This window comes from Dermacentor andersoni, chromosome 6 (genome assembly GCF_023375885.2).
Source record: "Dermacentor andersoni chromosome 6, qqDerAnde1_hic_scaffold, whole genome shotgun sequence".
Lineage (NCBI taxonomy): Eukaryota > Metazoa > Arthropoda > Arachnida > Ixodida > Ixodidae > Dermacentor > Dermacentor andersoni.
This window is the reverse complement of record NC_092819.1, coordinates 169,719,355-170,296,070: the sequence shown is the minus strand read 5'-3', so window position 1 is coordinate 170,296,070 and position 576,716 is coordinate 169,719,355. Positions and strand designations below refer to the sequence as shown.

General features: G+C 47.2%; 1 protein-coding gene and 1 long non-coding RNA gene across 2 annotated transcripts; one reads left to right on the top strand and one right to left on the bottom strand.

The window, feature by feature from the left end:
* Positions 1–147,057: 147,057 nt before the first annotated feature.
* LOC126523708 (probable 4-coumarate--CoA ligase 2) lies at positions 147,058–497,206 on the bottom strand. The gene is made up of 10 exons (XM_055066815.1): positions 497,064–497,206; positions 446,772–446,905; positions 438,172–438,373; positions 375,791–375,900; positions 358,161–358,363; positions 310,886–311,054; positions 305,043–305,318; positions 190,187–190,331; positions 163,796–164,053; positions 147,058–147,332 (listed from the first exon to the last, which is right to left on the bottom strand). The coding sequence occupies exons 1-10, from the start codon at positions 497,125–497,127 to the stop codon at positions 147,202–147,204; spliced, it is 1,692 nt and encodes a 563-aa protein (XP_054922790.1). The 5' UTR covers positions 497,128–497,206; the 3' UTR covers positions 147,058–147,201.
* A 3,709-nt stretch (positions 497,207–500,915) lies between these two features.
* Positions 500,916–519,708, top strand: LOC140219030 (uncharacterized). The gene is made up of 5 exons (XR_011895323.1): positions 500,916–501,205; positions 501,956–502,046; positions 508,903–509,088; positions 510,905–511,066; positions 519,603–519,708. It is a non-coding gene; the product is annotated as an uncharacterized lncRNA (long non-coding RNA).
* The last annotated feature ends 57,008 nt before the right edge of the window (positions 519,709–576,716 follow it).

Sequence of the window (576,716 nt, the reverse complement as noted above, 5' to 3'; positions counted from 1 at the left end):
GTGAAACTACCTGCATCCCACGGCCGATCTGGTTTGAGTAACTGCGTCCCAAATCCAGTCGCAGCAAGGCTGCCTCGAATGTAGTCCTCAAAGAAGCGAAACTAATTACGGCGATGTAGAGGTCAGAAAGCGTCACAAACCAATACCAGTAACATTCAGTACACGTGAAACTACCTGCATCCCACGGCCGAGCTGGTTTGAGTAACTGCGTCACAAAGCCAGTCGCCGCAAGGGTGCCTCGAATGTAGTCCTAAAAGAAGCGAAATCAATTACGGCAATGTAGAGGTCAGATAAAGCGTCACAAACCAATCCCAGTAACATTCAGTACACGTGAAACTACCTGCATCACACTACGGAGCTGGTTTGAGTAACTGCGTCCCAAATCCATTCGCAGCAAGGCTGCCTCAAATGTAGTCCTAAAAGAAGCGAAATAAATTACGGCAATGTAGAGGTTAAATAAAGCGTCACAAACCAAACCCAGTAACATTCAGTACACGTGTAATTAGTTGCATCCCACGGCCGAGCTGGTTTGAGTAACTGCGTTCCAAAGCCAGTCGCCGCAAGGGTGCCTCGAATGTAGTCCTAAAAGAAGCGAAATTAATTACGGCAATGTAGATGTCAGAGAAAGCATCACAAACCAATCCCAGTAACATTCAGTACACGTGAAACTACCTGCATCACACTGCCGAGCTGGTTTGAGTAACTGCGTCCCAAAGCCAGTCGTCGCAAGGGTGCCTCGAATGTAGTCCTAAAAGAAGCGATATCAATTACGGCAATGTAGAGGTCAGATAAACCGTCACAAACCAATCCCAGTAACATTCAGTACACGTGAAACTACATGCATCACACTGCCGAGCTGGTTTGACTAACTGCGTCCCAAAGCCAGTCGCCGCAACGGTGCCTCGAATGTAGTCCTAAAAGAAGCGAAATTAATTACGGCAATGTAGAGGTTAGATAAAGCGTCACAAACCAAACCCAGTAACATTCAGTACACGTGAAACTACCTGCATCCCACGGCCGAGCTGGTTTGAGTAACTGCGTCCCAAAGCCAGTCGCCGCAAGGGTGCCTCGAATGTAGTCCTAAAAGAAGCGAAATTATTTACGGCAATGTAGAGGTCAGAGAAACCGTCACAATCCAAACCCAGTAACATTCAGTACACGTGAAACTACCTGCATCCCACGGCCGAGCTGGTTTGAGTAACTGCGTCCCAAAGCCAGTCGTCGCAAGGGTGCCTCGAACGTAGTCCTAAAGGAAGCGAAATTAATTACGGCGATGTAGAGGTCAGAGAAAGCGTCACAAACGAATCCCAGTAACATTCAGTACACGTGAAGCTACCTGCATCACACTGCCGAGCTGGTTTGAGCAACTGCGTCCCAAATCCAGTCGCAGCAAGGCTGCCTCAATTGTAGTCCTCAAAGAAGCGAAATTCATTACGGCAATGTAGAGGTCAGAGAAAGCGTCACAAACCAATCCCAGTAACATTCAGTACACGTGAAACTACCTGCATCCCACGGCCGAGCTGGTTTGAGTAACTGCGTCCCAAATCCAGTCGCAGCAAGGCTGCCTCGAATGTAGTCCTCAAAGAAGCGAAACTAATTACGGCGATGTAGAGGTCAGAAAGCGTCACAAACCAATACCAGTAACATTCAGTACACGTGAAACTACCTGCATCCCACGGCCGAGCTGGTTTGAGTAACTGCGTCACAAAGCCAGTCGCCGCAAGGGTGCCTCGAATGTAGTCCTAAAAGAAGCGAAATCAATTACGGCAATGTAGAGGTCAGATAAAGCGTCACAAACCAATCCCAGTAACATTCAGTACACGTGAAACTACCTGCATCACACTACGGAGCTGGTTTGAGTAACTGCGTCCCAAATCCATTCGCAGCAAGGCTGCCTCAAATGTAGTCCTAAAAGAAGCGAAATTAATTACGGCAATGTAGAGATCAGAGAAAGCGTCACAAACCAAACCCAGTAACATTCAGTACACGTGAAACTACCTGCATCACACTGCCGAGCTGGTTTGAGTAACTGCGTCCCAAATCCTGTCGCAGCAAGGCTGCCTCAAATGTAGTCCTCAAAGAAGCGAAATTCATTACGGCGATGTAGAGGTCAGAGAAACCGTCACAAACCAATCCCAGTAACATTCAGTACACGTGAAACTACCTGCATCACACTGCCGAGCTGGTTTGAGTAACTGCGTCCCAAATCCAGTCGCAGCAAGGCTGCCTCAAATGTAGTCCTCAAAGAAGCGAAATTCATTACGGCAATGTAGAGGTCAGAGAAACCGTCACAAACGAATCCCAGTAACATTCAGTACACGTGAAACTACCTGCATCGCACTGCCGAGCTGGTTTGAGTAACTGCGTCCCAAAGCCAGTCGTCGCAAGGGTGCCTCGAATGTAGTCCTAAAGGAAGCGAAATTAATTACGGCGATGTAGAGGTCAGAGAAAGCGTCACAAACCAATCCCAGTAACATTCAGTACACGTGAAACTACCTGCATCACACTACGGAGCTGGTTTGAGTAACTGCGTCCCAAATCCATTCGCAGCAAGGCTGCCTCAAATGTAGTCCTAAAAGAAGCGAAATTAATTACGGCGATGTAGAGGTCAGAGAAAGCGTCACAAACCAAACCCAGTAACATTCAGTACACGTGAACCTACCTGCATCACACGGCCGAGCTGGTTTGAGTAACTGCGTCCCAAAGCCAGTCGCCGCAAGGGTGCCTCGAATGTAGTCCTAAAAGAAGCGAAATTAATTACGGCAATGTAGAGGTCAGAGAAAGCGTCACAAACCAATCCCAGTAACATTCAGTACACGTGAAACTACCTGCATCACACGGCCGAGCTGATTTGAGTAACTGCGTCCCAAAGCCAGTTGCCGCAAGGGTGCCTCGAATGTAGTCCTAAAAGAAGCGAAATTAATTACGGCAATGTAGAGGTTAGATAAAGCGTCACAAACCAATCCCAGTAACATTCAGTGCACGTGAAACTACCTGCATCACTCGGCCGAGCTGGTTTGAGTAACTGCCTCCCAAAGCCAGTCGCCGCAAGGGTGCCTCGAATGTAGTCCTAAAAGAAGCGAAATTAATTACGGCAATGTAGAGGTCAGAGAAACCGTCACAAACCAATCCCAGTAACATTCAGTACACGTGAAACTACCTGCATCACACTGCCGAGCTGGTTTGAGTAACTGCGTCCCAAAACCAGTCGCAGCAAGGCTGCCTCAAATGTAGTCCTCAAAGAAGCGAAATTCATTACGGCAATGTAGAGATCAGAGAAAGCGTCACAAACCAAACCCAGTAACATTCAGTACACGTGAAACTACCTGCATCACACTGCCGAGCTGGTTTGAGTAACTGCGTCCCAAATCCATTCGCAGCAAGGCTGCCTCAAATGTAGTCCTAAAAGAAGCGAAATTAATTACGGCAATGTAGAGATCAGAGAAAGCGTCACAAACCAAACCCAGTAACATTCAGTACACGTGAAACTACCTGCATCACACTGCCGAGCTGGTTTGAGTAACTGCGTCCCAAATCCTGTCGCAGCAAGGCTGCCTCAAATGTAGTCCTCAAAGAAGCGAAATTCATTACGGCGATGTAGAGGTCAGAGAAACCGTCACAAACCAATCCCAGTAACATTCAGTACACGTGAAACTACCTGCATCACACTGCCGAGCTGGTTTGAGTAACTGCGTCCCAAAGCCAGTCGTCGCAAGGGTGCCTCGAATGTAGTCCTAAAAGAAGCGATATCAATTACGGCAATGTAGAGGTCAGATAAACCGTCACAAACCAATCCCAGTAACATTCAGTACACGTGAAACTACATGCATCACACTGCCGAGCTGGTTTGACTAACTGCGTCCCAAAGCCAGTCGCCGCAACGGTGCCTCGAATGTAGTCCTAAAAGAAGCGAAATTAATTACGGCAATGTAGAGGTTAGATAAAGCGTCACAAACCAAACCCAGTAACATTCAGTACACGTGAAACTACCTGCATCCCACGGCCGAGCTGGTTTGAGTAACTGCGTCCCAAAGCCAGTCGCCGCAAGGGTGCCTCGAATGTAGTCCTAAAAGAAGCGAAATTATTTACGGCAATGTAGAGGTCAGAGAAACCGTCACAATCCAAACCCAGTAACATTCAGTACACGTGAAACTACCTGCATCCCACGGCCGAGCTGGTTTGAGTAACTGCGTCCCAAAGCCAGTCGTCGCAAGGGTGCCTCGAGTGTAGTCCTAAAAGAAGCGAAATTAATTACGGCAATGTAGAGGTTAGATAAAGCGTCACAAACCAAACCCAGTAACATTCAGTACACGTGAAACTACCTGCATCCCACGGCCGAGCTGGTTTGAGTAACTGCGTCCAAAATCCAGTCGCAGCAAGGCTGCCTCAAATGTAGTCCTCAAAGAAGCGAAATTAATTACGGCGATGTAGAGGTCAGAGAAAGCGTCGCAAACCAATCCCAGTAACATTCAGTACACGTGAAACTACCTGCATCCCACGGCCGAGCTGGTTTGAGTAACTGCGTCCCAAAGCCAGTCGCCGCAAGGGTGCCTCGAATGTAGTCCTCAAAGAAGCGAAATTCATTGCGGCAATGTAGAGGTCAGAGAAACCGTCACAAACCAATCCCAGTAACATTCAGTACACGTGAAACTACCTGCATCACACTGCCGAGCTGGTTTGAGTAACTGCGTCCCAAATCCAGTCGCAGCAAGGCTGCCTCAAATGTAGTCCTCAAAGAAGCGAAATTCATTACGGCAATGTAGAGGTCAGAGAAACCGTCACAAACCAATCCCAGTAACATTCAGTACACGTGAAACTACCTGCATCGCACTGCCGAGCTGGTTTGAGTAACTGCGTCCCAAAGCCAGTCGTCGCAAGGGTGCCTCGAATGTAGTCCTAAAGGAAGCGAAATTAATTACGGCGATGTAGAGGTCAGAGAAAGCGTCACAAACCAATCCCAGTAACATTCAGTACGCGTGAAACTACCTGCATCACACTGCCGAGCTGGTTTGAGTAACTGCGTCCCAAATCCAGTCGTCGCAAGGGTGCCTCGAACGTAGTCCTAAAGGAAGCGAAATTAATTACGGCGATGTAGAGGTCAGAGAAAGCGTCACAAACGAATCCCAGTAACATTCAGTACACGTGAAGCTACCTGCATCACACTGCCGAGCTGGATTGAGTAACTGCGTTCCAAATCCAGTCGCAGCAAGGCTGCCTCAATTGTAGAACTCAAAGAAGCGAAATTCATTACGGCAATGTAGAGGTCAGAGAAACCGTCACAAACCAAACCCAGTAACATTCAGTACACGTGAAACTACCTGCATCCCACGGCCGAGCTGGTTTGAGTAACTGCGTCCCAAAGCCAGTCGCCGCAAGGGTGCCTCGAATGTAGTCCTAAAAGAAGCGAAATTATTTACGGCAATGTAGAGGTCAGAGAAAGCGTCACAAACCAATCCCAGTAACATTCAGTACACGTGAAACTACCTGCATCCCACGGCCGAGCTGGTTTGAGTAACTGCGTCCCAAATCCAGTCGCAGCAAGGCTGCCTCGAATGTAGTCCTCAAAGAAGCGAAACTAATTACGGCGATGTAGAGGTCAGAAAGCGTCACAAACCAATACCAGTAACATTCAGTACACGTGAAACTACCTGCATCCCACGGCCGAGCTGGTTTGAGTAACTGCGTCACAAAGCCAGTCGCCGCAAGGGTGCCTCGAATGTAGTCCTAAAAGAAGCGAAATCAATTACGGCAATGTAGAGGTCAGATAAAGCGTCACAAACCAATCCCAGTAACATTCAGTACACGTGAAACTACCTGCATCACACTACGGAGCTGGTTTGAGTAACTGCGTCCCAAATCCATTCGCAGCAAGGCTGCCTCAAATGTAGTCCTAAAAGAAGCGAAATTAATTACGGCAATGTAGAGATCAGAGAAAGCGTCACAAACCAAACCCAGTAACATTCAGTACACGTGAAACTACCTGCATCACACTGCCGAGCTGGTTTGAGTAACTGCGTCCCAAATCCTGTCGCAGCAAGGCTGCCTCAAATGTAGTCCTCAAAGAAGCGAAATTCATTACGGCGATGTAGAGGTCAGAGAAACCGTCACAAACCAATCCCAGTAACATTCAGTACACGTGAAACTACCTGCATCACACTGCCGAGCTGGTTTGAGTAACTGCGTCCCAAATCCAGTCGCAGCAAGGCTGCCTCAAATGTAGTCCTCAAAGAAGCGAAATTCATTACGGCAATGTAGAGGTCAGAGAAACCGTCACAAACGAATCCCAGTAACATTCAGTACACGTGAAACTACCTGCATCGCACTGCCGAGCTGGTTTGAGTAACTGCGTATCAAAGCCAGTCGTCGCAAGGGTGCCTCGAATGTAGTCCTAAAGGAAGCGAAATTAATTACGGCGATGTAGAGGTCAGAGAAAGCGTCACAAACCAATCCCAGTAACATTCAGTACACGTGAAACTACCTGCATCACACTACGGAGCTGGTTTGAGTAACTGCGTCCCAAATCCATTCGCAGCAAGGCTGCCTCAAATGTAGTCCTAAAAGAAGCGAAATTAATTACGGCAATGTAGAGATCAGAGAAAGCGTCACAAACCAAACCCAGTAACATTCAGTACACGTGAAACTACCTGCATCACACGGCCGAGCTGGTTTGAGTAACTGCGTCCCAAAGCCAGTCGCCGCAAGGGTGCCTCGAATGTAGTCCTAAAAGAAGCGAAATTAATTACGGCAATGTAGAGGTCAGAGAAAGCGTCACAAACCAATCCCAGTAACATTCAGTACACGTGAAACTACCTGCATCACACGGCCGAGCTGATTTGAGTAACTGCGTCCCAAAGCCAGTTGCCGCAAGGGTGCCTCGAATGTAGTCCTAAAAGAAGCGAAATTAATTACGGCAATGTAGAGGTTAGATAAAGCGTCACAAACCAATCCCAGTAACATTCAGTGCACGTGAAACTAGCTGCATCACTCGGCCGAGCTGGTTTGAGTAACTGCCTCCCAAAGCCAGTCGCCGCAAGGGTGCCTCGAATGTAGTCCTAAAAGAAGCGAAATTAATTACGGCAATGTAGAGGTCAGAGAAACCGTCACAAACCAATCCCAGTAACATTCAGTACACGTGAAACTACCTGCATCACACTGCCGAGCTGGTTTGAGTAACTGCGTCCCAAATCCAGTCGCAGCAAGGCTGCCTCAAATGTAGTCCTCAAAGAAGCGAAATTCATTACGGGAATGTAGAGGTCAGAGAAAGCGTCACAAACCAAACCCAGTAACATTCAGTACACGTGAAACTACCTGCATCACACGGCCGAGCTGGTTTGAGTAACTGCGTCCCAAAGCCAGTCACCGCAAGGGTGCCTCGAATGTAGTCCTAAAGGAAGCGAAATTAATTACGGCAATGTAGAGGTCAGAGAAAGCGTCACAAACCAAACCCAGTAACATTCAGCACACGTGAAACGACCTGCATCCCACGGCCGAGCTGGTTTGAGTAACTGCGTCCCAAAGCCAGTCGTCGCAAGGGTGCCTCGAATGTAGTCCTAAAGGAAGCGAAATTATTTACGGCGATGTAGAGGTCAGAGAAAGCGTCACAAACCAAACCCAGTAACATTCAGTACACGTGAAGCTACCTGCATCGCACGGCCGAGCTGGTTTGAGTAACTGCGTCCCAAAGCCAGTCGTCGCAAGGGTGCCTCGAATGTAGTCCTAAAATAAGCGATATCAATTACGGCGATGTAGAGGTCAGATAAACCGTCACAAACCAATCCCAGTAACATTCAGTACACGTGAAACTACATGCATCACACTGCCGAGCTGGTTTGCCTAACTGCGTCCCAAAGCCAGTCGCCGCAAGGGTGCCTCGAATGTAGTCCTAAAAGAAGCGAAATTAATTACGGCAATGTAGAGGTTAGATAAAGCGTCACAAACCAAACCCAGTAACATTCAGTACACGTGAAACTACCTGCATCCCACGGCCGAGCTGGTTTGAGTAACTGCGTCCCAAACCCAGTCGCCGCAACGGTGCCTCGAATGTAGTCCTAAAAGAAGCGAAATTAATTACGGCAATGTAGAGGTTAGATAAAGCGTCACAAACCAAACCCAGTAACATTCAGTACACGTGAAACTACCTGCATCCCACGGCCGATCTGGTTTGAGTAACTGCGTCCCAAAGCCAGTCGTCGCAAGGGTGCCTCGAATGTAGTCCTAAAGGAAGCGAAATTATTTACGGCGATGTAGAGGTCAGAGAAAGCGTCACAAACCAAACCCAGTAACATTCAGTACACGTGAAGCTACCTGCATCGCGCGGCCGAGCTGGTTTGAGTAACTGCGTCCCAAAGCCAGTCGTCGCAAGGGTGCCTCGAATGTAGTCCTAACAGAAGCGAAATTATTTGCGGCAATGTAGAGGTTAGATAAAGCGTCACAAACCAAACCCAGTAACATTCAGCACACGTAAAACTACCTGCATCCCACGGCCGAGCTGGTTTGAGTAACTGCGTCTCAAAGCCAGTCGCCGCAAGGGTGCCTCGAATGTAGTCCTAAAAGAAGCGAAATAAATTACGGCAATGTAGAGGTTAAATAAAGCGTCACAAACCAAACCCAGTAACATTCAGTACACGTGAAACTACCTGCATCACACGGCCGAGCTGGTTTGAGTAACTGCGTCCCAAAGCCAGTCACCGCAAGGGTGCCTCGAATGTAGTCCTAAAGGAAGCGAAATTAATAACGGCAATGTAGAGGTCAGAGAAAGCGTCACAAACCAAACCCAGTAACATTCAGCACACGTGAAACGACCTGCATCCCACGGCCGAGCTGGTTTGAGTAACTGCGTCCCAAAGCCAGTCGTCGCAAGGGTGCCTCGAATGTAGTCCTAAAGGAAGCGAAATTATTTACGGCGATGTAGAGGTTAGATAAAGCGTCACAAACCAAACCCAGTAACATTCAGCACACGTAAAACTACCTGCATCCCACGGCCGAGCTGGTTTGAGTAACTGCGTCTCAAAGCCAGTCGCCGCAAGGGTGCCTCGAATGTAGTCCTAAAAGAAGCGAAATAAATTACGGCAATGTAGAGGTTAAATAAAGCGTCACAAACCAAACCCAGTAACATTCAGTACACGTGAAACTACCTGCATCACACGGCCGAGCTGGTTTGAGTAACTGCGTCCCAAAGCCAGTCACCGCAAGGGTGCCTCGAATGTAGTCCTAAAGGAAGCGAAATTAATTACGGCAATGTAGAGGTCAGAGAAAGCGTCACAAACCAAACCCAGTAACATTCAGTACACGTGAAGCTACCTGCATCGCACGGCCGAGCTGGTTTGAGTAACTGCGTCCCAAAGCCAGTCGTCGCAAGGGTGCCTCGAATGTAGTCCTAAAAGAAGCGATATCAATTACGGCAATGTAGAGGTCAGATAAACCGTCACAAACCAATCCCAGTAACATTCAGTACACGTGAAACTACATGCATCACACTGCCGAGCTGGTTTGCCTAACTGCGTCCCAAAGCCAGTCGCCGCAAGGGTGCCTCGAATGTAGTCCTAAAAGAAGCGAAATTAATTACGGCAATGTAGAGGTTAGATAAAGCGTCACAAACCAAACCCAGTAACATTCAGTACACGTAAAACTACCTGCATCCCACGGCCGAGCTGGTTTGAGTAACTGCGTCCCAAACCCAGTCGCCGCAAGGGTGCCTCGAATGTAGTCCTAAAAGAAGCGAAATTAATTACGGCAATGTAGAGGTTAGATAAAGCGTCACAAACCAAACCCAGTAACATTCAGTACACGTGAAACTACCTGCATCCCACGGCCGATCTGGTTTGAGTAACTGCGTCCCAAAGCCAGTCGTCGCAAGGGTGCCTCGAATGTAGTCCTAAAAGAAGCGATATCAATTACGGCAATGTAGAGGTCAGATAAACCGTCACAAACCAATCCCAGTAACATTCAGTACACGTGAAACTACATGCATCACACTGCCGAGCTGGTTTGCCTAACTGCGTCCCAAAGCCAGTCGCCGCAAGGGTGCCTCGAATGTAGTCCTAAAAGAAGCGAAATTAATTACGGCAATGTAGAGGTTAGATAAAGCGTCACAAACCAAACCCAGTAACATTCAGTACACGTGAAACTACCTGCATCCCACGGCCGAGCTGGTTTGAGTAACTGCGTCCCAAACCCAGTCGCCGCAAGGGTGCCTCGAATGTAGTCCTAAAAGAAGCGAAATTAATTACGGCAATGTAGAGGTTAGATAAAGCGTCACAAACCAAACCCAGTAACATTCAGTACACGTGAAACTACCTGCATCCCACGGCCGATCTGGTTTGAGTAACTGCGTCCCAAAGCCAGTCGTCGCAAGGGTGCCTCGAATGTAGTCCTAACAGAAGCGAAATTATTTGCGGCAATGTAGAGGTTAGATAGAGCGTCACAAACCAAACCCAGTAACATTCAGCACACGTAAAACTACCTGCATCCCACGGCCGAGCTGGTTTGAGTAACTGCGTCTCAAAGCCAGTCGCCGCAAGGGTGCCTCGAATGTAGTCCTAAAAGAAGCGAAATAAATTACGGCAATGTAGAGGTTAAATAAAGCGTCACAAACCAAACCAGTAACATTCAGTACACGTGAAACTACCTGCATCACACGGCCGAGCTGGTTTGAGTAACTGCGTCCCAAAGCCAGTCACCGCAAGGGTGCCTCGAATGTAGTCCTAAAGGAAGCGAAATTAATAACGGCAATGTAGAGGTCAGAGAAAGCGTCACAAACCAAACCCAGTAACATTCAGCACACGTGAAACGACCTGCATCCCACGGCCGAGCTGGTTTGAGTAACTGCGTCCCAAAGCCAGTCGTCGCAAGGGTGCCTCGAATGTAGTCCTAAAGGAAGCGAAATTATTTACGGCGATGTAGAGGTTAGATAAAGCGTCACAAACCAAACCCAGTAACATTCAGCACACGTAAAACTACCTGCATCCCACGGCCGAGCTGGTTTGAGTAACTGCGTCTCAAAGCCAGTCGCCGCAAGGGTGCCTCGAATGTAGTCCTAAAAGAAGCGAAATAAATTACGGCAATGTAGAGGTCAGATAAACCGTCACAAACCAATCCCTGTAACATTCAGTACACGTGAAACTACATGCATCACACTGCCGAGCTGGTTTGCCTAACTGCGTCCCAAAGCCAGTCGCCGCAAGGGTGCCTCGAATGTAGTCCTAAAAGAAGCGAAATTAATTACGGCAATGTAGAGGTTAGATAAAGCGTCACAAACCAAACCCAGTAACATTCAGCACACGTAAAACTACCTGCATCCCACGGCCGAGCTGGTTTGAGTAACTGCGTCTCAAAGCCAGTCGCCGCAAGGGTGCCTCGAATGTAGTCCTAAAAGAAGCGAAATAAATTACGGCAATGTAGAGGTTAAATAAAGCGTCACAAACCAAACCCAGTAACATTCAGTACACGTGAAACTACCTGCATCACACGGCCGAGCTGGTTTGAGTAACTGCGTCCCAAAGCCAGTCACCGCAAGGGTGCCTCGAATGTAGTCCTAAAGGAAGCGAAATTAATTACGGCAATGTAGAGGTCAGAGAAAGCGTCACAAACCAAACCCAGTAACATTCAGCACACGTGAAACGACCTGCATCCCACGGCCGAGCTGGTTTGAGTAACTGCGTCCCAAAGCCAGTCGTCGCAAGGGTGCCTCGAATGTAGTCCTAAAGGAAGCGAAATTATTTACGGCGATGTAGAGGTCAGAGAAAGCGTCACAAACCACACCCAGTAACATTCAGTACACGTGAAGCTACCTGCATCGCACGGCCGAGCTGGTTTGAGTAACTGCGTCCCAAAGCCAGTCGTCGCAAGGGTGCCTCGAATGTAGTCCTAAAAGAAGCTATATCAATTACGGCAATGTAGAGGTCAGATAAACCGTCACAAACCAATCCCAGTAACATTCAGTACACGTGAAACTACATGCATCACACTGCCGAGCTGGTTTGCCTAACTGCGTCCCAAAGCCAGTCGCCGCAAGGGTGCCTCGAATGTAGTCCTAAAAGAAGCGAAATTAATTACGGCAATGTAGAGGTTAGATAAAGCGTCACAAACCAAACCCAGTAACATTCAGTACACGTAAAACTACCTGCATCCCACGGCCGAGCTGGTTTGAGTAACTGCGTCCCAAACCCAGTCGCCGCAAGGGTGCCTCGAATGTAGTCCTAAAAGAAGCGAAATTAATTACGGCAATGTAGAGGTTAGATAAAGCGTCACAAACCAAACCCAGTAACATTCAGTACACGTGAAACTACCTGCATCCCACGGCCGATCTGGTTTGAGTAACTGCGTCCCAAAGCCAGTCGTCGCAAGGGTGCCTCGAATGTAGTCCTAAAAGAAGCGATATCAATTACGGCAATGTAGAGGTCAGATAAACCGTCACAAACCAATCCCAGTAACATTCAGTACACGTGAAACTACATGCATCACTCTGCCGAGCTGGTTTGCCTAACTGCGTCCCAAAGCCAGTCGCCGCAAGGGTGCCTCGAATGTAGTCCTAAAAGAAGCGAAATTAATTACGGCAATGTAGAGGTTAGATAAAGCGTCACAAACCAAACCCAGTAACATTCAGTACACGTGAAACTACCTGCATCCCACGGCCGAGCTGGTTTGAGTAACTGCGTCCCAAACCCAGTCGCCGCAAGGGTGCCTCGAATGTAGTCCTAAAAGAAGCGAAATTAATTACGGCAATGTAGAGGTTAGATAAAGCGTCACAAACCAAACCCAGTAACATTCAGTACACGTGAAACTACCTGCATCCCACGGCCGATCTGGTTTGAGTAACTGCGTCCCAAAGCCAGTCGTCGCAAGGGTGCCTCGAATGTAGTCCTAACAGAAGCGAAATTATTTGCGGCAATGTAGAGGTTAGATAAAGCGTCACAAACCAAACCCAGTAACATTCAGCACACGTAAAACTACCTGCATCCCACGGCCGAGCTGGTTTGAGTAACTGCGTCTCAAAGCCAGTCGCCGCAAGGGTGCCTCGAATGTAGTCCTAAAAGAAGCGAAATAAATTACGGCAATGTAGAGGTTAAATAAAGCGTCACAAACCAAACCCAGTAACATTCAGTACACGTGAAACTACCTGCATCACACGGCCGAGCTGGTTTGAGTAACTGCGTCCCAAAGCCAGTCACCGCAAGGGTGCCTCGAATGTAGTCCTAAAGGAAGCGAAATTAATTACGGCAATGTAGAGGTCAGAGAAAGCGTCACAAACCAAACCCAGTAACATTCAGCACACGTGAAACGACCTGCATCCCACGGCCGAGCTGGTTTGAGTAACTGCGTCCCAAAGCCAGTCGTCGCAAGGGTGCCTCGAATGTAGTCCTAAAGGAAGCGAAATTATTTACGGCGATGTAGAGGTCAGAGAAAGCGTCACAAACCAAACCCAGTAACATTCAGTACACGTGAAGCTACCTGCATCGCACGGCCGAGCTGGTTTGAGTAACTGCGTCCCAAAGCCAGTCATCGCAAGGGTGCCTAGAATGTAGTCCTAAAAGAAGCGATATCAATTACGGCAATGTAGAGGTCAGATAAACCGTCACAAACCAATCCCAGTAACATTCAGTACACGTGAAACTACATGCATCACACTGCCGAGCTGGTTTGCCTAACTGCGTCCCAAAGCCAGTCGCCGCAAGGGTGCCTCGAATGTAGTCCTAAAAGAAGCGAAATTAATTACGGCAATGTAGAGGTTAGATAAAGCGTCACAAACCAAACCCAGTAACATTCAGTACACGTAAAACTACCTGCATCCCACGGCCGAGCTGGTTTGAGTAACTGCGTCCCAAACCCAGTCGCCGCAAGGGTGCCTCGAATGTAGTCCTAAAAGAAGCGAAATTAATTACGGCAATGTAGAGGTTAGATAAAGCGTCACAAACCAAACCCAGTAACATTCAGTACACGTGAAACTACCTGCATCCCACGGCCGATCTGGTTTGAGTAACTGCGTCCCAAAGCCAGTCGTCGCAAGGGTGCCTCGAATGTAGTCCTAACAGAAGCGAAATTATTTGCGGCAATGTAGAGGTTAGATAAAGCGTCACAAACCAAACCCAGTAACATTCAGCACACGTAAAACTACCTGCATCCCACGGCCGAGCTGGTTTGAGTAACTGCGTCTCAAAGCCAGTCGCCGCAAGGGTGCCTCGAATGTAGTCCTAAAAGAAGCGAAATAAATTACGGCAATGTAGAGGTTAAATAAAGCGTCACAAACCAAACCCAGTAACATTCAGTACACATGAAATTAGTTGCATCCCACGGCCGAGCTGGTTTGAGTAACTGCGTTCCAAAGCCAGTCGCCGCAAGGGTGCCTCGAATGTAGTCCTAAAAGAAGCGAAATTAATTACGGCAATGTAGATGTCAGAGAAAGCATCACAAACCAATCCGAGTAACATTCAGTACACGTGAAGCTACCTGCATCCCACGGCCGAGCTGGTTTGAGTAACTGCGTCCGAAATCCAGTCGCAGCAAGGCTGCCTCAAATGTAGTCCTCAAAGAAGCGAAATTAATTACGGCGATGTAGAGGTCAGAGAAAGCGTCACAAACCAATCCCTGTAACATTCAGTACACGTGAAACTACCTGCATACCACGGCCGAGCTGGTTTGAGTAACTGCCTCCCAAAGCCAGTCGCCGCAAGGGTGCCTCGAATGTAGTCCTAAAAGAAGCGAAATTAATTACGGCAATGTAGAGGTCAGAGAAACCGTCACAAACCAATCCCAGTAACATTCAGTACACGTGAAACTACCTGCATCACACTGCCGAGCTGGTTTGAGTAACTGCGTCCCAAATCCAGTCGCAGCAAGGCTGCCTCAAATGTAGTCCTCAAAGAAGCGAAATTCATTACGGGAATGTAGAGGTCAGAGAAAGCGTCACAAACCAAACCCAGTAACATTCAGTACACGTGAAACTACCTGCATCACACGGCCGAGCTGGTTTGAGTAACTGCGTCCCAAAGCCAGTCACCGCAAGGGTGCCTCGAATGTAGTCCTAAAGGAAGCGAAATTAATTACGGCAATGTAGAGGTCAGAGAAAGCGTCACAAACCAAACCCAGTAACATTCAGCACACGTGAAACGACCTGCATCCCACGGCCGAGCTGGTTTGAGTAACTGCGTCCCAAAGCCAGTCGTCGCAAGGGTGCCTCGAATGTAGTCCTAAAGGAAGCGAAATTATTTACGGCGATGTAGAGGTCAGAGAAAGCGTCACAAACCAAACCCAGTAACATTCAGTACACGTGAAGCTACCTGCATCGCACGGCCGAGCTGGTTTGAGTAACTGCGTCCCAAAGCCAGTCGTCGCAAGGGTGCCTCGAATGTAGTCCTAAAAGAAGCGATATCAATTACGGCAATGTAGAGGTCAGATAAACCGTCACAAACCAATCCCAGTAACATTCAGTACACGTGAAACTACATGCATCACACTGCCGAGCTGGTTTGCCTAACTGCGTCCCAAAGCCAGTCGCCGCAAGGGTGCCTCGAATGTAGTCCTAAAAGAAGCGAAATTAATTACGGCAATGTAGAGGTTAGATAAAGCGTCACAAACCAAACCCAGTAACATTCAGTACACGTGAAACTACCTGCATCCCACGGCCGAGCTGGTTTGAGTAACTGCGTCCCAAACCCAGTCGCCGCAAGGGTGCCTCGAATGTAGTCCTAAAAGAAGCGAAATTAATTACGGCAATGTAGAGGTTAGATAAAGCGTCACAAACCAAACCCAGTAACATTCAGTACACGTGAAACTACCTGCATCCCACGGCCGATCTGGTTTGAGTAACTGCGTCCCAAAGCCAGTCGTCGCAAGGGTGCCTCGAATGTAGTCCTAACAGAAGCGAAATTATTTGCGGCAATGTAGAGGTTAGATAAAGCGTCACAAACCAAACCCAGTAACATTCAGCACACGTAAAACTACCTGCATCCCACGGCCGAGCTGGTTTGAGTAACTGCGTCTCAAAGCCAGTCGCCGCAAGGGTGCCTCGAATGTAGTCCTAAAAGAAGCGAAATAAATTACGGCAATGTAGAGGTTAAATAAAGCGTCACAAACCAAACCCAGTAACATTCAGTACACGTGAAATTAGTTGCATCCCACGGCCGAGCTGGTTTGAGTAACTGCGTTCCAAAGCCAGTCGCCGCAAGGGTGCCTCGAATGTAGTCCTAAAAGAAGCGAAATTAATTACGGCAATGTAGATGTCAGAGAAAGCATCACAAACCAATCCGAGTAACATTCAGTACACGTGAAGCTACCTGCATCCCACGGCCGAGCTGGTTTGAGTAACTGCGTCCGAAATCCAGTCGCAGCAAGGCTGCCTCAAATGTAGTCCTCAAAGAAGCGAAATTAATTACGGCGATGTAGAGGTCAGAGAAAGCGTCACAAACCAATCCCAGTAACATTCAGTACACGTGAAACTACCTGCATACCACGGCCGAGCTGGTTTGAGTAACTGCGTCCCAAAGCCAGTCGCCGCAAGGGTGCCTCGAATGTAGTCCTAAAAGAAGCGAAATTAATTACGGTGATGTAGAGGTCAGAGAAAGCGTCACAAACCAATCCCAGTAACATTCAGTACACGTGAAACTACCTGCATCACACTGCCGAGCTGGTTTGAGTAACTGCGTCCCAAATCCAGTCGCAGCAAGGCTGCCTCAAATGTAGTCCTCAAAGAAGCGAAATTCATTACGGCAATGTAGAGGTCAGAGAAACCGTCACAAACCAATCCCAGTAACATTCAGTACACGTGAAACTACCTGCATCACACTGCCGAGCTGGTTTGAGTAACTGCGTCCCAAATCCAGTCGTCGCAAGGCTTCCTCAAATGTAGTCCTCAAAGAAGCGAAATTCATTACGGCAATGTAGAGGTCAGAGAAAGCGTCACAAACCAAACCCAGTAACATTCAGTACACGTGAAACTACCTGCATCCCACGGCCGAGCTGGTTTGAGTAACGGCGTCCCAAAGCCAGTCGCCGCAAGGGTGCCTCGAATGTAGTCCTAAAAGAAGCGAAATTAATTACGGCAATGTAGAGGTCAGAGAAACCGTCACAAACCAATCCCAGTAACATTCAGTACACGTGAAACTACCTGCATCACACTGCCGAGCTGGTTTGACTAACTGCGTCCCAAAGCCAGTCGTCGCAAGGGTGCCTCGAATGTAGTCCTAACAGAAGCGAAATTAATTGCGGCAATGTAGAGGTTAGATAAAGCGTCACAAACCAAACCCAGTAACATTCAGCACACGTGAAACTACCTGCATCCCACGGCCGAGCTGGTTTGAGTAACTGCGTCTCAAAGCCAGTCGCCGCAAGGGTGCCTCGAATGTAGTCCTAAAAGAAGCGAAATAAATTACGGCAATGTAGAGGTTAAATAAAGCGTCACAAACCAAACCCAGTAACATTCAGTGCACGTGAAACTAGTTGCATCCCACGGCCGAGCTGGTTTGAGTAACTGCGTCCGAAATCCAGTCGCAGCAAGGCTGCCTCAAATGTAGTCCTCAAAGAAGCGAAATTAATTACGGCGATGTAGAGGTCAGAGAAAGCGTCACAAACCAATCCCAGTAACATTCAGTACACGTGAAACTACCTGCATCCCACGGCCGAGCTGGTTTCAGTAACTGCGTCCCAAAGCCAGTCGCCGCAAGGGTGCCTCGAATGTAGTCCTAAAAGAAGCGAAATTAATTACGGCGATGTAGAGGTCAGAGAAAGCGTCACAAACCAATCCCAGTAACATTCAGTACACGTGAAACTACCTGCATCACACTGCCGAGCTGGTTTGAGTAACTGCGTCCCAAATCCAGTCGCAGCAAGGCTGCCTCAAATGTAGTCCTCAAAGAAGCGAAATTCATTACGGCAATGTAGAGGTCAGAGAAACCGTCACAAACCAATCCCAGTAACATTCAGTACACGTGAAACTACCTGCATCACACTGCCGAGCTGGTTTGAGTAACTGCGTCCCAAATCCAGTCGCAGCAAGGCTGCCTCGAATGTAGTCCTCAAAGAAGCGAAATTAATTACGGCGATGTAGAGGTCTGAAAGCGTCACAAACCAATCCCAGTAACATTCAGTACACATGAAACTACCTGCATCACACTGCCGAGCTGGTTTGAGTAACTGCGTCCCAAATCCAGTCGCAGCAAGGCTGCCTCAATTGTAGTCCTCAAAGAAGCGAAATTCATTACGGCAATGTAGAGGTCAGAGAAACCGTCACAAACCAATCCCAGTAACATTCAGTACACGTGAAACTATCTGCATCCCACGGCCGAGCTGGTTTCAGAAAATGCGTCCCAAAGCCAGTCGCAGCAAGGCTGCCTCTAATGTAGTCCTCAAAGAAGCGAAATTCATTACGGCGATGTAGAGGTCAGAGAAACCGTCACAAACCAATCCCAGTAACATTCAGTACATGTGAAACTACCTGCATCTCACTGCCGAGCTGGTTTGAATAACTGCGTCCCAAAGCCAGTCATCGCAAGGGTGCCTCGAATGTAGTCCTAAAGGAAGCGAAATTAATTGCGGCGATGTAGAGGTCAGAGAAAGCGTCACAAGCCAATCCCAGTAACATTCAGTACACGTGAAACTACCTGCATATCACTGCCGAGCTGGTTTGAGTAACTGCGTCCCAAATCCAGTCGCAGCAAGGCTGCCTCAAATGTGGTCCTCAAAGAAGCGAAATTCATTACGGCAATGTAGAGGTCAGAGAAACCGTCACAAACCAATCCCAGTAACATTCAGTACACGTGAAACTACCTGCATCACACTGCCGAGCTGGTTTGAGTAACTGCGTCCCAAATCCAGTAGCAGCAAGGCTGCCTCTAATGTAGTCCTCAAAGAAGCGAAATTCATTACGGCGATGTAGAGGTCAGAGAAACCGTCACAAACCAATCCCAGTAACATTCAGTACACGTGAAACTACCTGCATCTCACTGCCGAGCTGGTTTGAATAACTGCGTCCCAAAGCCAGTCGTCGCAAGGGTGCCTCGAATGTAGTCCTAAAGGAAGCGAAATTAATTACGGCGATGTAGAGGTCAGAGAAAGCGTCACAAGCCAATCCCAGTAACATTCAGTACACGCGAAACTACCTGCATATCACTGCCGAGCTGGTTTGAGTAACTGCGTCCCAAATCCAGTCGCAGCAAGTCTGCCTCAAATGTAGTCCTCAAAGAAGCGAAATTCATTACGGCAATGTAGAGGTCAGAGAAACCGTCACAAACCAATCCCAGTAACATTCAGTACACGTGAAACTACCTGCATCGCACTGCCGTGCTGGTTTGAGTAACTGCGTCCCACAGCCAGTCGTCGCAAGGGTGCCTCGAATGTAGTCCTAAAGGAAGCGAAATTAATTACGGCGATGTAGAGGTCAGAGAAAGCGTCACAAACCAATCCCAGTAACATTCAGTACACATGAAACTACCTGCATCACACTGCCGAGCTCGTTTGAGTAACTGCGTCCCAAAGCCAGTCGTCGCAAGGGTGCCTCGAATGTAGTCCTAACAGAAGCGAAATTAATTGCGGCAATGTAGAGGTTAGATAAAGCGTCACAAACCAAACCCAGTAACATTCAGCACACGTGAAACTACCTGCATCCCACGGCCGAGCTGGTTTGAGTAACTGCGTCTCAAAGCCAGTCGCCGCAAGGGTGCCTCGAATGTAGTCCTAAAAGAAGCGAAATAAATTACGGCAATGTAGAGGTTAAATAAAGCGTCACAAACCAAACCCAGTAACATACAGTACACGTGAAACTACCTGCATCTCACTGCCGAGCTGGTTTGAGTAACTGCGTCCCAAAGCCAGTCGTCGCAAGGGTGCCTCGAATGTAGTCCTAAAGGAAGCGAAATTAATTACGGCGATGTAGAGGTCAGAGAAAGCGTCACAAACCAATCCCAGTAACATTCAGTACACGTGAAACTACCTGCATATCACTGCCGAGCTGGTTTGAGTAACTGGGTCCCAAAGCCAGTCGTCGCAAGGGTGCCTCGAATGTAGTCCTAAAGGAAGCGAAATTAATTACGGCGATGTAGAGGTCAGAGAACCCGTCACAAACCAATCCCAGTAACATTCAGTACACGTGAAACTACCTGCATCCCACGGCCGAGCTGGTTTGAGTAACTGCGTCCCAAAGCCAGTCGCCGCAAGGGTGCCTCGAATGTAGTCCTAAAAGAAGCGAAATTAATTACGGCAATGTAGAGGTCAGAGAAAGCGTCAAAAACCAATCCCAGTAACATTCAGTACACGTGAAACTACCTGCATCCCACGGCCGAGCTGGTTTGAGTAGCTGCGTCCCAAATCCAGTCGCAGCAAGGCTGCCTCGAATGTAGTCCTCAAAGAAGCGAAATTAATTACGGCGATGTAGAGGTCAGAAAGCGTCACAAACCAATCCCAGTAACATTCAGTACACGTGAAACTACCTGCATCCCACGGCCGAGCTGGTTTGAGTAACTGCGTCCCAAAGCCAGTCGCCGCAAGGGTGCCTCGAATGTAGTCCTAAAAGAAGCGAAATCAATTACGGCAATGTAGAGGTCAGATAAAGCGTCACGAACCAATCCCAGTAACATTCAGTACACGTAAAACTACCTGCATCACACGGCCGAGCTGGTTTGAGTAACTGCGTCCCAAAGCCAGTCGCCGCAAGGGTGCCTCGAATGTAGTCCTAAAAGAAGCAAAATTAATTACGGCAATGTAGAGGTCAGAGAAACCGTCACAAACCAATCCCAGTAACATTCAGTACACGTGAAACTACCTGCATCACACTGCCGAGCTGGTTTGAGTAACTGCGTCCCAAATCCAGTCGTTGCAAGGGTGCCTCGAATGTAGTCCTAAAGGAAGCGAAATTAATTACGGCGACGTAGAGGTCAGAGAAAGCGTCACAAACCAATCCCAGTAACATTCAGTACACGTAAAACTACCTGCATCACACTGCCGAGCTGGTTTGAGTAACTGCGTCCCAAATCCAGTCGCAGCAAGGCTGCCTCTAATGTAGTCCTCAAAGAAGCGAAATTCATTACGGCGATGTAGAGGTCAGAGAAACCGTCACAAACCAATCCCAGTAACATTCAGTACACGTGAAACTACCTGCATCACACTGCCGAGCTGGTTTGAGTAACTGCGTCCCAAAGCCAGTCGTCGCAAGGGTGCCTCGAATGTAGTCCTAAAGGAAGCGAAATTAATTACGGCGACGTAGAGGTCAGAGAAAGCGTCACAAACCAATCCCAGTAACATTCAGTACACGTGAAACTACCTGCATCACACTGCCGAGCTGGTTTGAGTAACTGCGTCCCAAATCCAGTCGCAGCAAGGCTGGCTCAAATGTAGTCCTCAAAGAAGCGAAATTCATTACGGCGATGTAGAGGTCAGAGAAACCGTCACAAACCAATCCCAGTAACATTCAGTACACGTGAAACTACCTGCATCACACTGCCGAGCTGGTTTGAGTAACTGCGTCCCAAAGCCAGTCGTCGCAAGGGTGCCTCGAATGTAGTCCTAAAGGAAGCGAAATTAATTACGGCGATGTAGAGGTCAGAGAAAGCGTCACAAACCAATCCCAGTAACATTCAGTACACGTGAAACTACCTGCATCACACTGCCGAGCTGGTTTGAGTAACTGCATCCCAAATCCAGTCGCAGCAAGGCTGCCTCAAATGTAGTCCTCAAAGAAGCGAAATTCATTACGGCGATGTAGAGGTCAGAGAAACCGTCACAAACCAATCCCAGTAACATTCAGTACACGTGAAACTACCTGCATCACACTGCCGAGCTGGATTGAGTAACTGCGTCCCAAAGCCAGTCGTCGCAAGGGTGCCTCGAATGTAGTCCTAAAGGAAGCAAATTAATTACGGCGATGTAGAGGTCAGAGAAAGCGTCACAAACCAATCCCAGTAACATTCAGTACACGTGAAACTACCTGCATCACACTGCCGAGCTGGTTTGAGTAACTGCGTCCCAAATCCAGTCGCAGCAAGGCTGCCTCGAATGTAGTCCTCAAAGAAGCGAAATTCATTACGGCAATGTAGAGGTCAGAGAAACCGTCACAAACCAATCCCAGTAACATTCAGTACACGTGAAACTACCTGCATCGCACTGCCGAGCTGGTTTGAGTAAGTGCGTCCCAAAGCCAGTCGCAGCAAGGCTGCCTCAAATGTAGTCCTCAAAGAAGCGAAATTCATTACGGCAATGTAGAGGTCAGAGAAACCGTCACAAACCAATCCCAGTAACATTCAGTACACGTGAAACTACCTGCATCACACTGCCGAGCTGGTTTGAGTAACTGCGTCCCAAATCCAGTCGCAGCAAGGCTGCCTCTAATGTAGTCCTCAAAGAAGCGAAATTCATTACGGCGATGTAGAGGTCAGAGAAACCGTCACAAACCAATCCCAGTAACATTCAGTACACGTTAAAAATCCTGCATCACACTGCCGAGCTGGTTTGAGTAACTGCGTCCCAAAGCCAGTCGTCGCAAGGGTGCCTCGAATGTAGTCCTAAAGGAAGCAAATTAATTACGGCAATGTAGAGGTCAGAGAAAGCGTCACAAACCAATCCCAGTAACATTCAGTACACGTGAAACTACCTGCATCACACTGCCGAGCTGGTTTGAGTAACTGCGTCCCAAATCCAGTTGCAGCAAGGCTGCCTCAAATGTAGTCCTCAAAGAAGCGAAATTAATTACGGCAATGTAGAGGTCAGAGAAACCGTCACAAACCAATCCCAGTAACATTCAGTACACGTGAAACTACCTGCATCGCACTGCCGAGCTGGTTTGAGTAAGTGCGTCCCAAAGCCAGTCGTCGCAAGGGTGCCTCGAATGTAGTCCTAAAGGAAGCGAAATTAATTACGGCGATGTAGAGGTCAGAGAAAGCGTCACAAACCAATCCCAGTAACATTCAGTACACGTGAAACTTCCTGCATCACACTGCCGAGCTGGTTTGAGTAACTGCGTCCCAAATCCAGTCGTCGCAAGGGTGCCTCGAATGTAGTCCTAAAGGAAGCGAAATTAATTACGGCGATGTAGAGGTCAGAGAAAGCGTCACAAACCAATCCCAGTAACATTCAGTACACGTGAAACTACCTGCATCACACTGCCGAGCTGGTTTGAGTAACTGCGTCCCAAATCCAGTCGCAGCAAGGCTGCCTCAATTGTAGTCCTCAAAGAAGCGAAATTCATTACGGCAATGTGGAGGTCAGAGAAACCGTCACAAACCAATCCCAGTAACATTCAGTACACGTGAAACTACCTGCATCCCACGGCCGAGCTGGTTTGAGTAACTGCGTCCCAAAGCCAGTCGCCGCAAGGGTGCCTCGAATGTAGTCCTAAAAGAAGCGAAATTAATTACGGCAGTGTAGAGGTCAGAGAAAGCGTCACAAACCAATCCCAGTAACATTCAGTACACGTGAAACTACCTGCGTCCCACCGCCGAGCTGGTTTGAGTAACTGCGTCCCAAATCCAGTCGCAGCAAAGCTGCCTCGAATGTAGTCCTCAAAGAAGCGAAATTAATTACGGCGATGTAGAGGTCAGAAAGCGTCACAAACCAATCCAAGTAACATTCAGTACACGTGAAACTACCTGCATCCCACGGCCGAGCTGGTTTGAGTAACTGCGTCCCAAATCCAGTCGTCGCAAGGGTGCCTCGAATGTAGTCCTAAAGGAAGCGAAATTAATTACGGCGATGTAGAGGTCAGAGAAAGCGTCACAAACCAATCCCAGTAACATTCAGTACACGTGAAACTACCTGCATCACACTGCCGAGCTGGTTTGAGTAACTGCGTCCCAAATGCAGTCGCAGCAAGGCTGCCTCAAATGTAGTCCTCAAAGAAGCGAAATTCATTACGGCAATGTAGAGGTCACAGAAACCGTCACAAACCAATCCCAGTAACATTCAGTACACGTGAAACTACCTGCATCGCACTGCCGAGCTGGTTTGAGTAACTGCGTCCCAAAGCCAGTCGTCGCAAGGGTGCCTCGAATGTAGTCCTAAAGGAAGCGAAATTAATTACGGCGATGTAGAGGTCAGAGAAAGCGTCACAAACCAATCCCAGTAACATTCAGTACACGTTAAACTACCTGCATCACACTGCCGAGCTGGTTTGAGTAACTGCGTCCCAAATCCAGTCGTCGCAAGGGTGCCTTGAATGTAGTCCTAAAGGAAGCGAAATTAATTATGGCGATGTAGAGGTCAGAGAAAGCGTCACAAACCAATCCCAGTAACATTCAGTACACGTGAAACTACCTGCATCACACTGCCGAGCTCCCAGGCGGCACGTCAGGTCGGGCCAACGTTGGAAACATATTGGCACTTCCTGGCCCAATGACGGCCCAAGATTAACAGCGTGGTTCCAATATTGGCAGTGCCATTCTGAATCCTGGCCCAATGATGGCCTAAGGTTAACAGCGTAGCGCGAATATTGGCTGTGCCATTCTGATAGAGATCCAACGTTGGCCCACAATACACAGTCAGTAAACAATATTGGCTGTGCCATTCTGATAGAGATCCAATGTTGGCCCACATTACACAGTGAGTAAACAATATTGGCACTGCCGTTCAACAAGGCGGGAATTATTGGACCGACTTTCGAACGGATTTGCCAATATGGGTTAATAGTTGGCTTTCATTGGAGGACATTGGCCCGTAATAAGCCAATTTTCCCATTGTCGGTTTTTAGTGCTCTACGACTTGCTGATATTGAATAACGTGTTTTGAAAACTAATGCACTGATCACAGGCACACTGCGCAGGAACCAGAAATATGCTCTCCCGTGTCAACTCCATGCATGGTACACCGCCATTTTTGTACTTCGCGTTCAGCGAAATGCGCCCCCTAAAGAGAAAAACCAGTGCACCACGTAGCAAGCAGGGGAAGTCGCATAAAATTAGCCGCTGCTTTATTGATCGTGCATGTGAACATGAGCTTTCCATAAGAAGCAACGGTATTGCGAATTTGTCTGCGCATTGTATATTTTGCATGTACGCTCCGCGGCTTTGGATGATCAGGATTCCGAGGGGAATCGATCATTACAGTGCCACAGAGTTGATGGAACCGTTTTATATTGCATCGAGATGGAGCGCATATGTATTAGTGAAACTTTTGCTTGTTTGTTTAGCATGCATGGCGTGTTGAGGTGACATAATCATCATGCTCCTATTCCAATATATTTGTTTTTTTGTGCATGTTTAGTAAGCTCCTTGTATGAATGCCCCTGACAGAAAAAAAAAATTATTGCACGTTTTGGCTTTTCCTCTTGTCTTTGCCTGTAGTTGGCACGGCGCATTCCGGATTTTTTTTTCCGCCTAACTTTTCGTCCTTAAGCCCCCACTCGCCTCTCCTCCACACACCCACGTGAGCCTGTTCAAAGCTATTAGCCAAGCACTCAGGCAGCTATAAGCTGCTGTGTCGAATTGGCTGCTCTCGGAATACGGGGAAAAGCAGTGGGGTCACTATTGTCCTCCTTGTCTCCCTCCGTCGCTGCCGCCGAAGGAACGCGGTCGGGCTAGGTCCAGTGGGGGAAAGTGGCGTTTACACCGTTTTCTTCATTCACCCTTTCCTTTCACTCTTTCCTTCTATGCATCGCTAGCACGCCGACTGGGTGCAACACCGCCTGAGTGCTTGCCGTCTTGTCCGTGTTTGTCAGCGCACTCCTATCGTGAAAAATGCTCGCTTGCGGTCGTCATTCCTACTGAGAAGCCTGCATCTTGAAATACACAGCAAAGTGTCCACGAATTTTCGTGAGTGTTAGAATTAATATAGGCGAAACAACAACCAGAAAAAAAGTCGGCGCTCGTGGCCACCGTCTTCGATGTGGGATGAACTCGGATACACATCGCATGGAGCATGAATCTTACAATGGTGAGTGCATTTGTTTTGCGCATGTTATAAGTTTTATAAGGAGCAATATCACCCAAGCAATATCACGCGGTATATATATTACTGAAACAGGCCTGGCTAATGTAGAGTGCCTGTAATTACATAGCTCTTTTTATTTGCAGCCTTTGAATAGTGCCCGGAGTAGAACCACGTGTAAATCTCTGTGAATTTCACCCAAATTCCAGGACTATGATTTTATCAAGCCACGCGCGCGGCCTGATCCTGCTAGTGATACCGAGGAACCACGCTTCTTCTCCCTGTTCTAGGTCAAGCATCATTTCCAGCCGACAGTATTTCTTTCTTTTCGTATAATAAATGCCTCTTTTACTAGTGTTTCCTGGCGGAACTTCTCGGTTTCCACATTAAAAATTTCGCACGAAGATCGCATTGTGTCTACGCAGTCTGAAACTAAGCTTTTAGTGCTGTAGCAGGTTTTGCTGCAATTTTTCAATTATAAAGTGCTACGCTGACTAGGTGTGGGCTGTAAACAAGGCGGACGGATCCTGTGCATTTTATGTCTGTTCTAAATATTACGTTGCACCTTGTACAAGATATGCCATATATGTCGAAATATTAAGAAGTGTTACCTGACAAATCTCTTGCAAGAAAGTTTCTTGATTCACCCCTTCGAACTCTCTGATCAGACTTATAATATTGTTGCAGTATGGCGATTTTTCAAATGAAAACGCTGCCACATACATTTGTCATACCAACATCTCTGATAATGTTTCTTTTTATTTTACAGTGCAAGCATTTCCTCCAAGTAATGGTGAAGTCGCTATGGGATAGGGTAGCAATATCAACGAAACCACGGCGTTATCGTGGTCCTCGTGGGGCCTGATCAGCCCGCCGAAATCCAAGCACTGACCAACCTGCCTACCGACGTCAGCTCCCTGCCCTGAAACCCCTGGCCAGCCCACCGTCCTCGGCACCTTGCCCAATTCCTATCCTGAGGGCAGTGCCTGTAAATAAACTGTTTGAAGATAACCGAGCGTCACCCATCTAGGTCCGCGGAAAATGCCTGTTTGGGAAAATTTATTCGCAAATAAATTGTCATAAACGTCAATTTCAGTATTCTTTTATTATTATTTGCAAGCATATATGACTTCTGCTTCTTGACATCTTTTTGTCGAGCTTTCCTAGCTACTATTGAGGAAGACGGTAAGGGGACAATTGCTACAAAAAATGCCGCTAGCAAAATGTTTGCGGTAAGAATGTGTGCGTGCTCTAAAGCCAGCATATCTAGAATATTCGTCATGCAAAGGGCATTGGCTCAAAGCTGGCATTAATAATGGAACGATATGGCTCAACACTGGTCCTACGCTGGCAGCACGATGGCTGCTGCATTGGCATAACATTGGTCCAATCTTGGCTTTAACGCTGGTCCTACGATGGCTGCTGCATTGGCATAACATTGGTCCAATCTTGGCTTTAACGCTGGTCCTACGCTGGCAGCACAATGGCTGCTGCATTGGCATAACATTGGTCCAATCTTGGCTTTAACGCTGGGCCAACATTGGATTGGGTTGCACTTTGCCAATATGCCAAAATTGGTCCAACATTGGTACCAATTTCTGCCAGCATTGGGCCATTGTTGGACCAATGCTGGTGTGCTGCCTGGGCTGGTTTGAGTAACTGCGTCCCAAATCCAGTCGCAGCAAGGCTGCCTCAAATGTAGTCCTCAAAGAAGCGAAATTCATTACGGCAATGTAGAGGTCAGAGAAACCGTCACAAACCAATCCCAGTAACATTCAGTACACGTGAAACTACCTGCATCACACTGCCGAGCTGGTTTGAGTAACTGCGTCCCAAATCCAGTCGTCGCAAGGCTGCCTCAAATGTAGTCCTCAAAGAAGCGAAATTCATTACGGCAATGTAGAGGTCAGAGAAAGCGTCACAAACCAAACCCAGTAACATTCAGTACACGTGAAACTACCTGAATCCCACGGCCGAGCTGGTTTGAGTAACGGCGTCCCAAAGCCAGTCGCCGCAAGGGTGCCTCGAATGTAGTCCTAAAAGAAGCGAAATTAATTACGGCAATGTAGAGGTCAGAGAAACCGTCACAAACCAATCCCAGTAACATTCACTACACGTGAAACTACCGGCATCACACTGCCGAGCTGGTTTGACTAACTGCGTCCCAAAGCCAGTCGCCGCAAGGGTGCCTCGAATGTAGTCCTAAAAGAAGTGAAATTAATTACGGCAATGTAGAGGTCAGAGAAAGTGCACAAACCAATCCCAGTAACATTCAGCACACGTGAAACTACCTGCATCACACTGCCGAGCTGGTTTGAGTAACTGCGTCCCAAATCCAGTCGTCGCAAGGGTGCCTTGAATGTAGTCCTAAAGGAAGCGAAATTAATTATGGCGATGTAGAGGTCAGAGAAAGCGTCACAAACCAATCCCAGTAACATTCAGTACACGTGAAACTACCTGCATCACACTGCCGAGCTGGTTTGAGTAACTGCGTCCCAAATCCAGTCGCAGCAAGGCTGCCTCAAATGTAGTCCTCAAAGAAGCGAAATTCATTACGGCAATGTATAGGTCAGAGAAACCGTCACAAACCAATCCCAGTAACATTCAGTACACGTGAAACTACCTGCATCACACTGCCGAGCTGGTTTGAGTAACTGCGTCCCAAATCCAGTCGTCGCAAGGCTGCCTCAAATGTAGTCCTCAAAGAAGCGAAATTCATTACGGCAATGTAGAGGTCAGAGAAAGCGTCACAAACCAAACCCAGTAACATTCAGTACACGTGAAACTACCTGCATCCCACGGCCGAGCTGGTTTGAGTAACGGCGTCCCAAAGCCAGTCGCCGCAAGGGTGCCTCGAATGTAGTCCTAAAAGAAGCGAAATTAATTACGGCAATGCAGAGGTCAGAGAAACCGTCACAAACCAATCCCAGTAACATTCAGTACACGTGAAACTACTTGCATCACACAGCCGAGCTGGTTTGACTAACTGCATCCCAAAGCCAGTCGCCGCAAGGGTGCCTCGAATGTAGTCCTAAAAGAAGCGAAATTAATTGCGGCAATGTAGAGCTCAGAGAAACCGTCACAAACCAATCCCAGAAACATTCAGCACACGTGAAACTACCTGCATCACACTGCCGAGCTGGTTTGAGTAACTGCGTCCCAAATCCAGTCGTCGCAAGGGTGCCTTGAATGTAGTCCTAAAGGAAGCGAAATTAATTATGGCGATGTAGAGGTCAGAGAAAGCGTCACAAACCAATCCCAGTAACATTCAGTACACGTGAAACTACCGGCATCACACTGCCGAGCTGGTTTGAGTAACTGCGTCCCAAATCCAGTCGCAGCAAGGCTGCCTCAAATGTAGTCCTCAAAGAAGCGAAATTCATTACGGCAATGTAGAGGTCAGAGAAACCGTCACAAACCAATCCCAGTAACATTCAGTACACGTGAACCTACCTGCATCACACTGCCGAGCTGGTTTGAGTAACTGCGTCCCAAATCCAGACGTCGCAAGGCTGCCTCAAATGTAGTCCTCAAAGAAGCGAAATTCATTACGGCTATGTAGAGGTCAGAGAAAGCGTCACAAACCAAACCCAGTAACATTCAGTACACGTGAAACTACCTGCATCCCACGGCCGAGCTGGTTTGAGTAACGGCGTCCCAAAGCCAGTCGCCGTAAGGGTGCCTCGAATGTAGTCCTAAAAGAAGCGAAATTAATTACGGCAATGTAGAGGTCAGGGAAACCGTCACAAACCAATCCCAGTAACATTCAGTACACGTGAAACTACCTGCATCACACTGCCGAGCTGGTTTGACTAACTGCGTCCCAAAGCCAGTCGCCGCAAGGGTGCCTCGAATGTAGTCCTAAAAGAAGCGAAATTAATTACGGCAATGTAGAGGTCAGAGAAAGCGTCACAAACCAATCCCAGTAACATTCAGCACACGTGAAACTACCTGCATCACACTGCCAAGCTGGTTTGAGTAAATGCGTCCCAAATCGAGTCGTCGCAAGGGTGCCTTGAATGTAGTCCTAAAGGAAGCGAAATTAATTATGGCGATGTAGAGGTCAGAGAAAGCGTCACAAACCAATCCCAGTAACATTCAGTACACGTGAAACTACCTGCATCACACTGCCGAGCTGCTTTGAGTAACTGCGTCCCAAATCCAGTCGCAGCAAGGCTGCCTCAAATGTAGTCCTCAAAGAAGCGAAATTCATTACGGCAATGTAGAGATCAGAGAAACCGTCACAAACCAATCCCAGTAACATTCAGTACACGTGAAACTACCTGCATCACACTGCCGAGCTGGTTTGAGAAACTGCGTCCCAAATCCAGTCGTCGCAAGGGTGCCTCGAATGTAGTCTTAAAGCAAGCGAAATTAATTACGGCGATGTAGAGGTCAGAGAAAGCGTCACAAACCAATCCCAGTAACATTCAGTACACGTGAAACTACCTGCATCACACTGCCGAGCTGGTTTGAGTAACTGCGTCCCAAATCCAGTCGCAGCAAGGCTGCCTCAAATGTAGTCCTCAAAGAAGCGAAATTCATTACGGCAATGTAGAGGTCAGAGCAACCGTCACAAACCAATCCCAGTAACATTCAGTACACGTGAAACTACCTGCATCACACTGCCGAGCTGGTTTGAGTAACTGCGTCCCAAATCCAGTCGTCGCAAGGCTGCCTCAAATGTAGTCCTCAAAGAAGCGAAATTCATTACGGCAATGTAGAGGTCAGAGAAAGCGTCACAAACAAAACCCAGTAACATTCAGTACACGTGAAACTACCTGCATCCCACGGCCGAGCTGGTTTGAGTAACGGCGTCCCAAAGCCAGTCGCCGCAAGGGTGCCTCGAATGTAGTCCTAAAAGAAGCGAAATTAATTACGGCAATGTAGAGGTCAGAGAAACCGTCACAAACCAATCCCAGTAACATTCACTACACGTGAAACTACCTGCATCACACTGCCGAGCTGGTTTGACTAACTGCGTCCCAAAGCCAGTCGCCGCAAGGGTGCCTCGAATGTAGTCCTAAAAGAAGTGAAATTAATTACGGCAATGTAGAGGTCAGAGAAAGTGCACAAACCAATCCCAGTAACATTCAGCACACGTGAAACTACCTGCATCACACTGCCGAGCTGGTTTGAGTAACTGCGTCCCAAATCCAGTCGTCGCAAGGGTGCCTAGAATGTAGTCCTAAAGGAAGCGAAATTAATTATGGCGATGTAGAGGTCAGAGAAAGCGTCACAAACCAATCCCAGTAACATTCAGTACACGTGAAACTACCGGCATCACACTGCCGAGCTGGTTTGAGTAACTGCGTCCCAAATCCAGTCGCAGCAAGGCTGCCTCAAATGTAGTCCTCAAAGAAGCGAAATTCATTACGGCAATGTAGAGGTCAGAGAAACCGTCACAAACCAATCCCAGTAACATTCAGTACACGTGAACCTACCTGCATCACACTGCCGAGCTGGTTTGAGTAACTGCGTCCCAAATCCAGACGTCGCAAGGCTGCCTCAAATGTAGTCCTCAAAGAAGCGAAATTCATTACGGCTATGTAGAGGTCAGAGAAAGCGTCACAAACCAAACCCAGTAACATTCAGTACACGTGAAACTACCTGCATCCCACGGCCGAGCTGGTTTGAGTAACGGCGTCCCAAAGCCAGTCGCCGTAAGGGTGCCTCGAATGTAGTCCTAAAAGAAGCGAAATTAATTACGGCAATGTAGAGGTCAGGGAAACCGTCACAAACCAATCCCAGTAACATTCAGTACACGTGAAACTACCTGCATCACACTGCCGAGCTGGTTTGACTAACTGCGTCCCAAAGCCAGTCGCCGCAAGGGTGCCTCGAATGTAGTCCTAAAAGAAGCGAAATTAATTACGGCAATGTAGAGGTCAGAGAAAGCGTCACAAACCAATCCCAGTAACATTCAGCACACGTGAAACTACCTGCATCACACTGCCAAGCTGGTTTGAGTAAATGCGTCCCAAATCGAGTCGTCGCAAGGGTGCCTTGAATGTAGTCCTAAAGGAAGCGAAATTAATTATGGCGATGTAGAGGTCAGAGAAAGCGTCACAAACCAATCCCAGTAACATTCAGTACACGTGAAACTACCTGCATCACACTGCCGAGCTGCTTTGAGTAACTGCGTCCCAAATCCAGTCGCAGCAAGGCTGCCTCAAATGTAGTCCTCAAAGAAGCGAAATTCATTACGGCAATGTAGAGATCAGAGAAACCGTCACAAACCAATCCCAGTAACATTCAGTACACGTGAAACTACCTGCATCACACTGCCGAGCTGGTTTGAGAAACTGCGTCCCAAATCCAGTCGTCGCAAGGGTGCCTCGAATGTAGTCTTAAAGCAAGCGAAATTAATTACGGCGATGTAGAGGTCAGAGAAAGCGTCACAAACCAATCCCAGTAACATTCAGTACACGTGAAACTACCTGCATCACACTGCCGAGCTGGTTTGAGTAACTGCGTCCCAAATCCAGTCGCAGCAAGGCTGCCTCAAATGTAGTCCTCAAAGAAGCGAAATTCATTACGGCAATGTAGAGGTCAGAGCAACCGTCACAAACCAATCCCAGTAACATTCAGTACACGTGAAACTACCTGCATCACACTGCCGAGCTGGTTTGAGTAACTGCGTCCCAAATCCAGTCGTCGCAAGGCTGCCTCAAATGTAGTCCTCAAAGAAGCGAAATTCATTACGGCAATGTAGAGGTCAGAGAAAGCGTCACAAACAAAACCCAGTAACATTCAGTACACGTGAAACTACCTGCATCCCACGGCCGAGCTGGTTTGAGTAACGGCGTCCCAAAGCCAGTCGCCGCAAGGGTGCCTCGAATGTAGTCCTAAAAGAAGCGAAATTAATTACGGCAATGTAGAGGTCAGAGAAACCGTCACAAACCAATCCCAGTAACATTCACTACACGTGAAACTACCTGCATCACACTGCCGAGCTGGTTTGACTAACTGCGTCCCAAAGCCAGTCGCCGCAAGGGTGCCTCGAATGTAGTCCTAAAAGAAGTGAAATTAATTACGGCAATGTAGAGGTCAGAGAAAGTGCACAAACCAATCCCAGTAACATTCAGCACACGTGAAACTACCTGCATCACACTGCCGAGCTGGTTTGAGTAACTGCGTCCCAAATCCAGTCGTCGCAAGGGTGCCTAGAATGTAGTCCTAAAGGAAGCGAAATTAATTATGGCGATGTAGAGGTCAGAGAAAGCGTCACAAACCAATCCCAGTAACATTCAGTACACGTGAAACTACCTGCATCACACTGCCGAGCTGGTTTGAGTAACTGCGTCCCAAATCCAGTCGCAGCAAGGCTGCCTCAAATGTAGTCCTCAAAGAAGCGAAATTCATTACGGCAATGTAGAGGTCAGAGAAAGCGTCACAAACCAAACCCAGTAACATTCAGTACACGTGAAACTACCTGCATCCCACGGCCGAGCTGGTTTGAGTAACGGCGTCCCAAAGGCAGTCGCCGCAAGGGTGCCTCGAATGTAGTCCTAAAAGAAGCGAAATTAATTACGGCAATGTAGAGGTCAGAGAAACCGTCACAAACCAATCCCAGTAACATTCAGTACACGTGAAACTACTTGCATCACACTGCCGAGCTGGTTTGACTAACTGCATCCCAAAGCCAGTCGCCGCAAGGGTGCCTCGAATGTAGTCCTAAAAGAAGCGAAATTAATTGCGGCAATGTAGAGCTCAGAGAAAGCGTCACAAACCAATCCCAGAAACATTCAGCACACGTGAAACTACCTGCATCACACTGCCGAGCTGGCTTGAGTAACTGCGTCCCAAATCCAGTCGTCGCAAGGGTGCCTTGAATGTAGTCCTAAAGGAAGCGAAATTAATTATGGCGATGTAGAGGTCAGAGAAAGCGTCACAAACCAATCCCAGTAACATTCAGTACACGTGAAACTACCGGCATCACACTGCCGAGCTGGTTTGAGTAACTGCGTCCCAAATCCAGTCGCAGCAAGGCTGCCTCAAATGTAGTCCTCAAAGAAGCGAAATTCATTACGGCAATGTAGAGGTCAGAGAAACCGTCACAAACCAATCCCAGTAACATTCAGTACACGTGAACCTACCTGCATCACACTGCCGAGCTGGTTTGAGTAACTGCGTCCCAAATCCAGTCGCAGCAAGGCTGCCTCAAATGTAGTCCTCAAAGAAGCGAAATTCAATACGGCAATGTAGAGATCAGAGAAACCGTCACAAACCAATCCCAGTAACATTCAGTACACGTGAAACTACCTGCATCACACTGCCGAGCTGGTTTGAGAAACTGCGTCCCAAATCCAGTCGTCGCAAGGGTGCCTCGAATGTAGTCCTAAAGGAAGCGAAATTAATTACGGCGATGTAGAGGTCAGAGAAAGCGTCACTGTCACGCGTACGTTAGCGCCTGGTACGCTTGCTTCAGCGGGCGGAAGGAACACACGAACGCAAGATGCAGCACACGTAACATTCATTCAATATGGACTTTTAACTACAGGAACACACCGTAACTTTTGACACTTATTGCACACAGAATGCGTCCTCCCTTCCTAAGCTTTTCGCTCACACTACCGCGTTTACAAACGTCTGTGATGCGATCGTCTATTCGCTGTAGTAGGGGCGCTTACAGTACCGGTTCTGTTCGACGCGGGTATCGGCGTCCCCCCCGGTCTGTGGTCCGTCGATGCGATCTGGTCGTCGTCAGTCGTTGTTAGTGTCTGGCGTCACCGATGCCCCGGCCGACGTGACGAAGGCACGGTCGCTGATGGGCTGTCGCGCTCCGGCAGAGCGCGGCTCGTGCCGGCTGGCGCTCCCGGTGCGCGCCGGCCCAGCGTAGTTCTCCGGACGGGACAGTGACTGGCTGTAGCCAGCCTCCGCGCGTCCATGGTCAGCGGCACAAACGCTGACGTGTCCTGGCGGGTAGGTCCGGGCCAGTGGTAATTCCGGGGACGTCGGACATCTGCTCGCCGAGCCTGGAACTCGGGCGGGACGTCGATGTGTCGCCGAGGAACTGGGGCAGGACCCAGAGAGGCGATCTCCGGCCGTCTTCCCCTGGAACGCTGCGCCCGGCCACCACGTCCTTCCCTGCGCGAGCCCCTTCTCCAAGATGGCGGCTCCACCCGCTCGCTCCACTCCTTCTTCCTCGTCCTCTTTCTTTCTTTATGATTGTCACTCCTGACAATGGCCCCCCTGCTTTCCAAGTTTTCGCTCCGCGAAAACTTCCCTCACTGCTCGTCACCTCTTGGATGTACACGGACACTGCACTTCCACTTCACCACACCACATATAAGTTCACTTCGCCACTATTTCGTTCACACGTCACTGCACTTCACTTCACTGCACTACATCACATATAACTTCTCTTCGCCGTTTCTTCCTTCACACCTCACTGCACTCCACCGCACTTCACTGCACCCACACGCACATCACGCAAGTTTCTGCTGAGTCTTAACACTGCGTCAATGTCAACGGTGCCACCATTCACGCAGCACTGTTCTACTTTGGTAGCGGCACCTGTTGGCTTCCTAAAAGATCACTCTACTCATAAAATCCGCACCCACGTTGTCTCGCCCTTTAATATACTGCACCGAGAAGTCATACTCTTGTAACACTAGGCTCCAGCGCATGACTTTGGCGTTGTTGTGCTTTACGCGGTTTAGATACTCTAGTGGCTGATGATCAGTTTGCACAACGAACTGAGTCCCATATAGATAAATATGAAATCGTTTGACAGCCCACACTAAAGCGTAACATTCCTTTTCTACTGTAGCGTAGTTTCTTTCCCGGTCATTCAACTTTCGGCTTGCATAAAGGACAGGGTGCAATACACCATCAGCCTCCTGCAACAGCACAGCGCCTACACATCTTTCCGATGCATCTGTTCGCAGAACGAACTTTTTCTTGAGATCCGGTGCCCTCAGAACCGGAGGTTCCGCCATACATTTCTTTAATCGTTCAAATGCGTGTTGATGAAATTCTGACCAGGGTAATATATTCGGAGCATTCTTTTTCGTGAGATCAGTAAGGGGACTCACTATCTCCGCGTACTGAGGGATAAACTCTCTATAGTAGCCTGTAAGCCCTAAGAAGGATCTCAGCTGTTTCTTATTCACTGGTCTAGGAGCACTCTGGATCTTCTCTAAGGTGTCTGTATGGGTCGCGACGTGGCCCATGCCCAACGTGTGACCAAGGAATGTAATTGCATGGAACCCAATTTGACATTTGTTCGGCTTAACTGTGATCGCCGCCGCGCGAAGCCTATCGAACACTTCCTGCAACGTTTCCAAGTGTTCCTTCCAAGTATCTGTCGCTACTAAGATGTCATCTATATAGTGTTCCACATTGTGCAGTCCCTGAAGTACTATTCGCATAAGTTTAGTAAACGTCTGTGCAGCCGTCTTGAGTCCAAATGGCATAAACTTGAATTGAAATAACCCCCGCGCACATGAGAAGGCTGTTTTTTCTTTCGATTCCTCGTCAAGGGGTATCTGCCAATACCCTTTAGTTAGGTCCAGCTTAGAAAAAAACTTTTTCTTGGCAACCTTCGCAAAAACCGCATCCACTCGTGGTATTGGTTCTGAATCATCCGCCAACACCTTATTTAGGCGCCGAAAATCGACACAGACTCTGTTAGACCCGTCGGGCTTCTTTACCACCACCAGAGGCGCATTGTACGCAGAGGTGGAACGCTCGATAACTCCCAATTCTAACATCTGCCCGATTTCGTTATCTATGTCCTCTTGCACCGCTAAAGGGAGAGGATACTGTTTTACGTTGACTGGCTTGTCAGTTGTTAATCGAATGCTGCACTTGAGCACTGTCGTCTTGCCCGGGAGATCCGAGAAGATCTCATCAAACTCTTTTAGCACGGTCTGCACTTCTTTTCTTTCCACCTCGCTTAAAGTAGGGTTTATCACCACCTTCTCTCGACCCATTGTTTTCTTGCTGCTGTACGTAGGGATTTCTGCTTCGTATGGAGTTTCGGTGTCTGATTCTGTGATGACCATTCCTGCAACTTCCTCTACATTTTCTGGTTGTCTCAACTCGTATCTTTTCAGCATGTTGACGTGAAATACTTTTCTTCTTTCTCCGATTTGTAGCTCGTAGTCCACGTCGCTTACTCTCTTGCTCACATTGAATGGTCCTTTCCAACTCATGGTGAGCTTGTTGGTGTCATTCGGAAGTAGCACCAGTGCCATGTCCCCAACCTGAAGAACTCGTTTCCTGCTTTTCTTATCATAATATTTCTTGTACGATGCCTGGGCTTCGGTAAGACTCTCTCGGGCGATGCGACAGGTTTCTTCTAGCCTATCTCTCAATTCCAATAGATAGACATACGAGGACTTTTGCTCTTCTTTCAATTTCGTGTTCGACCACATTTCCCGCAAAACCATTAATGGTCCCCTCACCGCTCTGCCATAGAGTAACTCGAAGGGTGAAAATCCAGTGCTAGCCTGCGGCACTTCCCTATACGCAAACAAGAGTGCAGGTAAATAGCGATCCCATTCCTTGGGTTTCTCTTGACACACCTTGCGTAGCATGCTCTTGAGCGTGCCATTGAACTTTTCTACCAGCCCGTTACACATGGGGTGATATGGCGTCGTCAAGAGGTGTCGTAGAGACAACAGTCTGCAAATCTCTGTCATCAATTCTGATGTGAAATAGGTTCCTCTATCCGTCAGTATTTCCTTCGGGACTCCATACCTAGTAAACATTTCTACCAAAGCCTCAGCAATTGTTACCGTGTCCACCATTTTTAATGGTACAGCGTCAGGATATCTAGTGGAAACGTCCACCATCGTGAGAATGTACTTGTTTCCTTTATTTGATGCTGGGTTAATAGGGCCTACAATGTCCACTGCGAACCTTTGGAAAGGTTGCTCAATAATAGGCATAGTCCCTAGAGGTACCTTTGATACCAATCCTTTTGGTGTGGTTCTCTGGCATATGTCGCAAGATCGCACAAACCGTTTAATGTCACTTTGCATGCACGGCCAAAAGAATTCTTCTGATACTCGGCTGGTCGTCTTTCTTACTCCTTGATGGCCAGCCATTATAGTGTCATGCGCTAACTCGAGGACTGCTCTTCGTAAACTCGCTGGCACTACTAGCTGTCGTGTTTCTCTTCCATCGTGGGTTCTGGCTATTCGGTACAGTAATTCTCCAACCTTCTCAAACTTATGTACGACCCGGCTCTTCTTATTCTGAATCCATTTCCCTAACATTTCAAAATAATGTCGCAGCGTACTGTCCGCTTCTTGCCTTTTCTTCATTTCCGTCGCGGTTATATCGATGGCGGTGCCTGAAGTATTCTTCATACGGACATCTTTCCTATCCTGGTTCCTTGTGCTTTCCTCGACTGACAATATGCTAGCTTCTCCGTTATACGGATCCGAACATCTTTTGTTGTCTCTGCCACCGGCTTCGGTGGATTCATGCTCCGTCCTACTTGTAATTTGGATACTCGGAAAACTCCAGAGGGGATCTGGATCATCCACTCTTCTAACTCCTGGCACATTCCCAAGAATGACGTCGTACAGCGGTTCTTTGACGCATCGGGCTTCAATCCAACCGCAATAATAAGGCGTCAAAAGCAACACACGAGCCATAGGCATTCGCCGTACTGTACCATCCGCCAAACGAACTGGTGTTTCTGTACCAGTGATATCTCTGTCCGACACCATGGATTGCCTTACCAGAACAATGTTGGACCCAGTATCTCTTAGTACCGACACTTTTCGTCCCTGCAGCATTCCCACTACTACTGGCATCGAGGTTTCCGGGTCTTCTGACCTCGGAGCCGTCGTGACAGCACTTGCCTTGTCGCTGGCCTCCTCCTGTTCTATTCGCGTACTGTCAACAGCAATGGGATTTTCGCTCGCAACAATGCAGGCAGTCTTATTTTCTGACTTAGCTCGGCAGGTTCGTATTGTATGCCCATGCCGTCCGCACCCCTCGCACTTCAACGTCGAACTGCGAGTACGACCCAAGGGGCAATTCACAGCGCGATGCCCTATCCTGTCACCCATAAAACATTTGATTGTGCTTCGAGTCTGTTCTCTCTCATCTGGTGCCTTTTTATCTTCCTTCCCCTTTCCCAAATTCTTTTGGCCTTGGGCTTCTAAATAGCGGTCGGCGTGTTCAGATAGTTCCGCCACCGTCCTCAAGTTGCGCTCTTTCAGGAATATTGCCACGCCCTGATGACATGATGCTAGGAAATGTTCTGCAATCATGTTGTCCCTCAAGTCTTCGAATGTCTTCTCTATGTTAGCCATCTCCAACCAACGATCAAAGTAGTTGGAGATTCGAGCGGCGAATTGCTGGCCTGTCTCGTTATCGTGTGGCTTGGAGCTTCGGAATTTATCCCGGAAACCTTCGGCCGTTAGTCTGAAGCGTTGCAGGAGAGCCTTCTTTACCTTGTCGTAATCTAGGGCTTCAGTCGCTGACATCCGGCTGTACACGGCCAATGCTTCCCCCACGAGACACATACTCAATCCCGTCGCCCAGTCACTCTTCTGCCAGCCTTGTCCAGTTGCTATTCGCTCGAAACGCTGTATATAGGCATCTAAGTCATCTCGCCTTTCGTCAAAGGGGGCGATTAGCTTTTGGGGACACACTGTCGCTGTTCTCTGAGGTACCACGTCTGAGCTCCTATTTCCTGCCTCTTCTCCACTGTTACTCATGCGCAGCTGTAATTTCTTTTCCGTAAGCTCTTTTTCCAACATCAAGTTCCTATACGCACGCTCGTCCGCATCCTTCGCTCTCTCCTCAGTTTCCTTCGCAGCCTCTCGCGCCTCTGCGCGTTCTTCTCTTAATCGCTTCTGTTCTTCATGATACAGTGCTATTATGGCTTCGGCCGACATGCCCGCGGCATTCCCAGCCGTCATCAAACGTTCAAGGTCCATTCCGCTGCTCAAGACACACCGAGGCACGTGACAAAGTTAAAGGGATCCTGGCAGGCTCGCCAATGTTGTCACGCGTACGTTAGCGCCTGGTACGCTTGCTTCAGCGGGCGGAAGGAACACACGAACGCAAGATGCAGCACACGTAACATTCATTCAATATGGACTTTTAACTACAGGAACACACCGTAACTTTTGACACTTATTGCACACAGAATGCGTCCTCCCTTCCTAAGCTTTTCGCTCACACTACCGCGTTTACAAACGTCTGTGAGGCGATCGTCTATTCGCTGTAGTAGGGGCGCTTACAGTACCGGTTCTGTTCGACGCGGGTATCGGCGTCCCCCCCGGTCTGTGGTCCGTCGATGCGATCTGGTCGTCGTCAGTCGTTGTTAGTGTCTGGCGTCACCGATGCCCCGGCCGACGTGACGAAGGCACGGTCGCTGATGGGCTGTCGCGCTCCGGCAGAGCGCGGCTCGTGCCGGCTGGCGCTCCCGGTGCGCGCCGGCCCAGCGTAGTTCTCCGGACGGGACAGTGACTGGCTGTAGCCAGCCTCCGCGCGTCCATGGTCAGCGGCACAAACGCTGACGTGTCCTGGCGGGTAGGTCCGGGCCAGTGGTAATTCCGGGGACGTCGGACATCTGCTCGCCGAGCCTGGTACTCGGGCGGGACGTCGATGTGTCGCCGAGGAACTGGGGCAGGACCCAGAGAGGCGATCTCCGGCCGTCTTCCCCTGGAACGCTGCGCCCGGCCACCACGTCCTTCCCTGCGCGAGCCCCTTCTCCAAGATGGCGGCTCCACCCGCTCGCTCCACTCCTTCTTCCTCGTCCTCTTTCTTTCTTTATGATTGTCACTCCTGACAGTCACAAACCAATCCCAGTAACATTCAGTACACGTGAAACTACCTGCATCACACTGCCGAGCTGGTTTGAGTAACTGCGTCCCAAATCCAGTCGCAGCAAGGCTGCCTCAAATGTAGTCCTCAAAGAAGCGAAATTCATTACGGCAATGTAGAGGTCAGAGAAACCGTCACAAACCAATCCCAGTAACATTCAGTACACGTGAAACTACCTGCATCACACTGCCGAGCTGGTTTGAGTAACTGCGTCCCAAATCCAGTCGTCGCAAGGCTGCCTCAAATGTAGTCCTCAAAGAAGCGAAATTCATTACGGCAATGTAGAGGTCAGAGAAAGCGTCACAAACAAAACCCAGTAACATTCAGTACACGTGAAACTACCTGCATCCCACGGCCGAGCTGGTTTGAGTAACGGCGTCCCAAAGCCAGTCGCCGCAAGGGTGCCTCGAATGTAGTCCTAAAAGAAGCGAAATTAATTACGGCAATGTAGAGGTCAGAGAAACCGTCACAAACCAATCCCAGTAACATTCACTACACGTGAAACTACCTGCATCACACTGCCGAGCTGGTTTGACTAACTGCGTCCCAAAGCCAGTCGCCGCAAGGGTGCCTCGAATGTAGTCCTAAAAGAAGTGAAATTAATTACGGCAATGTAGAGGTCAGAGAAAATGCACAAACCAATCCCAGTAACATTCAGCACACGTGAAACTACCTGCATCACACTGCCGAGCTGGTTTGAGTAACTGCGTCCCAAATCCAGTCGTCGCAAGGGTGCCTAGAATGTAGTCCTAAAGCAAGCGAAATTAATTATGGCGATGTAGAGGTCAGAGAAAGCGTCACAAACCAATCCCAGTAACATTCAGTACACGTGAAACTACCTGCATCACACTGCCGAGCTGGTTTGAGTAACTGTGTCCCAAATCCAGTCGCAGCAAGGCTGCCTCAAATGTAGTCCTCAAAGAAGCGAAATTCATTACGGCAATGTAGAGGTCAGAGAAACCGTCACAAACCAATCCCAGTAACATTCAGTACACGTGAACCTACCTGCATCACACTGCCGAGCTGGTTTGAGTAACTGCGTCCCAAATCCAGTCGTCGCAAGACTGCCTCAAATGTAGTCCTCAAAGAAGCGAAATTCATTACGGCAATGTAGAGGTCAGAGAAAGCGTCACAAACCAAACCCAGTAACATTCAGTACACGTGAAACTACCTGCATGCCACGGCCGAGCTGGTTTGAGTAACGGCGTCCCAAAGCCAGTCGCCGCAAGGGTGCCTCGAATGTAGTCCTAAAAGAAGCGAAATTAATTACGGCAATGTAGAGGTCAGAGAAACCGTCACAAACCAATCCCAGTAACATTCAGTACACGTGAAACTACCTGCATCACACTGCCGAGCTGGTTTGACTAACTGCGTCCCAAAGCCAGTCGCCGCAAGGGTGCCTCGAATGTAGTCCTAAAAGAAGCGAAATTAATTACGGCAATGTAGAGGTCAGAGAAAGCGTCACAAACCAATCCCAGTAACATTCAGCACACGTGAAACTACCTGCATCACACTGCCGAGCTGGTTTGAGTAAATGCGTCCCAAATCCAGTCGTCGCAAGGGTGCCTTGAATGTAGTCCTAAAGGAAGCGAAATTAATTATGGCGATGTAGAGGTCAGAGAAAGCGTCACAAACCAATCCCAGTAACATTCAGTACACGTGAAACTACCTGCATCACACTGCCGAGCTGGTTTGAGTAACTGCGTCCCAAATCCAGTCGCAGCAAGGCTGCCTCAAATGTAGTCCTCAAAGAAGCGAAATTCATTACGGCAATGTAGAGGTCAGAGTAACCGTCACAAACCAATCCCAGTAACATTCAGTACACGTGAAACTACATGCATCACACTGCCGAGCTGGTTTGAGTAACTGCGTCCCAAATCCAGTCGTCGCAAGGCTGCCTCAAATGTAGTCCTCAAAGAAGCGAAATTCATTACGGCAATGTAGAGGTCAGAGAAAGCGTCACAAACCAAACCCAGTAACATTCAGTACACGTGAAACTACCTGTATCCCACGGCCGAGCTGGTTTGAGTAACGGCGTCCCAAAGCCAGTCGCCGCAAGGGTGCCTCGAATGTAGTCCTAAAAGAAGCGAAATTAATTACGGCAATGTAGAGGTCAGAGAAACCGTCACAAACCAATCCCAGTAACATTCAGTACACGTGAAACTACTTGCATCACACTGCCGAGCTGGTTTGACTAACTGCATCCCAAAGCCAGTCGCCGCAAGGGTGCCTCGAATGTAGTCCTAAAAGAAGCGAAATTAATTGCGGCAATGTAGAGCTCAGAGAAAGCGTCACAAACCAATCCCAGTAACATTCAGCACCTGTGAAACTACCTGCATCACACTGCCGAGCTGGTTTGAGTAACTGCGTCCCAAATCCAGTCGTCGCAAGGGTGCCTTGAATGTAGTCCTAAAGGAAGCGAAATTAATTATGGCGATGTAGAGGTCAGAGAAAGCATCACAAACCAATCCCAGTAACATTCAGTACACGTGAAACTACCTGCATCACACTGCCGAGCTGGTTTGAGTAACTGCGTCCCAAATCCAGTCGCAGCAAGGCTGCCTCAAATGTAGTCCTCAAAGAAGCGAAATTCATTACGGCAATGTAGAGGTCAGAGAAACCGTCACAAACCAATCCCAGTAACATTCAGTACACGTGAACCTACCTGCATCACACTGCCGAGCTGGTTTGAGTAACTGCGTCCCAAATCCAGTCGTCGCAAGGCTGCCTCAAATGTAGTCCTCAAAGAAGCGAAATTCATTACGGCAATGGAGAGGTCAGAGAAAGCGTCACAAACCAAACCCAGTAACATTCAGTACACGTGAAACTACCTGCATCCCACGGCCGAGCTGGTTTGAGTAACGGCGTCCCAAAGCCAGTCGCCGCAAGGGTACCTCGAATGTAGTCCTAAAAGAAGCGAAATAATTACGGCAATGTAGAGGTCAGAGAAACCGTCACAAACCAATCCCAGTAACATTCAGTACACGTGAAACTACCTGCATCACACTGCCGAGCTGGTTTGACTAACTGCGTCCCAAAGCCAGTCGCCGCAAGGGTGCCTCGAATGTAGTCCTAAAAGAAGCGAAATTAATTACGGCAATGTAGAGGTCAGAGAAAGCGTCACAAACCAATCCCAGTAACATTCAGCACACGTGAAACTACCTGCATCACACTGCCGAGCTGGTTTGAGTAAATGCGTCCCAAATCCAGTCGTCGCAAGGGTGCCTTGAATGTAGTCCTAAAGGAAGCGAAATTAATTATGGCGATGTAGAGGTCAGAGAAAGCGTCACAAACCAATCCCAGTAACATTCAGTACACGTGAAACTACCTGCATCACACTGCCGAGCTGGTTTGAGTAACTGCGTCCCAAATCCAGTCGCAGCAAGGCTGCCTCAAATGTAGTCCTCAAAGAAGCGAAATTCATTACGGCAATGTAGAGATCAGAGAAACCGTCACAAACCAATCCCAGTAACATTCAGTACACGTGAAACTACCTGCATCACACTGCCGAGCTGGTTTGAGTAACTGCGTCCCAAATTCAGTCGTCGCAAGGGTGCCTTGAATGTAGTCCTAAAGGAAGCGAAATTAATTATGGCGATGTAGAGGTCAGAGAAAGCGTCACAAACCAATCCCAGTAACATTCAGTACACGTGAAACTACTTGCATCACACTGCCGAGCTGGTTTGACTAACTGCATCCCAAAGCCAGTCGCCGCAAGGGTGCCTCGAATGTAGTCCTAAAGGAAGCGAAATTAATTGCGGCAATGTAGAGCTCAGAGAAAGCGTCACAAACCAATCCCAGAAACATTCAGCACACGTGAAACTACCTGCATCACACTGCCGAGCTGGTTTGAGTAACTGCGTCCCAAATCCAGTCGTCGCAAGGGTGCCTTGAATGTAGTCCTAAAGGAAGCGAAATTAATTATGGCGATGTAGAGGTCAGAGAAAGCGTCACAAACCAATCCCAGTAACATTCAGTACACGTGAAACTACCGGCATCACACTGCCGAGCTGGTTTGAGTAACTGCGTCCCAAATCCAGTCGCAGCAAGGCTGCCTCAAATGTAGTCCTCAAAGAAGCGAAATTCATTACGGCAATGTAGAGGTCAGAGCAACCGTCACAAACCAATCCCAGTAACATTCAGTACACGTGAACCTACCTGCATCACACTGCCGAGCTGGTTTGAGTAACTGCGTCCCAAATCCAGACGTCGCAAGGCTGCCTCAAATGTAGTCCTCAAAGAAGCGAAATTCATTACGGCTATGTAGAGGTCAGAGAAAGCGTCACAAACCAAACCCAGTAACATTCAGTACACGTGAAACTACCTGCATCCCACGGCCGAGCTGGTTTGAGTAACGGCGTCCCAAAGCCAGTCGCCGTAAGGGTGCCTCGAATGTAGTCCTAAAAGAAGCGAAATTAATTACGGCAATGTAGAGGTCAGAGAAACCGTCACAAACCAATCCCAGTAACATTCAGTACACGTGAAACTACCTGCATCACACTGCCGAGCTGGTTTGACTAACTGCGTCCCAAAGCCAGTCGCCGCAAGGGTGCCTCGAATGTAGTCCTAAAAGAAGCGAAATTAATTACGGCAATGTAGAGGTCAGAGAAAGCGTCACAAACCAATCCCAGTAACATTCAGCACACGTGAAACTACCTGCATCACACTGCCAAGCTGGTTTGAGAAACTGCGTCCCAAATCCAGTCGTCGCAAGGGTGCCTCGAATGTAGTCCTAAAGGAAGCGAAATTAATTACGGCGATGTAGAGGTCAGAGAAAGCGTCACAAACCAATCCCAGTAACATTCAGTACACGTGAAACTACCTGCATCACACTGCCGAGCTGGTTTGAGTAACTGCGTCCCAAATCCAGTCGCAGCAAGGCTGCCTCAAATGTAGTCCTCAAAGAAGCGAAATTCATTACGGCAATGTAGAGGTCAGAGAAAGCGTCACAAACAAAACCCAGTAACATTCAGTACACGTGAAACTACCTGCATCCCACGGCCGAGCTGGTTTGAGTAACGGCGTCCCAAAGCCAGTCGCCGCAAGGGTGCCTCGAATGTAGTCCTAAAAGAAGCGAAATTAATTACGGCAATGTAGAGGTCAGAGAAACCGTCACAAACCAATCCCAGTAACATTCAGTACACGTGAAACTACCTGCATCACACTGCCGAGCTGGTTTGACTAACTGCGTCCCAAAGCCAGTCGCCGCAAGGGTGCCTCGAATGTAGTCCTAAAAGAAGCGAAATTAATTACGGCAATGTAGAGGTCAGAGAAAGCGTCACAAACCAATCCCAGTAACATTCAGCACACGTGAAACTACCTGCATCACACTGCCGAGCTGGTTTGAGTAAATGCGTCCCAAATCCAGTCGTCGCAAGGGTGCCTTGAATGTAGTCCTAAAGGAAGCGAAATTAATTATGGCGATGTAGAGGTCAGAGAAAGCGTCACAAACCAATCCCAGTAACATTCAGTACACGTGAAACTACCTGCATCACACTGCCGAGCTGGTTTGACTAACTGCATCCCAAAGCCAGTCGCCGCAAGGGTGCCTCGAATGTAGTCCTAAAAGAAGCGAAATTAATTGCGGCAATGTAGAGCTCAGAGAAAGCGTCACAAACCAATCCCAGTAACATTCAGCACACGTGAAACTACCTGCATCACACTGCCGAGCTGGTTTGAGTAACTGCGTCCCAAATCCAGTTGTCGCAAGGGTGCCTTGAATGTAGTCCTAAAGGAAGCGAAATTAATTATGGCGATGTAGAGGTCAGAGAAAGCGTCACAAACCAATCCCAGTAACATTCAGTACACGTGAAACTACCTGCATCACACTGCCGAGCTGGTTTGAGTAACTGCGTCCCAAATCCAGTCGCAGCAAGGCTGCCTCAAATGTAGTACTCAAAGAAGCGAAATTCATTACGGCAATGTAGAGGTCAGAGAAACCGTCACAAACCAATCCCAGTAACATTCAGTACACGTGAACCTACCTGCATCACACTGCCGAGCTGGTTTGAGTAACTGCGTCCCAAATCCAGTCGTCGCAAGGCTGCCTCAAATGTAGTCCTCAAAGAAGCGAAATTCATTACGGCAATGTAGAGGTCAGAGAAAGCGTCACAAACCAAACCCAGTAACATTCAGTACACGTGAAACTACCTGCATCCCACGGCCGAGCTGGTTTGAGTAACGGCGTCCCAAAGCCAGTCGCCGCAAGGGTGCCTCGAATGTAGTCCTAAAAGAAGCGAAATTAATTACGGCAATGTAGAGGTCAGAGAAACCGTCACAAACCAATCCCAGTAACATTCAGTACACGTGAAACTACCTGCATCACACTGCCGAGCTGGTTTGACTAACTGCGTCCCAAAGCCAGTCGCCGCAAGGGTGCCTCGAATGTAGTCCTAAAAGAAGCGAAATTAATTACGGCAATGTAGAGGTCAGAGAAAGCGTCACAAACCAATCCCAGTAACATTCAGCACACGTGAAACTACCTGCATCACACTGCCGAGCTGGTTTGAGTAAATGCGTCCCAAATCCAGTCGTCGCAAGGGTGCCTTGAATGTAGTCCTAAAGGAAGCGAAATTAATTATGGCGATGTAGAGGTCAGAGAAAGCGTCACAAACCAATCCCAGTAACATTCAGTACACGTGAAACTACCTGCATCACACTGCCGAGCTGGTTTGAGTAACTGCGTCCCAAATCCAGTCGCAGCAAGGCTGCCTCAAATGTAGTCCTCAAAGAAGCGAAATTCATTACGGCAATGTAGAGATCAGAGAAACCGTCACAAACCAATCCCAGTAACATTCAGTACACGTGAAACTACCTGCATCACACTGCCGAGCTGGTTTGAGTAACTGCGTCCCAAATCCAGTCGTCCCAAGGGTGCCTTGAATGTAGTCCTAAAGGAAGCGAAATTAATTATGGCGATGTAGAGGTCAGAGAAAGCGTCACAAACCAATCCCAGTAACATTCAGTACACGTGAAACTACCTGCATCACACTGCCGAGCTGGTTTCAGTAACTGCGTCCCAAATCCAGTCGCAGCAAGGCTGCCTCAAATGTAGTCCTCAAAGAAGCGAAATTCATTACGGCAATGTAGAGGTCAGAGAAAGCGTCACAAACCAATCCCAGTAACATTCAGCACACGTGAAACTACCTGCATCACACTGCCGAGCTGGTTTGAGTAAATGCGTCCCAAATCCAGTCGTCGCAAGGGTGCCTTGAATGTAGTCCTAAAGGAAGCGAAATTAATTATGGCGATGTAGAGGTCAGAGAAAGCGTCACAAACCAATCCCAGTAACATTCAGTACACGTGAAACTACCTGCATCACACTGCCGAGCTGGTTTGAGTAACTGCGTCCCAAATCCAGTCGCAGCAAGGCTGCCTCAAATGTAGTCCTCAAAGAAGCGAAATTCATTACGGCAATGTAGAGGTCAGAGAAACCGTCACAAACCAATCCCAGTAACATTCAGTACACGTGAAACTACCTGCATCACACTGCCGAGCTGGTTTGAGTAACTGCGTCCCAAATCCAGTCGTCGCAAGGGTGCCTCGAATGTAGTCCTAAAGGAAGCGAAATTAATTACGGCGATGTAGAGGTCAGAGAAAGCGTCACAAACCAATCCCAGTAACATTCAGTACACGTGAGACTACCTGCATCCCACGGCCGACCTGGTTTGAGTAACTGCGTCCCAAAGCCAGTCGCCGCAAGGGTGCCTCGAATGTAGTCCTAAAAGAAGCGAAATTAATTACGGCAATGTAGAGGTCAGAGAAACCGTCACAAACCAATCCCAGTAACATTCAGTACACGTGAAACTACCTGCATCCCACGGCCGAGCTGGTTTGAGTAACTGCGTCCCAAATCCAGTCGCAGCAAGGCTGCCTCAAATGTAGTCCTCAAAGAAGCGAAATTCATTACGGCAATGTAGAGGTCAGAGAAACCGTCACAAACCAATCCCAGTAACGTTCAGTACACGTGAAACTACCTGCATCACACTGCCGAGATGGTTTGAGTAACTGCGTCCCAAATCCAGTCGTCGCAAGGGTGCCTCGAATGTAGTCCTAAAGGAAGCGAAATTAATTACGGCGATGTAGAGGTCAGAGAAAGCGTCACAAACCAATCCCAGTAACATTCAGTACACGTGAAACTACCTGCATCACACTGCCGAGCTGGTTTGAGTAACTGCGTCCCAAATCCAGTCGCAGCAAGGCTGCCTCTAATGTAGTCCTCAAAGAAGCGAAATTCATTACGGCGATGTAGAGGTCAGAGAAACCGTCACAAACCAATCCCTGTAACATTCAGTACGCGTGAAACTACCTGCATCTCACTGCCGAGCTGGTTTGAGTAATTGCGTCCCAAAGCCAGTCGTCGCAAGGGCGCCTCGAATGTAGTCCTAAAGGAAGCGAAATTAATTACGGCGATGTAGAGGTCAGAGAAAGCGTCACAAACCAATCCCAGTAACATTCAGTACACGTGAAACTACCTGCATATCACTGCCGAGCTGGTTTGAGTAACTGCGTCCCAAATCCAGTCGCAGCAAGTCTGCCTCAAATGTAGTCCTCAAAGAAGCGAAATTTATTACGGCAATGTAGAGGTCAGAGAAACCGTCACAAACCAATCCCAGTAACATTCAGTGCACGTGAAACTACCTGCATCGCACTGCCGAGCTGGTTTGAGTAACTGCGTCGCAAAGCCAGTCGTCGCAAGGGTGCCTCGAATGTAGTCCTAAAGGAAGCAAAATTAATTACGGCGATGTAGAGGTCAGAGAAAGCGTCACAAACCAATCCCAGTAACATTCAGTACACGTGAAACTACGTGCATCACACTGCCGAGCTGGTTTGAGTAACTGCGTCCCAAATCCAGTCGTCGCAAAGGTGCCTCGAATGTAGTCCTAAAGGAAGCGAAATTAATTACGGCGATGTAGAGGTCAGAGGAAGCGTCACAAACCAATCCCAGTAACATTCACTACACGTGAAACTACCTGCATCACACTGCCGAGCTGGTTTGAGTAACTGCGTCCCAAACCCAGTCGCAGCAAGGCTGCCTCAATTGTAGTCCTCAAAGAAGCGAAATTCATTACGGCAATGTAGAGGTCAGAGAAACCGTCACAAACCAATCCCAGTAACATTCAGTACACGTGAAACTACCTGCATCCCACGGACGAGCTGGTTTGAGTAGCTGCGTCCCAAAGCCAGTCGCCGCAAGGGTGCCTCGAATGTAGTCCTAAAAGAAGCGAAATTAATTACGGCAATGTAGAGGTCAGAGAAAGCGTCACAAACCAATCCCAGTAACATTCAGTACACGTGAAACTACATGCATCCCACGGCCGAGCTGGTTTGAGTAACTGCGTCCCAAATCCAGTCGCAGCAAGGCTGCCTCGAATGTAGTCCTCAAAGAAGCGAAATTAATTACGGCGATGTAGAGGTCAGAAAGCGTCTCAAACCAATCCCAGTAACATTCAGTACACGTGAAACTACCTGCATCCCACGGCCGAGCTGGTTTGAGTAACTGCGTCCCAAAGCCAGTCGACGCAAGGGTGCCTCGAATGTAGTCCTAAAAGAAGCGAAATCAATTACGGCAATGTAGAGGTCAGATAAAGCGTCACAAACCAATCCCAGTAACATTCAGTACACGTGAAACTACCTGTATCACACTACGGAGCTGGTTTGAGTAACTGCGTCCCAAATCCATTCGCAGCAAGGCTGCCTCAAATGTAGTCCTAAAAGAAGCGAAATTAATTACGGCAATGTAGAGATCAGAGAAAGCGTCACAAACCAAACCCAGTAACATTCAGTACACGTGAAACTACCTGCATCACACGGCCGAGCTGGTTTGAGTAACTGCGTCCCAAAGCCAGTCGCCGCAAGGGCGCCTCGAATGTAGTCCTAAAAGAAGCGAAATTAATTACGGCAATGTAGAGGTCAGAGAAAGCGTCACAAACCGAACCCAGTAACATTCAGTACACATGAAACTACCTGCATCACACAGCCGAGCTGATTTGAGTAACTGCGTCCCAAAGCCAGTCGCCGCAAGGGTGCCTCGAATGTAGTCCTCAAAGAAGCGAAATTCATTACGGCAATGTAGAGGTCAGAGAAACCGTCACAAACCAATCCCAGTAACATTCAGTACACGTGAAACTACCTGCATCACACTGCCGAGCTGGTTTGAGTAACTGCGTCCCAAATCCAGTCGTCGCAAGGGTGCCTCGAACGTAGTCCTAAAGGAAGCGAAATTAATTACGGCGACGTAGAGGTCAGAGAAAGCGTCACAAACCAATCCCAGTAACATTCAGTACACGTGAAACTACCTGCATCACACTGCCGAGCTGGTTTGAGTAACTGCGTCCCAAATCCAGTCGCAGCAAGGCTGCCTCTAATGTAGTCCTCAAAGAAGCGAAATTCATTACGGCGATGTAGAGGTCAGAGAAACCGTCACAAACCAATCCCAGTAACATTCAGTACACGTGAAACTACCTGCATCACACTGCCGAGCTGGTTTGAGTAACTGCGTCCCAAAGCCAGTCGTCGCAAGGGTGCCTCGAATGTAGTCCTAAAGGAAGCGAAATTAATTACGGCGATGTAGAGGTCAGAGAAAGCGTCACAAACCAATCCCAGTAACATTCAGTACACGTGAAACTACCTGCATCACACTGCCGAGCTGGTTTGAGTAACTGCGTCCCAAATCCAGTCGCAGCAAGGCTGCCTCAAATGTAGTCCTCAAAGAAGGGAAATTCATTACGGCAATGTAGAGGTCAGAGAAACCGTCACAAACCAATCCCAGTAACATTCAGTACACGTGAAACTACCTGCATCACACTGCCGAGCTGGTTTGAGTAACTGCGTCCCAAAGCCAGTCGTCGCAAGGGTGCCTCGAATGTAGTCCTAAAGGAAGCGAAATTAATTACGGCGATGTAGAGGTCAGAGAAAGCGTCACAAACCAATCCCAGTAACATTCAGTACACGTGAAACTACCTGCATCACACTGCCTAGCTGGTTTGAGTAACTGCGTCCCAAATCCAGTCGCAGCAAGGGTGCCTCGAATGTAGTCCTCAAAGAAGCGAAATTCATTACGGCAATGTAGAGGTCAGAGAAACCGACACAAACCAATCCCAGTAACATTCAGTACACGTGAAACTACCTGCATCACACTGCCGAGCTGGTTTGAGTAACTGCGTCCCAAATCCAGTCGTCGCAAGGGTGCCTCGAATGTAGTCCTAAAGGAAGCGAAATTAATTACGGCGATGTAGAGGTCAGAGAAAGCGTCACAAACCAATCCCAGTAACATTCAGTACACGTGAAACTACCTGCATCACACTGCCGAGCTGGTTTGAGTAACTGCGTCCTAAATCCAGTCGCAGCAAGGCTGCCTCTAATGTAGTCCTCAAAGAAGCGAAATTCATTACGGCGATGTAGAGGTCAGAGAAACCGTCACAAACCAATCCCAGTAACATTCAGTACACGTGAAACTACCTGCATCGCACTGCCGAGCTGGTTTGAGTAACTGCGTCCCAAAGCCAGTCGTCGCAAGGGTGCCTCGAATGTAGTCCTAAAGGAAGCGAAATTAATTACGGCGATGTAGAGGTCAGAGAAAGCGTCACAAACCAATCCCAGTAACATTCAGTACACGTGAAACTACCTGCATCACACTGCCGAGCTGGTTTGAGTAACTGCGTCCCAAATCCAGTCGTCGCAAGGGTGCCTCAAATGTAGTCCTAAAGGAAGCGAAATTAATTACGGCGATGTAGAGGTCAGAGAAAGCGTCACAAACCAATCCCAGTAACATTCAGTACACGTGAAACTACCTGCATCACACTGCCGAGCTTGTTTGAGTAACTGCGTCCCAAATCCAGTCGCAGCAAGGCTGCCTCAATTGTAGTCCTCAAAGAAGCGAAATTCATTACGGCAATGTAGAGGTCAGAGAAACCGTCACAAACCAATCCCAGTAACATTCAGTACACGTGAAACTACCTGCATCCCACGGCCGAGCTGGTTTGAGTAACTGCGTCCCAAAGCCAGTCGCCGCAAGGGTGCCTCGAATGTAGTCCTAAAAGAAGCGAAATTATTTACGGCAATGTAGAGGTCAGAGAAAGCGTCACAAAACAATCCCAGTAACATTCAGTACACGTGAAACTACCTGCATCCCACGGCCGAGCTGGTTTGAGTAACTGCGTCCCAAATCAAGTCGCAGCAAGGCTGCCTCGAATGTAGTCCTCAAAGAAGCGAAATTAATTACGGCGATGTAGATGTCAGAAAGCGTCACAAACCAATCCCAGTAACATTCAGTACACCTGAAACTACCTGCATCCCACGGCCGAGCTGGTTTGAGTAACTGCGTCCCAAAGCCAGTCGCCGCAAGGGTGCCTCGAATGTAGTCCTAAAAGAAGCGAAATCAATTACGGCAATGTAGAGGTCAGATAAAGCGTCACAAACCAATTCCAGTAACATTCAGTACACGTGAAACTACCTGCATCACACTACGGAGCTGGTTTGAGTAACTGCGTCCCAAATCCATTCGCAGCAAGGCTGCCTCAAATGTAGTCCTAAAAGAAGCGAAATTAATTACGGCAATGTAGAAATCAGAGAAAGCGTTACAAACCAAACCCAGTAACATTCAGTACACGTGAAACTACCTGCATCACACGGCCGAGCTGGTTTGACTAACTGCGTCCCAAAGCCAGTCGCCGCAAGGGTGCCTCGAAGGTAGTCCTAAAAGAAGCGAAATTAATTACGGCAATGTAGAGGTCAGAGAAAGCGTCACAAACCAATCCCAGTAACATTCAGTACACGTGAAACTACCTGCATCACACGGCCGAGCTGATTTGAGTAACTGCGTCCCAAAGCCAGTCGCCGCAAGGGTGCCTCGAATGTAGCCCTCAAAGAAGCGAAATTCATTACGGCAATGTAGAGGTCAGAGAAACCGTCACAAACCAATCCCAGTAACATTCAGTACACGTGAAACTACCTGCATCACACTGCCGAGCTGGTTTGAGTAACTGCGTCCCAAATCCAGTCGTCGCAAGGGTGCCTCGAATGTAGTCCTAAAGGAAGCGAAATTAATTACGGCGATGTAGAGGTCAGAGAAAGCGTCACAAACCAATCCCAGTAACATTCAGTACACGTGAAACTACCTGCATCACACTGCCGAGCTGGTTTGAGTAACTGCGTCCGAAATCCAGTCGCAGCAAGGCTGCCTCAAATGTAGTCCTCAAAGAAGCGAAATTCATTACGGCGATGTAGAGGTAAGAGAAACCGTCACAAACCAATCCCAGTAACATTCAGTACACGTGAAACTACCTGCATCACAGTGCCGAGCTGGTTTGAGTAACTGCGTCCCAAAGCCAGTCGTCGCAAGGGTGCCTCGAATGTAGTCCTAAAGGAAGCGAAATTAATTACGGCGATGTAGAGGTCAGAGAAAGCGTCACAAACCAATCCCAGTAACATTCAGTACACGTGAAACTACCTGCATCACACTGCCGAGCTGGTTTGAGTAACTGCGTCCCAAATCCATTTGCAGCAAGGCTGCCTCAAATGTAGTCCTAAAAGAAGCGAAATTAATTACGGCAATGTAGAGATCAGAGAAAGCGTTACAAACCAAACAGAGTAACATTCAGTACACGTGAAACTACCTGCATCACACGGCCGAGCTGATTTGAGTAACTGCGTCCCAAAGCCAGTCGCCGCAAGGGTGCCTCGAATGTAGCCCTCAAAGAAGCGAAATTCATTACGGCAATGTAGAGGTCAGAGAAACCGTCACAAACCAATCCCAGTAACATTCAGTACACGTGAAACTACCTGCATCACACTGCCGAGCTGGTTTGAGTAACTGCGTCCCAAATCCAGTCGTCGCAAGGGTGCCTCGAATGTAGTCCTAAAGGAAGCGAAATTAATTACGGCGATGTAGAGGTCAGAGAAAGCGTCACAAACCAATCCCAGTAACATTCAGTACACGTGAAACTACCTGCATCACACTGCCGAGCTGGTTTGAGTAACTGCGTCCCAAATCCAGTCGCAGCAAGGCTGCCTCAAATGTAGTCCTCAAAGAAGCGAAATTCATTACGGCGATGTAGAGGTAAGAGAAACCGTCACAAACCAATCCCAGTAACATTCAGTACACGTGAAACTACCTGCATCACACTGCCGAGGTGGTTTGAGTAACTGCGTCCCAAAGCCAGTCGTCGCAAGGGTGCCTCGAATGTAGTCCTAAAGGAAGCGAAATTAATTACGGCGATGTAGAGGTCAGAGAAAGCGTCACAAACCAATCCCAGTAACATTCAGTACACGTGAAACTACCTGCATCACACTGCCGAGCTGGTTTGAGTAACTGCGTCCCAAATCCATTCGCAGCAAGGCTGCCTCAAATGTAGTCCTAAAAGAAGCGAAATTAATTACGGCAATGTAGAGGTCAGAGAAAGCGTCACAAACCAATCCCAGTAACATTCAGTACACGTGAAACTACCTGCATCACACGGCCGAGCTGATTTGAGTAACTGCGTCCCAAAGCCAGTCGCCGCAAGGGTGCCTCGAATGTAGTCCTCAAAGAAGCGAAATTCATTACGGCAATGTAGAGGTCAGAGAAACCGTCACAAACCAATCCCAGTAACATTCAGTACACGTGAAACTACCTGCATCACACTGCGGAGCTGGTTTGAGTAACTGCGTCCCAAATCCAGTCGTCGCAAGGGTGCCTCGAATGTAGTCCTAAAGGAAGCGAAATTAATTACGGCGATGTAGAGGTCACAGAAAGCGTCACAAACCAATCCCAGTAACATTCAGTACACGTGAAACTACCTGCATCACACTGCCGAGCTGGTTTGAGTAACTGCGTCCCAAATCCAGTCGCAGCAAGGCTGCCTCAAATGTAGTCCTCAAAGAAGCGAAATTCATTACGGCGATGTAGAGGTCAGAGAAACCGTCACAAACCAATCCCAGTAACATTCAGTACACGTGAAACTACCTGCATCCCACGGACGATCTGGTTTGAGTAGCTGCGTCCCAAAGCCAGTCGCCGCAAGGGTGCCTCGAATGTAGTCCTAAAAGAAGCGAAATTAATTACGGCAATGTAGAGGTCAGAGAAAGCGTCACAAACCAATCCCAGTAACATTCAGTACACGTGAAACTACATGCATCCCACGGCCGAGCTGGTTTGAGTAACTGCGTCCCAAATCCAGTCGCAGCAAGGCTGCCTCGAATGTAGTCCTCAAAGAAGCGAAATTAATTACGGCGATGTAGAGGTCAGAAAGCGTCACAAACCAATCCCAGTAACATTCAGTACACGTGAAACTACCTGCATCCCACGGCCGAGCTGGTTTGAGTAACTGCGTCCCAAAGCCAGTCGACGCAAGGGTGCCTCGAATGTAGTCCTAAAAGAAGCGAAATCAATTACGGCAATGTAGAGGTCAGATAAAGCGTCACAAACCAATCCCAGTAACATTCAGTACACGTGAAACTACCTGTATCACACTACGGAGCTGGTTTGAGTAACTGCGTCCCAAATCCATTCGCAGCAAGGCTGCCTCAAATGTAGTCCTAAAAGAAGCGAAATTAATTACGGCAATGTAGAGATCAGAGAAAGCGTCACAAACCAAACCCAGTAACATTCAGTACACGTGAAACTACCTGCATCACACGGCCGAGCTGGTTTGAGTAACTGCATCCCAAAGCCAGTCGCCGCAAGGGCGCCTCGAATGTAGTCCTAAAAGAAGCGAAATTAATTACGGCAATGTAGAGGTCAGAGAAAGCGTCACAAACCGAACCCAGTAACATTCAGTACACATGAAACTACCTGCATCACACAGCCGAGCTGATTTGAGTAACTGCGTCCCAAAGCCAGTCGCCGCAAGGGTGCCTCGAATGTAGTCCTAAAAGAAGCGAAATCAATTACGGCAATGTAGAGGTCAGATAAAGCGTCACAAACCAATCCCAGTAACATTCAGTACACGTGAAACTACCTGCATCACACTACGGAGCTGGTTTGAGTAAATGCGTCCCAAATCCATTCGCAGCAAGGTTGCCTCAAATGTAGTCCTAAAAGAAGCGAAATTAATTACGGCAATGTAGAGATCAGAGAAAGCGTTACAAACCAAACCCAGTAACATTCAGTACACGTGAAACTACCTGCATCACACGGCCGAGCTGGTTTGAGTAACTGCGTCCCAAAGCCAGTCGCCGCAAGGGTGCCTCGAAGGTAGTCCTAAAAGAAGCGAAATTAATTACGGCAATGTAGAGGTCAGAGAAAGCGTCACAAACCAATCCCAGTAACATTCAGTACACGTGAAACTACCTGCATCACACGGCCGAGCTGATTTGAGTAACTGCGTCCCAAAGCCAGTCGCCGCAAGGGTGCCTCGAATGTAGTCCTCAAAGAAGCGAAATTCATTACGGCAATGTAGAGGTCAGAGAAACCGTCACAAACCAATCCCAGTAACATTCAGTACACGTGAAACTACCTGCATCACACTGCCGAGCTGGTTTGAGTAACTGCGTCCCAAATCCAGTCGTCGCAAGGGTGCCTCGAATGTAGCCCTAAAGGAAGCGAAATTAATTACGGCGATGTAGAGGTCAGAGAAAGCGTCACAAACCAATCCCAGTATTATTCAGTACACGTGAAACTACCTGCATCACACTGCCGAGCTGGTTTGAGTAACTGCGTCCCAAATCCAGTCGCCGCAAGGGTGCCTCGAAGGTAGTCCTAAAAGAAGCGAAATTAATTACGGCAATGTAGAGGTCAGAGAAAGCGTCACAAACCAATCCCAGTAACATTCAGTACACGTGAAACTACCTGCATCACACGGCCGAGCTGATTTGAGTAACTGCGTCCCAAAGCCAGTCGCCGCAAGGGTGCCTCGAATGTAGCCCTCAAAGAAGCGAAATTCATTACGGCTATGTAGAGGTCAGAGAAACCGTCACAAACCAATCCCAGTAACATTCAGTACACGTGAAACTACCTGCATCACACTGCCGAGCTGGTTTGAGTAACTGCGTCCCAAATCCAGTCGTCGCAAGGGTGCCTCGAATGTAGTCCTAAAGGAAGCGAAATTAATTACGGCGATGTAGAGGTCAGAGAAAGCGTCACAAACCAATCCCAGTAACATTCAGTACACGTGAAACTACCTGCATCACACTGCCGAGCTGGTTTGAGTAACTGCGTCCCAAATCCAGTCGCAGCAAGGCTGCCTCAAATGTAGTCCTCAAAGAAGCGAAATTCATTACGGCGATGTAGAGGTAAGAGAAACCGTCACAAACCAATCCCAGTAACATTCAGTACACGTGAAACTACCTGCATCACAGTGCCGAGCTGGTTTGAGTAACTGCGTCCCAAAGCCAGTCGTCGCAAGGGTGCCTCGAATGTAGTCCTAAAGGAAGCGAAATTAATTACGGTGATGTAGAGGTCAGAGAAAGCGTCACAAACCAATCCCAGTAACATTCAGTACACGTGAAACTACCTGCATCACACTGCCGAGCTGGTTTGAGTAACTGCGTCCCAAATCCATTCGCAGCAAGGCTGCCTCAAATGTAGTCCTAAAAGAAGCGAAATTAATTACGGCAATGTAGAGATCAGAGAAAGCGTTACAAACCAAACCCAGTAACATTCAGTACACGTGAAACTACCTGCATCACACGGCCGAGCTGATTTGAGTAACTGCGTCCCAAAGCCAGTCGCCGCAAGGGTGCCTCGAATGTAGCCCTCAAAGAAGCGAAATTCATTACGGCAATGTAGAGGTCAGAGAAACCGTCACAAACCAATCCCAGTAACATTCAGTACACGTGAAACTACCTGCATCACACTGCCGAGCTGGTTTGAGTAACTGCGTCCCAAATCCAGTCGTCGCAAGGGTGCCTCGAATGTAGTCCTAAAGGAAGCGAAATTAATTACGGCGATGTAGAGGTAAGAGAAACCGTCACAAACCAATCCCAGTAACATTCAGTACACGTGAAACTACCTGCATCACACTGCCGAGCTGGTTTGAGTAACTGCGTCCCAAAGCCAGTCGTCGCAAGGGTGCCTCGAATGTAGTCCTAAAGGAAGCGAAATTAATTACGGCGATGTAGAGGTCAGAGAAAGCGTCACAAACCAATCCCAGTAACATTCAGTACACGTGAAACTACCTGCATCACACTGCCGAGCTGGTTTGAGTAACTGCGTCCCAAATCCATTCGCAGCAAGGCTGCCTCAAATGTAGTCCTAAAAGAAGCGAAATTAATTACGGCAATGTAGAGATCAGAGAAAGCGTTACAAACCAAACCCAGTAACATTCAGTACACGTGAAACTACCTGCATCACACGGCCGAGCTGGTTTGAGTAACTGCGTCCCAAAGCCAGTCGCCGCAAGGGTGCCTCGAAGGTAGTCCTAAAAGAAGCGAAATTAATTACGGCAATGTAGAGGTCAGAGAAAGCGTCACAAACCAATCCCAGTAACATTCAGTACACGTGAAACTACCTGCATCACACGGCCGAGCTGATTTGAGTAACTGCGTCCCAAAGCCAGTCGCCGCAAGGGTGCCTCGAATGTAGTCCTCAAAGAAGCGAAATTCATTACGGCAATGTAGAGGTCAGAGAAACCGTCACAAACCAATCCCAGTAACATTCAGTACACGTGAAACTACCTGCATCACACTGCGGAGCTGGTTTGAGTAACTGCGTCCCAAATCCAGTCGTCGCAAGGGTGCCTCGAATGTAGTCCTAAAGGAAGCGAAATTAATTACGGCGATGTAGAGGTCACAGAAAGCGTCACAAACCAATCCCAGTAACATTCAGTACACGTGAAACTACCTGCATCACACTGCCGAGCTGGTTTGAGTAACTGCGTCCCAAATCCAGTCGCAGCAAGGCTGCCTCAAATGTAGTCCTCAAAGAAGCGAAATTCATTACGGCGATGTAGAGGTCAGAGAAACCGTCACAAACCAATCCCAGTAACATACAGTACACGTGAAACTACCTGCATCACACTGCCGAGCTGGTTTGAGTAACTGCGTCCCAAATCCAGTCGTCGCAAGGGTGCCTCGAATGTAGTCCTAAAGGAAGCGAAATTAATTACGGCGATGTAGAGGTCAGAGAAAGCGTCACAAACCAATCCCAGTAACATTCAGTACACGTGAAACTACCTGCATCACACTGCCGAGCTGGTTTGAGTAACTGCGTCCCAAATCCAGTCGCAGCAAGGCTGCCTCAAATGTAGTCCTCAAAGAAGCGAAATTCATTACGGCGATGTAGAGGTAAGAGAAACCGTCACAAACCAATCCCAGTAACATTCAGTACACGTGAAACTACCTGCATCACAGTGCCGAGCTGGTTTGAGTAACTGCGTCCCAAAGCCAGTCGTCGCAAGGGTGCCTCGAATGTAGTCCTAAAGGAAGCGAAATTAATTACGGTGATGTAGAGGTCAGAGAAAGCGTCACAAACCAATCCCAGTAACATTCAGTACACGTGAAACTACCTGCATCACACTGCCGAGCTGGTTTGAGTAACTGCGTCCCAAATCCATTCGCAGCAAGGCTGCCTCAAATGTAGTCCTAAAAGAAGCGAAATTAATTACGGCAATGTAGAGATCAGAGAAAGCGTTACAAACCAAACCCAGTAACATTCAGTACACGTGAAACTACCTGCATCACACGGCCGAGCTGATTTGAGTAACTGCGTCCCAAAGCCAGTCGCCGCAAGGGTGCCTCGAATGTAGCCCTCAAAGAAGCGAAATTCATTACGGCAATGTAGAGGTCAGAGAAACCGTCACAAACCAATCCCAGTAACATTCAGTACACGTGAAACTACCTGCATCACACTGCCGAGCTGGTTTGAGTAACTGCGTCCCAAATCCAGTCGTCGCAAGGGTGCCTCGAATGTAGTCCTAAAGGAAGCGAAATTAATTACGGCGATGTAGAGGTCAGAGAAAGCGTCACAAACCAATCCCAGTAACATTCAGTACACGTGAAACTACCTGCATCACACTGCCGAGCTGGTTTGAGTAACTGCGTCCCAAATCCAGTCGCAGCAAGGCTGCCTCAAATGTAGTCCTCAAAGAAGCGAAATTCATTACGGCGATGTAGAGGTAAGAGAAACCGTCACAAACCAATCCCAGTAACATTCAGTACACGTGAAACTACCTGCATCACACTGCCGAGCTGGTTTGAGTAACTGCGTCCCAAAGCCAGTCGCCGCAAGGGTGCCTCGAAGGTAGTCCTAAAAGAAGCGAAATTAATTACGGCAATGTAGAGGTCAGAGAAAGCGTCACAAACCAATCCCAGTAACATTCAGTACACGTGAAACTACCTGCATCACACGGCCGAGCTGATTTGAGTAACTGCGTCCCAAAGCCAGTCGCCGCAAGGGTGCCTCGAATGTAGTCCTCAAAGAAGCGAAATTCATTACGGCAATGTAGAGGTCAGAGAAACCGTCACAAACCAATCCCAGTAACATTCAGTACACGTGAAACTACCTGCATCACACTGCGGAGCTGGTTTGAGTAACTGCGTCCCAAATCCAGTCGTCGCAAGGGTGCCTCGAATGTAGTCCTAAAGGAAGCGAAATTAATTACGGCGATGTAGAGGTCACAGAAAGCGTCACAAACCAATCCCAGTAACATTCAGTACACGTGAAACTACCTGCATCACACTGCCGAGCTGGTTTGAGTAACTGCGTCCCAAATCCAGTCGCAGCAAGGCTGCCTCAAATGTAGTCCTCAAAGAAGCGAAATTCATTACGGCGATGTAGAGGTCAGAGAAACCGTCACAAAGCAATCCCAGTAACATACAGTACACGTGAAACTACCTGCATCACACTGCCGAGCTGGTTTGAGTAACTGCGTCCCAAAGCCAGTCGTCGCAAGGGTGCCTCGAATGTAGTCCTAAAGGAAGCGAAATTAATTACGGCGATGTAGAGGTCAGAGAAAGCGTCACAAACCAATCCCAGTAACATTCAGTACACGTGAAACTACCTGCATCACACTGCCGAGCTGGTTTGAGTAACTGCGTCCCAAATCCAGTCGTCGCAAGGGTGCCTCAAATGTAGTCCTAAAGGAAGCGAAATTAATTACGGCGATGTAGAGGTCAGAGAAAGCGTCACAAACCAATCCTAGTAACATTCAGTACACGTGAAACTACCTGCATCACACTGCCGAGCTGGTTTGAGTAACTGCGTCCCAAATCCAGTCGCAGCAAGGCTGCCTCAATTGTAGTCCTCAAAGAAGCGAAATTCATTACGGCAATGTAGAGGTCAGAGAAACCGTCACAAACCAATCCCAGTAACATTCAGTAGACGTGAAACTACCTGCATCCCACGGCCGAGCTGGTTTGAGTAACTGCGTCCCAAAGCCAGTCGCCGCAAGGGTGCCTCGAATGTAGTCCTAAAAGAAGCGAAATTATTTACGGCAATGTAGAGGTCAGAGAAAGCGTCACAAACCAATCCCAGTAACATTCAGTACACGTGAAACTACCTGCATCCCACGGCCGAGCTGGTTTGAGTAACTGCGTCCCAAATCAAGTCGCAGCAAGGCTGCCTCGAATGTAGTCCTCAAAGAAGCGAAATTAATTACGGCGATGTAGAGGTCAGAAAGCGTCACAAACCAATCCCAGTACCATTCAGTACACCTGAAACTACCTGCATCCCACGGCCGAGCTGGTTTGAGTAACTGCGTCCCAAAGCCAGTCGCCGCAAGGGTGCCTCGAATGTAGTCCTAAAAGAAGCGAAATCAATTACGGCAATGTAGAGGTCAGATAAAGCGTCACAAACCAATCCCAGTAACATTCAGTACACGTGAAACTACCTGCATCACACTACGGAGCTGGTTTGAGTAAATGCGTCCCAAATCCATTCGCAGCAAGGCTGCCTCAAATGTAGTCCTAAAAGAAGCGAAATTAATTACGGCAATGTAGAGGTCAGAGAAAGCGTCACAAACCAATCCCAGTAACATTCAGTACACGTGAAACTACCTGCATCACACGGCCGAGCTGATTTGAGTAACTGCGTCCCAAAGCCAGTCGCCGCAAGGGTGCCTCGAATGTAGTCCTCAAAGAAGCGAAATTCATTACGGCAATGTAGAGGTCAGAGAAAGCGTCACAAACCAATGCCAGTAACATTCAGTACACGTGAAACTACCTGCATCACACTGCCGAGCTGGTTTGAGTAACTGCGTCACAAATCCAGTCGTCGCAAGGGTGCCTCGAATGTAGCCCTAAAGGAAGCGAAATTAATTACGGCGATGTAGAGGTCAGAGAAAGCGTCACAAACCAATCCCAGTATTATTCAGTACACGTGAAACTACCTGCATCACACTGCCGAGCTGGTTTGAGTAACTGCGTCCCAAATCCAGTCGCAGTAAGGCTGCCTCAAATGTTGTCCTCAAAGAAGCGAAATTCATTACGGCGATGTAGAGGTCAGAGAAACCGTCACAAACCAATCCCAGTAACATTCAGTACACGTGAAACTACCTGCATCACACTGCCGAGCTGGTTTGAGTAACTGCGCCCCAAAGCCAGTCGTTGCAAGGGTGCCTCGAATGTAGTCCTAAAGGAAGCGAAATTAATTACGGCGATGTAGAGGTCAGAGAAAGCGTCACAAACCAATCCCAGTAACATTCAGTACACGTGAAACTACCTGCATCACAGTGCCGAGCTGGTTTGAGTAACTGCGTCCGAAATCCAGTCGTCGCAAGGGTGCCTCGAATGTAGTCCTAAAGGAAGCGAAATTAATTACGGCGATGTAGAGGTCAGAGAAAGCGTCACAAACCAATCCCAGTAACATTCAGTACACGTGAAACTCCCTGCATCACACTGCCGAGCTGGTTTGAGTAACTGCGTCCCAAATCCAGTCGCAGCAAGGCTGCCTCAATTGTAGTCCTCAAAGAAGCGAAATTCATTACGGCAATGTAGAGGTCAGAGAAACCGTCACAAACCAATCCCAGTAACGTTCAGTACACGTGAAACTACCTGCATCCCACGGCGGAGCTGGTTTGAGTAACTGCGTCCCAAAGCCAGTCGCCGCAAGGTTGCCTCGAATGTAGTCCTAAAAGAAGCGAAATAATTACGGCAATGTAGAGGTCAGAGAAAGCGTCACAAACCAATCCCAGTAACATTCAGTACACGTGAAACTACCTGCATCCCACGGCCGAGCTGGTTTGAGTAACTGCGTCCCAAATCCAGTCGCAGCAAAGCTGCCTCGAATGTAGTCCTCAAAGAAGCGAAATTAATTACGGCGATGTAGAGGTCAGAAAGCGTCACAAACCAATCCCAGTAACAATCAGTACACGTGAAACTACCTGCATCCCACGGCCGAGCTGGTTTGAGTAACTGCGTCCCAAAGCCAGTCGCCGCAAGGGTGCCTCGAATGTAGTCCTAAAAGAAGCGAAATCAATTACGGCAATGTAGAGGTCAGAGAAACCGTCACAAACCAATCCCAGAAACATTCATTACACGTGAAACTACCTGCATCACACTGCCGAGCTGGTTTGAGTAACTGCGTCCCAAATCCAGTCGTCGCAAGGGTGCCTCGAATGTAGTCCTAAAGGAAGCGAAATTAATTACGGCGATGTAGAGGTCAGAGAAAGCGTCACAAACCAATCCCAGTAACATTCAGTACACGTGAAACTACCTGCATCACACTGCCGAGCTGGTTTGAGTAACTGCGTCCCAAATCCAGTCGCAGCAAGGCTGCCTCTATTGTAGTCCTCAAAGAAGCGAAATTCATTATGGCGATGTAGAGGTCAGAGAAACCGTCACAAACCAATACCAGTAACATTCAGTACACGTGAAACTACCTGCATCACACTGCCGAGCTGGTTTGAGTAACTGCGTCAAAAAGCCAGTCGTCGCAAGGGTGCCTCGAATGTAGTCCTAAAGGAAGCGAAATTAATTACGGCGATGTAGAGGTCAGAGAAAGCGTCACAAACCAATCCCAGTAACATTCAGTACACGTGAAACTACCTGCATCACACTGCCGTGCTGGTTTGAGTAACTGCGTCCCAAATCCAGTCGCAGCAAGGCTGCCTCAAATGTAGTCCTCAAAGAAGCGAAATTCATTACGGCAATGTAGAGGTCACAGAAACCGTTACAAACCAATCCCAGTAACATTCAGTACACGTGAAACTACCTGCATCGCACTGCCGAGCTGGTTTGAGTAACTGCGTCCCAAAGCCAGTCGTCGCAAGGGTGCCTCGAATGTAGTCCTAAAAGAAGCGAAATCAATTACAGCGATGTAGAGGTCAGATAAAGCGTCACAAACCAATCCCAGTAACATTCAGTACACGTGAAACTACCTGCATCACACTACGGAGCTGGTTTGAGTAACTGCGTCCCAAATCCATTCGCAGCAAGGCTGCCTCAAATGTAGTCCTAAAAGAAGCAAAATTAATTACGGCAATGTAGAGATCAGAGAAAGCGTCACAAACCAAACCCAGTAACATTCAGTACACGTGAAACTCCCTGCATCACACGGCCGAGCTGGTTTGAGTAACTGCGTCCCAAAGCCAGTCGCCGCAAGGGTGCCTCGAATGCAGTCCTAAAAGAAGCGAAATCAATTACGGCAATGTAGAGGTCAGATAAAGCGTCACAAACCAATCCCAGTAACATTCAGTACACGTGAAACTACCTGCATCACACTACGGAGCTGGTTTGAGTAACTGCGTCCCAAATCCATTCGCAGCAAGGCTGCCTCAAATGTAGTCCTAAAAGAAGCGAAATTAATTACGGCAATGTAGAGATCAGAGAAAGCGTCACAAACCAAACCCAGTAACATTCAGTACACGTGAAACTACCTGCATCACACGGCCGAGCTGGTTTGAGTAACTGCGTCCCAAAGCCAGTCGCCGCAAGGGTGCCTCGAATGTAGTCCTAAAAGACGCGAAATTATTTATTGCAATGTAGAGGTCAGAGAAAGCGTCACAAACCAATCCCAGTAACATTCAGTACACGTGAAACTACCTGCATCACACGGCCGAGCTGATTTGAGTAACTGCTTCCCAAAGCCAGTCGCCGCAAGGGTGCCTCGAATGTAGTCCTCAAAGAAGCGAAATTCATTACGGCAATGTAGAGGTCAGAGAAACCGTCACAAACCAATCCCAGTAACATTCAGTACACGTGAAACTACCTGCATCACACTGCCGAGCTGGTTTGAGTAACTGCGTCCCAAATCCAGTCGTCGCAAGGGTGCCTCGAATGTAGTCCTAAAGGAAGCGAAATTAATTACGGCGATGTAGAGGTCAGAGAAAGCGTCACAAACCAATCCCAGTAACATTCAGTACACGTGAAACTACCTGCATCGCACTGCCGAGCTGGTTTGAGTAACTGCGTCCCAAATCCAGTCGCAGCAAGGCTGCCTCTAATGTAGTCCTCAAAGAAGCGAAATTCATTACGGCGATGTAGAGGTCAGAGAAACCGTCACAAACCAATCCTAGTAATATTCAGTACACGTGAAACTACCTGCATCACACTGCCGAGCTGGTTTGAGTAACTGCGTCCCAAAGCCAGTCGTCGCAAGGGTGCCTCGAATGTAGTCCTAAAGGAAGCGAAATTAATTACGGCGATGTAGAGGTCAGAGAAAGCGTCACAAACCAATCCCAGTAACATTCAGTACACGTGAAACTACCGGCATCACACTGCCGAGCTGGTTTGAGTAACTGCGTCCCAAATCCAGTCGCAGCAAGGCTGCCTCTAATGTAGTCCTCAAAGAAGCGAAATTCATTACGGCGATGTAGAGGTCAGAGAAACCGTCACAAACCAATCCTAGTAATATTCAGTACACGTGAAACTACCTGCATCACACCGCCGAGCTGGTTTGAGTAACTGCGTCCCAAAACCAGTCGTCGCAAGGGTGCCTCGAATGTAGTCCTAAAGGAAGCGAAATTAATTACGGCGATGTAGAGGTCAGAGAAAGCGTCACAAACCAATCCCAGTAACATTCAGTACACGTGAAACTACCTGCATCACACTGCCGAGCTGGTTTGAGTAACTGCGTCCCAAATCCAGTCGCAGCAAGGCTGCCTCAAATGTAGTCCTCAAAGAAGCGAAATTCATTACGGCAATGTAGAGGTCACAGAAACCGTCACAAACCAATCCCAGTAACATTCAGTACACGTGAAACTACCTGCATCCCACGGCCGAGCTGGTTTGAGTAACTGCGTCCCAAAGACAGTCGCCGCAAGGGTGCCTAGAATGTAGTCCTAAAAGAAGCGAAATTAATTACGGCAATGTAGAGGTCAGAGAAAGCGTCACAAACCAATCCCAGTAACATTCAGTACACGTGAAACTACTTGCATCCCACGGCCGAGCTGGTTTGAGTAACTGCGTCCCAAATCCAGTCGCAGCAAAGCTGCCTCGAATGCAGTCCTCAAAGAAGCGAAATTAATTACGGCGATGTAGAGGTCAGAAAGCGTCACAAACCAATCCAAGTAACATTCAGTACACGTGAAACTACCTGCATCCCACGGCCGAGCTGGTTTGAGTAACTGCGTCCCAAAGTCAGTCGCCGCAAGGGTGCCTCGAATGTAGACCTAAAAGAAGCGAAATCAATTACGGCAATGTAGAGGTCAGATCAAGCGTCACAAACCAATCCCAGTAACATTCAGTACACGTGAAACTACCTGCATCTCACTACGGAGCTGGTTTGAGTAACTGCGTCCCAAATCAATTCGCAGCAAGGCTGCCTCAAATGTAGCCCTAAAAGAAGCGAAATTAATTACGGCAATGTAGAGATCAGAGAAAGCGTCACAAACCAAACCCAGTAACATTCAGTACACGTGAAACTACCTGCATCACACGGCCGAGCTGGTTTGAGTAACTGCGTCCCAAAGCCAGTCGCCGCAAGGGTGCCTCGAATGTAGTCCTAAAAGAAGCGAAATTAATTACGGCAATGTAGATGTCAGAGAAAGCGTCACAAACCAATCCCAGTAACATTCAGTACACGTGAAACTACCTGCATCACACGGCCGAGCTGATTTGAGTAACTGCGTCCTAAAGCCAGTCGCCGCAAGGGTGCCTCGAATGTAGTCCTCAAAGAAGCGAAATTCATTACGGCAATGTAGAGGTCAGAGAATCCGTCACAAACCAATCCCAGTAACATTCAGTACACGTGAAACTACCTGCATCACACTGCCGAGCTGGTTTGAGTAACTGCGTCCCAAATCCAGTCGTCGCAAGGGTGCCTCGAATGTAGTCCTAAAGGAAGCGAAATTAATTACGGCGATGTAGAGGTGAGAGAAAGCGTCACAAACCAATCCCTGTAACATTCAGTACACGTTAAACTACCTGCATCACACTGCCGAGCTGGTTTGAGTAACTGCGTCCCAAATCCAGTCGCAGCAAGGCTGCCTCTAATGTAGTCCTCAAAGAAGCGAAATTCATTACGGCGATGTAGAGGTCAGAGAAACCGTCACAAACCAATCCCAGTAACATTCAGTACACGTGAAACTACCTGCATCGCACTGCCGAGCTGGTTTGAGTAACTGCGTCCCAAAGCCAGTCGTCGCAAGGGTGCCTCGAATGTAGTCCTAAAGGAAGCGAAATTAATTACGGCGATGTAGAGGTCAGAGAAAGCGTCACAAACCAATCCCAATAACATTCAGTACACGTGAAACTACCTGCATCACACTGCCGAGCTGGTTTGAGTAACTGCGTCCCAAATCCAGTCGTCGCAAGGGTGCCTCGAATGTAGTCCTAAATGAAGCGAAATTAATTACGGCGATGTAGAGGTCAGAGAAAGTGTCACAAACCAATCCCAGTAACATTCAGTACACGTGAAATTACCTGCATCACACTGCCGAGCTGGTTTGAGTAACTGCGTCCCAAATCCAGTCGCAGCAAGGCTGCCTCAATTGTAGTCCTCAAAGAAGCGAAATTCATTACGGCAATGTAGAGGTCAGAGAAACCGCCACAAACCAATCCCAGTAACATTCAGTACACGTGAAACTACCTGCATCCCACGGCCGAGCTGGTTTGAGTAACTGCGTCCCAAAGCCAGTCGCCGCAAGGGTGCCTCGAATGTAGTCCTAAAAGAAGCGAAATTATTTACGGCAATGTAGAGGTCAGAGAAAGCGTCACAAACCAATCCCAGTAACATTCAGTACACGTGAAACTACCTGCATCCCACGGCCGAGCTGGTTTGAGTAACTGCGTCCCAAATCCAGTCGCAGCAAGGCTGCCTCGAATGTAGTCCTCAAAGAAGCGAAATCAATTACGGCAATGTAGAGGTCAGATAAAGCTTCACAAACCAATCCCAGTAACATTCAGTACACGTGAAACTACCTGCATCACACTGCCGAGCTGGTTTGAGTAACTGCGTCCCAAATCCAGTCGCAGCAAGGCTGCCTCAAATGTAGTCCTAAAAGAAGCGAAATTCATTACGGCAATGTAGAGGTCACAGAAACCGTCACAAACCAATCCCAGTAACATTCAGTACACGTGAAACTACCTGCATCGCACTGCCGAGCTGGTTTGAGTAACTGCGTCCCAAAGCCAGTCGTCGCAAGGGTGCCTCGAATGTAGTCCTAAAAGAAGCGAAATCAATTACGGCGATGTAGAGGTCAGATAAAGCGTCACAAACCAATCCCAGTAACATTCAGTACACGTGAAACTACCTGCATCACACTACGGAGCTGGTTTGAGTAACTGCGTCCCAAATCCATTCGCAGCAAGGCTGCCTCAAATGTAGTCCTAAAAGAAGCGAAATTAATTACGGCAATGTAGAGATCAGAGAAAGCGTCACAAACCAAACCCAGTAACATTCAGTACACGTGAAACTACCTGCATCACACGGCCGAGCTGGTTTGAGTAACTGCGTCCCAAAGCCAGTCGCCGCAAGGGTGCCTCGAATGCAGTCCTAAAAGAAGCGAAATCAATTACGGCAATGTAGAGGCCAGATAAAGCGTCACAAACCAATCCCAGTAACATTCAGTACACGTGAAACTACCTGCATCACACTACGGAGCTGGTTTGAGTAACTGCGTCCCAAATCCATTCGCAGCAAGGCTGCCTCAAATGTAGTCCTAAAAGAAGCGAAATTAATTACGGCAATGTAGAGATCAGAGAAAGCGTCACAAACCAAACCCAGTAACATTCAGTATACGTGAAACTACCTGCATCACACGGCCGAGCTGGTTTGAGTAACTGCGTCCCAAAGCCAGTCGCCGCAAGGGTGCCTCGAATGTAGTCCTAAAAGAAGCGAAATTATTTACGGCAATGTAGAGGTCAGAGAAAGCGTCACAAACCAATCCCAGTAACATTCAGTACACGTGAAACTACCTGCATCACACGGCCGAGCTGATTTGAGTAACTGCGTCCCAAAGCCAGTCGCCGCAAGGGTGCCTCGAATGTAGTCCTCAAAGAAGCGAAATTCATTACGGCAATCTAGAGGTCAGAGAAACCGTCACAAACCAATCCCAGTAACATTCAGTACACGTGAAACTACCTGCATCACATTGCCGAGCTGGTTTGAGTAACTGCGTCCCAAATCCAGTCGTCGCAAGGGTGCCTCGACTGTAGTCCTAAAGGAAGCGAAATTAATTACGGCGATGTAGAGGTCAGAGAAAGCGTCACAAACCAATCCCAGTAACATTCAGTACACGTGAAACTACCTGCATCACACTGCCGAGCTGGTTTGAGTAACTGCGTCCCAAATCCAGTCGCAGCAAGGCTGCCTCTAATGTAGTCCTCAAAGAAGCGAAATTCATTACGGCGATGTAGAGGTCAGAGAAACCGTCACAAACCAATCCTAGTAATATTCAGTACACATGAAACTACCTGCATCACACTGCCGAGCTGGTTTGAGTAACTGCGTCCCAAAGCCAGTCGTCGCAAGGGTGCCTCGAATGTAGTCCTAAAGGAAGCGAAATTAATTACGGCGATGTAGAGGTCAGAGAAAGCGTCACAAAGCAATCCCAGTAACATTCAGTACACGTGAAACTACCGGCATCACACTGCCGAGCTGGTTTGAGTAACTGCGTCCCAAATACAGTCGAAGCAAGGCTGCCTCTAATGTAGTCCTCAAAGAAGCGAAATTCATTACGGCGATGTAGAGGTCAGAGAAACCGTCACAAACCAATCCTAGTAATATTCAGTACACGTGAAACTACCTGCATCACACCGCCGAGCTGGTTTGAGTAACTGCGTCCCAAAGCCAGTCGTCGCAAGGGTGCCTCGAATGTAGTCCTAAAGGAAGCGAAATTAATTACGGCGATGTAGAGGTCAGAGAAAGCGTCACAAACCAATCCCAGTAACATTCAGTACACGTGAAACTACCTGCATCACCCTGCCGAGCTGGTTTGAGTAACTGCGTCCCAAATCCAGTCGCAGCAAGGCTGCCTCAAATGTAGTCCTCAAAGAAGCGAAATTCATTACGGCAATGTAGAGGTCACAGAAACCGTCACAAACCAATCCCAGTAACATTCAGTACACGTGAAACTACCTGCATCCCACGGCCGAGCTGGTTTGAGTAACTGCGTCCCAAAGCCAGTCGCCGCAAGGCCGCCTCGAATGTAGTCCTAAAAGAAGCGAAATTAATTACGGCAATGTAGAGGTCAGAGAAAGCGTCACAAACCAATCCCAGTAACATTCAGTACACGTGAAACTACTTGCATCCCACGGCCGAGCTGGTTTGAGTAACTGCGTCCCAAATCCAGTCGCAGCAAAGCTGCCTCGAATGCAGTCCTCAAAGAAGCGAAATTAATTACGGCGATGTAGAGGTCAGAAAGCGTCACAAACCAATCCAAGTAACATTCAGTACACGTGAAACTACCTGCATCCCACGGCCGAGCTGGTTTGAGTAACTGCGTCCCAAAGTCAGTCGCCGCAAGGGTGCCTCGAATGTAGTCCTAAAAGAAGCGAAATCATTTACGGCAATGTAGAGGTCAGATCAAGCGTCACAAACCAATCCCAGTAACATTCAGTACACGTGAAACTACCTGCATCTCACTTCCGAGCTGGTTTGAGTAACTGCGTCCCAAATCCAGTCGCAGCAAGGGTGCCTCAAATGTAGTCCTCAAAGAAGCGGAATTCATTACGGCAATGTAGATGTCAGAGAAAGCGTCACAAACCAAACCCAGTAACATTCAGTACACGTGAAACTACCTGGATCACACGGCCGAGCTGGTTTGAGTAACTGCGTCCCAAATCCATTCGCAGCAAGGCTGCCTCAAATGTAGTCCTAAAAGAAGCGAAATTAATTACGGCAATGTAGAGATCAGAGAAAGCGTCACAAACCAAACCCAGTAACATTCAGTACACGTGAAACTACCTGCATCACACGGCCGAGCTGGTTTGAGTAACTGCGTCCCAAAGCCAGTCGCCGCAAGGGTGCCTCGAATGTAGTCCTAAAAGAAGCGAAATCAATTACGGCAATGTAGAGGTCAGATAAAGCGTCACAAACCAAACCCAGTAACATTCAACACACGTGAAACTACCTGCATCACACGGCCGAGCTGGTTTGAGTAACTGCGTCCCAAAGCCAGACGCCGCAAGGGTGCCTCGAATGTAGTCCTGAAAGAAGCGAAATTAATTACGGCAATGTAGAGGTCAGAGAAAGCGTCACAAACCAATCCCAGTAACATTCAGTACACGTGAAACTACCTGCATCACACTGCCGAGCTGGTTTGAGTAACTGCGTCCCAAATCCAGTCGTCGCAAGGGTGCCTCGAATGTAGTCCTAAAGGAAGCGAAATTAATTACGGCGATGTAGAGGTGAGAGAAAGCGTCACAAACCAATCCCAGTAACATTCAGTACACGTGAAACTACCTGCATCACACTGCCGAGCTGGTTTGAGTAACTGCGTCCCAAATCCAGTCGCAGCAAGGCTGCCTCTAATGTAGTCCTCAAAGAAGCGAAATTCATTACGGCGATGTAGAGGTCAGAGAAACCGTCACAAACCAATCCCAGTAACATTCAGTACACGTGAAACTACCTGCATCGCACTGCCGAGCTGGTTTGAGTAACTGCGTCCCAAAGCCAGTCGTCGCAAGGGTGCCTCGAATGTAGTCCTAAAGGAAGCGAAATTAATTACGGCGATGTAGAGGTCAGAGAAAGCGTCACAAACCAATCCCAGTAACATTCAGTACACGTGAAACTACCTGCATCACACTGCCGAGCTGGTTTGAGTAACTGCGTCCCAAATCCAGTCGTCGCAAGGGTGCCTCGAATGTAGTCCTAAAAGAAGCGAAATTAATTACGGCAATGTAGAGGTCAGAGAAAGCGTCACAAACCAATCCCAGTAACATTCAGTACACGTGAAACTACCTGCATCACACGGCCGAGCTGATTTGAGTAACTGCGTCCTAAAGCCAGTCGCCGCAAGGGTGCCTCGAATGTAGTCCTCAAAGAAGCGAAATTCATTACGGCAATGTAGAGGTCAGAGAAACCGTCACAAACCAATCCCAGTAACATTCAGTACACGTGAAACTACCTGCATCACACTGCCGAGCTGGTTTGAGTAACTGCGTCCCAAATCCAGTCGTCGCAAGGGTGCCTCGAATGTAGTCCTAAAGGAAGCGAAATTAATTACGGCGATGTAGAGGTGAGAGAAAGCGTCACAAACCAGTCCCAGTAACATTCAGTACACGTGAAACTACCTGCATCACACTGCCGAGCTGGTTTGAGTAACTGCGTCCCAAATCCAGTCGCAGCAAGGCTGCCTCTAATGTAGTCCTCAAAGAAGCGAAATTCATTACGGCGATGTAGAGGTCAGAGAAACCGTCACAAACCAATCCCAGTAACATTCAGTACACGTGAAACTACCTGCATCGCACTGCCGAGCTGGTTTGAGTAACTGCGTCCCAAAGCCAGTCGTCGCAAGGGTGCCTCGAATGTAGTCCTAAAGGAAGCGAAATTAATTACGGCGATGTAGAGGTCAGAGAAAGCGTCACTAACCAATCCCAGTAACATTCAGTACACGTGAAACTACCTGCATCACACTGCCGAGCTGGTTTGAGTAACTGCGTCCCAAATCCAGTCGTCGCAAGGGTGCCTCGAATGTAGTCCTAAAGGAAGCGAAATTAATTACGGCGATGTAGAGGTCAGAGAAAGCGTCACAAACCAATCCCAGTAACATTCAGTACACGTGAAACTACCTGCATCACACTGCCGAGCTGGTTTGAGTAACTGCGTCCCAAATCCAGTCGCAGCAAGGCTGCCTCAATTGTAGTCCTCAAAGAAGCGAAATTCATTACGGCAATGTAGAGGTCAGAGAAACCGTCACAAACCAATCCCAGTAACATTCAGTACACGTGAAACTACCTGCATCCCACGGCCGAGCTGGTTTGAGTAACTGCGTCCCAAAGTCAGTCGCCGCAAGGGTGCCTCGAATGTAGACCTAAAAGAAGCGAAATCAATTACGGCAATGTAGAGGTCAGATCAAGCGTCACAAACCAATCCCAGTAACATTCAGTACACGTGAAACTACCTGCATCTCACTACGGAGCTGGTTTGAGTAACTGCGTCCCAAATCCATTCGCACCAAGGCTGCCTCAAATGTAGTCCTAAAAGAAGCGAAATTAATTACGGCAATGTAGACATCAGAGAAAGCGTCACAAACCAAACCCAGTAACATTCAGTACACGTGAAACTACCTGCATCACACGGCCGAGCTGGTTTGAGTAACTGCGTCCCAAAGCCAGTCGCCGCAAGGGTGCCTCGAATGTAGTCCTAAAAGAAGCGAAATCAATTACGGCAATGTAGAGGTCAGATAAAGCGTCACAAACCAATCCCAGTAACATTCAGTACACGTGAAACTACCTGCATCACACTACGGAGCTGGTTTGAGTAACTGCGTCCCAAATCAATTCGCAGCAAGGCTGCCTCAAATGTAGCCCTAAAAGAAGCGAAATTAATTACGGCAATGTAGAGATCAGAGAAAGCGTCACAAACCAAACCCAGTAACATTCAGTACACGTGAAACTACCTGCATCACACGGCCGAGCTGGTTTGAGTAACTGCGTCCCAAAGCCAGTCGCCGCAAGGGTGCCTCGAATGTAGTCCTAAAGGAAGCGAAATTAATTACGGCGATGTAGAGGTGAGAGAAAGCGTCACAAACCAATCCCTGTAACATTCAGTACACGTGAAACTACCTGCATCACACTGCCGAGCTGGTTTGAGTAACTGCGTCCCAAATCCAGTCGCAGCAAGGCTGCCTCTAATGTAGTCCTCAAAGAAGCGAAATTCATTACGGCGATGTAGAGGTCAGAGAAACCGTCACAAACCAATCCCAGTAACATTCAGTACACGTGAAACTACCTGCATCACACTGCCGAGCTGGTTTGAGTAAGTGCGTCCCAAATCCAGTCGTCGCAAGGGTGCCTCGAATGTAGTCCTAAAGGAAGCGAAATTAATTACGGCGATGTAGAGGTCAGAGAAAGCGTCACAAACCAATCCCAGTAACATTCAGTACACGTGAAACTACCTGCATCACACTGCCGAGCTGGTTTGAGTAACTGCGTCCCAAATCCAGTCGTCGCAAGGGTGCCTCGAATGTAGTCCTAAAAGAAGCGAAATTAATTACGGCAATGTAGAGGTCAGAGAAAGCGTCACAAACTAATCCCAGTAACATTCAGTACACGTGAAACTACCTGCATCACACGGCCGAGCTGATTTGAGTAACTGCGTCCTAAAGCCAGTCGCCGCAAGGGTGCCTCGAATGTAGTCCTCAAAGAAGCGAAATTCATTACGGCAATGTAGAGGTCAGAGAAACCGTCACAAACCAATCCCAGTAACATTCAGTACACGTGAAACTACCTGCATCACACTGCCGAGCTGGTTTGAGTAACTGCGTCCCAAATCCAGTCGTCGCAAGGGTGCCTCGAATGTAGTCCTAAAGGAAGCGAAATTAATTACGGCGATGTAGAGGTGAGAGAAAGCGTCACAAACCAGTCCCAGTAACATTCAGTACACGTGAAACTACCTGCATCACACTGCCGAGCTGGTTTGAGTAACTGCGTCCCAAATCCAGTCGCAGCAAGGCTGCCTCTAATGTAGTCCTCAAAGAAGCGAAATTCATTACGGCGATGTAGAGGTCAGAGAAACCGTCACAAACCAATCCCAGTAACATTCAGTACACGTGAAACTACCTGCATCGCACTGCCGAGCTGGTTTGAGTAACTGCGTCCCAAAGCCAGTCGTCGCAAGGGTGCCTCGAATGTAGTCCTAAAGGAAGCGAAATTAATTACGGCGATGTAGAGGTCAGAGAAAGCGTCACTAACCAATCCCAGTAACATTCAGTACACGTGAAACTACCTGCATCACACTGCCGAGCTGGTTTGAGTAACTGCGTCCCAAATCCAGTCGTCGCAAGGGTGCCTCGAATGTAGTCCTAAAGGAAGCGAAATTAATTACGGCGATGTAGAGGTCAGAGAAAGCGTCACAAACCAATCCCAGTAACATTCAGTACACGTGAAACTACCTGCATCACACTGCCGAGCTGGTTTGAGTAACTGCGTCCCAAATCCAGTCGCAGCAAGGCTGCCTCAATTGTAGTCCTCAAAGAAGCGAAATTCATTACGGCAATGTAGAGGTCAGAGAAACCGTCACAAACCAATCCCAGTAACATTCAGTACACGTGAAACTACCTGCATCCCACGGCCGAGCTGGTTTGAGTAACTGCGTCCCAAAGTCAGTCGCCGCAAGGGTGCCTCGAATGTAGACCTAAAAGAAGCGAAATCAATTACGGCAATGTAGAGGTCAGATCAAGCGTCACAAACCAATCCCAGTAACATTCAGTACACGTGAAACTACCTGCATCTCACTACGGAGCTGGTTTGAGTAACTGCGTCCCAAATCCATTCGCACCAAGGCTGCCTCAAATGTAGTCCTAAAAGAAGCGAAATTAATTACGGCAATGTAGACATCAGAGAAAGCGTCACAAACCAAACCCAGTAACATTCAGTACACGTGAAACTACCTGCATCACACGGCCGAGCTGGTTTGAGTAACTGCGTCCCAAAGCCAGTCGCCGCAAGGGTGCCTCGAATGTAGTCCTAAAAGAAGCGAAATCAATTACGGCAATGTAGAGGTCAGATAAAGCGTCACAAACCAATCCCAGTAACATTCAGTACACGTGAAACTACCTGCATCACACTACGGAGCTGGTTTGAGTAACTGCGTCCCAAATCAATTCGCAGCAAGGCTGCCTCAAATGTAGCCCTAAAAGAAGCGAAATTAATTACGGCAATGTAGAGATCAGAGAAAGCGTCACAAACCAAACCCAGTAACATTCAGTACACGTGAAACTACCTGCATCACACGGCCGAGCTGGTTTGAGTAACTGCGTCCCAAAGCCAGTCGCCGCAAGGGTGCCTCGAATGTAGTCCTAAAAGAAGCGAAATTAATTACGGCAATGTAGATGTCAGAGAAAGCGTCACAAACCAATCCCAGTAACATTCAGTACACGTGAAACTACCTGCATCACACGGCCGAGCTGATTTGAGTAACTGCGTCCCAAAGCCAGTCGCCGCAAGGGTGCCTCGAATGTAGTCCTCAAAGAAGCGAAATTCATTACGGCAATGTAGAGGTCGGAGAATCCGTCACAAACCAATCCCAGTAACATTCAGTACACGTGAAACTACCTGCATCACACTGCCGAGCTGGTTTGAGTAACTGCGTCCCAAATCCAGTCGTCGCAAGGGTGCCTCGAATGTAGTCCTAAAGGAAGCGAAATTAATTACGGCGATGTAGAGGTGAGAGAAAGCGTCACAAACCAATCCCTGTAACATTCAGTACACGTGAAACTACCTGCATCACACTGCCGAGCTGGTTTGAGTAACTGCGTCCCAAATCCAGTCGCAGCAAGGCTGCCTCTAATGTAGTCCTCAAAGAAGCGAAATTCATTACGGCGATGTAGAGGTCAGAGAAACCGTCACAAACCAATCCCAGTAACATTCAGTACACGTGAAACTACCTGCATCACACTGCCGAGCTGGTTTGAGTAAGTGCGTCCCAAATCCAGTCGTCGCAAGGGTGCCTCGAATGTAGTCCTAAAGGAAGCGAAATTAATTACGGCGATGTAGAGGTCAGAGAAAGCGTCACAAACCAATCCCAGTAACATTCAGTACACGTGAAACTACCTGCATCACACTGCCGAGCTGGTTTGAGTAACTGCGTCCCAAATCCAGTTGCAGCAAGGCTGCCTCAATTGTAGTCCTCAAAGAAGCGAAATTCATTACGGCAATGTAGAGGTCAGAGAAACCGCCACAAACCAATCCCAGTAACATTCAGTACACGTGAAACTACCTGCATCCCACGGCCGAGCTGGTTTGAGTAACTGCGTCCCAAAGCCAGTCGCCGCAAGGGTGCCTCGAATGTAGTCCTAAAAGAAGCGAAATTATTTACGGCAATGTAGAGGTCAGAGAAAGCGTCACAAACCAATCCCAGTAACATTCAGTACACGTGAAACTACCTGCATCCCACGGCCGAGCTGGTTTGAGTAACTGCGTCCCAAATCCAGTCGCAGCAAGGCTGCCTCGAATGTAGTCCTCAAAGAAGCGAAATTAATTACGGCGATGTAGAGGTCAGAAAGCGTCACAAACCAATCCCAGTAACAATCAGTACACGTGAAACTACCTGCATCCCACGGCCGAGCTGGTTTGAGTAACTGCGTCCCAAAGCCAGTCGCCGCAAGGGTGCCTCGAATGTAGTCCTAAAAGAAGCGAAATCAATTACGGCAATGTAGAGGTCAGATAAAGCTTCACAAACCAATCCCAGTAACATTCAGTACACGTGAAACTACCTGCATCACACTGCCGAGCTGGTTTGAGTAACTGCGTCCCAAATCCAGTCGCAGCAAGGCTGCCTCAAATGTAGTCCTAAAAGAAGCGAAATTCATTACGGCAATGTAGAGGTCACAGAAACCGTCACAAACCAATCCCAGTAACATTCAGTACACGTGAAACTACCTGCATCGCACTGTCGAGCTGGTTTGAGTAACTGCGTCCCAAAGCCAGTCGTCGCAAGGGTGCCTCGAATGTAGTCCTAAAAGAAGCGAAATCAATTACGGCGATGTAGAGGTCAGATAAAGCGTCACAAACCAATCCCAGTAACATTCAGTACACGTGAAACTACCTGCATCACACTACGGAGCTGGTTTGAGTAACTGCGTCCCAAATCCATTCGCAGCAAGGCTGCCTCAAATGTAGTCCTAAAAGAAGCGAAATTAATTACGGCAATGTAGAGATCAGAGAAAGCGTCACAAACCAAACCCAGTAACATTCAGTACACGTGAAACTACCTGCATCACACGGCCGAGCTGGTTTGAGTAACTGCGTCCCAAAGCCAGTCGCCGCAAGGGTGCCTCGAATGCAGTCCTAAAAGAAGCGAAATCAATTACGGCAATGTAGAGGTCAGATAAAGCGTCACAAACCAATCCCAGTAACATTCAGTACACGTGAAACTACCTGCATCACACTACGCAGCTGGTTTGAGTAACTGCGTCCCAAATCCATTCGCAGCAAGGCTGCCTCAAATGTAGTCCTAAAAGAAGCGAAATTAATTACGGCAATGTAGAGATCAGAGAAAGCGTCACAAACCAAACCCAGTAACATTCAGTATACGTGAAACTACCTGCATCACACGGCCGAGCTGATTTGAGTAACTGCGTCCCAAAGCCAGTCGCCGCAAGGGTGCCTCGAATGTAGTCCTCAAAGAAGCGAAATTCATTACGGCAATGTAGAGGTCAGAGAAACCGTCACAAACCAATCCCAGTAACATTCAGTACACGTGAAACTACCTGCATCACATTGCCGAGCTGGTTTGAGTAACTGCGTCCCAAATCCAGTCGTCGCAAGGGTGCCTCGAATGTAGTCCTAAAGGAAGCGAAATTAAAAACGGCGATGTAGAGGTCAGAGAAAGCGTCACAAACCAATCCCAGTAACATTCAGTACACGTGAAACTACCTGCATCACACTGCCGAGCTGGTTTGAGTAACTGCGTCCCAAATCCAGTCGCAGCAAGGCTGCCTCTAATGTAGTCCTCAAAGAAGCGAAATTCATTACGGCGATGTAGAGGTCAGAGAAACCGTCACAAACCAATCCTAGTAATATTCAGTACACATGAAACTACCTGCATCACACTGCCGAGCTGGTTAGAGTAACTGCGTCCCATGGCCAGTCGTCGCAAGGGTGCCTCGAATGTAGTCCTAAAGGAAGCGAAATTAATTACGGCGATGTAGAGGTCAGAGAAAGCGTCACAAACCAATCCCAGTAACATTCAGTACACGTGAAACTACCGGCATCACACTGCCGAGCTGGTTTGAGTAACTGCGTCCCAAATCCAGTCGAAGCAAGGCTGCCTCTAATGTAGTCCTCAAAGAAGCGAAATTCATTACGGCGATGTAGAGGTCAGAGAAACCGTCACAAACCAATCCTAGTAATATTCAGTACACGTGAAACTACCTGCATCACACCGCCGAGCTGGTTTGAGTAACTGCGTCCCGAAGCCAGTCGTCGCAAGGGTGCCTCGAATGTAGTCCTAAAGGAAGCGAAATTAATTACGGCGATGTAGAGGTCAGAGAAAGCGTCACAAACCAATCCCAGTAACATTCAGTACACGTGAAACTACCTGCATCACACTGCCGAGCTGGTTTGAGTAACTGCGTCCCAAATCCAGTCGCAGCAAGACTGCCTCAAATGTAGTCCTCAAAGAAGCGAAATTCATTACGGCAATGTAGAGGTCACAGAAACCGTCACAAACCAATCCCAGTAACATTCAGTACACCTGAAACTACCTGCATCCCACGGCCGAGCTGGTTTGAGTAACTGCGTCCCAAAGCCAGTCGCCGCAAGGGTGCCTCGAATGTAGTCCTAAAAGAAGCGAAATTAATTACGGCAATGTAGAGGTCAGAGAAAGCGTCACAAACCAATCCCAGTAACATTCAGTACACGTGAAACTACTTGCATCCCACGGCCGAGCTGGTTTGAGTAACTGCATCCCAAATCCAGTCGCAGCAAAGCTGCCTCGAATGCAGTCCTCAAAGAAGCGAAATTAATTACGGCGATGTAGAGGTCAGAAAGCGTCACAAACCAATCCAAGTAACATTAAGTACACGTGAAACTACCTGCATCCCACGGCCGAGCTGGTTTGAGTAACTGCGTCCCAAAGTCAGTCGCCGCAAGGGTGCCTCGAATGTAGTCCTAAAAGAAGCGAAATCATTTACGGCAATGTAGAGGTCAGATCAAGCGTCACAAACCAATCCCAGTAACATTCAGTACACGTGAAACTACCTGCATCTCACTTCCGAGCTGGTTTGAGTAACTGCGTCCCAAATCCAGTCGCAGCAAGGGTGCCTCAAATGTAGTCCTCAAAGAAGCGGAATTCATTACGGCAATGTAGATGTCAGAGAAAGCGTCACAAACCAAACCCAGTAACATTCAGTACACGTGAAACTACCTGGATCACACGGCCGAGCTGGTTTGAGTAACTGCGTCCCAAATCCATTCGCAGCAAGGCTGCCTCAAATGTAGTCCTAAAAGAAGCGAAATTAATTACGGCAATGTAGAGATCAGAGAAAGCGTCACAAACCAAACCCAGTAACATTCAGTACACGTGAAACTACCTGCATCACACGGCCGAGCTGGTTTGAGTAACTGCGTCCCAAAGCCAGTCGCCGCAAGGGTGCCTCGAATGTAGTCCTAAAAGAAGCGAAATCAATTACGGCAATGTAGAGGTCAGATAAAGCGTCACAAACCAAACCCAGTAACATTCAGTACACGTGGAACTACCTGCATCACACGGCCGAGCTGGTTTGAGTAACTGCGTCCCAAAGCCAGTCGCCGCAAGGGTGCCTCGAATGTAGTCCTAAAAGAAGCGAAATTAATTACGGCAATGTAGAGGTCAGAGAAAGCGTCACAAACCAATCCCAGTAACATTCAGTACACGTGAAACTACCTGCATCACACTGCCGAGCTGGTTTGAGTAACTGCGTCCCAAATCCAGTCGTCGCAAGGGTGCCTCGAATGTAGTCCTAAAAGAAGCGAAATTAATTACGGCAATGTAGAGGTCAGAGAAAGCGTCACAAACCAATCCCAGTAACATTCAGTACACGTGAAACTACCTGCATCACACGGCCGAGCTGATTTGAGTAACTGCGTCCTAAAGCCAGTCGCCGCAAGGGTGCCTCGAATGTAGTCCTCAAAGAAGCGAAATTCATTACGGCAATGTAGAGGTCAGAGAAACCGTCACAAACCAATCCCAGTAACATTCAGTACACGTGAAACTACCTGCATCACACTGCCGAGCTGGTTTGAGTAACTGCGTCCCAAATCCAGTCGTCGCAAGGGTGCCTCGAATGTAGTCCTAAGGAAGCGAAATTAATTACGGCGATGTAGAGGTGAGAGAAAGCGTCACAAACCAATCCCAGTAACATTCAGTACACGTGAAACTACCTGCATCACACTGCCGAGCTGGTTTGAGTAACTGCGTCCCAAATCCAGTCGCAGCAAGGCTGCCTCTAATGTAGTCCTCAAAGAAGCGAAATTCATTACGGCGATGTAGAGGTCAGAGAAACCGTCAAAAACCAATCCCAGTAACATTCAGTACACGTGAAACTACCTGCATCGCACTGCCGAGCTGGTTTGAGTAACTGCGTCCCAAAGCCAGTCGTCGCAAGGGTGCCTCGAATGTAGTCCTAAAGGAAGCGAAATTAATTACGGCGATGTAGAGGTCAGAGAAAGCGTCACAAACCAATCCCAGTAACATTCAGTACACGTGAAACTACCTGCATCACACTGCCGAGCTGGTTTGAGTAACTGCGTCCCAAATCCAGTCGTCGCAAGGGTGCCTCGAATGTAGTCCTAAAGGAAGCGGAATAATTACGGCGATGTAGAGGTCAGAGAAAGCGTCACAAACCAATCCCAGTAACATTCAGTACACGTGAAACTACCTGCATCACACTGCCGAGCTGGTTTGAGTAACTGCGTCCCAAATCCAGTCGCAGCAAGGCTGCCTCAATTGTAGTCCTCAAAGAAGCGAAATTCATTACGGCAATGTAGAGGTCAGAGAAACCGTCACAAACCAATCCCAGTAACATTCAGTACACGTGAAACTACCTGCATCCCACGGCCCAGCTGGTTTGAGCAACTGCGTCCCAAAGCCAGTCGCCGCAAGGGTGCCTCGAATGTAGTCCTAAAAGAAGCGAAATTATTTACGGCAATGTAGAGGTCAGAGAAAGCGTCACAAACCAATCCCAGTAACATTCAGTACACGTGAAACTACCTGCATCTCACTTCCGAGCTGGTTTGAGTAACTGCGTCCCAAATCCAGTCGCAGCAAGGGTGCCTCAAATGTAGTCCTCAAAGAAGCGGAATTCATTACGGCAATGTAGATGTCAGAGAAAGCGTCACAAACCAAACCCAGTAACATTCAGTACACGTGAAACTACCTGGATCACACGGCCGAGCTGGTTTGAGTAACTGCGTCCCAAATCCATTCGCAGCAAGGCTGCCTCAAATGTAGTCCTAAAAGAAGCGAAATTAATTACGGCAATGTAGAGATCAGAGAAAGCGTCACAAACCAAACCCAGTAACATTCAGTACACGTGAAACTACCTGCATCACACGGCCGAGCTGGTTTGAGTAACTGCGTCCCAAAGCCAGTCGCCGCAAGGGTGCCTCGAATGTAGTCCTAAAAGAAGCGAAATCAATTACGGCAATGTAGAGGTCAGATAAAGCGTCACAAACCAAACCCAGTAACATTCAGTACACGTGAAACTACCTGCATCACACGGCCGAGCTGGTTTGAGTAACTGCGTCCCAAAGCCAGTCGCCGCAAGGGTGCCTCGAATGTAGTCCTAAAAGAAGCGAAATTAATTACGGCAATGTAGAGGTCAGAGAAAGCGTCACAAACCAATCCCAGTAACATTCAGTACACGTGAAACTACCTGCATCACACTGCCGAGCTGGTTTGAGTAACTGCGTCCCAAATCCAGTCGTCGCAAGGGTGCCTCGAATGTAGTCCTAAAGGAAGCGAAATTAATTACGGCGATGTAGAGGTGAGAGAAAGCGTCACAAACCAATCCCAGTAACATTCAGTACACGTGAAACTACCTGCATCACACTGCCGAGCTGGTTTGAGTAACTGCGTCCCAAATCCAGTCGCAGCAAGGCTGCCTCTAATGTAGTCCTCAAAGAAGCGAAATTCATTACGGCGATGTAGAGGTCAGAGAAACCGTCACAAACCAATCCCAGTAACATTCAGTACACGTGAAACTACCTGCATCGCACTGCCGAGCTGGTTTGAGTAACTGCGTCCCAAAGCCAGTCGTCGCAAGGGTGCCTCGAATGTAGTCCTAAAGGAAGCGAAATTAATTACGGCGATGTAGAGGTCAGAGAAAGCGTCACAAACCAATCCCAGTAACATTCAGTACACGTGAAACTACCTGCATCACACTGCCGAGCTGGTTTGAGTAACTGCGTCCCAAATCCAGTCGTCGCAAGGGTGCCTCGAATGTAGTCCTAAAAGAAGCGAAATTAATTACGGCAATGTAGAGGTCAGAGAAAGCGTCACAAACCAATCCCAGTAACATTCAGTACACGTGAAACTACCTGCATCACACGGCCGAGCTGATTTGAGTAACTGCGTCCTAAAGCCAGTCGCCGCAAGGGTGCCTCGAATGTAGTCCTCAAAGAAGCGAAATTCATTACGGCAATGTAGAGGTCAGAGAAACCGTCACAAACCAATCCCAGTAACATTCAGTACACGTGAAACTACCTGCATCACACTGCCGAGCTGGTTTGAGTAACTGCGTCCCAAATCCAGTCGTCGCAAGGGTGCCTAGAATGTAGTCCTAAAGGAAGCGAAATTAATTACGGCGATGTAGAGGTGAGAGAAAGCGTCCCAAACCAATCCCAGTAACATTCAGTACACGTGAAACTACCTGCATCACACTGCCGAGCTGGTTTGAGTAACTGCGTCCCAAATCCAGTCGCAGCAAGGCTGCCTCTAATGTAGTCCTCAAAGAAGCGAAATTCATTACGGCGATGTAGAGGTCAGAGAAACCGTCACAAACCAATCCCAGTAACATTCAGTACACGTGAAACTACCTGCATCGCACTGCCGAGCTGGTTTGAGTAACTGCGTCCCAAAGCCAGTCGTCGCAAGGGTGCCTCGAATGTAGTCCTAAAGGAAGCGAAATTAATTACGGCGATGTAGAGGTCAGAGAAAGCGTCACAAACCAATCCCAGTAACATTCAGTACACGTGAAACTACCTGCATCACACTGCCGAGCTGGTTTGAGTAACTGCGTCCCAAATCCAGTCGTCGCAAGGGTGCCTCGAATGTAGTCCTAAAGGAAGCGAAATTAATTACGGCGATGTAGAGGTCAGAGAAAGCGTCACAAACCAATCCCAGTAACATTCAGTACACGTGAAACTACCTGCATCACACTGCCGAGCTGGTTTGAGTAACTGCGTCCCAAATCCAGTCGCAGCAAGGCTGCCTCAATTGTAGTCCTCAAAGAAGCGAAATTCATTACGGCAATGTAGAGGTCAGAGAAACCGTCACAAACCAATCCCAGTAACATTCAGTACACGTGAAACTACCTGCATCCCACGGCCCAGCTGGTTTGAGTAACTGCGTCCCAAAGCCAGTCGCCGCAAGGGTGCCTCGAATGTAGTCCTAAAAGAAGCGAAATTATTTACGGCAATGTAGAGGTCAGAGAAAGCGTCACAAACCAATCCCAGTAACATTCAGTACACGTGAAACTACCTGCATCACATTGCCGAGCTGGTTTGAGTAACTGCGTCCCAAATCCAGTCGTCGCAAGGGTGCCTCGAATGTAGTCCTAAAGGAAGCGAAATTAATTACGGCGATGTAGAGGTCAGAGAAAGCGTCACAAACCAATCCCAGTAACATTCAGTACACGTGAAACTACCTGCATCACACTGCCGAGCTGGTTTGAGTAACTGCGTCCCAAATCCAGTCGCAGCAAGGCTGCCTCTAATGTAGTCCTCAAAGAAGCGAAATTCATTACGGCGATGTAGAGGTCAGAGAAACCGTCACAAACCAATCCTAGTAATATTCAGTACACATGAAACTACCTGCATCACACTGCCGAGCTGGTTTGAGTAACTGCGTCCCAAAGCCAGTCGTCGCAAGGGTGCCTCGAATGTAGTCCTAAAGGAAGCGAAATTAATTACGGCGATGTAGAGGTCAGAGAAAGCGTCACAAACCAATCCCAGTAACATTCAGTACACGTGAAACTACCGGCATCACACTGCCGAGCTGGTTTGAGTAACTGCGTCCCAAATCCAGTCGAAGCAAGGCTGCCTCTAATGTAGTCCTCAAAGAAGCGAAATTCATTACGGCGATGTAGAGGTCAGAGAAACCGTCACAAACCAATCCTAGTACTATTCAGTACACGTGAAACTACCTGCATCACACCGCCGAGCTGGTTTGAGTAACTGCGTCCCAAAGCCAGTCGTCGCAAGGGTGCCTCGAATGTAGTCCTAAAAGAAGCGAAATTAATTACGGCAATGTAGAGATCAGAGAAAGCGTCACAAACCAAACCCAGTAACATTCAGTACACGTGAAACTACCTGCATCACACGGCCGAGCTGGTTTGAGTAACTGCGTCCCAAAGCCAGTCGCCGCAAGGGTGCCTCGAATGTAGTCCTAAAAGAAGCGAAATCAATTACGGCAATGTAGAGGTCAGATAAAGCGTCACAAACCAATCCCAGTAACATTCAGTACACGTGAAACTACCTGCATCACACTACGGAGCTGGTTTGAGTAACTGCGTCCCAAATCCATTCGCAGCAAGGCTGCCTCAAATGTAGCCCTAAAAGAAGCGAAATTAATTACGGCAATGTAGAGATCAGAGAAAGCGTCACAAACCAAACCCAGTAACATTCAGTACACGTGAAACTACCTGCATCACACGGCCGAGCTGGTTTGAGTAACTGCGTCCCAAAGCCAGTCGCCGCAAGGGTGCCTCGAATGTAGTCCTCAAAGAAGCGAAATTCATTACGGCAATGTAGAGGTCACAGAAACCGTCACAAACCAATCCCAGTAACATTCAGTACACGTGAAACTACCTGCATCCCACGGCCGAGCTGGTTTGAGTAACTGCGTCCCAAAGCCAGTCGCCGCAAGGGTGCCTCGAATGTAGTCCTAAAAGAAGCGAAATTAATTACGGCAATGTAGAGGTCAGAGAAAGCGTCACAAACCAATCCCAGTAACATTCAGTACACGTGAAACTACTTGCATCCCACGGCCGAGCTGGTTTGAGTAACTGCGTCCCAAATCCAGTCGCAGCAAAGCTGCCTCGAATGCAGTCCTCAAAGAAGCGAAATTAATTACGGCGATGTAGAGGTCAGAAAGCGTCACAAACCAATCCAAGTAACATTCAGTACACGTGAAACTACCTGCATCCCACGGCCGAGCTGGTTTGAGTAACTGCGTCCCAAAGTCAGTCGCCGCAAGGGTGCCTCGAATGTAGTCCTAAAAGAAGCGAAATCATTTACGGCAATGTAGAGGTCAGATCAAGCGTCACAAACCAATCCCAGTAACATTCAGTACACGTGAAACTACCTGCATCTCACTTCCGAGCTGGTTTGAGTAACTGCGTCCCAAATCTAGTCGCAGCAAGGGTGCCTCAAATGTAGTCCTCAAAGAAGCGGAATTCATTACGGCAATGTAGATGTCAGAGAAAGCGTCACAAACCAAACCCAGTAACATTCAGTACACGTGAAACTACCTGGATCACACGGCCGAGCTGGTTTGAGTAACTGCGTCCCAAATCCATTCGCAGCAAGGCTGCCTCAAATGTAGTCCTAAAAGAAGCGAAATTAATTACGGCAATGTAGAGATCAGAGAAAGCGTCACAAACCAAACCCAGTAACATTCAGTACACGTGAAACTACCTGCATCACACGGCCGAGCTGGTTTGAGTAACTGCGTCCCAAAGCCAGTCGCCGCAAGGGTGCCTCGAATGTAGTCCTAAAAGAAGCGAAATCAATTACGGCAATGTAGAGGTCAGATAAAGCATCACAAACCAATCCCAGTAACATTCAGTACACGTGAAACTACCTGCATCACACTACGGAGCTGGTTTGAGTAACTGCGTCCCAAATCCATTCGCAGCAAGGCTGCCTCAAATGTAGCCCTAAAAGAAGCGAAATTAATTACGGCAATGTAGAGATCAGAGAAAGCGTCACAAACCAAACCCAGTAACATTCAGTACACGTGAAACTACCTGCATCACACGGCCGAGCTGGTTTGAGTAACTGCGTCCCAAAGCCAGTCGCCGCAAGGGTGCCTCGAATGTAGTCCTAAAAGAAGCGAAATTAATTACGGCAATGTAGAGGTCAGAGAAAGCGTCACAAACCAATCCCAGTAACATTCAGTACACGTGAAACTACCTGCATCACACGGCCGAGCTGATTTGAGTAACTGCGTCCTAAAGCCAGTCGCCGCAAGGGTGCCTCGAATGTAGTCCTCAAAGAAGCGAAATTCATTACGGCAATGTAGAGGTCAGAGAAACCGTCACAAACCAATCCCAGTAACATTCAGTACACGTGAAACTACCTGCATCACACTGCCGAGCTGGTTTGAGTAACTGTGTCCCAAATCCAGTCGTCGCAAGGGTGCCTCGAATGTAGACCTAAAGGAAGCGAAATTAATTACGGCGATGTAGAGGTGAGAGAAAGCGTCACAAACCAATCCCAGTAACATTCAGTACACGTGAAACTACCTGCATCACACTGCCGAGCTGGTTTGAGTAACTGCGTCCCAAATCCAGTCGCAGCAAGGCTGCCTCTAATGTAGTCCTCAAAGAAGCGAAATTCATTACGGCGATGTAGAGGTCAGAGAAACCGTCACAAACCAATCCCAGTAACATTCAGTACACGTGAAACTACCTGCATCGCACTGCCGAGCTGGTTTGAGTAACTGCGTCCCAAAGCCAGTCGTCGCAAGGGTGCCTCGAATGTAGTCCTAAAGGAAGCGAAATTAATTACGGCGATGTAGAGGTCAGAGAAAGCGTCACAAACCAATCCCAGTAACATTCAGTACACGTGAAACTACCTGCATCACACTGCCGAGCTGGTTTGAGTAACTGCGTCCCAAATCCAGTCGTCGCAAAAGTGCCTCGAATGTAGTCCTAAAGGAAGCGAAATTAATTACGGCGATGTAGAGGTCAGAGAAACCGTCACAAACCAATCCCAGTAACATTCAGTACACGTGAAACTACCTGCATCCCACGGCCCAGCTGGTTTGAGTAACTGCGTCCCAAAGCCAGTCGCCGCAAGGGTGCCTCGAATGTAGTCCTAAAAGAAGCGAAATTATTTACGGCAATGTAGAGGTCAGAGAAAGCGTCACAAACCAATCCCAGTAACATTCAGTACACGTGAAACTACCTGCATCCCACGGCCGAGCTGGTTTGAGTAACTGCGTCCCAAATCAAGTCGCAGCAAGGCTGCCTCGAATGTAGTCCTCAAAGAAGCGAAATTAATTACGGCGATGTAGAGGTCAGAAAGCGTCACAAACCAATCCCAGTAACATTCAGTACACCTGAAACTACCTGCATCCCACGGCCGAGCTGGTTTGAGTAACTGCGTCCCAAAGCCAGTCGCCGCAAGGGTGCCTCGAATGTAGTCCTAAAAGAAGCGAAATCAATTACGGCAATGTAGAGGTCAGATAAAGCGTCACAAACCAATCCCAGTAACATTCAGTACACGTGAAACTACCTGCATCACACTACGGAGCTGGTTTGAGTAACTGCGTCCCAAATCCATTCGCAGCAAGGCTGCCTCAAATGTAGTCCTAAAAGAAGCGAAATTAATTACGGCAATGTAGAGGTCAGAGAAACCGTCACAAACCAATCCCAGTAACATTCAGTACACGTGAAACTACCTGCATCACACTGCCGAGCTGGTTTGAGTAACTGTGTCCCAAATCCAGTCGTCGCAAGGGTGCCTCGAATGTAGTCCTAAAGGAAGCGAAATTAATTACGGCGATGTAGAGGTGAGAGAAAGCGTCACAAACCAATCCCAGTAACATTCAGTACACGTGAAACTACCTGCATCACACTGCCGAGCTGGTTTGAGTAACTGCGTCCCAAATCCAGTCGCAGCAAGGCTGCCTCTAATGTAGTCCTCAAAGAAGCGAAATTCATTACGGCGATGTAGAGGTCAGAGAAACCGTCACAAACCAATCCCAGTAACATTCAGTACACGTGAAACTACCTGCATCGCACTGCCGAGCTGGTTTGAGTAACTGCGTCCCAAAGCCAGTCGTCGCAAGGGTGCCTCGAATGTAGTCCTAAAGGAAGCGAAATTAATTACGGCGATGTAGAGGTCAGAGAAAGCGTCACAAACCAATCCCAGTAACATTCAGTACACGTGAAACTACCTGCATCACACTGCCGAGCTGGTTTGAGTAACTGCGTCCCAAATCCAGTCGTCGCAAAAGTGCCTCGAATGTAGTCCTAAAGGAAGCGAAATTAATTACGGCGATGTAGAGGTCAGAGAAACCGTCACAAACCAATCCCAGTAACATTCAGTACACGTGAAACTACCTGCATCCCACGGCCCAGCTGGTTTGAGTAACTGCGTCCCAAAGCCAGTCGCCGCAAGGGTGCCTCGAATGTAGTCCTAAAAGAAGCGAAATTATTTACGGCAATGTAGAGGTCAGAGAAAGCGTCACAAACCAATCCCAGTAACATTCAGTACACGTGAAACTACCTGCATCCCACGGCCGAGCTGGTTTGAGTAACTGCGTCCCAAATCAAGTCGCAGCAAGGCTGCCTCGAATGTAGTCCTCAAAGAAGCGAAATTAATTACGGCGATGTAGAGGTCAGAAAGCGTCACAAACCAATCCCAGTAACATTCAGTACACCTGAAACTACCTGCATCCCACGGCCGAGCTGGTTTGAGTAACTGCGTCCCAAAGCCAGTCGCCGCAAGGGTGCCTCGAATGTAGTCCTAAAAGAAGCGAAATCAATTACGGCAATGTAGAGGTCAGATAAAGCGTCACAAACCAATCCCAGTAACATTCAGTACACGTGAAACTACCTGCATCACACTACGGAGCTGGTTTGAGTAACTGCGTCCCAAATCCATTCGCAGCAAGGCTGCCTCAAATGTAGTCCTAAAAGAAGCGAAATTAATTACGGCAATGTAGAGATCGGAGAAAGCGTTACAAACCAAACCCAGTAACATTCAGTACACGTGAAACTACCCTCATCACACGGCCGAGCTGGTTTGAGTAACTGCGTCCCAAAGCCAGTCGCCGCAAGGGTGCCTCGAAGGTAGTCCTAAAAGAAGCGAAATTAATTACGGCAATGTAGAGGTCAGAGAAAGCGTCACAAACCAATCCCAGTAACATTCAGTACACGTGAAACTACCTGCATCACACGGCCGAGCTGATTTGAGTAACTGCGTCCCAAAGCCAGTCGCCGCAAGGGTGCCTCGAATGTAGTCCTCAAAGAAGCGAAATTCATTACGGCAATGTAGAGGTCAGAGAAACAGTCACAAACCAATCCCAGTAACATTCAGTACACGTGAAACTACCTGCATCACACTGCCGAGCTGGTTTGAGTAACTGCGTCCCAAATCCAGTCGTCGCAAGGGTGCCTCGAATGTAGTCCTAAAGGAAGCGAAATTAATTACGGCGATGTAGAGGTCAGAGAAAGCGTCACAAACCAATCCCAGTAACATTCAGTACACGTGAAACTACCTGCATCACACTGCCGAGCTGGTTTGAGTAACTGCGTCCCAAATCCAGTCGCAGCAAGGCTGCCTCAAATCTAGTCCTCAAAGAAGCGAAATTCATTACGGCGATGTAGAGGTCAGAGAAACCGTCACAAACCAATCCCAGTAACATTCAGTACACGTGAAACTACCTGCATCACACTGCCAAGCTGGTTTGAGTAACTGCGTCCCAAAGCCAGTCGTCGCAAGGGTGCCTCGAATGTAGTCCTAAAGGAAGCGAAATTAATTACGGCGATGTAGAGGTCAGAGAAAGCGTCACAAACCAATCCCAGTAACATTCAGTACACGTGAAACTACCTCCATCACACTGCCGAGCTGGTTTGAGTAACTGCGTCAAAAATCCAGTCGCAGCAAGGCTGCCTCAAATGTAGTCCTCAAAGAAGCGAAATTCATTACGGCAATGTAGAGGTCAGAGAAACCGTCACAAACCAATCCCAGTAACATTCAGTACACGTGAAACTACCTGCATCGCACTGCCGAGCTGGTTTGAGTAACTGCGTCCCAAAGCCAGTCGTCGCAAGGGTGCCTCGAATGTAGTCCTAAAGGAAGCGAAATTAATTACGGCGATGTAGAGGTCAGAGAAAGCGTCACAAACCAATCCCAGTAACATTCAGTACACGTGAAACTACCTGCATCACAGTGCCGAGCTGGTTTGAGTAACTGCGTCCCAAATCCAGTCGTCGCAAGGGTGCCTCGAATGTAGTCCTAAAGGAAGCGAAATTAATTACGGCGATGTAGAGGTCAGAGAAAGCGTCACAAACCAATCCCAGTAACATTCAGTACACGTGAAACTACCTGCATCCACTGCCGAGCTGGTTTGAGTAACTGCGTCCCAAATCCAGTCGCAGCAAGGCTGCCTCAATTGTAGTCCTCAAAGAAGCGAAATTCATTACGGCAATGTAGAGGTCAGAGAAACCGTCACAAACCAATCCCAGTAACATTCAGTACACGTGAAACTACCTGCATCCCACGGCGGAGCTGGTTTGAGTAACTGCGTCCCAAAGCCAGTCGCCGCAAGGGTGCCTCGAATGTAGTCCTAAAAGAAGCGAAATTAATTACGGCAATGTAGAGGTCAGAGAAAGCGTCACAAACCAATCCCAGTAACATTCAGTACACGTGAAACTACCTGCATCCCACGGCCGAGCTGGTTTGAGTAACTGCGTCCCAAATCCAGTCGCAGCAAGGCTGCCTCGAATGTAGTCCTCAAAGAAGCGAAATTAATTATGGCGATGTAGAGGTCAGAAAGCGTCACAAACCAATCCCAGTAACATTCAGTACACGTGAAACTACCTGCATCCCACGGCCGAGCTGGTTTGAGTAACTGCGTCCCAAAGCCAGTCGCCGCAAGGGTGCCTCGAATGTAGTCCTAAAAGAAGCGAAATCAATTACGGCAATGTAGAGGTCAGATAAAGCTTCACAAACCAATCCCAGTAACTTTCAGTACACGTGAAACTACCTGCATCACACTACGGAGCTGGTTTGAGTAACTGCGTCCCAAATCCATTCGCAGCAAGGCTGCCTCAAATGTAGTCCTAAAAGCAGCGAAATTAATTACGGCAATGTAGAGATCAGAGAAAGCGTCACAAACCAAACCCAGTAACATTCAGTACACGTGAAACTACCTGCATCACAAGGCCGAGCTGGTTTGAGTAACTGCCTCCCAAAGCCAGTCGCCGCAAGGGTGCCTCGAATGTAGTCCTAAAAGAAGCGAAATTAATTACGGCAATGTAGAGGTCAGAGAAAGCGTCACAAACCAATCCCAGTAACATTCAGTACACGTGAAACTACCTGCACCACACGGCCGAGCTGATTTGAGTAACTGCGTCCCAAAGCCAGTCGCCGCAAGGGTGCCTCGAATGTAGTCCTCAAAGAAGCGAAATTCATTACGGCAATGTAGAGGTCAGAGAAACCGTCACAAACCAATCCCAGTAACATTCATTACACGTGAAACTACCTGCATCACACTGCCGAGCTGGTTTGAGTAACTGCGTCCCAAATCCAGTCGTCGCAAGGGTGCCTCGAATGTAGTCCTAAAGGAAGCGAAATTAATTACGGCGATGTAGAGGTCAAAGAAAGCGTCACAAACCAATCCCAGTAACATTCAGTACACGTGAAACTACCTGCATCACACTGCCGAGCTGGTTTGAGTAACTGCGTCCCAAATCCAGTCGCAGCAAGGCTGCCTCTATTGTAGTCCTCAAAGAAGCGAAATTCATTACGGCGATGTAGAGGTCAGAGAAACCGTCACAAACCAATCCCAGTAACATTCAGTGCACGTGAAACTACCTGCATCACACTGCCGAGCTGGTTTGGGTAACTGCGTCAAAAAGCCAGTCGTCGCAAGGGTGCCTCGAATGTAGTCCTAAAGGAAGCGAAATTAATTACGGCGATGTAGAGGTCAGAGAAAGCGTCACAAACCAATCCCAGTAACATTCAGTACACGTGAAACTACCTGCATCACACTGCCGAGCTGGTTTGAGTAACTGGGTCCCAAATCCAGTCGCAGCAAGGCTGCCTCAAATGTAGTCCTCAAAGAAGCGAAATTCATTACGGCAATGTAGAGGTCACAGAAACCGTCACAAACCAATCCCAGTAACATTCAGTACACGTGAAACTACCTGCATCGCACTGCCGAGCTGGTTTGAGTAACTGCATCCCAAAGCCAGTCGTCGCAAGGGTGCCTCGAATGTAGTCCTAAAAGAAGCGAAATCAATTACGGCGATGTAGAGGTCAGATAAAGCGTCACAAACCAATCCCAGTAACATTCAGTACACGTGAAACTACCTGCATCACACTACGGAGCTGGTTTGAGTAACTGCGTCCCAAATCCATTCGCAGCAAGGCTGCCTCAAATGTAGTCCTAAAAGAAGCGAAATTAATTACGGCAATATAGAGATCAGAGAAAGCGTCACAAACCAAACCCAGTAACATTCAGTACACGTGAAACTACCTGCATCACACGGCCGAGCTGGTTTGAGTAACTGCGTCCCAAAGCCAGTCGCCGCAAGGGTGCCTCGAATGTAGTCCTAAAAGAAGCGAAATCAATTACGGCAATGTAGAGGTCAGATAAAGCGTCACAAACCAATCCCAGTAACATTCAGTACACGTGAAACAACCTGCATCACACAGCCGAGCTGATTTGAGTAACTGCGTCCCAAAGCCAGTCGCCGCAAGGGTGCCTCGAATGTAGTCCTCAAAGAAGCGAAATTCATTACGGCAATGTAGAGGTCAGAGAAACCGTCACAAACCAATCCCAGTAACATTCAGTACACGTGAAACTACCTGCATCACACTGCCGAGCTGGTTTGAGTAACTGCGTCCCAAATCCAGTCGTCGCAAGGGTGCCTCGAATGCAGTCCTAAAGGAAGCGAAATTAATTACGGCGATGTAGAGGTCAGAGAAAGCGTCACAAACCAATCCCAGTAACATTCAGTACACGTGAAACTACCTGCATCACACTGCCGAGCTGGTTTGAGTAACTGCGTCCCAAATCCAGTCGCAGCAAGGCTGCCTCTAATGTAGTCCTCAAAGAAGCGAAATTCATTACGGCGATGTAGAGGTCAGAGAAACCGTCACAAACCAATCCTAGTAATATTCAGTACACGTGAAACTACCTGCATCACACTGCCGAGCTGGTTTGAGTAACTGCTTCCCAAAGCCAGTCGTCGCAAGGGTGCCTCGAATGTAGTCCTAAAGGAAGCGAAATTAATTACGGCGATGTAGAGGTCAGAGAAAGCGTCACAAACCAATCCCAGTAACATTCAGTACACGTGAAACTACCTGCATCACACTGCCGAGCTGGTTTGAGTAACTGCGTCCCAAATCCAGTCGCAGCAAGGCTGCCTCAAATGTAGTCCTCAAAGAAGCGAAATTCATTACGGCAATGTAGAGGTCACAGAAACCGTCACAAACCAATCCCAGTAACATTCAGTACACGTGAAACTACCTGCATCGCACTGCCGAGCTGGTTTGAGTAACTGCGTCCCAAAGCCAGTCGTCGCAAGGGTGCCTCGAATGTAGTCCTAAAGGAAGCGAAATTAATTACGGCGATGTAGAGGTCAGAGACAGCGTCACAAACCAATCCCAGTAACATTCAGTACACGAGAAACTACCTGCATCACACTGCCGAGCTGGTTTGAGTAACTGCGTCCCAAATCCAGTCGTCGCAAGGGTGCCTCGAATGTAGTCCTAAAGGAAGCGAAATTAATTACGGCGATGTAGAGGTCAGAGAAAGCGTCACAAACCAATCCCAGTAACATTCAGTACATGTGAAACTACCTGCATCCCACGGCCGAGCTGGTATGAGTAACTGCGTCCCAAATCCAGTCGCAGCAAGGCTGCCTCGAATGTAGTCCTCAAAGAAGCGAAATTAATTACGGCGATGTAGAGGTCAGAAAGCGTCACAAACCAATCCCAGTAACATTCAGTACACGTGAAACTACCTGCACCCCACGGCCGAGCTGGTTTGAGTAACTGCGTCCCAAAGCCAGTCGCCGCAAGGGTGCCTCGAATGTAGTCCTAAAAGAAGCGAAATCAATTACGGCGATGTAGAGGTCAGATAAAGCGTCACAAACCAATCCCAGTAACATTCAGTACACGTGAAACTACCTGCATCACACTACGGAGCTGGTTTGAGTAACTGCGTCCCAAATCCATTCGCAGCAAGGCTGCCTCAAATGTAGTCCTAAAAGAAGCGAAATTAATTACGGCAATGTAGAGATCAGAGAAAGCGTCACAAACCAAACCCAGTAACATTCAGTACACGTGAAACTACCTGCATCACACGGCCGAGCTGGTTTGAGTAACTGCGTCCCAAAGCCAGTCGCCGCAAGGGTGCCTCGAATGTAGTCCTAAAAGAAGCGAAATCAATTACGGCAATGTAGAGGTCAGATAAAGCGTCACAAACCAATCCCAGTAACATTCAGTACACGTGAAACTACCTGCATCACACTACGGAGCTGGTTTGAGTAACTGCGTCCCAAATCCATTCGCAGCAAGGCTGCCTCAAATGTAGTCCTAAAAGAAGCGAAATTCATTACGGCAATGTAGAGATCAGAGAAAGCGTCACAAACCAAACCCAGTAACATTCAGTACACGTGAAACTACCTGCATCACACGGCCGAGCTGGTTTGAGTAACTGCGTCCCAAAGCCAGTCGCCGCAAGGGTGCCTCGAATGTAGTCCTAAAAGAAGCGAAATTATTTACGGCAATGTAGAGGTCAGAGAAAGCGTCACAAACCAATCCAAGTAACATTCAGTACACGTGAAACTACCTGCATCACACGGCCGAGCTGATTTGAGTAACTGCGTCCCAAAGCCAGTCGCCGCAAGGGTGCCTCGAATGTTGTCCTCAAAGAAGCGAAATTCATTACGGTAATGTAGAGGTCAGAGAAACCGTCACAAACCAATCCCAGTAACATTCAGTACACGTGAAACTACCTGCATCACACTGCCGAGCTGGTTTGAGTAACTGCGTCCCAAATCCAGTCGTCGCAAGGGTGCCTCGAATGTAGTCCTAAAGGAAGCGAAATTAATTACGGCGATGTAGAGGTCAGAGAAAGCGTCACAAACCAATCCCAGTAACATTCAGTACACGTGAAACTACCTGCATCACACTGCCGAGCTGGTTTGAGTAACTGCGTCCCAAATCCAGTCGCAGCAAGGCTGCCTCTAATGTAGTCCTCAAAGAAGCGAAATTCATTACGGCGATGTAGAGGTCAGAGAAACCGTCACAAACCAATCCTAGTAATATTCAGTACACGTGAAACTACCTGCATCACACTGCCGAGCTGGTTTGAGTAACTGCGTCCCAAAGCCAGTCGTCGCAAGGGTGCCTCGAATGTAGTCCTAAAGGAAGCGAAATTAATTACGGCGATGTAGAGGTCAGAGAAAGCGTCACAAACCAATCCCAGTAACATTCAGTACACGTGAAACTACCTGCATCACACTGCCGAGCTGGTTTGAGTAACTGCGTCCCAAATCCAGTCGCAGCAAGGCTGCCTCAAATGTAGTCCTCAAAGAAGCGAAATTCATTACGGCAATGTAGAGGTCACAGAAACCGTCTCAAACCAATCCCAGTAACATTCAGTACACGTGAAACTACCTGCATCGCACTGCCGAGCTGGTTTGAGTAACTGCGTCCCAAAGCCAGTCGTCGCAAGGGTGCCTCGAATGTAGTCCTAAAGGAAGCGAAATTAATTACGGCGATGTAGAGGTCAGAGACAGCGTCACAAACCAATCCCAGTAACATTCAGTACACGAGAAACTACCTGCATCACACTGCCGAGCTGGTTTGAGTAACTGCGTCCCAAATCCAGTCGTCGCAAGGGTGCCTCGAATGTAGTCCTAAAGGAAGCGAAATAATTACGGCGATGTAGAGGTCAGAGAAAGCGTCACAAACCAATCCCAGTAACATTCAGTACACGTGAAACTACCTGCATCCCACGGCCGAGCTGGTTTGAGTAACTGCATCCCAAATCCAGTCGCAGCAAGGCTGCCTCTAATGTAGTCCTCAAAGAAGCGAAATTCATTACGGCGATGTAGAGGTCAGAGAAACCGTCACAAACCAATCCCAGTAACATTCAGTACACGTGAAACTACCTGCATCACACTGCCGAGCTGGTTTGAGTAACTGCGTCCCAAAGCCAGTCGTCGCAAGGGTGCCTCGAATGTAGTCCTAAAGGAAGCGAAATTAATTACGGCGATGTAGAGGTCAGAGAAAGCGTCACAAACCAATCCCAGTAACATTCAGTACACGTGAAACTACCTGCATCACACTGCCGAGCTGGTTTGAGTAACTGCGTCCCAAATCCAGTCGCAGCAAGGCTGCCTCAAATGTAGTCCTCAAAGAAGCGAAATTCATTACGGCAATGTAGAGGTCACAGAAACCGTCACAAACCAATCCCAGTAACATTCAGTACACGTGAAACTACCTGCATCACACTGCCGAGCTGGTTTGAGTAACTGCGTCCCAAATCCAGTCGTCGCAAGGGTGCCTCGAATGTAGTCCTAAAGGAAGCGAAATTAATTACGGCGATGTAGAGGTCAGAGAAGGCGTCACAAACCAATCCCAGTAACATTCAGTACACGTGAAACTACCTGCATCCCACGGCCGAGCTGGTTTGAGTAACTGCGTCCCAAATCCAGTCGCAGCAAGGCTGACTCGAATGTAGTCCTCAAAGAAGCGAAATTAATTACGGCGATGTAGAGGTCAGAAAGCGTCACAAACCAACCCCAGTAACATTCAGTACACGTGAAACTACCTGCATCCCACGGCCGAGCTGGTTTGAGTAACTGCGTCCCAAAGCCAGTCGCTGCAAGGGTGCCTCGAATGTAGTCCTAAAAGAAGCGAAATCAATTACGGCAATGTAGAGGTCAGATAAAGCGTCACAAACCAATCCCAGTAACATTCAGTACACGTGAAACTACCTGCATCACACTACGGAGCTGGTTTGAGTAACTGCGTCCCAAATCCATTCGCAGCAAGGCGGCCTCAAATGTAGTCCTAAAAGAAGCGAAATTAATTACGGCAATGTAGAGATCAGAGAAAGCGTCACAAACCAATCCCAGTAACATTCAGTACACGTGAAACTACCTGCATCGCACTGCCGAGCTGGTTTGAGTAACTGCGTCCCAAAGCCAGTCGTCGCAAGGGTGCCTCGAATGTAGTCCTTAAGGAAGCGAAATTAATTACGGCGATGTAGAGGTCAGAGACAGCGTCACAAACCAATCCCAGTAACATTCAGTATACGTGAAACTACCTGCATCACACTGCCGAGCTGGTTTGGGTAACTGCGTCCCAAATCCAGTCGTCGCAAGGGTGCCTCGAATGTAGTTCTACAGGAAGCGAAATTAATTACGGCGATGTAGAGGTCAGAGAAAGCGTCACAAACCAATCCCAGTAACATTCAGTACACGTGAAACTACCTGCATCACACTGCCGAGCTGGTTTGAGTAACTGCGTCCCAAATCCAGTCGCAGCAAGGCTGCCTCTAATGTAGTCCTCAAAGAAGCGAAATTCATTACGGCGATGTAGAGGTCAGAGAAACCGTCACAAACCAATCCCAGTAACATTCAGTACACGTGAAACTACCTGCATCGCACTGCCGAGCTGGTTTGAGTAACTGCGTCCCAAAGCCAGTCGTCGCAAGGGTGCCTCGAATGTAGTCCTAAAGGAAGCGAAATTAATTACGGCGATGTAGAGGTCAGAGACAGCGTCACAAGCCAATCCCAGTAACATTCAGTACACGTGAAACTACCTGCATCACACTGCCGAGCTGGTTTGAGTAACTGGGTCCCAAATCCAGTCGTCGCAAGGGTGCCTCGAATGTAGTCCTAAAGGAAGCGAAATTAATTACGGCGATGTAGAGGTCAGAGAAAGCGTCACAAACCAATCCCAGTAACATTCAGTACACGTGAAACTACCTGCATCACACTGCCGAGCTGGTTTGAGTAACTGCGTCCCAAAGCCAGTCGTCGCAAGGATGCCTCGAATGTAGTCCTAAAGGAAGCGAAATTAATTACGGCGATGTAGAGGTCAGAGAAAGCGTCACAAACCAATCCCAGTAACATTCAGTACACGTGAAACTACCTGCATCACACTGCCGAGCTGGTTTGAGTAACTGCGTCCCAAATCCAGTCGCAGCAAGGCTGCCTCAAATGTAGTCCTCAAAGAAGCGAAATTCATTACGGCAATGTAGAGGTCACAGAAACCGTCACAAACCAATCCCAGTAACATTCAGTACACGTGAAACTACCTGCATCGCACTGCCGAGCTGGTTTGAGTAACTGCGTCCCAAAGCCAGTCGTCGCAAGGGTGCCTCGAATGTAGTCCTAAAGGAAGCGAAATTAATTACGGCGATGTAGAGGTCAGAGACAGCGTCACAAGCCAATCCCAGTAACATTCAGTACACGTGAAACTACCTGCATCACACTGCCGAGCTGGTTTGAGTAACTGGGTCCCAAATCCAGTCGTCGCAAGGGTGCCTCGAATGTAGTCCTAAAGGAAGCGAAATTAATTACGGCGATGTAGAGGTCAGAGAAAGCGTCACAAACCAATCCCAGTAACATTCAGTACACGTGAAACTACCTGCATCCCACGGCCGAGCTGGTTTGAGTAACTGCGTCCCAAATCCAGTCGCAGCAAGGCTGCCTCGAATGTAGTCCTCAAAGAAGCGAAATTAATTACGGCGATGTAGAGGACAGAAAGCGTCACAAACCAACCCCAGTAACATTCAGTACACGTGAAACTACCTGCATCCCACGGCCGAGCTGGTTTGAGTAACTGCGTCCCAAAGCCAGTCGCCGCAAGGGTGCCTCGAATGTAGTCCTAAAAGAAGCGAAATCAATTACGGCAATGTAGAGGTCAGAGAAAGCGTCACAAACCAATCCCAGTAACATTCAGTACACGTGAAACTACCTGCATCACACGGCCGAGCTGATTTGAGTAACTGCGTCCCAAAGCCAGTTGCCGCAAGGGTGCCTCGAATGTAGTCCTCAAAGAAGCGAAATTCATTACGGCAATGTAGAGGTCAGAGAAACCGTCACAAACCAATCCCAGTAACATTCAGTACAGGTGAAACTACCTGCATCACACTGCCGAGCTGGTTTGAGTAACTGCGTCCCAAAGCCAGTCGTCGCAAGGGTGCCTCGAATGTAGTCCTAAAGGAAGCGAAATTAATTACGGCGATGTAGAGGTCAGAGAAAGCGTCACAAACCAATCCCAGTAACATTCAGTACACGTGAAACTACCTGCATCACACTGCCGAGCTGGTTTGAGTAACTGCGTCCCAAATCCAGTCGCAGCAAGGCTGCCTCAAATGTAGTCCTCAAAGAAGCGAAATTCATTACGGCAATGTAGAGGTCAGAGAAACCGTCACAAACCAATCCCAGTAACATTCAGTACACGTGAAACAACCTGCATCGCACTGCCGAGCTGGTTTGAGTAACTGCGTCCCAAAGCCAGTCGTCGCAAGGGTGCCTCGAATGTAGTCCTAAAGGAAGCGAAATTAATTACGGCGATGTAGCGGTCAGAGAAAGCGTCACAAACCAATCCCAGTAACATTCAGTACACGTGAAACTACCTGCATCACACTGCCGAGCTGGTTTCAGTAACTGCGTCCCAAATCCAGTCGTCGCAAGGGTACCTCGAATGTAGTCCTAAAGGAAGCGAAATTAATTACGGCGATGTAGAGGTCAGAGAAAGCGTCACAAACCAATCCCAGTAACATTCAGTACACGTGAAACTACCTGCATCACACTGCCGAGCTGATTTGAGTAACTGCGTCCCAAATCCAGTCGCAGCAAGGCTGCCTCAAATGTAGTCCTCAAAGAAGCGAAATTCATTACGGCGATGTAGAGGTCAGAGAAACCGTCACAAACCAATCCCAGTAACATTCAGTACAGGTGAAACTACCTGCATCACACTGCCGAGCTGGTTTGAGTAACTGCGTCCCAAAGCCAGTCGTCGCAAGGGTGCCTCGAATGTAGTCCTAAAGGAAGCGAAATTAATTACGGCGATGTAGAGGTCAGAGAAAGCGTCACAAACCAATCCCAGTAACATTCAGTACACTTGAAACTACCTGCATCACACTGCCGAGCTGGTTTGAGTAACTGCGTCCCAAATCCAGTCGCAGCAAGGCTGCCTCAAATGTAGTCCTCAAAGAAGCGAAATTCATTACGGCAATGTAGAGGTCAGAGAAACCGTCACAAACCAATCCCAGTAACATTCAGTACACGTGAAACAACCTGCATCGCACTGCCGAGCTGGTTTGAGTAACTGCGTCCCAAAGCCAGTCGTCGCAAGGGTGCCTCGAATGTAGTCCTAAAGGAAGCGAAATTAATTACGGCGATGTAGAGGTCAGAGAAAGCGTCACAAACCAATCCCAGTAACATTCAGTACACGTGAAACTACCTGCATCACACTGCCGAGCTGGTTTGAGTAACTGCGTCCCAAATCCAGTCGTCGCAAGGGTACCTCGAATGTAGTCCTAAAGGAAGCGAAATTAATTACGGCGATGTAGAGGTCAGAGAAAGCGTCACAAACCAATCCCAGTAACATTCAGTACACGTGAAACTACCTGCATCACACTGCCGAGCTGGTTTGAGTAACTGCGTCCCAAATCCCGTCGCAGCAAGGCTGCCTCAATTGTAGTCCTCAAAGAAGCGAAATTCATTACGGCAATGTAGAGGTCAGAGAAACCGTCACAAACCAATTCCAGTAACATTCAGTACACGTGAAACTACCTGCATCCCACGGCCGAGCTGGTTTGAGTAACTGCGTCCCAAAGCCAGTCGCCACAAGGGTGCCTCGAATGTAGTCCTAAAAGAAGCGAAATTAATTACGGCAATGTAGAGGTCAGAGAAAGCGTCACAAACCAATCCCAGTAACATTCAGTACACGTGAAACTACCTGCATCCCACGGCCGAGCTGGTTTGAGTAACTGCGTCCCAAATCCAGTCGCAGCAAGGCTGCCTCGAATGTAGTCCTCAAAGAAGCGAAATTAATTACGGCGATGTAGAGGTCAGAAAGCGTCACAAACCAATCCCAGTAACATTCAGTACACGTGAAACTACCTGCATCCCACGGCCGAGCTGGTTTGAGTAACTGCGTCCCAAACCCAGTCGCCGCAAGGGTGCCTCGAATGTAGTCCTAAAAGAAGCGAAATTAATTACGGCAATGTAGAGGTCAGAGAAAGCGTCACAAACCAATCCCAGTAACATTCAGTACACGTGAAACAACCTGCATCACACGGCCGAGCTGATTTGAGTAACTGCGTCCCAAAGCCAGTCGCCGCAAGGGTGCCTCGAATGTAGTCCTAAAAGAAGCGAAATTAATTACGGCAATGTAGAGGTTAGATAAAGCTTCACAAACCAATCCCAGTAACATTCAGTGCACGTGAAACTACCTGCATCACACGGCCGAGCTGGTTTGAGTAACTGCGTCCCAAAGCCAGTCGTCGCAAGGGTGCCTCGAATGTAGTCCTAAAGGAAGCGAAATTAATTACGGCAATGTAGAGGTCAGAGAAAGCGTCAATAACCAAACCCAGTAACATTCAGCACACGTGAAACGACCTGCATCCCACGGCCGAGCTGGTTTGAGTAACTGCGTCCCAAAGCCAGTCGTCGCAAGGGTGCCTCGAATGTAGTCCTAAAGGAAGCGAAATTAATTACGGCGATGTAGAGGTCAGAGAAAGCGTCACAAACCAAACCCAGTAACATTCAGTACACGTGAAACTACCTGCACCGCACGGCCGAGCTGGTTTGAGTAACTGCGTCCCAAAGCCAGTCGTCGCAAGGGTGCCTCGAATGTAGTCCTAAAAGAAGCGATATTAATTACGGCAATGTAGAGGTCAGATAAAGCGTCATAAACCAATCCCAGTAACATTCAGTACACGCGAAACTAACTGCATCACAGGGCCGAGCTGATTTGAGTAACTGCGTCCCAAAGCCAGTCGCCGCAAGGGTGCCTCGAATGTAGTCCTAAAAGAAGCGAAATTAATTACGGCAATGTAGGGGTTAGACAAAGCGTCACAAACCAAACCCAGTAACATTCACCACACGTGAAACTACCTGCATCCCACGGCCAAGCTGGTTTGAGTAACTGCGTCCCAAAGCCTGTCGCCGCAAGGGTGCCTCGAATGTAGTCCTAAAGGAAGCGAAATTAATTACGGCGATGTAGAGGTCAGAGAAAGCGTCACAAACCAATCCCAGTAACATTCAGTACACGTGAAACTACCTGCATCCCACGGCCGAGCTGGTTTGAGTAACTGCGTCCCAAAGCCAGTCGCCGCAAGGGTGCCTCGAATGTAGTCCTAAAAGAAGCGAAATTAATTACGGCAATGTAGAGGTCAGAGAAACCGTCACAAACCAATCCCAGTAACATTCAGTACACGTGAAACTACCTGCATCCCACGGCCGAGCTGGTTTGAGTAACTGCGTCCCAAATCCAGTCGCAGCAAGGGTACCTCGAATGTAGTCCTAAAGGAAGCGAAATTAATTACGGCGATGTAGAGGTCAGAGAAAGCGTCACAAACCAATCCCAGTAACATTCAGTACACGTGAAACTACCTGCATCACACTGCCGAGCTGGTTTGAGTAACTGCGTCCCAAATCCAGTCGCAGCAAGGCTGCCTCAATTGTAGTCCTCAAAGAAGCGAAATTCATTACGGCAATGTAGAGGTCAGAGAAACCGTCACAAACCAATCCCAGTAACATTCAGTACACGTGCAACTACCTGCATCCCACGGCCGAGCTGGTTTGAGTAACTGCGTCCCAAAGCCAGTCGCCACAAGGGTGCCTCGAATGTAGTCCTAAAAGAAGCGAAATTAATTACGGCGATGTAGAGGACAGAAAGCGTCACAAACTAACCCCAGTAACATTCAGTACACGTGAAACTACCTGCATCCCACGGCCGAGCTGGTTTGAGTAACTGCGTCCCAAAGCCAGTCGCCGCAAGGGTGCCTCGAATGTAGTCCTAAAAGAAGCGAAATCAATTACGGCAATGTAGAGGACAGAGAAAGCGTCACAAACCAATCCCAGTAACATTCAGTACACGTGAAACTACCTGCATCACACGGCCGAGCTGATTTGAGTAACTGCGTCCCAAAGCCAGTCGCCGCAAGGGTGCCTCGAATGTAGTCCTCAAAGAAGCGAAATTCATTACGGCAATGTAGAGGTCAGAGAAACCTTCACAAACCAATCCCAGTAACATTCAGTACACGTGAAACTACCTGCATCACACTGCCGAGCTGGTTTGAGTAACTGCGTCCCAAATGCAGTCGTCGCAAGGGTGCCTCGAATGTAGTCCTAAAGGAAGCGAAATTAATTACGGCGATGTAGAGGTCAGAGAAAGCGTCACAAACCAATCCCAGTAACATTCAGTACACGTGAAACTACCTGCATCACACTGCCGAGCTGATTTGAGTAACTGCGTCCCAAATCCAGTCGCAGCAAGGCTGCCTCAAATGTAGTCCTCAAAGAAGCGAAATTCATTACGGCGATGTAGAGGTCAGAGAAACCGTCACAAACCAATCCCAGTAACATTCAGTACAGGTGAAACTACCTGCATCCCACGGCTGAGCTGGTTTGAGTAACTGCGTCCCAAAGCCAGTCGCCGCAAGGGTGCCTCGAATGTAGTCCTAAAAGAAGCGAAATTAATTACGGCAATGTAGAGGTCAGAGAAACCGTCACAAACCAATCCCAGTAACATTCAGTACACGTGAAACTACCTGCATCCCACGGCCGAGCTGGTTTGAGTAACTGCGTCCCAAATCCAGTCGCAGCAAGGGTACCTCGAATGTAGTCCTAAAGGAAGCGAAATTAATTACGGCGATGTAGAGGTCAGAGAAAGCGTCACAAACCAATCCCAGTAACATTCAGTACACGTGAAACTACCTGCATCACACTGCCGAGCTGGTTTGAGTAACTGCGTCCCAAATCCAGTCGCAGCAAGGCTGCCTCAATTGTAGTCCTCAAAGAAGCGAAATTCATTACGGCAATGTAGAGGTCAGAGAAACCGTCACAAACCAATCCCAGTAACATTCAGTACACGTGAAACTACCTGCATCCCACGGCCGAGCTGGTTTGAGTAACTGCGTCCCAAAGCCAGTCGCCACAAGGGTGCCTCGAATGTAGTCCTAAAAGAAGCGAAATTAATTACGGCAATGTAGAGGTCAGACAAAGCGTCACAAACCAATCCCAGTAACATTCAGTACACGTGAAACTACCTGCATCCCACGGCCGAGCTGGTTTGAGTAACTGCGTCCCAAAGCCAGTCGTCGCAAGGGTGCCTCGAATGTAGTCCTAAAGGAAGCGAAATTAATTACGGCAATGTAGAGGTCAGAGAAAGCGTCAATAACCAAACCCAGTAACATTCAGCACACGTGAAACGACCTGCATCCCACGGCCGAGCTGGTTTGAGTAACTGCGTCCCAAAGCCAGTCGTCGCAAGGGTGCCTCGAATGTAGTCCTAAAGGAAGCGAAATTAATTACGGCGATGTAGAGGTCAGAGAAAGCGTCACAAACCAAACCCAGTAACATTCAGTACAAGTGAAACTACCTGCATCGCACGGCCGAGCTGGTTTGAGTAACTGCGTCCCAAAGCCAGTCGTCGCAAGGGTGCCTCGAATGTAGTCCTAAAAGAAGCGATATTAATTACGGCAATGTAGAGGTCAGATAAAGCGTCATAAACCAATCCCAGTAACATTCAGTACACGCGAAACTAACTGCATCACAGGGCCGAGCTGATTTGAGTAACTGCGTCCCAAAGCCAGTCGCCGCAAGGGTGCCTCGAATGTAGTCCTAAAAGAAGCGAAATTAATTGCGGCAATGTAGGGGTTAGACAAAGCGTCACAAACCAAACCCAGTAACATTCACCACACGTGAAACTACCTGCATCCCACGGCCGAGCTGGTTTGAGTAACTGCGTCCCAAAGCCTGTCGCCGCAAGGGTGCCTCGAATGTAGTCCTAAAGGAAGCGAAAATAATTACGGCGATGTAGAGGTCAGAGAAAGCGTCACAAACCAATCCCAGTAACATTCAGTACACGTGAAACTACCTGCATCCCACGGCCGAGCTGGTTTGAGTAACTGCGTCCCAAAGCCAGTCGTCGCAAGGGTGCCTCGAATGTAGTCCTAAAGGAAGCGAAATTAATTACGGCGATGTAGAGGTCAGAGAAAGCGTCACAAACCAAACCCAGTAACATTCAGTACACGTGAAACTACCTGCATCGCACGGCCGAGCTGCTTTGAGTAACTGCGTCCCAAAGCCAGTCGTCGCAAGGGTGCCTCGAATGTAGTCCTAAAAGAAGCGATATTAATTACGGCAATGTAGAGGTCAGATAAAGCGTCATAAACCAATCCCAGTAACATTCACCACACGTGAAACTACCTGCATCCCACGGCCGAGCTGGTTTGAGTAACTGCGTCCCAAAGCCTGTCGCCGCAAGGGTGCCTCGAATGTAGTCCTAAAGGAAGCGAAATTAATTACGGCGATGTAGAGGTCAGAGAAAGCGTCACAAACCAATCCCAGTAACATTCAGTACACGTGAAACTACCTGCAATCCACGGCTGAGCTGGTTTGAGTAACTGCGTCCCAAAGCCAGTCGCCGCAAGGGTGCCTCGAATGTAGTCCTAAAAGAAGCGAAATTAATTACGGCAATGTAGAGGTCAGAGAAACCGTCACAAACCAATCCCAGTAACATTCAGTACACGTGAAACTACCTGCATCCCACGGCCGAGCTGGTTTGAGTAACTGCGTCCCAAATCCAGTCGCAGCAAGGGTACCTCGAATGTAGTCCTAAAGGAAGCGAAATTAATTACGGCGATGTAGAGGTCAGAGAAAGCGTCACAAACCAATCCCAGTAACATTCAGTACACGTGAAACTACCTGCATCACACTGCCGAGCTGGTTTGAGTAACTGCGTCCCAAATCCAGTCGTCGCAAGGCTGCCTCAATTGTAGTCCTCAAAGAAGCGAAATTCATTACGGCAATGTAGAGGTCAGAGAAACCGTCACAAACCAATCCCAGTAACATTCAGTACACGTGAAACTACCTGCATCCCACGGCCGAGCTGGTTTGAGTAACTGCGTCCCAAAGCCAGTCGCCACAAGGGTGCCTCGAATGTAGTCCTAAAAGAAGCGAAATTAATTACGGCAATGTAGAGGTCAGACAAAGCGTCACAAACCAATCCCAGTAACATTCAGCACACGTGAAACGACCTGCATCCCACGGCCGAGCTGGTTTGAGTAACTGCGTCCCAAAGCCAGTCGTCGCAAGGGTGCCTCGAATGTAGTCCTAAAGGAAGCGAAATTAATTACGGCGATGTAGAGGTCAGAGAAAGCGTCACAAACCAAACCCAGTAACATTCAGTACACGTGAAACTACCTGCATCGCACGGCCGAGCTGGTTTGAGTAACTGCGTCCCAAAGCCAGTCGTCGCAAGGGTGCCTCGAATGTAGTCCTAAAAGAAGCGATATTAATTACGGCAATGTAGAGGTCAGATAAAGCGTCATAAACCAATCCCAGTAACATTCAGTACACGCGAAACTAACTGCATCACAGGGCCGAGCTGATTTGAGTAACTGCGTCCCAAAGCCAGTCGCCGCAAGGGTGCCTCGAATGTAGTCCTAAAAGAAGCGAAATTAATTACGGCAATGTAGGGGTTAGACAAAGCGTCACAAACCAAACCCAGTAACATTCACCACACGTGAAACTACCTGCATCCCACGGCCGAGCTGGTTTGAGTAACTGCGTCCCAAAGCCTGTCGCCGCAAGGGTGCCTCGAATGTAGTCCTAAAGGAAGCGAAATTAATTACGGCGATGTAGAGGTCAGAGAAAGCGTCACAAACCAATCCCAGTAACATTCAGTACACGTGAAACTACCTGCATCCCACGGCCGAGCTGGTTTGAGTAACTGCGTCCCAAAGCCAGTCGCCGCAAGGGTGCCTCGAATGTAGTCCTAAAAGAAGCGAAATTAATTACGGCAATGTAGAGGTCAGAGAAACCGTCACAAACCAATCCCAGTAACATTCAGTACACGTGAAACTACCTGCATCCCACGGCCGAGCTGGTTTGAGTAACTGCGTCCCAAATCCAGTCGCAGCAAGGGTACCTCGAATGTAGTCCTAAAGGAAGCGAAATTAATTACGGCGATGTAGAGGTCAGAGAAAGCGTCACAAACCAATCCCAGTAACATTCAGTACACGTGAAACTACCTGCATCACACTGCCGAGCTGGCTTGAGTAACTGCGTCCCAAATCCAGTCGCAGCAAGGCTGCCTCAATTGTAGTCCTCAAAGAAGCGAAATTCATTACGGCAATGTAGAGGTCAGAGAAACCGTCACAAACCAATCCCAGTAACATTCAGTACACGTGCAACTACCTGCATCCCACGGCCGAGCTGGTTTGAGTAACTGCGTCCCAAAGCCAGTCGCCACAAGGGTGCCTCGAATGTAGTCCTAAAAGAAGCGAAATTAATTACGGCGATGTAGAGGACAGAAAGCGTCACAAACTAACCCCAGTAACATTCAGTACACGTGAAACTACCTGCATCCCACGGCCGAGCTGGTTTGAGTAACTGCGTCCCAAAGCCAGTCGCCGCAAGGGTGCCTCGAATGTAGTCCTAAAAGAAGCGAAATCAATTACGGCAATGTAGAGGACAGAGAAAGCGTCACAAACCAATCCCAGTAACATTCAGTACACGTGAAACTACCTGCATCACACGGCCGAGCTGATTTGAGTAACTGCGTCCCAAAGCCAGTCGCCGCAAGGGTGCCTCGAATGTAGTCCTCAAAGAAGCGAAATTCATTACGGCAATGTAGAGGTCAGAGAAACCGTCACAAACCAATCCCAGTAACATTCAGTACACGTGAAACTACCTGCATCACACTGCCGAGCTGGTTTGAGTAACTGCGTCCCAAATGCAGTCGTCGCAAGGGTGCCTCGAATGTAGTCCTAAAGGAAGCGAAATTAATTACGGCGATGTAGAGGTCAGAGAAAGCGTCACAAACCAATCCCAGTAACATTCAGTACACGTGAAACTACCTGCATCACACTGCCGAGCTGATTTGAGTAACTGCGTCCCAAATCCAGTCGCAGCAAGGCTGCCTCAAATGTAGTCCTCAAAGAAGCGAAATTCATTACGGCGATGTAGAGGTCAGAGAAACCGTCACAAACCAATCCCAGTAACATTCAGTACAGGTGAAACTACCTGCATCACACTGCCGAGCTGGTTTGAGTAACTGCGTCCCAAAGCCAGTCGTCGCAAGGGTGCCTCGAATGTAGTCCTAAAGGAAGCGAAATTAATTACGGCGATGTAGAGGTCAGAGAAAGCGTCACAAACCAATCCCAGTAACATTCAGTACACGTGAAACTACCTGCATAACACTGCCGAGCTGGTTTGAGTAACTGCGTCCCAAATCCAGTCGCAGCAAGGCTGCCTCAAATGTAGTCCTCAAAGAAGCGAAATTCATTACGGCAATGTAGAGGTCAGAGAAACCGTCACAAACCAATCCCAGTAACATTCAGTACACGTGAAACTACCTGCATCGCACTGCCGAGCTGGTTTGAGTAACTGCGTCCCAAAGCCAGTCGTCGCAAGGGTGCCTCGAATGTAGTCCTAAAGGAAGCGAAATTAATTACGGCGATGTAGAGGTCAGAGAAAGCGTCACAAACCAATCCCAGTAACATTCAGTACACGTGAAACTACCTGCATCACACTGCCGAGCTGGTTTGAGTAACTGCGTCCCAAATCCAGTCGTCGCAAGGGTACCTCGAATGTAGTCCTAAAGGAAGCGAAATTAATTACGGCGATGTAGAGGTCAGAGAAAGCGTCACAAACCAATCCCAGTAACATTCAGTACACGTGAAACTACCTGCATCACACTGCCGAGCTGGTTTGAGTAACTGCGTCCCAAATCCCGTCGCAGCAAGGCTGCCTCAATTGTAGTCCTCAAAGAAGCGAAATTCATTACGGCAATGTAGAGGTCAGAGAAACCGTCACACACCAATCCCAGTAACATTCAGTGCACGTGAAACTACCTGCATCACACGGCCGAGCTGGTTTGAGTAACTGCGTCCCAAAGCCAGTCGCCGCAAGGGTGCCTCGAATGTAGTCTTAAAAGAAGCGAAATTAATTACGGCAATGTAGAGGTCAGAGAAACCGTCACAAACCAAACCCAGTAACATTCAGTACACGTGAAACTACCTGCATCCCACGGCCGAGCTGGTTTGAGTAACTGCGTCCCAAAGCCAGTCGTCGCAAGGGTGCCTCGAATGTAGTCCTAAAGGAAGCGAAATTAATTACGGCAATGTAGAGGTCAGAGAAAGCGTCAATAACCAAACCCAGTAACATTCAGCACACGTGAAACGACCTGCATCCCACGGCCGAGCTGGTTTGAGTAACTGCGTCCCAAAGCCAGTCGTCGCAAGGGTGCCTCGAATGTAGTCCTAAAGGAAGCGAAATTAATTACGGCGATGTAGAGGTCAGAGAAAGCGTCACAAACCAAACCCAGTAACATTCAGTACACGTGAAACTACCTGCATCGCACGGCCAAGCTGGTTTGAGTAACTGCGTCCCAAAGCCAGTCGTCGCAAGGGTGCCTCGAATGTAGTCCTAAAAGAAGCGATATTAATTACGGCAATGTAGAGGTCAGATAAGGCGTCATAAACCAATCCCAGTAACATTCAGTACACGCGAAACTAACTGCATCACAGGGCCGAGCTGATTTGAGTAACTGCGTCCCAAAGCCAGTCGCCGCAAGGGTGCCTCGAATGTAGTCCTAAAAGAAGCGAAATTAATTACGGCAATGTAGGGGTTAGACAAAGCGTCACAAACCAAACCCAGTAACATTCACCACACGTGAAACTACCTGCATCCCACGGCCGAGCTGGTTTGAGTAACTGCGTCCCAAAGCCTGTCGCCACAAGGGTGCCTCGAATGTAGTCCTAAAGGAAGCGAAATTAATTACGGCGATGTAGAGGTCAGAGAAAGCGTCACAAACCAATCCCAGTAACATTCAGTACACGTGAAACTACCTGCATCCCACGGCTGAGCTGGTTTGAGTAACTGCGTCCCAAAGCCAGTCGCCGCAAGGGTGCCTCGAATGTAGTCCTAAAAGAAGCGAAATTAATTACGGCAATGTAGAGGTCAGAGAAACCGTCACAAACCAATCCCAGTAACATTCAGTACACGTGAAACTACCTGCATCACACTGCCGAGCTGGTTTGAGTAACTGCGTCCCAAATGCAGTCGTCGCAAGGGTGCCTCGAATGTAGTCCTAAAGGAAGCGAAATTAATTACGGCGATGTAGAGGTCAGAGAAAGCGTCACAAACCAATCCCAGTAACATTCAGTACACGTGAAACTACCTGCATCACACTGCCGAGCTGATTTGAGTAACTGCGTCCCAAATCCAGTCGCAGCAAGGCTGCCTCAAATGTAGTCCTCAAAGAAGCGAAATTCATTACGGCGATGTAGAGGTCAGAGAAACCGTCACAAACCAATCCCAGTAACATTCAGTACAGGTGAAACTACCTGCATCACACTGCCGAGCTGGTTTGAGTAACTGCGTCCCAAAGCCAGTCGTCGCAAGGGTGCCTCGAATGTAGTCCTAAAGGAAGCGAAATTAATTACGGCGATGTAGAGGTCAGAGAAAGCGTCACAAACCAATCCCAGTAACATTCAGTACACGTGAAACTACCTGCATAACACTGCCGAGCTGGTTTGAGTAACTGCGTCCCAAATCCAGTCGCAGCAAGGCTGCCTCAAATGTAGTCCTCAAAGAAGCGAAATTCATTACGGCAATGTAGAGGTCAGAGAAACCGTCACAAACCAATCCCAGTAACATTCAGTACACGTGAAACTACCTGCATCGCACTGCCGAGCTGGTTTGAGTAACTGCGTCCCAAAGCCAGTCGTCGCAAGGGTGCCTCGAATGTAGTCCTAAAGGAAGCGAAATTAATTACGGCGATGTAGAGGTCAGAGAAAGCGTCACAAACCAATCCCAGTAACATTCAGTACACGTGAAACTACCTGCATCACACTGCCGAGCTGGTTTGAGTAACTGCGTCCCAAATCCAGTCGTCGCAAGGGTACCTCGAATGTAGTCCTAAAGGAAGCGAAATTAATTACGGCGATGTAGAGGTCAGAGAAAGCGTCACAAACCAATCCCAGTAACATTCAGTACACGTGAAACTACCTGCATCACACTGCCGAGCTGGTTTGAGTAACTGCGTCCCAAATCCCGTCGCAGCAAGGCTGCCTCAATTGTAGTCCTCAAAGAAGCGAAATTCATTACGGCAATGTAGAGGTCAGAGAAACCGTCACACACCAATCCCAGTAACATTCAGTGCACGTGAAACTACCTGCATCACACGGCCGAGCTGGTTTGAGTAACTGCGTCCCAAAGCCAGTCGCCGCAAGGGTGCCTCGAATGTAGTCTTAAAAGAAGCGAAATTAATTACGGCAATGTAGAGGTCAGAGAAACCGTCACAAACCAAACCCAGTAACATTCAGTACACGTGAAACTACCTGCATCCCACGGCCGAGCTGGTTTGAGTAACTGCGTCCCAAAGCCAGTCGTCGCAAGGGTGCCTCGAATGTAGTCCTAAAGGAAGCGAAATTAATTACGGCAATGTAGAGGTCAGAGAAAGCGTCAATAACCAAACCCAGTAACATTCAGCACACGTGAAACGACCTGCATCCCACGGCCGAGCTGGTTTGAGTAACTGCGTCCCAAAGCCAGTCGTCGCAAGGGTGCCTCGAATGTAGTCCTAAAGGAAGCGAAATTAATTACGGCGATGTAGAGGTCAGAGAAAGCGTCACAAACCAAACCCAGTAACATTCAGTACACGTGAAACTACCTGCATCGCACGGCCAAGCTGGTTTGAGTAACTGCGTCCCAAAGCCAGTCGTCGCAAGGGTGCCTCGAATGTAGTCCTAAAAGAAGCGATATTAATTACGGCAATGTAGAGGTCAGATAAGGCGTCATAAACCAATCCCAGTAACATTCAGTACACGCGAAACTAACTGCATCACAGGGCCGAGCTGATTTGAGTAACTGCGTCCCAAAGCCAGTCGCCGCAAGGGTGCCTCGAATGTAGTCCTAAAAGAAGCGAAATTAATTACGGCAATGTAGGGGTTAGACAAAGCGTCACAAACCAAACCCAGTAACATTCACCACACGTGAAACTACCTGCATCCCACGGCCGAGCTGGTTTGAGTAACTGCGTCCCAAAGCCTGTCGCCACAAGGGTGCCTCGAATGTAGTCCTAAAGGAAGCGAAATTAATTACGGCGATGTAGAGGTCAGAGAAAGCGTCACAAACCAATCCCAGTAACATTCAGTACACGTGAAACTACCTGCATCCCACGGCTGAGCTGGTTTGAGTAACTGCGTCCCAAAGCCAGTCGCCGCAAGGGTGCCTCGAATGTAGTCCTAAAAGAAGCGAAATTAATTACGGCAATGTAGAGGTCAGAGAAACCGTCACAAACCAATCCCAGTAACATTCAGTACACGTGAAACTACCTGCATCCCACGGCCGAGCTGGTTTGAGTAACTGCGTCCCAAATCCAGTCGCAGCAAGGGTACCTCGAATGTAGTCCTAAAGGAAGCGAAATTAATTACGGCGATGTAGAGGTCAGAGAAAGCGTCACAAACCAATCCCAGTAACATTCAGTACACGTGAAACTACCTGCATCACACTGCCGAGCTGGTTTGAGTAACTGCGTCCCAAATCCAGTCGCAGCAAGGCTGCCTCAATTGTAGTCCTCAAAGAAGCGAAATTCATTACGGCAATGTAGAGGTCAGAGAAACCGTCACAAACCAATCCCAGTAACATTCAGTACACGTGAAACTACCTGCATCCCACGGCCGAGCTGGTTTGAGTAACTGCGTCCCAAAGCCAGTCGCCACAAGGGTGCCTCGAATGTAGTCCTAAAAGAAGCGAAATTAATTACGGCCATGTAGAGGTCAGACAAAGCGTCACAAACCAATCCCAGTAACATTCAGTACACGTGAAACTACCTGCATCCCACGGCCGAGCTGGTTTGAGTAACTGCGTCCCAAATCCAGTCGCAGCAAGACTGCCTCGAATGTAGTCCTCAAAGAAGCGAAATTAATTAGGGCGATGTAGAGGTCAGAAAGCGTCACAAACCAATCCCAGTAACATTCAGTACACGTGAAACTACCTGCATCCCACGGCCGAGCTGGTTTGAGTAACTGCGTCCCAAAGCCAGTCGCCGCAAGGGTGCCTCGAATGTAGTCCTAAAAGAAGCGAAATTAATTACGGCAATGTAGAGGTCAGAGAAAGCGTCACAAACCAATCCCAGTAACATTCAGTACACGTGAAACAACCTGCATCACACGGCCGAGCTGATTTGAGTAACTGCGTCCCAAAGCCAGTCGCCGCAAGGGTGCCTCGAATGTAGTCCTAAAAGAAGCGAAATTAATTACGGCAATGTAGAGGTTAGATAAAGCGTCACAAACCAATCCCAGTAACATTCAGTGCACGTGAAACTACCTGCATCACACGGCCGAGCTGGTTTGAGTAACTGCGTCCCAAAGCCAGTCGCCGCAAGGGTGCCTCGAATGTAGTCTTAAAAGAAGCGAAATTAATTACGGCAATGTAGAGGTCAGAGAAACCGTCACAAACCAATCCCAGTAACATTCAGTACACGTGAAACTACCTGCATCACACTGCCGAGCTGGTTTGAGTAACTGCGTCCCAAATCCAGTCGCAGCAAGGCTGCCTCAAATGTAGTCCTCAAAGAAGCGAAATTCATTACGGGAATGTAGAGGTCAGAGAAAGCGTCACAAACCTAACCCAGTAACATTCAGTACACGTGAAACTACCTGCATCACACGGCCGAGCTGGTTTGAGTAACTGCGTCCCAAAGCCAGCCACCGCAAGGGTGCCTCGAATGTAGTCCTAAAAGAAGCGAAATTAATTACGGCAATGTAGAGGTCAGAGAAAGCGTCACAAACCAAACCCAGTAACATTCAGTACACGTGAAACTACCTGCATCCCACGGCCGAGCTGGTTTGAGTAACTGCGTCCCAAAGCCAGTCGTCGCAAGGGTGCCTCGAATGTAGTCCTAAAGGAAGCGAAATTAATTACGGCAATGTAGAGGTCAGAGAAAGCGTCAATAACCAAACCCAGTAACATTCAGCACACGTGAAACGACCTGCATCCCACGGCCGAGCTGGTTTGAGTAACTGCGTCCCAAAGCCAGTCGTCGCAAGGGTGCCTCGAATGTAGTCCTAAAGGAAGCGAAATTAATTACGGCGATGTAGAGGTCAGAGAAAGCGTCACAAACCAAACCCAGTAACATTCAGTACACGTGAAACTACCTGCATCGCACGGCCGAGCTGGTTTGAGTAACTGCGTCCCAAAGCCAGTCGTCGCAAGGGTGCCTCGAATGTAGTCCTAAAAGAAGCGATATTAATTACGGCAATGTAGAGGTCAGATAAAGCGTCATAAACCAATCCCAGTAACATTCAGTACACGCGAAACTAACTGCATCACAGGGCCGAGCTGATTTGAGTAACTGCGTCCCAAAGCCAGTCGCCGCAAGGGTGCCTCGAATGTAGTCCTAAAAGAAGCGAAATTAATTACGGCAATGTAGGGGTTAGACAAAGCGTCACAAACCAAACCCAGTAACATTCACCACACGTGAAACTACCTGCATCCCACGGCCGAGCTGGTTTGAGTAACTGCGTCCCAAAGCCTGTCGCCGCAAGGGTGCCTCGAATGTAGTCCTAAAGGAAGCGAAAATAATTACGGCGATGTAGAGGTCAGAGAAAGCGTCACAAACCAATCCCAGTAACATTCAGTACACGTGAAACTACCTGCATCCCACGGCCGAGCTGGTTTGAGTAACTGCGTCCCAAAGCCAGTCGTCGCAAGGGTGCCTCGAATGTAGTCCTAAAGAAAGCGAAATTAATTACGGCGATGTAGAGGTCAGAGAAAGCGTCACAAACCAAACCCAGTAACATTCAGTACACGTGAAACTACCTGCATCGCACGGCCGAGCTGGTTTGAGTAACTGCGTCCCAAAGCCAGTCGTCGCAAGGGTGCCTCGAATGTAGTCCTAAAAGAAGCGATATTAATTACGGCAATGTAGAGGTCAGATAAAGCGTCATAAACCAATCCCAGTAACATTCACCACACGTGAAACTACCTGCATCCCACGGCCGAGCTGGTTTGAGTAACTGCGTCCCAAAGCCTGTCGCCGCAAGGGTGCCTCGAATGTAGTCCTAAAGGAAGCGAAATTAATTACGGCGATGTAGAGGTCAGAGAAAGCGTCACAAACCAATCCCAGTAACATTCAGTACACGTGAAACTACCTGCAATCCACGGCTGAGCTGGTTTGAGTAACTGCGTCCCAAAGCCAGTCGCCGCAAGGGTGCCTCGAATGTAGTCCTAAAAGAAGCGAAATTAATTACGGCAATGTAGAGGTCAGAGAAACCGTCACAAACCAATCCCAGTAACATTCAGTACACGTGAAACTACCTGCATCCCACGGCCGAGCTGGTTTGAGTAACTGCGTCCCAAATCCAGTCGCAGCAAGGGTACCTCGAATGTAGTCCTAAAGGAAGCGAAATTAATTACGGCGATGTAGAGGTCAGAGAAAGCGTCACAAACCAATCCCAGTAACATTCAGTACACGTGAAACTACCTGCATCACACTGCCGAGCTGGTTTGAGTAACTGCGTCCCAAATCCAGTCGTCGCAAGGCTGCCTCAATTGTAGTCCTCAAAGAAGCGAAATTCATTACGGCAATGTAGAGGTCAGAGAAACCGTCACAAACCAATCCCAGTAACATTCAGTACACGTGAAACTACCTGCATCCCACGGCCGAGCTGGTTTGAGTAACTGCGTCCCAAAGCCAGTCGCCACAAGGGTGCCTCGAATGTAGTCCTAAAAGAAGCGAAATTAATTACGGCAATGTAGAGGTCAGACAAAGCGTCACAAACCAATCCCAGTAACATTCAGTACACGTGAAACTACCTGCATCCCACGGCCGAGCTGGTTTGAGTAACTGCGTCCCAAATCCAGTCGCAGCAAGGCTGCCTCGAATGTAGTCCTCAAAGAAACGAAATTAATTACGGCGATGTAGAGGTCAGAAAGCGTCACAAACCAATCCCAGTAACATTCAGTACACGCGAAACTACCTGCATCCCACGGCCGAGCTGGTTTGAGTAACTGCGTCCCAAAGCCAGCCACCGGAAGGGTGCCTCGAATGTAGTCCTAAAAGAAGCGAAATTAATTACGGCAATGTAGAGGTCAGAGAAAGCGTCACAAACCAAACCCAGTAACATTCAGTACACGTGAAACTACCTGCATCCCACCGCCGAGCTGGTTTGAGTAACTGCGTCCCAAAGCCAGTCGTCGCAAGGGTGCCTCGAATGTAGTCCTAAAGGAAGCGAAATTAATTACGGCAATGTAGAGGTCAGAGAAAGCGTCAATAACCAAACCCAGTAACATTCAGCACACGTGAAACGACCTGCATCCCACGGCCGAGCTGGTTTGAGTAACTGCGTCCCAAAGCCAGTCGTCGCAAGGGTGCCTCGAATGTAGTCCTAAAGGAAGCGAAATTAATTACGGCGATGTAGAGGTCAGAGAAAGCGTCACAAACCAAACCCAGTAACATTCAGTACACGTGAAACTACCTGCATCGCACGGCCGAGCTGGTTTGAGTAACTGCGTCCCAAAGCCAGTCGTCGCAAGGGTGCCTCGAATGTAGTCCTAAAAGAAGCGATATTAATTACGGCAATGTAGAGGTCAGATAAAGCGTCATAAACCAATCCCAGTAACATTCAGTACACGCGAAACTAACTGCATCACAGGGCCGAGCTGATTTGAGTAACTGCGTCCCAAAGCCAGTCGCCGCAAGGGTGCCTCGAATGTAGTCCTAAAAGAAGCGAAATTAATTACGGCAATGTAGGGGTTAGACAAAGCGTCACAAACCAAACCCAGTAACATTCACCACACGTGAAACTACCTGCATCCCACGGCCGAGCTGGTTTGATTAACTGCGTCCCAAAGCCTGTCGCCGCAAGGGTGCCTCGAATGTAGTCCTAAAGGAAGCGAAAATAATTACGGCGATGTAGAGGTCAGAGAAAGCGTCACAAACCAATCCCAGTAACATTCAGTACACGTGAAACTACCTGCATCCCACGGCCGAGCTGGTTTGAGTAACTGCGTCCCAAAGCCAGTCGTCGCAAGGGTGCCTCGAATGTAGTCCTAAAGGAAGCGAAATTATTTACGGCGATGTAGAGGTCAGAGAAAGCGTCACAAACCAAACCCAGTAACATTCAGTACACGTGAAACTACCTGCATCGCACGGCCGAGCTGGTTTGAGTAACTGCGTCCCAAAGCCAGTCGTCGCAAGGGTGCCTCGAATGTAGTCCTAAAAGAAGCGATATTAATTACGGCAATGTAGAGGTCAGATAAAGCGTCATAAACCAATCCCAGTAACATTCACCACACGTGAAACTACCTGCATCCCACGGCCGAGCTGGTTTGAGTAACTGCGTCCCAAAGCCTGTCGCCGCAAGGGTGCCTCGAATGTAGTCCTAAAGGAAGCGAAATTAATTACGGCGATGTAGAGGTCAGAGAAAGCGTCACAAACCAATCCCAGTAACATTCAGTACACGTGAAACTACCTGCAATCCACGGCTGAGCTGGTTTGAGTAACTGCGTCCCAAAGCCAGTCGCCGCAAGGGTGCCTCGAATGTAGTCCTAAAAGAAGCGAAATTAATTACGGCAATGTAGAGGTCAGAGAAACCGTCACAAACCAATCCCAGTAACATTCAGTACACGTGAAACTACCTGCATCCCACGGCCGAGCTGGTTTGAGTAACTGCGTCCCAAATCCAGTCGCAGCAAGGGTACCTCGAATGTAGTCCTAAAGGAAGCGAAATTAATTACGGCGATGTAGAGGTCAGAGAAAGCGTCACAAACCAATCCCAGTAACATTCAGTACACGTGAAACTACCTGCATCACACTGCCGAGCTGGTTTGAGTAACTGCGTCCCAAATCCAGTCGTCGCAAGGCTGCCTCAATTGTAGTCCTCAAAGAAGCGAAATTCATTACGGCAATGTAGAGGTCAGAGAAACCGTCACAAACCAATCCCAGTAACATTCAGTACACGTGAAACTACCTGCGTCCCACGGCCGAGCTGGTTTGAGTAACTGCGTCCCAAAGCCAGTCGCCACAAGGGTGCCTCGAATGTAGTCCTAAAAGAAGCGAAATTAATTACGGCAATGTAGAGGTCAGACAAAGCGTCACAAACCAATCCCAGTAACATTCAGTACACGTGAAACTACCTGCATCCCACGGCCGAGCTGGTTTGAGTAACTGCGTCCCAAATCCAGTCGCAGCAAGGCTGCCTCGAATGTAGTCCTCAAAGAAGCGAAATTAATTACGGCGATGTAGAGGTCAGAAAGCGTCACAAACCAATCCCAGTAACATTCAGTACACGTGAAACAACCTGCATCACACGGCCGAGCTGATTTGAGTAACTGCGTCCCAAAGCCAGTCGCCGCAAGGGTGCCTCGAATGTAGTCCTAAAAGAAGCGAAATTAATTACGGCAATGTAGGGGTTAGACAAAGCGTCACAAACCAAACCCAGTAACATTCACCACACGTGAAACTACCTGCATCCCACGGCCGAGCTGGTTTGAGTAACTGCGTCCCAAAGCCTGTCGCCGCAAGGGTGCCTCGAATGTAGTCCTAAAGGAAGCGAAATTAATTACGGCGATGTAGAGGTCAGAGAAAGCGTCACAAACCAATCCCAGTAACATTCAGTACACGTGAAACTACCTGCATCCCACGGCCGAGCTGGTTTGAGTAACTGCGTCCCAAATCCAGTCGCAGCAAGGCTGCCTCGAATGTAGTCCTCAAAGAAGCGAAATTAATTACGGCGATGTAGAGGTCAGAAAGCGTCACAAACCAATCCCAGTAACATTCAGTACACGTGAAACTACCTGCATCCCACGGCCGAGCTGGTTTGAGTAACTGCGTCCCAAAGCCAGTCGCCGTAAGGGTGCCTCGAATGTAGTCCTAAAAGAAGCGAAATTAATTACGGCAATGTAGAGGTCAGAGAAAGCGTCACAAACCAATCCCAGTAACATTCAGTACACGTGAAACAACCTGCATCACACGGCCGAGCTGATTTGAGTAACTGCGTCCCAAAGCCAGTCGCCGCAAGGGTGCCTCGAATGTAGTCCTAAAAGAAGCGAAATTAATTACGGCAATGTAGAGGTTAGATAAAGCGTCACAAACCAATCCCAGTAACATTCAGTGCACGTGAAACTACCTGCATCACACGGCCGAGCTGGTTTGAGTAACTGCGTCCCAAAGCCAGTCGCCGCAAGGGTGCCTCGAATGTAGTCTTAAAAGAAGCGAAATTAATTACGGCAATGTAGAGGTCAGAGAAACCGTCACAAACCAATCCCAGTAACATTCAGTACACGTGAAACTACCTGCATCACACTGCCGAGCTGGTTTGAGTAACTGCGTCCCAAATCCAGTCGCAGCAAGGCTGCCTCAAATGTAGTCCTCAAAGAAGCGAAATTCATTACGGGAATGTAGAGGTCAGAGAAAGCGTCACAAACCTAACCCAGTAACATTCAGTACACGTGAAACTACCTGCATCACACGGCCGAGCTGGTTTGAGTAACTGCGTCCCAAAGCCAGCCACCGCAAGGGTGCCTCGAATGTAGTCCTAAAAGAAGCGAAATTAATTACGGCAATGTAGAGGTCAGAGAAAGCGTCACAAACCAAACCCAGTAACATTCAGTACACGTGAAACTACCTGCATCCCACGGCCGAGCTGGTTTGAGTAACTGCGTCCCAAAGCCAGTCGTCGCAAGGGTGCCTCGAATGTAGTCCTAAAGGAAGCGAAATTAATTACGGCAATGTAGAGGTCAGAGAAAGCGTCAATAACCAAACCCAGTAACATTCAGCACACGTGAAACGACCTGCATCCCACGGCCGAGCTGGTTTGAGTAACTGCGTCCCAAAGCCAGTCGTCGCAAAGGTGCCTCGAATGTAGTCCTAAAGGAAGCGAAATTAATTACGGCGATGTAGAGTTCAGAGAAAGCGTCACAAACCAAACCCAGTAACATTCAGTACACGTGAAACTACCTGCATCGCACGGCCGAGCTGGTTTGAGTAACTGCGTCCCAAAGCCAGTCGTCGCAAGGGTGCCTCGAATGTAGTCCTAAAAGAAGCGATATTAATTACGGCAATGTAGAGGTCAGATAAAGCGTCATAAACCAATCCCAGTAACATTCAGTACACGCGAAACTAACTGCATCACAGGGCCGAGCTGATTTGAGTAACTGCGTCCCAAAGCCAGTCGCCGCAAGGGTGCCTCGAATGTAGTCCTAAAAGAAGCGAAATTAATAACGGCAATGTAGGGGTTAGACAAAGCGTCACAAACCAAACCCAGTAACATTCAGTACACGTGAAACTACCTGCATCCCACGGCCGAGCTGGTTTGAGTAACTGCGTCCCAAAGCCAGTCGCCGCAAGGGTGCCTCGAATGTAGTCCTAAAAGAAGCGAAATTAATTACGGCAATGTAGAGGTCAGAGAAACCGTCACAAACCAATCCCAGTAACATTCAGTACACGTGAAGCTACCTGCATCCCACGGCCGAGCTGGTTTGAGTAACTGCGTCCCAAATCCAGTCGCAGCAAGGCTGCCTCAAATGTAGTCCTCAAAGAAGCGAAATTCATTACGGCAATGTAGAGGTCAGAGAAACCGTCACAAACCAGTCCCAGTAACATTCAGTACACGTGAAACTACCTGCATCACACTACGGAGCTGGTTTGAGTAACTGCGTCTCAAATCCATTCGCAGCAAGGCTGCCTCAAATGTAGTCTCAAAAGAAGCGAAATTAATTACGGCAATGTAGAGATCAGAGAAAGCGTCACAAATCAAACCCAGTAACATTCAGTACACGTGAAACTACCTGCATCACACGGCCGAGCTGGTTTGAGTAACTGCGTCCCAAAGCCAGTCGCCGCAAGGGTGCCTCGAATGTAGTCCTAAAAGAAGCGAAATTAATTACGGCAATGTAGAGGTCAGAGAAAGCGTCACAAACCAATCCCAGTAACATTCAGTACACGTGAAACTACCTGCATCACACTGCCGCGCTGGTTTGAGTAACTGCGTCCCAAATCCAGTCGCAGCAAGGGTGCCTCAAATGTAGTCCTCAAAGAAGCGAAATTCATTACGGCGATGTAGAGGTCAGAGAAACCGTCACAAACCAATCCCAGTAACATTCAGTACACGTGAAACTACCTGCATCACACTGCCGAGCTGGTTTGAGTAACTGCGTCATAAAGCCAGTCGTCGCAAGGGTGCCTCGAATGTAGTCCTAAAGGAAGCGAAATTAATTACGGAGATGTAGAGGTCAGAGAAAGCGTCACAAACCAATCCCAGTAACATTCAGTACACGTGAAACTACCTGCATCCCACGGCCGAGCTGGTTTGAGTAACTGCGTCCCAAATCCAGTCGCAGCAAGGCTGCCTCGAATGTAGTCCTCAAAGAAGCGAAATTAATTACGGCGATGTAGAGGTCAGAAAGCGTCACAAACCAATCCCAGTAACATTCAGTACACGTGAAACTACCTGCATCCCACGGCCGAGCTGGTTTGAGTAACTGCGTCCCAAAGCCAGTCGCCGCAAGGGTGCCTCGAATGTAGTCCTAAAAGAAGCGAAATTAATTACGGCAATGTAGAGGTCAGAGAAAGCGTCACAAACCAATCCCAGTAACATTCAGTACACGTGAAACAACCTGCATCACACGGCCGAGCTGATTTGAGTAACTGCGTCCCAAAGCCAGTCGCCGCAAGGGTGCCTCGAATGTAGTCCTAAAAGAAGCGAAATTAATTACGGCAATGTAGAGGTTAGATAAAGCGTCACAAACCAATCCCAGTAACATTCAGTGCACGTGAAACTACCTGCATCACACGGCCGAGCTGGTTTGAGTAACTGCGTCCCAAAGCCAGTCGCCGCAAGGGTGCCTCGAATGTAGTCTTAAAAGAAGCGAAATTAATTACGGCAATGTAGAGGTCAGAGAAACCGTCACAAACCAATCCCAGTAACATTCAGTACGCGTGAAACTACCTGCATCACACTGCCGAGCTGGTTTGAGTAACTGCGTCCCAAATCCAGTCGCAGCAAGGCTGCCTCAAATGTAGTCCTCAAAGAAGCGAAATTAATTACGGCAATGTAGAGGTCAGAGAAAGCGTCACAAACCAAACCCAGTAACATTCAGTACACGTGAAACTACCTGCATCCCACGGCCGAGCTGGTTTGAGTAACTGCGTCCCAAAGCCAGTCGTCGCAAGGGTGCCTCGAATGTAGTCCTAAAGGAAGCGAAATTAATTACGGCAATGTAGAGGTCAGAGAAAGCGTCAATAACCAAACCCAGTAACATTCAGCACACGTGAAACGACCTGCATCCCACGGCCGAGCTGGTTTGAGTAACTGCGTCCCAAAGCCAGTCGTCGCAAGGGTGCCTCGAATGTAGTCCTAAAGGAAGCGAAATTAATTACGGCGATGTAGAGGTCAGAGAAAGCGTCACAAATCAAACCCAGTAACATTCAGTACACGTGAAACTACCTGCATCGCACGGCCGAGCTGGTTTGAGTAACTGCGTCCCAAAGCCAGTCGTCGCAAGGGTGCCTCGAATGTAGTCCTAAAAGAAGCGATATTAATTACGGCAATGTAGAGGTCAGATAAAGCGTCATAAACCAATCCCAGTAACATTCAGTACACGCGAAACTAACTGCATCACAGGGCCGAGTTGATTTGAGTAACTGCGTCCCAAAGCCAGTCGCCGCAAGGGTGCCTCGAATGTAGTCCTAAAAGAAGCGAAATTAATAACGGCAATGTAGGGGTTAGACAAAGCGTCACAAACCAAACCCAGTAACATTCAGTACACGTGAAACTACCTGCATCCCACGGCCGAGCTGGTTTGAGTAACTGCGTCCCAAAGCCAGTCGCCGCAAGGGTGCCTCGAATGTAGTCCTAAAAGAAGCGAAATTAATTACGGCAATGTAGAGGTCAGAGAAACCGTCACAAACCAATCCCAGTAACATTCAGTACACGTGAAGCTACCTGCATCCCACGGCCGAGCTGGTTTGAGTAACTGCGTCCCAAATCTAGTCGCAGCAAGGCTGCCTCAAATGTAGTCCTCAAAGAAGCGAAATTCATTACGGCAATGTAGAGGTCAGAGAAACCGTCACAAACCAGTCCCAGTAACATTCAGTACACGTGAAACTACCTGCATCACACTACGGAGCTGGTTTGAGTAACTGCGTCCCAAATCCATTCGCAGCAAGGCTGCCTCAAATGTAGTCTCAAAAGAAGCGAAATTAATTACGGCAATGTAGAGATCAGAGAAAGCGTCACAAATCAAACCCAGTAACATTCAGTACACGTGAAACTACCTGCATCACACGGCCGAGCTGGTTTGAGTAACTGCGTCCCAAAGCCAGTCGCCGCAAGGGTGCCTCGAATGTAGTCCTAAAAGAAGCGAAATTAATTACGGCAATGTAGAGGTCAGAGAAAGCGTCACAAACCAATCCCAGTAACATTCAGTACACGTGAAACTACCTGCATCACACTGCCGCGCTGGTTTGAGTAACTGCGTCCCAAATCCAGTCGCAGCAAGGGTGCCTCAAATGTAGTCCTCAAAGAAGCGAAATTCATTACGGCGATGTAGAGGTCAGAGAAACCGTCACAAACCAATCCCAGTAACATTCAGTACACGTGAAACTACCTGCATCACACTGCCGAGCTGGTTTGAGTAACTGCGTCATAAAGCCAGTCGTCGCAAGGGTGCCTCGAATGTAGTCCTAAAGGAAGCGAAATTAATTACGGAGATGTAGAGGTCAGAGAAAGCGTCACAAACCAATCCCAGTAACATTCAGTACACGTGAGACTACCTGCATCACACTGCCGAGCTGGTTTGAGTAACTGCGTCCCAAATCCAGTCGTCGCAAGGGTGCCTCGAATGTAGTCCTAAAGAAGCGAAATTAATTACGGCGATGTAGAGGTCAGAGAAAGCGTCACAAACCAATCCCAGTAACATTCAGTGCACGTGAAACTACCTGCATCACACTGCCGAGCTGGTTTGAGTAACTGCGTCCCAAATCCAGTCGCAGCAAGGCTGCCTCAATTGTAGTCCTCAAAGAAGCGAAATTCATTGCGGCAATGTAGAGGTCAGAGAAACCGTCACAAACCAATCCCAGTAACATTCAGTACACGTGAAACTACCTGCATCACACTACGGAGCTGGTTTGAGTAACTGCGTCCCAAATCCATTCGCAGCAAGGCTGCCTCAAATGTAGTCTTAAAAGAAGCGAAATTAATTACGGCAATGTAGAGATCAGAGAAAGCGTCACAAATCAAACCCAGTAACATTCAGTACACGTGAAACTACCTGCATCACACGGCCGAGCTGGTTTGAGTAACTGCGTCCCAAAGCCAGTCGCCGCAAGGGTGCCTCGAATGTAGTCCTAAAAGAAGCGAAATTAATTACGGCAATGTAGAGGTCAGAGAAAGCGTCACAAACCAATCCCAGTAACATTCAGTACACGTGAAACTACCTGCATCACACTACGGAGCTGGTTTGAGTAACTGCGTCCCAAATCCATTCGCAGCAAGGCTGCCTCAAATGTAGTCTTAAAAGAAGCGAAATTAATTACGGCAATGTAGAGATCAGGGAAAGCGTCACAAATCAAACCCAGTAACATTCAGTACACGTGAAACTACCTGCATCACACGGCCGAGCTGGTTTGAGTAACTGCGTCCCAAAGCCAGTCGCCGCAAGGGTGCCTCGAATGTAGTCCTAAAAGAAGCGAAATTAATTACGGCAATGTAGAGGTCAGAGAAAGCGTCACAAACCAATCCCAGTAACATTCAGTACACGTGAAACTACCTGCATCACACGGCCGAGCTGATTTGAGTAACTGCGTCCCAAAGCCAGTCGCCGCAAGGGTGCCTCAAATGTAGTCCTAAAAGAAGCGAAATTAATTACGGCAATGTAGAGGTCAGAGAAACCGTCACAAACAAATCCCAGTAACATTCAGTACACGTGAAACTACCTGCATCACACTGCCGAGCTGGTTTGAGTAACTGCGTCCCAAATCCAGTCGCAGCAAGGCTGCCTCAAATGTAGTCCTCAAAGAAGAGAAATTCATTACGGGAATGTAGAGGTCAGAGAAAGCGTCACAAACCAAACCCAGTAACATTCAGTACACGTGAAACTACCTGCATCACACGGCCGAGCTGGTTTGAGTAAGTGCGTCCCAAAGCCAGTCGTCGCAAGGGTGCCTCGAATGTAGTCCTAAAAGAAGCGAAATTAATTACGGCAAGGTAGAGGTGAGAGAAAGCGTCACAAACCAAAGCCAGTAACATTCAGCACACGTGAAACGACCTGCATCCCACGGCCGACCTGGTTTGAGTAACTGCGTCCCAAAGCCATTCGTCGCAAGGGTGCCTCGAATGTAGTCCTAAAGGAAGCGAAATTAATTACGGCGATGTAGAGGTCAGAGAAAGCGTCACAAACCAAACCCAGTAACATTCAGTACACGTGAAACTACCTGCATCGCACGGCCGAGCTGGTTTGAGTAACTGCGTCCCAAAGCCAGTCGTCGCAAGGGTGCCTCGAATGTAGTCCTAAAAGAAGCGATATTAATTAGGGCAATGTAGAGGTCTGATAAAGCGTCATAAACCAATCCCTGTAACATTCAGTACACGCGATACTAACTGCATCACACGGCCGAGCTGATTTGAGTAACTGCGTCCCAAAGCCAGTCGCCGCAGGGGTGCCTCGAATGTAGTCCTAAAAGAAGCGAAATTAATTACGGCAATGTAGGGGTTAGATAAAGCGTCACAAACCAAACCCAGTAACATTCAGCACACGTGAAACTACCTGCATCCCACGGCCGAGCTGGTTTGAGTAACTGCGTCCCAAAGCCAGTCGCCGCAAGGGTGCCTCGAATGTAGTCCTAAAAGAAGCGAAATTAATTACGGCAATGTAGAGGTTAGATAAAGCGTCACAAACCAAACCCAGTAACATTCAGCACACGTAAAACTACCTGCATCCCACGGCCGAGCTGGTTTGAGTAACTGCGTCCCAAAGCCAGTCGCCGCAAGGGTGCCTCGAATGTAGTCCTAAAGGAAGCGAAATTAATTACGGCAATGTAGGGGTCAGAGAAAGCGTCACGAACCCGTCCCTGGAACATTCAGTACACGAGAAACTAAGTGCATCACACGACCTAGTTGTTTTTGGGTAACTGCGTCCCAAAGCCAGGTGCCGCAAGGGTGCGCCAAATGTAGTCCTAAAAGTAACGAAATTATTTACGGCAATGAAGGGCGTCAACGAAAGCGTCACGAAACTATCCAAGTAACACTCAGAACACGCGAAACTAACTGCACCTCACGGCCTAGTTGTTTTTGGGTAACTGCGTCCCAAAGCCAGGCGCCGCAACAGTGCGTCAAATGTAGTCCTAAAGGTAAGGAAATTATTACGGAAATGAAGGCGGTCAGAGAAAGCGTCACGAACCCATTCCAGTAACATTCAGTACACGAGAAACAAACTGCATCACAAGGCCGAGCTGCTTTCGGTAACTGCGTCCCAAAGCCAACCGCAGCAAGGGTGCCTCAAATATAGTCCTAAATGTAACCAAATTATTACGGCAATGAAAGGGGTCAGAGAAAGCGTCACGAACCCATCCGTGGAACATTCAGTACACGAGAAACTAAGTGCATCACACGGCCGAGCTGCTTTGGGTAACTGCGTCCCAAAGCCAGGCGCCGCAAGGGTGCCTCAAATGTAGTCCTAAATGTAACAAAATTGTTACGGCAATGAAGGGTGTCAGAGAAAGTGTCACGAACCAATCCCTGGAACATTCAGTACACGAGAAACAAACTGCATCCCAAGGCCGAGCTGCTTTCGGTAACTGCGTCCCAAAGACAGGCGCCGCAAGGGTGCCTCAAATGTAGTCCTAAATGTAACAAAATTATTACGGCAATCAAGGGGGTCAGAGAAAGCGTCACGAACCCATCCCTGGAACATTCAGTACACGAGAAACTAACTGCATCAGACGGCCTAGCTGCTTTTGGGTAACTGCGTCCCAAAGTCAGGCGATGTAAGGGTGCCTCAAATGTAGTCCTAAAAGTAACGAAATTAATTACGGCAACGAAGGGGGTCAAAGAAACCCACGAAACACAGAACCTCTTAAAAAGTTCTTGAAACGGCTTCAAACGGCTATAGACGTCTTGGTCTATGATAAGACTGAAAATAGAATTTCTTCTAAACATAACCTCAGCGCTTGGAATATGCTAGTATATATTATATCTGCGGCAAAACCCACTACTGGTGTCACTAGAGTCTATTTTGGTAAACACATTCAAAATGTCTAACTCAAGAACTTTTCTAGATCTTTTTGTCTAAAAGTGCATAAGATGTCAAACGACATGTTAAAACTGCGGTTACCGTCGGCGTTAGCGAATAAAAAACGCCACAGACACATCGAACTCGTTGGAAGCAACAAAAGGTAATTGGCTTTAATGTTAAATAATTTCACACCAGAACTTCAACAATCAAGGGCGTGTTATTGTTTTCCATACGGGGCGCGCACACGACGCCTGGAAACCATTCTATGCTCGCAGAGCAGGTATACTGACAGCAGCAGGAGCGAAATGCCGGCGTTGCACAGCGATGTCACAGAACCACCGCGCTGCGATCACTTCGGCGGCATAATCCAAATTGGTCGGATATCTCATTCTGTGCTGAAAACACTGGGAGGCAGGAAGTTTGAAAAAAACGGCCACTGCCGCCCGCAATGTCTCGTACGTGGGTTCGTTATGCCAGTTGTGCGTCATTCTAAGCCATTCTGTACATTTATACTGAATATTAACTGGAGTCATTTAGCTGTGCTGATGCTGTTTGCCATGTGTTTTACATCAGTACTTCGTGACATCGGCTGTTTTGCCTGTTTTCGCCGATGGCTTACTACCACAATGGCGGGATCTGCGTTCGCCGCCTTCGTATCTCGGTGTCACAAATCCTGGCGCCGCGAGGGCTCCTCAAATGTAGTCCAAAAAGTAACCAAATTACCATTATGTTGGGGGTCAGAGGAAGCGTTAAGAACCTGTCCCGGTAACATTGAGTACACGCGAACCTAACTGCATCCCACGGCAGAGCTGCTTTTGTTTAACTGCGTCAGAAATCCTGGCGCCACGAGGGTGCCTCAAATGTCCAAAAAGTAACGAAAATAATTGCGGTAATTTGGGGGTCAGAGAAGGCGTCACGAGCCTCTCCCGGTGACTTTCAGTACACGCGAAACTAACTGCATCCCACGGCCGAGCTCCTTTTCGTTAACTGCGCCACAAAGCCAGGCGCCACGAGGGTGCCTCAAAATGTAGTTCAAAAAGTAACAAAATATTTACAGTAATGTTGGGGGTCAGAGAAAGCGTCACGAGCCTCTCCCGGTGATATTGATTACACGCGAAACAAACTGCATCTCACGGCCGAGCTGCTTTTGCTTAAGTGTGTCACAAAGCCAGGCGCCACGAGTGTGCCTCAAATGTAGTCAAAAAGTAACGAAAATTCTTACGGTAATGATGGGGGTATGAGAAAGCGTCACGAACCTCTCCCGGTAACATTCATTACTCGCGAAACTAATTGCATGCCCCGGCCGAGCTGCTTTTGGTTACCTGCGTCCCAAAGCCTGGCACCACGTAGGCACCTCAAATGTTGTCCAAAAAGTAGCGAAACTATTACAGTAACGTTGGGGGTAAGAGAAAGCGTCACGATCCTCTCCCGGTAACACGCAGTACACGCGAAACTAACTGCATCCCACGGCCGAGCTGCTTTTGCTTAACTGCGTCACAAAGCCAGGAACTACGAGGGCACCTCAAATGTTGTTCAAAAAGTAGTGAAACTATTACAGTAATGTTGGAGGCAAGAGAAAGCGTCACGAGCCTCTCCCGGTACCATTCAATACACCCGAAACTTACTGCATCCAACGGCCGAGCTGCTTTTGCATAACCGCGGCATAAATCCTGGCTCCACGAGGGTGCCTCAAATGTATTCCAAAAAGGAACGAAGTATATTACGGTAATGTTGGGGCTCAGAGAAAGCGTCACTAACCTCTCCCGGTACCATTCAGTACATGCGAATCTTACTGCATGCCCCGGCCGAGCTGCTTTTGGTTAACTGCGTCACAAAGCCTGGCGCCGCGAGGGCTCCTCAAATGTAGTCCAAAAATTAACCAAATTTCCATTATGTGGGGCGTCAGAGAAAGCGTCACGAACCTGTCCCGGTAACATGCAGTACACGCGAAACTAACTGCATCCCACGGCCGAGCTGCTTTTGGTTAACTGCGCCACAAATCCTGGCGCCGCGAGGGTGCCTCAAATGTATTCAAAAAAGTAACGAAGATTATTACGGTAATGTTGGGGGTCAGAGAAAGCGTCACTAACCTCTCCCGGTAGAATTCAGTACACACGAAACTTACTGCATGCCCCGGCCGAGCTGCTTTTGGTTAACTGCGTCACAAAGCCTGGCGCCGCGAGGGCTCCTCAAATGTAGTCCAAAAAGTAACCAAATTACCATTATGTTGGGGGTCAGAGAAAGCGTCACGAACCTGTCCAGGTAACATTGATTACACGCAAAACTAACTGCATCACACGGCCGAGTTGCTTTTGCTTAACTGAGGCATCAAATCCTGGCGCCACGAGGGTGCCTCAAATGTATTCCAAAAAGTAACGAAAATTCTTGCGGTAATTTTGGGGTCAGAGAAAGCGTCACTAACCTCTCCCGGTACCATTGATTACACGCGAACCTAACTGCATCCCACGGCAGAGCTGCTTTTGCTTAACTGAGGCACAAATCCTGGCGCCACGAGTGTGCCTCAAATGTAGTCCAAAAAGGAACGAAGATTATTACGGTAATGTTGGGGGTCAGAGAAAGCGTCACTAACCTCTCCCGGTACCATTGATTACACGCAAAACTAACTGCATCACACGGCCGAGCTGCTTTTGCTTAACTGTGTCACAAAGCCAGGCGCCACGAGGGTGCCTCAAAATGTAGTCCAAAAAGTAACAAAATATTTACAGTAATGTTGGGGGTCAGAGAAAGCGTCACGAGCCTCTCCCGGTAACATTCATTACTCGCGAAACTAATTACATGCCCCGGCCGAGCTGCTTTTGGTTACCTGCGTCCCAAAGCCTGGCACCACGTAGGCACCTCAAATGTTGTCCAAAAAGTAGCGAAACTATTACAGTAACGTTGGGGGTAAGAGAAAGCGTCACGAACCTCTCCCGGTAACACGCAGTACACGCGAAACTAACTGCATCCCACGGCCGAGCTGCTTTTGCTCAACTGCGTCACAAAGCCAGGAACTACGAGGGCACCTCAAATGTTGTTCAAAAAGTAGCGAAACTATTACAGTAATGTTGGAGGCAAGAGAAAGCGTCACGAGCCTCTCCCGGTACCATTCAATACACCCGAAACTTACTGCATCCAACGGCCGAGCTGCTTTTGCATAACTGCGGCACAAATCCTGGCTCCTCGAGGGTGCCTCAAATGTATTCCAAAAAGAAACGAAGTATATTACGGTAATGTTGGGGGTCAGAGAAAGCGTCACGAGCCTCTCCCGGTACCATTCAGTACACGCGAAAATTACTGCATGCCCCGGCAGAGCTGCTTTTGGTTAACTGCGTCACAAATCCTGGCGCCACGAGGGTGCCTCAAATGTATTCCAAAAAGTAACGAAAATTATTGCGGTAATTTTGGGGGTTAGAGAAAGCGTCACCACCTCTCCCTGTACCATTTAGTAGACGCGAAACTTTCTGCATCCCACAGCCTAGCTGCTTTTGGTTGACTCCGTCACAAATCCTGGCGCCTAAAGTGTAGTCCAAAAAGGAACGAAATTATTAGAGTAATGTTGGGGGTTAGAAAAACATCACGAACTTCGCCCGCTAACATTCAGTAGACCCGATTCTAACCGCATCCCGCGGCCGAGCTGCTGTTGGTTAACTACGTCACAAAGCCAAGTGCCACGAGGGTGCCTGAATATGTAGTCCAAAAAGTAACAAAATGATTAGAGTAATGTTGGGGGTCAGAAAAAGCGTCACAAACCCCTAGCGGTAACATTCAGTACAGGCGAAATTAACTGCATCACACGGCCGAGCTGCTTTTGGTTAACTGCGTTAGAAAGCCTGGCACCACGAGGGTGCCCCAAATCTAGTCCAATAAGTAACAAAATAAATACAGTAATGCTGGGGGTCAGAGAAAGCGTCACGAACCTCTCCCGGTAAAATTCAGTACACGTGAAATTAACTCCATCACACGGCCGAGCTGCTTTTGGGTAACTGCGTTACAAAGCCTGGCACCGCGAGGGCGCCTCAAAATGTAGTCCAAAACGTAACAAAAATAATTACGGTAATGTTATGGGTCAGAGAAAGCGTCACGAGCCTCCCCCGTTAACATTCAGTTCATGCGAAACTAACTGCATCCCACGGCCGAGCTGCTGTTGGTTACCCACGTCACAAATCCTTGCGCCACGAGGGTTCCTGAAATGTTGTCCAAAAGGTAACGAAACTATTGTAGCAATGTTGGCGGGTCAGAGAAAGCGTCACTAACCTCTCCCGGTAACATTCAGTATACGCGAAACTTACTGCATCCAACGGCTGAGCTGCTTTTTGCTAACTCCTTCACAAATCCTGGCGCCACGAGGGTGCCTCAAATGTAATCCTAAAAGTAACAAAAATAATTACGGTTATTTTGGGGCCGGAGAAAGCGTCACGAACCTCTCCCGGTGATATTCAGTACTATCATCATCATCATCATCATCATCATCAGCCTCGTTACGCCCACTGCAGGGCAAAAGCCTCTCCTATTCTTCTCCAATAACGCCAGGCATGTACTAATTGTGGCCATGTCATTCCTGCAAACTGCTTTATGTCATCCGCCCACCTAACTTTCTGGCGTCCCCTGCTACGCTTCCCTTCCCTTCGAATCCAGTCCGTAACCCTTAATGATCATCGGTTATCTTCCCTCCTCATTACATGTACTGCCCATGCCCATTTCTTTTTCTTGATTTCAACTAAGATGTCATTAACTCGCGTTTGTTCCCTCACCCAATCTGCACTTTTCTTATCTCTTAACGTTACACCCATTATCCATCTTTCCACAGCTCGTTGCGCCATCCTCAATTTAAGTAGAACCCTTTTCGTAAGCCTGCAGGTTTCTGCCGCGTAGGTGAGTTCTGGTAAAACACAGCTATTATACACTTTTTTCTTGAGGGAAAATGGCACCCTGCTGTTCATGATCTGAGAATGCCTGTCAAACGCACCCCAGCCCATTTTTTATTCTTCTGATTATTTGCGTCTCATGATCCGGATCCGCCGTCACTACGTGCCCTAAGTAGATGTATTCCCTTACCACTTCCAGTGCCTCGCTACCTATTGTAAATTGCTGTTCTCTTCCGAGACATTACTTTAGTTTTCTGCAGATAAATGTTTAGACCCACTCTTCTGCTTTGCCTCTCCAGGTCAGTGAGCGTGCATTGCAATTGCTCCCCTGAGTTACTAAGGAAGGCAATATCATCAGCGAATCGCAAGTTACTAAGGTATTCTCCATTAACTCTTATCCCCAATTCAACCCAATGCTGTGAATAGCATCGCAGAGATCGTATCTCCCTGCCTGACGCTTTTCTTTATTGGGATTTTGTTGTTTTCTTTATGGAGGACTAGGCTGGCTGTGGACCCGCTATAGATATGTTTCAGTATTTTTACATACGGCTCGTCTACATCCTGATTCCGTAATGCCTCCATGACTGCTGAGGTTTCGACAGAGTAAAACGCTTTCGCGTAATCGATGGAAGCTATATATAAGGGCTGGTTATATTCCGCACATTTCTCTATCACCTGATTGATAGTGCGAATATGGTCTATTGTCGAGTAGCCTTTACGGAATCCTGCCTCGTCCTTTGCTTGACAGAAGTCTAAGGTGTTCCCTCTAGAGTGGGCACGGGACCATCGTTGGCAGCGTTGTACTTAATCGGAACGTTCTTGCGCTGCAGGCGGTGTTATCACTAGCCCTTGCTTGGCTCTCGTCAGCTCCCGAATCCCGGACCAGCCTTACTCCTTCGTTGCCGAGCTTCGACTACAACCATGGCTCCTACCACGTTGGTCCATTTCTGGATTCAACCTCCGTCGCACAGCTCCCGCCAGTCTACCCAGCGCCATCGTCAACGTCATCACTTCTGCCTGCGAATTTAAACAGCTGGCACTCTGGCGCGCTCTTCAGTGGGCACGGGACCATCGTTGGCAGGGTTGTACTTAATCGGCACGTTTTTGCGATGCAGGTGCGTACACGGTTCTTCCTATACACTAAAAAAACTGATGAACTCTGCCTGATTGTCTTCCCGTGCCCACGGGTGTTGTGCGAGTCGTTGCTCCTGTGCTACGCAATGGCGATATTATTGTTATGCGCTGGAGACATTGAATCTAACCATGGACCTAACACACGTACTGTCGCCTTATCTGAACTGGATGATTTACCTGATGATCCCGCAGACCAAATGAAGATCATGTTTAAACTGCTTAAGGACGTACACTCTCGTTCACTACAGTCTTCGAAGTGTCAAACCGAACTTGTTTCAGATGTCAAAGCCATTAAAAACGGACAGAAAAACATACAAACTGAGCTAGCAGGTATCAAGAAAACGCTTGACGATTTAGGAGAAAAATCAAAATCCCTTGACCGTTTCGACACTAACCTAACACGCATGCAAGACAACGTAGACAGCCTCGCTGCTCAGAACAGCTCCTTATTATCGCGTCTGGATGATTTGGAGGACAGGTCTCGTCGCGATAATTTAATATTTCAAGGCCTACCTGACTCGAAAGAAACCTGGCAACAGACAGAAGAAAAACTAACCTCAGTACTTAACGCCGCTCTTGGCTCTTTTCCCAGAAATTCACTTCAGCGAGCCCACCGGCTCGGCACTTACCAAGCTAACAAATGTCGCCCGATAATTGCTAAATTTACTAACCACAAAGCGAAAGAATCAGTACTTTCATCACGCGCGCACTTAAGACCTAGCAACATTGCAGTTAATGAGGACTTTTCACCCGCAACTCGACTAGCCCATAAAAAACTAATTCAGTTTGCGAAATCACAACCAGACTCGCCACAGTTTAAACTCAGCCACAAGAAACTGCCACTAAACAACAAATGCTACATGTACCATTCTAACTCGAATAGTATTCATGAGATGCCAAGACGTAACGTCGGCCTAAACCGTGTTTCAGCTGCCTCGCAACACGTTCCTACTTAGGGACACGTGAGGGGCAGTGGGCATGCGCAAAATAATCAAGTCAGCATCCTTTACACTAACATCAGAAGTGTTCTGAAAAACCGTGACTGATTATCATCCGCAATCGGCACGTGTTCAGCCCATATAATAGCTTTAACTGAAACGTGGCTCTCGAACGACAATCAAGACTCGGAACTATTTGATGATAGCAAACAATTCACGATATACCGCTGTGACCGAACAGAGCGCCGTGGTGGCGGCGTACTTCTTGCCCTTTCGAAACGCATCCCATCGTCACCCATTCACATCAGCACCAATCTAGAATCAGTGTGGGCTACAGCAACTCTGAACCATCAAAAGGTAATTTTAGACGTTTGCTATCGTCCACCTTCCTCGTCACCCGCATTTACCAATGAATTGCACGATGTAATTAGTACCATTACGACAAAGTTTCCTTCTACACCTCTTTTCTTATTTGGCGACTTTAATTTTCCTAATATAGTTTGGAACAGTGATATACCTAACTTATTATCTTCTTCTTCTGATTTAAAAGATTTCTTTGGTATTTGTACTACATTTTCATTAACTCAATTAGTCACACAAGCCACGACATTAACATCCACTTCCGCAAATATTCTCGATTTGATCCTCACCAATCGTCTCGATTATGCCTCTGCCATTCATTACTTACGGGGTATCAGTGACCACTTATTGCTAAATATGCACTTTATTACTGCGTTTGTGAAACTTCCGAACACTAAAAAAAGAATTAGAGACTATAAGAGAGCTAACTTCGAAGCAATAAATAATGAACTCATTCTATTTCTTAACATATTCATGAGTGATATTGGAAATCGTAGTGTGTAGTCAAACTGGAACATGTTTTCGGCAGAGGTAAATCGCGTAATCAATAAACACATCCCAACCCGTACTATACCATGCAACCCGCGCGCGCCTTGGAACAATAATCATTTAAAACGACTATCCAACAAAAAAAGACGACTGTATCGTTCCGCGAAGCAATCACCCACTGACTCACGTTGGAAAGCCTACACATTAGCATCTAACACCTATGTAGCCGCACTCAAATGCGCTAAAGAAACATTCTTATCAACCACATTACCATCTATGCTGATAATTAACTTTAAAAAAATTTGGCGCGTCATACATCCACCTTCCGATGATTCTATCACTCTTAACACTTGCTCTGGTCCTGTTGCGAAAAACCCATGCGCAACTCTCCTGAATAATAACTTTGTTAAAAATTTCTCGTGCACAGTTGATATTGAACTACCTATCTTGAATGACTATAACTTCTTAACTATGCCTGCAGTGACTATTGAAGTTCCCGGAGTTATTCGACTAATAGATTCATTCAAGATGGATTCGTCACCCGGCTTTGATAACATCAGTGCTAAATTTCTGAAAAACACCTGCACTTATAGTTCCATTATACTAACCAAAATATTTCAACAATCACTCAACACATCTGCTGTTCCATCAGAATGGAAAATAGGAAAAATAATTCCTTTGCATGAATCTGGCAGCAAAACATCACCTACAAATTATCACCCGATATCATTAACCAGTACCTGCTGCAAACTGCTAGAACACATTATTTTTACTAAAATTGCAGATTTTCTTGAATCTAATTCATTTTTTTCGTCATCACATGGTTTTCGAAAATCATTCTCATGTGAATCACAATTATTAACATTTACTCACAAACTACACCAAATACTTGACTGTTCTACTCTTGCCGATTGTATCTTATTAGATTTTTCGAAAGCCTTTGACAAAGTGTGTCATAAATTTTTACTTTATAAACTAACCAAATTAAACCTCGATCATAACGTTCTCAAATGGATTGAGTCATTTCTCGCTAACCGTTCTCAGTTCGTAACAGCTAATGGCCATGACTCACCTCATAGCAACGTTCAGTCCGGTGTGACCCAAGGTTCCGTCCTGGGACCTCTATTATTCCTTATCTACATTAATCACTTACCTTCAGTAATAACTTCTGACGTACATTTATTTGCAGACGACTGTGTAATCCTCAGAGAAATAACTAACGAACACGACATCTCCCTGCTTCAGGCCGATATCAATAACGTCACCAAATGGTGCCGATTGTGGCGAATGGAAATCAACATTAACAAATGCAAATTTCTGAGAGTATCCCGATCTAACGACAATATGCCTGTGTACTACTTGAATAACGTTGCTTCAGAATCTACTAACTCATATAAGTACTTAGGCCTACATATAACATCTAAATTAACATGGAATCATAACGTCGAATACATAATTAATCAAGCTAACCGCTTGATGGGATACTTACGCCGTAACTTTTCTCACGCTCCCTCTCCTATAAAATTACTACTTTATAAAACCCTCTTACGGCCAACATTAGAATACGCTGCAGCTATATGGAACCCTTACCACGAAAACCTAATACATTCCCTTGAACTCATCCAAAACAACGCCACTCGTTTTATTCTTTGGAATTACTACCGTGGTGCGAGCGTTTCTTCAATGAAATAGAATCTGGGTCTTCAACCGCTAGCAACACGTCGAAAAATTTCCCGCCTTTCATTTTTTCATAAGCTGTATCACCACCCTACACTTCATCCAAAATTCATGTCGCTACCATATTACTTATCTCACCGTACTGATCATCATCATAAAGTTAGAATTGGTACATGCAACACGACACACTTTTTACACTCATTTTTGCCACGTACGTCGAAAGATTGGAATGAACTTCCTTCTGACATTGTTTCCGTTAATAACAATGATCATTTTCGAAAAGCACTACTAGCTAACAATGTACAATAGCAATCATTTCTACGAACTGCTCCTGGTGTTATCCTTTTTCTTGATTATTGTTACTTTTATATGTCATGTTCTATTACTGCATTTATCATACTTCCAGCTAACATTGTATAATTAGCAAATATTGTGTATAAGCTCATGATTTATTTCCTTCTTATTTGTTGTATAACCCACTCCCCTCTCTAATGCCGAAAAGCCCTGAGGGTAAATAAATAAATAAAAAATAAATAAATATTTGCGATTACCTTAGTTAATAGTTTGTAGGCAACTGACAGTAAGCTGATCGGTCTATAACTTTTCAACTCTTTGGCGTCCCCTTCCTTATGGATTAGGATAATGTTAGCGTTCTTCCAAGATTCCGGTACGCTCGAGGTCATGAGGCATTGCGTATACAGGGTGGCCAGTTTCTCAAGAACAATCTGCCCACCATCCTCCAACAAATATGCTCTTACATGATCGTCTCCAGCTGCCTTCCCCCTTTGCATAGCTCCCAAGGCTTTCTTTACTTCTTCTGGCGTTACCTGTGGGATTTATATTTGCTCTAGAATATTCTCTCTTCCATTATCGTCGTGGGTGCCACTGGTGCTGTATAAATCTCTATAGATCTCCTCAGCCACTAGATCCATATTATTATCTCTTAACGCATACATCTGATTCTTGCCAATTCCTAGTTTCTTCTTCACTGCTTTTAGGCTACCTCCGTTCCTGAGAGCATGTTCAATTCTATCCATATTATACTTCCTTATGTCAGCTGTCTTACGCTTGTTGATTAACTTTGAAAGTTCTGCCAGTGGTATTCTAGCTGTAGGGTTAGAGGCTTTAATACATTGGCGTCTCTTGATCAGATCTTTCGTCTCCTGCGATAGCTTACTGGTATCCTGTCTAACGGAGTTACCACCGACTTCTATTGCACAATCCTTAATGATGCCCACAAGATTGTCGTTCATTGCTTCAACACTAAGGTCCTCCTCCTGAGTTAAAGCCGAATACCTGTTCTGTAGCTTGATCTGGAATTCCTCTATTTTCCCTCTTACCGCTAACTGATTGATCGGCTTCTTATGTACCACTTTCTTCCGTTCCCTCCTCAGGTCTAGGCTAATTCGAGTTCTTATCATCCTATGGTCACTGCAGCGCACCTTGCTGAGCACGTCCACATCTTGTATGATGCCAGGGTTAGCGCAGAGTGTGAAGTCTATTTCATTTCTTGTCTCGCCGTTCGGGCTCCTCCACGTCCATTTTCGGCTATCCCCCTTGCGGAAGGAGGTATTCAGTATCCGCATTATATTCTGTTCCGCAAACTGTACTAATAACTCTCCCCTGTCATTCCTAAAGCCTATGCCATATTCCCGCACTGACTTGTCTCCAGCCTGCTTCTTCCCTACCCCGGCATTGAAGTCGCCCATCAGTATAGTGTATTTTGTTTTGACTTTTCCCATCGCCGATTCGATGTCTTCATAGAAGCTTTCGACTTCCTGGTCATCATGACTGGATGTAGGGGCGTGTAGACCTGTACGACCTTAAATTTGTATCTCTTGTTAAGATTCAGTACACGCGAGACTAACTGCATCACACGGCCGAGCTGCTTTTGGTTAACTGCGTCACAAAACTTGGCGCCGCGAGGGTGCTTGAAATGTAGTCCGACAAGTAGCGAAATTATTACGGTAATGATGGGAGTCAGAGAAATTATCAGGAACCTCTCCCGGTAACATTCAGTATGCGCGAAACCAACTGCATCCCACGGCCGAGCTGCTTTTGGTTAACTGCATCACAAAACCTGACGCAGCGAGGTTGCCTCAAATGTAGCCTACGAATTAACGAAATTAATCGCGATAATGTTGGGGGCCAGAGAAAGCTTCCCGAACTTATCCCAATAGCATTCAGTACACGAGAAATTAACAGCGTCACACGAAATGCGTAACAAACCTGGGTGCTGCGTCCGTGTGCAAAAAATTACCGAAATAAGTTACAATAACGTCGGGGTCCAAGAAAGCGTCGCAAACATCTCCTAGTACGAGTCATAAACTCAAATGAACTGTGCCAGTACGGCCTAGCTGTTTTTAGCTAACTGATTGACAAATCTTGGTTTCATGCCATAAGCCAGCTTGGAATGTGTCTGGGATCTTCAAACCAAACTTCTCACCATGCCCTAGTCCTTTTGAGCAGTGGTTTTGTGTAAAAGTGCAAAATGAACGCACGAATACACTTGGAGCCCAACAAACCAGATTATATCCACACAAAAAAAAACATGGCTATCCGGTAATCGAGCGATGTAATCGTGCAATGGCTAGGCAAAGCACATTTTTTTAGATGATACTAGCCACATTCTAAAAATTGGTTAACTACATTTAGCAGCGGCAAATCTCACCACACCACCCGTCACTGCCTGTTTTGAACTAAACGTCATCGCAAGTGTCCTCTTAGCCAAACGGCCATCAACATGATTTTGGCTTCTAGCCCGAAATGAAAATCATGTTACCGTACCAACTCGCCCAACTGTCTATCCTTTGCGGCCATCAACGCCGCGTCGGATGCTCCTTGCTATGTCACGCCGCGTGGCGCCATCTCTCAAGCCGGCGCAATACCCACGTCGCGGAACTCACGGAGTACTCGATTTGAACAGGCAAGCCTGCCTGAGTGGCCACATATGATAATCAAGTGTACGGTGCCCTGAATCTGCCTTTTGAACGTCGTCTATTTTAAATCACAAATAGAACTTAAGCGTACTAGACTACTAAAGTTACGGTGTGAGTGATATTGTGAACAAACATTAGGAAGAACTCGGCAGCAATATTTTTGTAACTTGTTTGGCCCGTGAATAACACCTGTAACGCGATCCTGTACAAAGAGTTTGGGGTCAGAAACCGCATTTTTTAAATGTTTTTACTCGTTGCCCGGACCTGTTGCTTTGCCGCGAGAACCAAGGCTCAGCGTGCCCGAGCGTGGGCTATATACGCAGGGTTGTTGCCAACTAGCCACCACCTAGGCAGAAGTTTTTCAACGTGAGGTCGCCACCGGGAACGTCGGTGTAAGAAGCTATCGACGCCTCGGAGTCCCGGTAAACGAAATTTAAAGCTTGCAACACCTTGCTGCTTTGAAGTCGGCGTCAACTCGGCAGCTGTATTTCGGACAACGAAGAGGCCGCATGCCTGAAGACCTATGGACCCACGCTGAGAATCCATAGCCGCTGTACAGGCACAGGCCTAGCATACTTAAAGGCATAAGGTATTTGAAAATGGAAGTGAGGCATGACAACACATCTCCCTAATTTCGCCCGACTGAGTGGGCATTCAGCTGTGTTCGAATACCGCGGTTTCCGTCGACAGTGCTGTCGCTGAAACAAGGAAGGGCACTGCAAGGCAGAGTGCCAGACTCGTTTCTGCAGAAGGTGTGGTATTTTCGGCCACCCGGAAGAGACCTCCTCGCTGGCGTGTCACCGTTATGGTGGCGCGCGTGCTAGCGTGGATTGCACTGCCAGGAAGTCATGCAGTATGGCTGCAATGGAAGTGGATGACTTTCCGACTCTTGGACAGGCCACAGAGGCCGTGAGGTTGATGCTTCCCAGAGCAAACAGCCGCACGCAACAAAATGGCTGCAACAGCAGGGTACAGGAAGAGCGTTGTTCTCCCACTACAGAAGACCCCCACACGGGGCGCAAAATGGTAAGGCACGTAGAACAACCAGATGGTAAGCGCAGGCAATGCAAGCACTGAGACGTCGAGGCAGCACGGTAACGTGCAATAAGCAGACGGCGCCGGAGCTGCACAAGGTGGCAGCCAAAGCAGCTGGGAGGGAGAGCAATACGGCGACGACGGAAGCACGCCGCGCCAGCACGGGGGGGCTGCTGCTGGAGTTCGAGCTGACGCGTGGCCCGAGGGGGAAGCAAACAATGCAGCAGAATGCGGCCGACAAGAAACAAAGCCAGTGGTGGGACAAGAACGGTGACGACCGGCGAGAAGTCACACTCCCAAGTTTTGGACCACGCAGCGGTTTGAAGGCAAGGCCAAACCACGAACTGGGCAATGCAGGAGGCACACAAAACCGGGAGAAGCTCTTCTGAACGCACTTTAATGCGCAGCAGGCACCAGTCTTGTCAGTGGCCCACGCTACCCCAAAGAGCGGCCGGACCAGTAAGACGAACATAGCCCCCGACGGGGCTCTGAAACAAGCGCAGACGGGAAAGACCACTGGTCCGTCGAATTGTCTGACGAATCAAGTAAGCTCTTTTTCAACGAGGCTGTATCAGAGTCACCATGACACAAACGCGGCTATGACCCAAGTCAACGTGGTTTACGCTAGGCGCAGAGCCGGGTGACGGAGAACGGAGGCCCCGTCGAGCAGCCCGAAACACTTGGCCAGGCGAACAGCTTGCCCCCCTCATACCCATAGGGAGGCAGAACTAACCGCGTACCCTGGAGCACGAAGAAACCAAACCGAGACCAAAGTGATGAACGTGAGGCAGGCTGGTAAGCAGAGACAGAGTGGGAGAACTTAACGCTTGGGCAACGCGGAAATGTTCCAGAGACCATCGATCCAATGGACAACAGTGCCTTTTATTAGGTATATGAGCGATAGTCCAATTCATGCTTTTCATTTGCCTCTGGTTGTGCAACTCCCCCCGGCTTATTGCTACTTTTTCTGCAATGAGGCTCACAGAGAAGGTGCCCCATGTAGTTTGGTAGCGTGCTTACCGTGCTAAGCAAGCGTATTCTTTCTTTTTCTTTCTTCTAAGTAGCAGATCGTATGAAAAGGCATGTGGCCTGCATATTACTATTGATTCAAATGCAGCAGGCTGGGTACAAGTTGGGATGGGGATGCAAGGTAAGATGCTGGTTCTGGCAGTCAGTGTTCTCTCGTTCTTGAAGCAGGTCCAACACTTGAAATGGCTCAGCGTAGTGAGCAGCTGCTAAGACAGGCACGGAGTTGTCTGCTATCGCGACTAGTCACCTTCATGTGGTTCACATGTAGAAAACATGGCCCCAACACGGGTGTAGACTGCCAGGGGCGAAAGCCTGCGTTCGTTTTCTTTTTCTTATCGGGATACGAGTTGCACGGGGCGGCAGAACAGGCGCAGAACGCTTTCTGCTGTGATGCAAAAATTTTCCGGGATTTTCGAGCGTTCTTTGACTGAAACTGGGTCAGATTACCGGTTGTGATGGCGTCTTATTTTCTGTTTAGGAAGATTGCACAAATGGCACTCCCCTCCCCCCTCCATTTTTTTTTTTGTCGTGCCATAACAACAGTTACCTGCGGCAACATAACGCGTGCAGAACGCTGCTTGTTCTGGCGCACACTCTTTCCGGCTTTTAAAGTGGTATTCGACCCACGATGAATGAAATCGGATTACTGGTTATGATGGCTTACCATTTTTTAACTAAGATAACTGTACAAATGCTTTTGTTTACACAGCTCAGCAGTTGGTCACTTGCCCAGACTTATGCTCAACCTCGTCGTATGGAGGTTAATGGAGTAAACTAGTCAAAAGTATTTATTTTGTAATGTGCACACGTCATAACAAGTCTGTGTTCCGGTAGTCGAACAGAGTTCTTCCCTCTTGAAGCAGGCATAGTACTTGCAATAGGTGAGCGCAGTAAGCACATTCCCAGACCGGCACGGGGTTGCTCGCTACTGCTGTTGCTTATGACCGCACCATACGCGCTGCTTCTTCTGCGTCCTTTCCTGCTTCCTTTGAGTGTTCTTCGTGTGGAAGTGAATTAAGTCGGATCACCGGCTATGTTGATGTGCTATTTTCTGTTTGAGATTAGTGTGTAAACGAGTTCCACCTTTTCTTTTTTTAGTTGATCGGCAGGTCATTTGTAGGAAGTCACTTGCTCAGGCCTAAGCTCAGCATGCTTGCTTCGAGGCAGATACAGTACACTGGGTACAGGCATTTGTTTCTTCATGTGTTTACACCAGTAGAAGTTTGTTCCGGCAGACGCATAGTGCTCACTTTCTTTAACAACGTAGCATATGGGACGACTTGTTCAGTGAACAGCCGCTCAAAATAGCATGAGGTCATTTGCTACTTTTGCTGCTGGTCAATAATTGCTTCATCTGTGCAGCACCTTCTAAGAATGTACATTGTAACAATGTATGTGCGCGTTTCCTTACGCAACAGGTATGTTGCCATATTCTGTCAAGTCAACTGTTTACATTTCCTTTTTAGTAAAACGTACCCAAACTTGTAGTCATGGGCACGAACACTACTGTGGTAGGGTCACGTTTCTCTCAGAGCATAACAACCAACACGTGAAAACCACCTGGGGTTAGTAACATAGCACAAACAATAACAGTAACCGTAATATGTTTACAGTTAAAATACAACAGGCAATTGGTTTCTAATGAATCGCTACATTTCTATACCACACACGGAACGTTTTCTTTTCTCATTGTTATTGTCTTTTCGAAAGCCATCGTCTGTGTATCTCATGCTAAATTTTCACTTAAACCAATTAATAAATTTGGAGTTGGTGCTGTCACCTAATGGAATGCATATCTTTGAAGCCGTTATCAGCTTGTCCAATATAATGAATATACTCCCCGCACCGCTTCTGTATAGTCATCACAACAGACACAACTTGTGTTGTATCTGTTGTTCCATGCACTCTGTCATGGTTCTTATGCTGTTTTAGTTATTTATAAATTACATGAGAGATGTGGCTGATGTGAACGTTAGCCTATTCGCCGATGACTACCTGTTATGCAAGCAAAAATGAGGATATTGGCCGATGATTGCACGGTAGACAAGGAAATGAAAGGCCGAAGTGACCACATCTTTAATCATTGCGCGCATGAAAGCAACTGAGTACTGTCGAGATTGGCAGAGGATGGTCCATGCCGACCACACAGTTTTGCTGTCGATACCGAAAAAGGGTAAATCAACATTTCCCTTCACTTTTAACACTGTTACCCTTGAAAATGTGAGTGAGCATCGATAGTTAGGAACTCTAATATCGTCTGATGTTGGCGAAGTCACTCATGTGCAGCACGTAGCGAAGAGAGGTTTGAATAAGCGACCTCTCCATAAGCGAGCCCTCGCCGACACCTCTCCCGAAACAAAGCATCTAGCCTACGTTACTCTTATCAAGCCAGTTTTGGAAAACGTGAATATAAGATGGTAATGCTGTGTAGGAAGAGTAACATTCGTGCTTTGAAAAGTGTGGAACGGGAGGTCGTAAAGGTTCTCTTTCGTGAGCATGAGTGGACTTCTGTCCACTTATACTGACTTGTGCGTCTGTCCACTTATACCGTCGTCTGTGCGCGACGGAGGTCGTCCGCCTTGTCGGGATGCCTCAGTTTCTGCTAGAGCGCAGCTACGGCGATTTATATTTTTTTCTACGTTGCTGCATGACTGTTTCAAGGTAAATAGCGCAGCAATTGTAAACCTTACTCGTACAAGTGCGTGATAAGCATGACTCAGCACACCAAGAACAACTTGCCATAATCAATCAGCTCACCTTTATTCTGAAATGAAGAATTACAGATGTTTATAGGGTACAGGCTAAAAGCGCGAAGATTCGGCTTGACGGGGCCTGTACTCCATAAGGTACAGATACTAGTTACAAACTTGTATGTAAGGCTTTTTAGTATGTACTCTTCCTTATTTTTAATTCGGAAATTAAATGGAGGCAACTAAATCTATTTGCGGTTGCCTACACGACTTAGAAAAGGCTTTTGGAAGAAATTGAAAAGTATGTATTGCCTGTACTGCAGACATAGTGGTGAATACATTGAGCGTGTTTTTTCTTGTGTTTTCATATATGCACCGCAGTGCGCGTTTTATCATATAGGCTTTGTATTGAAGCCCGTTCTTTTGAAAATTCCCGCATGTGATCTACACTGTCTAGAAATAAATCAAATAAATACCAGTAAATCTGCTTACGAAAACTGGCCTGATAACCTGCCGCTCTTTTCCGATAACAGCGGGAGTGGCGCATAATTCCACTGTTGCCCCCGCTCGCAAGACATCGCCGAATTAAAAGAGAAGCAATTTTTTTTTTAGTTTATAGATTCCACGTGGGTCCAACGTAATTTTACTACTTGTAAATGTATGTGTCAGTAAAACGGCCAGCCAAAGGGTTATATTTTGCTGGAAGCTGAAATTTATGATACATGAAACAGCTTTCGCCATCGAAGAGTTCTCGACGCAATAAAGGTCTTTTGTCCTTTTCCCACTTCTTGGCTACTCGCAGTTCAAAATTTGGCATCCTTAGCCTCCTGCGATCAGGCGTGTGCAATGTAGAAGGCCAGGTTCTCGCGTATGTTAGCCTTGAGCACCTTGCCGGTGTCGTTGTGGGGCAAACAGGGAGGAAAGTAGACGCCCCCGTAGAGCTGCTTGTGCTTGGCCAGGTTATCTGCGAAGTGGGAGGAATTGACAAGCTTCCTTGTCACGTGCTTGATATGCTAACCAATGCATTGAAAATGGAATGTGAGAGGCACTACTAAATAGCTGAATAAATTGCGATTCAGCGCAGTTACCGCAATGGCCTAGACAGCGGCCGCCTCAATCCGGTGGGTTTCAAATGGGCTCCTATCATAAACCACGGGTATATAAAGTTCCGTCAAGTCCTTAATTGGTAAATCAACACTATCCTTGACCTAACAAACAGAGAGAAAAGAAAAAGACGGTATGCAAGGACGCCAACCAGGTTTGCTGCCCTACACTGTGGATACAAATGTTCGCGGCAACAAAACAAATGAGGAAATAGGGCTTGGTCTCTAAATTACTTCTCGTTCAGTTATGCGTTCAACAGTGGCAATCACAAAAATGTTAAGAGTGAACAAAAGCCTGTGTTTTGTCGATAAAACCTGCACACTTCATTTTCGTCTTTTGTGGCACGTGGCAGTCACATTCACTCGGACTGTAAAATTGTTTCCTTCGCTTAGGCAAGCTGTTATGCTCTGTTTTTTTTTGTTTTTTTTTGACGCATCTGGAGGAGAGGCTATGGCATTTTCAAGGTGTTATTGCGGTAGGACACTTTGAAGGCTGCGCACAATTACGCAGAACAAAATTATTAATTGGCGAGATAAGGGTTAAGGCACGCTTCTTGTGCTCTATACCAGACCTGCTGCCTTCCCGGGCGTTTATAAATTCCGGGAAAGTATTATCTATTGTGTATTACTTTCACAGGAAATACAAATCATCAATCACCTGTTTTAAAAAATTTGGCAAACAAAATATTGTGGGAAGCTGACAAACACATTGCAACAAAAACACTTTGTATTCTTGTAGCAGGTGCGATAATGTTATCTCTACATAACCACGAACAGAATGCTCTTTTCCAATATTATGCAGAGAGGGTAGTGAGAAGGCTCCAGAAATCGCACCGTTCCCAAGCCATTGATAGCGTACCTGAAATGTCGATCATTCAGCTGATCGAAATGTAGATTCCAAAACGTCAAAGCAATCAGGAGGCAGAGAAAATTTCCTGCAACTGTCTACATTGGGAGGTCTATTCCCTTGCCTAATAAATAATTCCGCAGGGTGCGCAAAGTCACGCTCCTTGAGTCACACCAAAGTGCTGCAGTTTTCACTGATCGACGTTACTCAAGACTAAAAAGGCGCGTACTATATGAAAATAATAAAAAAAACAGCACCACTTTGAAAAATAAATAATCCCAGAACAGAGCAGACATCACGTGAATGGCTATCCCAGTAAACGTCGTCCAAGATTTCAGAGTCTCAGGTGCAGAGCATTCCTGCAGCACTTTTCCAGCCCCGATTCACAAGGGTGGCCGTTGTGGTCTATGCAGAAGACATCCAAATGCGGAAAATGCAATGTGATTCTGCGCAAAAAAAGTGCAAAGAACGTTTTGTTCTTCTTTTGTCAGTAGTACAGTTCTAAGAAAAACTGCGTTCCTAGTTTAAATAAACAAAGAAAAACATCAGCCGTGGGCCTTAATTTAACCTGGCAAGTCAGTGTGAGATTAGGGACTTGACCTTGCTGTTGTTTTGTGGCCCAGTTAGGCGACTACGGCAGAGCGCAGGACGAGTTCACACCTGCTGTATCGGCCAATAACCGGAAACGAAACACGCAGTGGGTTCCGCGAAGAGGGGACGCGGGAAACACTCACGCTTGGAGAGAAAAGGGATTAGTGGCTGCGCCGTAGAAAAGCCACTAGATCTGCACCCTCGCTCGGAACAAAAGGGTAGACGGCCCGATCTGGAGCGGAGCTTCGGGCTTGGACTCGGACAGACGCCTGGGCGTTTGAATAAAGCGTCACATTATCGGACAACGGCTCTTCCTTCGCGCTGCCACCGCGCACTCGAATCATCGAGGGGCGCCGACTTCGGACCTTCAACACCTTCCCTCCTTGACTAGTCTTGAAGCTACCAGAGGACAAAGGGAAAGGAAATTAACTGGCGCAGTCGACTCTATGATCGGACAGCCCGCAGCGAGGAAGGTGCTTAAGTCCGGCGAAGCTGACTGGACGCTCGCTGCAACTTTGACCTGCTGGTACTCTGTGAGAAGCAGTACTGGCATCCCGTACGAGCCTGCCAGACATTTGCGAGACAGCAGCTGAGCGGTACAAGAGCTGCTGCAAGTCAAGAAACGAGGGCAGACCCGAAGGACATCTTTGAGCGACAAAGAAGGGGCTGTGGTGTTCTGCATCAGGAGCAAGGCGGCAAGGAACGTCGACGCGACTGAGGAAGGCAACGCCAAGGGTGATCCGGTGGAGCATTTGGAGCACCAGAGGACTACGTCACGACTTGCCTGGGAGACAAGACTGACGCAGCTGACAGCAGCACCGGGCGACGCATCACGACAAGGTGAGGCTCATTTTGTGCTCTCTCGAGATCCCTTTCACTGAATGCACTTGTGTTCAGGCACACTCTGGGAGATGGCGGATTCAGATGGAAACGCGATGGAAGGTGACAGTGTCAACGAATCGCATCGCACCCGCGAATTGATGCTTGAGATAGAGGCGTTAAAGCTCAAGCTAGAGCTGGAGAAGATGAGGCCTTCGCGTGCCTCGTCAGAGGAACCGGAGAACAGGAATCAGCACACCGGAATGGCACGATACGCGAAAGAGCTGAAAGCAGTCCTTGCCCCCATGCCCACTAACGAGACATTGATTCTCGCCTGGTTCAAGAACGTGGACGCTCTTTTTGCGGCATTGAGTGTACTTGAGGAAATACAGGGCACTATTATAGTACCATATTTAAATGAGAAGATGCGAACATTCGTTGCCAATCAATCGGAGGCTGGTTTAATGCGTTACACAGACCTAAAATCTAGAGTGTTGAAGGAACTGCGGATGACTCGAAGTGAATACTGCAGAATGTTTCTCGAAGTCAAGAGGGATGCAGACGAGTCCTGGAGCCAAGTTGCGGCACGCCTGGAGACGATGTTTACGTACTACCTCAGAAGTAGAGAGGTGCTGTCGTTTGAGATTCTGCAGGAATTGCTGATAGCTGACAGGCTAAAGCAGTTAATGCCAAATGATCTCCGCTCACTGGTCATCCAGCAGGAAGTAAGGCGCTAGTTGAAAGCCAAAGAAATAGCAGAGTTGGCCGCAAATTTCGAAGAAAGTCTTGACATTAGCAGGCAAGGCAATTATCGCGGTACTCCATCAGGAAATGATAATTATAGGCCGCAAGCAAAACAAGCCGCTAGGCCGAGCTTTATCCCTAATTCTGCCGTGTGTTTTGGGTGCGGAAAACGGGGTCACATTAAAAGAGACTGTGACTCTTCACATAACACTACTGCCATGAAAGCAGAAGTTTTGCGCGTAGCTCCCCAGAATGAGACATCATTTGCGAGCGTTGTCACACCACCGCGACACACCGCCTTGGGAAACAACCCACTGAAGGGTGACTCGAGAATAGAGATTTTAGTGGGAGACAAACCCTGCGTCGCGCGCATTGATTCAGGTGCAGATATCACGGTGATAAGAGCGAATGAGGTATCGGCTGTGATTTTGGGTCAGAGCAGCGGCAGAATGGAGCTAACTGGTGCTTTTGGACAGGGTGTCACCGCACACCTAATGTATGCGCCTCTCGATCTTCCGTGCTCGTCGAGGAGCACTGCACAGCATGTGCCATTGCTTTGCGCAGTAACTGATCAGTTAACTACGTGCGCGGCAGTTTTACTCACACCGGGAGCTTACGAATGCCTTCGGCATGGCCGGTAAGAGCTGCTGAAAGAACCTGAGGAATGTGATTGCGGTATAGACTTTAAAGCGAAGGAATTAGTACCTGAACAGTATTCTCCGATGAGAGAGCAAAAACAGGTAACTGTATGTTCTACCCATAACACTAACGCCGTGGTGCAGCGTCCATTAGAGAAACCATCGAGCAATGAGCGCCAGGCGGCTAATGCTGAGAGTCCGGCAAACACCTCATTAGAAGATGAAGGAGAAAGTGAAGACGGCACACAAGAATTTGAGCCGCGAGATACTAATTGCACGCCCATTGAGGAGCAGCAGCAATCGGAAAGTCGGGATGTTGTAGCTGCGGATAATATAGGCGACAGCAAGCAACTTCCGCCAGTCACAGAAAGTTCTTTCACGGAACAGCAGAAAGATGAGTCACTGGCCGATGCTTGGCGCCAGGCGAAAGAGGAGTCGCATGGCATGGTTATCGATTGTCCGTTGCTTCATCACAGGGAACAAATAGATAGGAAACATTGTCTCCAGTTAGCAGTATCAAAGTCGCGCCGAGCCGAAGTGTTGGAGTTAGAGCACGACGGCCCTTGCGGTGGTCCCTTCTCAGAAAAAAGGAGAAAAAAGAGCATTAAAGGGGAGTTCTTTTGGCGATCATTGGCGTCTGATGTGCAGCGTCATTGTCAGAAATATCATCGGTGTCAGGTTCATGCGCGTAAGCTGAAAACCGATCGGGTGCCCATAAAGCCCCTGAACATGCCGCATTGAGGTAGTTTACCGTGACTGCAGAGGCCACCTTGAACCAGCTTCGTCACGGGGTCATAAGTATGCTTTAAGTGTAGTGGGATCAGATGGACATGCTCCAGACCCTAATAAGATACGCGCTATCCAGCAGCTGGGACCGCCTAAGAGAAAACGTGAACTGAGGAGTGTTCTAAGGCTTCTCAACTACTATCGAGACTATGTGCCTAACTATTCAAGACTCGTCTTGCCACTGACCAGGCTGACAAACAATAAGGCTCCCAACACACTGCCGTGGAACTTGGAGGCCCAGATTGCGCTGGACTCGGTGAAAAAGGCGCTCCCGTCAATTCCGGGGTTGACAGCACCAGATCCCCGTCAAAGGTATTTTGTTTGGCCACGGATGCATCGGACATGGTAGTTGGCGCTTCAACTTGCCTCTCCCAAAGGGTAGGTAAAATCGAGCGGTCAGTTGCATTTCTTAGTATGAAGTTGAGCCCGTCGCAACAAAAGTGGTCCACAATTGAGCGACAGGCATTTGCAATTGTGTGGGCGCTAGAGTCTTTGGGTGCATGGATATTCGGCACAAAGATCAAAATAATGACTGACCATGATTCTCTGATTTCACTGACTTGCGCGGCTGCCTGCAGAGTTAGGCTGACGCGTTGGGTATTGTCGATCCAAAAGTACGACATAGAAATTGTTCACATCAAAGGTGCGCTGAACAAGGCTGCTGCCGCACTTTCGGGATGTGTTCGGGATGTGTTATATTGTTGTGTGTGGAAAGACACAGACAGAAGAGGCTATTTACAGGCTCTTTACACTGGAGCCAGCCAGCCAGGCCTACACTCGCTCGCGCAAAGCGCACCGACCAACTTCATCGTCGTTCTCGCGGCGGCTCGTTTCATGAGCATCGCTCGGTGATATCGTAATACTACCCCCCCCCCTCCCCGGCGGCAAAAGCACCGTCACGGTGCTGTTAAATATCCAAGGCGCGTGGAGAGTTCTAGGGCTTGAATCGGGCGACGTGGACAATGTCACTGGTTGTCACAGCGGAGGACGCGGTGGGCGTGGCTAGAACGATTTCATAGTTGACATCGGTGACTTTGCGGAGTACGCGATATGGACCTGTGTAACAAGAAAGGAGTTTTTCACATAGGCCACAACTTTACGGGAAGGTGACCAAAGCTACACGAGGCTGCCAGGCACAAAATAGACATCACGGTGACGGAGATCGTAGCGTTGTTCTGCTTGTCTTGAGACACTTGTAGACAAGCGCACGCAAGTTGGCGAGCGTGGTTAGCATGGGCGATTGCATCACGGGCATAATCTCTAGTTGTAGCTGTGGCGGACAGAAGCACAGTGTCCAATGGTAGCATTGGTTCGCGGCCATAAAAGAGGTAAAACAGGGAAAAGCCAGCAGTTTCGAGACGGGAAGAGTTGTATGCAAAGGTAATGTAAGGTAGAGCCAGGTCCCAGTCACGGTGGTCGTCAGAAACGTATTTGAATAGCACGTCTGTAAGGGTGCGGTTCAAGCGCTCAGTGAGGCCGTTCGTTTGGGGATGGTAGGAGGTGATAAATTTATGCCGTATTGAGCAGGCACGCATGATGTCGTCGATGACTTTGGTCAAAAACGTACGGCCATGGTCTGTTAGCAATTGACGCGGAGCACCTTGCATCAAAATAATATCATGTAGGAGGAAGTCCGCAACATCATTTGCGCAACTGGTCGGAAGAGCACGGGTTACAGCGTAGCGGGTCGCGGAGTCCACCGCGACTGCAACCCACTTGTTCCCTGTTGTAGATTCCGGAAATGGGCCGAGAAGGTCTAGGCCGACACGATGGAAGGGCTCGCCAGGGATGTCGAGCGGCTGCAGGTAACCAGCGGGGAGCTGGGAAGGCTTCTTGCGTCGTTGGCAAACTTCACAAGCGGAGACGTAACGTCGTACGGAACGGGCAAGACCCGGCCAGAAAAAACGGCGAGGTACACGGTCAGAGGTTCGAGATACGCCGAGATGTCCTGCAGTTGGTGCGTCGTGGAGCTCTTCTATAACGGTGGAGCGGAGGTGTTTAGGTATTACATGTAGGAACTCAGAGCCGTCCGGATGAAGGTTACGACGGTACAGAGTACCGTCGCTGAGGACGAAGAGGCGTAGAGTAGCATTAGCCGGAGAGTGCTCAAAACGGTCGATGAGTGCTCTGATGCAGGCGTCACGGCGTTGCTCGTCGGCGAAATGAAGCAGCTGTGATACAGAGAACACGCAAGAAGCACTGGCAATATTAGAGGAGTCAGAGTCGCCAACAGGGTAACGTGACAAGCTGTCAGCGTCTTGGTGCAGGCGGCCAGACTTGTACACCACGGAATATGAAAATTCTTGTCGCCTCAAAGCCCATCGACCAAGCCGGCCTGTAGGAACTTTTAGCGAAGAGAGCCAGCAGAGAGCATGACGGTCAGTGACTACGGAAAAAGGGCGACCGTAAAGGTGAGGACGGAACTTCGCAACCGCCCAGACAACAGCAAGGCATTCTCGTTCCGTAATGGAATAGTTGCGCTCTGATGGGGCTAGGAGGCGGCTTGCATAAGCAATAACGCGATCCTGGCTACGCTGACGCTGGGCGAAGACGGCACGTGCGCCATGACCGCTGGCATCTGTACGTAATTCTGTAGGGGCATCAGGGTCGAAGTGGGCGAGAATGGGTGGTGAGGTTAGAAGAGTGACGAGACGAGAGAAGGCGGCGGCCTCTCCAGTGCCCCACGAGAATTGTACGCCTTTCTTCAAAAGATTAGTTAGGGGTCTAGCAATTGTCGCAAAATCTGGAACAAAACGACGAAAGTACGAGCATAGCCCTACAAAACTTCGAACATCTGCGGCTGTCTGCGGAACCAGAAACTCTCTGACAGCGCGAGTTTTGTCGGGATCAGGCTGTACTCCGGAAGCGTCAACGAGATGGCCCAGAAGATTAATTTTCCAGTGGCCAAAACGACATTTGGACAAGTTAAGTTGCAGCTTCGACTTTCGAAATACATCAAGTATAGTTGTGAGACGTTCAAGGTGAGTGTCGAACGTTGGCGAGAAGACGATAACGTCGTCGAGGTAGCAGAGGCATGTAGACCATTTGAAACCTTGGAGCAAGGAGTCCATCATACGCTCGAAGGTGGCAGGGGCGTTGCATTATTCAAATGGCATTACTTTAAATTGGCATAGGCCATCAGGTGTGATGTACGCGGTCTTTTCTCTGTCTATATCGTCAACAGCAATCTGCCAGTATCCCGAACGAAGATTAATAGACGAGAAATAGCTGGAACCGTGCAGGCAGTCAAGGGCGTCGTCTATACGTGGGAGCGGGTAGACGTCCTTCTTAGTAACGTTGTTCAGATGACGGTAGTCTACACAGAAGCGCCACGTGTCATCCTTCTTAGCCAAGACCACAGGTGACGCCCAGGGACTCGAAGAAGGCTCAATGATGTTTTTATCGAGCATTTTGTTGACATTGTTTTGAATTACTCGGCGTTCCGACGCAGAAACTCGATACGGTCGTCGGTGAATAGGCGTAGCATCGCCAGTAAGAGTCCGATGCTTGACCGCGAGCGTCTGGCCTAAAGGGCGATCGTCGATGTCGAAAATATTTCGGTAGGACGATAATAGCTGGCAAAGGTCTTCAGCCTGCGCCGAGGACAGGTCCGTCGCAACCATTTTCTTTATATTGGAATCGGCACCCGAGGATGGCGCGAGGGGCCTGCTAAGCTCGCGAGAACCATCGGTCGATAACACTGCCACGTATTGGTCGCCGAGACAATCAGCGGTGGCAAGGCAAATACCTTGCGGTAGAATTTGCTTTGCTAATCCAGTTACAGACAGGCATGCGAGTGCGGTTCCCAATAATATTAAGTGTACTGTGAGACACTGTAAGGTCATACGGGCAGAGGAGTGACGAGGTACTCGCCATCAGGAACTGGTGGGAAAGACAACAGTTCAATGTAGGCTATTGACTTTGGCTGCAGGCGAAGAAAGCCGGTGGGACGTAAGCGGCAGTGGGGTGCGTCAGAAGGTTCGGCGAGCATCGGCAACTCAAGGCGAAGGGTACTGGAAGAGCGGTCAATAAGAGCAGAACGTGCGGAGAGAAAATCGAGGCCGAGAATGAGGTCGTGGGGGCAATGAGCAATTACGGTGACGAGGACAGGAGTGTGGCGGCCGGCGATGCTGACGCGTGCCGTACACATGCCGATGATAGGCTCAGTACCGCCATGCACAACGCGGACGACGCGTGCCGAGGCTGGGGTGAGGAGCTTGTTCAGTCGTCGTCGGAAGGCAACACTCATAATTGAAAGATGTGCTCCTGTATCGATGAGTGCCGTGACAGGATAGCCGTCAACGTCAACGTCAAGAAGGTTTCGGTTCGTGGGTAACGTGAGCAGAGGATTTGAGGGCAGGGTCGACAATGCAGCTTCACCTCCAGAAGCAGCAGTGCCTAGTTTTCCAGCTGGATCCGGGAGGCGATAGGCGGCGAAGAGAAGCGACGGGGTTGTGGCGAACGAGACTGATGGCTTCGAGCTGAGGGCGAGCGGCTGTACTGAAGTTTCGGAGCTGGAGCATCAGCGGCAGTGGATTCATGGCAGGTGGTATAGGGAATGGAAGGTCCAAAGGTGCGGGAATAAGCGGCAGTGTATGTCCGAGGAGGTGGTGGCCATCGGTTGCGGCAGTCACGAGCGACGTGGCCGATGCGACAGCAGTGTAAGCAGATCGGCCAGTTATCACGGGTACGCCAATCGGACGGGTTGCGGCGAGATGTAGGGGAAAAGGGCTGCCGAAGACGAGGAGGGCCGCTAGAGAACTGAGGAACGCTGGGTTGAGACGTGGAACACACGGAGTTCAGACCCATGCTCTCAGATTCTTGTCGGACGACGGCCTGGATCATCGCAATGGTGGTTGCTGCCGGATCGGGAGGCGTCGTGGAGAAATCTGGCGAACAGGTGGCCTCGAGTTCGCGGCGAACAATACGGGTGACGTCGTCACAGGTGGTGGTCTGACGTGGTCGACCCTCACATGTCGACGTAGCAGCAGTGTTGGGTAGCCGCGTGATGTGGTGTGTGATACGGCGGCTCTTAGCTTGTTCAAGGCGACGGCATTCTTCGATGATGGCGTCGATGGTCGAGATGTTGCCGAAAACAAGCAAATTGAAAGCGTCGTCGGCGATACCTTTTAGAATATGTGACACTTTATCCGCTTCGCACATAGCATCGTCAGCTTTGCGGCATAGAGCTAAAACGTCGAGACTGTAGGTAACGTACGGCTCCGTAGATGACTGAACACGAGACGCAAGAGCCTTTCTCGCTGCAGCCTTGCGCCCAATGGGGTCGCCGAACAGTTCCCGTAGCTTCTCTTTGAAATTGTCCCAACCCGTTATCTCGTCGTCATGTGTTTGGTGCCACATGCGTGGGGTGCTGCCGAGATAAAAGATGACATTGGCGAGCATAATCGTTGGGTCCCACCTGTTATTAGCACTGGCGTGTTCATAGAGTTTGATCCAGTCGTCAACATCCTGGCCCTCCAGGCCAGAGAACACTCCTGGGTCGCGATGTGGGGCGACCGTGACGATTGGAGCAGTGGGACAAGCCGAAGCCGTTGCAGAGGTGGGCGCGTCACCAGGAGGCATGGTGACAAGGTGGGTGTGCCGACCACTTCTGAGTTCCGTGGTGAGGACGGGGATCGCTGACCTCCACCAGAATGTTGCGGGTGGAAAGAGACAGACAGAATAGGCTACTTAAAGGCTATTTACACTGGAGCCAGGCAGCCAGGACGACACTCGCTCGCGCCAAGCGCACCGACCAACTTCATCGTCGTTCTCGCGGCGGCTCGTTTCTTGAGAATCGCTCGGTGATATCGTAATAATATATTCGTTTAGTCAATAGGCTGTTACCTTTGACTCAGACGCCTATACTAGTTGATCTATTGCCATGAATCGGTGCGTATATCGAATCACCGTGCAGGATTTGGTTTTGCTGCTCGGAGATAAGTGTTAAATGTCGTTTTAAAGTAACTCTAAAAGCAGAATCATTTTGTGTATAATGTCAGAATGTCTTGTGTGGCGTGTCAAAGAGTCACTCATTTGCTGGTGCGACCGATTGAGCTGAGGGTATAGCTGACACTGATCCCGTCACTCCCGTTGAGTGTGCTCTGGGGGACCTCGGGGCGCACGGAGTGGGTCTCGTGTGTTGGGACAATCACGGTGGGGACTGGTCACCGCGAGAGACACTATGAAACAGGACAATTGGGAATTCGTCCTGTTCATGTGCCTCGTGTTAGAGGAGTCAGACCTACGCGAACTTATTAATACTATTAATTGTAGCGCGGAGTGTGTCACAATGGCTTTTGCGTTGGTAGTATGGCGACACTTTTGTTTACTAATGCGAGGTTTAAGTCTACTGTATTGTAAGCATTGTCATGTGTTTCTCTTCGCCATTACTACACGAGGTTATCCTTTTGTTGATGAAATGGAGATCGGTCCCGTGTGCGGAAGGGCTTGATTTAATTTCCGTGCGAGTTTTTAAAATTTTTTTGTATCATGTCACGTGGACATCGAGTGTCCAGTAACACTCTTGAGGGGGGAGGAGTCAGTTTCAGATTAGGGACTCGACCTTGCTGTTGTTTTGTGGCCCAGTTGGGCGACTACAGCAGAGCGCAAGACGAGTTCACACCTGCTGTATCGGCCAATAACCGGAAACGAAGCACGCTGTGGGTTCCGCGAAGAGGGGACGCGGGAAACACTCACGCGTGGAGAGAAAAGGGATTAGTGGCTGTGCCGTAGAAAAGCCACTAGATCTGCACCCTCGCTCGGAACAAAAGGGTAGACGGCCCGAGCTGGAGCGGAGCTTCGGGCTTGGACTCGAACAGACGCCTGGGCGTTTGAATAAAGCGTCACTTTATCGGACAACGGCTCTTCCTTCGCGCTGCCACCGCACACTCGAATCATCGAGGGGCGCCAACTTCGGACCTTCATCGCCTTCCCTCCTTGACTAGTTTTGAAGCTGCCTGAGGTTAAAGGGAAAGGAGATTAACGGGCGCAGTCAACCCTATGATCGGACAGCCAGCAGCGAGGAAGGTGCTTAAGTCCGGCGAAGCTGACTGGACGCTCGCTGCAACTTTGACCTGTTGGTACTCTGTGAGAAGCAGTACTGGCATCCCGTACGAGCCTGCCAGACAAAATTTGCGAGACGGCAGCTGAGCGGGACAAGCGCTGCTGCAAGTCAAGAAACGAGGGCAGACCCGAAGGACATCTTTGAGCGACAAAGGAGGGGCTGTGGTGTTCTGCATCAGGAGCAAGGCGGCAAGGAACGTCAACGCGACTGAGGAAGGCAACGCCAAGGGTTATCCGGTGGAGCATTCGGTGGAGACTCGGACAGACGCCTGGGCGTTTGAATAAAGCGTCGCTTTATCGGACAACGGCTCTCCCTTCGCGCTGCCACCGTGCCCTCGAATCATCGAGGAGCCCCGACTTCGGACCTTCATCACGTTCCCTCCTTGACTGGTTTTGAAGCTACCAGAGGACAAAGGGAAAGGAAATTAACTCGGCAAATCACCATTACTGTCGGCCTACTGTGTCTTTTTTGAAGAAATATTGTATGGCGCACTTGTTCCATATGTATTGCCTCCATAAAAATATCAATAGACCAATTATATGGTAAGCATGTCTTATCTTATCAGTTAAGGGGCTAAATGAACATTTTGCTGGGCCGGGTAATCCATACTTGCTAGTTTAAAAAAAGCGCGCACTTCCCGCGAAGGCTACACGAAGACAGACAGGAGAACGGCCCTGTGTAGAGTGGAGAGAAAAGCTCGATTGCATGTACAGGGTTTCACTTCTAGAACAGCTGTACAGGCGATTGAGAGGCTTGACCTTTAGCTGACCGTACTGCCCAAGTACTCTTCGATTGTTCTGTGCCATTCGTCGTGGCTGCGAAAGGGAGAACAGCACTGCCAGTGATTACAACGGCGGGTCTTGTGCGGGAACGGAGGTGCTTATTCAAGTTTTTGAAAAGATTTTGGCTTGCAAGGAAACCAAAACGAGGATCCTTAGTGAAAGAACACGACGCTGTACTTGATTTATCCTTACGTATTGAAACTGCGATACAGCTGTCTGACTAATGAGAGTTTGCGATTACATTAGCGTCACCGGAAGAACTACGTGCACCAATTATGCTCACGAGCAGAAGACGTCCATAGCAAGAACATTCGTCGATGTCGTGTTCCTCCCACGTAATTGATTTACTTGTTGCACGTGTACTTAACAGGTACGCAACACAAACACATTTAATTGGAGGCATTTAGTTGGCGATTTGGTACTTCCGCATCAGTGTAGGCCAGTATATGCCCGGCACACCTTGGATGCGGGCTTTTGCTTCTCTGTATTGATATTTTCGAAAAGGCGGATACGGTGTGGAATTCTGTTTACACAAAATGCGTGATATGAATGCCGTATATAAAGGCGGTGTTAATTAAACTTCGTCCGTTTCTCGAACACTATGAGTGAAATAAATTTCAAACTTGGTACCTGTGTTTTCTAAAATACCGATAAATTACTGATCTAAATTATGTGTTTTGTTTATCTCTTGATGTATTTTTTTCATTGCGCACAGAATTAGAAGACTTGTACGCTGCTTATGGGCATACTTATAAACAATGAAATTCTGTTCAACAGGGTTACTATTGTTTGGGCCATATTATGTATAAATAATAAATAGGTAATAACAATTAAAACTTTTCGGATCCTGCTCCGTGTAGAAATTTCTTTAACCAAATTATTCACGCTGTTGTTGCTTAGTGACTATTGACAATTATAATACGTAGTGCCAGATTTCGATGCATTAATCAGCAGTAGGAACATCTGCTCGTGTGCGAGAGGTACTGGGTTCGAATGCCGGTACCGTTGAGGATCCACTGGTTTCTTTAAATACGTAGAAACGTCCCCGGCGTGGAGCTCGGCTGCTCATGAAAGTACTGAACTCAAAAGGGAGCCCTTTAAAGATTTAAAAAGGAGTCTTGCGGTCCCATGCCGCAAGCTTTCCAGGAGATGGGTGTCCACCTGGTGGAAAAACTAACACTCCAGTAATGCCACTACGGCGACGCAAGAATTATGTAAATAGATAAATAAAATAAAGTACGCGACCAAATTGCACGCGACTTCATCAGGAAATGTTATGCTCGATGGCGACATGTGTCTTTCGAACAACTCAGCGACGTCCGATACAAAGGGCAGTCTGTCCATCGCACACGCTATTGCCATGCGGAGCCGAACTCGCCCTGCACGAGCTGTTTCTCAAAGTACCTGTCTGAGCCGCTCAACAAGACAGTTGCGCGGTCCCACCGATGTCTCATCACATCCCGTCGGCGACGCTCAGCATTTCATTCACGAGCGGCTGTGCATCCAGGTTCCAAGCTGTTCGCTGTGTGTAAACGCTGCTCTGCTGCGCTCATCGGTGCTAATTGTTGCCACTCGTACCTACTTCGCGTTTATGCGTGCCTATGATTGCTAAAGTACGCCTCACTGCGTATCGAAGACGTTCGTGTTTCCCTCTAGGCTCATCCGAGCCTACCCTGTTTCTACACTCAGCAGTGCACGTCGACTCTGCAAAGCTTATGGCAGCGTCTCCCATCGACCAAACCGGTCACTGCACTCATAGGCATGCCACAACTATCCTTCAGAGGCGTAGTGTCTTCTTCTTAGAGGGGCGGCGCAGTGCGCAACTCAATTGATGGTGAAAGAGAGCGTCGAAAATAATTTTGGAATGCGGGCTTGTCTCCCGCATTTATTGCACACTTCAACGCCTTTTCGTTTCGGCTTGCGCTTACGCATGCATTTATTCACCCCCCAGGTCACCTTTATATCCGGATCCATCGAAAAATAGAGCAACCAGACCTCGCTAAAGAGTGGTTAAGAGGTAAGAAACTCTCTCAGACACTATGCACACTATTCGGTGCATTGAGAACTTGCACATTTTCCTCGAGCGTGTTACAGATGGCCGGAGGAAAACCATCTGCTACAGAAAATTTTTTGCAATTGGCTGGAACGTTCTGCTACAGATAATTCCAGCCAAACTGGTCACTCTTCTTCTTGCAACTGTGGTGTCTTCTAAGCCAAATAGGGAATACAGCTAAATATAATGTGGAAAATATTCAGGACAACAGCACCTGATTCAGCGTTGTCAGATGAGCTACTTTTCTCATATTTTCCCCCTGTTTTCGGAGTATTTTGCTGCTCTAAAAGGAGGCTAAAGATAAAAATTGATTTTTTCTGCATCACTAAATGACTCTCGCACAATAGCACTCGCCTACCACAATAAGACGCCTGGTGTAGGACAGCCCAATCACGAAGCTTCCCGCACTGGCTCGCCATGACGTGGCGGTGTTCTAACAGGGCTAAATCAGTTCATTATTCAGCGGTAGAGACTGTGTTCTAAATTAGCCTGTTGCTGACCATGGTGAATATCTGGAGCTTTAGTTCGCTAACAAGAAAAAATGCTTTGAAAATCGTGACGTCAGAATAGCGTACTGGCGTTGGGGATTCGGCGTGAAATTCAAAAACTGAAACATTGACCTTAATTTTTGCTATTACTTCGACCTGTTACTTCGAAATGAGAGATAACAGAGATTTCAGAGAACGCTCTATCCGTCTAAACTGACTTAGTGTTTCGCGATAGTGCCGCTATAAAAATTCCCGCTGATATGATCATGCAAGTGCTTTAAGATCAAATTTCAACACGCCCTCACCGGGCGTCCCTTCGGCATCGAAACTTGTGTATGGCCAGAAATATGTGCAGAGGGTCATGGTGTACGCGCTGGGTAAGCTCTGCCCCGTGCAGCACGGAAGGCTTCGCAGTGCTCCACTCGGCCAGCTATAGTATAGTGAACGGCTCGTATATATATGCAAAGTTGGTTGCGCTGCCTTCCTCTTTCCTGAATTTATGAGAATAACCTGAACGAAGGAAACAAGCAATGTGTGGGCTAGTTTCGTGAGAAAATACACCAAGAAACGTCTTGGGCGTCTATTAAAGTGTCCAGGAGGAGGATGAGGAGGAGAATGCCGAAGTCAAGTTTGTTTGTGTCTCTCGCATTGACGACGCGGATGAAGAGAATGTGCAAGAGGTAGGATTTACAAGTCTCTCGCGCGAAAGATTGTGAAGCTTTCAATGTAAGACATTGCCTTTTTTCTTGCTCTTGCCCTTGCCGTACCTCCAACACCAACAGCAACAAAAAACACTGACCTTGGTGAACAGCCCGAAAGCCTCCTGAATGCAGATAACACTCCAATGCCGCAAACGTTTCCCGGTACATGCCTACGTTCCATCTCGAAAATTATTTTTAAAGCTACAAACTCCCTACAGCGTTTGACGAGAAGAGGTGCACGTGAACATAACTTCCGAAGAAGGGAAGAAGGATTAAGCCATGCCCAGACGCTCGTGATTACCCATGAAGGAACAGCTGCTCAGAGCCGTCTAACTAAATCAGAGCGCTGCAGAACCGGATTGAGCAGGCACCGCGCTTCTTATTTTACAGTTTCTATGGTTGAGATGCAACGCCTCATATTGTGACCACCACGAACAATTGTATACAATTGTTTCATAGCTGTAAAATGCAGACAATGGCGTTTCTCTTTTGTCCCTTACTAATGTGGCTTCACTATGTCCTGCTTAGGTGACATTCAGAAATTATGTTTTTTTCTCTGGAAATATTGAGCAGCGTCAGAAAGAGTAAAAGAAAGCTCACAACGAAGGTGCTTCGCGTTTTATGAACATAGAACAAACAGTACTAACACTAACAGGTTGTCATGATTGTTAGTGAAGACGCCCTGCTTGGGCTGGATATTTCCAAGACAGACGGAGCCGAATCAGAGCTTTTGTTGGCACTCGCTACCTTTCAAGCTATTGCATGTAGGAAAGATTTCTCGACCGACTGTAATTGAGCTGGGAACTGACCAGACACTATCTTTTTGATGTCGTCTTCGGTGACCTTGCCCTTCTGGTTTTCGTGGAGAATGACGAAAGCGGCGGCCACCTCTCCGTACTCGGAATGCCGTAGTCCCAGAACGCTCACTTCAGCCACGGCCGGGCACTGGCTCAAAATCAGGTTTTCCAGCTCAGCTGGAACCACTTGGTTGTCCATGCACTTTATCAGCTCCTTCAGTCGCTCCGAAAAGTAGAGCCGGCCGTTGTCATTGTAGTACCCCATGTCTCCTGCACGGAAAGCACAGTCGGTGACCTATTATATGCTAATAATCTCGATTTATATTTTATTTCAGAACAATGAAGAGTATATGCGGCCATTTTCACCATTAATTTAGCGAATGTATGTTAGTGCTTGTGTTCACGTCATGTTGATGTTTACTGTAATATTAAGAGGACGCAAGGGAGGTCTATGCTTTGTGCTGCTAGTTCATCCGCTACTTGCTGTAAGAAAGCTGCAGCACAGCGCCGTCCTATCACTACAAGTGACTGGTCCAATTTTCTTCGGCATTGCGACTTCCTTCACCTCACTCTATGCACCCGTTCTTTTCGTATCCACTCAGGGTTAGAAAGCAATCCATTTGTGGAATCCTAAAATGACCGATCTTAACACAAAATACCAGCATTGCTGGTTTATTCCTTGAACACATACTGAGTGTAAAACGCAACCCAGAAGCCTTGAACAGCAGCCGTAGCTAGGGCCCAGCGATCCGACAACTGCGTAGAAAGTCTGGTTGAGTGGTCCATATGACGAGCAGTGGCTTTTCCGTGGCACGCAACACACCTATGTCCTTTGCTCTTATCGTCGCTGGTGATATTCGCAAGCATGAAAAATGCGCCTTGCCAGACGAAGCGATCACGCGCCGAGGACTTCGGCCGATCTATACCTGTAGTTGTGGCGATAGTGTGTCGCCACGTGACCCCCGGTGGAGTATAGAGACTTCAGGGTCCGTGTAACTCGGCGAACTGCACCCGGCGGTAAGAGAAAGATTATATATATATATATATATATATATATATATATAGACGAGAAGAGAGGAGGTTAACCGAGGGTCCCGATTTTCATTAGCCATATCATGAGAAGCCAACAAACACGGACACCAAGGACAACATAGGGGAAATTACTTGTGTTTAATAAATGAAATAAAGAAACGATAAATTAATGGAAATTAAAGTGGATGAAAAAACAACTTGCACCAGGTGGAAACCGAACCCACAACCGCGAAATGTGAAGGTTGTGGGTTCGGTTCCCACCTGCGGCAAGTTGTTTTTTCATCCACTTTAATTTCCATTAATTTATCGTTTCTTTATTTCATTTATTAAACACAAGTAATTCCCCCTATGTTGTCCTTGGTGTCCGTGTTTGTTGGCTTCTCATGATATGGCTAATAAAAATCGGGAGCCTCGGTTAACCTCCTCTCTTCTCGTTTATTACATAACGAGGGTCTCGAATCCGGCAACATTGATGCCTTCAGGTAGCATGTGTGGGTTTATAGACCAGTTGCCTTCACCCAAAAAGATCACGTTCTCGTGACGCCTGCGGCAAGAAGGACGTTCCACGTCCGCCGCCAAGGTATGTGAGTGATGGCGCTGGCTAACACTCCCAGGGTTCTACTACGACACATAAATACCCAAGAAAGTGGATGGGGAAACAGCGCCGCGGTAGCTCAATTGGTAGAGCATCGCACGCGAAATGCGAAGGTTATGGGTTCGGTTCCCACCTGCGGCAAGTTGTTTTTTCATCCACTTTAATTTCCATTAATTTATCGTTTCTTTATTTCATTTATTAAACACAAGTAATTTCCCCTTTGTTGTCCTTGGTGTCCGTGTTTGTTGGCTTCTCATGATATATATATATATATATACATATATATATATATATATATATATATATATATATATATATATATATATATATAATGGCAGAAAGGTGGAGCGGTCGGCCTGACCGAAGTGCCTCTAGCCTGCTACTCCACGCTGGGGAACGGGTTTCGGGAATAAGAGAGATAATACGTGCAGAGGAAGGAGGGTGGTGGTATGGTGAATATGAGGAGGGCTGCACAGCGTACAGTTTCTATGCATTGCGTACGTGTATATTTCACAGCACAGCACAGTCATCTTCGCGGGCAGAGGTAGAAGTTACTGCAGTGTAGCTAGGCGACTGCATATAGCCTTCATAATTTTTGCCGCTGTTAGCGCCAGTAGCCTATTTAAACCGCACAGTGGTTGTTGCAGGGAGTCGATTATTTGTCCCAGCATCGCTTTGATGACTAGAGTCCGATGGTGATATTTGAGTGCACTGTCCTTGGTCGTGCTGACAGACTAAGGCCCGTGTGTGCGGCGGCAAGCTTGGCATACATTCGATTCCAGGCTTGCGCGGCTGGCTTGGAGCAATGGTTTGGAGAGATATATCGATGCCGATTCAACTACCTTCTGCTCGACCTGAGGAATTGGAGCAAGGGAGCTTTCGTTTGGACCTACAGCTTATCTACGCCGACGACGCGTTCGTCTCCTCCGGTGTAGCACTGATGCTGCCACCTCCTTGTGGGGCATACTTGTCTTGCTCATTTGGTTCAGTATTTCTTTCTCCAATTTTTGTTTAGGACAATCCATGGAACTGGCCTCTTGAGGTCCATCGCAATTCCAGCACTTCATTTCTTTTACTGTGCAGTAAAATGCGTCATGGCTGCGACAAGCGACAGCGGAGGCATGCCGTCTGGCCTGTGCAGACAGCGCTGATATGGCCTAGCTTTAGGCACTTGTGACATTGTAGTGGTCGGGGCACATGAGGACGCAACGGGTGTCTCATGTAGCCCACCTTGAGAGGATCAGGTAGCGTGTATCCCTCGAAAAGAAGTTTGACGCTCGTGGAGCGCCCGAAGCGGTGAAAATAGATGACTTTCACTGTTGAAGACAGAAGCTTTTGTAGCTCTTCGTCGCGCATGTCAACGCGACATCGGAAATAACACCTGCCCTGTGTGCACGACGAACGACAGGCTTTCGATGTGTCCTAGTATGCGCACTGCTTTCAAATTTTCTAGGGCGGCCTGCGTCGCTACTTCTACTGCGACTACGTGTTTCTTGCTGTTGAAACACACTTCCTTAATTCCTTGCGGAGTCACGTTACCAATGTAGGTGTTAACAATCTGTTTGTGTACAGAATTTAAATTCTTAGAGACGTCTAGAGGCATAAAATCAATCTCTAAGACGGAGCAGGTGGTCCGTTGGGGTTCTGCTTATTCACGTCTTTGGTTGCCTTGCAGTATTTTCTCTTCAGTCGCTTGCCCTCCGCGACGGTGTAGTCATTGTCGGAGTCCATTGGCTCGTTGTTGGAGAAACATGAACCGGACATCTCCATGGCAACGTTGCAAACCTCAGAATCTATCCCTGCGAGATGCAGTGGAAGAGGCATGCTCGACGTGAGTGATGGCGTGGCGTCTGTCATCGCCTTGGACGGCTCCTCGTCCAAGAAGCACAATTAAGCCTCCACTAGGACAAAACTATCGCAGCAAGGCAAGAGGCGACGCTTGCTCAGATAACTTCGTCTTCGTACCGGTGAATGTTCGGCGGTAAGAGCTGTAGTGTATGGTGAGGGCAGAAATGTAGAAGGTCGATGGCCTACTGGCCGGGCACTGGCTGGTTTGTCTATGCTGGCTTCAGTCTCCCGATGTAGACCCGGAATTCCTATTTGATGCGCATGGTGAAAGCTTTCTCGTCGCCATTTATAGCACTGTCGGTGTAAGGTAGCTGTAAAGAAGCCTGGATTGTTTCGTCAAGGAGAAAAGAGTGCGTACATGCTGCAAGATCCTTGAAAAAGAAGGACGTTGGCTTGGAATGACGCGCTGCCAGCGACGAACGGAGAGTAGCCATATTGCCTTGGAGCCAGGCCACGAAATTCGAGGGATAGGAGGTGGCCGCGTCAGAGGACACCGAGAGAAATAATAAAGAAAGGGCAGTGGTTCCCCTTCGATGCGTTCTGCAGGTACTGCTTGAATGTAGTGCTTGGAGTTGGCGCGTAGACCTAGGGCGACCGCTGGGAGAGCCTCGAGCCAGGTTTAGATGGGATGGCACGTGAAGGCTGCTTTGAACTGCCGACGAAGCAGTTCCGTCAACGCATTGACGTAAGAGTGCGAACTAGTGGTCCTCAATAACTCAACACATTTGGCTTTCCTTTGAATGCTGAAAAGTTGGGATTATAATTGCTGTCCTTGAACGGACGTGACGCGACGAGGGTTACCAAAACTGGATATCCAGCCGGTGAAGCAAGTAGACACGATGTCATCTGCGGTGATCATTGGGTCATCCACCATCCCCCATCTATTAACTGTTGCAATAAATGGCGTTGAGGCAGTAGCAATAACGTCCAGCTTGAGGAAATGACCCAATGATGTGCAGGTGAATGCGTTGGAAGAGTTGCAAAGGCTCGGAGAATTATCAGAGTGGTGAAATGACGTACCAGGTTATTTTGACACACTGACACTGAATGCAGGTGCAAGCCTAAGTACGACAGTCACGCTTTTTGGAAGTCCAAACATACCGGTCCACCAAGCGGCTTGTGGAAGCACAGATGCCAAGACGGATGAGACCACGCAGCTGATTAAAGGCAGGTGAAGGTAACCGGTAGGACTTGCAAAAGAGGCCACGGAATGTGATGAGAGCACGTAGGGTCTAGGTCAACCAGTGGAAACCTAAGGACGTGTAGTTCACTCAGGGACGTCACTGGTCGCTCAGGGACGTGTATTCCGTGTAGCTTGAGTAAAGAGACACTCTTGAGCAGTTGCAGCAGTTCAGCGTCGTAACTCTTAATTGGTTGCAGATATACGGAGGATTGAGTCCGGTACCTCATTTTCCTTCCCACTGGGATGCCGAATGTCGGTGGGAAACTTGCCAGTACACGACCGCTGGTTCTCCTTTATTGGAGGAAGTTTGTCGCGTCGTTGAGAGAAGGCTTGCGGTCCGCAAAGATGGTGAAGCGCTGTGCTTCGAGGATGTGGTCAAAGTATTGAATTGCCTTGCAGATGGCATGGTGAACTCTTTAGTAGGGAGGCCAGTTCGCCTGCGCCAGGGTTACAGTTGTGTCAGTGTGTCTGGCGATGGAAGGGGCTCTCTATTGGGTGGCGAGTTCGCTGGAGAACTCCAAGTTGTCTCAGGTAGTTTGCATGCCCTCCGGAGGGCTGCTCCGATGGTAGTGCTGGATGTTTCCGTGAAGAGCCCCAAGGAAGCCTCTGATATTGAATAAGACAGCAGAATGACATCGCAGATCGGCTTTAAACAACTGCATTAATCACCTGCAGAAGTTAAGCATGCCAAGCAAATGGTTCGTATCCTGGTCGGCATTGGCCTGAGGATAATGTTTTACAGCCTAGATGCGATCAGGCAATGGTCGGGTCGTTTGTGCAGGCACTTGAATGCCCAGAAATATGACGAAGGTTGCGACTAGTGTGGCATTCTGTACATTGATAAGTAGGTCGTGGTTAACATGCTGGTCGGAAAGTAGGTACAGATGCTGATGGTTGTCTTCAGTGTTCCAAGAGATGACCAGGAAGTCGTCAAGATCCATGAAGTACCTGGTCTACGATCGAGCCCACGAACAACTTCATCGATGAAGCGTTGAAAGCTTTGCCTCGGGTTTCTAAGGCCGAAGTTGATGAAGGGAAACTCAAAACGAACCGAAGGGCTTGATGAAAGCAGTTTTCTGGAAGTAGTCCTGTTTGAGAGGAATTGGCATATAGGCCTTGACCAGACCAAACAAGAGGAAGACATGACAGCCCTATATGCGATAGGCGAAGTAATCTGTGGGACGAACGGGGTAACGGGAATGGTGCGATAATTTCCGTAGGGTCACCAGCACGCTGTTTTTTTTGGCACCAGGAGCAGCCATGGTTCCTCGGAGTGACGGGGGATTCATTCCTTCAGCATATAGTCGGATTCGGCTTGCGCCATGAGCAGGGCAGTAAGCCGGAGGGTACACGGTGGTCCGAATGCAGCGAACAGTGTTCTGTTGCATTTCGTGAGGAAGCCAGCTTGGACAAGTAAGGTCTGGACATCTTGCGACACGGGTATGGAAAGGCGATAGATTTTAAACGGCGAGCACCTTAACGCTGTGCACATTGGTGGTCGTACTCTGGCCTGGTGAAGAGAGACCTGTTGTGGCGTAGAGGAGGCGGTCGTGGTGAATTTACGGTAGGAGGTTGTAGTACGCGAGGGATTGAGTACCGTTACTTGACCGGTTGATGAGGACAATGACAAAATTCCAAAGAAAGCTACAGTGTACGCATTTTAGTTGGATGTCCAGACGAAGCGGGCCTGAAGCCTTGTTGGAGAATGGGTTTGCTACACTGATTTCAAAGGACCTAGATTGACAGTGAACGTAAAGGTAGCCCCGTGGAGAACAGCACATGTTGGAGCCTCAATCGACGTGGAACAGATGTGTGGTTATTTGGTCGGTCACAGCGATGCTGTGACTTGCAGGTTGGCCGCACGTGGCCGTGATTACGGGCTGCAGGAGACTTTCCTGACATCTAGCGGAGGAGTATGGTTTGAATTTACGGGCTCTGTCTCCGAAGCGTCGATGGTAGTCGCAGCAACTGGCGTCAGTGGGCTGCGATGAGTCGAGGTTGTGGTTGCTACGTTTAGGTCTTAATTAGTGACATGACTGCGAGCACCAATACAGATGTTGTAGGACGGACTCGAGCGGTTGGCTGATGTCGTTGATGCGGCAAACTAGCTCAGAGGTGTCAGGTGGTGCGTTGATGGCCTGGGCGGTAAGATATAGCGGCGAAAGGCAGAGTGCAATGATGCGGTCGGGGATATCGGGAAGTTTGTTCAGCGGCAGTGCCTACTGGAACGTTTGAACGTGTCGTTATAGCCGTTGAAGCCACACCGTTCGAAGTAAGGGGTCATGAATGTGCCTGTTGCTGACGAGAGTGCGCATGTGGGGGATGAACTGCGACGACTTTCAGTCGCCGAGTTCTTCGCACTGCCGCAGTTTCCGCACCTTCTGATCTTCCAAGCGTGACAGCCAGCGGATGAGTTCAGCTCTGAGGTGCCGATAAGCGGTGACCGCTAGTGGGCTGGCGAGGATGCTCCTGACTTCAGTAGCGTAGCGGCAGTTCGGATGGGCGGCGACGGAGTTGTTATGCGTCCAGTTGTAGAAGACGCGTGCAAGGGAGATCTGGGCGTCCACTTGCAGGATTCAGACTTTAGATGAGTCTATCGAAAATTGCGGCAGTTCCACGGCGACAAGGCAGTCGTTCGGGCAGCAAAGCAGAGCACGCGGAGCTGCTCTCTTCGCGCAAGAGCTACAAGTGTTGATTGTGGATCAGCTGTGGTGAGTCCGGTAGCTGCTGCTAGAGTCGTTACACTAGCTGTTGTAAGGCGACGATGGCTTACTGATGGGCCATACAGGTGCAATTTTTGCGTTTTTCCGGGCCACCAATGTGGGATCATGAAGCAACGGTTCCCAACACAGAAGGCTAGCACATGCTGGTTTATTCCTTCACGAAATAACGACCGTAAAACGTATTACAGCCGTATAGAAGTAGCAGTCGTAACTGCGGTTCGGTAATTTGTTAAAGGCGGAAGAAGTCTGGTCCAGTGGTCCACACGACGCAGACTGGCTCTTTTGTGGGTAGCATACTACTTATATTTTTTGCTGTTATCCAGGCTGGTATCGTGCGCATGCGCGGAAAGTTGGCCTCGCCGTACGATGAGATTTGTGCGGCGAGAGGGATGGCAGAGCCATGCGTGCAGCCATAATGTATCACCACACATCGATGTTTGAAGTTTATTCTGATAAAAAGCATATGCAATGTTGAGTATGATATTGGAGAGATAGAGGTCCCATAGTGAAAACAATAGTGTGGGGATCTCCTTGTTGTTATAATGTTGCTCTAATATAAACGGGGGCGCTAAAACGTAACGCTAATCGAAACTATTACTATTCCGTTTCTTCTGTCAGTACTCCACGATTGGCCAAAGTGTTTTGGGCGACCTCCACTTCGCTCTTCCTTCACCCGAGGTCATAAAAAGCATGAGAACTCTCATTTGCTATGACGTGTACACATGAATTATGCAAGAATAAACTGAACAAGCAAAGTGATTATTTTCGATTCTAAGCATTTATTGCCCTTATCCCACCGCTGTTAGTAAAATGGTTACGGGCGACGCGCAATTTGCCTGTATGTATATCTATAAGCGCGCCGTTCCAAAGGCGATGCCAATAAATCATCGTCATCATGTCGCCGACATCATACAACCGCAGGAATTGACCACGTCAAAGCAACGTTTATGGCTTAAAAACACATTAGCATGCCCAACAGAACATATCTTTTCTCGGAGTAGCCGAAAACTGCCTAGTTACAAGAATAGACGGTTACTGCCTGCCGGTCATTCTGGCACTTTCTACTCGGAGCTGCCAGGGAGAATATATTTATTTGAGCATAGTACAATTTGCGTGGCAGGATAGCCTTGTAGAGCCGTTTTGACACGTTTTATCACTCTTAGTCAACTCTCATTCGCTGAGGATCCGATTTAGCAGTATTCTTAGCCTTCCGTTACCCGTCACAGCAATTTTCGACCAGCCCACGCAAGCTAAGCGAGGAAAGTGGGCCAATCGCAGGCACCAGCCACACCCCACTCATCCGGTTATCTACTGTCACTACAGTGTGTTAGAATGAAGGGAAATGTGCTTTTGCATGCGGAGAACGGGCACTTTGTGCGATTGCACCACAAGGCTGCAGCAGGCGTGGTGACATAAAGGGGAAGCCGAATGCTGCAATGAGGAAGCATGAGCACCTTGGGTCCACAGTAAATATTAGGTGGTGCGCAGAATCCGGAAAGGAGTAATAGTGATAGTGCTAATGCTCTAAAATGCATTTCTCTGCTTAAAATCAGAGATCTTGGCGGGGTTGGAAGTTAACCAAAGATCGGTAAGCCCGTTGACATTGGGGGCCCACAGTAAAACCGTAAACGAGGCAGTGGAGGGCGACATGGGTTGGGCCACATTTCAAGTCATACAAGTGAAGAGCAAAAGTAGCAGAAGTACCTGTACCTGAAAAGCGTAGACAGAGAACGGAGGAAAAGGTCAAGAAAGTTGGTAACTAAGAACAGGGTAATTGAAAGTATAAATAGACAACCAGGAGTTATCAAAGAGGAAGGGACAGAAACAGCTAGAGACAATGAATTGGATGAGAAGAATGGAAACAAATAAGACAACGGGTAATTACAAGAATGAGAATAAAGCAAATAGAAGGAAAAGTTGGTACAATAACACAAAGGGCAATGTCTGCTATTTGGGAATCGAGACTGTTGCGTAAGGTCCAAGCCATACAGGAGAAAAGCTTCGAAACAAGATGAGGCATATGTCTCCTGCAGAAATAATCAAGTGGCCACTGGGTCCATCCTAATGCAACGCGAACAAATTCGTCATGAGGCCCGTAGATAACGTACCGCTTCAAGAAACGCTTGGATTTAAAGTAGACGGAAGCCTCAACTGGAGAGTGCTCGAGATAAGCAAGAGGCGTTTATGGTATCGGCGAAAAAAAAAACAAGAGGGAAAAGATTGATACGACTGTATATATTACAGGCGTAAGTAGAGGTACAAGGTAGATATATAAGTTTTGATAAAGAGAAAAAATATTAGGAAGGTGTATACAAAGGTGCAATGTCAGTTTGCTAGAAAATGCTAGATTAAAGCAGGCTAAGTGACTATTTATTGATTGCTCGCCACCCCATTTCAACGCGATGCCGATAAATCATCATCATCTTCATCATTATCTGCTCAGAACACGTCGTCGGTAGCGCATAATCTGCGTGTCGGCGCGCGATTATGCGAGTTTTCATGGTAGAGTTTGTGTTTGGTACTTTGTAAAGAAGCAGTCTTGCGCTGTTACACCATATGTGCACCTCGCGCTTCTTCCGGGGAGCACGATACGCAATGTAGCTGCGTAAATACGAAATATAAAGGGCTTTTGAAACATTCTTATGAAAAAACAATCTCCATCACTGCCGCAGTATTTGAAGATTTCGTAATAGAGTAGCAGATGCAAACGAATTAATACTCATATATTCGTGAAATTTGAGGCAATGTTCGAGCGATGAGCCCCCGCCGTAGTCAATTAGGAAAAAAAATTGCAAACGTTGTGAAGATTAACATACAAAAGTTTTACGTGGCTCTACAATTGCAAATGCTAGAGACCAGTGAAACTGGGGGAAGGCCAGTAAAGTAGTGCCAAACCACGCACAAGACACGAGCGCCGGCAAAGCGTCCCTATGGGGTCCCCCAAAGGCGTCTACTACGGCGCCCCCGATTAACGCGGTCAACGCCTATAAGACTCCGCGGTTGTCTCCGCTCTGTACGGAGCGGCGGGCGAGGACATCGGGGCACCCTAGCAGACGCCGAAGAACGCCACTCTCCACTCCTCCATCGCCACACGCTCTGCATCTCGCGCAACACGATAGGGCACGCATCCAGGCAGTGTTTCTGAATGGATGGATGAATGGATGGATGGATGTATGGATGGATGTTATGAGCGTCCCCTATGGAACGGGGCGGTGGGTTGCGTCATCAAGCTCTTGCTATTATACTGCCTAATGTCCTCCCTAGGTTAAACAGTAAAAAAAGAAAAAAAAAGCACTATGCACTCCTACAACCAAATTTTCTGATCTCCTATTGCATACTGTGCTTTAAGTACGTCTCTGTTTTTTGTCGTTTCCCTACTTTTCTTCCACCAATCCTCCAATCGCCTCTTAATAATTCCTGTTGCGGACATGTTTACTTTTGCACTGCTCTCGCTGAACCCAAGGGCTTCAGGAGGCCAGTGGTGCCTAAATCGACCACTGGGTAGACGTATTCACATTGTAATTAAACATGCTCCATAGTTTCCCTAGCTTTACCGCAGCAAGCACATACTTCTTCTTTCTCCTTGTATGTCGCCTTACAGGTGCGTGTTCTAAGGCATCCCGATCTCGCTTAGAAAAGTAAACAGCTTCCCATCGAGTTATCATAAATTGTTTCGTTCCTGATTTCGCTTTTTCCTCTTAAGTAGTTACACATGGCTGGGAAGGGGCGGTGCGCTCGTGTGCGCACCGCCCCTTTCCCTCGCTAGGCTCCATCCACCCTCACTGCGTCGCTATGCTGCGCGATGCCCTTTTTTTACTAAAGCCATTTTTACACTCTGCTTTCACTCGCTCTCAGAATTCTCTCCCTCAGCTCGGCGAAGCTGCGGATGCAACGAAAAACCCAGCGAGGTTCTAACAGCTTCACTATAAAAACGTGCTTTAGGCGCTACAATTCATATAATCAAGGAATTAAGTGGATGCCCGCGGTTTGTAGAAAACTAGGTGCCAATAAAAAGACGCATCGAAATAGCTCACGCAAGTCAGTCGTTTTGTTTCAATTTCTTATCACTCTTCCGCTTATTGCAAATCAGCTTCTTATCGGACCAGAAGCACGTAAGACTAAAAGGGAATGTGATACTCGGCCTGTGAGGCGTAGCCGTGTTGCGATGCCTCTCGTGCAAGAAACGTTTAAATTACGCATAACAGATTCACCAACACTGCATGAAAATAATAGTGTTACAGAAACGCTACATAAATATATGAGCCTGAAACGAAGGTAAACGAGAAGAGTAGGGGTTAACCGGGGGGGCGCGAATTTTTTATTTGTCATATCATAAGAAGCCAACAAACACTGGTCCCAAGGACAACATAAGGGAAATTACTTATGCCAAATAAATGAAATAAAGTAACGATAAATTACTGCAAATGAAAGCTGATGAAGAAATAACTTGCCGCAGATGGGGAACGATCCCGCAACTGTCGCTTGTCGCGCGCGATGCTCTACCAATTAAGTGACTGCGGCGCCGTTCCATCTTGCACTTTGTTGGGTATTAATGTTTCCTAGTAGGACCTTTGGAGTGTTAGCCACCGTCGCCACTCACAGACCTTGGCAGCTGGCGTCGAACATCCTTCCTGCCGGAGGCGTCCCGAGAACGTGATCTTTTTGGGTGAAGGCAACCGGTCAATATACCAAATCATGCTACCTGAAGGCATCAATATTGCCGGATTCGAGATCCTCGTTATGTAATAAACGCGAAGAAAGGGGGTTAACCGAGGGGCCCGTTTTTTTATTAGTCATATCATAAGAAGCCAACAAACACTGACACCAAAGACCACATAGGGGAAACTATTTGTGCCTAATAAATGAAATAAAGACACGATAAATTAATGGAAATGAAAGATGAAAGAAAAAACTTGCCGCAGGTGGGGAACGATCCCAGAAACTTTGCACAACCCTCTGCCAAGCAGGTATTTTCTTGCTTGTCCCGCCGCCTTGCTGTCATTTCGTAGACATACTGCTCTATCACAGTACTTCGGCGCCGCGTTAGCTCAATCGGTAAGAGCATCGCAGGCGTATTTCGAAGATGCCGAATGGTTCCCGACCTGCGGCATGTTGTTCTTCAGCCATTTTCACTTTCATTAATTTATCATTTTAAATAATTCAATTATTAAGCACACGTAAATTTCCCTATGTTGTCCTTGGTGTCTATGGTTTTTGGCTTCTTATGATATGAGTACTCCTTAGCCACACAAGATTAACATAATTAAACAAAATACCAGAAGCTTCTTTCACTACTGACGAGACTGTGCTAGCTTTCTCAACAGAGGAAGGTGCGCATGGGAGAGCGAACGTTGCCATAGCACGATAACGATGACCATTTGATGGCATTCCCATCGTAACGGCTCGGCGACAAACAGCGACGCAGCCTGCTTGATCTAATGAAGTATGCGATAGACGCTTTTTATCTGATGACTTTGTAGACATTTCCTTAATCTTTTTTTCCCTTCAAAATATGCCTTGCACCACTACATATGACTGTAAGAGATCCGGCCGTGTTAATCTCGTCCCTGCTTCTCTTGCACCAATATGCTAAACGTCTATTGCTTATCTCGGCTGCTGACCGGTTGATGCTTCCGTCCACTTTAAACCCAGGCGCTGCTAGAAGGTGTACGTTACATACGGTTCCCACTGGGTGAATCACATAGCATTCTATTAGGATGTGCTGAGTGGTCTCTGGATTTTTGCTGCAGCGTACACATGCCTCATCTAGTTCCGAATATTTGCTCCGGTATGTTACCGTTCTTATGCAACCAGTGCAAGCATCAAATTGCAAGGTACTGCCCTTGGTGCTATCGTACAGATTTCTCTTCTAATTTCTCTCTTACCATTCTTGCAAATCTACACGGATCTTTTTGTTTTCATTCTTTGCATCGAATTCACTGTCTCTGTTTCTGTGATTTTCGCTTTGGTGATTCCTGGTTGACTCTTAGTTGCACGCGGGGCTAAGGACACTGCTGCACACGCCCCAATACTCTGGCACACTATATTTTCACTGCTCTAGCGTGACCCCACGGAAATCCTCTGTCTTTCTCCGTGTTTCTCGCTTCTTGCCAGCCAATTTATTAAGCACAACTGGCCAAGGTAGGCAATGCTATTCTATTTGAAAGCAAACGAATGCGACCTCCTGTAAAGGAGTAGAGTGGCTGTTTAAACAAGGTTGTGGGTGACCTGCCCGATGCTTGCTTCGGTGGTTACGTTAATTTGGCATCATGAGATTGGAATAAAAACACATACTAATAGTATCATTTTAAAGGGCCCCAGGCCTCGTGTTGAAGCATCCTTTGTTTCTAAATAATAAGTACTTCAATGTATGTCTATGTCTATACGCGGCATGCAAATACATCGGCAGCAGCAGTTCAACAGTGACAGGAAGAAAGCTTTCTTGAAAACATTATCAATACTGGCGGCTGTGATGAAGCTTATAAAATTAGAGATGACAGTAATGATTAAAACTTGAAAAAACAAATTATGGGGTTTTACGTGCCAAAACCACTTTCTAATTATGAGGCACGCCGTAGTGGAGGACTCGGAAAATTTCGACCACCTGAGGTTCTTTAACGTGCACCTAAATCTACGTACACGGGTGTATTCGCATTTCGCCCCCATCGAAATGCGGCCGCCTCACAGTTGAAGCCTCACAGTTTGAAACAAAAGCCTCACAGTTGAAGAAAAGTTCGTCCTGGTCCGGGATTCGAACCCGGGACCACCCGGAACCCATATGGGTTTCTGTTGTAGCAATTCCTACGAACGGGTGGATGTCTAATTTTCCCTTTATTAATTACTTCTCTCCACCTTGCGGGTTTCCGCATAACTACTACGTCAAAGACTAATACTGTGCAGAGTTAAGGAAAATACTTATTTGTTTATTTATTTCATACATACTACCAGTCCCAACGGGAAATTTACAGGAAGGGCACACACATAACAAACGTGTTAAGTGCTAGTATAAGTAGAAAAAGAATAAGTCATATACAGCATAATTCGAACTGTTACGAAGAAATTAGACAAAAAACAAACAAATTACGAGAAATCGCGAGCGTTTACCGAAAACTCAATCTCTTACTTAAACATTAGAAGAACCGAAACGCACGTGGCCAGAACAATCACAGGAACACAGTCTTGATAAATATTTTATAGAACAGTGCAGGCGCCAATTATTTTTACAGCTCATCTGTTTGAGACAGGCAAATAAATGGCTTTTGAGTAATGACAGGACATTATTTAAGTTATTACAACCAGCCGTACATGCTGGCAGACTATTCCAATCTCTGTTTATCTGAGCAAAAAATGAGTAGTTAAAACAGTCGGCTTTGAATCGGTATTCCTGTAGAGTTCGGGTACGTTTGTGGCGCGTGTGTCTGTGTGTGTGTGTCCCATGTTAGGCAGGTACTTGGAACACTCAATGTTAGCCTGGTTGTGGAAAATTTCAGACAGCATTTTCTGATGTACGAATTTAACATGGTTCCGCCAGTTGAAAAGCCCGGCTTTTCCAATTAATTGCGAAAAGGAATAAGATGAACGGTGTTTCTTAAATGTGCGTGTGATTGAACGCCTTGTAGTTAAATAATTAATTTCTTTGTAGATGAGACAAAAATACGTGAGCGTTTGAAGGTATTGGTCTAACAAAGGCATTGTAGTCTAGCAGCTTTGTTTTTTGGGCTACTGAATGGAGACGTCGTTTAAGAAAGAACGAAAGAAAGAAAGAAGAGTTTTCTTAGTGTTGATGATGTTACATGGTTTACGTGTGCCTCGCATCTGAGTTCATTTGATATGAATGATCCAAGATGCTTGTACTCTTCAAAGGAAGTAGGTGTCACAATTGGTGTAATTAGGATATATGTTGTTTCCTCGTTATTGTTAGTAATGATGACATTGCTACATTCAATCTCATCTGCCAGCGAATGCACCATTTTTTCACCATTTTGGTTTTAGAGCTTTATCGAGGAAGACGTCGTCATCTGAACAGCTTACTTCTTTATATGTGATCCAAAATTCGGTGGAAGTCTTATATTAATCTTAATAGATGAAGGCAAATAATTATTAAACATAAGGAATAAAATCCGGGCAGGACACTACGTGAGGTACACCTGATATAACCTCATTTATTTCGCATTTTTCTTGGTCAGTTTCTACGAACTGGCTCCGGTCGTTTGCACAAATCCAATTCCAATTCCAATCCAAAATCCAATTGATTGAATTTGCATTCCATGCATTTGGAATTCCAATTCCAAATCCAAATCCAATGCACAAATCTAATTAGTAGTTGGCCCTTTATCAAATACTGCTTCATTTTATATAATTAGTTTTGGACGCTATATCGGAATGTTTTAGAAATGTCAAGTAACATGAGGTCAATCTACTTTAGAGTGTGACGGGCTAGTCATATGTTGTGTATAAATTAAATAATGTGGTTTGATGTGCCAATATCACCAGATCATTATTAGGCACGTCGCAGTGGAAGACTCCGGAAATTTCGACCAGCTAGGGCTCTTTAAAATGCACCCAAATCTAAGTATACGGGTGTTCTCGCATTTCGCCTCCTTCGAAATGTGGCCTCCGTGGCCGGGATTCGATCCCGCGACCTCGTGCTCAGCAGCCCTCCACCATAGCCACTGAGCAACCACGGCAGGTTGTTGTGTATCGATTCGGTTAGTTGCGTGACAATTTACAGACCTCACGTCAGTTAACAGACCACATTTCCCAATTCAACGTCATGTAAACAACGGATTTTTAATAGTTCACCCAGGAAACCAGGAAAACAAGCTGCACCCTTCGTATACGCAACAACACACTAAAATTAGGAGAAAAGGTTTTCAATTATTATTTTCAAGACATTACGTAAAACTACACAGTTCAAACATTCTGCAGGCATTACACAGAGCATGGGCCCCTTTTTCTACAAATATGAAACTGCTGCCGCCTTTGGTCCTCCCAAGGTAGCCGAGAGGGGTCTCAGACAACGCCTACAGACAGGCCATCAACAAGCATATAGAATTGTTCACGTGTACCCCGATCAATGCAGACACTGCAACATGTCTGTGCAAGCCCCCTTACAATTTTCTAAAAGTATACACTTCGTAAGTAATCCAGCATTTTGTTTGTCTGAAGGTGGGGGCGGGGTGTAACCCTGAAAACCGGCATAAGACGTTTCTCACAGGTTCTGTTCGGAGCTACAGCTTCGGTGTAAAATAAGAAATACTAGCGTGAACAGATTTCGGCTGTCTACAAATACTCATTTTCACTCGAACAGTATTTTTGTATTTTCCTGAATACAAAAATGTTCTATGATCATCACCACACTCGAGGAGGAAAGCTTCTGCTGGGGGTTCTCCGTCAATCGTGGTTCACTAACGTGTGGCGCTTAAGGTATGGAGAGACCTCACAGCTATTCTAGTCGGCGTTAAGAGGAAGCTTTAGCTCGGGCCCAACTCCAACGCTGCCTATTCAAATATATGTAAAACACAAAAACGTTTTTCTGAGATAACCCTTTGGCCGAGTTTAATGAAGTTTGTTCCATTTGACATAGAAAGTTAAATTATAGTCACTGTTGAAGCGGAATTTCGATTTAGGTATTGAATATGGCTTAAAAAAATTTCCGAAATTCGAAAGTTTGAAAAGAATAAAGCACGAAGTCGCATCAAGAACAGATATCGCGGTTCTGTAAACGGCATCTATTAGATCACTCATTATTAGATCATGTCAGTTTATATCTTACGTGAATTTGTTACATTGTTTAAAAGGGTTCTGCAAAAGCTGTATTTCCAGATTACTAAATTTTTTGAGATTCATGTATTGAGGTTCATTTTTTTCCGCTCTAGATGTACTATTAGATGGAATTCACATAGTTGTATTAAAATTATTAGTTGCGGAGTAACAGAGTTGTAAACTTGATATTTTCCTATTCTGAAATTTTCGAGTTTTGCCAATTTTTAACAGCAAATGGCCGACCTAAATAAAAGATTCGAAACAAACAGACAGTAGATTTAAAATTTTTCTTTGAAATGCAACAAACCTCGTCAAATTTCGTGCAGCTGTAGCCGAGAAAAATGAATTCTCATTTTACATGAATTTAGATAGGAGTACCGCAGCAAAAGCTTCCCCTTAAGTAGTAACCGCGACAGAAACGAAGAGAGAGAAGGCGACATCATTTTCCTACTTGGAACTCTCTGTAGTTCCCTCTACAAGTTAGCCTCCATTCCTATATCGAAGCCGACCTCCTGCGCCTTCAGCTTAGCACAAAAATTACAAAAGAAAACTATGATGCTAGCTTTTATGGCAGCTTGGGAATGATGATAGTAGATAGATTTGCCTAAACTTTTTTTCTCTCTGTCTTCAAACTGATTTATGCCTTCGCGAATTGATTGTTCCAGCCAGCTTAGCAGGACTCTTTGAGAAACTGTGAGACATTGCTTGGAATATCATTGGCCTTAGTGAGATTAGAAGAAATGGTGAGGCTTACACAGTGCTGACTAATGGCCATGTCCTCTGCCAGATAACGAGCAATAGGGAGTAGGATTCCTACTCCATGATGACATAGCGGACAACATTGACCAATTCTGCAGCATTAATGAGAGGGTAGCAGCAGTAGTAATCAAACTTAATAAGAGGTTTAGATTAAAGCTAGTACAAGCCTACGATCCAACACCCAGTCACGATGATGATGAAGCAGATCAGTTTGATGTTGATGCTGAATGAGCGATGAGAAAAGTGCAAGCTCAACATACTACAGTAATGGGTGACTTCGATACAAAAGTGGGGAAAAAGCAGGTTTGGTGAACAAGCAATAGGCAACTACGGCGTCGATTCTAGGAATGGTAGAGGAGAGATTCTGGTAAAATTCGCAGAATAAAATGAGGTGCGAATAATGAAGACCCTTTTAAGGAAGCGTAGCAACAGAATGTGGACCTGGAAAATCTCTAATGGGGGAACAAGAAATGAAATTGATTACACACTTTCTGTCGGTCCCTGTATGTGCAGGATGTAAAAGCGTTAAGTAGGGTAAAGGGAGTGATCATAGGTTTGTGAGGGCCAGTATTCAGCTCAATTTGAAAAAGATTAAAATTGGTCAAGAAGAAACAGGCCAACCTCGAGGCAGTAAGGGTAAAAGCAGACAAATTCAGGCTTGTATTTGCAAACAACAATTATGCCGACTCAGAACTCAGAGATGAAGATGACACAGAGATAATCAATGAAGCGGTACATAGGCTGGCTTCAAAGGCAGCGATTGAAGTGGGAGGCAAGGTACCAAGGCAACCGGTAGGCAAGCTCTCCCAAGTAACAAAGGACCTAATAAAAAAACAACAAAGAATGAAAGTGTCGAACTCAAGAGACAAGATAGAATTCGCGTAGCTGTCAAAACTGACGAACATGACGAAAATAAGGGCTATGCGAAATTATACCGCCAGAAAGACTGAAGAAGTTGTAAAGATTTAACACAACCTGAGATGAGTCAGAAGGAAACTTGACATAGGCCAAACCAAGAAGTATGCACTGAAAGATAAGCAGAGTAATATCATCAGCGATCTCGAAGGTATAGTAAAAGCAACAGAAGAATTCTATACCGCCCTGTACAGCACCCTGAGGAGCCACGATACGTCCATATGAAGCTCTAATGAACAGGTTGCAGAAACTCCCTTTATAACTAAAGACGAGATGAGAAAGGTCTTGCAAGAAATAAAACGGGGGAAAGCGGCAGGAGAAGATGGAATAACAGTCGATTTAATTAAACATGGAGGAGACATATTGCTTGAAAAACTGGCGGCTTTTTAACGAATTGTACATCGACTTCAAGGGTCCTAGAAAACTAGACAACGCAAACATTATGCTGATCAACAAAAAGGGAGACGTTAAAGAGTTGAAAAACTATCGGCCCGTTAGGTTACTCCCGGTATATATAAAATATTCACCAAAATAATCTCCTATAAAATCAGGGTGACATTGGATAATAGTCAAGCGAGGAAACAGGCTGGCTTAAGGAAGGGTTACTCTACAATGGATCAGATCCATGTCGTTATTCAGGTAATTGATAAATTCTCCTCACATGGCTTTCATAGCTTACAAAAAGGCATTTGATTGAGTACACATACCAGCAGTCACAGAGGCATTAGTAATCAAGGTGTACAGACCGCTTACGTAAACATCTTCCAAATATCTAGAGGAAATCTACAGCTACCTTAATTCTACACAAGAAAAGTAGAAATATACCTATAAAGAAAGCGGTCAGACGAGGAGACACAATCTGTCCAATGGTATTAACTGCATGCTTGGAAGAAGTATTCAAGGTATTAAACTTGGACGGCTTAGGAGTAAGGATTGACGGTGAATATCTCAGCAACCCTCGGTTTGCCAATGACATTGTTCTATTCAGCAACACTGCAGACGAGTTACAACAAATGACTGAGGACCTTAAAGGTGAGAGTAAGAGTGGCGTTGAAGATTATTATGCAGAAGACAGGGACAATGATCAATAGCCGGGCAAGGGCACAAGAGTACAGGATGGCCACTCAGCCTCTAGAGCCTGTGAAGGAGTGCGTTTACCTAGCTCAATCGCAGGGAACCCTGATCATGGGAAGGAAATTCACAGAAGAATAAGAATGGGTTGGTTCGCATACGGCAGACATTGTCAGCTGCTGACTGGACGCTTACCATTATCATTGAAAATGAAGGCGTACAATCAATGCGTTTTACCGGTGCTGACATATGGTGCAGAAACTTGGTGACTGACCATGAAGCTTGAGAACAAGTCAAGGACCATGCAAAGGGTGATGGAACGAAGAATGCTAGGCATAAAGGTATGAGAAAGGAAGAGAGCGGTTTGGATCAGAGATCAAACGGGTATAGCTGATATTCTAATTCACATTAAGAGAAAAAAATGGAGCTGGGCAGGTCATGTAATGCGCAGGTTAGATAACCGTTGGACCATTAGAGTTACAAAATAGGTACCAAGAGAAGGCAAGCGCAGTCGAGGACGACGGAAGTCTAGGTGGAGTGATGAAATGAGGAAATTTGCTGGTGCTAGTTGGAATGGGTTGGTGCAGGACAGGGGTAATTGTAGATGGAAGGGGAGGCCTTCGTCCTGCAGGGGAAATAAAATATACTGCTGCTGATTATGTTCCGAATAATATAATAGAAATGCAACAACTTTTAAAGATTATCCATGTGAGCGGACTCTTATTGCCTTCTTCATTTACGGAAGTGTGACAGCTTCGTAATTTAAACTAATAAAAGTAGATGCAGCGTAATTATAAGGCAAAACAAGGTACCCAGTTGAAAAATACACCAGAGCGGTTCTGGTGTGTTTATTGCCCGCACCAGAATGAGTTTTGAGACACGGGTCTGATGTGTCTGGTGTGCCCGTGGAGGCGTATATGGTGAGCGCGGTCTGGTGCTGCTGGTGTGCAGGTGCTGATGTGTACGATGAAGCCGGTCTCGTGTGTCTGGTCTGTCTGGGGCCCGATTTTTATTAGTCATATCATAAGAAGCCAACAAACACTGACACCAAGGACAACATAGGGGAAATTACTTGTGCTTAATAAATGAAATAAAGAAACGATAAATTAATGCAACTTAAAGTTTATGAAAAAACAACTTGCCGCAGGTGGGAACCGAACCCACAACTTTCGCATTTCGCGTGCGATGCTGTACCAATTCAGGTACCACTGCGCCGTGGTAGCTCAATAAATAAAGGAAATAAATTTCAGTCTGATGGCTGCAATAACTACAACACAGCCAATTTACCATTTAGACAGCCTTAATCATACACAAACCAGAAGAAACTAAAACCTGAGGCCGGTGTGCAAAAGCTAAGTTTGCACCACAGCATACTAGCATGTATGCCAGACAGCATCTAGCCTATAGTGATGTGCGCACCTAGTAACATTAGGCTATATGGTGGAGTGAACATCAGACCACACTGTGATGCATACCAGAACACACCAAGCCACTGTGGCGTGCACACCAGAACACACCAAGCCACTCTGGTGTGCACACCAGTACCCACTAGGCCACTCCGCACGCACACCAGGTAACACCAGACCGTGCTGGTGTTTACACTAGGAAAAACCGGAACACACCAAACCAATCTGGTGTATTTTTCAACTGGGTACGCAGTCACAAGTACGAAAAGAAATCCACGTAATAATTCCATAATTGTAATATTTGTTGGAAGTTCAGGGATATCAGCGTCACTGTTTCCTCTAGCAATCGTGTTACCAGTTTCTGCGCAATATGCATGTCGCTACAATGTTCAAGTTGTTCCCGCTGCTGCTGGCTGTTGGCGTTCATGAGCAGCTACGCGCATGCGCGGGACTTCATGTTACGCTGTTACGGTGCCAAAGAGCACCGCCTTTTATCAGAATTTCCCCTGTCCCGTCTGCCTTCATCGACGTAATATGTCGCCCAGAGGATCGTCATTCCGTCATATGCGCAACGCGATTATCAAACACAAGCTGACATTCTGCTCAAGCAGAACAATTTCTTATCGTACTGGCTTTCTTGCTTTTAGCGCAGAGAAATCCTAATTGGTCAGGTTGTCTAATCTAGCGGAGGCAATGCACAATACGTCCTGGAACATTTTTATCATATTATTATCTGCAGTCCAAATCGTGTGTTTGAGTCCGAGGGAGCTATAACGTAAAGTTATTTCGAACTGTTCCTGTTCCCTCTCTGCAATCACCTCTCCTCGATCGCTCGAACATTTTTCCGGCCAGCCCAACTTCGCCAGTTTGTCACGCGACCTTACAGAACCGCGAGAACTCGGCGCGGCAATGAGACGTGTAAGCATAAAAGAGGAATTAATATACCGAACAAAACGAAACTTTTTTTCGGAATAACCAAGCACTGCCCCATTGCAAAGCAAATAAGAGATCTCTTTCTGTCAGTGAATCTGGCACTGCCTACTCAGAGCTGCCGGGCACAATATCTTTATTTCTGTATAAAAAAATTTGCGCTGCTGGATAACGTTGTCGAGCCCTTTCAACACGTATCGAGGATATCACTCTGACATATTTCCAGAACATCACTCTGCAAGCTAATCTTCGCTGAGGAGCCGTTTTAGGCACATTCTTAGCCTTCCTTTCCCCATCACGGCAATTTTCGACCAGTCACCGCACGCAAAGCAAGGCAAGCCGGGCCAGTCGCAGACGCCGGCAAGACCTTCCTCATCTACCTAGTTATCTGCTTTCAGTGAAACCCCTTGTTGGACTTGTTGGTTGATATGTATTGAAATTATTGTAGCGCAAAGAAACACCGACCAAAGAATACGGGCGCTAACTCATGACTGGTTTCTTGGGTCACCCCGGAAAAACAGGAAAGAATTAATATATACACAGTACGGGGCATGCATACGCGTTTTTCACGGCAACTGTCGTGATGAACTGTGAATCATTGTAGAGGCGATCTACCTCCGCATTGCCTGGCCTGCAAGTGTGCACCACGGCTGCGTGAGCTCAGGATTCTGGGCGGAAGTCAGGATATATACTACAGCTCGCGAACGTTAGGAAGCTCATATCAGCAAAAGAGGCACGGAATGCGTCAGCGACACGTTGATCTGCTTGTTTAGAAGTGACACACGCCTCACTGATTCTTTGTCCTTCTTCCGAAGATTGTGTATGCGTGAGCTCTGTACTGTGTATATCTATTCAAACCAGAGGTGCGATCGGAGATCCTTGTTAGGCGCGTTCGTTCGGTTACCGGCGCGTGCGATTGGCCTACTCCGACGTCACCAGCCTCGTGGCGCGGCCACGTTTTTGGTGACGTCAAAGTGACGACACGCTCCCGTCAATTATCGTGCAACCGAGCATGCAGTCTGCTAGGCGCCGAACGCGGCGGCAGCTGGGAAGTTTGGAGCGATCATACGCTCGTACGAGACCGGCTTCGCATGGCGCGCAAGGTCGATTCAAATAGGTCGCGAAGCTTCGGGCGAAAAGCGGTTCAGTACAGATTGTCACCGACATCAGCATGGGGGGTTATGGGAGCAGCGATTGAAGCGCGACTATGGAGGGAACAAACATTTAGAAAGAAAAACGCGTTTTTTCATTCAAACCAGACACAGTTAGATTCATTCAACGAAAATAAAATTCCTAGTGAATTTTATATATTCTTGACGAGTTAAGAAAGTACAAGTTTAATTTTATTATTATTAATAAATGCATTTATTTTCCGCGCCCATCGCTACAGGGGGCGTTGACGCCACTATCACTCGCAATGCAATGCATGTCTTGAAATGGGCAGAAAGGCGCACTCGTATAATGTGTTGAAATACGCCCCCCTCACAGTTTGTGCTTTCTTGCTTGTCGAAGTTTGTCTGAATTTGGTGACGCGGGTAGCTTCATTGCTTTTTAATCTGTTCAGTCAAAAGTTGTGAGTTACGACCGCCAGATAATTGTGTAGTTGTTTTCGCGCGACTGCGCTAGCCGACGGGCTTGGCATCCAACAATAGGATCAGCACTCCACACCTAAAGATTTCGTCGGCCTCCAAAGAAAGTATGTTCTGTGCAGGGATGCGATTTCGACAACCGTACGGCTGGCCTTTTCCTGCATCGCTGTCCACGCTGAAAGCTCGAAACGACCATCAAATCGAATGGCGGGGCATTTGAATATATAGCTTCAAAGGAAGAACAACAAAACAAATTTCGCGCCTTCGAAAACAAAATTACGTCACTTTTACTTTTAACGGACATGGCGTCACACTATTTTTTTTCCGCCGGAAGTGTTCCCACCACATACAGATGGCGCTAAGCCCCATGGACCGCCGATGGACCTCCATGTTTTGAACGTATGGGCTCCTATAGAAGCTTCGCTACCAGGTGGCGCGTTTGGTTGATTGGATTAGATACAAACGACGCCTTCGGCCGCGGAATGGCCCGTTCGGATGGAATCCATTGTTTAATTCGAGAAAATGGCGCTTGCGATTGGAACTTCGGTGGCTGCATTGGCGTTGCTTGAGGAGGAACGAAAGCAGTGGAGGTGCGAAAAGCGTTTGAAGAAATCGCAGAAAGCAAATTCCGGCTTTGATATCGTTTCTCGAAACAAATAGTGCGTTGGCTATGAGGTGAACTCGACCCCATAATCGGGTGCCAGTGAGCCACTAGAATGTTGTCGATGGATCTTGAAAAGTGTGCCACTATTCCTATCGTGTTTAATCTACTTTTTTCCTCACTGTGCACAACACAAACTAGAGACGAAGCTGAGAAACTAATAGTTATAAATTGCAATAGTCAGATGTATTACTATTTGAAAACGTGTTTAAGCTTGAGAGGAGAAAGATACATTTCTTTAGATAAAGATACCATCCAATGGAAGACAAGAAACATCACGTTTTGTAGTATACTGTCTGCAAGCAGACGACAAAAGAGAGAAATAAACTTCCAAGGAGTTCATCGCTTGCCGATTGGCTTCTCTCTCCATCCCGTTCTCACAAATTTTGCATACTGCCATTTTGTGACGTTGCAGCAACCGAGCAGGACGCGTATCGAACAAACAACTCCGATCGCGCTTTTGAGTTATCTCCTGTCTTCTTTTGTCCGCGTTTGTTTGTGCTACAATAACTTCAATAATGAACTACTTTCGCTGCGATAGCTCGGCCCCACGGAAACCCTCTCCACTTCTGCCTGCTCCTTGCCTCTTGCCGGCCAATGAGATAAGCGAAATTTGTCAAGGCTTTGGTAGGAAACAAAAGTGACCTCCTCTAAACGAGGAGAGTGTTTAATTGGGCGATTCAAACAAACGTTGCGGGTCATCAGCCGACACTTGCGTCGGCGGTTGCGCGAGTTTGAAGTCAGGAGTTTGGAATAAAAACAGATTAGAATAGTTTTACGTTTTACGGCCCCTATATATGCTGCAAACAGTATGAAGTTGACGACAAGTGCGACCCTAGCCGCAAGAACATAATGTATCAAGCTGGCTTCTGTGCGGTTCTTGCTGCCTGAACCATTAAATTATGGTTGCAATGCGTCCTTTCATAGCTTCCTGCCCAACTGCGTTAGCGATACAAAATTAAGACAAGTTTTTTTAGCTGAGCCAGGGGTTCGAAATCGAAACAATTCTTTATATGTGATGCGCATTTCAGCATGCTGCCATAGTCACGCGGGTCTCTTCGGAAGCACGTTACCGCAAGGAAGCGTGAACGTGCTGGAGTGACGAGCTCTGGTGCTTTCAGCTCGTATGTGCAGTATGTGCGCTCAGAATGTAGGTTTACTAAAACAGTGCCGCCATGCGATAACGGACGCCAATCTTGGGCTGTTCGACTCGCTACACGAAGGCCGGGCTGCTTGTACACTTGAACTTTCCCTATATCTCAACACGCACAGAAAAAAGCGCACACACTTATAATTTAAAATAATACGATTTAAAATTATATGTGAAAGCGACTCGTGCACAATACAAACTGCGATAATGTTGTGCAGATGTTATTGGGCTAGTCGGTTCATATTGCTGAGTAGACGATAAATATGATCGCTTTGGCGCAAACCAGGAAGGACTGGAGGGAACTCCCCTTGCGGCGCTCCACTTGTTCCCTTCGGTCCTTCCTTGTTTGCGCCAAAGCGATCAAACTTATGGTCTACTCAGCGGTAATCTTGTGGCCTGCAACACCAAATTGTCCCCGATGAGCGTCGATATACCGTTTGCTGCACCTCTGAGTGCCAAATTAAATTATACCTTATATATAAACCGCGAACAGCTCGTTGCGTATCACCGTAAAGCACTGTCATTTTCAGCAAAATTGCATGACATGTTCATGGTGATGGTCGGCCGCCCTAAGAGGTGAATTAAGGCACCTGGCAGGATTATTTTTTTCTCCATAGTGCTCGTTATACCAAAATCTGCAAGGAAAAGAGGCTTTCAAAATCAGGTATTGTTTTCTATAAGTTAGTCCCTTATAATTCCGTTACTGCAGACCCGACGGATATCTTTCGAATTCTCACCTTCGAAGCTAGCATAGGGTTATGTAGGGGTTAACTTGCCTGAATTACACCAGCCGTCCTTCAGAAGAGTTCGGGCGGTTTCGTCGGGTTTCTTGTAGTAGCCACGCATAACCGACGGCATGCGGAACAGGATCTCTCCGCGCTGATTGGGCCCCATTAGCTCTCTCTTATCCGGGCTCAAGACCTGCACCCGTGGGGAGAGTCATATCTTACAAAAGTGGAGTTGCAGCATGAACTCTTTGGTAACACTCACAGACCAAGGATGTCAAAGAAAGAAATAAAAAAGACTGACTTGCCCTCCCGGTCCTGCAAAATCAGGTCTTTAGCGAAGCTGGTGAGAGCCACCACTACAACTGCTGAGGGGGCTACACAATGCCCCATTGCTTTAGTGAGATCGTAGCAGTGGCAGTAATGATAATTTTGACAGCACGCCGCCGCTAGTCCTATTGTCTTTTCTTTTTCTCTTTACCACTCCTCGGGATTCCTATGCGTTGCCTAGCCATACCGGTGCTGCATCAATGAAATCAGTAGCTAGAGTGTTTTTTTTTTATTGCAAAATGCTATTGACGTCACTCCCCACGTCGCAAGATGCCGTCGCCACCGCAGCATGCGCAACTGTAATCTTTAATGGGAAACGTATGTTGGGAGGGCTACGTGCTTCACTTTGTTCTCAGGAACGCATTATCATCTATAATGTGGATCGGATGCTTGTTTTGCGCTTGTTTTTTATTGCAGCCAATGCTGTTCTGTATGTTCTATGCGTGATTCCAAAGAATGTCTGCCCTTTGCCGAGTGCTTGAAACCTGCTTCACCACCGCCGCGGGTCGGCCCGATATTGCACAACCTCAGGCCCGCACTTTTGCCCATGGGCATGGACACGAAAAAAGCCCACAAACGAGAGGCTAACAGCTTCGTCGTAAAAGGTGACTACGACATGCTGCCAGATATGTTGGTTACACAGTGTTGCTATCGCATGCACATAGCTATGCGCGGGAAGTTAGCCTAAACGGCGGCTGCGAGGGGTACTGCGAACGCAAACAACGTGACCTCAGGGCCACTAATGGAGACTGGCTTCTGCTATAACGATGCCTTCCGTAGCGTTTTCCGGCATTCGCTGTTTTTCCCAACGCATGTATACTTATAACACTTCTTTTCAATAGCTCATCAAAGTCCTTGTGCCTTAATATTTAAAAAAAGTATATGCGAATACAAGGCATATGTTGGAATCTGTCAAGTGACGCTTTCGTGACACGGTTGACTAAGTGTTATAAAATCTAATGCAAGGGGTTTTGCAGCATAACGATTACGTGTCGGCCTGCGTATAGACAACGTGCGCAGACCACGTGCTCCATGCGACCGCGGATTGCACTCTCGTCGTGATCGGCGCAGTTTTCGCCACATCATGTCCTGTAACAGCTGAGTTTACCACTGCACTATCGGCAGGACTAGGTCACATTTTTTTTAGCGCGATGATGACCGAGCAGGAGCGCGAAACTCCAACAAAAAAGACATAGCAACCTTAGCTAACACAAATGAAATATGCGCTTAAAGGCGTATCTTGGCTCCATTTGGATGTTTAGACATAGTAGATTGTTTCATTGCGTAATTCCGTAGAGAACAGTGCCGGCAACCGGCGCAACTGCAAGGGTACATTCAATATCTGAGCGCGAACCGGCGTGCTTTCAGTGCTGTTTCCGTTTACATTCCCGTTATCATGCAGCATAGTTGTCTCCGAGCGAGTTCCGAGGGGCACTGTTGCCAGCTGTGGTAGCCCGTCTTTCACAGCGAACCTGTTGAAGGGGCTTCTGACCCGAACACACTATTGTGTGGCGCCTTCCCCACCTGCCTCTTGATTCTCTCGGGTTGCTGCTTCTCGGCAGTTTTTTTGCAAAGTGGCTAGGTTTCTCTGCTCCTGAGCGAATAGGTGGTAGCGCTATTCAATCAACGTCTTGCGCAGTTGTCGTCATGGCAACGCACACGGGTACAGAGAGGGCCCTTCATGTCCTTTTTTGCCGCCCGCTGCTTTGTCGGTCGGGTGTGACATCGAGGCCAGTCAGGGAGTCGACCAGAGCACGTGCAGTTACATGTCGTACAAAATGCCTCCCGTGATCAGCTCCTAGGTGCTTAGGGACAGAATCGTTTAGACAATTTTGAGAAGGCGCTAAGCGGGCGCCAAGTGGCGCTTTGGTCGCCTGGCCCTCACCCACCATACGTTTATCAACGCTGTTGTGTGACCTCTTGTCATGGGTTATGCATTTCCTGACGGAAAGCCGCGTGCTGGTGTGGCATAGCGGCTCTTAGATTCAATGAACTCTGGTAATGCTTGACCTGTAATTCTGGATGATTCGGTGGCACTGCTATGTCAAAGTGATGTCGTGCTTCGGCAGTGCAGTTTGCGAACCGGCACTGTGTAGTACCGTCGCCGTGTCCGCCCTTTTCGACAGCGTCATCCCATCGCACATGCACCTTTATTTGACGGACGCCGAAGGAAGAGATATCGTTCTTTTTGCTGGCCCCGACTTAAGTCACATGAGTAATAACGTGTTGTTTGCTCATAGTCGTTCATTTGCATTGCTACTTACAGCGGGAACAAATCAAACGTGGACTATGAAAGAGACGTAACACGAGCGCTGTAAGTAAGTAATAACTCAGATGTACCATCTCGCCCAGCTAGCTATAATTCTACATAGCTGTTCAGGCAGCGATGCAATGAGGAAATGCATGTTTTCATTCGTTTTGAGCTCTAGAGCATTGTCCGGGACTTCATGCGATTTTTTACCGCGGGTTTTACTACAATTATTGCGTAATCTTGTGAACGTAACGGAGCTTTAACTACATCACATGGTCTTCCTAAATTTCAGGAACTGATACGAGCAGTAGATCTTTGGGTTTATTGGTACTACGAGCGCGATAAGCACTGCGAGATAGAGCTCAGTAGCGTGCCCTGTAGTTTCAGCTGCATCTCTGCTTGTTCTCGCAGAGAAGAGCAATTTCACGACTAAAATTCATCTATCAATTATACCATGGTCATTTCCAAATAGCACGTTCTCATTACCTGCAAGATCCTCCAAAACGTTCAACCAGACTTAATCACTCCAAAACCATCTATCTTCCCCCAAGTCGTGTTAATGTTCACAAGCATTCCCTTCTTCCGTCTGCCATTTCGCAGTGGAACAAGTTAAGTAACAATACTGTGTGTTGCAATAACATCGACTCTTTTATTAACTGCATTCAGTGTATTGACTTGTCATCATGACTTTTTTTTTTCATTGCATCTCTGTACCACTCCTGCACGGGCCGTGAATGGCCTGCAGTATATTCAAATAATAATAATTTACGTGCTATTAGTTTTAGCGACGGGACGCAGAGTTCTGCATAAAAAGGGGCTGAATGTATGTGGCAGCATGCGTCCACAAGAACATCTCCGCAACACACTTAACCTAATGCTCCGAAGCAAACAGTATATTGTGGCGAAGTGAGGCTGCCCTGGTTCCACTTTCATGTCCCCGCTAATCTGAAAATCATGTGCCGCCCTGCTTTGATAATCTCAGGTTCTCTCGAAGCGTCCGTTTGTCGGTATTTTGATTTTCGCATGCTAAATTTTATCACCGTAATACATGTCTGTATTAGGCTACAGTTTACTAAATTTTTCAAAGTCTTTTACAGCGTCATATCCAGGAGCTTTAGAATAGTATGGCCAGTATAGAAGCCCAGACTTCACTTTAATAATTTTATGAGGACTCTGCAACTTAAATTGCTGGGTCTCCGGTAATCGAGATTAGATTTAAGCATGAAATGACTACCGGCAAAGCAGGTTTGTTGGAGATGATGCTAGCCACAGTCTTAAAATGTTCGCCACGGCATACGCCACCACATTGCACCACGCCATACCGCACCTAACCACGCCATACTGTGCACTGGCTTATATGCCCGCTCTCCAGCTGGAAGAACAAAACCACCTGAAGACGGCACGACCGGCTCCGAAAGGCGCCGTGGAGACAGAGCACACTGCCCAGCCAGAAGAAGAAAATCGCCTTAAGGAGGCGCCACGCAGCGTGTTGCCATCTCTCGAGGCGACCCAGAGCCCGTGCCACGGATCTCACGGACCGCTGGCGTTAAAAAGAGCACAGACAACTCTGTCTCAGCATCAAGAGATGACAATGAATATGTTGCCCTGTATATGCCTTTTGATCATCGTTATTAGAAATTACAAAGAAATCTCACAGCTTGAGTGAAATTGTGAACAAACCTCAAGAACCCGCAAGCAATATTTTTTCTAACTTATTCGCACATTAACGAGCATATGTAATGAAGTCCTGTACAAAAGATTGTGGACCATGGACCGCTTTTTCTTAAGTTTTGACTGGCTATCCAGATGATTTTGTTTTGTTCTCTCACCGATGCCCGCGCGTTGAAGGTCGCCGACAACGGGAGCTTAAAGCATTTCAAGTTTAAAGGTACTTTTTGCAGCACAGGAAAACGACATAAATACCTCTCGAGTTGAATAGCAAGAACGAGAGGCACCTACAAGCAAATACGGGCAAACAAGAGCACTCTTGCGCATCGTCACCACATTGCTAGTTTGTTTCACAAATTGGTTTATTCTACGTTTCGACAGAAACCCTACATTTACGTATCCTCAACACGCATATCTCTTCGCACTGGCCATCTGCACCAGATATCAGGACCGTTTTCATAGGAAAGCGCTAAAGACAAAGTTGAAGGAACACACACAACAGAACGGGCGCTAACTTCCAACCGGCGTTTATTACAAACGGTCGTCTATTTATTCTCTGCTCATCGCGTACATCATGCACTCATTTTCATACACACAAATATTGAAATGAATCACATCATACATACCATTGTATGGTCAATCAGTTCAAGTGTCTAAATATCTAGACAGAAAGGTCACTTCTTTTTCTTGCAAACTGAAAGATGTACAGCTGACGCACTTGTCGCCTGCTTTCCTAATAGAATATGCCTCAACTATTTCTCTTTCTCTTTTTGTGTGCTATCGAAAGGCAAACACTTTTCTTTGATCTGGATTGTATCTCCAGCATAAGTGGTCATGTGAGGAAAATAAAATTTTAAGGTCTAGAAACTGAATACGGGGTCATTGGTCAGTGCAAAAGTAAACTTGAGCCCCTGGGAAAATTTGGTTAAATTTTTTAAACAAACTGCTACACTATCGTCAAGGCACCGGACTGATCAATTGTTAAGGACTGTTAGATGATTGATTGATTTAGGCATGAGATATGAATGATTGATTTTCCTGTTAGTTCCGGATTAACGCAGTTATCAAAGGACGCTAAAATGTCACATAATATTGGGACTATTGACGAACCAATACACATTCGTGTGCGTTGAATGTAGTAACAGCCATTGTGACTAATGGCAGTCAAATCCAAGTAAACTTCTAACAAGGTTAAAAAATTGTCGCAGTTCATGCAAACTAAATACTGGAATTTCACTTCACCAATTTCACCTATCTTTTCACGAACAGCAAGTAGAATGCCTTCTCACGCCACAGAAAAGTATAAATCTTCACATTCTTGTGAGAAATCTGTGGCCACAGATCACAGACCATCTTGCAGTTCTCAGATAACATCATCAAAACACCTCACCATGAAGGGATCTTCGATTGGGAGTCGCTTCAGGTGCGCTTGCAGGAACCGTCCTATTTGGAGCTGCCATGATGCCTTCTATGAGACGATTACGCGCAAAGGATATCCTGCCTTATGAATCTTGTATGTAAAGAAGGCTTCCAGGTAATTATTTCCCGCAGATTTCGCCCGCTTTTTTACAGTCCAACTTTCAAATCTTTTAACAGTTTGAGTGCTGCTTTCTTTTGTTTCTCAGGGCTAAAGTCGGTCACCTTGAAGTTCTTGTTTATAGCCTGAGTAGCCTTCTCTTCCATCAAGTTTTCTGGCAACACCACGAATCGTCCTTCTTTACCTGCTTGGAGAATGGCCATTTTTTTTTCCTTCAGGCAAGTCACCATGCTCTTGAGCGGAGGTCTGGACGCCGTTCCAGAATCAGCTTTTTTCAGGACGCATTCCACGGCTTCAATGATGACTCGATCACGCTCACTTGCTTCTGCTCTGACGCTTACGTTTCTTCCTAGAGCCAAGAGCTGCTGCCCGCTGAGGTGCGGCTCGAAACTGCATTTCTGGCTTTTCGCGGGGATATTGCTTATGGTGCCAGTTAGGCTAGCGTCTCCAATGATCGTGACCGTATTTGCTTTCGAACTTTTCACCGGCTGCTTAGGTAACCTGAGCCTTGTACGTTGCCAAATTAATTCCGTGGTCTACCCTGCTAACTTTTTGTAGTATCTCAGCTTTCTCATGTCTTCGTTCTGGTCGTTACCCTCATGAATGACACCTTCAGCCAGTCATTGTAGATTTCGATTTGGCGCCACTTCTCCGATTTTACGATCTTGCACATCCTTCTGACGCGACCCCATGATGGCTCGACAAGATCGAAAATGGCCTGATCTTCCGGATGCATGAGTCTTTTTTTTTTTCTTTTTAGGTAGTACGACAAGATTCTTGACTGACAGGTGCATATGCCAAAAGGTTGATGCAGGTGATGGCAGGGTTGATTGCAGCCGGCGATGAGAGGATAGAGCCCCCCCATAGTAGAAGACATTTCTTGCCACAATACCTTGATTTGGGCGAGTTGGTTCATCTTCACGGTTTTCATTAAAAAAAAGCGCTAAAGACGAAGACGAAGTCGAAGGAAGACATCGTCTTTAGCGCTTATTTGTGAAAACCGTAAAGATGAACCAACTCGCCCAAATCAAGGTATTGTTGTATCAGCACCCGCCCTTCCCCCGGACTGCCAGTGACCGGAACACCATACTCTGAGGACTTGCGACCCTCACCTGCCCTTCCATGTTCCTTGATGAAATCACACGTGCGCTTGTGTAATGAAAATGTTTCTTTGTAAAACTTGCTTTCACTCTATTCTACACTTATTGTCTTAGTATTTATAGACCCAACCCCTTGTGTAATACTCTCTGACGAGGGTCCTCAAAGGAAAAAAATTAAGTGAGGCAGTGAAGGTGAAGTGACCAGGAGTGCGGCAAAGTGCTTTACACACTTCAAGCTTTCCTAGAGAATGAAACACCTAAGGGGCTTTAATATTGCTGAGATATTGCTTGCTTTACAATTCAAATATTAGCCTTAGGTAAGGGCATGCAAGTGACATCTGTTCTGCTTAGTTATGCATTCCACACGCATCCCAGTAAACTCAAGCAGAACTTAGGTTCTTCTTCGGTTCCCATGCAGCTAGAGTCCTCCGATCTATATGTACCTACCGTCAGCACTATAAAGACCGGTTCCAGTTTTGTTTTTTTTGATACTTGCTACAAGCTAAGGATCGCGCTATCGTGACGACAACCACCCAGCTCCTTGCCACATTTTGCGACAACAGCAGCGCTCCCCTTGTTAGAGTTGCCTGTTGTAATATTATTCAACGGATTCTTCAATGAAATCGCTTTTTAAATACGGAGTTTGTCATACTTCAGAAGTAAACTGCATGTGATACGTCGCTAGAAACCTAAGCACGCTAATATACATACCTAAAGAACAGCGAAGTCTTGTCAAGTTAGCTAGATTTGCAGCTCCTGGAGTTGCTTTACAATGAATTAAGGCACGGGCGAAACAGCATGAATAAACACCTGGCATTGTTTGCGAACAGAATGTTATCGTTAGGCAAATGCATGTATGTGTGTGCCGCCTCATAGAAAAAAAATTCGGCAGGATCCATCTCACCATGAGTGTCGAGAGTAATGCGAGTAGCATTGAATCAATATAGGAACCCAATGTATTGCCACCATCTCAAAGAGTTATGGGACGTGTACTGCAGCGTTCTTTTCTAACAACAGTCGTCCCCATCCACGCCACCGCCACGAAACTTGAGCGCCGGTCCTTGGCGATTGGTGAGAAATGCGTCATCCGGCAAATGGACTCCTTTCTCGGGCTTCTGTCTGGACACGCCGGGCCATCTAGTGGCGCTGCTGAGAAGTCTGCGCATTGCCTACGCGATGAGAAGTATGGCGCACCGGTTCGTGCGAACACTGAGAATAGTTCTGTCGCTTGCCACACACTCAGTGGCTAATACATAGTGACCCAAGGGGGCGAGAGGAAGAGGCGCCCATATGCTGTGCATTGTGTAGCAGCATGCTAAAGCGTTGGCGTGAAATAGGCTCATTGAAAAGCGACACATATCCGGGGCATTTGCGGCGAAGCACGTTAAAGTGTGGGGTTCCTGTCCTTGGCGAACCCTTGTGACGTCCGTTCGATTCCGCTCAGCATACAATATATTTAATGGATCTTTTTCTTCATCATAGTGCGGCACACTCCCAGCCGCAATTACCTACTTGCCCAAGTTGACGTCAAAGACGTTCATTGAAGAGCGGCACACACCTACTGACACATACCCAGTGATGCAATTTGGCATCAAATAGGTTGACCAGCGCAAACCGAGTGCTACATACCCAGTGCTCCATGTTGGCATCAAAGAATTTATTCGAAGAGCGGTACCTACCCAGGCCTGCATCTACAGTGGCCCACGTCGGTGCGAAAGAAGTGCGTTGAAGGGCGGCGCATACGTGCACATAGCCACATATTCAGTGAGCAAATTTTATCCGATGGTTGGTTTCGAACCCTGTTACCTCAGCACAGCATCCCGATGTGCTACCCTTTAGACCACCTACCTAGCGACCCAGGTAGGCGGGAAAACAGGAAAATAGAAACTCAGATAGCACATAGCTAAAAACTTAGATAACCGCCGAAAAGTGCGTTAAGTACCCTAAGAAAGCTAACGCATTAAAAATCAAACACGCAATGCAACGCAGTGTTAGATTCTCAATGACGGGAAGCTATGTTCAGCTAGGGGTGTGGCAGTAGTAGCAGATCACAATACTCGTAGCACAGCCTTATCACACGTAGCTGTTATATCGCTGTGACCGAAGGATGAAGGTGATGTATGATGATTGCTGAGAGAAGAATGCTGCTGAGAGGATGAGATATTTTGGTGAACATAGCAGCTCCCTATCGTGCCGCTGTGAAGTGTGGCAATGAGTAGCAGCCGGGTATGTTGGCGCTAAACACACGGTAGTTCTGCTGCGGACGCTAGTCACCTGGATCCTTCTTGGGTACCATGTTTAGTGGTCTTACCTATGGGCATGAACTATTTCTAATTCAAGCATGCGCACAAACTCGCGGTGGACAATCATAGTTGATCTGTAGTTAGGCAGTGTAAGCGAGCATGCGTAGGAAACCCCGTAGTGATAGGTTGTGTTCAGAGAAGTACGAGACATAGAATAATAAATCTAAGGTGTAATTCTCCTTGTGACAGCGTCACGCATACATTCTGGGAGATGAGCCCAGAATGAGCATGCACACAGTTGCACATACCCTGCGCCAATGTTGTTTAATACACGATACAGTATGCAGCAGCAGGTTAGCTATTCGTTTAATATCGGCGTCAAATGGAACTCGAAAAGTGGAGCGCGTAATTTGTCGTCCGGTCATCCCCATTGACAGGCACGTACATCCGGTTTGACCACACCATGCGATGACGCTCCCTCTATACTGTGATATCTTCGTTTTTTGTTCAGGTATTCTTTTATTTGAAAGTGAGAAACAATGACGGCGCAGTAATGATGGCATCGCAAATTGCAGCACGCGCACGGTTGTTCGCGTTTCTATTGATACATACGGTTTCACCGCACTTTGCGGTAATACTTGCCCTATACTGGGATGTTCTAGCTTCTGTTCTCTTGATATTTCTTTGTTTCAAATAAAGGAGAACAAGAAAAGAAAGAAAAAGAAGCATCATCAGGCATTGCTGTGATAATGGATGCGCGCCTGTCAATGGTGAACGCTAGACGCCGCACATTGTACCTTCAGTTATGATCTCCGCTGTTCGCATTTCCGACGGTACATTGCCGACGGTACATACACAGTGGCCCACGCTGTCACAAACGTGTATGGCGAGAAGACGACAAACATCCCTCCCTGGGGAAGAGGCTAAGAAGGCGTTATTTAATAAAGCGAAAACAACGGAAGAGTGTGGTGAGAAAGGATCAGATGGAGCAAGTTACAGTAGAGTAAAAAACACATTCAAGAAAATGAAAAACAGAGTCCTCATACGTTTGACACAACTGTGAAACCCCCATGAGCACGAGGTCGCGGGATCGAATCCCGGCCACGGCGGCCGCATTTATATGGGGGCGAAATGCGAAAACACCCGTGTACTTAGATTTACGTGCACGTTAAAGAACCCCAGGTGGTCAAAATTTCCGGCGTCCTCCACTACGGTGTGCCTCATAATCAGAAAGCGGTTTTGGCTCGTAAAACCCCATAATTTAAAACCCCCATGAGTGACATAATTTTTATACAATCTGTTGGTTGTCTTGAACGCAGAACTAAAGGCAAGCGCAATCTCTAGCTCCTCTCTCTTTTGCCAACCAAATGCATGCGCTGTTTCATCAGCCTGGTTACGCCCACTGCAGGACAAAGGCCTCTCCCATACTTCTCCAACAACCCCGGTCATGTACTAATTGTGGCCATGTCGTCCCTGCAAACTTCTTAATCTCATCCGCCCACCTAACTTTCTGCCGCCCCCTGCTACGCTTCCCTTGCCTTGGAATCTAGTCCGTAACCGTTGATGACCATCGGTTATCTTCCCTCCTCATTACAAGTCCTGCCCATGCCCATTTAGTTTTCTTGATTTCAAGCAAGATGTCATTAACTCGCGTTTGTTCTCTCACCCAATCTGCTCTTTTCTTATCCCTTAACGTTACAGCCATCATTCTTCTTTCCATAGCTCGTTGCGTCGTCCTTAATTTAAGTAGAACCCTTTTCGTACGCCTCCAGGTTTCTGCCCCGCAGGTGAGTACTGGTAAGACACAGCTATTATGCACATGCGCTGTTTGCATGTTTCTTAATACAATGACACCATAGCCTCTGCTGCCCTCAATTCTTTCCTCTCCTTGGTACATATACCGTTAAATAGAATACTGCTCATTAAATGCTCTACCCATTGCATGACCTGTCCAACTCCACTTCTGTTACTCTCAACCAGCATATCGGCTACGGTAATTTGCTGTCTAATATGTACTGCACGGGTTTTTTCTTTTAATGTTAAACCTAAGATAGCCCATTCCAAAGCCCATTGTAGTGTTTGCTTTCAAGTTTCGCTCTTCTTCACTAAGTTTCGGCCCAGCTGCTTAGTACTGATTTGTTGCATTTATTGTGTTTTTTTTTCTTCTAGGATAACCGTAAAGCGAGCTAGGCACTCCAAGCAATTTTTCCTTGATACATATCCGCAGAATTCAGGCTCCCGGCGACAACATGACCCAGGAAGCCTCTTCCAGCAACATTTTCGAGAAGCTGTTTACCACTTAAGCTGTCATGACAATGAAATGGCCAGCAAGGCATTATTGCATCAAAAAGAGAAAGGTGGCTATTTGAAAAAGCACATGACTGCATGAGCGCTGCAAAGACACGAGCTTCGAAACATGCGAACATGAGACTTGTGAGCACTGAGTCCCAGCAACATGGACGGACGCTTTAGCGTGCTGGTCTAGGTCCTCCCTCAACATTTCATGTCACCCGAGAACTTCGCTTGGCAAGAAGGCACTACTGTTGACATCTGGGACTAGAACAAGGCATTGGCATCTGGCATTGTCTCTGGCCGGCAGGTGAGTAGCAGCAGTTCACGGGCCATGTCAGCAAGCATGGCGCGTTAAACTTAGCACTTAACCAGGCGCTTATGGTCAATTGACTTTGTTGGGAGAATTCACACTCTAACCATATTACGTACATGCAGTGTGTTCCAGCTATCGGTTTTGAAGATTCATATGATAATGCTGTTCCTGTGTGCACGTACGCGCGGCCAGAAAGCTTTACCGAACACGAAATCTGAGAAAAAGCTGAATATCTGGGCAGTATCACAACGCAGCCTAGTGTTCGCATTTACAGCTTTTACCAGTATACGAGTATACGTGAACAGCATTATAATTTTCAGTTTTACTGACTCCTGTAACAGGCTGCTCGAAAATTGAACATTTTGTGGGATTCTGTGGCCCATAAAGTTTTCTGGCTCACTGTACAACATAATATGGAAATTATTATTGTGTTTCAGTTTCCTCCGTATTCATTGTACTCTCCGTCACGGACGCTCGATAGCAGCGCACATGAGTGGGTCTGCTGCGTCTTGAGAGTATGGGTGAGAGCACGATTCAGATGATGTCAGTTGCCACCTCTAGTTTTGTGGGAATGCAGCTTTTCTTGTTCAGCTGTTTGGGTAGACGCTGAAGACCAGCACTTTCGAAAGTTTGCTTCGGGTGTGTTCGGTCAAGTTGACGTTGTGCCTGAGCTTGTTATTTATCATTACTATTACTGCGATACAGTACACGAAACCACTCAGGCTTTCGTACACCTGTGTGCTACACCGGCGCTATGACACGCAACTGCTGTGTGGCACAAGGGTAACGAAAGAGCGATTTATCGGTTACCACCACTTTCTAGGTGACCTAACTGGAACAGTACAGCGAACCGTAGTGGAAAAATATTAATCAAGGTAGAAGAGGCAAAGGAAGCAGATAAACACTGTGAAAAGTATTTAACATGTTTACCTAATTTTACTGATAATAAATACAAAAAGACAACGAAAGTGATGATAGTGCTTTCCACTTCTCTTCTGTCTTTTCAACCAATCAACACTATACCTTTATGTCGTTACGAAAGGTGAAGCTGCTGAAGGTAGAGAATTAGAGACAAAAATAAGAGCCCTGCGCTCATGTGAAGGTGGCGACCCACATGACGTAGTTCCGTTTGTTGAAGGCATTTGATAAAGCTCAAGATAGTAGACATGTTAAACAAGATGAAATCTCAAGAGCACTGACTTTACACACTGCTGAGATAGTTACAAAGAATGAAGTCAATTTCATTTCTGGCTTCCACATTTAAGTTATTGCAAGTCCACTTCTGATATTTGTGTTTTCATAAAAGATATTCTTTATTAAAACTGATCTTTTCTTTCTCGAAATGAACCAGCATACCTTGTATACTATTTCTACGGCATAAGAAATAGTTGCCGAATGCCTATCCCGCAACTTAGCTTTCGCCCCTTTTTCATTGACGTTGATCATGAGATTGCGAAGAATAATTTTTTTACTAAGTAAGTGTTTTATTTACAGTAAGCAATCTACAAAGCTCACTGCAGGGGCAGGGGCTAAAGGCAATCAAGTCTGACAAAGGTCCCTGTCCCTCTGCGGTTCGTGGCAGCTCACATGTTTCGAGTTCAGCAGAGTAAAAAAAAAAAAGGATTGCAGTACATCAGTTTCAGGAAAATGGACAACTAGCAACTTGCAAGAGTACACATAACAAATTACATAAGAGAAAATTTTACATAGCATCTTTAAGTAATCATACAGAAGAGGTCGCGCACGCCACAATACATAGCTACACAAAATAAATTCCAAAAAATTTGACACTTAGAATGCATGAGGATACAATAACATTACATTATACATGGAAACACTCAGAATGCTAATTCTTGAATGATTTAAGCATTGGTCGATGCATGAAAATCAACAAGTTAATGTTGATACTGTATACATGTGGTAATTAATAAGTTCCTTGCTTGTTTTTAAATGCAGCGCTACTAGCTTTCAAGTTCCATCCGTCTGCAAGGATATTCAAAACATGATGTGTCTGGTGCGCAGCACTTTGTTTTCCGTAATTAGTACTTACTTTAGGTGCTCGTATCCTTTGTTCTCGTAAACAGTAGTATGGTATTGCGATGCGGCTTTGTTGATATAATTTATTTTGTTGAAGTACTTGGAGCAATTTAAAATAGCACAACAGATCACCCCTGAGGATGGAATGTTTTATGAACAGTGGAGCAGTTGGCAGGTCTTGTAATTTTCCCCTGTACTTTTCGAAACAGCGCAATATTTTCTTCTGCATAGTAATAAGTCTATGGTAATTTCTTTGCGATGTTGTTCCCCAGACTAATATCCCATAAGTTACTTTAGAATGAAAAAAGTGCATAGTACATATTTAGTTTTAACCTTAATGGGGTTAAGTGTACTGTTTTGTAAAAACAACCAACTGTTCGCGCAACCAGCTATGTCCTCGTACAATCTATAGTTTCACTGCAAGTTGCTACATAGCCCTGTACTACCTGCAATTTGCACCTATAATTAGCTGTATTGCAGTGGCTGCTAATTTTTTGTTAAGGCTGTAGTAAATTTGTGTTTCCCGGTAACTTCTGTCTTTATTCCATTTTAGGTGGAATACTGTGTAGTTCAAGGAATGTATATTAGCACTTTACATGTCCCACCAGTTCTAACCTTGCTGAAAGCTAAAATATCCCAGGCAGTGCCTGATATTTCCTTAACGAGTCCTATTAAATCGGGTTCACTTTACACCGTTACGTTATACGTTATCTGGTACAGTTCACTTCGGACAGCTATCGGCATCATGACATTATTGGCACCTTAGTACCAGGCAGCAAATCTGACTGCTGCTGCGCTGACACCTTTCTCATTCTGAAATGTGACCTTGCTTCTTTTTTTTAATGTGTAGTTGAAAAGACAGAGAATGAATTTCGTCATTATGGTGACACATTTCTTCTACGAAATCCATAAGAAGTGAAACCAAAGCGCCGAATTTTTTAAGTCTCATTGTTATTAAGCCATGAGAGTATGTCACGAAAACTGTTTTCTGTTTTAATCGAAATGCAGAGATGATTAGAGAAAGGGAACTGAATGTAAATAAAAGCGGAATTTTCGCTCGAAAGGCGAAGAAGCAATTGCGTTAGCAAATTAGTAGATAGCTATACGAAGTAAGGATATTAGTTTTATCGGCCCTATCAACTTGTAACCATTAGCTTATTAAAGGAAAGCTGAAGAGTTTTCCAGAAAAAATGAGTGAAGAGCTGTGCGTAATGGTTTTCAACCCTACGAATTCGAATATCGCATCGAAATTGAGCGAAAGAAAGCGCAAGCAGATTTTATTTCCATGAAAAGCGCAGCAGCAGACTCGGGGCAGCTCGCGCACCTCGTTTCCGCCTGTGATTGGTCGGGCGCCTCGTGACGTGAACAATGGTGTTCGTCCGGACCGACCGCTGCCGCCACACCTGAAGCACGGTGCAAGGTGGCTTGGCGCTGTGGTTCGGTGAGACGGTAATGGTAAATTTCAAGAGCCTTCGTTTCTCTGAGGAGTTCGGCGTTGCTCCCTACATGTACGTACGTAGTCGGCCTCTCCAAGGAGAAAAAGATGCTGGTAACAAGCAGTGCTTTCGACGCGAACGAAAGCGAAGTGTTAGCACCTCCTTGTGTTAGAAATGTTCTTTGGTGAGTACGTTTTTGCAAAGCTGTATTCAGCGATCCTGTGAGTTCGCTTCCGGGCAAACAACTTTACTGTTATGTTCCTGGAGGCCCCATCGTGGAACATAAGCAGGGATGCGATTGTCGTCATTTGAGCGCTGCCCCAAAAGCTAACGGCAATCTACACAGACGGTTTACATGCAGGAAAAGTTTTCCGACTCTTGTAGGACGTATAGTGACCATCAGTGCGTCATCCGCACGCTACTCGTAACCGGAGCCATAAAGGCGGGGAATTCCGTCGGCTAGGTGAGACAGCCGGTTTCTCTCTGCGCGCGAGGGGGAGCGGAGCATCCTGGCGTGCGCCGGCTTTCAAACATGCAAACTTTACACTTGCACTGCGTTATGGCAGCTGCGCGTAGGCTGTTTCACAACACTCGTGCGAATAGAAAATTAACGGCGGTTTGCGACGAAACCTGCGTCAAGGGTGGGCGATAAACACGTACCTTCCGTTCAGCGTGCTAACACGAAGGAGCTAGCAGTAAATCGACAGCCAGGTTTGGAGGTCTGAGGTCTTCCAAGACCAGTTACCATCCATCCGCACGCACCCGTACCGCCTTTGTGCGTTCATTGCCCCGACCTTCTCGCGCTGCATTTAGAAAGCCTGCTAGCAGCAAGTCGTACTCTCACTCATTCGCGCATTATTGATAAACTCTGGTAGTAATCGTCGTCACGGAAGTGATTAGGGCAAAGCACTGTTGTTCTTGAGCGATTGAAATTCTTTCGATTCACAGCAGCCTCCGGAACACGAGAAGACGACGAAGTTCGAAGGAGGCTTGCGGGCTTTTATGGGTCCGTCTTTTTCAAAGCTTTCGAGCCTTTTTTGGTCATCTAGTGGTGCAAACTTGATATCATCGGATCCGTGAAGACGAGAAGAGTCAGCGGATACCTCATTTTGAGGTGGGCCACCCCTTTTTCGGACTTTATTGGAACTTTTGTGCTCACGCCACGCTGGCCGAGAGCTAGCGTCTGGTAGACCTAGCGCGGCATGGCAGCAATGCACGATGAAGGGGAAGTGCTCCCGGCGGATGCCTTTACTGAAGACCTGGGATGGCGGACACTGTCCAGCCGAAAATCTAGAGCTACGACGAAGCCTGGATTGGGTGACGGCGGTTCGCGAAGCGAGATGCCTGAGCGACGGGGCGCAGGTGAACGGCGCGGAGGCTGGGAAATCAAGAATCGCATTGTGAAGGTGTCGCGCGTGCCACCGATGCCACAAGAACACATCAAAATAGTAATTTGCCCACGGGGTGGACTGAATTTGGAGAACGTTAGCTCTACAACGGTGGGCAAGGCAATCGTAGAGGCGGCAGGCCTCAGTATTGAGCAGATAAGGGAAGATGTTATTTGCCCTAACTTTATGCAAAATATCTTGGTGGCTAGTACGCCAGAAAGGAGCAACGCTGAACGATATGTGAGACTCAGGTCAATCAGAGTGGCAGACAAGGATTTTGAAGTCAGTGCGTACGAGACGGCCCCACAGACTACGTGTAAGGGGGTCATTCGCAATGTAGACGATATGGATGGCCCCGCGACACTTGAGCGGAGCATTGTTAACCATCGCAACCCGCTGGCTATGGCGGTCAAACGAATAAAAAACACAGGATCAGTCATCATTGTTTTCGACGGGTTAAAAGTGCCCGATTTCGTGAGATATGGGCCAACTCTGGTCCGGTGCTTCCTGTATCGAAAGCAGTTGGATGTGTGTTATTTGTGTGGCAAGCTTGGACATCGGGCGGATGTCTGCCCGGCGCCCGATTGTTTTGAATGCCGAGGAAGCGGGGCTCGGAACCCTGAAGAGGATCACAACTGTGTGCCTTGTTGCAAGCTTTGTGGCGGACGACACCTGACCGCGGATAAACAACGCAGACAACGATACGAGCTTCCCTATGTCGTGCGTGTTCGACGACAGGAGAGAGCCAGGGCGGAGCTAACGGCGGAACAGGAGGCAGCCGAGAGGGTGCAGCTGGTGAGCGCCCGCCAACGCTCTAAGGGCCGCTCGCGCTCTAGGAGCCGCTCCAGGTAGAGGCAGCGGCCATCGACTGGGACTCCAACGACCAGGAGCCGATCGGTTTCTAGGGAGGCGTGGGTGCGCTTTCCTGCAGCTGGTGGAGACGGTGGCGCAGCTGGAAGCTAGACCACCTGGGCTGACAAGGTCAAAGGCGGAATCAGCGCCGGCCAAGCGCGCGAGCAGCGCCAGGAGCATGTGAATGGTAATAGGGATAGGGATAGGATTGCGCAATTGGAGAGAGAGAACCATAGCTTAAAAGCAGCCATTGACGGGCTTATCAAAGAGATAGCTGAACTTAGGAACGGCTTGCCTTCCGGTAACAGCGTTAGCTTAGGACAGGCTAGGAAACATGATGACTCGGTTGAGGTACCAAGGTCTGTGGAGGTCGCAGAAGAGACCATGGCGGACGAGGAGACGCCTGCTCCGAAAAAAAGGGCCCTATCCTCGACCGTGCGGATTCAGGGCAAAGTCGGTTCCGAGCTTAAAGCAATGATGGCGACATTGCAAGAAAGTGTAAATCAGATCATTAGTAGACTGGAGCGGATAGAAGAACGGGAAAATATCACGGATCAAAGATTAGGCAAAATTGAAATATATGTAAACGAGACGGTGGTCCCTGTTATGGAGCGGGAGTGCACTCGGCCGCTAGCCCAGCCGTGTAAGTCGCCGAGTGGATTTGAGCTCAAAACTAGTTCACCAAATTTCCGTGGTCAAGATGGCTCTATTAAATAGTTCATTTAGTATTTGGCAGTGGAATTGTAGGGGTTTCAATCATAAGAAGGCGTCTCTGCAGCAGTTTGTTAGAACGCATGGTGTGAAACCTCAAGTTATCATGTTACAGGAAACACTGACGTCTAACGTGACCTTAACGGATTTCAAAGCGGAAGTTAAGGATAATGAGCAGGGCAGAGGACTCGCTACTCTCATTAATAGGAGGTTGGCGTATATTAGACATGATCTTCACATGGCGGATTGCAAGATTGAATATATTATGGTGGAGGTAATATTAGGTCGGCAAAGGTCATGTCAGAGGAGCGTTTACCTGCTTAACCTGTACAGTAGCCCCCGGGACACGAAGCAGAGTTTCAAATCTCTCTTGACCAAGGCAACCAATCTGGCTAAGGAGGCACCGTTGCTTATTGGAGGGGACTTCAATGCACCATATCATGTGTGGAAGTATTTTTATAGCACTATTAAGGGGTAGAGACTATGGCAGCAGGCACTAGACTTTAACTCTGATTACAGACCCTTCGTATCCCACCAGATGTGGCACGTCGACATGTAGAGATTCGACACCTGATCTCACTTTTGTTCGGGGGGTGGTGGATTCGTCCTGGTCCAATTCTAATATAGATTTTGGTAGCGATCATTACATACTTATGATTACTTTGGTAGAGGCTAACAAAAAGGAGCGCACATTCAAGATGGTTGACTGGGATGCATTTAGGAAACGAAGAGCGCAGAGGATCGAAGATGAGGGAAACGAGTTCATCTTGGAACAGTGCACTAGTCAGCTTAAAAGTGACGTTGAGGCGTTCACTAGAGAGGTTCAGACCGATATTGACACGGAACACATGGATAGTCGCTTGGCGCATTTGTTGGAAGCGAAGCAGTCGATGTTAGCGAGATGGAAGGGTCAGAGATTGAATAGAAGGCTTAGAAAGCGTGTAGCAGTGGTTAATCAGGAAATTGAAGACCATTGTCGGGTACTGTGCAAGCAGCAATGGGATGAAGTATGCAATCCTATTGATGGTCGCATTAAGAGGGGAGGCGCCTGGAGTCTGCTCAGACATTTACTAGATGAGACAAACACTAAATCTAATCAGAGGACTGTGATGGGTAAGCTGGTCCATCAGGCGTGTCGGGACTCCACGGAGCAGGAGTTGCTGAAGGATTTGGCTGAGAGATACCTTCCGTTGGAGACCTGGCACGATACACCTGACGTGATATTGGAATATAGAGGGGACGAAAATGCAGCTATGGATGCGGAATTTACTAAAAGTGATATCAGGATGGCGCTACAGAATCAGGGCCGGATGGCATTACGAATAAAATGTTACGGAATTTAGACGACGGGTCAATTGAGTTCCTTACGCGGGAGATCAATTACCGATGGAAGGAAGGCTCTTTCCCGGAAGAGTGGAAACTTGTAACTACTGTTCTGATACCCAAATCGGGGAAGGCCAGGGCTTCAAAATCTCAGACCCATTTCCCTGACATCGTGTTTGGGGAAAGTCGCTGAGCATGTCATTTTAAATAGGCTAACGCGTTATGTTGAGGGCAATGGGGTCTTTCCGCACTCGATGATAGGATTTCGGCCCGGCCTTTCGACTCAGGATGCTATGATCAGGATTAAGCATCAGCTCCTTGACCGGCGGACTAAGGATACTAAGGCACTAATTGGACTTGATGTGGAAAAAGCTTTCGATAAAATCCGTCATTCTTTCCTTCTACAGGCGCTATGGGACTTGAATATGGGGCAGCGGCTTGTCCATTTTGTCAAGGCTTTCCTCGTGGATAGAAGGACATGTCTCAAGTTTCGGGAGATAAAGTCGGAAGTCTTTAAATTGGGTTGCTGTGGTACTCCGCAGGGATCCATACTCTCGCCTATGTTATTCAATCTGGCGATGTCGAAGTTGGCTAATACACTGGACACTGTCCAGGATATTGGCTATTCTATCTACGCGGATGACATTACTATATGGAGTGTCGGTGGTAGTGATGGAGAGCTTGAGGCTAGGCTGCAGAAAGTGGTAACGCTTGCGGAGGAGTATCTGGGTCTCATGGGGCTCAAGTGCTCCACTAAAAAGTCGGAGTTGTTGATCTTAAAATCTAAGAAGCTAGGTCGTAGGCCGAAGGGTTGGGTACCGGAAGTCGAGCCTTGCATTAGAATTCATACTGGGGGAGAGTCGGTGATACCCAAAGTTGAAGCAATCAGGGTCCTGGGCTTTGTACTTGAAGCGAACGGATCGAACATTAGAACCATTCAGCGTATTACCAAAAAGACGGAGGAGGCGATAAGACTTATAAGAAGGATCTCTAATAGGCATAGGGGTTTAGGAGAAGAAGGTGCGATGCGCTTAGTTCACACATTTATTATGTGTCATTTCTCGTATGTGGCAGCTATGCTAAATTGGAATAGGGGGGAGAAAAATAAATTGGAAGCATTAGTCAGAAAAGCCGCCAAGGCTGCGCTTGGTCTGCCTACGACTACGTCAAACGATATGTTGTTGCGACTCGGTTTGCATATTACTTTAGATGAAATCGCCGAGGCTCAGCGTACTGCATAGAGGGAGCGGTTGCTAGGTACACCAGCAGGTAGGTATATTTTAGAGTCAATTGAAGAATCGGTGGCTGTGTCGCTCGATAGGGCGCCCCTACACGAGTTGAACGTGAACCTTAGGGCAAATATCATGGTTCGTCCGTTTCCGCGGAATGTGCACCCTGTGCACAATGTAGGGAGGCGGGTCGCGAGAGCTAGGGCTTTGTTGCGAGAGGCAAAGGATCAGGAGGAGGAGTCTGCTTTTGTTGACGCCGCATGGATTAGTGGTAAAAATGCTTATTCGGTGGTGGTGGTAGATGGCAAAGGGAGCGTTAGAAATGCTGCTTCCATTTATACCAAAGATCCGGGGTTTGCCGAACAGGTGGCTATTGCTCTAGCACTAATTGATTCAAGAAGAGTTATGGTGTTTAGTGACTCGCGATCTGCGATTAAAGCCTTCTCGAGAGGACTTGTTGCGGAACCGGCTAACAGACTGCTGCAGGGTAGGTATATCACTTCGCATACAGTTACTTGGTTCCCGACGCACATGGGGAGAGTGGAGGGAGCCCCGCGTAACCTCAACGAGGGGGCGCACAGGGAGGCTCAAGGATTAGTGTGCCGTGTACCCCCTGAAGGGGCTGGATCTCCCGCTCCTGAGTACAGGGACCAGCTGTTAACCTACAATGAAATCACCAAGCACTATTACCTAGGGCGCAGGATATTCCCCCTGCCACATTTTAAATTAAATAGGCCACAGGCGGTTACATTAAGGCTTCTGCAGACACGTACGCACCCTAACCCGGTCATCATGAACAAAATTAATCCGGACTGCGGGGTTTCACTCTATTGTAGTAAGTGTGGGGGTTTGATCGATTTAGAACACATGCTTTGGCGCTGCTTGGCGTTGGCCGGTGATGGTTCGCGAGGTGAACAGTGGTGGCACCGGATGCTGCACAGTGAAGTGCTGGCGGACCAACTCAGGGCTGTCCAGAGGGCCCGTGTGACGGCAGAGGGGTTCGGCCTCTCTGTACCGACGTGGGAGTGGCCCGCATCAGTCCCAGACTGATCCCTCAGGACCGAAATAAAGTTATTCATACCATACAGCAGCCTCCCACTTAGCTGCAAGCTTCTTGTCTTGCGGGAAGCAACGGAACATCGTCGCGGCCGCTGGTGTTCGTGGAACCGTAGGCTGCGCAGAACGCCAGCATGATCGGCCCACCATTTCAATTGATGCTGCGGACGTCAACTACCACTCTACACACACACAAAAAAGGAATGCAGGGTCGAGCGAAGGAGATTTCGACGGCACGCACGCGGAAACAAGTGCGGTCAGGCACGGTCGCGGAGACTGCGAAGGAACGGAACACCAGTGCTGACGTTACTACGCCGCGGTTTCCGGTCTCCGCTCGCATTGTCAGTGTCAGCAGCAGCGCGCGGCGCTCGACGGGGGGCGGAGCGACAGCGCAATTTTAACCGGCGATTACATCGCTCCTAAGCGAAAAATCCCGCCCAAAATTTTACCTGCATGGTTTATAAGGCTTTCGCATCCTTTTATGAAGGTCTTATTGAATTCGACAGACTCTTCAGCTTGCCTTTAACTAAACTACCAATGATATGCCTAAGCCCGACTGAACGAGGACGTAAAAGAAACAGACACACAAAGACAGCGCTGTCATTGTGCGTCTCCTTCTTTCTGTGTCCTTCTTCAGTCGTGCTTACACATTCTATTATGAATTCGAACCTAATAGCCCGTCAACGTGTTTTTACTAAATTAACAAGCGCGCTGTCACGCGCGCACAGCTAAACGCGAACACACCTCGCTCTACGAGCGCGGTAACTCACTGTTAAATTTCTGGAATGAGGAATGGCGGCATCAGCCGCGATCGAACTGACCTTCGTGTATCTCACGCTTAACCGTGATCCGAACGTCGAAAGCACAGCGCATACGAAGCTACCGGTTCTACGCGCACTCTGCAAGCATCTCAGATCGCTTTGCACATGAGGCCCACAAGGGTGCGCACCTTGGCCACGTCGAACTTCGCGTCAATATAGGGTGATCACATGGCCACGACGCCAGCAGCAGCCACCAGAGAACGCCCCCCTCCCTCTCGTATCGCCCCGTGCCTCGCGCGCGACAGGATAGGCGCGCTTGCGGTCGCAGCTGAGGCCCGCAACGGTGCGCACTTTGGCCACATGGCATGGCTTTGGCCGCAGCTCCTGACACGATTTTGTGGCGAATGGACGTGCTTTTCGGGTCTCCGTGGCAGCGACGAAATCATAAGTTTTTGCGCATGCTTTGAGCTTGCTTCTGTTTTCGATTTGCTGATTTTTTGCCTTTAAATACTAATTGGGTGATTTTCCTATTTCTTTCTTTTTTGTCTCTCGTATTTCAGGTGCGTTGGTGTGTTTTGTGCACATTTGGTTTTGCAGGATTGTTAGAGCGTCCTTTCGCGCCACGTGCTTCAACAGATGCAGCCGGTTGGGACGTTGAGTGTTTGTAGTCTTTAAATGGTAGCTTGGAGGTGGCAAGATTAATAGCTATTAGGTGGTTTTACTCTGCGTGTTCTTGATAGGAAAGTGAGAGCGTGGCCGCGTGGTTGAGCGCGTGCGAGAGCGTGTCATACTTTCGGTCTCCGCGGCATTGATTGCTTTTGAAACAGTGCTGAGAGTTGCTTTCCGACATTTTGATTATTTGGAGCCTGAGCGTATCGGTTCTTGCTAAAAGGCACGTGCTCTGCATTGATATAGTGGTATAGTACTGTAGTATTTGTATCAATAGTACCATTATTATAGTATCATATTATTTGCACAAAGTCGCGCAATACATGGCGAGAAAGCCGGGAAAGCAGGCAGTGGGCGGGGGGTCCCTCAAGGCAGATGACGATACGGATGAGAATGGAGAGCGCATCGAACCAATCGGCACACAATGTGATGTCGATACTAGGCTGCAGAAAATGGAGGCTTTCCAGGAAGAGCTTCTCAAACAGGTGCAAGAGCTCAAAAATGACATAAAGAGGGAACGTGATGCACGGAAGGTACTTGAAAAGAGACTTGAAGCAGCCGAGGAAAAGCTGGACAGGGCCGCTAATGTGAACGAGAATGTGCGTGACAATGGAACGCAGACCTCCTACGCGACAGGCGAGGGAGGATCACCAGGGTGCGTGGAATTCGTGCCGCGTGATGAAGGGTTAGCTTGAAAGAGCGGCAGCTACCTCGAGGCCGCCGCACGGAAAAAGGAGGAGCCCAGGGGACAATTCCCCTTGTCGAGTTCGAATCATGCGGGAAAGGACAAAGGGAAGCAGGTAGATGTAAGAGAGAGTGAAAGGGTGATTATCGCCGGCGACTCAAAAATGGCTAGTTCCTCAAAAGCAATTGTGGTTAGTGTGAAAGGCGATAAAAGAGTAGCGGTAGGGACATTTACAGGGAGGGGGAGTCAGAATGCTCATCCATAAGGGAGCCAAATGGAACAGAGTAAACTCAAACTGTCAAGAGCATATTGGGTTATCAGGTGCAATGAGTGGAAAGAAAACTTCGCTTGGCGTAACGCATTTGTGGACAGGAAATAATTGCACAGAGAAGAATAAAGAGTTAGAGGAATGTCTCAGTGCTGATATTAAGGGTTTCTGGAAAGATGCTGAGATCATCCTATTAGGTGACATGAATGCCCAGGCACATGATCTATATGGCTATGCCGACAACAATGCCCATTCAATGCTAGATCTTTGTGAGCAACATAACCTAGTTATCGTAAATACATCGCCTAAGTGTCAAGGGCAGATCACGTGGGAAGTGGGAAACCGGCTATCGACCATTGAGTACAGTCTGATCACAGAAGAAATTCATGATAAGTTGAGAGAAATGTTCATTGATGATGAAGGGTACAGCAGCAGAGGGAGTGACCATAAACGCATCATATTGAAAATGGGATGTGTAGTTGGAAAAGAGAGCAAGGAGCGCAAAATGGCCAGTTCAAATTTTAAGGCTGAACAAATAGCAAATATAGTCACTAGAGTCGAGGAAGAAATTGGCAAATGGCCAAGAAAAGAGTGGGAATTTGGTGAGCTTTTAAGTGTAATAACGACAAAAATACGGAGAGAGAAACAACACCTTCGTTGGAAAGGAACAAAGAAACCGAAAAGCTGGTGGGACTAGGTTATACGAGAAGCGAGCGCCCAACGACAAAAATGATCTCGAGAGCACAGGCAGGCAAGGAAGGCGCAGTTGCCGCAGGATAAAGTAACCAGTAAAGGGGAAACGTACCGGGAGAAAAAGTCTATGGATCAAATACTGGTGCAAGCAAAATTAAAAGGTAAAACTGAACGTTGGCTGTCAGGAATGCGGGAGAAAAAGAAGGCAGCACCTAGAATATTTTGGAACCATATAAAATTATTAGGCAGGAAGTCAACAACAATACAACAACGTATCCTAGACGAAGATGATAACAGACTGGAAGGAGAACCGGCAATAAATTACATCCAAAACACAACAGCCGGATCTTTCCAAGGCAATGACGAGGTTGTATTCGAAGAAAAAAAAACAGCATGAAAGAGAACCAAGTAGAAAAGGAGCTCGTGCTGTCAAATTTCAACTAGAACAAAGCGGCAGAAAAAATTCTTAAGCGCACAGCCACTGGGCTAGACGAGCTTCCCGTTTGGCTGAGTAATGAACTAGGACCAAGAACAAAGGAAGCTCTGGTGAAAGCAGTGGCACAAACTTTCAAAGATAGATGAATACCAGACAGTTGGCGACAAAGTAGAATGAATTTAATTTATAAATGCAAGAGGAGAAAGATTGAATTCACTCGTATAGACCGTTGACCATTACATACGTAATATACAGGCTAGCAATGTAGGCAATCAAATTAAAGCTTCAAGCTTGGGCAGAGAATAATGGTTTTTTCGGAGAACTTCAGAATGGCTTCAGAGTAGGTAGGCGTTTACATGATAACTTATTTTGTCTTACTCAGTGTATTGAAATATCAAAAGTAGAAAGCAGACCGTTATATGTGGCCCTCTTAGACATTACAGGAGCCAATGACAACGTAGACCGCGACATTTTGTGGGATATTCTGAAAGGAGAAGGCTTAGGTGACGATTGTCTACAGCTTTTAAAAGATTTACCTAGAAAATACCGTTTGCGTTGAATGGGAAGGGATGAGAAGCGAGGAGAAAGCTCATATCAACAGGGGCTGAGGCAGGCGAGTCCTTCATCCCCACTGCTGTTTATGATGTACATGGTGAGGATGGAGAGGGCGCTAGAAGAAAGTAATATCGGGTTTAATCTCTCATACAAACAGGGCGGCACCGTGGTAGAGCAGCAGCTCCCAGGTTTATTTTATGCGGATGACATTGTGTTGCTAGCTAACAAACGAAGTGATTTGCAACGTCTGGCTAATATCTGTGGACAGGCAGGCAACAATTTAGGTTTTAAATTAAGTGTTAGAAAAATTGTTAGACAATCGGATGTTATGGTATTTAATGAAAGCAGTGAACAGACAGTGGAGATAAAGGGCCAGGAAATACCTCGGGTAACAGAATATAGATACCTTGGTATATGGATAAACGAGGGCAATAGATATATGGAAACACAGGAAAAAACAATAACAATGAAGGGGAAGAGAAATGCAGCCATAATGAAGCACGGAGCGCTATGGGGATACAATAGGTATGAAGTCCTCCGAGGTATGTGGAAAGGTGTAATGCTTCCAGGACTTACTTTTGGAAATGCGGTTGTTTTCTTTAAATCAGGGGTACAATCAGGACTCGATGGGAACCAAAAGTCAGTGGGTCGCCTCGCATCGGGCGCTCACGGGAAGACTACAAATGAAGCTGTGCAGGGTAATATGGGCTGGACTAGTTTTGAAGTGAGGTAAGCTCACGGTAAAATTGAGTATGAAGAACGCCTCAGGAATATCATCATCATCATCATCATCATCAGCCTGGTTACGCCCACTGCAGGGCAAACGCCTCTCCCATACTTCTCCAACAACGCCGGTCATGTACTAATTGTGGCCATGTCGTCCCTGCAAACTTCTTAATCTTATCCGCCCACCTAACTTTCTGCCGCCTCCTGCTACGCTTCTCTTCCCTTGGAATCCAATCGGTAACCCTTAATGACCATCGGTTATCTTCCCTCCTCATTACATGTCCTTCCCGTGCCCATTTCTTTTTCTTGATTTCAACTAAGATGTCATTAACTCGCGTATGTTTCCTCACCCAATCTGCTCTTTTCTTATCCCTTAACGTTACACCCATCATTCTTCTTTCCATAGCTCGTTGCGTTGTCCTCAATTTAAGTAGAACCCTTTTGGTAAGCCTCCAGGTTTCTGCCCCGTACTTGAGTACTGGTAAGATACAGCTGTTATACACTTTTCTCTTGAGGGATAATGGCAACCTGCTTTTCATGATCTGAGAATGCCTGCCAAACGCAGCAAAGCCAATTTTTATTCTTCTGATTATTTCAGTCTCATGATCCAGATCCGCGGTCACTACCTGCCCTAGGTAGATGTATTCCCTTACCACTTCCAGTGCCTCGCTACCTATCGTAAACTGCTGTTCTCTTCCGAGACTGTTACACATTACTTTAGTTTTCTGCAGAATAATTTTTAGACCCACCCTTCTGCTTTACCTCTCCAGGTCAGCCAGCATGCATTGCAATTGGTCCCCTGAGTTACTAAGCAAGGAAATATCATCAGCGAATGGCAAGTTACTAAGGTATTCCCCATTAACTCTTATCCCCAATTCTTACCAAACCAGGTCTTTGAATACCTCCGGTAAACACGCTGTGAATAGCATTGGAGAGATCGTATCTCCCTGCCTGACACCTTTCTTTATTGCGATTTTGTTACTTTCTTTATGGAGGACTACAGTGGCTGTGGAGCCGCTATAGATATTTTTTAATATCTTTACATACTGCTCGTCTACACCCTGATTCCGTAATGCCTCCATGACTGCTGAGGTTTGGACTGAATCAAACGCTTTCTCGTAATCAGTGAAAGCTATATATAAGGGTTGGTTATATCCGCACGTTTCTCTATCACCTGATTTATAGTGTGAATATTGTATTGAATTCTATTGTATTTCTTTTTTGTATTGTATTATTCGCCCCTGCTATAGCCCCAGCAGAGGCTGCAGTATGTGTAAATAAATAAATAAATAAATAAATATGGTCTATTGTTGAGTAGCCTTTACGGAATCCTGCCATGTCCTTTGGTTGACAGAACTCTAAGGTGTTCCTGATTCTATTTGCGATTACCTTAGTAAATACTTTGCAGGCAACGCACAGTAAACTTATAGGTCTACAATTTTTCAAGTTTTCGGCGTCCCCTTTCTTATGCATTAGGATAATGTTAGCGTTCTTCCAAGATTCTGGTACGCCCGAGGTCATGAGGCATTGCGTATACAGGGTGGCCAGCTTTTCTAGAACATTCTGACCGCCATCCTTCAACAAATCTGCTGTTACCTGATGATCCTCCCCAGCTGCCTTCCCCCTTTGCATAGCTCCCAAGGCTTTCTTTACTTCTCCCGGCGTTACTTGTGGGATTTCAAATTCCTCTAGACTATTATCTCTTCCATTATTGTCGTGGGTGCCACTAGTACTGTATAAATCTCTACAGAACTCCTCAGCAACTTGAACTATCTCATCCATATTAGTAGTGATATTGTCGGCTTTGTCTCTTAACGCATACATCTGATTCTTGCCAATTCCTAGTTTCTTCTTCACTGCTTTTAGGCTCCCTCCGTTCCTGAGAGCATGTTCAATTCTATCCATATTATACTTCCTTATGTCAGCTGTCTTACGCTTGTTGATTAACTTTGAAAGTTCTGCCAGTTGTATTCTAGCTGTGGGGTTAGAGGCTTTCATGCATTGCCGTTTCTTGATCAGATCTTTGGTCTCCTGCGATAGCTTACTCGTATCCTGTCTAACAGAGTTACCACCGACTTCTATTGCACACTCCTTAATGATGCCCACAAGATTGTCGTTCATTGCTTCAACACTAAGGTCCTCTTCCTGAGTTAAAGCCGAATACCGGTTCTGTAGCTTGATCTGGAAATCGTCTATTTTCCTTTTTACTGCTAACCCATTGATCGGCTTCTTACGCACCAGTTTCTTCCGTTCCCTCGTCAAGTCTAGGCTAATTCGAGTTTTCGTCATCCTATGGTTGCTGCAGCGCACCTTGCCGAGCACGTCCACATCTCGTATGATGTCAGGGTTAGCGCAGAGAATAAAGTCTCTTTCATTTCTAGTCTCGCCAGTCGGCCTTAGAACAGGCGCCTATAAAGCGAGATATAAGAACGAACAAGAAGCTTGTGCTTGCTGCGGTAAAGCTAGGGAAGCTATGGAGCATGTTTTATTAGAATGTGCTGACGTCTACCCAGCGGTCGATTTAGGCACCACTGGCCTCCTTGAAGCCTTTGGGGCCAGCCGGAGCAGTGGAAAAGTAAACATGTCCGCAATATGCATTAGTAAGACGCGATTGGAGGATTGATGGACGAAAAGTAGGGAAACGACAAAAAACGGAGACGTACAAAAACACAGTTAGCAATACCGAATTAGAAAATTTGGGTTTGGGAGTTCCTAGTGTTTATTTTTTTATTTTTTTAGCCTTTAACTTAAGTAGGACATTAGGCAATATATTAGCAAGAGCTTGGTGGCGCAACGCACCACCCCGTTCCAAAGGGGAAGCTCATAACATCCATCCATCCAGAATAAAACCCCTTAAACTTCGTAAAGTAGCGACACTGTCCTTCTTCACCTTCACTCCTCCTCGTTTCCCCTCTTTTTCATGCTCCCTCCTCGGACGTGGTGCCGCCTACACCGCTCTAGCGGAGCAGACGACCTTTAGCAGAGTGAATACACGTATGCCAAGTCGGTTGGCTTTAAGCATTTCCGTTTGCTTTCTAGCTCTGAGTAACTTTGTGTACGGCATACATTTTCTAACAGAGGTTTATGCATATTCAGTGACGGCACCTTTATTTTTCTATTTCCATAGCTCTTTTTCAAAAGCACCTGAACGAGCGCTGACGCTGTGCCATGACGACTCCGAATGTATCGCGTGCGCTACAATTATGTACGCAACATTAGCCAAGTGCGCGTTGCGATATCTTGATGCGAATGGTTGTAAATTAAATATATACGATCTAATGCCAACATCCTGGCCTCCATCAAGTCCTCAGTAACCTAAACATTCCACGCCGTCCTTACCATATGAATTCGCGGCGCCTATCAGCTATCACGTGCAAAGGACGACAGAGGGCACGAACGAACGCTCCTCTGAAGGTTCAAAAGAGTATTACAAGCTTCTGCTATTATATTTCTCACGCGTCAAATTCGACAGAAGTAGCCGCGGCCGATCATCGAGTAGGGATTGTACGTATATAGGAAATGAAATCAGCTTTTTTAGTATTTGTTGGCGAAGCGGGAATAGCGCTTCATTCAGGCTCAAACAAGTGCATTGTTTTTTCAGGTTAGTGACGCATAACAAATAACATATTGTGCGTTAGCTCATCCGTTCAAGAAGTGACGTACTTGTAGTTAACCGAGTTGCACTGAGGTGCATGCATTGAGGACGGTTGCGCTCGCTCCGAAATAGCATTTGTGAGATGTGACTAGCGACCCACGCTATGCTTCTAGTGTAACTATGTATTACCAACCAGCCCAAGCCTATACTCTTCTGAAGACTTTAGTGAAGCGATGACTGCGCAAAGAATTGTCGCTCTATGACGCGGCCGAAATTGCAGTAAGTGAACTGATCCAATCGTTCATATTGAGGCACCATTTGTTCTATCGTTACGTGTGTTTCAGAGGCATAGTGGTTGAACGAGCTAATAGTTGAACAAACGAGTGAGCAAACGACTAAATGAACCAGCGAACGACGACTAAACCAGCCATTGGATGAGAGAGCAACCGCACGTTTTCTTTGCGAGTGCTCCACCACCGCATCTTAACCTACACACGCTATAAAGCTGACAAAGATTAACGCGTACCTCTCAAAGACTTATGATGCTGTCGTTCGGCGACGAACGCATTTCGGGAGAGCGCGGAGACTTTTCATTTGTGTCACACATCCACCGGGCGACCGCCAGTGACGAACACGAACAAAAGAGACGAATAAAGCTATTCGGTCTGAAGAAGGCTAGTGAGTAACCACAAAATGCAGAGTCGCTTTCCTAAGATGAGATTTCACGCTCGAGCCTCAAGTTTTATCTAATGGAATGCGCTCAATTATAAAGGTTTCGCAATCACGCTTTAGTACGTAACCTAGCGTGCCCGCGAATTCAAGCCTGTAAGCGTATACAATGCGATTAAGCGCACCAAATACGACCACGTACTGCTTATGTAAACAAAGTACACATGGCATAGGAATCCTGTGAAAGCGTGCAGGCAAGTGGCGACTTCCTCAGTGAACTGTGCAATATCTGCTACGTTATGGCCCACAAGTAATTACGCAAGCGTGACATATACTTTACTATGATAGACTCGCAGCTACTTCGTATAGTCGTGTGGAGAATGTTCGTGCGAAGTTCTCGCCCGCCAATTAGATGAATCCATGTCTTTCTTCTTAACCCGTAGAGCTTACCGGGCGGTATCGAGAACAGCTTCTTATTTTTGCTGAAACTATTTTGCCATACGAAGGCGCAGCAGGTTATACTGATAGAAAATACCGTGAAGTGACGTGGCACTTGCGTCAAACTTAGTTCGAGGCGTTCGGAAACCAAAACAACACGCAGCAGCAACAGCGCCATCATGCGCTCCTTGCCACTTCATAGACGCTTCTCAAGCGAAACGAAGCCGACAAACGAAGCCGACGCGAGGGCCCACGTGATACCATTAGGCCAAAAGCGACGTGGCCTCGGCGACAGCGCGCGAGGTGGATGCGGCATTCTTCAAAGCGTGGCGCTACTTTACGAAGTTTAAGAGGCCTTACAATCGAACTTAAAAGCAACGCACTTTTATCACGAACACTCGTCAACTTAGATTTATCTTCTGGAAAGCAAACACAATTAAAATCACCCAGTAATATCGCGAACATGTCTCTAAGTGTACATTTTGGTAATGTAAACAGTAAGAATCTCTGTCTGCATTGATATTTACATTTGCATATTAAGAGCCAAGGTGCGCTTTCACTCCACCGCGCCGCCTTTCTAGAACAGCAGAAATGTTGTTACCATCGACAGGTACATCATGGAGTGCTAGAACATCGATTTTGCTCTACGATATCCATATTCAATAAGAAATTCAGAAATAGACAACGGTGACCGGAGACACTGTGTTAGAGTTGTTACTGCTAATTTCGACAGTTGTCTCTCGCTGTTTCCATTTTGAGCGCGCATATAAGTCGTGTGTTCAATGCAAAATAGCCACATCAACATTGGTGGATGAGTCTTCATTCTGACAGCATACTGGCTTCTCACGGCAGCGCTCTACCAGATTAATGAGACCCGAGCGAGACAGCTTTTCACGCAACTTTGTGGAACAACCCAAAACTTCTCTTTCGCTTCACAAAAGCTTATGCAATATTTCTGGGAAATTAACTAATGTGTCAATGCAACGGCACATGTAAGTCCACAGGCCTGTGTGCCACATCTTAACAAATAAAATTAAACATATACGCAGCCATTCCCACAATGGTATGATTTTGATCAGCGGCCGATGTTGAGGAGGCCGGTAGGGCGTCGCTGGTGCCTCGTCGTCACGGCACAATTAAAACAATTGGCCACGTCGACTTTAATACCGGTGTTGGTGCTATCAGCATTGCCGGCTTCAGGGAAGCACAATTGAATACCGCGCAAGCGAAAAGTACAGTGTACACCACCGATGCAAAACTGACATAATTTTAAAGCGTCGCGACGGAAAGCGCTTCTGTCATGGCGTCAGAACTTATGTCGCTGCGACAGAAAGTGGCACATTTCTAACGCCACGAGAAAAAATGTGTGGTCCCGACAGAGAGTTCCTGTTGCGACGTCAGGATCGCTGTTGCGATAGAAAGTTGTTGTTGCGACTTCATAAACTCTTGTTGTCGCGACAGAACGTTTCTGTTGCGACTTCAGAACTGTTGGCCGTCGCGACCGAATGTATTTGTTGCGACGTCAGAATTGCTGTCGTAATGTCAGGGTCGCTGTCACGATAGAAAGCTGCTGTCACGACTTCAGAACTCTAGCTGTCGCGACAGAACCTTTCTGTTGCGACTTCAGAACTCTTTGTCTTCGGACAGAATGTTTCTGTTGCGACATCCGAATTTCTGTCGTAACGTCAGAAATGTCTGTCGCAACTGCAGAAACGTCAAGAACTTCTATCGTACAACAGAAATTTCTGTAGTCGCGACATAAATTTCGGTAGTTGCGACACGAATTCCTGTTGTCTTTTCCAACTAGGAGGGTACACTTACACATTGATTGTGACCACGTTTTCGTTTATGGTAGGCTTCAATCAGTTCACGTTCGTATCGTGTGGTTCCCCTGCCAACAATTTCTGTGTCTGTGAACAGCCGCTGTTCACAATTTCTGTGAACAGCCGCACATTCCGCAATGCGTAGACAGGTTTGCCCCGTCTCCTGACGTGACGGCCGTTTCGTGTTCTTTTAAGGGGACAATAATGCAGCGCTGCATTATTGTCCGCTTTGGCGGTGTATATAGTCTCCGGTGTATATAGTCCGCGTTGGCGGTGTATATAGTCTCCGCGTGTATATAGGCCAGACGGGGCGCGCGCCCCGTCTGGCCTATATACACGCAACCACACTTCAATGGTATGCGATAAAAACCATTTTTGATGGAAGTTGTGAAATTATGGCTGGTACTGCAGGCAATCCTAAGTTTACGTGTTTTAAGCCTAGCACATAGACTAGATATCTTGCATGGCGCCGAGAGCGCAACCCGAACGCCCTGCTTGTGGCAACCTCTTTTTTTTTTACATTGTGGGAAACCTTGTGGATATAGAACATGACTTACTACTGTTTTGTACTCAAATCTGTAGCCGAGACAGAACTGAAAACGTTGAAAAAAGAAACAGAAGGCAAAGCACTTAGCGCTGCCAATGAGTAGCGCAAGCGAGTGTAAGTCATGTACTATATCCACATGGTTTCCCACAATGTGAAAAAAAAAAAAAAGTTGCCACAAGGCACGACATTCGGGTTATATTCCCGGCGCCATGCAAGATGTCGAATCTATGTGCTAGGATTAAAACTCGCAAACCTAGGATTGCCTGCAGTACCAGCCATAATTTGACAACTTCCACCAAAAATGTTGTTTATCGCGTACTATTGAAGTGTGGTCGCGTGTATATAGGCCAGACGGGGCGCTGCATTAACGTCTGCTTAATTGAACACAAAATGGCCGTCACGTCCGGAGGAGGGGGCAAACCTGCCGCGTGTGCGGCTGGTCACCTGTTCTACAAGACACAGAAATTATTGGCAGGAGAGACACACGATACGAAGGTGAACTGATTGAAGCGTACCATAAACGAAAACGTGGTTACAATCAATGTGTTAGTGTACCCTCGTTATCGCTTTCAAAGAAAGAGAGAGCTTATTTAGAAAAATGTGGTTAATAGATGTCATTTTAAGTTTTGTTGATAGTCACGTGGTATGGCGACACGTGCGCACTCAGGCTGGCCTGCGAACTTCGGTGTGGTTGTTTTCATTAAACTTGTTGCTAGTCCCAGCGTGTCTGTCTCTAGTTCTCTCCTCGTGCTTGCGTACTAAAGGCTGGGTTCCATAGTTTCTAAAGGTATGTACCAACAGACCCAGCAGCAGACTCTTCTACAACTTCCAACTGTTTATTTACGAGAACCCACGCAAACTTAACAAGAAACCTAAGTGAAATTAATCACAGTAAAGATAGACAGGGGTGATTAGAATTAACACTGCTCGTAGGCCAGTGATCTGTACTGAATTATTATGGCAAGTACATATGAGCACCGGTGCATTACAGACGTAATTTGAGCGTCCCACCAAATGTGGCAGCTGCACGTTCTAATCTTAGTGACGATTACACGATGTCATTTATGAGTGATATTTCTCTGTCATTTAATGCTAGTGACCGGCGTGCTCAGGCGCTTATTTCCTGGCCTTCTATGAAGAAAGCCTTGATTATCTCCTGTTCAGTGCGGTTTTTTGCTTTCCTTTGAAAGGTTGTTTTGTCTAGGAGTGGCCCACAACCAGAGCTCTTCCAGTGGACTTCCAAGTGGCCGCCTATCTTGCTGTTGACCGCCAACCTGTGTTCTCTCGCTCGATCGTTGAAGCATCGTCCCGTTTGTCTAATATACACCTACATATACACTTACATATTTGTCACGCTTTAGGCAAATATTGTCAACGACATCGCTAACACAATCGGTGTAGCGTGTGAGGTGCTTCTTGGAGCATGTAGCCGGCACCTTATTCACCATCAAAGGGCAAGTTTTGGCCAAGTTGCATGGGGAGGAAAACGCAATGCGCACGTAGTATCTGGCTGCGACCTTGTTTATATTGTGGGACAGCTTATGTATGTACGGAATGACGTGCGTGTTCATTTCTCGTTTTGACTTCGGCACTTTTTTTTATCCCTTTTTTTTTTCCAATAAGGTCTTGCCAGTGTTGAAGTTGACAAGGAGGGTGGTTTTGTTTTGATGCCTCAAAATATATTCGATGCGAAAGCCCACGAAGTCATTCAGAAGAATTTTAAACCGTCGCACGTCCTACATAAAAAGCACAAGGCTTTGGCTCTCCGTTTGCTAAAAGACAGGAATTTGGAAGACTTCCGAAAGGCAGTAAACAGGTCGGATAAAAATCAGCTTGAAGTCTTCTTCACGGGTAAGGCTCACAAGCTTGAGTGCCCGCTTAGAGTGATAGCATCCGAGAAAGGTACTTGGCAAGACGAGGTTAGCAGCCGGGGCGTAGTCAGGGGGGAGGGGGGGGGGGGCTTATGGGGCTTCAGCCCTGCCCAAAATTTTTTCGTGCTGTCCATGCACCGCCCAGCTAAGCAATTCGCGGTGCCGGAAATCGTTCTGAATTTTCTCTAGCATGTCTTTTTCACGCTCGGAAAGACATTTCAGCGCGAACCTTGCGAACTCGGGCTGGATTTCGCGGCCGCGCCCATGCACCGGGAGTCACATAAAGCCAAGCAGCCCAATCCGAGCACAAAGTTTCAAGGGCGTTTTGATGGCGAACGCGCTCGCCACGGCATCTTGCGGAGGCCACGGTATGTACGCAGCGCATGGATGTCAATTCCGAAATTTATGGGTGTAAAGTTCTCATGAAGTTCTGATGTGAAAGATGCATGGACATTCCCAAAGTTCTGCTCTAGATTTTCAATTGCGGAACTTTGTAGGTTTGATGTTACTATAAATATTGGACGCCAAAGGTGCATTGACGTTTATAAAGTCTTACATCGGACAATACAACGGGACAATCCAAATGAAAACACTATCAGACAAGTTGACAAAGCCAGCAGCAAGGTCGGATGAGATGAAGCGTTGTGGTGGTTCATTTGTGCCGTCATGACACATAAGAAATACCAGCTCTCTTTTTTCGCCTACGCCAAAGCATCCATGTCAATTCTAAAGTCAGCCAAGGTAACTACGTTCTTATTTATGTTTTCTACTTCAACTTTTATTCGCGAGGACAGCTTGAGCCTCTTCAATTTTTTGTCCTCGCTACCCTACCCGCGGGCTGCCAGAGGCAGCTAGAGCGCATGAGTTTTTCTGGTGTTACCACAGAACACCTATACAAACTGGTGTTACCCCGAGCACCGCACGGCACACTTCGGTGCGCGTTCGCTTTTCTCTGGCCGAGTGGATTTTCGCCTGGCAGAGTTTTGGGCATTTTCTGGCTAGCAGACGAGAAAAAGAAACTATTGTCGCTCACCGCCATCACTGTGGGGACTCGACGCACCGCGTTCGCTTTAGTGCAGCCTCTCCGGAAAGTCTTGTCTCGCCAGTGTAGGATACCGAGAAGTACGCGTATGGTTCTCGGTGGACTAAGCGTCTCACGCTTTCTTCGATATTCTTTCGGTAGCTACATTAGGTGCCCAAAGTAGGCATTTGATTGTGGCCAACATACTTTGCGCTTTCTTCATTTCGGTGCCCCGGCCCCACAAAAGAAAAGAAAAGACATTGTTGTGGCGCAGCGAATTGTCGTATGGTGAAAGTTCGATTTTGTTACTTCTTTTGCGGACAGTAATGGGCCACGGGACGCTTCAGTTGCCGGATAGTCTTATTATATAGTATTGCGATAGCAATTATAAGGACACTTCAGGCGCATTCCGCCGTCGCCGTCGCCCTCATGTTTCGTATAAAGTCCAAGTCCGTGACCGCGCGCCGCATGCTGTATGTGCGAGTGAAAGCGTAGGGACGGGCATGGAGGGCTGGAATGGGTGAGACGACGATGGTGGCTCAGTTTTGTGTGCGCAAAAGAGCAAAGCGGGGAGCAAGCGCGCTGCCTTCCGTCGCGCGCGATACATCGGGGGGAGTGGTTGGAATGGGGGCAGGATCTAGGATTCTGTGAATCTCTGATTGCGCAACATGTTTATTTGCCCTGTTTGATGCATTGTATACAGTGACTTTCTTTACATACGTAGATTTATTGGAGACTTATACGTACATTTAGATATCTTGTAGCGGGATTTTGTGTATACTTGCAGTGAGCTTTGTTTCCAGTGAAACTTCTTTCCTTTTTATCAAGCTGTATCTTCGCATTTGTATATTCTATTGTACCTTCGCATTTCTAATGTACGAAGGCGAGGAAAATGAAAGTGACCCTACCCACCCCGCGCAATAATTGTTCGGTCCATTAGCTGCGAGGCATGCACGTGACACAGAGGCATCTCTCTATTACAAAAGTGACACGCAGGTGTGAGTATCAAGGTTGTTTAACGCTCATGCACTGGGTTCAACATGGTTGCGCGACATAATGGACGCTCTAGAAGTTGAGCAGCGTGGCGCCCTGAGGTTTTTGACAGCTGAAGGTATTTCCCAAAAATAAATTAGTCGCCGTATGGCTGCCGTGTACGTTGAACATTGCATTAACTGGCCACTGTGAAGCGTTCAAGCAAACGATTCAAAGAAGGGCGTGAAATTTGCAAAGACGATCCAAGACCGGGCCAAAGCCATCGTGTAATCACACCTAAATAAACTGCAAAGGTTGATGAGCTGATGACACAAGAACGGAAGATAAGCATCGATGAACTGGCAGAGCGTGTGAACATCAGTCACGGTTCGGTTCACACCATAATTAATGAACATCTCGGTTATCCGCTCTTGTGTGCGCAATGGTTGCCCAAGATTTTGATCTACGGCAAGAAGACGGAGAAGTTCAGCGCTGCCTTGACTCATCTGATCCGGTATCACAATAAAGGCGACGACTTCTTGTCTCCAATTGTGATCGGGGACAAGTCATGGTGTCACTTCTACGAACCTGAAACACGACAGCAAAGCTTACAGCGGAAACATTTGAATTCCCCACATCCAAGAAAGGAGAGGCCGTCATTTCCGCCGGAAAGGTGTTGTTCACTTTTTTTTTTTTCGATCGTCAGGGGCCATTACTGATAGAATTTGCTAAACCTTGAGAGACTATCAATTTGTTTCGTTATTGTAAAACACCAGATCGGCTGCGCGTCACAATCAAGAACAAACTACGTGAAAAATTGACGAATGGGGTCATCTTGTTCCAAGACAATGCCGTCCCCACGTCGCTTATGTGATTAATACAAAATCGTCAATGTTCAAGTGCAGACGTTGCAACATCCGCCATACAGCTCAGACCTGTCGCCTTGCGACTTCCACTTTTTGGAGCATTTGAAAAAACAGCTCAAGCAAACCAGATTCGCGTCGGATGATGATGTGAAAGAGTCAGTTTCAGACTTTTTGAAGCAGCAACCCAAGAAGTTTAATGAGAGGGGAATCACGCGACTCCTTTGTCAATGGGACAAATGTCTAGATGCTCATGGAGATTAATTTTAAATGAAGTACCCCCGTTTGTCATATATTCGCATTGGTTCACTTTCATTTGACACACCCTCGTGTATTTTGCAGAACTTCTGCTTTTTATACGTGCTCTCTGTTGCTGCTATAATTTCGGTGCAATTGCTCACGCTACGCGACCGGTGACAGCTGCTACTGCGTAATACATTGGAACAAATGACAGAATCATTCAGATTTTTCACTGGCCGTTCCATATGTACAAGGATCTAGACAAGGTTCTTGAATGACAAAGTTTCATTACAATATTTGTCCTTTACATTTTTCATATCAGCGGCATGCACTGCCTTGCTGGTTTCGAACTGATATAGTTCTAAAGTTCGTGTGATATCTTATTTAATTATTAAATAGAGAAAAAACGTGGAAGCATTGATATCGGTTATGTTGGGCACAATTTTTGGCACATACAAGTGTATTCTTTTATCGAAAAATACATATTTTATTTGTTTTGACAGTGCGTAGCGTTCAAGAACTCGTTTACAGCATCTTTAGTAATGACAATGCAGTTATTATTCATGTATTTGATCCCCAGACAAATTGTTTAAGAGGACGCTTTAGCTCGCGCCCAGCTGTGACACGGCCTACTGAAATACATGTAAAACGCAGAAACGCTTTTCTGTGATAACTCCCGGATCGCTTTTAATGAAATTTGTTGCATTTGAGAGAGAAAGTTAAATTCTAGTGTCTGTTGGAAGTGGAATTTCGATTTAGGGCCTGAACATTGTTTAAGTATTTTGAAAAACTCGAAAGTTCCCCCCCAAAAAATAGAAGCGCAACGTTTAAAACTAATAGCTCTGCATCAAGCACACATGTCGCTGTTTAGTAAACGGCATGTATTATAACAGTCAAAGCGGACAAATTTGGTGTGTCAATTCGCATCCTACGTGAGTTGGTTACGTTGTGTACAAGGATTCTGGAAAGACGTACTTCCATAATGTTAAATTTCTTCAGATTCACGTGTAACATAAAAATTTTGTCCGCTGTAGATGTACTATTAGGTGCAATTTACAGAATTGTGATATAATTTTTCATTCCTGAGTTACAGAATTTTAAACATGATAGTTTAGATTTAAGAAAATGTGCTATCTTGGTGAATGTTTAATAAAAAATTGACAAACTAAATGAACAATGCGTAACGAACAGTCACTAGAATTTAAGTTTTTCTCTTAAATGCAACAAACCTCGTCAAATTTGGTGCATTGGTTGGCGAGAAAAACTAACTCTCCATTTACATATATTTAGATACGAGCACCCGAGCTAAAGCTTCCGCTTAAGGAGGAGACCGAGCTGCAATGTGAGCCCCCCCCCCCCCCCCCCCGAACAAAATTTGTGGCTGATTAGCAGTTATCTGCAACGCTTCCTAAGCAAGCTGGACGTACAAGACGCATTCTTGGTGCGCAGTTCGACAGATCTGGTGCAAGATTTGGCGCAAGGTAGGTAGGCTACAATAACGACGGTTTTTCAAATCGCATGCAAGATCTGCCTTATTCCGCACCCCAGCGTGGCCTGTTCAAGGCATTTTGTGAACGTATTGAAGCATCGGGTGAAGTGAAATTCCAGAGCAACGTTGCCATAAGTTCTTATCAATTCTTAGAGATTTTAAATATATGTTTACATTCCACCATCGTGTGTTTTAATGGTTTTTATGTTCAAAAAGACGGTATATGCATCGGTTCTTCTGTAGCTCCGGTTTTATGCGGCATATATCTTTTATCTATTGACAAGCACATCTGGCAAAAATCGGCAATTTTAATGTAGGTAAAATTTATAGATATTCGGATTACTACCTCGGCCTTTTAAATCTCAGGTTAGCCTTGACGGTGCTGTGTCAGAATTACTAACACCGTCTTGACCGAGTGTGGCGGACTATATGTCACGTGGGAATCGCACAGGATAACCCAATTCACTTTATGGCCTTTAAACTTAGTTTCACGAAGGCCCACGTGTGCTGGATGTATAACCCAAGGATCGAGAAAAGCCTACCATTTGACAACGCACATTCTAAACAGATCAAGAGGGGAAGCTAACGCATGCCTGAATTCCACATTATTGAGCTCATGCAAGCACAACCTTGTTGCAGCTTTCAGCAATCAAACTAAACCTCTGGAAGATGCTCGTTTTCCTCCCTTCGTTATTACGGACGCGTGCGAAAACCGCTCGCAAAAGATAAAAGACGGGGGTAAAAAGTGCGGAAGTGGAAAGAAATAATTAACACGCACGTAATTCCGTACATACATCAGCTGTCCCACAATATAAAGAAAGTCGCAGCGAGATACGATGAGCGCATTGTGTTTTCCGTCCCGCGCAATCTGGCCAAAATTTGCCCTTTGATGGTAATTAAGCTGCCGGCTACATGCTCCAAGAAGCACGTTACACGATACACCGATTGTCTTAGCGATGCCGTTTAGAACATTTCCCTAAAGTGTGGCAACGTGTATATTGGACACACGAGACAATGCTTCAACGATGGAGCGAGGGAGCAGCGGTTGGCGGTTAAAAACAACATCGGTGGTCACTTGGCAGACCGCTGCAAGCGCTGTAGTTGTTTGCCACTCCTAGACAAAACGACCTTTCTAAGGAAAGCAAGAAACCACATTGAAATAGAGATAATCGCAGCTTCCTTCATAAAACGAGCAGGGAATGAGTGCGTAAGCACGCCGTCACTAGCATTAGGTGATAAAGAAATGTCATTCACAAAGAATGTTGTGTAATCACCGCTAAAATTTCAACGTGCAGCTGCTACATTTGGCTGGTTGCTCAGATTACGTCTGTAATGCATGCGTGCTCATGTCTGCTTGCCATGATAATTCAGTACAGATCACTGGCGTACCAGCAATGTTCATTACTATCACCCCGGCCTATCTCTACTGTGATTAGCTTTCACTTAGGTTTCTTGTGTCAATTTGGATGAGTTCTGGTGAATAAACAGATTTAAGTTCGCGCCCATGTGTGTTGTCTGTGTCTCACTTAGTCCTCTTCTCCTTAGTGCCGTAACCTTTGTTTTTAGGGTAATAGACCTATATCTACTGCAGCAGACTCCAACGCACCTAAGGAGAGGTGGTGCACATGTGCATACATTCCCAGCTAAATGGATATTGCCTAGCTCAATTCGTAGTATGAGTGAACAACTGAAGTAGCCCTAAAGCTGCTATGGCCGCGTGTTGTGTGTGACCTATGCATGGTAGGATGCACGTCCTTGCGTTACATTGTAACCCACTTCCATGTCTAAGTTGTATTACTGTTAGCCGACATATCTGGCAGCGAGTGCCTTGTTGGTATATCGTACTGCCGCATGTTATATATCTAATTACAATTGGAAGGAAACACTGCAAAAAACAGGGCAAGGACGAGACTATAGTAATGCAGCACTAACAATCAATTTTGCGAATTCTGTAAGATTCCACAACGTACTAGCCTTTGTCAGTTCGTACGTTGTCTCCCGTTTACTACGCTCTGTGGCGTGTAGTACTCCTATAGGGATATAAAAAAAACCTTACGACAGAAAGGTGACATTTGATTCATCAGCCAGACGGTACCACAATATAGGCATTGGCCTATTGCTTATGGTCATTACGCTGCTTGAAGTTCCAACAACTGGTTGGAAAAGCAGCGTAATATATAGGCCTACCCTTAAAACGGCCCCTCGCCAGGTCTGGCAATACAATGTGCGCTAACGATCGCGTTTGCAAAGAATTACATCGCCACGCGCCGCGGAAAGGTCTGAAATTTCAATCCGAACGCCGTTTGCCATTTCCCTCGCGGCGACCGCGCTCCAAGCCGGACGGTGGCGTACTCGCGTCCATGCGCCTACGTACTCGTGTCCGCAGTGTGACGTCGCTCGTGGTGACACGTGACTTCGAGAATTCTTCAAGGCAACATCTGTTATTTGTGTGACCTGTTGCTTGAATTGACGAACACAAACAGATGTAAGGTCTGCGGTTTTTTTCTTTTTTTTTTTACTTCGTACAGAAGCAAGAGAGACGTACTTCCACTTCGTCGGTTTGTTCCCACGGTAGTGCAGTCCCGTGCGGAAGTAGCGAAGCTGCCATTTTCTATCGTGTTCCAGGGCGTGATCATGCTTCCCTTGATCTACCTCAGTATTAATGTAGACTGAATTATACCGCTAGTCATGTATCCTTGTGCACAGCGCGCAAAATCGTGCCCTGCGCGAAATGAGAGTTCCAAGAGCTCACGCGCAACGCTGTCAACAAACGTGCGCAGCGCCGAAAAAAAAAAACGAGGAGAAAAAAATACGAAGGCGGCGCCTGTGACCTATGCGTCACACGATCCTCGAGATCCGGTATGGGAGAACGCAGGGAAAGAATTTGGCTTGCGGAGGCTACAGTGGGGGAGTGGAGAGAGTGTATGAAGTGGAGCTCGACTTATGAATTCGTAGGTTCGCAGCACTGAAATATTTCTATCTATTAACGAGCCGATTTGAAAAATTCTTGCAGCAGAAAGCTCCCTAGGAGACACGTAACAACTTCCAGCGTATAATCAAAATTTTCTGTGGGGCCTTGTGATGGGCATTTTAACGTAATCATTTGGGGATTTTAGTTTTTGGTCTCGGACTCAGCACTTTGCTTCTAGGTCGTAGTCGGTATAACGTAAACCTGATCCGGTCCCTTTTCATGCCAAATCGGCCATTAGCCTTCGTGATGGGTCAGAATGGTTTGAGTCCAGACCATATGGGAGAGCGCCACCCCCATTTAAGCAGAGCTCGAATCATTTTGAAATATCACGGAGGGTCAATGACTGATTTGGAATAAAAAAGGTTGGAATAGTTTTTCGTAAACCAGCCATATTTTATATTCGTGCTTTTATTTTTCTGCTGCTTTTTATCTGGAGAGGATGTTAAAGTTTGTGAATTTTCGACACCATATCAAGCTATGTAGGGCCGTTCATTGATCTTGGATGAAGTTCTGCCAATTCATTATGTCCTCTATAATGCCGGTGCTCTGTGTTCACGGCCGTTTTACGGTTGATTGTGATTATAACATCTTGTTTAGTTTTCCCTCTGTCACCTAAATTTTATACCCACTGCTGGTGGCGAACACACACTTGAGTGCGAGCCCAAAATCCGATGTCTTGTCGGGGTTTGAAGTTAACCAAAGATCGGTAGGCCAGTTGGCTTCCGCAGCCCACGGTGAAATCACTAATCAAAAGTGAATAGTTACATGAGCAGGGCTTTCTTTAAGTGAAAGATGCACAGAGCAAAGCTACTTCTAGGAAAGATTCAGCCACATGGGTCAAAAGAAACTGCTGGCCAAAGCCCACAAGTATTTGACCTGAAAAGCGTGGACAAACATTAGAGGAAGAGGCCAAGAAAGTTTGCAGCGAAGTACAGGGTAAGTGAAAATGTAGATAGAACACCCGGAGTCACCAGAAAGAAAGTGAAAGAGATGGAGACATATTAATCTATGAAAAGGATGGAAACAAAAAAAAGGTCATAGAGAATTACAAGAACGGGAAGAAAAATTACAAAACTAGTACGATAACAGCAAATGTCGTGCATGGCTATATAAGGCTTGAGCTGGTTGCTTAAGGACAAAAGCATACCAGAAATATTGTCACATAGTGGTGACAGTGAAGAAGACAGCCAAACTGTGATTAACAAAACTAGCGTTTTATTGGGCAAACTTGTGCCCTCAAAGAACAATGATAGGGGCGAAAACACTCGACGATCGTCGAAAATCTGATCATCGGGTCAAGGGCGTCGACTTTTATACATCGGTCATCGAAGAATCTAAAGTAGTCACTGGGACTCGCGTGTCTTTCACAAAATTCTACACCACTCGCGTCGTACGATGAAATTAGATTACACAAGGTTCGGTGACAACAGACAGCGCATAGGAGCATCGACAACTTTCGAGAAACTTCCGATACCTGCAAACGCATCCTTCGCTGTGCGATAACAGTTGCTAGGCGGTGAAACGAAGTCACCCGATAGAGATAAACAAGTACACTTGTCAATACCCCCTTCTTAAAAAAGCATGGTCTCGATGCTACAAGCATGAGACAGCAAAACAAAAGGACAAAACAACGAAAAGAAACAAGTCCAAAGTAACACAGTCCAAAGAAAAAAAAACAAAGTCCAAAGGTCAGCGAGGCAAGTTCCCAAAGCTCATTAGTGCTAGTAAAACGGCTGAAGTCACACAACGTGGACTATTTCAGGTCGGGAGTGGCGCCGCTGTGATAGCGAAATGCCATCTTTGTACGACCTCATAGTCGAGTGCGCCAATGCGTCGGTTCACTCTGTAGGGCCCTATAAGCTTCTAAGTTCTAGTCAGCGTATTGGGGTCCAAACCCAAACGCGGTCGCCCGGCTGGTACTCGATGTACTATCGTCTACGGTTGTAGTGCCAAATGTCGGTCTTTATCCGAAGGCGGGCGAACTGTGGGCATCTTCGGCGCGCTTGAGATAGCTAGCGACGTCAACATTCACTTTGTCGGTGACGTGGGGCAGCATGGCGTCGAGAGTCGTTGTCGGGTTCCTGCCGTAACCAGCTTGAAACGGCGTGATATGTGCTGTTTCCTGCGCCGCCATGTTGTAAACGAAGGTTACGTACGGCAGCACGGCGCCCCAGGTCTTGAGTTCGACGTCGACGTACATTGCTAGCATGTCGGCGAGAGTGTTATTCAGGCGCACCGCAAGACCGTTCGTCTGCGGGTGGTAAGCAATTGTCCTCCTGTGGCTTGTCTGGCTGTATTCTTGAATGGCTTGAGTTAGCTCCGCTGTAAGCGCCGTTCCTCTGTCGGTGATGAGGATTTTTGGGACGCCATGTCGCAGTAGGATGTTCTCGACGAAAAATTTCCCCACTTTCACAGCGCTGCCTTTTGGCAGAGCTTTCGTTTCGGCGAAGCGGGTGAGGTATTCCGTGCCCACGACGATCCATTTATTTTCTGTTCTTGACGCGGGAAAGGTCCCCAACATGTCCATGCCTATCAGTGAAGTGGTTGGCAAGGAGGCTCGATCGGCTGTAGTATTCGCACTGGCCTTGTCGGTGGTGTCTTGCGTCGCTGACTGTCTCGGAATGTCTTCAAGTAACAGGCGAAATCGGCGGTCAGGCGTGGCCACTAATACTTTTCCTGTATCCTCGATCAGTCCGGGAAAATAGGAGGTGCCCAGCGGTGGGATCGTCATGTTGGCCGTGCAGTATTTCTGGACGCAGCGCTCAGGGAACAACAAGAAAGTAGTTGAGGTGGACTGGTGAAACGTTCTTTACGAGTAGGCTGTTTTCAAGTGAGAACGAAGACAATCCTCGCCTAAATACCCTAGGGACAACGTCGGTATGCCCTTCCAAATGCTCGACGATGCTTTTAGCTCTGGGTCTGCGCATTTTCCGCAAGTTTTCCGCATTTAGTATTCCAAGGAAAGCGTTGTCATTCTCGTCATCTCGCGGTGGCGGGTCAATGGGGGCACGTGATAGGCAATCGGCAACAGAGTGTTTTCGTCCGGACTTGTAGGTTACAATAATGTAGTTTTGTAGTCTGAGGCTCCATACCGCCAGCCGCACCGAATGCTCCTTTAAGTTCGCTAGCCAACACAAAACGTGATGGTCGCTGACGACATTGAATGGCCTGTCATATAGGCAAGGGCGAAATTTTGCTGTAGCTCAAATGATGGCGAGGCATTCTTTTTCGGCCGTAGAATAATTGCCTTCCGCTTTTGACTACGACCAGCTAGCGTAAGCTAACACCCGTTCATGTTCGTCGTTCCTTTCGACTAGGACGGCACCGAGGCCGAGCTTACTAGCATCAGTGTGGATTTCGATATCGGCGTCCTCGTCGAAGTGCACAAGTACTGGAGGCAACTGGCAGGCGTAGTTTGAGTTCTTGAAATGCCTCGGCCTGCGGCGTTTCTTACTTCAACTGGACATCATATTTGGTTATGTGTCAGCGGCTCAGCGATACGTGAAAAGTCTTTGACAAAGCGCCTGTAGTAGACACACATGCCAAGGAATCGACGCACTGCCTTTTTGCCGATGGGCGGTGGCAACTTTGCGATGGCAGCTGTCTTCTGCGGGTCAGGGCGGACTCCAGATTTGCTGATGACGTGGCCCAGGAACAGAAGCTCATCCTAAGCGAAGCGGAACTTTTCCGGCTTCAGAGTTAGCCCTGATGACTTGATAGCCTCTAGTACTGTCGTTAGCCGCCTAAGGTGATCGTCAAAATTTCTGGCGAAGACGACGACGACGTCGTCCAAATAAACAAGTCCGGTCTGCCACTTCAATCCTGCTTACACCGTGTCCATGACCCGCTGGAATATTGCAGGCACCGAGCACAGTCCGAAAGGCATGATCTTGAAACTGTAGAGGCCGTCTGGCGTGATCAAGGCGGTCTTTTCGTGAAAACACTGTTGTTGACTTCTAATTGCCAGTAGCCAGACTTGAGGTCCATGGACGACAAGTATATAGCGTTGGAGAGCAGATCCAATGCGTCGCCTATCCGTGGTAGGGGTATACACCTTTCTTTGTGATAGTATTCAGTCGACATTAATCAACGAAGAAACGTATGGTTCCGTCCTTTTTCTTCAACAAGACAACAGGAAATGCCCACGGGCTTTTCGACGGCTGGATGATGCCGTCGCGCAGCATTTATACTTGTTGTTTATAGCTTCACGTTCTCACGTCGAAACTCGGTAAGGGCTCGGGAGAAGTGGTCGGGCGTACTCTTCGGTTATAATGCGACGCTTTGCGACTAGTCTTTGTCGAATCCTCGATTACGTCGAGCAGCAGTCTTTGCATCGTTGGAGCTAACTTCCGAGATGTTGTTGCTTAATCATGCGGAGACTTGGAGTTATGTTGAAGTCTGGTTTGGGAACTACGGTCATCGGGGGAAATGCGGCTGAATCCGGGAAGATAAATGTATTGCTGGTTTCCAGAATTTCCTCGACGTATGCGATTGTCATGCCTTAGTTGATGTGCTTAAACTCCTGACTGAAGTTTGTCAGCACCGCTTTCGCTTTCAATCCATGCAGTTGAGCGATCCCTTTTGCGACGCATATTTCACGGTTAAGCACTACACGCTGGTCGCCCTCGATGACACCTTCTACGTCTGGTGGTGTTTGGTTACCGATGGAAATAAAAATGCTAGAGCAAGGCGGGATGCTCACTTGATCTTCGAGCACACTCAAGGCGTGTTGACTACGAGGGCTCTCTGGCGGTACCTCTTTATCTTCCGACAGCGTTATTGACTTCGACTTCAGGTCGATGACTGCGCCGTGTTGGTTCAGGAAGTCCATACCGAGGATGACGTCTGTGAATACTGTTGGAGGATAACGAAGGTGGCAGGGTAAGTCCGGTCATGAATGGTTATTCTTGCCGTGCAGATTCCAGTCGGCGTAATCAGGTGTCTTCCAGCGGTGCGAATTTGAGAGCCTTCCGAAGCAGTCTTAACTTTCTTCAATTGGGCTGCGATGGGTCCACTCATGACGGAGCAATCGGCTCCTGTATCTACTAAGGCGGTGATTGCGTGGCCGTCGAGAAGCATGTCGAGGTCGGTGGTTCTTTGTCTTCCGTTACAGTTAGGCCTTGGCGTCGCATCACGGCTGCGTCGCATTGACCTGTGGTTGGTACGTGGCGTCGTCAGGTGGTCTTTCGTCAGCGTGTTCTTTACTGCCAGACTTCGTCGGGACGGCGGTGTGTCGTCGTTGTTATGTCATCGAGATAGTCTTTTCGGCGTCTTCGTCGGCAGCGGAGGATCTTCGTCAGTTCGACGAACAGCCACCGCACCTCCATCGGTTGCTGCTTTTAGTTTTCCGGATATGGGCTGACGGACCGGCCCCGGGCTGGGCCAGTGTATGGTCGGCGTTGTGGGAGCAGGTAGCGGCCAGGTGACAGTGGACGGAATCGTCGTCGAGAGTTAACTGAGTGGCGGCTAGGTAATGGGCGATGTCACGTGGGCGCTTCCCAAACTGAGGATGCTCCCCAAACTGTGCACGCGGCGTGTTGACGGCTAGCCCTCTCAGTCCCAAGTCGCGGTATGGGCATCGACGGTACACATGGCCGGCTTCTCCACAGTGATAGCAGAACGGGTGTTGGTCGGGGGCTCGCCAAATGTCTGGCTTCCTCGCGCAGCTGCGCTGGGCGACGGGTGGGCCTGCTGCTGGCGGTGGTGGTGGATGATGGAATTGCGGCGTTACAGAGCCCTGGCGCGGTCGCGGAGGGGGACCTTCACGGCGTGCGACGGCGGCATAGGTCATCGCTTCCGGCTGGGGCCACGGTAATGGAGGTTGCACCTCAGGAACTGCAAGCGATCGCTGAACCTCTTTTTTCACGATGTCGGTGATTGAGGCCACTTGAGGCTACGACGAAGGCAAGACCTTGCGCAGTTCTTCGCGCACAATGGTTCTGATGGTCTCTTGAAGGTCACCGGAACCAAGTTCTTGAATGGCGCACTGCGGCGTGAGCACTTGTCGATTATACTGCCGAGTGCGCATTTCCAGTACGCATTTCCATCTTTCTGAATCGCCGATGCCTCTGTACAAAACTCAGCTGTACAAATCGGTCCGGCGAAAAGTTCTTGCTTGACGCCCCACATCAGGAAGCGGACATTTTTCTCCTCCGACATTTCCGGGTCGGCGTGTCACAAAAGACGGGCCATCTTCTCCATGCAGATTACTTTGGTTTCACCGGTAAGCTGTACTCGGGTATCTAGTACAGCTTGGGCAAACGCTTTCAGCACCACGCTTGTGAATGTTTGCAGAAAGCCGCTTCGGAACAGGTGCCTCGTGGTTAAGGTGACTTCGCGATTCTCGAACCACGTGCTGGCGGTGTCTTCCAATGCGAAATAGACATGTCGCAGCTTTTAGTCACTGTTCCAGCTGTTAAACGTAGCGACCCTCTCATACGTTACCGGCCAGTTTCCGGCTCCTTGAAAGTGGAACCGCAGTACGTCGGTGGCTCTATGGGCTACTGCAGAGCTTATGGGGACGCTGCGGCTGCCATTGGGGCTGTCTTGACCACGATCTTCTTGTTCGTCTCTGGTGGAAGTCCTTCCTGGGGCAGCTGCTGTAGTCGGCGGATTGCTTGATGTTCTGGGACGACGTTGGTGTTGTCTTTGCGGTCCGGGCTTGAAACACGGCTTGTCGAGGGCGTCCGGTACGTGAACGTAAAGCGCCTCCACCACATGTCACATAGTAGTGAGAGTGAAGAAGGCAGAAGAACTGCAATTTTACAAAACTAGCTTTTCATTGGGCTAACTAGTGCCATCAAAAGCAGGCTATAATCAAAGAGCAACGATAGCTGCGAACACAGTTGGCGATCGTCGAATATCTGGTCAACTGGTCAAGGGCGCAGACTTTTATTCATCTGTCATCGAAGAATCCAGAGTAATCGCTGGAACCCGCGTGTCTTTCAGAAAGTACTACACCACTCGCGTCGTACGATGAAATTAGATTACACATGGTTCGGTGACAACAGACAGCGGGTAGGAGCATCGATATCTTTCGAGAAACTTCCGATACATGCAAGCGCATCCTGCGCTGTGCGATAACATTTGTTAGGCAATGAAACGCGGTCACCCGATAGAGATAAACATTTACACGTGTCAATATATTCGTAACAAAATGAGGCGCACATTTATGCTGCAGCGAAAACCCGGAGGCCACTCCGCACATCCTAATGGAATTCGAATTGATTCACCCAGTTAGAACCGCAGGTAACGGGCGCCTTCTAGAAGCACTTGGATTTAAAGGTGACACAAGGATCAATCGGTCACGAGTGAAGATAAGTTGTAGACGTGTAGAGTATTGGTGAAAAAAGCAAGGAAGAGATTGATGCGACCGGATCCGCTGCAGGTTGTAGTATTGATTCAATCTTATGTTTTAGTTTTGTACTCTTAATCACCCGATGATCTTACGGAGCCGAGGGGCAAAAACATGTAAGTGTGAGTGGTGGTCTTGAAATTCTTGGAGTTATATATGGCAGTTATGGAGGCAGGGCGGTAGTTACAGTCTTCGGACTTTCTTGGTAAAATGAGTGAGTAAAGTGGTATAGAGAGTCTGAGGCAGAACGTAGATCGAGAAGGGTTCGGTTAGAGAAAAAAGATTAGCGAGATGCATAGACAAGTGGTAAAATAAAAAAAATAGACATGTATAGCGTGTCTAATTAAATCAAGCTGCCTAGGCGACCATTTCGCACCACCCCGTTTCAAAGGGGATGTCAATCAATTATGAAGGGCGGCAGTCTTCTGAATAAAACAAAATGTATCACTTATCCTGTACACTGCTAGTCGGCATCATTCTGCATTACAATTAGTTGCCCATTCTCGCTTTTGTTTCATTTCTGATGAAGAATGACTACCAAAATTACTATCAATCAATAATAAGATATGAATATGTGCTTGCAATACATAGCCAAGGAAAATATATTGAACAGCAGTTAAGGGTTTGAGAGTACTCCCTCTGTTGACGCTGAAACAGCCATACATTGTGGCTATGAGTTACCAGAGCTTGAGGTAGAGCTGCTTGTGCCGAATACAATTCTGTATCTTAAGAATCTACTTGAAACAACAGTGTTCTCATCTGCGTGTTCATAGTTACAGTTCTTGTACACAACACGTGCATGGTGGGAAAGTGGCTTGCACCTGCAGTTAGCCCAAAGAATAAATTCACCGACGATTACGATATTTCCTAATGCTCAATTTTTGCATAGCTCTAAACGAGTTTTTATTTCGCGATGTATTGGCTTTATTAGATATATTTGGCAGTCTGTCTCGTGAGGTACGCTGCGAACGGAGCGAACAGTGATGTGCGCCTGCCTCGCTAATCTGGAGATCGTGAGACGCAAGGAGAGGGTGGTGCGTGGGCGTTATTCGCAGCAGACACCACGGACAGACCTCCTAGGCGACGCGCGCTACTCCGGCAACATCTCGTAGCCATCATCGAACCACTACGCTTTCCTTAGGCTTTCACCAGTTTCGCCATGCCCTCCTCGTTCGCCTTCTGCCTAGTGGAACCGCTGCACCCTACTCTTCCGCTTTCCACCTCGCGTCTTTCATTCCTGCTGCGTTCCGCATTCGCTCTCTCACACTTTGCTGTTCTCGTTAGCTCGGTGACGCCGAGACCCACGCGGGAACAGGCGCCTAAGAGCTGCGCTCTAAAATGGAATGTCTGCCCATTTCCGTGCTCATCAGGAGCGCGAAAATGGGAAAACATTTTCGCATAAACCTGTTAGTCCCATGTAGGAGCCACTGTGTGATGTCGGAATCTCATGCGCAGCTTCGCCATTATAGGGGACGCAGCTGTGTGCGGCGAGTAGCTTGTCGATTCAGGAAAATTTCACTTTATTCCACTGTAAAGGGAAAATTAAGCTTGTTGCAATTCAAGTAAACCGCCGGTACACACAGGACCCTTCACTTTGAGCAACACATTGCATACATATGCCGTTACAGTGACTTTTGCTCTATCAACCTCTTGCCAAGCCGCATTATTTTTCTGCTGAAGCTCACTCAGGATAGTTTTCAGTATTTCTAAAGGAAAGAGCTCCACAAAACTAGGAGACGGTAATCGTTGCACATAAGAAGAAGAGCTTCTTGCAGCAAGATCAGAGCATGGACAAACAAGGAGGTTTCCCACGGCTCAATAGCACAAGTAAGGGGTTTAGATCGAAATGAGGTATTGCACTTTTTTGATTGCCGGGTACAGGCAAAACATTTGTGGCCAAGACTGAAGTGCAGCTTGAGGTCAAGAAGACGTAGCTATCCATCGCAGCGCCCTGGTGAATGACAGGCTCGGGAAAATATTGGGGCGTTTGTTGAGCATCTCGTTAACCCTGCTCGTGGCTTCGTCAGGCGAAGCGCGAAACAGGAGAAAGAAGCCATCAATGCATTATAATATGTATATAGACGCATCTTAAGGTTCTCAGACAGGTCTCTGTTAGCGTGTTAACAGAAGGTCACTTAGTACAAAGACTATGTAGAACCAAATGCATAAGGGTTCTCTTTAGACCAAGAATTGTTCATTGTAACTGAGCAGGATTAAGTGAACATAGATACAGGAGCTCAGTAAATCTCGTTTCAACGGAGCCAGTAGTATCCCCACATTTACTGATGGATTCTTTGGTGTAATCAGCGAGGACCAGCTTGAGGCTAGGCTTAGTGGACGTCTTTGTGAGCTAAAAATACATGCATGCATGTAAAGCACAATCCTTCCGAAAATTGGGCGCTTCACATGGCCTCTGCAGAAGGAACAGAATATTGACGCGTGTACTTATCTTTATCGGGCGACCACGTTTCGCCGCCTAACAAGTGTTATCGCACAGCGCGGGACGCGCCTGCATGTATCCGAAGTTTCTGGAAACTTATCGATGCTCCTATTCGCTGTCCACCCGCCGTGGTTGCTCAGTGACTATGGTGTTGGGCTGCTGAGCACGAGGTCGCGGGATCGAATCCCGGTCACGGCGGTCGCATTTCGATGGGGGCGAAATGCGAAAACACCCGTGTACTTAGATTTAGGTGCACGTTAAAGAACCCCAGGTGGTCGAAATTTCCGGAGTCCTCCACTACGGCGTGCCTCATAATCAGAAAGTGGTTTTGGCACGTAAAACCCCATAATTTTTTTTTATTCGCTGTCTGTTGTCGCAGAACCTTATGTTATCTGATTTCATCGCCTGCCGCGAATGGCGTAGAACTTTGTGGAAGGCACGCGGGTCCCAACGATTAGCCTGGGACATTCGACGACTGTTGTATAAAAGCCGACGCGCTCGACCCGCTGATCAGATTTTCGACGATCGCCGACCGTGTTCGCCGCTATCGTTGTGCTATAAGTGTAGCCTGTTGTTGTGGGCACAGGTTCACCCAATAAAGGTTAGTTTTGTCCTTCACAGTTTTGCTACTGTGTTCTTCAACGTCACCACCACGTGACATCTGGTGGAGGTGCTTTTCTTCATGTACCGGACGCCCCCACAAGCCATGATCCAAGCCCGGAACGCAAAGAGAACACCAACGTAGTCCCGGAGCATCGAGCAAGCCGCCGTCTTCAACAGCTGCCCCCGGAGCACGGACTTCTACCTGAAAAGACCAAGAAGATTGTGGACAAGGCAACCCCAATGGCAGCCCCAGCGTCCCCCATCGTGCTGCAGCAGCCCAGGGAACCTCCGACGTTCCGCGGATCAACATTCGAGGACCCGGAAACCTGGCTCGAGACGTATGAGAGGGTCGCCACGTTTAACAGTTGGGACAGCGACGACAAGCTGCGGCATGTCTATTTCGCACTGGAAGACTCCGCCAGGACCTGGTTCGAGAATCGAGAAGCCACCATAACGACGTGGGACCTGTTCCGAAGCAGCTTCTTGCAAACGTTTACAAGTGTCGTGCGAAAAGAGCGAGCCCAAGCTCTACTGGAGACCAGAGCGCAGCTGCCGAATGAGACGATCGCGATCTTCACTGAGGAAATGAACCGTCTGTTCCGCCACGCCGACCCGGAAATGTCCGAGGAGAAGAAAGTCCGCCTGCTGATGCGTGGTGTAAAGGAGGAACTTTTCGGCGCAATGATACGAAGCCCACCGACGACCGTAGAAGAGTTCCTTCGCGAGGCCACGAGCATTGAGAAGACACTCGAAATGCGGAACCGGCAATTCAACCGCCGCACGAGCTCGACAAACTACGCCGGAGTTCAGTCACTGGCCACCGACGACCTGCGCGAGACCATCAGGGCAGTCGTACGAGAGGAGCTTCAAAGGATCTTCCCGTCATCGCAACCTCAAGTGGCCACAGTCGCCGAAATTGTCAAAGAAGAAGTTCAGCGATCGCTCGGAGTCCCCGAGTTACAATTACAATCATCGCAGCCCCAGCCAGAAGCGATGACCTACGCCGCCGTCGCCCGCCGTCAAGGTCCCCCTCCACGACCGCGGCAGGGCCCTGCAACGCCGCAATTCCGTCGACCACCGCCGCCGCCGCCAGCGCGCCCACCCGTCGCCCAGCGCAGCTACCCGAGAAAGACAGACATTTGGCGAGCCCCCGACCACCGCCCGCTCTGCTATCACTGCGGAGAAGCCGGCCATGTGTATCGCCGATGCCCATGCCGCGACTTGGGACTGCGAGGCTTCGCCGTCAACGCTCCGCGCCCGCAGCAAGGTGAACGCCCTCGCGATATCGCGGACTACCTCGCCGCTACTCAGTGGAGCTCTCGACGACCGTCGCGTTCGCCATCACCAGGCCGCTACCTGTCGCCGCAGCGCCGACCATACACTGGCCCAGCCCGGGGCCGGTCAGCGAGCCCATATCCGGAAAACTAAATGCAGCAACCGATGGAGGTGCGGTTGCTGTTCGTCGAACTGACGAAGATCCTCCGCCGCCGACGAACCCACCGACGAAACTACCTCGACGACATAACGACACGCCGCCGTCCCGACGAAATCAGGAAGCGAGGACTACACCGATGAAAGACGACTTGACGACGCGACGTTCCAACTTCAGTTCAACACGACGCAGCCGTGATCCGACGCCAAGACCTAACTGTAACGCAAGACAGAGAACCACCGACCTCGACTTGCTTCTCGACGGACACGCAGTCACCGCTTTAGTAGACACAGGAGCCGATTACTCCGTCATGAGTGGACCCATCGCCGCCCAGTTGAGGAAAGTTAAGACTGCATGGGAAGGCCCTCAAATTCGGACCGCTCGAGGACACCTGATAACGCCGACTGGGATCTGCACGGCAAGAATTACCGTTCATGACCGGACTTACCCTGCCACCTTCGTTGTCCTCCAACAGTGTTCACGAGACGTCATTCTCGGCATGGACTTCCTGAATCAACATGGCGCAGTCATCGAAATCGATAACGCTGTCGCAAGATCAAGCGATACCGCCGGAGAGCTGTCGTAGTCACCACGCCTTGAGTGTGCTCGAAGATCAAGTGAGCATCCCGCCGCGCTCCAGCATTATTATTTCCGTCGGCACTGAAACACCCGCTGACGTAGAAGGCGTCATCGAGGGCGACCAACATCTACTGCTCGACCGTGAAATTTGCGTCGCAAGGGGGATCGCTCCGCTCCACGGAGGGCAAGTGGAAGTTATGCTAACCAACTTCAGCCAAGAGTTCAAGCACATCAACAAGGGCACGACAATCGCATACATCAAGGAAATTGTGGAAACCAGCAATGCCTTTGTCCTCTCGGATTCAGCCGCATCTACCCCGATGAGCATTGTCCCCGAACCAGACTTCGACGTGAATCCAAGTCTTCCTCTGAGTAAGCAGCAACAGATCAGAAGTATTCTCCGACGATACAAAGACTGCTTTTCGACGTCATCGAGGATTGGACAAACACCAGTTGGAAAGCATCGCATAATAACCGAAGAGAGCGCTCGAGCACTCCGCCAGAGCCCTTACCGAGTTTCGACGCGAGAAGGTGAAGCTATTAGGCAACAAGTCGACGAAATGCTGAGCGACGACATCATCCAGCCGTCGAAAAGCTGTAGGCCTCTCCTGTATTCCTGGTAAAGAAAAAGGACGGAACCCTACGCTTCTGCGTCGATTATCGTCGACTGAACAAGATCACGAAGAAGGATGTGTACCCCCTTCCACGGATAGACGACGCATTGGATCGGCTCTGCCACGCTAAATACTTCTCGTCGATGGACCGCAAGTCTGGCTACTGGCAAATAGAAGTCGACGAGAGAGACCGCGAAAAGACTGCCTTTATCACGCCAGACGGCCTCTACGAGTTCAAGGTCATGCCATTCGAACTGTGTTCGGCGCCTGCAACGTTTCAGCGCGTCATGGACACGGTGTTAGCCGGACTGAAGTGGCAGACGTGCCTTGTTTACTTGGATGACGTCGTTGTCTTCGCCGGAAATTTCGACGACCACCTTAGGCGGCTTGCGACAGTGTTAGAAGCCATCAAGTCATCAGGGCTCACTCTGAAGCCGGAAAAGTGCCGTTTCGCTTACGATGAGCTTTTGTTCCTAGGCCACGTGATCAGCAAATCAGTAGTACGCCCCGACCCACAGAAGACAGCTGCCATCACAAAGTTCCCGCAGCCAACCGACAAGAAGGCAGTGCGCAGATTCCTTGGCATGTGTGCGTACTATAGGCGCTTTGTCAAGGACTTTTCACGCATCGCGGAGCCGCTAGCACATCTAACCAAATGTGATGTCGCGTTCAAGTGGGATACGCCGCAGGCCAAGGCATTTCAAGAACTCAAACGACGCATGCAGTCGCCGCCGGTACTTGCACACTTCGACGAGGACGCCGATACCGAAATCCACACTGCCGCCAGTAGCCTAGGCCTCGGTGCCGTCCTAGTCCAGAGGAAAGAAGGACTTGAAAGGGTGATATCGTATGCTAGCCGGTCGCTGTCAAAAGCGGAAAGCAACTATTCTACGACTGAAAAGGAATGCCTCGCCATCATTTGGGCTACAGCTAAATTCCGTCCTTACCTCTATGGCAGGCCATTCAAAGTCGTCAGTGACCATCACGCATTGTGTTGGCTAGCTAACCTAAAGAACCCTTCAGGACGGCTGGCGCGGTGGAGCCTCAGACTACAAGAATATGACGTCACGGTAATATACAAGTCCGGAAGAAAACACTCCGACGCCGACTGCTTATCGCGCGCCCCCATTGATCCCCCGCCGCAAGACGACGAGGACGACGACGCCTTCCTTAGGACAGTAAGTGCGGAAGACTTCACTAAACAGCAACGACCCGACCCGGAGCTAAAAGTTCTCGTCGAGTATTTGGAAGGGAACACCGACGTTGTCCCTAGGGCATTTAAGCGCGGGTTGTCTTCGTTCACGCTACAAAACAACCTGCTCGTGAAGAACTTCTCACCAGTCCGCGCCAGCTACCTTCTTGTTGTGCCGTCAGCGCTGCGTCCAGAAATATTGCACGCCCTACACGACGATCCAACCGCTGGGCACCTCGGATTCTCCCGGACGCTGTCGAGAATACAGGAAAGGTATTATTGGCCGCGTCTGACCGCCGACGTCGCCCGTTGCGTCAAGACATGCCGAGACTATCAACGATGCAAGACACCACCGACAAGGCCAGCAGGATTACTACAGCCGATCGAACCTCCTCGCCGACCATTCCAGCAGATTGGGATGGATTTGTTGGGGCCGTTTCCGATATCAACATCCGGGAATAAGTGGATCGTCGTGGCGACGGACTATCTCACCCGTTTTGCTGAAACTAAAGCTCTACCAAAAGGCAGCGCAGCCGAAGTGGCGAAATTTTTCGTCGAGAACATCCTGCTGCGACATGGTGCCCCAGAAGTCCTCATCACCGACAGAGGAACGGCTTTTACAGCAGAGCTCACCCAATCCATTTTGCAGTAGAGCCAGACAAGCCACAGGAGGACAACTGCCTACAATCCGCATACGAATGGTCTCACGGAGCGCTTGAACAAGACCCTCGCCGACATGCTAGCAATGTACGTCGACGTCGAACACAAGACGTGGGACGCGGTCCTGCCGTACGTAACCTTTGCGTACAACACGGCGGTGCAAGAAACAACACAGATCACGCCGTTTAAGCCGGTTTACGGCAGGAACCCGACGACGACGCTTGACGCCATGCTGCCGCACGTAACTGACGAAGAGAATGTTGACGTCACCAGCTATCTCCAGCGCGCCGAAGAAGCCCGACAGCTCGCCCGCCTGCGAATCAAGAGCCAGCAGAGGACCGACAGCCGACACTACAACCTCCGACGACGCTTCGTCGAGTACCAGCCTGGCGACCGTGTTTGGGTCTGGACCCCGATACGCCGACGAGGACTCAGTGAGAAACTACTCCGACGCTATTTCGGACCCTACAAGGTCATCCGACGTATTGGCGCTCTGGACTATGAGGTCGTGCCAGACGGCATTTGGCATTCACAGCGGCGCCGCGCACGATCTGAAGTGGTCCACGTGGTGCGCCTTAAACCCTTTTACGGACGCTGACGAACTTCGTCATTTTTGTTCTTTTCCTTGCTACGAGTGCTTTTGTTTATTACCTTCGTTTGTTTGCAGCATCGGGTCGATGCTTTTTAAGAGGGGGGTATTGACACGTGTACTTATCTTTATCGGGCGACCACGTTTCGCCCCCTAACAAATGTAATCGCACAGCGCGGGACGCGCCTGCATGTATCCGAAGTTTCTGGAAAGTTATTGATGCTTCTACTCGGCTGTCTGTTGTCGCCGAACCTTGTGTTATCTGATTTCATCGCGTGACACGAATGGTGTAGAACTTTGTGGAAGGCACGCGGGTCCTAACGATTAATCTGGAACATTCGACGACTGCTCTATAAAAGCCGACGCGCTTGACCCGCTGATCAGATTTTCGACGATCGCCGACTGTGTTCGCCGCTATCGTTGTGCTTTAAGTGTAGCCTGTTTTGTGGGCACAGGTTCGCCCAATAAAAGCTAGTTTTGTCTTTCACAGTACTGCTACTGTGTTCTTTAACGTCACTACCACGTGACAATATCATTATCTGTCCATAGTGTGCTTGTTTTCTTCAGGCTGTGCCTATCTTTTTGTAAGTAATGTGTGTTCTACATATTTCACATTATCTGTATACAATACAAAAAAGCGTGCGCCATTCCACTGCTGTGAAGGTGTATAACCAGGGAAGCTGTTTAGCACATGACACAGGCGTGACACAGAATCTGGATGAAAGGTATGGGGAAATTTCATTTCTGTTGAGCGCTAATGGCGGACATCCCGACGAAACACACACACGCACTTTTATTTTGATCGGCGGGTCTTTATCGGCAGCACACACACATTTACTCAAGATTGGCGGCACACGAACGTGCACACATATTTTCGTGATGGCTGTCTCTAAGTTGACGGTATTGGTAGGTGGACTTAGTCGGTGAACTTAGTTGATGCTCTGAATCGGTGCCCGTCATTTGGTTGTCATGGTGGTGACGATGCCATTGTGGTGACTTGGTAGACACTGATCGGCTCGGGCACAGCCTTAGAAAGTTTCTTTGCCAGAGTGAGAGCTATGCACGACCGTTGGTGAGGGGTTTGTGTGGCAGTCCAAGCCAAAGCGTTTGAGCATAAATTGTGGAGATCACTTTTTTCCGACCTCGAAATACCGATGTTAATGTCGCTGACGAAGATGATGGCAAAGGTGTAGTGATCCCTGACCCAAGCCAAGTGCGGCAACATAAATCCCTTGATCTGGCCTTTGGTAGCACCCGGTCATATATATTGCTACGGAACAGCCGCCACAGTGTGGCTGCACTGTGGAGGAAGAAGAAGACGATGTGGGCCGGCTTGATGTAGCATCGCCATTTTGGCCTTCCGTTATCTTCCCTGTAAATAAATTGTATATAGCATTGGGCTTCAGCTACACGTAACATTATTTGGTGGAGCTGGACGTTCCCCATACCCGTCATGGAGCTCCGGAGCGGTCGCAACGGCGACATTGCAACTTCGGCTCCTGCTGGCGGCACTTCATCCAAACAATCCTCTCCGCCTGTAGCCCCGACATACGTCGCCGTTCCCCCCCTCGGGATCCTGGTGTTTTCAACGGAGTCGGCAGTCCTGATGTTGACGACTGGCTCCGCTTATACGAATGTGTCAGCACCAGTCACAGGTGGGATCCGACTATTATGCTTGCGAACGTTCTTTTCTACCTCGACGGAGCTCCACTTGCATGGTTCCAGACTCACGAAGAGGAGATCTCGAGCTGGGATCTCTTCAAAGAGAAGCTCCGCGACCTTTTTGGCAATCCGTTCGGTCGCCAAGTCAAGGCCCAGAAAGCCCTTGCCACACGTGTACAGACGTCGACCGAGTCCTACGTGCCGTACATTCTCGACGTCTTGGCCCTTTATGCCAAGGCTGACCCGACCATGTCTGAAGACGATAAGGTTAATCACGTCCTCAAAGGCATTGCTCACGACGCCTTCAATTTACTGGTGTTTACGAACGTCACCAGCATCGATACGATCCTCAAGGAATGCCGCCGTCTCGAGCATGCTAAAAGCCGCTGGGTATCCCAGCACATCACGCGACTTCCCAACACAGCTGCTACGTCATCCTGTGACGACCTTTTCCACCAGCCGTCGCGATGTGACAACTTGACCCGCATCATTCGTCGTGAGGTCGAAGCGGCACAACCAGCCACCCCTTCATTCCCGTCACCTGATCATTCTCCGGTGACAATCTCCTTGATCCAGGCCGTCATGCGTCAAGAGTTGTCCAACGTCAGCCTGCAATCCATTCGTTCCGTATGCTCGGAACCTCTCTCTCCACGCACGGCCTCACCGCGCCCTTCTTACTCTTATGGACAGCGCAACCCCTCCGAATGGCGAACCGTGGACGACACGCCGATCTCTTTCAACTGCCGACGCATTGGACATGTCGCTCGCCACTGCCGCAGCCGCAGGACTTCTCCGACACGCTATTCTCCTAATTACCACCCTCGCCCCTCCAGCGCATCCTTTTCCTTCGCCCCTTCTATGCCCACCCCATCATCTGACCCTGCGACGCCTTTGACACGACCCCGCTACTCCCGCTCGCCTTCTCCCTCCCGTCGTCAATCTCGCTCGCCCCCGTCACGCCGTGCTCCTTCTCCGACCTACTCGCCGCACCCCCGACTGGAAAACTAGACAGCGCAGCTTCTGGAGGTGAAGCTGCAATGACGACATTGACGCGAAATCCTCGCTTCACCTTACCCACGAACAAGAATCTTTTGGACGTTCTCGTCGACAATGTTCCTGTGAGCGCGTTGATTGACACCGGGGTGCATGTGTCCATTATGAGTGCTGCTCTTCGCCGTCGGCTCAAGAAAGTTCTGACACCCGCCCCGAACCGAGTTGTACAGGTCGCCGACAGAGGGACTGTCGCTATTGTTGGCATGTGCTCTTCCCGACTCACCATTGCTGAGAGACACACCGTCGTTCTCTTCACTATCATCGAGCATTGCCCTCACGAACTCATTCTCCGTCTGGATTTCCTTGCCAATCATTCTGCCCTCATTGACTGTTCGGGCGGCTCACTTCGCCTTGACTTGCCCCTTCTTGCCGACTCTGTGGACCCGCCACCAAGCCGTTTGAGCTGCATGGATTTTATTCGCCTACGGCCTCATTCTGTGACACACGTCGACTTGTTGTCCCCGCCATCTGTACCTGACGGTAATTACATGGTCGCACCAATTCCGGCAGTTATACTTACACGTGGTGTTACCGTGCCGCACACTATGCTGACAACTACTGGCAACCGCACCTTCCTTCCCCTTGTCAATTTCGCGCTAACCGCGCAAGTTCTGCCTCAGGGGATTTCATTGGCTATAATTAGCGCTTTGCAGGATGATGAGGTCGAGGCATTCACAGTGGAAGATCGTCACAGCTCAGCCCATACCGTGATGTCATCTCACGGTACGGACGTCGACATTGAGAAAATGGTTTCCTCTGACCTTACACCTGCTCAAGCTGAAGCTCTTTGCCGCGTTCTTGAAGGCTATCGCGACATTTTTGACTTGACAATCAACCCTTAGGTCAAACGACCGTCGTGACCCATCGCATAAACACTGGCGACGCGAACCCTATTCGCCGACGTCCATATCGTGTTTCTGCGTCAGAACGAGCTGTTATCCAACAGGAAGTCAAAAAGATGCTTGCAAAGGACATTATCGAGCCTTCATGTAGCCCCTGGGCTTCTCCCGTCATACTTGTCAAAAAGAAGGATGGAACGTTGCGTTTTTGTGTGGATTATCGCCACCTGAACAAAATCACAAATAGGACGTGTACCCTTTGCCACGTATTGATGACGCTCTAGACTGCCTGTACGGTGCCACCTATTTTTCTTCTGTCGACTTACGGTCCGGCTACTGGCAGATATCCGTGGACGACATGGACCGAGAGAAGACGGCATTTGTTACCCCTGACGGCCTTTATCAGTTCAAGGTGATGCCTTTCGGCCTCTGTAACGCACCCGCCACGTTGGAACAAATGATGGACGCTTTGCTTCAAGCGTTCAAGTGGTCCACCTGTTTGTGCTATCTAGACGACGTCATCGTTTATTCGCCCCCATTTGACACGCATCTAGACCATCTTTCAGCGATTATTGACGTGTTCCGCCGCGCCGGTCTCCAGCTGAACTCGTCAAAATGTCACTACGCTCGCCGCCAAATCACCGTCCTCGGACACCTCGTGGACGCCAGAGGCGTGAGACCTGATCCGGACAAAATTCGCGCCGTTACGAACTTTCCTGTTCCGAAGTATACTAAGGACGTTCGTAGTTTCGTAAAGCTGTGCTCTTATTTCCGGCGCTTTGTGAAGGATTTTGCGACCATCGCACGTCCCCTTACCGACCTCTTGAAGAACGACGCCCCATTTTCTTGGGGACCTGACCATGCCTCATCTTTTTCGCGGCTCACTACTTTCCTTACCACGCCTCCAATTCTGGGCCACTTTGACCCGTGTGCCTCAACGGAAGTTCGAACTGATGCCAGTGGTCACGGCATAGGAGCAGTGTTAGCACAACGCCAGCGTGGACATGATCGCGTTATAGCCTATGCCAGCCGACTTTTGTCACCCGCCGAGCGCAATTATTCAATCAAAGAGCGCGAGTGCCTCGCTCTTGTGTGGACTGTTGCGAAGTTTCATCCATACTTGTACGGACGCCGCTTCTGTGTCATCACTGAAAACCACGCGCTCTGCTGGCTGTCCTCGCTTAAGGACCCCACGGGACGACTCGCTCGCTGGGAGTTACGCCTGCAAGAATATACCTTCTCCGTTGCATATAACACGGGACGCTTGCACCAGGATGCCGATGGTTTATCCCGCTACCCCGTTGACGAACCGACTGATGCGGACGCCATCGCTTTCGTTTTCTCTGTGTCCCAGTTGCTTGAAATCGGCAACGAGCAACGCCGCGATCCTTCATTACAAGCCCTCATCGACCATCTGGAGTCAATGCCTGGCGACACCTCTCTCCGTATGTTTCTCTTTAAGGAGGGGACATTATACCGCCGCCATCTCGATCCACACGGCCTTGACCTTCTGCTTGTAATTCCAACGCACCTGCGTTCGACTGTCCTACAACAACTTCACGACGCTCCCTCGGCTGGACACTTGGGCGTCTCGCGCACATACGACCGTGTACGACGTCGATTCTTTTGGCCGGGTCTAGCCCGCTCCGTGCGGCGCTACGTTGCCGCTTGTGAGCCCTGTCAGCGCCGGAAGAAGCCCTCCACACCTCCAGCTGGATGTCCCCAGCCGATCGACATCCCACCGGAAACCTTTTCCCGTGTTGGTCTAGACCTGCTTGGACCGTTTCCTCTTTCGGGCTCCCGAAATAAATGGGTCGCCGTCGCTACTGATTAAGCTACGCGGTACGCGATCACCAGTACCCTTCCGACAAGTTGTGCTACTGACGTGGCTGACTTTCTGCTCTATGACATTTTAGTGGACGGTGCTCCGCGCCAATTACTCACTGACCATGGCCGCAGCTTTCTGTCGGCAGTCGTCGAGGACATCCTCCGCTCCTGCTCGACAAAGTACAAGTTCAGCACGTCATACCACCCACAGACCAACGGCCTCACGGAGCGCCTCAACCGGACCATCACCGACATGCTTTCGAAGTACGTTGCGACCGACCACCACGACTGGGATCTTCACTTACCACATGTGACGTTCGCGTAGAATTCATCGCGTCAACACACCGCCGGTTATTCACCATTCTACTTCCTATATGGCCGAGAACCCGCGTTGCCCCTAGACACTTTGTTGCCCTTGGCCACACGTTCAGCCACTGCATACGCCCGCGACACGATCGCACACGCCGACCACGCGCGCCAGCTCGCCCGCACCCGTCTCGAGGCCTCGCAGGAGCATCTGAGACGCGTCTATGATTGCCACTATTGCGACGTGCACTTTACTTCGGATTCTCTGGTGCTTCTCTGGTCGGCCATTTGTCGTATGGGCCTTTCCGAAAAGCTGCTGTCGCGCTACACCGGCCCATACCGTGTGTTGCGACGAGTGACCGGTGTTACGTATGAAGTCATCCCTGCCGACCTCTCAGCGTCATCGTCGGCTGCAAGTGACATCGTTCACGTGGCAAGACTAAAGCCATACCACACACCTTTCACCGCGGATGTGTAGATTCAGCACCGAGACGGTGCTTGTACTGCCGGGGGTTATGCTACGGAACAGCCGCCACAGTGTGGCTGCACTGAGTAGGAAGAAGACGACGTGGGCCGGCTAAATATAGCATCGCCATTGTGGCCTTCCGTTATCTTCCCTGTAAATAAATTGTATATAGCATTGGGCTTCAGCTACACGTAACAATATGAAGTGTATACCACGATCACGTCCGCCGTCCGCACGGCACACCCATCGGCACACCCATCGGCACATTCGGTGAAACTGTCCTGCGGTGGTTTGGAGAGGCTGTAGGGTCGCACACCCAAATTGTCTGTCAAGAAAGTACCTTTTTAATTTAGCGTATGCTCCTCAGAAGTTGTGCAATGAACCAGCGTGGTGGGTACCACGCGGCTAGGTCGCATCTTTGCGAAGCGTTCGCCGCCTCGCGACATTGATCGTCGTGAATGACTTGCCGCATGGGCTTGGTGTTTCTTGCACGCCGTTCATCGGTGGTATTTGCTGCGTGCCGCCGCCGCCGATCACATTCTCGTCTCTGGCGCGCTGCTCATGGATGTGCTCAGTAACGCGGCTTCGCCATGACGACGAGAGAAGAGAAGCGAAATTCAAAATGGAGGACGGCAGCTTGTCTTTGTGGTTTTATTTATATACACGCATGGTGAGACCGGCCACGGGCGCAGACTAGACACACCATGCACGATGTTACCACCGCCCCGGGAGATCAGAAGGAAACAAGGCGCGCATGAGCTTAGAGCGATGGCAAAGACAGGGCGGTGTTAGTGTAGGCATGGCCGGCGCGGTTTGTACTGCGGTAAATGTTTGAGAAACTTTTATTCTGTACCTGAGAGTCTAATGATGTTGAAAATGGTGTTTATTCACAACTAATTTACTCAACATGCATATGAAAGTGATTGGACATATATAGTTTCGGTTAGAACGAAGCGATTTCACTTTTATTTGGAGACCGGCGTTTCTTGCTCCCGCACATGAAAATTTCACTGGAGGTTAGCCATCAACAGCTTCATTGCAAAAAGAACTTTTGTGGCGACGTGCCAAGGCATTCGGCTCGCGACAGGGTGGTCGTCTGTTTAAATCGCTTGTTTTATAAAGTGCTTGTTTATTAAAGCGACAGCGTTAAGGAGCTCGTGTCGCAGAAAAGCCGGTGTCGTTGGTGTCGGCGTCCGCGGCGCTGGCCGTGAGCGAAAAATTCATAAATAAAAACAACCTGCAAGATGGGCTGGGTGGGAGTCGAACCAGGGTCTCCGAAGTGTAAGGCGGAGACGCTACCACTCAGCCACGAGTTTTTTTTTTTTTTTTTTTTTTTTTTTTTTTTTTTTTATTGCCGACTTCAACACGTCAGTTTACAAATTCAGTCCGCGCGAAGAACACAACACGTATGCTAAAAATACGTCACCCTCACTTGGGGTTACGTGATGAGATTAAAATTCACGCATGTGTAGCAAAGCTTCCATTCTTGGAAGCCACTCAGGCACTGGGTCTTGTATCTTGTATCCTTCAATAGCTCTGCTAACAGATTCACAAAAATACTGTCTTATCGGCCTGGCATCAAGGTCTGCGTGGCTGACCGCCATCCTGGATCGCCAAATACTGTACAGGCCCAATATCATAATCATGTCAAAAGGAACCCCGTCTTCACTCTCGACGGGCAGAAATCTAATTCCGAAAGCATCAACCGGTAAGTCTTTTTTAATCGTGCGTTGGAGAATGTCCCAAAAGAAAAGGGCTTCCCAACAATCTAAGAAAACATGTTCGATAGTTTCCGGCTTCCGGCATATGAAACAATGATTTCCCCAAGGCACAAAGAAACCCTTCGCTTCCAAATACGTCTTGACTTCAAGAGTGTTCGTATGGAGCTTAAAGAAGAAACTTTTAACTCCGCCTGGTACAGTCATTCTTTTCACACGTTTTAGAACTGACTGCCATGGACCTGCACAGTACAACGACCTGTACAACGGTACCGGAAGAAAGACCTCACACAGGTCCTTATAAAGTTTCTTTCGCGACACCACTGACAAATATTCAAACGAAAATCGCACTTGCAAGACGCGACATGCCATGTACACCTCTTTAAGGAAGCCAAAAATGCTCCCTTGCATACTCTCCGAACTAACAACCAAATTTGGCAAAACCCTGCCCAACCTAACCTGACACACAGTTCGCAAAAAGGGGTCATTCGTGTCACGAAAAAACATAAATCGGTTAACCAACTGGCGCAGATATAGATGGGCCAAACCTAGTCCTCCAGAGCGGACGCGGTGAAACAGATTGGTGCGTCGTGTCCGCTCCCAAGTGCTTCCCCACACAAAAACCGCAAATACACGGTGCAGCTTCTGCACATTGACGCGAGATCAATGAATTGCTTGCAAGACATACCACAGCTTGGTTACAAAAAAAAAGGTTACAAATTGTGGCACGCGCGAAAATAGACCAGCTGAAGCCTTTGAGCCTGTCGGCCTTCTCACGCATTTCAGCAACTTGGCATTTCCAATATGGCTCACTGTCGCGATAATTCTCCAGCGGCACTCCTAAATATTTTACTGGGGTTGCTGTCCAAGTCATGTTTGCGAAATTCGTTGGGGTTAAGGGCCAGTCGCCGTGCCAGAACCCCAAACACTTAGCCCAGTTCACAGCACTCCCGCTCACAGAACAAAAGTCTTTCACAATTTGAACCACAACACGAGCGCTTTCGTAGTCAGCACAGAATACGGCAATGTCATCAGCATACGCGAGAATGCGGACCTCCGCCGCATGCAAACGAAAACCATGAACGCTGTTGCTTTCAATAACGCTCAAACAAAAAGGTTCAATATACAAACAAAAAAGCAATGGTGACAGGGGGCAACCCTGACGCACAGAGCGTTGCACTTGGATGCGCGCTCCCACCCCCTTATTTACTAACAACCGCGTCGTGCATCCTCTGTACGCCATGGCTACGCCTTGGCAGATGACTGATCCGACATTAACGTGCTCTAAAACAGAGAAAAAGAGGTCATGCGGCACCCTGTCAAAGGCTTTCTCTAGATCGAGCTGGAGCATTGCGATGCTTTCATGCAAAGCGTCGCAACACTCGAGCACGGACCGGGCTGTGTGTATGTTGGTATATATGGTGCGACCTTTGATACCACAGGTCTGATGTGGTCCCACTAATTCTTGCATCACGGCTTGGAGTCTTTTAGCCAGAATTTTCATGAAGATCTTGTAGTCTACATTAGTCAGGGATATGGGTCGGTAAGCGGTAACCTGTCGCAGTCTAGCTTCATCTTCGCTTTTTGGTATTAAAATTGTATGGGATGTTAAAAATGAAGGAGGAAGCATATCCTTGTCATAAGCCTCATTAAACAGTGTAGCCAAAACCGGTGCTAAATCATCTTTGAATGCCTTATAAAGCGGTGCTACTAGCCCGTCTGGTCCTGGGGACTTTCCCGGGTGGAGGTCTTCTATGGCTTTCCGCACTTCTTCTGTTGAAATGGGCAGTTCTAGCCGCTCTTTCGTATCATCACTAAGCCGCGGCATTAAAGAGAGGAAACGGGTCTTGAAGTCTTCGGTTCTTACTTTGGTGTAACCAAAGAGCCCGCTGTAGTATTCATAAAAGGCCCTTTCTATATTTCCTTTGTCTACGAAGATTACACCGTTCCACTCTATTTTTGGTATGTCATTCTTGCGGGCGTGCCTTTTTTCCAAGCCGAAAGCACGTTTTGTGGGCATTTCGCCCGCTAACAGCCGCTGTGCCCTCGCCCTCACGATCGCTCCTCGATATCGCTCCGTATCTATTGCCTCTAGTTTCTGCTTGACGGTGCGCATTTCTTCGGTGCAAGTGCCTGGCTGCTTTCCTTCTTGCATTATCAAAAACTTTAGGTCATCTCTCAGCGTGTTTTCCTGCAGCCTTTGCTTTTGCTTTATAGCGCACGATCGTTCAATTGCCATCATTTTCATTGCCTGCTTAAATCTTTCCCACTTCGCTCCCAGAAGTTCGTTGTCCGCCATTGGCAGTTCGTGTATCGCCGACGTAACGCGATCCACGAAGATATCATCGTTTAGAAGCTTCTCATTAAGTTTCCAGTTTTCCCACACAAATTTGCTTTTCGTTCCTTTTCTTTTACCTACATGGAAGACAACAAGACAGTGGTCACTGAACGGCACTGGTTGTACGCTGTATTCGCCGCAGTACGGTATCAGTTCAACAGATACGTACGCCCGATCCAGACGCGCGTGACTCGTTCCTCTAGTGAATGCGGTGTTGTCTTAGAAACGTACCGTAGAATGTTATACTGCGGTGTATATCGGTAATTATGAGCATGTAACTTACAGAAGTTCCAGTTACACGAGTAGTGAAGTACGTTTCCGCTACATTTCTTCCGCGCTTTCCGCACACGCAGAGCCATCCTGCGGCAAACACAGAAGACCCCCTTCCCTCAATGTACAGCGCTGCCCCGACAGGTGGCGCGCCACGCGCGCATTGGGGCTCTGCGGGGACCGGTGCGAGGCGCGTCGCGGCCCCGACTCCCTCTCCCCTGACGACCCTTCGCCGTGCTCTCTCACGGGTTGCAGAATCAAGCGTCCTTCCTTTCTTTAGATTACTATCTACATATCTCTCTGCCAGTGCTGATCACGACGTTTGGCTGGCGTAGATCGTTTCCCCCTCCGAGACACCGAGTTCTTTGGTTCGTTCCGCTTGCTCAGGCGCACGTTTCGTTGCCGCGCCGAACGCTCCGTTGCTCGACGCTCACCGCGTGATTGGTGGGTGCAAAGTCCGATGCGGGGCGCCTTGTAAGTGATCGCTGCGCCGTAGCGCATTGTCTTACACCCCTTGGTGGGTCGAAGGGAACGCTGTCGCGTTTCACTCTTGAAGGCGAAGCTTAAGCGTCCTCCAATTTTTTTTTTTTTATTGCGAAAGCATTATATGCTCTATGAAGCGAAAATCAGTCGGTGTCGGCGTGACCGGAAGGTGGTACCAAAAATGGCCGACGACGAAAGAAGTAAAAAATACGTCAAAAATGCTAGGTGTGACATCAAATTTATCAGGCAGGTTCCTGTGCACACGTATAGAGAGATTTGAGAAGAAAATTTTCTACATTTTGGTCTGGGTGAGAATGAAACCTGGGCATCCGGGATGCAAGACGAGCGCGCTTCCCCGACGCCACGGTGGCTCCACAGTTCTGCCGGATTGCATGTGTGCCTAACGCGTGCGTCATTGCACACGTCATGTCACAGCCATCTGACGGACTAAAGGTATTGCCTAGTGCATGCTTCATTGGGCACTTGACGGCGCAGCAAATGGGCAGGGAATGACTCCTTGTCATGGGTATACAAAATGTGTGCGTTCATGACGTTGCTTGGTCTAGAAATGGTATAATGCTTTCACATTTCCGCACACAAGTAGTATTCAGTGTCTCTGCGCAATTTATATTTAATGATTCCGCATTATTGTCTTATTTACCCCTTTGGATTCTCCAGTGCATGCTCTTTTCCTAGGCTTCACTACCAGGCCTTACACGGAGGGTTTCATTCTGCCTAGGGCAGGGAAGCGGCTTGGCGCAAAACACGAGGGAGCAGTGGGGAGGGGGGCGGTTAGGTAGATGCCGCTTTAGCGGCCGCAGAACAATCAATAATGACAGGCTGTTACTGAGAATTCAATTAGTGTTGATTGTTCAGTTGTTCCTCATATTGACACTGTTGTTCGTGGCTAGCCGACACATAAGCAAATAGTGCTCATATGGCACGTATTCCTCGCACCAGGGGTGACCATGCCATTGGCTGAGCACTAAAGAGGCACTGCGAAGTGCCAAACCTTATGCTACGTGCATTTCAGTGACACGGGCCAACCAATCAACCAGTAAAGACAAAAACTTTCGCTTCACAAATACAGCCTCTGTTTTGATGTGGTTTGATTTGTTGATTCCTCGCACAATCGAGAGGAGACAGGGACTAAAGGAATCCAAATGCCAGACAAAGGTCCCTGCACCACCGCGCAAACGTTGCTCGGTGCGAAGCTTGCGAAGAACGGGGCCCCGAATACCTCCGTCACGTTAGTTTTGAAGGCCGCCCACCTCGTGAGGTCATGTTAGTGGTTGCGGTGCCACACGCTGTCGATACCGCTCCAATGAAACGACACCTAATTCCGTTTTTTGATGTCCCAGTAGTTGTGCAAGCGTCGCTTACACGGTGGTAGGGAGGCAATCTCCGTATCGTTCCTGAACTCAGTGGAATGGCTGGTTACGTGGGTCACCGGAGCGTGACGAGGGACTAGGAAGAAGCTTCGGCAATAGATGAGTGTGGTCCTGAAGACGCAGCAGCGTGGTCGTGCACCGAGAGACAGCTGAAGATGTGGTCGGTGGGCTGAAACCCCCAGGCCGAAGTGTTCGCTGGTGGATGTCCAGACGGAGCAAGTCCGTCAAGATCTTCGGCCGCGAGGTACCAGCAGCACGACGCTCTACAGATCGGGACCTCCGCGAGCATGCCACAGATAATCCTCGTGTTCCAACCTGCTCTCGGAACATTCCGCCGGACTCAAATTTTTTAATCGCGTTCCATCTTTAACTTAATTATTCATCACGTGTTCATTTTTGTATGTTCTCTTAGAGTAGCTTTTACCGTGTTTATTGTCTCCTGTGTTTTTCATTTGTCGCGTTTTTTTTTTTTATTTCGCGAGTGCTAGAAATTCCCGTGCGGTGTGCTTTATGTTGCGCTTCACGTCAGAGTGTGTATTGTGTGTGACCCACACGCCTTCCGCGAAGCTTGGCACGATCTGCTCACAGTTAGCGTATTCGTTTTTTTTTTTTTTGACATGTCTCTGGCCTGATCTTATTTCAATAAATTGTGGGTGTGTTTTTACCTCGCCTCCCGTCAAGCGCCTCTGGTCCACGGTCGATCAGGCGTGGACCTTATCGCCGGTCAGCAGTCGAACCATAACTAAATGCAAGCGGGGTTGGTCGTCGCCCCATCCGCTCCGGTTTGGAGATTTCGAATACATTACCACCAATCTTTGACAATGGTACGGCTCAGGGTGTCAAAAACTTGAACATAGACGAAGGATTTCTTCAACCAGATTTGCAATGAAATGTCGCCCACGATCGCTAATAACGACCTTAGGAGGCCCGTGTCGGAGGATAAAAAAAACGTAGCAAGAAAAGGCACACGTAGGCTGCAATAACCGATGGTATTGCAGCGTTCTCACAGTATCGTGTCAGGTGATCAGTGCACACTTTCGTGCCACTGCATACGAGCGCGACGCGTATGCGTGTCGGCAGGAACGGTCGACGAGCCGCGCTCCAGGTGACGAAAGGAAAGAGCCCCTTCTCTATTGTGCTGGGCCATAATATTGACACGTGTAAATGTTTGTCTTTATCGGGCGACACGTTTCACCACCTAACAAATGTTATCGTACAGCGCAGGACTCGCCTGTATGTATCGGAAGTTTCTGGAATGTTATCGATGCTTCCATGCGCTGTATGTGACCGAACCTTGTGTAATCTGATCGCATGTGTGCGCGACGGGAATAATGTAGAACTTTGTAGAAGGCCCACGGGTCCCGCCGATCACTCTGGAACATTCGAGGACTGAAGTATAAAAGCGGACGCGCTTGACTCGCTGATCAGATTTTCGACGATCGCCGACGTGTTCGCCGCTATCGTTGCGCTGTAAGTGTAGCCTGTTTTTGTGGGCATAGGTTCGCCCAATAAAAGTTAATTTTGTCTTTCACAGTATTCCTACTGCGTACTTCAACGTCACCACCACGTGACATCTCGGGGGCGAGGGGGTCGTCACGTGGTAACAGTAGCTTGGCGCACGTAGTTCTCGCCTAGCTATCTGTCGTGACGTCACACGCCGCACACAGGCAGGCGATAACTGCACAACCCTCCTTTTCAAGCACAGGAACATTCGCACATGTCTCAGTCTCAGTGCCCTCCCACTCTGTGAAGAAAGATGACCAGCAAAGCCGCGTATGTGGGCCCCTTAATGATGAACTGCACATCCGCCGTATGTCGGCCCCGCATTGCACTGTCTTCGGCATCGGGCCACGTATAGGGAGTGCTTAATGCCTGCTTCACCTCCGCCACAGGTCGGCCTGGCATGGCGTTACATTCGGGATGAGGCCACGTATGGGGAGAGCGGAACGCTTGCTTCACCTCCGCTGCGGGTCAGGGCGGTATTAGGCTATCTTCTGGATTTTGCTCTACACGCGGACGCGATAGTGGGGAAAGTAGCGCTTAAGAGGAACCTTTAGCTCTGGTGGTCCTATCTAAATACATGAAAAAGGAGAATTCGTTTTTCTCCACAACCACTACATCAAATTTTACAAGGTTTGTTGCACTTAAAAGAAAAGCTTAAAATCTAGTGACTGTTGGTTTTGAATTTTTTATTTAGGATCATTTGTTTATTCGAAATTAGCAAAAATCGCAAATTTTCTGAAAACAAAACCTTCAAGTTTACAACTCTGTCTTTCGGCAATGAAAACTGACATCACAATTCTGTACATTGCATCTAACAGCACAACTAAAACGGACAAAATTGATATATTACGCATGAATCTAAAAAGAAGTTTATAATGTGGAAATACTGCTTTTCCACAACCCTTGTTCACAACGTAACGACTTCATGTAAGATATAAATCGGCATATTGGATTTGTCCGCTTTGAATTGTCTAAAGGATGGTGTTTACAGAACCGAGGTATCAGTTCTTGATGCGGAGCTATTAATTTGTAAACTTCGTGCGTCTGTATTTTTCGCACTTTCGAATTTTTGAAAATCTTACCAGAATTCAATCCCTAAATAGAAATTCCGCTTCCAATAGTCACTAGAATTCACCTGTCTCTCCCGAAGCTAGCAAATTTCATTAAAATCGGCATAAAGGTTATCTCAGAAAAGCATTTCGGCGTTTTACATCTATTTGAATAGGCCGCGTCGGAGATGGGCCCCAGGTTAAAGCTTACTCTTAACGACTTCGGTGTAAAACAAAAGGAATAAATGAATAAAAGAAAAAAAAAACGCCTCAGCCGTCAATATCGCCGCCTCAGATTTCGTCATGATGGCACCGCCACCATCGGCACGGCTCCGTGAGCAGCTACCAAGCTGTTCACTTCCATTATCTTCCTTCCCTCGGCGGCAGCGCATTGTCTTGATGCCAGCGACGCGCTAAATCTGCACTATCATTCCATCATGCATCGCTTCTGCGACCAAGCAAGCTTTCGGCGGCACACGTTCACTGCCGTATTGAGACTGAAACTTTAAAATGCTTGCCTTCGAGAAAGCAGCATGAATAAAAATGGAACGCGACTATGTGGCCATGGGGAACATGTTCACGGGGCCATACTATTGATGACAGCATGACAAAAGGCTAGATGTGGTCAGGTTGACTTTACAGGTTTGGAAGGAATGACTGACGGGCTAGTTCCTTCATTGTCACATAAAGAACAGCGCTTAAAGTTAGCGCAGTTTGTGTGTGGTTCCTCCTTTGTGCCCCGTCGTGAAGTGCTGTTCTTTCTGTGACCTTACAGACGTTCTTTTTCTGCGTTAGTTACGTCTTCCAAGAGTGTTGGAAAATTTTTGTTCGCATGGCTCTTACAGAAGCATGTTTAGTCGAATTTTTTTCGCTTGACTGCATAATCTCGAGGACGGGCCCAAAACTGCTCATTTTCTTTAGCCACGTAAGAACCATTACTGAAAATTTAATTAACGTAGCTTCGTTAATTACGCAAACAATTTCTCAACTTACTCCGCATCTATAGGTTACCAATCTGAACGCTCGAATGATAAAATGATGTTAACATTGTTTGTATCGGTTCAATAGTTCTGTTTCGTGCAGTTAAAAGCAGCCGGCATATTGATGGTGCTGTGGACTTCTTATAAAGTAAGTGTGAAAGCTTGGACAAGTTATCTTGGCACAAATCAACTTCATGAGCTTAAGCACAGGGCCCAACCTTGCATGTCTGTCTTTACAGCCGATTCTCATACATTATACAAGAAGCTCCTCAGCGCTACGGCACATCCCACAAAGTGAGCGAGAACATTGTGCACGCTCCCGATTAGGTTTCTGAGCGTTGGTGGCATCAGGCTCGGTTTTCTGGCATCATAAGGAATAAAAACAGCTTCCTGGAGGAAAGCATTGGGTTCATTTTCAGTACTTTGTAACATATGGATCAGCACGGATATGTACGTTAGAACGAAAAGTACTGAAATATTGAGGTGAGGGTTTCGCTGGATGTATTTTAGCTGTCTAATGATAAGATCTAAAGAAAAAAATACTGTGATTTTGTGACAATTTATGCTGACGTGCAACATGAGCTCCGACACAGTACCCGTGGTGGAACTGGCCCCTGGACTACAGGGCTACATTGAACCACGATATGCTGGTTTGATAAATACCAGTAATTGGAAAGTGGTTCGCTCTTGAATTTCCTGTATGTCGGCGCCGCTGTGAAGTGTTGGGGGCCCTTTTTAAACCACAAGCACTATGTTGCAGCTAATATTGAAAGCAACTGTATTCTTACTTTTAGGGGGGGGGGGTGGCTTTGTTAGCGTCTAACCACCGTTCTAAAGTTATCAGTTAGCTCACGATGCGCCTGCATGTGTTTCTAATATCCAGTATGTTGTCACGGATTCAATACAGAAAGCAGGTTATCTTATCTGATTGCGCGCGTGAAGCGGATACTGGTGTACATTCTCCATCACATTTGACGACCAGAGATTGCACTGCAATGTACGAGCATTCCAGTCTGACGAACCGACGTCTTGATCCGTAGATCGGAATCAGAGGAAGCACTTCGCGCGCAGCCATCGTTATGTTTGAGTGTTATTTTCTTTTCCAGTGCAAGCTCATCTTATAATGAGTAACATTCGTGACTGACTCTTTTGGAAGTGCTTTGTTCTTGACATTACTACAACGTGACTGTATAGAGGTGCTCCATCTTCATTGAGTGAATACTGGGAAACGGACTAGGCCTTTTCTTGCGTCTGCGTTTACACATTTACCGCACCAATTTATCTTTCATAACTTACTTTTTAATTTAGGGTGCTATAAAGCACCGCAACCTTTTATTAACACGATGTTTTAATAACACAGAAAATTTAAACGCTTATTAGACGGCTTTCACTTCATGGCAAGGAATTTATATAAAGTTATACTTATAATTAAAAGCCTATCCGTTTGACAACGTTTGATCTGACTGATACGAGGTGATAGACTTGCAGGTGGTTCGTATCGGGGACCCTCGACATATGTCCAACCACCAGACAAAGGGTTATTCCGAATGTTTCATTTCAGGAAGGCGTGTTACCCTCACGTCTTTCATTCCCGTTCGCAAATGCGCATAAGACGAAAGTGCTGCGTGAAGAGCGTCGTTATTACAAGCCAACGAGCTACCGTAGCTCACCTCGCTTATATCGCTGTCATTTAGGCTTAGATAAGAAATATATACATATTGTCACAGACAAAGCCACAAGAGGCTTCCGTCGCCACTATAGATCTCTTTATATATTGCTGTCCTGGCACCTTCGTCGTTCTCTTCTTCTGGGAGCCACCCAACATGCCTAGCATGTGGCACCGAATCGCACCGAGTGGCTGTCAGCTGTGTCGAGGCCCCCCTCCCTAAAAGCATCGTCTCGATGCGGAACATTGATGCACTGGAGATTGCCACGGGGATGCTGTTAAGAGAGACGTAGATGGTGAGAGAGGTGTGGGACTTTGCGTTCAGCGGGAGTGGTATGACTTCAATCTAGAGACGTGAACGACATCGGACAGGCTTGGGCGTCGGGGACGGCGAGCGGTGCCTTCTCCTTCAGGAATCACTTCGTATGTGACGTCGCCGTGTCGTTGAACGATCCGATAAGGTCCAAAGTAGCGGCGCAAAAGTTTCTCCGACCGACCACGCTGGCGGGTCGGTGTCCACACCCATACTTTGTCACCGGGTTGATAAGTGACGTCGCGGTGACGAAGATTGTATCGGTCGGCGTCGTTATGTTGTTGGTAGCGGATACGCATTCGTGCGAGCTGGCGTGCCTCTTCGGCGCATCGAGCGAATTCGGCAGCATCATTGACAACATTAGAACACTAGGTGGGTAAGAGCATTGCGTCCAACGTTGTGACGGCTTCCCGGCCGTGCACCAAGGGAAAAGGGGTGAAGCCGGTAGTTTCTTGAACGGCAGTATTATATGCAAACGTAACATATGGGAGAACGTCGTCCCAGTTTTTGTGGTCGACGTCAACATACATGAAAATCATATCAGCAATTGTTTTGTTTAGTCTTTCTGTGAGCCCATTCGTCTGGGGATGGTAAGCAGTGGCTTTGCGGTGAATGGTACTACTGAGAAGCATGATATCTTCTGTGAGCTGCGCTGTAAATGCTGTGCCCCGGTCGGTTATAACCACTCTTGGAGCAACGTGGCGGAGTACGATACCATGTACAAAGAAGGTCGCAATATCATTTGCAGTGCCTCGTGGGAGAGCTCAAGTTTCAATGTAACGTGTAAGGTAGTCTGTGGCAACAGCAATCCAACGGTTACCAGCCCTCGACGTGGGGAATGGTCCGAGCGAATCTATGCCAACCTGCTGAAAAGGGATCCGCGGAGGATCCACGGGATGGAGAAGACCAGCGGGACGCACGGGTGGTGTCTTGCGTCTCTGGCAGTCGCGGCATGTCTTCACGTATTGCTTTACGTCACGGCGAAGGTTAGGCCAGAAGTACTTTTGGCGTATGCGAGAAAACGTCCGTGCGAATCCCAAGTGGCCCGAAGATGGATCGTCGTGAGAGGCCGGCAGGATGTCGTCACGTAGTGAAGAAGGCACTACAAGGAGGCAGGCGGTTGCGGTCGAGTGAAAACCCAATTTGTAGAGAACGCCATCGCGGAGAAAAAACGAGGATAACTTGCGGATGAACATACGAGGCGGCTCTGGTAGACGGTTCTCAAGGTAGTTGATGAGAGGCCGGAGATCTGAATCATCGCGCTGTTCCTTGCTGATGTCTGATACTGAGATAATGAACAGCAATGCGTCCTCTTCATCAAACTCGCATGGCGACGGTTGAAGTGGAGCACGTGACAGGCAGTCGGCGTCGGTGTGTTTACGCCCGGACTTGAACACTATCGTCATATCGTATTCTTGCAAGCGAAGACTCCAGCGTGCAAGACGGCCAGATGGATCCTTCAGATTGGCGAGCCAGCACAATGAATGGTGATCTGTCACAACTCGAAACGATCGGCCGTACAAATATGGTCGGAACTTAGCAATTGCCCACACAACGGCCAAACATTCGTTCTCCGTAGTGGAATAGTTACTTTCAGCTGGAGACAAAGTGCGGCTTGCGTACGCAATGACGCGTTCGGCTCTATCTTGCCACTGTACGAGCACGGCACCAAGGCCAACGTTGCTGGCATGCGTGTGCAACTCAGTGTCACTGTCTTCGTCAAAGTGTCCTAGAACAGGAGCTGTGCGCAGGCGATTCTGGAGTTCACAGAAGGCCTCTTTTTGGTCCTGCTCCCAGACAAACGGAACATTATCCTTAGTCAGCCGCTGCAAGGGTTCGGCTATCCGTAAAAAGTTTGCCACGAAGCGTCGATAATATGCGCAAAGTCCTAGAAAACGGCGGAATTCGTGTTTGTTCGAAGGTGATGGAAACGAAGCAACAGCAATGGTTTTGTCGGGGTCTGGTCGAATGCCCTCGTAGCTGACGACATGGCCTAAAAATTTGAGTTCTTCATACCCGAAATGGCATTTTTCAGGCTTTAAAGACAGGCCAGCAGTACGAATTGCGTCAAGAACTGCTTGTAAGCGCTGGAGGTGCTGCTCAAATGTTTTGAAAACACAACGATATCATCTAAATAGACAAGGCACGACTGCCACTTGAGACCTGATAGAACCGTGTCTATCATGCGCTGAAAAGTAGCAGGCGCAGAGCACAATCCGAAAGGAAGGACCTTGAATTCGTGAAGTCCGTCAGGCGTAATAAATGCGGTTTTCTCACGGTCACGCTCATCAACCTCTATTTGCCAGTAGCCGCTGCGAAGGTCCATCGACGAGAAGTATGCGGGTATGCGGGGAAGGGGATAAACGTCCTTCTTCGTAACGTTATTTAGCTTGCGATAGTCAACGCAAAACGCAGTGTGCCGTCTTTCTTTTTCACCAGAACCACAGGCGACGCACATGGAGTGGTGGAGGGCTGTATGATATCGTCGGTAAGCATTTGTTGGACTTTGTTTCGGATGGCGTCTTGCACTTTACGAGGAACACGGTAGGCACGTTGGCGCACGGGTCTTTTATTGGGATTTGTAATAATTCTGTGTTTCGCAATAGGCGTTTGGTCGACCTTCGATGTTGAAGCGAAACAGTCCGCAAAAGACTGTAAAAGGCTTCGAATGCTAGCCTGTTGTTCACCTGATAATCTAGAATTCACATCAATATTGCTGTTGGCTGGTACCTCACAGTTAGAATCTCCATCATTGTGTCCTACAGTTAAACAAGCGGGAAAGTCACTGACTGGTTCCAAATAGGCGATGGCAGTTCGTGGGGCGATGTGCTGGTATTCACGACTGAAATAAGTCACTAAAATCTGAGCAGTCCGTGACGACAGCTGCAAGATGCCGCGGGCTACGCAAACCTGTCGAGCCAACAAGACTGACAGATTGCCTTCAGCGATTCCGAGATGGGGAGGATCATCGTCTGTTTCTACGGTGATCAACTCACTACTTCGGGGTGGTAAAGTAGCGCATTCACCCGAAATGCGTAACACCGTGGACTGTGGGTGGGAGTCGTTTGAATGAGTTGCGTGTTCGCTGGAAAAAGTGACAAGCAACTTGCGAAGGTTTATGATTGCGCCGTACTCCCGAAGAAAGTCCATGCCGAGTATGACCTGCCTAGAGCACTCTGCCAGTATAGTAAATGAACCGACAAATGTGACCTCACAAATTTGTACCCTCGCAGTGCATTTGCCGATCGGCGTGAGAACATGACCGCCGGCTCTACGGAGCTTAGGTCCTGGCCACGGTGTCGTCACCTTGCGAAGTGCAGTAACAAGCTGTCCGCTCATGACAGAATAATCGGCACCAGTATCGACAAGAGCGGTTAGCGGGTGGTTATTTACAGAAACGAGTATGTCGGCTGAAACATGTTCACGGTTTTCGAAGGAAGGTGTCGAAAGTACGCAGTCGTCGTTGTCGTCGTCGTTATCGTCGTCGTCGTCGTCGACGCCGCAGTCGGGGTGTCGCAGCCGAGGATCTTTCGAAGTGCGTTGGACAGCGGCCCCACCCCCGGAAGTCGCTGTTCTTAGTTTCCCCGACTTGGGCTTGTGGGCCGGTTGCCCACGGAAGCGGGGAACGTAGTGTAGCGGCTAGGTGACGCCAATCGTCGAGGAGGTGGTGATCCTGACTGGCGCCTCTGTGGAGACGGAGATCGGGTCGTTGGCAGGGACTGTTCAACCGGTGGGAACTGCGCGTACGGCGACGTAGGTTGACTGGCCAGATATTGCTGGATTTCTCGCGGGCGCTCTCCCTCACGTGGGCGACGAGCGCCAGGGTGATAGCCCTGGAGTCCTATTCTCCGGTAGTAGCAGTCACGGTACAACTGGCCCACTTCGCCACAGTGGAAGCAGAGTGGCTGATAGTCAGGTGTGCGCCACACGTCTGACTTTCGCGTATTGACTCTGGGGCTCGTGGACCCGTACATATTTGTACGTGAAGCTTGGCCCTGGAGGTGACACAGTGGTTCTTCAGAAGAAGGCGGGTGACGATGGTTCCCGGGTTGCGCAGGTAGCCTCACTGCTTGCGCATAAGTCAGTACGGGGGTGGCTTCAGGTCTGGTTTCCACGAATGGCTGTGACGCCTGGCGGACTTCTTCACGGACGATATCTGTGAGGGATGTTACGGTCGGTTGAAATCGCACTCCCTGTTGTCGATCGAGCTCCTCACGCACGACACTACGTACAAGCTCTCGAAGCGCATCGGTGTCATAGGGCAACGAGAGAGAAGATGCTGATCCCAGGCTGATTTGGTGATCGTAGACCGAGGAGCGTTGCTGAAGGGCTCGCTCCATTGTTGTCGCCTCACTGACGAACTCAGCTACTGTAGCTGGAGGCCTTCGCATCAGTCAAGCAAACAGCTGTTCTCTCACTGCACGCATCAGCAGGCGTACTTTCTTCGCTTCTATCATGCCAGGGTCAGCACGCTTAAAAAGCCGCGACATGTCCTCTACGAACATGGCTACGCTTTCGTTCGGCCTTTGAACCCTATTCTGAAGGGCTTGCTCTGCTCGCTCTTTTCTTGCGGGGCTGCTGTACGTATCGCGTATCTGCCGTTGAAATTCTTGCCAGGTGGTGATGGATGGCTCGTGGTCAGCGAACCACGTTCGGGCAGAGTCCTCTAGGTTGAAGTAAACGTTCCTTAACTTTTTCTGCTCGTCCCAATAATTGATGTCTGCCACACGATCGAAGTCATCGAGCCAGTCTTACACGTCCTCAAAAGGTTCACCATGGAACGGCCGCGGCCAGCGTGAGGTGTGGAGATCCAGCGACGCAGGAGGCTGTCCCGTACCATATGTCTCCTATGTCTGGCTTGCGGTTGTGGTGGACATCCTCGGCAGATCTTGCGGGCCGTATTCCGGAGACAGTCTTTGAAGCCGTTGGCTTTTCCGTAGGTTGGCCGCTTCCAGTTCCTGGGGGTCAGAGTACATAGACGCGTACCCAGCACCTCCACCAGTTTGTCACAGACAAAGCCACAAGAGCCTTCGGTCGACGCTATAGATCTTTGTATATATCGCTGTCCTGGCACCTTCGTCGTTCTCTTCTTCTGGGAGCCACCCAACATGCCTAGCATGTGGCACCGAATCGCACCTAGTGGCTGTCAGCTGTGTCGAGGCCGCGGCAATATATATATTTCAAATCGACACATCACGAATCCAAAAAGAGCTGCCCGCGACCAGCCCAGCTAGGTTTCTTTCATTTCGTACTTCGTCGTAGCGGCTAATAGTAGCTCACGAAGCAGAGCACTGAGTGTGGCTACGGCAGAGAAGGGGTTCTATATACTGTCTCGTCACCCACCTAAAATTGCCCGCCGTGCTACTGGCCATTCCAAGAAAATTGTATATGTGACGCCCAGCCATTTGCAACACAGCAACTTTGTTTTGCAATGGGAGAGTCCAGGAGAGAGACAGGGTGATTATGGAGATAAAGACACGCTATTTTCTGCAGTAACTTAGGAATGAATGAATGAATGCCTCTATTTATTGAGAAAAAGGAGAAGCAAGCATCAGTGGAAGCACGTCTTAGCAGATTGGGAAAGAAGCGGAGGACAAAGGGGAAAGCTGGGGCCCGTGTTGCAGGCGAAGTCGCAGCTTAGGGGCGAGAGAATATAAGCAACAGTTGGCGAAACCAGTTGAATTCCAGTGTAGATGTGGGATGTGCCGAGTAAATGATTGGAGTCACCACCCAGCATCTGTCCTTTGCGGCAGTATAAGCTCCCGCCGTTCTTGGTAACAAACTTTTACTGAAAACCAATCTTCGCAATTACTTATTCATCAGCCATGCCTAGCCACGTATTCCTTAGTGGCAGGGTCTGTGGATTACAACTACGCTGTCCCGACAAGTTACGACCATAACGTGACGCTTGAGATTACGGATGCTATACTCGTGACACTTAATATACTACTACTATACTGCGCGAATTATATAAACATGGGTTTACTGCACAAGTCAGTGAACATACATTTTAGAACCGCGTTTTTCGCCTTACATACGCTCAACGCAAGCACCATTGGAGCAAGTTACCGTGCGCGTCCCTTCAAGACAGAGACACGAACGCAAACATATAAGAACGCGTTAGAAGACAGGGTCTTGGGCCTCGTGCCAAACATATCTAAGCCAACAATATGTTAACAATCATGCCGTCGTTTCTATGCAAAGAGGTTATGTATTTAAACTTCTGGAGTGACAGTCCAATCCGCCACCTACGGGAGCGCGTGAAGCCTGCGGGGGCCACATTGTTAGAGGAAACGGAGCGCAGCCACAGTACGTGGCTCCAGTATACGCGCGACGCAACCTGTGCTTGCGGTTCTGCGCTGAAAAAATAAAATGAAACCCCTTTAGGAAGTATATCAGTCCACCATTGTGTGTCGCTGTTGCCAAAAATAAAATGTCATGGTGGTGAGTACCTTGTGTTCTGTGTACAATATGTTGCAAGAACTGAAAAACAGTCGTTTCCTGTTTTTTTCATTCAGTAATCTGCCACGTGCCTCGGCACTGTGATGGCCTTTCGTCGATACATGGTGCCGGCTCGTATTGACACAACGACACGACCTCGAAATATGGTATCCTTATGCCATTTCTTTAAAAAGCACTATTTGTGTAAATGAGCGGTTTTGGTTTAAACCTGGAAAACAAGAAAAAATATTCAACGCTAGGTCTCATTTTCGCCCAGCATTTCAGTTCTAGCTGAAAGGAGTCGGTGAAAGCAAATTTACAATAAAGCTAAGGCGACCCACAATCTGCACGCAGCCACAAGCCTACATGCGCTCCAATGAGAATAACCTGTCAAAGTTAAGGTCATGTGTTAGCTGGCGGCTCAAGCAATCTTTACTTTTTTTTCGTTTCTGCATCCGTTCTGCCTGGGTCTGCGGCAAAAACGTGAAGTGGGAAGGCAGATAAACAGAAATTGGTGGAGGCAGATATTAGCGTAGTGGTTAGCGTGCCCATCTCCCAAATGCAAGATGGTGCATTTGGGAGATGGGCTCGAATCCCGGTGGAGTGTTTGTGAAGACAGCTTTCTGTGCTCTCTGGTGACTGCGAAGATCAGAATGATGCGGCAGCTTGACGACAACGGTCACCGTCAACGTAACAGACTAAGCGGGCGTGCAAGGTCTCACCTAAAGCCTAAAGCACATTCAGAGGAAATACACAATGCTCTTGTCGACAAAAAAAAAACGTGGTGAGTAACGAGTGGTGTTGATGAGCGAGGCTGTAGACGGATAATGTCACCATAGACAGGACGACGCTCCAATCCCGGTGCTCAGCGCAAAGATACATCTAAAGCGTATCAACTAGCGTGTAATTGGTACTTCATTAAGGTCGTTGCGTGTTTGTGTTGTGTCTAGCAGGAGTGAGTAGTGTCAGAGATGACACTGGAAAGAAGGCGGTGAGCGAAGTCCGCGAAAAGTAATTGAGGATAGCCATATTGAACGTCAACGCCATGTTGAATAGAGCCTGCGACTTCAGTTGCTCAGCCGGCAGAAAGACTTGAGTGGTAGCATACCACTGGGCGTATTTGGTAAGCACAGCGATAAACACACTTTGCGGAAGTAAACAGAGGAAAGGGACGTAGTGAGTTGGCCGCCCTTTTCGATTTCTGGCATAGCTTGAAAAATGAATGTGGCGAAGTGTGACGCACAAAATAGTATATGTCAACCCAAATGAATCAGCGTGGTCATACTTGCGCGACACGCCATGGTGGCCTGCCACCAGGACATCATGAAGTTACAGCGATTAGAGTTTTTATTGGGTACTTGAGAATAAAAACGAGCAAATCAGAGACGTCCAAGGGGCATTTCTAGGGTACAAAAGCACCTCTCCCCCCCCCCCCCCCCCAGAAACAAAAATTAATCACGAATATAAGCTTACGAATAGGGACATCATAAGATCGAGCACTACGGCGCTTGTTGATCTTGTTTAGGATGACGTCAGCATTTCATTCAGCGTTTATGTCTGAGAAAATGAGTTGAAGTTCCGTTTATTTGCATCACAATGGCAGGCGTAATAAGGCAAACATTGACAGCATTTCATTAGAGAGTGCCTGTCTACTCTGTGGAGATTACGTATGGCAATGACAACAAACACAGAAAGCTTTGCTTACATCGATTCGCACATACATGGGATCCGCAAGATTTTTTGACTGTCAATATAAATGCTTAAGAATGGCGCTCATTAACGCAACATTTCCATTCACAGTGAGCAAAAGCGGCTGTCGTACCCACAGTAGAATTGATTTAAATGGCTTTAATCCAATGGACATTATATCGTTGCCAACTTCCGTGGGATTGGAGTCGTCAAAATGGGATACAGTTGACAGGGAAATCAGGAGGTTGATGAACGGCAAGAAGGCAGAAGCTTGCACAAGGCCTCAGGGATATAAAATGATTTTTTGAGCAGCTTGGTCAGGGGGCCACGCAATCGTTTCCACGTCTATTAAAAATCCTCCAAAATATGAACAGAGACCAACAAAAATGTGGGCATTTTCGGAAAGGTGAAACCGCTGGAAATTTCATAACAGCATTAGCCTAAATATAAAAGATGACTTAAAAATAAGAAACCATAACGTTGACATGGTGGCCAAATTTCGGCACAAATAAATTGGCTGTTGAAGCAGTTCAGCTGAAACGCAATGGTGCAAAATAAGGCGAGAATGTCGGCAAGTGTTGAACAAAGGTCAAGTAGGTCCTGTGGCCGACGCCAGCGCTCGGCAGCTGTCAAGGGGGTGCACGTATTAGCGAGATGCCTGGTCGTCAGTAGTCACAGTATGATTCGGGTCTGAAATATTGGATGCGGCCTCCATCACATTGAATACAGTGCACTCTACGGCGTCATTCTTCGACAGATAGTACCGATTCTCGCGCAATGAGGATGGGAACAAATTGTCTCACGTGCCGGCTGTCACCTTCCTCCTACTGCCAACATTCCTTCCCCTCCGTAGTTGCTTAGCTTTTATTGGGTTCGGCTGCTAATCACGAGGTCTCGGGATCGAATCCGAGCCACGGCTTCCGTATTTAAATGGGTGTGGAATGCGAAAACCCGCGTACTTATGGTTAGGCGCACGTTAAAAAATCCCAGTGGTTTAATTTATTCCCGAATCCTCCACTACGGCGTGCCTATAATGAAATCGTGGTTTTGGCAAGTGAAACCTCATAATGTGCTATGTAACATTCGTTAAGGATGTCCTGGGCAGTCGCACAACTCTTGAATACAATTAAGTGTCAGGAGTTGTGCGCGAGGTCTTTGAGTATGTGGATAGCCTTTATGGCGTTCGGTAGCTGCTAGTCTACATTGCAGCTATATAATAAAGGCGGAACGGCAACATGGCAGAGAATGTGGAGAAAATACAAATCCCGCATATGTTACTGCCCAATAATTTTAAATAGCGTTCTTGCTTCACGCACGGGGATAACCCCCATAGGAGACGACTTTGGAAACTAACTACAACTACTGTATATGTCGTACCCAAGGGTGTACCTGGCGTGGTGGCCAGTAAATGTGACCTAATATTGCGAGCAGCTTCGGCCATAGCATGCTAACGGACGACGACACAGACTGAAGTGACTAGCGCAAGAGACAGGGGACACTAAAGACGTCACAAGGACACGCGCCCAGTTCGAAGTTTGCGCTTATCCTTGTCGCCTCTTTAGTGTCCCGTGTCCACTCTTGCGCTAGTCACTTTAATATGGAATACCAACTAGCCCGGTCTCACACCCTGCCACGACACAGGGACAGTTTGCTCAACTCTTGTGTCGTGACTTTTGTGTCACAGTGAAAAACCAACATATCCATGTATATGTCTTAATACTTAAGCACATCTAGATTTGCAGAGGCGGCGGTAGCCCATGAGTGCGCATTGAAAAGTCGCTAGTGAAATAATTGTGTGTGCCTTAACTAATTCGATAGGGGAAAATCAAAATCCGTCCACCACGGCGTCTCTAGTAGACGCTGTGCGATGTTCGGACGTTCACAATGTGTGCCGAGTGAATAAAGTCTGCCCCGAAGTGCTTCTGACGGTTAGGCTAGCTGCTTTACTCCGTATAATGAAAAAAAAAGAAAAGAAAAAAACAAAAGAAATGAACCGCATCAAATGCCCAGAATCTACCATTGCTCGTCGCGACTAAACGCTCTTAGGATGACGAGTAATTTCCAGGCGATGAGCGAATACGCTTCATCAAGAACACTGAGAACGCCGGCGAGATAAGCATTGTGGCGAAGTTCAATGCACAGGGATAGCTTTTATTTTTGATATTTGTTTGGTTGACGTTATCACGCGTCACCGCGGGAAGTTTGAAAAGTGTAGGGTCAGTACGCCACGTGGTGGCACTCACGCGAACTAAACCCTTGTGTCCAGAAAAGCTGGATACGTGGAAGCTTTGGCTGGGCACGTCGACCTAGGGTGCGCGTTGCCGACGCAGTAGGGGCACCGTACCTCTTTCTGCTGCGAGCATTTCAGGTGGCCCACGACATCCACGATGGCGCCTTGGGCCTGTAGTCCTGGTGGTCTCCCGATGCGTACACCCTCCAGTCGAAGGCTCTGCTGGTGCTGACGCAGGGTTTCCTTGAGGCGAGCCTTGGCCAGTGCCGTAGCGAATGTCAGCTGCGGATCCATCTGGAAGACCTCAGATAGTGGCACGTCCCGGAGCCCGACGACAAACCTGTCCCGGATAAGTCTCTTCGTCACATCCCCAAAGTCGCAGCAGTCTGCCAGCACGTGAAGTGCGATTGCGAACTAATCCACTGATTCCTATGGCCGTTGCTGGCGTCGGTCAAAGCAGGCACATTCATAAACAATGTTCCGCTCTCTGACGAAATGACTTTCGAACTTCTGCTTGACGACACCATAACTTTTTGCTTCATTGTCGGTCAGCTCAAATTTATCAAATACTTCGAGGGCTTGGCGTGCCATTTTGTAAAGTAGCTTGCGTACGTGGGCCCCTCCCGAACGTTCGTTGAGAGCTGTGGCGAAGCGGTAGTCATCGAAGTGGTGGATCCACGCCGGCCACCCTGACGTTTTGATAAAGTCCAGCGGTGGTGGCTGCTGGAGCCCCGGGATTACCGTTGCGGGCTTGTTTGCCATTTTCTGGAAATGCTGGCGTTCACGGCCTCATCGAGATAGTTGACCACCGCACACTTCTGATACCATGGGGTGACACTGCATACGAGCGTGACGCGTATGTGTGTCGGAAGGAACAGTCGACGAGCCGCGCTCCAGGTGACGAAAAGAAAGAGCCCCTTGTTTATTGCACTGGCCGATTATATAATATAATATATATAATATTGCACTGGCGATAAGCTGTCCCGTGGTAACAGTAGCTTGGCGCACGCAGTTGTCGCCCAGCTATCTGTCGTGACGTCACACGCAGCACACAGGCAGGCGATAACAGCACACACAGTACGATCGAAAGATTTCCGTTAGAGGACCGTAGAAACGGGCCGCGAAGCTCGATGCCGACTTCATTCCCAAGGACCCAAGGACTCCATTCGAGCGAGTCTTTGGGGATTGTAGAGGGTGTAGTCTACCAGGACGAGTACTTGTGGGATGTTGGCGACTTTGACATTCGTTGCAGCGAGACACGTACTGTCACGTCTTCTGACGCATATTAAGCCAGTAAAATCTTTCTTGAAGACGGCAAAGCGTTGTTCTAGCTGCTCCCAAATGACCGGAGGTTGGTTCGTCATGCATAACCCGCAAGATAGAAGTATTCAGACTTTTCGGAACCACCAGGAGACATCGTGAGCCTCTGGTAGAATAGTTTTTCTTGTATAGAAGCCCATTACGTGTGCAAGAACTATTGGCTGTTGATTTCTGTTTGGCAGCAAGCAATTCCTTTGAAGTGTCGTCCTTTTGCTGCTCAGTTTTAAAGGTACTGAGATTAGGAAATGCTGGCGCCAAGGATATGATGTAGCGATCAGAGTTGTCCGCGCCACAGTCTGTCTTGGGAAGCGGTAGCCACGACAGGCAGTCGGCGTTGGTGTGCCCTCAACCGCTTATATAGGAAACAGTAAAGTAGCGCTCCTGTAGACAAAGTGTCCAACGTGCACGCCTACCAGATCAACCACGCAGATTGACGAGCTAGCACAATGAGTGATGATCTGTGATGATGACGAAAGGGGGTCCGGACAGGCATGACTGAAAGCGCTGTATTGCGAAAGTCACCGCGAGACATTCCTGTTCTGTGAAGGTGTAATTGCGATCGGGTTTGCTTAGAGAGCGACTAACGTGCGCTACGACGTGTTCTTTGGTGTGGAAGCTTTGAATAAGCACAGCGCCGACACCAATACCGGTAGCATCCGTGTGCAGTTCTGTGGGAGCCAACGCGTGGAAATGCTTGCGAACTGGATGGGACGTCAAACGGAGCTTCAGTTCACGGAAAGCACATGCACATTCTGTGGTCCAGTTAAAGTGAACACCTTTCTGAAGCAGACACATCAGCGGATGCGCGATATGAGTGAATCCGGGAATAGACCGACGGCCGAAGAGGCTTCGTAGCTCTTTTACTGAGTGAGGTTGCTGAAAGGCTTCGACCGCAGCCGTTCTTGCTGGGTCAGGTCTTATGCGCTCTTTGCCCACTAGGTGGTTTGGAAGTAGTGTTTGGCCGTCTCCAAAGCGACATTTCTTGGAGTTTAGTACCAAGTGTGCTTGGCCTAGGCACTCTAGTGCAAGACTGACGCGAGCGTTGTGTTTACCAAACGTCCGCCCGAAAATCACTACATCATCTAGACAACGCATGCAGACTTCCCATTTCAAACCACGCAGAATGTTGTCTATGAGGCACTAAAAAGTTTCAGGCGCGTTACACAGCCCGAACAGCATCACGTTAAAATCGAAAAGTCCATCTGATGTAACGAATGCCGTTTCTTCCTTGTCTGCATTGTGCATCGAAATCTGCGAGTATCCGGACCGCAAGTCTACACTCGCAAAGTATGAGGCCGAAGCATGGCAATCTATAGCATCATCAATCCATGGCAAAGGGTATACGCACGTCTTTCTTGGTAACGTCATTGAGGCGGCCGTAATCAACGCGAAATCGTGATGTGCCATCTTTCTTTTTTTTTACCTAGAATTACTGGGGCCGCCCACGGACTACTCGACTCTTGGGTAACTTTTTTTTAGCATGTCATGAACTTGGTCACTGATCCCCTTGCGCTCCGAAGGTGACACCAGGTATGGCTCTTGTCGCAGAGGCTGGCGTGATCCCATGTATATGGGATCCCGTACACGAGAAGGGGGAAAAGAGGGCGGAGCCTCTTGCTGGGAAAAGTCAGACACTGCGAATGGTTTTCGTAGAATATTTGCTAGTTCCTGACGTTGGTTAGTACTGAGTGATTTGTTTATCATAGCCATCATGAAAGAGTCCGTGGCACATGCATCTGAATAGGACTCATCCTTGGCATCGGGGGCTTCTGCAAGGAGGGCGAGCGCCAACACTTGATGTTCACGAATAGCCGCAAGTTTCAGACCCTTCGGTAGTATGGTTAGTTTGTTGGAGCAATTTATAAGGCACTACGCCTGTCGATAACTGACAACGTACAATAGGGCACTAGAACATTCTTCTTAATGCAACCAAGGTGAGCGGACTCTAGGGCAGCGTCAAATGTTTTGTCGGTTGCAGGAGACGAGGCGACTGGGACCCTTTCGGCAGACAACTGCGGTACGACAGTATCTGCGGACACACAAAGGGCACTTTAATAAGACGGCGGGTGTGGCACAAATACGGCCGGAAGGCTCGAATCTACAGCAACTTCTCCCGTTTGGCAGTTGACAATGGCACCACACAGCTTCAGAAAATCGAGGCCTAGAATTACGTCATGCGTAGCACGAGATAGAACTACAAATTCCGCGTTAAACATTTCACAACCCAAGCCTAACTGTTGCACTGCACACACCTACAGGGTACAATAGTTCTCCACTCACTCCACGAAACACATCGACATGGTCCCATGATTAAAGCACTTTTCGTCCTAGCAGGCATTTGAATGCGTAACTCATTACGGAAACGGTCGCTGCAGTGTCCACTAAGGCCATTGTTGGGGCGCCGTCTACACGTGCACAAACCTTATTTTTAAACATGCAAATTGACGCGCGTATTTCTTTCATAATCGAAGACGGTCCAGTGGCCTCACCTCCAACGACCGCGCTGACTAAGGCGATAGGTAACGGCGCCGGGGAGACGGTGACCGGTTTACGCGAGGGGCAGGCGGTGGTGTCAAGCTCCGATCAGAGGCCGGCGAACGGTTTGGCAGCGTTCCCCGAGTCTCGTTGGACATGCCGCGTGGATATGTGTACGCACGGTCAACGCGTTGCTGGCCAGATATCGTTGATCGGTCGTACGTCGGTGGCTGGCGGCGTTGTGGGGCCACGTTGCAGTGCTTGGCGATGTGGCCCTCGATACCGCGGTTGCAGCACAAGGGCCGGAATGCCACTCAATGCGCTCAGCTGGCAGAGGTCGTAGAACTGGGTACGGCACCTCAGTACGCTGAACAGGAGCCGTCTGCCTCTGTGCATCACGGCTGAGGTGAAAGCTATGTTCATATTGCTGTTCTGACGGATTTATTTATTTATTTATTCAATACTGCGGAAGAGAAGTCCAAGCAGGGTGAGCCAAATACAAAAGATTATATACACCGAAGAAAAAAGATGAAACAGGTGAGTAACACGTTTCTCACAAATTGTTTGATCATAAGGTAGACGATTAAGAAAAACGTTAACTTCATTACAATACAACTATAATTATTACACGAAATAACAAGATTATTTGCACAAATGATATAGAGCTCACGGGCGCTGGGGGTCTGCTTTAGTTAGTTTGTTGCAGTAATCTATTGTTTGTGGAAAAAAAGAGTAGCGAAAAGTGTCAGTCCTTGCGAAAATAGGTGTTGGAGAATGAGGGTAGTGGTGTCGAGTGGGTCTGCTTAGCGAGGGAGATACGAATTTTGCGATGTCTAAGACTAGCCTATGATTAATTAAGTTTGAAAGAAATTCTAGGCGACTTTTCTTTCTTCGAATTTATAATAGTTCAATGCCGTTATCGGTTGGTATTGCAGTGGGGGAGTCAGTAGGCCTAAATTTACTGTAAATAACTCGTACTGCTTTCTTTGAATTATCTCTAGGTTCTTAATGTTAATTTTTGTGTGAGGGTCCCAAACTATGGAAGCATACTCAAGTTTTCACCTAATTAAGGAAAAGTAAGAGTAGGTTAACACAAAGCGGAGCCGTCTTGAGTTTGTGGCGCTGAAGGCATAGTTTCCGGAAAGCGGCAGAGCAGATGGTATTTATGTGCAAGTTCATGATAAGTGCATGATAAGTCACTCGTTAATCTTAAGCGTAAATATTTAGAGCAGTTTGCTTTCAGTAAAGGTGCTGCAGCCAAATTATAAGTGCACACTAAACATTTTAACACCCTTAAGGGTGTAAATCAGTTTGTCGCCAGACGAACACCCTAAGGGTGCTGTTGTCTACACCCTACAGTTGGGGTGCAGTTATAGCACCCTAGAGGAAGGGTGTCCAGCAAAATAAATTTAGGGTGTAGGGTTGCAAGTCCATATTAACACCCATCTATGTGGGTGTTGGAAGGGTGTACACCCTTTTATTGCTAGTGTGTATGGTAGGCAGGTTCGGCAGTACACGCCTTAAATTACTACTATGTACAGCGATCCACGCGTAACTCTCGCGTGTGCCAGAAGGTTCAAGTTCGGCTACCAAACACACCGTCGAACAGCCGACCTTGAAGCTTCAATGGGCACACACGCACGTATACGTGTGGATCACATTACATATTAATAATTCACGGTGTATATTGCAAAACCTGTCTTCGCTGCACATATACAACCTAGCAAATGTCACTTTTGAGCATGTATCAACACCAACGGTTATCACGATTTCCAGATCCACATAAAATGCAACACAGACTGGTACGATATATGGCATTTTCAAGACAAATGTAAATATATTTATTGCATGCTGCAATACAGAGTCCAATATATACATAAATCACATGAAATATAAACATGCACAATCCCCAAACACATCGGTAAGTACAAGAACATGTACATTTTCCACAAAGGTATCTAAAATATAAGTATTGATCAAATCTGTTATTAGAGAAGAAACTATGTATAGCAGCACTGAAAGAGCCTGAGTTGACCTCGCAGTGTTTTGGGCCACATAAAGGAATAAATTTTAAGTATAAGGCTCAATGAACGAAAATTCAAGTTTTGATGCCTTGAAAAAAAAAGGGACATTGCAAAGGTGAATTAGGGGAGTAATTGAAATGCAGAGCAAATGCACAAGACACCTGTTACTTTGTACACTAATGTAATCGCAAAGCATTATGAAAAGTTTGGAAAGTCGATATAAGCATAACTGGCCAACATTTTTCGGACTGCAACAATACTTTCCAAGCATAGACGTGCTTTAAGTGAGGCTTAAGCCAGCAGTATTATTGCTAATTTTCTCTTTCCAACAAGATTACTTGAGCTCGAAAAATATGTAGAATTTTTTAGTGCCTACATAGTTTGTTCTCTTTTGTGAAACGAGAGTTCTCTGTGCTAAAAGTGCTGTGTAGGAGATTTTCTAACTACAATTCCAGTTTCTATAAATTTCTTTCTTGTAACCCGAAGGCACTGGTACATATACAATATGCAGTTCGAAAATAGGTTCTTTTCTTACCATAAATCAAGAGTGAGTATTCCACATTTACTATTGTGTGGGTGCAAGGTGCAGTAAAAGGCCTGATAAAAGCAAACCACTGTTGTTTAAACAATTTTGCTGAACACGAAAGGTGGACAGTGTTTTAAAATACATAGTAAATTTCTAAATTATTTGCACTTAGATGCAGTAATACAAGATTAGGGCTTGCTGTAGCATGTGAGTATACAAATTAGCAAATATGGTTTACTATATTAGCCATACTCTGGTTACTAAAAGAACACAGGCACAGGCAGTCATGTAAAAGTTCAAGTTAAATATCACACTGTTAACATTTGCCAGCAAATGGTCGTATCAAAAATTATAAATATACTGAAAAAGGTGCTTTCTTGGGATAGTTGGCAATTAATGCGAAAAAATTACGTACAGCGTGAATTACAAGGACTGCGAGAGACGACATAGACTGCGCTGACTTCCAATAATATTTTATTGCGTTGCCACATTGTGTGTATGTATACAAGAGCGGGCATGCGCAGAAAATGAGTCACAAGGGGCGTCTAACAGCAAGTCATTGTACTAAGGACGTGGTCACCTGAAGAAAAATAACATTACAATTTCTATCTTTTGAGATACAAGACTTCACTAGGGTCAGCGTGATAGAGGGGGCACTAACGCACACACTACCCAGTTTTCTGGTGAAATTTGCTTCTATAGTTTCCCGGATGACCTGTTAGCTGTGTCTCACTAGAACTTCCGTATATTCTAAGAGGGGCTCGCAGTCACAGTCCCGGGGCAATGGATGCCCAAGTGGCGTTGAACAGTGTTATGGACGTTATAGTGCTCTCTTAAACGATCATTTAGGCACCTGCCTGTCCATCCAACATATTTACTGCCTCAAAATAGGGGAATATGGTAAACCAAATTCGTTGCACATATCGCAAAACGTTTTCTGTGCCCGACAGAGCAAGAACTCTGACGTGATTTGGGCGCGTTTACACACTTACAGAGCTTTCCCAGCTTTTCTGGGGATGAGAAAAGGCCTGTGATTCCTGGAGGTTGCCGAATCTTTTTTAGCCTATCGGAGACATCATGCACATACCCACCGGTGGCACTGCGAACCTATGTCTTTCAACCGGTTGGTTCCTTGACTGAGCGGGCTCATCACGGTTTGTGCCCCTCAGAAGCTGTTCCACTATGGCTGAAATTAAGGCCAAAGGGTAGTCAACCCTAGAAAGGTGATCAACCTGTGCAGCAAGACTATGTTGCATCTTGTGTGAACAAGATTTATTGAGGCTGTTAACGAGGGAAAGCTTTTAATACCTCATTTAACGAGCTTTGAGTGTGCAGATTTAAAGGGCAAGAGTGACTTCTTACTTCTCAGATCGAAGCACCAGCCTGAGATCTACAAAGCGCGAGGAATCATCAATGGGGACCTCATGCGTTAGTTGTAGAGGCTTTCTTAAACATCTCCAAGACTCCCGAAGCAACAGGCTCGAAAGCGTGATCAGTGCAATCAATGAATACCACGTGGTCATTCACAAACCTGCACACTTGGACAGGAGACGCATCTAGGTGACCTTCAAGGTGACCTTCAATATTGCAATCATGATGAGCGAGATAAATATAACAGTGGCGGCGCCAGGCATGATCCTATACAAATACCATTTATTTGTATATTGTGCAGGATCATGCCTGGCGCCGCCACTGAGTGATATTTATCTAGCTAATCATGATTGAAATATTCAAGGTCCCCTAGATGCGTCTCTCGTTGTCTAAGTGTGCAAGTTTGTGGACGACTACCTGGTATTTATTGATTGCACTGATCATGCTTTTGAGCCTGCTGCTTGGGAGACTTTAAGAGCTGCAGCCTCTAGAACTAACAAATGAGGTCCCCACTGATGATTCTTTGCGCTTTCTTGATCTCAGGCAGTGCCTTACAAATAAACAGGTGGGCTATTGCTTTGAACCGAGAAGTAAGAAGTCACTCTTGCCCTTTAACTCTGCACATTCAAAGCTTGTTAAACGAGGTATTGTAAACATTTGCCTCGTTAACAGCCTCAACAAATCTTGCTCACATGAAATGCAAGATAGTCTTGCTGCACAGGTTGATCGCCTTTCTTGGGTTGGCTACCCTTTGGCCTTAATTTCAGCCATAGCGGAACAGCTTCTGAAGGGCACAAAACGTGATGAGCGCACTCAGTCAAGGAACCAGCTGGTTGAAAGACTGGTTCGCAGTGCTACCGTATGTGCATGATGTCTCCGATAGGCTAAAGAAAGATTTGGCAACCTCCAGGAATCCCAGTCCTTTTCTCAGCCCCGGAAAAGCTGGCAAAGCTCTGTAAGCGTGTAAACGCGCCTAAATCGTGTCAGAGTTCTTGCTCTGTCGGACACAGAAAACGTTTTGCGATATGTGTAACGAATGTGGTTTACCATATTCCCGTTTTGAGGCAGTAAATATGTTGGACGGACAGGCAGGTGCCCAAATGATGGTTTAAGAGTGCACTATAACGTCCATAACACTGTTCAAGGCCACTTGGGCATTCATTGCCGGGACTGCCGCTGCATGCCCCTCTTTGAAGATACGCAAGTTCTAGCGAAACACAGCTCACCCGGTACATTATTGAAGCTTATTTCACCAGAAAAATGGGTAGTGTGTGCGTTAGTACCCCCTCTATCACGCTGACCCCTAGTGAAGTCTTGTATCTCTTTAGAGAGAAATTGTGATTTTTTTTTAGTGACCCTGTTCTTAGTACAATGACTTGCTGTTAGAACACCCCTTGTGACTGCCTTTCATTTTCTGCGCATGGCCCTTCTTGTGTATATACACACGATGTGGCAACGCAATAAAATATTGTTGGAAGTCAGCGCAGTGTATGTCATCTCTCGCAGTCCTTGTCCTTCACACTGTACGTCATTTTTATACTGAACAGTGAATATTAATTGATTCAAAATTAGAAAAAATATAGTACACATCTGAGCTGCAAGAATGCAATTGATACAGCAAATGACGTTTAGCTTTCCAAAAGAAAGAAAATGTTCACGTTTCACCACGAGGTGCAGGGACTCCATTCTCTGAGCATCTTGACCAATAAATGCAGCGCATGGCATTGCTGGAATCTTGCATCCTGCATTAGCAAAATAAGAAGAGAATCATGAGAGTTCAGTCTGTGCAATTACACACGTGCACTGTGGAAAATTTGATAAGGCAACAAGCTCCTGAAAGTAACAAACTTAATTAATGTGACTGGGAACAATGAACAGCTCAGGCAAGACAGGTGAAAGGTAGGAGAAATTTCTATTTTGCAAATTTAGAAATTGCATTTACTGTGAACACTAAACCACTATGTCACTGTGAATACAAGGCACATACAGCAGCAAAAGCAAATAAATTTACAGTAGCCTTTTCACCATAGAAAATAAGAGTGAATAAAATTTAAGGACACTACCAATGACATCTCTCAACAACAGAAATTTGTCCAAGAGCGTGTATGTGACTTTAATATAAAATTGACATGAAATGTGGAATATATCTCTGCATTACACTTTATAAGTACTGCAGCTGAGAACCTTACGGGATATGGCATATTAAGACTGACATGCACAAGACATTAAAAAATGGCTGTTTTTACACAACATTATTGCACTAGGAGACAAAGAGTAATTTTACAGAGTGCACACAAAATGAAAATGAGGGAACCCCCACTGGCATTATCATTTGCCCTGCAATACACGCGTCCAGCCCAACAATCTGCAACTCCCCAATGCAGTTTATTAGACCCTTTCTGTATCCTAAAATTTATTGCGTATTTCTTATTTACTAATTTAGTAAGAATTGACATTTCGGCATACTTTCCTTGAAAATTTAGCATGTGTTAACTATTTTTTTAGAGCAGGCCCCTTTCTTTCAATAGGTTAGCTTGCCAAACGGTGACAAGTAGTATTCTCAAAGATCATAAGTTTAAATAAACTTATGATCCTTCGTCATGCTCCCACTTTCTACTTCATGCTCTAAACTGTGATACCCCTCCTAGGCAGTTTATGTTATTCTGTGAATACATACATGGTCCTCCTTTGTGTAGCATCTCAACTAGAGCCTGAAATTTCTTGTCTCCTAAAAAAATCATCTTTACCGCCCAAAATATATTGCACGGTTACCCTTCACTTGGCGGGTGGGGAGGGATTGTATATAAGTGTTCACATATTCAATGAACCTCAGAGCCACAACCATTTCTCATCCTGTGTTGCCACTACCCGCATGAGTCGCAATGGTTGTAAATTGGCTACCCGCCCTCCCCCGCCTAAAAGTACATTTTGCCACATGAAAAATGACCACAGCATTGCATTTGATTGAATGAGTCCTCCTGTGCATGTTTTTTTTTCTGGTCTTGTAATGGCTAGGTTCAACATGGTCAAGTTTGAAAAGTGCCAAGCCCCAACCAATACTTTGTGTAGTTTCAAAATTATGAAGCATTCATTTTTCAAGACTTGTCCCAAATTAAGCATCAGGCAGATTTTCATGATGCAAATGAGGAAAGGTTGTGCTTAGTGACAATGATAGGCCTGCTATATCCTGCAAAACTGTACGAAATGACATATGCTTGCAATTTTCATGAGCAGCTAGCTCAGTACAAGAAATAGGTGCAATGCCTGCGGAAATTTTTTTAACACCCATGAGAGGTCCTAGTTTCTTGTAATTTCTTCAAATCCCTTGCAGTCTAGATTGCAATCCGGCGCATGTTAATATTGTATTTGAAATAAAAACAGCTCAAGTATTAAGGTTTTGAGAATTATACGGGATTAAATTAAAGGTAGACAAGTAATGCAACGAGCAAATAACAAGCTCATTGCATAGAGTAAGGAAATATTCCTTTCCTGCAAAAACATTGGTAGCAGGGAGGTCATACGAAATTAGCACTAAATGCACAATAAAGAATATCATGCTGGAATGCTCCAATCTGTGAATATTCTTGCACAAAGAAAATCCTCATTATGAAAGGCCATCAAGAAAGTGCAAGTGTATGCTTTGTATCAACAGTCATACCTGCAGTATGCACTACAATCGGCAATATTTAAAAACACACACAACTCCATATGATATCAAGCTTAGGCCGCCAAAGAGCCTCAGAGTTTTAAATTATAACTTGACTTACTATATTAAACTACACACCTATATCTACTTACAATGTAGTCTTCCCAACTGCTTCCTAGAAGATATCAACCATCTGCCTGAAGGCGAACGCAAGTGGCTTGCTCTTAATGGAGGGCACCAATGCTGGGCATTGTGAAATTGATGCTATCATCTGCATGACCTGCGAGAAACAACACTCTAAGATAAACAAACGCTATTAGAATGAAAGACAAGATCACTGGTAATGAGCCTCGTTTTGGTTTGCACGAGAAAAGCTAAAAATATGGACTTTGCGCTGCTTACTAAAAAAGAAGCAAGCTTCCTTCCAGATGTTGCAGTCATGCATTAGGATTGTCACACAGCTGCATGTTTGTATGCTCATATGCTGCTGTCGCTACTGTGCCAGCATGCTTTGCATAGCTTATTATTTCAAGTTATATTGATTATTGTGTTTTCTTGCCAATTTTTGCCAAATAGCACCAGCAAAGAAGTAGCTCACTTACACACACACACTCCCTTGTGAGGAGCGAATTCACACACGCACGCATGCATGCACGCCCTCACACACACACGCACAAGCCTCTACCACATAAGCAGCTTCCCACACTTGACACACTGCATTTTTTATCCTTTGACACTCCTACTGCTAAGGCATAAAAAGCCTTCGTGTGACCAACCCTAAACTCCTCAACCTACACTTCCAGCTTAAACACTTTCTCGAGATCCAGGACAAGCCTTCTAGCTTCCCTAGTGCTCCAAACTGTAGTTACGAATTTCAATAGGGCTATAGGCGACAGCTCTCGAAGAGCATGCAAACTACCCGGAGAGACCTAAAGCTTGCATATGATACCTCTAAAGCGCAACAACAACAGTTCAAAGTTTCAAAATTCATTAAAGCTCCTGAAGACAATTGCTATATACGTAGGACGGGGGGTCTTGAATAACCTGCTGTTCACAATTTCAGCGGTTGTATGCATCAACGGAAATGTGGGCTAATGGGAAATTCACGTCTTTAAGATCAGAATTAGTGCAATGGCGAAACACACTACCAGATTTCTTAATCATTTATTTGTGCTCTGGATGTAACGTTTCTTTTAGAATAACAATCAAGGATATCGATTCATCAGGGCAGAGGCGGGAAAAAGGAGGAAGCGTATACCTGACGCCTTTCCACTGATCCTCCTGAGAAACAGCGCCTCATACAGCAGTTGTCCGGTTGGCTTGAAACCAAACTCGGCTTTCGGGCGGCAACACTCGCAGCACCAAATTGGAAGAGTTTTATTGCGAGTAAAACTCTACCGGCCTTATGCAATACATACGCACGCACACAAATATACGCACTCTCAAAGCGCAGACACAAAGGCACGCACGCGCACATTGATAAACACAATCACACATACATGCAGGCAGACACGCTAACACGTGCACGCACACACAGTGACCCACACAGAAACACGCTCACAAAACACGTACGCACTAGACACACGCAAGCACGCCGGCCCATACAAACCGGCATGTATGCGCGCGCAAGACGCACGCATACATACACACACACACACACACACACACACACACAAAGCGAGCTGAGCTGAGCGCACGCACACACACGAATAGAGCCGAGCGCGAGCGCGCACACACGCACAGACAAAGCGAGCCGAAAAGATGTTAAAGGGACACTAAAGGTTACTATTAAGTCAACGTGGACTGTTGAAATACCATCACAGAAACCTCGAAACGCTTGTTTCGTGCCAAGGAGAGACTTATTTTAAGAGAAAATGCGTTCTGAAGCGTCCGCGTACCTCTGGCGTAGTTCAAATCACCCGCCCTCCGATCGAGGAGTACTGACATCATGGTCTCATAGTGACGTTGCGCCATCGGTGAGTAGAACGGCGTCCGCAGACGGCGCTACGGCTTTTCTGCGCAAAACGCAAACGCGCGGCCAGAAACAGAGCCAAGACAGAGCCGACAGCAGAGCGAAAGCGCGAGTATGGTGGCTAGCGGAAGGAGAAACGAATTACGTCCCACATTACGTCCTACGGCACACGGAGAGTCCGTTTTCGTTAAACTAAAGGCTGCGGCGAGGTCGCAGCGTGGTCGGCGTGGTCTGTGAGAAGTGACGAGCCTTTTCACACTCGCAACAGGGCATAAAAAAGTGCGAATCGACGCAAAACTCGGCCTAGAAACGTGCTTCGCCACAACCAGGGCTCAATATGACCCAAGCTGGCACGACCCAGATGTCGTTTCCCGCACCGCCACCAGGCGCCGCTACTATACCTCAAACTCCAGCGCAAGACGCCCATAAGCTGGTACCAGGGGTAGCACACTCTCAAGTTCAACAAATGGCCACAGAGGGCGAAAAAATCGACCGCGCGCCGCTGCTAACAAAGCCGACGTAGTAGCATCACTTTCGGGATTCGTTCGTTAGTTCCAACATTTCCCGGTAGAGGCGTCGTAATAAGCGCAATTTTATCTTACAAACTTTCTCTTACAATTACCGAAGCATTTTCTTTTACATAAAAACAGGGCAAAATTATCATTGCTAATTAGATATTGTGCTCTTTGTTAGTAAGTTTATTGTTTCTTCGCCATTATAAACGCAAATAGCGTTCAGCATCATCGATCTTTCACGTGACCTCTGGCCTGGATTTAAAATTTTTACCGGTATTTCCGAGTGCACGGCGGCACGGATTCATTCGTTCGTACACTCAAGACTGCTTTGTTTCTAAAACTAGTTTCTTGCGCTTCGATGTCTCGCGTTATATAATTTGGGGTGACGTTACGTGTTTGCAAGCGGACATGTAAGCCCGGCAGTTGGGTTTCGGTCGTGAGCCATTCGGAACAGGTCTGCATCGAAACGGGAGCTGGATTTTGCTGCGGCTAACAACGGCAATAACGGTGAGTCGTTTAACACCGCTGCTTGAATCGTTATATAATATCCGTGTCATTACCTTCCAGGCGGGCACAAGTTAACGAACTAGATCCTGCATTACATATGGGCAATGAGGATCTCAGTTGCTGTTTCCTAAATAAACCTTTACTTGCGAGGCTGTCGTTTGGTTTACACACACAACCAGGAAAGAAAGAGCGATATCGGAACGCGCGTCTCATTTTTCATGTTATTGTAGCCGTGGTTGTAGGTGACTGAGTAGCCTTATCAATATACATATTAAACATTTTTTTCGGGTCGGCCGGCAACGTCTTTCGTCCCCAAAACCGAATAATCCTTTGGTAAAATAAAGTGAAAGTACAGAATTTAATGTATTAAACAGTTGCAAACATGATAATTCACCCATATTTCGTACTCGTTGGTTCCAAATGTTCTTGCTGTTCAGATTGGTTTACCGTAGGGCATTTATTTTTGCAGTAGTGAAGCGGTGCATCACGTTCGTGCAGAAAAATAATGCATCAGTTCTAATAGCTTCATGACTTTCATGCATTTGCTTGTGGTACTAGCAGTGTGATCACTTCTAGTGTATAAATGAACCCACAAATGTTCTCATTTGTGATCTTAATAGTACTTGCGCTGTTGACATGCATTGTAGTTAGGCAGACATCAATTTTATGGACAATAGCAATATTTATTTAACATGCTGCTTAAGCACCCTAGAACAGACAGTGTACATTTGCATGTGTTCTGTAGTCGCAAATCATTACAACATATATGTCACACCTTTTTGCATTTTAAAACATTGCTTTTTCAATTTCTGATTCAGTCAAAATTTCTGTTCCAGACATGCAGTAATGAAGACGGCACCAGTATAAAGCAACACACTCCACGCACTAAACAGAAGCTGCTGCCTGCTACAACAAGGTCATTGTGTGGACATTGGCTACTACTACAAGGTAAACAACACATGGTTCAGAAATAAATATGTTTGATATATGCTGCATTGGCTTGCTGTTTGCAGCAGATATGAATGTTTGTTCATATTTATGGTTCAGTATAATTGGTTCGAACATATAAAACACACATAAATTTGGCTAATCTGTGCTGTATCTCATGTGTCACCGTTTTGCCTCAACAGAGTCTATGCCAAGCACATCTTGGTCATCACAGGAGCTCCTATCTGCGCCAATAGGAAGGGGCTGGAGCCGAATTTGCAAGGCTTTTACACCAAGAACAAAGAAGCACATGCAGAAGAATATGAATGAGATATCAAGTCTGCAGAGGACTGTGTCAAGACTGAAAAGAGCTTCAGCCACCATTCCACCAGCACGGACATTTGGTTGAGTCATCCAGGTAACTCAAAAAGGACTTTCTAGAAATTCTTCGTCTTCAGGTGCACCTGCAACATCTGACCAAGCACGGACGACGCTGGCCAAAAGATTGAGTTCCATCAGTTTGCCCTTAATCAGCTTCCTAGCCATGTTAATTCCGTTTGTGCCAAGTGTAATTTTTCTTCTATAAATGCAAGCTTTCTCATTGCCCATTTTTGTTAGAGGTCATTCATCCTCATCCAAATATAAAGGTCAACCGATTCTTCGCTGATACTTAATACCAGTCACTGTCTAGCAGCCTAACATATCTGTAGCAGTATCTTCTAGTGTATGTTGTCATGTGCAATTCCTCTCCTGAAATAGCTGATGCAGCATCGGCATGCGTCTTGCATTAACCTATGCACATGTGCTATGCACCATTTTACTTTTCTTGATGTTTTTAGCCTTCAATGCTTGCAGAGCAGAGTGGCTTCTCTCTTGAATGCAAGCTTTATCATTTTCTATATTCCTAGTCTCGTTGATGATTGCTCCTCTTCCTTGATAGCCTGGGTCTTTGTGCAAGCTACAGTGAAGTGATTGATTGCAGAATCTGGTTTTGCTGCCACACTTGGCTGTGGTAACTGTGTTACGTTTCTCAGATGTGGGGGCCTGGTCAGTTGCATTGATAAGCAGTCCCTCGAGGTAAGCATTTGCTCCTGCAGTCCGCAAAGCGACATAGACTCCCAGTATACACACACCGTAACTGGTGCGCCCCGTTCGTTCTGGCCTGCTGCAGTAATGGGCAAATTGTGCTTGTGGCTTACCTCGGCCATGATTTGCTCAAAACGGAGACCAGCGTATGTGCTCACATGGTTCGAAGTGTATGAAGTTGATAGCCGTATGGGTGGAAAGGCCCGCAAGGATGGCTGCCGAAGGTGATGCCCACAAAAGCGACTTGTCCACATTGCGACAAAGTGTGAGCTACACATAGCAGCCCCCGAAAGAAGATAAATGTGCACATTGGAAAGGAGTTAACGCTAAAATGCCGGGTAGTCCATGTCGCTGTGTTGGTTGCGGCAGCAGATGCCTGCGTCACCTGATTGCTTCGCAATGGAAGTTGCTCATCTTCAACGGCAACTGTTGGTTCAAACAGGTGCGAGACTCTGTCCAATCTGTTTGTACCGCAGGTTGTCGCTCGTTACCAGACCACCACATGTGACAAAGGCAAGCATTATGCCGTAAGATGGTTCGTAGCCAATGTATAATGTATTGTCTGAACCTCATGCGGTGACTGATTGCTGTTTAATCTTGCTGTTATGCCACTTGGTTACGGTCGCAGTTTTATGTTTTTCGAATATTGCGGCCTGGTCGGTTGCACTGGGAAGCAGCCTCTCGTAGTAAGCATTTGATCCTGCAGTCTGCACAGCGACATAGACTCCCAATTTACGCACACCGTGATTCCTGCTCCCCATTCACCCTTTCCTGCTGCAGCCATGGGCAAATTGTGCCTCTGGCCTTTCTCGGCCGCGATTAGGCATGAACGAAGACTAGCATAAGTGCTTACATGGTCGGACGTGTATGAAGTTGGGTGGAAAGGCCCGTAAAAGTGGCTGATGAAGGTGATGCCCACGAAAGCGACTTGTCCATATTGAGACAATGTGGGACACCAAGTGTGAGCCACACATTAGCGGCCTCCAAAAGAAAAGAAACATGCAGGCTGGAAAGGAGTCAATGCTAAAATGATGGGTAGTCCATGTCGCTGTGTAGGCTGCGGCAGCAGATGCCTGCGTCACTTGACTGCTTTGCACTGCAAGTTGCTCATCTTTAACAGCGACTGTCGCCGCAAACAGGTGGGACACTCTGTCCAATCTGTTTCTGCTGCTGGTTGTTGCTCGTTAGTAGACCACCACGTGCGACGAAGGCAGGCACTACGCCTGTAGGTAGGCAGCTCAATGTACCCTAAGAGACCCGTGTATGTGAATGCTCACTGTTGCCATATGGTTCGTCGCCAATGTATAATGTATTGTCTGAACCTCATGCGGTGACTGATTGCTGTTTAATTTTGCTGTTATGTCACTTGGTTATGGTCGCAGTGTTATGTTTTTAGAATATTGCGGCCTGGTCAATTGCACTGGGAAGCAGTCTCTCGAAGTAAGCATTCGCTCCTGCAGCCTGCACAGCGACATAGACTCCCAATTTTCATGCACCGTGATTCGTGCTCCCCGTTCGCGCTTTCCTGCTGCAGCAATGGGCATATTGTGCCTCTGGCCTTTCTCGGCCGCGATTAGGCATGAACGGAGACCAGCATACGTGCTTACATAGTCCGATGCGTATGAAGTTGATAGCCAGATGGTTGGAAAGGCCCGCAAAAGTAGCTGATGGAGGCGATGCCCACGAAAGCGACTTGTCCATAGTGAGACAATGTGAGACAGCAAGTGTGAGCCACACATTAGCGGCCCCCGAAAGAAAAGAAACGTGCAGGTTGGAAAGGAGTGAATGGCTAAAATCTGGGGTAGCCCATGTCGCTGTGTAGGCTGCGGTAGCAGATGCCTGCGTCTCCCGATTGCTTCGCAATGCAATTTGGGCATTTTTAACGGCGACTGTCGCTGCAAACAAGTGGCACACTCTGTCCAATATGTTTCCGCTGCTGGTTGTTGCTCGTTAACCTGACCACCACGTGCGACGACGACGGTGAGCCGTTTACGAGCTCGCGTCAATGATTCCAGCGTATCTCGACATGCAAACTTTATTTCTGCTATTGCACGAGAATGTACACTGCTTGTCTTCTGCCAATAAAGTCGCGCGTTCTGTTCACTCACTTGTGGCTTGTTTGTATGGGCGTCAGTAGAGGCTCTTGGCAATTAGAACGCACCACCTACGCGGCAGCGAAGGCATTGAGGCATGCCGCATAGCCTGCAGGGCAAGCACGGCGCGTACCAGCGTACGCGACCGGCAAAAAACGGCCATATTGAATTTTGCTCTAAAAAAAAAATGTGCACTTCCGCTTCCGGTTTGAGCAACGTCATCTGGCGTCCCCCAATGTAAGTTCCATGCGCTGCCGCTGCTTATTTTCGAACCACGGCGGAAGGCACAGTTTCCCTTCTCTAAGTTTGTTCTTTATTCTATGCTGGTACTTCGATCATTCTATGACGCAAACTTCGACGCTCGTCGCAATGCACCCTGACGCCGACAGATTGGCTCGCGATGGTGGGCTCAACTTCAGCGATTTGAGCACCGACGAGCGCGACCTGCTGCTGAGGGCTCGCACTGCCGGCGTCGTTGCGTACTACGACGGCGGCCTCGACACCGGCTCTCCGGAGCGGGAAAGCAACGAGGGCTTCCCACGACATCACATGGACGTGGCATTCTCGCTGCTTGTTCCAAATGAAAGTTTCGCGAGCCAGCAGAACCCTCACAGCACGACGCGATAACGAAACTACTGAAACTCCAAAGCGTGCGCGGCGCAGAGTCGAGCGCGCAGAGTCGAGCGAAAACGAAACCTTTCGAACACCCATATTACTGAAGGGTAACGTCAAAATGTTATTTTTTCTTAGAATCGAATAGACGTAGACAAGTAGCATTTTTTTCCGTCTTATAATCGAATGAAATGATATTTTTAATACGAGTAGGTGAGTATTAGTAACACAAATTATGAGGAGTGCTTTCGTCATCGGGCTAGTACCGGAATGTCACTGGGGGGTCTCAAATCGTGTTATGCATTTACCTCAATTTCTCGGTTACTAAAGCTCTGTTAGCGATTATATTGACGCCTTACACGTTCTAGAACATTGCTCTACCACTTTAACTTGAGTTTCTGGTAACCTTTAGTGTCCCTTTAAAGGCGCCCGGCAAGCAGCAACAGCAGCACGCGACCGCATCAGGGAGAACCAATACCGCACCAGTTCTTTCGAAAGGTGGTAAAGTCAGTCGTTCTTTTTCTACGCGACGCAAAAGTGGTCGACCACATTTAACTTAAGTGCGAGCGACCGCATTACAAGAAGCCGCGCTGAACGCACAAAAGAAGCACATCTATGAACGTTCAAGCGCTGAGAAAAGCGTAACTATGCAGGCGCATCACGCCCAATGTAAGACGGGGCGCGATCGAGGTAGTTAACTTGCCCTACTAGGAGTGCAGCTGCTCTTGCTCTTACATTAGTGAATTATGCTACGAGATCACAGTAAGATACTTCTAGAGCCAACAAAAACACGTAACAAACCAAAGAAATACCAAATAAATGGGCACTTGCCTGAAAATTTCCATTATGGCAGTACTACCGACCGCCGACACAGGGCACGTTGCAACTGCTCGTCTCAGCGTCCGTGGATCCATCTTCCAGTGCGTACGAGCGCTTTGCTTTGAAGTGGAGCACGAGTAATACACAAAGCACGCGCCACACCTTTTTCTACACCGCGCACAAAACTAATCACACGTTTAAAATTATGTCGCACAGCGCGAGATGCGAACGCATTTCACGTAGCTAAAGAATGCAATAATGGCGTAGCTTCCGCCTTCCCATCATGCCGCGCGCCGAAGTGACTGTACAGCGTCGTACCGCCACTTCCGGTCGCTTTTCATTGGGCGGGGGGCGGGCGCGCAAATTGAACGTTTATTCTGGCAGGTTTGCTTGCTCGAATGGCCGCCTGTTAGCTGCTGCTTCGTTGTGGTCTCCAACAAGAGCGGTGAGGCGGGTAGTTGCTACTACGGTTCGTGCCGAGCATATTTTTTTTGGGGGGGGGGGGGCGCAGTCTGCGCTGCATGACTGTGGGTACAGCACACAAATCGTGACCGTGAGGGAGACGATCGGCGCTCTTCTGCTGGTGGGATTAGATTACTCGCTGCGTCCGAACCAAGCAACCTTGCGAGGTCACAGTGTAGTTTCAGCGAGATTGTAGCTCGATAAAGGCGCTCACACCTTGGTCGTGCGACGGCGAAGTGTAAGCATTCATGAGGCGACTGAAGACTGCGTTTGTTAGAGCCTATGCTGTGGATAAGCAATTACAGCTTTGACGACACCAGCCCCTAATATATAGGCTGAGCCTTACAAACTGTGTCCGAGGATGCGCTTAGAAGGCAGACCAGTAGCTTAGTAAAACTCTGAATAACTTAGGCAAGGTACGTGGAGATTCGGATTTGAGAAGTTCCAGCGTGATCTCGCCGCTATAAATGTCTTCGTTATGGCTTCACCAAGCAAATTGTACGTTGATGCCATTGTACATCAGAGGCTCGTCTAATAGCACGTCCCTGTTTGTTCAGCAATGTATCCAGACAGCTTCTTTAATTTCGCCACTTCTTGTTGGGCTTTTAAGGGCACCGAAATATTCGTGCAGAATTGTGCAAGTTGCTCGCGCGTTTTCATTCTGCTACTGCAGTTAGTCTTAGAAGTGTTTAATTGCATGATAATTGTGAGCGCAAAATATAGTGATAATTAAATTGTAAGTGAAAGTGCGTACATTTTCTTGATGATACATTTTGGAGTGGCCGTCATGCCAGTAACATCAGAATCCTAGAAAAAGATCGACAGTCACTTAGGAATGCGAAAACTTAATCACTTCATGGATGTACACTTGCAATTATCACGTGACCGTGATACGTCATACATTGTCACGTGTCTTCACAATTCTACCTTCATCTGCCGTAATCCACCTTGCTACAGTTTGTACGAACCTTAACCGAATTTATTCCACCCTAATTCACATTATTCACTTAATAGAACAAATTTAATTATGAGCAATTATGGGTAAATAATCTAATAATGCCGCAATTTCACCCCTTCTTTCTGTTGTGTCTACTAGGCCTTGAAAGTATGTATAATATACTTTCAAGGCCTAGTAGACACAACAGAAAGAAGGGGTGAAAGTATACAATATTTGCTGTGCAGGGCAAGAATAGAAAATTAAACTGTAAGTCACTTTGAACAGCGATTTTGAATTAGTGGTGTCACAAATTGAGACTGTGGAGGCGGGAAGGCGGTTCCACTCAGTGGCTGTTCTTGGCAAAAAGGAAGAATGGCACATCAATTTTGTGTTGATGGTCGATGCGAGACGAGATACAACTTGGTGTGGTGAAATATTTTCTTTAAGAGAAGGGTTAAAGTACCATATTCTATGAAAAATACACAGACGAAGGTACCTACGACGTAACCAAAGGTTAGGTTGACCTAGTGTTCTTTTCATGGACATGACGCTAAAATGACGTGAATAATTTGAGAGAATAAAAGGGCGGCGCGGTTCTGAATGCTTTCAAGGGAAATGACAAGATTGACATGAGCAGGGTCCCGTATGGATTGTTGTTGCGGAGAACGCCATCTTTCCTACCTGAAAGGCCATAAAATGCTTTATCATTAAAAATGCAATACCTACACACATTGCTCAATGCGTGGACGTGTACACGTCACTTAGATTTATGCATCAATGCGTTCAACACCCTTCAGTCGTCGATTTAACACCCTTCTTCTAGCAAAGTCGCACCTTATGTGTAGTGTACACCCTTGTGATAGGGTGTTTTGACCGAAAAGGGTGCTAAAAGGGTGTGGACAGGGTTGTAAATGCAGAACACACCCCTCTTAACACCCATAAGGGCGTAAAAATGTTTAGTGTGTGTAGTCGAAGGGGACTTTTTGCGTGTTATGAGGAGATAAACAGACTTAGTTGCACCAAGAAGCATTCCCCATTGCTCACACCATTTCAAAACATTGCCTAAGTTAGAGTTAAGGTCACATTGGTCAGTAATGCAGGCAACTTCTCTAAACAAAACACAATGATCAGCAAATAGATGAATCTGAACTGGGGTGTTAACGACAATGACAATATCATTAATATATAGCAAAAGAACTAGAGGGCCAAGTATGCTCCCCTGCGGAACGCCAGACGTTGACGGAAGGCAGCCAGAGAGTTGGTCTCCCATCTGAACATATTGGTTGCGGTTGTTCAGATAGGCTGAAATCCAGGAAATGAATAATGCTGGTATGCCAAGCATCGGAAGCTTAGCAATTAGTTTATCGTGTGGAACTGTATCGAAAGCTTTGCTGTAATCTAGGAATATTACACCAATTTGACTGTTCGTATCTAGACGAGCTGCAAAGGCATGAAGCAATTGTGTTGTAGTAGAAAATCTTTCGAAATCCATGTTGATGATTTGATAAAACTGAGTTTCCTTCTAAGAATTCGTGTAATTTGTGAGCTATTATGCGTTCGATAAGTTTGCAACACGAAAATGTTGAGGAGATCGGGCGATAATTTTGCAGTAATAGACGGTCGCCTTTCTTGAATATAGGCACAACTCGGGCTGACTTCCAGTCATCTGGCAATTCCACTGATAACAGAGAGACACGAAAAATAATAACTAATTATTTAGCAACAAACTCGGCAAAACGACGAAGCAATATGCACGGTATATTGTCGGGACCGCAAGAAGTTTTAGTCTTAGAGTCAAGCAACATAGCAACGACGCCAGGATAAGAAATTAAGTTTACATTTACAACATGGTCGATGTTTTTGGTGGGTAGAGAATCACTAGCGGCAGAAAATACCCTATGAAAATAGTCATCGAAGTGTTGAGAAATGGCAGTCTGATCAGATACCAATGAACCATCGACAAGAACCTGTGCTATGGGTTTCCTTTTTTCGCTGACATAATTCCAAACTTCTCTGGGTCATTTTTTATGAGTTTGGGAGTGACGTATTGAAGCAGTATTCTTTCGAGGTAAGCACCGCATGTGCAAGGTTAGAGTGCCGGATATAAGTTTGTGATCAGCATGCTTTTTCTTTAATCTTTTGGCTTTACGGTTGAGGTGAATGATGCTTCTCGTCATCCGTGGTGTATGTTTATGCACCTTCTTACGTTTCAACGGTATGAAGGTTTCAATGCAGTAGAAGCATAAGCGTTTAAATTGGTCCCATAAACTGCCAACATCTGCACCAACAAAATATGTCAGACAAGGTTCTAGGTGGTCGATAATGCGTGCATCACGGGCACGTGTATAGTCTTTCACATAATGAAAAGACGGTTTCCTAGTTCGCAAAACCGGCACCAGAGGAATATAAACTGAGGCGAGGCAGTGATCACACAGCCCTTGAGCAATTACAACGGTGGATGTACCGAAATCACGAGGAATAAACACCAAATCTAAAACATATTTAGAGGCACCTTGATAATGCCTTGGTTCATGAGCTAATTGTATCAAATTATGTGTGAGCATTATGTCAAACACAGTGCTTGCATGATTGGTATTGCTTGAAAAGGTCTCAAAACGTTCCCATTCTACTCCAGGCAGATTAAAATCGCCAATCAAAAGCACTTTGTTGTCCTGGTATTTAGACATATGTACCTTTAATTTATTCGGGAGTTGAGTCAGGTGGTCGATATAATGCGTATAAAATAAATGAGTGGCTCCACAAGAATACCTTAATGCAGATACATTCAAGTTCAGGTACGTCCTCCAGCAAGACCGCGTCAAATTTCTGTTGGATCGCAACGGCCACACCACATCCCCTTGATTGGCTGTCCTTACGTAAAACCGTATACGAAGGCGGGAAAATGTCGTCGTCAATCACTTGTTCATGTAATCGCGTCTCAGTTATTACTGTAATGTGAGGATCGTACTGCAGCAGCAAAATTTCAAGGGGCCCCGTTTTATTCCTAATACTACGGGTGTTCAAATTAAAGAGACGAAGTTGCTATCGTGCGCATGCACATTACGTCAAGTTTTTGACGGCTGAGAGGTGATGCTTTTGTAGCTTGTCAGCTTCACCCGCCTGTTTCGCACTTCGTTCTAAAAATACATATCCTTATCGATGTTTAGTTTGTCGTGTATCAGGTTGATTCTTTTGCCTTGTTCTATCTCGGCCTCTGCGCTGCGTTTTTTACCGTTGATTTAAAATAATCATTCCTAATGATGATATTTGCGCCCTTCAGTTGGCTTGCGTTCTTTAGTATTTGTTTTTTTTTCTTAAAGTCTTGCGGGTGTACTTACAGGCCGCTTTCCCACCCGCTCACCAAGTCTACGGATACGCCCAACAGATTCGCATTTAACCACAAGTTTGTCGTGAAAAATACCTTTCACAACCCTGATTTTGAATTCCTCTTCTGAATCTATGGAGGTCTCAGGTATACCATGAATAATTTAATTAGAGAGCCTGCTATGGTCTTCGAGGTCTGTTAGCTTTTTAGTTTGAAATGACATCACGTGTTCAAACGATTTCAATGCGGCTTGCAATTGATCAGCATTTTCATACTGCACTAAGCGCTCAGACGACATATTTTCCACAGTACGCCTAAAGTCATGCATCTGTTCTTTCTGTTTAGCAAAATCGGTTCTTCTTTCTAATAGTCCCTTATAAATTTCTGTCTGAACTTGAAGTAGTTGCTCGTACAGTTCCTTCTGGGTAGGTCCTGGGTTTTCCTTGACATCGCCGCAAATTAGTAGTATGCAAACGACAAACAGTCATAAGGCTGTTTCACATGGCGCGACTGGGGCGAAAAAAGTCGCTTTGTTGCGCACGTCGCAGAGCAATTTTCACTGACAGCTTTCACATGCGTTTGCCGCAGCGCAATTTCTGTCACAGCGATGCGCAAGGTTGCCCCCTGCTCATGAAGTGCCCATGCCTGCCTCGTTAAATAAAATGAACATGGAAACTAGTCAAACATTCGGCTTTTGCTATTAATAATTGATAACAGAATAAGTACACAAATTTTTAACGTTTAAAACCGTTGAAACTTTTCGACAGCTTGAAGATACGGTAAGTGAAACGCTGCGCAACGCCGCAAGTATGAGCGTGCGGCTTGTGCAGCGTCAGTGGGGTGGATCCGTTTGGTACACTGTAGTTTCGTTGTTACTGTGGAAGCCACAACTCTTTTTTCCTAGATGAGTATTTGCTTTTGCAGAAGAACAAGCTACTATTGAGTGTGCATGTATAAGCGGCGGGTGCAATTTGTAGTGATGAAGAACTAGACGACTGTGGCGATCAAGTGGGTACGTGCCTTATGTTGAAGCGGTGTCTATCTCCCGAGCTGGATAGCGTGCAACTTCTCCTTTTAAACGAATTGTGTAAGCGGAAGAAAAGAAAAATGTTTATGGAGCTTCTAAGCCGCAAACGCTGGTCGGTACGCCCTATTAACACATAGCTAAAGCTGGCGCGCGACATTGCCCCACAGAGCTGCCACCACGCAGTAAAACAGGAAAGCGCCTATTTTGACGGTGCTTTGTTTCGTCACACACATTGCCCCTCCCACATCGCCCCGATCGCTGCGACTCAGCGACGGCGCGACCAACTTGTTGGAATCCAGTCGCGGAGAGCCCACGACGTCGCGGCGGTCGCTGAGCGACGGAATTCTCGGTGTCGCGGAATGAAAATCGCGCCACGTAAAACAGCTCATACGCTATTAACAAACAATGCCGTGGGCCCGGCAGAACTACTAAGCTTCGACAAACGCTGCGTACTGAACTAGAACGGGGACTGACCTGCAGTAAGAAGAGAAGCGTTCCGTTTAGCGACATGGCGGCTTTGGATCCGCCGTGCCCACAGAAGACGAAATATAGCGGGGCCCAAGCGATGACGTCACATTGTAATACTTGAAAGGATAGGCCGGTAAAGTTGCGCTACCGTATGACGTCAGCGTTGAAAACGAAGAGCCTTTGTTGATCAGCTGGCTCTTGTCACAAGACGCAACAAGTGGCCGCGCGCCTTCAGTAGCAGTGAAGCCAAGAGAAACCTGCAGTAAGCGAGAGGCGTTCCGTTTAGCGACATGGCGGCTTTGGATGCGGCCTGCCCCGGATGTGGTCACGTCGTCTGCAACACACACAGACGGTGGCAAAGTGGTGCAGGGTGCTGCAGGCGTTGAGTGATATACTGGATACCGTAGCCGGCGGTTGAACGGTGTTGCGCACTAGTTCGCTGTGTCACCGCAATTATTCGCGTACTATTTCCCGAATAGTAGAGGCAAAGTCAGTGGACGAACTCGTATCGACGCTGGCGACAGTAGTCATGTTTGCCAATCGTCCAAATCTGGGCGCAATAGGACGTGTCATGAACATCTCAAATGTACGGCAGTGAGGCAAGACATCCGAGACGGACATGAGGTCTTCTCTACCTATAAGAAAATTGTAGACGTCTTATGCGATGCCTTTCAGAAGATGTCCAACTCGGTCTTCCTCAGACATCCGCAGGTTTATGATCTTGCACAACTTGAGTGCTTCTATATAAGTAGTGCATGTCTCTGCCAAAGATTGAGCTCTTTGGGCAAGTGTTCTCTCCGCACGTTTCTTTTTGGCATCAGAATCGGCAAAACATTTTCGTATTTCCTCAACAAAGAGTTCCCATGTGGTGAAGCACTGTTCGTGATTCTCGAACCACATCAGTGCTGTTCCTCTCAAAAATAAGACGACGTTGTCACGCTTTGCGACAGACTTCCAGTGGTTATATCGGCTACCCGATTGTAGTGCATAAGCCACTCGTGCACGTCTTCTTCCGGGAACGAGCCTGGTCCCATGTAATAGTGTGCGGCAGCAGCTGGCATTGACCTTTGCGCGGTCGCAACTGGCTCCGGGTCTGGTCCTCCGTTCCGTAGCATGATTAGAACTGAGGTGAAACAGCACGAAAAAGACGATGACACAAGGAAACAAACACCACAGACAAGCGCTTGTCTGTGTTATTTGTTTCCTTGTGTCCTCGTCTTTTTCGCGCTGTTTCACCTCAGTTCCAAGTATGAACCAACTAGCCTTCATCAAGATCATACTAATGTAGCATGATGACCGTAGTCGGCGACAGACCGGCTAGACGGCGGCTCCGGCGAAGTTCAAGCGGTTGCGACGCCGTAGTACGGCGACGTCGTGTACCCAGCACCTCCACCACTCTGTTACGGGCTGCTCTCTGTGTAGAGAGGGTGTATTGGGACGCAACCGCCGGTCCTGAGCGCCAGCCGAGGTGCCGTTATCGCTAGGCGAACGTGTTCTTTTTTTCCTCTCTTATTCCGCGTCCCACTACTGCTGGCGGCACATACCTAAATCACGCAAGACTTTCACGCTTGTAACAATATGTATACCGTCATTTGCACTTCGCTCATCGAAGAGGGAGGCTGCGTGTAGAATACGCTCCTGAACAGCGCTTAGCAATGTAATGAAGATCCACACCAACTAAATCTGCTAACGAAGCTATTAGCTTGCATTACTCATGAAATATTTTCCCTCGTATCCGAATAACCAATACAAGAATGCATGCGCTGCCTACCTACCTCGTTCAGCTTCAGGGCGGTCTTCGAATTGAATTGTGGGTTTTATGTGCCAAATCCATGATTTTATTATGAGACACGCCATTGTGGGGGACTCCGGATTAATTTTGACTACCAAGGAATCTTTAATATAGCCTCAATGCACGGGACACAGAGCAATCTTCATTTCTTAATGGAGCGTTGCTCTGCTTGTGATGAAACCACTAAGATATAAAACGCTATTTCTCTCTCGCTGTACCACTTCACGAGTATAACTTTATGCAAGTTGGCCGCCATACCTTGATCTCAACATTCGGCGAGGGAATTCCCAGGTCCTCGAAGTTAATCTCGTCCAGGCCGGGCGCTGCTATGAGACCGCAGCTTTCGGTCATGCCGTAGAAGTTGCGTAAGTTGTGCAGCTTGGGAAAAACTTTAAGAGCCCCGCGGGCCAGCGTCTCGGTCACCTGGCTGCCGCCGATGGACAACTTGCGGATCTGCCCCAGCTGCGTGTTCGTGCGAAGCATCTCGTTGACGAGATTCTGCAGTCTGTTCGGGAAGCTGAACAACGCCGACACCTGCGATGATCCAGTATACGAAGCTCGTACGAACATCGTGCTTGAGTGGCATTGGCCTTTCTTTATAAACCTGAAGACTTTTGACCAGACATCATGGGCATGTCTATGAAAGGCAGGCATGCGTTTATATATGCATATATGTATATACCTATATGACAGGAAGGGGACTTGTCGGGCCTCATTTTCATTAGCCGCAACCATATGAAGCACACAGAAAATGAAACCACGGAAAACTTCGTGGAAATTTATATTTTTGAATTGAAATGGTAAAATTGTAAGATGACTGGCATTAAAAGTAAAGGAAACAAGTCGCCGTATCGCCCGAAAGGCGAAGCACCGATTGCAATAACAATTTAGTAGATAGCTACACTACATGAGGATAGTAGATTTATCGGTCATGTAAACTTGTAAACGTTCGCTTACTAATTAAATAAACAATGAAAAAAATATGTAAGCGCGACAAAACAAGGACCTAGTAAGAAACGTACATACAGAGACATCGCTGTCTTTGTGTGTATGTTTCTTTCTACGTCCTCGTTCTTTCGCGCTTACACATTTTATCATGGATCCATACCAAATAGCACGCCAACATGTTTCAACTCAACAACCACGGTGTAACGCGCTCACGGGTAAACATGAACACATCTCGCTCGATGAGTGCGGAAACTCACTGTCAGAATGGAACAGCGAGCGTATTGACCTTGGTGCATCTCTCGCTTCAACGCGAACGAAAGGTCGACAGCAAAGCGCGCACAAAGCTATCGGCACTAGGCGCGCTCTGCAAGCATCGCAGATCCCTTTGAAAATGAGGCTGGCGCAGGCGCGCACTTTGGCCACATTGCAGATTGCTTTCAAGATACGGCGCCCGCACGGCCGCGCCGTAAGCAGCAGCCACCGGAACAGAACGTCCCACTCCGTCGCCTCACCCTCGCGTCTCGCGCGTGACAGGAGAGGGCGCGTTTCCGCCCCGCCTTCCTAGCTCGCGCAAGTGATATTGAGCCGCGTTCGCCGGCTCACCCTCACCCTCCATTTCACCACTCTCCTCACACATCACTCCCCCTCACACGCTCACCCTCACACGCTCTCGTTCGCACATACAGCGCACGGCGCGCGGCGACGAGGTTATCGCCCTTGGACTTAATACGGAACCTCACGGCGACGGCGACGGCAGAAATGCGCTTGGAGTGTCCATATAATTGCTATCGCAAAAAAACACACCTTGGTGCCGGCGAGGACCGAACACACAGCCTCTCTCTCTAGATACATGCATACACACATGCATGCATACATACATACTTGTAAACATGTTAACATATAGGCGCGGTTTCAGTTAAATTGTTATTTTACAGCGACACGCCCCTAATGAGTAGCACGATTCATAGCGCTATAACAGACTCAAAGGAGACTAACATATCGTTCTATATTATCCCCGAGTATCTATTCATCTTTCGCTTACTGAATATCTAGATCAAGTTATATATAGATATAGGCTCTTCGGCGTTTGTAATCGGCACAACATAAAAACCACTACGTACTATAAACTGCGAAAACTTGTTCAGAAAGTTAGCACTCCTGGATTAAGAAGAATACATCTGATCAAATTTCGACCTCAAAAAACGCAGTTCTTGCAAAACAGGCTTTACAAAACATTTGAGTTTACGAGTCATAACATACTTTTCCATAAGTTAAACCACTGTGGCATAAGAGAGCATACGTAAATATTTACATGTTATCTTTCTCGTTGTAAGCAGTTCATATGAGTTAAAAAGCATTCTTCAGATATTTGTTGTGTACCGCAAGAGCGTAATGTTTTTTTTTATATATATATATGACAGTTCACATTTCTTCTCTTAGTTATTACACATATTGTAACGTAGTAGTGACTACGAACAACATAGCATCAGAGCTGTGAATAGCTTAGCTACTTTTCTTATAGGCGAACCTGTACCCACAAAAGCAAACTACACTCAAAGCACCACGGTATCGGCGAACACAGTCGCCGATCGTAGAAATCTGATCGGCTGGTGAAGCGCGTGCGCTTTTATAGATGAGCCATCGATGGTGTGAAGCAATCGCTGGTGCCCGCGTGTCTTCCAGAAAGTACTATGCAATTCGCGTCGCACATGAAGTTGGATTACACAAACTTCGGTAACAACACACAACGCATGAACCATCGACAACATTTCAGTAAGTTCCCATCACGCAAGCGCGTTTTGCGCTGAGCGATAAAGTTAATTTGTTAGTGGGTGAAATGCAGTGCCCGAGAGAAGGGTAAATAACTACACGTGTCAAAATGCAGGTGGCACGCGCATCTATATTTCTACGCCTTCTTGCGCCCAACTTTTTGCAGGAGATGGCGCGATTTTTTCTGCTACTTTTTTCGGCTTCACCAAAGGATTCGTAGCGTTTTCTTCTTCCCAATGGTCAGTAGAGATTTCACACTTTGCAAACAAAGCTCACTACCCATGCTAGAACAGGTAAATCGTTGCACAAGAATGTATTGGTGGTGATACAGCTTGCACTTTGTCGTTTAGTATAATACCAGAAACTTATTTCTTCAATGAGCATCAAAAATATGTTAGCCAGTGTTTACGTGCTATTATCCTATGGGGACTGGCCCGACGCCCCTCCGCGCTGTGGAACTACACCCATACAATGCAGAGGACGACTGTCAATTAGGCCGGACTGGACTCTGGCGAATTAATGGGTTGTCGGTTGCGTCAGCCATTTATCTAGTGCCCCCGCGCTTTGGTAGCCGTTCGTGTCTTTGACGGAATTGAACCAGGAGAATGAACGTTAAGTGAAGCCATCGCAATTAATTTTGCATGCTGTATATATTTGTTCTTAGATACCTTTCCTTTACCTCTCCTTTTCCTCTCCTTTACCATTTATCAGAAGCTCGCCGTGACATCTCGCCGTCACAACAGAATCGTCATTGCATCCGTGACTGACTAACCTGTCCACCGAAGTCCGAACGCCCACGTATCCATGTCGTGTTTAAAGCGATTTGACAGATACACTTGCGTTGAAATTATGGAGATGTTGCCGTGCATTCGGATAGTGCGCTTGGTGTGCGTCTCGAGTATAGAAGTGAGCAGGTTGCTCGCCTTTGCGTGAATGCGGCGGTCATCTATTTGCTAAAGTCGTGCACCTGCAAACCTGCAACCGAAAGTTATTGTGTTTTCTTACACACGAAACGACGCAAAAACCTCGTGCAATAGTATGAATAAGCGTCAAGCTGTTATAAATGATATTTTGCGAAGCCGTGGAAATCATGGATGAAAATTTCGCACAAAGCAGGAAAATTAGGTATGCGCACCTCTCATTTGATCATTCATTTAGTTCTATTCAACTATTGTATTTTTTGTAGGGCTGGGCTTAAATTATTGGGAGATGAGATTTTGCTAATTTCTGTCGAAATGTGTGTCTGTAAGCTATAAAAAATGTTTTGCTCGTTTGCTTTAGTACGTTCAACGTGCATGGTTGCATGATTCATTTATAGCACTTTTTCTTGAAATTGGTAACGTTCAAGATTGCATCAATATAACTGATGTTTCAGATAGAGAATGACAGAAGCATCGCCAAAAAGCAGGCAGCTCGTTGAAGATGGCCATACAGCGTTGTCTGGAGACCAGCCTTTAGAGGACCCCAGTTTGTCTACCTTTTCGTGCATGTCACAGATCCTGCGCAGAAGCCAAGCCCTACTCTACTGAATAATGTTTATATCAAGCAGATTACCTGCACGTGTTTAAAAGTGCTGTTGTCTCCAGCTTAGCACGACAGAAAGCTGAGCTACTTGGTAAGGATCCGTAATTTCTGAGCTAGGACAAGATAAACACGGGCGTTCGTGTTGTCCACTTCTTTTCTCTTGTGTCCGCGTCTGCACGCCTTGCCCTTTTTTGCATTATGTCTCTAGCTTGCAGCCTGGCGTCTGGAAACTTGCATGTTAACTGTTATATTTTTCTGTTATTGCCTAAATTAGTAACAAAGATAGCTGTAAAATTGTCGGTTCCTATCTGCGTAACAGTATGATAGGTGGCCTTTAAAGTTACTGTCGTAAATGTTTGTGTTGCAGTACTTACATTGCAGTAAAAAAAAAAACATGCATGCGAATGTTGCAAGAGCACTGACGTTATGGCATTGATTTCAGAGGCAGAACATATCAGGTGCTGGTACATGAGCACTGAAATGAAAAATTGACATCCCTCGCACGTCTTGTAGTTACAAAACATACATTCTATGGACGACCTGTGGGGATCCTGAAAGAGCGAATAACTTTGTTGCATACATCCTTGGGACCTCTGAATATACGGGTTTGACGTCTACAAGACATTTGCTGGACGGCCCTTTTGGTTGCACCTGAAGCTCCTACGAACATTCTCAGTACAACCGGTGGATGCACGATGATATCTGCAGTTAATCCGAATGTCCACTACTTGTCCTCTGGATATCCGTTGGACATTCACCGTCCATCGGGTTGTCGTTTTTGCGTAGTCGTCAGTCAGTCGGTGTCATGCATTCGTTCTCACACCGATGTCATGTTGTCGCGATCGAGCAATCGTCGTAATTCCACGTCCGTCACCCGGCTGTCCTGCGATTTTTGCCACGCCATCCTGATACACTAGTCATCATCTGATTTTCTTCAGGCCGTCGGTGTCATGCTACTGTCGTTTTGCGATTGGTATATCACAATCGTCATCTCATTGTCAAAATACCACTGTCATCGACATTTCGTCGTTCCTCGTTTTCATTTCGCCTTCGCCATTCCATCGCCGTCACTGCGCCATCGCTATACCGTCACAAGCGAACGCCACACCAAAGTGGGGCGATGCCGCAGACAGTGTACGTTGCATGTCGTCTAAGCAACAGATGTCTCACAATGAACACTATGACCACTACGGTGTGTCGCTACAATTTTGAAATGCTAAACTAATTGCGTTATTGTCGATAGTCATGGTTAGATCTGCTCTGCCGTGATTTTGTTCCCCTGTATAAGTGAGGGTTCTATTCATACGACACTCCTGAGTGATTAGTTTTACCATTTATCTGCATGAAAATAACACATCAAAAGTCTCGTTCCCTTATTGTTTCTTGACAAGGCAACGCTCTTGCTCTGCTTTCTTATTTCCCGTATAGAAATAAAGGAAACTGAATGAATAATTAGGCTGGTGCCTAGAATCGATGCCGGTAGCGCCTCTTCGGATGCGATGATATGTTGCGTATATGGTGCCCTATAAGGTAGCTCTACAGCCATGGCTGTATGTGCCGAATAAAATTCGTACCCGCAAATGCAAAACTCATGAGCGACAAATGCCACAGAGATTGCTGAAAACGAAACTCAAATTTCAGGCCATGTGGACGTAGCGGCGCTCAAGTGACCACATATATGGTACAAATTCCGAGCAATAAAAACAGCGCTAAACAACAGGACGAGTAAAGGGACACAGACAAGAGCACTGTTTTTCAGCGCTGTCTTTTATTGCTCGTAATCATGAACGAGCCAGCCCAAATGCGTACTCTTCTGCGGTACAAATTCGTTAAGATTATGTCGATACATGTGCGCAAACCTGGTACTTGTTGCAGACGTCGATAAACTGGTTGTATGTTAGCGCGGGCGAGACGATGACACAGGTGGAGCCAATGCAGGCGCCAAGCATGGTGAACAAGAAGCCGGACATGTGCGTGATTGGGTTCCACGCGAGGAAAACGTCGGTCTCATCCGAACCTGTGACGCCCCTGCGAACGCCGCAGAACGTTCTGTTAGAACGAAGTTCTATAGAAGGTTCATTAGTTTCGACGCGTAAGTTAAGCCACCGTTAAAATGACTACAGGGCTCTATACACGCATGCCAATATGAACATCCTCTTGGCGACTCTACTGAGCACACGAGACTGTCTTCTAATGCGTGAGCATTCTAGGGCTGCCTCCCTCAGAAATCTGCCAGTCGTTCTCTCACTAAAGCGTGACACGATGAACTTGATATGTATATATGGGGTCCTATTGGGGTATATGAGAATGACTTGTGACTACGTATGACTACTGAGATTTATTGTGACTGGATTTACAGGCTGCCCCAACTATCACGCACCAAGAATTAGAAATACGCAAATGCCACGTAGCTGGACAGAACCAAGGTAAGGTTGTTTGCTATCGCTTGAAGATGTTCAGGAAATTTTTGTATTCCTCCTATTTACTTAATTCGTCTTAAATAATCAACTCCTTAAATAATATAATCAGATAAAAAGCGCCAATGACAAAATTGTAGAATAACATGAAAACGTGCCGAACTTCTCGATACAGCTTTCTGTTGCTCAATACGTCCTACATAAAAGTCTGGGAAACATCTAGGTTAGCGGCAGTATGTCACCCTGGAACGCTTCAATGAGTAACTTTCTACAAAGACTGTAATGAACCTACACAAAATAAACATATATCGCTCGTCACTCCGAACATCATTTTATACATCGAATGAACTTTAACACCGTACCCCGCATATTTTAGCGAGGATATCTGGGTAAAAGAACCAAATGATAACGCATAAAAATTATGATAGAGAAAACACTCAGTTTTATGCTTTCTGAATACATAAGCAGCCTACACACTGCAAGTTTTCGGCACACATCAAGAAAAAGTAGCCCTCATTTTTTCCAAATATGAAACATCGGCTGTGTTTGCTCCTGCCAGGAAACAAGTAATATTGTAGCTCTTATTTCGAAACAGCCTGAAATTGAAATCGTCAGTCGGAAAATAAAGATGTCTTTATAACAAAATTCGAGCCAGTGTTCTATTCGTATTGAAATGGCTTTGCGAGTTCGACCAAGGTCATTTTCACGAGCATATCTACGATAGAGCATGATTACACAATGAAATCCGGCCGTTATACCTGTAAGAGGTTTGGTTAGATTTCTGACGGTGATAAGATACTGAGACTGCAACAGACAGAAATTGAATAGTTCCAGCATTTGATAATCCAACGATTTCAGGCCGTAAGGCACACCAGTCGTTGGGCGCGGCTGATTTGATACTTTATCCGGACCACCCCCTCACCCCCACGTTCAATGTAGCAAGCTGTTTGCGTTTAGAATACGGATATAGCGGTCTCAAAAAAACTGGGCATGATACAATTCGCGCTAGCTGATAGTTCTTTTAGGGTGGCAACTGCCCGGCGCCAGGCGTTATCCGCAACGCGAGCGTGTACGGCGAATCGCACACGTCGTCCGCTACAGGGGTTCCCGAGAGGGCACAAGATGCCGTTGTCCAAGCAGTGATATGCGTCGTAGGAAAAAGCGTTACTTAAGTGGTCACTCTGTTAGAAAACAAAATTTAGCTTGCCTTATAGTTTTAATGGACCTTCCAGCGTGCAGCCGAAAGTACCAGTAACCGCATTCAAAGAGGGGGGGGGGGGGGGGGGGCAAATCACATAACTTGGCCCCGTAGATTCCTGTGGTAGCTCAATGCAAAGGTTTTGTCACTTCTGTGTGTGTGTTACTCTACAGTTATTGACGTGTTATATAAATCAAGTTCTGTTTCTCCACGTGTCATCCATCCATTGTATGCAAGTCTGTCTGCGGCACTTCCAGATTGCTGTCCCCTCGAGGTAGGTACCGAAGTGAAGAAATAACCTCGAGCTTTACTCGACCTATTTGTTCTTTGCATGCACACACTGCGACATTGCTAGCACGAACAAACGATTGGAACGCATTTTTATGTTTTTATAGCGATGCTGCTTGCCTCTAGCCCCTATATGAATGAGCCGCATCTGTGCTCTCGTAGAGGCTATCCAGGCTGGCTAAAGTCCGCAGTAGTGAACAAATGCGTCTTGCGGCAAAGCACCGTTTATCGCGGGTGCTCTGGAGAACGATGGCTGCTACCCTCGTTTTATTATAAATATTCCAAAACAGAAATAACAATCGACCGCTAAGAGAACTCTACCATTACGCCGACTTTCATTTTTTTCATAATTAGGTAGTTCACAGTGAAGCTGTTAATGTTGTGTAATTCCCGTCTGCTGTTAATACATGGGTTTCTAGGAGAGTGAAACAGACAGCCCCATGTTTGGCTGTTAGCATAAAGCTCGAGTCCTTCCAAGTGTCATTAAGGTCATTAACAAATAAGTATGCTCAATAGCAAATTACACACATACGTGTTTTGTTTCGGTTGCTGCTTTGGACTGCGGTCCGGTCAATAGTGATTTTTTTTGTGCACTCGTTTCGGCTTGCTGCCTAACCAAGTGCACACCATTGAAAGGGAGTAAAGTTTGGAGCACAACGCCAGCTTCGCTGGCATTCCACTTCCACAGATGGATTGGCGCCCCGTTTTTCCTCTTAGACCCGGCACACGCTTTTGGTGCTCCATTCTTTCGTGGTCTTACCTTCGTGGTATAGTATTTCAGGAAACCCTGAAAAATAATGCACAGCAATCTCATCAAGAAGAGCAGACATCCCAGAGAGGATGATGAAAGGACACGCAATCCATCCGGCATGGGGCCTTCAACGTCCGCTTCTGAAGTTACTGAGGCTTGCCTTAGCGGCACAGGCTGCAGATCTGCCACTGTAACCACCGCCTAGGCATGCGCGCGAATTCTTGGTGGGGACCCAGTCCCTAACATTGAAGCACAATAGGGACGACATTACCAAGTGCGTTGGAAACATGCGTACAAATGGCTTCCGTATGACACGTCAGTGGACAACGTATTTTGTGAGACATGTCGCGCTGCTCGTGAGGTGAACATTTTTTCCCCATATACTTCCAGGGATAAGAACACTGGCTTGATGTTTTTCGAACATGGGTTTCCAAACTGGACGAAAGCTATTATAAAATTTAAAAGTCATAAGGCATCGACTCTGCAACGGTCCCAGGTAGCACACAAAGTCTTCAAAACGTCGCATTTAGGGATTCACCGTCTCAAACAGATTTTTGAATAAACAACGCATTAAAAAAGTCGCAAGCAGGCTAGCTTAATAAACAAGGGTGAGAACGTTTCGAAAACGTTTTTATAAGACTGGCCGTATCTGTTCAGTTAGCGTGCTGGGCTTTGGACGGTGCCGTTCTTGGCGGAAGAATTCTCCATTTATCAAGCGGCACTCGTCGTGTCAATTGCTGCTGTATTCGCCTTGCATTAGCATGAGTTGGGCTAGGAAAAAGAAGCCTTTTGTGGTGTTGACCTCACGTCAGCAGATACGAACGATTGCTAATGGAGTTGACACCGCAAGAGGCCACGCAGAAATGATGCGCGATTGCAGTAACAGTGAAGCCTCTCTTTGTGACGCGGACAACGGCTCCACATTGACTTCGGAGGAGCGCTGGCAGACAGTAGACTATTTGGATTTTAGTGATTCTGACAGCGCATCCGCTATTTCAAAAATTTGCACTTGCTCATAAACTTTATTATCATTCAATTGTTTCTGAAGATTACTTCCAGTCCTCTGCAGTCATTTTCTTGCCATGACCACCGATACAAATGTAAAATGACCCGATATGTAACTCTCATAGTTTCGAAATTTCACTTATACCACGCACTATCGCCGAATAGAACCACTTACGAAAACACGCAGCTACTGAAGGATACGCAGCAAAATTCAAAGAGCAGCTGCACACTCAGCGCTGTGCGCGACCTAATTATATTTTGCACGCTTTGTTTTCAGTTTTTTACACAATGAGATGTGTTTTAGCAACGGCATGTTAATTTTTGCCCTGTTCCATTTTGTAAGCATTTTTATGCGGTGTATTTATAAGGCTTTTTCTATATTACGCATAAATAAAAGTATCGAGTTCAAGAGCGAACATCACTTTCGATGGCACCGAAGGAATACGTCGGTACAGCCGTTACTAGGAACGGTGCTCTGCAGAAAGTATTGCGGTGAATTCTACTGTAAGCACGATGTATACAAAAGTGTGCAGAAACCACCGTCGATGAATGCCAGTACAGCCGAATAGCCCGAACGAGCGAACGAACGAAAGAACGAGAGAGAGCAAGCGAAATATAGTTGGCGAGAGAGCAAAAGAACGAACGAATGTCTTCCTTGCACATCAACAGTACTTACGATCGACCACTGACCTCTTGTCATCCATAAATACAGCAGGAGACAGTAAGCTATTCGCATTAATGTTTATGACACTCATCGGTATGGGCTCGGCGTGCTTGGGCTTATAGCTTGGTGTAATCGCGCCTGCTCAGACGCGTCGATCGTGAAGCCACATTAATGCGGCACTGACGGACGAGACTTTCATGTGAGGGATCGCCAGCTGCTTGTGCGCAGGCGCGAGTAAGACCGGGCGCGAGAGAGAAAATCTGGGTGCTTTTGCTTGACTCGGCCCTAGGCACTACGGAGGAGGTATCTGAGCGCGTGTTGTAGCATTTGTCCCCTAGACATGCCGGAATTACAGAGCGCGGTCGAGTTTGTTTACGCTCCGCCGCTGTCTGCCCGCGCGCTGAGGCAGTGCACCCGGACGGACGGCCCGTTTGGTGATCACTGTGTGTGAAGGGGCAAGATTCTGACTGTTGTTGTATAAGTCGCGGGTCGCTTTTTTCGTCGCGACGATAGATTGCATTCTTTACAAGCACTGCTCCCGGAGGTCACATGTAAGCGGTAAACGGAGGCCTCAGGGGAGGACCTGAGGTTAAATAAAGCAGGCGGCGCAGGATCTCCAGGGCACCCAAGGGGTAGCGGGGGGTCAAAGCTGGAAGGAGGGCCTCAAGCAGGGCCTCGATAATTCAAGGCCTCATGTTTAGCACAGAGAAATCGGGAATGATTTTCTTTAATGTAGATACTAGTAATTACATGATTTCGATTCAAAAGTAACTCACACACATAGTCAAGCTTATGTATACTTCGGCGTATACATAAGCAAAGGAAAGACTTATAAATACCCACCAGGGGAATCTGAAAATGAAGGGGAAGTGGAATGCTGCAATAATAAAACATAGATCATTACGTGACCACAATAAGTATGAAGTGGTGAGTGGAATTTGGAAAGGAGTAATGATGCCAGCGCTAAAGTTTGCGAATGACATTCTATGTTCAAAATCAGATATATTGTTTACGAAGGATCAAAGAAGAGAGAAGACGAAGAAGATCGGAGACGCTGGCTGCTGCGTGTTCTTGGTGGTCAGCCATATTAACTACTCTGACTATGCCTGTATATATATTGTAAATATAGTCTTTCTATACTCGAAACATATTGGTGGGAGGTGCTGGTATCACGGCTGGGAATGGAGCTCCGCAGTGGACGTCGCATCACCGCCCGCACCATGAATGACGGTGAACACACGGGATCAACGTCGTTGCCACCTCCAACGTCACCGTCGCCAGCTACATCGCTGTCACCGTCGGTTGTGGTTGTGCAACCCAAGGATCCTGGAACTTTCTGCGGGACCGATGGCGCCAACGTCGAAGAGTGGGTGGCTATGTAGGAAAGCGTGGGTGGAATCAACAGATGGCACCCAACACTAATGCTAGCTAACCTGTTGTTCTACCTAAGAGGCACGGCAAATGTGTGGTACGAAAACCACGAAGAGGAGCTAACCAGCTGGGACCAATGCAAACAGAAGTTGACAGAGTTGTTTGGCAAACCACGCGGCCATAAAATTGCCGCAAAGCAGGAACTGGCCTCCCGTTCCCCATCCCCCATGGTGTGCTGTGTCTCGTACATCTAGAACGTGCTGGCACTTTGTCGTAAGGCCGATCACGACATGTCAGAATCTGAGAAGGTCGGACACGTGCTTAAGGACATTGCTGACGACGCCTTTAATCCGCTCACGTCCAAAAGCTGCTCTACAGTTGATGTTATCATTAAAGAGTGCCGACAATTCGAGCAGGTCAAAAGCCGACGCGTCTTGCACCCGTTCGCCAGACTTCCCATAACTGCGGCAACGTCGACCTGTGAAGATCAACACGCAAAGCAGCATGCATCGCCATCAGACCACGTGGTGCGAGTCGTTTGACGTGAAATTGATGCGATGGCGCCCGCAGCTTTCTGTTGGCGTAGCCCTGATGCTACCACTTTTTCAGTTCCTCTCGTACAAGCCATCGTTCGCCAGGAACTTGAAAACATTGGTTTTCATTGTGTATGTGTTGTCGCCAACCCCACAGCTAACGAACGCCCTTCTAGTATTTTCGCTCCATCCCGACGCTTCTCTCCGCGTTATCGCAACTCGACTTAGTGGAGAACTATGCAAACCCAGCCAATGTTTCACCTGTCGCCGCTTTAGTCATGTCGCCCGATACGGTCGCAACTCGTGGCCCTCAACACCTCGCACGCCGACCAACCTAAGCCGTTTTGATGCGAATGCCCGCAACGTTTCGCCCACCGCCGAGTCTAACAGCGCCGACAACTTTGCTAGGAACACGTGGTAAAGTCGCTCACCATCGCTGCGCGGACACCAGCCTCGTTCACCACAAACACGTCGTCCACCTTCCTGTTCGCCGCAGCCACGTCGCCTTTCGTCCCTTGTGGCGTTTGGCCGCACCCTTTCGGAAAGCTAGCAAATGCAGCCCTAGGAGGTTGTGCTGCATTGCCTACTACCACAAGGTGTAATAGACGTTAAAATAGACGGCGTACCTGTCCAAGCACTTGTCGACACTGGAGCCCAAGTATCTGTGATGAGTGCGAGCCTACGTAGACTTTTACCGAAGCTCCTCACCCCTGCAGCTTCCCGATTGCTTCGTATGGCCGGCTGTGGCGTGCTGGTTGTTCTTTGAATGTGTACTGCGCGTTTAATTATAGCAGGCTGCCCTACTTCTGTTCTCTTTGCTGTGATCGACAACTGCCCTCGCGGTGTTATCGTTGGATTGTACTTTTTATCCACTCATTCTGCTCTCACCGACTGCGCGAGAGGCGTTCTTCAGTGGGAACAGCCCAAACTAGCCAATGCTCCGAGCACCACCCCACCGCACTTGTGCTCGCTTCACCATGTGCGTCTGTCACCCGAGGAAGTTACTTGGTCACTATGACCGCCCAGCCACAGGTTTCTGACGGTGAATATATGCTTCGCCCCATCATGGACGTGCTTTTGAACCGGGTCGTTGCGGTTCCGCTTACGTCGTCACGGTTACTAATAACGACGTCATTCTACCGCTTCTGAATTTCAGCCTGTGCCCTCAAGTGATACCGTCCGGCGTGTTCCCGGCCAGCGTTTCTAGTGGTTCCGAATTTGACATTGAGAGTCTGAATGCAGAGAGTGGCTTATTAGCGCCAATTGCAGCTCACAGCTCTGGTTCCTTAAAAGATGACTTCGCGAAAATGATTGCACCTGACCTCACCTCCGCACAGGCCATGGACATACGTCACCTACTTGAATCGTACAGTCACATCTTTGATGTCAGCGACAAGCCTTTAGGCCAAACATCTGTTGTTCACTACCGTACACACACTGGAGACACGAATCCTATTCGTCGGCGTCCCTATCGGGTATCGCATGCTGAACGTAAAGTCATCCAATCAGAAGTGTACAAAATGCTCCGGAAAGGAGTCATCGAGCCATCAGCACGCCCTTGGGGGTCACCTGTCGTCCTTGTGAAAAAGAAAGATGGTACCTGGCGTTTTTGCGTCGATTATCGCCACTTAAACAAGATCACGCGAAAGGACGTGTACCCACTACCACGCATCGATGAGGCCTTGGACTGCTTGCACGGAGCTAAATACTTCTCGTCCATCGATCTTCGATCCGCCTACTGGCAGATTTCAGTTGATGAAATAAACCACGGGAAGACGGCCTTGATCGCGCCGGATGGCTACTATCAGTTCAAACACATGCCCTTTGGCCTATGCAATGCTCCTGCGACATTTGAACGTATGATGGGCTCTCTTCTGCGAGGCTACAAATGGACCAGCTGTCTTTGTTACCTTGACGACGTTATTGTTCTTTCTCCCACGTTCGGCACCTACCTTACCCGGCTCGCTGCAATTCTTGCGGTCTTCCGAAAAGGCCGGCTTCAACTGAACTCCACGAAGTGTCAATTCTGGCGCCGCCAGATCACCGTGCTGGGACTCTTCGTTGGCGCATCGATGTCCAACTAGATCCGGAAAAAGTTCGTGCCGCACGTAGTTTCCCTGTGCCACGTTATGCTTTTGACGTGCGCTGCTTCAGTGGTCTGCTTTCTTACAATCGCCGTTTCGTACAACACTTTGCCGACGTTGCCACGCCTTTGACAGATTTTCTATAATAAATACGTCATTCTCATGGGACCCGGAGCAGGCTCAGCGTGTTCGCCGCTCTGATCGGGTTTCTGACCACCCCTCCCATACTTGCCCATTTTGATTCATCTGCATCGACCGAAATTCAGACTGACGCAAGCGGCCATGGCATCGGCGCTGTTCACGCCCAACAACAGAATGGTACCGAGTGCGTGATAGTTTACTCCAGCCGCGTGCTGTCACCTGCCAAAAGAAATGACTCCATCATCGAGCGGGAGTGCTTGGCTTAAGTTTGGGCTGTGGCCACGTTCCGGCCATTTTTGTACGGCCGCACGTTTTCGGTCATCAGAGACCATCACGCAATATGCTGGCTGTCTTCCGTTCGGGACCCGAATGGACGGCTTGGTCGCTGGGCTTTGCGGCTCTAGGAATTTTCATTTAGTGTACATTACAAGACTCGGTGGCTCCACAAGCACGCTGACAGCCTCTCGCGTCACCCCGTGGATCGTCCCGATCCTATTGCGCTTGATTCGGTGACCTTCGTGATGCCTTTGACTGACATGACCGACATGCGCGCTGAACAACAACGCGACGCATCCTTACAGTCCATCATCACCGGAGGGCAATCTGGCCGCACCGACGGCGCGTGCCGCATGTTCGTGCCGCATGTTCGTGCCGCATGACGGCATCCTCTACCGCCGCAATATCAAACCTGACGGCCCTGAGTTGCACCTTGTCCTTCCTCGCCATCTGCGATCCGTAGTTCTCGAGCAACTTCACGATGCACCGATGGCGGGACACCTTGGTGTTTTGCGTACATACGACCGCGTACGACGCCAGTTCTTCTGGCCGGATTTTTACCGCTCCATGCGTCGTTATGTCGCATCTTTTAATTGTGTCAGCGCAGGAAGAAACCTCCCCTGGCACATGTGCGACGACTCCATCCAATTGAACTTCCCTCTGAACCGTTCTCTCGCATAGGCCTTGACCAGCTTGGCCCTTTTCCGAAGACGACTAGAGGGAATAAGTGGATTGTCGTCGCTACTGATTACGTGACAGGCTACGCGATAACAAAGGCGTTGCCGACAAGTTGCGCAACAGACGTTGCCGATTTTCTTCTCCACGACGTCATTCTCCACCACGGTGCACCTCGACAGTTACTTACAGACCACGGGCACTCGTTCTTATCTCGAGTTGCCGACGACCTCTTCCGCTCTTGTGCCGCTGAGCACCAAGCTGTCCACCGCCTACGACACACAAACGAACGGTCTTACGGAACGTCTCAACCGAGCAATCATAGAGATGCTGTCGTTGTACATCTCCAATGATCACCGCGACTGGGACGCGGTGCTAGCTTACGTGGCTTTCGCGTATAACTCGTTCTGACCTGACACCGCAGGATATTCGCCCTTTTATCTCTTGTATAGTCGCGACTCCACATTGCCGTTTGACACCATCCTCGCTTCTGTGCCGCGTATTCTTCTGTGCCGCGTAAACTTATTAAACGCAAGGGTATTGGGGCATCCTCGAACCGGTCCCCACACGGCCGCACTGCGCTGAAACAACACGAAGGAGAGAAGCTGTAAAGCCCCTCGATTTTCCAAAAGTAGCGCCATTCTTAGATCTTTCCGCCACCCCGCTCACCCAGGCGCTTCCTCCTCCACTTCTCCTGTCGCCCCATCCTCCTCCGCTCCCCGATTGGCCAATCGGTGTCACGTGAAAGCAGGCGCCGCGCTTTTGTATATTTTTTTCTTTCCGACGCAGAGCAGGCGCCGCGCTTTTGTATATCTTTTCTTTCCAGCGCGCTGCGACCCCCATTCTTGGGCCTGCGCGACGAAAGTACGGCAGGCGATTTGAAGGAGCGCGGTAGTGTTATACAATGTGTTAGGGCCTAGTGCTTAATTGCGATGCCGTGCTGCTGCGCGTACGGTTGCCACAACAGACCCAGTGTCGGCAAAAAGCTTTTTGCTTTACCATCCGCCGCGCGCAACGCAAAACGAAGAAAAGTGTGGGTTCACAAGATCGGGCGGGCTGACTTCGAGCAAGTGGCAAAGAACGCGCGGCTTTGTGGAGTAAGTGCCACGGCTCCTCCAACCTCTTCTTTTGACGCCCGTGTCAAAACGGGCCCGTGTCCAGTGCATTGGGGGCGCGTTAAAGAACCCCAGCTGGAAAAAAAATTAATCCGGAGCCCCCATTATGGCGTGCCTTATGAGATCGTGGTGTTGGGATGTAAAACCCAAGAATCAACTTTTTTTCTCTCTTGCGTGCCTTGACTGTTCCAGTTAACGCAACACTGCTTCCTTGTGAAAACTTACAACGCAAAAGAATACAGACGCACGTAGTATACAGAGATAAAATTAGCACTTCAACAAAAGTGTTGCTGGTGCCAATGAGGGGAGGGGGATAATTATTTTCTGAACCTCTTTCCAGTTGTCCCATCAAGTTCCTTCTTTTTTTTTTTTTCTATCAAATTCTAACCATTTGCACTGTAATAAATAAATAACGATTTCATATGCTGGTACGTTGTTCAAATTATCTATACCGCCTATGTATGAAAACGTTGCTCATGGCCACCAGAACCTGTGCATGAGCTACGTACATCTGTAAAAGGCGCGGAACAGAAACGGCCCTGCTGCCAGGCATTGCTGACCGCAGACAGTCGCAATCTCTCACGCCACGGCCGAACAAAAGTATCCTGCAGGTACGTAAATTAACCTACGAAACCACGTGCACATACTTTCACGCTGTCAAAACCTGAAACTGGTAATTACTCGCGTGTCTGAGCACACCGCGTGCTTGTTTCGTGTTTCAGCAACACGAACTTTCAACGTGCGCGCGCTTTACGCCTTAAATACGCCTTGAATATTGGTGCTTCTCTCTATTTCTTCCGCAAATCCGACACGACATTCTTAAGCCCAGTTACCGACTGACAAAGCAAGATTTAGATTGAAAAAACTGCTCCGCAGGACTCGAACGAACTTTTCCGCGGATTTCCTCCCGTAGCGTGTTAGCCGTCGTCTGCTACGGCAGGCCCACCACCGGCGGCGCCACCGTCGAGGCCGCGCGGAGCGGAGGAGGAGGGAAGTGAATGGCGCTACTTTGGGAGATTGAGGGGCTTTAAGAAGCTGGCGAGTGGTGCACCACCTGTCGGGGAAGCGCCGTACATTGCGAGGAGGGTGTCTTCTGTATTTGCCGCAAGATGGCTCTGCGTGTGCACTAAGCGCAGAAGAAATGTAGCGGAAACGTACTTCGCTACTCGTTTAACTGCGACTTCTGTAATTTACATGCTCATAATTACAGATATACACCGCAGAAGAACTTTCTACGGCTCGTTTCTAAGGCAGCACCGCATTCACTAGAGGCGCTTTTTTCCCACTTTGAATCATGGAATCGCTCTTTTCGTGCCAAAGTGGACGCCTCCTGGTTGTCGATTTTTTCCCATATGGTCTGAATTTCCGCGTCATTTGTGCTTACGCTCCAAATGTAGAGGCGGAGAAAAAAAGAGTTTTTTGAGCGTTTTCAGATGTATCTCGATTGTAAAAAAGTAGTAGTTTTGTTGGGTGACTTCAATTCTGTTTGTCGTTCGGTAGACCGTGTAAAAGGTTTGCCAGTGCGAGATAAGAGTGCGAAGGTCTTGAATGTTGTAGCGCACGACCACAACTTAGAAGATATCGGAAGCGTTATCACAAATGGTGCGCGTCCGCAATTCACGCATTTTCAAGGCGATAGCCATGCACGATAGGACAGGCTGTATGTGTCGCTTGAACTTGTGCCACTATGCACATCGTACGAGGTTAAGCCAGTGTCTTTCAGTGACCATTGTCTAGTTATTGCAACCTTTGGTAAAAAAGAAAACAAAAAGTACTTCAAGTGGGAACTTTGGAAACTTAATGCGAAATTGATGGAGGATCAGGGTTTCGTTAAGGATGTAGATGAGAAGCTAATGAAGCTACTCGCAGTGCAATCTTTAAGCATTGGTGTAGAGTGGGAGGAGTTTAAGCAATTAGTAAAAATGAAAGCCATCGAAAGAAGTAGCACATTGCGTTATGGAGACGAACGAAACGAAACACTGCTTCGTGAGCAACTTGAATTTCTTACGCGTATAGAATGCTCCCAACCAGGTACTTACACCAACAAATTAAGAAACATAAAAATTTAGTTACAGAGAATTGATGCAGAAAAGTACAGAGCGGCGGTTATCCATGCACGGGCCGAGAAGCTGTGGGCCGGTGAAACGCCCACAAAACGCGCGTTATCGGACGAAAAACAATGCGCTTGCAATAAGGAAATACGGCAAATAAGAAGCGGTAATGACGTTTCGGAGGACCGCAATGTAATCAAACGCATCGTCGCTGATCATTTCAAAGAATTGCTCGGTCAACCGCGCAACATTATAGGGGGCTTTAAAGCGCAATTTCTGTCGTTAGTGCCAAAGCTGGAAAAAGAAGAAAGAACGCGTTTGGAACAGCCAATTTCTATGAAAGAAATAGAGGATGCAATAGATGCACTACCTGTCGGCAAGGCACCCGGCCCTGATGGCCTAGGAGTAGCATTTTATAAAACATTCAAAAGAATTATAGCCTAGATTCTACTCAAAGTTATCGCCGAATCGTATCAGCAAAAACATAAACCACTGTCCTTCACAACTTCGCACATCGTTCTCATCCCAAAAACTGAGGCACCTGAAAAACGTCAGTTGATGTCGTCTTATCGCCCGATAAGCCTTACCAACGTCGACTACAAGATATTTATGAAGGTATTGGCCAAACGTTTGCAGGGTGTGATAACGAGGCTGGCTGGCACGCATCAGACCTGTGGTATAAAGGGTAGAAGCATCGCCACGAACATTCACGTAGCTCGAAGTGTGCTAGAATGTTGCGATGTATTTAGCGATCGAGTGGCTATGATGCAACTAGATCTCGCTAAAGCCTTCGACCGTGTTTCCCACGATGTTCTCTTTGCCATATTAGAGCATTCCAACGTGGGAAGCGTAATAACAGACGGTGTCAGGATGGCGTATGCTAACTGCTCAACTCGGGTCATTGTAAACGGGGACCTGACAGACAGCGTGCAAGTGCTGTCTTCTGTGAGGCAGCGATGTCCGCTGTCGCCCCTGCTATTCGCGGCTTACCTTGAGCCTTTGTGCAAGGCCATCCAAAACAATGAACGGATAACTGGCTTCAGGTTACAGCCCGCACAGGTGAAAATATTGGCGCATGCCGATGACATCGCCATATTCTGTTCAAATAGAAATAGTATTTGTGAGGTCGTGGCGGTAGTTGAATCCTTCTGCAAGTGCACCGCGGCGCAAATAAACTGGGAGAAGAGTTATGGGTTTTGGCATGGTGAATGGGAAGAAACGCCAGACTACTTCGCTCGACTTCGGTTGTCAACCACTGCAACAACCTACCTAGGCGTGCCTCTCGACTCCTATCGCGACCCTGAGCCGTACTGGAATGAACAAGTGGCGAGAGCAAAGGAAAAGACTAACGCGTGGCAGGGGCAACAGCTGTCAATGTTCTCGTGCGCCACGGTCTGTAACCTATTTCTTACGTCCAAGATATGGTATGTCATGAATGTGCTGTGTGCTTCGTGGATCAACATCCAAAAAATCCACCGTATCTTCGCCGTTTTCATATGGGCATCGAATTGGGAAAGGACCAGCCACACAAACTTGTTCTTGCCAGTAAAGAAAGGGGGCCTTGGGTTGGCACATTTATTTGTGCGACAAGTTGTGTCGCGCTTCATGTACCTTCGCGATCAGAATGATGTGTTCCTTCGCACAGTCATGCAAGTGCTTTGATGTCGTCACCTTCCAGGATTTGTTGTATGCTCGTGTGAAGGAATGCATGGTTCCGTTAAAGGTTACCTGCGAGAAGTCGTGCTTGCGTACAGAATGTTGCATGTGCGGTTTTCTGTGCACTATCTCGCCAATATTTCTAGGAAAAAACTGTATAAGGACCTAATTGACACTATGCTCGCTGTACCGATTTACCGTATGTCAAACCGTGGAGGCCCAGGAGATGTCCGCAAAAGGCTTAAAAGAATGCCAGTACACCCTTCGGTAAAAACTTTTTTCTTTAAACTACATACTAACACATTATCAGTTAAAACATGGATGCATAAAAGGGGTATTTTTGTCCCGTGCTCCATTAACTGCTTCTTATGCAAGAAACCTGAAACGATAGAGCATGCGTTTCTAGATTGCTGGGATGCCATCGTTTTCTGGGATGTGCTACAAAGGACTTTAAAGAAATAGTTACCTTTAGATCCACATGGAATAAGATTCTTACCGGTAGAAACGGAGGCTTTTCTGTATGACGTTATAATGCTCCTGGGCCTCCACAGTTTGTGGAAAGCTAGAACGCAGCTCAACAATGCTGATGTCAATTCATGACCAACACCTGATCACTTCATTGAATCTGTAGTACGGTTCAGGGATGTCCACCGGGCACTCCCTGAACAACCAACATGGATTGACATGCTAGATAAACTTGCAGCATTGAAAAAATTTTGATATGTCGTGCCAGCAAAATCCTTGTTGACATGTTTTTCCTTTTTCTGTATTGTTTGTGTTTGTCAAAGCCGGCAATAAAGAAAAACAAAAAAGTCATGGCTGAGTGGTAGCGTCTCCTTCTTCCACTCCGGAGACCCTGGTTCGATTCCAACTCAGCCCACCTTGCAAGTGGTTTTTCTTTATGAATTGCCTTCCGTGATTTTTCGCTCAGGGCCAACGCCGTCAACGCCGATGACGCCGGCTTTACTGCGACATGAGCTCCTTAACGTTGTTGCGTTAAAGGCCCGTTCACACTACACGAAATATCCGGCGAGCTAAGCGGATTCGGCCGCTTTTGACGCCGAGGAGGGCGGAAAGCGACGCGGCGAAAGCAATCGGTCCAGGACCCATTCTTTCCGTTTTCGCCGCCGCCGGAAGTTGCGTTTTTGACGTCACAACCCGTCTAATCTCAACATGGCGGCCAGCATGTCTGAGCGACCGGCCTTCTCCGTGGAAATGCTCATCGATGCAATCCGCCCGCTCCTGCGAGGACGGGCGGACCCACCACCGTCGTCGTCGTCCTCGGCCTCGTCGCCGCCGCCGCCGCCGCGATCTTGGTTGCTCAGCCCGTCGCAGCTCTTGAAGCATAGCCATCATAGAGTTGCAGAGGAGAATAGTGGCAATTTCTTCTTCCGACATTTCCTCGTTTTCTGGAAAGCTCGTCATCGCGCTGTGTTCAGTATCTCGCAGCTGGAAGCCCAGCAACGGCGCAATATAAGTAGACGCAACAAAAGCCCGCGAACGAGAGGCACTCACGTAAACTCTCTTGTCGTTCGAGAACTCTCGAAAATAAAAAGGAAACTGCCGCGAGATCTCGCTGTCGTCACGGAAAAGCGAGAAGCGGCGGCGGACCCGCCAATGCGCGCGTCAACAGATGAGAACACGCTCTCTTTTTTTGGTTGTAGTAGTGTGAACGAGCCTTAAGAGAGCGTTAGGACCGCCGCCATCACGATTTTAAGTTCGCCCCAGGTGCTTGCGTGCTCCTCTGGTCACCCTGTCGTCGGGTTGGCCTCTCCCAGAAGCTTCTCTCTTGCTAAACAGGGCCTCATGAAGTCCTCCGCCAAGTTAACGACGTAAATTATGAGATTTCGTCGCTACATTTTATGCATCGTCTAGTCAGACGCCTGTTGACACCGTGCACGTTTCGCGGCTGAAGCCGCACTTCACTCGTAATTCTTCGCCTACCGTGCGTCGAGACGGCGCTTCACCAACCGAGGGTCCTGTTACGGAAGGATGAATGAAGAGAAAGGAAGAAGACGATTGCGAGACGCTGGCTGCTGCGTGTTGTTGGTGGTAAGACATCTTAACTACTCGGACTCATATTGTATATATATTGTAAATATAGTCTTTCTATGCTCGCAACATCCCCGTAACAATATTGTCTGGGTTGCCAGTTAATCAAAAATCGGTGGGCTGGTTGGCTATGGGAGCGCGTTGCGAAACAACAAACGAGGCAGCGGCGGGTGAAATGGTTGTGCCTTTTTGAAGTAAGAGAAGCACAGAGCAACATTAGTTTTGAAGAAAGACCCAGGCACATGGATGAAAATAAATGGGCAGCTAAAGTGCACCGTAGCGCATTGTGGTGTCGTCTGCCTTCCGTCCTTCTTTGCTGGCGCTAAATATGCTTTCAGTTTACCAACACGCCCAACAAATGGCAATGCTGAAAAGTGCACAAGTATCTACACTTGAAAAGCGCTGACGCAGAATGGAGGAAGAGGTCAAGAAAGTAGGTAGCCAAGTACAAGGTAATTGATAGTGTAAATAGACAACCAGGAGTCATCAGAAGAAATTCAGGGAAACAGACACAGTTAATTCGATATAAAAAGAATAAAACAAGGAATCATGGAGATTTACAAGAATGTGAAGAAAGAAATTCGAAGGAAAAATCTGTATGATGGCACAAAGCCAGTTCCTTACCATTTGAGGCTCGAGCGGGTTACCTAACCACAAGAACATATTAGATCAAATGTTCGGAAATAGATGAGGCGTGTGTGCGCTGCAGCAAAAATCCCGAGACCACTCAGCACATCCTAATGAAACGCGAAGTGATTCACCCACTCAGAACCGTGGGCAACGTAAACCTTCCAGAAGCGCTTGGATTTATTGTGGACGGAAGCATCAACTGGTCAGCTGTCGAGATAAATAAGAGAAGTTTAGAGTATTTGTAGAAAAAAAGCAGGGAAGAGATTGGTACGGCCGAATCTCTTATAGTCACGGCTAGCGGTACAAGGTAGATCTTAAAGGGAAAAAAATTGGGAGGTATCAAAAATGCTAGATCAAAAAAAAATGTATGGCATCCATGAATAAATCGCACAGGGTAGATGACTATATTTCACTGCCCCAGTTCAAAGGGGGTGCCATTATATTGCCGTCGTCGTCGTCGTCCTCATCGTCGTCATCATCATCGTCAGCATCATCATCATGCGTTTGCGTACGTAAAACTACAAGTCTTGAAGAACGCACGACGAAACATCCTGCAATGGCGTTTGTGTTTAAATGGATACTGAACTAAAATATAAAAAAAAAATTAAGCAAGCATCGAAATTCGACTCTGAAGACGCGACTGTTCCGATACACAGTGTGTATTTCACATTCTTAAACGGTTTGCTGCATTTTTCACGAAGTGTGAACGCGAGGCGGCTGCACGCCGACACACGCCGGGCCGAGCACGGACCGCGTCCCGTCATGTATGCCGGCTTGCAGCAGCAGTGGTAACTGCTGCTGGACTACTAGAGCTAATTAATTACTGCAGGGAACTACTAAAGTTACATGAATGTACCTGATCTTCGTGCTTTGTCAATTCAGACGTTATTGTGGCTTTACGCTTATATGCGCTTCATTACGCTTTATATATGCCTTCATTGTCGCAACCTTCAGAGAAATCTTTTCAAAGAGCAGAAGACGCTGCGAACACGCACAATCACTAGGTCGTTTTATGTCGCTCGTCGATGGATGCGTACATGCCGTAATGGTTTCACTACCAGGCTTTTGTGCTAGAGGTCCTCTGCTCGAACCTTCCGAATGGAGAATATAATAATTTTTGTTTATTTGTCTGCAGCTCTCTGTTGGGAATGACGAGTTTACAAAGTCACGAAGCCGTTTGGAGCCGGAAAATAAAGTCTGAGGCAAATACATGTCACTCCCATAATTTTCATGCTGACTGAACCGCTCCGATTGCAGCTAGCGTCGCCACCTGCGCTAGTAATAATCGTACGAAACTCCATGGCAGCAACAGAGCCGCGCAGCCAGCGCTTGTCTGACGTCCGCGGACTTTGCCCTGGCTGCTCAAAAAAACACGATGCCTACCGAGGCGAAAGTGTGAGCCACCTAACCGCACGCTGGCACGCGCGTTGTAGGTTCGAACCGCCATCCTTCGCGAGCCGTAGCAAACGCAAAATGCGCGGGGGCGAGCTTTCGCACGCCGGCAAGTTTACGTGTAGTTTGGCCTTAAAAGAGTAGGCTTCGGAGCGTGGAGTCAAGGTTCGAAACTCACTACCGCCCACGTTATTCCTTTCGAATTCATTCTGTTCTCTATTAATTTCTGCATAGGGATTACCAAGGAGAAGTTCGAACGTTGGCGAGAGCTTGCGCAGACAAGGTAGGCGCGGATAAACCAAGCTACCGAGAAGAAGGGTCAAGTTGCGCTACGGCGATGCCCTCGCGGAGCATTTGGCAGCAGATGTTCCTTTTCGCCCACTCTTACTCATCGAGGTGTACATGTGACATGGTGTCGCTGCAAATGGGAATCTAGTTGCCCTTTCGCTGTTACAAACACCGGATTTTTCGCTAGATGAGCCATTTGATCTTTTCACATGAACCAAAACATTAGCTGCGGATCCCACGCAATGTGGGAACTGGTGTATGCGAGCCTTTGTCCGCAGTTTGCTTTGATTGACGTTAATTAGCGGTGATGGCGGAAAACGTGTAATTCCTTCAGCGTGTAATCTAATACGAGAGTGGTGAGTTGATGTTAAACGTTACCTTGCGTGCACCACTGCTGTTTGTATGCGTAGTCCACAGAACACAGAGGGAGACATGTTTGATTGAGTCGTGATTCTACAATCGCGAACAAAAATACACGGCCCACGGTTCCTGACGCAGGAGCGGCTGCAGGGCCACACCGCGGCGCTGCTATCTCCATCGGACTAAAGCCCCTCAATTTTTCGAAAGTAGCGCCATTCTTAGATCTTTCCGCCACCCCGGTCACCCTGGCGCCTCCTCCTCCACGCTTCCTGTCGCCCCAGCCTCCTCCGCTCCCCCATTGGTCAAGCTGTGTCACGTGGAAGCAGGCGCCGCGCTTTTGTATATTTTTTCTTTCCAGCGCGGAGCAGGCGCCGCGCTTTTGTATATTTTTTTTCTTTCCAGCGCGCGCCGACCTCCATTGTTGGGCCTGCGCGACGAAAGTACGGCAGGCGGACTGACGGAGTGCGTTAGCGTAAATGAATGTTTAGGGCGGAGAACTTAATTGCGATGCCATGCTGCTACGCCTTCGGTTGCCGCAACAGACACAGCGAGGGCAAAAAGCTTTTTGCTTTACCGTCCGGCGGGGGCAACGCAAAAAGTAGTGTGGATTCGCAGGATCGGGCGGGCTGACTTCGAGGAAGTGGCAAAGAACGCACGGCTTAGCGAAGTAAGGGCCACGGGCACTCGCAACCTCTTATTTCGAGCCTAGTTCACGCCTTCCGCTTCGAAAAAGTGTGTGTTCATGCTCTGCGTGGTTTTCAGCGCGTTGTATGACTTTTTTTTTTTCGAATGTGCTCTCTTTATTTCATGTAGTTTCGTCTTGCGGTGAAATGCACGCATCTGCAGCTGGCCTGTGACACAAAAGCGACTTTATTCAGGGTGTGTTTAGAGCTCCACCAGAAGTTGGCACATTCTCGACGCTTTTGCAAGGCTCAATATGACTTACGATGCAGTCTTTTAGCTTCGAATGTACGCCCGCATGTATTGATTTGGTTTGTGGTGATTAACGTTTTTAACGTTAAGAAGCGACTAAAGCTAGGATGGAGGTCGTAGTGGATGGCTCCGGATAACCTTATCTAGCTCGCCTGGGGATGTTTAACGTGCACGTTGATCGTAGAGTCGTACGTGGGACGGTAAATTCCTCGTTGGCGTTTCATAATACTCGCGCGGGCGCGCTAGCGCTGCTTTAGAAGTTGGCGCCTCGGCGCGGTTGTATTTCTTCAATAAATTTTATTTACTAGTTGTAACACCTTGTCATTATATCGTATTATTGACGGCGCCTCCAGGGCACCAAAGCGGCAACGGGAACACCAAAGCTAGAACCAGGGCTGGATGGGGTTCGCCGAAGCCTGTGCATGCCAAGGGGGAATAAGATCACGGACAGCCAATTTTGTATGCGAACACTCCCTGCGACGCCTGCATTATTGTAATGTCACGTGCTCTTCAGAGGCCTCCGTTAGCCATTACATGTGCCCTCCTGGAGCAGTACTTGTAAAGAAAAATATATCGTCACGATTACCAAAGCACCCCGCAATGAAAAAAAAACGGCCCTGTTGCCAGGCATTGCTGACCGCACAGAGCCATTCCGGCTGTGAGCGGTCAGCAATCTCTCACGCGCCGGCCGAACAAAAGTATCCTGCAGGTACATAAATGAACCTACGAAACCACGTACACATACTTTCACGCTGTCAACACCTGAAACTTTACTAATTACGCGCGTATTTGAGTACACCGCATGCTTGCGTCGTGTTTCAGCAACACGAACTCTCAACGTCGCGCGCTTTACGCCTTAAATACGCCTTGAATAATGGTCCTTTTCTCTATTCCGCAATTCCAACACGAAATTGTAAAGGCCGGTTACCGACTGACGAAGAAAGATCTCGATTGAAAAAACTGCTCCGCAGGGCTCGAACGAACTTTTCCGCGGATTTCCTCCCGTAGCGTGTTAGCCGTCGTCTGCTACGGCAGGCCCACCACCGGCGGCGCCACCGTCGAGGCCGCGCCGAGCGGAGGAGGAGGGAAGTGAATGGCGCTACTTTGGAAGATTGAGGGGCTTTACATCGGACTAAAATCCCTTGATAATTTGAAAGTAGCGACACTCTTTGAACTCTGCCGCCGCCGCGCGACCTCCTCGCCTCCTCCTCGCCACTTGCGCGTTCCCACCGCGGCAACCAGTTTTGCCCCCGTTTTTCTGCACGACGATTGGTCTCCCTGCCGTTGCTCTTGGAAACGCGCGGGTCTTGAGTTTTGCTTGTGTTTTTATTTTTCGTTCGCGCCATTTTCCTCCTGAGCACGGGTGGCTCGGCGCTTTAGCTCGGCGTAGCGAACGTTGTACGCTGTGTTTCCTGCTCTATGTGCTCTCGCTATGCCGGGCTGCTGCGCATATAACTGCAGCAAACAGCCTGAAGATGGTTATGTCATTTTTATGATACCACAAGGAAAGCAAAACGGCTTGCTCAGGAAGCAGTGGCTGCATGACATTGGCCGAAAGAACTTTGTTCTAACAAAAAAACAGCGTTGTTTGCGAGCTGAGGCGTCTTTCTTATAGCTCGTAGCAAGGCATCCCGTAATGCTGCATTTTTTTTCTCATTCTTCCGGCCTGCTCACCAGCGTTTTTGTTGCGGTTGTCCTCAGTATGCTTAATATTCTGAGGCGGGTCGATCACCTCGCACGTCGCTAACTGTTGTTATGCAGTCGTAAGTGCAGCATTATAGATTCTGCTTTGCACCCTGAAAAAATTAGTGGCAAGTATACCCGTGGCATTGCAGGTGATGAGCGTGAGCTAGTTAACATTGAGTTGGGTTTTTTTTTTAGTTTTAAAGCGAAAGCCTTTAGATCTCTGTTTCAAGGTCGCGTTGTAAACTGGAGGTATCACGTGACCCATGGAAGGCCAGAGGTGACCCAAAGCATGTCCACCTCTGTATAAGAGAATGATTACCCAAGTTTATTAATGAATCATTAGTGATGGACATAAGGAGGATTAGAGAGTATTAAGGTTGATTTGAGCGTAATAAAAAGGAATAAAGTGGATTAGAGTGCATTAAGAAGGATTAAGATGCATGAATAAAGATTAAGGTGGGTGGAGAAGGATTAAGGCGAATTATGGGGGATTAAGGTGTAGGGTTGATGAAATGGTATTAAGACCGATTAGGGTGCATTAGGGTGCATGAACAAGGATTAGGGATGATTAAGGCGGATAAAGGGAGATTAAGGTAGGTTAACGTGGATTAAGGCGAATTAGGATTGATAAAGAGGGATTAACGCCGATTAGGGTGGGTTAGGGTAGATTAAGGTGGATTAGGTACCATGGAGACCGATTGGTTTGATAGAGGTGGATTAAGGTATATTAAGGTAGATTGGGACTATTAAGCAGGATTAAGCTGGATTAAGGTGCACGAATAAGGATTAAGGTGGGTCTAGGAGGATTACGGCTGATTATGAAGGATTAGGGTTGATAAAGGAGGATTAAGACCGTATAGCGTAGACTAAGGTGCATTAGGGCGATGTAAGTTGATTAGGTTATATTGAGGTGGATTGGGAGTATTAAGCTGGATTAAGGTGGACGAAGGAGCATTAAGGTGGATTAGGATGGACTAAGGTGAATTAGGCTTCATTGACTATTAAGACCGATTAGTCTACCATAATTCTCCTTAATGCACCGTAATCCTTCTTAATCCACGCATATCCTTTTTCATGCACTTTTATACACCCTAACCCACTATAATCGTCTTTAATGCACCTCAACCACCTTCATCCACCCTAATCCACCTTCATCGAAATTAATCCAACCTAGTGCTCCTTTATACACCCTAATCTTCCTTACTTCACCCTAATGCTCCTTCATCGACTTTATTCCACCTTAATCCTCCTTAATACACCCAAATTTATCTTAATCCAATCACTCATCAATCATTACTTTGCTAATCAATAATAATCTCTTATACGCGGCTGCACACGCTTTGGTTCGCTTCCCGCCTTCCTTCGGTCACGTGATATTTTCTGTAGCTCACAACAGGACCTTGAAACAGAGGTCTAAGGCTTTTGCTTAATGAGCCGCACACAAAGGGATGTGTCACAAAGTATACTAGATCAGACACACGAAGCAAAGCATCTGATGATGTGGCAGAAAAATTGTCTGGAGTATAGAACTCGCTTTACAGCTCCCCTTACATCGGTATACCCCGTTCATACGGCTTTAAGAAAAAACCAACCTCCTCATAAACGTTGCCTCCAGCATTATCGGTGCTGTTATTGGCATTTCTCAAAATTTTCAACCCCACTGGGGCGCGCAACTGGGCCAAAATAACACGCCTCCATAGAATCCTGCAGCCCGTCCGCGGGAGCCCAGGAGGAAAAGCGCGCCGTGCGCAGCCGTCGGGCGAGGAGAATCGAGGAGGAAAGCACCGTGAGGAAGAGAGTGTCGCTACTTTCAAATTCATCATCATCATCAGCCTGGTTACTCCCATTGCAGGGCAAAGGCCTCTCCCATACTTCTCCAACAACCCCGGTCATGTACTAATTGTGGCCATGTCGTGCCTGCAAACTTCTTAATCTCATCCGCCCACCTAACTTTCTGCCGTCCCCTGCTCCGTAACCCTTAATGACCATCGGTTATGTTCCCTCCTCATTACATGTCCTGCCCATGCCCATTTCTTTTTCTTGATTTCAACTAAGATGTCATTAACTCGCCTTTGTTCCCTCACCCAATCTGCTCTTTTCTTATCCCTTAACGTTACACCTATCATCTTTCCATAGCTCGTTGCGTCTTCCTCAACTTGAGTAGAACCCTTTTCGTAAGCCTCCAGGTTTCTGCACCAGGTGAGTACTGGTAAGACACAGCTATTATACACTTTTCTCTTGAGGGATAATGGCAACCTGCTGTTCATGATCTGAGAATGCCTGCCAAACGCACCCAAGCCCATTCTTATTTTTCTAATTATTTCCGTAGCATGATCCGGATCCGCCGTCACTACCTACCCTAAGTAGATGTATTCCTTTACCACTTCCAGTGCCTCGCTACCTATGGTAAATTGCTGTTCTCTTCCGAGGCTGTTAAACATTACTTTAGTTTTCTGCAGATTAATTTTTAGACCCACTCTTCCGCTTTGCCTCTCCAGGCCAGTGAGCAAGCATTGCAATTGGTCCCCTGAGTTACTAAGCAAGGCAATATCATCAGCGAATCGCAAGTTACTAAGGTATTCTCCATTAACTTTTATCCCCAATTCTTCCCAATCCAGGTCTCTGAATACCTCCTGTAAACACGCTGTGAATAGCATTGGAGCGAACGTATCTCCCTGCCTGACGCCTTTCTTTATTGGGAATTTGTTGCTTTCTTTATGGAGGACTACGGTGGCTGTGGAGCCGCTATATATATCTTTCAGTATTTTTACATACGGCTCGTCTACACCCTGGTTCCGTAATGCCTCCATGACTGCTGAGGTTTCGACAGAATCAAACGCTTTCTCCTAATCAATGAACGCTATATATAAGGGCTGATTATATTCCTCACATTTCTCTATCTCCTGATTGATAGTGTGAATATGGTCTATTGTTGAGTAGTATTTACGGAATCCTGCCTGGTCCTTTGCTTGACAGAAGTCTAAGGTCTTCCTCATTCTATTTGCGATTACCTTAGTAAATGGTTTGTAGGCAACTGACAGTAAGCTGATCGGTCTATAATTTTTCAAGTTTTTGGCGTCCCCTTTCTTATGGATTAGGATTACGTTAGCGTTCTTCCAAGATTCCGGTACGCTCGAGGTCATGAGGCATTCCGTATACAGGGTGGCCAGTTTCTCTAGAACAATCTGTCCACCATCCTTCAACAAATCTGCTGTTACCTGATCCTCCCCAGCTGCCTTCCCCCTTTGCATATCTCCCAAGGCTTTCTTTACTTCTTCCGGCGTTACCTGTGGGATTTCGAATTCCTCTAGACTATTTTCTCTTCCATTATCGTCGTGCGTGCCACTGGTACTGTATAAATCTCTATAGAACTCCTCAGCCACTTGAACTATTTCATCCATATTAGTAATGATATTGCCGGCTTTGTCTCTTAACGCATACATCTGATTCTTGCCAATTCCTAGTTTCTTCTTCACTGGTTTTAGGCTACCTCCGTTCCCGAGAGCATGTTCAATTCTATCCATATTATACTTCCTTATGTCAGCTGTATTTCGCCCTTTGATTAACTTCGAAAGTTCTGCGAGTTTATTTGTTGCTGTAGGGTTAGAGGCTTTCATACATTGGCGTTTCTTGATCAGATCTTTCATCTCCTGCAATAGTTTACTGGTATCCTGCCAAACGGAGTTACCACCGACTTCCATTGCACACTCCTTAATGATGCCCACAAGATTGTCTTTCATTGCTTCAACACTTAGGTCCTCTTCCTGAGTTAAAGCCGAATACCTGTTCTGTAGCTTGATCTGGAATTCTTCTATTTTCCCTCTTACCGCTAACTCACTGATCGGCTTCTTATGTACCAATTTCTTCCGTTCTCTCCTCAGATCTAGGCTAATTCGAGTTCTTACCATCCTGTGGTCACTGCAGTGCACCTTGCCGAGCACGTCCACACCTTGTATGATGCCAGGGTTAGCACATAGTATGAAGTCTATTTCATTTCGAGTCTCGTCGTTCGGGCTCCTTCTTGTCTACTTTCGGCTATCCCGCTTGCGGAAGAAGGTATTCATTATCCGCATATTATTCTGTTCCGCAAAATCTACAAATAACTCTCCCCTGCTATTCCTAGTGCCTATGCAATCTTCCGCCACTACCTTGTCTCTAGCCTGCTTCTTGCCTACCTTGGCATTAAAGTCGCCCATTAGTATTTTGTTTTCACTTTACCCATCGCCGATTCCACGTCTTCATAGAAGCTTTCGACTACCTGGTCATCATGACTGGATGTAGGGGCGTAGACCTGTACAACCTTCTTTTTGTACCTCTTATTAAGTTTCACAACAAGACCTGCCACCCTCTCGTTAATGCTATAGAATTCCTTTATGTTACCAGCTATATTCTTATTAACTTTCAAATTATCCAGGGGTTTTACATCGGAGCCTGCATCGAGGGTGCGCCGAGTGATGCCAATCTACGCACTCACTCCCGTGCGGCTAAGTCGTGCGCGGGATAAATTTCAAGCGCGGTGTTGGGCTGTTTCGCAGCTGATCGTCAGTGCGCAGGAGGGTGCTTCCGTTTTGCTTCGTTTGCGTGCTGTCCTAGTTCTTGGCACGGTGGCGATGGAAGGTTTCCGGGCAAGGCTGGCAGGTTCGGACGGTTTCTGCAATGTGAGCCTAGTAACGGTTTCCCGCCTTAAACGAGAATGGAACGTTAATCAGGACGGGCGTGTTGAGGTTCCCGTAAGGGGGAGCCCATCTGGTGTTTGTAAGGCGCAACCCCTAAAAGGGACACTAAAGGTTACTATGAAGTCAAGTGAAAGTGATAAAAGCAATGCTCTAGTACGTCTAAGGCGTTAATATAATCGCGTACAGAGCTTTAGTAACCGAGAAATTTAGGTAAATGCATGACACAATTTGAGACTCCCCAGCGACATTCCGGTACTAGCCCGATGACAAAGGCACTCCCCATCATAATTTATGTCACTAGTACTCAACTACTCGTATTAAAAAAGATAATTTCATTAGATTATAAGACGGAAGAAAATGCTAGTGGTCTATTTCTATTCGTTTCTCAGAAAAAAATAACATTTTGACGTTACCGCCTCGCGGCAACAGCAGCGAGGCGGTGTGTATACGTAGACGCTGCGCGATATGAAGGAGAGAGAAGCGCACACGTGATCGCGGCTGTAGACCGCACGGGAAAGTGCCTCGCGAGCGCCACGGTGACCACGGGACACACGGAGGCGAGCCGCCGCAGATTATGTGGCCGCCGCCCCCGCCCCCTAGAGCGGGGCATCGGATCCTCCTGATCGGGACACTACAACAGAAATGCGGCAACAAATATCACAATGGGCGTGAGGCGATCGCCTGACCACGTTCAGAGACCTCACCCAAACACTACAGACTCCAAAGACGCACATTCCCGCCACCACACGATAAGTTAAACAGGAATGAGGCCGTAACTTTACGCTTACTCCAGACACACACCTACCCTAGCCCCGCGGTCCTACATCACTGCTACCCGGGTTTATATCCAACAGATGCCTGTAAAGCTTGCGGACAGCGAGCAACGCTACGACACATGCTCTGGGAATGTGCCGGCAACCACGGTAATGGAACCACATCCGTTCGCGACGCGTCCATGATCGCGGCCGTTTCCACAGTACGGGAAGCCTCGAGCTCGCTCCTTCCTGATGACGCCCCGGCTGCGGGGGCCGCCGTGGACCTTCTCCATCGGCGTCGGGACGACTCCGGCTCCCCAGCTCCGGAGAGACGCTCAGCCGTCGAGCTAAGCCTCACTCGGACTCCGCCGGCGACGCCAGCCGTTAACATGGAAGTAACGGTTGAAGGCCACACCGTAACCGCACAAGAGCTCCAGTCAGACGATTGGACACCAGTTCTATATAAAGTCTATGCCTCCCGACCGGCCAATTCTCCGAAACCACCTCAACGCTCAGACAACGCTACCTCCGAGGCAGCAAACCCGAACGCCAGAAACGCGGCGCCCGACGCAGCAGCCGCAACTAGCAGCAGCAAGACGCCGGCCCGCCTACCACCTGCGACCAAGGAGGCTCGCCTCACAGTGCAACGCAGCAAGCAACTGCCGCCACTCCCACCCAACGCTATTAGAGTGGTCGTTCGCCCGCGAGGTGAAGTGTGACTCCTAGACATCCCAACACCTCTACTCAGTAAGGCAGTGCAGACCCACCTCCAAATCACTCTACCGGACGACTTCTGCCTTCGCATCCACCCGACCAACAATACTTTCACCATGGTAACAACACATTTCCCAAGAGCCGAGACTCTGAAGACGCTGACCTCCCTCACCATTGGAGACCGAACCTACCCGTGCGCAGCTTACGTGGCAGCCCCACCGGGGGCTACCAGAGGAGTCATCACAAACGCCTATGACGACGAGACCCCAATGCAACTCTACCAAGACCTGGTCAGAAGAAATCCAGAGAACACCATATTAGCGCCTGACGCATGGGAAAGACGCACTCCATCCTAATCACCTTCGACGCAAGCGCAGTCCCGAACTCCATCAAATACATGGGAGCCATCCACCGCTGCACCCAATACCGCGGCAGTCCAGAAGCCTGCACAAATTGCAGACAACCGGGTCACCGTCATGACGTATGCCCAAGCCCCAAGACCAATCTTTGTCCCCGCTGTGGAATACGACATCCGCAACAAGAACCTCCTTGCACGCCTAATTGCATTCTGTGCGAGGGCCCTCATCTTACCAGCACGGGATCCTGCAAGGGACGAAACCTTGACCAGACACGGAAACAGCCGAGCCACCCACAAACGCGGCATCAAGAATTGATCACATCCGGGGACAATTTTCCCCAGTTGTCGCCCAACCAACACAAGCAAGCCTGGACAGCGCCGTTGAAGCAAGCCTGGGACACTCCCCTCTCTTCTCACAAGCACATGCCATCCATGACAACGACTCCCAATCTACAACACGCCCTTGCAAAATCCCAGGAGGAGGCAGCGGCGGCCAAAGCAGAAGCTACAGCAGCCCGGAAAGAAGCCGCCGTCCTTCATCAACATATCGCCAAACTGGAAACCCAGATAAGTGCTCTTGCCTCTGGATCTCCCATTCCACCTGCCCCCGCTCCTGCCGCATCCCAGCCTCCCACCCCCAAACCACCCATCGCCCATACCTTACCCAGTCACTCCAATCCTACTTCCTCTCCTGATTTGCTAGCAATGGAAGCTGACACCGAACCCTCCGCAAATTCAACTCCATGCACAGCACCCACTCCCTCCACCGCTACCTTACGAGACGACATTCCCACCCTGCTTGAGTCATTCGCTGCTCGCTTTGAGGCAAAATTGCAGGCCGCTATTACTCACATCAAGCAGGAATGTGCAACCCTCAAAAACGCGGTAATCCAGATAACACAAGACAATACTGCTTTTAACCAACGATTAGACGTGCTAACCCAATGCTTCTCTGACCGATGTAGCGATCTTGAGTCCTAGCTCAATTCTTACTCAACCGCCCTCCCGAAGCGGGACCCCACCCCAAATAGACGCAAGAAGGCTAAAGCAACGGAGGGAAACGACAACCCTATGCCTGTCATAGCTCATGACCCCCACCCCCCTGTTATTCCTTCCCCTGCTATCGACTCTCATGATGGCAGCTCCAAACCATAATCTTACACTCTGGCAGTGGAACTGCCGGGGCTTTCGCCAGAAGTGTCATGTGGTCCACCAACTGCTGTCCTGCGCAACGGGGCCCGACATCCTTGCCCTGCAGGAACCCTCCAACCCACGTACCCTCCCTGGCTATACTCCTATTCTGCCCACATCCCCCCTACCCTCCCGGGTAGCGTTTCTAGTTAGTCGCTCAATCACCACCATCTCCCATACCCTACCGATTCAAGACATTGATCACCTTCTAATTGAGCTTGTGCCGCAACACGCTCGAGCGAACAGTCTCTTCATCTTAAATGTATATAGCCACCCAAAGTGCCTACAAAGAAACTTCGAACGCCTCTTTACACTTGCGAAGCGCATAGCAAACAAGTGCCCCTTACTCGTCGTAGGAGACTTTAATGCCCCGCATACGGCCTGGGGTTAGCCACATGACACACCTAAAGGCCGTCGTATGTGGTTAGCAGCGCAAGAAGCCGGTCTCTCTCTACTCACCAACCCTACCTCTCCTACACGCACGGGAACCAGCGTCTGTAGAGACACTACGCCAGACCTTACGTTCGCACATCGCCTCCCTCACGCCACATGGTGCAACACACAAGAGAATTTGGGTAGTGACCATTGCATCATCGAAATTCTCTTAAACATTCAACTACCCCGCAGACCTCCCAGAGGCTCCACTTTCACGAAGTGGGACTCTTTCCGATCATATAGAGCAGGCCGCACCTCCGCCCCCATCAAGGACATCATCGAATGGTCCAAACAACTACAAAGTGATGTCCGACTCGTAACTCGTCACCTATGGGAGGACTACCCCACCGACACAGTTGACTCCCACCTCCTACATTTATGGGAAGCTAAAGCAAGCCTAGAACGACGCTGGCAAAGGTAGCGTTGGAACCGGACACTTAGACGCCGCCTTGCCCGTCTCAACAAAGAGATAGAGACACACGCAGCGACTCTTTCACGACAAAACTGGGAGTCACTATGCAACAAGCTAGATGGCAATATGAGTTTACCTCAGGCTTGGAACCTCTTTAGACACTTAATAGACTCCACACAGTCTAAGACTACACAAAGACACAACCTCACCAAACTCATACATACTTCCGATACACCTCCATTGGAACTCCTCCAAGAACTTCGAAATCTGTACTTCCCCACACACCCTCCTTTAACACACACCGACTATGCAGGCCCCCCTAACGACTTCCTCGACCAACCCATTACAGAAGCAGAAGTTCAGGCTGAACTCCAGAGACTTAACACGTGCTCAACCCCCGGTCCGGACGGGGTACATAACAAGGCACTCCGGAATCTCGACGCTGAATCCATTGCGGCCCTTACCGAATACTTTAACGGGTGCTGGCAAAAGGGCACCCTCCCATCGCAATGGAAAGAGGCCAAAGTCGTCTTCATACCTAAACCCGGGAAACCTCTGCCCACGTCTAACCTCAGACCCATCTCTCTGACATCTTCGGTGGGCAAACTGATGGAACACGTACTCCAGACCAGGCTCTGCCGTTACCTGGAAAGCAATGATCTGATGCCCACCTGCATGTTTGGATTTCGTCCTGGACTTTCCACACAGGACGTCTTCCTACAGCTAAAACATCACATTCTAGATTCCCAAACCAACGACACCAAAGCTATTCTAGGTGTGGATCTTACTAAGGCATTTGACAACGTTACACAGTCAGCTATCCTACAAAACCTAACAACCTTGGGAGTCGGAGCCAGGGTGTACAACTACATCCGAGACTTCCTCAGCCACCGCACAGCCACACTTACTTTCGGTGACCACAGCCTCCCAGGTATCACACTCGGGGCACGAGGTACGCCCCAGGGAGCCGTCCTTTCCCCTATATTATTCAATATAGCACTCCTTCACCTACCCCAACAACTAGCTCAAATCCCCGACATCCATTTTAGCCTCTACGCCGACGACATCACTGTCTGGACAAACCGAGGCAGTAACGCCGAAATAGAACAACACCTACAATTGGCACTAACCACCATCGACACATATGTACGAGAGCGTGGCCTGACCTGCTCCCCATCAAAATCGGAGCTCTTTCTATACCGCCACAAGCAACACGATTCAGTCGTTCCTCCCATCACCCTTACGCTAGGTACTCACCCCATCCCACTAGTATCAAAAATCCGAGTGCTAGGGCTAGTTATCCACTCTCATGGCGCGCACGGAGAAGTCATAAAAACTCTCCAAACACACGCTCAACAGACCACCCGACTGATTCGCCGCATAGCGAACCGCCGGGCTGGCTTACGCAAGGAAAACACACTTCGCCTCACCCAAGCTTACATAATAAGCCGCACCGCATATGCTCTTCCTTACCTACCCCTTCGACAGAAGGAGAGAGATCGAGTAAACGCGCTCCTACGGAGGTGCACGAAAGCAGCTCTACGCCTTCCTCCCAGCACATCCAATGACCGACTCCTCAAACTCGGTGTCCACAACACCTTTGAGGAACTCAGAGAAGCTACCTTTACGGCACAAATATCCCGTCTGTCGAACTCAGAGCCTGGCCGCACTCTGTTATCCCAATTAAGCCTAACCCCAATTATACACCCTACCGAGAGGGTCCCGCTTTCTCCTATCCTCCGCTCTAACCTGAACATACCCCCTGTCCCCAAGAACATGAAACCTGAGCGAGACGGGAACCGCCGAGTAGCAAGGGTTCGGGCCCTCCACAAACAGTATGGCGAGGACCATGAGGTGGTCTACGTGGAAGCAGCGGAATATACGTCAGGCTCCCGTATGGCCCTGGCAGTAGCCGACAATCGAGCAAAGCTTCTAACCTCCAGTTCAATCATCACCAATTCCACCACAGAGGCAGAAGAGGCAGCCATCGCGCTTGCTCTCATCTCTTCATCTGCCACCAAAGTTATCACTGACTCCAAATCCGCCATTCTCAACTATGCCAATGGCTACATATCCCGCACCGCTGCGCGCTTACTACGCATCTGGCAGCCCCGGCGCCGCATAACCCTAATCTAGACGCCAGCACATGCTGGCCTCCCCGGCAACGAGGAGGCTCACTTCTTCGCCCGAGGTCTCACATTCCGGGCAGTGGGAGCCGAGCCCCCTCTACGGGCCGGGGAGTGCCTGCTCTCCTTCCGTGATATTCTCTCGTACTACCTGGACAAACGAAGGGGATACACACCCCCAGCCCCATCCCTCACCATAGAGCAGGCCGCACACTGGCGTCGACTACAAACTCGGACTGCTCCATACCCCATACTACTACATGCCAGATACCCAGACCTATTCCCCTCAACATGCAAACTTTGCGGCATACCAGGAGACTTCCTGCACACCCTCCTCACATGCCCCACCTTCCCTCATCCCCCATCACCTGCCGTGGCGGTGTCTTACTGGGAGACTCTTCTGACCTGCACTTCCGCTCAAGACCAGTGCCGGATCATCTCCAGTGCAATAAGAAGGATTGCGCTTCAAGGACTCTCCTTCGCTTTGTAAGGGTGCCCCCTCATAGTAAGGGAGCACTCACGTGCCATGTAGGGGGCTTCGCCCCCACCATTCATATCATTGGCAATAAATGTTTCTACCACCACCACCATCGGCGTCGCCGCCGCAGGGAGGCGGCTCTCAAAAGTTCAGAGTTCAGAGTGGCAGACCAGCTCTGGGCCGTTCGGCAAGCCAAAGATGCCGCCCGAGTCTAAGAACTTCGAGCCGCCGCCTGAGGCCAGCACAACGAAACTGCCGGACCATTCATTAATAAAGTTTCTTCTCTCTCTCTCTCTGGACCTTGCGCCGTGCGCGCTTTGGCGTTTCAGTTGTTTCGTTATCACGTCGTGCTGCGGTGGTCCTGTTGGCTCACGAAACTTGTATTTGGAACAAGCAGCGAGAATGCCATGTCCATGTGATGTAGTGGGATGCGCGAACAGTCCGCGGAACTTGGCCAGGGGCAGTTGCAGCGGCGAATCCAACGTTACTTATCACTGTGTGCCAACGAGTGAACTTCTCCGTTCGAAGTGGTGAGGTGCCGTACCTCTGCCATAGCGCGCTGGCAAAGAGCCGAAAAATCACGTAGTCTGCTCGCTGCACTTTCGTCCAGAGGATAACGAGTTCATCGCCGACTTACTGAAGTCGTGTGGAGTGCCTTTCAAAGCAGGCCGCCGTCGTATAGATATATATATATATATATATATATATATATATATATATATATATAGTAGTACGCAACGACGCCGGCAGTGCGAGCCCCCAGCAGCAGGTCACGTTCATCAGTGCTTAAATCGCTGATATCGAACCCAGAATCGCGAGCGTCCATTGCTACGAGCGTCGAAGTTGGCGTCACAAAATAAAGAACCAGCTTATCGTCGAGCGCTTTCCCTTCCGCTAGCCACCATAGTTCCGTTTTCGCTCCTCGGTCGGCTCTGTCATGGCTCTGTTTCTGCCGCGCGTTTGCGTTTTGCGCAGAAAAGCCGTAGCGCCGTCTGCGGGCCCCGTTTTACTCGCCAACAGCGCAACGTCACTGTGAGACCATGACGTCACCCCTCCTCGATTGGACGGCGGGTGATCTGAACTGCGCTAGAGGTACGCGGACGCTTCAGAACGCATTTTCTCTTAAAATAAGTCTTTCCTTCGCAGGAAACAAGCGTTTCGAGGTTTCTGGGATGGTATTTCCACAGTCCACGTTGACTAAATATCAACCTTCAGTGTCCCTTTAAGGACAGCTCCTGCACCCTCTCTGTATAAACTTCTGTAAAAATGTTTTTCTGTCAGTTGACACGGACAAAGTGGGGGCTCTATGCTTGCTACTCCTATGCAGTAATGCCTTGCCATGGCATCTTTCGTTGAGAATCTGCATGCACGTGCGCCGACCGTTCAAACGCCAAGCACGGATGCGCGGCACACACGGGCGCGAGGTGCGCGTAAACATGAAACGTGAAACCAAATCGCACACTGCCAGGCATACGTTCCGTGTGCTTAGCCGAACGGCCGAACACGAGCTGGAGCAGGGGGGAAGGCAAGCGCGCACTTTCGAACGCTCCTTCCAACTGACCGTCACCTGCGAAACGCTGAATGTCACACTTGAAATTTATCAAGCGCGTGACGACCGTACGAGAGTGAGGGCGAAGTTTGGCGTCACTCGGTGAGCCCTCAAAACAAGTGCCCTATGGAAATAGCAGCCCCGTGGAGTGGCCCCGCAGCCGCTCCTGCGTCAGGAGCCGTGAGCCGCGCATTTTTGATTGCGACTGTACGTTCTTTTTCATGAACTCTTAGAAGGTTGAGCACACGGAGGAAGAATATTTAGGAGTTGTAACCCCCATGAGCGCTGGCGCACACGGGCAACCAGATTACGTGACAAAAATATACGCCCAGAGAGGCGCGTGCAGTGGCGGCACCTTGCGGCGCATCATGCAAGCCGCATAAAAAAAAAAGGACGCTTGGGCGGGCAGCTTGGGTGGGCTCTCCTAGGCGACACCCGTCTCTTCCGCTGACAGCAGATGAAAAGCAGACGACACGGACCTTCGCTTCGGCGGGCACGCCGTAAGGTTGTATTTGTGCACCCTTAAGACAAACAGCAATAGTTCTTGTCGGTGCCTGTTAGAGGGTCGTAATACTAACAGCGCTGGTACGCGCAAATGCCTTTCTTCGGAACTTGCTAGGCTAAGATGGGACGCAGGTGTATCGTTAAAAACTGCAAAACCGGGAAAAGTCTTTTAGGGAAAATATGAGCTTCTTCAACGCCTCGAATAATCCTGAACGTGTGCAAACATAAGATGCGGCAATTCCTGGGGATGGCCGTCAGGTCACGTCGAGATTATGTCTGCGAGAATCACTTCACGAGCAACATGATGAGACTGGATAAATAATACGGTGAGTTTAGAGGCGAAATAACCATGGACCAGCAGGAAAAAGCCTGGACTACGTCCAGAGGCTTGTCCTGTATCTTTCTTCTGTCTTCAGCATTTGAAATGCCCGAAACAGAAGCAGGCCTTCCGGGAAGCGTCATCAAATATCAGTAATCCTACCGTTAAAGGATCAAGAATCAGTTTATACGACAAGCGAAGAACATCAACGGCGGTGAACGTCAGCGATGTTCACATAGCATGTGAGGCTCATGAGCTTGAGCAAAATCAGCCTGGTCACATACTCAACGAAATTGAAGGCATGTTTGCCTTTGGCAAATGCCCGCAGCACTTACACCCATCCAATCAAACTCATCGCCTAGGTGTCAAGTAGCGCCGCGTATAACCGGAAGTTACAGATCATCTTATTATAGCGGTCATCGAAAGGAATGCGTTTTACTTTCTACTGCGCTACTACTATTGCGCTACTGCGATACGATTGGTGCTTCTAAGCGTACCAGCAATCCTTGTCCTGGCTGCAAGCGCTAAAGATGCGCGCGTGACTCAGAACTTGTGCCAGACGCGCGGCCGGAAGGGGGGCAACATGCGCGACCGCCCACTTTAGCAAACGAAGCGGAGTTAAACATGCGCGACCGCCCACTTTAGCAAACGAAGCGGAGTTAAACATGCGCGACCGCCCACTTTAGCAAACGAAACGGAGATAATCTCTTTCTTGGCCGCCAGTTGCCGCCAACACGATGTTTGCCCCGCGGGCTTGTGACCTTTTTTGGTCGCGGCAAACACCGGAGTTTCCACTCCTAAATGTTCCGTGCTCCGTAGTTGAGCGTTACCATTGCTTCACACGGCAAATCGCATCGCGGCAAACGTGTAAAGCTCGAACCGCATGGATCGTTTATAGCTCGCGGAAGTGCGACGCGCGGCGAACGCCATCACCGACACGTTAGCGCCCACATGAGCACGCCAGCAAGTGCACGGTTGCCGTGCCACGTTTACCGGGTCGCGTATTTGCGATTTCTAGTAGGTACAGCGGGGCGTGGTAATTGTAGAGACGACGAACGCTTACGCGGAGCGTAAACAAACTAGAGGACAAACGCATACAACACGCGCTAAGAAATCTCTTCCGTTGTGCCTAGGCAGACACATATTAAAGGAGCAAAAGTCCCCACATTTCCTCTCTCGCACCCGCTCTTACTAGCGCATGCGCGTAAGCGTCCGTTGTCTCCGCAAGTGCCACGCCCAGAGCCAATTTTTTATACGAACATCCCCTGGCACGCTACGGCCTCCGCGGCCCCAACCCACGGACCGCCTTGCTTTCAACTTTGATCCCCTCATTACCGCTTGGGTGCCCCAGAGACCCTGCGCCGCCTGCTTTATTAATACCTCATGTGCCCTCCTGATGCCTCCGTTTGCCGGTTACATGTGCCCTCCTGGAGCAGTACTCGTAAAAAAATCCAATTTATCGTCGCAACGAAAAAAGGCACCCGCGACTTATACAACACCAGTCAGAACATTGCCCCTTCAGACACAGCAATCGCCAAGCGGCGTCCACGCCCACTGCCTCACCGCGCGGGCAGCCAGCGGTGGAGCGCATGAACTCGACCGCAATCCGCAATGCTGGCATATCTAGGGGACATACGTATACAGCGCGCTAAGAAACCTCCTCCGTAGTGCCTAGGCTGAGTCATATATTGAAGGAGCAAAAGCCCACGGATTTTCTCTCTCGCGCCCGCTCTTACTCGCGCCCGCGCAGAAACTTCGAGCGCCGTCAAAACCCCCACGGCCCGCTGTAACTATTAGCATTTGTTGAAACACGCACGGGTACGTGCCCTCTCCTGTCGCGCGCGAGGCAGGGGGTCAGGGGAGCGAGGAGGGGCGTTCTTCTCCGGCGCAATACTCCGGCGGCTGCTAGGCTGCCGCTCCGTACAGAGCGGTACAGAGCGAAGACAACTGCGGCTCCCACCGACAACATCCACAGCGAAATTACTCGCTTTAGAAATCCACAACATTCTCCCCGAATTGTGCGAGGACCACCTCACCTCCCACTACAATCGCCTAAGCCGCACTCGATTGGGGAGGGCTATCCTCCACCGCTTTAACATGGGCTTTGAGTACTCACACCCCTACCCCGTTCAACTCCTACCACACATTCACAACGCGTTAGAAATAAACCCTTTCTAAAGAATATGCACCCCATATATCATAACGGTCGCCGTACGGCACGAGCACGTGCCCTCCACGCCAAATACGGCCAGTACTCCAAGCCGTCTATGTCGATGCAGCCGAACACCCTACATACGATGCGTTCGCGCTCGCAGCGGTAACTGGGACCGGCACCTCTATCGCGGCTGCAACCATATATTCAACCTCCCTCGAAACGGCGTAGGAAGCTGCGATCGTTCTAGTGATAGCTAGCACCATCGTTGGTATGATATTCAATGACTCGAAAGCCGCGATACGCAACTTTCCGAAGGGCCACGTGTCCCCCACCACCCTCCACCTCCTTGGTCACAGCGCATGTCCCCTCCGAGAGATTGAACTGATCTGGGTACCAGCCCATTCCTCCAACCCAGGAAATGAGGCAGCCCACACCAGCACCCGAAAATTCGTCGGCCGGGCCGTGGACGCCGTTGGCCTGAGGTCTGCGAGGGACACGCAGGTCTCGTTTCACGATATAACGTACCACTATCGCCTTAACAGGCAGCTCTACTTACCCCCTCACAAGACCTTAACCAAGACCTAGGAAATCATATGGCGCCGATTACAGAACTATTCCTACGCCAACCCGGCAGTATACTTTCACATATATCCAGGTCAGTACACTCCCTCCTGCATTCGTTGTGGCCATAGAACTACATTAGATCACATACTTTGGAAGTGTCAGGAGGACCCGCCACCTCCAGAACTGGGTCAGCTCCTTACTTCCGAGCAGTGGGAGGCCGTGCTGCTCAACTCCGACCCGGAAGTACAACTCCGGGCCGTCGAACAGCCAAAGGGGTCGCCAAGAGCCAGGGGCTCCCGGTCGCCTAGTCCGACCAACAAGCCACCGTCTCCCAATCTTCTGCCGATGAATAAAGTCTTCCCTCCATCCATCCATCCACAACCATGGCGTCTACTACGGTGTTGGCCAGGCGAATCGCGGAGGCCGTAGTAGACGCCTTTGGCGGATGCCGTAGGGACGCGTTGCCGGCGTTCGTGAGTCTAGAAAGCGATTGGCGACGTGATCAAAAGGCGCGCCTTCGCAGGCCTCATCTTCAAAGAGATCTCCGGTGTTTGTAGAGTGCGCGTAATGTCAGTAGCTTCGTATGCGCTGTGCTTTCGGCGTTTCATTCCCATTGAAGCGACAGATGCACGACTGTAAATTGGCTCGCGGCTGCTGCCGCAATTTCTAACTTCAGAATTTTCATAGCGAGTTCCCGCGCTCATCGAGCGAGATTGTTTCATGTTTACCTGTACGCGTGTGAAACCGTTCTGGTCAATTTAGCTAAAACATGTTGACGGGCTAGCTGGTTTGGATTCATGGTAGAATGTGCAAGAGCGACTGAACAAGGTCGTAGAAAGAAACAGACACACATAGAGAGCATTGTCTCTGTGTGTCTGCTTCTGTCTGTTTCCTTCTTGAGTCTCTCAATGTGTGTCTGCTTCTGTCTGTTTCCTTGTTGAGTGACGCTAACATATAATATCATTGTTAATTTAGTTTGTCTGCGAAGGCTTAAAACTTTGTATGGCCGATAAAACTACTATCCTTACTCTACACAGCTATATACTAATTTGCTATCGCAATCGGTGCTGCGCCTTTCGGGCGGAACTGCGAATTTTTTATATTTCAATATCGTCTGTGTAGTCCTAAGATCGTCAAAACAAAGGGCTGATCTAAATAACGACAACACACGCCTAATGTCCTGTTCTGAGCATGAGGCGAGACTAGGCGACGGCTCGAGCCATCTTATTTCTTGCCGTCGGAGTGCAGCGCAAGTAACGAGCGCGAATTTCGATTGAAGCGGGCACCTACGGGGCAGCATGCGAGACACCATGGCTAGCGGTTTGAAATACAACTTGCAAAGTGTTGACAGCTAGACTGCACAGATTATGCTTCCTTATATAATATACTTTGTACTAGAAACCAAACGAAAGCTTACTCTGTGTGTAAAATAAAGCTGTTATACAAGAAGTACATATAGTTGATGTAATAGTAAATAAAGAGCGTTCTCACTTCTTTGTATGGCCTGATTAGTTTCGAACTTTCTTGGGGGCGCTTCCGTACACTGTCGAAGAGCAGGTTAAAACAGGAGAGACAGGCTGGCGCTACTCTGAAAACTTCTTTTATCAAGGGACCTTAGGGATGGCTGGATGGTTGGATGGATGCTATGAGCGCGCCCTTCGGAACCGGGTGGTGGGTTTCGCCACCAAGCTCGTTATTATATTTTTTGTGTCCTAGCTATCCTAAGAAAAGAACAGAAGGAATGAAAAAAAAACCACGATGAATTTCCGTAACCAAACGTTCTGAACCCCTAATGTAAACTTTGTTTATGTACGCCTCCGTTGTTTGTCGTTTCCCTAATTCCACCAATAGTACAGTCACCTCTTTTCAATTTCTATTGCGGACATGTTTACTTTCGGCCTGCTCTTGCTTAACCCAAAGGCTTCAAGGAGGCCATAGATGCCTAAATCGACCGCTGGGCAGATGTCTTCACATTATACTAAAACATGCTCCATCGTTTCCCTAGCTTTACCGCAGCAAGCCCACGCTTCTTCTTCCTTCTTATATCTCGCTTTATAAGCGCTTGTTCTACGGCTTCCTGATCTCGCTTCGAAAAGTAATGAGCGTCCCTTCGAGTTATCATGAACTGTATTGTTCCTGATTTCGTTTTTCCTCTTAAGTAGTTACTCATGGCAGGTTTCTTTTCCATTGCCGCCACCGACGAGATTAATTCAGCCTCTCTGACTTTCCGCTGGACGTTCTCTGTTGCCCACCCTACAGGCCGCAAATTTACTGGTAAGCTTCCTAGTTCTTTTCCTCCACTGTGAACCAATGTCTTTCCTATACGAGTACCTGAAAACTCTCTTAGACCATTTAATTTCTTCCATATTCCTCAGTCGTTGTTCATACTCAATTTTACTACGAGCTCCCCTCACTTCAAAACAAGTGCAGCCCATATCATCCTGCACAGGTTCATTTGTAGTCTTCCCGTGAGCGCCCAGTGCGAGGCCTCTGGTTGCCGTTGAGTCATTTCGTTGCCAGCAAGCGCCATGTGCTTGTGCCGCAAGAAACCCCGCGGCGAGCGCAAGCAAGACCACAGCAGCAGCCCCCGGAAAGTCGGGAGCAGACGCAAAGAAAGCTTTGCTTCAAAATGAGTGGGAGCGCATACGGCAGGCATTACAAATCATGACGGAGATATTACCGCTATTGTTGAAAAGTTTAATATCATTGGCTTTTACGGGTACTAATATATGGGGAAGAAACTTGCAGGTTAACGAAGAAGCTCAAAAACATGTTAAGGACCGCGTGATGAAACGAAAAATATTAGATGTAACGTTAGGAGAGAGGAAGAGAGCGGTGTGCTTCAGAGAGCAAACTGAGTAGCGAATATTCCAGTCGGCATTAAGAGAATACAATGGGTTTGGGCAGGCCACGTCATGCTTACGGTCGATAACCAGTGGGCCATTGGCGTAACAGAATGTTTGCCTAGAGAAGGGCAGCGCAGGCGAGGACGGGAGAAAATCCGGTGGGGTGATGAAGCTTGGAAATTGGCAGGCAGTTGCAATCAGCTGGCGAAGGAGAGGGTTAATAGGAGAGTGCTGGTATTCGTCCTGATGTGGATATAAAAAGAGGCTGATAATGTTTTAAACAAGCAACATCTATCCGGAATCTTGCCGTAGCTCGCTTCATAGTGCGATGTCGTCTACACATATTTGCAGAAAGACGTCTGCTGCCGCTAGAATACAAGCATCGCCAACTTGGCGTGGTACTATATCGGCATTAGAGACATTAAATTGTATTTATTTATTTATGTATTTATTTATTTATTTATTTATTTATTTTCAATACCCTAAAGGCCCCAAGAGGCATTACATAGGGGGGGATACAATTCACACATGATATTTCAACGTAATAAAAATGACTGAAGGCAACAATCAAGCACAGATTTCGGTAAAAGAAACACTTTGTAAAAAGAAAAGAAAAAAGAGAATAAAAAAGCGACAAGAAATTGGCGTGAGAGTACATGGTACAATTCTCATTTGCTGTACATGGCACTTTCAACAAGGCAAAAGTGGCAGGTGGGTGTGGGGAAAATGTATATTTAAAAATTTATACATATATAAAACACAGGCCAGTCAAGAAGCGATAGCTGAACATTTTATACATTTAAAGATGTGCGCAGGGCTGATTGGAAGGCAGGCGGATCAGTGATTGTTACAATATCTTGGGGCAGGGCGTTCCATTCACTCAGTGATAAGACCAAATGGGAATTTTGGAATTTTTTCGTCCTAGCAAATATGGGAGACACTTTGCATACGTGGTCATTGCGGGTGGGCAGATAATGGGCGGGTAAGATGGGAGCAGGTGAAAAAGATGAAGTGCTATAGTAAAGGGAGTGAAAAAAAAACGGAAATATTTCCGTCGTGTGCCAAGATCCGGAAGACTAAGGGTCTGCTTTAACGCAGAGACACTCTGTTATGGGGAGTAGGAGCGCAAACTAAAGCGGGCAGCCTTATTTGGAATTGATGCGATGCAATCAGAAAGGTTAGCTGTGTGAGGGTTCCAAATATTTGAGGCGTAATCGAGCGTTGTTCTGATAAGGGAGATGGATGCACGAAGTCTTGTGTCACTGTTTGCAAGATGCAGACCACGCTTTAAAAAGCCAAGCTTTTTATTGCCTTGTTAGTAATATGCTCAACATGCATGGCCCTGCTTAAATCAGATGTAAGAAATAAGCCCACATATTTAAAGGAAGAGGTTCGTTCGAGTATGCAATTGCGTAGAGTGTATACATTAGACGGAAAGCTTAGCTTGGAAGAAAATGTCATTACCTTAGTTTTATCTGCATTAATTTCCATCTTCCATACGCGACACCACTCAGCTAGTGTGGTTAATTTTTTTGTAATATTGCAACATCATCAGGGGTGGTTATCTGTCTATAAATTACACAATCACCGGCAAACAGCCGTATTGTTGAAGTTACATTCGTAGCTATGTCGTTAATATTTGTTAGGAATAATAACGGGCCTAACACTGACCCTTGAGGTACCCCTGACCTAACGCGGCAAAAAGTAGATTGGTTGTTATTAATAGTTACTGATTGAGAGCGACCAGATAAAAACTCGTTAATCCACTGGGTAGTTTTCTCATCTAACTTAAGGCTGTTTATTTTCATGATTAGCCATTTTTGGGGAACACGATCGAAGGCTGTCGAGAATTCAATAAATAATGCGTCAGTATAAAGCAAATTGTGGAAAGAGTCATGTAGGTCAGTGGTTAGTTCGAACAACTGCATTTGGCAAGACCGTTTGTATCTGAAGCTATGCTGACTTTTGAATAACAGATTATTTGCATTAAGCTGACCCATAATGTGGGAGTAAATTAGATGCTCAAGGGGTTTACAACAAACTGATGTCAGTGAAATCGGGCGGTAAATGCTTGGACATGAGGGCTCACCAGATTTAAATATGGGTGTGATATGGCCAGACTTCCAATCATCTGGAACACAGCCGGTATCCAGTAGCAATATCGATGACTTGGAATGATTTGAAACCAAGCGAGCTGGAAGAATGTTGAACCGTTACGTGCTTTGCCGTCCCGTCTTGCGTTGTATTCTGACTTGCACTTCTACGGGTGTTCTTATGAAGATGGTAAATTAATGAAAACATTGGCGCGGTTGATTGTGGTGAAGTTGGCTGATTAGCATTGAATTATATGAGGTATAGTTTAGCTTATAACGGACACCGTAATTAGGGACTCCATGCTTGACGTCACCAATGTATGGTTCATTAACAAGCTTCAAAACTGCTCTGCTCGCGCCTTTCTGCATTTCGTATCTGTGGGAATGCGGCCACCCGAAGCGGCAAAACTAACACATGACCTTGCGCAAGCATCATCGCTGTTTTATAAGTTGAAGAGAAGCCAAAGAGAAGTTGTAAAAGCTGATACGATATAAATGTGTGATATGCCACGAAACTTGCACGTACGGATGCTACGTAGCCAATTTCTTTTCGTCGTAAATTTGGCAGTGTCGGTAGCCACGGCTTCCTTCATACGACTTCATGGCAGCTTTCACAGGTCTCTGTGCCCTTGAAAGGGATCCTGAGTCAGCGCGCGTTTCGTCTGCGCTTGCCACTTGACGACATTGTCAACCAGCATCTTAGACAGCTGCCGAGGGTGAAGCTGCCATCTACCTGCAGCCGTGGGCAGTGCGGTCACATAACATCCCGATGGACACGTGGGTGCTGCTGGCCTTCACATGAGGCAGTACGAACTACATTTATGTAATTTTGTAATTTTTACCTGTCCCTCATTTGGATTCAGATAGAAACATTTGGCCGCTTCGTAACGTGGCCAGTACCATTCCTTGGGCAGTGTGGTGAACGGGCGAGCGCAGTTTGGTTTGTCGGCACTGCAGCTAGACGCCCGGGAAAGGAAGCTCTCCAAGAAGACGGGAGCACAGAGAAACGAATTCCACAGCAGGGGACAATCGGCGAAAACTGGCAACACGTCACGCCTCGTGGCAACTCCATCCATTAGTTGACGCGAGCATCAGAAAAAAAAGAATGTGATATGAACTTACAGACAACGTTTTATTTTTTTTTATTCTCTCCCACTAAAACTAACAAAGTTTTCAGGGTGAATGAACTTATACTTTCCGACTTATTTTGCGTTGCCTAGCAACAAGCTAGCGGCACACCATACGCGCGTGCATACGTCACGCGCCAGACATGCCACAGGAGCGAGCGAGGCCGGCTGCCATGTCAAGCTCGCGTGCTCGGCGACCCGTCTGTATGGCGAGCCGTCGTATGGCGTGCTCGGCGACCCGGATGTAGCCCGTTTTTCGGGCTCCCGGCGTTCTCTTGTGTTCCGTCGGCATTTCGACATGGCACCGTTGCACTACTGGACTACATCAGGGTGAGGAATTTTGTTTGACAGTCTTCGACACACTTCAAGCACATTTAGGCTTACTGCACTATACTGAACCTGTATAATGACGCAGTTTTCGAGAAACAGCTCCGCCTTCGAGCCTAGTTAATTTGAGTTAATTACTCGTACTGAAAGATGTTTGCGACACTTTCTATGAGCCCAAGAATTATTATAACTTATTTCGGTAGCTTTTGGGCACGCTCGCAGCACCTGGCTTTGTGACGAAAAGCCGCTCGGCCGTGTGACGCAGTTTCGCGTGTACTGAATCTTACCGGGACAAGTGTTGGCGCTTTCTCGGGCCACAGACATTATTGTAACTAATTTCGGTACTTTTAGGGGTACTTTTCAAGCACAGTGGCCGCCCTCGACGTAGTGGCGCAGTTAGCGAAAAGCAGCTCGGCTGTGTGCCGCAATTAGTTTCGCGTGTGCTAAATCTTACTGGGAGACGTTCGTGACGCATTCTCTGACCCAAACATTATTCTAATTATTTTGGTACCTTTTTGGGACACTTTTGAGGCATCCTCGACGCACCTGGGGTTGTGAAGCTGTTAGCAAAAAAAGCAAGCCGGCCGTGGTGAGTTAGTTTGCGTGTACTGAATATTAGTGGGACAAGTTTGTGACGCTTTTTATGGCCATGCAATAACGTATACCTTATTTCCGTACTCACGCTTTCAAAAATGCGACGAGCGATAACACGGGAGTGTGTTGCTTGCGCCGCCAGGACGCGCAAAAGATAACTCCGAGGAGCTCAAGAACTTGACATTTGTCTTCTGAGCGACTGGAAAAGAGGCTTTTCACCCACGAGACTGCCTTGAGTGCGACTAGAAGCCATTCTACGAGCGTGTAACATGGTCTGGCTGAGGACTGTGTTGTAGCCACCTCTGTGTACTTGGCGTACCATCGCGTTGACTGAGGCCAAGATGTTTTGGAAACGCGCAGACACCCGTGTATTTGTGCTCTTAAAGTGCAAGAAATAATGCCTGGGCAGGGAGGGATGCTTGGAAATCGGATGTTTCCTTCAGATTTTATGGCATAGTTTGGGGGGAGTCTATTTGCTACGAAGTGTATGTAAAGATGATTTTATCGGTAATGCCGCTCATTCACCACTTACACACGTTTCGCTTTTACATTATTATTCCTCTTAGGTCAATACACCAAAATGACACATGCTTGTAATTTACATTTTTTCAGCTGGTGGCATCCGGTTGAGCTTCGTACAGCAACGACTGCTGCTTACCTGGTGCCACAACTTTGGATGAATGCAGAAGAAGCGCGGAACGAGCATTTATATAGAAAAAAATGAACATTTCATTATTGCAGAAGACGTCGTGCGTTTTTTTTTTTTTTGTGAAATTGCACGTGACACATATTCGGTGGAGGCTTGTAAAGATCGTTCGCAATCATTTTTACTAAATAATAAAACAATTCCGCGCCAAGGCCGTGCGTAATTCAGCAGTAAAAGCGAAAAAAACAAAATGCCGCGCCGATCGCCGGAGCAGGCGTGGCGTGTACAAACTGGCGTTCAAAACATGCGCGCCCTAAACTGAAACCGGAAGGTGTTAATACCATCCGCTTGGTGCGCTACAGTCAAATCCGCCACTGGGCTCTATGGGAGTGTCCGCTCTTGTTGCAATTTCTTCCTCTAAGACGGTAGCCTCAACTACAGACGCACGATCTGCAAGATCTGCAATGACGTTATCAGTTGACCGCGTTTCTTCTTTCATTGTCGGATAATCGGAGTTTTGCTTCCTTCTCGCTCTCACACGGCGCTCAAGTAAGGGGCGCAGCCACTTTGGTTGAACCCTTATCTTAGCCTGGAAGCTTTTTGGCTAAGAAACTGCGTGCGAACGGCGCAGTTTAGTGCATTCCGCCCCTGGTGATTTCTTTATATGAGGTTTACCCTGAAGGTAAAGGACACCGTCTTCATTTAGATTCACTTAAGGCCCTGTATTACGAAGGGAATACGCTGGCAAGTGTTCCGTAACGGCGTCGTCATAAAAACCGACTGAAAATGCGTTCAATTCTTCTTAGAAATCGTACAACGATGAACAATGCTTAGACCCGATGTCTTTATCTCTATAATATAGTTCTTTTTCAGTAAATAACCACAAAGTTTTTACGGTTCTCTAATATGAAGGAAAAGTAACGTAAAAAAAAAAGGTATTGTTCTCTTCCTGCGTTCATTTCTTGCTTGCTTCTTTTTTTTTTTTTTTTGAAAAGTGCGCAATAGACTAGAAGGCGGACAGATATCACCGCGTTGGCAACGGTGTTTAACTTTGAGCTTGAACTCACTCATATGTCATGTTATCCAAGAATACTCCTTATTGATACGCTTCTTTTTTAGCTGGACATAACTGCCCTCGCCGTGAAAGACTACGTCTTTGAAGCTGCACCACAACACGTTAACATCTCTGATATCATTGAAATAGCGGAAAACTGATTCCAAATAATGTGGCATGGTCTCGGAATAGTGTTCTTGCATTTTACATGTATTTGAATCGTCCGCGTCGGAGTAGGGCCCGAGAAAAATAGGAAGCGTTAGCTCCGGCCTGCCCAGCTCGATATTTTTCGCTGAATGTCAACTCGAATATCCGCTATAACCGGGATATTCGAATAACAGCGCCTTCGACTTGTCGTCGCACCTACACTGCACTTCATGGAACGTTGATGAGAGCATCTCTGGGACATTTAGGACCAAGAGCTGCCCTGTTCAAAGTGTAACAGCCAAGAATAAGCAGTTGATCCTCTTTGCAAGTGCATTGTCTCAGAAGACCTTCGAAGATGGCTCCTTCTTCGTGGAATCTGGAAATGGGTTCACGGCCCCCATCTGAATTTACTCCTCTGATGTCTCATTTCGTGATGCAGGCGATGCGAGATCAAATATTTGTTGTTAAAAGAACGACCACAATTTCCGTAGAGCTTACTTGGACTGCACCATGTTAGCCACAAAGGAGAAGTGCGTGACCTCGACGCCCTTGGGCAGACCAGTAGTGCCCGATGTGTAGCTCAGGCCCGCAATAGTGTTCTTGGGGTCGGGAACAGGAACCTCGCGAAACTGCTTCGGATCGATCAGCGCAAAGCTCAGAATGGAAATGAAGCCCGGTGCCTCGCCTAGCACAAAACGGGCCTGCAAAAGAGAAAAGCAATATTGTACTAAATGAAGTTTCCTAGAACTACGCAGTCCACTACATGACTCTGCTGACACATGGTTGAATATAGTTGTTCCCCTCAAAATGTTCCAGCTTCTCTTAGCTAGAAAAGGAAATAGAATATAATTTAATGTCAGCATATTGTCATAATGTAGTGGCGGTGTAGAACCAGACATTGGGACAAACGCGAGTCTACGAAAACTGATTTTTTTATGGTGACGAAAACTAGTTTGGAACGAGAAAAAAAATTACCAATGATTACGATACTCCCTAATGCAAAATTTGACGCAGTTCTACGCGTGTTTTTATTTCCCGATATATTGAAGCAAAGTACATGAGAAAGACATGTATGTACGTACAGTTACTGACAACCGTTTATTTTCGGCGACGGCGCTTACCTTGCGCGTCGGCGGCGCGCACCTCTGGATTCTGACGCCGGCGCCAGTCAGCCTCTGCTCGGGCAGCTCGTTTAGCAGCTGCGGCAGACGAAGCACTTCCACCGGTTGTTCAGAAACAACTGGCTGACCCCATTTTGTATTATGGTGCAATTGCCACGTGCTAGTCGCAGTGAAGAGTGACACAGTGTCAAAACTATGAGTTACCAGTTTATCACTTTATTAGACCTACTTGTACCTAGCAGAACGAGTCACACTCAAATACAACGATAGCGGCGAGCAGTCGGCGACAGTCGAAATCTCAATTGCGAGTCAGGTGCGTCGGCTTTTACACATGACTCCTCGAAGGTTCCAGCGAAAGGGCGTGGATTTCAGGAAGTACGACAAAATTCGCGGCGCGCACACTGTCACATAACAAGTACTCTGCTTTCATGTTCGCCCTTTCGCCATACTCTTCTCCGCCACTTTCCGCCCGAAGCTTTCACTGCAGCCTCTTCCTGCACTTTCGTCCTCGGGCTCAATTCTTTCATCTCCCGCTGCGCTCCACGTTCGCATTCATCCTTCGCGGTGCTCGTTCGCGCCGAGGAAGGACGCTCGACGCGGGCGCCGAAGAGCAGCGCTCTGAAGTACGCACACTCGGAGCGCGACGGAGCGGCGAGAGCAATCGTTCGTCGTCGAAAATCTTACCCACGGATCAGACGCGTGCGCGTAGAGCCTAGCGTGATGTTTTGTGCTCGCGCGCATGTACAATGTACAACACTATTACCATCGAGCCCGCGATTTGCATGCACAAGGTTCAGCAGCAACATAGACAATAGATAGAAGCAGCGATAACATTCGAGTAACTTACAATACAGAAAGACGGGTCTCGCGCTCGGCGATAACCTTTAATATTTGTTATCCGGTGAGAAACGGTTACTGGCACAGAAAAATTGGGACGCGTGTGAATATAAGCATGATAATGATGATGATTTAGTGGCATCCCGTTTGAAAAGGGTAGTTTTGCAGAGATACCTAGCGTGCTTGAGCTAATGAGGATTCACTACATATATGGCAGTCTAGCTTTTTGCCTAAGCCTTGATTTTCTTCGCTTCATTAAAGCCGCTGTCTCCATATTCTACTCTAACCTAATCTTCTAACGACTCCAATTCTATCAATCTCTTCCCTGCATTTCCCCAGAAATACTCTCAGTGTATATTGCTTATCTCGACTGTTTCGTGCTTCCATCTGCTTTGGATCTTAGCGCTTCTGCAAAGCGACAGTTTCCTACGAGTCTTAGTTGGTCAATATTGACATCTGCACATTATTCTTTGGATGACCACTTTTCTGTACCTAAGCGCTGTTACAAATTTGTCGCACAACGCAAACCCCTCCATTCTGCACCGCACCACGGAGTAAAACATGCAGGAGCACCGACTCTCCTACCTTGAAATGGATTTGGCGCAGCCAACTAATCTCCTTGCGATAAAAGAGACCCAGTTTTACACCATGCTCTCTGCCTCCATTCAGCTCCCACATTTCATCTTCTCGCGGCTTTCCAAGGCACTCCCCTCGATACATTCCTTTCCTAGGATTTGTTGCTGACGATTAAGATGGTTTATTGGCACCGCTGTTGAAACGGCGTGGTGACAAATAGACAACTAGCTTGCTTGAGTTGCTCAGATATGCTATACATGATTTTCGTGCTAGCTTTTTTGAATAAATCTACGTAATCTTTTTCTCTCTTCCTCAAAACATTTCCATCTACCTTATACCACTCCCTTTGTCTGTAATGGATCCGGTGGTATCAATCTCTTCCCTGATTTTTTTCCACCAACACTCTACACGTCTCTTCCTTATCTCGACTGCTGACCGGTTGATGCTCCCGTAGATTTTATATGCTTCTTGATGGTGTACGTTGGCCATGGGTCTCACAGATGGAATCCCTTCACATTACATTAGGATGTACTGAGTGGTCTCCAGATTTTTGCTGCAGCATGCACATACGTTATCTAGTTACCAATATTTGTTCCGCTAGGTTTTTGTATTGAGGCGACCAGCTGGAACCTCAAATAGCAAGGCACTTCCTGTCGTGTTATAGTACAGCTTGTTTCCTCTAATTTGTTTCTCAGTCTAGAAAATGTGCATGGACTTCTTTATTACCATTCTTTCCATTCAATTCACTGTCTATGTTTCTCTCACTTTCTTTCTTGGTAGTCTATTTGCTCCATCAATTACCCTGTAGTTGGCTGCCAACTTTCTTTGCCTGTTCCTCCATTCTGTATACACTCATTTCAGGTACATATACTTGTGCACTTTAGCCGTGCGTTTATTTTGGTCCATGTCCTTTCTTCCAAACTCATTTTGCTCTGCGCTTCTCGGACTTCAAGCGAGTCTCAATGCACGTCAACCTGCACTGCCTCATTTGTTGTTTTTCTGTGGGCTCCCAAAGGCAACCGGGCTACGCATCTTTAATCAACTTACAGCCCTGAGAACATGCCGAATTTTAAGCAAGGAATGGAATTTGCGAACGGTAGCGTTGGTACCATTAATCTTTTCCATATTCCACGTACCATATCATATTTCTGTGACACAAAAAGGTTGTAATTGCTCCATTCCGCTTCCCCTTTATTTTCAGATTATTTGGTGGCTGCTTAAGTAAGCCTTTCCTTCGTTTATCTATACGCTGAGGTATATTTAATATTTCGATTTGGATATCACTTGTTGAGTTTACGCCATTGCTCCTTTCCTTATTTCACGCAACAAATCATATTTGATGGGACGCCAGAAGGCTTTATGTTTCGTTATTGCTGCATTCCGCTTCCTCTTTATTTTAAGCTAAACTTGATGGGTGCGGGAGTAAGTCTTTTCTTCGTTTCTGTATACGCTGAGGTATTAATATTGCTTCGATATGGGTATGGCTTGTTCTTCAATTGAAACCGCGTAATTACTCGTCTTTTCATTAAATATCATAATCCAGTATGTCACTGTAGTAATATTTAGCCCTAGATTTGCCGCTGCGTTGCCATACATATTCCCATGCCCCTGTATATCACCTTTATTGTCCGCTAGTAGCACAGTGTCGTCCGCATACCAGTGTGAGGATCTTCTGATGCACTATTTCTTCATTACGCCCGTAGGTTTAATCAAACTTTAAGTTACTGTTTTTCAGTCGCCTTTGTAGGCACTTAAAACGTGAACAATAATGGAAATAAAGGACATCCTTGCTTCAGTACTTGGTGAATTTCCACCACTTCATTTAATTTTCTCCCTTCCCATACAATTCGTACCCGGTTATCTCTATATATCTCCCCTAGCAGCTCCACGAAATTGCCATTTATGCCTTTGTGCTTGAGAATATCCATAACAATTGCCTCTCTATGTACTGATAAGCTACCTTAGTATATATTGATGCTATCCATAAAGGTCTATTCTGAGATACTGAGATCTCTATGCACTGAGTTAGCACAGACATATTATCGCTTAAGCGTCTGCCTGGTCCGAACCCATTCTGTAATAAATCACTATTCTCCATCCACTTCGACAGTTATAACCTAATCGCTTGCATTGCCATTCTATGTATCACCAACGTTACTGCAACTGGCCTGTACGAGCTCGTCCGATCGTTATCACCTTTGCCTTTGTAGATGAGGTTGACACAGCTTACAGACCACCAACCTGAACTTTCTTCATATTAACCAATTGTTCAGTGGCACTAGTAAGCAGTGCCCTGCTCTTTGGACCGATGTTCTTGATTAGCTGCATTGGGATTTCATCGGGTCCTGTGGCTGTGTTATCAGGCACACTTTTTTCCGCTTTCTTTCAGGAAAATATATCTATGCAATGTTTCGAATTCTGAGGCTGGGTCTTGTTGTTGCTGGATATATTTGGGTCTCAACTACGCCTTCTTTCGTGCGGAAGTTATTCCTGGAGATGTCTCTGATGTGCCGCAACGCGTCTTCTCCTTCGAAGATCTTACCGTCGTCATTCCTGTAAGCCGTTTGCGAATTATTTATTTATTTATTTTATTTATTTAGTCATACTGTTAACCATCACTTGAGGGTCGTTACAGGGAGGGTCAGTAATTGAATTGTACATAGAACAAACATTGAAGATCATTTGTAGGAGAACATTTGTAATACATAGAGCATTCGTAGAAAAACAAAACACACAGCTACATGCAAGGAACAAATATAAGCTATACAGTGTGAGCGAAATACTTATCAAGACCAACCTCAAGATCACTCATAGCATTTCTTGTACCATATTATTCGGTAATTCATTCCACATTTTAATATAAATAAATAAATATTTATTGATTTATATAAAAAACTAATAAATATTAGTTGGAGCTCCGAGTGATCTTACTTGCTTCTAGAATCATTTTCGTGCGCGCTTGTATTTTTCGCGAGTGCTGCGCCCCCCAAGTTCACTTGCGCATTTATTATTTTCTCGCGGGTGCTCACTCGCCCCCCTTTTCTCAGTATTTGTTCAATCTACGGGGCACCTCTTCTTCGTGTAATCCCAACTGTACTCGATGATGAACACCAGACGCCTACTTGCGCTTCTCTAAAACTTGCTTTGTTTTCTTGTTCCCCCACTTATGTAGTTTCATCTTTCCAATCCAACTGTTTTTTCTTTCCTTGTATGTCTTATCTCCTTCTGCAACCCTTCTACCATTTCGTTATATTCCCAGACTATTATGGGAAACACCTCCATTTTCTTATCTATGTTTTTTGCCATCTCTGTTACTACCTCGTCATTCGATTTTAGAAATTCCGATGCCATTGATTCCTGCTAGTATCTGTCCCAACTTTGTTAACGTTTAGCATCTATACCCAAGCTGTCTTTTCCGTGTTAATGTATCATCATATGGTGTAGTGATTCGTAGACCGTTTCTGAGAATATGCCGCAGTCTGTACATGACTTCCTGTTTCCGCACTGTCACGTCACCTCTCCTTGACACTTATTGTCCGTGTTAACTGGTATAAGGTTCTGTTCATCCAGCAGGGTATCGCCATTGTAATCAGTATATCCGCCTAGGTCGTCCATGTGCGCATTTATATTACCCGTAATATCATCTGGCCCGATTTCTCCAACTCAGTAATATGGCTTCTTACGCAATCAATGAATTTTGTTTTTCTCTGATATCACTACCTTTCCACAAGTAAGCAACTCCAAGCCTCGTCTGTTTGCCTTCCCATGTGCACCTAATTAATAAATGCGGATTACATGTATGTTTTACCCTTTTCCAGTTCATGTCTCGCCTCATTGGCAAGCCGACGCCTTCACCTTTCCTTGCCCATAATTCTATCTCGCCCCTCCGGTGGAAAGTGGTCAATAACAGGCGGCTGCTCAAAATCTCGTAGATGCGTTTCGGTCAAGGCGTACGCGCTAATCGCTTCGTCATTATGTTACCTTTGAACTTGGAGCCATTTTGTCTCCATCATTATGTGAACAATTCTAGCGTCTCCGCTTTTTTGCTTTGTGCATCTCTTCGTGGCGTCTAATTCTGATTTTTGCTGGTGCGTCGCTTATTTCAATACTTCCTTCCTGATGGTCTGCAGCCCGCCTATCAAATCTACTGCTCGTGCCCCGAATCCGCGTTTAACTGGCGTTGCTACAACGTCGCTAAAATGTATCCCGTCACGCGCAAAAACGCCTTCGCGGCATGCTCGGTGCACTTCTCGGTTGATATCAATGGTCGTAAAATTCATTCGCTAAGCTAACACCCAAACTTCCCTGTTTACTGCAAGCAGTGCCCTTTCAACTGCATACCCGATCTGCCTTTCAACATCTGGCACCATGCACACTGCGATTATGACGCCACATGTGCGTGCTATGTAGTGATCAAGTCGAGAAAGAACGTATTTCTTCAGTTACCAAAATTTGAAATCACCGGATGGCGTCCTTTTGCCGTCATCGTCGCTTTAAGCGTTTTTCATCTCTTGCATTGGCGAAGTTACTCGTTGCCGTTCTGCGAGCGGCCAATAAGGTTACAATTACAGGGCATCATTTGAGCAGAGCAGCGACGCCATTTTAGCTTTGATGGTGCTTGCGGGCAATGAGCTGACGTAAATAAAGGTCAATACGAGTGCTTTGTGCACTGACTGCTAGTATGCAGCTGTCGTCGCGACCATGACTTGTACATCATTACAGTAGCTTTAAGAAAAGTTCCAGCCAAACACAAAAGTGTGCTTTCGTTTTTGAGGGCCTGCAGTAAGCCCTTACTATTATTTTTGGACACTGCTGCCACCACTCGCTGAAAGAACTGGCTTAGTGTGTAGTAAACACGCATAAAAGCGTTAATTGCAGCTGTAGATGTTAGCCTGATCGAAGGACTCACATAATTTATAACACGGCGATTGAAGCATGCCGTGACAAAGGCCGAACAAGCATTCCGTGAATTGCGGGTAACTAATAGAGAGAAGATATGAAAACACGCGCACGTAAGCAAAGCCATACTGCATATTTTTTTTTCTCGGTGAGACATGGACTATGCACAAATGTGAGTCAATCGTTTAGAGCCTTTCATTTAGTATAGTATAACCAATCGTAACTTCAGTAAAAAAGATACAGACGTTCACACTTGGATTGTTTAACAGCTGCTACCACGACAGTGGCAAATTTCTATGCATTTAAATGCGAGGAAATATCTTCAGCAGCCGACAAGTGGTCATACCGCGCGCGCACACACCGCGCCACGTGCTGTCTCGTCAACAAACTTTTTTCACCGATCGCTTCTTCTGAAACAAACAATTGGACAACAAATATAAAGTGCACTTTGCCTTGCCACAGACGAGCTGCTGCAGGCGATGCAGTGAGACGCAGCCACGCTGCCCTGGTAACAAGTAACTGCGCCATGCATGACTTGAACCACAATTCGCTCGCCGGGACACAAGCATGTGAGTCGGCACTCGTGTTTATGTTACTCCATGTACCGGAGCATTCTGGAATGCTGTCGCCAATATTAGAGCGAAGGAGCTGTGTCCAATCAGATAACGTCCGCGAAGCCAGTGGTGGTGTGCAGTCTCGAATTTCCACGAGCACTAGCGATTTCGCTAGAATGGGCGAGGAGTCGTGCATAAATAGCTGACGTGCTTGACCTGTGGATCAGATTTTGATGACCATAGACCATAGCTCGCTGCTATCGTTTTGCTTTGAGAATCACCTGTTCTTCTGGTCGTAAGTTCGCCCAATAAACGTCCATTCGGGATGCACCGTTTTGTTTCGGTGTGGTCCTTCACAGTCAATACAACTTGATAATACATTGTCATTTCGTTACGATGGACTTAGGCGTTCACACGTTTTTGCTGCAGCAGACACATGCCTCATCCTGTAGCGAATATTTCATGCGATATTTTTTGACCAGGGGCCGTATTTGCAGAAAGGCTTAAGACACCACTGGGAGCTGTCAAGGCCGCCTGCTTGGTGCGAGGCTCATAGCGGTATTGATACGGCGGCGCGACTGACCATTCCGAATAGCTACCCAGGCGGGCTAGCTTGCATATGCCAAGGGACAAGCAGACGCGACTTGGGGCTTCTCGGTAAGCGCTGAAAACGTTTAGTTCTTTTATTTTACACAAAAGTGTAAAGTTCTGTTCAAATTCAGCGAAAATATATCGTGTACCTAGGCTCGTTCAAGTCCACGTGCATGCGTGAGATTCGGGAAACAAGAGGTTAGGGCCACCGAAAATTGTCATTATATCGTGCAACACGAAATCTTTACGAAAAGGGCTTTGCAAATACACTACCGACATACCTTGCACATGCTTTCCAGTGACTAGAAAATATAACGTAGACAAATTCCGAAGATCTGCACCTGCAAAGGGCGGACAAGTCAGCGCATCTCTTAGGCAAGGAGGGCGTTCTGGCCCGTACTGCCTTGCTGCCTGCGGGATTATCTTACTGAGCTTGGTCAAATGCTCGGTTGCGGTAGTCGGAAGTTCAAATACTTCCCCCCCCCCCTCTTCCGTTTTTTTTTTTTTTGTCTCCAGTGCAGTAAATCTGCCGACTGTGTGACGCCTGACATCGGCGAATGATGCCGAGAGCGTCTGTAACGCAGCAGAGGGTGCTAAGAATCTTTGGTCCAGACAGGCCACCAATGGAAACTGACCCTTGCAACGTTTAACACCTGAACCCTCTCGAGTGAGGCTAGCTTAGCAGGACTCTTTGTGGAACTATCAGACATTCTTTGGGATATTATCGGCCTTAGTGAGATAAGTACTGGTGAGGCTTACACATTGCTAAATAACAGCCATGTCCTCTGTTATTGAGGTTTCCCTGATAAGAAGCAATGCGGGGCAGGATTGCTAATCCATGAGGACATAGCGGGCAACATTGACGAATTCTACAGCATTAACTAGAGGGTAGTAGTAGTCGTGATCAAACTTAGTAAGAGGTATAGATTAAAGGTAGTACAAGCCTCAGCTCCAACATGTAGTCACGACGATGAGCAAATAGATTAGTTGTATAAAGATGTTCAATTAGCGATAAGAAAAATGCAAACTCGTATACTGTAGTAGCGGGTGACATCAATGCAACAGTGGGGGGAAAGCAATCGGGTGTCACAGGCAATTGGCAACTACGGCGTCGATTCTAGAAACGCTAGAGGAGAGATGCTGGTAGAATTCGCAGAAAGGAATAAGCTGACAATAATGAAAACTTTTTTCAGGAAACGTAGCAACAAAAAGTGGATCTAGAAAAGCCCCAATGGACTAAACAAGAAACGAAACTGATTTCATACTTTCTGCCAATCCCAGCATAGAAGTGATAGGTAGGGTAAAGTGCAGTGATTATAAGTTAGTGAGGGCTAGGATTCACCTCTATTTGGACAGGAAAAGAGTAAAATTGGTCAAGAAAAGAAAGGTCAACTTAGAGGCAGTAAGGGTAAAATGAGACAAGTTTAAGCTGGTGCTTGCAAACAAATATCCAGCCCTAAAACAGAGAGATGATGATGATGATGACATAGAGGTAATGGATGAAACCGTAACAAGGCTGCCTTCAGAAGCAGCAATTGAAGTGGGAGGCAAGGCGCCGTGGCAATCAGTAGGCCAGCTCTCCGAACTAATAAAGAAACGACATAGAATGAAAGTGTGCAACTCAAGAGATAAGATAGAATTCGCAGAACTGCCAAAACTGAACAGCATAGCGAAAATAAGTGTTATTAGAAATTATAACGTGAGAAATACTGAAGAAGCCGTAAAAATTGGACGCAGCCTGGAATCAGTGAGAAGGAAACTCGGCATAGTACAAAGCAAGATGTTTGCTTTGAAAGATAAACAGGGTAATATCATCAGCAGTCTCGAAGATATAGTAAAAGGAAGCGGAAGTCTTCTATACTGACCTGTACAATACGCAGAGGAGTCAGGATACCTCCATTAAAAACAGTAATGAACAGTATTCATAAACACCTCCTATAACTCGAGATGAGGCCAGCAGGGCCTTGCATGAAACGGGGAAAAGTGGCAGGAGAGGATGGAATAACGGTCCACCTAATCAAAGATGGAGGAAACATAATGCTAGGAAAACTGGCGGCTCTCTATACGAAGTGTCTATCGACTGCAAGAGTCCCAGAAAACCGGTAGAATGCAAACATTATACTAATCCACAAAAAGGGAGACGTTAAAGAACTTAAAAATTATACACCAATTAGCTTACACCCAGTATTATATGAAATATTTACCAAAATAACCTCTAATAGAAAAAGGGAAATACTGGGCTTTAGTCAATGTCATGAGCAAATAAAGGAAGAAAGCAAGAAGAAAAAGGAGACGATAAGAAGAAAACAAGAAGGCACGAGGGGTCGGTGGCAAAAATAAAGAAAAAAGAAGATAGAAAATAAGAGCGCACGAGTATGAAGAATACAATATAAAAGCAGAAGAAGAAACGCAAAAGTGCACGCGCAGCTACGTGGCCGATGGGAGAAGGGACACGCAGCCGAAGAAAGCGGCCCAGCTACGCTCTGGGACGAAGGCGGGAGAAGGGGCTGGAGGCCGAACAGGACGGGTGGATCGCGGAGACGGCGGCAACCCAGTGGAAGCAGTTCTTCAGCTGCCGCGGCCACGACCCACGAGCTGAGTGGACCTCCCACCGGAAGCCGCAGCTATAAGCTGACGGCGCCGCTTCGCGGATTTTCTGCGGCTACGATCAGCAGTTTGCGGAGTTGACCGGGCGATCCAGGTGCCTAGGTCACTCCACCCTCTTGACCTCATGACCAGGCCAACCGTGGACAGAACGACGGTCGGACACAGCGACGTCGTGTCTACGACGAATCGACGGGCCCAACGACGACGGCCACGTTGATAGACTTTATGTAAATACTTTCAACTTCATAATACGTCGTGTGCAAGGACTTAAGATAATATGTTCAATTAACTAGCTTTGTATATGGTTTCCCGATGTTATAGTTGGCAACGCGTGCTTTCTGGATATATGTATTTTTCTTATGCTCATGCCCCATAAAGGCTTTTCCTAACTCAAACGTTCCTTGCGTCGTGTTTACCAACCTGAGACCGTGACAAAATATTGGCGAGCGTCCCAGGATATATTTCCTTAATACTCGGTCTCCCACTTCGCAGGTACATGGATTATGAGAAGCTGTTGGGGATAGCCAATTCTCTGGGACTAAGCCACGAAGAATCGCTTAGCCTTTTTGATCGAGCGCAACAAGAAGCTCGAGAAGCACGCGAAGCGGAAAAAGAAATTTTGTTGTTAAAGTTGCGTTTGGCCGATGTGTCTATCGGAAGAGGTGACACGGACAGATCGTCTATTTCTTCAGAAATGGAGGCACAAAGAATAAGGACAATTTGTCCACGAAAGTTAATGGCTCCATTTAACGATAAGAGAGATCACTTGATGCTTCTCTGCATCATTTCGAAAGAATTGCTTTGGGACAAGGCTGGGAGCGATCTGAGTGGCCGACAGCGCTTAGTTCGTGTTTAGTTGGAGAAGCGTTGAACGTGTTCGGAAGAATTCCAACACCTGAGTCAATGGACTAAGACAAAGTCAAGAAAGCATTACTGCATAGATTCAGGCTAACTGCAGAAGGATTCTGTGAGAAATTTTGGAATAGTAAATCAGAACTATCAGAGACTGGTAAACAGTTTGCTTGCCGCTTGACAAATTATTTTGATAGATGGATAGAAATGGCAAACACAGAGAAGACGTATGAAGGAGTCAGGGAGCGCATTGTGATTAAGCAGTTCTTGACTTGTTGTAACCCAAAACTCAATGTTTTTCTTAAAGAACGTTCACTAAAACGTCTAGATGACTTTGCTGAATCTGCAGACCAATTTCTGGAAGTGCAAGGATTGAAAATTTTAGGTAAAAACAAAGAAGAAACTCATAAAAGAGACAATGATGTAATCCAAGTTAGGCAAGGTGCGGTACCTAAGGTCATCATCATCATTATCAGCGTGGGGACGCCCACTGCAGGTCAAAGGCCTCTCCCATACTTCTCCAACTACCCCGGTCATGTACTAATTGTAGCCATGACATCCATGGTACCTAAGGTATTTAGATGTTTCTTGTGCAAACGCGTCGGTCATCGTGCAGTAGATTGTCGTGTAGGAGGGAACCAACCACAGGCGCATATCATTTGCCAACACTGCAAGAGACGAGGACACCGCACAGAAGACTGCATACTACAGAGCCGAGAAAAGGCAGCAGGCGTGGTTTCCCTAAATGGTGGATAGGTAGCATCATCGCAAGAATCGACCAAGGATACCCAGGATACAGTGATGCGTCGAAAACCATGGTCTCTTATAACAAGCTCGGAGCGTTCGAGGAGACGAGACTATGACTGCGGCTTCCTGCAGTTGACGGAGACATCAACGGAATACGAGTCTCGGTTATTCGAGATAGTGGAACCAACACGGCCTTGGTGAGACGGAGTTTAGTCTGGGTGCAAGAACTAATTGGATAAACAGCCTTGGTTATCCTGGTCGACAGCACAGTTAAGCATTTATCGGAGGCCAGAATTCAAGTTTCTACTCCCTACGACTTCGGATGGCTGATAGGGATGTGCGTAGATAAGCCGCTATATGATTTAATATTGGGCAATCTACCAGAGCTAAAAAGCGTGGATGGCCCTGATATCAAGTGGAAGAACAGCTGCACCGACAACGCGAAAAGCGAAAGGAAAACAGCAAGAGCACGATCCTAACATGGCCACACAAAAAATTAAGACTACGGAGGATAGTCCAGCAGTTTCGTCGGTGCTAGCTACAAGATCAAGTACACAGCGAACATTGGCGGCACTGAAGGTACCTACAACCGATGTACATGCGGTGACGCCAACAGAATTTACGGAAATGCAAAGAAAGGATGGTTTCCTACAAGTCTGTTTTGAACAGCAAGGAGAGTGAACGACAAATAAAAGAGGAAGAACCATTTTCTAATTCCAGAGGAAAAATAGATTGTTGTACAGGAGGTGTAAGTTCACCTCGGGCAGAGAAGTGATGCAGTTGGTGGTTCATAAACCCTTACGACGGACGGTCTAGAATTTGGGACATGAAAGCATCATGGTCGGGTACCAAGTCAGAAAAGAAAACGGTGGCTAGGGTCACAGAATAATTTTTCTGGCCAGGTCTACAAAGCTAAGTAAAGAGATATAAATAATCCTGTGACACTTGCCAGCGGACGATACCAAAAGGACGAGTGAATCGAGTTCCACTTGGGTATATGCCAACCATTGATATGCCATTTCACAGAGTAGCGATAAACATCGTAGGACCAATAAAGCCTGTATCAGCAAAAGGAAATCACTATGTTCTCACGATGGTCTATATGGCGACAAGATACCCAGAAGCCATTGCCTTAAAAGGCATAGATTCAATTCATGTTGCCGAGGTATGGTCTTCCCCGAGAAATTCTTAGTGACCGGGGATCCAACTTCACATCAGACCTAATGAAGGAGTTCAACAGGTTGCTCTCGATAAAGGAGTTGCTCACAGCGCCGTATCATCCTATGGCGAACGACCTGGTAGAAAGATTTAATGGCACATTGAAGAACATAAGAAAGAAGATGTGTCAAGAAAGACCTATGGATTGGGACCGTTACCTACCAGCATTATTGTTTGTATACAGAGAAGTGCCACAAGCAAGCCTGAATTTTTCACCTTTCGAGATGCTATATGGACGCACGGTTAGGGGTCCGTTAATTATCCTCAAGGAGGTATGGGCAAATGAAGGACTCGACACTGAAGTCAAAACGGCATACACCTACGTGTTGGAACTTGTAGATAAGCTGGAATAAACGTGCAAGTTAGCACATCGGAGTTTGGATGAAGCCAAAGAACAATATAAATCCTATTATAAAAAGAAGGCAGTGACAAGACGCCTCAATTCAGGAGACAAAGCACTTATCCTTCTAGCCAGTGATGGAAACAAACTGTTGATGCAGTGGAAGGGGCCATTTGAGGTAACCCAGAAAAAGAACGAGATGGATTACGAGCTCCTGGTGAACAATTCTAAAAAAATTTTTACATCAGCATGTTAAAGAAATATGAAGATAGAATCCAAGAATCCAAGAAGAAAGAATTCGCAAGAATCCGAAATTGTCAGCATGGTAGTCACAGAAGAGAAAGACGACTAGGAAGTACACCACCTACCACTACAAGAAAACTATGGGGTTAGAAAAAACAGTCATTAATCCATGTCCAGACGGAGAAGAAGCAGCAGAGTTAAAATCATTATTACGCAAGTATGACGAATTGTTCTAGGACCTCCCAGCAAGACCAAATGTTACTGAGTGCAAGTTAAAATGCACCACGGACACACCAGTGTACGTCAAACAATACCCAGTGCAACTATTGGTTCAAGAGCCTATTGAGAGGGAAGTTGACGAAAGGGTACCTCAAGGCATGATTGAGAGGTCTACATCAGCTTACAACGGATCTCTGGTCATTGTAAGAAAACCAAATGGCTCTAATAGGCTTTGTGTAGACTTTAGGAGGTTAAACAGCGAATTAGTGTCCGATTCTGAGCCAATACTAAGAGTGGACGGTGTTTTTGCAAAGATGGCAAGAAAAAAGTAATTTTCAAAGCTTGAATTAGCGAAGGGGTACTGGCAAATACCCATGGAGAAGACATAAAAAAAAAGACGGAATTTCAAGTATAAATGGGCTGTTTCAATTCAAGTACATACCATGTGGACTAAGGACAGCCGCTGCAGTTATTACGAAACTCATGAGAAGAGTACTTCTCAGTCTTAAAAATGTGGAACATTATATTCACGATATTTTGGCGGCGACAGACACTTGGTAAGAACAGCTGGAAGCATTAGAAGGATTATTTTAAAGGTTACAGGAAGCCAAGCTGACCATTAAGTCAACGAAGTGTGAATTTAGTTTTCACGCGGTGATATTTTTGGGACACAATTTAGGCATGGGACGCATTTCGTCGAAAGAGGAAATACTAGAGAAGATTCAAAAAGCAAACCAACTGAGTAACAAGAAAGAAGTACCGTCTTTTCTGGGATTGACGGGGTTCTACAGGGACTTCAATCCACATTATGCGGAGATAGCTGATCCTTTGGTTGAATTAACAAAGAAAGGTGCAAGCAATACAGTGAAATGGACAAAAGCTCAAGAGGACTTATTTGAAACTCTCAATCACCGCATGGCCAATCCTCCCATTCTGGTGGCGCCGAACTTGGAAAGAGAGTTTATTTTACACACAGATGCATCGGAGAAAGCGCTTGGGGCTGTGTTGCTACAAGAAAATGAGAATGTATTACATCCGTTATTCTATGCAACCAAACGATTGCTCGAATGGGAAAGGCACTACTCGACTGTGGAAAAAGAATGTTTAGCTCTTGTATGGGCAGTCAAACGGTTTCACATATACCTGTATGGAAAACATTTTAGGGTGCAGACAGATCACCAACCGCTTGAGTTCCTAAATGAAGCAAAGTTAGCTAATTCCAGAGTGATGAGATGGAGCCTTGCGCTTCAAGAACATAGCTTCCATGTAGAATACATCAAGGGAAGAGAAAATGCTGGAGCAGATTTTTTGAGTGGAACATCATAGTACATGGCATGACAAGTGTTATAACAGTTTACTCGAGAATTGTTGTGGTTTAGGAGTATTGGACAATGACTTTTTTGTGTGTAATAGAGAACTCGATGATGTGTACAGTGCAGTGAAGAAGTGAGGTGAAGAGTGGGGAAGGGACCCAGTGGTGCAAATGACAAAAATGGTGGAAGACATCAAGTGTTAATGTTAGACCGACACATGACGACGGTGGAAACATGCAATACAAGAAAAAATAAGCAGTTTTTCATATGGAAACACTCTTGAAGGTGGGCACTGTCACTCTGAGACCGTGACAGTCAACCAAGCAAACAGGCTTGCTTCAGAAAGGGATACTCTACAATAGATGCCATCGATGTCAATTATTAGGTTAACGAGAAATCCGCACAGAACAATAAGCATGTCTATTTATGGCTTTCATAGATTACGAAAAAACATTTCATTCAGTAGAGATACCTGCAGTCATAGAGGCATTGCGTAATGAAGGAGTACATACCATTTACGTAAATACCCTGGAAAATATCTGCAGAGATTCCACAGCCACCTTAATTCTACACAAGGAAAGTAGGAAGATACCTATAAAGAAAGGGGTGACCCAAGGAGACACAATCTCTCCAGTGCTATTCATTGCGTGCTTGGAAGAAGTATTCAAGCTATTAAACTGGGAAGGTTTAGGAGTAAGGATCGACGGCGAACACCTCGGTAACCTTCGGTTTGCCCATGACATTGGTTTATTCAGCAACACCGTGGACGAGCTACAACAAATGATTGAGGACCTTAAGAGGGAGACTGTAAGGGTGAGGCTTGAGATTAATATGCAGAAGACAAAGATAATGACGAACAACCGGGCAAGAGAAAAAGCGTTCAAGATCGCAAGTCAGCTTCTAGAGTCTGTGAAGGGGTACGTTTACCTAGGTCAACTAGTCACAAGAAACTCTTACCATGACATAGAAATTACCAGCAAAATAAAAATGGGTTGGATCGCACACAGCAGACATCGTTACCTCCTGATTGGGAGGTTATTGTTATCATTGAAAAGGAAAGTATAGAATCAGTGCATTTTACCGGTGCTGACATAAGGGATAGACACTTGGAGACTGACAAAGAAGCTTGAGAACAAGTTAACAACCGCGCAAAGAGTGCTGGAACGAAGAATGCTAGGCTTAACTTTAAGAGAGAGAAAGAGAGCGGTTTGGATCAGAGATCAAACGGGTATAGACGATATTCTAATAGACTTTAAGAGAAAAAATGGCGCTGGGCAGGTCATGCAATGCGCAGATTAGATAATCGTTGGACCATTAGGGTGACAGAATGGGTACCAAGAGAAGGGAAGCGCAGTAGAGGAGGGCAGAAGACTAGGTGGTGCGACGAAATTAGGAAATTTGCGGGTGCTAGTTGGAATCGATTGGCGCATTACAGGGGTAGTTCGAAATCGCAGGGGGAGGCCTTCCTCCTGCAGTGGACTCAAAATAGGCTGATGATGATGGCGATGAAGTCAGGATGAGGTGCAAAGAAAACACAGGTGCGTAAAGCCACCGACAAAAGTACACGTATACAGCGTGCATGTATAGCCTCATCATACAATCGTGCGAATGAATGTCATCTTAGCGCTTGATAACTAGGCTAAGGCTCATCGGTAAAAGATATCAACTACCAGTTTTAATTCGAACGCGGGCACATAAAATTTGGAGAGTGGATGCCACACCCACAAACGACTAAACGAATAATGTTTACTAAGGTCGACGTTTGTCATATAGCGCCACCAAAGCCCAACAGACTCTGACATAAGGGAACACAGGAAAGAAATTGTATGCATTCTCTAACTCATCGGAAATCGCATTGCCGGAGAGGTTTATAATTGTTTATGTCTATATGCTTATGAAAAAGCACAAAACAAATCAAGTGAACCTTGCGGTGAGTGGACGTCTTGTCATGGTGCCATTCGTGGTTCATCCAATGATTGCCCCCTTATACCCACAAAAGCGCCCGTCTCACCTTATCGGGCATCTTCATTTCGTCGCACACCTTGCGCACTTTATCGGCATTTGGCGGGTCGGTCACAATGTACACCGCTTCTCCATCGGTCATCTGGTACATCAGCTCCCCTGCGAACAAAGTTCACTCTTGTTAGTTACTAACACTGCATTGCGCCGGCACTAACCTTTTCGCTAAGCATGTACTAGAAATTCGCCCTTCTCCCCCTGTGTACATAAAGCCCTGTTTTCCATGAATAAAATTTAGTTGAAGTCCGGCGTACGTGTTGTCCTTCTCTTCTCGTCCGTGTTTCGTTGTGCGCTGGAACGATGTTTCATAATGCCTAACCTTTTCAAAGTTTCATTTTCCCCGCACACTTCTAATGATTGGAATTATCTGCCAGTGCTCTCTCTTCATCTTTGTTCAGCAGAAAACCGATTGAAGACCAGTTAAGCGGGCATGGGAGCGGCGATCTTGTCAACACTTATGGAGTTTTAAAAATGTTAACTCCGACGTAAAGCCTGTTCACTCTTGGCGCTAAACTATCTGACTTGTTTCTTAGTGTTGCTCCCAAGCCAAAGTGTTCTTGGCTTGAGGCTGCCTGAATTGGTTGATGTGGCGCTCATGTTGCTTTCGTTAGACCATGTCGAGAAAAGCCCTGGCCCTCGATGTATTACTGCAGTGCCTACGGATAACGTAGGTACAACTGAGTAAATGGCGGAAATGTTTCAGATGCTAAAAAAGACTATAAAAACAGAGCACAGCCCTTGCCCAAGGACAGGCTGACCTGAGGTCTAGTGACAGTGTTATTTAGTATAGCCAAAAAGCCATTGATTCTAAACTAATGAAAAATTTTGAACGCCTCAATTTGCTTGAGAGCAAGGCAATGCGGCTCTAATATGACAGAACTAGTCTCACATATGTCGGCAGTGCTACTTAGCACCTGAAATTGCAGCGAGACATACTTGAGTCTCGGTTGAGCGACACCGTCGCTCAACCGAGACTCAAGCTCTAAATGTGGGTCGGGAAAAAACCTCGACCCTGTAGATATTTTCGATAACTTCAGCAACTTGCAGCTGTTTCGAAGAATCGCCACAAGAAAGGATTAGATAGATCACATTTGTTAGGACAGGAGCAATAATATTTCCACATGTATGTTACGTGTTAGGACGATACACAGACACCCCGCCAAAACAAGACGATCTGCTCCTGGGTCTCGAGCTGTCAACTCGCCGACGTTGCAGTTGTTTTTTTGTAAATATACATGGTAAATTATCTTCACTGTTTAATTTCTGGTTCGGGTAACAATTTAATTGAGGTTGGCGTTCACTGTCGTCGCCCCAGAGCTCCGCCGTGGCCGCACCGTGCAGCTTTCCATTGTGGCTCCCGGTGACAACACCTCGTGTGCAAATACGCCTGCGACACCAACAACAACGCACGCGACCCTTGCCAGGCTCCCCAATTCTGGCATGTTACAGTTCCGCTACTGCCGCTCAGCCCTTCGAAGCCTCGCCTCCTGCTTTCCGAACCTTCAATACCCGTCGGTCTCCGTTTCCCTGTCGGCGTTCTCTGTCGCCACTTATCCGTCACTCTAAAGACACCCGAGAGAAAAACAAAAGGAGCACAGTTCCACAGGCAAGAACTACGCACTCAATGAACTCCTCAAGACCTCCTTTGTTTCCTGCGAACGTCCTTGAAATTTATGCAGAAGACAATGCCGTTCATGCACTTGTAGACACAGGAGCAGCAATATCAGTGATTCCGCACCTGCTTCGTCTTAACCTAAAAAAGTCGCTACGCCATATTCTGCCATTTCATTACGCACAGCAAGCGCTCCGCCTGCTGTATTCTTCGGGAAGTGTACCCTGCTTGCTTTTATAAGCGGCACTTTATACCATGTTGAGTTCGTTGTTCTGGTTCACTGCTCCCATGCCATGATTTTAGGATGAGATTTTCTGTCCCCTCATGATGCAATTATATATTGTGCCCATGCTGAACTCGCGCTGTCGCCATTCCGCAACAGCGTTTTTGAAGATGCTGATGACGATGACGCTTCCCATCGTGTGTTCGTCACCGCGGACACCGATGTTCCTCCATGCTCTGCCGCACTGGTACCCGTTTCCTGCGTTGGGCTTCCCGATTCCACATTTCTTTTCACGCTTTCTAAGCTTGTTGCTCGCCGTTATCCCTCCTTGCTTCCTTTCTGCCCTTCTTGCCATTCGACAAGGTTCCAGCGCACTTTATGTATCGAACCTGTTTCCTTGCCCTGCTAGCCTGCTCCACGATGAGTGCCTTGGTTATGCTGACGAAATCGAACCAAACTTCCTTTACGATGTGCCTGACGACCCGGCTTCTCCTCCGGTTGACGCTCTGGCCCTTCCAGGTTCTCCTCCCCGGCCGCCATCTGACCCAACATTTTCCCGGTATACTGATCCCAACCTCACTTCAGGTCAGCACGCCCAGATTGTCGATAATGACACGTGTACGTATCTTTATCGGGCGACCACGTTTCGCCGCCTAACAAATGTTATCGCACAGCGCGGGACGCGCCTGCATGTATCCGAAGTTTCTGAAAAGTTATCGATGCTTCTATCCGCTGTCTGTTGTCGCCGAACCTTATGTTATCTGATTTCATCGCCTGACGTGAATGGTGTAGAACTTAGTGGAAGGCACGCGGGTCCCAACGATTAGTCTGGAACATTCGACGGTTGATGTATAAAAGCCGACGCGCTTGACCCGTTGATCAGATTGTTGACGATCGCCGACCGTGTTCGCCGCTATCATTGGCCATAATTGTAGCCTGTTTTGTGGGCACAGGTTCGCCCAATAAAAGTTTTTGTCGTTCACAGTATTGCTACTGTGTTCTTCAACGTCACCACCACGTGACAATATCCTTGACCGCTTTCGCACGTCATTCGACCAACAACAATCTCGCTTAGGCCGTACTTCCACTGTTGTCCATCACATCGACACCGGCAACCATGCGCCTTTTTCCCGCAGACCCTATCGTGTATCCGCCACGGAGCGTAACGTCATGGCTGAGCAACTTGGAGACATGCTCCAACGCGGCGTCATACAACTTTCGCAGAGTCCCTGGGCTTATCCTATTGTCACGTGGTAGTGACGTTAAAGAACACAGTAGCAATACCGTGAAAGACAAAACTAGCTTTTATTGGGCGAACCTGTGCCCACAAAGACCGGCTACACTTAAAGCCCAACGATGGCGGCGAACAGTCGGCGATCGTCGAAAATCTGATCAACGGGTCAAGCCCGTCGGCTTTTATACATCAATCGTACAATGTTCTAGACTAATCGTTGGGACTCACGTGCCTTCCACAAAGTTCTACACCATTCGCGTCAGGCGATGAAATCAGATAACATAAGGTTCGGCTACAACAGACAGCGGATAGAAGCATCGATAACTTTACAGAAACTTCGGATACATGCAGGCGCGTCCCGCGCTGTGCGATAGCATTTGTTAGGCGGCGAAACGTGGTCGCCCGATAAAGATAAGTGCACGTGTCACTATAGTGCTGGTCAAAAAGAAAGACGGCACAATTTGCTTTTGCGTGTACTACCGGCGACTCAATAAGATCACCCGCAAGGATATTTATCCGCTACCGCGTATTGACGACGCGCTAGACTGCCTTCAAAGCACCGAATTCTTCTCATCTTTAGACTGACGATCCGGGTACTGGCAAATGCCAGTCGCTGAGTCAGACCGTCAGACACCCGCAAAAACAAACGTCATCACACCTAAAGGTTTATTTGAATTCACTGCAATGCCACTTGGCCTGTGTAACGCACTTGCCACATTTGCAAGAATGATGGACAACATCTTGGGTTGCCTCAAATGGCAGATATGCCGGTGTTATCTGTACGACGTCGTTATCTTTTCACCGGAATTTCCTTCCCACTTACTTCGGCTTCAACGCGTCCTCAAGTGCATCGCCGATGCTGGCCTCCAGCTTAACCTGAAGAAATGTCGCTTCGCTGCACGGCAGCTTGTCATCCTCGGCCATGTCGCGTCGAAAGAAGGTGTACTCCCTGTTCCGGTGAAACTACAAGCTGTTGCCCAGTTTCCGCGACCTCATTAGGTTAGCGTCATACTTTCGCCGTTTCATCCGCCATTTCGCCACCGTAATAGCACCTTTAACGCAGCTTCTTCGTGGTAGCCACAACCTTTCGACCTGGTCATCGGATTGCGATGCCGCATTCACAAATCTGCGTCATCTCTTGACGTCACCACCAATCCTGCGCCATTTCGACCCTAGCGCACCAACTGAAATACACACGGATGCCAGTGGCTTCGGGCTTGGTGCCGTTCTCCCTCAGAAAAAGGCTGGCTTCGATGAGTACGTCATCGCCTTCGCCAGTCGTGTACTCACTAAATCTGAATCGAACTATTCTGTAACAGAAAAAAGTATGCCTGGCTATAATTTGGGCCATAACCAAATTCCGTCTGTATCACTATGGCCGCCCGCTTGACGTGATAACTTATCACCATTCGCTGTGCTTGCTGTCGTCCTTAAATGAACCATCCGGCCCTCTTGCTCGATGGGCCATTAGACTGCAGGAGTACGACATTCGAGTGCTGTACCGTTCTGCCCGAGAACATTCGGATGCGGATGCCTTGTCTCGTCTGCCACTAACAGACGAGGTTTGCTCCCCGAAAGCTACATTGTCCGAATCTTTCCTTGCTGCCATGGACATTCGTCTGGAGCAGAACAAAGACTCATGGATTGTGTCCATGCTGAGGTTCTTGTCCACCCCATCGACACCCACTACCAATCACGCATTATGTCGCCAAGCACGTCACTTCTCCATTCACGACGGGTTCTTGTACCGCTTTAACTACCTCTCGGACGGCCGCAAATGGTTGCTTGTCATCCCTCGGCATCTGCCTTCAAATATTTGTGCAGCGTTCCACGACGACTCCCAATGTGCGCATGCAGGTGTACTAAAGACATACGAGCGCCTACGCCTTCGTTACTACTGGCGGGGCATGTATGTATTCATCCGTCATTATGTCCGCTCCTGTCTCGTTTGCCAAGACCGCAAAGATCCCCTCGCCGTTCCACCGCCCCATTGGAGCCTTTGCTTTGCGCAGCACGTGCTTTTGATCGAGTAGACATCGAAATTCATGGACCTCATCCAACTACATCAGACCGAAATCGTATCCAGCTTTTCTGGACACAAGGGTTTAGTTCGTGTGAGTGCCACCACGTGGCGTACTGACCTTAAACTTTTCAAGCTTCCCGCGGTGGCCCGTGATGACGTCAACCAAACAAAAATAAAATAATTAGAAGCTATCCCTGCGCATTGAACTTCGCCACAATGCTTGCCCCACCTACGTTATCAGAGTTCTTGATAAAGTGTAGGCGCTCGTCGCCGGGAAATGACTTATCATCCCAAGAGCGTGTAGTCACAACTAAAGCCCCTCAATCTCCCAAAGTAGCGCCATTCGCTTCCCTCCTCCTCCGCTCGGCGCGGCCTCGACGGTGGCGCCGCCGGTGGTGGGCCTGCCGTAGCAGACGACGGCTAACACGCTACGGGAGGAAATCCGCAGAAAAGTTCGTTCAAGCCCTGCGGAGCAGTTTTTTTCAATCGAGATCTTTCTTCGTCAATCGGTAACTGGCCTTTAGAATTTCGTGTTAGAATTGCGGAAGAAATAGAGAAAATGACCATTATTCAAGGCGTATTTAAGGCGTAAAGCGCGCGACGTTGAGAGTTCGTGTTGCTGAAACACGACGCAAGCACGCGGTGTACTCAAACACGCGCGTAATTACCAAAGTTTCAGGTGTTGACAGCGTGAAAGTATGTGTACGTGGTTTCGTAGGTTCATTCACGTACCTGCAGGACACTTTTGTTCGGTCGGCGCGTGAGAGATTCCGGCTGTGTGCGGTCAGCAATGCCTGGCAACAGGGCCGTTATTTCATTGCGGGGTGCTTTGGTAATCATGAAGATATATTGTTTTTTTTTACAAGTACTGCTCCAGGAGGGCACATGTAATGGCTAACGGAGGCCTCTGAAGAGCACGTAACATTACACTAATGCAGGCGTCGCAGGGAGTGTTCGCATACAAAATTGGCTGTCCGCGATCTTATACCCCCTTGGCATGCACAGGCTTCGGCGAGCCCCATCCAGCCCTGGTTCTAGCTTTGGTGTTCCCGTTGCCGCTTTGGTGCCCTGGAGGCGCCGTCAATAATACGAAATAATGACAAGTTGTTACACTAGTAAACAAAATTTGTTGAAGAAATACAATCGCGCCGAGGCGCCAACTTCTAAAGCAGCGCTAGCGCGCGAGTATTATGAAACGCCAACGAGGAACTTACCGGCCCACGTACGACTGTACGATCAAAGTGCACGTTAAACATCCCCAGGCGAGCTAGATAAAGTTATCCGGAGCCATCCTCTACGACCTCCATCCTAGCTTTAGTCGCTTCGGAACGTTAAAAACGTTAATCACCACAAACCAAATAAATACATGCGGCCGTACATCCGAAGCTAAAAGACTGCATCGTAAGTCATAGTGAGCCTTGCAAAAGCGTCGAGAATGTGCTAACTTCTGGTGGAGCTCAAAACACACCCTGAATAAAGTCGCTTTTATGTCACAGGCCAGCTGCAGATGCGTGCATTTCACCGCAAGACGATACTACATGAAACAAAGAGAGCACATTCGAAAAGAGAAAGTCAAACAACGCGCTAAAAACCACGCAGTACATGAACACCCACTTTTTCGAAGCGGAAGGTGTGAACTAGGCTCAAAATAAGAGGTAGTGAGTAGCCGTGGCCCTTACTTCACTAAGCCGTGCGTTCTTTGCCACTTCCTCGAAGTCAGCCCGCCCGATCCTGCGAATCCACACTTCTTTTTGCGTTGCGCCCGCCGGACGGCAAAGCAAAAAGCTTTTTGCCCTCGCTGTGTCTGTTGCGGCAACCGAAGGCGCAGCAGCATGGCATCGCAATTAAGTTCTCGGCCCTGCACATTCTATTACGCTAACGCATTCCGTCAGTCCGCCTGCCGTACTTTCGTCGCGCAGGCCCAACAATGGAGGTCGGCGCGCGCTGCAAAGAAAAAAATATACAAAAGCGCGGCGCCTGCTTCGCGCTGGAAAGAAATAAATATACAAAAGCGCGGCGCCTGCTTCCACGTGACACAGATTGGCCAATGGGGAGCGGAGGAGGCTGGGGCGACAGGAAAAGTGGAGGAGGACGCGCCAGGGTGAGCGGGGTGACGGAAAGATCTAAGAATGGCGCTACTTTTGAAAAATTGAGGGGCTTTAGTCACAACGAGCGACGACTGATTCGGGGCTTTTGATGCGAGTTTCTTTTTCTTTTCCTTTTTTTGATACTAAGGAGTCAACAAGCTAGGGTAATCGTCCGAAGCACCTCGCAGCAGCCTTTCTTTAGTAGGCACACATTCTTAAAATCCGAATATCGTACAGCGTCTACGAGAGACGCCGTCGTGAACGGCTTTTGATTTTGATTGATCGATTTCTTTAAGGTGCCCCCAAGTATTTCCTTAGCGACTTTGCTATCCGCACTCATGGGCTACCGTAGCAGCTGCAAATCGAGATGTGCATAACTATTTAGATAAATACGTGGATAAGCTGGTTTTGAACTTTGAGGCAAAAGACACGACACAAGAATTTTACCAACTGTCTCTGTTTGGTCGTCCGTTAACATGCTATGGCCGAAGCTGCTCACAATATTACGTCCCATTTACTGGCCATTGGGCCAGGTACACCTTTGGACATATAGAGTACTTCCGGTTAGTTGTGCAAGTGCTGTCCTGTCACGGTTATGTACGTGCGTGAAAGAAGACGATTATTTAAGATTTTTGTCCAGTGACATGTGCAGGATTTGCCTGTTCTATATAATACAGCCACAATGTAGACTAGCAGATATCGAACGCCAAAATGGCTACCCACATACTCAAAGACCTCGCGCACAACTCCTGACACTTACTTGTATTCAAGAGTTAGGCGAGTCTCAAGGACATCCTTAAGGAATCGTAAAGAATGGATTATGCGGTTTGGCGTGCCGAAACCACGGCCTCATTATGCGGCACGCGGTAGTGGGGGAATCCGTTATGACTTGCACCAGCTGGGGTTCTTTACCGTCCACCTAAATCTTAAGTACACTGGTGTGTTCGGATTCTTAAGTATATAAATTCACAGCCTAAAAAATTATGCGTATCACACGCACTGTGGGAATCGATGTAAGCGAGGCTTTTCTGTTGTTTGCTTATATTGGCGATAATTAGCGGTAATGCTGAACGCGAATGTATAATTTCTTCAGCGTTTAGTGCAATAAGAGAGTAGCGAGTTGATCGCAAATGTTACCTTGCGTGCACCACTGCTGTTTGTCTGCGTAGTACACAAGACACAGCGAGACGTGTTTTCTTGAGCCGTTGTCGCACGCCATTGTTTATAAATGGTGAGACGGTTGAGCATTGTCATTGCTTCACATAGCACATCGCATCGCGGCAGACGTGTTGGCATAACTATGAGGCTCTACGTGCTAAAATCATAAGATTATGAGGCACGCCGTAGTAGCGGACTCCCGATTAATTTTCACACCCTGGTGTTCTTTCAAGTGCACCTAAATCTAAGTGCATGACCGTTCTTGTATTTCGCTCCCGTCGAAATCCAGCTCCCGCGGTAGAGATCGAATCCACGACGTCGAGCGATGCCATAGCCGCACAGCTACCACCGCGGGCAGAGAAACGCTTATTCCACGTGCGACCGCTTCCTCAGTGTGGCACAGACCGTACGGTGATTTAGTGTCGCTTTGCATCTGCACGCTCTGCGTCAATAGTTCGCTCGACAAACTTGCATGGTGTTTGTTTTTGAGAAATAGCAGAAACGTACAGTACCGTTCATTTGACTCGCAACTGGCGCCGTGTGTGTAGTAGTAGCGTTTCCTTCGTTTCCCTAACGTAACCTTTTCCCCTTCCCGACCTTCCCTCCTGAATGGGAACTGCGAGCGAAGAGCAGGAAGGCTGTTATTCACTCCTTTCGCGATTACGCCTGTCTTACCCATTATCTGCCTCATCTCCTTGCTCCCTCTCTGTCATCCTATTTACCTCTCCTCAGGACTTGCACGTTAGTATACTGGTAGGCGCTGTAGTTGCTGCAATGCATTTGCGGGGGTCACAGATAATTACAGCTGTAAAGAGGCTAGTGTAACGACGCCTAGGGAGCTCCAGAGAGCACTGTGCACGTGAAGACCATGAAGACGGCCGACCACATCGGCCACAGCTAATTTCTAACCAATTAGAGCAAATAAAGTTTTTCCTCATCCTTTTCCCTCAGACGTCTCTGATATGCTCGTTTTTATTCTCAAGCACCCAGTGCAAACTGTCATCGCCGTAACTCCATCCAGGTGTGCAGGCAACCATGGCGTGTCGCGCAAGTATGACCACGCTGATTTATTTGGGTTCGCATATGCTATTTAGCTTGAAAAGGCTGTCCATCTAACCTGATTGTCTACTTCAATCTTTTATACACCCCACGAGTTCTCTCATTAGTCTAATTTTCAACTCACGCGGACCTCTTCCTCTTTTCGTTTTCACAAAGTGTGTGTCCATCGCTGTGGTTACCAAATATGCCCAACGGTAAGCTACCACTCAAGCCTTTCTGGCGACCTGAGCAGCTGAAGTCGCAGGCTTTCTTTAACACGGCGCTGACGTTCAATATAGCTATCCTCAACTACTCGCGGACTTCGCTCACCGCTTTCTCTACAGTGTCATCTCTTACACTACTCGCTCGTGCTACACACAACACAATCACGCAACGCCCTCAATGAAGTATCACTTACGTGCTAGTTGATATGCTGTTGATGTACATTCCCTCTAATTACCTCTAATTACCGGAATAGGAGCACTACCCTGTCTTTGGTGACATTATCGGTCTACAACCTCGCTCAACAACAGCGCTAGATATTCATCGCTCTTTTTGTCGACAGGAGCATACTGTATTCCCTCTGAATATAGTTTCGGCTTTAGATGCGACTTTGCAGGTTCGCCTATTCTGTTACACTCACGGCGACCGTTGTCGTCAGGCCGCCGCCTCATCCTGAGCTTCGTCATCACCAGAGAGCACAGAAAGGTGCTTTCAAAAACAAGCCATGTGATTCGAGCCCCTGTATCCGCAGCGTTCTACGTATGGGAGCTGGGCACGCTAACCACTACGATACCGCCTTCCCCCGGCAACTTCGGTTTATCGGCCTTCCCACTTCTCGTTTTCGTCACTGACGCAGGCAGAATGGACGCAGAAACAAAAAAAAAAAAAACTGAAGATTGCTTGAGCCGCTAGGTAACACGATTCAATCTCCTGTATCCGCGGCGTTTACATTTGGATGCAGGACATGCTAACCACTACTCTACCACCTTCCCCTGCCATCTTCCATTTGCGTCCTTCCCACTGCTCCTTTACGTCATTGACGCCGGCAGAATGGACGCAGAAACGAAAAAAAAAGTGAAGATTGATTGAGCCCCTAGATAACACATGAATAGCTTTGACAGGGTACTCTCATCGGAGAGCATGTGCGCTTGCGGCTGTGTGTGCAGATCATCGCCTTAGTTTTATTCTAAATTTTCTTTCACTGAGTCTTTCCGGTTAAAACTGAAATGCTGGACAAAACTGAGACATACCGTTGTATTAAAGCGTAAGCCTTTAGTGGCTCATGAGTGTCTGGGTGCAGTCCGTGGTGGACGCAGGGAAGTGGTGATCACCGGCGAGGGGAGCAAGGACAGGAGACGCCATGCCAGTCGCGCTGTGCGAGTGGGCGCGTGGGAGAGAGCGGACATGCGCGTGGGGGTGCGCGCACATCGACGACAAACCTCGCAGCCGTATGGCTGCGATTTCATCCCATGCTCGTGGCCACGGCAGCGTCCGTTCGCAGAACAGTTCAGACAACAGCAACAGGGGCAGTCATAGAGAGGCTTTCGGCTATCGCAGTTTAGCTCAGCAAAGTGCCTGTAGATCTTTTTTGCTTATATTCTAGGTTTAAATCAAAAACGCTTGCTCCAAAGTTTACAGCAGCAACAGCTTCATAATGAGCGACTTGAAGAGTCATTTAAACAAATAGCGATTTTTAGATAAATGAAATAAGGACACTATATTTCGAGGTCTTGTCGCTGCCAATACGGGCCAGCCCCACGTATGGACGAAAGGGCATCACACTGCCGATGCACGCAGCAGCTTGCTGAATGATGAAAACGGAAAATATGACCGTTTTGCAGTTCTTACAAAATATTAAACACAATGCACCCGCCCACATGAGACATTGTTTTTCTACAACAGCGACGCAGAACGGCGGACTGATGTTTATTGATCATATTCTTCTTGACTACTTCTTAAAGGGGTTAATTTTAGTTTTCATTGCGGAACCGCAAGTGCAGGTTGCTCCGCGCCTACACCGTGGCCACATATATGCTGGAGCCCCGCTCTTTTTCTTCTAGCAATATGGCCGCCGGCGGCTTCACGCACTCCCGTAGGCGGCGGCTCGCATAGAGTTTCGCACAAATATTACTAGAGGGAACTCTGGCGCTAGTGTCTACGGGAGCGGCAATGGGAGCGGTTGTACTATCATGGGAATTATGGGAAGTACATGGATTCGCCTTTTGGCTTCAAACGGCTTTGTGACTTTGTAAACTCGTCATTTTCAATAGTGTATTGCGTAATAAATAATTAAACAAACATCATTAAAATTGCCCCACGGCAGGATTCGAACACAGGGACTTTAGCACAGAAGCCTTATATTGAAACCATTAAGCCACTGAGGCATGTATCGACAAGCGAATGAAACGCCCTTGTGAATTTATCGCGGGCATACCAGAGCCTTGAGACGCTTGGCGCGTTTCGATTTGGCCACCTGGACAAGCTCAATCGTTGCAATTAATAGCAATTGTACGCGTTCCCGGCATCTTCTGCACTTCGAAGAATATAGACTGCGCTGAAATATACGACAATAAGATTTATATAGCGTAATATACAAACACACAAGAACGTCTGAATCGACAAGCGCGAAGATCAGACAAATCCATTTACTTCCCATCATTCCCATGGTAGGACAACGACTGCAGCGCCAGAGTTCCCTCTAGTAGTTTTTGTAGGAAACTCTATAGCGGCTGGCACTGGCACTCCAGAAGTTTAAGTATATCATCTCCTTGCATAGAAACGAGATCATGGTTGCTGATAGATTGTTTGTTTGGATATGTTTGGCAAGAGGCCCGAGACGGCACCCTGTCTTCTAACGCGCTCTTATGTTTGCGTTCGCGCCTTTGAGCCAACGACCACAGCGGGCCAGCGTAGAGGCCACTGCGCATGTTGTACGACGCATGCGCACTGGCGTCTACGCTAGCCTACTGGGCACGCTGGTCTGCTGGCTCGCTGAGCTATATCTCTCTTTGTCTTGAAGGGACGTGCACCGAACATACTGCAAAGGTGCTTGCGTTGAGCGGGTATAGGGCGAGAAACGCTGTTCTAAACTGTCTGTTCTCTAACCTGTGCAGTAAACCGATGTTTATAGTATTCCCGCAAACGCAAGGGTCATGAGTATGGCAACCGTAACGGCAAGAGTCACAGTATGGTCGTAAGTTGTCTCGACAGCGCAGCTGTAGTTCACAGAGCCTGTCACTAAGGGATTCACGGCAAGGTATGGCCGATGAATAAGTAATTGCCTAGATTTGTGTTTGGGAATAGTTAATTACCAAGAACGGCGAGTGCTTATACTACCGCAAAGGACGCATATTGGGCGGTGACTCTAATCATTTTCTCACTACATCACACATCTACGCTGAAATTAAACTGGTTTCAGAAATTCCCGCTTATATTCTCTCGACCCTTAACTGCGATTTCGCCTGCCACCTGGACTTCATCAGCTTCATCTTCTTCATCTGTATATATTCGTCATAATGGCCAGCGTCATCGTCTTCAGTGCGCGACCTGCGAAATAAACCATTGAGGCTTAACAGCTGCCTAGCAAGTGACGGAGGCCCTTCTCGATCCCTTGGTCCTCTACGCCTTCAAGTTTCCCTGGAGCTTCGTTCAGGTCGCCGCTTGCTCCGCCTTTCCACCAGGATGCCCTAAGAAGATACTCCAAGAGCCTCCAGCGTCACCGTTTCTGCCCCACTAGCCATTCCTTGATGGACCGTCAGCACGCGGCAGCGCTATCCCAACATGCTCGCTGGCCTTCGTAGTGACGACGTTGACGACTGGCTGGACAATTATGACCGCGTGAGTAAGTCTAACCGGTGGGGTGATATTCACAAGCTTCGCAAAATCGCATTCGACCTCACTGGCGTTGCCAGGACTTGGCTTCTCAACCACCAGTGCTGCTGTCATTGCCTGATTTGGTGGCAACTTCCAGGGGAAACATACACCTCTTATATCGAGGACGTCTTCGCCCTTAGTCGCCGTGTTGACGCCACCATGACGGAATCTGATCGTGTTCGTCATATCTTAAAGGGCATTGTCAACGTCGCGTTCAGCGCACTGGCAATCAAGAATCCAAATACCGTTAACGATGTGATCGCGACTTGCCGACACCTGAACGCATGCAGGCCATCCATTTACAACCTGTCGCCGGCGACGCGCCTCTTTCCTCGGATATGGACCTGCGTATGCTGATTCGGACTCTCATACTCGAAGAACTCTTAGCGTGTGGCCTGCTCAGTCCTCCCTTTCTTGAGCCTCAACCTTCGGTTCCTGGCCGGCGCGACATCATCAAAGAGAAGCTGTCCTCAATGACCTGCGCTGCGAGCTGTGCCCTTCCTTCGTCATTCACCTTGCACCTCGTATGCTCAGGTTGCGGCTATGAAACCAGCGTTCGTTCCGACAGCGCCCCCTGCTCCTGCTACTGACTCCAACCATCTGACCATACCTCGCCATCCGCCTGCCACGGCATTTTACACTACCCGGCCTACCCCTCGCCCCATTTGTTATTATTGCCGTATTCGCTTGCACATATCAGGACAAACGCCGTCCCTACGATATTTATGAGAGAGGCCCGTTGCTTCCTCAGAGTCCTTACCAGCACCGGCTCTCCCCGCGCTCACTTTCTCCACCTCGCGAAGCGCCTCGCAACTACCATCCAGGGCGGCGCCGCTCGCCCATTCCTCTCCGACGCTCGACATCACCCCTAGAACCGGCCACCCGCACTCCTGACTACCGATCGGAAAACTAGATGGTGCAGTTTTTGGAGGAAAAGCTGCATGGCTCGCACAGACTAAAATTCCTTCAGCGTGCCCGGCCAGTACTTTATTCGCGTGTGTAGAAGGTGTACCAGTTCTAGCATTGATTGATACGGGAGCAGCTATTTCTATTATTCACGCTGGCTTGTGCTCTCGTCTACGCAAAGGTACTACATCTTTCAGTGGAGCTCTCCTTCGTGGCGCAAATAATGTTGTGATTCGGCCATCGGCGCAATGCACCGTTAGAGTATAGATCGACTGGATACGCCAGCATATCCAGTTCGCACTGTTGAGTTTCTGTGCTCACATGCTTATATATACTAGTATGGGACTTTCTCTCTTCGGCGTCTGCTTTCATTTCGTACCGTCAACGCCTCGTTAACTTGACAGAGACCGACAATTCCCACGACATGCACGAACCGCGCCTTCGCTTACGAATTACTGAAGATTGTATGGTGCCCCCTGGCCGCGAACAACTCCTTGTAGTTAACTATGACACCACCGATGGTGACGTTTTAGTTGTACCGTCAGCCCGTTGCTTATCCAAAGGGATTGCTCTGGCACCCAGCCTTCTTCGCTTCAACAACAGCACGGCCACTTTGGCTGTACTCGACACAACCACTGAGCCAGTCCTGCTTTCTAAAGGCGCTGTTCTCATGTGCGTCTTGGACACTCAGCCTGTCTCTGTGCTTACCTCGACTACTGTTGTTTCACAACTACCCACAGCTGTAGATCCGGTCTCTGCTTCTGTTCTCGCTAGTACCATCAGCTCCGATCTAACGCCACATCAGACGGGGGAGTTACTGTCGTTGTGATCAAAGCGTAAAGACTCCTTCAACGTCTGCTCTCCTCTTCTGGGACAGACTTGTGCGACGGCTCATCGCATACACACAGATGGAACTTCCATCGTGCGCCGGCGGCCATATCGCGTTTCTTACGCTGAACGCCAGATCATCGATACCCACGTTGCCGACATGCTGAAATGTAGCATAATCCACCCATCCTCAAGCCCTTGTTCGTGACCTGTTGTTTTGGTGTGTAATAAAGACGCATCAGTGCAATTTTGCGTAGACTCCGTGCCTTGCACAAAATAATCCGCAAAGATGTATATCCACTGCCCCGAATCGATGATGCGTTAGATTCATTACAAGGCGCGGAGTATTTCTCCAGCCTTGATCTACGATCCGGGTACTGGCAGATCCCCATGCACGAAGAAGACAAGGAGAAAACCGCCTTTGCCACACCCGACGGACTTTACGAATTCAACGTAATGCCTTTCAGCCTGTGTATTGCTCCCGCCACATTTGAGCGGATGATTGACACCGTAACACGGGGCCTAAAGTGGAAGACAAGATTACCACTGTCCTCCGCTTCCCCTGGCCTCAATGCGCCAGACTTGCGTAGCTTCCTTGGCCTAGCTTCGTATTTCGGGCGCTTCATGCGTAACTTTGCCACCATTGCGGCGCCGCTCCATCAACTCCTTCCTTCTGGAGCTCCCTACGTATGGTCGAACGAATGCCAAACACTTTTGACGCCCTCAAGCGTGCGCTCACGTCCGAACCTGTGCTTTGTCATTTTGACAACACCGCACCCACTCTTCTACATACTGACGCCAGCGGCCACGGTATCGGCACTGTTCTTCTGCAACGTCAGCAAAATTCTGAAGAACGTGTGGGTGCATATGCAAGTCGCACGCTAACAGCTGCAGATAAAAATTATACGATTACCGAGCAAGAGTGTCTCGCCGTTGTTTGGTCCATCCAAAAATTTCGACCTTATCTGCACGGCCGCCACTTTACGGTCATCACTGACCACCACGCCTTGTGCTGGCTGGCGACGCTAAAGAATTTAACGGGACGTCTCGGCCATTGGATACTTCGTTTACAAGAATATGACTTCGACGTCCCCTATAAGTCTGGCAAGAAACACCAGGATGCCGATGCTCTCTATCGTTGTCCCCTACCACCGTCTTCAAACGCTGCTTGCTTACCACCTTCCATGACGTAACCGCTGGGCGTGTCACCTGCATTCCCTTCGCTCGCAGCTCTCGACCGGCTCCCATCCACCATTCTCATACGTTTGCCTCTAGCCAACGTAATGACTCATACTGCCACTCCGTTATGGAACGAATTCGCGGATCATCTCGCACACCCGACTCGGCTCCGTCGGCAGTTGAAGAACTTCAAGATGAAGAATTCGATATTAGACCGGTACGTGTTTCATTCCGCAAGACACCGTTGGGTTCCTGTTATTCCCCGATCACTTCGGGCCCAGATACTGGAGACCCTTCACGGCGATCCCACTGCCGGTCACTTTGGTTTCCATAAAACCCATGAGCGAATTTGCAGCCGCTTCTCTTGGCCTAGACTTGCAACCAGCGTAGCGAAATACGTGGCTTCCTGTTCACTCTGCCAACACCGCAAACGCCAGACTTCACCTCCGGCTAGACTGCTCCAACCTGTCCAGTGTCCTAGCGCTCCTTTCGCAGTCATTGGTATTGACCTCTATGGACCGCGACCCTTAACCACTGGCGGTAAACGATGGATCGTCACAGCATTAGACCACTAGACGCGGTGCGCTGAATCAGCCGCACTATCATCGGGATCCGCAGAGGAGTTTGCAGCCTTTTTCTTGGAAACAATCTTTTTACGGCACGGAGCTCATGTAATTTTGAATGACCGCGGCAGGGCCTTTCTCTCTAAACTTCTCGACGATGTTCTCCTGTGCGTCCAATACCATCCACAATATGACTTCCAGCTACCGGCGTCAAACTCATGGGCTCACAGAGCGCTTTCATCGCACGCTGTTCGACATGATATCAATGTACATCAACCCTGACCACACCAATTGGAATGTCATTCTACCATTCGTCACTTTCGAATACAACACGGCCGTCCAACGCACTACGGCGCACTCGCCTTTTTTCCTTGTGTATGGTCGCCAACCAATCACTATCCTTGACGTTTCTTTAATCGGTGTCCCCGTGCCTCCTTCATATCAGTGTGTGAGCAGTTCGTTTTGCACATTGCCCGGTGTCGTCAACCTGCCCGCCACAACACCGACGCGAGTCAACAAGACCGCAAAATACGCTATGATGCATCTCACCGTGTCGTTTCCTTCCACCCTGGACACGAAGTGCTACTGTGGACCCCAGTTGGCGTTCCTGGATTGTGCGAGAAATTTCAGTCCCGTTTTATCGGGCCCTACATTGTTCGGGAACAGACTTCGCCAGTTACCTATCGTGTCCCTCCAGTTGTTCCGCCTTTGAACGGCCGCTGCCGTGCCACAGATATTGTGCATGTTTCGCGTTTCATATGGCGTTTCTAGCCATAAAGAACGGTCAGGTTGGTCGCTTCCATGCGCGGAGGAAATTGTGTGAGCATTATAATAATCCTTCATCTTCTTCATCTGTATACATTAATCATCATGGTCAGCGTCATCGTCTTCAGCGCGCGACCTGCAAAATAAACCATTGAGGCTTAACAGCTGTCTCGCAATATATATATTCAAGGTGGTATGCTCCAGACGCCACCGTCAGTTACACTTCGCTCCGAGAAGAGACATGACGTGTGTCGAATGAGGTACTGAACAACACTGCGATTCAGTAAACTTGGCATAAATCATAGATCCAGGGCCTCACAAAGGTGCGACGCAATGCTTACCTCATTTCTCTCGCATCTACCGCTAAATTGCCATAATTTTTTTTCCGTCCCCATATGTCCATCGGGCACGTCCATGGTTAAACTCCTTGCCTTTCGCACTTCCATTATTTGCCTTTTTCTTTAGTATGTTGCACGTTTTTTTTTTTTTTTGTCGGTGTCCTGCCTCATCTGTCCCAGGACGTAGCACAAAATGAAAGACACCTAGCTGTGCTAGTCGAGGGCAGCTTTTTTCGGATTCCTGATCCGTCGATTTAAAAAAATACGTTTCATATCCAAGCGTAAATGACAGAAATACAGGCGAGGTGAGTTACGGTAGCTCGTGGGTTTGGACTAACGGCGCTACTCACGCAGCGGAGTGAAAGGCAGGAGGGTAACACGCCTTCCCGAAGTGAATAATTAGGGATAACACTTTGTTCGAAGGCTGCATGTATGTGAAGGAGCCACAATACGAAACACCTTCAAGTGAGTATCAGCGCACAAAGGAGGAACTCAGATGAAATGTTTTCAAGTGGATAGGCTTTTGATTATCCTATGGATATTTTTATTAAAATTTCCTTCCTTGCCATCAGGTGAAAGCAGACTAATAAGCATTTGAAGTGAAGTGAAGTGAAGTTTATTTCCAACACCGAGTAGGAGGTTCTTGGGCGAAAAGATGTCGCAGACATCTTGAGGGTGCCCAAGAACTCATTAAACAGCAGCAGACAGATTGCAAAAATAATCATCTGAAACGCTGTACAAAAATATAGGCATGAAATATAATACACGCAACGCAAACCTTTTAGTGCACAACATAATTGCATATAATACAGATGTCACAAAATCTTTATAAGCACTTATGCAAAGGCAAAAAATAATTTTATACATCAAAATGAAATATATATCAAGATAGCAAAATAAAGATGTTGTTCGAATGGTTCTTACATGTTTAAAAGCATATTTCGCACATGTTTCTTGAACTTATATTCTGGTAGTTCGACTTTGGTACAAGTTAAGAATTTGTTCAGTATTATTGGTATCTGGTATTGAAGAAGACATTCTCCGTAGCTTGTACGGGAAAAAGGAACTGGTATGGATTGATTACGGAGAGAGTATCGGGGGGAGCTATAAAATGAATGCTCATAAAGCTTCGCTTTTTTGTATAAAGTAGTAGTTTATATGTATAAAGATCACTTGCTCTAGTAATATCGTGCTTTATGAACAGCTGAGGAGTACGTAGTTCGCGAGGGTGCACATAAAAATTTTCAAATATTCTGAGAACCTTCTTCTGCAACACTTCGAGTCTGTTTAGGTTCTAAACAGTCGTTTTTGCCCATGCTAGCGCGCAGTAAGGCAAGCGAGTGTAGAAGTGGCCGTAATATATAGCTTTCTTTAGCCATAATGGAACTAGGTTTGATAACCTGTGCAGACAGCCTACAGTTTTCCCCAATTCAGAAGCAAGCCTGGACACATGGGTATTCCACGACATGTTTTCCTCGAACCAAACACCCAGAAATTTTTGCTTGCGAACGCACTCTAACGTTGTGCCTTGAAATGAGAAGTTCAGATTAATACATGGTTTGTTCGTAGGCCTAAAAATAACGTATTTTGTTTTGCGTGCGTGTAATGCAAGTTTGTTTTCATTTAGCCACACTTCCAAATGCCTTAAATAAGTTGTTACAGTAACTTGGATACTTTTCATTGAATCAGCACAAAAAAAGACATTCGTGTCATCAGCATACTTAACTAGTTTTTCTGTGCAAGGGATATTACATATATCATTAATATAAACTACGAATAATAAGGGTCCTAAGATCGAACCTTGTCAGACGCCTTGCTAAGTTCAATTTCTGCTGACGTTAAGCTCCCGACTTTAACATATTGTTTTCTGGCAAATAAGTAGTTTTTAATAAGTTGAAGAGCAACACCGCGTATTACGTAGTCGAATAATTTTTGTTCTAGGATATCATGTTTTATACTATCAAAAGCCTTTTTCAGATCAAGAAACAATCCAACTGTATACAGCCTTTTTTCGAAATTGTTTAGTATCTCTTCTTTTACGTTTAACAGGGCTAATTCAGTGGACTTGCCTTTCTCGAATCCGTACTGAGCATTGTTTATTATGTTATACTTACTAAGAAAGTTCCTTAGTCTGCAATTTATGGCAGATTCAAACACCTTTGATAGAACGGGCAAAACAGAGATTGGCCTGTAATTCGAAATGTCATTTAGAGCGCCGCCTTTATGCACGGGGCATACACGCGCAAGCTTCAGATCGGAAGGGAAAAGTCCAGAAACGGACATACAATTAACGATATGAGCCAGGGGCTCCGAGATGAGATCCGCAACATACTTCATAGGCGCCGCACTTAATTCATCAGAACCTGTCGCGACATTGTTGCGACCCCAGTGACACCTGAAACGGTGTCACTGGGGCTAAACTAATTGTGTTAGGCTGTCTTACTCTACGGCAGATTCTTTCCCGCGTACTCTGTTCAGAAGGCGGCAAATAGTCGCCGGAGTGGGCAAAATATTCATTCAAAGCCAAAATAGCCGCATCATCGCTCATGTCTTGAGAGAGGGCTTTGACGTTGAAACGCGTTTTGTTTTCCTCAAATTGTCCCAGATTATTAACTGCATTCCATTTAAATTTTCTTTGCTCTTAAGACCTTCTGTGAGTTTCCAGGTTGCTGTCATTTACAACTTCTTAGGTTAAAAAGTGAATTGTGAATAATAAATTCTTTGTATAAATGAGTAAACGCACACGCAACAAAAATACTTGTCGATTTCACAGTATTTACTCAATGAAGATGTAGCACGTCTACATGTCAAGTTGTAGTGATGTGGAGAACAAGGCTGTTCCAAAAGAGTGAGTCACGAATATAACTCATTATAAGGCGAGCTTGCGCTGGAAAGGAAAATAACAATCAAAGCGCAACCATGGCGCGCAAAATAGTGCCTCCTCTGAATCTGATATACGAATCAAGGCATCGGTTCACCAGATTAGAATGGTCGTGCATTGCAGCGCGGTCGCTGAAATGCGATCGAGAATGTATACGACGCCAGTATTCGCTTCACGCGCGCAATCTTATTAGATAACTCTCTTTTGCTCTTGAACCCGTGACGACATTCTGGATATTGAAATACGTGCAGGCGCGGGTTGAGCTAAGCGATAACTTTGGAATGGTGCTGAGACGCTAAAGGAAGCCCCCCCGTAAAAAAAGATGTTAATGTACTGCTACTACAGATATTAGCTGAAATATATTGCGCGTGGTAAAGGAGCCCCCAAGACTGCACAGCGGCGCAGACATACCAAAAATTCTAGACCTAAACACTTTCACATTACTGGTAGTTATTAAACCAGCATTTGGCGTGTCATTGAAGTCTGTAGTCCAGGGGCCAGTTCCATCACGGGCACTGAGTCGGAGCTCATATTTCGCGTTACATTGCATATGTAAGCAATAACTGTCACGAAATCACAGTATTTACTCTCTTAGGTCTTAACATTAAACAGCCAAAATATAAGCCGCAAACACTCATCCTAATACATTAGGATGGGCAAAACGTGAACAAGGGGAATGCAGGAGCCAACGTTTCGACAAGTGGACTTGTCTTCTTCAAGGCGACGTACGCTTTCCTCGCCACAGTATATTTAGGTGGGGTTCTTCTAAAGGGGAGAGGGTGTGAGGTGGAAGGATGCGGAAACGAGGGAAAATGTGTTAGCGTGTCGAATTGAGAGTAAAGGAACCCTGTGCACAAGGTGAAAGCCAGCGCACCTCCCCCCCCCCCCCCCTTTCTATCACACCCCGGTCTGTCAACGCACGCGCGTTAGCCGGCGTGTCAAGAGCGTCTGACACGCCGGCTGAAAAAAAAAAGGAAAGGAAAGGGGAGAAAAAAAAAGAAGGGGGGGATACGCCAAGAAATCAAACTAAGTGTTGTTGCCTATGGACGTCAGACTCTGGCGTGCGTCTGTCGTACACACGGAGGAAGGAAACTAAGGAGAGGCCCTACCCCCTCCGCGCGCTAGGAGAAAAGTGTGGCGGAAATGACGTAGTATGTTCTCAATTTTTTGCTGCTTTTTTATTTTTTTTTGTTGTATGGCCACGCCTTTTGGGCCACAATGGCGGCGTTGTTATGGTTTTGAGCGCTCACACGTGTTGCTCTGGTAGGTTTCGGGCAGTGGCAAAGACGCTGAGTGGGCGGGTTTGCGTTAGTCACCGTGTCTTGTTGCGCTGTGTTACCTGCACCGTGCTCTGCCAGATGTTGCGCGAGCGCGCGACACCACGCGCAGCGCGGCGTGGTTTCGCGAAAGATGTAAACAAGAGAGGAGGGTGGCCCAAAAGGCGGAGCATCGCCATGAGCAACGCCAAATTCCGGCTTCACTTTTGCTTCACAAAGAGTGACGTCAGGGCCTCTCCTTAGTTTCCTTCCTCCGTGGTCGTACAAAAATCCCTCACGTGACCTGATCCTAGGTGCCTAGGGAAAGCATTGTTTAGGGATTTTTGAGAAGGCGCGATGCTGGCGCCGAGCGATGCCGTGGCGTGTTCGTCCTCGGCGTGATCGTTCTCTGGACCGCGCGTTGTTCAACATTGATCATGTAATCGTGCGTGCGTTGCTTGTGTGTTGGTTGTAGGTTCTGTGTTACTTGGCGGGAAGCCGTGAGTAGTGGCGGTGCGGCAATGCGGCTTTGGTCTCGATGAGCTCTGGCACTACAGAATCTGCGTTGTGTGACCCGTGCTTTCTTGAGAACCCGGCGGTGGTGACAATTGAAATATCCAAGTGGCCTAGCGCCTCGGCAGCGAAGTTTTGCGAACCGCGATGTGGCGTGGCCGTGTCCGACTTTGCTTAACGGACATCGAGGCATGTGCTGCTCGCTGCAAGTCATGTAAATGCAACTGCGTCGACCGCCCACTGTTCAGCGCTGAATATGTGTTTGGTGTGCTGTGCTTGAAACGATTGATGCAGCCGTGCAGCGGGGGTGGCGGAGGAGCAGAGTGGCTTACGGGCTCCGTTTTCGCGTTCACAGACATGTGCTCCCGTCTTGGTCTCAATAACGGCTGTCGCGGGATTGTGGTGTGCTAGCTTCTTGCCTAGTATGAAGTTTACGACGCTAACACACAGCATGTTCACGTTTTTCCGCGCTATATGTCATTTGCATGACGGCCGAGTTGAAAACGAGACATATAGTGTTCTTCGCGTTTGTGTGTTGTAAATTACTTTCTATTGTGGAAGTTCTGGGAGTCTTATTACGCAAGGAGTGCGAACGTAAACATAAACACATATGTGTGTAAAATTTTGAATTACCCATAATACCCTTTACGACTGATAAGTGGGCTACACGGCCTGTGTGAATCAGCTACCGTATGTTGCGACGCTCTTTCGTGTGGTAGAATGATGCATGGTGCGCGTTTATTTCTGTACTGTTGTAAAAACCGTTTGTTTATTCACTCAATACAAATGTACGGCTTCTTCGCCGCAGTACAGGTTAGTTACGCGGTGAAGCATACTAAAAGTGGGAGGGGGCTGCTATCAGCCAGCATAGTATGTCCACTTAGGTGACCTGAGAGGCGGCGGGTGCGCGAGTGTATAATTTAAGAACTCTTATTATGTCCAGTGACAGTGGAGATCATTAACTGTAGCACCAAAGTGTGGACCACTACCAGAACAAAGGCATGTAGTATGCCCATCTCAATTCTTGTGCTTATGCCAGTCTTCTTTTTTACAGCAATAGCTGCTATGGGTTAACTCCCCTGGTTGTTCTGATGTCTACTGGTGTTGTCACTGGAATTCCCGAATTTCTTGCTAGAATATTGCAAATAAAGTTCTCATTGTGCTGCGAGGATTCAAACATACGATCAAAAGAGTGGCAGTCCACAATTCTACATTTCAGCCACTCTGCTGAAGGTACAGTCGTGGTGAATACTGATCCCGGAGAGCGTGATCTAGCCAACAGGTGCCTAGATTGGCTAACACCTGCTCAATGTCTGCATACTGTATATAGAGCTGGCATCCACACCTTCAAGTTCTTACACATCACTTTCCCACTTGTGAAGGCAGTCCTATGTTAAGTTTTCTTGCATGTGATGACAATGATTGGGTGCATCTGCTTCATTAATCTTCTTCTAGTGCTTGGCTTCTCAGATTTACTTGATGGAGCTGTTCGTGTCTTGTTTTCCTCAAGCAAAGCGCGAGACATAGCAATGCGTAGCCCAAATATAGATTTGAGAAAACCAAAACGAATTCAGCAGTAAGGAGCTAAAGGGTTGTTTTGGTGTAGATCAGCGGATAAGTCCTGATATGAAAGAGGAGGAAGAAAAGCCGAGTCTTTCCACTTCAACACTGAGGCACAACTCCCACAAATAAATAGGACTCTTACTTATTTTACTTTTTTAAGGAGATTACCGACTTGCATTGGCAAGTGTTCACTTCAGCAAACACTGCATGAGGTAAGCTTCCTGTGCATATTTCACCAGCTACTGCATCATTGTTTCACATTATGAGTGAAACTGCAATTTTCTTTATGCCACAACTTGCCCAATTTTGTGTTTTGCAGTGCGATGTTAGCAGTGCTAATAAGGTACCTAAATACTCATGAATAGTAATACAGAGAAAAAAAAGTAAGAAAGCAGTGGCTTTTTGTGCGTAGACTATGCATACACCTGGTGCTCTTATGCTCATTTTTTCCCTATCCGCTCAGCCATGCTAAACAAGAAAAGTTTATACACAATTAGTTTATACACAGACCCCAACTAAACCACAGGTATCATTGGTAAGCAAAGTATATTTATTCGGTGACATTTTCTGCAGCCCTGCTATTGAGCTTTCCTTCCTTGCTTTTCAGCTGTGCAGGTTCATTAAGAAGTGATGATATAGTTTGACAATTTTAATCATTGAAAGACTTAGCGAAACCTTTTTCGGGTTGTTTTTTCTTGGTTTCAGACTCTGCACATTGCATTTTAAGGCGTGTTTTCTGTCTTTGTTGCTTTTTCTTTATGGGTAGGGCATGTCAACATTTTTTACATTTCAAGTATGTGGTGCCATAGACTGTTCTTAGATGAAGTCTTGCCCTTTCATTCTGTACAATATGATGTCGGTTTTTTGTGTCCAAGGCCGTTTTACAGCGTGATTGTAGCATTTTGCCAAGTTTTGCCTCTGTCACCCAAGCTTGAAAGATTGCTACCCACTGGTGGTGGCATGACACATGTCACGTTTCTTTTTCAATAAAAGGAAGTCTGTCACTTATCCTGTGCACTGCTTGCCTTTTGTCTCTGAATTGCAATTTGTTGCCTATATTTGCTCTTTTGTTGCATTTCAGATTAGGAATGGCTGTCATAATTGACATTTAACCATATTGCACACAATGTGGATGATATGTAATTGCAATGTATGGCCACCATAAATATAATAGAAGTTAATAATTCAAGAATAGTGCCTTTGCATGGTGGTGCAGCCATGAATTGTGGCTATAAGGTACCAGCGCTGCAGATAGCACTGCTTGTGCAGAATATAGTGCAGCTCTACTACTTTCAAACATCATTGTTTTTATCTGCATTTGTATAGCTCCAGTTTCTGTGAACAACACACATCTGGTCGAAGGGTGGCTTGCACCTGCAGTTGGGTCCAATGAATAGCCAAATTTCTGCCCGTTTTCATGTTATTAGCATATTAGTAAAGGCAGTCGTTTTTATAGTAGCCTGTTTGCCCAGTGTAGAAGCCGCTGCAGGGTGTCAGGATCTCATACACATCTTCAGCTTTGCAGGGGACACAGCATCTGGCACATAGTTTGTCACAGGCCATGTATTCGGGGCAAGTTGAGTTCACTCACTAGCAAAGGGAGAACCAAGCTTGTTGGATATGAAGTAAACCGCCTGTATACTCAGTGGCCTTCATTTCGTGTGACACATGTAGTTATAGCGACCCTTGTTTTAGGCACTTCTTGTCCAGCAGCGGTCGTTTGCTTTTTGAAACACTCAGGATAGCTTTCAGCAAGCTGGACAGGAATAACACTGAAAAACCAGCAGATGTTAATTGTCGCACTTATCATGCGAAGCTTCATACAGTATGATCTGGGCGTAAATAAATGAGGGTGTTCCTCAAGGCCTTGTAGCACATGTTACGAGTTTGGAGCAACATGATGTATAGCACTTTTTTGATCGCATGCTATAGGTTTAGCAGGTGTGGCCATGGTTGAAGTGCAGTGCAAGGTCAAGAAAACAGATATCTATGAGCAGCACCCTGATAAGGAGACTCTGGGAAAACTAGTGGGAAGCCTGTTGAACATCTGGTTGACCCACTTGCTGGCTCCACCAGGCAAAGTATGATAAAGAGAAGGAAGTCATTAACACATCAGAAGGTTTTTACATATAAACACTGGCCTAAGGTCATAACATGCCAACAAGTCTTAGTGCGCAGGCTATGCACGACCAACTATATATGCCTTCTGTTCGGACATTGCTCATTGTAACTAACAAAGATGGAGTGGACAAAAAAAGAACAGCAGCTCCATTAATTTAGTTTCACTGGTATCGACAGTGTTTTGTAAGCGTACATTGCCATACTCCCCAATGCCTTCTTGGGTGACATCAGCAAAGACCAGCTTGAGGCAAGGGGTAATAGACGTCTTTACAAGCTAAAAATGCATGAATGCATGGAGAGCACATTGTGTCCAAAAAGTAGGCACTTCACAGGGGCACTGGAGAAGGAACAGGTTATTAACAGTGGGCAAAGACAAGCTACTAAACACCCAACACTGTTGCCATGTAACGACCTCTGAAACAATCCCTCTTAAAGAGGAAATCATCTTTGTGTATCCATAAAGAGGGCAGATGGGCAAAGCCCCTTCAGTAATGCTGCCAGCTTCAAAAGCCAATTTTCACATCCTGAATGCTTCCTTCTTAAGACTTTGCTGGGTGCAAGCATTCTACTGTCCAAAAGCTGTCATTGAGAGCACTGTTGGTTTGGTGGCAATAAAGTTCAGAAGCAATTGCAACAAACCTCCCTTCCTAGTTGGCCTGGATGCTCACGGTGCTTATGAAGCAGCACCATGAGGCAAGCAAGGTGAATGCACGCCTCCAAGCCCTTGTTCGTTTATCACACTGTTCTGTTAGTAACAACCATGAGACTTGAAACCAACAAGCTCAAGCTCAGCACTCGCATGGTTACTGTGGAGGATTCATAAAAAGCACAAAAACAGAAAACTCAAGGGAAAGGATAAAGCACCATTTAACACTTAGTATTCCTACAGCCCAACCCCTTCTTTTATTTTGTCTGGTCGTGCTATATCTTTTTACTATATATAGGCATGAACTTAGGTGATGTTGCCAATCAGTGTCCAATATTTATATACACTATGTGCTGGTTCAATGATGTTCGAAACACTGCAATGGAAGCTTCAAGTAGAAAAGGTGCCTGGAAGAAAAAAAAAAAGCTGTGCTGCAACCATCTTGGCAACATCTTGTCCCCTTAATAAAAATTGTGCTTTCATATCAACTTGAGCCCTCCAGTTTAGAGTAGAGTACCAGTGCACTTATGAACACTGAATCAATTCTCAAAGAGCATGTGCAGTCCAGCCAAAAGCAGGGGCAAGAATCCGCATTGTGCTCCAGCATTGACGGTGAATAACACGTACCATAATGGCGAATGTGCTTTAGTAAGCTTCATAGCAATATTAATTTGTAATGTACAAAGAATTGTCAATGAAGCTTACCACGAGCACAGATGCATTTGCAAATTATGTCACAATTGAAAGCAATGAGCACAGTGTAAACCTATGTGCCCTTTCCACTCTTAGTATGCTTTACTGCACGATGCTTATTTACACTCCTGTATTGCGGTGTAGCAAGCTACAAAAGAAACGTTGCATAATTAGGCTTTTTACGATTATCTTTCTCGCAATACACTATTATTTTGCGGTGAAGCCTAAGCAATGTACTGCGGTGAAGCATAATAAAAGTGAAAAGGGGCCACTGTCACTGGACATAATCAGAGTTCTTTAATCATACACTCGCGAACCCGCCGCCTCTCAGGTCGCCTAAGTGGACATACTATGCTGGCTGATAGTGGCCCCCTCCCACTTTTAGTATGCTTCACCGCGTAACTAAAACGTACTGCGGCGAAGAAGCCGTACATTTCTATTGAGTGAATAAACAAATGGTTTTTACAACAGTACAGAAATAAACGCGCACCATGCATCAGTCTACCCCACGGAAGAGCGTCGCAACATACGGTATCTGATTCACACAGGCCGTGTAGCCCACTTATCAGTCGTAAAGGGTATTATGGGTAATTCAAAATTTTACACATATGTGTTTATGTTTACGTTCGCACTCCTTGCGTAATAAGACTCCCAGAACTTCCACAATAGAAAGTAATTCACAACACACAAACGCAAAGAACACTATATGTCTCGTTTTCAACTCGGCCGTCATGCAAATGACATATAGCGCGGAAAAACGTGAACATGCTGTGTGTTAGCGTCGTAAACTTCATACTAGGCAAGGAGCTAGCACACCACAGTCCCGCGACAGCCGCTAACGAGGCCAAGACGGGAGCACATGTCTGTGAACGCGCAAACAGAGCCCGTAAGCCACTCTGCTCCTGCGCCACCCCCGCTGCACGGCTGCATCAATCGTTTCAAGCACAGCACACCAAACACACATTCAGCGGTGAACAGTGGGCGGTCGACGCAGTTGCATTTACATGACTTGCAGCGAGCAGCACATGCCTCGATGTCCGTTAAGCAAAGTCGGACACGGCCACGCCACATCGCGGTTCGCAGAACTTCGCTGCCGAGGCGCTAGGCCACTTCGATATTTCAATTGTCACCACCGCCGGGTTCTCCAGAAAGCACGGGTCACACAACGCAGATTCTGTAGTGCCAGAGCTCATCGAGGCCAAAGCCGCATTGCCGCACCGCCACTACTCACGGCTTTCCGCCAGGTAACACAGAACCTACAACCAACACACAAGCAAGGCACGCACGATTACATGAGCAATGTTGAACAACGCGCGGTCCAGAGAACGAACACGCCACGGCGTCGCTCGGCGCCAGCATCGCGCCTTCTCAAAAATCCCTAAACGATGCTGTCCCTAGGCACCTAGGATCAGGTCACGTGAGGGATTTTTGTACGACAAATAGACGCACGCCAGACTCTGGAGTTTCGTAAGACGCGTAGCGCCACCTGCCGTTGCAAAGAGGCAGTAATTGAGTAGTGCGAAGCCCGACTCCCTTGCTAAGTGCCTATGCAGCTAGCGACTGCGAAACAACGATTTAACTAGATTTTGGTACATATTGCAAGCGTTTTGCGCATTTAACACCCAGACAGAGAGCTATGAATTTTTACGCTAGTCGGACGCGCAGCTGAACTGCCATAAAGCGCTTGCTTGTTCACTCTTCAGTCTGATGGCGGAAACGACGGCAACCGCGATAGCTCGTCGTGCTGCGAAGAAACGCCGCAATCGACGCTACTGTTGTGTTGTAAATTGCCATGAACGTGAAGGATGGAACAACAACGTTCAGTTTTACCGATTTCCATCGCGATCATATGAAGTGGAAAGGAGAAATCGCTGGATACGGGCTGTTCAACCTGTTGGGTAATCGGATTACTTGCATTCCCCACAACACAGCGGCTCGCATGAGAAAGTGCGACAATTTTGTTCTTCTGTAATTGTGTTGAGTAGCCCTGACGGAGGACCGTGGTAATGAAGCGAAAACTCAAGAATCTGCAGCCACCAATTCGTTGGTAACAGAAAAAAACAACGTTGCGAACCATGCTGCTTATGTGCCATCGAGATCTCCACCTTTTAACAGACGTCCGCCTCCGCTTGACTCAACAAGTCGAACGGAGAGATTTGGCAGGTCAGCTTAACCAAACATTTTGGTTCGTTTATGAATTCAAAATCCTGTTCTAGAGCACCGTTGTATCGCGAGCTCATTTCTACTTTCGGTATTTTGTATGTCCTGCGCCGATACAACAAGCACGCTTCGCAATGTGCTGAGCCTGCTCGACTGCGTTTTTCAAATGTGAGCAATAAAGTTGCTGTAGGAGCACAGGATGAGTAATTGCGAAGTAACGCAAGTGTGGAAAGAAAAAAATTTCATGTTTATTTATATTTATTTGTGCGCGCTTCTTGCTCGAAACGTCTGCGAAAAGTTCGAATTAAGGTACTGAGCGATGCTGTAGCTCCTGCGAGAAAGAAAGATGCAGCGCGTAGGCACTTAGGAAGCTTACTTTCGTTATGTTCGCATGCTGTTTGCTGCCTTGGAAAACGTTTTCTCTTTGCTGCCCTGGAAAAGGCTATGAAAGTATTTACTCTCTGTAAATAATTGCGAGATAAAACATTACGCTAAAATACATAAAAATATAGGAGATACTTCAGTCTTGTGGTCAGGACATATTCAATATGAACCAATTTGAAATGCTTAGATTTTTATGCTGATATGCCTATAGACAAACCTGATGGTCTCTGTACTTGCGACTTGCAGCACGCCGAAATAACGCTTGGGACTTTATTTTATATTGTACACGTACTTCGTCCTGCTGAGCTTCCTTTCCGAAGCGTGGATTGGCGGAAGGAGGTTTTCAGGTCCTTGATTTTTAGGAAACCATGCCTCAACACAAACGAAAGAGAAGGGTCCATTGTGGCCTATGCACCTTCGCTTGCGGACAGCTCTCCGTGCCCTACTCAGTTAGCGCCAAGGCTGCGATGGGGGCGCTCGCGACGGGTTTTCCCACAGCGCCGCATGGGCAGAGCCTGAGGTCTATAGCTTGAAGTTTAGCATAGCAATAAGAATCTAAAGATCCCTTTGAAATGTTTATGCCTATTGGTTGCAATGTCTTGAACTAATGGATAAGGTATCATTATCTGTAGTTTCTTTCTCGTTCAGAACGGAAATTTGACTGTAAAATGTAGAGTTTAAGTTCATCAAAGTTATGACCTGGTTGGTTGAAATGCTCGGCGACGGCTTTGGGAAGCTTTTTAGCTGTGTCCGCGCGATGTCCGTTTAATCTGACGTTCATTGATTGTCCTGTTTCACCGGTATATTGTTTCTTACAGAAGGAACATTCAAGCATATAAATCACATCTGAACTTGTGCAAGTGAAGCTAGAAACTATTTGCGGTGCTTTTAATTTTAATGTCACTTTGAAGGTGCCTGCATCTTTTGCACCTAGGGCGACAACATGCTTTTATTACGGAGGAATGCTGTTGGCTGACTTTTACGCGCACTAATATTTTAAAGTTCCTGTTTCGGCGATAGGTAACCCTAGGTGCATCCGGGAACGCTTTTCGCAGACGCTCGTTACTTGATAATATTGGGTGGTATTTTCTTAGGATGTTGTTTATGTTTGGGAGTGCATTAGAATATTTTGTTATCAAGGCCGGCGGTCTGTCAGGTTCTAATGTGCGCTGTCTCTTCGCCAATTCCGACTGTCTCTCCAATATTGACGCGGCATCATAAGCCCTATCGAGAGCAACTTGGGAATGGTTCCTTTCTGCTAGCGTTGATTTAAGGTCATTTAGGTGGTGGATATAATCATGGTCTTCGCTGCAGATTCTTCTTATACGTTTCGCTTGTTCGACAAAAATTCCTTGCTTGCAATGTCGCGGGTGATGACTGTTGTAGTCTAAATATTGCTGGCTATCTGTAGGCTTCCGGTAAAGTGTCGTTCTCAGTTTTCCGCTTTCTATGTAGTCCGTCGTGTCCATGAAGTTGATCTGACTAGGAGAGTGGTGAGCAGTATATTTAATACTCGGGTGAAAGCGATTGAAATGGCTAAATATGTCGGTTAAGGCGCTTGTGCCATATTCCCATATTATAAATATGCTGTCAAAGTAACGAAGATAGGTGTGGGGTTTTAAAGGGTAGGATTTCAGGAGGTCTGCTTCAAGGTGTCCCATGAAAATGTCCGCATACGTGGGAGCGAATGGCGTACCCATGCTAGTGCCGAAAATTTGCAGGTAGTGTATAGAATCGAATTCGAAATAGTTGAGCGTGAGAACTAACCTAAGGAGCGATAAACAAACTTCAGGAGCGTGTGCTTGGGGATTGATTGCGAGGGATCTAGAAATGGCTTGAATTCCTTCACTCATGGGAATGTTGGTGTAAACGGCAGAAACACCCAAAGTGACTAGAATAGCGCGGTCGGAAAGCATTCGGTTGGCGTTGATCCCGTCGATAATTCGAAGAAAGTGCGGCGTGTCTTGAACGAAAGATGGGAGGGTGGTGGGTATGTTTGACAGGTGGTGATTTAAAAATTTAGATAGTGACTCAGTAGGTGTGTTGCTCTTAGACCTGTGTTGTTCTTAGGCCGACCTGGGATTTCTGCCGTAAATATTTCTTCGACCGGAACTTTATGTATTTTAGGAAGTAGATAAAAGCGGCCTGCTGTTTTGTTTTTGGGCATCATAAAGCGATATTCAGATTGCGTGATTAGTTCCCTGGACAGAAGCTCCGCTATTGAACTAATCACAATATTGCTGTAATCTGAAGTTGGGTTAGAGTCGAGTTTTCTGTAATGGGTGTGGTTGCTCAGTTGTTCAGAGGCCTCATTCTTGTACTTTTCTATAGGCGAGATCACGATACTGCCGCCTTTGTCTGCTGGTTTTATTACATAATCATTCCTTTTCGCAAGTTCTTTAAGGATTTGGTGTTGAGCGGGGGTCAAGTTTTTGCGTTCCCGGCAATGCCGCGTTCACTCTAGAATTTCCTTTTATATCAGTTTTAAGTATAAATCGAGGTCTGGGCACTGTTCGGTTTCCGGTGTCCACGTGCTAGGTGGTCTAAGAGAGTTTCTATCTTCTTTTCCTACATTTGGTCTACCGGAAAAGAACTCCTTGATGCGCATGCGTCGTGAAAACTCTCTTATATCTTTGTGGAGTTCGTATTCGTTTACTGCATTGTTCGCCGGACAAAACGTTAGACCACGTTTCAGGAGATCAACTTCTTCGGGGCTTAGACTCTGGGATATGTCTACTACATTGCTGCAGTGCTCTGGATGCTCGCCTCTAGGACTGTCCGTGGAGCTACGTGCTGCAGGGGTTACATTAGTTTCTTTGGGTGGATCTGCAGCTCTAATATCCTTGCGCTGGTATTTATCTAGTAATTTTTCCTCCTTAGTTTCTACGAATTGTTCAGGTTCTCTTCTTTCCGGTTCAGTTTACTTTATGCTGTCGAGTTGATCAGAGATTATCATAAGTTGTTCCTTGCAGTGTTCTTCGAGAATGTCAATAAGGTAGAGCGATGCATTTTCTAGGACAGCATACCACTTTAATATCCTGGAGGGTAAAGAACCGAGGGCGCATCTAACCTTAATTCTGAGACCTTTTGGGATTTTCCTCTGTTTAATGCAGCTAGTGTAAGTTTTAGGCGAAATCTGTAATTTGTTGTTTGGCGACGAGTTTGGGGGTTTGGAGTAAAGGGCGAGATTTGTTGTTGCGTGTGCTATCCCTTGTGCGTGGTAGTCATTTCTGTTTGGTTCGGGCAGTCCTCCGGGGCGAAAAATCTTCAGGTGGTGTCTTTTTACGCTTAATTTTCTTGTCGAGGCCTGCACCGATGTCTGTCTGCGTATTGGTTTGCTTGTTAGTGTATGTAGCTGTTTGCGTGAAGGCTTCGCGGGTGGTTGTGGGCTTCCGTATGCGCGGATGTTGTAAAGGTGGTGTTCGTTCCGCGTCCACCGTCTGGGCAGATGCTTCTTGGGTTCTAGCTTCGGCGGAACGTGCGTGCGAGCTGGTGTTCCAAATTTCAGGTGTGTGTTCTTGTGTTGAAGCTAACAGGGACGCAGGATTTATTGGTGTTGTAGGTTGCGTCGATTTAAAAGAGTGCCTGAGCCTGTACTTGATGTTGTTAGCCATTACCTTGACGCCAAAAAAATTGGGGTGAATCCGTCCCGGGCGAGCAGAATGTCGGGGTCCTGGTGTATGTCAGCGTGGTGGATGACATCGACGTTTTCGTGTTGGTTTCCAATGTCAAGAAGAAAATCATTGAGCTTACGTCTTAAGAAGACAAGTCCACTTGTCGAAACGTTGGCTCCTGCATTCACCTTGTTCACGTTTTGCTCATCCTCTTAAATTTCCATCTCTCGTATTCTCCGTCTTTTCTCTGGAATCCTAATACATTAGTACTTCTCATTCTAACCTACACGTCCGGCGCTGCTCCATCTGTTGCAAAGCACTGAAGAATACATGCAACGCTTTCCCCCAGGTTTTCACGCAAAAGCGTTAAGGGCCCCGTGGCTCAGAAAATCTCGTGTCGGCGTCCGCGGCATTGTCAGTGAGGAAACATTCTCGTACATATTTCGGCATATGTATATTCCATGCCTTGCTAGATCAACAGCTCATACTTTTTATGTTAAATCTTCTAAAACTGAGAAAACGGGCGGTGTTTTCTGACTGAAAACCGGCATACAGAGCACACAGTCAGTTCTCCGACGGTTGTCATGAACAGCTGTCATACGAAATCGTGAAACTTCACCATCACCTCCAACAAAAAGGTCACGAGATTGTCTTTCACTGGGTGCGTGGCCATTGTGGAATCAGTGGCAATGATTCCGCCGATAACGCTGCTCGCACACCACTTCAAGAAAAGCACAGCGTTCCAATTCCTTTCGAGGACAGACGCCGCAAGGCAGCTTCGACGCCTGGCACGCAGTCTCTCACTGACCGAGTGGAACTCGCCAAGCTTAAGACTTACACGATTGAATCAATTAAACCCCTCACTGCAACTCCGACCTCCATTCGGACTTACTGGACGTGAAGTTACTTTTCTCTGTCGCCTTTGGTTAGGAGTTGCCTTCACAAAGGCATACTCTACATTAATTGGAGTGACCGACAGTGCAGCACACGAGGTCTGCGGCACCGAAGAAAATATTGACCACTTGGTGTGCTGCTGTCCACGATATGCCTCAGAAAGACAAGAACTTGCTAACGCTCTCCAAAAACCGGATATTCGACCGCTTTCCGTGCAGGTGCTGCTGGAAAACCGCCCCCGTCCCTCATCGGCCCGTGAAGTGGTGCAGGCTCTTTTGTGCTTCTTGAAGACCATGGGCTTGTGTGAACGTCTGTGACTATTAGGGCAAATACCACTAGACCACACGCATCAGCGAACTCACCGCTAATTTCCTTCTTTCCTTCCCTCCTCTCGCTCCCTGGCATCTTTGTTTTGCCCTTTCCGATTCCCCCGGTGTAGGGTAGCCAAACGGACACTATTCTGGTTAACCTCCCTGCCTTCTGCTTCTGTTTTTCCTTGCTTCCTTCCTTCCTTCCTTTCTTCCAAAATAAAAGTGCGAAACAACGTTAGAAACCTCAAAATGGTGCAATTTTCTTGGCGCGGCTGTGCACTATCTCCGGGATCGGCCCAAGCAAGAGGCCGCATTTCTACTAGAACACTCGCCTTCGTGCATAGCGTTCGCCGCCAGCGTTTTCCGGTAAGCATTACAGTTACATAAGCTGCAGTTGCCGGTAAGCGTGAGAAGCTGTCGGGGATCTTTGAATGCTATCGCGTTTCACTCTTAAAGGGAAAGCTTAAGCATCCCCCGACTTTTTATTCCTAATGACACCAGGAAATCGAGCCTGATGCCAGCAACGCTCAGAAATGTAATCGGGAGCGCACACAATGTTCTCGCACATCCTCTGTGATGTACCGTAGCGCTGAGGAGCTTCTTGTATAATGTATAAAAATCGATTGTAAAGGCAGAAGTGCACGGCTCAGCACGTACGTTTAAGCTCGTGAACTTGATTTGCGCCAAGAAAACCTGTCCATGCCTTAACTCTCTAAAACTGGTATAGCGCAAAAAAGAAAGGAAGAAACAAGCCGAGCCGGCCAGATACAGGAACAGAGCGCTGACTTCCAACTGTTTCTTCCTTTCTATGTTGCGCTGTACCAGTTTTAGAATGCAACACCAACTCGCCAAATCCTCCACCCTAGTGAACATGATTTCACACTTGCTTTATAGGAAGCCTACTGCACTATCAGTATGCCGACTGTTTTTAACTGCACCAAAGAAAAAATACTAACCAATATAAGTCTTGGTGAGATCATTTTATGATTCGAGTGTTCATATAGGTAACCTCCAGATACGGATAAGTTGAGACGTAGTGTGCGTAATTAACGAAGGTACCTTAATTATATTTTCAAATACTGATCTTAAATGGCTAAAGAAACTGAGTAGTTTGGAGCCCGTCCTCGAGATTATCTAGCCGAGCGAAGACATTTTGATTGAACATGAGTCTGTAAGAGCTATGCGAACAAATATTTTCCAATTTCACGGTCTTGGAAAGCGTAACTGACGCAGAAAAAGGACGTCTGTGAAGTCAACCTGACTGCACGTAGCCTTTTGTGATGTCAATAATATGGCTCCGTAAGCGTGTTCCTGGTGGACAGTCCGCTTTCAATTTTTATTAAGAGGAAGCTTTAGCTCGGGCCCAACTCCGACGCGGCCTATTCAAATACATGTAAAAAGCAAAAACGTTTTTCTGAGATAACCCCTGGACCGATTTTAATGAAATTTGTTGCATTTGAGGGAGGAAGTTAAATTCTAGTGGCTGTTGGAAGCAAAGAATCGACAAGAGCTACGCATGGAGCAACTAGCAACAGTTAAACATGTGCAAAGTCACGCATAAAATAGATGTAAAAACATGAAGTGCGCGGCAGCTGGTGCGAGGATTTACCGAACCACATGAAACCAACAATTTCAGTTGTTGCAAAGTTCAGTAGCTATAACATACAACGCAATGCGCTCGTGCAGTCGTGCTGCCTAGCAAGCGCAACGCGGTAAAGAAGCGGAAAACAATATAAGCGGCAAACAGCATTCCTAACTTTAGTGCAATGCCTTTAAACCTCATGCTGCACTGCAGACGAACTTCGTTGCTGACGCGTCTAACTATGATCGAGTGGAAAAAAACACCGACGAGACAAAGGAAAGGATGAGAACAAGAAATTTCCCTTCGAAGCGACGATCCATTTTTGCTACCGTTGCTCCCGCTGATGAGGCTTTGCCGGGAATGATTAGAATCGTATCGCCGGCACGTTTTCACCGGTATTTGAGCGCCCCACCCTGCAACAATTCTTCTTCGACATTCCCTGAAGCTTTGGTCACCCCTCACGTGCGAATGGTGTTGCCTATCTTGCTCTGAAAACGTGAATAAGACAGAGAAGCACGATCAACGACACAAGAAACTACGGCGCGCGCCAGGCTCCTCTCCCGCGTGTTCTGCGCAACGCCGCCACCAGTGGCGCGTCCGTCGGCGTGCACGGCGCGCATACTGCCCTGCGGAACCCCAGCCTTCACAGAAAGCAAAGATGAATATTCGCCTGAAATAGCGATGCACTGTTTTCATTGTTCGAGATGTGATTTTAGTAAGTCTAAAGGTATTCCACGAAACCCATAATGTGCAAGTTTGCATAATAAACTAGTACGATGAATCCTGTCGAACCCCTTCAAAAAATCTACAAATATGCCAAGGGTTAACTTCCTTTCTTCAAATCCATTAAGTATGTACTCTTTTTGCGACAGTAGAGCCAGTTCGATTGACACGTGCTTTCGAAAACCGTATTGCTGAGGCGTTATAATCGAAAGCCTATTACCAACACGTTGCCACTCTATTAGAAATAACTTTTTCCAGACCTTTCGAAATAACAGGTAATATTGCCACTGGTCGGTAATTGGATAAATCATTTCTGTCTCCAGACTTATACAACACCGAAACCTTTGTTAGCTTCATTTTGTCTGGAAAAACACCTGTAGACAAACAAGTATTAAACAGATGGGTGAAAACTGCTACCAGGAGATCGAGCACAAACTTAATAGGTCCTATTCGAAGTCCATCTATATCACGCGCTTTACTGTTTTTTAGTGATTAAAATACTAAGAATATGACCTCAGGCGATGCCGGCACAAAAAAAGCACTGTTCGTAATGTGCATGTCCAGGAAGCTCGTGGCAATGTCATCGTGGAGGCTATCAACCATATTTATGAAATATTCATTAAACTTGTTCGCCAAATTTCCCCCTTTAAATGCTTCATCATTAATTAATATTTCAAGTCCTTCATTTTGGCGGCCTGCCCTTTGTAATAGTTTGTTCATTTCGCGCCAGATTTCTTTACCACGAGCACCCGGTTTCCCCAAGAGATTTTCAAAATACCTGTATTTAGCATTCCGTAAAAACTTTGTCTCAAAGTTTGTGTGTTGATAAGCAAGAAAATCTGCATGATTTTTTGTTTGCAGAAATACTGAATACAACGCATATTTTTTTTCTTATCATACTGAGACATTCATTTGTGAGCCAGGCCTTACGTATCCTCTTGGATTTCTTTACCGTGTTGAATCTAAAGCAGGTTCAGTAGGCTTCAGTAAGGATAGAAATGAGAATGTTGTAGGCTTTGTTAGCGTCTACACATTCAAAGACAGGGTTCCAAATTATTTTTTGGATTTCTTCCCTAAAGTTGTTTAATGTTCTCGGATTTATCTCTTGAACAATGAATGACTCAGAATGATTTACACTTTTTTCATAATTTCAGCGTGTTTACAAAACATATAAATAGGTAAGTGGCCACTCACGGCTGCTGAGACAACACCTGATTGTATCGTGTCTTCAATGCTGTTAGTTACGAATAAATCCAGAAGGCTTTCAGAAGAGTGGCTGATGCTCATGTATAACGTTTTTGCAACCAAATGAATCCCACATTACCTGCGATTCTCGTGACTGTCTGCGCGGCCCGCGCTCAAGCGCACGGCCGCCCCACGCGCAGTCGCTGGCGAAGTGCAACGCACCCCACACCTCCCGTCACACGCATTCTTCGCACACGACGGAAGATGGCGCGCCCCCTTCCCGCATTCCGCCCTCTTGCGCACGCGAGATTGAGACGCTCAGTCTCGCACATTTTAACTGGCACATGCGGTACATGGCGCGCAGCGACGGTGTTATCGCCCTTGGACTTCACACGGAACACAATGTCGACGGCGACGACAACAATAAGGTGCCTGGAGTGTCCATATAATTGCTATCAGAAAAATAAGTGAAAGAGCCTGGAAATGCTTCTGTCAGTTATAATAATATTTAACAGACATAAACCTATTTATGAATCACACGTGGTGAACCATGGAGGCCCAAAAGATTATTTGAATTTGCATTTATTTATTTCGAGTATATAAACGATCAAGAAGATGCGGGAACAAAAGGCGCCTCAAAGAGGCCCCGGATACCGACCAGTAAGCAGTACAGCACACATAAAAAATGGACATTTGCGAAAAACAAATTTAATAATAAAACAGTGTTATACTTGGCGTTTAAGTATACACCATAAGTGCATCGGTGGTTTCGGTAATAGTATTCTTCAGGTTATACGCAACGAAGTACTGTCAACATAAAATACTTGCAATATTCACAACATAAAAAAGACAACCAGATTTGTGCGATCTTAAATAATTACAACCCATTTTCCAGCGAAGCTGTCATTTTCCAACAGCCAGAATAAAATTAGAGCTTCTTGTAATTATGCCGCGTACATTAAAGTTGCCCGCATATTATGTGACTGTCCCGCTTGAAAACTTGCCCGCAGCTAATGCTTTGGGGCACTCCTTGTTCGAAATTTTTAAAAAGCCAGTATGTCATCAACACATATGTTGCATCACCATGGAATGTAGCATGATTATGATACTTGGAAGGCCTAGTTGGTTGCTGGCTTTATCATTTACCATGGTGTCCTTCCTCCCTCCCTGCCCCTACCCGACTCAATTCCCGCTAGATTTGATATCTGTTGAGCTCACAGTTCCTCAAGGCAACGGTATAAATTCTTTGTTCGCTAAACACATTCATAATGTTTCAGATCGCTTGCATGCCCGACTTACTGCAAATCTGATATTCAGTCCCCTGCCTTTGAAGTTTACCTTCATATTGCCCATAACGTGCCCTTTATTTTTGCCAAATATAAATAAAATTCTTTGTTTAGTTCTGCGACGACATCGCTCAAACCAAGACGGAACGTGTTATGATGCCTGAAAACAGGGAAAGCAAAATGATTGCTTACCACTTATTTGCCACGATTCTAAGACGCCCAGGAACGTAAAAATTTTGTCACATATTGCTTTTACCATGTCCCTCATCCCTTTTCTACAGTATATAAATCTGTTGTACCCAACAGCTACGTAGGGACATTAGGTAGCATAGCTGAAAGCGGCCATATCATACACTCTAACATTTGAATGAGAATTTTTTACAAAGGCTTAGTTTGATACAACCGCATTTATCTTAGCACAGAGCTTCCATAGCATATCATCAATTTTCGCTAAATTTTATCTTTGTGGTTTTCATAGTTCTGCCAGGGCAGCAGGCTCCACTCCTCCCGGCTCGTTAGAAACGCTCATAACACTCTAGAGTGCGTGCATACGCAATTCATTGCGAAAGCCCCAATTCTGTACCTATTTTGAACCTCTCCTGCACATCACCCATTAACGTTTTCTGAGTCACGAAACATAACAAAGCGGCCTCCTTTTGTTTGCTGAGGACACCACGCGAAACTAATATATCACGTATTAAAGAATAAAAGGAAAATGTTTAGGGTACAATAATTATTCGTAACGCTTCTAAATGAAGTAGAAACGTTAAGGCTACGCGTCACGTTGCACTTAAAGTGCTGCATATTCCTTCAAAATATAAAATATCTGAAAAGCGAAGTTCTCTTGGAACATTTGGAAACCTAGCTAGCAGCAGCAGTGTGATACCTTCCTACACTAGCTTACAAATTTTTTTAACCTTGTATTTAAGCAACGCTCATTTACCATCGAAAATAAAATTGGCATATTGTTCCCCTTATGTTCGGTAAATTTCACCTCAGATGTAGTTGTAATTATGCACTGCAGCCGTCTAAGTTTCACAGCTTTCGTAGGACTAATAACGCTATGGACCACTTGCGTTTATGTTCTGCTAGGAAATGCGCATTTAACCGACCCATTTGGAACGTTGCCTGCGCATTGGCCATACCATGACCTTCATTTTCCAGAGATATAAATAAGATGCCTCGTTCAGCTGATCGACAACAACGGAGAAACAAACTACGAATCTCCTAAAGTACATGAAAAAACGAGGGATTAGTAATTATCTGCAACACTTGCATTTAAAGCACGACAGTGAAAGTTTAGCAACGCATTGCACTTGAAATTTTCTTTATTTTATTGGGAATTCAACCGTCTTTCGCGCTGCTGTTTTAGGAGTCTGGGAAACATTTCTATGAGCGGAAGTACGACACCCTGGAACGCTTCAATGAGTAATTTTATATAAAGGCTGTAATAAACCAGTACAGAACCAACATATACCGCTGTTCTATCAGAACATTGCTTGGTAGTTCGAATGCACTGTGCCCCGCATATTTCACCGTAGATATCATGGGAGGAAACTAAATGACCTATATAACGCATAGAAATTGATAGAAATCGATTATTCGGTAAGTCTTTTCAGTGCACATACGCAACCTACACTGTGCAAATTTTCAGTACACGTCACCAGAATGTGGCCTTCATTTTTTTCAAAATACTAAATATCCCCATTTTTTCCTCCTGTCGGCAGACATGTAATAGAGTAACTCTTATTTAGCGACAGCCTGAAAATGAAATGGTCGAAGTAAAAAGTGACACTTGCCTTAAGAAAAAATTGGCACTGAACATCTTTGCACGTTAGACCAACGTCATTTTCACGAGCCCATCAACGATAAGTCTTGATAGCACAGTCAAATTCGACAGTTATACCTGTAGGGGATTGATTAGACTTTTCATGGTGATAATATACTGAGACTGCAACGCTTTGTAGGCTATCTCTGGGCAGAGATAAATAGTTTCGGCATTTGATAATCCTAGGAATTCATGCCGTATGGCACGCAATCACTGGGCGGGGCTAATTATAGTGTTTTATCCAAACGTCCCCCTAGCCCGCAGGTTAAATGTAGCAAGCTGATTCGAATAGAGATGTAGCAGTCTCAACATACTGGCCATGATGCAAATTGCGCTAGCTTACATTTCTTGCGGCGGGTACTGCCGAGCGCCAGGCGTTCTGTGCAACGCAAACGTGTTTGATCAATCCCGCGAGTCGTCCGCTACAGTGCGTCCCGAAAAGGCGCAAAAGACAATCCTCGCTGTCCAAGCAGAAGATGCGTAGCAAAGAAAAGCATTGCTTATGTGCTGACTCTGCCTTTCCCTCCTCTTTCTCTCTTTCCCCTCTCTGCATAAAGAACGAAAATTTTGCTTCAGGTGCATTTTTGTTGGACTTTCCAACATGCAGCCGAAAGTGGCCGCTTTGAAAAGTGGCCGGGCAAATGACCTACTTCCCCTCCCCACACTTTTCTGGTTTTGGTTATTCTGGTTAACCTCCCTGCCTTCTACTTTTCTCTTTCCTGCTCCCCCCCCCCACACTTCTGACAGTGGGGGAGCTCGTGCCCCCCCCTCCGATAGACACGCTTATGGCCTAGTTCCTTGCAGATTTTTGGTGAGTTTCAGGCTGTGCAGATGGTGTCGTGGTCACTTCCGAAATTTTCACTGGGATTTGTTGACGTTGCATGTTGAGCATTGGCTCTTAACGAGAAATCGGGAGCCATGTCTCCGCAAACACAGTTGCCAGTCCTTGTAGAAGTCTCAGAATGGTTTAGGATGCAGGGGTTTAGGTCTTTTATCGTGTGTTCAACGAGTAATCCTTTTGGAGAGTCAGTGACATGTCCTCACGTGGTGGCGGGCGCTTGTTGGAGTCGCCCACTACCGCGAATTTGTCCTTGGCGCTTGCTACTCGTTTGGCTGCCGTTAGGATTGCTGTTATGTCGGAGCTTTTGCTCTTAGGTAAACTGTAGGTATTGAAGATCCGGATCTTATTTTTGGCTCTTCAGTTGGTTATGATGCCAACCAGAAAGTAATATCCAGTTCTGGTATGGGTGGCTTCCAGCCTAGCGCCGCAGTTTAAGGCCGATCCACACGACGGACCAAGTCTGCGGGCCTGTCGGTCACGTGATGCAACCTCACCGCTTGCCGTCGTCCGGTCCGGGGCAGAGCACATCTACACGGTGGACCGCCATAGCAGACGGCAGAGGAGACCAGCCAGCTACACTCTCAGCCAGAGTGTTATCATTGTGTTATCATTCCGGCTCGATTCCCACAAAGCGGGGAAGTGCTCTACGAGCGATTCAAAATAAAGAACGTCCTCGTCACTCCAAGAGGACACGGAGTTTAAAAAACATATCTGTAGCACGCACGTGTAGGCGGAACGGCGGACATGAAACTACTGGCTTGACTGGTTTTTGCTGAGCCGAAAACTACATTGGGTTTGGCTGTAGACACTCAGGTGCCGGACAACATTCGTTGGCTACGCCAAAATCGCTGCTGTTTGCATGCGGTTCGCCGCCAAAACTGAAGCGGGAAACGCCTCGGCGATTTGTTGGACCCCGAGGACCGCGGTCTCGCGCGGGCCAATGGCGGTACGCACGAACTGGTGACGTCCTATCCAGTGATGCGCGGACCGCGGTCTAAAATGGCAATTTGGTGCGTCGTGTGGTTCGGCCTTTATTGTCAAGTCGATACTGCGCAACCGCGCGAAACAAATAAAAGGCGTGCGTCGCAACCTGCCCGCCCGCTTATCTCGACCGGCCACGCACCAGCGAACATGTGGCAATAAACGTCGCTCGCTCCCTGGAAACATGTCTGCTCCGTCGCATGAACCACGAAATACAACAAGCGGTGACGATGATGGGATTTGAAGACGTCGTCCGTCACTTTGGAAGGCAAGTGCTTCCCTAATTCGCTCGGTGAAGGAAAGCGTGTTTTTGCAGTGTGCTAAGCTAGCGGCTGTCGCCATGACTAGGGCCGGGGCAGCAGTGACGCACTTCGCCGGGCGACTAGGCCAGCTGAAGCCCCTCGACGAGTCCGCCAGCTATTAGGCTTAGTACGAGGGGTGGCTTACATCGTTCTTGATTGTCAACAGAGTACCCGACAGCGACGAGGTACACGCCTCCTTGAGCCTTATCGGTCCAAAGACCTACGGGTTGTTTGAGTCATTTACAGCTCCAGAACTGCCTTCTACAACGAGTTTCGAAGAGCTAAAGAAAGTTTTGAGCGACCACCTGTCTCCGAAGCCGTCCGTCATTGGAAAGCGGGCCAAGTTTCACCTTAGCTATCAACGGGAAGGCGAGTCCTTATCTAGTCATGTTGCCGAGCTTCGTAAACGGTCGCAAACGTGCGAGTTCGGAAGCGCCCTTGACGAGTTCCTTCGGCACCGCTTCTTGTGAGGCTTGGTATGAAAAGACTTTCAGCGAGTGCTTTTCATGGAAGATAGCAAGCCTACGTTCCGGATTGCGGTGGACCGGGCTCTTTCAAAAGAAGCGGTTAAGAAGAGTGCTGCTGAGGCACGCGGTAGCGACGCCGCAGTTTGCGATGTGCACACGGTGCATGTTGATTCGCAGAAAACATGCAAATGCCGTTTTCGCTGTGGTTCGCCAAAACGCAGGAGTGAAGCATGCCCCCACTTGGACGGAACCTGTTTCAATTGCAACAAAAAAGGGCATATCCAGAGAGCCAGTCGGAATAGTAAGACTTTTTTAAAGAAGCAGGTGAAAAAGAATGTAAAGACGCTGACGGTTGTGTCGAAGAAAGCTATGACTCGTAGTCTAAACGACGTGTCGGCAGCTCAACTCGACCCTATCACCGTACAGATGACCATCGACGTCGACTTCAACAGGGGGATAGACATTGGAGCGGTTCTTTCCGTCATGTTAACGAAGCGGTTCCGTCGGTTCTTTGCTTCGGCTGTACTGGAGACTACTACAGTTAAACTTTGCACCTGCACAGGAGCACTGGTACAATCCCAGGGGGTCTTATCGGTGAACGTGCAGCACGGCGACCGTTTTGCAATCCTTTCGCTCTACATCGCGGACTAAAAGGGACCACCTCTACAGGGTCAGGAGTGGCTCGATGCCACCCCGCTGTAATGGGCGAAAATGTGGAACCTGAACAACATTACAAGGTAAGAGACTACTCATATAAGCGTGAAAATGTGGTTGGCGAAATATCAACCCATTTTCAAAGACGAGTTAGGAACGATAACGGAAGAGCGCGCTGAACTTTTGCTTAAACCGGATATTAAGCCGAGATTCCTAGAAGCCAGGAATGTTCCGTTCGCATTGGAAAAAGCTTTCGACACTCAATTGGGTAAAATGGAAGAACTGGGGATTATAGCGTCCGTTACGACGTCAGAATACGCTACGCCGGCGGTACCCGCAATCAACCAAGATGGTACCATACGCGTTTGCTGCGACTACAAGACGATTGTTAACCGATGCTTTGATGTCGACTGCTGCCATTTACTGAAAGTAGACGACGACTTGTTCACAGCCTTGTCCAGAGGTGGGCATTTCTCGAAGCTTGATCTCAACCGGGCCTATGAACGAGTAGTTATGTCGGAGTTGTCAAAACAATACCTCACGTTGAATACGCAGAAAGGGTTGTTTGCTGTTAATCAACTCGCGTTTCGAATTTCGTCCGCCCCTGGGATCTTCCAAAGAACAAATTACACCGCGCTGAAGGACTTATACAGGGTTTGCGGCTACCTAGACGAAATTCTGGTGACTGCTAAAAATAACGAAGAGCATTTCATCAATCTAGAAGCTGTGTTAGAACGGCTTCTTGAAAGAGGCTCCCGCATCAAGAAAGAGAAGTGCTCGTTTTTCCAATAGGAATTTCGCTACCTCGGACACATAATCAGCGCCCAAGGCACCTTGGCAACGGCGGAGAACGTTGATGCACTCCTCAAGGCTCCAGCGCCTAAAGATAGAGAACAGCTGCAGTCGTTCCTGGGAGTCGTCGATTTGTGCGGCAAGTTCCTTCCTAACATAGCAACGGTGGCGCAACAATTTTTCAGGTTGCTACGTAAAAGCGCCCCGTGGTGCTGGAGTGGGTGTTTCCAGGAAGCGTTCACCAAGATAAAGAGCTTCCTAGCCTCTCCGCCGAATTTGGCACACTACGACCCGTGCAAACCGTTGCAGCTATCATGTGACGCATCGCACTGTGGTTTAAACGCAGTCCTTTCTCATGTTTTGGATGATGGCACCACAAAGCCAATCGCGTTCCCGTCACGTACGTCGACCGATGCCTAAAATAAACACAGCCAGCTTCAGAAAGAGCCTCTTGCAAGAATACTTGGTGTTAAGAAGTTTCATTTCTACGTTTACGGTCGTCCGTTCACATTATTCATCGTCCATAGACCGCTTTAAACAATGTTGGGGCCCGATAACCGGTATTCCGACTACTGCAGCAGCACGTTTGCAGCGCTGGGCTGTCACATTGTCAGCTTACCGGTATTCGCTTATCTTCTGAAGATGAAGCGAGAACGCTGGGGCCGTATCTTATAACGGTTCGGAATACGAACCGTTCGCTTCGCCGCTTACGTAACTAAATGTGGCACTCCCCATCCGGTGGTGGAAGAAGGGGAAGACGCGACCAATAAACGAGAGGGTGCCACCTGTGAAGTGTGCGTCATTATATGATGAGCTAATCGAAGAATTCCAGAGTTTCTCTGATTGCTAAAAAAATGTAAAATATAAATTAAATATGCGTGAAGTTCTGAAGTACAACGTGTGGTGCCCGGCGTTTACGCAATGCAGAAGTAATTTATTAATGTAATTCTTTTTCATTCTCAGCTGACAGGCGGTATCATGAGCGTAAATGAGTTGGCAGAGCGCAGCACTATGTCGTATGCTACCAGGAGCTCGCACGATGCACGCAACAGGAACGAACTGCCAGCACTTCTTAAGTAGCGAGCGCGACAAAACAGTGAACTGGCTCTTATGGGCACCTTTACTAGCCGACTACATGAATTTTCCTTTTTTTTTCGACCTTTGTCATCGTCTCGGACGTGACTCGCTCGCCGCCGCACTGCCGCTATCCCTGCGATCTGCCCAACGGCGCGTCGCGTGATAGAACCAGTGGAACTTGAAATAGAACATTACGATATACGTGCCTTGCATTGCCTGCGCGAAGTAAAATCGAAGAGTGTGGTGCAGACGGTGCGCGCTGTGCCGCGAAATTGAACAAAATACGGCACACTCGAACTAAAGAAAAAAGAGCAACTAAATAAGAGATCACAACAATATCTTCCCACCCTGACTGCATAGTTTTATCAGCCGAGCGAAGGTAGCGCTGACCCAGCCGAGGTTGAGCCCTTCTGATTGCTGAACGGCGATCTGCGAGCTATTCACGCTGGCGATAGCACTGAGAATTCAAACTGACCATGCAAATATCTCCTTGGCATTGTCTTTGAAGGGGAGGTCACGGGAAAGCTGACCCAGCCCTTCTACCGGCCAACACATTAATTGCGAGAGCAACGTTTTGGACAGTGTCGGCAGCAGAGATCTAGGCCATTCCGATGAATGCTTCGCGTCCCACCGACTTCTGGGAGCTGCAGGCCAGTGACGATCAACCGCAGCGCACAATATTCCTTCCTCTGCGTGGAATGACCACTGGTACGCTTGCACCCGTGTCTCCTCCATTTGATAGCATAGCCTACAAAAAGTTTACTTACAAAGCCGGCAAGGGCAGTGCAACTCATTATCCGCCACTTCTTGGAACTCGTATCGCACTTCCAGCCGTGGTCGACAGTGAAAAAGCAACGTCCAGCAGACGACGAATGCAATATCCTCTGAAGCAACCAACGCACGCGCGCGCTACGCCCACGTGTCACCGGGGTCGTCAAAGGTCTCAAGTCAACAGCCAAGCCACAACAACGGAACCCAAAGCGAACTACCCATTCGCCGGTTCCTACGACCGGTTCGCTTTGAAGATGATTGACAGGCGCGTGACGTATTCATAAATTGCGATACCGCTCCGCTGTCTCTGACGACCTGTGACGTAACCAAAATTTTTGCCAATCAGGTGAGGCCAAACGAACGGTTCCCCAACGGAACCGTTATAAGATTCGGCCCCTGAAGTCGATTTCTGCTCGCGCCTCCCGCTATCAATAGTGAACGGCGAAACACAAGAAAGAGAGGAAACCTTTTGTTCAATGTGGTTGCAATTAATGCCAGTGTGAAGCCAGGACATTGCCCGAACAACAGCTTGGGACCACTTGCTTTGTAATGTGATAGATTTCGTAAGCGTGGGGTGACTGTCGTCTGTGACTGAGAAAGATTTGATGCGATTGTTTACAGACGCAACGACCTCTCAGTTCACCAAGGCTGCATCATGTTCGGGATGCGAATGATCGTTCCGGCATAGCTGCGCATTTGGCTGCTGGGTGAACTCCGCGAAGGGCACCCAGGCATCGCGCACAGCAAGCAACTGGCGCGCAGCTACGTGTGGTGGCCGTTCATGGAGGTGGATCTCGAGCATCGTGTCATGGCTTGCGTAAGTTGTCAAGAACAACGATGCCAGCCGTGCTATAAGCACCCCCGCATCCTTGGTCTTGGCCAACACCACCGTGGCTTCGCGTACATATAGGTTTTGCTGGCTCCTTCTTGCACGCCATGTTTCGTGTAGTCGTGGACGCGCACTCCAAGTGGCCAAAAGTGTCTGTTATGCTCTCGACTACGGTGCATGCTACAGTTGACAGATTCAAAGAGCTGTTTGTAGTTTGGTTTCCCAGAAACCATTGTCACTGATAACTGCCCGCAGTTCACTTCCGAAGAGTTCAGCTTTTTTGTGAAGGAATCGGGCGGTCGTCACGTTCTTACAGCACCGTATCGTACCAGCTCAAATGGGCTGGCAGAGTTTTTACTCAGACACGTAAAAACTCTCTTCGTAAATCTAGCGGAGCGGAGACGTTACATCCTAGCCTTCAAAACTTCAGTGTCAGTGGACATTGCTGGTTGTTTCAGTTGCTAACTTCTTGGCCCTTGTTGGGTCTAAGGGACAAACAATGAAATCTTCCTTACCTCAGTAAGGAAGCCTTCATTGCGGTGAGGCTACCTTATGTCACTCTGAAAGCTTCCTTACTGAGGGGCCCTCGGTGAAGGCTTCCTTGGTGCTTCCTCAGAATAAGGTAGCTTCAAAGCTGCGTTCATGCGTCCTTACGCCGCTCCTGGCCCTGAACGAGCGCTTCACCTCACTGCTTAACACGTGGCATTTGCTTGCGCATGCGAGCTATCGCACACCTGCGGAGAAGCGCGAGCACGGTACGTCTTGCCAGGCATGTTCGTTTCAGTCACGCGTGCGGCATGAAAGCGTTGCTAGGCGTTGCTAGGCGTTGCATGACGCCGGCGTGCCAGCGTTGCTGGAGCACATCAAGTTTTGCACTGTAATGCGCTTTTTTTTTAACTTTAGTAAGCAAAACTAGAAGAAAGCGTCCACGCTTCTCTATATTAGGTCTTCAATTTCAATATTGTGCGACGATACAACTTTTCTTAATAGAATAATGGTGTTCGCGGAAAGATTTTAAGAGATAACCCCGAACCCAGGCATGCGGCGACCACTCCTTACGTGAGGACGGGTGAAGGGAGCTTTCAGAGTACGCTTGCTTCCTCCACCGGTCCTTCGCTGTAAGGAGGCCTCACGAAAGGTTAGGAATGCGCTCGAAGGAAAGGAACGTTCCATTGTTTGGGCCTAATAATTACTTTGATATCAATTTTCGGTATTGGAGGCAACTTCCACCGGAAGGTAAGCGTGCCTGGAGTCCTTGCTCGGAACCCTTGAGATGCTTCATCCTTATTGTACGGCTTATTGGCATTCCTCCCTTCAAAGGCGTATTGGTGCTGTCTGGCACCTTCCTTGTTGTAGCGTTTCTGGGTGCCCTTACGCATTACCAATTGCCAGTTGTCGTCATCTTGTGCCGCTCTGTGCGCAAGCGGTGTACCGGGGCTTTCGCTGATCAAGTCGACCCGAGATAATTGAAAACCCATCATAGATTCTTCGATGGTGCCAACGGTGTGGTCAGGGGAGTGTTCACCAGAAGGTCCGGGAAGTGACGTCGAGCTCACTGTATTCGCTGGAGTCGCCGACGCCTAGGCTGAAATAGCCCAATGTATGGCGCGTCTTGCTTGGTATGGCCGCCATCGTTTAAAATTTTCAAGAAGCAGTTGAGGGGACGGAAACGCACTCACGGTCTTGGCCAAGATGTCGCCGTAATCCTCTCGTCGTCTCCTGTCGTTTGAGGTCAGTTACAAGGGCTTCTGACGACTTTTCCCCGTAAAAGATTAGCAGAGCTGAAACACGCACGTCACACCGCTTTGCCAGCCTCAACGTTCCCCTATTGTAAGATCAATAAAAAAAAACATCTGCTGCAGCTTAATAATACATATGTTTGTTTCTTGGCTCTTTGTGACAGTATCAGGAGTTAGCGTTATTCCTGATGATGGCAGTGTTGCATCGTGGGACAGCGGAAGTGCTGAAGGTTTTGCAGAAGACATGGCCTCTGTAAATGCCCCTTCAGAGGCCACAGGGACAATTGGTAATGGCTGTACGCCTGATGGCGGTAATGGGAAAACTAACACAGCGAGAAATCGCAAGCGTCCTGCAACAGCAGTGCAGCTGCTCCTAGCCAAGCACGACGAGGAAGCGCAACACCCGCGAAGGTCTGATAAAAAGTTGGTCAAAATAGTGAAGCTCGCACACCTGCAAGCTGAGGCCAATGGCATCTACGGAACCATGTTACACGTGATGGAGAACTTATTTGAATCGAAAGTGAATCATAAAGAAATGCTGAAATAAGATTCCCTGCGAGCACACTTGTCATTCGACCAGTCACGCTGCTAATTAATATGCTTGCTTTGTGTCTCACACATGCGCACATAGACTTAGTCATGTTTTTTTGTGTGTGTGTGGTCTGTTAGCAGGATTCAGTATTGCAAACGGTTTATTTGCACCAGAAACACAACTAAGTTGTCGACCTTCGTGGTACATTAGGCAATTAAGAGAAATAAATATTGACTGATTCAATAATTCCAGTTCAATGGCGTAAGGCGACTACGGTGATACTTCACCAGTCAAAAGACATTAAAAAAGGGAACATTAAAACAGGCAAGCCTTCGCTACATTACAGATGGTACAAATAGTCTGTTGTCTCTAAAAAGTCGAACGAAAATTATAAGTGGCTCTAGTGGGTCACCGGCCAGTAATAGGGAACGGTGTAAAGGTATATGTAAATTATACAGGTTTTGTAAAATCTTCCGCCTCTGTGTTTATATCTATGGGCATGTCATAAGAATGTGTATTACTGTAAGAGATTCATGGCACTTCTCGCAAGTTCGCGAGTTGTATTTTCGAAGGAGAAAATTGCGTGTAATCTTTGTTTCCGATTGAAGTCAACATAAGATTATCTCATAGAACCGCTGCTGGTGACTGCCTCGCCATTTCGCACTCGCCAATTACGGGGTTAGTAAGATGTAGCTGGTTGCTTGCACAATGGTCCCATTCGTGTTGCCATGTTGACGGCAATGCCTTCGTAATCGTTTGGATACTATCTCTAGGTGGAAGGTTTGTGTTTGTTATACCGTTTTTTTTGCTGCCATCGATGCACATTTATCAGCTGCTACATTACCCGGTATCTCAACATGGCTTGGGACCCAGCAGAAACGAATTGATGGGCTGTATTTGTTAAGCCCCATCATGCTCAAAATAATAACTAGCAGGGGTTCACACTCAGATTTGAGATGCAGAACATTTGGTGTACCTAAGCAATCAGTGTATGTCACTGTACTTTTTTTGTTTGTCAATGCTAACCTTTATAACTGTAGCCCTTATAGCATAAATTTCGGCAGTGGAAACAGAGGCATCATTAGGTAATCAAATACTTGTTTCCCAATTTTTTGGTGTGGCCTCCACGCCCACGTTTTTTTAGAGCCATCAGCGGATAATTCCATGTAGTTTTGATATTTTTAGTCCTGAAGAGCGCGGAAGTTTCGTATAATGTGTTCGCATGGTGTGTTTTTTGCTTAGATGTGTTAATGTCCAGTCACATAAATGTGGTAGATGAGGTAAGGAAATACATCTACTTAGGGCAGATAGTGACCGCGGATTCGGATCATGAGATCGAAAGAATGAGAATGGGCTGGGGTGCGTTTGGCAGGCATTATCAGATCATCAAATGTAGACTACCATTATCCCTCAAGAGAAAAGTGTAATAGATGTGTCTTACCAGTACTCACCTACGGGGCAGAAACCTGGAGACTTACGAAAAGAATTCTACTTAAATTGAGGACGACGCAACGAGCTATGGAAAGAAGAATGATGGGTGTAACGTTAACGGATAAGAAGAGAGCAGGTTAGGTGAGGGAACAAACGCGAGTTAATGGCATCGTAGTTGAAATCAAGAAAAAGAAATGGGCAGGGCATGTAATGAGGAGCGAAGATAACGGTTGGTCATTAAAGGTTACGGACTGGATTCCAAGAGAAGAGAAGCGTAGCAGGGGGCGGCAGAGAGTTAGGTAGGAGGATGAGATTAAGAAGTTTGCAGGCACAAAATGGCCACAATCAGCACATAACCGGGGTAGTTGCAAAAGTATGAGAGAGGCCTTTGCCCTGCAGTGGGCATAGCAAGAATGATGATGATGACGATGAAGACATAAATGTGATATCGTACCACAGGGACAGTCGTTGTGGCTTTTTGGCAACCTGGAGGACTTCATGAGGAATGTCATAAACCCGACAATATTCCCCATATTGCAGGACAAGCGGCCTAATGATGTTCGGTTTATTTGTATAGCGTGAGCGTGCGTTGCGTTGTGTGATGATGTAGCATATGTGCTGCGGTGATGACTTAATTGTGAGTACGTAAGAAAAAGTGCGTAATGCTTTGCGCTTCTATAAGGAAGACTCATCACACTTAACGTAGAAACTTGGGACAGGTGACTTTCTGTATGCACCACTTGTTAGTGGCCGTTCTAAGTTATGTACTGGATCAAGTAGCCATTGATCTGAGCCATAAACTATGCAGCCGTAGTCTAGAAGGTTGTGTCCATCTTTTGCCGAGCAGGTTACAGAACATTTTTGACTGCGCGTATCAGGATCAGGATGTATACCGGGAGGACTGACAAGCTGGCCAAGAACTTTGGCTTCGCGGTGTTCAAAATGTCACTTAGGAGTGTTAGGTTAATGACCAGCCTCCCTAAAGACTTCACAAATAGCGGCCAAGCGACTGACGTGGCTGCGAAACGTAGGGGAAAATACGATAACATCGTCGAGATAACATACGCAGTTGGGCCACTAATAGCCCCGAAGGAAGGAGTCCATCATTCGTTTGAAAGTCGCTGGGGCATTTCACAGTTCGAAAGGCATATCCTTAAAATGGTAAAGGCTGTCCGGTGTAACAAAAACGGTCTTCTCACGGTGGAGTTCGTCAACCGAAATCTGCCAATAAGCGGTTCGGAGAACGATTGAAAGAAGTATTCCGATTTGTGAAGGCAGTCGAGAGCATGATCCATGCGCGGAAGAGAGTACACATCCTTTTTCGTGATCTGTTTCAGTTGACTGTAGTCGACACAAAAGCCACCTTTTTCACCAAGACAACCGGTGATGCCGAAGCACTCGAAGAGGGTTCAATGACACTTTTAGTTAGCACCTTTTCTACTTCACCTCGGTTAACGTAGCGTTCTGCGTGAGACACACGATACGGTCATCGGTGGTTAGGACTAGCATCACGGTGTGAATCTTATGGGTCACTACGGATGTCTATCCCAACGAGCGATCGTCAAAGGCATCGCGGTTCGACACCAGTACTCGACAAAGATCCGCAGCCTGTTTGGGAAGCAGGTCTTGAGTGCTCATCTTCAAATATATGCCGAGATCAGACTTCATGGAACTGATCGGAGAGCAGCTGGCTGCAGACGAGCACGAAACATCTAATACAAAGAAGGCGGTATCACCGATGGGAGAAGCGTTGCCCAGCGACATTCCTTTCGGGATAGCTTGCGTACATAAACCGACATTTAAAACAGGAAGAATCACGCAGTTATTGGCAATAACCACAATGGTATGAGGAACGACAAGTGTGCGTAAAAGGAGAAAATTGACATTAGGAGTCAGCACATAGTAACCGTCAGGAACAGGTGGAAAGCACGTCAAAGGCATATACATGGCGCCTTTAGGTGGCAACCGTACGAAGTCTACAGAACATAAATGAAGCTCAGATGAATATGGAGGACAGCAGCGACAAGGCAGTTCCAGGAGGAGGATGCCTATAGCGTAGTCAATTAGTGCTGAATGGCCCGATAAAAAGTCGGCGCCGAAGATCAAGTCATGGAAACACCGTTCCAGAACAGCAAATAAAAGGTAAGTGTTGAAACCAGCAAGAGTTATTCGGGCAGTGGGCGTTCCTCAATCAGCGACCCGGATAGCGCGAGATGCGGCCGGTGTAAGGACCTGGTCGGCAGGATGAGAGGCTATGGCAGAGACGACGGCAATGCAGCGTCACGTCCGGGAGCTCCATCCTTTGGTTTTCCCAAGGTATGCGCCCAGGTAGGAATGAAGGCGACGGGATTGGGTCGACAGGACAATGAGCAACGACTTTGCGGCGAACGGTACTGGTGACTGCTTCGCGATCGTTATCGACGGCTTAATGCGGTCACACCGTCAGCGGCGTGCAGGTTCAGCTCAGCTTGCGGCTGGACATGGCGAAAGCTGCCGTCTGGATGTGGGCTGTTCGAGAACGGCATTGAGGACCAGCGGTTGTGACAGTTTAGGGCGACGTGACCAACGTGACGACAACTGAAGCAAATAGGTCGGTCATCCGGTCTTCGCCATTCTGCCATGTTCCGAGAACTTCGAGGGATCCATTGATCTTGCGTGTGCACGAGCCAAGGACACGTTTGGCCGGGTTCTGGCCAAGGTGTAAACTGACTGCAAGCCGACATTGGCGAGTTCTTGGTGCACAAGAGTGCGAACAAAGTGAACCATAGGAGTGCATGTATTGTTGACAGGTGGGTACAGAGCCGTGGGCCAGGGACGTAGCCGGGGGGGGGGGCTTATGGGGCTCCAGCTCCCCCCCCACTACCCCCCAAATTTTTTTGTCCAGAAATGCCCCGCCGACCAAAACCACCCTTGGCGCCGGAAATTATTCTGAATTTGGTCTAGAATGCCTTTTCACGCTCAGAAAGTCATTTTGGCGCGAACATTACGAACTACCAACTTCGGTTGGATTTCATGGCAACGCCCATGCACCTCGAGGCACATAACGCAAGGAGCCCCATCCGAGCTCAGTTTCAAGTTGGTTTTGATGGTGAGGGGGCTCGTTGCGGCATCTCGCGGAGGCTGCGGAATGTACGGAGTGCATGAATTTCCATACCGAAAATGTATGGGTATTAGGTTCTCATAAACTTTTGATGCGAAAGGTGCACTGACGTTTCCAAAGCCATGCTTCAAAGTTTCAATTTGGGAACCTTGTAGGTTTAATGTTCTTATAAACACTTAACGCCACAAGTGCATTGACTTTAGTTCCAAAGTCGTAAAGACATCGGACCATACAACTAGACAAGCCAAATCAACACGCTCCTAGAAAAGTTGACAAAACAAGCAGCCAGGTCCGATGAGACGTAGCGTTGTGGTGCTTTACTTTTGCCATCATGTCACAGAGAAGAATCTCAACATTCTTTTCACGTGCACCAAAGCATCCATGTCAACACACTAAAGCCAGCAAATGTAAATACGTCTATGTATTTTTTCTACTTTCACTTTTATTCACGAGGACACATTGAGCCTCTTCAATTTTCTTGCTCTCGCCACCCGCGGGCTGCCAGAGTCAGCCAGAGCACATGCGTATTTGTCGTGTTGTCTCGACCACCGCACGGCGCACTTCGGTGAGCGTTCGTTTTTACTATGGCCGAGTGGTTTTAGGCCTGGCAGTTTTGGGACGCTTCCTGGCAGACGAGAAAAATAAACAACGGTCGCTCACTGCCATCATTGTGGGGACTCGAGGAATTGCAGTGCGCTCACTTGAAGGCATCACCTTTACTTCGACGTTTATTTATTTGTATATTTATTTAACATACCCTCAGGGCCAAAGGCATTAGGGAGGGGAGGGGGTTACGTGTGCGACATTTTATATATATATAAATATATATATATATTTATATATATATATATATATATATATATATATATATATATATATATATATATATATATATATAGGATACGAGCCAACGCATAAAATTCTAATTATACAGTGTTATCGAAGACGTCCATGAACAGGTGGTGATTTGTGATGGAGGTTACATGCGGAGGAAGCTGATTCCACTCTTCTGATGTCCGTGGCAAGAATGAATGAAAAAAAAGCATCAGTTTTGCAAAAAGTACTTCGAACTTCTAGTAGGTGATCTAAGCGTGATGAGACATATTGAGGAGGTGATACGAATTCATTGCGGAGGTCAGGGTGATGAAATATGGCGTGAAAAGGGCTCTGACAAACTAACTCTCGACGGGATGCAAGGGATGATAGGTGAAGACATGATTTCATGGAAGAAATGCTTGCTGTTCTGTCGTAGTTAGAAAGAATGAATCGTGTGGAGTTATTTTGAACCATTTCTAGTGAACGAATCAGGTTATCGTCGCTTCGATCCCAGATGGAGGCGGCATATTTTAGTTTCGAGCGAATGAGCGTTTTGTACATGACCAATTTTGAAGGTGCAGGTACTTAAAGGTGCAGGTATCCCAAAATTTGATTAGCGTTGGTAATTATATAAGAAATGTGGTCTGTCAAAGAAAGGTTTGATGTAATGTGAATTCCAAGGTATTTAAACGAGAACACAGTCTCCAAAGTACTATTATTGATGTGGTAAATGGAAGAAACAGATCATGTTCTAGATATGCGCATATGTTTGCATTTCGTTATGTTAAGTTCCATCAACCATATGTTGCACCATTTGTTAATAGCGTCAAGGACAGATTGAAGCGCCTTAGTATCATCAGCGCGGGTTATTTCACGATAGACAACACCATCATCGCCAAATAGGTTAATGTATGAGGAAACACAGGAAGGTAAGCCAATAATGTAAATAAGAAAGAGCAAAGGGCCTAGTACCGTTCCTTGAGGGACTCCAGATCGAACATCAGTATGCTATGACCTAACGTTATTTGCAGGCATGAACTGGGAACGATTGGTATGAAAGATTTGTACCCAAAAGAGCACTTTAGAGTATATGTTGAGCTGGCGCAGTTTGTAGAGAAGCAGTTTATGACATTACTGGTCAAATACTTTAGTAATGTCCAGCGAAATGCAGTCAATTAGAGAATACCGATCAAGGATGGCCTGAAGTTTGTGAGTAAAAGATGTTAGGTTTCACAAGAGTATGATTTGCGAAAACCATGTTGTGATGCTGAAAACATGAATTTGATTTGACAAAGTCGGCAAGGTTTGAAAACAAGATATGCTCAAATATTTTGCAAGGAATGCTTGTGAAGGAAATGGGCCGGTAATTTAATGGTGACTGCTAATTACCAGACTAGAAGAGTGGAATCACCTTCCCAATCTTCCATTCAACTCGCAGGGATCCCGTGTCCAATGATTGCTGAAATAGCTTGGCTAATATAATTCATGAATACACAGTTGTGGCTTTCAAAAACTTTTTTATAATCTCATCGCCACTTCACCGGGTGAAGAGAAAAACTTTAATTTGTTAATTACATTTTCAACACCTGTAGAATCAATTATTATAGGAAATATAATTATGTATTCGGAGCATGAAAATTCTGGCAGTGAGGCATTTACGCCATCAGAAAAGTTGCGGGAGAGAACAGTGTTGAGCACGGATGCACATTTTTCGGGCGAAATGGCCCCACCTGAGGTAAGGCTTATTGTGTTACCTGCTTTTGGATTTACAGAGCCCCAGAACTGTCGCGGATTAGTTATCAGCATATATGGTACAGTATTTTGTTTATAATTCTGCTTCGAGTTTTTAAGGGAGGTCATGTATTCTTCGGAAGCCTGTTTTTACGATTCCCAGCGCGTCACTAGAACGTAACCGGGCTAATCTATAAAGCAGACTTTTTTTGTTTGCTTGCCACTTAAGGTTAACAATAGGCAATGGCGCATTGCGATTTCAAATTGCACGGTTAAGAGGGATGTATTTGTTGCTTAATTCAGCCACTTTAGATATAAACATGTTCCAGTTAGATTGAACACTACGGTCGCTGAAGTGGTTAGAAATATGTCTATAAATGTGCGGATCTCACGGCCAATTGCCTCAAAGTTAACGCTCTTGTAATCTCTAATAAACTTATATCTTTTTGATGTTTTAGATCGTCAAGCCTTCATCTGAAAAGTAATGAGTGAATCATCACTTAAGCCAGGTAAGCATGTAACGTTAGAAATAAAATCAGGTTGAGATGTAAGCAGCAGATGAAGAATGTTCGACACGGTGGCATTATTCTAGTAGGTTGCCGACTAGCTGTGTGATTGAAAATGTGGAACACCAATCTAAACACTATTGTGCTAGCTTGTTGTAGGGAGAAGCTCCTGGTGGTTCAGAATACCGTGCTACGTTAGGGATGTTAAAGGCTCCTAGTAAAAATAGTGGCAGAATGGGGTATCGTGATAGCACACTGTTAATGGCAACGTGTAATTCGTTTACAAAAGTGCTAGTTTATGAAGACTGGCGGTAACAAATTCCTATCACAACTTTTTCATGATTAGTATCAACTAAAGCCCAAAGCATTTCAAGGTTGCTTGTTAGTTCAATGCACTGAGAAGGAAACGTTTTGGGGACTGCTAACAAAACTCAACCTCGAGGCCTCTTGATAGGGTCGCATAGATAAATTGTAAAACGGTCAATAAATGGAAATATTCCAGTGTCGCGCACCTTAGAATATAACCAGGTTTCCGTTAGTAGTACGAGTGTCAGTGGCAGAAACTAGACAAGCGCGTTTTAGTACACTTATTATGCTGCAGAAAAGAACTGTGATGAACGGCAACCTCTCACGCGTTCCTACATTGCAGAGTGTGCTGTATTGCGTGAAAAGCGCCTGTTCGATGAATACAGACAACAACCGTGTCAGATGCCATGTCGTAAATGAATTGAGTTTTATTTATGAATACTTGTTGTATGCTAATTCAAAAGGTGTACCTGCAAACTGGCTTTTAGCAATTTCGATAAGCCTTTTTCGGGCGTGGCGTGTGGCGGGCGAAATATCTTCATTGGCACGTTTTTTTTCTCTTTTAGTTGCGCGCGCTTCGAAAGTACTTTGTCATTATGTTGTAGTTAGAGAACTTCACAATAATTGCTCGACATTTATTTTATTCGTCATAGCCCAGCCGGTCATGCCGGTTATAATATCTTTGATGCGTGTTTCGGTTTCCGCCCAAGATTCATTCGAATCCGGAACGTCGTGGAATAAAACGTTCTTTCTCCTTGAACGGTCTTCCGTTTCATTCAACCTTGCTTACAAACGTTAACTCTGGTTCGTAATTTTTTTCATTGAGTCCTGCTAAGCGACCATTTCTTTTTGCACAGTTTCAAGTCTCCTCATTTCCAGTTCAACTGTGTCAAGCCTTTCGTCAATACTGTTAATTTTCATCCGTATGCTTGTCTAATTAGATTTAATAGCCTTAACGTCGGCAACAAGCTCTGTGTGACACTTAGACTAGTGGATGGACCGCGTCTGCAGATCCTTTAAAAGAGAGCAAGTAATGGATATTTGTTCTGAAGAGTTATCTGGTAATTATTCAACATCAAGTAAAGCTTGATTACGAGTGTGAAGATCCGGGTTGGTTTCAATATCCCCAGGGCGCAGGAGTGAAAAAGCATTCAAAAACACTCGCACACAATGGGCACGCAACCCGTGGGCACGTGAGCAACACGAGTAACGAGACAACCTCTCAGGAAAGTCTTTTGTCTCGCCGGTGTAGGGCACGTAGCAGTATGCGTACGATTCTCTGTGGACCAAGCGTCTCCCATTTTCTTCGAAATTTCTTCAGTAGCCACATTAGGCGCCCAAAGTGGGCATTCGATTGTGGCCAATATGCTTTCCTTTTCGTATTTTTTTTAAATTTCGATGCCCCACCCACAAAAAAAAGAAAAAAAAAGAGATCGCTGCGGCACAGCGAATTGTCGCATGGTGAAAGTTCCATTTTGTTACTTATTTTGCGGAAAGTAATGGGCCACGGGTCTCTTCAGTTGCCGGGTCGTCTCATATTTTTGCGGTAACAATCATGTGGACACTCCAGGAGCATTTCTGCCTTCGCCGTAACCGTATAAATTGCAAGAGCGGTAACACCGTCACCGCGCGCTGCATGCTGTATGTGCGAGTGAAAGCGTAGGGGGGGGGGGGGGGGGGGATGGGTGAGCCGATAAGGGTGCGTCAGTCTTGTGAGCGCAAAGGAGAAAAGCGGGGAAGAAGCGTTGCGCGCGATGCATCGCGGGCAGTGGAGGGAGGCGGCATAGGATTCTGTGAACTCTGAATCTGCGATTGCGCAACGTGTTTGTTTGCCTTGTTTGGCATTATATACAGTGACTTTTGCTTTGATGCGTAGATTTATTAGAGACTTATACGTATATTTAAATATCTTGTTGCGAGGTTTTGCTTATACGTGCAGTTAACTTTGATCCCAGTGGCATTTCCTTGCCGTTTATCAAGCTGTAACTTCGCATTTGTATATCCCATTGTATCTTGTCATTTCTAATGTATACTTTGTCAACTCCCGCTTTTTGTATGTGCTCTATGTTGCGACTATAATTTCGGTGCAATTGCTCACAATACACGACTCGTGACAGCTGCTCTTGCGCAATACTTTGGAACGAAGGACAGCGTCATTGAAATTTCTTACTGGCCGTTGGATATGTACAAAATACAAACAGGGCTCTTGAATGACAAAGCTTCAATAAAATATTTGTTCTCAAATTGTTCAATTCATGGCCTTCACTTTTTTCATATCAGTGGCAAGCAATGCTTTGCTGGTCTCAAAGTGATATGGTTCTAAAGTTCGTGTGATATTTTCTTTACTTATTAAATAGATAAAAACTTGGAAAGATTGATATCAGTTAATTCGGGCACAATCTTTAGGACATGCGAATATATTTTTTTATGAAAAAATACACACTTGTCTTGACAGTGTGTGGCGTTCAAGAATTCCTTGCAGCATCTTTGGCGATGGCAATGCAGTTATTATTCATGTATTTTATCCCTCGACAAATTCTATAAGGAGGAAGCCCAGCTGCAATGTGAGCCTCCACTCGAAGAGATTTTCTGGCTATGCCACTGCGTGGCACACAATGGCTTGCCGCTCACGTCTTACGATCTTCGTCAGCTGCTCTGAAGGCAGCTGCTGCTGCAAAAGAGTGTCCTGTCGGCCTTCACAAGACGCTGTTGCGGCCATATTGGGAAGCCGTGCAAATGACTGATAGATACGACGGCTTTTAACCTGCTCAGAACGCTTGCATTCCGTGATGTCATCAACCGAAGCACAGCTACTCCGTAGGAGTGAGTAAATTGAAGGCCTCATCAGAGATACCTTATAAGCCATGCCCTACTTTTTCAGACTCCGACAGTTCAGCGTCGGCCTTGCAGCAGAGTGCCAGCACGTGTTTTGCATAGGCGACGTAGCCTTCGGTGGACGTGCAAAATCGTGAACTCTTTTTTGGCGACGACCGTCTGACCCAGTGGTTTTTCAAAGACATCTCACAGCTTCTGCCTGCAGGTATGCCAGTCACGGAGCTCTTCGTGGTTTTGAAATCACACTCGCGCACTTTCCGCCAAGTAAAAAATTATGTTCTTCAACATCATTGTGGGATCCCGTTTGTTGTGGCTTCTCGCCCGCTCATATATCTCCAGCCAGTCGTCGATGTCGGCGCCATCGGTGCCGCTGCAGGTTCCTAGATCACGCAGATGCGTGAGTAGGACAGTCGATGCGGGAGTTGCCGAACTATGCGCCGTCTCCTGCGACATCGGTAAACAACCGAAGCGGCGGCCACTGCGAAGCTCCTTTCTGAGGCGTTACCCCGCACCTCGATCAAGTGTTACGAGGAGAAAGCCCGACGTACAAGTGCATGCACATGGGGAAAAGTTAGTGGTAATTGCTCAGGCTGGTACAAAGCTCACAGCTCCAGGAGACAGTCTACCACTTCTTATTTGTCTCCCCCTTGCGCGCATGGCCATCTTCAAACGCAGCACAACAATAAATTAAAATCAAGTGGCTACCTTTGTCAGATAAACTCTCGAAGTGTGATGCTTTCCTTAACCAAATTAACATAACGATAATTGTATTTTTCGGGGCTCATAGAAATGTTCTATAAAAGCAGCCTCTGGTCTAGGAAATGATTGCTCCAGGTTTGAAAGCAGTTGTCGTATTTTTGCGTAACATGCTCACTCCTGCTTCCTATACCAGGTTTTACGACACGTTATTCTGTGCCATTTACATGCATGGGCATAGGCTCAGAAGCGTCCTACACTATATAAAAATAAGGCATATCGAGAGCTAAATTCACAATACCGCTAATTAGTTGTGCCTTCTTCCACGAATAACAAAAGAAGAACGCATACTTTGGCGGGAAAGTTGCTCTCTTAAAACGCAGACGGTGTTGAGTCAGCTGCACTTATATAGATAGTGCGGGCATATTTCAGCTCTAAGAAAAAGGTTGAAGCTAAAGAGTACCGCCGCGGCATAACTATCGAGTGTGCAGGCTTACGGTGTGTGAGGGACGTCTTTGCAAGAATGACGGTGGCGCCTGCGAAGATGAGCCCAAACAGGGTCACGAAAGAGTCGACCGAGTTGCGCATGTGGATGCAGACGTGGTCCCCCAGTTTCAGTCCATGAGACTGGAAACCCGCAGCGTAGCGCTCCAGCGCATGGAGAAGCTCCTGGCGGGTGTAACTGGTTGTATAGTCGACCTGTGGGCAGAACGGGCAGTTGTGAATAACCTTGAAAAGTTTTAAGAAGCCTCGCCATTGAAAGTCATCATTAGTGATGTCAATAATTGGGGACTGAGGAGTTTTTAAATAACATACATGGGAGGAGTTCGTGCAAGCTTTTAAGTTACCGTCCGCGCTTTACTTATTGATTGATTCAGTGCCGGAGTTTAATAGATCAAGGCAGCGCTGAGGCTTTGAGACATGCCTTAATGAGGACCTGTGGATGATTTTTGATGACGTGGAATTCAGTACCCTCCGTGCACCACAATCTAAGCACACGAACCTTTTTCCATCTCACCCGGTATCGTAGTCGAGTATGGCATAGCGACCGAGATACTGCAGTGGACTGCTAGCGTTACCGTTTTAGCGGTAAGAAACCTTAAAGCAAACTCCACCTACATGAAGAAATGTGGTACTGAAGCAAATCTATGTCACAAACTTCGAGCACGTATAGTGCTCATTGAACGCCACATGAGCTGTGTGGGGTCAAACAGGGCTTCACCTGCCCTACTAAAGTGTTATATTGAACCCCTTATTGCCAACCAGAGGTCTAAATGTATCCCTGTAATATCGTCAGGAAAGCAGCTTCCACCATAGCAGTTACTGCTCTCCGCGTGCCCTTCACAGAGCGTGCCGTGTTTTATACGCTAGCTATGGTGCAAATGAACCGTTTATTAAAAAAACGAGAGAAAGTTTATGAATACTACATTCGTCGCTTGCAGTACTTGTTTTCAGACGATTCTGTGAAGTGCGAGAATATTTCTCACTTTAGCGCATCTTAACCACTTCATTAGAAAAAAGCTTTCGTTTCAGGTAGTTGATTCATTGTGCAAATATATGCATACTCGCATGCAAAATCCACGTGCATGGAAGGGATATGTGAATCAGGATGGTGGCACTCTCAATTTATGTTTTGCTTCTTTTTCGTTTTTCTCCACTTCCCTGCTGGTACCTATACTTATGTCGCCTTTGATGCATCAAATTCATTGCATCTGATCTTTGGCCCACATCTGAAGCCATGCTACACCTTAGTTAGATTGCATGTTGAACGAGTCACAATAATTGGCCATGTAATTATGCAAGCTGCTTATCAAAAGTATAACATTCTTACCGTAATGGGAATCAAAAGCTACCATATCTGACAAGAGATTTGATGCGCAAGATTTTAACGCCAATGCTCCTTGCAGTTCTATGCCCATTTTCTAGACACTAGATAATATTGTAAATTGAATTTTATTTATTTGTGAGAACGTGGAACGGATCAATCCCAACAGCACCAGGAAACTACTTTCGTGAGCAGGCCTACCGTATAGGAAGGAAATATGATTCATACCCGTGCCGCTTAGAGACCGGGCAGCATATTGTTACGCGTAGCTGATGTACAAGTCTATTTACAATATATTAACACGTAGGCCAACGGTGGCAAAGAGGGCGACGCTATATCAAGCGGGGTCACGTCGTCTTCTTCCTCCTCAGTGCAGCCACACTGTGGGTACTGTTCCGTAGCATCACCTCCGCCAGTATAAGCACCGTCCCGGTGCTTAATCTACACATCCGCGGTAAAAGGTGCGTGGTATGGCTTTAGTCTCGCCACGTGAACGATGTCACTTGCAGCCGACGATGACGCTGAGAGGTCGGCTGCGATGATTTCATACGTGACATCTGTCACTTGTCGCACCACACGGTAAGGGCCAGTGTAGCGCGACAGCAGCTTTTCGGAAAGGCCCACACGTCGAATAGGTGACCAGAGAAGCACCAGAGAACCCGGAGAAAAGGGCACGTCGCGATGGTGGCAGTTATAGAGGTGTCTGTGATGCTCCTGTGAGGCCTCGAGACGGGTGCGGGCGAGCTGGCGCGCGTGGCCGGCGTGTGCGATCGCGTCGCGGGCGTATTCAGTGGCTGAACGTGTGGCCGAGGGCAGCAAAGTGTCCAACGGCAACGCGGGTTCTCGGCCATATAGGAGATAGAATGGTGAATAGCCGGCGGTGTCGTGACGCGATGAACGTCACATATGGTAAGTGAAGATCCCAGTCGTGGTGGTCGGTCACAACGTACTTCGAAAGCATGTCGGTGATGGCCCGGTTGAGGCGCTCCGTGTGGCCGTTGGCCTGAGGGTGGTAGGACGTGCTGAACTTGTGCTTTGAGGAACAGGAGCGGAGGATGTCCTCGACGACTGCCGACAGAAAGCTGCGGCCACGGTCAGTCAGTAATTGGCGTGGAGCACTGCGCACTAAAATGATGTCATAGAGCAGAAAGTCAGCGGCATCAGTAGCCCAACTTGTCGGGAGGGCTCTGGTGATTGCGTACCGCGTAGCATAATCAGTAGCGACGGCGACCCATTTATTTCCGGAGCCAGAGAGAGGACACGGTCCAAGCAGGTCTAGACCAACACGGAAAAAGGGTTCCGGTGGGATGTCGATCGGCTGGAGACATCCAGCTGGAGGTGTGGAGGGCTTCTTCCGGCGCTGACAGGGCTCACAAGCGGTAACGTAGCGCCGCACGGAGCGGACGAGACCCGGCCAAAAGAATCGACATCATACACGGTCGTATGTGCGCAAGACGCCCAAGTGTCCAGCCAAGGGAGCGTCGTGAAGTTGTTGGAGGACAGTCGAACGCAGGTGCGATGGAATTACGAGCAGAAGGTCAAGGTCATGTGCATCGAGATTGCGGTAGTATAATGCCCCCTCTTTAAGGAGAAACATACGGAGAGATGCGTCGCCAGGCGTTGACTCCAGATGTTCGATGAGGGCTCGTAATGAAGGATCACGGCGTTGTTCATTGCCGATTTCAAGCAACTGGGACACAGAGAAAACGCAAGCGATGGAGTCCGCATCAGCCGGTTCGTCGACGGGGTAGCGGGACAAACAATCGGCATCCTGGTGCAAGCGTCCCGTCTTATATACCACGGAGAAGGTATATTCTTGCAGGCATAACGCCCAGCGAGCGAGTCGTCCCGTGGGGTCCTTAAGCGAGGATAGCCAGCAGAGCGTGTGGTGATAAGTGATGACACAGAAGGGGCGTCCGTACAAGTATGGACGAAACTTCGCAACAGCCCACACAAGAGCGAGGCCTTCGCGCTCTGTGATTGAATAATTGCGCTCGGTGGGTGATAGAAGTCGGCTGGCATAGGCTCTAACACGATCATTTTCACGCTGGCGTTGTGCTAACACTGCTCCTATGCCGTGACCACTGGCATCAGTTCGAACTTCCGTTGAGGCAGACGGGTCAAAGTGGGCTAGAATTGGAGGCGTGGTAAGGAGAATAGTGAGCTGCGAAAAAGATGCGGCATGGTCAGGTCCCCAAGAAAATGGGGCGTCTTTCTTCAAGAGGTCGGTAAGGGGACGTGCGATGGTCGCAAAATCCTTCACAAAGCGCCGGAAATGAGAGCACAGCCCTACGAAACTACGAACGTCCTTGGTAGACTTCGAAACAGGAAAGTTCGTAACGGCGCGAATTTTGTCCGGATCAGGCCGCACGCCTCTGGCGTCCACGAGGTGTCCAAGGACGGTGATTTGGCGGCGAGCGAAGTGACATTTTGACGAGTTCAACTGGAGACCGGCGCGGCGGAACACGTCAAGAATCGCTGAAAGACGGTCTAGATGCGTGTTAAATGTGGGCGAATAAACGATGACGTCGTCCAGATAGCACAAACAGGTGGACCACTTGAACCCCTGAAGTAAAGAGTCCATCATTCGTTCGAAGGTGGCGGGCGCATTACAGAGACCGAAAGGCATCACCTTGAACTTATAAAGGCCGTCAGGGGTAATAAATGCAGTCTTCTTTCGGTCCATGTCGTCGACGGATATCTGCCAGTAGCTGGACCGTAAGTCGATAGAGGAAAAATAGGTGGCACCGTACAGGCAGTATAGAGCGTCATCAATACGCGGCAGAGGGTACACGTCCTTTTTTGTGATTTTGTTGAGGTGGCGATAATCTACACAAAAACGCCACGTGCCATCCTTCTTTTTGACAAGTACGGCGGGAGAAGCCCAGGGACTACAAGAAGGCTCGATAATGTCCTTCGCAAGCATCTTTTTGACTTCCTGTTGGACAACAGCTCGTTCAGACGCAGAAACACGATATGGACGTCGATGAATAGGGTTCGCATCGCCAGTGTTTATGCGATGGCTCACGACGGACGTTTGACCTAAGGGTCGATTGTCAAAGTCAAAAATGTCGCGATAGCCTTCAAGAACGCGGCAAAGAGATTCAGCGTGAACAGGTGTAAGGTCAGAGGAAACCATCTTCTCAATGTCGACGTCAATACCGTGCGATGACGTCACGGTATGGGCTGAGCTGTGACGATCTTCCACTGTGAATGGCTCGATCTCACCATCATGCCAAGCGCTAATTATAGCCAATGAAATCCCCCGAGGCAGAACTTGCGCGGTTAGCGGGAAATTGACAAGGGGAAGGCAGGTGCGGTTACCAGTAATTGTCAGCACAGTGTGTGGCACGGTAACACCATGGCCCAAACAATGAAACGTTCCTTTCCTTCGAAGGCTTCCTAACCTTACGTGAGGCCTCCTTACAGGGAAGGACCGATGGAGGAAGCAAGCGTACTCTGAAAGCTCCCTTCGCCCGTCCTCACGTAAGGAGCGGTTGCCGCATGCCTGGGTTCGAGATTATCGCTTGAAAGCTTTACGCTAACACTATTATTCAATAAAGAAATGTCGTATCGTCGCACAATTTTTAAATTGAAGAGCTAATATAGAGATGCGTGGACGCTTTCTTCTAGTTTTGTACACTAAACGCAAAAAAGTACCACATCACAGCGCAAAACTTGATGCGCTCCAGCAACGCTGGCACGCCGGCGTCGTGCAACGCCTAGCAACGCCTAGCAGCGCTATCATGCAACACGTGTAACTGAAACGAGCATGCCTGGCAAGACGTACCCCCGCAGGTGGGCGACAGCGCGCATCCGCAAGCAAAGGGGACGTGGTTAAGCAGTGAGGTGAAGCAGTCGTTCAGGGCCAGGAGCGGCGTAAGGACGCACGACGGCAGCCTCGGAGCTACCTTCGGAGCTAACTTTCAGAGTGACATAAGGTAGCCTCACCGCAATGAAGGCTTCCTGACTGAGGTAAGGAAGATATCATTGTTTGGCGCTTAGTGTTGAAGCAATGAACGACAATCTTACGGGCATTATTAAGGTGTGCGCAATACAAGTCGGTGGTAACTCCGTTGGATAGGATACCAGTAAGCTATCGCAGGGGACGAAAGGTTTGATCACGAAACCCCAATGTATGAAAGCCTGTAACCCTACAATTAGAATAGAACTGGCAGAACTTTCCAAGTTAACAAGCGTAAGACCGCTCAAATAAGGAAGTATAATATGGATGGAATTGAACATGCTCTCAGGAATCGAGGAAGCCTAAAATCAGTGAAGAAGAAACTAGGAATAGGCAAGAATCAGCTGTTTGCTTTAAGAGACAAAGCCGGCAATATCATTACTAATATGGATGAGATAGTTCAAGTGGCTGAACAGTTATATAGAGATTTACACAGTACCAGTGGCACCCACGACGATAATGGAAGAGAGAATAGTCTAGAGGAATTTGAAATCCCACAAGTAAGGCCGAAAAAGTAAAGAAAGCCTTGGGAGCTATGCAAAGGGGGAAGGCAACTGGGGAGGATCAGGTAACAGCAGATTTGTTGAAGGAAGGTGGGCAGGTTGTTCTAGAAAAACTGGCCAGCCTGTTTAAGCAATGCCTCATGACCTCGAGCGTACCGGTATCTTGGACGAACGCTAACATAATCCTAATCCATAAGAAAGGGGACGCCAAAGATTTGAAAAATTATTGACCGATCAGCTTACTGTCCGTTGCCTCCGTAGTATTTAGTAAGCTAATCGCAAATAGAATGAGGAACTCCTTAGGCTTCTGTCAACCAAAGGACCAGACAGGATTCCGTAAAGGCTGCTCAACAATAGACCATATTCACACTATCAATCAGGTGATAGAGAAATGTGCGGAATATAACCAACCCTCATATATAGCTTTCATTGATTACGAGAAAGCGTTTCATTCGGTCGAAACCTCAGCAGTCATAGAGGCATTGCAGAATCAGGGTGTAGACGAGCCGTATGTAAAAATACTAAAAGATATAAATAGCGGCTCCACAACCACCGTAGTCCTCCATCAAAAAAGCAACAAAATCCCAATAAAGAAAGGCGTCAGGCAGGGAGATACAATTTTTCCAATGCTATTCACAGCGTGTTTACAGCAGGTATTCAGAGACCTGGATTGCGATGAATTTGGGATAAGACTTAGTGGAAAATACCTTAGTAACTTGCGATTCGCTGATAATATTGCCTTGCTTAGTAACTCAGGGGACCAACTGCAGTGCATGCTCACTGACCTGGAGAGGCAAAGCAGAAGGCGGGTCTAAAAATGAATCTGCAGAAAGCTAAAGAAATGTTTAACAGTCTCGGAAGAGAACAGCAGTTTACGATAGGTAGCACGGCAGTGGAAGTCGTAAGGTAATACATCTACTTAGGGCAGGTAGTGACCGCGGATCCGGACCATGAGACTGAAATAATCGGAAGACTAAGAATCGGCTAGGGTCCGTTTGGCAGACATTCTCAGATGATGAACAGCAGGTTGCCATTATCCCACAAAAGAAAAGTGTATAACAGCAGTGTCTTACCAGTACTCACGTGTCGCGCAGAAACCTGGAGGCTTACGAAAAGGGTTCTACTTAAATTGAGGACGACGCAACGAGCTATGGAGAGAAGAATTATGGGTGTAACATTAAGGGATAAGAAAAGAGCAGATTGGGTGAGGGAACAAACGCGCGTTAATGACATCTTAGTTGAAATCAAGAAAAAGAAATGGGCATGGGCAGGACATGTTATGAGGAGGGAAGGTAACCGACGGTCACTAAGGGTTACGGAGTGGATTCCAAGAAAAGGGAAGCGTAGCAGGGGGCGGCAGAAAGTTATGTGCGCGGATAAGCTTAAGAAGTTTGCAGGGACAACATAGCCACAACTAATACATGACCGGAGTAGTTGAAGTATGGGAGAGTCCTTTCCATTGCAGTGGGCGTAACCAGGCTGATAATGATGATGATGATGATGATGATGATGAATGCAGATTTGATGCAAGAACAATGCTCGGGCAACTACTGTATCGCGTAATGAATGTGTGTGAGGAAATCGGGTGCGTGCGTTCGCAGATATTCAGAAACAATCATACCGTAAAATAGTCTGTGGCACATGTAATCATGATTATATAGAGCGTGCACGTGTGCCAGTAAATCATTAAAACATAACAGATGTGCGTATTCCGCGATCGGCATGCACACATTGCCTCATCAGACTTGAGGAATCATTGTAAAACTAACAAAATAATGAAAAGAAGAATTCTATGCGTGTCGCACAGCATATCATGGTTTAACAATAGTATGCTACATCTGCTACACGTTTCTGCAGGAATTGCTTCTAGAAAAAGAAACAGAACAGCCTAATCGAATGACAACTGCCATTTGAGAAAAAAAAACGTTAGGGTTAAATTACAAAGCCTAAATAATGCCTTGAAAGAAATTATACCATTTCTAAATACAATGTAGCATTACCACTCATTAAAGTCTTTATAAAAATGAACGGCTATTTCTAACGCAACGTATAATGCTCCTTCAGTACAAAGTATTAGGCTTTCCGACCTTTTCAATGTCAACCTGTATTTTCGAGAGAGTGAAAGAAAAGCGTAAAGGCAAGTAGGCGGTCAGTACAGTTCATGAGGCTATGTTTCCAGATAAACTTATTAGAAATAGATCACGTGAGATGGTCTGAAGATATGGATAAATCGGCGACTCGCAGGTTCTCTTAGCAGCATTTAAAGGATTGAAAGAGTTACGAGAGCCTAGGTAATTTTAAAGCGAGTGACTTTCATTGACTCTTTCGCATGGTTTCATGGTCGATGATTGGTGTTCGGACGCTGACCGCCGATAGAAAGGCTGCGATGGAAAGAACGCTCACGGTACCGAATTAGTTTTGCAGAGACGTGTGTGCTGTCCATCTTTACTACCGCTATGGATGTGCGATTTCCCGGCTCTGTTCTCCACGCAATGAAACACCAAATCGTACCTAAATATCCTCCCTGCAACGAAACTATAGAAGTCATGCGCGCCATACCCTTAACAGAGCGAATAGCTTTCTTTAATCGTTCGGCTGTTTGCTTACATTGAAAGCGATGAGTCCCGCGCAATACGTCACTGTTTGAGTCGCGTCTCTGAAGCAAGATGAACGACGTATTTATTCGTACCCCTGCAGAGTATGCACCCGCATACGCAAAACACCAAACGGTTTGAACAAGTTATTTTGCTACGCATGCCGCTGAACGCACGCCCTGCCAGCACACGAGACAGAAGCCGGACTCACCGCCGCGAGCTTGGAACTGGCCACGCTGAGGAACGCCTTGACGGCCGTGTACACCGAGCACACGGGCACGCTCAGCTTCGGGTACGGCGAGCACAGGATTTTGTTCTCGATGCGCCCCTTCAGCATCGTGGCGTCTGGGCACGCGAGACGGGGCACATTTACTCGGCGCTTAGTCGTCAACTATTATTACTATTATAGTAGTATATAGCCCACTAATAATAGCAAAGAACTTGCTTCACCGTAATGCGTTGTCTGTAGTTCACCACGTTCCATCGTCTTTTGCAGATTGAACGAACGAGCGAAAGTTGCCGAAAAGATATCTCCAGCAGCCGATATTCTTTGGTTGAAAATAAATAAAATAGCCGAGAATGTCAAGTGTTCAATAAGCTAGCCGAGAATGCCGACGCGAGGATGGTCTCCATGGTGGTTGAACAGAACAGCGTCGCACGCGTAAGGTCGTTAACGGGCTCTCAACTGCAACAAGTTAACTTCTCGTCCACTTTCATTTCATTTTACCGTATCAATATTTTCATCTTCTACGTAAACGTAACGTTATATTTCCCTAATGTCCTAACTGGTCTACCTTTCTATTTTCTTTGTCTGACTGTCGTTTCGCATTAGTGAAAGTCATAACGTTTTATCACGTGTTATGCTAGCGCCGTATGACAAAATGTTTATGCGAACGCTTTACCTGAGAGTTGCACCACTTCTTAAAACTATTTCTTATAAACAACAGCAAAAGAAGACTTTCAGTTAGACTGTGAGCACATCATGGTGGCTTGGTATTGGCACTGCACTTGCTTATCTTTCTCCGGTGACCACTTTTCACCGGCTAAGAAATGCCAAACGTTATCACTTGGCGCAGTAGGCTCCTGCATGTCTCGGAAGTTGCACGAACGTTATCGATGGTTCTTTCCGTTGGCCGTTGTCACTGAACCTTGCATTATCTGATCGTATGCGCTGCACGAATTGCGTAGTACTCTCTGGAAGTCACGCTGGTACCAACGATTACGCCGCAAGCTTAGACGAGCCATGCATAAAAACCGACGCGCTTGACCCGCTGGTGATAAGTTCGACGATCGCCGACTGTGTTCGGCGCTATCGTTGTGCTTCGAGTGTCACTTTTTTGTGTGTGGACACAGGTACGCCTGTAATCGCGGACAATCTCCTGTGCCTGCGAAGGGAAAGCTAGGGGCGCGTGCTGCTGCACAGGCGTTAACGCGCCAGGTATTCCGGCAGCGTTTGACAGTGCTTCTGGTTGCTCTGGACACACCCGGCCTCGGAAACTCGGTCAGTCCGGTGGATGAATGTATGGATGGATGTTATGGGCGTCCCCTTTAGAACGGGGCGGTGGGCTGCGCCACCACGCTCCTGCCATTACACTGACTAACGTCCCTCCCAAGTCAAGAAAGTAAAAAAAAAAACGCGCTATGAACTCTCACAACCACACTTTCCGAACCCCCATTTCGAACTTTGCCCTTGTACCTCTCCGTTTTCTGTTCTTTCCCTACTTTTAAAGCGAAAGCTTTAATGGCCGCGAACTTGCGATTTCGCCGTGCCCGTGCTCCGAGGAGGCACATGACGACACACTGCGTTCGTCGTCGTTGCGTTCGCCTCCGCCCGCTTTGCCAGCTTTATCGCATGATTGATATCATGTCCGAAGATTGAAAAGGAGAGCTCGCGTGCGCCGCAACCACAGTTGAGGCGGCAGTATGGACGGCGACAATTTTGATAAGCAGGAGGAGGCCTGGAATCGACATCGGAACGAGGTGAAGAGGAAATGAATCGCCCAGGAAACAGACGAACAGCGCGCCGAACGACTGGCTAAACGCCGCAACATAGCTAGACAACCAGACTAACCTGGACTTGCAATCAAGATTAACCAAAAAAATTATCGGGTTTTACGTGCCAAAACCACTTTCTGATTATGAGGCACGCCGTAATGGGAGGCTCCGGAAATTTGGACCACCTGGGGTTTTTTAACGTGCACCTCAAGATTAACCAAGGCTAACCATGCTATGCCTTAGCTTTCACTACATATATCCTCGTACAGCCGGGCTAAGCCACTGCCAATTTTTCTTCCACCAATCTTCCAATCGCCCCTTGCTAATCTCTACTGACGGACACGTTTACTTTTCCCCTGCTCTCGCTAAACCCAAGGGCTTCAAGGAGGCTAGCGGTGCCTAAATCGATCGCTGGGCAGTTGTCTTCACATTCTAATAATACATGCTCCATCGTTTCCCTAGCTTTACCGCAGCAAGCACATGCTTGTTCTTCCTTCTTATATTTCGCTTTATAGGTGCGTGTTCTAAGGCATCCTGATCTCGCTTCGAAAAGTAATGAGCTTCCCTTTGAGTTATGGTAAATTATTTCTTTCCTGATTTCGTTTTTTCGTCTTAAGTAGTTACTCATGGCAGGTTTCTTTTCCGTTGCCGCCACCCATGAGATTATTTCAGCCTCTCTGACTTTCCGCTTGACGTTCTTTGTTGCTGTGTTGCCCTACAGGCCGCATAATAGCTGGTAAGCTTCCTAGTTCTTTTCCTGCACTGCGAATCAATGTTTTTCCTTTACAGATACCTAAGCACTCTCCCAGCCCATTTACTTTCTTCCATTCGCGTTTATGTATCATCTCGGTAATTGCCGATGAGAGAACCGCGCGAACAACATTCATGTGTAGACACGATACGCATTTTCTTTTTCTGGAAGTGAGCATCGCAAGTGTCCATTATGCAGATTTTTGCAGTTCGGGTTTATTACACAAAGGAGTGCCCAGTAGGTATGACTTAGTGCCTTAAGTGACGATGAGCAAAACGGGAACAAGGTGAAAGCAGGAGCCAACGTTTCGACAAGTGGACATGTCTTTGCCAAGGCGACGTATGCTTTCCTCGCCACAGTATATATAGGTGGGGTTCTTCTAAAGGGGAGGGGGTGTAAGGCGGGAGAGTGCAGCAACGAAGGAAGGTGTGTTAGCGTGTCGAATTAAGAGTAAAGGAATTCTGTGCACAAGGCCAAGGCCCCCCCCTCCGCCCCCCCCCCCCCCTGGTCTGTCAACGTACGCGGGTTAGCCGGCGTGTCAAGGGCGTCTGACACGCCGGCTGAAAAAAAGAGGACAGGGGAAAAAAGGGGGGGGGATACGCCAAGAAATCAAACTAAGTGTTGTTGCCTATAGCTTGAAATTTAGGATAGCGAATAGACTCTGAAGCTTTAGATTACACAGCTTTAGTATCTATTCGCTATGCTGAATTGGCGAGGAAAGCAAACTGTGGCGAGGAAAGCATAAGTCGCCTTGAAGAAGACAAGTCCACTTGTCGAAACGTTGGCTCCTGCTTTCACCTTGTTCACGTTTTGCTCATCGTCTTGAATTTCCATCTCCCGCATTCCCCGCGCTTTCGCTGCCTTGAGTGACGTAATTTTGCTGCTAAGGATTGCATTCGTGGTGAAAAAAGTCGTGCTGATGGCTTTTTTCACCTGGTCTGTTATTGAAGAATCGGCCTTTATGCGAATGTTTTATATGTGCTGCTGCAAAAGCTGACTACCTTCTGCTCCCGCTTGCCACCGGTATTCAAGCTGTGGCCAAGTGCAAAATAATGTGATAATGTGTGTTTCCGTTTTTAGTACAACGTTATTTTTGTTCTGTCATGTCTTTTTCATTTTGTTCAGTAGTAATGAACATGTCACTCATTTGATGTACTTACTTTTGTGCAGGTTAATAAGTAAGTTCTTGTTTCTTTTTCTTGGTATGGCTGTCAATAAAACAATCTTAAGATCTTATGCTATTGTAGGTGTATTTCTTGCGTGTTATTGTTTTTGCCATTACCAGTGAATTTTGCCTTTAGTTCTCATGACTATGTCATACACGTCGTCCAGTTTTGTGCAATATCTCAGTGAGTATATCAGAAGCTCTCAGTGGCGCATATCAGAAGCTCTTCTACACTTTGATCTTTAGGGCATTATATAAAAATCGTTTATATATGTGTACATAAAACAGCCTTCGCGTTTTCTTGAGTTCAATTGTTTTGTTATTTCACTGTCTGAACTTTTGTGTTATTTAGTAGTCATGTACATGTCATGCATTTTCTCGCTTTTCATTTTCTGAGCGTTATGCGAAAATATTTGTTTTCAGAAAGGGAAGTCAATAAAACGAGGCCAAATATCTGTTGTGTTGGAAGTGGAATATATATATATTCTGGCATATGCTGGCATACTCAAAGTATGGACAAGACTGCGTGCTTGCGCATACAGAACCCACGGTGCACCACGCGCCTGTTCACAAACAATGCCTGGGGTAGCCCACGCGCGCTATATAAAAAAATACGCGCCGCGGACAGTCAAAAAGAAAGCAAAAGTAAAGGCGCGCGGGGCATGGGGAAGGGTGGAGCGAAATCGGAGCGGGTCGTCATTATACTAACAAGAAGAAAAAACAAAGCGCTAGGGAGAGAGGCGCCGTACGGCTGCTGTTCCTGTTGCCACGACAACGTGAACAATCGTGTGCGCCGCCATTTTGCCAAAGTATCGCCCATATGCTAGGGCCGTTATTGAAGGGGACCTTGGCGCTGGCGTCGAAGGAGCGTCTGCTTCAAAACAGCCAATCGCAGCCATGCGGAGGTTCACCCCTGGGGACACACGACGAACCGATGCCGCTTCCACGTGCGACGATTTCGCGCTTCCCCAGACGCGCAAGGGGAAAACTGTAAAAATAAGTAAACCTTTACACTCAGTGATGTGATATGCCTTATTTAACTGTTGCTAATAGGCGCCTATGTTTCGTCTTCCCCAGCCCAAAGACATGGATTAAAAAGCGGTACTCTCTTCAAAAGCGCTCTCCCGTGTGCGCGCTCTGCCTCCGTAGCTCTCCCTTCATAGCCACAGAAAGGTTTCCGCGAGTATAGCAAAACGGTTATTTTCATGATACACAGCTTCTTCTTCTGTGTTCATCATCACTACAACATGACAATATAAAACGCTATGTATCTGTCTCACATCTCTTCTTCTACCCTGTGCACCGTCGAACCAAAATAAACTACAAACATCGTCCCTGTTAATCTACATTTGGTGCTAGAAATCTTTATTAGGGAAATTGAATTCTATTCTTGTTTGTTAACATTAACGTGAAAGAATTTAGAGTAGCAAGTAAATGTGCTACATTTAGTAATTGAACGAGCTGATGGCTCCTGCGTCATGACGGAAACGGCCAGGTTACAAACAAGCGGGGACATTAGTCTCCAGCGTAGAATGAAGAAATCAAGCTTTAATTGATGTAGCACTATTGGCCCAGAGATGGGACTATAGGTCGCAGCACCATCGCTGCGTTAGGGTTGATGGGCGGTCGCCGGTGTGCATTGAAATGTACACGCCGGCGCAGCGCTGTGAGCGATTTCGGTCAATTGTTTGATAATGAAACGCAGTGACTGCGGTGAACTGACGATATGTTGCCCTCCAATGCTAGCTGTTTGCAGGAAACGTACGGAGCATTGATACTATAAATGGAAGGAGCGCGATACGCAATTTATGTTCCGGTACATTCACGTGCCTTGTGTTGGCGTTCGGCGTGGAGGCGCTACTGTTGGGGAACTGAACTTCCTTCTAAAATGCGCGTTTCCTGTACAGTGAAGCTGAAGCAGCTAATTATTGGGACTCTTTTTTACACTTGAACGTATACGTAAGCATCTATCGCTTTCTTTGCGATTGTCTGTCAAATACATGTTAGTTAGTAACTTGAGTTGAACAAGGTACAGCACTATGAGTGACAACGCAGTGGCAGGGTGATCGTGTGGCTTCAAAGGCGTTTTTTTTTTCTTCGCGGTAACAGTAAAAACTGCATTTTATCACACCAGTGTTTTGGATGACTACGTGCGTGAGAATGATGCGAATAATTTTTAATTATTTTCGGAACCAACCACGTTGTGTTGTTTTCGTTGTTTATGAGATAATGGCTGCTACCTCCCTTCAAGTTGACAACGCCACACTAAAGGGTGCATTGTATTAGCTGCCAGTAGCTCAGCTTTTCGCCCTCCTATGTCTGGCGATTGCAATGGTGCACTTGATCCTCTTGTGATACTTCATTTCCGTTTCCCGTTTGTAGCAGATACTAAACGTTCCAAAGTGCGAAAGTGGACTTGCGAGGCAAAAGCATTTCCGCGTATAGTGCCATGTCCACATAATAAAAGGGCCCCTCAGAGACAACTGAGAATGGTTGCCTAACCAGTAACCTCATTCACAATCGCCGTCGTGCAATCATATGCCTACGATTAACTGTCTCCGTGATATAATATGAGCCCTTGACATTTTCTTTCATACTGCTGAGTGATCTCACGCCACATAGTTTATATTGACACGTGGACTTTTTCGCGTGAACGCTTCTCGCCGTCTAAGGAATGCTATAGCTCAGCGCGGGAAGCGCTTGCATGTATCGGAAGTTACTAAAATGCTATCGATGATTCTGCCCTTACAAAAATGGCTTTAGAGTGCCTATAGAAAGTCTATAGACTTTTTATAGGCGACCTTGCCTTTCTATAGATTTGGACTTTTGTTGATACACAGTCTATAGACTGTCTATAGACGAAAGTCGATAAAGTTTCTATTTCTTTTTGTCTATACGCAGTCTATAGACAGTCTATAGAAAAAAAGTAGATAAGGTGTTTGTTTCTTTTTTCTCTACTTCCCATCTGTAGCCTACCTATAGACAAAAGTCGATACATGCTCTATTTATTTTTCTCTATTATTTATCTATAGACTTTCTATAGACGAAAGTCGATACAGTGTATTTAGGGTTGTTTATTCTTCGTCTTTAGACTGTCTATAAACGAGAGTCGATAAGATTGTACATTTCTTGTCTATTCCCACTCTACCTAGTTCTTCATAAACACGCACCTGCACACATTCACCTACACTGGACCCCCCATGTATATATATATATATATATATATATATATTGCAGCGCGACCGGCGGCTCGAGTCACATTGCGTGTAACGCGGGCTTCCTCACGCTTCCATGGAGCTCGTATTGAGCAACAGCACGCTGTATCGCGAGTTTCTAATGTTGCTCTACAGGTTTATCACTGAGAACATTCATCTAATTAACATAATTGAGAAGTTAATTAACACTAAGTATCTTATCAGGGGAATACAAAAAAAATTATCCGAGTATCTCATAGCGATGGCAAACATTACCTTGGTTCTCTCCAGCTACGTAGCATTTACAATGTTTAAGACTGGCTCAAATTAAGTGAAACATCCCGTATGCTTCTTTGCAAGTCCAATTATTGTCCACGGTTTCCTATATCACCGCCGATGAAGGCCATAGGGTGGAACGTCACCAAAGGTCGTGTTAACATGTGCGAACAGCCCGTATACCGATTGTGGTAAGGCGTGAGGTGAAGTAGAAAACAGCCAATACTGTAAAATTTTGATTTCTTCAGGTTTACATGCCGTCTAGATTCACAATAGACAAAAATCGTTAGTCTGGGCCCACCCCGCGTACGCTGTAACCAAGCGCAGGTACTGGTGGATAATATGGAGCTGCGTTTGATATAAGCCACTGAAATTTTACACTGCTGAGATTGCTGTATAGCCTATTTGTAGACTTTAGTATACAGATAGTGTATACCTACACATTTGTTGACCACGTGATATGACCTACGTAATCGCTCTCGGCAATCCCAAGACAGTCTTCCCAGTTGGCCTAGCATGAATTTTGCGGCAGTAGAATAAAGAAAACAAAACGCCTATCCAATTGTGAAAATAGACGGTATGAACGCCAATTTCAGCTACAAGCGGATTCCAAACAGGCATCAAGCAAACAGCACAGAGACTCGTAATGTTTGCAGCTGACAACGCGGACTTTGTGAGTGTGCGATGAACCGATGTCGCGCATGTGGTGTGCGCGTTGTGTGTTGTCCGATTCTGAGATACTTTTCACATTGTCTTCATATCTCCCCTGCATCACTAACATCGCGCGGTTTTTTGTTGACTGATATCCTTCACTATAAACTCATCAAAGTTTCACATTCACTTAAAATATGTGCCAAATTCTCTGAGCCCACCAGAGGCTTAGCCAGGGGGGGGGGGGGGGGGGGCTTATGGGGCTTCAGCCCCCCCCCACCGAAATTTTTTCGTGCTGTCCATGCACTGCCGACCTAAGCAACCCCCGGTGCCGGAAATCATTCTGAATTTCGTCTAGAACGTCTTTTTCGCGCTACAAAAGACATTTCGCCACGAACATTGCGAACGCCCATGCACTGGGAGTCACATAACGCCAAGCAGCCCCATCCGAGCACAAAGTTTCAAGGGCGTTTTGATGGCGAACGGGCTCACCGCGGCATCTTGCGGAGGCCGCGGAATCTACGGAGCGCATCGATGTTAATTCCGAAACTTGATATGTATAAAGTTCTCATAAACGTTTTATGTGAAAGGGACATTGACATTTCCAAAGTTGTGCTTTAGATTTTCGATTGCGGAATTTTGTGGGTTTAATGTTTCTATAAATATTTGACTCCAAAGGTGCATTGACTTTTCTACACTCCTACATCGGGACATACATGAAGACCAGGCGAATCAACACACTATCAGACAAGTTGACAAAGCCTGTAGAGAGGTCTGATGAGATGAAGCGTTGTGGTGGTTCATTTCTGCCCTCATGAGACATAAAAAAAACACCAACATTTTTCCTCACCTAAGCCAAAGCATCCATGTCAAGACACTAAAGCCTGCCAAGACAGCTACGTTCTTATTTATTTTTTCTACTTTGACTTTTATTCGCGAGGACACATTGAGCCTCTTCAATGGGCTGCCAGAGCCAGCCAGAGCGCATGCGTTTTTCTCTCGTGGCACCGACCACTGGGCGGCGCACTTCGATGCGCGTTGGTTTTTCTTTGGCCGAGCGGATTTTCACCTGGCAGAGTTTTGGACGCCTTCTGGCTAGCAGACGAAAAAAGAAACTATGGTCGCTCGCCGCCATCAGTGTGGGGACTCGACGAATTGCAACGCGTTCGCTTGAGCGCAACCTCTCCGCAAGGTCTTGTCTCGCCGGTGTAGGATACAGAGCAGTATGCGTATGGTTGTCAGGGGACCAAGCGTCTCACGTTTTCTTCGATATTCCTTCAGTAGCCACATTAGGTGCCCAAAGTAGGCACTCTATTGTGGCCAACATATTTTGCGTTTTTTCATTTTGGTGCTCCGGCCGCACAAAATAAAAAAAAAAGACATTGTTGTGGCGCAGCGAATTGTCGCTTGTTGAAAGTTCGATTTTGTTACTTCTTTAACGGAAACTAATGGGCCACAGGACGCTTCAGTTGCCAGATACTCTTATTATATAGTATTGCGATAGCAATTATATGGACAATCCAGGCGCATTCTTGCCGTCGCCGTCACCCTCATGTTTCGTATAAAGTCCAAGGGCGTAACATCGTGACCGCGCGCTGGATGCTGTATGTGCGAGTGAAAGCGTAGGGGCTGGTATGGCTGAGCCGACCATTGTGGTTTAGTCTTGTGTGCGCAAAACATAAAAGTGGGGAGCAAGCGCGCCGCCTTCCGTCGCGCGCGATACATCGGGGGGAGTGGAGTGAGAGGGGGGTGGGGGCTGTGGTCAGCGAATCGGTAGTTGCGCAACATGTTTATTTGCCTTGTTTGACGCATTATATACAGTGACTTTTTTTAGATACGCAGATTTATTGGAGACTTATATGTATATTTAAATATCTTGTTGCGAGCTTTTGTGTATACGTGCACTGAACTATGTTTCCAGCGACACTGTTTTGCCTTTTATCAAGCTGTATCTTCGCATTTGTATATTCCATTGTATCTTCGCATTTCTAATGTACGAGGGCGAGTCAACTGAGAGTGAACCTACCCACCCCACGAAATAATGATTCAGTTCATTATCTAAGAAGTATGCGCGTAGCACACAGGCATTTCTCATTTACAAAAGTGACACGCAGGTGTAAGGATAAATGTGTTTTTATGCTCTCATACACTGGGGTAAACATGATTGCGTGACATAATGGACGCTCTAGAAGTTGAGCAGCGTGGTTCCCTGAGGTTTTTGACAGCTGCAGCTATTTCCCAAAACGAAATTAGTCGCTGTATGGCTGCCGTGCACGTTGAACATGGGATTAATTGGCCACTGTGAAGCTTCCGAGCAAACGATTCTAAGAAGGACGTGAAAGTTGCAATGACGATCCAAGACCGGGCCAAAGCCATCGTGCAATCACACTAACAAAATAGCAAAGGTTGATGAGCTGATGAGACAAGAACGGAGGATAAGCATCGATGAACTGGCAGAGCGTGTGAACATCAGTCACCGTTCGGTTCGCGCCACAATTCAGGAATATCTCGGTTATCGGCTCTTGTGTGCGCAGTGGTTGCCCAAGATTTTGAGCCACCGCCAGAAGACGGAGAAGTTCAGCGCTGCCTTGACTTATCTGAACCGGTATCACAATGAGGGTGACGACTTCTTGTCTGCAATTGTGATCGGGGACGAACCATCGTGCCACTACTACGAGCCTAAAACACGACGGCAAAGCTTACAGTGGAAACATTCGTATTCACCACTCCCAAAGAGAGGAAAGGCCGTCATTTCCGCCGGAAAGGCGTTGTTGACTTTTTTTTCGATCGTCAGGGGCTAATACTGATAGAATCAGCTAAATCTTGAGAGACTATGAATTCTTTTCGTTATTGTTAAACGCCGGATCGGCTGCGTGTCACAGTCAAGAACAAACTACGTGGAAAATTGACGAATGGGGTCGTCTTGTCCCACGACAATGCCGTCCCCACGTCGCTGAGATGGTTAATACAAAACTGGCAAAGTTCAAGTATCAAACGCTGCAACATCCGCCATACAGCTCAGACCCGTCGCCTTGAGACTTCCACATTTTGGGGCAACCAAAAAGACAGCTCAAGAGAACCAGATTCGTGTCGGACAATGACGTGAAAGATTCAGTTGTAGGCTTTTTGAAACAGCAACCCACGGAGCTTAATGAGACGGAAATCACGCGACTCGTTAGGCGATAGGACAAATGTCTATATGCTCATGGAGACTACTCTTAGATAAAGTACCCCTTTTGTCATAAATTCGCATTGGCCCATTTTCATTTGACTCGCTCTCGTATATTTTGCAGAACTGCTTTTTACACGTACTCTGTGTTGCGGCTGTGATTTCGGTGCAATTACTCACGAAACACGATCGGTGACAGCTGCTCCTGCATAATACATTGGAACAAATGACAGCGTCATTGAGATCTTTCACTGGCCGTTGCATATGTACAAAAATCTAAGCAAGGTTCATGAATGACAAAGTTTCATTAACATATTTGTCCTCAACTTGGTAATTCCGTGGCCTTTAAATATTTCATATCAGCTGCATGCATTGCTCTGGTGGTTTCGAACTGATATAGTTCTAAAGTTCGTGTGATGTTTTCTTTACTTATTAAATAGATAAAAAACATCGAAGCATTGATATCAGTTATTTTGGGCACAATTTTTGGCACATACAATTATATTCTTTTAAGGAAAAATACATATTTTACTTGTTTGGATAGTTCGTAGCATTCAAGAATTCGTTTGCAGCATCTCTGGCAATGGCAATGCAGTTATTATCCATGTATTTGATCCCCAGACAAATTGCTTAAGAGGAAGCTTTAGCTCGGGCCCAACTCCGACGCGGCCTATTCAAATACATGTAAAACACAGCAACGCTTTTGTATGAGAACCACTGGATCGCTTTTAATGAAATGTGTTGCATTTGAGACAGAAAGCTAAATTATAGTGCCTATTGGAAGCGTAATTTCGATTTAGGGCCTGAACATTGTTTAAAATATTTTGAAAAGCTCGAAAGTAAAAAAAAAGAGAAGCACGACGTTTACGAACTAATAGCTCTGCATCAAGAACATAATGTCGCTTTTCTGTAAACGGCATCTGTTGTAACAGTCTCAGCGGACAAATTTGATGTATCAATTCGTATCTTACGTGGATTGGTCACGCTGTATACAAGGTTGCAGCGAAAGCTGTATTTTCATAATACTAAATTTCTTGAGATTCATGTGTAACATAGCAATTTTGTCCGTTGTAGATGTACTATTAGGTGCAATTCACAGAATTATATCATTTTTCATTGCTGAGTTACAGAGTTTTGAACTTGATAGTTTCGTATTCTGAAAATTTGCGATTTTCGTCAATGTTTATTAAAGAATTGACAACGTAAATGAACATTTCCAAACAAACAGTCACTAGAATTTACGTCTTTTTTTAAATGCAACAAACCAATTTGGTTTGCAACAATTTGGTGCATTGGTTGCCGACAAAAACGAATTCTCCTTCTACATGCATTTAGATACCGGCACCCGAGCCAAAGCTTCCTCTTAAAGAGGAGGCCGAGCTGCAATGTGAGCCCCCCCCCCCCCACGAACGAAATTTCTCGCTACGCCACTGGAGCCCACTCAGTATTTCGCAGGCGGTATGCCTGCGCGGCCGGGGTAGTTGGACCGGGGTAGTTGGAGACATGACCGGGGTAGTTGGAGAAGTATGGGAGAGGCCTTTGCCCTGCAGTGCGCATAACCAGGCTGATGATGATGATGATGCCTGCGCGGCCACGCATATGAGTACCTCATTGCCGTACTGATTGCTTTGACCTATCATCGGAGCGGAAAATTAGCACTAACGTACGTGCGGACATCATATTTGGCGGTGCGCTGGAAGATATGCTACAAATGCGCTGTATTACTCGCCGTCGCTGGCGATAATGCAAGCGCCTGAAGGGCCCTGTAACGGCTTTTACGAACGGCGCATTCATCCATGTGGGTGTTCCAGCCTCATACGATAGCCCACAGCGTATGTAATACAACCTACCAGCGCATTTCCTTCGTTCATAAAAAAAGGATGAAAAATAGAAAAGAAAAGCAACCCGTTCCGGCGCGCATGGCGCGCTGAGAGAGAGAGAGAAAGAGACAAAAAAAAAGGGAAAAGGCAGTTACACTCCTCGGAGCGCGCACGCCCGGTGCGCAGAGCTCCTGCGCATGCGTGGAGCTCTTGCGCATGCGTGGAGCTCTTGCGCATGCGCGGCGGTGCGCCGTCTGTCCACGTCAGTTTGAATTCTCAATGAGTGCTCCAGGCACGTAAACGCTAGTAGCGGTGTGCGGTGTCTGCCTGAACGTTGGTGTCTGTGTTCGCGTGTCTTATTTATGGCAGCACACGTCAACTACACTGAACGGTAAGTTTGAGCAAAGACGGTTTGCGTCAATAGATCATGATTAGGTAATTGCATTTCGTAGCGCGAACCGGCTGCGTGTACGCAGGCGACTCGGGTATAGTGTCAGTTTGTCGTTGACATGAGTTGATAACGCGCTCTTGTTCTCGCTTCCACAATAGGGTATGTTTTACGGCGAGCGATCGCACGGGCTTGTTGATTTTAGCGTTATAGTTGATGAGCGTAAAAAAAGGAAGTACACCATGGTTTGACTTGATACTGCGCTGCCACTAAAGCAACTAAAGGCCGATCCACACGACGGAGCAAATTGCTCTTTTGGACCGCGGTCCGCGCATCAAGTGATAGGACGTCACCAGTTCGTGCGTACCGCCGTTGGCTCGCGCAAGACAGCGGCCCTCGCGGTCCAACAAATTGACGAGGCTTTTCCCGCTTCAGCTTTGGCGGCGGACCGCATGCAAACAGCAGCGATTTTGGCGTAGCCAACGAATGTTGTCCGGCAACAGAGTGTCTTCAGCCAAATCCAATCTAGTTTTCGGCTCAGCAAAAGCCAGTCAAGCCAGTCGTTTCATGCCCGCCTACACGTGCGTGCAGCAGATATATTTTTTTCAACGCCGAGTCCTCCTGGAGCTACGAGGAGGTTTTTTCTTTTGTATCCCTCGTTGAGCAGTTCCCGGCTTTGTGGGACTCGAGCCGGAATGATAACAATGATAACACTCTGGCCGAGAGTGTAGCTGGTTGGTCTGCTCTGCCGTCTCCTATGGCGGTCCGCCGTGTGGATGTGCTCTGCGCCGGACCGGACCGCGGCGGGCCGTGACATCACATCACGTGACTGATCGGCCCGCAGACTTGGTCCGTCGTGTGGATCGGCCTTAAGCGGATTGTGTGTTGAGCAGCCAGTGTAGTAGATCTCATTTCGTGGCGCTTGATCCAGCCGCAATGAATGCTGCGCCGCATCTGTAGTGAAATTCCCGTGACACGCTTTACGGATATATCTCAAAAGTGTGTTAGCATGAATTTTCAAACAGAGACGTATAGCTGTATATCTGCTAGCGTACTCGGATGAAGGGCCGTGTTTGCGGGGCATGCTCCAGCAGTGTGTGCGCTGCCGTTTTCGTATAGTTTATTAGTAGCAGTATTTTTAGGCTTCCTGGCAACAAATCTAAATAATTTGGTTTGTTACCGCAAGCAAAACACGAGACTTGAAGAAATATCTAGGTTCACCCTATCTAAATATATGCAACCACAAACGCTTTTGGAGCATGAGACCTGCGATAAGCTCAGTTACTCGCAGCTTCGCGACTTATATCTAGGTTCACCCTATCTACATATATGCAACCACAAACGCTTTTGAAGCACGAGACCTGCGATAAGCTCAGTTACTCGCAGCTTCGCGACTTATATCTAGGTTCACCCTATCTAAATATATGCAACCACAAACGCTTTTGGAGCATGAGACCTGCGATAAGCTCAGTTACTCGCAGCTTCGCGACTTATATCTAGGTTCACCCTATCTAAATATATGCAACCACAAACGCTTTTGGAGCATGAGACCTGCGATAAGCTCAGTTACTCGCAGCTTCGCGACTTATATCTAGGTTCACCCTATCTAAATATATGCAACCACAAACGCTTTTGGAGCATGAGACCTGCGATAAGCTCAGTTACTCGCAGCTTCGCGACTTATATCTAGGTTCACCCTATCTAAATATATGCAACCACAAACGCTTTTGGAGCATGAGACCTGCGATAAGCTCAGTTACTCGCAGCTTCGCGACTTATATCTAGGTTCACCCTATCTAAATATATGCAACCACAAACGCTTTTGGAGCATGAGACCTGCGATAAGCTCAGTTACTCGCAGCTTCGCGACTTATATCTAGGTTCACCCTATCTAAATATATGCAACCACAAACGCTTTTGGAGCATGAGACCTGCGATAAGCTCAGTTACTCGCAGCTTCGCGACTTATATCTAGGTTCACCCTATCTAAATATATGCAACCACAAACGCTTTTGGAGCATGAGACCTGCGAAAGCTCAGTTACTCGCAGCTTCGCGACTTATATCTAGGTTCACCCTATCTAAATATATGCAATCACAAACGCTTTTGGAGCATGAGACCTGCGATAAGCTCAGTTACTCGCAGCTTCGCGACTTATATCTAGGTTCACCCTATCTAAATATATGCAACCACAAACGCTTTTGGAGCATGAGACCTGCGATAAGCTCAGTTACTCGCAGCTTCGCGACTTATATCTAGGTTCACCCTATCTAAATATATGCAACCACAAACGCTTTTGGAGCATGAGACATGCGATAAGCTCAGTTACTCGCAGCTTCGCGACTTATATCTAGGTTCACCCTATCTAAATATATGCAACCACAAACGCTTTTGGAGCATGAGACCTGCGATAAGCTCAGTTACTCGCAGCTTCGCGACTTATATCTAGGTTCACCCTATCTAAATATATGCAACCACAAACGCTTTTGGAGCATGAGACCTGCGATAAGCTCAGTTACTCGCAGCTTCGCGACTTAGGCGAAAGAATTAGACAACAATAAATTAGTCGCTCCGGGAAGCACCTTTACACATCTTAAACTGAAGGCTTTGTGTTTGACGGTAGTTAGAAGTTTTTTTGTCTCTTTTATAAACGGTTTAACAGCAGAAGTTCTCTTTCGGCCTATATGAAAAGCGTTAGACGCCTTTCGATGCTTCGGCGTTTTTCAGTTTACGTGGAGTTCACCACTAGGCCGCTGCTGGCGCAGATTCGGATTGTGCCAGTCGTGCATGGTATGGAGCACTTCTCGTGCGTAATAAGTGTTCCGGTTTTCATTACTGTTGCATTTAGTGCCGTCGCCTTGGACGGACTGTATAATATATGCGCTGTACAAACGAAAAAAATAGCCAGATTATCCATTTGGTGGTGTTTTCTTAGTAGATAACGCACAGATTATTCAAATAATTTGGTGGATCTTGCACTTGCTCTACCTTTATCAACACACCTCAGAGATCGTAACGTGTTTTAGTTGGTAGGTAACCTTATCAATACGTCCCCATTCATGTGCATTCTACTGAAAGTGTGACAAATGTATTCATCTTAAAGTACGAGAAAAGAGACATTGCAGACTGTTCTAAGCGGAAATAAATTGCAATTCTTAACGTGATTGTTCATAAATGCAGTCACTATGCTGAGCACGTTAGTGCGGCACAGGCATATTGCATTAACACCTGAAAAATTTGCACAGTCCAGCCGGGTATCTTTGTTTCAACAATTATTACAATGTAGGAATCGTCTCGTATTCTCGCATTTATTTTATTTTCATTAGTACACTGTGTGTCACATGAACCTTGCTTGAAACGAAACGTACCATTGCTGGCGCCGGCGACCATTACGGTTGTCTTACTGCTTATCATACTCTAATATAACGAAACGTCATAATGCTACTGATTCATATTGCCATGTAGTCTTTTGTCAGAGGTAAAGCTAACTAGAGGCAAAAGTGATGAGAGCAAATTGTATAGAAAACTACTATTGAACCGTAAAAATAACTCATTGAATAGTCGCCTTGTTGCATTTGCTTTACGTGTGCGTCTCTGTGTCCTTGTCTTCCGTGCTGTACTCGTGTGGCCATCAATTACGAACTTGCCCAAGCCCTTGCCAGCTTTATTAAACAAGGGATTCAAGTCAGTTGGATCTAACACTGCATGACAAGTGACTGACGTGTTATTCGTTTTATCTAAATATTATGGACTGGCAGTACTTGGCAAGCATTAAATCACAATATTTTTTTATTGCACTTAAGCTGCGGGCGTCATAGATTTCCAGAAAATTTTCATGAACACAGCGAGGGAAGGCTTGAAAAAAGATCGTGAAATCGTAAGATGACCACATACGTATGCTGTCTTGTTATATGTCATAAAAGGTTTCCAGAGAATCTCTCTGGTAAATATATTTTTAAAACGTTTCACCTCATAAAAATTTCAAGAATATTTGCCCATTTATTGAAAAAAAAAAATGGTCAACCATACTGACATGGCATTTCCTACTGAATTTATCTTTTCTTGCGTTAACTAAAAGTCCTGAACCCCGAAACCCTAGAAAACATTTTCATCTTTGAAAGAACCTTAAATAATTTACTGTAATGGTATTCATTCTAACTATAGTATCAGTTCTGTTTCCTAGGAGGTGCATGTCTGTCGTGCCATGACACAAAGTGCTCGCGTGGTATTTCGGGTGCTCATGTGGTATACCTAACTTGGAAACCTGTTAGCATGCCCTAGAGGCCTCATTACCTGTAAGAAACTAAGTGACAATATCAATACAATCTACCCATCTGCCTTCTGTTGAAACTATAGCCAAAGACCCATTTACTTCAGAGGAGGAGAAATACATTTAAATGTCTATTAAGCAAAATAAATTACGATCTTTGGCATGATAGTGTGAATACTCCAGTCACGTCATCTGAGCATATCCCTCTGCACGGGCATGCTTAACTACCAGCCAAAAAAAGGTACAGACAGTCCAGCTGGGTAACGTTTCAGCAATAAATATAGAGATCATTTGAGATAAGTACATTAATGCATCATATATGAACTTGTCAGAAAGGGGAACATACTGTTGCTGGCACGAGCAGCAGTTGTGACTGTTTAATTGTTCACCATATCATAAAATAAAACATTGTATAATGGTACTGATTTGTATTGACAAGCAGTCATTAGTCATAGCTAAACCGCATGAAGTATTGACTTATATGGTTTGAGCAAATATATTAAGCTACTTAATGAACATACAAAGAATACATACTTGTTGTTATTGCCTCATATTGCTGCACCTACTTATTTGCAGCATACACCTGCATCACCTTTGGGTCTAATGACACAAAGGTCAAGGCCAGCCTGGCGGCCATGCTTGCCAAGGGGAATTAGTGTAAATATTTAGTCTCTTTCCATAATAGCATAAGACATGTCTTTTAAGAAATTCATCCATTATATCGTCAATAAAAACAGTTCATTGCAGGTACATTTGTTTCCTTTTTTGCACTGCATGATTCAGCACTCAATTATTTCTGTTTATGCAACATATATGAGAGTACAGCTGGTTTAGGAGGTCTATTAATCTACCAACATCAATGCATAAGTGCAGATTAAAAGCAAGAGATGCCCATGCATAACACATTCAAAATTTTATTGCTACCATATGTAAACAAATATGTAAACTAACATGTAGATAGCAGATAGCTGTGGACTTATGGCCTTAAAGACTCTTCGTAGACTTGACTATAAAATGTCTGTGTCTATAGATTAATGAAAATTCGTGTTTGTTGACAAATGTCTGCAGAATATCATAGAAAAAAGTGTATAGGATTATAGAGTTCTGTTTTTGTAGACTGAAGTCTATAGAATGTCTATAGACTATCTATATATATATTATAGAATTAGTCTACACAAGTAGAACTGTATAACCCTATATGCTTTGTCTATAAACATTCTGCAGACATTTGTATAAAACATAAATTTTCATTAATCTATAGACAGTCTATAGACTCAGACTATATATAGACATTTGTCTATAGACATTCTATAGATTTCAGTCTACAAAAGTAGAACTGTAAGCCTATACACTTGTCCATAGACATTCTGCAGACAACTGTCTACAAACATGAATTTTAATTAATCCATAGACACTCTATAGACAGCCTATAGACTGTCTATAGACTAGTCTAAAGAAATGTCTATAGACAGTCTATAGACTTCATAGATAAATGTTTATAGACGGTCTATGGACTTTCTATAAAATGTTTTGTAAGGGTGTCCGCTCTCTGTTATCACTGAAATTTGTTTAATCTGATAGCATGTATGTGCGACGCGAATGATGTAGAACTTTCTGGAGGGTACGCAGACACCAGCAATCTCTCTCGAACGTTCGATGGCTCGTGTATAAAAGCCGACGCGCTTGACCGGCAGATCAGATTTCCGGCGATCGCCGACTGTGTTCGCCGCTATCGTTGTACTTTGAGTGTCGCCTGCTTTAGAGGGCGCACGTTCGCCCAATAACACGCAAGTTTCGTCAATCACAGTTCTGCTGCCTTCTTCACCGTCACTAGTGCGTGACAATATTCCGCGATACCACAAAGATTGCAGAACGCTCAACGGATTGCTAAAAGCAATCCCTAGAACGCTGCGTTCAGATATTGCAGCGACCACTTTGTTTATGTAAAACGAGGCCAAATGCGCTTTATGAAGTCCTCAACCAAAATGCAACCGTAAAATTTTAATTGCTGTAACGAATGGAGGGCGCAACGATTACACATCACGCGCGCGACCCGTGCGGTTACTGATATTACTGCAGCGCAAAGACTACAGCATATGGCCAACAGGTTCTCTAGACTGTCAAAGAATGCATACCGCCATTTATGACTGCGCTAGAACCACGAAACAACCTGACTGTAAAGGCTATGTGCGCCGAACGCGCACATGTAAGCAAGTAGCGGCTAGCAGACGAGGCGCCATCGATCGTGGTGAAGCTAGCGTCCGCCAGGCGGCTCTATCTCGCGGCTGAGTTGCGCTTTTCTCGCAGGCAAACTAGGAACCTTTTAGGGACGGAATGCAGGGCAAGATCGCAATTTTCGCAAGAAAAACACATTAAGAAGTTTTGCTTATTTTGAATTCCTACACATATAACGAAGCTCATGACCAGGTTTCGTTGCAATCTGCGCCGTAGCAAAAGAAGTAAAATAACCGTGCCCTTCCCGGTTTGTTGGCCTCAGAGCGGCCAACAAACGGACCATGGAGTGACCGCTCGCATTAGAAAGTTTTTTTGCACGCTTTAGTTATCGGAAACCTTTCCTCGACACATGTCCAGGAATTCTGGACATTCTCCTTCGGAACTTCACGGCAGTGTGACGCAATGGGAAATGTTTTTTCAACATATTTCAGTATATAGACCGAGGATCAAAAAGTTTCAACTGACTACAACAAGAGGGTAGTGCCTTCAACATATCAATTTAGGTACTTAGTGGGGACATTGGTGGTGCGTTAATGCAGTTAAAGCAGGTCAGAGAGGGGCGGTGAAGTCCCATGACAGGAGAAAATCGCTTTGCACACTCCCGGCCGAGGGCACATTGACTTGAAGCAGCACCAAATTTAAACCATGAAGCGATTTATTACAGTTGGCATTAAGACGGTAATAGTAGAGGGTGCGAGGGCGGCACGCGTAGCGTGGGAAGCTAGCCGCCAGAATAATTATCTCAAGGACTGCTGCTGACGAGGGCGAAATACCTTCGTGTAATTATAATAACCCTAATAGGACTACTTTCGAAAGAAAAAAAGGAAACGGCCCAGAGGGCTATACTACGAGAGCTATGACTGATAATTTTCTCTCTCTCTCTCTCTCTCTCTATATATATATATATATATATATATATATATATATATATATATATATTGTAGTGCGTAATATGCATGTGGCACTGTAGTTGTAGTGGGTAATATGCATGTGGCACTGTGCGGACTGCCACCGCTGCGGCGCGAGACACGAGCGCGGGTTGTTGATGCGAAGCGCTAGGACTCGTGATCTAGAGCTACCTGCGATCCCTCGAACGAGCTACAATAAACCCCATTTCATTTGGTGGAGCTGCGGGGTCACCTCGAAAACTGGAATTCCGAAGCCGGACGCTACCGACTGCTGCGACCATGCCTGACGAAACCACCCAGAAAGATGCACCACAGCCTCCTTGGTCATCGCTTTCGGTGCATTGCGCCAGCGTGATCCTGCATCTTTAGCGGCACCGATGATCATGACGTGGAGGATTGGTTGTCATCTTACGAAAGGGTGAGCCAGCATAACAAGTGGGACGGCGTCACGAAGTTGCACAATGTGCTGTTTTACTTAATCGGCGTCGCGCACCTCTGGTTCCGAAACCACGAACACGATTTCACAACGTGGAGCAGATTCAAGACAAGTTTCACGGAAGTGTTCGGGCGCCCCGCTGTGCGCAAGCTTCGCGCAGAACAACGCTTACGGGGGCGCGCGCAACATCACGGTGAAACGTTCACAAGTTATATCGAAGATGTCATTGACCTGTGTAAGCGCGTGAATCCGTCAATGGCGGAACAGGACAAGATAAAACACATTATGAAAGGCATTGATGAGGACGCATTTCAAATGTTGCTAGCGAAGGATCCGTGTACCGTGGCCGAAGTTATCAACTTGTGCCAAAGTTTTGACGAGCCACGGAAACAACGCATCTTAGCTCGGCGCCCACCGCCTACGGAAGATTCGTTAGCAGCATTGGTTATTGGCGACAACTACACAACTTTGCTGACGCAAATAAAAGAACTTGTGCGGGAGGAGGTCGCGCGACAGCTCTCGATTTTGCCGACCACGGAGAATATTCTCAATTTTTCAATATTTTGCTTCAGCGATCCGACAGGTAATTCAAGAGCAAGTGACCGAAGCTCTTCCACCTTCGTGTCAGCCGGCTCCCGTGGCCGCGCCTCTGACGTATGCTGAAGCCGCTGCACGGGCGCCTCGGCAGCCGGGATTCTCATCTCCGCCTTCAGCGCCTCTCCAGCCGGTGTTCTCTCATCCGCCCTCGCCTCGCCAGCAGGTCGCTCCCTTTTTCAGCGCACAGCATCAAAGCACAAATCCTTGTCGCACTCCTGACAACCGCCCAATATGCTATGCCTGCAGTACACCGGGACATGTAGCGCGCTTCTGCCGCCGGCGCTTGCCGGCCTTCGTGGGCACCGCGCGACCACCCAGCTCCGGCTTCCGACCATACCGTATGCCTCAGCGACCACCACGCGCTCTGCTGGCTTCCGTCACTGAAAGACCCGTCAGGGCGTCTTGGACGTTGGGCTCTTCGGATCCAAGAATTTGACATTCCCGTCATTTATCGATCCGGGCGCCAACATTCTGATGCAGATGCGCTCTCCCGTGCGCCCATGCGATCCGACGAAAGGCCACCTTCATCCATAGAGTGCCCGGTTGCTACGCTTGCTGTTACTGACATGCCGTCTGAACAGAAAAAAGATCCATGGATTGTGTCTCTCATGACATTCTTAGCAGTTCTTCAACGTCTACATGCCCTCGAGCCATTCGTCGCCAAGCCACCCACCTCGTGCTACGGGACGCCATCTTGTACCGCCGAAACTCTCAGCCCGACGGTCGCAAATGGCTGCTAGTCATCCCTCGCCATTTGCGTTCCGACATATGCACGTATTCCCATGCAGATCCACAACAAGCTCATGCTGGCGTCCTGAAAACCTACGAGCGGCTCCGCCAGCGGTACTACTGGCGCGGCATGTTTTCTTATGTCCGCAAATGCATTCGGTCATGTGCAGCCTGTCAGCGACGCAAGACATCTTCTCATACGCCAGGCCCTCTGCAACCTTTACCGTATCCTGCACGTCCTTTTGATCGGGTTGGCATCGACCTTTATGGGCCTCTTCCATGCAGTGCTACCGGAAATCGTTGGATAATTGTCGCAGTAGACCACCTGACAAGATATGCTGAAACTGCTGCACTTGCTTCGGCTGCTGCTCGCAACGTCGCCGCATTCATCTTACGGCATTTCGTCTTACGGCACGGCGCACCGCGAGAACTGCTCAGTGACCGAGGCCGTGTCTTCTTGTCCGAAGTTATTAATGAGCTACTCGCCGCGTGCCGCACTGTTCACCGCACCACTACGGCGTATCACCCACAAACTAACGGTCTAACGGAACGATTCAACCGCACCATTGGGGACATGCTCACCATGTATGTTGCGTCGGATCATTCCAATTGGGACGATGTCCTCCTTTTTGTGACGTACGCATATAATACCGCCGTTCAGGCTGCCACAGGCTTCTCACCATTTTTCCTTCTTTATGGGCGTGAGCCATCCACTACCCTCGACGACACCGTACTACCATATCATCCGCATGCCTCTGAATTCACCCCTCTTTCCGAAGTTGCTCGCCATGCTGAAGAGTGCCGCCAACTGGCTTGCTCGTACCCGTCAGATACCCAAGTAATCCACAAAGTTCGCCACGACAACAATCAGCCCACACAGTCCTTCGCCGTGGACGCTCACGTCTGGCTTCGGCTGCCCTTCCAAGCTTCAGGCCTTAGCCCAAAGCTTGCTCCGAAATATCAAGGTCCGTACCGGATCGTCGCGTGTACTTCGCCTGTGAATTATGTGGTCGAACCGGTGACGCCATCTTCGGACAAACGCCGCCGTGGCCGCGAGACTGTTCACGTCAGCCGCCTGAAGCCGTACCACGACCCCCTTATCGTATTGTCACGTGGTATTGACGCCAAGGAACACAGTAGCAGTACTGTGAAAGACAAAACTAGCTTTTATTGGGCGAACCTGTGCCCACAAAACAGGCTACACTTAAAGCACAACGATAGCGGCGAACACAGTCGGCGATCGTCGAAAATCTGCTCAGCGGGTCAAGTGCGTCGGTTTTTATACAGCAGCCATCGAATGTTCCAGACTAATCGCTGGGACCCGCATGCCTTCCACAAAGTTCTACAACATTCGAGTCACGCGATGAAATCAGATAACACAAGGTTCGGCGACAACAAAAGGCGGATAGAAGCATCGATAACTTTCCAGAAACTTCGGATACATGCAGACGCGTCCAGCGCTGTGCGATAACATTTGTTAGCCGGCGAATGTGGTCGCCCGTTAAATATAAGTACACGTGTCAGTATCATCGCCTTAGGTCGCCTTGATGGCTCCTCTTCGCCCCGGGGGAAGTTGTAGTGGGTAATATGCATGTGGCACTGTAGTTGTAGTGGGCAATATGCTTGTGGCACTGTGCGGACTGCCACCGCTGCGGCGCGAGACACGAGCGCGGATTGTTGAAGCGAAGCGCTAGGACTCGTGATCTAGAGCTACCTGCGATCCCTCGAACGAGCTACAATAAACCCCATTTCAATATATATATATATATATATATATATATATATATATATATATATATATACCACGGTTGCGCTTTAAAACCACGGCGCTGCAAAGCTTGCTTCAGAGACTTTCCTTCCTTCGTCTCCGCCCTTAAACTGGCTCTCTTAACTACTACACGCAGAGACAAAGCAACACCGCGCGCATTAGATCCCACAGATGAGATGAATATTTACAATTATTATTAGGGTTATAATTATATTCGAGTGCTGATTGCTGTGCTATCGTTTGTTAACGAAGCTTTACCTCAAGTCTAAATGTTTTAAGGCAGTTTGTCGTGTGCGTATCATGGCCACGCACGCTTATATCGCCTTCCGTTTCTCTACCACGGGTGCGCTTTAAAACCACGGCGCTGCAATTTTGCTCTCCTTTCCTTCCTTCTTCTGCGCCTTTAACTGGCTCTCGTCACTACTACACGCAGCGACAAAGCAACAGCGCGCGCATGCGATCCCATAGATGAGATGAATATATATATATATATATATATATATATATATATATAGAGAGAGAGAGAGAGAGAGAGAGAGAGAGAGAAAATTATCAGTCATAGCTCTCGTAGTATAGCCCTCTGGGCCGTTTCCTTTTTTTTTCTTTCGAAAGTAGTCCTATTAGGGTTAATATAATTACACGAAGGTATTTCGCCCTCGTCAGCAGAAGTCCTTGAGATAGTTATTCTGGCGGCTAGCTTCCCACGCTATGCGTGCCGCCCCATGGCACATGGTGAAGCTGTTTCTAGACGCTAGAGTTATACTATGTCCGCGCAACCTTGAGCGATCGGAAAGCGCGTTTTCCCCTCTTGGCCGACGGAGAAGGGAGGCTTTGTTTCCGGCCGCAGAGCCCTCCACGTCTCAGTAAGGTGCCTGGTGGTGGTCTCGTGCGGACGACGCCCTCTCGGTGAGCGCATATTCCCCCCTCATCTTTTAAGAGGTTCAATACTTACAAGCATTTGTCTCGCAAACCATATTTACTTCAATGGAATTTTTCACGTCTCAATAATTTCTCTCGTCGTATTCGAGTGCTGATTGCCGTGTTGTAGTTTGTAAACAAAGCTTTCCCTCAAGTCTAAATATTTCAAGGCAGTTTCCCTAGTCACTAAAGCCGCTCGAGTTCGCTCTTCTCCTCGGGCGGCCATTTTTCCAAGAAAGTATGCCTTCCAACCACTCGGCCACTCGGCTCGCCAAACCAACTATCGCGGACAACATAAGTCCCTTTCCACGTAAGTATGAGGCTCGGAGCATGAGCTATGGCGCTTGAAAGTAACTTGGGGCCTGACGAACCAAACGACTGAGCTATCTTTACGAGCAACATCCAACGGTCACGAGTTCAAATAACCTGTTATGTTCCTCTTTTTTTTTTCCTTTTTCTTTCTTTTTTCTTTCTTTTTTAATGTCTTTTCCTTTATTTTATCACCGTACGGGAACCCTCCTTAAAAAAAAAGAAAGCTATATATATTCAATTATGTATGGCCACACATGTGCAGGTCATAAATATCAGGTTCTCTAGCCGAGTGCCATCCGTGCGGTATAAGCGAGCGTAGATTGGTCCACCTTGACTGATCAAATAGGGCACCACTGTAGGTTAAATGAGGCGTACAACTCCTGCGGGACCCGCCGTGGTTACTCAGTGGCTATGGTGCTAGACTGCTGAGCACGAGGTCACGGGATCGGATCCCGGCCACGGCGGTCGCCTTTCGATGGGGGCGAAATGCGAAAACACCCGTGTACTTAGATTTAGGTGCACGTTAAAGAACCCCAGGTGGTAGAAATTTCTGGAGTCCTCCACTACGGCGTGCCTCATAAGCAGAAAGTGGTTTTGCCACGTAAAACCCCATAATTTAATTTTTAATTTAACTCCTGCGGGGACGGTAGAGTATCCGCCTCCCGTTCAAGAGGACCGTGATTCAAATCCCGGTGCCACACAATTCTCCACCGGAAAATACAAAAAAAAACCGTGTGTTGAGAAAATTGCACAAACAGGCCTGGAGTGCGGCCTGATCCCGGTGACCAGAACCGGTAACGCACTCTCTCACCAGAGCAGGATTGGACGCCCTGGTGCAGTACTTGGCCACAACCTCCTATATGAACACAACAATCAAGCCCCGGCCCTCAGTCCCCAGCAGCTGCGAAGCAACTGACCACGGCGGCGGTCAGTTTTGCGACGCTGCTTCAGAGGGTGCTAAGAATCCCTGGCTCCCGACAGGCCGTCATTGGAATATGAACCTGGCAACGTTTAACGCTACTACGTTATCTAGTGAGGCGAGTCTAGCAGTGCTATTGGAGGAAATAGAAGGCAGTAAATGGGATATAATAGAGCTCAGTGAAGTTAGGAGGCCAAAAGAAGCATATACAGTGCTAAAAAGCGGGCACGTCCTGTGCTACCGGAGCTTAGCAGAGGGACGAGAACTAGGAGTCGGATTCCTGATTAATATCAACATAGCTAGTAACATACAGGAATTCTATAGCATTAACGAGAGGGTGGCATGTCTTGTTCTGAAACTTAATAAGAGGTACAAAATGAAGGTTGTACAGGTCTACGCCCCTACATCTAGTCATGATGACCAGGAAGTCGAAAGCTTCTATGAATACGTGGAATCGGCGATGGGTAAAGTCAAAACAAAATACAGTATACTAATGGACCATTTCAATGCCAGGGTAGGCAAGAAGCAGGCCGGAGACAAGTCAGTGGGGGAATATGGCATAGGCTCTAGGAATAGCAGAGGAGAGTTATTAGTAGAGTTTGCAGAACAGAATAATATGCGGATAATGAATACCTTTTTCCGCAAGCGGGTTAGCCGAAAGTGGACGTGAATGAGCCCGAATGGTGGGACTAGAAATGAAATTGACTTCATACTCTGTGCGAACCCTGGCATCAGACGTGTTTGGCAAGGTGCGCTGCAGTGACCATAGGATGGTAAGAACTCGAATTAGCCTTGACTTGAGGAGGGAACGGAAGAAACTGGTACATAAGAAGCCAATCAATGAGTTAGCGGTAAGAGGGAAAATAGAGGAATTCCGGGTGAAGCTACAGAACAGGTATTCGGCTTTAACCCAGGAAGAGGACCATAGTGTTGAAGCAATGAACGACAATCTTATGGGCATCATTAAGGAGTGCACAATAGAAGTCGGTGGTAACGCCGTTAAACAGGAAACCAGTAAGCTTTCGCAGGAGACGAAACATCTGATCAAGAAACGCCAATGTATGAAAGCCTCTAACCCTACTGCTAGAATAGAACTGGCCGAACTTTCTAAGTTAATGAACAAGCGTAAGACAGCGGACATAAGGAACTATAATATGGATAGAATTGAACAGGCTCTCAGGAACGGAGGAAGCCTAAAAGCTGTGAAGAAGAAACAAGGAATAGGCAAGAATCAGATGTGTGCGTTAAGAGAGAAAGCCGGTAATATCGTTACTAATATGGATGAGATAATTCAAGTGGCTGAAGAGTTTTATAGAGATTTATACAGTACCAGTAACACCCACGACGATAAGGTGAGAGAGAATAGGCTAGAGGAACTTGAAATCCCACAAGTAACACCGGAAGAGGTAAAGAACGCCTTGGGAGCTATGCAAAGGGGGAAGGCAGCTGGGGAGGATCAGGTAACAGCAGATTTGTTGAAGGATGGTGGGAACACTGTCCTAGAAAGATTGGCCGCCCTATATACACAATGCCTCATGACCTCGAACGTACCGGAATCTTGGAAGAACGCTAACATAATCCTAATCCATAAGAAAGGGGACGCCAAAGACTTGAAAAATTATAGACCGATCAGCTTACTGTCCGTTGCCTACAAAATATTTACTAAGGTAATCGCAAATAGAATCAGGAATATGTTAGACTTCTGTCAACTAAAAGACCAGGCAGGATTCCGTAAAGGCTACTCAACAATAGACCATATTCACACTATCAATCAGGTGATAGAGAAATGTCCGGAATATAACTAACCCTTATATATAGCCTTCATTGATTACGAAAAAGCATTTGATTCAGTGGAAACCTCGGCAGTCATGAAGGCACTACGGAATCAGGGTGTAGATGAGCCATATGTTAAGATACTGGAAAATATCTATAGCGGTTCCACAGCCACCGTAATCCTCCACAAAGAAAGCAACAAAATCCCAATAAAGATAGGCGTCAGACAGGGAGATACGATATATCCAATGCTATTCACAGCATGTTTACAGGAGGTATTCAGAGACCTGGAGTGGGAAGAATTGGGGATAAGAGTTGATGGAGAATACCTTAGCAACTTGTGATTCGCTGATGATATTGCCTTGCTTAGTAACTCAGGAGACCAAATGCAATGCATACTCACTGACCTGGAGAGCAAAGCAGAAGGGTGGGTCTGAAAATTAATCTACAGAAAACTAAAGTAATGTTTAACAGTCTCGGAAGAGAACAGCAGTTTACGATAGGTAGCGAGGTACTGGAAGTGGTAAGGGAATACATCTACTTAGGGCAGGTAGTGACCACGGATCCAGATCATGAGACTGAAATAACCAGAAGAATAAGAATGGGCTGGGGTGCGTTTGGCAGGCATTCTCAAATCATGAACAGCAGGTTGCCACTATCCCTCAAGAGGAAAGTGTATAACAGCTGTGTCTTACCAGTACTCACCTACGGGGCAGAAACCTGGAGGCTTACGACAAGGGTTCTGCTGAAATTGAGGACGACGCAACGAGCTATGAAAAGAAGAATGATAGGTGTAACGTTAAGGGATAAGAAAAGAGCAGATTGGTTGAGGGAACAAACGCGGGTAAATGGCATCTTAGTTGAAATCAAGAAAAAGAAATGGGCATGGGCCGGACATGTAATGAGGAGGGAAGATAACCGATGGTCATTAAGGGTTACGGACTGGATTCGAAGGGAAGGGAAGCGTAGTAGGGGGCGGCAGAAAGTTAAGTGGGCGGATGGCATTAAGACGTTTGCAGGGACAACATGGCCACAATTAGTACATGACCGGGGTAGTTGGAGAAGTATGGGAGAAGCCTTTGCCCTGCAGTGGGCGTGACTAGGCTGATGATGATGATGATGATGATGATGATGATAGAGGGAGTGTTATGAAGTTTGTTATCCCGCGCCCGTTTTTGCGATGCAGCTGAGATGGTAGAGAGTGGGTATGCGTGTGCATGCCTTGAGCTTGCCTGGGTATGGTTGCATAGGCGTGTGGGCTTTGCGTGTGTGTGTGCGGGCGTATGCCTGCGTATTTGATTTTGCATGCGCGTGACTGCATGTATGCGTGTGAGCGCTCGCAGCGTGTGTTCATGCATGCGTGTGCGTGCGCTTGCGGTGCTTGCGTGGACGCGTGCGAACGTGTACGCGTGCCACCGTGTGTTTTCGAGTTTCAGCAGGCACGATTGCGACCAAATGTGTGCATGTTTGTGTGCGCATGGATGTCTGTGCGTGCGTATTGCGTGTGTTTGTGTGTGTGTGTGCGTATTACGAATAGAGAGAGACAGAGTACGCGCGTGTGATGTAGAGTGTCTTGGTGTGCGAGGGAGATAGCGAGTGTGTGTGTGCGCGAGAGAGAGAGAGTGTGTGTATGCGAAAGGGAGAGAGATAGTGTTCATGTGTGTGCGTGCTAGGGGAGAGTGTGTGCGCGTGCTAGTGCATCCATATTCAGATATGCATGCACGCGAGTGCGTGGGTGCGTGTGTCGGAGTTCTCCGCGTGTGTGCATGCTTGCATCTGCGTGTTAGTGCATGTGTGTGGGCGCTTGCGTGCTTGCGGTGCATGCATGGCGGCCTGTGAATGTGCGCGTGTGCGATCGTGCATGTTTGTGTTTCCGTCTGCATGTGTACGGACAAAAGTGTGCGTGTTTGTGTTCGCATGGATATCTGTAGTACGTGTGGGTTCGTGCGAGCGAGAGAGAGTGCGTGCGTGCGAGGGTGCTCTTGTGTTTGGGGGTGCGAGCGAACATTTCCCTGCTTACACCTACGTTTGAAGACGAACACGATGTGGAGACCATTAAAACCCTTATTTAAATCCACGAGACAAGAACGGATGACACTGCATTTGAGGAATTATCTTTTTCTGGCAGCGAAAACCGACAAAAAAAAAAACGCGCCTCTGACGCAGTATTGCCGCCCTTCGAAGGAACGGCCCCGTAAATAGCTGCCAAGGACTTGACCTTCGTTATCTTGCTTCCGTCGGTGGTAGCGCAATGTCTTAAGAGCAATGACGCGCTAAATCTGCATAATCATTCAATCGTGTATCGTTTCTGTCACCAAGCAAGCTTTCGGCAGCGTACGTTCGTTGCTACATTGATATTTCAACTTTAAGCGGCTTGCCTTCGGAAAAACAATGCGAGTAAAATCGACAGTTGTCTAGCCGAAAGGAACATGCTAACGGAGCCTTCCAATTCACGACAGTATTTCAAAAGGCTGGAAGCGGTCAGGTCGATGTTACTCATGATCTTTTTCCGCGTCAGTTACGCCTTCAGATAGCGCTTAATTGCCAAATATTTGTTCTTAGCTCTTACAGGAGCATGTTTATTAAGCATATATTGGTGTCTTCGTGGACTTCTCGAAGGCATTTGACTTAGTGAACCTCACTCTACTCCTAAAAAGCTTAGAGTGGTATGGTTTTCGGGGAGAGGCTCAAACGCTTCTTAAATCATATTTATCACATAGAAAACAGGCTGTCTGCATAGACAATATGAAATCTGAACTAAAATCTGTTACTTCTGGCGTTCCACAGGGCAGTATATTGGGACCATTAGTATTTAATATGCAGCTTAATGATATCGCCAACATTAACTCCACTGCTAAATTTGTTATCTACGCTGATGACACTAGCATCTTTTTTGCTGGAAATGATTTAGATCTTCTTGTTCGGGAATGCAATGACACTATGAACGAATTACAAAAATGGTCCGAATCCAAGTGCATGCGTATAAATGAAAAGAAGACACAAGCTGTCATATTCCACCCAAAAATAAACCAGTTCCCCCCTCCCTCGAGATTAAGCTGAATTTACGACGTACAGATGTGGTTGAGCCGTTGAAATGTCTCGGAGTAGTTTTTCCTCCTGTATGTCTTGCTAAAATAACGTGGACCGTATCACAACGAAACTGGCTCAAATAACTGGGGTCGCAGGCCGGCTCAGATACGTTCTTCCAAGGCCAGTAAAATTACTTCTCTTTAATTCCCTTTTTTACTCCTATTTAAGCTATTGTCATGTAGTATGGGGCACAGTCACAATTAGTTGTCTTCAGCGCATCTACATTTTGCAGAAGAAGTTCCTTCATGTTCACAATGTCCCATGGGGCTTACCGAGCGTGGATCTCATTCTGCAAAGTAGTATGCTGAAGATCCACAACTTGTACAAATACCGCTTAAGTGTTCGGTTTGAACTGGAAACACGGAGAAACGTAAACCACATACGTTACCTTGCTGATTTACGTACCCAAGGAGCAACCTACAAGACAAGGCATGCGGAGAATTGGGCAGTGCCGACCACACGAATAAATTCCGGTAGAGAACGCCTACAATTCACTCTGCCTTCCCTCTTAAATGCTTATGTATACAATAAATTTGATCTCTTCAGTGCGTCAAACAGTGCTTTGCGTGCTATGTATGTTACCATGTAGGTTCTGTTTTTCTTTGTGGTGAATATTGTTTAAATATTGTATAATATTGTTATGTTTTCTTTTGTACTTGTTCATTATTGTATAACTGCTATTAGACTGCAATTGCCTTTGTTTTAAAAGCGTTGCTGTGAAGCCACTGCCAAGCGAAACGGGGCTGTGGCTTTGTCAAGCTGTTTCTGACAGATTTTTCTGCGCCTCCGCTGTCTGTATTTGTACAAGGCAGAAATAAATAATTTGAATATTCACTCAACTACGCGATCTCGAAGACAGGCTCCAAACCACTCATTTGCTTTAGCCACGCAAGATCAATTATTTAAGGAATATTTACCATACTTTCGTGAACTACACATACGACTGCTCAACTTGCTCCATATCCAGAGGTTACCATCTGAATAATAACAATAATCTCCGGAAGATTCACATTGATCTTTTCTTAAAACTTGGTGCCGTTAAAAATGACCGCCTTTATACTGATAGTGCAGTAGGCATCTGATGAAGCAGGTGCGAATGATTGGACAGGTTCTCTTGACGCAATTCAAGATAGATAGATAGATAGATAGATAGATAGATAGATAGATAGATAGATAGATAGATAGATAGATAGATAGATAGATAGATAGATAGATAGATAGATAGATAGATAGATAGATAGATAGATAGATAGATAGATAGATAGATAGATAGATAGATAGATAGATAGATAGATAGATAGATAGATAGATAGATAGATAGATAGATAGATAGATAGATAGATAGATAGATAGATAGATAGATAGATAGATAGATAGATAGATAGATAGATAGATAGATAGATAGATAGATAGATAGATAGGTTCAAAATGGCTGAGTATAGGCAAATATTGCTATTTACCTTAATAACAGCTGTCTGGGGGAGAGCATTGGATAACTTTTTTTCTCCGTAATTCGTAACAGATAGGGCAGCGCGGACCCGATTAGGTCTGGATTGGTAGCTAAAATATCGAAATTTTCGGATGAGTGCTTTGCGACAAATAGATTGATTGTCTAAGCTGAATTATACCTAATTCTTCGGTTTTACGAGCAAGAACGACGATATAATTATGAGGCACGTCATAGTGGGAGGGGGGGGGAGACTCCTGATTGATTTTGACCACCTGGGCGTTCTTTCAACTTCCACACAATGCATTCAATGCGTTCTTGCATTTATCCGGCGTGGAAATGCGGCTGCCTCGGCTGGCATTCTATCCCACGCCCTCGGGCTCAGCGGCGCAACACAAAAGTCACTGTTTAGGGTAGCTAGAACTTGCAGATGTGAAAACCGGCCTATACAGGCTTGTCGGCATGCGCGATCCCTTCAGAGTGGCACTGTCGTCAGGGGGAGGGGCTGGGCGACTGGAAAACAGTGAATTAGGGTCTGATTTAGCTTGCATGAGTAACTGAAAAATCGCGCAACAGAAGGTCCTCGGACTGATATTTGCCACGAGGACGACATTCTGCCACTAGCGGACAATGCATGTGATTTATAGACAAATATTTGTGGCAACGCAGCGGCAACCCTATGCCTTAAGTTCGCCACAGAGAAATCGAGAATTATGACCTTTAATGAAAAGAGGAATAAGTACATGGTGTCAATTCAACAGCAAGTGATACCCATAGTCACACAATGCAAATACCTATGCGTATATACAGGGTGTCCCACGTAATTTGAGCCAAACATTAAAAATATGCAAATGCAGCAGAACCAAGGTAACTTTGCTTGCCATCGCTTGGTTATACTTACGTTATTTTTTCGCCTTAGTTAGATAATTATCCTTAATAAGTAATCAACTTCTCAAACATTATAAGTAGGTGAAAAGTGTCAATGAGAAAATTGTAGAGCAGCATGAAAACTCGCGATTAGGTGCAGTGAAAATTTTTTCTGTGTATCTCCAAGCAACGGCAAACAACGTAAGGCAGAGGCTACAAGCACTCAGCAGAGTGAAGCGAACATTGCTTAAATTCGTTCTAATGTCGCAAACAACATACAGAAGAGCACGTCGAAAAATGTCATCATCAATGGCTCATACCACCGTGAGCAGAAGCTCGTACCCCAGTAAGCAAGCAAAAAATGCAATCACTTATATTCCCGTAAGGTTCAAGGCTACTCACTTTGCGTGGATCAGCGGCGATGACACTGCCCCTGTTGTATTGTCGGTGATTTCAATGTGGATGTGTGGGTACCAAAAAGGGAGCGGTTTACGCGTTCCGCGTTGCAGGCATATCCCTTGCGATGCCACACTGATTCGGCCAAACCGACCACCCAGCGGCGTACGTGCATCGATTTGGCATTATCAAAGAATGTGATTGCAGTTGCGAGTGAAATAATGACGACCCATCAAGACAGTAAATGAGTTTTTACCTTTGTTCAAAATTATGTGTCACCTCCTTGTCGTGTGCTAGACAGCTTCGCTGGTCAACCACCTTCACAGAGTGATTCCGAATGGCTCATGATTATTTTTTAATTGCTATCTTTCTTTCTTTGTTTTTTTTTTGTTCTCTCTTTTGTTCCTTCTATCTTTCCTTGTTCTTTTTTCCTGTTGTTTCTTCATCTTCAGCCACTGCTATCTATGCTTGCTTTCGAGGGTATGAGCCATTCCTGATTATGCCATCTTTTTTTTTCGGGAATGGGCCATTGCTGCTGGTACTTTTTTACCATTCATCTACTTTTCTTTGTATCGCTCTTCTAGTTTGTATCACTGGACCAGCCGCTGCTTTCTTTTCTGCGGGTATGAGCCATTGCTGCGAGCCACATCAGGCCTTTGCCTTAATAAACCAATATTTCGTGTGCCAATCTAGCCATGCTGTTTGGGGCTGCTTCCACCACGAGCACTAGGTCGGAACTCTTGTTTTCCTGGACTGTATACGTATATCCCCATTAATTCTAAAAAAAAAAAATCCTGCATGTTTTTTCTTTATGTGTTAACAATATACCGTTAAAATATTTTCCGCAAGGCACTCATCCCAATACTGCAGTACTTTGTGTTCTAAGACACATGTGCGCGCCACATCGATTGATACAATGTACTAAGAAATATCCATTGCTTTCCGCCAGGCAGCTGTTTTTACTCTTAATGACGCCAGGAAACCGAGCCTGACGCCACCAACGCTCTTATATGTAATCGGGAGCGCGCACAATGTTCTCGCACACCTTGTTTGATATACTGTAGCGATGAAGTGGCTCTTGTATAATGTAGGAGAGTCCGTAGTAGAAGCAGAAGTGAACTGTTGGGAACATATGCTTAAGTTGATGAACCCGAATCGCGCCAAGAAAATCCGTCTGAGCATTCGGACCTGCTTTATCAGAAGCGTACTGCACCATGAATATCCAGGCAGATATATTCTAACGGCGCCAAACTTTAATAGAGCAATGTAAATCTTGCTGACATAATTGTTATCATTCGAGTGTCCAAATAGGTAACCTCTAGATACGGAGTAAGTTGAGCAGTTGTTTGCGTAATAAAGGAAGCTACGATAATTAAATTTCCCATAAATGATCTTAGGCGGGTAACGGAAAGGCGTAGTTTTGAGCCAGTCCTTGAGACTATCTAGCTGAGCGAATAAATATTAAACCTGCTTCTGTTTCGCATACATTTTTTGCAGATAAGCTCTTCTAAAGCATAAGTAACGCTGAAAAAGAGTGCATTTAAGGGCGACCTGACCGAGCCCAGCCTGTTGTGATATTGTCATCAATGGCATCGCTGCGTGAGTATGTTCCTTGCGGCTAGTCCACTTTCGTTACGTATTTAGGTTGTTTTTCGAAAGTAAGCAGTTTAAAGTTGTAATGTCAATACCGCAGCGAACGTGTGCCGCGAAAGCTTGCTTGGTCACAGAAACGATGTACGACGGAGTGATGGCGCAGAACAAACGCGCGTATGCTCGCAGTAGCGTAAACGCGCTCGTGCTCACGCAGATTCAAATACGGAGACAAAAAGCACGCGCGAACACGCAATCTCAAGTACACGCGCATGCGCACTCAAGACATGCACACGCATATACACTCCCTTTCACTCCTTGCTGCCTCTCAAGACGCTACTGCGTGCAGAGTGAATCGCACTTGCTCTGCAATTACAGTTCGAACGCCAGCTCCAATAAATCGCCTTACGGTTTAAATTTCGCGCTTGCTGATGTCAATAGGGCTATCTTATTTTTTTTATCTACACTGGCTACACGAGTGTGCTTAGTGTGGAAAGTCAACCATTTTTTTTTTTACTTGGCATAGAAAATTTTACCTCCGCCTACCTGCACAAAGTCATTTTTTATAGCTGTAGTGTAGCAAGAAAACTAGGCTTTCTACACTGCGGTTTCGATGAATGCAGGCAGCGGACGTCAAACAATATGAGTGCCATAGCGACGGTGGTAAATATTCACTTCAAAGACGGTACCGAAGTGCTTGCGTGACCATGTATCACAGAGGGAGGAGAGCTAACCTACCAAGAGGGTAAAATTATCTTACTCATGGATGGTGCAGGCTGTTTCAGACTCCGCGCTGTCTTCGTGCACTGCGCATTCGCCATGTATTTAGCTGCAGTTTGTCTACGGTTCTTGACGAAACAAAAATCGTATACTGGGGTTTAGGTTCAGCGTAACATGATGTGATTAATGCTACGGTCGTCCACGTAAATATGAGTCCGCGATACCAGCGTGTGTGACGGCGATCCCTCTCCTGCAAGGGGCGATGGCAAGTGGCTACGAGTAAGGCTCGATGCAACGCTCCCTTGGGTGTTGTCGCAGCCAACACTGAAATGTACAGCCGGTAAGTCCGAAGTCAAGTGCTTTTCGTCTGCTGATGCAGAAGACGACGCGCAGTCTACAGCCCAAAGAGCCAAGTGCAACACACGACGTCATAACCTCTGCCTAGCACTGTACTCGTCTACACGAGTCTGCACGAAGTGAAGGTAAAAAAAAATAGCCGTAATTTTCCCTCTGTCCTTTTCCCTTGGTTGTGGGTGCAAAACAATTTGCTCATGATGTGAAATGTGACTTCACCGTCGATCCCTGACCAAAACACCGCTTTACTACACTACCAATGTTCCGACTAAGTGTCATAAGCGCATATGTTGTGAGAAGGGGTCGCAACGCCCACAGTCATCTCGTCGCAGTCCCGCGACCCAGGAACGTTTTCGAGGACCGTCAATCTTGATGTCGACGAGCGGCTCCAAATGTACAAGAGCGTCAGCGCCCACAACAGGTTGTACCAAACTGCTATGCTGGCTAACATAATTTTCTACCTGAAAGAAATGGCATGGCTCTGGTCTCGAAACCACAAGAAAGAACTAACGAGCTGCGAGCAATGTAAGCAAAATCTCCACGAGTTCTTCGGGAAACCTGTTGGCCGTCAGCGAGCTGCGCAAAGGGAACTTGGGTCCCGCGTAGAGGCGTCGACCAAATCATGTGACATACATTCAGGAAGTTCTCGCCTTTGCCACAAGGTTGACGAGAGCATGTCAGAAGAAGACAAAGTAAACCACGTACTGAAGGGCATAGCAGATGATGCTTGTAATGTTTTCCTGCATAAGACTTTTTACACCACAGCCGACGTCAGTAATGAATGTCGACGCTTCGAAGAAGCGAAAATTCGCTGCACCGCACACCAGTGATGTGCCTCCGAAATACGGCTGCTACGTCTTCGTGCGAGGACAGTTCACTGCGCATCAGTCGCCAACACGTGAGTGCCTCGTCCATATCGTTCGCCTCGAACGATGTGGACGAGACGAACGATATGGACGATTTCCCTTGTGCAGTCTATTGCGCGCGAGGAGCAAGAGAACCTTCGAATTCAGTCTGTCAATTCCGCCAACCGAGCGGACACCTAAATTTTCCTACGATCTATTCTTCGCGAGGCCAGTACCCCTGTCGGCCTTTTCGAGACTCAGCGGAATGGTGAACATCTGATGGCCGGCCGATATGTATAAAGTGCCGGCACATTGGCCACGTTTCCCACCACTGCCACAATACCTGGACATCATGCCAATATCAGTCTGTGCTCCAAGTTACCGCCACTCGTCAGGTACTTGTCTATCAGCGCAAGATTCCACAGAGCCAAACAACTCTACGCAAGCGTCCTTATCTACACGGCTGAGTCATTCACTTTCACCACGACGACTCCTGTCTCGCTCACAGACTATTTTCCGTTCTCCGTCCCCCATGTACCTGCACCCTACGGGAAACTGGCAGGTGTAGCTTCGAGAGGTGACGCTGCTAGAATAATCGGGGTCGCAATTGCTCTACGGACCTTACCGACGGAAATGAATTTACTTGATGTGACGTAGATAGTGTGGTCGTCGCTGCTCTTCTTTATACAGGCGCACACATCTATGTCGTGACTGACCAGCTTCGTAGACGGCTCACTTAGGTCTTGAGGCCTGCGCCGTCCTGTCTTGTGCGAGTCGCTAGCGGAACACTGGCCGCAATGGGAATGTGTGCTGCTCGCGTTGGTTTCTGTGGCCGCCAAACATCTGTTTTGTTTACTATTTTTTAAAACTGTTCAAATGACGTTATTCTAGGCCTTGATTTTCTATCCACTGACTCCGCCCTTATCTAATGCGGCGCTGGACTTGTTCCACTTGATTTTCTTTGTCCTCACCGTCCTGAGGAACTTCCCGGCAGGCTCTGCTTCGCTGAGCACATTCGACTCGCTCCACAAGCCATGACCAGCGTCTTGCTTTATAAAGCTCCACCTGCGCCTGATGGTGACTGTTTTGTGTCTCATCTCGCGGAAGTCCTCCTTGCTCATCACATTGCTCTTCGGCAAACCGTCGCCAGTATCACCAAGAACTCTACCAGCCTTCATCTTGTCAACTTCGGAATCAGTGACCACGTCCTACCGCAAGAAATAGCCTTAGGTACGCTGTCTTCCTCCCAAGTTTGCCTCTTTTCAGCCACGACTGCTTATAATGCGTCGTCTCCCATTGTCTCTTCTTCTTTGCCTGCTGTCCTTCCTCAGGTCACAAACATAATTGCTCCAGAACTTCCACCTCACCACGCCAACTAGTTATGCTTTGCGCTCAGCAACATTTTTGACCTGGGTCACCCTTTAGGCAAGACCTCTCTCACGACACACCATATTGACATCGGTGACGCACACCCTATTCACAGGCGACCATACCGTCTGTCCTTGCACGAATGACAAGTCATTCAAATGGAGGTCGAGAAGATTATCTCTCGAGGAATCGTTGAACCATCATCCCGTCCTTGGGCATCCCCTGTCGTTCTAGTTAAAAAGGATGCCAGCTGGTCGTTCTGCGTGGATTGTCGGCCCCTCAGCGCGATTACCAAGAAAGACGTGTATCCTCTACCACGTGTTGATGACGGCCTCTTCTGCTTCCGCGGTGCGAAGTACTTTTCTTCCATCGAGTTTGGTTCTGGTTACTAGCAGACTGCCGTCGACGACATGGATCGCCAGAAAACCACCTTTATTACACTCGATGGCTCATACCAGTTCAAATGTGTGCCCTTGGGCTTATGTTATTCTCCAGCTACTTTTGAACGCATGGACACACTCATTCATGACCTCAAGTGGTGCATCTGTATTTGTTACTTAGATGACCCCACGGTTTTTTGCTCCTACATTTGCCACGCACCAGGAGTACCTCTCACTCGTACTTTCGGCTTTTTCCAATGCTGGCCTTCAGCTTAATTTGTCTAAATTTAACTTCCGACGCCGCCAAATCGCTACCCTCGGTCATCCTGTTGATTCATGTGGTGTGCGCCCAGACCCGGGCAAAGCTCGTGCCGTACAGAAGCTTCCCGTGCCAACATGTGCTATAGATTTCCGGAGCTTGGTGTTGGGCTGCTGAGCACGAGGTCGCGGGATCGAATCCCGGCCACGGCGGCCGCATTTCAATGGGGGCGAAATGCGAAAACACCCGTGTACTTAGATTTAGGTGCACGTTAAAGAACCCCAGGTGGTCGAAATTTCCGGAGTCCTCCACTACTATGTGCCTCATAATCAGAAAGTGGTTTTGGCACGTAAAACCCCATAATTTATTTTTTTTCCGGAGCTTCGTGGACCTGTGCTCGTAGTTCCGCCTCTTCATGCACAATTCTGCTGAGGTCACCCGCCCTCTGCTCTTCTGAAGGCAGACGTTTCATTTTTCTGGGGACCTGTACAAGCAACTGCCTTCTCGAAGCTTGTGTCTCTCCTAACATCTCCATTTCTTTTTGCGCACTTCAACCATACGGCTCCAACAGAAGTCCGCACTGATGGCTGTGGTCATGGAATCGGGGCCATTTTTGCTAACGTCAACGACGCCACGACCGCGTCATTGCCTACGCCAGCCGTCTACTTTCTGCAGTTAAGCGGATTTCATTACTTAACGTGCCTTGCACTTCTCTAGGCAGTGGCGAAATCTCGCCCTTACCTATATGGTCCGCCCTTTACATTCACGACAGACCACCATGCGCCTTGCTGGCTTCCGTCCCTCAAAGACCCTACCGATCGCCTAGGTCACTGGGCGCTACGCCTACAGGAATACTCGTACACAGTTGCTTGTACGAGTTTACACCAAGATGCCAACTGCTTGTATCGCTACCCAGATGATGCTCCTGATGCTCCTGCCACCTATGCTTCAGCTTCGGTATTTTCGCTATCTGCTTCGCTGACCGCGGTACCGAACGGCGCCGAGATCCAAGCATACGTGGTTGGTAGCATGGACAAACTCACACCTGGGTCATGTGATCCTTCTCTAGGCATATTTCTTTTTCAGGACGGCCTTTTATATCGGCGCCACATGTACTCTAGTGGATCTGAGATGGTGCTGGTCATTCACCAGCATCTTCACACCACTATTCTGTCCATGCTGCATGATCTGCAAAGTTTTGGCCAGCTCAGAGAATCAGCACGTACAACCGTACCCGGCCACGATTCTCTCGGCCTGATCTGTACCGATCTGTCCGCCGTTGCATCGCTTCTTGTCAATTATGTCAACGCCAGAAGAAGCTATCTGTGCTCACTGCTGGTTTACTCTTACCTCTTGGCGTTCCTACCAAACCCTTCTATCGCGTTGCTGTAGGCCTCTTGGCATCTTTCCCCACATCTGGCTTATGCAACAAGTGGATTGCCATCGCAAATTACACAACTTGGTTCGCGTTCATCAGAACCCTTCCAACAGATGTAGCCTACATCCTGTCGCACATCATTGTTCACCACGGCACTCCTCGTCAACTTTTTACCGACAGGTGTCGCTCCTTCCTCTCAGCAGTTGAGCTTGAGATATTGTGGCAAATGGACGCACTTTTCGGGGCTCCGCCACGGCGACGAAATAATGTTTTTGTGCATGTTTTGAGCTTGCTTTTGTTTTTGATTTGCCGGTTTCTTGCCTCTAAATTGTAATTGGGTGGTTTTCTTTTTTCCTTTTCGTGTTTCTCGTATTTCGTGTGCGCGGGTGTGTTTCGTGTACACTTGGTTTTGTAGGATGGTTAGGGCGCCATTTCGCGCCACGTGCTTCAACACGTGCAGCTGGATGGGGCGTTGAGTTTAAATTAGAGAGACGAATAGCTATTAGTAATAGTCGAGACTAACAGTTAAATTTACTACTAATAGACTATTAATAGTTGACTAATAGTTGAGACTACTGGGCATTAGTGCTTTTACTGTGCGTGTTTTGGTAGGAAATTGAGAGCGTGGCCGCGTGGTTGAGCGCGTGCGAGATCGTGCCATATCTTGAGTCTCTGCAGCATTGATTGCTCTTGAAACAGTGGTGAGAGTTGCTTTGCGACATTTTGAGGATTTGGATCCTGTGCGTATCGATTTTTGCTAAAAGGTCCGGGCCCAGCATTATTATATTATTATAGTATTTGCATAAGAAAAAGCCGTGCAATACATGGCAAGAAAGCCGGGAAAGACGGCAGTGCGCGGGGGGTCCCTCAAGGCAGATGAGGGGACGGATGAGGATGGAGAGGGAATCGAGTCAACCGGCACACAATGTGATGTCGACACAAGGCTGCAGAAAATGGAGGCCTTTCAGGAAGGCCTTATCAAACAGGTGGAACAGCACAAAAATGAGCTAAACAGAGAGCGTGATGCACGGAAGGTAGTTGAAAAATCACTTGAAGTAGCCGAGGAAAAGCTCAACAAGGCCACCATTGTAAACGAGAATGTGGTGCGTGAAAATGAAACGCAGTCCCCCGACGTGGCAGGAGAGGGGGTGCTAGCAAAGTACGTGAATTGCATGCAACATGGTGAATGGTTAGCTGGAATGAGTGGCACCTAGCTTGAGGCCACCACGCGGAAAAAGCAGGGGCACAGGGAATAATGCCCCTTGTCGAGTCAGAATCACGCGGAAAAGGACAAAAGAAGCAGGGAAAGGTAGGAGAGAGTGAAAAGGTGATAATCGCCGGTGACTCAAAAATAGCTGGGTGCTTAGAAGCAATTGTGAAGAGGCTGGATGGCGATAAAAGAGTGGCGGTAGGGACATTTCCAGGGCGGACATTGGGTTCTGTTATGGAGCGAGCAAACGAAAAGCTCGCGGAAAATGCCCACGTGCGCAACATTGTCATGGTAGCACGCGGGTTAAATGACGTCCTAAACAGGAAATAGACAAGACTAGCCCAGTGCTTGGCGATGGGGGTGGACGACTTGCGCGGGCTCGCAGATCGTGGTGTGCACGGTGCCGGAGGTGCCTGTGCGTGACAGTCACGTACAAAAAGCCGTAGTGGCTGCTGATGAGGCGATATGGAAAATGAGCCGAGAGAAAGGCTTCGAGGTTGTCGAAGTAAACAAAGAAGTGAGAATGTGTGGGGGTTTTGAACGAGACGGTATCCACTTCAATTACAGGCTGCCACGAGAAGTGGGTTGGCCACTTGGTGGGCGCCAGCCACTTAGGGGGGTCACAGGCACTTAGGGGTCACAGTGGGTGCTAATGAATAAGGTTCCCTAGGGTAACCTCAGAAGAGCATCGTCGTCGGTAACGGAAAAAGGAGGAAATCAAGAAAGAGATCTCGCAATGCAATAGGCTACATAAACATGCAGGGCGGCAGAAGAAAAGGAAAGTGGGCAGAGATGAGAAGCAGTTAAATAAAGAACAAATAGGCGTGTATGCGGTGACATAAACGCACCTTAGAGACTCAGAAGAGCCGCAAGTGATTGAGAAATATGTTCAGGAAAGGTGCAACAGAACTAAGTGAGAAAGAAAGGGAGGGGGAGTCGGAATTCTCATCCATCAGGGAGCCAAATGGATAAGAGTAAATTAAAAATGTCAAGAGCATCTTTGGTTATCAGGTACAAGGAGCGGGAAAAAACTTGGCTGGCCGTTACGTATTGGTGGACCGGAAATAATTGCACACAGAAAAATAAAGAGTTAGTGGAATGCATAAGCCCTGATGATAAAGGTTTCCGGAATGGTGCTGAAATTATCCTATTAGGTGACATGAATACCCACATACAGGATTTAGACGGCTATACCGACAACAACGGGAAGTCAATGCTAGACCGTTGTGAGCAACTTAACCTCGTTATCGCGAATACAGGGCCTAAGTGTGAAGGGCAGATTACGTGGGAAGTGCGAAACCGGCAATCAACCATTGATTACTGTCTGATGACAGAAGGAATTAATGATAAGTTGAGAGAAATGGTCATTGATGAGGAAGGGTATAGCAGCATAGGAAGTGACCATAAACGTATAATTTTGAAAATTTGACATGTGGTTGGGAAAGAGAACAGGGAGTGCAAGGTGGTCAGTAGGAATTTGAACGCTGAACACATAACAAATATAGTCAAGTCGAGGAAGAACTCGGCAAATTGCCTAATAAAGAGTGAGAATATAGTGAGCTTCTAAGTGCAATAACGACAGAAATACGGAAAGAGAAGCAACACGTCCCTTGGAAATGAAACCGAAAAGCTGGTGGAACAGGGAAATACGAAAAGCCATCGCCGAATGACCGAAAGAATCCCAAGAGCATAGGCAGGAGAAGAAGGCGCAGTTGCCGCAGGATGAAGTAGCCAGTAAATGGGAAATACACCGGGAGAAAAAGTCTATGGGTCAAATATTGGTGAAAGCAAAATTTGACGGTGAATGTAAACGTTGGTTGTAAGGAATACGTGAGAAAAAGAAGGCCGCACCTAGAATATTTTGGAACCCCATGAAATTATTAGGCAGGAAGTCAACAACAATACAATAACATATAGCATATATATAATAATAGACTGGAAGGAGAAGCGGCTATAAATTACATCTGAAAAATAACAACCGAATATTTCGAAGGAAATGTCGATGTTGTATTTGAAGAAACAAGGAGCAAGAAAGAGACCCAGGTGGAAAAGGAGGTGGTGCTGACAAATTTAAACTGGAAGAAAGCCGAAGAGAAAATTCCTAAGCGCACAGCCTCAGGACTAGACGAGGGTCCCGTTTGGCTGAATAATGAACAAAGACCAAAAAGTAAGGAAACTCTGGTGAAAATAGTGGAAAAAACTTTAAAGGATAGACGAACACCAGACAGTTGGCGTCAAAGTAGAATGAATTTAGTTTATAAAGGTTAGGGGGAGAAAGATAGAATTCACTCGTATAAACCGTTGACCATTACATCGGTAATATACAGGCTAGCAATGCAGGCAATCAAATTAAAGCTTCAAGCATGGGCAGAGAATAATGGCATTTTGGGAAAACTTCAAAATGACTTCAGAATAGGTAGGCGTTTAGATGATAACTTATTTGTTCTTACTCAGTGTATTGAAATATGAAAAGTAGAAAGCAGACCGTTATATGTGGCCTTCTTAGACATTACAGGAGCCTATGACAACGTAGACCGCAACATTTTGTGGGATATTCTGGAAAGGGAAGGCTTAGGTGACGTTTGTCTACGGCTTTTGAGAGAGATTTATCTAGGAAATACTGTTTGCGTTGAATGGGAAGAGATGATGAGCGAGGAGAAAGTTCATATCAACAAGGGACTGAGGCAGGGAAGCCCTTTATGCCCACTGCTCTTTATGATGTACATGGTGAGGATGGAGAGGGCGCTAGAAGGAAGCAATATCTGTTTTCTTCTCTCATACAAACAGGCGGGTACAGTAGTAGAGCAGGAGTTTCCATGTTTATTTTATGTGGACGATATTGTGTTGCTAGCTAACAAGCAAGGCGATTTGCAACGTCTGGCTATTATATTTGGACAGGAAGGCAACAATTTAGGTTTGAAATTTAGTGTTAGAAAAGAGCTGTTATGGTATTCAATTAAAACAGTGAACAGACAGTGGCGATACAGGGCCAGGAAATACTTCGGATAACAGAATATAAATACCTTGGTATATGGATAAACAAATGCAATGGCATATAGAAACAGGAAAAAAAAACAATAACAGTGAAGGGGAAGAGAAATGGCAGCCATAACGAAGCACAGAGCGCTGTGGCGATACAATAGGTACAAGGCACTCCAGAGGTATCTGGAATAGGCATATAGAAACAGGAAAAAAACAATAACAGTGAAGGGGAAGAGAAATGGCAGCCTTAACGAAGCACAGAGCGCTGTGGCGATACAATAGGTACAAGGCACTCCAGAGGTATCTGGAATAGGCATATAGAAACAGGAAAAAAAAACAATAACAGTGAAGGGCAAGAGAAATGGCAGCCATAACGAAGCACAGAGCGCTGTGGCGACACAATAGGTACAAGGCACTCCCGAGATATCTGGAAAGGTGTTATGGTTTCAGGATTTGCTTTTGGAAATGCGGTTGTTTGCTTTAAATCAGGGGTGCAAACAGGACTCGATGTGAACCAAAGGTCAGTGGGTCGCCTCGCATTGGGTGCTCACGGGAACACTACAAATGAAGCTGTGCAAGGTGATATGGCCTGGACTAGTTTTGAAATGAGGGCAGCTCGCCGTAAAATTGAGTATGAAGAACGACTGAGGAATATAGAAGAAAGTTCATGGGCTGGGAGAGTGTTCAGGTATCTGTACAGGAAAAAAACATTGATTCACAGTGCAGGAAAAAACTAGGAAGCTTACCAGTTAGTATGCGGCCTATAGGGTGGGCAACACAGCAATGAAGAACGTCAAGCGGAAAACCAGAGAGGCCGAAATAATCTCATGGGTGGCGGCAATGGAAAAGAAACCTGCCATGAGTAACTACTTAAGAGTGAAAAACGAAATGAGGAAAGAAACAACTTATGATAACTGAAAGGGAAGCTCATTACTTTTCGAAGCGAGATCGGGATGCCTTAGAACACGAACCTATAAAGCGAGATATAAGAAAGAAGAAGAAGCATGTGCTTGCTGCGGTAAAGCTAGGGAAACTATGCAGCATGTTTTATTAGATTGTGAAGACGTCTACCCAGTGGTCGATTTAGGCACCACTGACCTTGAAGCCCTTGGGTTCAGTGCGAGCAGTGGAAAAGTAAACATGTCCGCAATAGGAATTGGTAAGAGCCGATTGGAGGATTGGTGGAATAAAAGTAGGGAAACGACAAATAACGGAGACGTGCAAAAGCACAGTTCGCAATAGGGGATCAGAAAATTTGGTTGTGGGAGTTCATAGTGTTTTTTTCTTTCTTTTTTTACTGTTTAACCTAGGTAGGACACTAGGCAGTATAATAGCAAGAGCTTGGTGGCGCAAGCCACCACCCCGTTCCAAAGGGGACGCTCATGACATTCATTCCATTCCAGTTGTGGACTACTTGCTCCGCTCTTGTTCTACCAAACCAAAGTTAGTACAGCATACCATCGTCAGACGAGCGGTCTTACGGGGCGTTTCAATCAAACAATAACAGACATGTTCTTCATGTATGCTTCTGATGACCATCGTTAGTGGGATACTGCTCTCCCTCATGTTATATTCGCGTACAGTTCATCACGCCACGACACTGCACGTTACTCACCATTTTATCTGTTGTGCGGCCGAGATCCAGAATGTCTTCTTAATATTATACTGCCTACCGCCAAAGAGACAATCACGTCGTTCAGGTCATCTGTCTAAAATGCTACAAGTTCTTTTCTGCCTAAAAAACAGCGCGACCGCGCTTCCACGGCAAGTGCAACTATGTCACGCTGCTCTGCACAACGCTGAGGAAGACGAGCACGAGCTTAGGTCTGAAGGAGTGAACGCTTCAATGACTAAATCAAAAGCCCGCTGCCGGCTTGGCTTTGTCAATTAATGTAACTGACTGTACATTCTGTAAATTAAGAAAATAAATTAAATTATGGGGATTTGCGTGCCAAAACCACTATCTAATTATGAGGCACGGCGTAGTGGGGGAATGCGGAAAATTTCGACCACCTGAGTTTCTTTAACGTACACCTAAATCTATGTACACGTGCGTCTTCGCATTTGGCCCCCATCGAAGTGTGGCCGCTATAATGTATAGACGCTACGCGTCTTTCTTTTCTTTAAGCAAAAATATTGTTCTAAACCAAACTGAACGGGAAGCTTTATGTCTTACATGGGAAATGAACAATCCTTTTTTTTGACAACCACTGCAACGCAATTCATGAGTTATTTTGAACTTAAAAGGAACAGTTAAATTGTGATTTGAGAAAGCGAATCTTTATTTAGCTTTCAGTTTTTTTAATTTCTAACAAATGCGAAATTTCAAGAAAAAATACTTGAAGTATACGACTCTGTACCTGAGCAACTAAAAACGGTATCGTAATTCTGTAAACGGCACCTAATATTTCATTTAATGTGGACAAAAATGACATATCGTATGCCACCCTGTCATACACCTCTAACTCCTGAATATGGCATTCGCAAAATCTTTACAAGCATTGTAACAACTTCACATAAGTTATAAAGTCATACATCCAATTTGTCCGCTTGAGATGCTCCAAGGGATGCGATATCAGTTTTTAATGCGAACTAACGGATTTTTAAATTTCGTACTTCTCTACTTTTTTTTTTCAGGTTTACAGATTTCGCGTAATTCTTGTCAATAATGTCATGGCCTAAATAAAAATTAATATTGGTGCGATCACTCTGATCTAACGTTCCCTACTGAATGCAACAATTCTTATTCAGATCGGTTGACCGGTTCAGCGATTTTCTCATCAAATCATTTATGCATTTTACATCTATTTGAGCAGCCGGCATCGAAGAAGGGCCCAAGCTTAAGCTTCCTTTTATTGCATCACACCGGCTCTATAGGAAACCCATGAAACAACGCTGACTATACGGAAGCCCGCAGCCGCAGTGGTGCACAAATGATAAGGAAAAACGATGAAGAAAGGAAGCCCAACGGGCGGGAAGCTTTTGCGGGAGCCGTTATCTCGGCCAGATATCTCACCCGGAATGCCAACGAGCTGTCTGGGAAGGTGCCTAGCAAAATCGTCGATTCTATACAAGTCGAGCAATTAGCAGGTTGTCTTCAAGATAAGGCTGATGCAGAAGCGCGTTCTTTTCCAAGTACCGAGGTGAAGCAACAGTCTCAGGGCGTGCTTCTTTTTATTATGTTTTCTTTAGTTGAGCGTCAAGGCATACGTGACAGCGTGAATTTCAAATCTCTAAGGTGGGATCGCTACGTGGTGGCGAAAAAAGAAGCTAATCGTATGTCCTGAATTCCTGGGCATGGCACAGCAGACCGCAAAGTAAAAGCTAGAAAAGGAAAGCCTAATTCTGATTGCAGCGCCCTTGACTGCCAGTGGGTGCTGGCCTCAACTAAATGTGAGAAAAAAAAACAAGGACAACTTGAAGCAATAGTTGCAGAGCAGCTTCTAATTGAAGAGGAGAGTGAGAATTACGTAGTGGCTTAGATAGAACATTTATTTTCGGTCTTCAAATAAAATAGCGCATTCTGAAATATGTGTGCTTATTTATCCCAGTTTGCCCTTTTTGGCCGAGCGAGATTTTTAGGAAAACTATCATTAGCTAACTGCTTCGCTCAAACGAGCTTGCAAAGTAATTTCGGAGGTGAAATTTTGTCAGGAACAAGATAAGGTACGTTTGATATTTTAAAATTTTTATTACGGCAATAAATTATTACATATCGGATATATAATGACAATGGCAACAATTTTGTTAGCTTGAAAGTAATGTCATTGCTACAGAAATGTAAGGAAAAACATGCAACTGGCGTTATCCTGCACTATAACTCCCCTAGAAGTTATCCAACAAAATCAATCAGACAATCTATATGTATTCATTATTATTTCAGAAATTATAGTATTCCTAAGGTGTATACAATTGGCCTGCATGACAGTCATAAGTACTCTGCTTTTGGGTCTATAATAATGAAATTTACAATATATAATTCAAATAAAACTGTGCACTATTGTATAAATTTTTATAAAGCCGTGCAACGGTTAAAAAGCTAATTTTGCACCCCCAGCACCTTTTAAGCAAGGATCATACATTTTACGCATCGGCGTAGCACCAGAAAGTGGTGCCTACTGACAATTCATAAACAAATTCCACTGGACATGCTAAAGAGGAGCAAACAGAAATGATCGGAAAATGTCACCCGCGAGACGTTGCCGATCTATATTTTCGGAAAATAATTAGCTTTTTTTACGTGCACTCAGTTTTCTAAGAGCTTCGGTCCAAGTATGTGAAATAAATAAAAGAACTAATTTGGCACGGAACAGCGACTACTGACCTATTTCCAACTACATTTTTCCTGAAAACAGAAAAAAAGCAACAGTCTACAACCAATGGCAAAACGCACTGCCGCACAGCGCTCTCGTGGTCGGTGCTGAGGACGTTGGTGTACTTTTCTGTTCAGGTCTACTTGGCAATCGTCTGCATGTTTAGAGGCGATTGAGGAGTTGGTTGCACGGCGTGCATTTCTTTCTAGAGCCGCCTCCTTTGTGAAATCAAGGGCATGTTGTGGCCGCCTGACAAAGCTACGAGGAGATTTCGCGTAGAAAAACTGCAGGGGCATGACTCACAAAGGTTTTCGTTCCTAAAGGCTGCTTGACGCTACCCCGCCATATTCGCTAACATACCCAGCAGCACAAATACACGTAACTTGCTCTTAAAGAGCGGTAAAGCATAAGAGCCCTTTTGCGAATACTGGTGCTGCTTTCTGACCGGCCATATTGATTAACGATCAGAAAATGATACTGTGTACTTGATCCGGCCATGGACATGATGAAACATCTGACAGAAAATGAGGATGACTCGCATATATCCCTGTCCGGCCTGTATACGAAAAATGCGATAAGTAACGAAATTGTAAGAGAAACACGCCGGTGCTCCTGCTCCCAATGCACGGTAACAATTGAAATGACAACCAAAGAAAACATCGTCATACATAGTAAAATTATGTCGGATAGGTATGCCTAGTAAAACCTAAGAGTCGAGACACCTAATCCCCTTGTCTGAAAGTGCTAGTGACGGATACTGCGCTAATGCATGCAGCTCCCTTATTTATCATTAGCGGTTCATAAATTTTCACCTTTACGCTGGTCTCGATGCTCATTGCTTACGCGTACTTCCTCAAACACTGGAGAACAACCACACATGCTGGCATGGGTATACGTATAGATATGGCTACCTGTTACAACACGTAACTGTTGTTTTCACATATATCTGTGTTCCCTGGCCGTTTAGCGCAACTTGATTTGCTGACGCAGTAGAAATGAATATGGTAGGTAATAACAAGCAGTCACTCACGATCAGTACTTGAGGCGCTGAGTGTGTCAGCAACAGCTTGCGGTAGCTGTGGCGACGTGCACATGGATGGACCTGCGCGACCGACGTCGGGGAGCCAAGAGGCGCGGATCCCGCCGCGGATGGTGGTGCGGGCTGGGAGTCGGCGTACAGGCGCCCCGAGAGATGATGATGATGATGATGACATTCGAGACATTGGCACCTACCCACACAGAAGGGTTTCCCGATAACGGGGCCGATTTAACGTATCTGTTAAAGGTGCAAATTTAGAAATCTCTAGTTTTTAAATGAGTGATGCTCAGTAGAATAGACACCTTCTTTAATGAGTCATTCTTATAGAACACATACAAAACAAAGCACGTAATTATGAAAGAAAGAAGAAAAAGAGAAAGCGCAAGAGTATAGCGCATTTTTCTGGCCGAATCAATGATGATCAGATTGATAAAGCTACAAGTGGAGCTAGCTAAATGCTAAAGGCCAACTAAAGACTTCGCATCAAATGCGACTAAACCGTAGTTGGTGGCAGTTGTTTAGGACAATGCGCAATAACTGACACTGGGGCACCGTTGCAACGAGACAACCATAGCCGGCATTTAAACATTTTTTTTAAAATTACATTCTGGGGTTTTGCGGGCTAAAACCACGATATGATTATCAAGCACGCCGTATCGGGGACTGTGCATTAATTTTGACCACGTGGTGCTCACACCCTGCACCCAATGCACGGCACATGCGCGTTTTTGCATATCGCCCCCATCGAAATGCGGCCGCCACGGCCAGGATTCGATACCGCGCTTTCGCGTTTAGCAACGCATTGCCGTAGCCGCTACGCCACCGCGACGATTAAAAGAAAAAAAAATTGTGGACTTGTACATTGTGCAAGCGCCGTTACAAGCATGCGAAATGTTTTTTTCAGGCACACCGGAGCTTCCTCGTTATATTTATAGGTGATATTACAATTAGATCACAACTTCCGAACATCTCGCTTAGATTCGCCTTGAAATTCCCGCACCAGCCTGCCAAGAAGTCATAGAATTGGATGCCGTTTGCTCGACCTCAGTTAACATGGTATTGGACAAATCGACGGTAGTGTACTCTAAAATAGACAGACTGAACTTTCCAAGTTTAAAGAACTTCCTCTTAGCTGGAATGGCCTGAATACAATAATCATGAGGCATTCCATTCTGCGAAGGTGGATCACGCACGAAGCTGTGTAGCACACGACACAGGGTGTTTAAATTTTTATATATTTTCGCTGGATTACAGTACCGCCGCCCCGAGGAGACGGACGAAAGTAGACATGCGTATCGGTTCGACCGGACCGCTACCACAGCAGAGCGGAAGGAAAGGAAACTAGTCAGGCAAGCGATTTTGAACGCCGACCTGGGTGGTGCCAAAGTAGATGTGGCCGACGCGCGTCGCACAGCCGCGAGGAAGAAAAATTGTGGTAACTGAAATTCAGGAGTGCAAATTTTTAGATTAGTTGGTTCGTTGCATCAATTTAAATATATCGCAGGATTGACAGGGACATGAAACATGACAGGACGTGCGTTAACTATTAACTGAATTTGATTTCAGAAAATCATGGTATTTTTACCGGCTCACACGAAAGAAAATCATGACAAGCACAACCCAGCATTTTCCAGATTGGCCATTTCCTTTCTGCTCAGAGAGCTCGACGGGGCGCTGATGCAGTTTTCACTTTTTTTTTCAATCAAGCTTGCTTCTACAATCTTGCATCTTTTTCTGCACTTCTAAACACAACTACACAATCAATAAACAGTGGTTTACAGCCGCAATCATCACAATGCACGGAGACATGTCCATCTCCATAACAATTCAATTGTTATTTCTGTTCTCTTAGCATGTCATTGAGGCATCTACCAGTCTACCCTACACTGTAAAATATTTCCGTAATTATACGGAGGATTTCCGTCATTATACGGAGAACTGTAGGGTAAAAATACGGAAACTATGTCATATTTCAAAAATACGGCAAAATCTGCCGTTAATATACGGAAAGTGCTCTCCGTTTTCAGCTTTACGGACATTTTCACTGTAATCATATGTACGGCTATACACTGTTTTGGACGAAACAGACAGAATTCCGTATTTTTGTTATGCGAACATCCCTATTATTGTGAGAAAACTTAAGCTGTCTGAATGAGCGCTCGTACTCGTAAAGTTTCAGCCAACAATATTTTATTGAACACGCAAACTGTACGCATTATGAAGATGCGTACAAAATGTGAGAGCTAGCCTTTTACCAAAAGCTGCAATAACAGATCGTATAAATATATTTACGCATCTTCTATTGCAGTCGCAGTTTGCCGCGCATATGGGCCTCGCTGATCATATGCGCAAATATATGCGTGTTCTCGCAATGTTCTCAAATTAAGCGCTTTGTAGTTAATAGTTGTAGTTTAAGTGAACGAAGAGCCGTGGACATACGTGCATACGTAAACAAGCTTGCAGCATTCAGGTGCTGGTGCACTGGGAATGACATTGGTGCTCTGTATACGCCAAAAATTGTGTGCACTCTAAATCAGTACCGAAACGCAGGGAGTGGTATAATGACCGTACGTAACGGCATTTACATTTTGCAACAAATGGTCTCGAAGGGGGCTGGCGGCCTATAGATCCAAGTACAACGGTCGGATGAAATTTTCGAATGCGGCAAGCAATTAACCCAAGTGTCAAAGGGCATTGCTGAACTGCAATGTAGTTGGTTTAACTCATTCCCCTAATATTTGCAAAATATCTCGTCTCTGACAATAACTGCCCATTCATTGAGACAAATGGATTACGCATAATCTTCACTGTTCATGTGTTAATTCTTGCGATAAGATGTAATCGCAAACATTTGGCGCTTCATCTTGAACCAAGACCGGTAAGCGCGCTCGTTCTTGTACGGTAGAATAAAGAACGCGAACAAGCACCGACATGTTTGTAAACTACTGGAAGGTGACTGAAGATGAAGGACCTATTACCGTGCTAGTACTGTGTATACTGTCAAAAAGAAGAAAAAAATACGGAAAGAAAGAATGCCCAGTGCCGAGATGTAACGATTCAAGCTTTATTTCTTTTTGACGTAGAATGCAACACCATTAGTTCCATGTGCTTTATATATGGGTAATGTTAAGACACAACTCATTATTTACCCGTTCATTACATGCACCAACCAGCCCAAATTATCGCTATACTAGAGATTATGGACGCATCGCAGTGCATTGCTTTGCACTTCATTGCAGCACAGGGGTTAGCTATCCCTAGTAGCGAACGCTTTGGTTGACCTCCCTGCCTTTCTGCTTCTTGCATTCTCTCTCCCTTTGTATAAAACGCACTAACTTGTGGGAGAGAAAGTGTTCTCCTCTTTTAGAATTCAAATAATTGTCAAGCAATTATATTGCAGTTCCAGTAGCTGTATCGACCGGGTCCCGGTCGAAGAAACCAACAGCAGGCGTTTCAAGACAACAGTGAACTGTTATGTTTATTGCGCTGGGCATTTTATACCAGAGCGAGGGAAAGGGGGTAGTGGAAATAGAGGGCAAGGAAAGGCACGTGTCGTTCCAGCGTGCCAAGATAGCTTGTGCTCGTTGAACTGATACGATACAGTAACCAGAGCACAAATGCGAAAACGAAACCGATTCTGTTATCCGTGCTCACAGAGTGCGGCACCAGGGGGCAGCGCGCGCTGCGCGTCCTTTAGGAGTGGCAGACGGAGCTGCACATGTGTAGTCAGCCGGAATTTTTCGTGTCGTGTTGTAAAAGTTGTTAATTTGCCGTAAATATCTCTTGATTTGTACTTAAGAGTGAAGCAAGACTCCAAGGAAGAGAGACTGACGCATCGGGAGCGAAGAACAGAAACGATGTATGGTTACGCTGCTTGGGTCTCGGCACGTTCGAATTGGCAAAGTTCCGAATTTGTCGCTGTGTTTTGTACGCTTGTGCGCTCGTCATTTGCCGTCATCGCGCGGAGATATTTGCGCTGGATGTCTTTCACTTCGTGTACAAAACTCTGCACGCTGCGGCATCGAAGAAGTTGTCCTGTGTTTGGGTGCACGTATGCGCTTGGACACGGATATATCCTGCTTGCCCTCAACGGGTGTTCAACAGTCTACGCGCACTCGTAACTTGCTCATGAGGTAAGCCCATTTTAATCTTATTTGGTTTCATAACGTAGGTGTTAAAGTGATGTGTGGTAAGCTGGTGCCGCGAACAGAAATATTGTTTCAAAAGACCACTATGCAACGTCTTAGGGCAAAACTGACGCATGAATGGGGAAAGGGATCACCCTATCTTTTCAGATCGATTCCAGTCGTAGCGCGATCGGCTCGATCGCAATTTCCGTGAAGTACTTCTAACCTTTTGCTCACTCGCGTTAAAAGCGTAGAATAAAACTGCGTTCAGTTGCGCACTTGCATTGACGCTTGTATTGGCTTGAGAGCATACTGTATCCGATACAAGAACTTCTGTTAAAATACGGAAATAGACGTTCGAGGCAATAGCAGTCGCTCACTACCTGTGATCGTTACTTTCTTGCTTGGGTGCTCGTTTTAATTGTGACCAGAAAAAGAAGTTCTTTGCTCTGGCTGCTCTGCTGTGTTTCCTCGGTTCAACTTTTTGCAGTGCAGCAAGACGTGTTGCTTCGAATGATGTCTGGGCAGTCAAGGCATTCGTGTCAGTAAGCAAGCAGTAAACGGGGTATCAGTGCGGAAAAAAATTGGACATACAAGAGAAGCGAATGGTATCCTCATTGACTATTTTATTTTACGAATAATTCAGTTGTATTACTAAAGCGGAGAGTGGATATGCATGAAAGTCAGATTGTATTGATACTCAGCAAGAACAAGGTAACTTATCATTACTAATCAATCCTTTTCTTTTAGTGAAAGGCAAGTTGCTGTTGTGCTGGAGCTGAGAAGAGGTCTGCTGCCTGCAATGGATCCATCTCTCTCAAGTTATCGCAGTATTGTAGCTCTCAAAGTGAGTGGATTTTTTTTTCTCTTAGCTATTTGCCACCTGAATCATGACTGCCACCTGCCACCTGAATCAAGCTGTGTAGGTGATCTTTGTTAGTGACATCGGAGTGCTGGTGGACAAGCACTCCTTTATGATTGCAATGCATATGGCAGAGTGTAGCTGTGGCAGTATGCGAAGGTGTTAATCTATAAGCCAAATTAGGTTCTGTGAGGTAATATGTTAATATATTGATGACATTGGATTGTGGTCTAGCAGGCAAAAATGCTAAACAAGGAGAAGTAATTTTAATTTGCACTTGGTAAGATGTGCAAGCAATTCAGGCTGTTACACATGAAATGGGACATTTGTAGATGTCTTCTACAATGCTGCAGTCCTGAATAGCTTCAGAGTTTAGTGATACCACTATAATTTCTCTGTAAAGCATGCAGCACAGTTTAGCATTGGGGGAGGCTGGCATCAACAGGCGTCTACTTACTTAGTTAGTTAAATGGGGTTTAATGGCGCAAAAGCGGCTAAGGCTATGCTGCGCCAAACATGAGGTGTTTTAAAATCCAGTTAATGAAGGAAAAGGCTTTGTTAATAATCTATATGTTATGTAAAAATCCAGTGTCTAGAAATTTACAAACGTCACATAATGGGACTAGCGGATCATCACCTAAAATTAGAGCCGGGTGTAAAGGTATGTGTAGTTGATATAATTTGTGCAAAAGTGTTCATCTGTGTGTTTCAGTCTGCGTACATGTGAGTAATATGTGCATAACTGTTTGTGGCTGTTGACATTTCTTGCATGTTGGTGTGTCTTCTTTCGTAAGTAAGTAATTGTGTTTGAGGTGTGTGTGCCCAATGCGTAGTCGGCATAAAACTACATTGATGAACCGCTCCTGATGGTAGCATGACTTCCACTCGCCAACTATGGGTTTCGTGAGATGTAGTTTGTTGTCAGCACAGTGGTCCCATTCACGTTGCCATTTCGCCGTTAAGGCTTTTCTAATCGCGCGGATGCTATCTTTGTATGGAAGTGTTGTGTTTGTTATCTCTTTGTTCGCTGCCATCGATGCATATCTATCGGCTGCTTCGTTACTCGGTATCCCAACATGACTTGGTACCCAGCAGAAGTGGATTGATCTCCCATATTTGTTAAGTGCGACCATGTTTAGTATGTCCCCTAACAGGGGTTCACACTCAGATTTTAGGTTTAGAGCCTTCAGTGTACTTAAGGAATCAGTGTAAATGACTGTGTTTTTGTGCTTGTCAGTGATAATCTTTTTCACTACAACACATAAAGCGTAAACTTCAGCAGTGAAAACAGAGGCATGTTTTGGTAGACGAATACTTCTTTCCCAATTTTCTGTTACGGCCCCTACACCCACGTGTTGTTTTGTTTTGGACCCATCAGTGTAGAATTGCATGTGATTTTGATATTGGTGCTGAAGAGCACGGAATTCTTGTATAATGTGGTCATGAGGAGTGTCTCTTTTCCTTAAATGTGTGAATGTCCAGTCGCACAACTGCGTGAAATCGTACCACGGGGCCAACCATTCTGGTTTCTTGGCAACCTGGAGGACTTCGTGGGGAATTTCATAATCCCGACACTATTGCTCATGCTGCAGTACAAGTGGCCTAAACATGTTTGGTTTATTTCTGTAGTGTAAGCGTGAGTTGCACTGTGTGACGATGTTGTAGCATATGTGTTGCGGTGATGACTTGAATTCTCAGTACGTAAGGAAATGTGAGGAATGCTCTGCGCTGCTGTACTGAGGGTTCGTTACATTCAACATATAAACTTTGAATCGGTGACGTCTACTTACTGTGAAGTTCAAATGAGGTGTTACTGTTATGGTGACTATATATAACTTATGGTTTAATTCTAATCTTGTATGAGGCAGACATAGTTTACCCACTTCGTTAAACAATAGAGATGTAATATCTATGTATACAAGTATTACCCATTCATTTATGCCATTTGGACAATTTCAGAAATGCATGGGCAATACTTGTGTACATAGACATTACATCACTATTGTTTAACCAAGTGGTGCCCCTGCATGCTAAATTTTACAGGGCTATTATTAAGTAATGTCAACTTTTGTTGTAACATTAAGGCACCTTTTATATTATTACAGATTACCACCATTGTGTACCATCATAGTGTGATATTTACACTAAATAATAATAATAATAATAATAATAATAATACTTTATTGACACAGAATTCCGCTAACACTAATACATAATAGGCCTGCCAAAGCCGCATTGGGCTTGAAGGGCAGAGCCGACAGACAGCGTTTAACACGATGTAATATCGCGGATAACGCAAGATATGCAGAAGCATTGTTAACAGGCACGGACACAAGGGATATACACAAACAACAATGAGGAGGCAAAAAATTGCACACAAACCGCGTATCCTGCGATGAAAAGTAACATAACCCACAATACTTAAACAGAGCAAGAAAACATACATCAGGCATTTGTATGTCACTTAAAATCCGTCAATTATCCTATTGACAACAGCCAAAAAAGACAAAATGAAAATAGGAACCAAAAAGAGACAGGAATATACATATGAGGTCAGCAGGGAGCAGGGCATTGAAACAAAACGAAAGTATTCTTTCCAGGCTCTATTCACACACATCAGTAGGCGTAAAATGAAACAAATAAATTGACCCTAAATTTATGTAGGGTTTTAATACAAATGAAAGAAACCAACCGCATAATGGATTAGAGGTTAATGCGACGAAGAATTTGTTTTAATTTATACTTTGATTTCGCGCGAAAGGCGCTTGCTGGTAGTTTATTGAGAGAGGAAGGGATGAAGTAATGACGAGTGCGCTGACCGTACTTGGTAGAACAGCGAGGCACCCGAAAACGGTCTTTCGGCCGGAGACAACGAGCAGGAACATATTCAACCTTGTATTTGTGCGACCAGAAATGCCTCAGGATGGCCGTTTCCGCTAGAAGGGCGTTAAAATCTGGCAACCTTAAGGCTTTGAAAAGGTCGATGCCGGTGGTTAAACCTAAATCATAACCAATAATTTTCAGAATTGATCGAAGGATAGAGTTGACTCTATTTTTCCATCGAATCGCACAGTGACCGTACACCGTAATCCCATAGCGAAGCATGCCGTAACCCAAAGCTTGCAAAACCATTTTACGAACTGAGAGTGGCATGTAATATCTGATATGGTATAATGTACCTGAAACTGCACGTAATCTTGAGCATATATGGGCCAGATGCGTATTCCATGTGAAGTCACTGTCGAGGAAAACGCCGAGGTATTTCACTGTTGAAACATATGGAACGGGTGAGCAGGTGCAGGGGGAGCAAGATGAAGAGTGTGCCAGTAATGGAAAGTTTAAACTGACCTTCTTCAAAGGATTATGAAAACATATAAGCTGTGTTTTCGAGACGTTTACTTTAATGACATTGTTATTAAACCAGTTCATAACGCTGATCGTTGCATCTTGTAAAAGGGAGATTGCATCTGAAAAACGGGGAGCTTGAGACAAGATAACTGTGTCGTCTGCGTACTGAAATGTAAAAATAGGGGTAGCAGCGGCAAGGTCATTCACATATAGATTGAAAAGAAGTGGACTTAATATAGATCCCTGAGGTACTCCGGCTTTTATTGAAGTTGTATTACTCCGGTACTGACCAATGGAGACTAACTGCGTTCTATCCTCCAAAAGGTTAGAGAGTAGTTTTAGGAAAGACCCACGAAATCCCATCAAGGAAAGTTTATATAACAAAAGACTATGGCAAACACTGTCGAAAGCTTTGCTAACATCAAGAAAAAGAGCACATACGACCTGGTTAGCATCAAAAGCTGAATTTATAATGTCTGAAATATCCTCAAGGAGAGCCTGTGTGCCTCTGCCTGGAACAAAACCGTACTGCGTACTTGAAATAATGCTACTGGTGTCGAGGTACGATGACATGACTTGCAGAAGGTGTTTTTCTAATATTTGAGAGATACACGGCAAAATTGAAATTGGGCGATAATTTTCGTATCTATTTCGTGCACCACTCTTGAAGAGCGGTATGACTATGGCCTTTTTCATTTCTGTAGGTACAATACCATTGGTTAGAATGTGATTCAGCAGTGATAACAGCACATACTTAACAGCGTCGAAATTTCTGCGTAATTCGTCCACAGTAATGCCATCAACGCCCGGTGATTTACCAGTCTTTAGATTAAAAAGAATTGATCTGAGATCAAGTTCTGATAGAGGAGGAAGGTGTGCAGATTTGTATACGCTGTTCCTTAAAGTACAGTGATCAGGGTGTGGTTTAGCAGTACCAGAAACCTGCGAGAAGTATGTATTAAATTCATTTGAAACAGTTGCTCCATCTGCAGAAAAATGGGACTCAAGTGGGAACAGGCGACCATCATGTTTGAATTTACCTCTTAATTCATTTGCAAGAGACCACGTCTTTTTCACGTCCGAACGAGCTTCTTTGAATTTTTGGCGCATATGATTTCGCTTTGCTAGCCGAGTCATGGAATTCACTCGATTTCTACATGTTTTAAATTTCAGTAGTAGCTCCGGACAATTTGGAGCCCTTTTAGCTTGGGCCCACATAAGGTCTTTTTCCTTAATTGCCGCTAAAATTTGTGGCGATAGCCATTTGTTCTCTTCTCGACGTAATCTCACTTTTACAAACCGGGTGCATTTGTTTCTGTAATTGTGGAGAATCTGAACGAAACGGTCGTATAGATCAGCTGGAGAGAGTGTATATAACATGGACTGCCAGTCATGCTTTGTGACGCATTCGTCAAAGAGCTTAGGATCAACAATGCAAATTTCCTTTTTCGTGCTGGTGACTTTCGAAGGCGTGGCATCTTCTACAAGACGACAACAGACGAAGTAATGATCAGCGACCTTAGTTACTTTGCTATAAAACCCTGCACAGTGGTGCATCATGAAATTTTTTTCTATAGTTTCTGGCCTCAGAATGCACTTCACGTTATATTCTTGTTTGCAACAAAACTATAATGCAGGTTTCTCTCCTTATATTTTGTGGCACTTCAAGCTGCGACGAGCTAAACCACTGGGCAGCAATACTGGAATCGCTACTGCGTATGGAGCTGTCTTCAAACACACACAAGGAATACATAATTGCTTTTTTAGCGCAAAACAATGGACACAAGAAAGACGACAGAACAAGGCGCTACTCTCAACTGACATCACTTTATTGCGTCCCTCCTTTGTAGACAGCAGAATCTAGAAGAACATGCGCTGTGAACACCATGTGCAGGAACCACCAACATCTGATCACAAGAGCACACTCATAGGACAGAATCCAAAAAAACCATATTGAGCACTGTACAAGGTTAAAGAAAGCACACTAATGCACTGTGACCCCAATGACTGTATGAAGAAAGCTTCCGATAACTCTCTGGCGGTGGTATCACGGCTCTTTTTCAAAATCCTAGTATCCCGAAACATTGCGAACATAAGCGATCCATACCAACAGGCACAGGTTCCCATTTGGCTCAACATTGTAAAATATGGAAGTGCAAAGCCATGTTTCGTGATACTATGATTTTGAAAAAGTGCTGTGATACCACCGCCCGAGAGTTATCGGAAGCTTTCTTCATACAGTCATTGGGGTCACAGTGCATTAGTGTGCCTTCTTTAACCTTGTGCGGCGCTCAATATGGTTTTTTGGATCCCGTCGCATGAGTGCGCTCTTGTGATCGGTTGTTGGTGGTCCCTGCACATGGTGCTCACTGCACATGTTCTTCTAGATTCTACTATCTATAAAGGAGTGACGCAATAAAGTGATGTCAGTTGAGAGTAGCGCCTTGTGCTGGTCGTCTTTCTTGTGTCCATTGTTTTGCGCTAAACAAAGTATTTATGGATTCGCACCAACTAGCCCGCCAATGCATTGTGTTGAACGCAAAGAAATGCTGCTTTGCCTTCCTTGACTGTGTTGCGGGCACTTCTGAAGTACTGTCTGTCCAATAACCTTGGTGGCATGGAAGTGCCGTCCACTTCTATGCGTTGCTTTCTGTTTCATTGTGGCATCACATCACATTATATTCATAATGTGTATGTACTTTTTCTAAGAGACCCATATTCCTATCCTTGTGTTATATTTGCTGTCGCATTATTTATGTGCAAATGACCAGTGCTCCAAGTTCCATTTTATCGCAAAGTAAACTACTGGTACCTAAACAGTTCTGTATATCAGAAAACCAAAGCCGAACTGCCGAACACTATCAAGCAGCAGCCTTAGTACAGTGTCAAGTAGCCAGATTTTATTGGTTATGCAGAGGCGCACAGTGTACCTCTTTATTACTTGCTGAACAATTAAGCTGTGTGAAAACTGAGTATTTATGTAGCTTCAACCACATGCTATTGGCCATTGTTCCTGCCCTCAGCAAATGTGGAAGATTATCATGGCATTTCTTTTTCTAACTCTTTTTCCTTATTACAGTGGGATTACTGCATGTGTAAGTAGGAAACGGATCACATAGGCAATCAAAAGCCAACAATGTGTAAACTTGGAACATTGATTGTACAGTTTGATGACCCAGAATAAGTAGAAATACACCATAAATGATTGACGATTAACTTTTACTTGACACAGGGCTAGAGCATACAGTAAGCATACTGTATGCTCATACAGTGTCACATCAATTTAAATTTTAGTGTAGCTTTACAGTGTACGCTTCTATTGTTGCATTCTGTCAGAGGGATGGTAATGTTTCGCGTGTCTAGCAACTAGACTGTCTATATACAGTAGTAAAAATGTGCGAACTGTATTTTTTAATGATTTGATAGAATGTGTAGAACAATAAAGCCATACAATCAACGCACAGTGATGTGACTTTCTCTGCACATGTTGCAGGTTCAAAAAAGTATGGTGGAAGCTGTTGCCAAGGTTCCGACCAGAAAAGACAGCCAGTATAAAAGGGTCCACACCACTGATCTCTACTACAGGGCATGGACAGCACATCGAGCACCCTCGACTGAAGCCAACCTTGTCCCGGAAGTTGGTGCTTCACAACTTTGCGGCAGCACTTCGTTTGCACGGGTGTGTGGCATTTCTTCCCCTAACATGCCTGCCTGATGTGCCATAAACTACCCAAGCAGTGTTTCGAGGTGTCCAGAATTTTTCCATTGCAGTGTCTACAGTGTAGCTAACATAAGTGGCGTGCAATAGAAACACTGGTAAATGAGAAAAAACTTCATGTCAGAGAACACTATCGTATACGGGTTCAGATTGTCATAAAAGCGCTTACCAGACATGTAGAGACCTCCTAAAATGTGAAAAACCACAAAGAAAAGTTTTTCGGCAGCAATATTATCTGATCGCACGCACTAGTTAGTCCACCATATGCCCTGCTTCCAGGACAAGCGCCTGCATGACACCGCACTTCCACTGGCTTCACCTGCATCCGGTGCGGTGCGCTGCATCCAGCAAAACATTAGAAATCACTGGTGCACAGTGTTTTCTGTCCCCTTTCTCGACGCCTACTGAACACATGGTAAACTGTTTCCAAAGCAAAAAAACAGAGGGAAAGGGCTCTGAACACATTGCATTTTAAAGTGGCTGGTACTGGGTAACGCAAGTACTGTGGCATAGTAGATTTGCACCAGGCAACCTGTGCGCCCAAAAAGGCTGCTGTTTACTTGCAAATGGCCAACGTATTGTGAGCATGTTGAAGTTCTTTTTTTATTCTCATCGCTTATTTAGCTAGTGGAGACAGCTTTCACAACTGGAGAAGAAGCCTTGGAAGCATGAAACACTTCACAAAACCAGCTTCAATATATCGTGTCTGCATCACAATTTCATGGCTGCATGAGTGAACCCTCTGGTTAACATGTAAGAGTGTTCATGATGTTTGCCATGCATTATCCACTTTATTTACAGGTCAACCCTATCTTGAGATTTAAGCTGATGTTGCGTTTAGAGAAATTATGCTCGAGAGCCAGCTTTTGAGAATACAGATTGAGCTCGACAGATTAAACGCCAGAACAAGTTGTTGAGGATTTCAGATCAAGAATCGTCAAAGGCCAGTTCATTTAGTGGTGTTAATATTCTGCTCAAAGTTGTTGACTGTTACGTTCGTATGGTGCCCAAGCATTGCGGTAACAACTTCACTTGGAGTACATAGCAAGGGTGTATTCGACGTAAGCTGCTGGCTTTTTTCTGTGTTTTCAAAAACTGGTTTCTTGTTCAGTTCAAGTTTTCAAATTTTGCATTGTTTATTAGGTGTTGTGTTCTGTTTCCTTTTCCTGCAGCTTCTTAGTTAAACATCTGAATAGTGAACACAACTTGACCTTTTGCTTGATTTTCTAGATTACCGCCCTCGATGCAAAACAATTTCACTTCAAAACTGCTTGTACCGTACTGAAAGAATAACTTGAAGCAGCCATAGCCACCAATAACACGCAAGAGATGATTATGAAAATTGTAATATTGTTTTTTGATCTACAGGGTGTCTTAACTATCGTGCACCAAGATTTAGAAATGTGTAAATGCGATGTAACTAGACAAAATGAAGGTAATGTTGTTTGCCGTCGCTTGGAGATACTCTGATTATATTTTGCATTCTGCCTAATTACATAATTCTTAATTAGTTAATAAATAGCTCAAATAATTAAATGAAATGTGTCAATGAAAAGTTGTAGAGCAATATGAAAGCCTCCTTATACACTTTTTTGTTACTGTTACTCATTGTGTGCTACATAAAAGTGTTTTTCCAAGGAATAAGCCTGCGAATACACATAAAGTGTCTTGAGTGGCCAGTCATGTGTCAGTTTTGTGGTGCAAAGCCACGAATACACCTTAAATGGGTTCTTTTAAGAAAAAGACTTGGCTCAGAAAATTATCCTTCTTTATGCAGCCTGTGGAGACAAGGTTTCTTAGACATGGCCATGGCCCTCAAGGAAGATGCCGAGGCCACAGGCAGTTCCTCCAGTGACCGTGAAAAGGTCCCCTGGGGCACAAGTCTAATTTGGCACCCCTACCTTTCTCCTGCAGCTTTTCTGTCTACTTAGCTAACCAGGTGGGTCAATGATGGCAAAGGGAAAAAAGAATCAATAGCTTCAAACGTAGAACTTGCTCAAGCTCAACACATTTTTGGTGTGAAGTTTTTCCCTTATCATTTATCAAAAAAACGGGTAATAAGTATATGATATGGTCTTCATACGGACACCTCTTTCCCACAGAGAATTAGCAGTAAAAAAAGCAGCTTATGAAGGCTTGAATATTAGCTAGGATGATGTGGCATAGATAGGATAATGATTATGAATGTTTCTGGTAAAGGTAGTGGTAGTAGAGTGAATAATCAGTTTATATATAGATTAAAAGACATTTCGTTCCAATGCCAGAATTTTAAATCATCCCAAATAATTCTTGCGTTTGATAGTCTATGCGCATTGAGTGACAGTGCTTCTTGATGCTTGCTTCTTGCTGACATCATTGTTATGCTGCATTCTTCACCTGTTTAAATTCCCTATTTCTCCCGTACTAGTAACTTTACATTCATCATAACATACCTTGTAGATGAGTTCCAGAAACTTGCTAATGAGATTAGGGTGCGGCGTGCACCCCAGGCTTAGATATGCATTCAAGAGCCTAATATCTTGCAAATGTTAGAAATACTCCTGCTAAGCAAGTTCTTGGTGTCATACAAGGTTATTTGCGAGTATGAATTTGCCTAAATTTAGAAAACAGTCAATCTAAAACATGTCAAGCAATATCGCTGACAGTACACACACATTCCAACAGAACTAAATACAAATAAATATAGCACCAAATGCAGAATCATTGGCATGATGCCATTCTTTCAGTGGAGTAAAATCTGTCCTGCGTTGTAAATCTGGAATCCTTTATAATCCAGACTACTAAATGCCTCATGAGGGTTGTGACGTAAAATATGCGTCTATTTATTCCTCGTTTTTTTACTTTAAGACCCGATAATGCTTAAACAGCAGTGAAAGAACTGAGATCACGGTACTTAATACTTTATATTGCTCCAGAAATCCATTTTTCTGCCGATCGCAGCATTTGACACTACCAATTTTTGACAGAAAATGTGAGACAGAAGGCACATAACACTTAAGGTGGTGCTATTCACTTTGATTGTTTGGGAACAAAACTCATAATGTACATGTTATGGTCCTACGTGTCATTGCCTTTGAACACCAAAATGGTAGGGGGTTTGCGTTTTGCAAAACTGCATGGAGGTTTTTACTGTGTGCAATTAAAATTAGAAACCTTCACAGCTGATACTAAATGCATTCTCCACAGCTTTGGTTATACAGGTGCACTACTTTACACAGAACACACTCTTTTACCTCATCACTGCTGTTACGTTTCGCCTACAACGCGCGGTATAGCCGGCGCGGATGCAACGGACGCCGGAGCTTCGTTAAAAGCGGCGGACATTTTGGCCCGTTCGGAGCTCCCGCAGTCTCCCCGCCAAGCGCGTCCAGGCGTGTTTCAGTGCCACGTGTCTTCGTGTGCGCGTGTGTGTGTGTGTGTGTGCCCACGCTTGTCAAAGCGCGGCAGCCGGGGAGAGGAGCTCCCCAAGTGTGAAGCGAGGAGGTCTGATCGGCGCCCCACTGGCGGATGCGTCACTACACTCGTCTCAACATGTCTCTCAGCGTGTCCGTGCCCCGTCACGTGCGCCTCTATCGAGGCGTTCCCTCTTGCCCTCGACTCCGAGACTATAAAAGCAGCTGCCCCCGGACGCCGGGAGAGAGGCTCCGATTTCTTCTGTCGAGTTACGTGCTCTCCCGTCTCTCACTTCGGTCGACCTGACCGCCCGCTCTTTTGCGATGTTAGAATAAACCAGTTGTTCTGTTACCAGTCGACTCATGCTTTGCCGAGACCTTCGGATGCTTCCAGTGCCCCAGGCCGCCAGGCCAACGCTACCCTTGGGGCTTGCGACCCGATTGCAACAACGGGTGTCAGCGCTGAGTTTGCAACAACTCGTGCCAGCGGTGCGATACCTAACAGCTGGTTGCCAGCGGTGAGATCGCGACAACGGAGGCCAGCAGCGAAGAGATGCGGTTGACTGTATGCTGAGCAGCACAACGACCATCCGGGAGCAGTGCAACGAGCCCTGTGTGATGACTGGTTGCCTGCAGCGGAACGACTGCGCTGAATTCTTGGCTGCGAGGTTTGGTGAGTGCGGGACTTTCTTCTTCTGAGTTTTGCCAGGCTTTTGTTAGTGTCAGAAACAGAGCTGGTAATTGTGGTTGTCGTTGCTGCCGGGTTAGTTTGCGGCAAGAGAATAGTAGGCAGTAGAGAAAGCAGCATTCAGAGCAGCCATGGATTTGAAGTCGTTGCGCAAACCGAAATTGCTGGAGCTTGCAAGAGAGTTGGGTCTGGATGTCTCAGACAAACTCAGAAAACCAGAACTGCTAAGGGCTATTCTTGAGTTAGAAGCTGAGGATGACGAGCTGTCGGAATGCCTTGAGACCATTGAGGAGCGGGCAAAACGACAGGAGCGTGAACTTAAAGAACAGAAAGAAAAAGAAGAGCGTGAACGTAAAGAACAGATAGAGCGAGAGCAACAAGAAAAAGAGCGCGACCGTCAACACGCTTTGGAAATGAAGCGTCTCGAGGTAGAGATGGAACGCGCTCGTAATGGAAGTCAGGCACACGGTGCAGGAGAACGAGTATTGTTCAAAATGACTGACCTGATGCGGCCGTTTAAGCTTGGAGAGGACATTGGTTTGTTCCTGGTTAACTTTGAGCGAACGTGCGAGAAGCAGGGGTTCTCTCGGGAAACGTGGCCACAGCGCTTGCTCACTTTGTTACCCGGCGAGGCGGCCGACGTAGTCGCTCGCTTGAAGAGAGAGGAGGCAGAGGATTTCGACCAAGTGAAATCGAGTCTGCTAAAAAAGTACAGGCTGTCAGCGGAGGCGTTCCGTCGGAAGTTTCGGGAAAATGAGAAAGGCAGAAGTGAGTCATATACAGAGTTTGCCTACAGGCTAATGTCAAACATGCAGGAGTGGCTCAAAGAAGAGAAAGCGTTTGGTGACCACGAGAAAGTTCTGCAGTGTTTCGGGCTGGAACAGTTTTATAGTCGGTTACCTGAGAACGTGCGGTACTGGGTCTTGGATAGGCCAGACGTTAGTACGGTGGCTCGAGCCGCTGAGCTAGCCGAGGAGTTTGTGACGCGTCGGGCTCGCGGAGCTAAGGACGGTCAAAAGGGTGAATTTGGCTCCAAGTTTGAGAGGCCGAAGTTCACGCCCATGAGAGCAAAGGGGGAAACACGTAGTTCGGATGCGAGTGAAAGCAGTCCGACCGAACGTAAGGAGACGGCGGCAGCCGAAGCCGAACGCAGAAAGCGGTTCGAGACGAGGCAAGCGCGCGTTTGTTATACGTGCCAGAAGCCGGGTCACTTTTCGGCGCAGTGTCCAGAAACAAAAACAAAAGTCGTGTTTTTGTCCTTATGCAGCACTGACGAGAACATGAAGCTTCTCGAGCCTTACATGCGAGACCTCCTCGTGAACGGGAAAGAGTGCCGAGTGCTTCGCGATTCAGCAGCTACGATGGATGTAGTTCACCCCTCCTACGTAGAACCCGATATGTTCACGGGCGAGTGCGCATGGATCAAGCAAGCCGTGGAAGCTCACAGCGTGTGTCTGCCCGTAGCAAAAGTGCTGATTGAAGGACCTTTCGGAGCGCTTGAGACGGAGGCGGCAGTGTCATCTATGCTGCCCCCCCAGTACCCGTACCTATTTTCGAACAGGTCCGATCACCTCCTGCGCGAGAAGGGGCTTTTGTTTGGTGAGGCTAGCGTTCAGGCCTTAACCAGATCGAAGGTTCGGGAGCTCGCTGCAAAGGCGGTAGTTGCGGGACCGACGTTGTCAAACAATGAGAAAGGGTCAGAGGTGCAGCAAGCTGATATTCAGAGCACGCCCGAACTGAATAAAATTGAGCCTGTAGCGTTGAAGGCACCAGATACTGGAGAGGAAATGCCCGACACGGGAAAGCTAGAAGAGCTATCTGCAGATTTGCTCATCGCGCCTACGTCAGATGGACTTAACAGGTTGCTAAAAGTCAGCCGGTCGGCTTTGATAGCCGAGCAAAAGAAGGATGGCAGCCTAGAAAACATACGCTGCATTGTCAAGGAAGGTATCGCCAAGAAAAATGCTCGCTTTGTGGAAAGAGGTGGGGTCCTGTACCGGAAGTATCTAGACCGCAGAGGAGTGGAGTTCGATCAGCTGATCGTGCCTCAGTGCTACCGTCAGGATCTGTTGCGCTTGTCGCATGGGGGTTCGTGGTCCGGACACCTAGGAGTTAAGAAAACTAAGGACCGTCTCTTGCAAGAGTACTATTGGCCAGGGTGTTTTCGGGACGCAGACCACTTTGTGAAGACATGTGACACCTGTCAGCGGGTGGGCAAACCAGGGGACAAATCGAGGGCGCCGTTGAAGTTGGTACCTATCATTACGGAGCCTTTCAGACGGCTCGTTATTGATACAGTGGGACCTCTGCCGGTAACAGCCACGGGGTACAGACACATTTTGACTGTGATCTGCCCAGCGACAAAGTTCCCTGAAGCAGTGCCGCTTAAAGAACTCAGCTCAGTTGAGATAGTCAATGCACTACTGTCCATATTTGCGCGAGTTGGTTTTGCTGCGGAAATCCAATCAGATCAGGGCACAGTGTTTACTAGCGCTTTGACGACAGCCTTTCTCGAAAGGTGCGGGGTAAAGCTGTTACACAGCTCAGTGCACCACCCCCAGTCGAATTCCGTTGAGAAGCTCCACTCCGTCATGAAGCGCGTGTTGAGAGCATTGTGTTTTGAACAACAAACTGACTGGGAGCTGTGTCTGCCTGGGGTGACGTTGGCATTAAAGACCGCGCCGCATGCGGCTACGGGGTTTTCGCCAGCTGGGCTAGTGTACGGTCGCTCGCTGCGTTCTCCGCTTCGCATGCTTCGAGACGGATCACTGCCCTCTCCAATGGCTGCAGACCATCTCTTCCACAAATGGCCGCCTCCTGCGCTGGAGCCTCGCTTTGCAACAACATTCTTTTGAGGTGCGTTACAAAAAGGGGAGTCTCAACGGTAACGCCGATGGCTTAAGTCGAAGCCCCTAACGTGGGAATCAGCCTCAAAATTGTTTGTTACTGATGTTTTTCTTCCTGAGGCAGGATTTTTAACATATTGCTTTTGTGTAGTGTTTCAAAGTGATGATGTGCTTTCTAGTGCAATTTTCCGATTTGTGGACGCGTTCTGAGTGCTGCTAAACTACTGTAAGGAACTAGGCAGTAGTATAAAAGGGGAAAGAGCCTGGCAGGGCTTAGTGAGGGTTGTGCCGTGCTTGCTGACTGAGCGGTTGACTTTCGGCGTAGTGCTAACGCTTGCCGGAAACGAGAACAAAAATGTCAACTCTCCCGAAGTCACTTTGCAGTGTCCTGTGTGAACCTGAACGTGAGAACGAGGCCTTCTCTGTGCGCTGCGCTCAAGAAACGCCAAAGGACGCCCGACTTCGGTTATGAGCATCATCGAGCGACATCCCTCCGGACAGCGGATGCAGTCCCCTGACCATCGGGATCTCCTTCCCCCGGCGGGGCGGTCTGTTACGTTTCGCCTACAACGCGCGGTATAGCCGGCGCGGATGCAACGGACGCCGGAGCTTCGTTAAAAGCGGCGGACATTTTGGCCCGTTCGGAGCTCCCGCAGTCTCCCCGCCAAGCGCGTCCAGGCGTGTTTCAGTGCCACGTGTCTTCGTGTGCGCGTGTGTGTGTGTGTGTGTGCCCACGCTTGTCAAAGCGCGGCAGCCGGGGAGAGGAGCTCCCCAAGTGTGAAGCGAGGAGGTCTGATCGGCGCCCCACTGGCGGATGCGTCACTACACTCGTCTCAACATGTCTCTCAGCGTGTCCGTGCCCCGTCACGTGCGCCTCTATCGAGGCGTTCCCTCTTGCCCTCGACTCCGAGACTATAAAAGCAGCTGCCCCCGGACGCCGGGAGAGAGGCTCCGATTTCTTCTGTCGAGTTACGTGCTCTCCCGTCTCTCACTTCGGTCGACCTGACCGCCCGCTCTTTTGCGATGTTAGAATAAACCAGTTCTGTTACCAGTCGACTCATGCTTTGCCGAGACCTTCGGATGCTTCCAGTGCCCCAGGCCGCCAGGCCAACGCTACCCTTGGGGCTTGCGACCCGATTGCAACAACGGGTGTCAGCGCTGAGTTTGCAACAACTCGTGCCAGCGGTGCGATACCTAACACTGCCCACACTCTTAGGCAAAGTTACACCCTTTGGAGTGCCCCTTCTGCCACACAACGATAATCGTCATCTGCCTTGTTGCGTTGCCTTTCTTTAACGCTGCGAGCCCTGTACTTTCCAGTAACGAACGGCATGCGCGTTATCAGCATGATAGCATTCCCGAAAGGAAAGTAGCGGGCGTGGCGTTTTAAAGAAAGGAAACACATCAAGGCAGATAATGATTATTGTTGTGTGGCAGAAGGGGCACTCCAAAGGGTGTAACTGCCTAAGGGTGCAGGTGGTGATTCAGATTCTTCAAAGGTGTTTCATTGTATGGGATGGCACATCGCTCTTCACTTATTTGTAGAATATTGCATTCCAATTGTGTCATATCAGATGAATCCATTAGAGAGCTTTAACTTGCCCTAAATTTATTACAGCTCTGTACTGGTAAACTGGCAGCAGCTTGCAGTGCTTGTGGAAAAACAATTGTAACCGCCATATTATATGCAACTGCTAGTGCACAGGCATCGGCAGCAGCAATGGTTAGGGTACACTTGTTTCTTCTGTTCTGGGGTATGCATCCTCCACGAGAAAGTAGTTTTTTTCGTCTTCCTCTTCTACCACATTGGAATGTAAAATGGGGTGTAATTTGTAGGGTATACTCTTGAATAAACTTCATGAGCATTTATTCTTGTCTGTGCCACAGATCGTTGTTGCTACCACTATAAAAGCAGTTTACAGCACCCGTAGGGAACAATCTGAATCTTTAACGAACAGTAAGGATAATGAATAATCGAATAATTTTTAGTAATTTTCAACAAATTTAGCACTCTTTGCTTTCCACTGTGCTGTTTTTCAAACCGTAATGTTGGCACAAGGTTTGTCTGCAGGATGTCATTTTGTGTGAATGAGTGCACTTGTGCGCATAACACCTCATCGTCAACATTCTGCTGCACAGAATGTCATTAGCTTTCGTATGCATTGGTCACTATCGGCTGCTCCTTTTTTAGTTGGAATGTAGCATTTATGTAAAGCACATTTGATGTTCTAACAAAAAGCATTGTGCCCTGTTATCTTCTAATTCTCCTACTTGATGCCTAGTGCTATAATAGCATGGTTGACACCATGAGAGTGAGTGTGGTGTATAATTGTGTCTGGTGGGGTGGGGGGTGTACATTAACTTAAGCAACTTTTCCAGACGACTTGAATCAATATTGTGGAATGCTGGTTTTTTTTTTTTTTTCAATCACTGTTGCCAAGTTTCACTTTGGTTGTGGCAACAAGTTTAATGTAGTTCGCTAGCACTCCTGCCAACACATATAATGTGCAGGCATCTGTGTTGAAAAAAAGACCAGCTAATGGTTTGCGAGGAGCTAAGGTCCATTTAGACCATTAAATTTTGAGCTTACACCGGTGGAAATAACTGGTGAATGAAAGCACGCCCAGGAGAACTGACCATAATATTTTCTTTCAATATAATAATGATGAAGCTTTGAACTGCATATCAACTGACTTGTTTAAAAAATGACCCATTTCCTTGTTCAAGTAAGACAAAGGTTCCACAGGAAGACAGAAACTTGAAGCCGTCAACAGCAGCATGAATATAAACAGCGCTCGACGTTTTGCAATCTTGCACCTGGTTATCATATTGTCCATCCCATTTTTTTCCACAGGCTGTTCTTTACTGTTTTATGGTCATACCCAGTTTAATTTTAATGTCCCTATTTTTTAATATTTCGTTAATATATCTTTTCTTCATCGGCTTTTAACAAAATATATATTCGTAATGTGCCTTCATTTACCATGTACAGTGATCTTAACCAGATGCATCTTGATACAAAATTTATTTTCCTTAATTCTTCGTTTTCCTTTTCCATAAGTGCAAACTGTTTATCTTGATACCTATTTTGTCTTCTCGGAAGATTAGGTCTACTGGATTAATGACTGCTTACATGTGTACATCATTTTCTGTTTTGGTCACCCCTACTCTTTGCAAGAACTGACAGTAGTGCTCATACCCGCTCCATCACAATCACCACTGCTAAGCACACCCTTCCTTCCTTTATTTTAACACTTTGGCTTCTCTTGACCTATTATAGGCACCAGTTTCTTCTCCCCCAATGAGGCTAGGGGCCACTGAGCTATGCACAATCCAAAACAACACAGCCAAGGAAAACATTTGCTACCCTAATGACAAGCACCTATGTCGAAATGTTGGCTATAGCAACATCCCTTGTTCCAACAATGTTGGTCTACTTACATGTTTTTCTAACACAGAAGTTACTGCTTTGTCGTGTTCTGTGATTATACTTTTTTGCCGCTTTCTTTAGGATGGATATTCACGAATACTATTTGTTTCTCCTAACAGCAGCAAGTTTATCCTTGCAAGCATTTTGGGTCAAGAACAACTTTCACCAGGAAGAAGTGCAAGACGAGTGATTGAAGAAAATAAAGTTGCTTCTGTGATCTAAGAACTTGAGGACTGAAATGTTGCACCTTTGTGTATATATGCTATGCAGTGCATTCATATCACAAAGTGCAAAGTGTTTTATCTCTGCAGCCATGTCAGTGTGTTGGCAAGACAATTTTCTCAATGGTGACCTGCTGCTTTGTCTATGAGCTCCCTTCATGACATTTGCATTAAAGGCGATGTACTATCGTGGACAAAAGTACCCTGGAAGTGCGAGCGTTGACCAAATTGCATTTCTATTCAAGACCGCTGAAAACAGTGGGTCACGTATGCACATTCCGAACGCAGATGGTAGCACGGCTGATCCCAGCAAATAGTGCATCATAAAATTCGGTCGACTCTCGCACGTCCTGGGCAATTTTGTCCCCGATGGCACATTCTTCGAACAATGGATATGCTCGGGAATACGGGAAGTACCTGTACTTTAACGGATATAGTACAGATTTAGCATACGGAGTCTTTCGTTTTCTGAATACGGCAAGCACCTGTATTTTAACGGTTATAGTACAAATTCATCATACAGTGTGTTCCGTTTTCTGAATACGAGAAGCACCGTATTTTAACGGTTATAGTACAGATTCAGAATACAGAGTCTTCCGTTTTCTAGATACAGAAGCACTCGTATCGTGTATTACGGTCTCTCTTTTACAGTTGTCCGTTCTACGGAAATGACCGTTCTTAATTTACGGAAGAGTGTTCGGTCACAAATTACCAGCAAATTTTCTGTAAAGTAAGGAAATTTTTTTTTACAGTGTATGTATACTTTGGCGCATGTGAAAGCGCATCAAACGGTTCTTTGCGCAAACGGTTCCTTGCGCACCAAACAAACAACACAAACAAAAATTGTATTGCTATGAAGATGGACATGTCTCCGTGCATTGTGATGATTGCGGCTGCAAAGCGCTGTTTAGTGATTCTATAGTTCTGTTTAGAAATACAGATAAAGATGCAATGGAGATTACAGAAACAGGTTTGCTTGAAAAAGAAGGTGCAAACAGCGTCAGCGCCCCGTCGATCTCTCTGAGCAGAAAGGAATTGGTTTATCTGGAAAATGCTGGGTTGCGCGTGCGATGATTTTTAGTGGTGTGAGGCGGTATTACCCTTACAAAATGTTTATGGAAAGTCTATAGACAGTCTATAGACATTTCTCTATGAAGTCTGTAGACTGTCTATAGACATTTCTTTAGACTAGTAAATAGACAGTCTAGAGCCTTATGGACATATACTTTTTATAGACTAGTCTATAAAATATCTGAGTGTATAGACTTTCTACTGACTGTCAAAAGACAGTCTATAGACTTATGGCCATACACTTTTTATAGACTAGTCTACAAAAAGTATGAGTCTATAGACTGTCTATATACTGTCTATAAACTGTCTATAGATTAATTTGTAGACAAATGTCTGCAGCACGTCTATAGACAAGTCTATAGGCTCATAGTTCTACTTTTGTGGACTGAAGTCTGTAGAATGTCTATTGACTGTCTATACATTTATGATGTCCATACACTTCTTATAGACTAGTCTGTAAAAGGTCTGAGTCTATAGACTGTCTATAGACTGTCTATAGATCAATGAAAATTCCCGTTTGTAGAAAAATGCCCGCAGAATGTTTAGAGACAAAAGTGTATAGGGTTATACACTTCTATTTTTGTACACTGAAGTCTATAGAATGTCCATAGACAAATGTCGATAGACTATATAGACATGTGTCTATAGACGTTTTGAACACTTCTGTCTACAAAAGTAGAACTATATGTACAGTTCTACTTTGCACACTAATGTCTATGGAATGTCTATATACAACTGTCTATAGATAGTCTATACACATTCTATAGACTTCAGTCTACAAAAACAGAACTTTACAATCCTATGCACTTTTTTCTATGACATTCTGCAGACATTTGTCAACATGAATTTTCATTAACCTATAGGCTGTCTATCGACGCAGACATTTTATAGACAAGTCTACAAAGAGTGCATAAGGCCATAAGTCCACGGCTATCTGCTATCTACAAGGTAGCTAACATTTTTGTTTATATGTGGCAGCAAAAATGTTTGAATGTATTTATGTATGTGCACCTGTTGCTTTTCATCTGCACTTATTCATTAACGTTAGTAGATTAATAATGCTCCTGAACCAGCTGTACTTTCATATATGTTGCTTAAACAGAAAGAATTGAGTGCTGAATCATGCTGTGCAAAAAAGAAAACAAATGTACCTGCAATCAATTAACTGTTTTTATTGCCGATATAATAGATGAATTTCGTAAATACATGTCTTATGCTACTAAAGAAAGAGACTAAATATTTACACCACTTCCCCTTGGCAAGCATGGTCGCCAGGCTGGCCTTGGCCGTTGTGTCATTAGATCCAAAGGTGATGCAGGTGTATGCTGCAAATAAGTAGATGCAGCAATATGAGACCAAAATAACAAGTGTGTATTATTTGTATGTTCATTAAGCAGCTTAATATATTCGCTCAAACTATATAAGTCAATACTTCATGCGGTTTAACTATGACTAATGGCTGCTTGCCAATACAAATCAGTACCATTATACAATGTTTTATTTTATGGTATGGTGAACAATTAAACAGTCACAACTGCAGCTCGTGCCAGCAACAGTATGTTCCCTTTTATGACAAGTTCATAAAGGATGCATTAATGTGCTTATGCCAAATGATCTCTATATTTAGTGCGGAAACGCTACCCAGTTGGAATGTCTGTACATTGTTTTCGCTGGTAGTTAAATATGCCCGTGCAGAGGGGCATGCTAAGAAGACGTGACTGGTGTATTCACAGTATCATGCCAAATATTGTAATTTATATTGGTTAATACACATTTAAGTGTCTTTCTCCTACTCTTAAATGAATGGGCCATTGGCTATGACTTCAACAGAAGGCAGATGGATTGATTGCATGCTAACAGGCTTCCAAGTTAGGTATAGCACATGAGCACCCGAAATACCACGCAAGCACTTTGTGTCATGGCGCGACAGACATGCACTTCCTAGGAAACAGAACTGATAATATAGTTCGAATGAATTCTATCACAGAAAATTATTTAAGGTGCTTTCAAAGATGAAAATTTTTTCTAGGGTTTCGAGGTTCAGGACTTTTAGTTAACGCAAAAAAAGAAAAATTCAGTAAGAAATGCCATGTCAGTATGATTGACTTTCATTTTTTTTTTTAATAAATGGGCAAATTTCCCTGAAATTTTTATGAGGTGAAACGTTTTAAAAATATATTTACCAGAGAGATTGCGGGAAGTTGGTATGACATGTAACAAGACAGTATACCTATGTGGTCACCTTAAAATTTGCCGATCCTTTTCCAAGCCTTCCCCGGCTGTTTTCATGAAAATTTTCTGGTATCCTATGACGCACTCAGCTTAAGTGCAATAAAAAAATATATTGTGGTTTAATACTTGCCAAGTACTTCCTGTCCAAAATATTTAGATAGAACGAATAACACGTCAGTCAATTGACATGCAGTATTAGATCCAACTGACTTGAATCCCTTGTTTAATAAAGCTGACAAGGGCTTGGTCAAGTTCGTAATTGATGGCCACACGAGTATCGCATGGAAGACAAGGAAACAGAGACAGACACGTAAAGCAAATGCAACAAGGTGAGGGAAAAGTATTCAATGAGTTATTTCTACGGTTCAATAGTAGTTTTCTATATAATTTGCTATCATCACTTTTGCCTCTAGTTAACTTTGTTTACCTCTGACTAAAGACTACATAGCAATATGAATCAGTACAAATAAGGCCTTTTTGTTATATTACAGTATGATAAGCAGTTAGACAACCGTAATGATCGCCGGTGCCAGCAACGGTACGTTTCGTTTCAAGCAAGGTTCATGTGACACACAGTGTACTTTGTTACGTTTCGCCTACGACGCGCGGTATAGCCGGCGCGAATGCAACGGACGCCGGGGCTTCGTTCAAAGCGGCGGACATTTTGGCCCGTTCAGCGCCGCCGATACGCCTCCCCGCCAAGCGCGTCCAGGCATGTTTCAATGCCACGTGTCTTCAAGTGTGCGTGTGTGTGTGTGTGCATGTTGGTGCCCACGCTTGTCAAAGCGCGGCAGCCAGGGAGAGGAGCTCCCCAAGTGTGAAGCGAGGAGGTGTGACCGGCGCCGGCCCGGCGGATGCGTCACTGCACTCGTCTCAACCTGTCTCTCAGCGTGTCCGTGCCCCGTCACGTGCGCCTCTATCGAGGCGTTCCTTCTTGCCCTCAACTCCGAGAGTATAAGAGCAGCTGCCCCCGGACGCCAAAAGAGAGGCTCCGATTTCTTCCGTTGAGTTACGTGCTCTCCCGTCTCTCCACTTCGGTCGACCTGACCGGCCGCTCTTTTGCGATGGTAGAATAAACAAGTTGTTCTGTTAGCAGTCGACTCATGCTTTGCCAGAACCTTCGGATGCTTCCAGTTGTGCCCCAGGCCGCCTGGCCAACGCTACCCTTGGGGCTTGCGACCCATATGCAACAACAGCTGTCAAGCGCTGAGATTCCAACAACTGTCTGCCTGCGGTGAAATCGCGACAACGGAGGCCAGCTACGAAGATATGCGGTTGACTGTATGCTGAGCAGCAAAACGACCATCCGGGAGCAGTGCAACGAGCCCTGTGTGATGACTGGTTGCCTGCAGCGGAACGACTGCGCTGAATTCTTGGCTGCGAGGTTTGGTGAGTGCGGCACTTTCTTCTTCCTAGTTTTGCCAGGCTTTTGTTAGTGTCATAAACAGAGCTGGTATTTGTGGTTTTCGTTGCTGCCGGGTTAGTTTGCGGCAAGACAATAGTAGACAGTAGAGAAAGCAGCATTCAGAGCAGCCATGGATTGGAAGTCGTTGCGCAAACCGAAATTGCTGGAGCTTGCAAGAGAGTTGGGTCTGGATGTCTCAGACAAACTCAGAAAACCAGAACTGCTAAGGGCTATTCTTGAGTTGGAAGCTGAGGATGACGAGCTGTAGGAATGCCTTGAGACCATTGAGGAGAGGGCAAAAAGACATGACCTCGAACTTAAAGAGCAAAAAGAGAGACAGGAGCGCGAACTTAAAGAACAGAAAGAGAAAGATGAGCGCGAACGTAAAGAACAGAAAGAGAAAGAAAAAGAGGAGCGCGACCGTCACCACGCTTTGGAAATGAAGCGTCTCGAGGTAGAGATGGAACGCGCTCGTAATGGAAGTCAGGCACACGGTGCAGGAGAACGAGTATCGTTCAAAATGACTGACCTGATGCGGCCGTTTAAGCTTGGAGAGGACATTGGTTTGTTCCTGGTTAACTTTGAGCGAACGTGCGAGAAGCAGGGGTTCTCTCGGGAAACGTGGCCACAGCGCTTGCTCACTCTGTTACCCGGCGAGGCGGCCGACGTAGTCACTCGCTTGAAGAGAGAGGAGGCAGAGGATTTCGACAAAGTGAAATCGAGTCTGCTAAAAAAGTACAGGCTGTCAGCGGAGGCGTTCCGTCGGAAGTTTCGGGAAAATGAGAAAGGCAAAAGTGAGTCATATACAGAGTTTGCCTACAGGCTAATGTCAAACATGCAGGAGTGGCTCAAAGAAGAGAAAGCGTTTGGTGACCACGAGAAAGTTCTGCAGTGTTTCGGGCTGGAACAGTCTTATAGTCGGTTACCTGAGAACGTGCGGTACTGGGTCTTGGATAGGCCAGACGTTAGTACGGTGGCTAGAGCCGCTGAGCTAGCCGAGGAGTTTGTGACGCGTCGGGCTCGCGGAGCTAAGGACGGTCAAAAGGGTGAATTTGGCTCCCAGTTTGAGAGGCCGAAGTTCACGCCCATGAGAAAGCGGTTCGAGACGAGGCAAGCGCGCGTGTGTTATACGTGCCAGAAGCCGGGTCACTTTTCGGCGCAGTGTCCGATCGAACGTAAGGAGACGGCGGCAGCCGAAGCCGAACGCAGAAAGCTGTTCGAGACGAGGCAAACGCGCGTGTGTTATACGTGCCAGAAGCCGGGTCACTTTTCGGCGCAGTGTCCAGAAACAAAAACAAAAGTCGTGTTTTTGTCATTATGCAGCACTGACGAGAACATGAAGCTTCTCGAGCCTTACATGCGAGACCTCCTCGTGAACGGGAAAGAGTGCCGAGTGCTTCGCGATTCCGCAGCTACAATGGATGTAGTTCACCCCTCTTACGTAGAACCCGATATGTTCACGGGCGAGTGCGCATGGATCAAGCAAGCCGTGGAAGCTCATAGCGTGTGTCTGCCCGTAGCAAAAGTGCTTATTGAAGGACCTTTCGGAGCACTTGAGACGGAGGCCGCAGTGTCATCTATGCTGCCCCCCCAATACCCGTACCTATTTTCGAACAGGTCCGATCACCTCCTGCGCGAGAAGAGGCTTTTGTTTGGTGAGGCTAGCGTTCAGGCCTTAACCAGATCGAAGGTTCGGGAGCTCGCTGCAAAGGCGGTAGTTGCGGGGCCGACGTTGTCGAACAATGAGAAAGGGTCAGAGGCGCAGCAAGCTGATATTCAGAGCACGTCCGAACTGAATAAAATTGAGCCTGTAGCGTTGAAGGCACCAGATACTGGAGAGGAAATGCCCGACACTGGAAAGGTAGAAGAGCTATCTGCAGATTTGCTCATCGCGCCTACGTCAGATGGACTCAATAGGTTGCTAAAAGTCAGCCGGTCGGCTTTGATAGCCGAGCAAAAAAAGGATGCCAGCCTAGAAAACATACGCTGCATTGTCAAGGAAGGTATCGCCAAGAAAAATGCTCGTTTTGTGGAAAGAGGTGGTGTCCTGTACCGGAAGTATCTAGACCGCAGGGGAGTAGAGTTCGATCGTGCCTCAGTGCTACCGTCAGGATCTGTTGCGCTTGTCGCATGGGGGTTCGTGGTCCGGACACCTAGGAGTTAAGAAAACTAAGGACAGTCTCTTGCAAGAGTACTATTGGCCAGGGTGTTTTCGGGACGCAAACCACTTTGTGAGGACATGTGACACCTGTCAGCGAGTGGGCAAACCAGGGGACAAATCGAGGGCGCCGTTGAAGTTGGTACCTATCATTACGGAGCCTTTTAGACGGCTCGTTATTGATACAGTGGGACCTATGCCGGTAACAACCACGGGGTACAGACACATATTGTCTGTGATCTGCCCAGCGACAAAGTTCCCTGAAGCAGTGCCGCTTAAACAACTCAGCTCAGTTGAGATAGTCAATGCACTACTGTCCATATTTGCGCGAGTTGGTTTTCCTGCGGAAATCCAATCAGATCAGGGCACAGTGTTTACTAGCGCTTTGACGACGACTTTTCTCGAAAGGTGTGGGATAAAGCTGTTACACAGCTCAGTGTACCACCCACAGTGGAATTCCGTTGAGAAGCTCCACTCCGTCATGAAGCGCGTGTTGAGAGCATTGTGTTTCGAACAACAAACTGACTGGGAGCTGTGTCTGCCTGGGGTGATGTTTGCATTGAGGACCGCGGCGCATGCGGCTACGGGGTTTTCGCCAGCTGAGCTAGTGTACGGTCGCTCGCTGCGATCTCCGCTTCGCATGCTTCGAGAATCGTGGGAAGGCAGGGGTGACGACCCAGTCGTGGTGGAGTACGTGCTTAGGCTCCTCGAACGCTTAAGAAGGGCACAGGAGTTGTCAGGTGAAGCAATGGCAAAGGCCCAGCAGAGGGCCAAGGTTTATTATGATCGGACAGCCAGGACCCGTCGTTTTGAGGTGGGCGATGAGGTCATGGTATTGCGCACATCGCTAAAAAACAAACTCGACGTGCAGTGGGAGGGCCCAGCACGGATTGTTCAAAAACTGTCGGACGTCAACTACGTGGTGAGTCTGCCAGGAAAACGGAAAGCACAGCAAGTTTACCACTGTAATCTGCTCAAACCCTATAAGCAAGGGGAAGCAGTGGTGTCTATGATGGTAAACGTGCCCGAAGAGCTTCCGGTCGAGCTTCCGGGACTAGGCTCAGTGACGAACAGGAAAGACACCGATCAAGTCATTAGTGACTTAATCAGTAAAGCATCGCTGTCGCCTTAGCAGAAAACCGAACTACACCAGCTCTTACAAGAGTTTCAAGGTCTGTTCTCTGAGAGGCCTGGTAGGACTTCTGTCCTTACTCATGACATAGAACTTACCTCCCCAGAGCCAGTACGATCCAAGGCGTACCGGGTGTCACCCCGCCAGAGCGATATTATGGAGGCTGAGGTAAAGAAAATGCTACAGCTCAGTGTTATTGAGGCGGGTGAGAGTGATTACACCTCCCCTTTGATTTTAGTTGAGGTACCGGGCAAGGAACCTCGTCCTTGCGTCGACTACCGCAGGCTTAATTCCATCACTAAGGATCAAATTTATCCGATCCCTAACATCGAGGAGCGCCTTGAGAAAGTTAGTAGCGCTCAGTTTATTTCCACCTTAGATCTCGTCAGGGGTTATTAGCAGGTTCCACTTACAGAAGAGGCTAGTAGGTATGCGGCGTTCATTTCACCAATGGGAACATTCCGTCCTAAAGTGTTGAGTTTTGGTTTGAAGAACGCGCCATACTGCTTTTCAAGCCTCATGGATAAAGTGTTGCGGGGACAGCAAGAATTCGCTTTACCGTATTTAGACGACGTAGCGATATTCTCCGCATCCTGGTCTGAGCATATGGCACACTTGCGGGCAGTGCTAACCCGCCTGCGCGAAGCGGGCTTGACAGTCAAGGCTCCCAAGTGCCAGTTAGCACAGGCCGAGGTTGTCTACCTCGGTCACGTGATTAGTCGGGGTCGTCGCCGCCCCTCTGAAATAAAGGTGGCCGCTGTCCGAGACTTCCCGCAACCGCGCACGAAGACCGATATTCGGTCGTTCTTAGGTGTCGCCGGCTACTATCAGAGGTACATCCCCAGGTACTCTGATATCGCGGCTCCGCTGACGGATGCTCTAAGAAAAACAGAGCCCCAAACAGTCGTCTGGGACGAGACAAAGGAAAGAGCTTTTAGCGCCCTAAAGAGCGCCCTAACAAGCCAGCCTGTGCTACGATCGCCAGACTACACAAAAGGGTTCGTTGTTCAGTGCGATGCTAGTGAGCGAGGCATGGGCGTTGTACTGTGCCAACGGGAAAATGGAAAAGTGGAACACCCCGTCCTGTATGCTAGTCGTAAGCTGACCAGTCGTGAGCAGGCGTACAGCGCCACCGAGAAAGAGTGTGCGTGTCTCGTGTGGGCCGTTCAGAAATTGTCATGCTACCTAGCCGGCTCGAGGTTTATCATTGAGACGGATCACTGCCCTCTCCAATGGCTGCAGACCATCTCTCCCAAAAATGGCCGCCTCCTGCGCTGGAGCCTCGCTTTGCAACAATATTCCTTTGAGGTGCGTTACAAAAAGGGGAGTCTCAACGGTAACGCCGATGGCTTAAGTCGAAGCCCCTAACGTAGGAATCAGCCTCAAAGTTGATTGCTACTGATGTTTTTCTTCCTGAGGCAGGATTTTTAACATATTGCTTTTGTTTAGTGTTTCAAAGTGATGACGTGCTTTCTAGTGCAATTTTCCAATTTGTGGACGTGTTCTGGGTGCTGCTAGACTACTGTAAGGAACTAGGCAGTAGTATAGAAGGGGAAAGAGCCTGGCATGGCTTAGTGAGGGTTGTGTCGTGCTTGCTGACTGAGCGGTTGAGTTTCGGCGTAGTTCTAACGCTCGCCGGGAACGAGAACAAAAACGTCAACTCTCCCGAAGTCACTTTGTAGTGTCCTGTGTGAACCTGAACGAGAGAACGAGGCCTTCTCTGTGCGCTGCGCTCAAGAAACGCCGAAGGATGCCCGACTTCGGTTATGAGCCTCATCGAGCGACATCCCTCCGGACAGCGGATGCAGTCCCCTGACCATCGGGATCTCCTTCCCCCGGCGGGGCGGTCTGTTACGTTTTGCCTACGACGCGCGGTATAGCCGGCGCGGATGCAACGGACGCCGGGGCTTCGTTCAAAGCGGCGGACATTTTGGCCCGTTCAGCGCCGCCGATACGCCTCCCCGCCAAGCGCGTCCAGGCATGTTTCAATGCCACGTGTGTTCAAGTGTGCGTGTGTGTGTGTGTGCATGTTGGTGCCCACGCTTGTCAAAGCGCGGCAGCCGGGGAGAGGAGCTCCCCAAGTGTGAAGCGAGGAGGTCTGACCGGCGCCGGCCCTGCGGATGCGTCACTGCACTCGTCTCAACCTGTCTCTCAGCGTGTCCGTGCCCCGTCACGTGCGCCTCTATCGAGGCGTTCCTTCTTGCCCTCAACTCCGAGAGTATAAGAGCAGCTGCCCCCGGACGCCAAGAGAGAGGCTCCGATTTCTTCCGTTGAGTTACGTGCTCTCCCGTCTCTCCACTTCGGTCGACCTGACCGGCCGCTCTTTTGCGATGCTAGAATAAACAAGTTCTTCTGTTAGCAGTCGACTCATGCTTTGCCAGGACCTTCGGATGCTTCCAGTTGTGCCCCAGGCCGCCAGGCCAACGCTACCCTTGGGGCTTGCGACCCATATGCAACAACCGGTGTCAGCGCTGAGATTCCAACAACTTATAAAAATAAAATAAATGCGAGAATCCGAGACGATTCCTACATTGTAATAATTGTTGAAACAAGGATACCCGGCTGGACTGTGCACATTTTTCAGGTGTTATTGCAATATGCCCGTGCCGAACTAACGTGCTCAGCATAGTGACTGCAGTTATGAACGATAACGGTAAGAATTGCAATTTATTTCTGCTTAGAAGTCTGCAATGTCTCTTTTTTCGTACTTTAAGATGAATACATTTGTCACACTTTCAGTAGAATGCACATGAATGGGGCCGTATTGATAAGGTTACTTACCAACTAAAACATGTTACGATCTCTTAGGTGTGTTGATAGGGGTAGAACAAGTACAATGCCAACTGAATTATTTGAATAATTTGTGCGTTGTCTACTAAGAAAACACCACCAAATAGATAATCTGGCATTTTTTTCTTTTGTACAGCGCATATATTATACAGTCTGTCCCAGATGAGGGCACTAAATGCAACAGTAATGAAAACCGGAATACTTATTACGCACGACAAGGGCTTCATACCATGCACGACTGGCACAATGCGAATCTGTGCCAGCAGCTGCTTAGTGATTAACAGCACGTGAACTGCATAACACCGAAGCATCGAGGAGACACCGAAGAGACAGAAAAAAAACCTTCTAACTACCGTCAAACGCAATTCCTTTAGTTTCAAACGTGTATAGGTGCTTCCCGGAGCGACTAATCTATAGCGTTCTCTAATTTTTTCCGCTAAGTTGCGAAGCTGCGAAAGACTGAGCTTATCGCAGGTTTCATGCTCCAAAAGCGTTTGTGGTTGCATATATTTAGATAGGGTGAATGCAGATATCGATATTTCTTAAAAGTCCCGTGTTTGGTTGCGGTAACTAACCAAAATTATTTAGATTGGTTGCCAGGAAGATTAAAAATACTCCTACTTTTAAACTATATGAAAACGGCAGCGCGCACACTGCTGATGCATGCCCCGCAAACACGGCCTTTCATCCGAGTACGCTAGCAGTTATTCAACTATACATCTCTGTTTGAAAGTTCATGCTAACACAATTTCGAGATGCATATGTAAAGCGTGTCACGAGAATTTCACTACAGATGCGGCGCAGCATTCATCGCGGCCGGATCAAGCGCCACGAAATGAGATCTACCACACTGGCTGCTGGGCACAAAGAATCCGCTTAGTGGCAGCTCAGTATCGAGTTAAACCATGGTGCACTTCCTATTTCACGCACATCTACTATGACGATAAAATCAAGACGCGTGAGCGATCACTTGCCGTTAAACATTCCCTATAGTAGAAGTGAGAACAAGAGCGCGTTATCAAGTCATGTCAACGACAAACCGACACTGTACCCGAGTCGCCTGCGCTACATGCAGCCGGTTCGCGCTACGAAATGCGCTTACCCAATCATGATCTATTGACGCAAAACCTCTTTGCTAAAGCTTACCGTTCAGTGTAATTGACGTGTGAGGCCACAGAGAAGACACGCATACACAGACCCCCAACGGATAGGCAGACACCGCACAGCGTTACAAACGTTTACGTGCCTGGCGCGCTAGTTGAGAATTCAAATTGACGCGGACAGATGGCGCTCGTTGCGCAGCAGCTCCGCGAGCCAGGGCGCGCGCGCTCCGAGAAGTCTGTGCGCCTTTTTAATTGTTCTTTTTTCTTTTTTTTTTTGTCTCTTACTCTCTCTCTCTGCGCGCCATGCGAGCCGGAACGGGTTGCTTTTCTTTTCCTTTTCTCATCCTTTTTTCATGAACCAAGGAAATGCGCTGGCAGATTGTATTACAAACGCTGTGGGCTATCGTATGCGACACGAACGCCCACATGGATGAATGCGCTGTTTGTAAAAGCCTTTACAGGGTCCTACAGGCGCTTGCATTATCGCCAGCGACGATGAGTAATACAGCGCATTTGTCGCATATCTTCCAGCGTACCGCCAAATGTGATGCCCGCACGTACGTTAGTGCTAATTTTCCGCTCCGATGATAGGTCAAAGCAATCAGTACGGCAATGAGGTACTCATATGCGTGGCCGCGCAGGCATGCCGCCTGCGAAATACTGTGTGGGCACAGAGACTTCGGCACATATTTTAAGTTAATGAGAAACTTTGATGAGTTTATATTGCTGGATATCAGTCAACGAAAAACCGCGCGATGTTAGTGATGGAGCCGAGATATGAAGACAATGTGAAAAGTATCTCGGAATCGGATGACACACAACCCGCCCACCACATGCGCGACATCGGTTCATCGCACACTCACAAAGTCCGCGTTGTCAGCTCAAACATTACGAGTCTCTGTGCTGTTTTCTTGATGCCTGTTTGGAATCCGCTTGTAGCTGCAGTTGGCGTTCATACCATCTATTATCACAATTGGATCGGCGTTTTCCTTTCTTAATTCTACTGCCCCAAAAGTCATGCTATGACAACTGTGAAGACTGTCTTGGGATTGCCGAGAGCGACTACGTAGATCATATCATGTGGTCAACAAATGCGGAGGTATTGATTATGTGCATACTAAAGTCTACAAATAGGCTCTACAGCAATCTCAGCAGTATACAATTTCAGTGGCTTATATCAAACGCAGATCCGTATTATCCACCGGGACCTGCGCTTGGTTATAGCGTACACGGGTTGGACCCAGATTAACGATTTTTGTCTATTGTCAATCTGTAGACAGCATGTAAACCTGAAGCAATAAGAATTTTGCAGTATCGGCTGTTTTCTACTTCATCTCATGCCTTACCACAATCGGTATACGGGCTGTTCGCGCAAGTTAACCTGACCTTTGGTGATGTCCCACCCTATCGGCGATGATATAGGAAACCGTGGATAATAATTGCAAAGTATACGAAATGTTTCACTTAATTTGAGTCAGACTTTAACATATGCAAACGCTGCGTAGATGGAGAGAACCAAGGTAATGTTGTTTGCCATCGCTTGGAGATAATCAGATTATTTTTTTTGCCGTCGCCTGGTTAGATAATTAGTGTTAATTATTTCTCAATTACGTTTATTAAATTAATATTCTCAATGATAAAATTGTAGAGCAACATTAGAAACTCCCGATACAGCTTTCTGTTGCCCAATACGAGCTCCATAGAAGTGTTTGTCCGAGCGTGAGGAAGCCTGCGATTACACGCAATGTGACTCGAGCCGCCGGTCGCGCAGCAATATATATATTGTCGAGTACAACGCGGACTGTAGACAGGGAGACGTTCAAGAGCCGTAGGACCACTTGTTCAAATACAGAACAGGCCAGAGACACGTCTTCTTCGTCCTCGCCGAATCCCACTGACCCACTAGACGAAATCCGCTAATGTCCCTATCTTCGTTGTCGTCTGCATAGAAGAATAGACGCACGCGTCAATATATATATATACATATATATGGGGGTGTGGTGTACGTGAATGTGTGAAGGTGCGTGTTTGTGAAGAACTAGGGGTAGAATGGGAATAGACAAGAAATTCACAATCTTATCGAATCTCGTCTATAGACAGCCTAAAGACGAAGAATGAACAACAATAAATGGACTGTTTCGACTTTTTTATATGGACCGTCTATAGAATGCAAATAGACAAAAAGAAATAGAAATCTTATTGACTTTCATCTATAGAAAGTCGATAGACAAATAACAGAAAAATAAATAGAGGCTGTATCGACTTTCGTCTATAGGTGTCTGTTGTGGGGAAGTAGGCAAAAAAGGAGCAAACACTTTATCGACTTTTTTCTATAGACTGTCTATAGACTGCGAATAGACAAAAAGAAATAGAAATCTTATCGACTTTCGTCTAGAGACAGTCCATAGACTTTGTATTAACAAAAGTCCAAATCTATAGAAAGGCAAGGTCGTCTATAAAAAGTCTATAGACTTTCTATAGACAGTCTAAAGTCATATTTTATGGGTAGTACCATGCTTTTCGGAAATAAGATCAGTTGACAGCCCATGTCCTGTCGTCTTTCACGTCCCTGTCAATCCTGCGCTGTAACTTCAACTGTGGTAACTGGGCACGCGCACGTGATAGAATTGAAATGCCAAGCCAAAAGGCTGCTTGTGATTGACGTCACAGTTGTGACCATGTGATTCTGACGCTCTTAAACAAGCATGGCGCGTTCCGGTTTATAGCGTTCTGTGTGCTCCTGGAGCTGTTTCAGGTTTTGAGCTTAGTTAAAACATCATTTTACGGTTTCTTACAGTATTGTGGCAAGAATGTTCTTCTAGTTAGTTGCCAGGGAAGAAGGGAATGTTGTTTGAGCTTGCGATCGCGAGCCACATTTGGGCGCAACGCTGGAGCAGCTCGTTTCCTTATGCCTTGCAGCGCGTTTATGGCTGGTGGTGTGGTCTCGTTCATCTCCTGTTAAGTTTTTCAGGGTTGTTGGTTTTGCTTGTTGAATTTCCTGTTGTGAATGAACACATGTGTGCTCTTAGCTTGGCAACACTTTTGTCTCTTATGGTCGAAAGGTTTAAACTCGTTCTAACCGCTTGGTGCTGCAGTTGCCGTGTAGTGTACGGCATCGATCGCGAAAAAAAATTGTTTCCTCCTGCGTGAAACTTCCTGTTGCAGATAATGCGCGCAATCCAGCTTTCCTGGACACGTACCAACTAGCGCCCCAAGCGGCCCCGGCACGAAGCTAGCGCGTTTTCAATGGAGCGAGCGGGTTTTTCGCGAATAACAAAAGCTGCAGGTCGATTATCGAAAAACGCAGGCGACAGACGTGTTCTGGAAGACAATCCACACGATCCAAATGCAGTGATCACGCTATGGCACGTAAGAATTTTGTTCCCACAGCGGTTAAAGGTTTAGCAATGGAAGCCTATGGAAACGACGAAAATTTGTACTCGATTTTCGAGGCACGAACGGTGCCTGTAATTAACCTACGACGTCTATCGTAATACGCAGTGCAGCGTATGTAGTCCGGAGACTCAGCTTTCGATTGATGCCTAGCTCGATTCTCCACACATGGCGGAACACTGTTCCCAAAAGCGTTTTTTGTAACACTGTCGTGAAAATTCACGTGGTATCTATAAAAACATGAGCGTACCACTGGGCGAACCTCGGAAGCCGTGGCGGAGTGGTAGAATCGCGCACACCTTTCGTCTCCCGTCGCGGTTGCCGCGGTTCGATTCCCGCTTCGCAATTTTTTTTTAAGCCGTATAGGGCGTAGTTTTATAGTCTGTCACTAGATGGCAGAAACACAAAATCCAATATTTGCTTTCGGTTCTGGTTTTGCAGGGGCGCAGTTTTTTTTTTTTTTTTTAGAAGCCGCATAGGACATAGTTTTACAGTCTCCCACCAGATGGCAGAAACACAAAACTCATGATTTGCTTTCGGTTCTAGTTTTGCAGTGGTTCTCTTGAAATATTTTCTATTTTTCCTTCCTAAAACATACCAGTGTCGTGTTCATTAGTTAGGTCATCGCATTTATGAATATTTTATTCATTGGACATCATAACTAGAAGCTTGCGCATAGCTTTGGGTTATGCAAAAAAAAATACTTTAGTGCTTTGTAGCGTGGAACCTGGGAGAACAAAATGGCTATTCTTATTACGTTCTTCTGGAAGGTCCGTTTTCACGACTTTCGCCTGTCCTTAATGGCACACACTCCGAGCGAATCAGGTCCACCTGGGCCACAATGCCACCCGGTGGCCAATGCCATTCCTATGCAACATTCGTGCGGAACAAAGGGTCTGCTAAGCTGAGTCGCTGCCCGAACGTTAACTATTTCTGAAGATTCATCCAAATAAGAAATGCACCAGCTAGGAGAAGACGTGCAGCGTGTGGATTAATAGCTACTGTTAATGTGTTCCCTACAGCCAAGTGGTATGAATCTGTAGGTGTGCCCGTAAAAAATCCATTTGAATAAATGTCCCGTGCTGTGGCTGCCCCGGTCGCTCTACAGAGAAGCTAGCTTGGCTAGCCGTCAGTATTTAGGATCAACACATGGCGTCGCTCGTTCGGTGCAGTTGCTTTTATTGCGCAGCATTCGTTGGCGAGTACCCCAACAATTTGGTAGCAAAATCGTGTCTGTAACGCCAAAAACTTGACGCATTTCCCATATGAATACATAGGTCTTCATAATAAGGGTTGGGGTGGCCAACTTGAAATTGGAAGTGCCATCAGCATAAATTTGGGCGTGATACAGGGATGGGCCAAGCTGAATTTGGTAGTGATATGGAAGTGGCCCAACCTAAATTTGGGGTGAAATGGTAATGAGCCAAGCTGAATTTGAGCCTGATATGGGGGTGGCCCAACCTAAATTTGAAGTGATATATGGGTGGGTCAGCCTAAGTTTGGGGAAATATGGGGGGTGGGCCAGCCTGGATTTGGGGATGATACGGGGGTGGGAGAACCTAAATTTGGTGGGATATGGGTAGTGGGACACCCTAACCATGGGGGTTACATGGGGCTGGGCGAAGCTGAATCGGGGGTGTAATGGGGATGGGCTAACCTAAATGTGGGAGTGATTTGCGGTGGGCCATCCTAAATTTGAGGTGGTAGAGGGGTGGGCCAGGCTAAGTTTGGGGCTGATATGGGAGTGGGCCAACCTGGATTTGGGGATGATATGGGGGTGGGCCAACCTAAATTTGGGGTGACATTGGGACGGGCTAACCTAACCATGGGGGTGATGTGTGGCTGCGCCAAGCTGAATGGGGGGGGGGTGATATATGGGTGGACTAACATTAATTGGTGTGCGATTTGCGGTGGGCCATCCTAAATTTGAGGTGATCGAGGGGTGGGCCAGCGCTAGTTTGGGGCGGATATGGGGGTGGGCCAACCTCGATTTGCAGGTGGTATTGGAGTGGGCCAACCTAAATTTGGTGGTGTTGTGGAGGCAGCCCAATTTGTATTCGGGGGTGATATGGGGTTGGTCCCACCTAAATGTAGGGACAACCTCGGGGTCGGCCAATCTGAATTTGGGGGCGATATGGGGGTGGGCCAGCCTAAATTTTGGGGTCCGCCGACTCGAAATTTGGACGTCGATTTATGGAAATTCGTGCGTACATGCACCAACTTGAAAATTAGGGGTGGCCCAATTGAAATTTGGGATTGGGATTTGAGTTTAGGGCTGGGCGAAAAGAAAATCGGGCGTGGCCGAATATAAATTTGGGGGGTGGGCCAATTTAAATTTGAGGGTGTGCCAACTTGAAATTTGGGGGTGAGCCTACTTAATGTTTGGGGTGGGCCAATTGAAATTTGGGGGCCTGTTTACGAATAGTTAGACAACACCAGTGGTGTTTCTGCATCTTTTTCATCATCGCAAAGTACGTACATTAATAATTGTTAGCCAATACCCCTCAAAGTGAGCTACCACTCGAGCCTTCCCAGCCAACTGAGCTAATAATGTCACAGGAGTGCTCTCATCGTGACGACTGCGACGTTCAATGTGGAGATCCACAAAAACAAATCGCAGACCGAGCTGACCATTTTCACACGAATGTCATCGCTAACACTACTCGCTCGTGCTAGACGCAACACAAGCTTACAACGATCATAATTCAACTTTCAATCGCACGCTAGTCGACACGTTCTCAGTGCACAATTTCGTCAATCATCTGGATCGGAACCATGATGGATGTTTTACTGTTATGTTGGGTCGTTTTTCACGAAAGCCTTCTCCCACAAAGAGAATGCATTATTGAGATTGACGAGGCAAGCTAGTATATAACTCATACGAAGGAAATGTATAAAGGGTTATAGTGATTTTTCAAAAAAATATGTATAGGTAAATAAGATTTCAGATGGTATTATTTCGACCGGGCATGACAACGATTTCCTCCCGCCTGTCACAGTGCTTTGACTGAAAACCTAATCATTTTGCTCAAACGCGTTGCCCCAATACTACATGTGCTGAATGTACAAAAGTGCGGTTCGTGGTCACAGCTTCAAAGCCAGTCCATTTTGTGTACTGTTGTTGATATTGTAGTAATGGGGAGTTTTCCTCTTCATAAGAGCACAAAAAGAAAAAAAATAATACAGATAGCAGCTGAGCGCAAAGTACATTGGAACATCTGAAACCAGCAATTATTTTTAATTAGCGGGTTGGTCTTCTCTGCTGGTAGATCGCTGTCCGATCACTTCAACAAATTTTGTTTGTGTGCAACTGCAGCAAAAACAAAGATACTACCATTTCATTGCGAGGACCCTTATGCCCTTCACACACACAAAAAGGACACCAGATAATTGACACTATCAGTTTATAAAGTGATATTGTTTTGCTAATTTCAGTGTAGCGTGGTGTCTGCGAACGGAGTATTAGTATCAGTCCAGGGTTAGCAGTGAGAAGCAAATCGGTCTATATCATCCCCATGAGCCCATACTAGCCATTGTAGCGCTTTACTCTAGGCCAAGTGCTAAAAACTTGGTGTGCTTCGTCCTTTCCGCAGGTTGTCCATCCATTCTGTTATGGTGGCCAACAACGTTGTGTCCGTCAGGCTTCCTCCTCATTTTAGCTTCACCATCGCGAGAGTGGACAGAGAAAGGAAGCTTTCTTCACAATGAGCTCCAGCGGGGTTCCACCACTCGTAACTGCTGCAATTTGCATTAAGTGGCTGGGCATGCTAACTACATCCTTAGTTTCACAATGGCTAGCACGCGCAGAAAAAGTAGAGCTGTGGTCGCTATCACTACCACGAACCCATGTCAATGCAGATGTAAGTACGTCGAGGGGCTGGCCATGCTAACTTCTGCGCTACGACCTGCCGCCGCCACCTCAGATTTTCTATGCATACCTGCTTCTTGTTTCTATCGCACACGCATGCAGGACAAACGCGGATAAGTAATTGGATTGGATTGGGAAAACGTTTATTGAGCCTGCAGTAAAGCGCGAAGGCGCGCTTCGGACGTGGCCTACGTCGTCATCGTGGCGGGTGCTCTGCGAGGATCCCCGCTCGCCGTTGCCGGCTCGCCAGGCTCCAGCCTAGCCAGCGTCTCGGTGACCTGCAGGACAGCCTGTAGTTGTTTTTGTTGGTCTTCGCTCCACGTTGCTTCCTCAAGCTGCGGCGGTATACGTCCTGAGTTAGCTTGGCTTGGATGTTTGGAGCAATCCTATAGCATGTGTCGAATGTGGCCTTCTCCGTGCGGCACGCTCTGCACTTGTCATGGGGGGGGGTGCAATTCTGGGTACATCCTGTGCAATAGCGCCGGGCTTGGAAGCGTTCTCTTTGTAGTTGCGTGAACAGCACGGCCTGCGACCTGCTCAGCCCTTGGCAGGGCGGCGGGAGAAGACTGCGAGCCAGCCGAAAGCCTTGGTCAGTTCGTTATAGGTGGTCATCCGGTCTTTGGCGCTGAAACACAGCGGGAAGCCGTTGCCTTGGGCACGGTCAGCTAATCCTCGTGCTCTGGCGTGTACCGTTTCGTTGCGATTGGCATGCTTCTCCGACGCTTGTCCTGCGTGCGCCGGGAACCACTTGATTCGAGTCCTCTTGTCGCGGTATGCCTGTCGGAGCAGGATGCGTGAGGCCATTGGGGCAATTCTTCCTTTGGCGTAGTTCCTCACCGCTTGTCTGGAGTCGCTGAGGATCATGTGGCATTCTCCGTCTACGATGGCCAGGGCGATGGCTATTTCTTCTGCTTCCTCCACTTGCTTGCTCGATGTGCTGGCGGTGTTAGGTATGGCCGGACGCCAAGGGCCCCGTGGGTGCTACGTCATCCCCTTCCCCTCTCATGGTCGGAGCCCGTGGGTGCTGCGTCATCCCCCCGCTACCGGAGAGGTCACTCACCCGACGCTCTCCCCGGATTCGTCGAAGAGAGACGCCCTCACCCGACGCACTCCCCGGCTTCGTCGAAGAGAGATCATTCACCCGACCCTCTCCCCGGATCCGTCGAAAAGAGGATCGACATCCCCTTCCCCTCTCAACTTGCTCGGGGCCTGTGGGTGCTGCCTCATCCCCACGCTACCGGAGAGGTCACTCACCCGACGCTCCCCCCAGATTCGTCGAAAAGAGGATCGACTTCTCCTTCCCGTGCTTGGTATTGCAGGAGGAGGGGCCTTCTCTCTGTGCCTGTCACGTGTCATCGACGAAAGCAAGATCCCGCCCACACGATTGTAGAGAGCCTATTTAAGGGGCTCCGAAATATACTTCATACTTCATACTTTATTCTCTTCTTATTTTCTTTCAACTACCTTTGCTTAAACAGTGCAAGTTTCGCACTAGCAAATCGTCTCGCCCTTGCTCGGTCGCTATGGTCCACCGGATGCCTGCAGCTCGCCGGCAACGCCACGCTACCCAATAAGTAATGTCGGTGGAGCTTTGAGAGACAGGTCGCTAGCAGTGGGATCGCCTACAGCTGCAAGAAACTGGTTGCTAACGGAGGGATCGCCCTGAGGTGCGACAGCGGTCGCCCGCACGTTGCCTCCGGAGTTGACCACCGCGATCGCGAAGCAGTTGCGGCTGGCATATTCGGCTGCATCCACGTATCTGGCATCGGTGTCTTCCGCGTGCAGACCCGTCAGTGCCTTGGCTCTAGCGCGTCTTCTGCCTTCGTTGAATTCCGGGTGCATGTTCCTCGGCAAGGGGTCAACCCGCACGTTCCATCGTACGTGGTCGGGGACGGGGAATTTTGGTCCCTGCTGTTCGTGATAAGCGATGCCTAGACTGCAGAGGATCTTTCTGCCGGCCTTTGTTGATGACAATCTTTCCAACTGAGCGGCTCTTTGCGTTTCGGCGATCTCGTCGAGCGTGTTGTGTATGCCCAGATGGAGGAGAAGTTTCGTGTTGGTAGTTTCAGGTAGACCGAGGGGTGTCTTGTAAGCCCTCCGGATTAGGATATCTAGCTTGTTCTTTTCGCTTTTCACCCACTTGTGGAAGGCTGCCACGTACACTGGCAGAGTACGAAGGAGTGTATAAGTCTGATGAGGTTTTCCTCCTTCATGCCTCCCTTGTTGGTGGTAACGCGCTTGAGCAGTCTGGTCGCGTTGGCCGTCTTTCCCGTGATGCGGGTGACGATGTCTCCGTTCGTGCCGAGCGATTCGATCGTCATGCCCAGGACTCGGATCTTGCTTACCGTCGGTATTGTGCTACCATCCCTGGTGCGGATCTTGATCTTTTCTTGTTCCCGTTGCTTCTTGATTCTGTGCGTTTTTATCGGTTGGTAAAGCAGGAGCTCCGACTTACTTGGGGAGCAACGCAGTCCCGTACCTTCCAGGCTTTCTTCGATCGTGTCGACAGCCGTCTGCAGTGTGAATTCTATGCAGGCATCACTGCCCCCGTCCACCCACAGCGTAATGTCGTCCGCGTATATCGTGTGCTTCAGTCCTTCAAGCTGGCATAGTCTTTTGGCAACTTGAATCATAACAAGGTTAAATAGCATGGGTGAGATGACGGAGCCTTGGGGAGTGCCCTGGCTCCCTGATGTCTTCTCGTCCGTCTTCAGGTCGCCGTCTCTGAGCTCCGCCGTTCTGCTGGTGAGGAAGCCTTTGAAATATTCGTACGACATCTCGCCTAGGTTTAGATGGGATACCTGTGCGAGGATGGCAGAGTGCGTCACTTTGTCGAAGGCGCTTTCTAGGTGGAGCCCGAGGACGGCTTTGGTGTCCCTGGTTTCGCCGTCGATGACCTGATGTTTGATAAGTAAAAAATCTCAGTGCCCTCCCACTCTGTGAAGAAAGCTGACCAGCAAAGCTGTGTATATGGGCCCCTTAATGGCGAACTGCACCTCCGCCGTATGTCGGCACCGCATTGCACTGTCTTCGGGATCGGCTCACGTATGGGGAGTGCTTAATGCCTGCTTCACCTCCGCCGCTGGTCGGCCTGGCATGGCGTTACATTCGGGAACAGCCCACGTATGGGGAACGCTGAACGCTTGCTGCACCTCTGCTGCGGGTCAGGCCGGTATTACGCTATCTTCGGGATTTTGCTCTATACGCGGACGCGATAGTGGGGAAAGTAGCCCTTAAGAGGAACCTTTAGCTCTGGTGGTCCTATCTAAATACATGTAAAAGGATAATTCGTTTTTCTCCACAACCACTGCATCAAATTTTACAAGGTTTGTTGCACTTAAAAGAAATACTTAAAATCTAGTGACTGTTGGATTAGAATTTTTGATTTAGGTCATCATTTGTTTATTCAAAATTGGCAAAAATTGCTAATTTTCAGAAAACGAAATTAAGTTTACAACTCTGTCTTTCGGCAATCAAACTGATATCACAATTCTGTACATTGCATCTAACAGCACATCTAAAGCGGACAAAATTGACATATTACGCATAAATCTAAAAGAAATAGTAATGTGGAAATACAGCTTTTCCACAAACCTTGTTCACAACCTAACGACTTCACGTAAGATATAAATCGGCATATTGGATTTGTCCGCTTTGAATTGTCTAAAGGATGCTGTTTACAAAACCGCGATATCAGTTCTTGATGCGGAGTTATTAATTTGTAAACTTCGTGCTTCTGTATTTTTCGCACTTTCGAATTTTTGAAAATCTTTTACCAGAATTCAAGCCCTAAATAGAAATTCCGCTTCCAATAGTCACTAGAATTTACCTTTCTCTCCCGAACCCAGCAAAATTCATTAAAATCGGCCCAGGGGTTATCTCAGAAAATCGTTTCGGCGTTTTTCATCTATGTGAATAGGCCGCGTCGGAGTTGGGCCCGAGTTAAAGCATACTCTTAACGACTTCGTTGTAAAAAAAAGGAATAAAAGATTAAAAGAAAAAACGCCTCAGCAGTCAATATCACCGCCTCAGATTTTGTCATGATGGCACCGCCACCATCGGCACGGCTCCGTGCGCAGCTACCAAGCTGTTCACTTTCGTTATCTTCTTTCCCTCGGCGGCAGCGCATTGTCTTGATGCCAACGACACGCTAAATCTGCCCCATCATTCCGTCATGCATCGCTTCCGCGACCAAGCAAGCTTTCGGCGGCACACGTTCACTGCCGTATTGACACTAAAACTTTAAGATGCTTGCCTTCGAGAAAGCAGCATGAATAAAAACGGAACGCGAATATGTGGCCATGGGGAACATGTTCACGGGGCCATACTATTGATGACAGCATCACAAAAGGCTAGATGTGGTCAGGTTGACTTTGCAGGTTTGGAAGGAATGACTGATGGGCTAGTTGCTTCATTATCCCATAAAGAACAGCGCTTAAAGTTAGCGCAGTTTGTGTGTGCTTCCTCCTTTGTGTCCCGTCGTGAAGTGCTGTTCTTTCTGTGACTTTACAGATGTTCTTTTTCTGCGTCAGTTACGTCTTCCAAGAGTGCTTACTTGGAAAATTTTTGTTCGCATGGCTCTTACAGAAGCATGTTTAGTCGAAATTTGTTCGCTTGGCTGCATAATCTCGAGGACGGGCTCCAAACTGCTCATTTTCTTTAACCACGTAAGAACGATTACTGAAAATTTAATTAACGTAGCTTTGTTAATTACGCCAACAACTTCTCAACTTACTCCGCATCTAGAGGTTACCAATCTGAACACTTGAATGATAAAATGAAGTTAACATTGTTTGTATCGTTCGAATAGTTTTGTTTGGTGCAGTTAAAAGCAGCCGGCATATTGCTGGTGCTGTAGACTTCTTATAAAGTAAGTGTGAATGCTTGGACAGGTTATCTTGGCACAAATCAACTTCATGAGCTTAAGCACATGGCCCAACCTTGCACGTCTGTCTTTACAACCGAGTGTCATACATTATACAAGAAGCACCTCAGCGCTACGGTACATCCCACAAGGTATGCGAGAACATTGTGCGCGCTCCCGATTAGGTTTCTGAGCGTTGGTGGCATCAGACTCGGTTTCCTGGCATCATAAGGAATAAAAACAGCTTCCTGGAGGAAAGCATTGGGTACATTTTCAGCACTTTGTAACATATGGATCAGCACGGATATGTAGGTTAGAACGAAAAGTACTAAAATATTAAGGTGAGGGTTTCGCTGCATGTATTTTGGCTGTCTAATGTTACGATCTAAAGAAAAAATGTTTTGATTTTGTGACAATTAACGCTGACATGAAATATGAGCTCCGACACAGTACCCATGGTGGAACTGGCCCCTGGACTACAGGGCTACATTGAACCACGATATGCTGGTTTGATAAATACCAGTAATTGTAAAGTGGTTCGCTCTTGAATTTCTTGTATGTCAATCGGCACCGCTGTGCAGTGTTGGGGGCCCTTTCTATACCACCAGAACTATGTTTCCGTAGATATTAAAAGCAACTGTATTCTTTCTTTTAGGGGGGGGGGGGGGGGGGGCTTTTTTTTAGCGTCTAACCTCAGTTCCAAAGTTATCAGTTAGCTCAAGAAGCGCCTGCATGTGTTTCTAATATCCAGTATGTTGGCACGGATTCAATAGCGAAAGAGCGTTATCTTATCAGATTGCGCGCGTGAAGTGAATACTGGCGTACATTCTCCATCACATTTGCCGACCCGAGATTACGCTGCGATGTACGAGCATTCCAATCTGACGAACCGACGCCTTGATCCGTAGATCGGAATCAGAGGAAGCACTTTGCGCGCAGCCATCGTTATCTTTGAGTGTTATTTTCTTTTCCAGCGCAAGCTCATCTTATAATGAGTAACATTCGTGACTGACTCTTTCGGAAGTGTTTTGTTCTTGACATTACTAAAACGTGAGAGTATAGAGGTGCTCCATCTTCATTGAGTGAATACTGGGAAATGGACTAGGCCTTTTCTTGCGTCTGCGTTTGCACATTTACCGCACTATTTTACTTTCCATAACTTACGTTTTAATTTAGGGGGCTGTAAAGCACAGCAACCTTTTAATAACAGGATGTTTTAATAACACAGAAAATGTAAATACTTATTAGTCGGCTTTCACCTCATGGTAAGGAATTTCATTAAAGATATACTGAGGATAATTAAAAGCCTATTCGTTTGACAACGTTTCATCTGAGTTCCCCTTTACAAGGTGACACAGACTTGTAGATTGTTTGTATCGGGGACCCTCGGCATATGTCCAACCGCCAAACAAAGGGTTATTCCGAATGTTTCATTTCAAGAAGGCGTGTTACCCTCCTGTCTTTCATTCCCGTTCGCAAACACGCATAAGACGAAAGTGCTGCTTGAAGAGCGTCGTTAGTCCAAGCCAACTAGCTACCGTAACTCACCTCGCCTATATAGCTGTCATTTAGGCTTAGATAAGAAATATTATTATTTTAAATTGACGCATCACGAATCCAAAAAAAGCTGCCCGCGTCCAGCCCATCTAGGTTTCTTTCATTTCGTACTTCGTCATAGCGGCTAATAGTAGCTCACGAAGCAGAGCACTGAGTGTGGATATGGCAGAGAAAGTGTTCTATATACTGTATCGTCACCCACCGAATATTGCCCGCCGTGCTACTGGCCATTCCTAGAAAATTGTATATGTGACGCCCAGCCATTTGGAACACAGCAATTTTGTTTTGCGATGGGAGAGTCCAGGTGAGAGACAGTGTGGTTATGGAGATAAAGACACGCTATTTTCTGCAGCAAATTAGAAATGCATGGACGAATGCCTTCATTTATTGAGAAAAAGGAGGAGCAAGCATCAGTGGAAGCACGTCTCAGCAGATTGGGAAAGAAGCGGGGGACAAAGAGGAAAAGCTGGGGCCTGGGTGGCAGGCGAAGTCGCAGCTTAGAGGCGAGACAATATAAGCAAGAGTTGGCGAAACCAGTTGAATTCCAGGGTAGATGTGTGATGTGCCGAGTAAATGATTGGAGTCACTGCCCAGCATCCGTCCTTTGCGACAGTATAAGCTCCCGTCGTTCTTGGTAACAAACCTTTACTGAAAACCAATCTTCGCAATTACTTATTTATCAGCCATGGCTAGCCACGTATTCCTTAGTGGCAGGGTCTGTGGATTACAACTACGCTGTCCCGACAAGTTACGACCATAACGTGACGCTTGCGGTTACGGATGCCGTACTCGTGACTTACTATACTACTACTATACTGCGCGAATACTATAAACATGGGTTTACTGCACAAGTTAGTGAACAGACATTTTAGAACCGCGTTTTTCGCCTTACATACGCCCAACGCAAGCACCATTGTAGCATGTTACGGTGCGCGTCCCTTCAAGACAGAGACGCGAACGCAAACATAAGAACGTGTTAGAAGACAGGGTCTTGGGCCTCGTGCCAAACATATCCAAGCCAACAATATGTTAACGATCATGCCGTCGTTTCTATGCAAAGAGGTTGTGTATTTAAACTACTGGGGTGACAGTCCAATCCGCCACCTACGGGAGCGCGTGAAGCCGCCGGGGGCCATATTGTTAGAGGAAAAGGAGTGCGGCCATAGTACGTGGCTGCGGTATAGGCGCGACGCAACCTGTGCTTGCGGTTCTCCGATTAAAAAATAAAATGAAACCCCTTTAGGAAGTATATCAGTCCGCCATTGTGTGTCGCAGTTGTCAAAAATAAAATGTAATGGTGGTGGGTGCCTTGTGTTCTGTGTACAATATGTTGCGAGAACTGAAAAACAGTCGTTTCCTGTTTTCTTCAGTAACCTGCCGCGTGCATCGGCACTGTGATGCCCTTTCGTCGATACGTGGTGCCGGCCCGTATTGACACAACGACATGACCTCGAAATATAGTATCCTTATGTCATTTCTTAAAAAAATCACTATTTTTGTAAGCGAGCGTTTTTTGTTGAAACCAAGAAAACAAGAAAGAAATGTTCAACGGTAGGTATCATTTTTGTCCGGCATTTGAGTTATAGCTGAAAAGAGTCGGTGAAAGCAAATTTACAATAAAGCTAAGGCGACCCACAATCTGCACGCAGCCGCAAGCCTACATGCGCTCCAATGAGAATAACCTGCCAAAGTTAAGGTCATGTGTCAGCTGGCGGCTCAAGCAATCTTTCTTTCTTTTTTCGTTTGTGCATCCGTTCTGCCTGCGTCTGCGGCAAAAACGTGGAGTGGGAAGGCAGATAGATAAAGAGAAATTGGTGGAGGCAGGTGGTAGCGTAATGGTTAGCGTACCCATTTCCCAAATGCAAGATGGAGCATTTGGGAAATGGGCTCGAATCCCGGTGGCTTGTTTGTGAAGACAGCTTTCTGTGCTCTCTGGTGACTGCGAAGCTCAGAATGAGGTGGCAGCCTGACGACAACGGTCGCCGTCAACGTAACAGAATAAGCGGGCGTGCAAGGTCACGCCTAAAGCCGAAAGCACATTCAGAGGGGAATACACTATGCTCTTGCCGACAAAAAAAAAACCGTGATGAGTAACGAGCGGTGTTGTTGAGCGAGGCTGGAGACGGACAATGTCACCATAGACAGGACCACGGTCCAATCCCGGTGCTCAGCGGAAATATACATCGACAGCGTGTCAACTAGCGTGTAATTGATACTTCATTAAGGTCGTTGCGTGTTTGTGTTGTGTCTAGCAGGAGCGAGTAGTGTAAGAGATGACACTGGAGAGAAGGCGGTGAGTGAAGTCCGCGAAAAGTAATTGAGGATAGCCATATTGAACGTCGACGCCATGTTGAATAAAGCCTGCGACTTCAGTTGCTCAGCCGCCAGAAAGACTTGAGCCGTAGCATACTGCTCGGCATATTTGGTAACCACAGCGATAAACACACATTTTGCGGAAGTAAACAGAGGAAAGGGACCTAGTGAGTTGGCCGCCCTTTTCGAGCTCTGGCATAGTTTGAAAAAAGAATGTGGCGAAGTATGACGCACAATATAGTATATGTCAACCCAAATGAATCAGCGTAGTCATACTCAGGCAGGGAGATACGATCTCTCCAATGCTATTCACAGCGTGTTTACAGGAGGTATTCAGAGACCTGGATTGGGAAAAATTGGGGATAAGAGTAAATGGAGAATACCTTAGTAACTTGCGCTTCGCTGATGATATTGCCTTGCTTAGTAACTCAGGGGACCAACTGCAATGCATGCTCACTGATCTGGAGAGGCAGAGCAGAAGGGTGGGACTAAAAATGAATCTGCAGAAAACTAAAGTAATGTTTAACAGTCTCGGAAGGGAACAGCAGTTTACGATAGGTAGCGAGGCACTGGAAGTGGTAAGAGAATACATCTACTTAGGACAGGTAGTGACTGCTGATCCAGATCATGAGAGTGAAATAATCAGAAGAATAAGAATGGGCTGGGGTGCGTTTGGCAGGCATTCGCAGATCATGAACAGCAGGTTGCCATTATCCCTCAAGAGAAAAGTGTATAACAGCTGTGTCTTACCAGTACTCACGTACGGGGCAGAAACCTGGAGGCTTACGAAAAGGGTTCTACTTAAATTGAGGACGACGCAACGAGCTATGGAAAGAAAAATGATTGGTGTAACGTTAAGGGATAAGAAAAGAGCAGATTGGGTGAGGGAACAAACGCGCGTTAATGACATCTTAGTTGAAATCAAGAAAAAGAAATGGGCATGGGCAGGACATGTAATGAGGAGGGAAGATAACCGATGGTCATTAAGGGTTACGGACTGGATTCCGAGGGAAGGGAAGCGTAGCAGGGGGCGACAGAAAGTTAGGTGGGCAGATGAGATTAGGAAGTTTGGAGGGTCAACATGGCCACAATTAGTACATGACCGGGGTAGTTGGAGAAGTATGGGAGAGGCCTTTGCCCTGCAGTGGGCGTAATCAGGCTGATGATGATGATGATGATGATGATGATGAGTCATACTTGCGCGACACGCCATGGTGGCCTGCCACCAGGACATTATGAAGTTGCAGGGATGAGAGTTTTCATTGTGTACTTGAGAATACAAACGAGCACATAAGAGACGTCCAAGGGACATTTCTAAGGTACAAGAGCACATCCCCCCCCCCCCCCAAAAAAAAAAGAACAATTCACGAATATAAGCTTACGAATATGAACGTCATAAGATCGACCACTACGGCGCTTGTTGATCTTGTTTAGAATCACGTCAGCATTTCATTCAGCGTTTATTTCCGAGAAAAAGGGTTGAAGGCCCGTTTATTTGCATCACAATGACAGACGTAATCAGGCAAACATTAACAGCATTTCATTAGAGAGTGCCTCTCTACTCTGTGGAGATTACGTATGACAATGACAACAAACACAGAAAGCTGTGCTTACATCGATTCGCACATACATGGGATTCGCATAATTTTTTCACTGTCAATTTAAATGCTTAGGAATGGCGCTCATTAACGCAATATTTCCATTCACAGTGAGCAAAAGCGGCTGTCGTATCCACAGTAGAATTGATTTAACTGGCTTTAATCCTGTGGACATTATATCGTTGCCAACTTCCGTGGGATTGGAGTCGTCAAAATGGGATACAGTTGACAGGGAAACCAGGAGGTTGATGAACGGCAAGAAGGCAGAAGCTTGCACAAGCCCTCAGGGATATAAAATGACTTTTTGAGCAGCTTGGTCAGGGGGCCACGCAATGGTTTCCACGTCTACTAAAAATCCTCCAAAATATGAACAAGGGCCGACAAAAACGCAGGAATTTCGGGAAAGGTGAAACAGCAAGAAATTTCAGGACAGCATTAGCCTAAATATAGAAGATGACTTAAAAATAAGAAACCATAACGTTGACAGGGTGGCCAAATTTTGGCGCAAATAAATTGGCTGTTGAAGCAGTTCAGTTGAAACGCAATGGTGCGAAATAAGGCGAGAATGTCGGCAAGTGTTGAACTATCACTTGTGGGATCGCACGCGCATCCCGTTATCTCCGGAGCGGCCATGCGGTTATCACGCAATAATCACGTGCTCGCTAGCGGAGGGTACTGAGGCGAGGACACGTTTGCCACTTCCGCTACTCTTCGCGCCTGGCCGCGACGCCGCCGCCCAAGGCACCCCGTTCCCTCCTTTCCCTTTCTTGGAACCGGGGAGACTCCCTCTCGGCCTCTCGGGGAGAAGCGCCATTCCCCCGATGTATCTTTGTCTCTCGGCTGAGGAGCTTGCGACTGGCCGCATCTCAATTCAGCCGCTGAGACCGCCGCACGCCGTCCCCCTGCAGCACTCGGCCTTTGTGAGCGACTGACCGCCCCAGGGCCCGAGCGCCGATCCACTCTGGGTGAGCTGAACTCTTATCAGCCTTTTTTTGTGGTTTCCAACATTATGCGGCTTCTTTCGCCTCGGACGTGCGGAACGCTCCGCCGCTGTGGTTTTGTTTTGTATTTGTGTTTGTTGTTGTTGTCCAGTTGGTATTGTACTCTAAGGTGAATAAACACTCTAAGTCTGAGAGTCACCCGGTCCCCCTGGCCTTAACCCTCCGTGGTCGCTACTCACTGCGAACCGCGGATTACGGGTCACAGTTCTGACTGTTAGGGCTGCTCGAAAGAGTTAGCGAGTGACTGCCGCTCCGCCGGCACTGTGCAATCCAGAGAAGGGACGGGTGCACACGCGCATACATGAGTAATACCCCTATATTTGGCGCCTAACGTGCGCCCAGAGGTGTGACAGGCTGGGTCTGTGTTTGTGAGTGACTGCAACGACACGAACGAACCATGGCAGCATACGGGGCTGACTTACAGCCGTCGTAGACACTGTCACAGGTGGCTACCAACAGGCAACAATTCGAAGCGGCGGTAACTGCTACCGCTCAGTCATACCCTGCGGCGAACGTTAACCCTGCGAATTTATTCAGCTTCGAAGAGGGTAGCGCTACATATGAGGCGCTCTCTCCGGCAGGACGTACCCTCGAAGGCGTGAGGCACATTACGCCGAGCCCTTCGCCAGAGTTTGCTGAGAGCATGGAGCCACAGCAGCACACTTGCTCAACGCGTCCCGCTCCTGTGCCAGACATTACTGGCCAGGGTGCTGCGCGATGCAATGCGCCTGATTGAAAGGTTGACAGGTGCCGTGCAGAAAACTCTGCTGACATCTGCCGCAGCTGCTAGACCGAGAGTGAGGGTGGACTTACCCACCTACAGCGGGTACCATGATTCAGTTAGCGTCTACGAATACCCGAGCGGCCGACTGGCGCGATGCGCACTTCTCCTGCAGCGATAAGACTTTACCGTACGCTACAGGAGAGGAAAGAACAACGTTGTGGCGGACGCACTTTCGAGCGCGCCCGTCGACTGTGAGAAGAGTAACATTACTACTCACTCACCTCACCCGAAACTTAACTTGAGAGCGGACTAACCGCTGCGACGATTGAGGTAGTCAGGAGGGGTAACATTAATACCCATCGTGACTCCTCAGTGACTCAGCCTAAGAGGAGAGTAACTGTTACAATGCTCGACGGCGCTGGTCGCGAAGGAAGGGCGGACGAATCACCTTCTCAGGACGAAAGCGTGAACCACGTGGACTGCGTCAGTTCAGTTGGCAGCATGTTCGGCAGAAAGGAGCTGTTAGAGGCACAGCGGAAAGATCTGTTTTGTAAGAAACAGTTTGACGTGCTCCGGAAACCCGGCGGGGCGGCCACGGCACACATGGACGCCACTGGTATTACTGTGGATGCGCGACGCTCCTAAACAGCTGGTAATGCTGTGAGCGCGTAGGATTCCTACCTGCTAGACTCTGACGGCGTCCTGTTGAGATATATTCCCGCGGAGAAGAAATACACATGAGTCCTTCAAAGCTGTCATTCCGCGCACGTTGAGAGGAGGAGCACTTTCACGCTACTTTCATGATACTTGCCTGGCTGGGCATGCGAGTGGCCCTAAGACTTACCTGAAGTTGTGCCGCTTTGCTACCGGGCCTGGAATAAAGTGGGGTGTGATACGATACGCCCGCTCTTGCAACGTGTGCCAACGCGTGAAGCCGCGTGGTGGACAACCACCCAGGAAATGGCAGCCGATCCAGAGCCGAACACCGTGGCAAATTTCGGTATGTGACGTCATGGTACCTTACCCCAGGAAACCGAAAGGGAACCGATTCCTTCTCGTATTCACAGACCATTTCAACAAGTGGGTGGAACTGTTCCCCCTACGAAAGCTGACGGCACGTCTCATCTTCATCATCATCATCAGCCTCGTTATGCCCACTGCAGGGCAGAGGCCTCTCCCATACTTCTCCAACTACCCCGGTCATGTACTAATTGTGGCCATGTTGTCCCTGAAAACTTCTGAATCTCATCCGCCCACCTAACTTTCTGCCGCCCTCTGCTACGCTTTCCTTCCCTTGGAATCCACTCCGTAACTCCTAATCACCATCGGTTATCTTCCCTCCTCATTACGTGTCCTGCCCATGCCCATTTCTTTTTCTTGATTTCAGCTAAGATATCATTAACACGCGTTTGTTCCCTCACCCAATTTGCTCTTTTCTTATCCCTTAACGTTATACCAATCATTCTTCTTTCCATAGCTCGTTGCGTCGTCCTCAATTTAAGTAGAACCCTTTTCGTAAGCCTCCAGGTTTCTGCCCTGTACGTGAGTACTGGTAAGACACAGCTGTTATAAACTTTTCTCTTGAGGGATAATGGCAAGCTGCTGTTCATGATCTGAGAATGTCTGCCAAACGCACCCCAGCCCATTCTTATTCTTCTGATTATATCAGTCTCATGATCCGGATCCGCAGTCACTACCTGTCCTAAATAGATGTATTCTCTTACCACTTCCTGTGCCTCACTACCTATTGTAAACTGCTGTTCCCTTCCGAGACTGTTAAACCTTACTTTAGTTTTCTGCAGATTAATTTTTAGACCCACCCTCCGGCTTTGCCTCTCCAGCTCAATGAGCATGCATTGCAGTTGGTCCCCTGAGTTACTGAGCAACGCAATATCATCAGCGAATCGCAAGTTACTAAGGTATTCTCCATTAACTCTTATCCCCAATTCTTCCCAATCCAGGTCTCTGAATACCTCCTGTAAACACGCTGTGAATAGCATCGGAGAGATCGTATCTCCCTGCCTGACACCTTTCCGTATTGGGATTTTGTTGCTTTCTTTATGGAGGACTACGGTGGCTGTGGAGCCGCTATAAATATCTTTCAGTATTTTTACATACGTCTCGTCTACACCCTGATTCCGCAATGCCTCCATGACTGCTGAGGTTTCGACAGAATCAAAGGCTTTCTCGTAATCAATGAAAGCTATATATAAAGAGTGGTTATATTCCGCACATTTTTCTATCACTTGGTTGATAGTGTGAATATGGTCTATTGTTGAGTAGCCTTTACGGAATCCTGCCTGGTCCTTTGCTTGACGGAAGTCTAACGTGTTGCTAATTCTATTTGCAGTTACCTTAGTAAATACTTTGTAGGCAACGGACAGTAAGCTGATCGGTCTATAATTTTTCAAGTCTTTGGCGTCCCCTTTCTTATGGATTAGGATTATGCTAGCGTTTTTGCAAGATTCCGGTACGCTCGAAGTCGTGAGGCATTGCGTATACAGGATGGCCAGTTTCTCTAGGACAATCTGCCCACCATCCTTCAACAAATATGCTGTTACCTGATCCTACCCAGCTGCCTTCCCCCTTTGCATAGCTCCCAAGGCTTTCTTTACTTCTTCCGGTGTTACCTGTGGGATTTCGAATTCCTCTAGACTATTCTCTCTTCCATTATCGTCGTGGGTGCCGCTGGTACTGTATTATTCTCTATAGAACTCATCAGCCCATGAACTATCTCATCCATATTAGTAATGATATTGCCGGCTTTTTCTCTTAACGCATACATCTGATTCGTGCCAATTCCTAGTTTCTTCTTCACTGCTTTTAGGCTTCCTCCGTTCCTGAGAGCATGTTCAATTCACCTCAACACCTCAACAACAGCGAAAACATCTCAAGCGGTAGACCAGTGGATAGGAAGTTGCTTTGCTGAACTCGAGGCCTGGGGTTCGTTCCCAACCGCAGCAGCCGCATTGCAGCTGGGGCTAAATGCGAACCCGCTAGTGCACTTAAAGCCCTATGGTGGTCAGAAATAACCAGGCGCCTTCCACTACGATATGCCTCCTTATCATATCGTCGTTATGTACACGTATAACCTGACAATTTATTTTGATTTTTTTGCCCGGTCGGACATGCGTGGGGCGTCATCGAGAGCCACCTATCAGCGTGTCACCTCTCCAGCGCCACATCAGACACAACTTGGTGTGCACTTAGCGTGGGATCGGAGTGCACTCGGGCGTCTCATGGCATCGTGTTACGAGTCAATGCCACAGCACCTCAGAGTCGTCATCGCCACCTATGGAAGATAGTGTATTGAAACCATGAATACTGTTGTGGACATTATAATTTCTAAATATAACAGCACCACGTTGGCTCACCCTAAGTGCCTCCAAGGGCGGAATCTTTCGGTTGTCGCTTCGACCAGTCGCGCAAACTAACGTATGCGGAAGGAGGCAACTGCAAATGGAACCTCACGCCAGCGTGCAATGCACAGCTGATTTTATCTCCTCGCGCACATGGCAGCTTTGCCGCAGATGTCTATAATGGCACCCTCGCGTTCGCTTCTTTTTCTAGTATTATTGAAGGGCTTGAGAAAATAAAAGCAGTACGGCGACCCCCTCTTTTACCTCCCCCTCCGTTTTAATTTTCCCCTTGAGCGTTCTGCTTCTTAGCGGAGCATAGTAATGTCTGCAACTCACTTATACTTCTTAACGGGACTTAGGAGACCAATTGCAAAACCATGTTTCTACATGCGGAAGGTAACCTTTGAACTGATTGCGATAATACAACTACGTAGAAGGACATTTTGCGCGAGTCACCAAAAGGTAGCAGGGATAGCAATGCGCCGCGCGACTACTGAAAAAATAATGCGAAACATGGCGGACGAGGGAGTCAGCCCAGCCGCAGCCGCTGCGCAAAACAATGTTGCAGATGCAACGGAGCAGAAAAAGTGACACCCAGTTGATGTTTAGCCCAGGAGCGCCATAGCCACGTCAGGCAAAACCACATGTAGGGCCAGCATGCATGATGGGACGCGCATGCGCGCTGCTGCTCTAGCGGCCCTTTCGACAGCAGGTGACGCGTCGGTAGATGGCACGTTGATGCAGTTTGGCACACGCTCCCATGGTGCGTATACTTTTGCTCACGGGTGTACATTTCCGGCGTGAATTTACGATTTTCTAGAACCATGTGCGCCTGAAAGGGCCGGTTGGGCATGATAAAGCGATATCTAGCTCAGCGGCAGCCCGCATACAAAGATGGATGCTTTTGCTTGCAGCCTATCGCTACACGTGGCAATACCGCAAAGGCAACGAAGTGGCAAACGCAGACTTATTGTCGCGCGCATTCTATTGAAAAACATGAATTCACATCAGCGACTGCGCGCAGATCTTTCCGGGACAAACGCGCTGCCGGTATCGGCTGATAAGATTCACTGAGATGCCAGCCGCAACCGAGTCTTATCGGAAGTACTGCTGTACATGCGGTACGGATGGTCTTCAACAGTAACCGAAGAAGTGCTCATGCCTACTTTGCAGGCGTTATGAGCGGTGTGTTGACAATGACTGTATCACATGGCGCAACTGAGTGCTCATACCAAATCCGCTAAAATGCTTGGTACTGAAACTCTTGCAAGAGGGGTACCAGGAAGAGACTCGCATGAAAATGTTTACCCAAGGTCATATCTTGTGGCCTAAGCAAATTGAGGGCATTGAAGAAACAGTGAGAGAATCCACAAGTTGTAAATTAACTTTTGGGCACAACACCGCAACAGGCATGCATTGCTTACTCGTCCTGATTATGCAGGGTGCTTTCCTCAGTGGCATCGTTTGTTGTCCGGCTACACCTGCAGCGAGCTTGGTGGTAATGCATCGCTGCCGTCTATTCCTGGCTCGCCGCAGCCTTCGTTGATTCTGGCCATCATCGACCCACTCCATCTGGCAGCGCACTTCATCGACAACTATCCACGTGACAGCCGCCCAAGGATATAACAGTGACGGAGCAGTCAGTGGACTTGGGCACAACACCGCAACAGGCATCAACGCGGAAGCGTTTCTTGAGTTGCTAACAATGTATTAAGCGTTTTTGAAGTTGCTAACTATGCATTTATTGTCGATGATAGTTCGATTTCGAGATCACCGCTTTATCCATAAACAAGGCATCTGTATAGAATCGCAGCCTTTGATCTCAACAACAGCCTGTAGTGTGCAAGATTTTTCTGTCTAAGGGTGGTGGTGGTGGTGGTGGTGATGTTGAAGCAGGCGGAGTTAGCCTGGCATACATAGCCGGCAATTTCTGTCCAAGTTTGACAAAAGGCAAATGGAGGCCACAGCTACTGACGATAGAGTGCTTCGCGCGTTCCTATACGTAGACGATTTTTTGATATCTTTAAGGTTAGACCCCTCTGACTGTTTGAAATCTCTGGCGGAAATTATTTCAGCGTACCTCGAATGGTGTTCTGCCACTTTGAATTTAGCCTTTGAACTTCCCAAGGAAAACAGTACACTGGAAACAGAACACCCAAATGGCTCTTTTTCGCTTGTCCTCTAGCGCATTCCCTTTTGTACATGGTTTTGCGCCCATTGAAAGGTCGTGCGATAAAACTACCATTGAGGTGGGCATTATTCCGGCGTACAACGGGAGTACAGTAATATTGTGACGTAGCAGTTGTCACTACGTTTATTCCCAGTGGAAGATGCGGCGAACCGATCACGCCCACAGCACGGATCACACTCGAGAGCCAGCCCCACAAGCGATGATGAAGAAGAACCCCATATGAACCCCACATGATGATGATCATGTACAGATGACAAAGAATAGCTTATAAATGTCCAGACTAATGTCCCCTCGCGCGAGAGCGGCCATCCTGGCCGCAATTCAAAGGGGCGGCGAACGCCTCGTGAAAGGCTTCATACGGGAAACGTGGACAAGCTCAGCGGCGCGGCAGCGGCGGTCATTTGGAACAATAACTGGTACCACGCGATCGTTAACCGGAGAAGTCTGCTCCAAGAATTTGGAGGGGCCGATGAACCAAAGTTGAAACTTGTCACACAAGCCAGGAGTACGAACTGGTGTCCGTAGTAGCACTTCGTCGCCAGGGCTGACGCACACGACGCGATGAGAGGCGTCGTAATGCTGCTTGAGGTCCTGTTGCCGTGCTTCGGTGTTGATGCGGGCGAGCTGTCCACAACGCAGAATGCGGGACACATATTCTTCACAGGAGGATGGACATTGATTGACAGTTGGCGCGAAGAAAGAGACGTCAAGACAGGAACTGGGTGAACGACCATAGACAAGGTAGAATGGCGAGTCACCGGTCGTGCGTTGAACGGCGGTATTATACGCAAAAGTCACGAATGACAAAATTGCTTCCCAGGTTCTGTGATCCGGTTTGATGTACATGGCTAGCATGTCTGACAGCGTGCGATGAAATCGCTCTGTGAGGCCATTAATTTGCGGATGGTAACTGGAGGTAGTTTCGTGGGTGGTTCCGGAGGCTCTGAGTACTTCGTCTACTAGTTGCGAGAGGAATGCTTTTCCGCGGTCGCTCAGGAGGACGCGAGGAGCACCGTGGCGCAGTATTAAGGATTGAAGTATGAATGCAGCAACTTCAGAGGCTGAGGCAGAACTCACACAAGTTGTTTCGGCGTAGCGTGTCAAGTGATCAACGGCTGTCACGATCCGTCGTTTACCGGTGAGAGTCACAGAAAGAGGACCATACAGGTCAATGCCAACGATTTCAAATGGTTGCGACGGACAAGGAACCGGTTGCAGTTGTCCGCTTGGAGCTGATGTAGGGAGCTTTCGACGCTGACGTAGGGCGCAGGAAGCGACATACCTCACTGCACTGGCGGACAATCCAGGCCAGTAGAAGCGACCTTTGATGCGGTCATAGGTTTTTGTGGAAACCAAGGTGACTAGCAGTCATGTCGTCGTGAGAAGCCTGCAGGACATGAGCACGTAGAGAGCGTGGCAAGACAGGAACCCAGTGTTGACCGTCGGGGTGATATACATGACGGTACAGGACGCGGTTGTCAATCTTAAAGTGCGTCAGCTGTCGACGAAGGCGAGCGTTAGGCGGGCGCGAAGCTGCTTGAAGGTGGTCTATGATGCGCCGACAGTAAGAGTCCGCAAATGGATGACATTGGAAGAATCTGTTGTCGTGTTTAGGCATCTCGTCTACAGTGGCCAACAAGAAAGCATGTGAAGAGGGGTCGTGCCAAAGCTTGTCACGGATGGTAGTTGGAGGGCCATTGAATGGTGTCGTAGGAAGTGGACAGCGAGAAAGCGCGTCTGCATCCTGGAGTTTTTTTCCGCACTTGTAGGTAATAGTAAAGTCGTATTCTTGTAGACGAAGGATCCACCGACCAAGCCGTCCAGACAAGTTCTTCAGCGTCGAAAGCCAGCATAATGCATGATGGTCTGTAACGATGGTGAAATGGCGGCCGTGAAGATAAGGTCGAAACTTCTGTACAGACCAAACAATAGCTAGGCATTCCTGCCCCGTGATGGTGTAATTCTTTTCTGCGTTTGTCAGAACGCGACTTGCGTATGCGACGACCCTCTCCCCTAAAGTGTCGTCTCGCTGTAGGAGAATGCCAGCAAGCCGTGACCACTAGCATCCGTATGCAGGAGGGTAGGAGCAGCTTCATCAAAATGGCGTAGTACTGGTTCAGATGTGAGAGCGCGCTTCAGATGGGCGAACGCAGATTCACATTCGGGAGACCACACAAAGGGAACATTAGAACCCAGTAATTTGTGCAGAGGTGACGCTATTGAGGCGAAGTCTCGTATGAATCGGCGGAAATAGGAGGCGAGGTGTAGGAAACTGCGCAAATCTTTGGCCTTTTCGGGACGAGGGAAGTGCCGAACTGCCGAAACCTTGTCAGGATCAGGACGAATGCCATCTTTGCTCACAGTGTGACCTAGTACTTTAATCGTCTTGCTCGCAAAATGGCATTTCTTACTCTTTAGCTGAAGTCCAGCGTTGGCAAGGCATGTGAGAACTTCATCCAGACGTCGCAGGTGCTAAGAGAAGGTTGACGAGAAAACAACAATATCGTCCAGATAGCACAGGCAAGTCTTCCACTTCAGGCCACGAAGAACGGTGTCAATCATGCGCTCGAACGTTGCGGGTGCATTGCAGAGGCCGAATGGCATGACATTAAACTCGTAGAGCCCATCTGGTGTTGAAAACGCTGTTTTCTCTGTATAGTCCTCATGCATAGGTATCTGCCAGTAGCCGGAACGCAGATCGGTGCTGGAGAAGTACTCGGCACCCTGCAGGGAATCGAAGGCTTCGTCTATTCGCGGCATCCTTGCGTGTGATCTTGTTAAGTGCTCGGTAGTCGACACAAAATCGAACAGAGCCGTCTTTTTTCCGAACCAAAACAACGGGGGAGGACCAAGGGCTAGCAGAAGGGCGTATTATATTCCGTTGGAGCATGTCGGTGACGTTCTCGTCAATGACTTTCCTCTCGGCTAGCGATACGCGATGTGGTCTACGGCGCACGATGGATGTACCATCTGTCTCAATCCGATGCGTCGTAATTGAAGTCTTTCCCAACGAAGCTGAATGCGCGTCAAACGAAGCTTCAGGTTTTTGGAGCCAAGCAAGCAATTGTTGATACTGCGAAGGTGTCAGGTCGGAACTGAGGGCAGCTGCAATAGCTGAAGGAGATGCGACCCGTCCGGAAGGAACTTGAGAGGATGCTGGTTTAAAGGAAACAACAGATATAGACTCCGATTCGGTGGCGGACGCCAATGTGGTGCCTTTAGGGATGAGAATTTTTTCGGATGTCGGGTTTGTAGCGTAGAGAAGTGCAGAGCCATAATCAAACCTAACCAGCCCTGATGCAAAGGCAATCCCTCTTGCGAGACAACGTGCAGATGGTAATACGAGCACGTCGCCGCAGTCAATCACAGCAGACGTGATAGCCACAATGATTTGAAGGCGAGGAGGTAGCGCGGTATCTTCTGCAGGAAGAAAGTGAAGTGGTGCGTCATCTGCATGAAGTGAATAGGTCGTGTCGGTCCTGTGGAGAACGCGTTGCCCACAGCAGATGGAGGCGGAGGCCGTAGAAAGAAAATCTCATCCCAATATAAGCTGCTGGGCACACGAACTTAGCACTGCAAATTGTACGTAATGCGGAAGTCTATCGATGGAAATACGAGCTGTGCACATGGCGATAGGTCGAATGGCAGCCCCTTGAGCAGCGAGTAGCGTAGGTTCATCATAGGGGGTCGTAACTTTCCGAAGTCGCGAACACAATTCACAGTGAATGACTCAAACACTAGCACCAGTGTCTATTAAAGCTTCTACTTGTACACCTTCTATTACAACCAATATCACAGTGCACGGATGCGATGGAGGAATTTCTGTCCTGTAGTTCGATGCAGCTTTTCCTCCAAAAGCTTCATGATTTAGTTTTCCGCACGACGATCGGCGAATTGAGAAGCAGGTCTCAGTGGGGACGTAGAGCGGCGAAGGGGTGACGGCGAGCGGCGTCTCGCAGGACGGTACGTCTGAGCCGTCTCGAATGCTACAGTAGGCGATGGAGAGCGTCCGCGCGGTGGACCATAAGGACGGCGTTGGTCATGGAAGCTCCCTAGACGTTGGGAAGTAGCTCCGGGCGAAAAGTCATCCCGTTCGTATACGTCATATCCGCGACGCTCGTCGTGCTGGCGCTTGCGTCAAAAACGTGCTATGTGGCACGATAGCCGCAGCAGTAGCAGATGGGACTAGGAGGACACCACTGCGGATAGCTGGTTTGGGTAGGTGCGCTGGTAGTCATGAACGCGATGGGGGCCGGGGTTGGTTTTGTAGGCATTGGTGGAGCGATGATGGAGTAGCTGCGGTTACTCAGGGTGTCTACCAACCGGGAAAACCGGGAAAACCGGGAATTCTCAGGGATTTTGAGTAGTCTGGAAAAACTCAGGGGAAACTCAGGGAATTTGTGCCTCTATCAGGGAAAATTAGCTGTAATTTATTGAAAAGGTTGAAAGTCGCGGTAATGCTGGCGTGAGTAACAGACAGGAATCGTAATGAATCGTCTTTGACACCCTGTCGTCGGCTGGAGGACTTGACAGTGTGCTGTCAACGACCGACTTTCCGGATTCCCGATAATTTGGACGGCCATGCTGGCACCACCACGTACCCCTTATGTATCAGAGCGTCTGAAATTTCGGACGCAAGAACTCTTTACCGTCCGATTTTCCGGAAGTTTTGCCGTGACAGCAGCTGCGAAACGGCATTAATCAAAGCCACCACCGCTGCCATTTTGATTACCTCGCCGCCTCGAACCGGCGCTCTCGCACGCAGATCCGCTGGCAGCCGTAACCACCACTGCGGCAACGCTAGGCCTAGCTGCTTCGGCATTTGCTATGAAGCTTCTTGCCGTTGGGTGCCGTGTTTTTTATTGAAAGAATTCGCTACTGTCAGCAATGGCACGGATTCCTCCGTTGTGGTCCTCGCGATTGGCTCAGAAGCTTGGAAAGCAAGGTGCGTTGCATAATACCGGTTTCCGAAAGTCAACTTCGCCTCCGTACAGAAATGTTACTTGGTGAAGCATACGCAAAAGTATTGCAGTGAAGCATAAGCCTGGAAAGGGGCTATTGCCACGGGACACAGTATGTATTCCTTAATTATGCACGCATTCACCCGGTATTTCCGTTCACAGTACGGGCACCTATATGCCTAATACGTGTACCGACAGGCCTTCAGAGCGTTTTCGAATGTGCCTGTGGCGGTTCGAGCCCTTAAGGGCAGTAAATGACAACCATTCATTTTTTCCAACTGGCCGATTTTTCGGATGTTTTCGTAGCCCCTAGGGAGTTAAAAAAATCGGACTTGAACTGTGCAAGTGACCAAGAAGATGCTTCAAATGGGTCCGAGGGACGAACGAGTGGCGGAAGGAAGGCAAAAACAAGGTACCTACGCAGTGAGGAATTAGCGGGAAAGGAAGCGCGCTGCCGCCGTTTTGAAGTAGCTTGAGCTCAAAAAACAAAGTGTTGGCTGATGCCGAGATGGAGGTGTCCCTTATCCAAACTAATATAAACTCTTTAAAACAGTGAAACACAACAATGAGGTTTTGTGGGCGGGCTGAGAGTATGTCAGGACAGTTGAGGTTGACTTACGAGCTGTTGAGAGAGTGTCCCAATTGTGACAAAGTTCGGGCCTCATACCACTGAGCTTGCTATCAGTTGGTAGAAATAGCTCATATTTGAAAATATTTGCTTCCATATGTATCTCCTTTCTATTCGTATTTGAGAAGGTCCGACTCGATTTGCATATATTTAAAGACATTTTATTTGCTGTGCATTTTACTAACCCCTCCCTTTATTCTCTTTTTTCTCTTTTTGAATAACATAAACACTACTCCTTAGTATTCAAATTGGATTAAGTCGTTCTTTTTTAATTTTTTTTCATATGCTTACTAGAGTGACAGTATCCGCAAATAATGGTTTCAGCCCGTCTTGACATAAAACATAGTTCTGCATCACTCAGGGAATTTTGTGAAGGCACTCAGGGAAAACCTGAAAAACTCAGGGAATTTGGAAATGTCAACTTGGTAGACACCCTGTTACTTGTGCGTACGTGGCTGGGGCCCTAGGGGTTAGAGGGTCCGTGTACGCTACACCAGTCATGGACGCCAATTCCTCCTTGATAACGTCTCGCAGATTGGTATCGGAGGCATGAGAAGGCACAGGCCCTGCGGCTAAGCCAAGATACTGGAGCTCTTCTCGAATTATTGCGCGTATCATTGCTCGTAAAGTAGGGTCGTCGGCAGTAGTGTTCGCAGTGGTGCCTGGCTGCAACCGTACTGATTCAGGTTCGTCAAGGCGCTGACAAGTAGCGACGATATCAGCGATGGTAGCGGGGTTCTGGATGGCTAAAACATTGAAAGCAATAGCCCCGATGCCTTTGAGGATGTGGGGAGCCCTGTCTGATTCGGTCATAGCCGTGTTCACGCGTCGACAAAGAGCAAGCACATCGTCGATGTACGGCGTATAAGATTCAACGGTTTGTTGCTTGCGAGTGTCGAGCGTCTTTTTTGCGAGGGCGGAACGAACAGCCGGTGTGCCGAAGCTTTGGCGGAGCTGCTGTTTCAAAGCGCCCCAGTTCGTGAAATCAACCTCATGGTTGAAAAACCAAGTCTTCGCTACTCCGGTCAGATAAAAGGCGACGTGACGTAGCTTGGACGCATCGTCCCAACGGTTAGCCGAACTCACTCGGTCGTAGTCGTCCAGCCAATCCTCGACGTCTTCCCAGCGAAGTCCAGCAAACAGATGGGGATCACGCTGGTGTCCACTGACAACCCAATACGGGGAGGCTGGGGTAGCCGAGGCCGAGATGGTGGAGGTAGAAGTGCCTGTTGGCTCGTCCTGCGACATGCTGGTGGTCAGCTGGCACAATCGGCGACCCGATCGAAGCTCCAGGGGGTTGAGCGGGGAGTCAGAGGACGGAGGACCGAAAAGCACACTCCCCCACTTGTGACGAAGCAGTTGTCACTACGTTTATTCCGAGTCGAAGATGCAGCGAACCGATCACGCCCACAGCACGGATCACACTCGAGAGCCAGCCCCACAAGCGATGATGAAGAACCCCATATGAATACCACATGATGATGATCATGTACACATAACAAAGAATAGCTTATAAATGGCCACAATATGCCCACTTCACCCCCATTTGACTGGAAGGTACAATGGGAGTTTTGTGAAGAAATTAAAGACATTTTAGTTTAGGAGCGGCAAGCACGTAGCGAAACGCTCGGTGGCGCTAGTCACGTGCGTACACAGCACCAGACGGAGCACTGCAGGCCCAAGTATCGGATGCCGGCGATCAAGGCTGAAGGGAAATCGGCCGTCCGTGAGCTGCCCCGCGAGCAGGCGTTACGCCTGCTCGGTGGTAACGCTGGCGCCGACACTTTGGCCAGCGGTATTTCGTCTGCCACTGCGCAGGCGCGGCGTCCCGCCACGAAGCATTTTGCCTAGTGCTCGCTACACGTGGCGCAATCGACGGCACAGGGCCACCACTGAATTGACCAAGTCACGACCACACGTGGTTCAATGGTGAATGAATTAAGCCATCGTCGCCCTTCTTCGCAATGTCTCCCTTTCACTGATTACAGAGGCCTTCCTTTCAAAGCTTGTGCTGTCATACAGTCGTCCTCGCGAAAATGCTAGTGCCCAAACGACAGCAAATGTTTGCTCCAGTAAGACAATTGTCTGGATTTAAAAAAAGAACACCGTAACCTGTAAACATGCCCGTCACTGTTGCAAATGCAGCCACGAATAAGTACGTTCACTGATCATATCCAATAGCAGCAACTTTAGATGAAATTAGTCTTGTTTTCTCGCATTTAAGGGCCTTGTTTTCAGAAATCACATCCTCCTTCTCACACGGGGTCCAATCATGTCGTCCCCCAAGCTGAGGTCATTCGAGATTGTAGTTAATCGGACTTATAATAGCATATCGCTCTTATATAAAATCACATGGCGTCGCAGTGACCATCTAGATATAAAAGTTGAGCTGCAAAGCAGTAGCAGACATCCTGAGATAAACGCCTAACTATTCTTTTGAATTGGAATGCATACTCGAAACACTGCTATGCAATTGCAGACAGTACTGGTAGTGTTGCAACCAGGACAGATTTAACGGACATAAAGGTGGAAAATTGTGTCAGCTTGAAATTATTACTCTCTGAGAGACCGTGCTTTCCAATTAAAAAATAGAGATCAAAATAAAGTAATTGAAAAGCAAACCTGCATTTCCTTCAAGTAAATAAAATACTGTTCTTGCTACCTTCCAGGGTGCGCACTACATTTCCTTTCTTCGAATATGAATTTGTTACCTTGCTATGGGTTGCCAAATGTATTCGTGTATTGTTGGTCAAGGGTGGTGGAAAGGATGTAGGTGAACTGTTTCGACCAGGAGACTTGCCAGGTTGAACAATTAAACTCTCAGGCTGGAGCCATTTGGTTCCCTTGTAAAGATGTTGGCTCCAGCCTGAGACGTCCCTTGATGTACAACTCTTGACGACTAATCACGCCACCTTTCCATTAACCCTCGTCTTATTAAGACTATTGCTGCACAAAGAAGCTGCACTTTCATTTAAAAAATATTAATGGACTCAAGGGCCTTGTGCATGGCTGTGTCTCCAAGCGCAAAAATTTGTTTGCGATGAATGACAGAGTTGGTAAATTTCTTGAGAATTCAAAAGGAAGAACAAAACATTAAGCTAACAGACTAGCTATGACGAGAAGTAAGCATGAATGGATGTTTGTTTGTTTGTTTGTTTGTTTGTTTACAAAGCAACGCTCAAGAGCGGTTTGTCTTGGTGCCAAGGCAAAAGGCGGCACTAAAAGCCACCTGACTAGGCCTTTGACTCCAGACAGCACGCGCAATGGACAACATGAGTGCAACACGCTTCGAAACACACTGCAAAATATCAAACACATACAAATTAGTATGCACGTACAAAGTATCAAAACAATAAAGCACTATAAGGAAGAATAACAAAATTGGTCGGGAACCTTCACCATCAAGATGACACATAACTATTTAGGCCAATGGACTACAATTGGATTCAAGAGAACAAAACTAATGTACACCTAAATTACAACTGTTGTAGGAAATACATTTTATTTAGTTTTCTGAAAGCAAGTAAAGAGGGAGAACTCTACATTGTATCTAAAAACGATGGATAACAATTCAGAATGTTCGGTATTAGCCATTTTCATAATTGCATACCGTATCTAGTTCTCGTTTTAATCTTTACGAAGTGTTCTTTTCCTAAATAACATGGTGTCTCCGTATTTTTATATTTATGAAAGAACAGCTGACCATTTGCTTTTAATTCGAGAAAAATCGTTTCCAACAAACGCTGTTTATACAACATTTCTATATGAAGTATCCGGTTCTCGGCAAAGTATGGGGATGCATGGTCACGACTACATATATTTTGAATGAATCGTATACTTTTCTTCTGCATTATGTATAGTCGGCCTAAATTATACTTTGATGTAACCCCCCAAACTAGTAGACAATATTGTGTACGGGAATGTACTAAAATAAAGTTGCCGTTTTAATCTTATTGGCCACAACGTCCGAAATCTATTTAGCATTCTAATTGATTTAGCGATGATACGTTTTATAAAATTAACGTGACTTGTCCATCGAAGATTTTCATGAAATAGTAGCCCTAAAAATTTGTATTCTGAAGTCTGCTCTAAAGGACATGATTTAAATGCTATAGAGCTATCAAGGTGAACTGGTTTATTAACGGATGAGAAGACAATGTATTTGGTTTTCCAACCATTCAATAAGAGTTGATTTGCATCTAACAGTAGGACAAATTTTGAAGCCATAAATTAACAGTACGAGTGAGAGAGGAAAGATTATTAGATGTGAAAAAAAATTATATCATCTGCGTAGAGGACAATACCTCTGGTCTGGGAGATGTTGACAATATCGCTTATATACAGCAAGAATATTGTTCGTCCTAATATATATTTTTGCGGAACTCAACAACTTGTGAATTCAGTATCCTACTTTAGATTGTTAATTATAGCGAATTGAGTACGGTTAGTCAGGTAACTACGCAGTAACTTAAGGGGAAATCCTCTTATTTAATAATACGGTAACTTTGCAAACAGTATGGGATGTTTAATAGAAACGAATGCTTTCTTAAAATTTAAGAAAATTTCTATTGTGTGCAGTTGATTTTCCATATTAGTTACAATTTTTCGTCGGATGTTTAACAATGCTGACTCAGTCGATTTGCCTTGCTGAAATCGGCACTGATATTTGGATTTTAGGTTGTGCTGAGAAATTCTAGAATTCTAGAAAATAAATGCTGAGAAATTCTAGAATTTGTCACTTTCTCTGCTATTTTGGAAAATATCGGAAGTACTGATATTGCTCTCTAGTTAGAATACAGTCAAGAGGACCACCTTTATGCATAACTGAAACCATAGAAACTTTCATTTTATCCGGAAATATTCCTGTGAACAAAATAGTATTCATTAAGTGGCAAACTACGTCGGATAGCAAATCTGAGGCCGCTTTAATTGGGGCTGGTTTATTCCCATCGAAACCACACGAAACATTACTTTTAAGGCTGTTAATTATACAGCAATTTACAACTTTCGTAACCGGATAAAGAAATGAGGTTTGTGGCAAATTGCGTTCTATATATGTTTTAAAATCCTCACAGGTGGTCCCTTCCGATGCTCCAAAACTCAAATAGTTGGAGTTAAACAGGTTAGCGAGAGCCTTACTAGTTAATCTCTGCCCATCCATTTTCATTTCTTGAGGGACGTCAGTTCGCGTTTTCCGTAGCAAGTCTTTCATAGTGCGCCAGGTTTTCTGAGGGTCATATTATATTTCGGCAAATTTACTAGCAGAATAAGAAATTCGGGACTTCTTAATATCTGAGCTCAGCTTATTTCTGATCTGTTTAAATTCTATAAACATTGCCAATTCTCTGTGTTTTATAAATTTATGGAAGAGTTTATTTCTTTCTTTTATTCGACGCAATAGCTCTCGGATTATTCAAGATTTTCTTGCTTTCATGGTTATATTGCGCTCAGTGTTACACAGACGATATTAAGAAAGGGCAGGACGTGGACGGACGTGCGCTACGTCCGTCCACGTCCTGTCCTTCCTTAATGTCGTCTGTGTAAAACTGAGCGCAATATAACCGTGAACGTTCACCAACTAGCCCCCTTCATTGCTTTTCTTGCTTTCTTACACTTCTTAATTATTTTGATCGGAAACGCACGATCATATGTTCCAACTATTTTATCAAGAAATCCATTATAGAGGTCATTAGGATTAGTCTCTTGCATTAATCCACTCCAGTCTAGCACCGATACAAGTTGTCGAAAATTACCAATATAACTTGATGTTAGAGGCTTGTCGCTATGGGTGTCACCCTATGCACCGAGTGTTTCGGAAAAAAACAATAGAGATACGTATGGTCACTGATAACAGTAGTAAGTACACGAGCATTAATATCGTTTTTATCAAGATTTGTAAGGTATAAGTCAATCAGAGTCTGACAAGTGGCCGTTATGTTTGTGGGAACATCAATACCATTCGAAAAACCATCAACGATATAATATCGACAGATCATGTAACCAAATTAGTTTGGTTTAAAATGTTTTATTGAAATCACCTAGAATAATTACTGCCGTTTTAAAAGGTGAAAAATATTCCAACATTAATTCAAAAAAGCAGTAAAATTCTTCTAGGAATCCAGAGGGCGGGCGGTAGATATTTCCAAGTGTGATTATGTTAGCTGTGATGAAAAGGGACTCAAAACCTAGATTAACAACAGAGTATTCGGGTATAACATTGCATGAAAGTTCATTTTTGATATTACTACGGAATAGTATTTCCAATGACGAAGACGCGAGCAATGAGAAGACGACGACGACGATTGGAGGCTAGCGCGGGCTGTTGTCTCTTGGCCAAGTGCGACGTATTACGTTGTAAATATACTTGTATATAGCTTTTCATCTCCGTCTTCTTACGTAACATATCGGGCGGAGGTGGACGTTCCCTGTACCTCGGCACGGAGCTTCGCAGTGGACGGTACGTCGAGCCTTCCTTCATGGCTGCTGGCGATGACAACTCGACTCAGCTGCCTCCGACACCTGCTGCCACTTCGACGACCTACATCACTCTCCCTGCTCCTCGTGATCTTGGCATATTCTCGGGAAAAGATGGGGAAGACGTTGAGGACTGGATGAGCCTGTACGAACACGTCAGCCGCAATATGGGACCCTGCTATCATGCTCGCCAACGTAGTCTTTTACCTCGGTGGCACACCTCGAGTTAGGTTTCGGACGCATGAAGATGAGCTCACCAGTTGGGGTTCCCTTAAGCACAAGCTCCGAGACTTTCTCGGCAACCCCTACGGTTATCAACTTGCTGCGCAGAAGGCGCTTTCCGGCCGTGTGCAGACGCCAACAGAGCCCTATGTCACGTACATTCAGGACGTTTTGGCTCTCTACCGCAAAGTTCACGCACACATGACTAAGTCAGACAAGGTTTCCCACATCCTCAAAGGCATTGCCGATGACGCCTTCAACTTGCTCGTATTCAACAACGTGGCGACGGTGGATGCAGTTCTGAAAGAGTGCCGCTACCTGGAACTCTCTAAAAGCCGACGTATCGACCAGCAGTTTGCCCGTCTGCCCAACACTCCAGTGACATCTTCCTGTGCCGACGCTCCTCGTCCCAACAACCCTGGCGATATTACCAGGATCGTCCGGCGCGAGATTGAGGCCGCCTATCCGGCTGCCTTCGACTCCAGCCCCCCCAACGCACCTGCAGTCACGGTTTCCCTAATCCAGGCAGTTGTCCGCCAGAAGTTCGAAAACATGGGTCTGCACACCATCTGCTCGGCCCATCGCCCTGATACACACCTGGCTTCTTCGATTCCGGCCCGTCCCGCATCTTCTTACCCACTATGTTTCCGCAACCCATCTGAATGGCGCACTGCTCACGACAAGCCCATTTGTTTTCACTGCCGTCGAATCAGGCACATTTCTTGGCACTGTCGCAGTCGCTGGACTTCCCCGACCCGGTCTGCTTATACTGCCTACTCTCGTCCCTCAGGTGGCCCTTCTCGTTCCTATGGCGCACACTCCGATAATGCCGCCACTGATTATCCTGCGCCGAACCGCCCCTATTCTCGTTCACCTTCGCCCCAACGACGACAATCTCGCTCTCCCCAGCCCAGTCGCTCCTTTTCACCGTCTCTTTTCGGACGCTGCTCCCAGCCGGAAAACTAGATGATGCAGCGCCTCGAGGTGACGCGGCATCGCTCCCTACGCCGCCAAATCCTCTACTGACGTTGCCCACTCATCTGAACCTTCTTGACGTGCAAGTCGACGGTGTTTCTGTATCTGCTCTTATAGACACTGGGGCGCATTTTTCGGTAATGAGCGCTGACCTTCGTAAACGCCTGAAGAAAATAATCACGCCCGCCACGACGCCTGTTGTCCATGTCGCCGATGGAGGAACAGGCCCCGTAATTGCTATGCGTGCCGTCCGCGTCTCCTTCGCTAATCGCTCCACAATCGTGCTATTCACAGTCATCGCCCACTGTCCCCACGACATCATCGTCGGCTTAGACTTCCTCTCCGCACATTCGGCTCTCATCCATTCTTCCGCCAGTACTCTCCACCTTGACCTGCCTGTACTGGATCCCACTGAACCACACCCCAGTCGCCTCAGTTCCGTCGACTTCGTTCGCTTGTCACCTTCGGCACTGACTTACGCTGACTTAGTGTCATCCCCACCAGTGCCCGACGGTCACTACATCGCGGCTCCTATGCAAGACGTCCTACTTACACATGGGATCACAGTACCTGATACCGTTTTATCTATTGCGGCGAATTGCGTCTGCCTGCCAGTGGTCAATTTTGACTTGACGACACAAGTGCTGCCACGCGGGATGTCTCTGGCCCAGCTTTGCTCATTCGAGGATCACTCAGTAGCATCTATTGTAGTAGACGACAATTCAGCCGATCCTCCTCTACTATCGCAGTCGACAACTCGTACCATCGCCGACTTAAAGAAAATGATTGCGCCCTACATGCCGTCCGAGCACACTCGTGAGCTCTACCGTGTTCTGTTTTCCTACCACGGTAATTTTGACTTTAACGATCGTCCTTTGGCCAAAACGACAGCTGTTAAACATCACAATAATTCCGGCGATGCCCCTCCTATTCATCGCCGTCCGTATCGAGTGTCGCCGGCTGAGCGTAAAGTTATTCACGCAGAAGTTCGCAAAATGCTTGCCAAGAACATTATAGAACCGTCATGTAGTCCATGGGCGTCACCTGTTGTACTGGTAAAAAAGAAGGATGGCTCATGGCGCTTTTGCGTGGATTATCGGCACCTTAACAGGGTGACCAAGAAGGACGTGTATCCCCTACCTCGGATCGATGACGCCCTTGACGGCCTCCACGGTGCTCGCTACTTCTCCACTATTGACCTTCGCTCCGGCTATTGGCAGATTGCCGTGGACGATCTCGACCGCGAGAAGGCTGCTTTTGTAATGCCCGACGGTCTTTAGCAATTCTAAGTGATATCGTTCGGTCTATGTAACGCTCCTGCCACTTTTGAACGTATGATGGACTCCCTTCTTCACGGCATCAAATGGCCCACGTGCCTGTGCTGGATGACGTTATAGTATTCTGCCCAACGTTTGCTACGCACCTCGAGCGCCTCTCGGCAGTCCTGGACGTTTTTCGTCGAGCCGGTCTGCAAATGAACGCATTGAAGTGCCAATTTGGCCATCGCCACATTAGCGTCCTTGGGCATCTCGTTGACGCGAACGAGGTGCAACCGGGCCCAGGCACGATCCATGCTGTTACGCACTTCCCTGTTCCGGAGCGTGTCAAGAATGTGCGCAGCTTCATCGGCCTCTCTTAGTACTTCTGCCCTTCCGTGAAAAATTTCGCAGCCATAGCATGACCACTGACCGAGCTTTTGAAAAAACATGCCCCTTTCCACTGGCGCGATAACGAGGCCTCTGCATTCTCGCATCTAATCGACCTTCTCACAACGCATCCCGTTCTGGCCCATTTCGATCCTTCTGCGCCTACCCAACTCCGTACTGATGCCAGCAGTCACGGAATCGGCGCAGTACTGGCACAACGCCAGCGCGGCAACGACCGTGTTATCGCTCACGCCAGCAGGCTCCTCTCACCCTCCGAGGGCAACCATTCCATCACTGAGCGTGAATGCCTGGCCCTAGTTTGGGCGGTTGCGAAGTTCCACCCATACTTATATGGCCGACCCTATTCCGTTGTCACTGACCATCACGCGTTTTGCTGGTTATACTCACTGAAAGATCCTACAGAAGACTTGGTCGCTGGGCCTTACGCCTCCAGGAATATTCATATACTGTCACCTACAAATCTGGCTGCCTAGGCAAGGGCGCTGACTGCCTGTCTCGCTACCTGGTAGACGAGCCTGACGACGCCGACAGCAGTGCCGTCAGCGGCGTTTTCTCTGTGTCTGCCTTCGCTAACAACGCCGACGAGCAGTACCGAGACCTATCGCTGCGAGCACTCATCGAGCATCTGCGCTCTACACCTACCGACGCATCCGTTCGCCGATATGTACTTCAGGGCGGCATTCTGTACCAAAGGAACTTCCTCCCTGACGGATCTGATCTTTTTCTTGTCATGCCAAGCATCTACGACAGACTGTAGTCTTCGAGATGCATGACGCGCCCACAGCAGGACATCTTGGGGTAACCCGCACGTACGACCGCGTTCGCCGCCGCTTCTATTTGCGTAGTCTCGCTCGCTCCGTCCGACGCTATATTGCTGCCTGTGATCCCTGCCAGCGTCGAAAAACACCTCAAGTGCTACCTGCCGGTCATCTCCAGCCGATCACCGTCCCTGTGGAACCGTTCTTTTGTGTTGGATTAGACCTCCTCGGTCCTTTCACACGTCATCCTCTGGGAACAAATGGGTAGCCGTCGCAACTGATTACGCCACCCGATACGCTATCACGCGGGCTCTCCCTACCAGTTGCGCCACTGACGTCGCGGACTTTCTCTTGCGTGACATTATCTTACTTCATGGCGCCCCGCGACAGCTGCTTACTGACCGTGGTCATAACTTCCTCTCGAAAGTTATCGCCGACATTGTGCGTTCCTGCTCCACTAAACACAAGCTGACTAGCTCATACCATCATCAAACCAATGGCCTGACAGAGCGCTTAAACCATAGTCTTACCGATATGCTGCCCAAGTACGCTTCCAAGGACCACCATGACTGGGACATTGCCCTTCCTTACGTCACATTTGCGTATAATTCTTCGCGGAGTGACACCGCCAGATTTTCTCCATTTTATCTACTGAACGGTCTAGAACCGACCTTGCCCCTTGACACGGCACTTCCTCCTGCTGCGATCTCAACAAGCGAGTATGCGCGTGACGCCATTGCTCTCGCCGACCATGCACGCGAGCTTGCCCGTGCTCGACTGACGGACTCGCAAACCACTCAGCAGCATGAGTACAACGCCCGCCACCGTGACGCACAGTTTTCGCCTGGTGCGCTCGTGCTCCTGTGGTCGCCCTCTCGTGACGTCGGACATTCAGAAAAGCTCCTTTCGCGATACACAGGGCCCTACCGCGTGCTGCGCCAGGTGGCGCCTGTGACGTACGAAATTACTCCTGTTAGCTCAACCTCGTCATCTGCTCTGGCCTCTAGCGATGTCGTGCAAGTCAGTAGGCTCAAGGCCTACTACACTGCTTCCGAGTCCGGCCTTTAGTCACTCCGGGACGGCGCTTTTGCCGCCGGGGGTAGTGCTACGGAATAGTATTTCCAATGACGAAGGGGTGAGCAGTGAGAAGACGACGACGACCATTGGAGGCTAGCGCGCGCTGTTCCGTATTCGCCAAGCCCGGCGTATTACGTTGTAACAATATAAACACATTATTATATTATATTATATTATATTATATATATTACGTAACAATATATTACGAACAATATATTACGTAACAATATAAAGGGCCACGCCACCACCCCTTCTGTATTTTCTACATAGTGCCTCGCAATTGTAGCCATCGAGCTGTACGACATCCCTGTCAAAAGTAAACCATGTTTCACTAAACGCCAGTACATCGAAATTGTAGTATACAGAAGACGAAAAAGAGTCCAGCTCTTGCTGTTTATTCCTTAGCTCTGCGCAGTTAAACGGCAATAAGAAAAAAACTTGATTGCTTCTGTTTACAGATGCAACGTTACGGAAAGAGGCGATACCATGACAGCGGCAGGAATCCTTTGCGACGGGCTTTGGAAATCACTATCACATTTACGAACGGAGACTTAATCACCTATACCATTTTTTCGTAGTCACGTTCGTTAGGGATACGAATGATGCCATCGCCCTAGTCTTTAAGGACAAGCACGTGCCCATTCTTTTTTCACCCAAAGCGGTAGCATTTTTCGTCGGCCTTCTTTCGCGCAAGCCGCAGGAGATATTTGTTGAAAGCAGTCATGTTTTCAAAGATACGCATGTTAGGCTTTTTTTAACTTAAGGGCAGAGCAGCTCTCTAACTACGGTTCCTTAAGGGTGGTTGAACAAAACCGAGCAATTACAACAGATTCTTTATCGGGCCGTGCTGGCAGTCAGTGAAGGGCGTCAACTTCGCAGCTCGTTATCTCGGGGAGTTCCTGTGGTCAGGCAAGGTCGTTAATCTTTTCGAGCAAGTTTTCATTCTCAGTTTTTGCAATGCCGTGAATTTCAATGTTCTGGCATCCGCTGTACTTCTTCAGGTCATTGAGTTCATGCTTCATTTGCTCAACTACTGGCGAGCTGCCCGATTCCATGCGTTCTACCCTCTTCTTCAGGGAAGCAACATCTTTCTCTTGTTTGTTAAATTTGTCCATTATTTTGTCGTACTTCTAGATAAGAGCGAGTGACGACTCAATGCCGGTCACTTTCGTGAACCGTTCAGGAAAGGCGTCTACTTTTGCGACAAGCGTCAGGAGAATGAAAAACTTATCGTTAAGCTCAGTTAGTTTGTGCACAATGTTGCTGGCGTTTGATTCACTACGAACGCATGTGCTTCTGCTACTAGCCACTACACATGTTACACAGTTCTAAGTAGCTTTCAAAGAGTCCGTTTGTTAGAGGGACTTAGAGGCGCTAAGGCCAGAGCAATTTCCAAGGTGGTAAGGGTAACCACAGAAAGCACACGTTATCAACAAATCACCCTCAGACACTTGGCCATGACACTTTAAGCACTCTGTCAAGCTCTCCTTAGACATCGTAGAGAAAACGGCAGTGGCAGCAGCAGCAACGGTAGCACAAGAAATAACTTACAGTACAGAAAGGCCGAAAAACAACCAACCTGCAAAGTAGTTCGGCCAAAGTTAGGCGACGTTGAAGCGTGCGCCCGTTGCCGCTGCTGCGTGCGAAATGCCAGGGCCTCCGGTGATCCGCTCTTTTATACGCTCCCAGCGTCCATCGCCGATGCTGCAGGTGCCATGGAATTGTCGCTGAGTCAGTAGCTTCTTATCCGGTCCGTAGATCAGGTGACGGTGACAGCGCAGCGGATGGGTCTGCAATGTAGTTGGGCAAAAATTAGGCGACGTTGAAGCGTGCGCCCATTTCCGCTGCTCCGTTCGAAAATGCCATGTGGAGGGCCATTTCTTCATTTCACACCAAGCTTGGGGCCAGCGCGACTGCTTCCTAAAATTGACAAAATTTTTATAGTGAAATACAGATGAAGAGCATTCTCTTCATAAGCTGAATATATAAAAAAAATGCTATTTGGTTATTCATATATATGTGGGAACAGCACCAAGCACACTGACAAAGTAAGGGCTTATAGAATAATGACACCTAGCACTGGCTAACAACTGATTTAATTTTAGGACACGCAAGCAGTGCTTCCTAAAAGGCATAGAAAACCTAAGAACCAGGAAGCAGGTGTACAAAATAATGTATGTGCATGCAAAATGCACATGGTCATCGGTTTACATACAAGTATGCCATTTACTTGTCAGTTCACAAAACAAGTGCTACACTGAAACATTTATCCTACAATTTGGCAATTTTGTGGGCTTTCATTATTGCTGAGGCCAGTCGGTTGCTGTTGTTGCAGCTATTAGAGTACGGTGAAGTGTAATGTAGACGGGACAAGCGCTTCTGACAACTATGAACATTGGCTTATCTTGCTGCAGCAGGATAATGCATGCATTATCCTGCTGCAGCAAAGCTTTCCAGTAAATTTTCACACTTGTCAGTAGCACTTGTCCCACCTGCCTCTCTTCACACTGTTCCATCTATTGCGTTTCACCATACTGTAATATACATCACCAACTGACACAAAATTCTACTCTTCTGAAGTTTTTACTGCTGCTTCGCAAACATAAAATTCAGGCCGCCAGCCGTACTGAGCTCATTGTAGTGCAATTCCTGTAATGGATTTAACCTGGCGTAATGGCGCCATAGAAGCAAACGAAGACAAAGACATGCAGGGCACAAGCGCCTAAATTTAACTCTAGGTTTAATAAGAAAACAGACATCACATACAACACGTAGTGATATGAAGTGACGCCATGCATCCAAAAATAAATTCTTCGTGCAATTTAAGTCAGACTGACTAATGCATTTGTCATTCTTGTGTGAGTCTGCCAAAGCTTAATTATATTACATACGTCTGGTCATAATTTCTGGCTACTACAAATTTTAAAGAACACAGGAATGAACCCATGTATTTTGCAGTGCACCAAAATGTGCGGATGAGAATTGTTGCGCACAAGAAACTTCATTAGTCCCAATTTAAAAGTAATACAATGTATGCGTATGCAATGCAGGCACGTCTGGAAGGGAATGGCTGACTGTACATAACCTCCTTTGCACAGTGCACCGCCTGCATATTGTGCCACACGGAATAACCAATTTGTGTTCCTGGCTTCAGTCTTGCTTCTCGCATCAGAGCACATCTCCCTTCACATACTTCATACAAAAAAAATTGCCCTTAGGGACCAACTACACAATTGCCCATCAAAATCACAAAAGCACGTGAAAGAAATGCAACCACTTTTTTACTTTACTCATCTCATTGATTATATTTCATCTTTATGCCTAATTTAGTTGCGCAAATAATTTTTGACGCCCTTGTTAGGAGAGTTTTGTACTGTGACAACAAAAGCCAGAAGCCAAAAAATAAAAAAAGGTTGGTTATGGCTTGAAGCACAATATGCACCCAGTGAGCTAGGCCGCAAGCGTTGTGTAGTCGGCTGCTATCATAAGGT

Bases quoted from the DNA above. Each gene is read 5' to 3' on its own strand.
- LOC126523708 (XM_055066815.1), bottom strand. From the start codon at position 497,127: ATGTGCACGTCGCCACAGCTACCGCAAGCTGTTGCTGACACACTCAGC. The intron at 375,901-438,171 runs GTAAGCCTGCAC...CTTTGTTCGCAG, and splicing joins AAAGACGTCCCTCACACACC to GGGAGCTGATGTACCAGATG. The intron at 164,054-190,186 runs GCAAGTTAACCC...CTTTCCGTGCAG, and splicing joins GGACGGCTGGTGTAATTCAG to GAGACATGGGGTACTACAAT.